Here is a 576,716-nt window from a genome sequence, read left to right on the forward strand (position 1 = left end):
GCCATGCCACCCTGACCGGACGCAAAGGAGACTTGACGGTGCTCAGGCGGTTTATTCATCCATTTAAGTAATCTAAAGTCCTGGTGTGTTTCAGGCTGCACAACCCTTATTTCGGGAAACATTAACTGCTCAATGTAGCCGCATAAAAGGAATTCAAAGAGGCACTAATCTCTTAGAGTCTGAACAGTTCTCTCTTTGTGAAGCCCTTGTTGACTCATCGTAGCCACATTCAAGGGCCAGGTCTGCAGATGACAGCGAGCTGGGACAGGCAACATTCTGTACATCAGAGCTGCCTTTTCTAGACAGAAGCCTTGTGTAATCTGACCTGCCTGATTCATTCTTCGCTTTTGCTTCAGTCTACTTCCTCCCTGCTCTTCCTCTTCTCTTGTTTCTTCCATTATTGTATAAATATATACAATAACGTCAACCTATAAGCACTCAAATTCTAAGGTTGAGAGTGTCAGGTTAAAACACGCTCTCCTTACGATGCCTCATTGAGAGCTGGTATAATTTTCATGTGTAAAACATGGTAGTCTGAAAATCAGATCTTGTGAGGATATTATATTGCATCTATTTTTATCAGGGATAGGGAAACTGTGACCCTTCAGTTGCTGGAGAGCTCCTTCAACACCCATTTCCCAATGTCATTGGCCACAATGGCTGGGGCTTATGGGATGTGGGGTCTGACAACAAATGGAGAGCCAGAGATTCTCCATCCCTGATTTATTTAGTGCTTTATTCTGAAGAACCTTTCTTGTCCACATTGGCAAGCTCTTGCAGGCTCCAGCCATACTTCTGATACAGCACAGAAGCAAAGTGGATTCCAGCTTCCCTCCACTGTGCGATGCTCTCCCTCTCAGAGCAGGAACAACCACACTAGAAGAAACCATGGACAATAACTATTGTTTAAATTGATGCCATGTTTTAAATTGTGCCTGAGTTGGAAGGCCAACAACAATGACTTACCCCAGTGTGAGTCAAGGCAGAGTCAAGGAGGTCTTCAAACCACTACTCCTTTTGTCCTCTCCTCCTGCTCCCAAAACAACCAGTAAAAGAGGTTTGGGAAGAAGCATTCTTTTCAACATCTTAATTGCTCATTCCTACATGCCTGGATTTTGGCTTACAGATGGGAGAGCTGAAATGGTGAACTCTCATAGATCTATATATGTCTGCATATGTCTCTCTTAAGAAGGCTAGCAACGATGATACCTTTATCCCACAAATTTCAGACACAGATAACCTTTCTACACCCGTTTCACCCACTTAGGCTGGGGTAGACTTAGTGCTATGCGGGGGGGGGGGGGATATTCTGTACCCTTCACTCCCACCACTGATCATTTCCCATCAATTAGGTAGGAAGAAAAAAATATGTATTAAAATTATCAAAAGGGCTAGTATTTTGGTGAAAATCTTATGGGTGTAATGCAGAGGTTTTGCCGTACCGTACTTTTGAACTTGTGTCATGGGGTTTTGTGAGTGCCCTTTAATTTTACAAATTGTTTCTCAATTTGTCTACATTCTGCAGCCTTCCCAGGTGTTTATCCTGTGTTTAATCTGTGTCTGGGCTTTCTTGTACAGACATGACATACGATTGGGCAGTTTGTATGGATGATGTCTTTGACTACCATCCAAGCCTACAGTTTTATACCTGGAATTTGGGAATGTGAAATGATTAAACCTGTCTTTTTGTTAAGTTAATGGCCCTGTTAAGCATCCTTTTTACATGTCTAAATAGTTGGCCATGTACTGAAATTTGAAGGAGCACTGAGAATGACAACAAAGGAAGAAAGTTTGTTTCACAGAGGAATAATACTTTTGAGAAATTGGGTGACTGACCTTAGCTCAACACTAGGAATTGTTGCAGTCATACCCTTGTCTATTCTGCAAACCTCACCTTAACAAAGAAATGCAACTACCTGGAGCTATGTGACACTATGCCATGACCTCTTCCTTCCTGGACAGACAAATCACTGATGAAAGTAAAAGAACGCCACCCTGGTTTCCTCTCTTTAAATATCTTTTGTTCATCTTTATAAAAGGCTATTTTCTCCGTACTAATCTGTCTCCAGGAGTGACTCAGTCAGTTTGCAGAGAAGGGGTGCAAAGTTCTGACAGGAAACGATTCTTCAATACTTTGCAAGAAAAGACTTCCATTGACTCAGAAGGGTTGGCTATGCCAGTCACTCACTGTCTTCCATTTGACTGAAAACTCATTTTAGACTAATTTGATGTAAAATGGTCTCCCTGGGAAGTGCACGTTTTCACTCAGAGAACCCGGCAGTCTCATTTAGTTGCCTACGCACACTAATCTGATTGTAATCATGTTACTTATCTTTTAATTTTGCATGTGGCAGATGCACATCAGACAAGGCGTTCAGGTGGGACTCTTGCCGATAAAATTGATTTCACCACATTTAAACACTTCAGCACTGGATGTGTGTGAACAAATTTCAGCACACAAAACAGGCGAAACTCCTAAGCATGCAATGCATCTGAAGCAAAACATTCACACTCATGTGTTGGACTGAGATGATAACTCAGCTATCGTTATGCAATATGTTCGTTTTTGAACATATGCTAGCTTTTTTGTAAGCAGCCAGTCACTTCTAACAACATGAACAATAATATATATATTCCCGTTATTAGAAAGCAATACATAAACCTCACCCAACAGCCCACACACAAATAAACCAAGTAGCAGCAAAAGTCACAGTTAAAAGTAGTCTGGGTAATATTTCTTTGTGAAGCCTTAAAACATTTTAACCTGAAAGTGGAAGAAGACACAAATGAGCTGTGTAGTAGATGATGAAAATTCATGTGGAAGTGAATTCTACACAGCAGAGCCTAGAGTGAGGGAAATGGCCTACTGCATGTTCTCAAAGTTCTAGTGAGGCAATCCAGAGATCATTGACATGATGGGCCCATATTTGTATAACAATAATCAGAAGTACGGTATGTCTTTCATTTTCACAGCACTCATCCAATCCCCAAGGACGTGCTCTATGGGGAGCTGGTTTTGGCCACCAGGACCATTGGCAGACAAACTCTGCATTACACAGATGTATGCAATGTGATATGAAGCTGGCAACATTAACACTGTTGCAGCAGCACAACCAGACACCTTCATTTGCCCTAGCTGAAACAAAACATATCTTTTCTGTATCAGTCTCTACATCCACAGCAGATGCTGTAAGTCTCCAACAGTTTGATTCATCCCCAAAAACAATTAATACAGTCATACCTCGGGTTGGGAACCTGATCCGTGCGGGAGGCACCTTTGCAACCCGCAGTGATCGCAACCTGCAGCACCGTGTCTGTGCACGCACGTGACACAATTTGGGGCTTCTGCGCATGCACATGACATCATTTTGCACTTCTGCGCATGTGTGAGTGCCGAAAACTGGAAGTAACTTGTTCCAGTACTTCCAGGTTTGGCGCAATCCGCAACCCGAAAACGCGCAACCCACAGTGCTAGCAACCTGAGGTATGACTGTATCCAGAATGCATTCTGTTAGGGGGAAAATGTTTCCAAAAAATGTGCATATTAGGATGTTTAATTTAGGAGAAATTCACATTAAAACCATGATAGATTTGGGAGAGAACTTTGTTGTCTAGAAAACCGCATACTAATGAGAAAACGTGATGAACAGCATTTAAGATTTGAAAAAGGAACGACGGAGAGAAACTGCAATTGACAGATTCATCCATTCCTAGCAGGGGATCCTCAGCAGAAAATTTACTGTACGTAGAAAGGAAAAGGTTCAGTGGGAGAAGAAACCAGCTTGGAAACTACTGTACTAGAAGATCCCGATAAAGTGGTGATGATGAGCGTTCCTTGAAGATGCCTTTGCCCTTTTTGTTGACTCTTCATTCAGCCACACATGCTTTAATAATGCCCTTATCCTGAATAATATCCTGAATAATAACCTTAATAATATCAAGGTTGTTTTTATTATATTAGTAGTTATCATGAAGAGGTTGCATATGTTTGGGTCAGTTCAACCTCTGCTGTAGCTTCCTAAGCATTATTATTATCTATAACATAAATTGGCCAAGGTCTAGGCCGGTCTGCAATGCTTTTCGTGATTCAAAGCACTCCCGTATGCAAGTGGTGCAATTTATCCAGCTTATTTATATTTTAACTAGGGGAACTAAACTGAACAGGAGTAGATAGGTTACTTAGGTCAAGTATGATGCAAACAGACATTGGAAGAATCTGCATTTGAGCCTTGTACCTCCTTATGAAACAGTCAGTGGAAGAAACTGCAATTGTGTTCCATTTCTGCTCGTTTTTGGCAAGTTCCATTGTTTAAATTAACTCTCCATTGGTTCTTTAATTGGCATGTGTATGTGTTTGCCAAATAACCAATCGAGAGGTATTTGGATTAGAATTTGCAGAGCAAGTGCCAGAGTGTTGCAACTGACTGGTAATAATATAAAGATAAAAGCAACACAGAAGGGGGGGGGGGATATTTCAGCGCAGGTGGGTCTCAACACCTTGGGCTTTGTATCATGCCAAATACATTGCCGCTGATTAAAAAAATGACTAATGATCAGTTAATAATAACATCATTGAAAGTAACATTTGATCCTGACTATTGATTTAATGATGTTTCTGTGTGGCATAATTATATCACAGCAATTAGAAGACTAAAACAGTGTGGATTGGGGAGTGTTGTTTTCTCCAAAGCTTTTTCACCACCTGAAGCCTCTTCAAGGACAGAAGACATCAGCAAGAACTGTGTGCTTTTGTGTAAAAGAGAGCACAAAATATAATTACTGCAGTGACACTGCATAATGAGGCAGAGATTTAAATGGAGCTACTAGCTAGGCACTGCAGAGGAAACAAGCATTAACAATCAGGAGCTCAAACGGCAAACCGTATCTACGTAAGGGCTCAGGGCTCTATTGCATGCAGGCGTATGTATTCCTTTCCCACCCACTATCCCTTCCATTCAACAGTGGATCTGCACTATGTGGACTGGCAGAATCTGGGACCAAGGAGAAGAGTCGGTGGAAGAAGATTGGAAAAAAATTAAAGTTTATCTTCAAAAATATTGTAAAATTAAGGATTGTTAGAAAGATGTTGGAAAAAGAAAATTATGTGGTTTTCGCAGAAAGGACATAAAGGATTAAGTAAAAATGAATTGGTGAAAGAGAGAATGTAAAATTATAGTATATTAAGACAAATTATTAAGATAAAAACAAGGTTGGAAGGATTTGCTGAAACAATAATTTGAATTAGAATACAAAAATGGGAGATGTGAGGAGGTCAAGGAAATAAGTAAAGGAAAGAAAGCTATGTAAAGGTTCGATTTGTTCGATATATTTTTTTTAACTGATTGTATTTTTTCTGTCTTTTTTCTGTCTTTTTTCTGTCTTTTTTCTGTCTTTTTTACTTTTCTTTTTTCTGTCTTTTTTCTGTCTTTTTTACTTTTCTTTTTTCTTTTTTTCTTTTTCTTTTTCTTTTTGTAACCTTTAAAATTTGAATAAATATTATCTTTAAAAAAAAAGATCTGCACTATGTGAGCAATCTTCTCTTACTCATGTTTCTTTTTAAAAAAAACAACAACCCAGGATTCCAACAGAATCGCTTGCTAATAATAAATACAATATTTCACAGAATGTCCCTTTTCAAGTATGAAGATGGAGGGGAGATGCAAGCATTGTCTAAAATGTGGCTGCGCACCTGAACATATGTCTAAGTCAGGCATCCCCAACCTGTGGCCCTCCAGATGTTTTGGCCTACAACTCCCATGATCCCTAGCTAACAGGACCAGTGATCAGGGATGATGGGAACTGTAGTCCAAAACATCTGGAGGGCCACAGGTTGGGGATGCCTGGTCTAAGTGGTGCTCCCCAACAGGTCAATGTAGTTATATAGGCAATATGTTGTTTAGATATAGATCATAGAATCATAAGATTGTAGAGTTGGAAGGGAGCTCAAGGGCCATCTAGTCCGACCCCCTGAAGTACAGGACTCTTAATTAAAGCATCCCCATGCTTAAATGGAACTCTTCTATTTTGAAGGAAAAACCACCCCAATCCAGAACATGCTCCCATATAAATGAGTCTTCCCCCTTCAGTTTCCTGCCACAAACCACCTCACACTCCACAGCCTTTTTGCACCCAGAGGTGAGACTGACTGCACAAAGGACCTTTATTAGCATATAGCCACCAGATAGGAGGAAATCTCCAGCTGAGCAGCGTTCAGTTGCTTTGTGAGAGCAACTGAGAACCAAACCAGCCGCTGTCTGCTATGCTCTTTATCTGCATAGCTAAGTCAAGGACGCCATTTATTTTATTACTTGTTATGCTTGTGAGTGATGACACCTGCAAGCTGAGCAATAGATAGATAATTGAAAAGCCGGTTCTCAGACACTCTAGAGTCCTCTTCATCACACGGGTTGATCTCAATGCTTTTGGAACAGAACAGTCTGAGTCAGACCATCAGTTCACATAGCTTAGTATTATCTACACTGACTTGCTGCAGTAAGGTGTGTCTTTTTAGGGGGTGCAAACTTCTTCAGTGAGGAGTCTTAAAACACATTTTTTGTGCTTGAGGAATTCAAATCTGTTGTTATATTTGTGACTGGACAACATTTATCTGGGTAAATCTATGCTTTTGAATGAAAAGCACTTAAAGCACTCTTGTAAAACCAAAGAATTTGAATTTCACCTTCTGAAAATGTCAGGTAATGCTAAATAATAAATAAAATTAATATATAATATAACTGCAAACACTTGGCAATTGTTTTTTAAGGATTTCTTTCCAATTTCATACACATGTTAATAATAATAATAATAATAATAATAATAATAATAATAATTTATTTATACCCCACCCATCTGGCTGGGTTTCCCCAGCACACTGTGCAGCTTCCAACAAAATATTAAAATACAATAGTATATTAAACAGTAAAAGCTTCCCTAAACAGGGCTGCCTTCAGATGTCTTCTAAAAGTCTGGTACTTGTTCTTCTCTTTGACATCTGGTGAGAGGGCGTTCCACAGGGCAGGCGCCACTGCCAAGAAGGCCCTCTGCCTGGTTCCCTATAACTTGGCTTCTCACAGTGAGGGAACCACCGGAAGGCCCTTGGTGCTGGACCTCAGTGTCCGGGCAGAACGATGCGGGTGGAGACGCTCCTTCAGGTATACTGGACAGAGGCTGTTTAGGGCTTTAAAGGTCAGCACCAACACTTTGAATTGTGCTCGGAAAGGATTCCCAGAATCCTCCATGGCTGTTACTGGTAGAATACTACTCTAAATGTATGGTGTGCTTTGAACAGTGCTTTCACTGTGGTCTTAGCCCCAGTCTCAGCACCTGTAATATGCAGGACAATTCTACTATCTCCCTTTCAAGATTTTTGTAAGGATTCCAGGAAGATAATACATGTGACACACTTTAAACACTTGAAAGCTCAACGCAAATGCTAGATAACAATCATATTAATGGTGATGAAGGGGTCTGAAGGGGCTCAGCTGCGATTGTAGAAAGGAAGAACGGTGACCTTTGTTGAGGATGTGTTTGGGTGAGAGTTGCGCTTGAATATAGTTTCCTGTAGGGACCTAGAAAGCAGGACTGCTCCTGTCAGATGCTCAGAGTGTGTCACCATCACCCACTGTACAGCTGAGTCACTCAGGCTGAGAGACTGTGTTCTACCTCAAGGTTATCTGATAAGGTGAGGAGTCTGCCCTGCAGACACCATGCAAACACAGCCAACCAAGCTGAACACGCTATTTCAAGCAAGGCCTATGCATAGGGCAACAGAGGGAAATCGTTCAGAGTCGTGCATCAGCCTGCTGTGCCAGCTGACCTTGAAGGAAATTTGAAAGCAGCCTCTGAGTACAGAAACCATAAAAGCAATGTGTTTCTGTAACCATCTTTCACAGGAGTTGGGAGAGCAGGCTTGTCACTGGATTCAGAGAGAATGCAAGCCAGTTCCTGATTTGCTAAATAATGTATGCTGCTTGTGTGTAGGAATTCACAGGCCAAGCCTGCTAGCAAATAAATTGAGGGTTAGTTGCAATGCTTTAAAGCAACAATGTCTAAGTAGTGGTCCTCCGAATGTTGTTGGACTGTGGCTCCCATCATCATTGCCCTTTCTCCATGCTGATGGGAGTTGGAGTCCCCCATGCCTGATTTAAATTGTATACATAGTCAGTGAAAATATATGAACCTTAAGCCAACAAAGTGTGCATAGAGTAGCTGGACTATGCACGCACAGACCTTTAAGAAAAATCTGGAATCCCAACAAATTAAATGATTGGCAGGGAAGAAGATGCATGAGGAAAGTCCCCCCCCCATGCTATTCAGCATATTCTAGGTCCCCCCCCCCTCCTTTTTTAAGGCTGTAAATGCACAAGCAGGCTACAGAACTCTCTCCCTCCCTCCCTCCCTCCCTCCCTCTCTCCCTCTCTCTCTCTCTCTCTGTGTGTGTGTGTGTCACAGTTTTTGCACATGCAGTGTCTTCATCCAGCTAAGGCTACACACAGCGGAAATATGATTCCATGCACATTTAGCATACCCGCCATCTGCATCACCTTTCTCTGCTTCGTGTTGGTTGCTGAACATTTTGTTTAGAGCTGCCATACTGGTCAAGTTCCAAACCCTCAAATCTAAAGGCTCACAAAGTGCTGATGCTGCTGTTCATGTGGTAATAATAAAATCAATATTCATTTATGTGCTCTAAATATATGACGGACCAAGTCAATTGGAATGATTAGCACACTACTGCTTGCTCCATGCAAAAAAAAACCAAACAAACAAAAAAATAAAACAGACACATGAAGATTCATTTTCAAAAGGGTGGATTTTTTGACAAAACTACAGATATCCCTCCATGATTCCATTAGTGGCTTCAATTTGCTTTAATAACAGATTTATGATTATTATTATCACTAGAAAATGACTGCATGTGTATAGCATCCATTTAATTTGTGTCCATTTGCAAATCCAGTGAATATATTCCTGTGCTTCAGGTTTGTAGAAACAAAACCTTCAATAATGTATAAGTGTTGTTGTCTTTAAATTCGAACATCCAAGCAAACATATATTCATCACCCTGGGAAGGTCCAATATGCCTGGTGTAAAGCTTATAGGAGTACTATTGTATCAAATAATTTCTGGGTGCATCATTGGAAAGATGCAGGACAGGTACCGAACAACTGTAAAGATATAGAAGAAACCTGTAAATAATGCAAAGGAATTTTTTTTAGTTTTTAGATTTCACTTGTTTGTAGAGGATGAAGACTGGTCCTTTCCCCACATATTACATGCATTTCACCCCCTTTTTTAACCTTCTGTCTGAAGCACATCAGTGATACCATGGTGTCCCATAAGCAGTGCTTCCCCCCCCCTAAAAAAAAATGTTTAGGGGTACTCTCATTTTGACTCAAGGAAATCACCAGGAAAGGAAAGGAAGCCGCTATTGGAGGTGGTAACAACGAAACCGACTAATCATCGTGCTAGATTCCAACTCCTACTTCACATATTAAATGCTCGCTTCCATCTGAGACTCAGGAAACACCATGACAGGAAATGAGGCTGCCATCGGGAGTAGCAACGGAACTGATGATTCACTGTGCTAGAGAAGAAACTTACAATTATAAAATTTTAAGTTTCTTCTCCTGTTAGATTCACAAAATATTTAGGGGGTATGCGTACCCCTGTGTACCTCCAGAAAAAAAAGCACTGCCCATAAGAGGCTAAATTTTAGCTCCAGTGTATTTGCTGCACCTGATAAATACTGTCTTACCGGCTACCAAAAACAGATGTGAAGGATGGGGGGATAGCCTTAGGTTAGCCCTGAAAGTGACTTTTGCCATGAACATTCAAGGTTTTCTGTATTTCTGTATTTAAGCTGGGATTTCAAGACGAAGTCTCATACTCAGCCCTCATAACCAGCGGTAGGTGTGATGAGTACAGTCAAATTTCTCATATACAATCCCTGTCCTTTTTCGCGTGTTCCATGCAAGCTGAAAATAGATGTCTTTTCACGGGCCCTTTGCTGATTTTGGAGACTTTGGCAAATGCTGAACCTTACCACCCTCTGGAGTCAGCTCTGATTTGTTCCAATTATGTGTTCTGCATTCCAAAACTGTCTCGTAGTTTATCTGAATGTCATATTCATGTGCTTGGCTAGTGTTTTTGTCATGCCTGAGAGGTAAAACTGAAGGGTAGGTTGCGAGGAGTGGAACAAATTTAAAGAGCTCTCCGCTTTTCGCTGCCATTATGGATCTGGAGAGTGCTGATTCTTCAGAGAATGGGCTGCAGCGGCATGGGCAATGGTGTCAAAACCGGCTCCTATAATAAGCTGAAAATCTCCTGCAATTCAGCAGTTTGCCAACAAGCATTCGGATTGAAGAGCTGGCTCCTGACTTGAAAAGGTTTACTGCACATCAGCAGTTCTTTCAAAGAAATCCTGCTTGCTCCAGTACTTGCAGCCTGCTGCTTTCTAGAAGAAATCACACTAGAGTCATTATCTACATACTGCTTTTCTTCTGTCCAATATTTCCACTGAATGCCACCAGAAACGTCTACTGGGAATTTAATGTGCTGGTGAGGACTTGTAGCATTCCACAACATTTGAATAATCACATTTTCACGATGGCACTTAATTCTGCCCAGCACTGCCTCAAAATGTGGGTTGGACAGTACTTAATGCCTAAATTCAGATCTGCCTTTGCCGAAGCTTGCCTGGAAGCTAGATATTAATCTTCCCTGAAATTATCTTCCAAATACCTACCATTATGAGAAGCAGCTTAGATGCTGGCAAGGACACTGTGGGAGGACATCACGACAGCTTATGTCTGTGGTCTCAGACCAGAGTAGCATTCTGGGGAAGATCACACACCCCTTTCTCCTGACATTCTTGCTTTCTTCAGCAATATTAAGTTAAAACTAAATACAGTGGTACCTTGGTTTGCATACATCATTTTCGATTACTAACGCGTCAAACCCGGAAGGCCCCCTTGGGTTACAACCTGTTTTGGTTTACAAACAGACCTCTGGAACAGATTATGGCTGTAAACCAAGGTACCACTGTAATGTCCCCACAGGAATTAATGGCAGCTATTCATTTATATCAGACTGCAGCTTAGACTCATCCTGCTAATTCTGGTTCCGCCCCTTGGTGACCTCGGGTATCAAGAAATGAGCCTGCTTCTTCCTGAATGCTCCCACCTCTTCATTCCCATAATCTTATCCTGGGCTCTGTTTCTTGTTCATGTGAAGTCCCCTTCAAGTATTGCTCATGGATATGGGGATATGGGGCATTCTGTTATTATTATTATGAAATGGAGCACTGTTCACTATGTAGGTATGCTACATAGCCTTGCCAACAGACATCCCTGTGTCATCATGGTTATCTTCAGGAGAGAAGCCAGCCGCTTCAGCATCAGCATCCATTTGAGTACGTCACAAGAGCAATTGTGGGCTTTCTGTGAGCAGGCTTCTTCCCTGCAGATGACCATCTCAAACCCTGGAGAACTGCTGCGTGCTGCATTTTTAAACTTTCAAAATCCAAAAATGAGGAGCACTAAAATATATATATAACATGACTTGGGAAATCAAAATATATTTATAAATATAATTTAGTTTTGCTTGGTAAGTAAACTGGGAGCGGCCGCCAAGACCACAATACACCGGTCTTGAAAGACCTACACTGGCTCCCAGTACGTTTCCAAGCACAATTCAAAGTGTTGGTGCTGACCTTTAAAGCCCTAAATGGCCTCGGCCCAGTATACCTGAAGGAGCGTCTCCACCCCCATTGTTCTACCTGGACACTGAGGTCCAGTGCCAAGGGCCTTCTGGCGGTTCCCTCCCTGCGAGAAGCCAAGTTACAGGGAACTAGGCAGAGGGCCTTCTCAGTAGTGGCACCCACCCTGTGGAACGCCCTCCCACCAGATGTCAAAGAGAAGAACAACTACTACCAGACTTTTAGAAGACATCTGAAGGCAGCCCTCTTAAGGAAGCTTTTAATGTTTAACAGACCACTGTATTTTAATTCTTTGTTGGAAGCCACCCAGAATGACTGGGGAAACCCAGCCAGATGGGCGGGGTATAAATAATAAATTCTATTCTAATTCTATTCTGGGAACTGTAGTTTGTAAAGGGAGCTACAATTTCCAACCCACTCAACATGCAATGCTAAGCCAAAAATCCTGGTTGGATACGAAAGGCTATGCACAAGTTGTGTCTGGATACATGCCTCAATCCTTCTTTAGCATGAGTGACATAACAAATCATGATTGAGCTCTTAACCACAGTTTCCTCTTATGTGTGGCTCCAGAAACTAAGGTTAAGAGCTTCCAAACAAGCCAGGATATCATCCCATGGTAAGAGCTGAATCCTAGCTTGTTCAGCTGCTCACATGAATTGTGACTGCAAGGGGGTTGAAGGCTGATAAATATTCTGGTTTACTGATCCATTATTTTTAGCTAAGGTTAGCATGTGAATGCAGCCATTGTGCCCCTGTTTTTTGGAGGGGAGGGGGGTCTTCTCTCAAACACTTTCAAGACTACCTGAGCAGGACTTTCAAAGAAGTGTTCCTTTTTCACCTTCTTCCCCATCCCTTTTCTCCACATCCTAAGAGGAATGAAAGGTTTCGGGTGACTATGCTCTATCTTTCCAGTTTACATTAGACCTGTTTCAAGAAGCCTCACCCGTGGCCCCGTGGCCCATAGACTGCAGCAAAATACTGGTCAAGTATCTTGTCTCTGTGATAGGCTCATGGGAAAAAGCTGCCCCATGAGCCCCTGTAACAGGAAAGCCAGCTTGGTCCTGCAATCATGTATGGCCCTGTCACCAAAATGTGTGGGTGTCTGGCCTTTTCACAGGGAATTTTGTGGGTGCTTGGGCACCCAGAGCCCCATGGAGTTGGCACCTATGCCCTTCAAATGGGAGGGGAAAGCCTATCTAAGCTCACAGCCATTTCTTCTTGAGAACTTCCACCACTCACCTTCAGGTTCAGTGAGCAAATTTGGATTGCTGGTTAACAGGGCTGGAAAGTAATTTCTCTCTCTCTACCTGATTGGCACTTGGTTGGGTTTTTTTTCTTTTTCTTTTTACTTTCCCTAAATGGAATTATGACCTTCCTTTGTTAGGCAGAAGAATGTTTTGTATGAGGGTGGAAATGGCATTGAGCAGGATCAACATAGTATGTTGTTGTTTAGTCATTTAGTCGTGTCCGACTCTTCATGCCCCCATGGACCAGAGCACGCCAGGCACTCCTTTCTTCCACTGCCTCCCGCAGTCTGGTCAAACTCATGCTGGTAGCTTCGAGAACACTATCCAACCATCTCATCCTCTGTCGTCCCCTTCTCCTTGTGCCCTCCATCTTTCCCAACATCAGGGTCTTTTCCAGGGAGTCTTCTCTTCTCATGAGGTGGCCAAAGTATTGGAGTCCTCTTCCAGGTGGATCACGTTTGGTCAAAACTCTCCACTATGACCTGTTCATCCAGTGGCGTAGCGTGGGGGGTGCAGGGGGGCCGGCCGCACCGGGTGCAACATCTGGGGGTTAGGGTTAGGGGTAGAGTTAGGGGGCGCAAATCCATGGGTTAGGGGGCGCAAATTACTTGCCTTGCCCCAGATGCTGACAACCCACGCTACGCCACTGTGTTCATCTTGGGTGCCCTGCTCGGCATAGTTCATAGCTTCTCTGAGTTATTCAAGCCCCTTCGCCACGGCAAGGCAGTGATCCATGAAGGGGTCAACATAGTATAGCCCCCCCCGATAAGAGGGGGGGCTATACTATGGCCTGAGGGGGGATGACCGTGGTGCCCCCAAGGTTGGGTTGGGGTATCTGCCTGGTTGGAATCTGCACCCTGATCACCCAGTGAGACCTTGCTTGTTTGGCATGCAAGGTTCAACACTGGCTGTCTCCCATGGAATGCATTTCGGTCAGTCCAAACCTGGTGCACAGATTCCATCAACGTGGGGCTTGTGGAATGGCGACTTGATCCTGGAGCCCAGTGCCTTGCCAATCCTTACCCTGCCTGTTGATGTCAATAAAGATTTGACCTGGATTTATCCCATTGCTCACAGATCACAAAATGCACCTGCCAGAGCAGAAATTCTCTCTGAGCCCATCCATTGCCTGCTACACTATGCATTTCCTCTTGGAAAATATTAAACATGTTTTGTTTTATAAACAAAGAGGGGCTTAATATGCGTCACTCAGTGGTCTCAGCATCTCTCTGTAAGGCTGGGGCGGAGGTTGAACCCGAAACACATGAAGAAACATAGCTCTGTGATGCCCTTCCATCAAATGTCAAGGAAATAAACAACTATGTGACTTTTAGAAGACATCTGAAGGCAACACTGTTTAGGGGAGTTTTTAATGTTTAATGTTTTATCGTGTTTTTAATATTCTGTTGGGAGCTGCCCAGAGTGGCTGGGGAAACCCAGCCAGATGGACGGGGTATAAATAAATGATGATGATGATGAAGAAGAAGAATGGATGAATCAACTGAGGAAAGTTTGTGATTTAGGGAAGGGGTTTCCAGTACAAAGGATGCTGCTTCCAGACAGATTTGACTCTAGCATTGATTTTTTCTATGCATTAAATACAGAAACTTCTTCTTTCCCCCCAAAAAAATGTCACTCAGTGGCCTGGCAGTTTTGGAGCCACCTGCAAACGAGGAGTCATGACAAAGGAGTATAGATCCAAGAATTTGGAACCAGCCAAGGGAAGCTTTTCAAGCAGCCGGTGCTATCCATAGGTAAAATGGCATACTGTGGGCTGGCAAAGGGAGATGAAGAAAAAAACCTCCCTGCCTTTTGAAAAGCCACTAAACACATTTGAATGCAATAGATGTCAGAAGCTGTTAACGTGCCTCAGAACTAGTGTTAAATTTGGCTGCACTTACTTCCTTTGAACTAAATTGATGCCACTGCTTCTGGGCAGCTGTGTATTTCTGTCTCTCTATGGGAGGAAAACAAGGAACACAAGACTTAAGAGTTATTACTGCCATGTGCCTGTCCGTTCCTCGCTGTGTTAATCTGGCACTGACCACTGTTGTTTCTTCGCCACAGGAAGTGCTTTTTAAAGTCTTTAAGTGCTGTTGAGACCAAAAGGGTAAATAGCTCTGGAGTGACTTTTAAAAGGAGGAGAGAGAATGACAAGTACCAAAGAAGGAAGCCCCTGTTTGAGTTCAAGAGAAGGAGCTGTCAACATTTGTCAAAGAGAGATTGCTTTCTTCCCTCCGCTGGGATAACACAACTCTTGATAACACGCCGGGGTGCCCAAACTGTGCACATTAATAAATAACACTATTATAAATTATACATCATGCCACTCGTAATAAGGTACTGGATTTCAGAGGTTTCTTGGAGCATCTAAACTCTCAGGCAGGGTTTGGCCTCCAGCACGGTAATGTCAGTCAACATATAACCTTATATTGAGTAAGACCATTGGTCTATGTAATCTTCTTTGACTGAGAGTGGCGTTCCAGGATTCAGGCAGAAGTCTCACAGCCATTATCACACCCAAGTGTGTCCGTATACACATACATACACACACAAACATATTGTTATAGGTTTGGGTGGACCCTCCCCCCCCCAAAAAAAAACAACCCAACAACAACCCAGAAAGTAATAAATGGTAGGGTTTTGATTATTTGGGATGTGAAGGGAGAAATACAAGCTGCAGAGGAATTCCCGAGCTAGCCTCTGCAAAGCAACCTGGCCAAGCTAGGGCCATTGAGAAACAATGCAGGGCCATTGAGAGCTATCGACAATACAAAAGAACTGCCCTTCCCCCTTGCCCTGAGGTGTAAACAGAGACTGGGGGTTTGGAGGGTTGCCAGGACAACTGGGTGTGAGGTGACAGGAAAAGAGAGTCTTGAGCAAGGGCTACTGGGAAGAAGATGGAAGCAAGATTGTGGTCTAAACCAGTGTTTCCCAACCTTGGGCCTCCAGCTGTTTTTGGACTACAACTCCCATCATCCCTAGCTAGCAAGACCAGTGGTCAGGGATTATGGGAATTGTACTTCAAAAACAGCTGGAGGCCCAAGGTTGGTGTTACGGAAGGGAGGGGGGCATGTCTTCTTCACCTTCTTCGCTACAATTTATCCATTTATTAGGGGACAAAAAATCTATAAAATCCATAGAAAATCAATGTGCCAATTTGCTCAATTTCTCTAGGACCCCCTCACACCTCCCCTGTCCTCCATAATCCCTCAAGCAAGGTGTTAAGGCCCTAATCCTGTCAAATCGCTCTGATCAGCCTTTCCTCCAGGCAATGTCAGGTGGCAGACTATGCATATTTGGGACCATTGTCTTCTCAACCCCGGTACTCAGGAAGTGTTTTTCTGTGCATATCTCCGACTCTGCATATTCCCCCTCCCTCCTCCATATGTTAATCCGGTGTAACCCAACCTCTCCTTAATGTATTCATGATGTAATCTGTGTAACCCAACCTTTCCTTAATGTATTCATGATGTAACTGGGATGTATTTTGCACTGTATTCTGGGACATGGAGGGAGTTTCAAAAGTTCATTTCACCCCTTTCTTGCTGTTCAATCTCATCTTGAACCTATTGCACAATATACTTGGATCTTCTGTAGTTTGCTCCTGTGCCCGGCTGAGCTCATTTTCTTCCGCAGGGACCCACGGACACTTAGTCCGACGAGCTGGGTGGCAGAGTAGCCCCGCACCCAGATTTTAGCCGTAACATTGGGAAACACTGGTCTAAACCACCCAGCCTCTTGGGCTTGCTGATCGGAAGGTCGGCGGTTCGAATCCGTGTGACAGGGTGAGCTCCCATTGCTCTGTCCCAGCTCCTGCCAACCTAGCAGTTCAAAAGCATGCCAGTGTAAGTAGATAAATAGGTACTGCTATGGCAGGAAGGTAAACGGCATTTCTGTGCGCTCTGGCATTTCATTGCACCAGAAGCGGTTTAGTCATGCTGGCCACATGACCCGGAAAGCTGTCTGTGGACAAACTCCCTTGGCCTGAAAGTGAGATGAGCGCCGCAAGCCCATAGTCAGAAGAAAGACTAGGATCCATCTTGGGTAGACTGGCTGCAGGCCTGCTGGGATAAATGCCTTGGACTCCAGGGCTGCACTGCTTTGGGGGAGATGACCATGCTGTAAGATCTAGACTCCCTCCATGTAGACTAAATGTGTAAATAGGTGAATGAACCATATTTCTTAAAGTTATGACAGTCTCCACTGTGCCTCAATTATCCAAAGAAACACAGGCCATGGGTGAGTGCCTGGGAACCCCCTGGGATCTTGCTATCACTTGGCAGAGAGTGGGGGTGGCACCCAACTTTTGTAACTAGTTATCTAGCTATCCACACTCTCTCATACACTTGCATGTGGCCTTCTCAAGACAACTAATAAAAGAGCTTAATGAGGCGATTCTTTGTAGGAAAAAAAAAAAACAGAATTTTTTTATGAGATGCCATAAAGCTGTGAGTGAATCAACGGGCTCTTATGCCAAGAACACAAGTAACACAGAAAACAAGAGGTGGAGAAGTGTGGTGACTTGTGAGGCCACTGTAGACTTCTTGTTGACATCCATCTCTCTCAAGAGACAATGGAGTGCCCTCTTCTAAGGCATCATGACCAGAAGCATCTCTTTGGCTAAGCTAGAGTGAAGCATGAGTCATGTGGTACATCTTACACTTCTGCACTGGGCCTCTGAATAAAATTCTAAAACCATCTGTGTGCCAAAGTGCTTGATTAAGAGCCCACCTATTTATAAATATTACCTTTAAAAAATATTTCTAGTGATACCTATTTACCAAAACCATATAAAGCAGGAAAAGGTGGAAGGGAAAAGGAGAATTAGTCTTTGATCTGTGCTTGATGTGTGACTAGCATGTAGTGTAGATTCTTCTGAAAGATGCTAATCTCTTCCAAATTGAATCCCATTAACAAGGAATCGCTTTCTTCAAAGCAACACAGAGAGGGAAACCTTGGTTCCCCTCCCCTCAAGGATGTGGGAGGGGGTGCCTTGATTGTGCTCAGAGAATACTGTTGGAAGCTCTAATTAAAATGCTTACCAAAGTCAGTCTGTTTTAAATAGGGGATTATGGGGTGGTGGGAGGGCCAACTCATTCAAGTATCTATAGACGCTCTAAGCTCAACATCCAGGAATCCCTAAGTGCATGAAAAAGTTTCTGTGCGACTGAACTCGAACCAGCTTTGCTGCTGACAACTGTAATTCTTACAACTTCCTATTTCTGTTTGTGTTCACAGAGAACTCTGAAATGACACAGAACCAAGCCAAAAAATAGCTAGTGGTTCTGCATAGCCAAACAGTGATTTCTCTGCATCTATTGTAGGCCATACATATGAGCTACCTCACACGAGGCATGATTGACTTAAGAAGATTCAGTATCCCTGCCAAGCTTGGGACTGATCCATCCTTTGGCTCTCCTACACGAATATCACATATCCACTTTGATGAGTAACTGTTATAAGGTTGGAGGTGCAAGCCTCAAAAATGAAAGGCACACATTAAACACATTTGTTTGGCTGAATATTGACTTATTATGCTGCATAAGTAAATGCGTAGCTTTTTGTTTAAAGAGCTATGGGGTGTGGGTGGTGCTGTGGTCTAAACCACTGAGCCTCTCCGGTTTGCCGATCTGGAGGTCAGCGGTTCGAATCCCTGCGACAAGGTGAGCTCCTATTGCTCAGTCCCTGATCCTGCCAACCTAGCAGTTCGAAAGCACCCCAAAAAGTGGAAGTAGATAAATAGGTACCACTCCAGTGGGAAGGTAAACAGCGTTTCCGTGTGCTGCTCTGGTTTCGGTGTTCCGTTACGCCAGAAGCGGCTTAGTCATGTGGGAGGGGGTGACCACATGACCCGGAAATCTGTCTGCGGAGTGGACAAACATCAGCTCCCTTGGCCTTTAAAACGAGATGATCGCCGGACCCCCAGAGTCGTTCGCAACTGGACTTAACTGTCAGGGGTCCTTTACCTTTACCTTTTTATGTTCTTGATTTGTGTCATCCATCGGCCATAGCAATAAAACAACAATATGATATACAAAAATACATATGGTATATATATATATGGAATTTGTCATTAGCTCATCAGCGCCGTCTAGTGTCACATTTGTATAATGCACTTAAAACACACTTAAAACTTATATTTGCAGCTGTATAGCGGAGTCCTTTCTTTCCATCCCACAGCCTTGAGCAGGACTCAAGATGTAGCTACGATTTGGTAAGTACAGCCAGTTCATGGCATAGTTCTTGGTTACAGCAGAGCTGCAGGTTATGTGCAAAAATGACAAGGTGCTCAAACACGATGGTATGTTAGCTACAACAACAAAGAGTCTTGTGGCACCTTCAAGACAAACTCTTGTTGCTGCAGCTGCAACAGCTTGGCAAGGCTAGCTACACCACTGCGAACGGATATCTGAAACTGTTCTCATTATTTGCAGACAGGCCCAGTTGGTGGTAAGAAGTTCATAAATGCATAACCTTATAATGAAGTAAGCAGCTTCAGCTAAGTTCAACTAAGCAGAACAAGACGTAATGAAATAATGAACCTTTTGGACATCAAGCACTGGCATTCTGCTTTCCACAATAAGCCTGCAAGGGAATCCTTTGAGAATTCTTCTTTCTCTTTCATGTATTCATGCAATGGCTTCCACCTGATGTAACACTTCTGATGGAAAGGCTACCAATGGGCATGTTGAGCTGCTAAATATTCGAGAAATCAGAGGAAGCCTAGGAAGAATCTAAGGTTGCCTCCAAAGCTGGAGCCAGGGCTTTTTAAAAGCTGGAACTCACCAAAACTCAGTTCCAGCACCTCTCAGGTGAGAACCATAGCCATTATAAGAGAACAAGGGAGGTGTTCATGATGAGTTCTGGCACCTCTCTTTCTAATAATAATAATTTTTTAAAAAAATTATTTATACCCCTCCCTCCCCGGCCAGAGCTGGGCTCAGGATGGCTAACACCAATAAAATCACAGTAAAAACATAATAGGGGGGGGGAAAGAAGGGGGGGAACCAATTTAAAATACAGGTTAAAATGCAATTTAAAATGCAGTCTCATTTTAAAATAGCTGATAAATCAAGACCATAAGGGCAGGGAAACATATGGGTCAGACTGAGTCCAAACCAAAGGCCAGGTGGAACAGAGGTCTTGCAGGCCCTGCGGAAAGATGTCAAGTCCCTCAGGGCCCTAGTCTCTTGTGACAGAGCGTTCCGCCAAGTCGGGGCCAGGACTGAAAAGGCCCTGGCCCTAGTTGAGACCACCCTGCTACCTGGGATCTCCAAAATGTTGTCATTTGTGGACCTTAAGGTCCTCCGTGGGGCATACCATATGTATAGTAAAATAGCGCCTGCCAACCTAGCAGTTCGAAAGCACCTCCGGGTGCAAGTAGATAAATAGGGACCGCTTACCAGCGGGAAGGTAAACGGCGTTTCCGTGTGCGGCTCTGGCTCGCCAGAGCAGCGATGTCACGCTGGCCACGTGACCCGGAAGTGTCTCCGGACAGCGCTGGCCCCTGGCCTCTTAAGTGAGATGGGCGCACAACCCCAGAGTCTGTCAAGACTGGCCCGTACGGGCAGGGGTACCTTTACCTTTACCTAGCACTGGCTAGAACTAAAGGGGCCTGAAAAGAGCACCTAAACTCAGCAACCTGACTACTTTATGCAAATTATCCAGTTGATTCATATTATCAGGAGAACCAGCAGGAAGATGCTGGATTAGGAAGAGAATGGTTTTTGGCAATCTGCATTGGAATTCAGCAGCAAAGGGATTTTGTGGTAGGAACCTCTGGCTGCTATGAGCTAAGCTGCTCTAGATCTACAAGGGCCAGGCAAAAGTTCAAAAGGAGGAGATTGTTAATAATAATAATAATAATAATAATAATAATAATAATAATAATAATAATATATTTATACCCCGCCCATCTGGCTGAGTTTCCCCAGCCACTCTGGGCGGCTCCCAATCAAGTATTAAAAACAATACAGCGCTAAATATTAAAATCTTCCCTGAACAGGGCTGTCTTCAGATGTCTTTTAAAAATAGGATAGCTACTTATTTCCTTCACATCTGAAGGGAGGGTGTTCCTCAGGCTGGGCGCCACTACCGAGAAGGCCCTCTGTCTGGTTCCCTGTAACCTTACTTCTCGCAATGAGGGAACCGCCAGAAGGCCCTCGGCACTGGATCTCAGTGTCCGGGCTGAACGATGGGGGTGGAGACGCTCCTTCAGGTATACAGGACCGAGGCCGTTTAGGGCTTTAAAGGTCAGCACCAACACTTTGAATTGTGCTCGGAAACGTACTGGGAGCCAATGCAGATCTCTCAGAACCAGTGCTATGTGGTCCCAGCGGCCACTCCCAGTCACCAGTCTAGCTGCCACATTCTGGATTAATTGCATTTTCTGGGTCACCTTCAAAGAAAGGAAAAAGCTTAAGGCCCAAGGGAAATGGGGTGGTGCAGGAAATAAATGCTAAAAGATGGTATGGCCAAGAAGAATGATGGGAAATAAGAGAGCTTTAACAGGGATGAGCATGAAGTTGATTATAAACCATGGACTAAGTAATTCGGATTCAACTGAAATCCATGGGACAAATTGGTCATGACTTAAGGCACACCGATTTCAGTGGAAATAACTAATATGACAGTGCCAGCTCAGAGGTAAGTCGCATTAAGACAGGCTTCCTCAGACTTGGCCCTCCAGATGTTTTGAAACTACAATTCCCATCATCCCTGAACAGTGGTCCTGCTAGCTAGGGATCATGGGAGTTGTAGGCCAAAAAGATCTGGAGGGCCGAGTTTGAGGAAGCCTGCATTAAGATCATACGGATGCATGTAAGCTTAGTCATACTAAGAGCAGAGCCACTGGAACAAATGGAGATGACTAACTCAGCGTTTGCATTGTGTAGATGCAACCCAAAAGCATTTCCTCCAAGATAATTATGTGTAGGATTGAAGGCTAAAGCTAAATCCAGCAGCTCTACCATTTTACCATATGCCTGCCTCTGATAGGGAGAACCAAACCAAGTTTAACCCGGACTGGGGTTTATTATCTTTGGCTTTGGAGAGGTGACAGTAAAATTCACACACTGATTTGCAATAACCAGCCTAATATCTAGCCCTAGTCTATCATAAAGGTAAAGGGACCCCTGACCATTAGGTCCAGTCGTGACCAACTCTGGGGTTGCGGCGCTCATCTCGCTTTATTGGCCGAGGGAACCGGTGTACAGCTTCCAGGTCATGTGGCCAGCATAACTAAGCTGCTTCTAGCGAACCAGAGGAGCGCACGGAAACACCGTTTACCTTCCTGCCAGAGTGGTACCTATTTATCTACTTGAACTTTGATGTACTTTCGAACTGCTAGGTTGGCAGGAGCAGGGACCGAGCAACGGGAGCTCACCCCGTCGCGGGGATTCGAACCTCCGACCTTCTGACTGGCAAGTCCTAGGCTATGTGGTTTAACCCACAGCACCACCCGGGTCCCCAGTCTCTCATAAATGCATGAAATAATCTGACATTAAATTCATCCAGTAGAGATTTCACTTCACACAAGGATAGCAATGTTCCTGTGATCATTTTTGCTGCTCCTTATGAAGCAGAATCCACCTTTTCAGTTCACCCCATGAGTAACCCAAGATTGCTTCTGAGAAGAATTTCCATCCCTACAGCTCTTGCCAACAGTTTTCCCTGTATAACATCCCTCATGCATCTTTCTGCCTTGTTGACTCTCCAACTCATTAAATTTCATTCTAAAAGACAGCTTTCCTCCCTTGCCTACACATCTTAATTTCCATGTCCCTTTGCGCCAATTTATTATTTAGCTCTGACTGTAGTACTGAATGATGTGAAACATTTTTTCTTTTTTTTTTTTTTGCTTATTTGTTATATAAAAAAAGCACTACCACGATACGAGTTTCACCCGACCCACCTCAAATTTGGGTTGTTGGGACCATATTTTATCTACTGCCACATTCAAGACAAATATGAAGAGTTCTTCTCAAGTGAAAATTACTGTGGGAATTTTGGGAGAAGTTTTTTTCTAAAAAAAATCTCAGTAATATTTCTCACAGGGTGTTCAGCACATCATTGCCAGTGATGTGGGATGGATGTCCCCCCCCCCCAAAAAAAATCCCCCCCATCTATCATTCCCCACATGATTTTTCTCATTTCTAAAAAAAGAAGTATTGTTTCCTTAAATTACCTAGGAACCTAATAATGTAATGCAATCATAGTCAAATTGTGCAGTTTCAAAGTTGTGGTTAACTTTTTTTCCCAGAAGACTATGCCTAGAAAGCATGCATGCATGCATACATACATAATGCACATAAATATATTACTTTTTAGGCATGGTAAAATTAACATATTAACAGTTTTCTGTGCCTCCACTATTTTTCTTTACATTTCAACAACGTAAAGGACTATGTACTATGCTACTGAGTTGTTATGTCTTAATATATATATAAGTATTACAATAAAAATTATTTCCGAGTGAATTCATTTGAATGACGTTATATACTCTATTCTGTTTTTAAAAACTAATCAAATGTTTCCTTTCAAATAATGTTGGCTATGGGGAGAAAACTTTGAGATATTTGTTAAAAGAATGCATTATTATTATTATTATTATTATTATTATTATTACTATTTAAAAGTTTGGTAAATGTAAGTTAAGCAATGTGGAACAGATCCCGATCAGTTTTTGGCATGGATACAATAGTCAGCCAAAGTCAACCCAGAGTATGCAAAGCCATTGAAATGTTGACTAAAATGAAATTCAGAGGTAATATTAGGGGATTCCACCACTACTTGAGGGATTTCAAAGAAGCCAACCAAAATTTCCTTTTAAGAAAAAAGATAGCGACATTTGAAATAATGTAACGGGACTGTATCTAAAGAGAAGTTCAGTGTAGAAGTTTTGTTTTATTTTCGTTGCTGATCATTTTTATTAGTTTTCAATTAAAACAATCCAATAATAGCCTCATTATTACAATGCCAAATTATAATACAATTAATAATACCAATATCAAGATGCCAAATTATACAATTTTGGTGCCACCCCATGTGCTAGAATTGGTGGTTTGATGATTTACTTTGTTTCTGCATGCCAAAATCTTACAAATTTCAATTTCACTCCCGTCCAATCCCTTATATCGCAACTGCGGTTTTAACAACTTCCGTTCGTATTGACAAACTAAGTGATTTATACACCTACAGATGAAGCATTCAAACTCTCTCCTTCCTGTGTGTGGCAATTATTCTGTCCATAGTGTTTCTTCCTGTCCTTGTAATATATTATGTCTATCTTTTGTCAAAATAAACAAACAACAATTTTCCTTCCAGTAGCACCTTATAGACCAACTAAGTTTGTTATTGGTATGAGCTTTCGTGTGCATGCACACTTCTTCAGGTACATGCACACGAAAATTCGTGCATGCACACAAAAGCTCATACCAATAACAAACTTAGTTGGTCTCTAAGGTGGGTGGCGCTGTGGGACACAGGTGGTGCTGTGGGTTAAACCACAGAGCCTAGGACTTGCCAATCAGAAGGTCGGCGGTTCAAATCCCCGTGATGGGGTGAGCTCCCGTTGCTCGGTCCCTGCTCCTGCCAACCTAGCAGTTCGAAAGCACTTCAAAGTGCAAGCAGATAAATAGGTACCACTCCTGTGGGAAGGTAAACGGTGTTTCCGTGAGCTGCTCTGGTTCGCCAGAAGTGGCTTAGTCCTGCTGGCCACATGACCCGGAAGCTGTCTGCGGACAAATGCTGGCTCCCTCGGCCTATAGAGTGAGATGAGCGTGCAACCCCAGAGTCGGTCACGACTGGACCTAATAGTCAGGGGTTCCTTTACCTTTTTAAGGTACTACTAGAAGGAATTTTGTTGGTTGGTTGGTTTCGGCTACCTACCTGTAACTATCTTTTGTCAGTTGTTGCTGTTCTCTCCTGTAAGGTCGGGGAAGGCTTCTGGTTTCATTTCATTACTTTAGCCATCACATGATTTTATAGTAGAGGAAAGGCAATAGGTCTCCCTGGTGAGTTGCATTTGGGGCATGGAGCAGGAAAAGATTCTGCAGCTGTTTTGGAGCCAGCACTTCAGAATGGGTGGGAAAGCTGGTGGGAAATCTTTCCCCCACCTGTTTAGAACAATACACACACTCTTTCTCTTTCTCTCGTTCTCTCTTCCCCCTTTACGATTTCTCCAATTGATTAACCCACCCTATGCTGAAGTTTCGCAAAGTCCACAGGGCCCTTAACCTTTCGCTTCCCTTCCCAATGTGCAAAGGGCCCAGCTTCGCTTTTACACCCTGCCTGCTGGATAATAATAATAATAATAATAATAATAATAATAATAATAATAATTTATTTATACCCCACCCATCTGACTGGGTTTCCCCAGCCACTCTGGGCGGCTTCCAACACAATATTAAAATACAATAATGCATCAAACATTAAAAGCTTCCCTAAACAGAGCTGCCTGGATTTGTCAGGTCCTAGATAGCAACTTGCAAAAAGAAGAGATGTTTGCCTTTGCTTTGTTTGCTTTTTTTACTTTGGCTTAGGCGTACTTATCTGAGAAGCCAACCCTTTTGGAGTATAACAGTTTCCTGGGTTACTAGAATCATAAATTCCAAGCCTTTATGAGAAAGCTTTCTCTCAGCACGAAGAGCACCTTCTGCCCGATACGAGGAGGCCATTTGGAACTTAGCATAATGCACTAGGATAAGATAAATGCAAAGATTCGTTGCTTGGGTTTGCGTTTTGTGGAGTTTATTATTGCAATCTGGGAAGTCGGCACGTTTATGAACCATTAACAATGTTCTCTGCACTTCCACAAGAGACTCCATTTTATAAAAACACACAAATTACTTAGGCTTAGGCCACTCATGTTAACGGCTTGTGATTTACATATTTCAGTAAGCTGCGGAGTCAAAATGAAGTCAACGTGATAGCAGGCTTCCTTTCTGCCTTATTTCCCACCACTCCCTGTGGTGTAGGAAATTCATTTCATCTCATTTTAATCATTCTCCTCGATGTAGTCAGGTAAACAAGTCTTAGAAGAGCGTGGAGATAAAAGACAGAATAAACACAAATAAGGTCAGTCGTCCCGCACCCCACTTAGTACAAAGCAAACATAAGCGCTTGATTGAAGTTACTCATTAAAGCAATACCACAGAGCAGGTAAAACCTGAAGGGTTTGTGCTAAGTTCACTGAAGCACCACACAGGAGGGTTATATTCTGTTTAAGACTTCTCAAAAACAATCTAGATCTCAGCCCTCAAGGGGGGAATGATAACACTCAAAAATAATTGTTCGGAGAAAGTACAATCTCGGAAGAGATGTGTTAATACATTATAGGCGTGTGCTGAAACCAACATCCATCTGCCAGAGCTGGGTTGGATCAGAAGAGGAGAAAGAAAGACCCATTTCAGATTCAGTGCTCACAATTGTTCCTTCTTAACCTCTTAAAGTCGTCGTCGTCCCCCCCTGCTTTTTTAAAATACTTTTTCCTCTCCCTTTTGCTACCTATTCTTTCACTAGCCCCAATCTGTACTACAGTATATATTTAAAGCAGAATTATACCTGGCGTACTCTGGTCCATGAGGTCACGAAGAGTCGGACACAACTAAATGACTAAACAACAACATACCACTTAAAAAAATCATGACTTGCCCCAAAGAATCCTGGAAACTGTAGTTTGGTAAGGGTGCTGAGAGCTGTTAGGAGGCCCTTGTTTTCCTCTCAGAGTTACAATTCCCAGAGTGGTTTAACAAATGGTCCCTCTTCCCGGGAATCTCTGGAAAGTGTAGCTCTGTGAGGGAAATAGTGGCATCTCCCAAAATTTCTCAGTACAGTGGTGCCCCGCAAGACGAATGCCTCACAAGACGAAAGAGTTTTCCGTCTTTTGAGGTGCTTCGCAAGACGAATTTCCCTATGGGCTTGCTTCGCAAGACGTTTCGTCTTGCGAGTTCTTGCGAGTTTTTCCCCTTCCCCCCCTTTTTCTAAGCCGCTAAGCCGCTAATAGCTGCTAAACCGCTAATAGCGCTAATCCGCTAATCCACTAATAGCTGTGCTGCGCAAGACGAAGAAACCGCAAGACAAAGAGACTCGCGGAACGGATTAATTTCGTCTTGCGAGGCACCACTGTAAACTATAGATTCCTAAATTATTTGCTATGACTAATAAATTGACATAATTGTGTTTTAAATGCACAATGTAGGTGGGGCCTTGGTTAGAAAGCACTTCAGGGCAAGTTTCTTTCTGGGGTTATTGATCACTAGGTTCATTGATGACGCTATGTCACTTATGCTAATACCAGAGAACAGCAGTGAGTCTTTAGAGTAAAGTGTCTGGCTCCCACACCCTGAAAGCCTTCTTTCATTATAAAGCCTGAAATATCTATTGATCATAAAGATCAAGATAATTTGTCCTTTCATTGGGAAACACAGCATGGAAACCCTACCTGGTTCCCAATTAATCTGGCAAACGTTCAGGACTCCTGATGATGAATGGCTGAGGACGAGAAGAGAGAAAACATTTTACAATGAAGGACAAACGATCCTGTTTCTGTAAACAATTTGCGTGTGTGCTCATCAAACGCAAAGGATGCATTTCTTCTTCTATTTCAGGTTATGTCAAAAAGTTCAAAGCAGTTGCCAAGTTGGTCCAATCCGTTTTGTTACACCTGATGTTAGGGGATTTCAAAATGCCTATTAACTTATGTAACTAAGGGCAAGGATGGCAACAGATGTCTGTTTGACAGATTGAAGTCTCCCCGGTGAAGCTTGCCACCCAGCAGAAAGATAGTCACTACTGGAGTCAGGAAACAAAATCAGTGGAAGACAGTAAATGGCAGGAGATCAGCTGCTGTATCTGTGGTTGAAATGGTGAGGGAAACAAACTTCCACTGTTCTGATGGTTTGTGGCATGTGTACACTTGCAGCGCAGCTGCTTGTGTTTGTACGTGAAGTCTATATGTGTGAACTATGGGCTGCTTTCCAGGATAACATAGGTATAATAACAAAGAACCACACTGCATGTCTAATGCTGTCTTTGAACCACTGGGCAAACTAGGAACATAATAGTGAGCACTCACACTTTACATTGTGGGTGCCCTTTGCGGGATCGCGCACAGTGCTACAGTTCCCAGGGAACTTAATGGCAAACAGGGACTTGCCTGCCTCTCAGTGTTATTATTTGGCAGTTCACACCCAGCCTCAGTAGTCAACTTTCATTCTGGGAGGTGGGGCCAGTCCCAATTATATATAGGGGGTGGAGCCGACAGTAGCCAGGCAGTCGGCTCAGGAGATTCACCCTCCCTACCCTCCCTTAGTTTAATGTTTTCTTGTTTGCAGATTGACTTTTTCTTCCTGTTTAGCGGGCACTGTTGTGGTCTTTGACTGGTTGCTTTTGAAGGACCAGGAAGAAATTTTCCTGCATTGGCTGGTTTTGTCTTCCCCGTAGCAATTTGTCACAACTTTGGTGGTTATGGCCTCGGATGGAATCCTTTAGTCTTTTCTTCCCTATAATCGGGGGGGGGGAGGGGTTGTGAAGTGGTGACTCACCCCCCTGTGGCATCAATTCCAGGGTCCACTCTTAAAGGGGGTTATATAATGGGTGTCACTGGCCATACACCGAAAGGCTGTCAGTGAACTACCCTGTGTGTGAGGATATGAGCTGGGCTGCCTGCTACACTTACGCATCACAGTGTACCCCTATATCCCATTCACCCTGATGTGCCCCAGTTCCCCCCGGCTGGGGGGCGGGGAGGGGTACACGCCCAAGGCCTAAGCCAAGGTCTTCCTACATTTGGAAATTTAATAAAGTTGTGGCCTAATTTAATTCCATAACACGTTGTCAGAGTCTTTATTCCTTTCTTATGATCCCTGGGGGCTGTGGCTGTAGCGGCCTGGTCACGCAATTAAAAAGCAGGAATAATGCTGCAATGATTACCGAAATGGCCTACCTTACATGGTTGAAGGCACAACGGCTGTGTTGTGTGCAGAGTGCTTCTGCACCTTAAAGCACAGCATTATATAATCATGTTACAGACATCTTCCCAGAATGGTTCATGTAATTAAGCCATTTCTGGCATGACTTCACTAGCTACTAGTCAGTTTCTGGGATGAGTTCAAAGTGCTGGTTTTGACCTATAGATCCTTAGATGACACAGAACTCCAGTACCTGAAGGATTGATTGCCTTCTCTCACGTGAACAAAACCAGACCTTGCAACCATCATCTGAGGCTCTTCTTCATGTGCTGCCTCTGCAGGAAGTTCTGGGGGTGCCAACACAGGAACGGGCCTTTTTGTGGTGGCCCCCACTCCTGGAATTTGCTCCCCAGGGAGACATGTCAGGTGTTAGGCACCAAGCAAATACTTTCTGGGGGGAACGGGAGCCACTGGGAGGCTTTGTTTTGGCCCATGAAGTGTTTGAGAGATGTTGGTAGGAAGCAGAGTAGGAACAGAAGTAGCTGTTAATCTTCTTGAACTGGGGACGCTGTCAGTAGTTCAGGACAAAGAGCCATGTAGACAAGCACATGGTGTACAGGTGTGGTTTGTGCTGTTTACTGTTGCAGGGATCCTTCCTGCAAGTTTTGGCAATAGTTTTTGAAATGCTGTTGATTTGTGCTTTTTGCATGTCTGGTGATGGGAACTGTTTAATGATTTTGAAGAAATTGTGTGTTTGGAAGCTGCTTTGTGCTGCAGTAGCACAAGAAAAAGAGTGACACTTGGATCCTGGCTTCAATATGTCAAAACTCACAATTTGAGGCTGCCAAATGTGGGAGACTGTGTAACTTGCTTTGGGATGCAGAACTGTGACTATCAACTAAACTAAAGCATGGCTTATACTATAAACTAAACTAAACTGAAGCACGGCTTAGTGAAGCAGTAGAAAAACTGGAAAGGAGCAAAGCAGACATGATCTCTTCTGTAGGAGTCTGCATGTTTGCTTGTCCCTGCAAAGCCATGGTTGGCTTGGGTCCCCAGATGTTGTTGGACTACAACTCCCATCATCCCTGAGCTCTGGCCTTGCTAGCTAGGGATTATGGGAGTTGTAGGCCAAAAACATCTTGGCACCCAAGGTTGAGAAAGCCTGGCTTAGAGCATGAGTAGGTAAACTAAGGCCCAGGGGCCAGATCCGGCCCAATCGCCTTCTAAATCTGACCCAAGGACGGTCCAGGTTGTTTTTACATGAGTAGAATGTGTGCTTTTATTTAAAATGAATCTCTGGGTTATTTGTGGGGCATAGGAATTCGTTCATCCCCCCCACCCAAGGTCTGAGGGACAGTGGACCAGCCTCCTGATGAAAAGGTTTGCTGACCCCTGGCTTAGAGAGTTATGTTTGAACCAAGTCAGTTTCTTGCATTTACTTACAACTTTTTTGTGATCATTCAGCCCCATTCTAACTTATCTGCAACTTGTAGGGAACAATGGGGCAATGGCCGCTGATCTCAGCAATGACTCTCTGTTTTCTCTGTGTGCTTTTATTCATAGACAGCTTGGTACACATTAGCAGTGACAGGGAACAAAAAAAACAAGTTTGATGTCTGGAAGATACCTATGTGGATTCAAGCATGGGGACAGATGGGTACCAAGTCTCCATCATCATGGGGCATCACACAAGTCAGCAAGAGAAATGATGTGGTGAGTCATGCATTTTATTTTTGCCTAGAAATGGATGGAACTGGCATTTGCAACAGATTAGCTCTGTTTAAAATGAACCAGTGCTAGAATTTACAGGCAAATAGGATGTTCTGATAAGCCTGAAGAGTTACTTTACTAATTTTACATTTAGTTAAACATGTGGTGGTTTGCACATTGCAGCTTAAAATAAAGTTTCCAGAGATTGTTTATCAGAAATAAAACTTTCAGATCTGCAACACCAGCAGAGCAGGTTGTTGTTAAAACATGCAGAGGATTTCACCTTTCTAGTTAAAAGAGTGGTTATTATTTGAATTAAGAGTTGAAAAAAAAAGAAAATAACATTACATATCAGCACATTACTGCCCCTGGTTTCAGTGTTTAGTCCCACCTGCAAAGGAGGTGGATTAGTTGTAAATTAATACAATATTTCAGAATGGTTGCTGTTTATATAACATGGATATAAGACATACACCATAATCTACTGTTTCCATTTTTTATTTTTTATTTTTGTCACAGAGGTGACTGGTGTATGCCTTGATTTTTCACTTTTTTTACCCAACATTCATTCTTCTGTGTCTTCTTCACAACTCTGGGAGGGCTCTGGGATGGTTCTAGAGGTCTCCGGCTTCCTTCCCCAAGCCTAGTTAGTGCTTTCCCAGCTTTGGGAAAAAGCTGGGAAGGCTCTAGGAGCCTGCCAGAGCCTCGTGCCTTCTTCCCATGCCCTGTAACTTGCTTATCTGCTTTTAGGAAGGCAGCATGAGGACTGGGCAAGGGGCATCAACAAGGCAGTGTGTGGCTTGCAGGTTTTGGGTCAAAGTACTATTATGCCCCATTTTGTATGAAGAGTTGGACCACCCGGCTCTAGAGATTACACCCTTGAACAGAGCGTCAGCAGAGGAAAGGAGTGTTTAACTTATCTCCCATTTCCTCCCCACAATTCTCCAATCTGCTTTCCTACTCAAATATGAGGATCTTTCTCTCTCTCTCTTCCTTCTCAAGGAGTGGGGAAACCAGCCATATTTTGGGTGCAAAAATGGAAGGAAGAGACAGGATTCTGCAAATCCCCTCCCAGTCTCCTGCTCAAAGTTGCAGCATACTACTGGCAGAGTATCACATGTAGCCTGATTTTTAGGGGAAATAAATGAAGGTCTCTTTTTCTGTCACTGACATGCACCCGGAACGTATTTCTTGGATGTTTGTATGTGATGCCAAAAAAAGGTTTGATGATGATGATATTTCTCAGAAACATATCTGCACATCTGGAATTATCTCTGCTTCTCTGATGTGCTAATTAATCTTATTCCCTCTAGCAAGGCTACATTTCAGTAAGTCAGCACCATGAGGGGACAGGAGGGTCTTCTCTGCTGAAGGCTATGGACTGGCTTTCCTTTTGTGTGCTTTGTCTTCCGTACCCAACAGTGGGACCCAGCTGTGCAGGCAGCTTGCTGGATCACAGCTATTTTAACACTGGCCATTTCAGACCCCTGCAGGCATCTCTGAAGTTCTGAGCTTTTGCTCTGATCTAATAAAAGGACCTCTACATATAATGTGATTTGCAGATCTAAGCAAAGGGGGCTTGCTTATTCGGAGCTGACGAGAAATTGAGCATCAGTTCAAATTTTAGCAAGATTTTGAAACGTATATTTTTGAAAATTTCTGAAAAAGTTTAAAAGTAATAATCTCAGAAAATACTTGTTAAGTTTTTAAAAAAGAGCTAAGCCTTTGGCTATGTTGGTTTATTTTTAGGACCCTGCCGGAGCCCTCCCAGAGCTGTGAAGAAGGCATATAAGAATGATTTTTTCTTATATAGAAACAGTAGGTTAGGGTGGCTGCCTTATATCCATGTTATATAAACAGCAACCATTCTAGAATCTTGTATTAATTTTTAGGGGAAGAGTATTAAATAACAGCTTGACGAGTTCAGTACCTCTGCCGCATTCTCCCTGCCTATTCTGGAACAGGATAGCTTGACCACAGCAAACGCTTGAACATTTATCCAATGTAAATAGGGAGAGCCTATTCCATATCCTCCAGCATTTCTCCAATGGAAACAGGGACATCCTAAGGAAAAGCAGAACATTCTGGGATCAAATCAGAAACTGGGACGGCTTCTGTAAATCTGGGACTGTCCCTGGAAAATAGGGACACTTTCATGATCTGCCATAGTAGTTCAGTTATTGGTAATTTCAATGTTCTATTACCGCAATGCACTGCAGGGCTTCCCTTGTATTTGGTCTGGAAACTGCAGTTAGTGCAGAATGCACAGCAAAAATACTGACAAAAGTGAGACCCTGTCAGCATATTCCACTCTTGTTCAATGATCTTCCCCCCCCCCCCCCCGGTGCCAAATTCAAGGTGTTAAAAGCCTTTGGTAGCTTGGGGCTAGTTTACTTGAAGGATCGCCTTTTGCATCTCCATTTGCATCCACCCAACTGTTTCAGTCTGCAGAACTGGCGCTTTTACAAGTGCCATGCAATGTTCATTCTGCGCTTCAAAGGAATCGGTCATTTAGTTTGGCAGCAGTTAACACCTTCATACTGTTTTCAATGCCTGTTAAAAAAAACCAATTGTTTTGGCATTGTGTGTGTGTGTGTGTGTGTGTGCGCGTGTGTGTGTGTATCTATGCATGTATGAGACAACATTCCTTTGGAAAGAAGGATGGGATATAGATTTAATAGTTAAGATCAACAGATTTAATTTTATTTATGTTCTGATAACATTACTATGTCTATATGTTTTCATGTCTGTATTTTCTTATGAACATCATTTTATGCAAACTGCTTAGAGAGGTCTGTCTTGTTTTTATCAAGCAGCACATATATCTTATTTAATTTATTAAAATACTGAAACCAACTGTGCTGTGGCAAGAAAATGCAGTCTTCCATCTCCTACCGGCGAATAGATTGCTGCAACTCACAACATGGTGGCAGAAAGGGTCTACTGGAAAGGGTTTTGACCAAGAAATGTTTTTTTTGGAAATCGGCTTGTTTATTTCCACTTCTTGTTGCTGGACTTCTAGGCAGGCAGGTACACAGTGCAAATCTCAGGGGCCCAAGCCTGAAGTACAGCTCAGTAGGTAGAGCATGAGAGTCTTAATCTTAGGATTGTGGTGACAAAGAGATAAACAATGATACAACTTTCTGAAGACATCTGAAAGCAGCCCTGTGTCAGGAAGTTTTGAATACTTGATGTTCAGTTGTGCCTTTATATTATGTTGGAAGCTTCCCAGAGTGACTGTGGCTACCCAGTCAGATGGGTGGGATATAATGAATAAACTGTTGTTGACATACCCTCCAAGTGTCCCTATTTTCTAGGGACATCCCTGATTTAGAGATGCTGTCCCGGTTTCTGATTTGATCGCGGGATGTTCCACTTTTCCTTAGGATGGCCCTATTTCCAGTGGAGAAATGTTGGAGGGTATGGAGTTATCCAATCCCCAAGCTATCTGAAGGGATAGGGAAGTTTTTAAAAAATGTTTAATGTTTTATTATGTTTTTATATATGTTGGAAGCTGCCCAGAGTGGCTGGGGCACCCCAGTAAGATGTGTGGGGTATAAAATAGTAAAATTGTCGTTTTGGAATGGAACGTACCTATTTTCACTGGAGAAATGTTGGAGGGTATGTTGTTGTTGTTGTTGTTCTAAGGTGCTATATAAAGACAAGGTTCACTGCGAAAGAGTGAAGCTCTTTCTCCCACAGAAAATACTTTTGTACACAGTTTTTCAGAGTGTGTTGGAGGGCGGGAGTGGAGTGTTGCCACATCTGCAGTTGGCATATGAAGAAAAACAGTGATGGTAAAGCATTGCATGAGTGAAGACAGGTGCAATGGGCATTGTCAGAAGCGAAGGGAGAAGGGGAAATCATCCATGTAACAAACTTTGGTGCATCCACATAATCATGTTTATGATCCCCTAAGTCAAAGTCAGGAAACTCAATAAGGTCACTTGCCAACCATGTTCAGAGAACAGTGAATCTTGATTGATGGAAGCAGGGGAAGAACTGCTTTCTTCTTAACAGATTACTCTAGGCTTGAAAGCCTAAGAAGTTCATTGATGAGCAATTTCAATATGAGCACATTATTCGGGATAGGATGGAGGGATGGAATAAGACTGAGATGCATTTCTTATTAGGTGATAAACGCACATTTTAACCTTATATGTGTGCAACTGGTTTATCATATGAATCACATATAATTAGAGTTTGTTCTCTGATGATGACATAGAAGAATATCTGTAAGCAGTTAATTCACAATAGCACCACCTTTTCCATATTCCTGTCTTTACAAGTGAATGCATTTTCTTCCATATTCCATGTAGAAAGCACACAAATGGGTGACCATTTGAACATGTTATATTTTAATTTGCAGAGACAAAAATGACAAGCAATTTATTTACATAAAACTGTACAAAAGCAAATTAAATTATGCAAAATCTTTCATAAATAGAGGTGGACTAGCGTTGAATACATTTTTGCCATGTTTCATTTTTTTTTAGCATAGTTGCGTGCATAGTGACTCATAATAAACAATGATAAGTTGTTCTCTGCTTCACTATCAACATCCAAGTTGCAGAACAATAGTCAATGATTAATATTACAAACAGATCGTAACCACACTGAATGTAAGTGCTTCGAAATTCAGGACAAGAAATGTCTGAAAGTGTACCCCAGGTAGCTGAAAAATGCTTCCTTCTTCCTTATACTATGCTCTTCAGGCAACTACTCAACATTAATGTTGGGATGAGGTTTGTCTCTACCATTGTCCATCTTCTTTCTTTCAGCGATTAAGGAAACAATGAATCTTTTATCAGTGATGGAATATAAGCAAAACTGTTATATTCTCCAACTCTTCCAATGCTGTAAAAGTCTTTTAGTGATGGCTGCATGGTAGCTTCATTTTGCCCCCTCTCTTCATTTTCCTACATCTTTGTGTTTTGTTTTGTTTTTCTATGTGACAACTCCCCAGGGTAGTCTTTCAGCCAAGCACCTTCAATCTCTCCTTTGAGTTCTTCCCCTACAGAAAAATAGCATCTACCTTGTTTTCTGAAACTCAGGCAGCAGGCCAGTCAGAAATTAGATTGACTAAATATTAGCATAACTGGAGGTTGGAATGAGCATTAGAGTTTAGACTGAAGTTAATACGACATTTTCTAATTCGTATAAAGTTATATAAGTGATGTGTCAATCTCTAAATGTGTCCAATGTAAAAGACATGCACAGTTTCTTTGAGCTTCTTGTGAAATTAAAAAGCAAACAATAGGAGTCGTCTCATGAAATGAAAACAAAAAAAAAACCTGCTAAAAGGATTTTTTTTTCAAAAAGCAATAAATCAACAGTTTTCTACCAAACAGACTCATAACATCTTGCTACTGAGACAAATATAGTACTTTCCCCCCTCTCAGTTAACAAACGTCCTATTCCAAAAGCAGATTCTTGTTTTTAATAATGAATTATATTTAAGACTGGTCCATTATCTGAGTTTGGTAGAAGGCATTTTTTAAATATATCATCTTTTATTTCTCAGAAAATAAACATGGTTAAATATACAGGTTCAAAAAATGTGGGAATAGCCCATAAATTTTTAGTGTCCAACCCCAACCACCATGTTTACCATAACAACAGGTATAAAAGGCACAGTTGCATATTTTGCATTCACTCTAAAAAATTTCACTTTCATTTTATTATTATTATTATTTTTTACAAAAGCACTCTATATATGGAGTGTCACCAGATTTAACTAATTTCAAATGGGGAAAAAACCACAAAAATATATTTGTGTCTCATGCTGGGTCATAAGAAGCAATTGACTATGGTTTGATGGCTAGGTTTTACTAGAATTACTGCAAATACATACAAGTACACTGTATTTTTTGTTATCCCTTTGTGCCCTTCTTAGCTCTATGAATAAAAAGGTAATTTTCTCAATCACAAGATTCACTTGTATTTAGCGCACAAAATGGGGAGTGATTTCTGATCCAGTTAATCCTGAAGGCCTTCTCTGATCTGTATTGGCTTTCCAGAAAAGTTAAAAAGAAAGATAGTTTGTTTAGATCTGCCTTATCTAATGGTTCTCAAGCGGATATTCAATATATAAGGGTTTTATTTTTAAAAATAGTTCTCTTGACCAGTGAGGTGGTATGATTGCATTTTCTGTTGAAACCTGCAAGAAATGTGTAAGTTTTAATGTAAATGAGAAGCCTTTTATCCTTGGCAGATACTGAAAGGTTATACAATGCAGTAACCAATTTAATCAGTCTTCTAACGAAGTCAAATTTGCATCTCTGAATTTTCTCTTTAAAAAGCAACTATGCATTAGAATGATCAATCACTCCTAACCTCTTTTTAATTTTTTCCCCTTTATAATATGTGCCCACTTGTAACTGCTACACAAAAAAAAAACTAATTTCAAAATAAAATACAAAAAAGTAAGGAAGATGTACAATAAAAAGGGCACTTTGCTATAGAAAGTTGAAAAGACAAAAGTTGTGATGAGTTTGTACCAGTTGTTCAGCTCACATTTCCGACTGTTTAATATTATACTCTATGTCATTTTTTTAAAAAAGCAATAAACTACCCAAGCTATCTTGTCACTACAATCTACTAGAACCATCTAGTCATGCTTTAATGCCAAGTTAAACAACCGGAGGGGCTGGTTTCTGTCTTTGCACCCCTTCTCAAGCTGTCCCCACTGCATCGACCGATTGTCAGTTTGATTCGAACGTCCAAGCTCAGCCATTCTTTATTACTACAACATTATCAATACAGAACTAGTTCAGATTCTACACACTCTGTAACTCCTTATTGCACAAAATATATCTGGTCCATTTTCCTATCCACTTTATATATAGTGCAAACTATGAGAACTGTCACAGCCCAGAGCTCTGCACCATCATGATCAGGTTTGGATTTATTTATTTTTTGAAGTTTGTCACAAGCAAAACTTGTTTTTGCACAGAGCATGTCGGTGGTGACATCACTCAAGACTACCAGTCGCCTTGAGTCTCAACATTGGTTTTATATTGCACAGGACTCAGCTTAAATGCACTTGTGTATTAAGAAAACCTGCATAATACCTTTGCCAAGAGCAAATGATTAACCTGGAACACTGATAATCGAAGGTTTAGCATCCACTCTCAACAAAGATGATGCCATAGTCAAGCATGTTCTTCCTTCCCACTGCCTTTGTTTTTGCTCTTTTTTTCAGATTTCCCTCTCAACGTGTTTTTGGAGCTCATCCTGAATGGATATGAAACCTTCTAAGGAACGAACCCTGGAACGGGAGCATCTTTTTACTATATGTAGCTTATGATGTGCCATGCTGTCACCAGCTAGCTCGTGTGATCAGTTCCTCTGGGGATTCAGCTAAAATCCATTTTGAAACGGCTACGTCATCTGGGTTGCGGCATAGATTGCTGTGCAAAATGTGTGTGGAAAATACGCTTACGTGTTTGTGTGCGTCTGTGTCAGATTTCCTAAGCCCAAGACCGATGAGCAATTCTCCGGATCCACAGTTTTTTCTTTGGCCTTTTAGTTACTGTGGTCATCCAAGCTAAATGCCGGTCTTGTAAAAATGACACCAGTATAGCAGTTTATCCTTAGGACGCCATGATATACCACCATCATTTTGTTTATGCTGAAGTTTAAAATGCCACAGAAAGAGAGGAAGAGAAAGAGGAGGAGGATAATGTCAGAGAGTATGAAAGTACAGGCAGAGATAGTAGTTATGGATAAAACTGAACAGTTCATGACTATAGGGAAACATGTCATATTTGGGATTATAATCTCAGACTGAATATGCTTTCTGCTCTTTCCAGCCACGCAACAGGATTAAAGCTGAGATCTTCAAAAAGTGCTTCTTTCAAAGAAAAAGAAAAACCATCCCCATTATATGTTTAATTTTGAATGGTTTCTGGAGGCATATCTCTGATGGAAACCAGCAATATTCAGATGGTATCCCAGGAAAATTATACGTATGTAATAATTCTCTCACACACCCCTCGACTTGCAAACAAGCCAGATAACCACCAAATGGTAACCAGAGTGGCTTAAGCAATGCTTCAGCAGTGGGGGGGCGGGGAAGGGATGAGGGACAACAGTTCCTGTAGTTCTTTTCAATTTCAGACTTGTTACCTTGAAAGGAATTTACAACCATAAATTTAGGAAAATAAAGATTGGTGAGCAGGGAATTAGGCATGCAGGAACAACAATGGTTTCTACATTGTACAGTATAGTCAGGCAGACAGGATACGCAAATGCCTGGCATGGAGGCAGAAGTGGCAGGCCAATCTCTTGTCTCTTTGGTAGCCCCCTCATTTTCAATGGACTTTCCTTTATTTTTCAGTTAAAATCATTTTGATTCATAGGTTTTGTGTGTTTTTTTGCCTTTTATCCCCTTCCAATACATGAGAGAACTGTATTGTTGCTTCTTTGTCGCCTAAAGGTAAACTTCTCTTCTAGTTAAAGTGTTGACAGGAGATGGCTTGTATTCCCCTGTCTGTGTGAGGGGAATATCCTCTGGGTTGGCTTCCTCACTTTTGCTGAAACTAGCTGCACTGAAGGTCTCATAGGATGAGGTCAACTTTTTATTAAGGAGGTTTCTGTTGCGGTCACCCATCAGGGAGGCTTCTCCATTGGCCAGCTTCTCTTGACTGCCCCGTTCATCAACAGGCATGAAAGTGGAGAGTTTTGGCTGGCTCTTCTGCTTCCTTTCGGGTGAAGTGCGGACAGGCATCCAGCACGAGTCTGAATGGCCATATTCATCACATTCCCGAGTGCACTTCCCAGTCAGGGCTACATCTGGTAAAGGTCTTGAATCTGTAAACAAAGAACAAGAAGGGAAGCTTTAAGTTTTGGTTATCGAGTGCCAGCCAAGAATGAAAATATTTTTTAGGAGTTGGTTTTGCATTGTCAATTTGTTTCCTTAAATAAAATACAACACAAGTATCTACAGATATCCCCTTGAGATACACTGCTAGTGTTAGGATGACTTGTTTGACTTTCATTGGAGTTCATCAGATGCTTCGCTGAGGAGGAACCGCTACATTTGTCTACCATTTCAACTTGGGCACAATCTAATAACCCAGGGATGTGTGAGACTTTCTTCAGCAATTTTGGGCGTCTCATCAAAATTCATTCCGATTCTTTCAAAGCTCTGTGGACGTTCTGACTGAGATGGCACACTCATTCTCTCTTCCATTTTTGGTGCATGTACAATTTTGGTGAATTTTTTTAAAAAAGAAATTCAGTGGTTCCAATGGACACAGAGTGTTAAGATGTGCTCACGGAACTCGGACCAACCAGGAGGCTATAGTATTCTCTTCAAATTGGGGACATTTCGGAATTCCGCTTGCACATAGGGAATCTCCAGTTCACAGAGAGTTCAGTGTATGCCTGGCACCCATATAGTTATGGACAATAGTTTTCTTAGGAATGGAAAACCTCTAGCCGCTGGGCCAGATTCTGCCTGAAGAGACTGGAATCCTGGTCAATATGAGTATGAGACATTTTTAAAGGTCTCATTCACCTTTTTTTTAAGCCTACTTTCCATGGGTCAGTGGGGATGTAATCTTGGGGAGGACAGCATATGGGAAGCAAAGAGCCAATTCTCTTTTCTCGGCATGCTGCCACCCATGTGATAAATATAGGGCTATGTAGTTTTAATTAAGAACTAAGGAGGGTTGAACTAGAATCCACGGTCAAAGTTTAGATGCCAGTGTGACTGGGCAACTGGATTTTTTTTCCGCATCTCTAGCTTTTTCTGCAGCCACCTGACATTTAGAAATGGCTTAAACCAGGGGTGCCCAAATTTTTTTTCAGAGGGCCAGATTTGATGAAGTGAGCATGCATGAGGGCCAACCTCAAGTTGTTGAGCTTTTTTAAAATACAATTTTTGTAGAAATTTTCCCCAAAGTGGTTGAGGTTTTTTAGGATTTTACCACAGGACATACTGCCAGAGGGGCCAGATTAAATTGACCGGTGGTCCAGACCAGGCCCCCAAAGAAATGGACTTTGGACATGCCTGGCTTAAACAAAATGAGAGAAAACAGCCAAATAACTTAATTAATTGGAGAAATAACACAATGCAAAACCTTCCTTTGAATTATTAAAATATATGGCTTTTATCTTGCAAAGACTGGTGGCCGTTTTGAACAATTTTTAAACATCTACTCCCAGATTGGACTTAATCCGCATCTGTGGCGCTCTCCTGAGCAATGGATTAATCCCTCAGTCTTAGTTAAAGTGAGGGATGCATTCACCACCCTGGAGATATTGATACAGAATATCAATTCAATTCAAGGTGATATTGTAGAACAGAATGGTAGACTATGTGGAACTAATTGTTCAAGAACAAGATCAATGTAGGCCAGTCCGATGTAAATGGTAACAGCCATTCAACTGTCTATACAATTAAATGCGCACAAGTCTTTACAAGATTCCAAACTGTTTGCGTATGGTGCGTTAAAAATAGAGAGAGCAATAAGAAATGGTTAGGAGCACACAAACAACAGCTCTAAGCGATGGCGATGATTTGCATTTGCAAAAAACAACAACAACAAACCCCTCTATGTGTTTATGTAGCATCTGACTGTAGGAGTGTTACATGATTGGAAAGTGTTTTGTGAGTGTTATGTCATTTTATGAGATTGACTCTTGATCTGACGATATACCTACACATCTTTCAGTTAATTCAGCTGAAGGCTCCTCAGAGGAAAGGGGGCAGCTAAATCTGTTTAACGGATTGCCCCATCCTGCAGACCAGATTTAGAGTCTGTGCAGAGGCGGAAGGGGCAAGAGATTCACTGGACACTGCCTCGTTTCCCCTGTTCTGATTGTTCTTTCCATCCATACTCTTAATATATATATGTGTGTGTGTGTGTGTGTGTGTGTGTGTGTGTGTGTACCTACACAACCACTTTCATCTCACACAGGACAGAATGTCCCTTCTAAAATTATTCCTTTCATGATATGGACAATCTAAAAGCAATAGTATCTTATTCATATGCAAATCTATCTCTATTTAAATGCACTAAATTGACCAAGATTTCTTTAATCAGGTAACAGTCCTAATTGCAACTGAATGCTAATTTAGACGTTAGATTAACACACACACACCCGGTAACATACAAAATATATGTTGTTGTACTCGGTTTCCAATCTTTCTTCTGAATTTTAATGTGTTTCATTTTAGCTGCCCTTCTGTTTCATTAAAGGAAACACTTTATTCTCTGTTAATTGCATTTCTTTGGTCACATGGGTAGGAAACTAGATATTTGTGCAGATAACAGCAAAGCCTATCTAGTGGGCCAAATAAGAATAGATGTGGGTGCAGGTTCATGGAATCATTCCTTACTTGTACAGCAAATGTACACAGCATTGTACATAAAGTCACAGAAATGTAGAGTTGAAATGAACACCCCCTGAAAAGCAGGAATCAAATTCACATGGGCCCTTAATCAGCTCCAGTTAGATGCAACATGGTTGTGTGCATAGAAGTAGTGATCCTGGGTAGCAATGTGCATACCCATCAGCAGAGTCACCAACCCTCTCTAGCGGTCTTCAATTGAACACAACTGCATTAATTGTAAAGGTAAAAGGTAAAGGACCCCTGGATGGTTAAGCCCAGTCAAAGGCAACTATGGGGTTGCGGCGCTCATCTCGTTTTCAGGCCAAGGGAGCTGGCATTTGTCCACAGAAAGCTTTCCGGGTCATGTGACCAGCATGACTAAACTGCTTCTGGCTCAGCGGAACACCGTGACAGAAGCCAGAGTGCATGGGAACACTGTTTACCTTCCAGTCGCAGCAGTACCTATTTATCTACGTGTGCTGGCGTGCTTTCGAACTGCTAGGTTGGCAGGAGCTGGGACAGAGCAACAGGAGCTCACCCCATTGTGTGGATTTGAACCGCCAAACTTCCAATTGGCAAGCCCAAGAGGCTCAGTGGTTTAGACCACAATGCCACCTGCTCCCCTGGATCAATTGTATGTGAGGTTCTCAACCTAGCAATGGATGAATAGTCTGGGGCCTCTTTCAGTATAACCAGTTTCCCAACTGGATTAGTGTAATCAAGTTTAAAAGGCAAGCTCTGATCACAGCAGTGTGATAGCAGCATGGTAACTGAGCAAAGGGAGCAGCAGCTTTGGTCAGGTAGTAGAACGTGTCTCCCCCAAACCATCCAAAGATATGGATCTGAGGCCTGACCCTAACGTGATTGAGAACTATCCATGCATATGCACAGCAATTATTGCATTACAATAAACTAAACAAAAAAGACATCAAGGTGTTGTTTTTTAACAAACTCACTACTTGGTACTCAGTCGCTTTCACACAGCAGAGTAGAAATTGGGTCCCTGCAAGAATATGAATTCTTAACTACCAGTTCAGAAGCAAGTAACAGGTACAGAACAGGTGATGGGTATCGCAATGGAACATGCCAGCACTCCATTTTATGGCATGGAAGTGGGTGTGTTTTTTTTTCCCTTTGCAAAGTAAGCTCAACAACTTTGAGCTGATCCTCAAAAAAATGGGCCTTTTCCCCTTTGCAAAAGAAGCTGCACAACTATGAGCTGATCCCGCAAAAAACAGGGCTTTCCCCCTTTCCTCCTCTAAAAACTAGGTGTGGCTTATGGTCAGGTGTGTCTTATGGAGCAAAAAATATGGTACCTCTTTTTTTTAGTGTTATTAACTATCACTCTCCTATACTGGGGGTGGGAAACTTTTTTCAGGGCGAAGGAAGTTTAGGATGAAGAGGACCCAATGCAAAAGTGTGCTGAGCGATGTCACACACAAAATGTCAGGCGCTTCTACTCATGTTCACACACATACACCAAAACAAAAATACGTACACCTCCACCCTTTATCTTTTCAAGGACAGATTCCAGCATAGATAAAACAGTCAAAGAACAGGACCAGTACTGTGTGTAGCCTGAGGAGATAAGATGGTCTAGGGCAGTGATGGCCAAACTTGGCACTCCAGCTGTTTTGGGACTATAATTCCCATCATCCCTGACCACTGGTCCTGTTAGCTAGGGATGATGGGAGTTGTAGTCTCCAAAACAGCTGGAGGGCCAGGTTTGGCCATCACTGGTCTAGGGAGAGGGACAGCCTTATAGGGAAGGGATATTTAGTCTCTGGCTCAGAGGTCCCCACTGCTAGCATATACAAAGAGCACACCCTCCAAGTGTCCCTATTTTCCAGGGACAGTCCTGGATTTACAGAAGCCATCTCAGTTTCTGATTCGATCCCGGAATATCTCGCTTTTCCTTAGGACATCCCTATTTTCATCAGAGAAATGTTGGAGAGTATTGAGTTATCTGACCCCTGAGCCATCTGAAGGCAGCCCTGCATAAGGAAGTTTTTAACATGTTTAATGTTTTATTATGTTTTTATATATGTTGGGAGCCACTCAGAGTGGCTGGGGCGACCCAGTCAGATGGGCAATATTAAAATTGTTATTGAATAGGACGTCCCTATTTTCATCAGAGAAATGTTGGAGGGTATGGGAGAGAGAGACATTAGCTCAGACTCTAGGTTCATTCATCTACACTTGTGGCTTGACAGTACTTTAAGTTCCTGCTGCTGCTTCATCTTTTTCCTTTTCTTTTGGAAGTTTGGCTTTCCAAGGGCTTTTGAATTCAGATTTTTTTGCTGAGACACTGACAGCTTTGTTCTTCTTCCTCAGTGATGGATAACAGATATATTGACATTTGTCAGCCCTTCTAGTCTTAAACCACTGTGGCTAGGGAGTGGTATACAGTATGCCGAGAACATAACAGGAAAGCACTGCTGTTCATCATAGTAAACCTGGAATTACTTTCAGACTCCCCAAAGGTAAGAAGCAGGGATAATAATTTATTACTCAGGCACACATGATGCTCTTTGATTTTTAAGCAGGCAAATCCTCTTAGTGATTTTTTGAGAACAAGGCAAAACACATCCCTGCCATTACTCCGCCTCTTAATAAGCTTGGTGATGGAGTCTATAATTCATTTTCAACTGATGGCCATTTAGAAAACCTGGTTGATTGTGGTTGCTTATTACTGGCAATAGTACCACCAGGAGAAATCTTTTTAAACTCACTCACTCCTGGGAGAACTCCCAGCAATTCCACTTCTTAAGCTAATATTGCAAGGTCAGAATTTGAAGGACCACACATGTACATGTGGGGAGCTTTTCAGCTGTCCTTTCAATCTTTAACCTCCTGTGCCTCTTGAATAGCTGTCCCTGAGGGTCAGGAGAACCTTTGGGGTAGTACAGTAGGACCTCTATTTACGACCGCCTCTACTTGGACCCAATCCAAGTTGCGACCGTGGAAAACCTGGAAGTAAATACCAGGTTTGCTGCAATTCGTGCACGCGCAGAAGTGGCTTCTTCCGTTTGCACACGCACAGAAGTGGCTGCTGCCATCTGCACATGCACAGAACGGCACTTCTACCAGCAACCCGGATTGACTTACGGACAGATCACATCTGTAAATAGAGGTTTCACTGTGTTCCATTTGGAGGGAGAAAGTGCCAGTAGAAGAAGCTAGCAGTAAATCCATGCACACACACATAGAATCATAGAGTTGTAGCATTGGTAGGGAACCTGAATGCAGGAATATGCAGTCATCCCATATGGGGATCAAAGCTGCAACCTTGGTGTCATCAGCAGCACATCTAACCACCTGAGCTATGCATGCACACTTGTATGTATGCATGCACGTGCGCGCACACACACATTGTGTGCATGCAGAAGAGTTTTGTGAACATTCTCGGGCTTCTCTGTAGCCTGGCCCAAATCTCACCCTTTCTTCCCTTCTTTTGGAATGATGGGCGGCGTTTGTAAGCTGAATTTGGCAGCTTACAAACTGCTAGTGAGAAGAGGCAAAGGTGGGGAATCTTCTTTAGCACAAAGGCCACCTTCTCTTCCCAGCAGCATTCCAGGGGCCACATGTGAGTTGTAGGTCATAGTGTCTCCAGCCAGGACACCCCTTGGAGTTGGCTTTCCAAGAGCTGGCCTGCTAGGTCATAGCTGACCCTCTCAAAGGGGCCATGTGACACGTATTGAGTTACTAGTATGCACATTACAGGGGGTAGAAGTAAAAGTGAGCTGAGCAATAAATGTGAATGTTACCTTTGCATGGTAGACTAGTTTCTACACCAACCCATACTCGTATCTCTTCCTTCCGGGCAAACAAGACTTGAAGAGTGTGTAAACAGGACTGATGAGGGATGTGGTTCAGGACTGTGTGTAGCTTTGGGAGAATCATGAGGGGCAGACGGAGAGGTCTGGAGGGCCACATGTGGCCCCCAGCCTAGAGGTCCTTCATTCCTGTTGTTATAGAGATGGGAAAGGGTACAGATCAGTTATAGTGGGAAGCGGACATTGCTAAGACAAGGATCATAGAAGACTACCAGGACTCAGAGAAGGCTATAGATTTCTAACAAGAAGCCAGCTCTGCTCTGAGGACATCTGTGGCTTAAGTCCACCTGTGGTTGGTTACTTTGACACTTCTTTCTTTTCTTTTCTTTTGACAAATGTTAGGTTGATTCCCCCACTTTTGAAGCCATAACTGCTCTCTTCTGCTCCCCTCCTTCCCCAAAGCCATTCAAGCAAAACTGTCAGATAGTAAGTTCAAAGCTATCCTTTGGGGCTGAAGTTCTCTTCGCAGCTATAATACATCATCTCAAAATATCACAGTTGTCTTTCAGGTTCCACCTCATCTATATTTAGGTCCTGAACCAGCAAAATAACCTAAATGTGTGATCTAACTAGTAGATCAAAAAGGCATGATAGAGAGACGGAATTCTGAGCAGTGCTAAGAAGCTCTGGAGGTGAAACGGCCTGAAACTAATGGTGCAAAAGCTGTTATAGAGAAAACCTAGAGGAAAGGTAAGCCAGGGAGAAACAACAAATGCCAGTTTGTGGCATGTTTGCTACATCACTACAGTGCTTGAGATCTAACCAATTTCTTGGTTCCAAGATTGAAAGATGCTCCTCTGGAAGCCTAGGTTGCCCTAGCAACCACTTGTAATTGTTCCGAGCCATATGGTACAGATAAAGATAAGTAGGAAAGACTGAATCTCCATGATTATGAAATCAAGTGATTGGTGTGAGGTGTCTGGACCTGGGTTCCAAACTAGGTGCCAATATTACTCTCAGTCTACATCATGCTCATTCGTGGCCATCTCTAAATCCTTTCCCATTTTTTTGTTGTTGTTTACATCCGTTATGTTCATTATGTAGAGAGACTGTGATTGAATTCTGGAATTCTTCAGAATGAAGGTGGTTGTGCCATTAAAAAACATAAAATAAAAAATGCTCCTTTGCTTAGAAAGCTCTAATCCATCAGAGATAGGACCATCTCTCTCTCTCTCTCTCTCTCTCTCTCTCTCTCTCTCTCTCACACACACACACACACACACACGTGCTAGCTTATTCCAAATGAGAGGATTTTATGTGGGCCAGGGTTGAAAAAGATTGCCTCCTCCCCCCTTCTGTAGTTTGAAGTGCTAAACTCCAGAAACCTATCATCATATTCTGTGCAATGTACAGATCAGATCTAAGTTTCATTAATAGGCCCACTCATGCAGGACCACTTACCAACTTGAATTTAACCATAAGCATTAGAATTTACTGCAGCCTTCACTTAGGTTCACACTGAATGCAGTACAAACTATGAAGATGTCAGAATACTTTTAAAAGGGCATCCTTGAGGAAGAGGTAAGATGATTCAAGCACAATGCAAGCAAGTTTGTATTTAAGTGTGTTTTAGCACTGAGGTCGCCTTCTGAATAACCAATACAATGACATACCATGGAGCTTGTACAGACATGTTCACCCTTAAATTAATGCAATACGCTTTCCATTGTTCACGTTCCTAATTCAATTTTGAATTCTTAATGATGCTTAGGATTAGATTTCATGCAATCTACCCATCCAAACCAGTTTCATCTTCTAGGTAATTAAATATCCCCCTTCTGATTACCAGTTCTAATTGAAGGAATGAAAATCGCCACTGTTGTACAGTGTGTCTTGCTTCTAACTACTGTACTATCCAGCCACAGTGAAAACTAACAAGAGTTTGGACTTCAGTTTCAACAAAATCAGAATATTCTATGTGAATAAGAGCAGAGGGCCTTCCCCAGGCCACTCACATTACAATACCTGGAAACTGCACATTTTATATAAGCCAAAAGTGTATATTGCATAATTCAATAGCACTAAAATAGTGTATGTTTCAAAAGTGATGATTATCTTAAATAAAAGTAGCTTTTTTTCCAGTCTCATTCTTATGCATGCCCTTTGTTTTGTTTTGGTCTAATAGAGAAATCATTTCCAAACTTAGACACTTCATCGGAGACCACACTGCTAGCTGACAAGCTTAATTGGACAAGATGTGTCACTATGCCTGTCGGCAGTCAGTAAATCGTCAAGAAAGATTAACATTCCAATATTTGTTGCTGACCTTAAAACTCAAATAAATACCTTTCAAACATGCTCGTGCAGAGGATACCTTAGCACTAAATTGGCAGAACCCAGTGGTATATGTTTGCTTGTTCCAATTTGGTATTCTTTCTTTCAAGACTGCTCTGTTTTAACCCTTAAAAACACCTCTGAGTTGGTTGGGTATGCTAATAAAAACACAGTTCAGAAACTGAGCTGGGCAACTTGTATTTCCTCATATTGCACAGAAATTCTCCCATCTATGAGGATTTGCATAGAATTTTCTCAAAGGCACATGTGAGAGGTAGGCTTCTCAAACCCATTTGATTTGCAGAAATAACTATGTACTGAACTTTATCTTTTATCACTGAAAATCTTAAGAGACCCCCCCCCACCACCACCAAAAAGAAAAAGTAGAAGAAAAAACTCTATTGGCCTTTGACTCTAGAACCACTTTTGGACAGAGGTATTGTACTATTTCATGTTTCCAGAGTGGTTGCCTCATTATAGGCCTTAGTAAGCTACTAATTAACAGTCCTCCTACAAAACCTTAGACATTTCTGGCACAGAGGCACAGGAACAAAATTTGCTGATGACATGCATAAAGTACAAAATGTCAGAAATATTCAACATAAAGCAAAAGACTAAATTAAAGGAAATTTGAACACCTTAACTCCCCATGGGGTTTGGGATCTGATTCCTGGTACATCATAAATCCCTTTCCAGGGCCAGCCTATTATCACTGTTGCTTGAGATGCAACAGTAGAAGGCTACCCTATTCATTAACACTGCTGGAAAATTTACTACATCCCACACAAGCAGAAGAGATGAAGCAAAGGGGGCACTGATGTATTATGTAAATCATGGATCAAATCTCTTAACTCATTGTGGACTAGTGTTCACCCCCTTTTCAATTCCATATTCTCTTTTGTAATCTTCTAAGTTACCATCAGATATATACCAATGCTCAAGTATAATTCAGTCTCCAGAAAAGCTTCTTCCAGACAATTCACCTCGAACGGCATTTAAGCTGTCATAGTATAAAGAAACTGTTCTTTTAATTATTATTTCTAGAATGTATACACTGCTTAATTACAGGTGTTTCTAAACAGTGTACAGGAGACTCAGTACAATAAGACTATGTTGAAACTATAAAATCAGGATTCATTTAAAAAGCCTGCCAAATAATAATAATAACAACAGAGAGTCTACAGCAGGCATAGGCAAACTCACCCCTCCAGATGTTTTGGGACTACAACTCCCATCATCCCTAGCTAACAGGGCTACTGGTCAGGGATGATGGGAGCTGTAGTCCCAAAACATCTGGAGGGTCGAGTTTGCCTATGTCTGGTCTACAGGAAGCCCTGGAGGTTCAAAGTGAGGTGGCCTGTCTGACCTCATCTAGAAGGAAGTTTCATAAAATTGGGCTTACAATATGAGCCATGCATTTGCTCCATGGCTAACGGTGATGCCCCCCAAGACCTCAGTGATCAAGCAGGGTTATAAGGGATCAAATGGACCTTGAGGTATCCTGTGCCCAAGTTGTTAAGGATCTGGGTCATACAAGCACCTTGAATCTGGGCAGCCAGTAAAAGCTTTTGAGCACTGGAGTTATGCGCTGGTGATAAGTCTGTCCCCATGAACAGTTTAGCCACAGCACTTTGCACCAGCTGCATGCTCTGGAGCAGGACCAAGGATAGCTCCGCATAGAACACATTACAATAATCAGCGTACAATAAACACTGAGGTCCAGTGCCGAGGGCCTTCTGGCGGTTCCCTCATTGCGAGAAGCAAAGCTACAGGGAACCAGGCAGAGGGCCTTCTCGGTAGTGGCGCCCACCCTGTGGAACGCCCTTCCAGCAGATGTCAAAGCGATAAACAACTACCTGATATTCAGAAGACATTTTAAGGCAGCCCTGTTCAGGGAAGTTTTTAACGTGTGATATTTTATTGTATTTTTGCTTTCTATGGAAGCCACCCAGAGTGGCTGGGGAGGCCCAGCCAGATGGGCACGGTATAAATAATAAATTATTATTATTATTATTATTATTATTATTATTATTATTATTATTATTATTATCTTCTTGAGAGTACCAATGCATGAATCACTGTGGCCTGAATAACTTTACGCGTTGACTAACTTGATAGAGAAACCCGCAGAGAACCTCTTCTTTATGCCAGAGTGCTAGTTTCACCTGTTCAGTAACCTGTTAATGATTCGAGGCTGAATAATTTCCCCTGAAGAACAAGACGGATGTGCAAAACACACCAGGAAATTTGACAATTAACTAATAATTTTTCTTGCACTGTCTTTTCTACATCCTTCCATGTAGTTTGGCCCTACTTTCAAGTCAACACAAATTGGGTTAGTTGTGTCTATGTAGGAGATAACGGCAGCTACCCTTAACAGTATAGAGAATCCCTGCTTAAGATCCACAATGTGTGTTTGGAAAAGTTGTCTGATGTGGTTAGTGGCCCCCAACACCTTTGAATGTTGAAGATCATCATTATCTTAATCTTTTAGTCACTTTACACACTATATATATATATATATATATATATATATATATTCCAGAGCCGAGGGCCTTCTGGCAGTTCCCTTGCTGTGAGAAGCCAAGTTACAGGGAACCAGGCAAAGGGCCTTCTCTGTAGTGGTACCTGCCCTGTGGAACGCCCTCCCTACCAGACTTTTAGAAGACAACTGATGACAGCCCTGTTTAGGGAACCTTTTAATGTTTAATAGACTATTGTATTTTAATATTTTGTTGGAAGCCGACCAGAGTGGCTGGGGAAACCCAGCCAGATGGGCGGGGTATAAATGATTAATATTATTGTTGTTGTTATTATTTGATTTAACAATACAAAATGCATACATTTAAAAAACTACCAAAAAAAGTAAAACAATGTCCAATACAAAATACCGAAAATGCTCATCTAATAGCATGATAAAAAGGACAAGCCCTACTCCACCCCACTAAAAGATGGAGACCACTATAGAAGTCATCTTAGCTAACCAAACCCAGATTGAACTAAAAAGTATTGCCTGGCATATAAACACTGATAATGAAGGCATTATATGTGTGTTCCATGGGATAGCATTCCACAGGGGGACACATGAGATTAGGGGAGATATATCTTCCACATTTGAGGAAGGACGCAGAGTCTACCAGTGTGACATCAGGACATGCACAGAACCCAAACTTTTCATTTCAGAAATTCTCTGAAAAACTCATAAGAAACCATGCCAAAAACAACAGCAGCAGCATTTTCCTCCTTTCAGCATTCAAGATAAAATAAAAATAAAAGAATTGTAGAGTTGGAAGGTACCCAAGGGATCATCTAGTCTAACCCCCTGAAAAGTAGGAATCAAAACCAAATAATCCCCAATTTAATCTGAATTTAAACTAGGGGAGGGACTTGTTGGAAGCAGATCCACACATATTTTCTGAAATACTCTGTAATTGCACATAGCTCAGATTAACCTGCCCTGCCACACCCCAAATCTGCTTCATCTTTCCACGAATGAATGGAGAGAAATAATTCATAGTGAATCTGTTGAAGCATATAACACAAGCTGTCTACCACTTCTCCTCCTAATTCTCCAATTCCCCAAAATAAATGTAAAATGATTAAGCAAAAATTGGAATTTATAGAAAGCAGCAACCCCCTAGGCAAGATTCTCTGGAGGCAGCCATCCAACTAAGACTGAAACTACTGCAAAGCACTGCTACCCATTCAGACAGCTACTCCAGGAGGAAACCATAGTCAATAGTATTGAAAGCCACTGAGAGATCAAGGAGAAGCAGCAGGGTCACACTCCCCCTGTCTCTCTCCAAACAGGTCATTATATATGGCAACCAAGGCACCAGGATTGGAATGCATCTAGAAAATTGGCCTTGAAGAGAGCCAAAAGATAGCGACTACCCACTCAAGAACCTTGTTCAGAGAAGAACATTGTGAAGAGAGGACCATCTATTTTTAGTAATCCAGATTACAATTTGCAGGTGGGAAGTCAAAGACATCTATAGGCGGAAGGACGTTTTTCTTTAGAGCAATGACACAAAGAATAAAATATTCGAAATTTAAGGAAATGAGTGCTCTAATTGGTTACAGAGACTTCAAGTTAAGTTGTTTAACAAACACGTTTCCTTAAGAACACCAATTATATGTATCTGAGAACCGTTGTCTTCAAACAATGGCTCAATCAAAGGGAATTATTTCTCATACAGTTTAAAAACTGACATGGGAATCAGTTCTTGAGATAATTTTATCAGATGATAAAAGGAACTCTGTAAGGGCTAAACTTCCACATAAATCTATTCTGACAACAATCTGAGAGTCTTCTTTTAAATTTGTGTATAGGTACCACAGGGACGCAGGTGGCGCTGTGGGTTAAAGCCTCAGCGCCTAGGGCTTGCCGATCGAAAGGTCGGCGGTTCGAATCCCTGCGGCGGGGTGCGCTCCCGCTGCTCGGTCCCAGCGCCTGCCAACCTAGCAGTTCGAAAGCACCTCCGGGTGCAAGTAGATAAATAGGGACCGCTTACCAGCGGGAAGGTAAACGGCGTTTCCGTGTGCGGCTCTGGCTCGCCAGAGCAGCAATGTCACGCTGGCCACGTGACCCGGAAGTGTCTCCGGACAGCGCTGGCCCCTGGCCTCTTAAGTGAGATGGGCGCACAACCCCAGAGTCTGTCAAGACTGGCCCGTACGGGCAGGGGTACCTTTACCTTTACCTTTATAGGTACCACAACACAAGGTCCGTATAGTAAAAGCTATGGTTTTCCCAGTAGTGATGTATGGAAGTGAAAGCTGGACCATAAAGAAGGCTGATCGCCGAAGAATTGATGCTTTTGAATTATGGTGCTGGAGGAGACTCTTGAGAGTCCCATGGACTGCAAGATCAAATCTCTCCATTCTTAAGGAAATCATCCCTGAGTGCTCACTGGAAGGAAAGATCGTGAAGCTGAGGCTGCAATACTTTGGCCACCTCATGAGAAGAGAAGACTCCCTGGAAAAGACCCTGATGTTGGGAAAGATTGAGGGCACAAGGAGAAGGGGACGACAGAGGACGAGATGGCTGGATAGTGTTCTCGAAGCTACCAGCATGAGTTTGACCAAACTGTGGGAGGCAGTGGAAGACAGAAGTGCCTGGCGTGCTCTGGTCCATGGGGTCACGAAGAGTCGGACACGACTAAACAACTAAACAACAACAACAACAACCACAACACACTTGAGAGATGATATCGTATCAATAATAGCTTCTCACCCTTCTATTGGAGAAGTTCAAAATAAAGGCCATTTTGTTCCAAATGTGCCTCAGTTAAAAACTTTTAGCCCCAAGTGTTTGGACTCAACCAGATTTCTCCCTTTATTTCCAGATAATCAAAATCACACTTTCTGTAAATAAATGGTCCTCTTCATGCTTGCAGCCGCAAGGATGCTGATAGCATGTAAATAAGTAAATATGGAAATCAGCATCTGGCAGCATAGTAAATGGTTAGATCAGCAGGGCTTGGCAGATTGTCTCTCTTTGTTACCCTCCTGAACAGATGAATATATGATGTTAATTTTTTAGCTTGTACAATTTCATGGATACATGATTCCCACTCATTGCGTACATGAGTGATGGGTCAACCAGACTTCAGCCCACTGACTGCACAAGCTCCCTTTTGGAGTTTCATAAAAACGTATGAAACCCATTTATGTAAGGAATATTTGTCAATGATCAGAAATAATAGTGCAGGCACTAGATCAAATGTTATAAAGGATCTACTTTGCAATACAGTGGTACCTTGGTTTGCAAACAGTCTGGTTTGCATACGTTTTGGATTACAAACACGTCAAACCTGGAAGTGTGTCTCCTGGTTTGCAAACTTTTTTTTGGATTACAACCCATTTATTTATTTATTTGGGATTAAGAACAATTTTTGGGGGGAGGCCCCATTGGTGAAAGCGTGCCTTGGGTTACAACCTGTTTTGGTTTACAAACAGACCTCTGGAACACTGTATGTTGTTATTGTCACCTTTTTAATATTATATATGTTAGGAGTGAGTAGCCTTTGATCCTCCAGATGTTGTTGGACTATAATGACCATCATCCATGACAATTTGCTCTCCTGGCTGGAGTCTACACTCTCTGAAGGGGCAAAGGTTAGCCATATACAAAAAATGTAATAAAAAGAGAGTTGTGACAGTGGAGAAAAAAAGGAAATTTTGTTTGGGGCTACCCCTTTGTTTACAATGGATGGATGGTCATTTTTGTGGTCAAAGGCCTCATTACCTCAGGGGTAATCTGACAGGGACCACATGCTAGTAGTGGACAGAACCAAACCTAAAAGTTTTACACTCTCTCTCCCCCCTCTTTTTCTCTTTCAGGCACCCCTTTTGTCACATACTCTATCTCTCCATTTTCCTCCCTGTTCAGAAAATAGGGATGTTCTGATGAAAATAGGGATGTCCTAAGGAAAAGCGGGACATTCTGGGATCAAATCAGAAACCGGGACAGCTTATCTAAATCTGGGATTGTCCCTTGAAAACTGGGACACTTGGAGGGTCTTCACATGGCTGTAAGGCCATAGGTTGTCCACTTTCAATTGAATATATCCCCCCAATCTTTTCTAATCTAATCTCTGGCACCTGCCGTTAACAATGATCTCCAGTTACAGTGTTGGGAAAAGGACCTCTGACTTTGTCTTCCAAAGTAGATAGCATTATGCTTAGCCAACTACCACAGCAAATCACATCTTCATGAATTCATATGGAAAACATTGCACCATTGTTGAATACTCCACTTGGTAATTTTTATTTTTAATTAATGAGAGAGAGAAAATAATTGTGAAATTTAGGGGAAATTATCATTTCTCAGACAATGTAAGGGAGGTAAGACCAAATCCTTAAGGCTGTATTTTCACACCAGTGAGCCAGATGGGAATACTGCCATGTCTCTCCCTCACCCGGTCCCACCACTTTGCTGAATCGCAATTATGTGAGCTTGCTGATACTATTTCTTTTCTGTTTCTCTTGATTGCTTTGCATAACAGCATGCAAATGAACATGGTTGTTTATATGCACGCACATGTTTATGCAATTTTGGGATGGCTTTAGCTTTAGGGCTAGAATGATTGCTTGTTATCACTAAAGCAAGGCTCCTAACACAGTGAGGAGATTGTAAAGTTACACATTAACCTAGAACTAAGTCGCTGAATAATATATATATATATATATATATATATATATATATATATATATGAACCAAAGAATACAACGATTTATGGACCTTAACATCACAATTTTCCCAACTTCGCTGTGTAGTCATAAACAAACAAATAAAAATTGTATGAGGATATGTTCATTGTGGTAATGTTGCTGGCCTTCCTAATCCCTCACTTTTGTATGCATTAGAAATTTAAATAAAGGAGAAAAATGAAAAGGGAATATGTACTAAATTGTCACTATACAGAATTGTGCCAGATTGCTGGGTTCTGAATTAGCTCTACTTGTTTGCAGAGTAGCACTGATGCATTTCTTTCTTTCTTTCTTTCTTTCTTTCTTTCTTTCTTTCTCTCTCTCTCTCTCTCTCTCTCTCTCTCTCTCTCTCTCTCTTGTTTTCATTTCCAGACTTTGTTCAGGCCACTGTGCTGCAGTTTTCAATGCACACACCCCCCAACCCTTTTCCAAGATGCAGAAGTGCATATGTGCACTGATTAAAACACTTCCCAAAAGGAATCTTGATGCAATCACATCAAGATTCCTTTTTGCTCAGTGTTTTAATAATTATGCATAGACACCCCTGCACAATGGTAACCTGCCTGAAACACACATACACATACAGAGAGAGTGAGAAAGAGAGAGAGAGAGAGTGCTGTGACAATTTCTGCATGCACCAGCTCAAAAAAATAATTATAAAATTATCCACGTTCTCCAAGTAGGGAAATTATTATGTGGAGAAGAGTTATTGCACATTTATTTACATAACAGAAACAAGTGGTTTTCTTCTCTAAGTACCTAGCAAATTTGTCACATCAGGCATCTTAGGGCTTCAAAATCCAATTTACAAGGGAAGTTGTTGACAACCCACATCCCACTCTGCTGAAAGCTCAAGGCTGCAATGGCAGCAAAAAAGTATAACTACATTGTCAACTTTAGTGCTATACAACAGGCACTAGTACATGTATTCTAGTACATGTTTAGCACATGCTTGGTCATCTCAGTGGTGAGATTTATGTCACTTGTATTCCAGCCATCATGTGTTTTGCTTCATGGTCTTCAATTCCACTGAAAACCATGAGGCAGCACAGGCTCCATGGCATCAAAGAAGGCACTTAGGGGTGACTGAGTTGATGGCTCCATCTTATCCCACCATTCTACACTGACCACCAATAGGTCACCCAGCCTTTCTGCCCAGAAAATCTCCCAGAGCATTCAGGAATCTACCAGATTCTATAAATCTCTGGAAGCATGCCATCTTGTTGGTCTGACATGCATATAGGAGGAAAAAGTCATTGTCAGATCAAACCTTACCAAGAAATGGTCTGACCGTGGCAATGGGCTTATTCCTACCCTTGTCCCCTGCCCCATATAAAAACACAGACCTTCCATGCTCCATGCTCCATTGCAAAGTTCAAATGATAAGCATGTCCTGCCTTTTTGGTTGGACCAGTGATTTACTGAGACAGCCCCATGATGTTAATGGAGGCAATGAAGTCCTCTCAGGGCAGCCTTGGCATGAGTGTTGAAATCCACAGTAGCTCTGTGGTTCCCCAATATTATTCCCAAGAGCAGGCTTCCTCAACCTCGGCCCTCCAGATGTTTTGAGACAACTTTATCCTTGACCACTGGTGCTGCTAGCTAGGGATCATGGGAGTTGTAGGCCAAAACCAACCGGAGGGCCGAGGCTGAGGAAGCCTGCCCAAGAGCATCTCAGCCAGCAGATAGAGGAAGTCTGCTCAATTTTACACCACACAAGCTTACCACACACTGAAATGAAAGTAGGGACATTGGCTAATTGGTAATGGGGGGGGGGATTAGTTCCCACATGGATCCCATGTCACACATTTCATTGTTGCCATACCCCCACCACACAGTGCCTGCAGAAGCCCACTTTCTTCATGGATGGCTTTGTCAACCTAGAGTGCTCCCACATGGGGTGGTATGCAAGCAAAAGAAAAAGACAAAATGACACAAACTCACAGCAAAAGCCTCTAAGAGAAGACAGATCTATAACACCCCCTTGGTTCCCAGCTCCCCTTAGGGGGCCTTTCCTCTCCCCAAAGCTATTTGTAGCTCCACGGCAGTTCCTTTTATATATTCCTTCCCTCAACATTTGAGCCTGTCAAATAATCCGTTTCCTATCCCGGGTGTGTTTACTGTTGCCATGGAACATATTTCCACTAGCTTCCCCTGAGTCACAGTGCCCATCAATACCTTCCAGCCCTTAGAATCACTTTCACCTCTATCCCCTGGCTTCCCCAGAGCAGTAATGTCTCTGCATCACACATCAGAATTACAGGTCTTCTTGGTTTAATTTCTCTTATTCTTTTACAGAAAAACCACTGTGTCTATTTTTGTCTTATCTTGGTTGAAATGAGCAGTCTTACACTATCCTGTTTCAGTTCCACCAGCATTCAGTCGCAGGTATATTTCTTCCCGTTTTATGCAGAATACTTGAAAGAACACACCAAAAGTCTGCATTTATATCATATACCTTTCCGCCTGCACTTTTAACACAGAAGACACATTTTAATACCGTTCGATGCGTTTTCTCACATATTTTGTACCGTGTTTTCCCATGTATAAGACTACCCCTATTTTTTTGAACCTAAAATTAAGAAATCAATATTTTAAACATCAGACAGAACAACTCTGAGTTTTTTGTGGGGAGGTCACCCAAAGTTGTTGAGCTTTGTTGAGTTGGCCAAAGTTAGGGTTGCCATATTTCAAGAGCCCAAGCCCAGGCATTCACCATCCGTGTATAAGACGACCCTAATTTTTGACCACATTTTTAAAGCAAAAAAAAATCATCTTATAAACAAAAAATACGGTACTTTTGTGTGCACCTTTTCCACACCAAAACTACTTAATGAAATCCAGAGATGTGCATAACCTGACTGAGAGCTGAATCTGATTGGCAAGCAAGTCTGGGAGCACCGGGTGGGTTCAGTCTGCCACAAGAAGCACATCAAACAAATTCCTCTATCTCAGTTTACTGAAAAAACCATGGCAAGTTTTTGCTTCATCTTCCATTATTAAATATACCATCATATGAGATGCTCTCCAGTGAAACCTCAGAGTGTTCTCAAAGGGCCTCCATTGATATTAGTCTGCAGGTATTCCAGACCCCAAGGTGGCAACAGTCTTAGTGTTATGGAGTAGAGATTTGACAATGCCTTTTCCTACTGCACACCAAGCATAACATGTGATAGCTATGTTTCACATGAAGGTCCTTGTGAGAGACAGCCTGATTCACACTATCTTCCTGCTCTCTCTTTTTCAAAGTAACGACAGCACACAGAGTGTAACAAGGACTGAGAGATTGTTTTTCGTTTAATCTCACTGTAAACAAGTGGTACAGTGACAATAAAGTATTTCTATTTCTATTAATAAATAGACCTCCAAGTGAAGCACTTGTTTTGCAAATTACACCATGTCAGGGGTAAGGCAAACTCTCATCCCACCATGTGTCTGACCAGGCATAGGCAAACTCGGCCCTCCAGATGTTTTGAGACCACAACTCCCATCATCCCTGACCACTGGTCCTGTTAGCTAGGTATGGTGGGAGTTGTAGTCACAAATCATCTGGAGGGCCAAGTTTGCCTATTCCTGTGTTTGACTTTCCCTGCTTGGGGAAGTATTTGACTTTGAACAGGGCTTCAGTCAGAAGCAAAGAACTTTGGGCCTGCACAGTAAATGGAAGTATGGATGTCAAGCTGTGTTGAAAAGCACAATGGCACCCTTAAAATCTCTGTAGCTCAGGCCATGCTACAAGGAAAGGACAAATTAGGGTGTTCAAGCTATCATGATGTTCCTGGAAATCCATGTTTCTTAATTGCAGCAATGTAGTGCACAGCACCCACTTAGCACTGTGGCATTATTCTGACAAGTCAAGACGCTATTAAAATGCTAAAGACATGTTTGAAAGCTAAAGACACGTTTGAAAGCATTGGCGACTTCTTTCCTATCACCTCAGGCAAAACATCGTTAAACGGCAACTGAACATATCTCAAGAAGCATTTCCTGCCCCAAGGCTTGGACCGCTGTCATTCTGAATGTGGCATTATCGAATACGGTAGAGATAGCACATGCCAGCTCTAACACAGTCTCGCTGAATAAAGTCAAACACAAATCTGCTACCGGATATGTACAAATTGCATGGCAGTCAAAAGCACTGGGCTTCTGCTTAAAAATGTAAGAAAACAGATTGGAAATAGAAAAGGACCTGGAATTGTGTCTGTGTGGAAGGGAGGTGGGAGGCAAATGTCACACAGGCTTTTTATCTGAACAGCCAAGAGAATGTCCAAAACCTTTGGTTAATCAGAAGTTCAGAAAAAAGGCTATTTACATAGGATTACACAGGGAGGCAGACATATGGGGGAAAGGAGGACAGTTTCAAGGGCATTTATAAGGTCATCCCAGCTCTCTCCTAACACTTAACATTACCTGGGATGGGCCCTACCATTGAACAGATTGTGGGTGCTATTTAAGGGTGGATGGCAAAATCTAAGGCAAACAGTTGGGGAATCTTCAGCCCACAGGGTAAAATCCCCCTCAAACCTTATCAACTTCAACAACTTCAATCCTAAAAAAGGTCAAAAACTTTGGTCCGCCCTTTGGTCAGCCCCCATGGCCCTTCACTTTATCAAATCTGGCCCTCTTTGAAAAAAGTTTGGACACCACTGTGCCCATTTGCCCAACACCTGATGTCATATGTAATGTAAGGCTATTAGTGTATGCATCCCTGAAAGCTATAGGAAGCAGAATGAAGGAAAGGTAGGATCAGGTGTAATTATTTCTTAGGAGCAGCTATGTTTCATATTGTGCATCAATCTCTCTAAGTTTGGCCAGCGACTGTGTTCCACAAAGCAAAGCCCACCATGAACTGACCACAGACATTTTGTAATTTTCTTCTTTGGAGTTTGTGAAATGGCATCAGCTTTTTAAAAATGTTGATGCCCATTTTACTTCACTTGCTGTTACTTTCCCCCCCTTTATTTCATTTTATTCCTTTTTTTTACCCCATTTTACCCACCTGAATAACGTATTCTATGTGCTTCTTAGCTTGTTTCTTTAATGCTGGTCCTTGACCATAACAATAAAGATTTGCTTTGTTTTGAACAATCTTTTAGCTTCCCTTGGAGTTCTTCAGATGTTTCTGTGAAGGAGGAACCGTTATATTTCCACCTGATGTCAAGTTTGCTGGCAACTAAAATGGCAAGCTTTTCTTCTGGGAGCTATGCTTAAGCCCTCTCTAGTCCACTGTGTGAATCAGAGGATGTCATTTAAAAGCAGCTGTTTTATTCTGCAATAAATAACCATAATGAGGCTTTGGCTCATATTGTCTACTTTGCTCAAATGGCACTTCAAAACAGCAATCAGGTTTAAATGAGCCTCCCAACGGGCACAACGTTGAAAAGTCCAGTTATAACCGGATTTGAAAACCCCATGAATCTTGCCATCCATGCATGAATCAAACAAATAACCTGGTCAAAGGAACAACTGAAACAAAAGAGTAGAAGAAATGTTAAGAACCATGGCCTCAGGGCCCAATGTGAGGATTTAATCACCAGTGTTACACTCCAGCTGAGTTTGGAGATGGTACTTGTTCATTTAGCCACCCCAGTTGCTGAATGAGCTTCTGATGCCTAATGCGTTTCCTAGCTCTCCTCACATTTCCCCAATTCCATACTTGTAAATCAAAGGAATTGGACTGGGGGTCCCCCCCTCCTTATTGACTTTGGGGAGGTCCTATGCCCTTTCTGGCCTTATTGCTCTTCTAGTGTACAAAACTACCCCAAGTCTTCATTCATCTCCTTGACATTTGATTGAGAATTATTTCCATTCTTAGCTTAATTAATGAGCTCAACTGGAGTCTTTAGCCATTAACCTGCTGTTGGGCAGTTAAAGGAAGAATTACACTTTTATCTGTCATAAAATTCTGGCTTATGAAGACTGTTGAAGGAAAGGAAAGTACATTCGCTCTTGGCTTCCAGCTAGGCTCTGTTAAACTGATCATAAAGCTGCCTGGCTAATTAGCAAATGAATACAGAATGCTTCCTCATATATGTTAGCTATGCCCTTAGTAAAATAGCAACAACCCACTGGGAGCCTTAAAACAATGTAAGAATAAGTTTTAGTATTTATGTGTTCAAAGAGTATACTTTGCTGATCAACTAAGCCTACTAGCCAAACACCTTCTGTGATCTTGAGGTCCAAACAAATTGCCTTGGTCTGCCGGGAAATACAATAAGTAACAAAATGACCATCCAGCAGTAAGAATGTATGGAAATGTGTTCATAAGCGTACATGTAGCTGAGTGATGCTACAATTGTATACCTAGTTTCTTAAGAGTAGGCCCATCAAGCTCTGACTTTTGCATAGGATTGAGGTTGTCAGCTTGCATTTCTTAGTGCAGAAAGCATTGATCTGATGGTGTGTAGAGATCTTTCCTATTCTACTTAATTCAAGAGGGTTCTGGAAGCTTCTGTGCATGAAAGAAACAAGCAGAAGGTTCATGGATGTTTGAGTTATACCTTCAGAGAAGCTGAGTACAGCTGTAAAACTGGTTCTCTTAACTCTTCTGTCAAGGTCATGCTGACTGTAAAAGTAAGGCCAGAAGAAGCCTGGGTTTCACTTTCTCTTTCCCTTCTGGTGTGCTGTTCTGTACATAGTATGCTTAGTGTTAAGGTTTAGACTTACTATAAGTTATTGTAAGTTTAAGTTAAGTCAGCTGCAACTGGATTCCTTATGGACAGTGCCAATGCTGAATGTATTGGATTTGTGACCATGATGCTTATTTGCATTCAGTAGCAGTAAAGCTCTGCTGGGTGAAATACAATTGCCTCTGGTCGATTTTTGGGGAATCTTGCAATGTGCTTAAGTTTTTACTTTGCTAACTATACATTGGAATCTGCTCTGGATCAATATTGAGTAGAATTTCCATGACAGAGGTGACCATACATTTAAAATACTATTATACCACTTTAACAGTCATGGCTTCCCACAATAAAATCTGGGAACTGTAGTTTGTTAAGGGTGCTGAGAATTGGTAGAAAGGTAAAGGGACCCCTGACCATTAAGGTCCAGTCATGGCCAACTCTGGGGTTGCGGCGCTCATCTCGCTTTATTGGCCAGCATGACTAAGCCGCTTCTGGCGAACCAGAGCAGTGCATGGAAATGCCAGAGCGGTATCTATTTATCTACTTGCACTTTGATGTGCTTTCGAACTGCTAGGTTGGCAGGAGCAGGGACCGAGCAACGGGAGCTCACCCCGTCACGGGGATTTGAACTGCCAACCTTCTGATCAGCAAGTCCTAGGCTCTGTGGTTTAACCCACAGCGCCACCCGCTGAGAATTGGTAAGAAGCCCTTATTTCTACTCCCCGCCCCAGGTGGAATAGCCAGAGTTCCCTGGGAACAGGGATTGTTATACCATCCTGGCTTTGTTGCTTGTTGTTGCTTAGTCGTTTAGTCGTGTCCGACTCTTCATGACCCCATGGAGCAGAGCACGCCAGGCACTCCTGTCTTCCACTGCCTCCCGCAGTTTGGTCAAACTCATGCTGGTAGCTTCGAGAACACTGTCCAACCATCTCATCCTCTGTCCTCCCCTTCTCCTTGTGCCCTCCATCTTTCCTAACATCAGGTTCTTTTCCAGGGAGTCTTCTCTTCTCATGAGGTGGCCAAAGTACTGGAGCCTCAGCTTCACAATCTGTCCTTCCAGTGAGCACTCAGGGCTGATCTCCTTAAGAATGGATAATTTTGACATTCTTTACAGTCCATGGGACTCTCAAGAGTCTCCTCCAGCACCATAATTCAAAAGCATCAATTCTTCGGTGATAAGCCTTCTTTATGGTCCAGCTCTCACTTCCATACATCACTACTGGGAAAACCATAGCTTTTACTATACAGACCTTTGTTGGCAAGGTGAAGTCTCTACCTTTTAAGATGCTGTCTAGGTTTGTCATTGCTTTTCTCCCAAGAAGCCTAAAACAAGGTGCTAGACAGATAGGTTTGCAGAGATGCGTGGCATTAGCAACAATATAATTTAGAAGTTATGAGCAATATATTTATCATAATATTCAAATCAAATTAAGGGACATTGAAAAACAAAACACCTAATCAGCTGTAAATAAAATTTACCCCCCCGCCCCCAAGATTTATGGTTTAAATACAACAGATTACAGGGTCACTTATATTTCAAAATTTATGTTAGCCCAACTGAACGTTTTCTCCTCAGCTTTTGTCAAGGGCAAATATTTAAACATCCCCAGAAACGATAGACATTGTGGATGTTTTCTGAATGTGCTAGATACAGTAGAACACATTCTTTTCTACTGCCCATTGTACAACCAGCTACACAAGTGTGTGCAATCATGGCACAATGAAAATAGCATATTCTATCTGTCCGATATTAAACTGGAAGTAACTGCAAAGGATGAGTGAGTTTTTATCAATATTCTCTCTCAGAGTGGTGAATGGCGGGGAAGAATTCCAGTGAAAATCCTCATTACATATTTTTTCATGGCTGTTTATTTGTATACATTCTAAAATTTTATATATGGATGTTTTATGATGGCCTATATTTGTGATGCCTAATAAAGGTTTGGCGAAGTAAAAGTAACGACAACATCATTGTCCATGAATGTTTTATTGCCCAGGTATAATCTAACTTCTAAGCATATGGTTGTTAATGACAGAGGTTTTATAGTACAGAAGACTCTCAATTTATGCTGGGATGACATTCTGGGATAGTGTGTAAAAGCAAACATACATATGATCAAAACTTATTGGGTTCAATCGCAAGGGGGAATCGAAAAAATATTATTGGATACATGCCCCCATCCTACGTACTTTTGAGGGTTTTGTTAAAAAAAAATGTTGCCGATCTCATAAAGCTGAATGCACACAAGTTAAATGTGTCTAAATTATGAGTTACCTATACTGTGTTCTATACTGTTGTACCCCCAGCCTGAAATCTGATTTGATAAATAAATGTTTTAAAGAAAGAAACATAAATAAAATTGGATTTAAAAGACAAAGTAGCAACTTTGAGGTAGGCTGGAACATAATGTTTAGCTGTTTTTAGCTATTTCATATAAATTTTAAGTGGAAAATCAAAGTGGGTTTTTTAAAAAAAGAAAAAGAAAGAAAAATTATGTAATTACCCCAAAAGCAAAGTCAAAATCTGCACTTCAAAGACCATCCTGCATCTCTAATTCTGCATTTTTATCTGTTGCCTGTAATAGACACCTCAGCCATTTCAAGACTTTGGAACAGCTATCTTTGACTTTGCTCTCAAATGGAAGAACAGAAGATCTAGCTGGGAAGGTGGGTGGCTTCCTGGAGATGAATTCCTAATCACTGTAGTCATTAGGACCACCCCAACAGGAAAGAAGTTGTGGTTTAGGTGACATCCTACCCAAGCTCTCGCAGCTGCTATAATGCTATATTAGTCAAGCTGTGGTTGAAAGTGATCTGAACCTTGGCCAGCTGCAGACCCAAATGAGGGTAAGAAGCCCAGAATGTGGCTAGGAATTGAAGACACCAGGCTAAGCTGTTCATCTCGCAGATGAGAGTTATTTGAGGTTCCTAGAAACATCTGTCAAATAAAGACTGCTTATTTGTAGTAGCTCATTTGAATTAGTCTGCAAACTTAAGGAAATGTGATATTGGCTTATAAAAGTATTGGTTAATAATATTAGTAAATACTTATATTGGCATTAACAACAACAACAACTTTATGGCCATATACCAAGAAAAAATGGTCTTATGGCAACTTACGACAATGTGTATAGAACAAATAGAAAATACACAATAACATATAAAATGAATTAAGTTAAATTAAAACTGTGTATTAAATGCAAAAAAGTCATAGAATTCTCTTTATCCCTATAGCGGCAAGAAGATCACCATAAAATATCCCAACAACAAATACCACCAGCAGTAAATAACAACAACAACAACAACAACAACAACAACAACCTTGGAAGCCCCAAAGGAGCACACAAAAATATTATCTGCAGCATCAAGTGATGTCTTGCATGTACGAATAGCCAATCACAGATTTAATTTCATAAATACTTTTGTATCAACTCACATGTAAGATTTCTCAGTTGAGTCAGTTCACACGTTCTACTGGCAAGTCATCAATAACTGAGAAACAGCTGTGCATGCTTATCTGAACAAGACCACAATATCCCAGGGTAGTTCACACATGTAAGATTATGTGTCTTCTAATTAGAGATAAGGCCTTGCATTTTCTTTCCCTTTTTTCTTCCCAGAAATGAACCACAGCTGCTTTTCTCCACAGTCACTGGACCACAACACAATCCTATACATATAACAGTTGGAAAACCTGAAAAGAATCAATCAAAAACCAGACACTGAGGCGCCAGAGGAGTTTTCAAAAATGTCTCATCAGCATTTAACATTTTCTGCTGCAAACCAGGTCAGTTTGGTTCAGTTTATAAATAAAATCTGCAAAAACATTGCCGTTCCTCTCGGCTCAACAAAGCCTTTGCTGAAAATAATTTTGTGTAAAACAAATAATACATCACCACTTCTGGAATCTGAGGAGAACTAGCCATTAACATTTTAGTTTGGGTAAAAACATAACAGGAGGAGTCTGGAAACATGTCAGCAAGGCTATCTCGACCAAGTGTTGTTCCCCCAACATGTCCATAAGGATTTCAGCTTTCTATTATAAAAAAAATGAGCCATCCCTCCAAGCAGTACGTTTTTCATCACTTCTCTCGGATGGGAGTGGACACAAAGATTTGCAACACCTTCTTGTTCCAAGGCAAATAGTAGCTTAGTCCAAATGGCCATGAGCAAAGGCAGTGAAATCCTTGCTAATGTGTCTTAAATTCCCTTCAAATTGGGGAGAAAGTTAAGAAACCTCTCCATGCCCTGCATGCTAACGATCCTCTAAATAATGCACAGCGCAAGAGGAACTGTATGCGATACTTGAAGAGGGAAGACAAATATCTTGAGACTTCTTGTCTTTTTAAGTAACTGTCAAGAAAAAGTTGCTTTGCTGAATGAAAAGTAGCAATAACCTCAGGGATTTATTTAGCCTTCATGCCATGTTAAGATGCTTCATTTAGTTATGTGAAATCCTGCCGAGTTTTTTCTTTTTTCTTTTAAAAAAAGGGGCTTAATTATCTGCCCATGATATACCTGTGCATCTGAGGAATACACAACGGGATTTAGTCTGAGCAAGAAACTTGAAGTTTATCGTCAGGTTTCAGAGGTTGCACAACTATGCAATGAAATGAAAAGTCATGTTGGAAGTAATTTATTCCTGAATTAGAAGGCATTTTAGGCTAGGCACGTACTACGCCTGGAATGAATCTGCTCCCAAATATTCACATCAAAATCCTCTTCTCAACCCCCTTTGTGCCCTCACAGTTCCCCAAATGTTTTGGCACCTCCAAATTCACCTACATTATTTTGCTTTAGTCAAAAAAATCAGTGGCAGTCTGGTGCAGAACCTTTTTGGGTCATAGAAAAACCATGCCTGTCTTTTACACCTTGAGTAGATGTTCCTCAAAAAAATTTATTTTTTAAAAATACATTGATTCAAAAAAGCCCAAAGAAGTATGAATGGGATGTATGATTCCGTATGATGGTGGAAATGGCAGGGACCTCCGTTCATAAATGCCCGAATTGGACATTCAGCATACTTAGGTATAAGCCATTAGGCAAATGAATGGAATCATACTGCTAAACTTTGCCTGGTATGCATGCGATCTTTCAGTCCATGTAAAGCCCTTCATGAGTTTAATGGCAAAAGATCAGAAGTGGGGACTCTCCTCTCCTTGTGGAGGTTCCCTGCACAGTTTAGAAACTTGCAGTTGCCACTCTGAGATGTGGCTATGTCTAACTATGGCTCCATTCATATAGCAGTTTATTTTATTTTCATATTGTTTCCCTAACTGTTAATATCCACATTATATTTGAGCATTTACACGATGTAAAAACTACTTCCGTAGCTATATTGGAATATTGCAAAACTATAGTGGAATATGAAGCATGTTAAGCACTCAATTTCCCCATTATTTGCAAACAGAACTTTGTTTTTTTCTGGAAGCACATCACATGGAAATGAGCACTATATTCTGTTAAAGTTCCAGAAATGAGGAATATAATGTGGAACATAACAGTTAGGGGGAAGTCGTGGAAAAGGAATAAACTGCCATGTGAATGAAGCCAACATTAACCCCAAGTCAATTTTCCACTTAAGCAATTGACAACCGATAGAGAGGCATACTTTATGGAGGGTTAGCATTCAACTTGTGAAGCTGAGGCTCCAGTACTTTGGCCACCTCATGAGAAGAGAAGACTCCCTGGAAAAGACCCTGATGTTGGGAAAGATGGAGGACACAAGGAGAAGGGGGCGACAGAGGACGAGATGGTTGGATAGTGTTTTCGAGGTTACCAGCATGAGTTTGACCAAGCTGCGGGGGGCAGTGGAGGACAGGAGTGCCTGGCGTTCTCTGGTCCATGGGGTCACGAAGAGTCGGACACGACTAAACGACTAAACAACAACAACAACAGCATTCAACTTAACCCCCTCCTGCAGTTGTAATTATGCAAGGCTTCTGTCCTTTCCATCTGTCAAATTTCTGCTCTCTGTTATGCACACACAGAGTTCAGAAACAGGCTATTAGATATTTAGCTTGTTTGGAGAACTGTATTTCAAAAGTATGAAACAGATCTGATAAACTGATGGGTTTTATGGCAGCAAATCTGGTTAGATCTCAAGTAGACTTAAGAAGAAAATGTGTGGAATTTTTTTTAACCCTATAAGGTTCCTTTTATTGAAAATACTAAAATAGATAAATTAATAATGATGCAACTTAAGAATTTGTCAGCAGGGGCATATCTCATGATTCCATTGATGTGCTTGGGGGAAAATGCACCAAAGGCTGAAATAAATGGCTTAAGATCAAAGAAATGTAACTTTTGAATGTGAATCACTTCCTACTTCCTGCGAACCAAATTTCCCCACACTTCATGCTGATGACATTTTAACAAAGAATCTTTTTGTTGCTTCTTGAAATCAAGGCAGTGAAGCCCATCTGGTTCTTAGCACAAGACATGTGGAAGAGAAGTAACCCTTTGCACACATGAATGCACATCTGGAAAAGTCTAGACTTCAACATCATAACATTGTAGTTCTTATTATTTAATTATTATTTTGTGCCCCCCCCCAACCATTCAAGACACCTACATGAGATCTACAAATTGCCTATATTGTAAACCAAATTAGGAAAGATTCCCTAAAGGCAGGGCAAGTGGTGTCAGAACACACAGATACTCGTGCAAAGCAAAGCTGATCTAGTAATTGGCATTTCACTTGTAAGCTTGGGTGGGAAGCATTGTGCATAAACATAAACAGTCAAGTAGAATCAAGTGATTTGTGTGGACAGGCGGAGTCCCCAGATCCCGAGTGGTCCCCCCCGTCATGTGGAATAACGACTCTAGACAACGTGCTATGGGATTAAATTGGCCACAACTTTATTAAATTTCAAATGTGGGTAGACCTTGGCTCAGGCATTGGGCGTTCTCCCTCCCTAGTCCCCAGCCGGGGACCTAGGGAGCATCAGGGTTATCCAGTGTGTGTGGGGGGGATGGGCCGGCTCTGGAGAACATATGTTCAAGCAGAGATAGCCGCCCCCGTTACGCCGCCGCAGGGGAGAGCAATGACGACCTTTCGGCGTACGGCCAAAGCCTCCCTTCAAAAACCCCTTTAACGGGGAACCCTGGTATCGCCGCCGCAAAGAGGAAGATGGACTAAAGGATTCCGCCCAAGGCCTGATACCGCCAAAGTTGTGACGTTTTGCTACGGGAAAGGCGAAACCTGCCAATGCAGGGAAATTCCTTTCCGGCCCTTTAACAGCGACCTTATCGTAGCAGCGCCCGCATACCTGTGGAGAGGTTAACCTGCAAAACCTATGAAGAAAAGTTAACCTGCAAAAGAAGACATTAACTGAGGGTGGGTAGGGTGGGAGAAGCTCTGGAGCCAAGTGAGGATTAACAAGTAAGATCCACCCTCTATTGTGTGGGCAGGTAATCCCTCCCCTTACCTGGCCTGTTTCCCTGGCAACGCTTCCCCCAGGTGGGATTGGACAACTCACTGGGGTTAGGCGGGGACCTCCAGGTATCCCACCTGAGGGAAGGCAAAGCCTATGCTGATGGGGCCACTCCAGATCCAGGGCTGCACGCGTCCACGCAAAAGGCGCCCCCCGTTTTAAGTGGGGAGCGCTCATTATCTGTTGCTGGACATGGCGACTTCAAGCTGAGAATCAGAGAGGGATCAAACTTTATGAGCGCTCCAATATATCTGAAAAATATAATAATAGTTTTTCCTAATGTAACATCCTCTAGATGTTTGGACTGCAACTCCCATAAGGCCCAGCCAGCATGGCCCATGGCCAGAGATAATGTGAGTTTTAGTGCACAACATTTGGAGAGCGCCATCTTGAGTAACTACATACAAATATACAAGGTAAAGGTAATAAGGACCCCTGGATGGTTAATAGTCAAAAGCAACTATGGGGTTGCAGAGCTCATCTTGCTTTCAGGCTGAGGGAGCCGGCGTTTGTCCACAGACAGCTTTCCAGGTCATGTGACCAGTAGGACTATACCGCTTCTGGCACAACAGAACACCGTGATGGAAACCAGAGCACACGGAAATGCCATTTACCTTCCCGCCGCAGCGGTACCTATTTATCTACTTGCACTTGAATGTGCTTTCGAACTGCTAGGTTGGCAGGAGCTGGGACCGAACAACGGGAGCTCGCTCTGTTGTGGGGATTTGAATCACCAACCTTCTGATCGTCAAGCCCAAGAGGCTCAGTGGTTTAGACCACAGTACCACCTGCGTCCATACAAATATACAACTATGCACTCAAGGAGAAAAGTCCTAGCCCTGCTTTTTCTCTTTTGTGCTAATTTTGCATCTGCAATGCATTGCTGTTTCCATACATGTAGTAACTGACAGATACGATTTTCCCCAGCTGCATTCCAAAGTGCTGCAGCCTAGCAGCTCATAGATCATGTGAGGCCAATGGGCACTTAACTTGACTTCATGTAAACAGGCTGTATGTCTTTGTGTCAGATTCTTTTTTTCTTTTTCTTTTAAAGTGTTTCATGTTTATGGGGTTTTACTTCAAAATCTCGCCTAGTCATGTATAAATTATGTGTCTCACAGACCTGCATCCCAGAAGCTAAATTATTACTGCTAGGATACATCATGGCAAGCACAGATCCAAGATACAGCCATAGCCACTCTCTGGAAAACCATCTCCTGACCCTGTTTTAGGGCCCTTGTCAAACCTCCAGTTGTCTCCTACTGTCACTTTCATTGACCATAAAGCCAGGTATTGCAACTTATGTTCCATTTGCTACCAATTAACCCTCTCCTGGACCTATGCTTAGTACTCCTTAGACAATTGCTGCAATTTGTCGACCCAGCTACAGATGTTTCAGCTACACATTTCAGCTGAACTTAAATGTTAAATAAATAAGTACAAGAGGGGGAAAAACAAACAAACTATTCTGTGCTGTTCTGTGTGGCTGATTGGGACTGAGAGTTACAAGGGGGGGAAATGAAGCAATCTTGAAAAAGGCATTTATGGTGGGGAAATTATGTATATATTATCAGTCGCGGGGGCAAGGGGGCAGTTGGCTATATGCCGAGACTCTTCTAATTCCTGGATCCAGCAAGTCTTAAAATCTAGGCAAGGATTAAAATTCCTGGAATAGCCAGGCTAGCTATAACAAAGGAAGTGACTTTGTGCCTGACAGCAAATTGGGTGGCCACCCTGCCGTGACTTGCTGGTAGTTAGAAAGACAAAAGCCAGAGTGGAGAACTGAGTTATGTGAGGTAGAAGTTGGGAGTGAAGCTGCAGGCTGGGAAGCCAGAGAGAGAGGTAGCCATTCTTGATTTCCGCTTGAATTCAAGGCTGTGGTGCCACTGTAGGCTCAGGGTGTGTACATGTGTAAATAAACCACATATCATAAAGACACCACAGTCTCTGCTATCCCTCATCCCCAAGGAAACGTGAACCCTGAGTAAGCGTCTGGGACCCCTGGAATTTCACACAACTTGGAGACAATATATTCTAGGGGTAGGGCTTCCATTGGTCTGAGCAACTCATCATTTTATTGATCTTTTTTTATTTGTCTAAAAGGTAAAGGGACACCTGACCATTAATTCCAGTCCCAGATGACTCTGGGGTTGCTGTGCTCATCTCGCTTTACTGGCCGAGGGAGCCGGCGTTTGTCTGCAGACAGCTTCCGGGTCATGTGGCCAGCATAAGCCACTTCTGGCAAATGAGAGCAGTGCACGGAAATGCTGTTTACCTGCCCGCCGGAGCGGTACCTATTTATCTACTTGCACTTGACGTGCTTTCATACTGCTAGGTTGGCAGGAGCTGGAACCGAGCAACAGGAGCTCACCCTGTTGCAGAGATTGGAACTGTTGACCTTCCGATTGGCAAGCCCTAGGGTCTGTGGTTTAGACCACAGCGCCACCCGCATCCCTTTAGCTGTATACTTTTACCTTTCTGGATACTTAAAAGTTGTGTTTGCTTTGCTTTTCCTTTCCATTCTAAAAAATAAAATGAAAAAAATGATAGAGGCTAGGAATTTACCTTTTGTAAAAGGAGACCATATGTTGCACAGAAGTATTGTCAGAAGTTCATGCATCCCACAGAATATATACATTGCTGACTGAGCTTAGATAAAATGTTGCACTAATTGTGTACTTGTTTTAATGAAGCAACTGCTTTGACATTCAGATTCCACATTACTATAGGACTGACACACGTTCTGCCACCTTATCGAAAGTACACAGGAGATGTTATTTCTTTTATTCTTGGGAATTAGAACATCAAACCATAGAATGGATTTGGAGATGCCCTCTTTTCAGAGCTACTTGCATGTGTAAAATGCTGAGACCTTGAAAACTATCAGGGTGCTTGAGGGGAGAGGAGACTTCACTTTGCACTAGTAACACCATTCCAAAGGTGCAACACATCATATCCATGTGTATATATGTAAAAAATAATTTTGTCCCTGTTTTGATGATATACATAGTGACTTGAAAGCTTTTAAACCATGTCTTTCTTTTTTTTAAAAAAATGCATTCCTTATTTGCTTTCACCCTTTGCCGCACAAACTCGAGACACCTGAGGTTGGATGTAATTTCACAAAACATTTCCCTGTGCAAAGCTATCTCCCTACTGTGGCCTACCAAATTTTCATCTATGCATCACAGCTGAATGAGCAACGACTATTACACATTGTTTTGCACAGCAACAGGAGTATGTTATGATGTTTCTTTTTTCCTTTCTGTGGCTTTTTCTAGTCATCAAGTGCAGTGGCAAACAAGGCAGGGAAGGAAAGAGGTCAACACCGACATGCAAAAATGAATCACTGCTTCTCATGCCAAATAAAGTCATGATGAGCAGTTTTTGTTAAGCCAGAATTATAAATATAAAAAAGCCAAGAGAGGGAGAGAGGGAGACAGTGAACAGCTCATTTCATTATGTTTCATTTTTAACTTGTAATGCCCTGGCATCCCATAGAAATGACAAAATATACCACAGCAATCACATTGCTTTCCAGTAATTTTTCTTAATATAAAAAACACTTTAGAAATTAACAAAAATTAAAAATACGTTTCACATACTGTTTTGCAAGATAATACAGTAATAAAGTACCTGCAGATAATTAAACCAAATCACTCCCATTCCCATCAATCAAAGCCAATTAACAATTTGAACCAAGAAAACCAGTTTTCCAAAATTAAAATGGAATGTGCAAAGTATCAGAGATCAGGCAAAAATTAAAAGAAAGCAGCTGGCTCCATGTCTCCTCCCCTGCCACAGTTTTAGTTCCCAGCATCTCCAGGTATGTACTTTGTGATATTGCCAGCTCTGTACAGCTAGCTCTGTTGAGGCAAAGCCAACAGAGTTTTGTGGCAACATGGACATTACAACAGCATGTGCCATTCAAGCGATGATCAGTAAATTTGGAAATAAATTGGACTCTTTAGGCTTAAATTAGGTTGCCTGCATGCAAAGTCATTTACTCCCTTATTTTCCATTCAGCTGTCAGAATGACCACACACAGAGTGTTTGGGCACTGCATATATACCTGACTGGATGTAAGTCCCATTGGTCACAGTGGGACTGAGTTCTGAGAAAACACGGCTACAATTCCCTGGTCATATATTTCTCAATCATCCATCAAGACTGCTGCAACAACAACTCTGATCCATTTCAGTGCATTCTCATATAATCCTTTAGTCTGAGATTTATTGTATTGAGTACACATCCATAATCTCTTTCTAGTTAATATCAGCCAAATCCAGTTGGCTGGTCAAATTATTGCTAAATTATGATAGAAGACTGGGTCAACTATCTAAGCTTCAAAAATTAAATATAAGCGCATATTTATGGCTCTGCACTTAAGGTCACTTGCTGGAAGAGCCTTTCTGCTTTAAAATATTGAACCCTGGATGCAAAGAGATTATTGAAACATAATATCTCACTTCACAGCTGACAATATGCTTCAAAGGAGACTTAAAAGTTTTAAAGACAACACTGGGGAGAAACTGTACCAATTAAGTTCCAACAGAATAAAAATGCTATGGATTTGTATTTTAGACTGCCATCTGTTCAAAAATTCAATAGATAAAAATATATTTCAACTGTTCTGGAGAAGAATGATTACTTGTTCTGTTAGGATTTTTCTTTTCTTTTTGCAGCGTTGACGCTGCTCTCAAGCACCTTAAGAACATCTTATCTCAAATCCCCTTAATATCAAAATAATATTTTTAATGCATTTAAAGTCTGTAATTTCAAAACAGATTTATACTTTTTTAAAAAAAAAGTTTATCACTGCATTAATCATTGCACTGCCAATCTAAAACTGAAGCCAAAATCCTATGTAAGCAGCTAAACAACATTCCACACATGCTCAACAGCTTTAGAAATTGTCACTTCTTCTTTCTTTCTTTCTCTTTCTTTCTTTCTTTTTCCTCATTTTATGCCTGACCTCCCATTGATTCCTTAATTCTTTTTACATATCTTTACTGCCATACCAAAATACTATTTTTGTGTTAATATTTTCACAATTTATAAATATTTATGTTTATATAAGCAATTGCTAAAAACTTCTGGGATCACTCAAAAGCTGCTACAGATCTTAACATGGTATAATTTTGTTTAAGATATGTTCTGAAGGCCTCCCATTTTGATACAAATTCAGTTCTCGGTTTATTTTTCCCCGATAGATTGTCTAATCCAGCATATTCAGTCAATTTTTGAATCCACTCTTGTCTAGAAGGAATTATGTCACCTATAAGGACTCTCGCTGCCACTGTTGCATACAAATAAAGTTCTCTGCATTTTTAAGGGATATCTGAATCAGTGATGCCCAAAAGATATGCCTCTGGTTTCCTGGTAAATGAGATTCTTAACATTTTTTTCTGGTTCAAAGTGGATTGGAAAATTGGCCTACCTATAAAACACTTTTAAAAGAAGAAGAGAACCAATTGAAACTTAAAGAGTTTTGAGAAATTAAGAAATGTCATTACAGATTGGTTCTAATATTACCAAATACTCAAAAGATTCAAAATAGATAAACAAAAAGCGTTCGCCAAGGAAACATCAAGATTTGAATCCGACGTAATAAATTCAAAAAGTAAAACTCTCTCTAAAGCTTATCACCTCCTCCTAGTTACACCAGCTATGATAAAGTGGTCTCAAGACTCTGGGTACGCTGTAACAATGGGAAAATCTGTGGAAGAAAAATTGGAAATTTAACACGTGCTATGCCATAAATGAAAACTTCTTAAAAATGCAACACCAGTGGTAAATGTATAAAGGAGCCAAAAGCAATTGTTGGAGATGTGGAGACCAAACAGGCTGACTGTACCATATATGGTGGCAATGTAGAAAAATAAAGAAATTTGCGGGGGAAATCCACTTTGAACTAGAAATTGTCACTTCTAACTGCATCTTTTTAGGCTATGTTACCCAGAGGGTTCCACAATACATTTTTCAGCATGCATAAAGGGCTAGAGGACAGGAATGCTCTGAAAAGTCTTAATAGATGCATCACAATGAGGGCCAATTTAATGTAGTGGTCCTCCACTCCTGGAGTAGGATCTGAGCTCAAATTCCTATTCAGACATGGAGCTCACCATGAGCAGGGTGGGGAAACCTATTTAAAACACACTGAAAAGTTGGTAATAAAGGTAATAAATAAATAAGGCTTTTATCTCACTGTGTAAATGCACAAGCTTTTACTGATATTATTATATTAATTGCGGGGAGTCTTTCCAACTATACATTTTTTTTTCAGGTGCTATCTAACCGGTGAGGCCTCCTCTCATCACAGATCCAACAACCAATTTATTTATTTTAGCGCAAGGCACTTTGGCCAGAATCCAACACAGACTTAAGCTTTCTGAAGCCCAGATCAATGGTCTTAAGCACACTTAACTCTGCAACAACTTGTCGCTTTTGTCATTTGCACAGGGCTGACCCAATCAGTCTTCCTGGACAAAGTGGAACACACCTAAGGCGCAGCTTTGATGGAACACATTAAATCACCAAGTCAGAGAGTTCAGAAATCTTGTCAATTTGGACTTCATTAGCATTTCTAAAATAACAAATGAGTTACTTCATCACCCAGGAGGTTCACTTTCTTCTTTAGTTGAGATTCATGCCAGGAGATGATTGGAACGAAATCAATGAAACGCCACATCAGTTCCATGGGTCTGATCTGGGAATCATGCACACATTAAACAGAGGCTAGTCCTAACCGATCAGGTAGGAATGTGCATTTACTTAGCACCAGGGCATATTTTTTTTCAGGGGGAACTTGCCAGAACTCTGTTCTGGCACCTCTCAGGTGAGTACTGTTCTGGCACCTCTCAGGTGAGTCCAGCAACAAATGTTGAGCTCAAAGTGGCACACAACAGCATTAAAAACACTGATAAGCATTGCAATTGCTATAATATCAAAAACACTAGCATATAAAGCAAGTCACATTTGTCTATGTTGTTGTAGAGGAACATTCTAGTACAGTGGAACCTCGAGTTGCAGACTTAATCCATCCTGGAGGCATGTCCGCAACTTGAAGCATTCACATCCAGAAGTGCGGCGTCTGTGCATGCGCGTGGTGCGATTTGGCGCTTCTGCACATGCGCAAGCGGCGAAACCCGGAAGTAACCCATTCCAGTACTTCTGGGTTGCCGCAGGACACAAGACGAAAACACGTAACCTGAGGTATGACTGTACTATTCAAGTCAAGTCAGTACCAGCACCAGCACCAGTGAAATCATTACTGGTCTGGGCCATGCTGAATCAGTTTCAAGTCATTGTTACAGAATAGTTTTATTTCCTTTGCTTCCTTTTTACACATTTTCAGTACGTTCAATCACAGAGCAGCACAAAACCTATGAGATGGGAGAAGAACAAAGCAAATAGATTTCATTGCTTGAAAACGGATATCCTCATGGGTAAATTTACTGCAGCTGTGCGTCATATTTTGAATTTTTTTCAACCATTTATCACTAGAATGAAACCTTCCTGGAAAACCATTGGAAGGGGGAGGGGGAAATAGCACATTTCCCCACCCCAAAAGGGAATGGATTCCTGCTTCACTTATTTAACCTCATGAGGCGGTCAACGGTTTTCCATTCATGGTAATGAAAGGGTCTCTCCTCAGTTTCCTGGAATGCCTTGGGAGTGAGACCACATCACATTGTTCTGAAGACAGTAATTTTGGGAAGCTGGGGAAGGGGAAATGTCTCCCCAACTTTAAGATTTACTGGAAGCACGAAGAAAGGTTTGATTCTGGAAAATAATGGGATTGTTCACATTCAGCCCTGACAAACCACTTGCTGTCCCATAACCTGCTGCTTTATGGAACTGTTCTGCTAAAGATCCACATACTGCCAAGTTGTGGTGGGAGAGCACTGCTAGCTGGAACAGTGTCCCAGATTTCATCACATGAAATTACCACACAAAATTCACACAGTTTTCTGGGCTGCAAATAGATCCCCCCCCCCCTCTTTTGTGGAAGCAAATAACATGGTAAACTTCCACTAGATTCTGCTAATTTTTAGAAGCGGCTTTTGCATCATGTGAAAGATCACATAAAACATGGGAAGGATCGAGTAAGGAAAAGTCATCAAAACAGAATAAAGTGGTGTCTGAATGCAGTCCTCATCGGACAATCATCTGGGATTAAAGACTTTGCTAGATTTTCATACCGTGTCCACTGTCATTTCATGCAGGAAAAGCAAAAGGAGAAGCTGGTAAAAGAATATTTCACACATGGAGAGTCACTTCAAATTATACACTGCACACATCCCTTATGACCAAAACTGTTTTGCCAATTAAACATTTTATTAAAGAACAAACGGTAGTTAATATGAACATAAAGCCAGTATTTATACTTATGAGAAGCCTACTTATTAAAATTTTAAAAAATTCTTTGAAAGGAAACATTAAAGTGAAATTTAAAGAGAAGCCAGTGTTTAAATCAAAGTAAGATCTAAGGAACTGAAATGTGATTTATGTAGTGTTTTAAATAGCTACTGCAGATAATAAACCTGACTATTATTCAAAATAGTATAATTGCTGCCCTCCTGTAAAATATTCTGCTTTATTGTCAAAGTGCCGTACACTGAGCTAATTTGGAGACAGTTATGCAAATCCCCCACATAGAAATAACAGTATCCCAATAAGTTTTGGTTCGGGTCACTTCCACAAGATTTTCCAGGTAGTCAAGGTGATCCATGTTAATCAAGGTTTTTAATTAGAAGGTTCTTCCCTACTGGAACCACACTAGAATCTAGGGCATCTTGAAATGTGTATCAGGTGATTGTGATTTGCTCAAAATGAACATACAAACTATTCTCAAGGCTAACGTTTAGCAATGTGAGGGTATGCCCTCCATGTGTCCCAGATTGCATGCAGTTGTTCCTCAAGAGCAAATCTATTTCTGTTCAAGTCGTTTGTTTTACTCGTGCAATAATTACTGCTCTAAACCAAGAATGGCCAACTTGTGGCATAGATCTGATGGAGAAAATAATAGTTTCATAAAACTGTATCATGTCGATGGTTCCATGTTCTTTTGAGCCTACGGCTAAACTTTTAAGCCTAGCTAAACTGAAAAAGCCTGTGCCTACCTTTTAGAGTATAAAACAAGTTGCCTTTACATATATTATGTAGCAGATGTTTGCCCCAGAATTCTGAAAAGAACAAACTGATAAAATCCATGGCGACTGTTGCATGCATGAAAAGAGAATAGGCTAGGCAGGGCAACTGTGCTTCATCTTGAATTGTTTTGTACCTAGATAAAATAGGACCTTGGGATAAATTTACAGTCAAAGTCTTCATAAAGAAAGACACTGAAAAATGATTATCTGTAATCACATGATATTATGATGAGGGTTGATCTGAGCAGCTGATTTTGATTGGTTTAGAATGACAGCTGTGGGTCGTACCTGCAATCATGTGAATGGTTCTTTGTAATCACATATTCTCCAACATTTATACAGTGAAAATAGGGACATCCTATTCCACAACAACAACAACACCAGCAGCAACAACATCCTGCCCATCTGACTGGGTTGCCCAAGCCACTCTGGGCAGCTTCCAACATATATAAACACAGAATAAAACACTAAACATTTAAAAACTTCCCTTTACAGGGCTGTCTTCAGATGTCTTCTAAAGGTTGCATAGTTACCTCCTTGTCTTTGGGGTCGCATAACTCCATACCCTCCAATATTTCTCTGATGAAAATAGGGGTGCCCTACCGTACCTTCCAATATTTATCCAATGAAAATAGGAACATCCTAAGGAAAAGTGGGACATTCTGGCATCAGTTCAGAAACCTTTTGTAAATCTGGGACTGTCCCTGGAAAATAGGCACACTTGGGGGGTGTCTGAAATTGGGGGTCTTTGTCTTATTCCAGGGAAGATTAATCAGGCCCCTTTACTCAAGATGATCAACCAGTATATGTCACAAACATAAGCAAGCAAGGGAAGACAAAACTGAAAATAACCTGCAACCCAGGAAACCCACCCAGCCCTTGCTCCTACATCCTCAGTACTGTTTATTATCAATGAATTAAAGGCTCTTGGCTGTTCCAACTCCAATTCCATCTGATTCTCAAAAATCAAAAAATCAAAAAAGTGTCCGGCACAAAAACTGTTGAACCTATAATCCTGTCACTTGGCTTCAAGTAGAAACTTGCCTATATGGATAGCATTAGTAGCTATTATGAGGTACAAGAAAGCAACCACACCAACTAAACTACTTTCCACATAACAATTTAATGCTGACTATTGAAGACTATAGGGACACTGGTGGCGCTGTGGGTAAAACCTCAGCACCTAGGACTTGCCGATCATCAGGTCGGCGGTTCGAATCCCTGCGGCGGGGTGCGCTCCTGTTGCTCGGTCCCAGCGCCTGTCAACCTAGCAGTTTGAAAGCACTCCTGGGTGCAAGTAGATAAATAAATAAATAAATAAATAGGGACCGCTTACTAGCGGGAAGGTAAATGGTGTTTCCATGTGCTGCGCTGGCTCGCCAGATGCAGCTAGTCACGCTGGTCACGTGACCCGGAAGTGTCTGCGCACAACCCTAGAGTCGGACACGACTGGCCTGTACGGGCAGGGGTACCTTTACCTTTTTATTGAAGACTATTGAATGTCATCAAAGTGCATAGAGTGAATATGGATAAAGAAGAACTATGGCCTTTCTGTGAATTGTCCTTTTGAAACCTCTCTCTCTCTCTTTCTCTCTCTCTCTCTCTCTCTCTCACACACACACACACACACACACACACACACACACAGCCCACCTCCCAAAATTTGGGCAGAAATATCACTTACACGTGGTTTTGCTTCCTATTAGCAACCAAACCATATTTCCATATTCCAACCTTAAATCTGTACGACATCAGTAACTGAGAATAATAAGGCAGAAAACATTCCTTTTCAACTGGGTAAATCTGGAATTTTATGTGTTGGGGAGACTGAGTCATAAAACAAATCCTTTTCAGTATTCACAAGGCTGATATACAAAGTTAAGGACACGAGGATAGAACAATGGAGCAAGTAAGAGGTGAAAGGGAATCTTATACTTTTTGACGAAAAATGAGGAAGCATTTAATAGAAGTCCACTTACCCCCGCTTTTAGGGGTGCAGCAGTTTTGCGGGATGGCCAGCGCCTCCCCCCCCCCCGAATGCCGGGGGCTTGTCTTGCCAGAGGGCGAGCTAGAGCCCGTGCTCCCAGTTAGGAATCTGCCACTGTGTCAGCCTGCCGAATTAGCCAATGACACTCTGGGGGAATGCTAGAGGGAACAATTAGTCTCCCCCCTGGTCCATGCCTGGGGGATTTAAACAGCCTGTTCCAGCCCCAGGCACCCAGCTGTTCTTCATCAGATCAACACACCCTCCCACCCACTCCTTTAATTTTTCATTTTAAATATAATAAATTGGCCTTGCTATGGCACTGTGGGTTAAACCACAGAGCCTAGGGCTTGCCGATCAGAAGATCAGTGGTTCGAATCCCCAGGACAGGGTGAGCTCTTGTTGCTTGGTCCCAGCTCCTGCCAACCTAGCAGTTCGAAAGCACATCAAAGTGCAAGTAGATAAATAGGTACTGCTCCGGCGGGAAGGTGAACGGCGTTTCCGTGCGCTGCTCTGGTTCGCCAGAAGATGCTTAGTCATGTTGGCCACATGACCTGGAAGCTGTAAGCTGGCTCCCTCGGCCAATAAAGCGAGATGAGTGCTGCAACCCCAGAGTCGGCCATGACTGGACCTAATGGTCAGGGGTCCCTTTACCTTTTTTGGTTGCGATGGTCACTGTATTAGCAGGGCTGGGTAGGAATTTGCCTATTGGGCAAATTGGCTATGGCCTGAGGCTTTTGCTTACCTTCCAGCAATTGTCACAAAGTTGGCAGTTTAGGCATTGGGTAACCTAAGTTTTGTCTGGACGGGGGTTGTATTTTTTAGCAAGCTTTTCTAACAATTATTTTGGTTTCCCTCAGTTTCTAATAAGGAAACCCCTAAATCTTGATCTCATTTTACTGTAGTGAAAATTGGAGTGACAACCCTAGATAAACAGAATTTCCATATGCATAAAATTATATGCACAACAGACACATACTCCCCCATCGACACAGGAATAGGCCAAAAGGTTTTGGGCTATTAGGGAGGATGCCACATACCAAATTTAATCAAACAGCTCTTTTCAAACCTGACTGTTTATCCCCCTTTACTGACAAGCATCACAATGTAATCATAAGTCCTGTCCAAGAAAATTAAATCCTGATTTGTTGATCATGTACCCAGAACTGTTTTTGGTTTTTTTAATATCTACTCAGGGTCATCTTATCTCAATCTTTGTCAAAAACTAAACTCATACTGTGGACCAAATTGTCTGGATTTGACCTGGGGCTGGGCAGAGTAACCACTGCTTTGAGGCACTAATAAAAAACACAGAAACGGGATGAATTACCTCCCCTTTCAAACACAGGTTTTCAGGTATGCAGCCCTAATTCATAGGAATCTAATCCATTTCATGGTCTCAGCCTCTTAACTCTCTAAGTCCCATTTAAAAGTTGTCCAACTGAATTATTGCTATAGCTTTTTGGTTAATTCAGCATGTATTAATGAACAACTCCCCTGCTTAGCAGGCGCAATTTAGCTTACTATCACCTTGTTCATTCCAGATTAATAATATGAAGTCCAGTGTCATCAGCTCCCATCAAAATATTCAAACTCCTTAAATAAAGTCTTTTAACATAAATTCAAGATGACAACTGATTATGGATCTGTCAGCTTGATCACCCAGGCTCGACACTTGTTTCGAGACGCATTTCAAGTTTGCTACTTTCCATAATTGCAAAGATGAAGCCCTTGCATATTTTTTCCCAGACACGCTAGCTGTGAGCAAACAGGACTGTCAGTCACTTATAAACACACACACACACGAGAGAGAGAGAGAGAGAGAGAGAGAGAGAGAGAGAGACTAGCCAGTTCAGTGACATGCATTTAAAAAAATGCAAACAGTGTATCTGGAAGCACACTATGATTTTCACCATAAAACTTATAATGGAAACAAGTATGGAGATGACAAGGTCTTGAAGGAGCCTTGTGAACAGTTTGGAGATTGTTGTTGTTGTTTAGTCGTTTAGTCGTGTCCGACTATTCGTGACCCCATGGACCAGAGCACGCCAGGAGATTAGGGGACTAGTTAGGGGAGCATGAACTGTGCATCTGAAAAGACAAGGACAAGGACCTCTTTTCAGCCCAAGGGCCACGTATTTTTATAGGCAATCTTATGGGGAGCTGCATCTGAGTGGACCTGTAGATACTACTGGACTCCAGCTCCCAGTCACCAGGGCCTAGTTGTCAGGGATGATGGGAGTTGTAGTCCAACAAAAATCTAGAGGACCACAGCTTCCTCACCTCTGATGCAGAAAAAGAAGACACATTTCAGCCAGCCAAAAATACCCAAGGAGGGACATGATGGGGTGGTGATGGTCTCAAGGACCAAATAAAGAGGCCTGGAGGTTTTGGCCTATGAGCTGAGATTCCCTACCTCTTCAGAAAGGGATCAGGACTTGCAATGTTCTCACAGAATGCCTGCAAAGGCACACGGGGCTCACAACACTTCTTTTGCCACATGCCATTTTCCTCTTCCAAGGCCCAACCTTGCGTTGACCAAGGTGGAAGCAGACAGGGTGGGTGCTCCCCCGTCCTTCCTACCAGTACTGGGGACTGGAAGTTCCTGAATCTCCAGTGGGAAACTCATGCTGTACATATTGTTTCAGCAGAGGAGGAGATAGGACTGAAGAATGCCGTGTCCGGTTTTCCACTGGAGAGTCTGGGAAACTTTCCTGATGGGAAAAGATGCTCTACCAGCATCTGTTTGTATCTGAGGCCCCCACCACTGTATCACCATGTCCCAAAATATATTTTGGAGACTCAAGTGAGGAAAACAGACAGGCAGTAGAGGTGGCTTATAGGATCAAAGTCAGCATAAGCTGTGAGCATGGCTGTCACCTCAGTCCTGCTCATCAGCATTTGGGCTGGGCTTTTTCAGTCTTGTTTCTTTGTTTGACTTATATACCACCCTTCGTCGTAAGATCTCAGGACAGTTCACAAGATAAAAATACAAGGTAAAAGCACAGATATATTGTTAAAACAAAGAAACAAAAAGCAATATCCTCCTTTTCATTTCCTGTTTCCTATTAACCTTTCCAGTCACTCGAGAGACAATATACAGCAGTTTTCCTTCGCTAAAGTAAGAGAGATATTTAGCTCATGGAACTCTTCAGCTACAAAACAAAACACACTTGTTGCCAGATTTCAAATGCCAGACATCTGTCTATGAACTTGACTAAAGTTGGCTTCGTAAATTTGTCAGAGTCATAACACATTTTTAATCTTAAAGGGTTCAGTCTTTGTTCCACATCTGACTTATTTATCATGATATGAAATCCCGCCTAACTTTGATTAAGTTTCAGCTACCTTGCTCACCTACCTCTCCCCTCAGTACATTTTAAACATTTCCTTGACTTAATTTATATTAGCAGTTCACTGGTATCAGTCTTCTTCTGTGTGAGAGAAAGTTGGGACAAGGCCAAATCAATGAAAATTGAATACCCAGAGGCGTTCAAAGGCTTGCAAACAGGTCAAGTGTTTAACTTAGCCATCTGCCTGCAAAACTACAGTCATAATTGTGGTGGATGTAATCATTTCTGCAGGGAGCAATCCTCAAAGCCAGCCCTTTCCAAATAAGAGCAAATTATTGGAAGGCCCTAGTTGGCTGAGGTTGCAATATTGTAACCTCAGGTTCTTAAGTGCACACAGAGACTGGGAGGAAGAAGTTGAAAGACTCTTCTTTGGGATTATAGAGACAGGGCTCTCTCTAACCTACATGTGTTGATGAGATGGTAGCCCCATTCACAGGAGCTCCACACCATTTAAAGAAAAGTGAGAATGTGGGGCTCTCCTGCCCTGCCTCCAAGATCTATGTGTTCAGTGTGGGCATCTGAGAAGCGAAACACTACACAGAGATTTCCTTGTGATTAGGATTAGTCACTGCAGGATTTCATCTCTCACAGAGGTCTACACATGTCAGGTAAAAGGTAAAGGACCCATGGATGGTTAAGTCCAGTCAAAGGTGACTAGGGGGTTGTGGCCGAGCGAGCCAGCGTTTGTTTGCAGACAGCTTTCTGGGTCATGTGGCCAGCATGACTAAACCATTTCTGGTGCAACGGGACGTGATGGAAACCAGAGTGCACGGAAATGCTGTTTACCTTCCTGCCACAACGGTACCTATTTATCTACTTGCACTGGTGTGCTTTTGAACTGCTAGCTTGGCAGGAACTGGGACAGAGCAACGAGAGCTCACCCCATTGCGGGGATTCAAACCACCAACCTTCTGATCATCAAGCCCAAGAGGCGCAGTGGTTTAGACCACAGCGCCACCTGCATCCTTATATCAGGTAAAGATGGACAATGAGAGGTTGGACCCAAAGAGCTGTGTGACACTGCTGACTCTCCCACCCAAGTACAAGGACCCTGTGATGGGGACTTACTGTGTGCAATCTTATGTGCAGACAACTTATAGTGTAAACAAATTAAATGTGCCTAACATTATTTGCAACATTCACTCCTGCTTTATACAGGGTTCTTGATAAGGATAAAAATAAAAATAAAAAGACATTCCATTCAAAAGTTGCATTCAGTAGTTCCCCATTTGTCTCAAAATGCCTCCTAATAGGTTTTCCCTTTGCCATGCTTTTAAAATCCTAAAATAAAATCACATTCCAGCATTATACCAATAAAAGCAACCCAGGGTAAGATTATGCGCATGAAAAGGGAGCAGTATGGAGAGGTTTAGCTCAGTTCTCACTTGCTCTCATTGAATTCCATAGGATTAAGTAAATGTTCTCTAATCTAGGATGCACCTTAAAGGTCTTAGGTGACAACTATCAGTAGAATTAACATAAGGATGACTGTGGTAAAGATATCCCCCCCCAAAAAAAAAATATCCCAGCATGAACTGACCACATACACCACAGGTTAAGACATATCTGGTCTACTTCCATTGTCAACATCCCACCCAAGTTTTCAGATGCATACATAATAATCTATTTAGCAAAATTGAAAGTGATATTTAGAAAAATTGAAAGTTGGTTATATCAAGGTATGTCATATATGATTCTTATTACCAACTCTAGGTTATTTTTCCATAGATGCAGGCTGACTTTCAAGGTCAATAGAAAGCTGAAACAAAACAAAAAAATCTTTAAAAAATGTATATGCCGTAAATCAGAAACATTCTGTTTCACGTTCCAAATTCTGTCTAGACTCTGATTAAAACTGTAAAGAATTATTTTATATGAGGAGTTACTAAGACATTTTTAACTTAAAGTGCACACTTGATAAATGTCAGCTCAGGTATCAACATTCTTGGGTTATCCCTGGAATACACTGGCTGTATTCTGGCCCCACTTACTTCAGAGCTGTTCCAGTAACTCTGAACTCTCTCTCTCTCTTTTTTAAGTAAAATCATATTTTAAAGTAATGAGCTGTGGACTGGAGCCATAGCCATCTCCACAATAAACATGGCTAAACAGAGCCAACTGGCACTCCTCACACTGCTTTAAGTGAAAAGTTCAAGAGCCATTGTAACCCAACACTTGCTTAACTTCAAAGTCAAATGAGAAAGTTAGGAATTATGACCTCAGTTGAACAATTTAATCATTTCTATTCCAAGAGAATATTAGACTTTCCATTACCATATTAGGAGATCAGAAGTCTCCTTTGTGCTGTTTCAGACTTTGGAAACTTCTACACAGCTGCATATGCCTGGTCAAACACAAATCAAAAATCCAAAAGTAATTCTGAATGTATAATGGAGATATCTCAGTTTATTTGGGAGTTTCATTGGGGATTTCTAGAACTGCCCATTTCAGCATATCATAAAAATATATGGGCATGAGCCTGCCAAAAATAAGCACATTTAAGTCCCATTGATTTCGACAGAAGTGTTAAGTGTCTGTTTAAATTTACAGAGGTACATTAAATTCAGACATGCTTCAATCATGTATCCAAAAAAATGTCTTATGTCATTTCTATATTCATATATTCTATGAGTATATTCTATATTCATCCCATTACTCAGCTAGCCATGAAAGGCATGAATGCGCTAAGCAAAGAATAACCAAGAATCTTGTGGCACTTTAAGCAAATTTATTATGGCATCAGCTTCCAGAACCTAGAGCTTATTTCATCAGATGTTATACTGTATCATTTCTTGCATCAGATGAAATGGATCCCAGGCCACAAAAACATATGCCATAATAAATTACTTTGTTGGTTTTAAGGTACCACAAGACGCTTTGCTGATCTTGATGCAACAGACTGACATGGCTACTGCTCTGGGAAATGGCCAAAGAATATCAGATTTAAAAACGAAAGGGATAAATTGGTTATTCTCCACATTTTGGGGGAGAAAGCAGAATAGATGCATGTCAGTCATCCAAAACTCTGGAATGGCGCACAGAAGACCTAGTGTTTTCTGCAGTCTACTTTAAGCTTGCACAAAGACCATATCTGATTCAGAGGATGAGAGCCAGGGACACCTGAATTCTGAGCCATTCTAGCAGGCTGCTTCTGGCCCAGCTAGTTGATGCAGGCTGGGGGTGCTGGAAATGTTGCCAACTGGTGGTACTGGAAATAATTGGGGAATCCCAATTTTGGCATCCTCAAACAGTCTGGGGACGAGTCAGAAAGAACAGATAGTATGTAACCAAGTATGTGCTGGGAATTTCATTCCACCCTTGCTGTAGATATGTGGGATTGTTACATGTCTCATGTCCGTTTACATTCCAGCACAGATTGCTGGAGTCCCGCTAGCGGAATAACCACTCTATATTGCTTTTGTTTTCTCTCTCTCTGAGAAGAACGACAAGGAGAGAGGCCATGTTTTTCTTTGTCCTGATTTATGTATAACAAATGAGTAGTTTAGTATAGTATCCACGCCTCAAGCCTGTTCTGTTGTGTGTGCACAAAAGCATGAGTCATGGACGCACATTGGAGGAGGATGACTGATGGATCTCTGCAGCGGCAAGGCTGAGAAGGGAGATGCTCTGGCTTGGGCCAAGCCAGCTGGCTTTTCATCCCACAGTTCCGACAGTATGCTCAGTCAGTAGAGCATGAGACTTAATCTCCTGGTTGTGGGTTCAAGCCTTACATTGGACAAAACGATTCCCACATTGCAGGGGGTTGCAGCAGATGGCCCTTGTGGTACCTTCCAGCTCTATGTTTCTATGATGCATCAATTCATTGTAAACGTTTTGACCACAAAATACATACTAAAGTTCCTGGTGAACAAGCGCATACCAAGGTGGAAAAGGAAATGCTCTACTAAGCAGAGCTTCTTGTTTTGTTCTCTGGTTATAGAACAATATGGAAGAATGTTTAATGTTCTTCACATTGCAAGCTCTCTGGACAATATTCAAATTCACAAGCCCTTACACATAGGCACCACCAAACAGAATTTTGTATTTCAAATAGGACCATTTTGTGAACATCTACTTGGAAGTATGCTCCTTTCAAGACTTTCTCCCAGTTAGGCGTGTAGACCATTGAACCCAATTTTCTTTTATTTCCTTTTCATCTCCCTGCCACCCTTTTTACCACAAGTTAATATGATGTGCTTGAACCATTGGCCTCCAATCATTTCCAGGCAGCTAAAGGTTTTGTCTTCTTAAAGGCAAAGTCATTCAGAAATGCCATTTCCTGGTGAAATAATGTGTCATGGGGACACACCATTAAATGACGTTTCCATCCTTAGTTGTCTGTTAAGCATTCTTTTCCCTTAATTAGACTGAAATCTTTTGCAAGGATGATAGTGGCTAGAGGCTCTATTCCAGTCTCAAAACTCATTCTCTCCCTATTCAGACAACCAAGCAACTTCTACCGCAGGTAATAATTATTACTAGTGTTCCTCTCAATATATTTCCAGATACAGAAATGTTGACAAGTCTAAATTCAGAATGCATTTAACCCATTTTTTAAAATATACCATCAGTTCTACTTAATCTTAGCTTGTCATGTGGATATATAAAGCAGAACATGCACATACAATCAGCATCCTGTCAAATTAACAATCTGCTACTGCTATTTGTGAACTAAATTTCTCACAACAAAGGGTAGGATATTCAAAGGCTTCACACTCCCTCAACGATGGCCTCTCCCAACCTCCAAACACACCTTTCTTTGACAGAGCTCCCCCCCCCCGTATTTCTCTATGCTGGCATACCTTTTCCCTATCAACTGGCACTAATCAATCAGTCTGCTTCACCGTAACTGCTCAAGCAGCAGCAAACAGAGCAGTCACAACAAACACACTTCTGGAAGCTCCTAATATGTGTGTTCCTGCCTGTTATTCAGACATTGTTTGCCTGGAGTTTGCATGTAGACCATGGCTGCCCTTCAGAAACTCAGAGCTCAGCATTTTGAACAAAAATTTTATTAGGCGCAGAACTGCTGCAAATTAAATCACAGAACACGACTATCTGTTTTATGTGGATGGAAGAGAATATCCACACTGAAAGATATTGGGTATGTGTGTGAATATAGTTATTTGGGTTAGGAACCACCCGCTGAATTTCACCCTTGCCCTTGTTTAAAGCAAGCCTGTCCCAGTCAGAGTCTACATAGTACAAACCCCATCCACCCACTCCCAAATAAAATGCCAGAGAAGGGGTGTGCTTTTTATGGGGTAGGAAAGTGCTCACATACACATGCATACCTTCCATTTTAGATCCAGTTCTTTTTGATCCAGTAATTGTTTACTCCCACCCCTGCAACTTTTCAAATAATAATAAATAATAATAATAGTAAATAGGTTCTGAGTGCTGCAGTTGTTTAATGCTAGCTCATTTCCCATGTGTTCTGCACAGGAAAAAGAAAATGGTCAGAACACTCTGTAACTGGGCATTGTTGACTCAAATCAGGAGGACAAAATGCACACACATACCAAAGCTCTGTGTTTCCCCAGGATGGAAAACCTCATCCAAGACCCACTGCTGCACAGAAATCATCTGTATGGGGAGGGAGAAGATTTTTTTAAAAAGGGGGGGAAAGATGCTTCAAAGTCAAGTTTCAAAAGTGAAACTTGGAAAAGTCAAAGATTCCAACAGATTTCAATTCTGAAATCCTAACAAAGTTTGAATGTAGAATACTGAATTTCATCACTAGCTTCTAGATCAAGAGTTCTCAAAGGGTGTGACAGGAGAGGATGGCAAGTGTGGCTGGAAGATTCAAGGACAATCAATATTATATTTTGGGAATGATTCAAGTTCTTATGCAGCTGCATTGTTTTATACTTTCTGAATGCCCCATGATCGTATTATATATTATAAAGTAGATGTGTTCTATCTTATGAATCATGCACTGCTAGGTGTTGTTTCTTGTTGCTTTCCAATGAGTTTCTTATCAATAAAGAATTCGGTGTGGCACAAGCGAATTTTTATTCTGAAAGTGTGACCCAGAGGGGGAAAAGTTTGGGAACCACTGCTCTACATAGTGAGGCAGAATTATTTCATGAGCCTATGTCCCAAGATCCTTTTGCTGAACAAGCCAGGAATTGACTTTCTGTGTTAAAAATGTGGACTTTGCAGCTGACATCGTCTGCATGGCTCCAAAGGGAAGGTTGCATTGTATTCAGATTGCATTTTCCCGCAGTGAATTTAGAAAACAACAACAGTTATACAATAGATACAGTTCCCAACACATTTCAGAGAAAGTATCAAAGGAAATGGTTTAATGCTTTTGAATCAAACTTGGGATAACCTTTTCATTACAGAAACATATTGCGGACCATATTGCGAAGCTGTCTTTGTTGTTTCTAGGTTTCTCTATGACTGTTACCGATTCTCTATATCAATGTATGCATTTCTTTCATCCATATCTACATTTTTGGTAACAATACCACTGAGCTCCTGATTTCTGCTTCTCATATTCTGTTTCACCAAACACAGATGAGAGAGTTCTCTCACAAATGATATGAGAATACACAGAGAGAGAGAGGGAGAGGGAGAGAGAAGGCTGTAGGCTGTTCTGAAAGCTTCCAGCTTTTGAAAAACACAGAATCTTTTACATGTATAATTCAAAACAATGTCTATGAACAGTAGTAGTTTAAGGAAACTCTTCTTCTTCTGCCTTGGAGATGGCAGTTCAAAACTCAGTACATAATTAAATACATATGATGGATTTTACTGAGTGGTTAATGCATGTAAAATTTCCTTTGACAATTCAAATTTATACTCACTTTAGTTCTTATAAATCTTGCAGGAGTATAATTGACTTAACATTTTCTCCAATACAGCTAATACATTACTTTCATTTCTATCTGGATTTTCATACAAATGAGAATTAGGCATGCAGAAAGGAATTAGTGCTACCTGATCATCAATGCTAAAACATCTGGGGAGACGACCAGAATTATGTGTCTTTCAGATGCTCATCTGTAACCATTTGCAGAAGTGTATGGTGACTTAAGAGTCTGATTTATTACCGCAAGAAGAGCTATAGTAAGTAAAATTAATTTTACCATTGCAAATGCCCCTGATAACAAGCAGTGCAGAGAAATCATTATGTGGTAACCGGCTATTTTTTCTCTGGCAATTATACACCAATTTTCCACTTGCCCCCAAATTAATGGGAAATGTATTCTGCACTGCTGCTGCATGGAGAGAAGGAGAAGAGTAGCTGCATTTCTGATGAGACAAATTCTTTCACTATTTTGACAACCCAAAATGGAACTGATGCAAATAAGCATTAAAGACCAATTAAGGGATTTATGCTTAAGAGAAAAACATCCATGGTCACGACGAGACACAGCTTTTTGATTAGCCCCTGTTCTTGCAGGGATTATCTGCGCCAACACCTTATCACACATTAATCCCAAAATAATGTGGATACAGCATGGCGCTGAAGCCTGGAAGGTGCACTCAGCAATATTTTGCATGCAAGGATCAATATGAAACTAGCAGGTATCGACTTCCGGGTTGGCGCCTCCGGCAATGGCTGAGCTCCTCAGATCGGGAGGATCTTACTCTGTGAAAAACAGGGTCTGACCACCACAGCGAAGGCGGAGACCCATTGAAATCACAAGCGGGAGAAGCTTGTGAACCTGGGATTCGGCTGGCACCTTTTGCGCCTCCCCTACTCGTGGGGAAACCCTGTTTTGGGGATCCGGACCGACGTGGGGTGAGTGACGCGGTGCTTTGAATCAACTGCTTCTTTCACGGAGTGAAGCCGCATTGCTCTTGCTGGAGAGCGCTGACTTTTTCCTGTGGACAATTGGATTTTAAACAACTACCCGTGAGTAGAACGGAAAATTGGATCTTTAAATACCTTAATTTGGCGCCGAAGCGGGAAGGTCATAAACAGGAAGTCTGCCTTCCGCTTTTGTAAATAGACTGAAGCAAAGACGTTACAAGCTAAAGTCTTTGAATGCTTTTGACAAAGGATTAAATCTCCATCGGTTAAAAATACAAAAAAAACCCTTGGAAGCAGGTGAAGAGGGGGGAAATTTTGAACTTAGTAAGCCTGCAGGAGTGAGGGGAAAATCAAATTACCACAGCTCCGAACCTGGGAACGGGCTGCCAGATGACATTTGGGGAAAGTTTATTGACAGAACGGATTTGACAGCTAGCTAAAATAAGAGTAAGATACTGTTTCCATTGTCCTCTTCTGCATTTAAAATGGAGGGAAAGTAACTGAAAATCGAAACTATGTTTATTGCTTGAATTGTGCTTGAAAGAACTGATACAAGTGGAGACTGTTTCCCTCTAGAGGGAGCTTTTGAAACTGTTATAGGAGTGTAACTGGGAGATCTCCAGCTGCAAGATAAGGATTCTGAGAACCAGAGATTCAAAATGTTGGACCATTCAAAATGTTGATAGGAGAAGTTATTGTGACTGCATTATGTAAGATAAACTATTTGCTGAAAGAGCTTCATAAAAAGACGGATGACATGACTTTTAAAATTGATAATTTGGAACAGAAAGTGACTAATTGGAGACAAAAAGCGAGCACCAACACAGAAATAATTCAGGAACTGGCACAGGAACCTACTTTGGCAGAACAAATGGTGGAGGAAAAGGAGAAAGTCATTGTTTTTGAACCTAAAATAACACAAGCGGGATCCTTAGTTTAACAGAAGCAAACTGAGGACTATAAATTGAGGCCTTTTATGATTGAATCTAGAAAAAGCCAGATTTTGAGGATTGGATCCCGGCTTGGACTGAAGAAGGAAAGTTGGAAAGATCCCTCTATCCAGGGATAAATTGACTTTTGGGACATGGACTTGGATTTGGAGGAGATTGAAGTTTTTGGGGCCTTTGGATTTGGAGGAATCTTGAAATACATCCCGAAACACTGTATAGACCCTAGCTTCAACTATGGAAATTTGGCTGAACTGTCCTGAAGGAATAAAATTATTGTTAGGATGGAGTTCTCTCGAGATTTGCTCTCTAGCATTAAAGAATATGAAGAAGATCTGCAGAAGGGACCTGGAAAAGAGTTAAGAGCCTCGGACATAAGATCTCCAGGTTGATGGACTATATGGAATTGATGGAAAGGACTGGCAGAATCCGAAACCAGGGAGAGGAGTTGATGGAAGAAGATTGGAAAATTTAAAGTTTATATATAGAAATATTGCAAAATTAATGAGTGATAGAAAAATGGTGGATTGATATTTTGTGGATTTAGCAGAAATGTTATAAGGAGTTAAGCATATATAAGTATTTTAGTTTTAATGTTAAAATAAGGTTAAAAAATGTTATTTATAATATGATAGAGAATAGAGAAAGATGGAAAGGATTTGCTGAAATAACTAGTAGTAGTGGAATACAAAAAGGGAGGTGAGAGGAGGTCGAGGAAACAAGGGAATGAAAGAAAGAGTATCGAAAAGGGGGGATGTATTTTTTTTAATACTTTTTGTTTTGTTTTATTTTATTTAGGGTTAGGGAGTGGGTTTGGTTTAGTTTAGTTTAATGTGTTTAGTTTAATGGGTTTAGGTTGTGTTTTGTATTGTTTATATATTGTAGTGTATTGTCTTTTTTCCCCTCTTCTGTCTTTTTTCCTTTTAAAAGTAATAAATATTATTTTGAAAAAAAGAAAAAAAAGAAACTAGCAGGTATAAGCAGTGCTGGGTGGAATTGCTTAGGGTTATCATGAATCAACCTTCATTCAAGAACAAATTCACCAGGAGTTCCTAATCTTACGTTTCCGCGCTTTAACAAAAGAAGGTTCAGAGACTGCAGCAGAAGGCTTCAGAGGTGGAATCTGTCACTTTGAAACCTGGGTTCATTAAAGGAGTCGCTAGCTCCCTGAAAAGAAAGAGTGTCCCTTTTGGGGTGTTGATTCACATTACAGTGGTACCTTTGGTTACGTACTTAATTCATTCCGGAGGTCCGTTCTTAACCTGAAACTGTTCTTAACCTGAAGCACCACTTTAGCTAATGGGGCCTCCTGCTGCTGCTGCCATGTGATTTCTGTTCTCATCCTGAAGCAAAGTTCTTAACCCGAGGTACTATTTCTGGGTTAGCAGAGTCTGTAACCTGAAGCATATATAACCTGAAGCGTATGTAACCTGAGGTACCACTGTATTAATTTTGCTGTGGCACGACATAATCAGTGGCCCATACCTGGGAATAAATCAAACCAGCACACACTGATTGGATCTTTTATTCTATTACTAATATGGTACAGTCGTACCTCGGTTCTGGAATGGAATCCATTCTGGAAGTCCGTTCGACTTCTGAAAATGTCAGAAAACCAAGGTACGACTTCCGACTGGCACTCAATCAGAAGCCGAGGAAGCCCTGTCAGACGCTTGGCTTCCAAAAAAGTTCACAAACCGGAACACTCAATTCTGGGTTTGTGGCGTTTGGGAGCCAAAACATTTGACTCACAAGGCATTTGAAAACCAAAGTATGACTATTTCTAAACCCTGTTCATCACATCCCCTAGCTCTTTTGACTCCCTTTGTTTATAGGTATGCATATATTTTCTCTGTACCCAGGTTATAAACAGCTACCCATTTAAGCAAATCATTCATACATTTGGTGGAGTGAACTCTGGCCCATGGAATCTTATGCTGGAATACATTTGTGATTCTCTAAGACAGGGGTCAGCAAACTACGGTCTGTGGGCCAGATAAGGACCAAGAAGGTCGTTAAATCGGCCCCCAGCCCTTGCCGGCCGCTTGGTCAGTCTCTGTGCAGAGCTAAACCGACACACCACGCCAGTTGCTCCACATGCGGACTGGCTTCCGGGACCCAGCCAAGGCTTCCTATTGGCTGGAAGGAAGCTCCTGCAGCCAATAGGAAGCTGCAGATGCCTCCCCCCTGCCATGGCTCCAAAAACCAGCATGGAAAGAGTGGTGGACATGTGCGGCAGAAAAGTTTGCCGACCCCTGCTCTAAGATACCACACAATTTGTAATTATTTTTGCTTGAACAGGCTGGCACACTTCTGGAACACTGCAGGATCAAGTTCTTTGTGGAATGACCAGCTCCAGTCTTCTGAGAGAAAAGCATTCTCATTCTCATGACAGCATTCATAATTTTATAAAGTGCTATCTCCAGGTGATATTGCTGCACAGCAAGATAGCAAAGCAAAATGGCCAGGAAAGGTGACACAGTGGTAAAAGATATTCTTACCAGCAGGGCTGGATTTTCTGATCTGCAATCTCCCCTTATTTGATGCAGCGTTCCACAGTGACTATACAGAATCCATCTTTGATAAGATGGCTGTATTAGCTCTACAATCTTGAAGCGATGATATTCCAGGGAACAAATGGATTGTGTCTTAAAATCAAGTCAAGGCTTCAAAACAAATGAATCCTATCAGGCTGTAAGGAAGTGATTTACTTTTGTTTAAAGGTTTGCTGGACCATTTTATTTAGTTTGATATTCTGAAATTAATACACTCGTGAGCTGCTTGTGCTTAAAGCGCTGGTTCTGTTGAAGAGGCACTTAGAAAATTACCGTATTCTTTCCATAAGTAATCCCCTATTTGGAAGTTGAAGATAGAGTGTGTTATTGAATCTGGCAACTAGACCCTATTCTGGTTTTGTGAACTGGCATTAACAAAAAGTCATTATTTTTCACTATGGTGATGAGACACAATACAGGAGTCCTATCATGGGCATAACTGGGGGGTGGGGCTGCCCCACTAAATCAAGTAAATAAATAAAAATGCTTAACTAGAAGTAGAAATTGTAGAAAGATTTTGACAGATTTTTCTGAGCACTTGGGGTCAAAAGAAAGTAATTTAAAACAACTATTGTTCAGACATTTCATTCTGAATCTGGTAGACAAAGCCAGACAGAGGATGGTGAAAGGTGGGTTTCCTGCCCTCCAGCCACATAAATCCTGACTGCTCCCATGGGTCCTATCCATGATTTTAGATTCATGGGGTGCCTCTTTTACATATATGACAGACGTCATTGGGTATTGAAGTTATCGAGTGAAGAGGCATGCGTGAATGAGTCCTTAAAGTGGGTAGCTTAATTGGCTAAATTGTGGAATGCTTAGAAAGTGTTCTGATACTAAGCAAGTTTAGGACATAATATACAAATTTAATGCTTCAATTTAGCTGCCGTTCTAGAAAGTGTTGTACATACTCGGGGGAGAACCACAGTGGCAGACTGAAGGTTCTTTGAAGTATCTGCTGCAGTCAGAAGAGGCTACTCTGCTGAAGAGGCTAGCCCCTTTTAAACTGAAAAACAACTTGCTACTTAACAAGTGTTTTCAGTAGAAGCCTCAACACTTCATCATTTGTCTTCACACATGGATAGAAGCTTTCTAGAATGGCTACTTACCCGGACCTGGGGTAAGCGGCAGTTGTGGCCTGTTGTGGGCTCCCAGTCTCCCTGGTGTGTGTGTGTGTGTGTAAAATACTATTTTCATGGCCAGTCATTAGATCCATCCCCAGCCGCTAAGCATGGTGGGATAGCAGCTTAAACCAGCCCAATCAGGGGCAAGTTGCTGGGGTGGCAGACTGCAGTGCAGAAGTCTTCACTCTGGTCTGCCATTTGCACCTTGCATGCGTGAAGATGGAAAGAAAGAAGATACATGCTCAGAAACCTGCTCAACTGATCGCCTTTGGCCTGTCCTATTGGCATTTTTTTACTGCAGCTCTTAACCTACGATGCATGCAGTCACTTTTGCCTAAGCACAAATGCTGCCTATAAACAAATACTTTAATGCCAACCCACAAAATCACTTTTCTTCCTGGCATGTCGTTTCCATATGTTGATGCACTAGGGAAGCAGAACAATGTACACATTCCTATGCTTGGCATTTCCTTACATTTAACAGCTGAGGAGCAGCCAATGCCTCAGAATAGCTACCTCTTCACTGGAAGAATATGCCTACTCAAATTGTTAGCAAATGATTGTTAGCATGGTCTATGCATGAGGTGTATGTCAACATGCAAACACGTACATTTTTACATTAGCCTTGATTTTTTGTGATGAACATGTAAGTATTTAACAGGGTAATGCCTTCCATTTCCCCCCTATTCCCATCCCCATGGGGGGTGGGGTGGAAGGGTTTTAAGCATAATACAGATGGCAGGTTTCTCAGGCCTGTTTCACACATGTATATACACCAGTCAATAACCTCCATCCTTTATTCTAAAGTACATACACTCCAAAATTTCTCTGGTGAAAATTGGGACAACTTATTCCAGAATAGATAGATAGATAGATAGATAGATAGATGATAGATAGATAGATGATAGATAGATGGATGATAGATAGATAGATGATAGATAGATAGATACACACACTCTCTCTCTCACACACACACATATATGCATACATACATACATACATATACATACACCCATTTGACTGTGTTGCCCCAGCTACTCTGGGCTGCTTCCAACATATATAAAAACATAATAAAGCATTTAAAAGCTTCCCTATACAGGGCTGCCTTCGGATATCTTCTAAAGGTTGGATAGTTACTTATCTCCTTGGCTCAATGGTCGCATAACTCCATACCCTCCAACATTTCTGCGATAAAAATAGGGATGACCTAAGGAAAAGCAGGACATTCCGGGATCAAATCAGAAACCGGGATGGCTTCTCTAAATCCGGAACTGTCCCCGGAAAATAGAGACTCTTGTAGGGTCAGAAAGCATATGCTACTGGAAAGCATTATTTGAGGAGCTAGGGATAAAAATGAAGTGGTGAATCTTTAATTGTTCATGGACACATGAAAATCGATACTTGATTACCCTGTCATCAGCTGATGAACACAGGAATGTCAAAGCATTCACACAAAACAGGATGTGTTTTAGTTATGTTTCCCTTCAGTAGTGTCAGAAAGGAAGCACTGGCCTCTTCAGCTTTGCCTGTACTTCAGAACCTGCTCATTGAAACTTTGTGGCAGAAGGGGATTTTCAGCCATATTTCATTTCCTTTATCATCCTTGGAAAAGGAGGGGAACACCTCTCAGGAGTGCGTCCCCGGAGATGGCGGAGTGCTCAACTACCTTAGGTTGTGTTTCTAATGAGAGAACTGTGGAAAGTTGTCTCTAGAGATTGACAGGAAGCAGCAATCGCGGAGATCATTATGCCTATGCTAAGGACACAGAGCAGCCTTAGAAGAATAAACTAAAGTGCTGGCAGCACGTTCCTTCTGTGCTTTGTTCCATTTGAGGTGGGAGGGGGTTAAAAATGCCATTTCGGATTTTCAGGGGATGGAAAATACAGCAGTTTTTGTGGCCAGAGAATTCAGCAAGATTCAAATACCTGCTCTTAGATGCATTTAATTGTACAGTTCACTCAACTCTGTAAAAATGCATTGTACGGACATTGGTTGTGGATTCGCTTGTGATAAGCAGATTTCTGGGTGGCTAAAGAATAATTTCACAGAACGGGGATGGGGGTGGTTACAACCTCACTACAGTATATTATTGGGAAAGTGTGCTATCAAATATAATATGATTGTAAATCAAGAGGAAAGGCCCAATTATCCCACTGATGATTTGTAGTGGTTTGATGAATGAATAAAGGGGCTCATGAGTATTGGTAGTGGTGCAAGAATGTTGAATTAAGCCTATTATCTCTGTAAAAGCTGGGTTACTGGATCACACCAAAGAGCTATCTATTTTCACAGCAGCCATACAGTCACACTGGACCCTGGATTGTGTGGAGGCCCATAAGGCTGAAGGCGCCCTGCTCTCTTCAGAAGTTTGCATCCTAAAAGAGGAGAAGGTACTCAGTGCAGTCCTAGTCAAACCAATTTGACGAGGATCAGTTCCAAGCTTAAATTAGGGGCATTGAGTGCCATGCAATCAGTGATTTGCAAGCTTGCCACCCCTCCCCTGCTGACCCTTTATACACACCATTTGGGATTATATCTCAAAATTAGAGGTAGTACACCACAAGCAAGGAACCAAATCTCTATCCTAGATCAGAGGTTTCTGCGGCAGAAGTGTGTTTGAAAAAATTCAATGTCAGCCTATTTTCCATAACCTATGAAGGTGACAGCGGGTTGGGTAGGCAGCTTGTAGCAGGTCATTTGACTTTACTACAAGCAATCACAGCTGGGCTATTTGACAGATATCTGTGGGGTGTTTGAAAATAAAAACACATTTCTGTTCCCAAAATTATTTCCAGAGTGGATTGGGGAAGGATTATGCCATCATTAAATAACTAACACAGTTCCCAGTTTCAGCCACAAGGTGGCCCAAGGATGAACAGAATATATTTTTGGGAACCACTTCCCTAATGTATATATTTTTAAAAAGGCAAATCCAGAATGTATTGAAATTCTGTGAGGGGTAAAATATAGTGCCCAGAATTCTTTGAGGGAAAGAATGCGCTTTGAATGTCCTTTAAAGGTATAGTTGTTTACATCAGGTCTCAAAGGATGTGCCAATTTTGGGCCTCTTTGTTTCCCATTTTTAAATTCAGCTCTCCAACGTACTGCAGCAATTTGCGATTTAAAAAACCACTCAAAAAATTCATCACAATTTTAGTGTGACTTTCTCCTAATAAGCCCATTTTTGTATGCGGTTCTGACTAATGCAATCATTTTTGCAAGCAATTCCCCTTCCCCCAATACAGTGGTACCTCGCGTTACATACGCTTCAGGTTACATACGCTTCAGGTTACAGACTCCACTAACCCAGAAATAGTACCTCGGGTTAAGAACTTTGCTTCAGGATGAGAACAGAAATCGTGCGGCGGTGGCGTGGCAGCAGCGGGAGGCCCCATTAGCTAAAGTGGTCTTCAGGTTAAGAACATTTTCAGGTTAAGAACAGACCTCCGGAACGAATTAAGTACGTAACCAGAGGTACCACTGTATATATGCTTTCCCACCAAACATGTTCATTTTTATGCACAATTAGAAATTCTGTTTGGTTGGCGAACTGCGTCACAAAATCTGGATAATAGCAAATTTCAAAGTCTGGCTGTGCTCCCATTCTCACAGGGTTTGGGAAATTGCAGCTTCGATAGATTTGCCTTTGAATGTAAACGGAACCAAATTTCTCACCCATCCCTTGTAAGTCACATATCTCACCCAAATGAAAAACTAGATATTTTATATATATATATATATATAATATTATAGGTATAGCAGGGGGAAAACATACATGCACACTCAAGTGCAGGTATGTGTGCAACCATATTTTGTATCACTTTCCTCTCTCTCTCTCTCTCTCCCCCTCATAATGATATAATCAAAACCCTGCCTCCACACTCATAACTAAAACATGGAAGACATCACAACAACAGCAAGGAATGCCATCCACTTAATTTGCTTGGCAGTATTAAATACCTCAGAATCCTGTATCAGAGCATTTCATTTCGCGGAACAGACAAACTGAATGTAGACATGAGACAGTTGGCTGACTTTTTATCTTCGCCTTCCAATTTAACAAACTGCAGATAAAGTTAACTGCTTGAGAAACAACTTTGTCTACCACCTGGCAAGATGAATGTTCAATGATATTAACAATCTGGCTGGGCCGCAGTTTCATGTCTGTGTTACACATAGGTGTGTGTGTGTGTGTGTGTGTGTGTGTGTGTGTGTAAATACACTGTCCTGCTCAAGTCTTTCAGAAGACCATTATTTATAATCAGTCTCTTTATGAACATACATTACATTATTGCATGTTGTGAATGACAGTCCTGCAGCTGAAATACAGGATCTGGAGAACTACATGGTGCAGTAGATCCTGGACTGTACCATTTCAGACTGCAGGGGAGGGGCGTCATATTTAAAAGCTCTCCCACATAAGAATTGCCTGTCCAGACAGATGTCTGAGAGATAGCTAGGGTGGAATCTGGGTTTGTTTCTCTTGCCCTGACAAGCTAATGTTGTATCACTGGGAGATTTTTTGTTTTAACATTGCCATTTCTCTAACTTCAACTGAAGTCTGGATACAGTTTCTCTTGATGTGTCACAGCTCTCAGTGCATGTTTTGATATGTTTTATGTTAAATCAAAACAAAACTACAATTTGTTAGCTGCTTTGAATGTTTCAAATTCTAGCCCGCTAATTCTTGCTTTATGTTGTGTGCATTGGTGACCTACTTGCGATTTCTTTGGAGACACATTATTTTGGCATCTAAATTCACCATTTATCATCTTCACTGGACAAACTGCTAGCAGAAGAGAGGGGAAGTAAGAAAAAACAAACCAGAATAGCCTTATTGGTGTTGTATAAAGGATGCAAATTAAACTTTGACACAATAAACTTGGCTCGTGAGAGCCAAATCTAACACGAAGCTCCTTTCACAATTCTCTGCCCCTGAAAAATGAGCATATTGGAGAAAGGTTGGAGTGCTCTTAGTGTCTCTGCAGTCTCTCTGCTTAATCCTGTTGGAACATTTACAGCATCACAGGATGTCTTCTTTGAATGTCAAGATTAAGAACATAATCCTCTAAAATTTGGCTCACTTGCAAACTAGTTATGTTTGTCTTTTACTCTTCCCTGCTTTCACTCTTTTCTCTTTTTTACCATTCTTGGACTCACCCCCCCTTCCCCCATGTCTCAAAACGAGAGTGGCTTCTCTAGAAAATCTCCTATGTATACATATTAACATGTTGAAGACTAATACTTCAAACAATTACATATAAGGCAATGTTCATTTTTTCCTCCTCTGCTGCCTTGGAAAGGATATCAGACTGAAGCAAAAATGAAATTCAACTGGATTGTGCACCATCACAGTCATATGATCCTGAAGTCCATTAATGCTGACAGGTGGAGATGTGAATTTACTCCATTGACCTCTCGCGGATTGGTCACCATCCCCGGCAGCCAGGATGCATGGGCTGAGCCAGCTGTTGAAAATCTTAGGCTGGCCACACTGCAGGGAGAGATTGTCCGCAATTTGTTGTTGTTGTTTGAATCAGCCAATCAGGGCCTGCTAGTGGTGGTTAAGGCATTGGGTGGAATCCTAGTCACGAAAGTTTGGGGTGAATTGATGCATCACCTGGACCTAGACCAGCGGCTTATTCTGGGTACCCCATTAGAAGGGCCTAAGTGGAAGTCTCTATCCAGAAGCCAAGCATGAGACACAGAGCTTCCATTGGTGGCCTGAGAATGGCCACCTCAGTAGACTGGCATCTTGGAGAAGCCATAACCTTTCGTCTGACTTTATTTAAAGTTTCAGCCTTCCCTCACCCAGTGCCTGAGCCAAAATCCACCTAAATATGGAATCAATAAAATTGTGGCCATTTCTAACCCAGATTGTTGTCTGTTTGCATTTGTTCATCACACTTTAGCTATAGTTCCTACACAGGCAGGGTGGCACTCTGACCACAAAAGGAATCCAATGGTAGACATGCATGCCTATAAGACAGTTTGCCCACCACTCCTTCTCTGTAGTGGTGCCCACCCTGTGGAATGCCCTCCCATCAGATGTCAAGGAAATAAACAATTATCTGACTTTTAGAAGACATCTGAAGGCAGCCCTGTTTAAGTAAGTTTTTAATGTTTGATGTTTTATCACTTTATTATTATTATTAATAATAATAATATGCTGTTGGGAGCCACCCAGAGTGTCTGGGGAAACCCAGCCAAATGGGCATGGTATAAATAATAAATTGTTGTTGTTGTTGTAGTTATTTTAGAATATAATCCTGGGGTGTGTTGGTACATTCTAGGGCACATCTTTGTTCAAGTGGGATGGTGGCGAGGGTGTCAGTTTTATTCAGCTCCGGCCCTCGAGCTGATACGGCTCATCTTGCCTTGAGCCCAGCAGAGTAAAATCCCAGTGTCCGCAAACGAAAGGATGAAGCAGGTATGGTGCTACACTGCTATGCTTTATTTCTAAGCTTTACCGAGAACACACAAATATACATCTTGCCTCTGTGAGAGCACAGAACAACTCCAAAGAAATGAAAGAACAAAGAAACAGGAAACCAGTGAACGTCACATCCAATCTCCCTTTCCCGTGGGAATCCAACAGTAACTGAACTGTGGAATGAAAACATAGTCCCATGACTTGCAGCTGCTGCTCAGTGAGGGAAACAGAAACCAACAGAGGGTAGAGCAGACAACTCCTAGAGAAGAGCAAATACCCCCTAGTTCTCATCCCAGAAACCTTGGCAGTATTCAGAGATTCCATGGCAGAAATGTCAGGCATAGAGAAGTTGATATGGAAAGGGTGTCTGCTTGAAGGTGAAAAGTTTGCCCTGTACTAGTAGGTGCCTGTGCTCATTGATAAAAGTAGGCAGGTAAGAAGATGGGATGGAATTATGAGAGGGGTAAAATAGCACCTCGTCCCCTCCTATTACTGAGCTTGGAATATAATGTAATGGAAGGTCCAGGGTTTAGTGTGATGCAGATTAGCCTTGAGTCCATAGACCCAACCTTTCCCAAGCCTGGCATGTTCGGATTCAGTTAGTTCTTAGGGAACACTATGATTTGCCATTATGTCCAAACATGTGAGCTTGCACTCCAAAACAGGCTTGCGAACCATGGTCTGAAGCAGAAAACAAAATGCAGGTTTTAGGTTTGGTGGAACTACGGGCTCCTGCCAGCACAATGATGGTCTGCACATCCTGTGATGACAACGTTCTGTGATGCCTCAAATGTGCCATGACAGAACTGAAAGCATAGCTGCAACTTTCAAATCGCCTCACCTCAAACTGCAGTTGACACATTCAGCCACCACCTATCAAGATGCTGGGGTGTCATGAAATCACACATTTCCCTGCCCCTTTTCACAGCAATGTTGTGCTATAGAGATGGGGAAACACAGTATGTTCCAACATCACCATATGAAGTTGGTGGAACAAGTCAACTAGATGTGTGGTGGCCATTTTTGGCAGAACCACACATTTAGTGTGCCACTGAGTTTGACCCTGAAACCATTTATATAGAGTACCTTTGGGACCCATTTTAAGGTTTTAATGTTTTAATGTTGTATTTAAATTTTGTTTTTTAAGTTGTATTTTAATCAACTTGTTTTTATTATTGGTTGTTATCTGCCCTGAGCCCAGTCTTGGCTGGGGAGGGCGGGGTATAAATAAAATTATTATTATTATTATTATTATTATTATTATTATTATTGCAGTTGACATATGCTACATAAATGCTAGGCACCTTTTTCATTAACCCTTTCCCAAACCTGTGCCTGTCTACCTTAAGAAAAGGCCAGTTGAAGAACTACTCTATAAAGGTTCCTATATTAGTAGAGCCTTTTCTACAGACGCTCTTCAGAGCATCTTCCATCCACTGGAAGAGTCCTATTGCTGCATTTGGGCTACAGGCTCTTTGAGGCCCTTACTATTTAACTGCCCTCCTTCATCCATCATACACCACTGCATATATTTGAAGCAATTTGGTAATAGCAAGTGATGAATTGTATCAACACTTGACATGATTGTATTAACACCACAGGATACCTTTTCTCCAGCGCTGCTTATGTAACCTTGATTTTCTAATTAGACACATATGCTGTTAATGCATTGTGTGATTCATATGAGACCAGTGTATATCTATACTTTCACCAAGCAGATGTTGATGCAGAATGCAAAGTGAGGGTGGTCAAGGGTAGGTGGCCCTGATCCTTGGGACTCTTCCCCCCCACTCTGCTCTGGTGGGGAAGCTGGTCCTGATTTCCAACTACTGCTCTGGGAGTCTCTGCTCCCCCCTTGCTCCTGGGACGTTCCCCTTGGGAACCCCCTACCCCTGGCCACTGGCGCCCCCTTCTGTGAATCTTCCGATTCGCTGGAGAGGCTCATGGAATCCCTTGGTTCACTGTCCTCTTCTCCTACGCTCCCCTCGGATTCCTCCCCCTCGCTCTCCATCTCCTCTCCTCCCTGTGCCTCTGCTCCTGAACCCCTGACAATATGTATATAAATTAATGGTGTTCTACAAAAGTCTTGGCAAGGCTGACCGCTCTGCATTCCCATTCCTTCCATTGTTCATTGCTGTTGCAGCTACCTCTCTCTGAACACTACAGGGAGAACAATGTCAGTAAATGGCTCTCCTGAAGGAAGAACAAACAGCCTGGAGGTTGGAAAGCAGGCTATAGAGAAACCTTTGCTTATAGCTCTGTTTGGGTTCTTTCATATTTTGCAAAATGCCTGTGCTGGATAGCACAAGATATTGTATGGATATTTCTTTTGATATTTTAATTCTGTTTTGAAGAAAGTTCTACCAGTAAAAGTCTGAATACTATTTCCATAGGCCTGGACAATGTTTCATTTCTAAAGGAGTTTTATGCTTCCCGTTGCTTCAAACTGCACAATATTTAATACTTGCAACACAAAATGCTAAAGCATTGCACACCTTGCATGGCGAGGGTAGGCCTCTTTAGGCATGAGGACACAAGTATTGGGTAAACTCCCTGGCTGAATACGACCAGTATTAACCAGAAGATTACTCAGCGTTTTGAACATGGTGATGAGAAGAAGAAGAAGAAGAAGAAGAAGAAGAAGAGGAGGAGGAGGGGGAGGAGGAGGAGGAGGAGGAGGAGGAGGAGGAGGAGGAGGAAGAAGAAGAAGAAGAAGAAGAAGAAGAAGAAGAAGAAGAAGAAGAAGAGGAGGAGGAGGAGTTTGGATTTGATATCCCGCTTTATCACTACCCAAAGGAGTCTCAAAGCGGCTAACAACCTTCTTTCCCTTCCACCCCCACAACAAACACTCTGTGAGGTGAGTGAGGCTGAGAGACTTCAGAGAAGTGTGACTGGCCCAAGGTCACCCAGCAGCTGCATGTGGAGGAGCAGAGATGTGAACCCGGTTCCCCAGATTACGAGACTACTGCTCTTAACCACTACACCACACTGGCTGGTGTTCTAGACATTATACTTTCTACCTTCCTCACTTTTCCTCCACAACAGAGGAAACTTTCACAGCAGTATGAAAGGTGGAATGGTCCCCATCATTGCAGCCTCATGATGGGAAATGTGTGTTGTTCAATGAATACTGAGCCTTCCAGCCAAAATTGCCTTCAAAAGTAAGACATGACTGGAGAACCTTATCCTTAGGTCTTTTAAAAAGAAAAACACTCACTTCTCTTTGCATGGGCAAAATGAACTTTGCACATGTTCAGAAGCATTCAATCTAAATTGAAAAACAAGCTACCAACCTTGTGGAAGACAAAAATGAATATTACAAAAATACCAAAACAAACAAAAACGTTTGTATACTGCTTAATAGCAGTCTCTTTCACCTTACAAAAAAGATAATGCAAGGATAACAAGTACAATATATATTTTATAAAAGAATGAAATTTTAAAACTGACAATACTAGATGAAACAGTAAAACCCCCTCCCCCAAAGTAAAAAACATAGTCTGGTCACCAAGTTATCAAGGGGGAAAGGATATTTAAAGAAATAGGAGCATTCTTTCTAGTTTCAGAAATTATGACAAAATCCATGCTAATCTGGGGCCTGTGCTTATGCTGGCATAGTGAAGAGCAAATTGAAGTACAAAAATAATCCCTTTTGAGGAATAATTTTCCCACAAGAGGTTAACAACTGATATCTGGGACACAAGGTTAATTAATGTAATTTAACACGCATCAAGGGAACCTGCAACACAGGGAAATCAGTAACCCAAGAGCATCACTTTAAATTGGGTTTAACAAAAGATGCCACAGATTTCCTTTTTTAAAAAATCCAGTCGCGACAGATTAAATAAATAGCATCTTCTCTCTTTAAGAAATGCCACCATATACAAGAATTCAGACCAAGGCCATGCCATGCCTATCAACATTTTAAAAGATGAGAATAAAGACACTCCTGAGTACTTTAAAACCCCTAACCTTTCTCCACCTTCCTGGATACTCTCCTTGCCTGGTGTCTATTGATTTCTATGACCTGCAGGACCCTGAAGCCCAATGTGTGTGTGCATACACACATGTGGCATCCTTTATATGTGTTGTGGGGTGTGTGTGGACGAGAGGGTGTTGGTTTGTTTTTGTTCCTGCTTTTCCTATGTATGTTGTGCATTTTTCTTAAAATTGAGAACCACCCTGAGGTCTACGGATGAAGGGCAGTATACAAATGCAACAATTAAATAATAAACAAACAAATAAGGAGTCCCATCACCTCTGTTTCTTGCTGTCCATGGCACCATTGACTCCGAGTACGCTCCCGGACACAATTCAAACTGTTGGTGCTGACCTTTAAAGCCCTAAACAGCCTTGGCCCAGTATACCTGAAGGAGCATCTCCACCCCCATTGCTCAGTCCAGAAACTGAGGTCCAGCTTTGATCGTCATCTGGAGGTTCCCTCACTGCGAGAAGTGAAGTTACAGGGAACCAGGCAGAGGGCCTTCTCGGTAGTGGCGCCTGCCCTGTGGAACGCCCTCCCATCAAATGTCAAGGAAATGAACAACTATCTGACTTTTAGAAGACAGCTGAAGGCAGCCCTGTTTAGGGAAGTTTTTAATGTTTGATTCTATTTTTAATATTCTGTTGGAAGCTGCCCAGAGTGGCTGGGGAAACCCAGCCAGATGGGCGGGGTATAAATTTTCCATTATTATTATTATTATTATTATTATTATTATTATTATATTTTGTACCAGCACTCATGATACTTTTACCTCATTTAAAAAAAAACAAAAAACAAAGAGGCACATAACAGAGGCACATAACAGAGCAGGGTGGGGGGAGGAAAGAGATTGTCTAGGTATTATGAGATATGTTCCATTTCAGATAAATATGGACAGTAGGAGAAAATACTCTTCAAACCACTTGAAGGCATGTTTAAGAAAGGCTCTCACTGCTGTTTATTTTTATTTATTTATTTATTTTTTAAATCTGTCTGCCACACTAAGTATTTGATTTTTCACCTTTGGTACTTCTTCCGTCTATGTTGGAGTTAATTAGTAAGCAGAGTTGACAATAGTACACAGGCAATTACCAGAGCTTTTTTAAACGTTTCTTTTAATTAAAAATAAAAATAAAAATAAACCCTGCCTGAGCGCAACGGTTAACTTAGCAAGAGGGGACAGTGACTCACTTTGATAAATAGAACACCGAACAACAGAGGGAAATGAAGACGGGTGACACAGAAATGTGAGGATACGGAGATCATCAAAGAAATAAACAGCATGGACTTGTGTGATTGAAGAGACAACAGAGCAATCAAACAGACGGGTTCTCTGTTCAAACAGTTGTCAGCATCGGTGTATGCCCACTGCATTATACATTGGCCAAGATTTGCAAATCTCTACCCCACCCCCACCTCCCACTTTCAGCTGGGATTGGAGGGGAACAAAGAGCCAGACAGAAATTAATAGATGTTGATAAAATAGTTTATAGGAGAGAATTACATTGGTGTCATGTATAATTGTTGGAAAAACCTGAAGGTACGAAAGAGTAAACACAGTGTCTGGGAAAACATGAATATAAATGAAGGGAGAAAGGAAGATTAGTAGCAAATTCAAAGAGTCACGATGGATTAATCTCTCGTTGGCATCGCTGGAATACAGGACAAAGAAGTTCCAAGCAGCCTCGAGACATTTTGGTACTTCCTTGAAGAAGAGGCATAATGCCCCCATCCCCTGCGAGGCACAACACATTGAAAAGCCTTGCTGCAAAATTTAGGCCCCTGTTATGACTGCCTTCATCTATTCCCCCAATGACAACCATGTGAAGCTGGCCATTTCACCTGGTCAGGTTGTACTGACGTTTATGAGCATTTCCCCAAGCCACAGAACCGCCAAACATCATTCATTTCTCTGCACCCTCAATGGCAGCCCAGGATGTGAAGTAGGATGGAATAGGACAGTGGTGGCCAAACTTGGCCCTACAGCTGTTTTGGGACTACAATTCCCATCATCGCTGACCACTGTTCCTGTTAGCTAGGGATGATGGGAGTTGTAGTCCCAAAACAGCTGGAGGGCCAAGTTTGGCCATCACTGGAAGAGGAGATAATGTAATGGCACAATTACATGGGTAAGCATGTCTAAATGTTACAGGCAAGCAAGGGTGCTAACTTGAATAAGATATTGGGGGCCCCCAGGTAAGCCCTGCTCTACATGATCAATCACATCACACAGTGCACACACACCATTTGAATATAAATGTCCATCAACTTTGGGGATGCCTGGCCCCCTCAAATATTTTATTGGGGGGCTGAAGGGACCACGGCCCCTAGGACTTGGCTCCTGTGCAGGTGAGAGAGGTTCAAATTCTACCTAAAGGGGCATAGCTGTATTTAAAAATAAATAAATAAATAAATAAATGCTGAGATGTCATAGTTCAGTGGTAGACCTTCCTCTTCTTCTTTGGCGATCACTCATAGCCAAGTAAGATTGTCTTACATTAACATGGTCTTAATAGTGTGTCCCTAGGTGTCCCTAGGTGACTGTGGAGGCCAATTCTGTGCACACATCCTTGCACAGTCAGGACATGGGTTTCCGGGCGGGAATTGGTCATGGAGAGGGTTTGCCAAACATGCCTTCCTCCTTTGTTTTGAGTTCTAGCACACTTCTCATGCAGAAGGTCCCTGGCATCTGTGTTTTAAAAACACTCAGATAGGAAGGCAGGAAAGAGTTTGGCCTAAGACCTTAGAGGGCCGCCTCTGGTCAGAATAGATAGCAATAAGGACTTGAGGAACCAAAGGTCTGACTCATTTTAAAGTAGCTGTTCCTATCTCTGTTCAGGATATGAGAAGCGTGAAACAATGTGCTTCCGAAGCAGCAGATTCTATAAAGAGTTTTGTCACGTCAATTGGACAGCCTAGTAATTGTCCCTGAGTATGGCTAGATGCATGAGTGCATTTCTGCACCATGACAGTTTTCCTCAAAAATCCATTCCATCCCATTTCTAGATTCACCTGTGATTGATTTATGTTTTTTAAGTATAGAAAAATATGTTTAAATACATATTTCAATCACAAAATACCTATATCTGAAGTTTTTAATGTGTGACATTTTAATGTATTTTTAATCTTTGTTGGAAGATGCCCAGAGTGGCTGGGGAAACCATAATTCCAGAAATAATAATAATAATAATAATAATAATAATAATAATAATAAAATGTGCATGTTATTTAGTGAGCCTCATATGTGGACTTACTGTTTTGTTTTTTGTTTTTTAATGTAAAAGTTGCTTCAGAAAAAATCTGTTACAGTCAAGATACAAGTTGGACGTAGGTGTCACTGAAACCATTCCCTACCAGTTGATTTTCTACCCCATATTGAAAAAGAAGTATGTTTTTGAAAGTCTGAGGGGAGAAGAAGCCTGAGGGGCCATTGTGGAGTAGAAAAATGGTGGGCAGAAGAAGGGTTTAGTGTTTTTCCCTTCCTCTGAACTAGACCTCCACCTTCCCCACCAGCCAACTTAGCTTTTCTTTTTTTTAAAAAAAAACCAAACATCAATCAGCACTAGGGCTCTTAAATCTGTTTGCTGTGAGAGTTAATGTGCAGTTAGCCCCATGTACTACACGTTCCTTCGCATAAACTGTTTAAGACAATAATGTCTGAGATTTACAAAAGAAAGATTATGGTTGCCAGTTTAAATGAATCATGGTGTTGGGCTGGGTTCATAAAAGCAGCTCTTTATTTATATGTGCCACCATCAGAGGAATAAGCTGCTGCCTTCAGTACATTCAGCATTCAGAGGAATGATCGTGTTCTCGGGAGAAAAAGAAAATAAATGTATTCTTTGTGGAATTGAAAAAGATTAATACAATAAGTATCCTTTGATACCTAGTATTGGAACACTCTTCAATTCAGAAACACAAACAAAGGCAATTGCCTTTTCCTCTGTCAGCATAAGATTAAAAAATGAAACGGCTTAGAACCAAGAAAGTGTAATGGAAAAAAATGAAAACAAGATTGGGCTAGTTCCAACCTTCAGTGAACTACATTGTGTGACAACCGAAATAAATAGAATACTTGGAAGCTGAGCATATTCTTTAATGCCACATAACCCAATGAATTGGCCAACATCTTCCAGGCGCGATGGGATAGATATACTTACATTCACTTGCAGTGGGCTGTGTTTCAATGGCTCTGATACAGGTTAACTGATGGGCCTGTAGATGTTGTTGGACTACAACTCTCATCATCCCTGACCAATGGCCATGAAGGCTGGGGCTGAACACCTGAAGGGCCACAGACTAATCACAATACTCAGATGTGTAAGGTCCAAAGACCTTGCTACTTTTACTTGAAGCCATGATGTCAACCATAAGGCCCTGAGGCTGTCAATTACCCTCTGACATTGCTACCCTACTCAGCATAAATTACTGACGCTTCAAACAGCAAAGGGACTTATGAGTTACTGATGTTGCACCAGCTTTAGTGATTGATGGTATCTTGCATCTGTCAGGAATGGGCATTGTAAGCCCCTGTTGTGCTGTGCTTTGAAAGCCCCCTGCCCTGCCCCCTGCCCCCATTTATAGGGATTTTAAGAATTAAAAAAACCTCGCTCATAGTATCCCAAGTCCAAGCAATGCAAAAGTCTGATTGCATAAACCCTTTTGATTGTCTTAGTCAAGCTGCTTCATAATAGATAAGTGAAATTGATGGCTTGTTGTCAAATTCAGCAAAAATCTAAAGGTGCTGTTGGATAAGGAATTTAGTATCCAAGCTGTTTGCATTTGCCACTATGGAGTGAAGCATCTCTGGCCGTAGGGATGCAAAGACCTCTGCCAGAGGCCATAACAGAAAGTCACTGCCAGGACTGGCTAAAAGGACCAAGGGTAGGACTTGGTGATCGGGCCATTTCATATGAATTAATGCAAACCATCTCCAGTATCTTCCCACCTGTGAATAGGCTCTGAATTACCTTACTCGTGTCACAATCCATTTATCAATTTGCCTTTGCAAATATTTCAGGGCAAAGAGGGAAATATTGCTGCTACTCATGATTTGATAGAAGCAACTCACTGCTTCAAAGATGAAGGCAGATTGAAAGTCAGCTGTATTATTTGAAACTTGCTCCATTTAAAATACCAGTCACATTCCGTTAAATATTACATAACCTCTGACTCATGTTACACAGTTCGCAATAATTGTGTCCGTTCTACTGGACTACTTCCTAGAAAGTCTGCTTCGGCCCAGACTTTTAGCATCCATTTGAATTCCTTTTACAAATAATTGAATGCTTCTAATTTAAGTCATATTCATTTCAAGGTCATTAACAGTGTTGTTGTAGGTGTTTCTGGTGAGTTGTTCTCCCTGAAGGGGCAGCTGACAAATGGCTATTAGTGGTGCTGTGGTCTAAACCACTGTGCCTCTTGGATTTGCCAATTGGAAGGTTGGTGGTTTGAATCCCTGCGATGGAGTGAGCTCCCATTGCTCTGTCCCAGATCCTGCCAACCTAGCAGTTCAAAAGCATGCCAGTGCAAGTAGATAAATAGGTACCGCTCTGGCGGAAAGGTAAACCGTGTGCCTGTGAGCTCTGGTTTCCATCATGGTGTTCAATTGTGCCAGAAGCAGTTTAGTCATGCTGGCCACATGACCCAGAAAGCTGTCTGCAGACAAATGCCGGCTGCCTTGGCCTGAAAGCAAGATGAGCACCACAACCCCATAGTCGCCTTTGACTGGACGTAACTGTCTAGGGTTCCTTTACCTTTACTAGTCTGGGAAATAGTGACCACTGTCCAAAGTCTGGGGATGAGAAAGAAAACTAGGACCCAGGGGAGCCCGAGCCTTTTCCTGACTTCTAGAGGGTGACAGTGAGCCTATGGCAGGGGTGGGGAGCCAATGCCTGTCCAAAAGTTGTTGCTTAAATGTGAATAATGCAAGCCACCCGAGAATCCTGATGGATAAAGGAGGATGCAGAAGTACAGAAAAGAAATAAATGTTCTTCAACTCCTATCAGCTTCAGCCAGCATGGCTAGTGGTCAGGGAAGATGGGATTTTGTGGTAAGTTGGATCCTCCTAACAGAGGGTCCATGTTGTGCTCGGCCCTGGAACTCTTCCCCAACCGGCTTGTGGGTGGGGCTTGCCCCACTCCAAGCTGCTGGTGCCACAGTTATGCCTTTAGCCAATCAGCAGCATGGCAAGATTGGGGGTTGAGGCTATTTATTTGGCAGCGCGACGTAGGGACCTCCTTTTGCTTCCCGCTGCTGAACACCCACCCACCTACCCTTTAATTAGGTTGTGTTTGGCCTTGTTTTGGACTTCAGTTGGTCACCTGTTTTGGAACAGGGGCTGGGTAGGAATTTTGTCCAATGTGGCAGATTGGCTGTGGCCACTTGGTTTTTGCCTACCTCTTAGCAATCATCACGACTTTGTAAGGTTAGGTGGTTAGGCACTGATTTAGGGGGATGTGGGGAGAGGAGGTGCTGCCATCACCTGCCCCTCCAATGAATAGGGTATTCTGTTAAAGGAATCCAGGGGTCTGGATCCAGTCTGAAGCCCGGAGAAGAAGAAGAAGAATTTGGATTTGATATCCTGCTTTATCACTATCCAAAGGAGTCTCAAAGCGGCTAACATTCTCCTTTCCCTTCCTCCCCCACAACAAACTGTGAGGTGAGTGGGGCTGAGAGACTTCAAAGAAATGTGACTAGCCCAAGGTCACCCAGCAGCTGCATGTGGAGGAGCAGAGATACGAACCCAGTTCACCAGATTACGAGACTACTGCTCTTAACCACTACACCACTAGGGCCATGCCAGGAGCCCCGGGAACCCCAGGGGTGAGCACCAGTCAATATACACTGACAGAGATCCCCCTGCTGGTTGTTTACCCTTCCAGGCTTCCTGCAGGGTGGGGCAGGAGCCAGTTATAGTTTTGATACCAATGCCTAAGTCAATACCAGTCACATTTAAGTATTTAATAAAGTTGCGTCCGAAATTTGCCCATTAACATTTAAACTAAATTCTGTCTCCACTGTGTCTTTATTTCCATGGGGATGGGTTTGGGGGCTCAGAGCACAAAATGGGGTTCTGAAGCACCCAGGTTCACCATCCCTGCTCTAAAGCGTGGATTCAAGGCTTGTATAAGCCCGTAAGTATTTAGCTACAGAGGACAAGCATGACTCCCTCTCCACAATTCCCTGCTCTGGCCTTATGCCACTTCAATCAATCTCCGCTGTGCTACACTATTTCTCTGTTACAGCATTCAATAACACAGCAGAATCACACCACTGCATGAATCACTTGATGTAGGCCCGCCTTCTTTCTTTATGTCATTTTCCAAAATATCCGTCTTTGACAGGCAAAAGCATGAGGCAGGTTTTTCCTCTCTCTCCCCTTTTCTCTAAAGGTACCAGCCAATGTAGCCGACTCATTTAGACGACAATTTAATTCCCCATCAACTATGTACACATCTTAAAACCTCAATCCCAGGTGCTACATCCGTATAACTTCGAGCCTTACAGAGCACACAGAACGCCCTTGAAAACATCGCCGGGAACCTCAAACAATTCCCTTCTGCTAATGGAGCAGAACATCTGCAGTGACTTGTAATTTAAAGAGAAAGGCTTTGTGAATATTGGATCTCGGTGAATCAATGAGCACTATGAACATTCCATAATTGTTTGAAAAAAGCATTCATCGTCAGGTGCCTGTCTAAATATTTAAGGCAACTCTATTTAAATGAAAATGTCTCAAATGTTACATTACAGAGTGATTTTGTTGTTGCAGCTAATCAATAATTCATCCTGCTAGCCAAAATGAATGCTCAACAATATTGGGAACCAGAGTCTGAATAGATCGTGGGCAGAGAATGTTTGCCCTTGTAAAGGATACATTCAGCCAAAAATGTATTGGGGCAGGGAGATTAGGGTCATGCCCCAAACAGAACACAGGGTCAGTTGTTGTTACTGTTCATATATTTATAGAGTTGTTTACAAGTGGTTGCATATATAACTGGAGCTACAAAACAAGCAAAAAAAGCCAAACAAACAAACAAACAAACAAACAAACAAGCAAACAAGGGGAAGGGGAAAATGCATAGCAGCTTAGCTGTGCAAAGCCTTGCAAAATTAACCCAACGGCAGATGTTATTCTTAACCAAACTGTAGACCAATGTTGCTGTTTCTACTTCTGAATGGGGAGTAAGATGCACAGCCACAGATACCATGCACATATGATTTACACAAAGAACAGGCAACACGGTAGCCTCTGAATGTTGTGGACTACAGTTGCCATTATTCTCCCCATTTGAAACACTGCAAAGAAAAGATACCCCCTTCTTGGGGCACACCTGCTTCCTTTTCTTGTATAAATACTGCTACCTGTGCTGTATGTCCCCTTAGTCACAATTTATACATAGCTTCATCCATGGGCTAAGCATAGCTTTCTTCACAAACATTCCAGCTTCTTCTTCTTTTTTTTTTATAAATATTTTTATTAATTTCCAATTTTTAACAGAAACAAAAAACAACAGAAAAAACAAACAAACAAAAAACTCATATTTTCATAACCTTATTTTCATAACCCTCTTTTCCCGGACTTCCCCATACCTTTCCCTTTTTGCATCCTTAGTTTAGTACCATTATTCAGCAACCTATCTTACCCAATTAAATAAAAATTTGTCCTCTTTCTCTATTCCACCCTAAATTTTAAACCCAATTATCGCTGCAATTCTACGTCTTCTTTTCCCTCAGCATTTTAACACTCCTCAGTTTTATAATAATTCTTAAGATACATCTTAAATTTCTTCCAATCTTCTTCCACAGTCTCTTTCTCTTGGTCGCGGATTCTGCCGGTCATTTCTGCCAGTCCCATAAAGTCAATCACTTTCGCCTGCCATTCCTCCAGCGTGGGTAGCTCTTGTGTCTTCCAATACTTTGCTAGAAGAATCCTTGCTGCCGTAGTAGCGTACAAAAAGAAATTCTTATCCTTCTTCGGCACCAACTGGCCGACCATACCCAAGAGAAATGCCTCTGGTTTCTTGTTAAAGGTGCACTTAAGCACTTTCTTAATTTCATTATAAATCATTTCCCAGAAGGCCTTAATCTTTGGGCAGGTCCACCAAAGGTGGAAAAAGGTACCCTCAGTCTCTTTACATTTCCAGCATTTGTTATTGGGCAAATGGTAAATCTTCGCAAGCTTGACTGGGGTCATGTACCACCTATAAATCATTTTCATAATGTTTTCTCGTAAGGCATTGCATGCCGTAAATTTAATACCTGTGGTCCATAACTGCTCCCAGTCAGCAAACATAATGTCATGACCTATGTCCTGTGCCCATTTAACCATAGCAGACTTCACTGTCTCATCTATTGTATTCCACTTCAACAGCAAGTTGTACATTCTTGATAAATTCTTAGTATTGGGTTCTAACAATTCTGTTTCCAATTTCGATTTCTCCACCTGGAAACCAATTTTCCTGTCTTGTTTGAAAGCCTCCATTATTTGAAAATAATGGAGCCAATCTCGTACCTTGGACTTTATTTTCTCATAACTTTGTAATTTAAATTCACCACCTTCTTGTTCTAAAATCTCAGAGTATTTCGGCCAATTGGTTGTCATATTAAGTTTCTTTACTTCCTTAGCCTCCATAGGTGAAAGCCACCTGGGAGTTCTGTTTTCCAGTAAATCTTTATACCGTATCCATACATTATATAGTGCTTTCCTGACAATATGATTTTTGAAACCCTTATACACTTTAACCTTGTCATACCAGATATATGCATGCCAACCAAAATTATTGTCAAATCCTTCCAAATCTAGAATGTCTGCATTTTCAAGAAGTAGCCAATCTTTTAACCAGCAGAAAGCTGCCGATTCATAGTAAAGTCTTAAGTCCGGCAGGGCAAACCCCCCTCTTTCTTTAGAGTCGGTAAGTATCTTAAACTTAATTCTGGGCTTTTTGCCCTGCCAGACAAATTTAGATATGTCTTTCTGCCACTTCTTGAAACAATCCAGTTTATCAACAATTTGTAATGTCTGAAACAAAAATAACATTCTAGGCAATACATTCATTTTGATCGCAGCAATTCGACCTAACAAGGAAAGCTTCAGGTTTGACCATATTTCTAAATCTTTCTTTATCTCAGTCCAGCACTTGTCATAGTTGTCCTTAAATAAGTTCACATTCTTAGATGTCATGTTAATCCCCAGGTATTTTACACTCTTTGCCACCACTAACCCAGTTTCCTCTTGGAATCTTTCCCTTTCAACATTTGTTAAGTTCTTTTCCAATACCTTGGTTTTTTGTTTATTCAACTTAAATCCTGCGACCTGGCCAAATACTTGAATTAATTCCAAAGCTCTTTTGGTACTAGTGTCTGGCTCTTGCAAGGTCAGTACTAAGTCATCTGCAAAAGCCTTTAATTTGTAATGTCTGGCTCCGACCTGAATCCCTTTTACCAGCTGATCTCCCCTAATCATATTTAACAGGACCTCCAGGACCGATATAAAAAGTAATGGGGATATTGGGCACCCCTGACGTGTCCCTTTTTCTATAGGTAGTTCATCCAAACATTCCAGCTTCTGAATGGGAATAGAGGGATCCTGTGGAATATTCAATTGTGCCTATCATAAAACCAGGTGGGAACTTTGATTCAAAACAGCCAATAAAAGCTGCATGGGAATATTGGGTTCACAAAGTACTGTATATGAGCCCATTCAGAAGCAGACACAGCTTTGTGTTGCACCAAATGTCTGTTATGTTTGATTTGATTTGATTTTTAACACAGGAAAAAGACCCAATTTGTGAGAAAACTGTGACGAATCAGAGCACTCATTAGGAAACCAGCATTGCATTCCAATATGTTTGGGACATAATTCATTGCAGCGCTTCCCACAATGCATTTGGTTATGCAGCCGCTGCTGACACCGCATGGAGAAAGGGCATGTTATGTCAGTGGAGAGTGAAAAGCCTTGTGCATTATGGGAACTATTGTACTGAATAAAGCACTGTCTATACTTTGACAGAAAAAGCTTTTCAAATAAATAAATAAGGGGGTACTGTTTTATACTGTGAGGTTCTCCCCCCCCCCTTGAAAAGGCATTTTTCAGTACAAAGATCAAATATGACAAATATTTTTGAAATGGCATATTTTTTCTTTACAGCGAATAAAGCAAGTTGCAGGAAACCTGACAAGGCACAGAGCTAGGTTACATCATCAAATGTTATCACATGGATCTATACAGTGGTACCTCGGGTTACAGATGCTTCAGGTTACATACGCTTCAGGTTACAGACTCCGCTAACCCAGAAATAGTACCTTGGGTTAAGAACTTTGCTTCAGGATGAGAACAGAAATTGTGCGGCGGCGGCAGTGAGAGGCCCCATTAGCTAAAGTGGTGCCTCAGGTTAAGAACAGTTTCAGGTTAAGAACGGACCTCCAGAACAAATTAAGTTCTTAACCCGAGGTACCACTGTACTGCCAAAAAGTGAAGAGGAAATAAATAGTGAGCTAAGTCAGCACAAGAATTGTGTGGGTTAAGGACACACCATGTACCTGCAGGCCACAAAGTCATTATGTAATTGTATCATGACAACAATGTTAGCTTCATGAAGATGAGCACAGATTAACTTTTTGGGTTGACTGCCAAATAAATCTCAAGCACAGAAAGGAATTTTTTAGCAATGGTGAAAAATTTAAACGTGGCTCTTTTCAGATCAAATCTAACTTGAGATGGCCTAGCTCTCCCAACCTTGCCTTGGATTAACATGAAATGATACAAATTCTTCTGGGTAGATGGCAGCGGCAATAGGAAGAATCTTTTATGTGTCTGTGTTTCTTCAACTCAAAATGCTGCAACAGCCTACACATTAAAAGAACATTAAAAGAATGGAGGAAGCAATCAGCAGGAAAACAGATTTCATTGTTGGATACTGAAAGCTGTATGATGAATAGCGGAGGATCAGGAAATGATCTTTACTACTGTGGAGGAAAGAATGTTCCTGTGTTCCAGGAGTTTATTTTCCCTGTGCTCAAAGGCTTTGTTTCACACTGGTAAATTAATTTCACCTGGTATATCCACATTCCTTCACACTGACAGCCAGTGGACAGGAAACCTATCTGCAGAAACAGCCATGTGACTTTCACAATGCATTTCTTAATAATTGCTATGCAATGTATACATACTATCTGTAATATGCTTAATCATACATAATGTTCTCCATTCAAAAGCATAGGCATCTCTCACAGTAGCATATTGCAGTTTTGCCATGCGCATAAAGCCGAATGTGCACAAGTCAAATGCATTTAAGTTGCAGGCTTGCTGTACTTTATAATGGTACATTTTGAATATCATGCCAACTATCCAATACTACCTAAAATGCTGTTGTGTGCCAGCCATTGTCAAACATTGGTTTGGAAGCTGTCTTCTGGCTAGCTTATGAGGGGTTCCTCAAATAAAAGAACACCCGGGCAATAACTTAGCCATTAATACTCATCATCTTGTTGCCTTTAAACAATCATACAATGGTGCCTTCCCACTCCCCACCTAGGCTGGTACTTGAATCTTTCTTCAAAGCTGGTAATGATACTGGCGATCTAGCCTGAGGGCACAGGCTAAATGCAAGATATGCAGAATGACCCTGGCAAATATAAAACTGTTCTGTAAAGGTAAAATGCCACCCCCCCCAACTGTGATATCTTATATTGCATGTGAGCAATCAACACTGTCAAATACTAATATAAAACACTGGGGCAGGAAATCACCAGGCAGATATCAAATATTGAAGTCCATCATTGTTTTTGCGTGTCGAGCTCCCCCAAGCCACCCCTAAATAATTCACAATTCACACATAATTTTTGTTTAAGGTTTTTGGTCTAATTTTGGCCACAACTTTATTAAAATACATAAATGTGAGTGGTTGCTTAGGCATTGGTTATGACTATCTGTATCTGTTCCCCCGTCCAGGGACAGAACTGACTTCTGGATTCCAGCAAAAGGCAGTAAGGGAAAACAATACTGGGGAGAGCATGGAGCCAGGCACAAGACCCTCACCCCCTCCCTGCATGCTCCCAGGGGCTTGCGCAGCCCTAAGCATCATTCATGGGTACGGACGAAAGAATGGCAAGCCCCTGGATTCCTTTAATGGAATTCCCTTTCCACAGCAGCATTGGAGGGGCAGGCACCACCAATCCTTACCCCTCCACCAACCAATTTTTTAACCAATGCCTAACTGCAACCTTACAAGTTGTGATGATTTGCTACGCAGTAGGCAAAAACCAAATGGCACCAGCCAATCAGCCAAATGGACAAAATTCCTACCAGGCCCCTGCCCCAAAAGCAGACAACCGCATGACAGGCATAGCAAGGTCAACGCAATAGCCCTAGATTAGGGAGGGTGGGCGGATGATCTGATGCACACAGCAAAAGAGCCAGTCAGTGCTGCATGACTTGATTTTATAACCTTTGGTCCGTCCCCCTAAATGGCAACACCAAAATTTGCCCAGTAACCCAACCGCCCAATCACTGTGGATGGTCATCCATACTAACCTGCCCAGCAACAGAGGGGTGGCCTGTCAGACCCCACCACAACAAGTGCTCTCTATGAAGGAGAACACGCTTTTTCAAATGCAGGTATTGTATAGCTGTGAATTCTAGCTATGAATACTCTCCACATATTCTCTGCAGAGAATCCAAAACAGAATTTAAAGCATTTCCCCCTGGCTTTTCATGGTTTGTATCTGTCCCCTTTGACCTTAGAGCTCAGCAAGCTATGATTTGGGTCTGGGAAGGGAAAGCCCTGCTGATGGGAAAAAAAAAGGGTGGGGATCACAGAATATCCCATTCTATCCAGCACATACTGAAACCATCCTGCTAAACTTATTTGTGTTAAAACTGAACAAAGAACACTTGATTTGCCGTGCATTTGTACGGGAAAGAAAGAAATCAACAACAAAAAACTAACATCCCGTTCAGGCTCAGTGACATTTTGATAAAATAGCTCCAGAAAATGATAAGGGGGAACCCAGTGAGGAGGAGATCATAAATGTAGATGGAAATTGCTTTTATTGATTTTCATTGGCAGTGCAGCTCATAACATGACAACTACATTTTTTTAAATAATAAAAAAGCTCTAGTAGGTTAGGGACACAGGAAGGAAGGACCTGTTTTCATTTCTGAGTCACTGAAGGCTGGTAGTAGCCACTCAGTTTTGTCAAGTGTACCACAAGTCATTCTTGCAGTACAGGCCCTCTCTGGAGGGAGGAAGAACAAACGGTTTCTCCCCAGGCATACCAAGAAACCTTGCTACTCATACCAGGACCCCAATTCAGCCTGCTTTTGCTGTAAGGAATATAACCTCAACTGTTCAGGACTTCAGCTGCCAGCAGGACAGCTGAGAGCTGGTCTGGAACTTATATTTGCTACAGGGACTGGCATGTCCATGGTGAATTTTTCATGCCTGGTCTCACTGTATGACTTGGGGCCGTCAGATGAAAAGTTCCTTCCACTTCTGATTGAATGGTCACTGGCAGGCTTGGGGAAATGGTTAACAGGGTGACCCTGAGTTCTAACAGACAATACAGTCACACCTTGGGTTAAAGGTGCTTCGGGTTAAATCTTTTCAGGTTGCGTCCTGCAGCGACCTGGAAGTACCAGAATGGGTTACTTCCGGGTTTCACCGCTCACGCATGCGCAGACACCCAAAAGAATGTCATGCACATGCGCAGAAGCGGCGAATTGCGACCTGCTCAGGTTGCAAATGGGGCTCCGGAATAGATCCTGTTCGCAACCAGAGGTACCGCTGCACATGAAGGGGATGGCAAGTAAACCAAAAGGAATGCCACTTCTAGACCATCTATGAAAAATAAAATAAAATAAATCGTTTCCAAGCAGTTCACTGCAAAACAATTATAAATGGAACCTGCAGTGATAAGCAACCATAGAGATATTACACATCTATTTTATTTTATTTTGAGGCATTGTAACACTACTGCTTTCAGCCTGCATTCCGAAATGAGTCCTGAACACCAGAATACATTAAAATGCCTGACCTAATTTGTTGACTGACCTAATTCAGCGTGGGTCAAGGGTAATGAGTGATTTGGGCTCAGCTCCAAAGTCTGTGTGTGCTACTGGGTGCCTGCGTTGGCCGGGTAGAGACTTCCTTGCATCAATGTGCTCTTTGTATGCAACAAATTTCCCCTGCATGCACAAACATATGCTCTTACATGTGGAAAAGGCTTCTGCAGCTGTGATTGTTGTTGTTATCATCACCTCACAGCAGTGCCACTAAAACGTGGCCTAAAATATAGTTATTGGCTTGGTTACTAACATTTCAGCATAGATTACATGCTGGAATCTGAAGCTGCAGCTAGAAAGAATTGATGTCCCATATGCTGTCATAACACTGTGTACCTTAAAATATCTGTCAATCTTCAACACCCATGCAGGGCCGAAGGAAGGAGTACTGCCACCCGGTGTGGGATGTTGGGGTCGGGGCAAACCGCCAGGCGCGCATGTGCGTGTGCCACTACGTACCGCATGTGGCTGTGGCGGTGTGATGACAGCGGCTCGCACCACCGTGCCCAGGGGTGGCAGGCTGAGTCCCCCATGGGGGGCCTTCTTGTTGTCCCCTCAGAGATGGCACCCGGGGTGGACCAGTCCCCCGCCACTGCACCCATGGCAAAGTCCATTATGTCCTTTATGTAGCCTGTTTTTGCTCCAACAAATTTTGCCTCAGATGAAAGGGCAGTGTTAGAAAAGTTCAGTTGTCAACCAGAACATCTGAGAGCATAACCAAAACTGATGTGCAAAGTAATAGAAATGGTTCCAAAATTTTAAACTGGAGGTGAATTTAGGGGGTTCATACTGAGATTAAATGTCTGAAGAATATCAAATGTAGACAATGATTTTATAACTATCATCTATCTATCTATCTATCTATCTATCTATCTATCTATCTATCATCTATCTATCATCTCTCAGTAACATGTCTAGGCTTCACAGGTTTTTGCCTTTTTGAATTTTGGGGAACTCATCTCATGCAAAACATACAAGGAATTCAAAGGCATTTTGATGGGACTAAGAAATTTTCCCAGATGTCATAGGATCCTAGTTTGAACCACTGTAGCTCTAAGCTTTTACAAAATTCTGCAGCTACAAAATCAGGCATGCTCATACCTATAAAGAGAGAGAGACTTATTTTGCCTTTAACTGTGAAGTCAAGTTCTGAAACATCAGGTCTTTTCTTTGCAATAATGTAAATACAAAAACCCCATTAGAGATGGCTCATTTGGTATAATGGAGTTCCTAGAGCCTAGGCTTTCAGTTGTTGTTGTTTTGGTTAAATAGCAAATGGTAGATTAGAAATTGATCTATTTATAAATTACAACATGTATACTGTATTTCAGAAAGGTTCTCCAACACCTTTTCTCCTTAATTTAATTGCTATTCTATTGGTGACACATTATTACATACAGGTATTTTCTGTCTTCTTGCTCTATAGTCAGTTACAGGGAAAACAGTGGGATAAGCAGTTGACCCAGTATAGGTTTAACCTCACGATTGGCAGGTAGCAATTTGAAACTTGACTTTATCTGTTAAAGGTTCTTTTATACTATGACTTCTGTTTAACCTTATATATCATCGACTGTGGGGTAAGCACGGAACAGAGCTGCAAAATGGCATGCTTTCTGCCAAGAGATCTTTCAATCCAATCAGGTTTGGACTGACAAGTCATGAGGAGTCAGGAATTTAATAAGGAAAATGCTGGGTCATTCCACTTCAGACTTCATACTGGCCCAGTTCAATTCAATTCAGGTGGCTGCTTGGGACAGTAGAATTTCAGAGGCTTCAGTTTAATCAGTGGGGGTATCTAGGTGAGGGACATGCAACTCCACAGACAATGCTGAACTCCAGATGCCATTGGCCTCAGTGAGCATGGAAAATGGTCAGGACACTGAGAGTTGTAGTCCAACAACTTCTAGAAGGTAACAGGCTTCCTGTCCATGCTTTATGATGAACCTACTAGAAATCTGATTTGGTTTGTATTTAAGTGCCCACCTACCTAAGTCTCCAAAACAATATGAGGACTGAAAAGTAGTTATCCATTGAAATTTGTATGTAGCTGAATTTTGCAATACAGTTATCCAGGCAAGTAATATGAAAAAAAAATAGCATATACCGGGGTAAAATGTTAATAAAAATGCATTCATTACTAACAATAACACAGCTAAATCCATTGTTTTAGGGGCAATTGCATTGCAAAAGCGTACACATTAGAGAAAACTTGCACTAAATGCTGTTACATTTTCATGAGGACTTTTTTTATGAACTGCAAAGAGATGAGGAAATTCAGCGGAATAAATTGAAAACTGGAAAAATGAGAAACCAAAATTGACAGATTTACCAGTCCCTAGCTGAGAGTGCCTGTGGAGAGATTTGAGGTTGTTTGCTGCTCCCATATAAACAGAATCCTGTGAATGCATGATCAATGTGAATTAATGTCTAGCATCTCCAAAGTGTCTGAAAATTAACATCTTGTAAAGTGCACAGCTAATAAAAAAAAAGAGTGAAACAAATGGTAAGAGGAAAATATAATTGATAAGACAACTACCAGAGTATGATAGCTGCACTTTTGTTATTTCATTTGGAGAGCTAGGGCAGCGGAGACAGAGCAAAAACAATTGGAAACTTAATTAAGCAGTCAGCTCTAATGAAAAGGGTCGTAACCCAGAGCAAGTAAATCAAAACAAGCACAGCAATAGTATAGCATAAAGGAGACGGAGGAGGCAGAATACAAAATTGAAGCCTGTAATATGAACTGCTGGAATAGAGTTTTAAAAATAGAAAGGTTATAACATTGCATTACAGGGTGGTGTGGAATGGAGACCATTTGGTGGCATATGATGAAGATTATTGGCAAAAAATGCTCTTGTGATACGTGTGCATTTGTACAAACACTATGAGTTCATTTATACCAAAAGGGATCCTTATCGTTTTGCTTTGAAGCTCAATTCAAAGTACTTCCATCAGAGGCACTGCCATGGGTTAGATGTTATGTTCCTGGATGAGGAACGAGCAATGAATTTGAGCATTTGATTCTCTCCCCTCCCTTCTCCCACATGCTTGGCTTCAGAGGATACTTCTTGGTTTGTTAAAACTACAGTTTGTGCATGACATTCAAACTGCAGTTTAAGGGCAACAGATAAATATCGCTGGCCAGCATGAATGGTCAAATGTCTGTAAATCATCAGGAACTGGCAAAACTTGAAATGACCCTTCCTGAATTTTTTATAGATAATTTATATTAAACCCTGTTGAAACCATCATGAAAAAATAATGCTTGTTCAATGTCTTCAGGAAAAAAAAGGTCAGGCTAGAAGAGGCTGAACCAAATACAAGCAAATACTGGAACAAAATTTTAGAGGAAAACTGGCTCACACAAATGACAAATTAGAATGACCTTATTGATTAGTGACTTTGTATTGCATAAGACTAAGAGCTTGTCCACATTTTTGCTTGTCCTGTGCTTCGAAAGCGTGGGTTCAAACACTTTCTTGTTTCTCTCTTGCTTTCTAGACATGGGCCCAGGCAGCTTTCTATTTGTCACACCACTTTCCCCAGGAAAACATGGCCTTTAGCGATGAATCTGAGCAAACATCAACCTGCAGAAAACTCCATTGAAGTTTGCTCTGATTCAGTAGTAAAGATTGGGTTTTCCCTGGGGCAAGCAGGAGTCTGGATGAGCCCTTAATCTTCGAGTATTGAAAGCAGAAGTATTGACTAATCCATTTCAATGGGTCTACTCTACATGTCTTCAGTGGATACAAACCCATGTCCAGAAATCCCTAACCAAATTCAAGAGATGTCATTACTGATCTGCTACTTGTGACACTTGTGACAGCTGCAGCTTGGAAGCTGAATGGAATCTGTGCTGGAAGTCCATTTGACTTCCAAAATGTCCGATAACCAAGGCGTGGCTTCCGATTAGCTGCAGGAGCTTCCTGCACACAATCAGAAGCCATGGAAACCATGTCTGACTTTCTGCTTCCAAAGAACAGTTGCAAACCGGAACACTCACTTCTGGGTTTACGGCACTCAGGAGTCAAAACGTTTGAGTCACAAGGCGTTCAGCTTCCATGGTACGACCGTAATCCCATTCACATATGTACCCAGGGGTGGGTGAGTCATGTGCAGAAGAAGAAGTGAGGGCATGTTTCTGACTTCCTGCTTGAAGTTGCAGTTCTGCCCCAGCACCAAAACCATCCCTCGCGTGTTGAGTGCAGAGGTCTGCAGAAAGCTAACCACCTTTTGTGTTCCCTTTCCAGGATTCTGCCCTGAATATTCAAAGGTCAGGCGATGTTGGGATGAAAGCAGAAGGACATATTTGCAGCTGCATGTGTGAAATATGAACAGGGCTAACAGCAGCACACTAACAACCAATTATTATTCAAAGTTTCCCAAAACAAAGTTCTGAGGAGCCTCATATATCAGGTATTATTTCAGAGAAGGTTTCTAGCAAAATAATAATAATCATTTCCAGATAATCATAGAACTGTGGGATTGAAATGGACTCTGATGGTCATTTGGTCCAAGCCCCTGCAATCTCAACTAAAGCATCCATGACAGATGGCCACCCAACCATTTTGAGAGCTCCAATGGAGGAGAGTTCACCACCATTTGAGGGAGACTGTTCCACTCTTGAACAGCTCTGAGTGTCAGAAAGCTCTTCCTGAAGTTTATTCGAAATCTTCTTTCTTGTAACATGAATTGGTTTGGGTCCTACTCTCTGGAGCAAGGAAAAACAAGCTTGCTCCATCTTCCATGGGAGAGCCCTCTAGATATCAAATCTATAAACCACACTCTTCTGCTATTTTTATTCCTGTATGTAGGGTATTCATATCCCAAACTGGAACAGATCGTACAATGGATAACAAAAGTTATGTAATCTTAGACCCCAGTCTCAATGGTACCACCCCCCCATCTCCTTTAGATGGTACACCAGCTACACTGCCTTTGTGGACCCTGCTGAACATTCTGGAATAAAATAGGGAGGCTGATAACCATGTGCACCACCTTGAATTCCTTGGAGGGAAGGTGGCATAAAATGGTTATGATAAATAATAATTATAATGGTTAGCATTGAAGGAGGAAGGAGATGGTAGTCAATAAGCTACAGAGGTATGGGAAGCTGGAGGGGAAAACCAGATAAACCAGAGCCTGGAGATAGAAGGGGCTGTGTGGATAAAAAACCGGAACTCAGATGCAAATGATTCAGGACAGGAGGGAAATGGCAAGGACCGGATTTCAGTGACAGGTTCAAAATATCAGGTGAAATTTTTGGCTGCAGGATGCCAGTTAAAAATAAAAGGCCACTGATAATATATATATATATGGCAAATGGAAGATTTCCTGAAAATAGATACACTTCTCCAATAAAATAAAGCTCATAAATAATTAAATTTAAAAATATACTGCTGTGCACCAATGTATCTCCAAAGGCCATAAAATTCTCTCTCTCTCTCTCTCTCTCTCTCTCACACACACACACACACACACACCTCTCACCCTATTATCCTGTGGCTTAAGTAAAATCTGGAAGGCTAGAATCAAGGAGCTGCATTATAACAATTCATGGGGTGCGGGGTGTTTTGAAGTTAAAAATAGGTGACTGTTATGCAAAGCTGAGGTGGCAAATAGAAACCAGGTCCCTGCGAAAAACGCAGAGCAAATGCACCTTGTTCCTGCATAATTGAAACATCTAAAAGTAAAAGACTGTGACACAATAGATGACATCTAATAAACAGGAAAAGCTTTGAAACAATTTACAAGACGTGTGCGTTTGTTTGTGTGTGTGTGTTTGTGTGTGGAAGAGAGAGAGAAAACAAGACGAGAACAAAACAAAGCAAAACAAAAACCCTTACAAGACGGATAACTCCCAAAGGAACTTGGCTACGTTTAATTTTTACACCACCTGATGCAAAGAGATGAAATCAAAGCGATGACAGATGTACAAATGGAATGTAAACTATGCAATTATTCTTGCAAATTAAAGGCACTAATGCAGATGAAGAAGAGAGAAAGCATATTTCCATTTTCTCAGCAGTCAGAATCCCATACCGTAAAATAGATAGCAATACAGTAGATAATTAAATAATCCATCCACATATACGTAGAAGCATAAAATGTAGAGGGACTCTGAGGGTCATGTAGCCCAACCCATTTCAATGAAGGAATACATCAATTTAAAGTCACCTCCTATCAGGGACTGGGCAGAGGAGGAATGGTGGAGACCGCCTCCCCAGCCTGACCCTTCCAGAGAAGAAGAAGACAGTTCAGAATTACAACAGGAGTTTGAGGGAGGTCACAGCTCAGAGGAAGATGTGGGGGAAAGTTAGGAAATAATGGGAGAGGAGGAGGAGGAGGTGGAGCCGGAGTAGCTGGCTGACACATTATCACTAGAAAGCATTCCAGACCCACCATCTCCCAGAACCCAGTAAGCCTTAAAAGCAGGAGAGCAAAGATGCTCAGAGACAGATGTCCCTAAGCAACAACCATAGAGGAGGTGATGATGACGACGAATGAGGGAGTGGGAGGAAAGTGGGGTGGAGATTTACTCGGGACGATGCCATTATCTGCATTCCCAAGCTCTCTTTGTGAATACTGAATAAAGTCAGCAATGTCTAGGCAACACGATGACCATGTGCATACGCAATAGATGATCTTTATAGAATTCCTTCAAACCATAACAAGTACAAAATGAAATCTTTAGTCCCAAAGTCTCTGAAAATCTTTAAGTGAAGCGAGGTACCAGACTTTGTATGATGAAAGATAAGCTGTGAAGCTTTGTGTATTCAGCAAATATGATGTCCAACACTGAACAGTGATTCTGGATATTGACTACTGTTTGGTAGAATTCTTCGTCAGCGTGGTGGGAGGATACAGAATTGCTTCATAAACCCATCTTATTTCAAATGAATGTAGGTAAATGAAAATATCAAATGCTGTGGAACAGTGCTCATGTAATAATGTAGTCACAATACTGAATAAAGAGCAGATGGTAAGGTCTTTTCCTTGTCTCATCCGTTCCTGGCAACCTGCCCTGGGGGTTGGTTCCTCTGACACCTCCCAATTTACATCAATATGAAGTCACCTCCCAACTTTCTGACTGTCCCAAACACACAACATTCTGTCACACTCCGTCTTGATGACAAAATACAACCTAGGATCAGGCTACAATGAAGAACAGATCGTTGCCAAAATGCCAACATATTTTTAATGGTTGGTGGGGGAGATTGCTAGAGAAACCAAAATGTGCATATATGCCCATCCCTAGAACTCTTCACCACACTCCATATTGTTCAGGAGGGCCAGCTAACCCCTCAATCCAAAAGGTCATGTCCAAGGGACACAAGGGGCTGCTGAGGTGGGGAGAAGACAGGGAAGTTTCTTTCCATAAACTTCATTTGGCTTGGATCCTAAAATCAGGGAACATCTTGCTGCACAATCTGAACCCTGTCCTAATGAATTTAATGGGGCTTACACCTAGGCAAACAAGGTTAGAATTGCACCCACAGGATCCAAGCCAAAGTCTTGACATTTCTTTTGATCACGAGGAAGGCTTTAATTTAATCATTATTTCTCTCCTAACACAAATTTATAACTGGAAAAGCACATAAGATATTTTGGGAAAGAACATGCAGTAATAATATTGTTTACGTGAATATGACTTTTTGGCTCAATTTTTGTTTTTAATGAGGAATATAATCCAGAAGAGAGAAACAGGACAATAATCACCTCATAATGATGATTGGGTTTGTTTTGAGCACTGCAATGGCAGTGAGAAGTAGTGTGTTTGTTTTTGTGTGCGTGCTTGTGTGTGTTACAGAACAAATGAAAACCAGTCTCCTGTTTGATTTACCTGAGAATCTTCATTCTCTAGTCATTTAGGAAACTTTAGCACTAATTCAATCATCTATTTGTGAGAGATGAACACTGGTTCATGAGCTGCCATCTGGCTATTGTCCATTAAGGATAGTATCTATGGGTACAAAGTTTCTACACCATGCATTTCATCCTTCTCTTAATCTCCTATCTCAAGAAACACAGTCCCATAGTGAATTATTATTATTTTTTCCAAATCTGAAGGTTCATAAAATAAAATTAAAACTTTCACCAACATACTGATTTGGGACATGTGATTCTGTGGCTTCTGCTAGAATACTCCTAAACCTTCTGATTTAGTTGATCTGCCCTTCTCAAATGCAATGATAGGAACCCCATGCAAAGAAAATAGAAAAGCATTCTGAAGTTTGGCACTATATATTGAGGTCATAAATACTAACCACTATGAGTTATAAAGGAATGAATTGTATGGATCAAGTACCCTTAAAAGTGGCCTACCCATAGCAATACATACTGGATTCAAAAAGTTCTGTTAACAGTTCTCTGTGTTACTTCTTATAATGGAAACTGGCCCAGCACTATCCAAGCCAGCCTGCCATATTGAGTATGCTTAATGCTCTTGACACATCTTAGTTTGGTGCAAAGCAAATGATTCACAGAAGCATGACTGGTCTGGCAGATACTGCAGCCAATTTGGTGCTCTGCAGATGTTTGGGACTGCGGTGCCTTCTTTTCAGTTTGAAATAACAGGGCTCGTCATCAAGGGACTATATGAAAATATCAGCTAAGAGTTGCTGCAAGGCTTAATAAGGGCAGTAAGATTGGCAGAATGGCACCAGGAAGCCGTTTGTTGGCTCTGTGTCTGCAGCCTAACACGGTAAATTCATTTCAGATGTTCTATGATGCTGTTTGGGGAAGAGAGACTTGGAAACATGGGACCAACTTATGCTGATAGGACCACAGCAGCCAGCAAAACCTCTGCCCCATCTACAGTACTCCTTAATCCTGTGTTTCCCTGATGAGCGGACCAACAGTAGAGCGTTGAGCAGCAGGAGTGGACTAGGGAATGAAAAGGTGGCATTTCAGCAGCAATTCCCTTGATTTTTTTATTCCCCAGTCAGCCCTCACAGGACCCCAGATCAGGTATGTCTCAATTTCTGAGGTGCAAGGGCTGATGACAGACCTTGAGAGGACAGCATTTGTATCTACAATACTGGGAACCTGCCCTGCATGTAAAGGACTCCTGACTATTAGGTCCAGTTGTGGCCGACTCAGGGGTTGCGGCGCTCATCTCGTTTTATTGGCCGAGGGAGCCGGCGTACAGCTTCCGGGTCATGTGGCCAGCATGACTAAGCCACTTCTGGCGAACCAGAGCAGCGCACAGAAACGCCGTTTACCTTCCCGCTGGAGCGGTACTTATTTATCTACTTGCACTTTGATGTCCTTTCGAACTGCTAGGTTGGCAGGAGCAGGAACCGAGCAACGGGAGCTCACCCCGTCGCAGGGATTCAAACCACCGACCTTCTGATCAGCAAGTCCTAGGCTCTGTGGTTTAACCCACAGCGCCACCCACCCTGCATGTAGAAATGCTTAATTGTTGGGCTCAACAATTTATCCCATCTTACTTGTGCATTTGTTGCGATGCGCTGGGTTTTGGCCAGCCCCTGATTCATATTCATTGCCTGCTGGAAGGAGTGTGAAGGTTGGTAGCAGGCACGCTGCAAAGACAGGAGTCTTTCATTGCATTCTGCTGTTTTTTTTGTAGAACAGGGCAAGAATGAATCTTGCAGCCCAAGGGGGCTGGAGACAAACAATCCTTATTCCCTTTCCAGCAAGATGAGCATGCAGAAAAGCTATTACCATGCGCAAATCATCCTTCATGGGATCGTCACCATCTTTCCCCATCTACTAATGTGCGCCCTGTCTTATTGCATTAGAAAACTCTCCGTAAGGAGGACAGGTTTCTGATGGGATTTTTCCGCTGCATCCTTTGACTGGGAAGCTCAATGTACACTTGGCTCCATCCATTTCCTTGATGGGCCTGAAGGAATGGCCTTACTTGATGGAGTAAGCAATCTGACATCTTTTAAGAGCATAGCTGTGGCATTTTATCCTGCTGACAGCACGTGCGACTAACATCTAGTGCTTCATGTGAAAGAAAGAAAGAAAGAAAGAAAGAAAGAAAGAAAGAAAGAAAGAAAGAAAGAAAGCTTGAGGCTTCCTTGGCCACTTTTGTTGCATTCACCTTTCATCCCACATAAAGTAAATGAGTTGGAACTAACAAGTCTGTCCTTGCATAAGTGAGCAAGAAAGTCTGACAAAGTAATTCCCCCTGATAATCAGAGCAAATTAGTCTTGAAGTCTACTGACTTGGAAGGATTCTTCATGGCACTATGCCCAAAGAGCAGTAATAAATTCATTATTACTATTTAGAGGTGCTAATATTAAAATAGCCACACAGCAGCCCAAATTCAGGTGTTTTTTGTTGAGTCGAAAAGAAAGGAGAAAGAAGAAAGTGTGTAATTTGATGTTAGATCTATGCAGAATAGACCCTATGAAAATAATAGACATGACTGAGTAGATCCACTGAAATGAATGGACCTAACTAAATAATGGAATACATTTTATAAAATGGGTCACCCTATGGCAAGAATCACAGGTCCATGTTTCAAAATGTCTTTGTGTGCATCTCTCTATATACTATTTTTTTTATAGAGAGATGCACACAAAGACATTTTGAAACATGGACCTGTGATTCTTGCCATAGGGTGACCCATTTTATAAAATGTATTCCATTATTTAGTTAGGTCCATTCATTATTTTTTTTTTTTTAATGAGCTGCAAGCATTAAGGAATGAATTGACCTGCTACAACTTTAGTTGAGTAATTGGTATGGGCCAATTTTAATCTATCGTGGCATCTTTTAATTTGTTCATCTTAGCATCATAGGCACACATGTATTTGAGTGGGCTACTTTGGTTTGTGTGTGTGACCATAACAGGGAATGAAAACAAATATATCAAAATGGTATTTCCTCCCAACAGTGAATCGTGGCTTTTATTTATTGAATTGTAAATTTTCTCAAGCATCCCTCACTCCTAACACATGCCCAAAATTTGTATTTTGGAAACATGCAAATACTTGCATACAAGTAACTGGTGCCACTGGGCAAAATTCAGCCCATAATGTTGTCATCATCACCTCTTCACATTTAGAGACAAGAGCAACTTGTAGATATTACTTGTGCAGACACACACACACACACACACACAGAGAGAGAGAGAGAGAGAGAGAGAGAGAGAGAGAGAGAGATGGGTAATGAAGCATATATGCAGCTTAACAATGAATCTTATACTTTTAAAAAGAAATCAGTTCCACTGTGTTCAGTGGTGCTTACTCCCAGACAAATGCACAGAGGATTTCAGCTAAAATCCAACACACACACACACACAAACACACTACACCAAATCTGATAATCTAAGGCCAAACTAGATATATGAGATTGTGATCAGGATCTTTGACATATATTTGCTTGTGTTTTAATATTAATCAGCAGTGATATATGAACACTTTGAGGACTGGAGGAAGCTTATGTTATAATAACATTGGTAGTCATTTAGAAGACACAAGCACCCTGTTGTGGTTTGGTTGCAATCAGTGCTTTATTTTTCCACAGAAAATTTTCCATTTCAAAAATTCCTTAGTAACAAATAACGGATGCCAATTGCAAGTAGATATTAGGAATGCTTTGACAGCTTCTATTTTACCTCTATATATTAAGCACAAGCAAACTAAACATACTATTACAAAGGCCGTGTGCCACTCTCAGACACTGCTGAGCAGTAGGAAGATTCCAGGGGCTTCCAGGTTCTCACTCTTTAAGAAATAGGTTTTATTGCACACATGGAGGAAGTGCATAATTTGCAACGTTCACATCTCAAGAGGTGCTTGTTCCTGCAGCACTGCTGCATCAGATTCCAAGACAGATTCTGTGTCTCTGTCCCAGTCTGCCTTCAGCCAGCCTGCCAAGATGGTTCTGACCTTAGCGCCAACATGGAGTTTGACCTATTTCATGCTTCTCCCTCCCAGAAAACCCCTTGCTAAGCAGCTCCTCCCATTCCATGCACTATTGAAAGCCTAGTTTTAATGGGTGACCATTTCCCTGTGTGACAACATGCCCACATTGCTGTGGCCACCTCACCCCTGGTAGGGCCTTTTTTTTCTTGCAGATGGCTTGATGGCGGAAAAACAAGCTCAGCCTGACAGTTCTGATTAAACCTCAGCATTCAAGAATCTAGAGGGGGAAATCTGGCACCCAAGGATATGGGGTACCACTGTTCCCTGACTAACTTCTAAAAATACTACATTAGATCCCTCTCTAGAGCATCAGAGAATTTTCCAAGGTTTTCTTCTGGAAAAACTATCACTGGCTTTAAATACCCTCTAGAATATACTTAACAAAAACATGTGAGAATCAGACTAAGGTTACCAGATTTTTTTCAATGAATCTGGGGACACTTTTCAACTTCAATGGATTTTCTATGGGGACTGATTTGTAAATCCGTGGACTGTCCCTGGGAAACAGGGACATCTTAAATCAGAAAGCATCCACAACACAACCAAACTAAAAACCTGCATCAATATAGTCCAGGATTCCCCAGTAGAACATATGCACATCCTCTCACAAGTCCCTGCCAACTGACAAATTTTAATTGACTTATTGCTTTCCTTCAAATTAATTGGATTTTTTTCCCAGAGCAGGAACCACCAAGTTCAGCCGATAATTTGTTTAAAGGCAAAATGAGCTGGCAATTCTAAACACGCTGTGGTTTGAAACCAGAAGACTCCAATGTAGTGCCCTACTATTTAACTCACATTCATTTAGGAAAACATATGTACAATATTTATAATTCGTCAGAAATAACTATTTGTTCTGTGGTCAAAGGGAACAGTGGGAAGGAACATGTGCAGCAGCACTGCCAAATGTAAGGAATTTTTGTTCTTTGAGCAATGCCCACATGAGAATCCTGTACATGCTACCTTGAGTTCCATAGCTGACAGTTTTCTGTTATTTGAAATTGATTTTCAATATTCTCATATGCTGTGTACATATTGGTTTTTGTTCGCACTCAAAAGAAACAGCCAACACAAAGTGTTGTTAGCCCCCAAAACAGCTTGATCTTGCTAACAGCCCCCAAAGCCAAAGGAAAATAGTTTGAAGTAATGGCTTAAAAACAAAACTCTACCACTAAACTATGACAAGAAAACAGCCAAATAAAGCCACTTCTTTAAAGGGACATTTTAAAGTTCCATGTGTGAGTTTTAAACCTGTCAATCTTGATCTGGAAAGGAAGAGTCCCATGTCAACACAATTAATTGAAAAAGCAGAAATTGGATTAAAAAAGAAGGAAAGACAGGCATACCAAGTGAACATACCAAGTGAATAGTATACCCACAATCCCATTCTCACCAAGGCGGTTGGAGCCCTGCTATACCTTCTGTGTGAGAGCTGAGATAAAGAGGATATATATTCATGGAAATTAACAATATACAATGAATATGAATCTTTTATTGACTGATCCATTATGTGTGTATGTGTGTGTTGTTGTTGTTTTAAAAAACCTTTACAATTAGCAGTCAAGCCTAAGAATCATTATTAAATATTTGTAGTAAATAAAAAAAAATAACTAAATCAGTGCCTTGCCCATATTAAATCTGCAGAAGAGTACAATTCATATTTTTAATTCCCCTAGCAGATATGCCAATTTCACCCAAGATATTCAGAGTTTACTGCTGATTTCCAGTAAGACTTCTATAACAGGATATATATATATCATGAAAAGTTATTACATGAACAACCACAAGGATCATTACTTTTGAGCACAATCCCCAATTCCCTTCAACAAGAACAGAGCTTATGTGAATGCTATACTCTGGGCAGTCTTATTACGGACTGCAGATATTCCACAATATGCTAATTAAAAAAAAATACACCACAGCTATTCAGTTTTTATACCTGAAGGTTTTATTCCTCTGCAATTAAACACTAAAAATAAAAAAGACAGTGATCATGAACATAGTACGTTTGAGGATAGAAGTATTGAAAAATCAAATGTGTGTTTACATTGCCATGTAAGATAGCTAGGGCTAGGTGAAACATCACCTAACGCTCCTCCAGAAATTATCCAGAGCAAATCGATTAATAGTTTGAACACACATAAAATTAAACATGGACTCCAGAATGGACCTAGACCAGGACCCTAAGCCTGTCTCAAAGTAGTAGTATTGCTAGACACTAGGACTGAAATGAGAGGTCGAGAACCTGTAGCCACCATATGGAGACAGTATGGCCAACAGTCAATGATGAATAAAGCCGCAAGATCTAGAAGGCCAGATGTTCCCCATACCCATCCCATCCCAGGATGCCCTCGGAGCAGAATAAATCTCTGTACATTGTTTTAACTACTGGAAGTGGGTCTAGTGCAGCCAGGCAGTCTCCTAATCTGGGTTGAAAGGCCCAGTTATAATGTTGTTTACAGTAAAGAGCTTCAGTTCCTCTTGCAGCCTTTGCAGCTGTAATGAAGCTCTCTCAGATGTTCCCACCACATCCCTTTGGTGGTGGAAGGAATGTTGACTTTGGAGAACAGCCATAAAGTGTACAGTGCTTGAGTGAGCCTTCCTCTCGGGAAAAGGAGGACATGACTGGGTGCTGTCAACCCCCTTGCTCTCAAGGGGAGTCCAACATAAGCCAGAAAGGTAAGGGAGTGGTGGTTCACCTTGACTGACCTGAAGATGCACAAATGTATCTTTCCTGGAATGCAGTTGTACTTCATAAGATAATCACTTTCTGATTAGCAAGGGAATACATAACTACACATTTTACCTAAACCTGGAGCAGCTACTTTTTCTTCCACAACAGAGGACAAGGACAACAACTCTGGTAGAGGCAATCCAGCTGCCAGTGCCACAGTTGTAGGCCTGTGCTCACACTGTTGAACTGGTAAACTGACGTTAGGCTGCTGAGGGAACGCAGTTTGGCTGCATACAATGAGATTTTCCATTGTATTCACCTCGGAAAACTGTATTCCCTTTCATCTGCCACAACTTTCACACACACGGCATCCACAAACAGCTGAATGTCTAGTCCCTGTCAGGATATAGCAATGTAGATCTGGCAATCAGGATAGCAACAAACAAGCACATGAGGCCAAAGTTGCAGACTGAAAGGTTTATTTCCTCACAAATATTCTATCAGCTGACACCTTCTAAAAACTTTTAAAATCTGCCTCCATCCCATTGTGGTGCTCTGTTAGGATTCTGATGAAATCTGCCTACCTTGGATTTTGAGGTTCCACTATAGCAGACATGTTTACCAAAGTAGAACTCAAAACATTAGAACTCACGGCGTTCCAGAAATACATTCTAGATTCACCCCCCCCCAAGCTCTTTCATCACAAAGTTTGGCAAAAGGATCTGTATGGTTGTGGCAAAATAATTCAACTGTAGGGGAGGAATGGGAAGGTGCTCAGAAGTGCCTTCTTGGCTGAGGTGGGAAATGTAGGGTTGGGAGACTTTTTTCTCAATCCAAGGTCCATATTCTCTTGTGGGGATCCTTCCTAGGAGGAAAGACGGGTGGAGCAATGGTTGTGACTCTTACCTTGGCATGGTTGGCTATATTCCAGCCAGTGACCGCAGCAAGAGTAAGTCTACTCAGGGAAAAGGGGCCCAGTGAGTGTGTCTTGCTAAAGAGCTGCCAAAACCCAGAGAGCCTCCTACCTACCTCTCATCACAAGCACTATGAGTAATGTGCCCAGGTTCAGATCCTAGGTAAGCCGAACTGTGCATCTCAGCTGCCTATTGATGCCAACCTCCCTTGGGCAACATAGCTGAAAGAGTAATAATATAACCTCCTCCTCCATCCCATTCTTAATAGTTTGCTGTTTATGCTATGTTGCTTTATTAAACTTGAGGCCTTTTTCATCTCAGCTGTTGGCCTCTGCCTCTTTATTGCCTCCCCCTTACAATTCTTTCTTCCTTTTTTTGCAATATCTCCCCTAAGAGATTTTGATGATCAAACACATTGGAAGATGCGTCATAATTGCTAACATCCCGCCTCCTCTCAACTTCTTAGTATCACAAACGTGTTTTAAACACGAGCAATTATAAAGTGGAAATGTCTGAACCACTTGTTTGGTTGTTGTTGTTTTTTTGGAGAGGCATTGGAAAACATCTTCTCAACTGAAAATGAGAGAAATTGATTTTTTTAAAAAAATGCAAAATAATTCCTAAAAATAAAATAAAATACTGTGACACTAATAGGCTGGCTGCCACTTGTTTACAGCCAAGCTGCAAAGCAGTGCTTACTTTAGACATGCATGCTTCCTTTGTCAAACTTTGGGTTCTCCTTTTTAAGGGCTTGTTGAACAGCCTACAGCACTCAGGAGACGGGTTTGATTTTGCACTTGTCAGGTTAGAAAATGGCAACCAGAGTAATTAGTAGTGACTGGATTTCGACATGCTAAAAACAGAGTGTGCACTTTCAATAGCTCCAAATAAGCAAAGTCTAAATGAAGAGGGAGAGGCACAGAAACACTAGCAAAAGAAAACACCTGCTGAATCTGGCCATTATACACACACACACATTGTGGCAAAGATTCCCATCACTTTGTTGGCTATGTTGGGAGTCCTTCTGAATCCGACACTGTATCTGTACACAAATTGCACAAAACAAAATGGGCTCTTGCCTGCAAAACCTGCTGCAACAAACCAGCATTTCACACATTTAGCACACAGATGATCTTGTATATGCAGCAGAGGTTTGGATGTCATCCCTAACATGCTACCTACTTTGCAGTCCTTGTCAGATCCTGCCTGATTTGCCCACACTGCTGTCTGATTCAAATGGTTGAAGTGATTTAGTAACCCGTGACAGCATCACATCAGATGGAGCAATGTGGGACCATGGATTACATTGTGAATGTATACATAATTACATACACACATTATTTTGAAGATCTTTTATGCATCTCGACATTTCAATTTTTGAATGTCCCCCCCCCTTTATTTTTTATTGCGCTAGCGAAAGGCCATGGCAACATCCAAAGAAGGGGGGGAGGGACAGTAGTTGCTACATATGCAGTAAAACCATGGCCAAATCCACCAGAATTTCTTATTGCACAGAATAAAAAGTAATTCTCAAATAAAATGTGCAAATTAGATCTCAGAGTCCCCTTTGCAACTTGCAAATTGCCCATCCAGTTCTTTCTTCCTAATCTTCCTAGCTGCCAGGGCATAAAGAGCCACCTTATAAGTCACAGAGTAATCAGTATCACTCAGCAGACATTTCAAATGTATTTTCTTTAAATGTGTCCAAATCTTTTGCATTTTTTTAATTTATTTTTTTGAGGAAAGAACTGCACTGCAAAATTTGGAGAACTGTGATTTTTGCCTGTTATACTTCTTGTGACACTGGCCACTAAAGGCAAATGCCAGAGATTTTATTAGGAAAACATTTTTGTAATGGCCACAGCATCTTACAGACCTCTGTACTAAGCTTTTACATACTTAACCAGTCTGGTTTTGGACTACAACTCCCATAAGCCTTATCCAGTACACCGTAATAAGTTTGTTCTCCCTATGTTCATTCTGCCTAAAATCCTTACTTGCTGCTGTTGGTTGGTTGGTTGACATTCATCCATCCATCTCAAACAATGGAGGAGTGCACCTTTGGGAGTGAAGTCAAACTGTTGCCAGCACACCACACATCAAAGCTGAGCCAGACAAGTGTGTTGGCGAGCCAACAATGGCAATGGCTCACCTCTCCAAAAGAGTATGGGAGAATGGGATGCCTTGGTCCAAGACCAAGTTGAAGGTCTACTGGGCTTGCATGTTGACTATGCTACTTAATGGAAGTGAGTCATGGGTAACTTACAACTGCGAGGAGCGACACCTCAATGGCTTCCACATGCGCTGTGTCAGGAATACTCTGGGCATTACATGGAAGGACAGAGTCTCAAACAAAGATGTGCTCTCCCAAGCTCACATTCCCAGCATGTTTGCACTCCTGTCTTAGTGATGTCTACATCAACGAGTTTCCCCTCAAAATCTAGCACTAGTTCTTATAGTGATAGCCTCATATTTCTTACACCCAGCAAACATACACCATCCAGGAAAGACTTGAAGAGAGCAAACTAGGAGTGTGTCTATATACACTGCCGTGAACATATTAATGGGATCCAATCTGAAGTGCTTAAATTGAGCACACCCCTTCACCCACCACAAACTACCATGCGCCACTTAAAACTTTTGAAATTTGGATGCACCAATCATCTGTGCAAAATGTCAAATTAAGCCCACTGTAGCATTTTAAGAATCAATTCAGCTAAAAATTAATCTGGCCTCTGCATGGAGCAAGCTCTGAAAAATTGATTTCCATGGTCTTGCACAGAGTGGATGTCAGACACAATTTTTGCTAACTGGGCTCCTGAGACAGTGAAGCCTGTAGAAGAATCAAGGACCAGATTTTTCCCTGTCTTTCAGCCACCCCACCCATGCAATGAACTGCATTAGCAGTTTCTATTTTAATTAATATTTACTCTGAAGAAATAGAAAACACACTACAGGAAGATGTAGGGGTAAAGCCAGGCTGACTACAGCATGGAATGGCTTGCTTTACACGCCCAGCATGGCCTGTGGAAAAATTCAGTAAGCATGTGGTGGTGACTCTGCTAGAATCATAAAACTGTAGAATTGAAAGGGACCCTGAGGCTCAACTAGTCTAACCTCCTGCAATGTGGGAATCTCAACTAAAGCATCCATGACAGTTGGCCATCCCAACTCTCCATGGAAAGTTCTACAGTCATGTGTGGGCAATCTATCCAGAAGATTTCAAGGAGATAGTGAACTGACACGGTTACCCTTCCTGCCTCTGTTTGTTTCCCCTTCTCTATCTCTTATTCAGCTCTTTGATGGCTGAGAAGAGCCTTTAATACCCTAATCTGTGGAAGGAAGTGATAGTGCTGGGTGCCTGCATCTTCTTTGATGTTAGACATTGTTTGGAGAACATGAGGCACTGAGAGAGGTGGCTAATGAATAATCTGCACATAGCCAGTCGAGCAAGTCAAACGGGCTAACAGGCTAGCTATCTATAGATCAGATGGTGTTGGGCATCGTCTGTTGGCAAGACAAGTCATCACAAGCAGAGCCCAGCCAGAAACGTCAAGAAAAAGGACAAATACATTTCTAAACCATAAACTGATGGTATATACCAGCATCAGAGAACTCTTTTCAGCCTGCAGTGGGACACTCTGGGCATGCCAGTGGTGGTTGGGGCCAGTGGAAAGTAGGCGGAGCAACAAATGTAAGCTTGATACAGTAAGCTAGTTCACACACAAACATGTGCCCCTCTCTATCCTCCAACCAAGGAAACCAATGACATTGTCAGAGTTCAAGGATACATTCCAGCCTGGTCAAAATGGTCAAGGATTGTGTTCTGCGGTCTGAGGATACAGTGTGTGGATGGGAAAGGGGTGAGTCGTGAAGAGAGACAGAAATGCCCCAATTCAAATACTCAGTGCCTCCCTAGCACAGAGACTCATGGTCCCAAGCCATTTGAGGAAGTACTTCCTAACATTATTCCATAAGGGGAAATGAATTGCCATGGGGAGGCTGCTTTCATTGGCATTTTTTTTGTGGGGAGAGGAGACAGGTTTCTATTTCAATGTTGAGTTCTCTCAGTTTCTCAGTTTTCCAGTTCAGTTCATTTCTCTACATTTCCTAACTGGTTAGTGTGTGCGTGTCTGGGTGGAAATCTTCATGAAAACCAGCATTTTAATGCAAATTTAAAGCATACCCCTTTCCCGTATGCAATTTTCCTTAATACATTTATGCAAATCAGTTCCCCTTAATATAATACATGTTGTATGCTATTTTCATTTGTACATTTACCTTAGTATATGCAATTTCAGAAATATTTCTGACCGGGAGGCCTGCATTGCAAAATTCAGAGGACTGCGGATTTTGAAGGCGGGCTGTGTTTCAGTCCTTGTATTGTTTCAAATAGCATGAATCAGGTAAGTTTGCATTTAAACATGAACCAAACCAAATTCACCCCCCCATCCCTACTATGGTAGCCAAATGGAACCTCCAAGACCAGAGGCAGTGTATCAGTGAACACCATCTGCTAAAGCAAAACAATCAGGGAAGGAAAGTCGTCAGCTTCATGGTTACCTCATGAGCATGCGGGATTAAATGTTTCCTTGGCATGATCAAGAAAGGCAATTATTGTATTCGTGCCACTGACACGGTTTGTATCACGGCACAGTCTGGAGAAACAACTAAGAAAAGAAAAAAAAAAACAGTACAGCTAAAAACTGTAAGGGGAAAACACAAGTTTATGTTTGGCAAACTGTAGCTTGACCCTTGCTAACTGGAGCCACAGAACCAGCCACTCCTGTTAAATTGCACATACCCAGCAGTGCTCGTTATTAAAAAAGTACAGTACCAAGGAACTCATTAAAGTGTGAAATTACAGCAGCAGTTGCAGCTAAAAATTTAATATAAAGATAGTCACAAAGGTGAGATCAGCATCAGCAGGTAACCTACTCTAAGAAGCTCTCCCTCTCCTTCTTCTTTTTTCCCCCAAGAGGGGCAAGTGGGGGGGGGGAGAAATAGGAACAGCATGTATTTCTGCAGTAAAGAGAATTCTCCTAGTTCATCATTTTAAATAACCTGTCAGAGTTGCCATTAAGAAGTTGAGTGGCTTTGATTGCTTTCTGTTATATCTCCAATTAGGAGCACAGGATAACCCTGCATTTTTTCCATACCTCTACAACAAACTCCGCCACCTCTTAGGACCTGCAAACAAGGCTTCTGGCCAAAGTGGCAGCCCAGTGTTGATTCCCACCCCCCACTCCACACTGTAAAGCTTAATTTGGTGTAGTTCGTGTCCTCTGAACATCACTGCAATATGCACCAAGCCTCATGGAAACAAGGCAGAAAGCTCACATTGTAGTGATGTCTGGACATGAGAAAAGGTGCTCAGAGGTAGAACTCATGCTTTGGTCTGCATGGAGAACAGGGATCTGGAAAAGACCTCTCTCTGAAACCGTGGAGAACTGCTGACAGTCCATGGTGTCAGTGAATATACTGGACTGCTGTCTTGCCTTTGTAATGGACTGGATGAGAGCCAACATACTGAAGCTCAATCTAGAAAAGGCACTGTTAGTGGGTGGTTCCCTAGACCGGACGGATAGGAGGTTGCCTGCTCTTGATGGGTTACACACCCTCTGAAGGAGCAGATACATTGCTTGGGGGTACTTCTCTGCTGCTTGAGGCCCAGATGGCTAACTGTGCTCCCGGAACTTCTAGGTTAGATTACTGCAATGTGTTATATGTGGGTTTGCCTCTGAAGACGATCAGAAACTTCAGCTGCTGCAGATTTCGGCACCCTGGTTGCTCACTAGGGCAAGACAGTTTGAGCATATAATGCCAATCCTGGCCTGATTGTACTGGCTGCAAAATAGTTTCCGGGCCCAATTCAAAGTGCTGGTTTTGACCTATAAAGCCTTAAACAGCTCAGGACTGCAATAGCCACTCAGAGTAGCTGGGGCAACCCAGCCAGATGGGTGGGGTATAAATAATAAAATTATTGTTATTTTTATCACCTGAAGGACTGCTTCTCTGCATATGGACCTATCCAGACCCTGAAATCATCATCTCAGGCCCTTTGTCATGTGCCGCCTCCATGAGAGGTCCGGAGAACAGGCCATTTCTGCAGTGGCTCCCCCATTTGTGGAATGTACTCCCCAGGGAGGCGTATAGCAATGCATGTTGGAAGTGCTGATTTGCCAAATTTCCTTTTAAAAAGAGCTCAACAGCTTCATGTCTATTGGAGATTCACTTTCTGAAATATGGCAACCCTACTGTAGGCACTGTCGAAAACATTCTGCTTCAACCAGGCCTTTGGTTGATTAACATCCTATACCCTTTTAAATGTATTTGTGGTTTGTTGGTTTGCATTTATTTTATTTATATTCTGTATTTTTATCTTGCTGTGAATAGCGTCCTGAGATCTACAGATGAAGGGCGGTAAACAAATTTTAAAAATAACCACAACAAAAACAAATATAGTCAGGCAATGCTAAACTAGATTAATCCGTGTTCTGATTTGGTATAAGGCATCTTGATGATCATAAACAAGGAAGGGAAGGATGTGAGATGTGAGCCAGAGCTGTCATATTTGGCAGAAGCACCATGTTCTTTGTAGCGTTGCATTTAATGCTGCAACCACAATGAGCACAGTTAGTTTTTAAGTGGTTTCCAATTGCACCCAATTTCTTTGTTGATGAATGTAAGCTATGACTTGATCCTGGAGCAAAGAAACACATAATCTTCCAGGATGAGGTAGAGTTCAGAACAGGGGAAGGCTCAGAAAGGCACAGGATCTGTGGATGTCAGAATCTTCTGAGCTGTAATCATTGAAACTCTTTGCTCTAGAGTAGCAGTTCCATCTATTTCAATGGAAATAATCAATGTACAGATTGACCCGCTGAAGCAGGTGATGAAAGAACTACTGCCTGCAACAAAAGCCCACGCTTGTGCCATCTTCTCTAATTAGCTGTTCCAGGAAGAGACAGCTTTGAAAGTACATTAAATCCCCAAGAGGCTACTCAGCTTTGGAGCCAACCATGGAGAGATGGCAATGCAGGTGACAGAGAAATTTTGCTCAATTTTCTGTGCATCTGTTTGAGCCTCCCACAGTTTTGCGCCATACTGGAGTAAACATCATCCAAATAATTCCTTTGCAGGAGAGCTGGCTTGTGTAATTCAAATGATAACATTCCACTTTTTTCTGCAAAGTTAGACATTCTGATCTGCATAACCTTAATTTAGAGACTTTATGTATGTGTGTGTGTGTGTGTGTACATCCATGCACACACACACACCCGCGCAAACACACATTAACCAGAACTTGTTAGCTACCTGGTGATGTTTCTCTTGCCTTTCCCACTGCATTTGTATTAAATATTTAAGCTCCTACTTCCAGAGTTCCACATTTTAATGAGCGCCTTGCTATTTTTCACCTACGCCCACTGCTCTGTACTGCATGGAGTTTGAAAGGAAGTGTTTGGGGTTAGTGTTTCATTTACTACATGTCAAAATAGTACTGGGGCCAGACACCAGTGCATATATTTGGGGAGGCTGACTTAAAATAATCGTGCTTAAGTGTAATTATATATCAAGTTAGTATCTCTCACACACAGACACATGAACATGCATGGATACAGAAAACAGAAGCCCAGAAAAGAAAATGTTGTTAACATTCCATTCAGCTACATTTCAAAGCCATTTCTAGCATAATTACCTTTAGCTAAAGTTGTTTCCGTGCGCTGCTCTGGTTCACCAGAAGCGGCTTAGTCATGACCTGGAAGCTGTGCACCAGCTCCCTCGGCCAATAAAGCGAGATGAGCGCCGCAACCCCAGAGTCATCCGCGACTGGACCTAATGGTCAGGGGTCCATTTACCTTCTTAAAATCATCCACACTAGATGATTACAAAGGGAAACAAATGGGCATCCAACACTGTAGATCCAGCAGGAAGGGTTTCATATAATTAGCCAATGTTAGGCATTCAAAATAATGTGTCAGAGCTCAAACTGGGTAGAGGGCATAGGATACCCCCAACATCCCTGTGTGTGCCAGCTCCACTTTCTGACATTCCAGCTTTCTAAAGGTAGATTTTACATGTACTCAGTTGCATGGTGTTAGAACCCTCCCCACAGTCAGGTATCTTACTGATCCTTCTGATTATACAGGAATTATATTGTTGTGTGTTAGTAGGTGCTAGACACTTCTAAATTCCTAGAACCTGTAAGTGTTAGAATTTATTCAGGCCTTGGGGTGTTAAAACTCTCGGTACAATATCTGTGTGTATTAAATTGTGTACAGTGGTACCTTGGGTGATGAAATTAATTATTTCTGGAGGTCCGTTCTTAACCCAAAGCCATTCTTAACCTGAGGCGCACTTTTGCTAACACGGCCTCCCGCTGCTGCTGCGTCGCCGGCATGCGATTTCCGTTCTCATCCTGGGGCAAAGTTTGTAACCTGAGGTACTACTTCTGGGTTAGCGGAGTTTGTAACCCGAAGCATTTGTAACCTGAGGCATTTGTAACCCAAGGTAGCACTGTGTTAGACAAATCTAATTCCCTGGGATCAGCAAGTGCCAAAAGTTAATTAATCCAGGCTGGGTTTCTGCAGGAGGTGTTAGCATGAGGGGTGAACAATTAAGAAAGCAGATGATCAAAGGAGCTTTATGTGAGATGGCAAATGAGTTGGGCCCCTCCCTCAACAGATAAAGTCAGATTTTGGAGTAGAGCATGAGAAGCAATGTGAGTTAGAAACTTAGGTTAGGAAGTGGTGATGTGATGAAGAGGGGGGGGGGGGGACAGGAAGGAGAAGAGGCAAAGCAACGTTTGAGAGCAATAGTTTGAATCCAAGACTGCAGCTTGGGTGAAGGAAGCACCTCTTGGAGTGCTGATTATGTGGACCCCTCCACCGTAGGCTCAGGTTGTATATATGTGTAAATAAACCATATATCATAAAGACAAAATAGTCTCTGCTGTGCCTCATTTCCAAAAGGAAGCATAAACCCTGGGTAAGAGCCTGGAACCACTGGAATCCCACACCACTCAGAGATTCTATGAGTGGGGTGGAATCTACAAAAAATTATGGAGGAGACCTGTATATAGCATCTCCTTGAAAAGAGGGACAAGGACAACACACACACACACACGCACACATGCGCACACACACACACACACACACACACACACACACACACAAATGTTGGTGACAGCACCAGCATGCACCCACACTCCCTAGCCAATTGAACCTTGTGCATTGTAGGTGGGGTACACAGTGTAGCAAGCATGGGAAGGAATTTAACAGAACTTTCCCCTCTGCTTTAATATTCTCTACATCCAGTGTAAAGAAAAAAATTCAGTTTTGCCTAAAATAACAAGTGTTATACCAAAGAGGAGCTAAATAAATTATCTTTTAAGTGTAGCATTGTCCTGGGTTTTTGAAATGCCTCCTCTTGTAGTGTCACTATTTTAATTGAACATTAATGTATAGGAATTGGGCCACGTGTCTTGGATATTTAGTGCTGCACCAGTTGAAGAATAAAGAAATGGCTGATATATCGACTTCAGATTGAAACTGTAAAACAACAACAACACGCCCCCCCCCCCCCCATTTCAGAAATAAAAGGATACTGCTGTCTGTTGCATTTCTCCTTCCCTTTTTAGCATTTTAAATTAATGTTTATTATTCCAGAGCATGATTATGTCAATTGTGCATGAGATGTGCAGATCTGCACCACTGCCTATGCTTTTAAACAAGGAACATGATGCACAATTGTGGGTAATGCTGCCCATAGGATTTGCATAAAAAGATCACTTGGACCTATTTTTGAGAAAGTTGCATATCCCCATTTACACACGTCCCAAATATTTGCTCCAGCATGCAGAAGAAGAAGAAAAATGTCTATGAAAATACAGGGCCAGATGTCACACAGTCAGCTAAATAAAGTCTTATATTCATTGTTTGATCACAATTATTTTGAATGTTATGTCATAATCATTGCAATTCTAGAATTTATTCTATTTGGAATGAAGAGAATAGATCCATATCGTATTGCAAAAAAGAAAGAGAGAGGGAAATTAAACACACACACACACACACACACACACTCAAATATAGCAAGAAGATCCTTCTTTCTGGAAGGAAACAAACCCAGGAATCAAATATCTGAGATACAGATTTCAGTTGCTTTCCCTTATCCTATACAAGCTTGTCCTTGAGGTTCATAAATTCACACTTTTCTCCGTGTTCCTTCTAAACAAAAACATTAATTAAGAAGGATACTGCGTAGACAAATAATAGTACAAACACCATCTGCAGCAGCACAACTGGATGCCTTCATCTGCCCCAGATGCAACAAAACTATTTCCTGTGTCTGTTTCTACAGCCACAGCAGGCACTGTAACTCTACAACGATTTGACTTCACTCCCAAAGCCGCACTCTTCCATTGTCTCCCAAGAGAGACAATTCCTCCATCAATTCTCATTAGAAAATTGCCTTAGAAGGGAGGGCCGTGCCAAAGTAGCTTCAACATCAAGACAAGCCTCTTCACCATGTGCGGATATTGAAGACAGAAGTTTCACATCTCCAATCTGATATTCAAGTTTCCCAGAATATTCAAGGACACCCGAATATATATAAAAGCTATTGTGCTAATGCAATTCTCCAGGCCGCATTAAGTAAGCCATGTTGACAATGATGTTTGTGCAAGAGCCACATCCGAGGAATCTGTAGTGCTGGCACAGTCACAAAACAGTGTAGCAAGAGCCATTCATTAACTCATTTATAAACAGGCAGCATACACACAGTCAACACACTGCCATCCTTTGCATATGCAGAGAACTAGTGGAGGGGGTGAGTGGCTGTGTTTTATTTTGGCCTTCTCTGCTGCATTCTTTCACCATTCATCATCTCCTGCTGGGTTCTGATACAGAGATGATCATTGGCTTTAGGCCACAAGGCAGCAGCTTTTGACAACCGAGGAACAATGAAAAATAGAAATCCCCAGCCAAAAGACAAATGCACCAGGATAATAAGGGGGGGGGGATACACAAGAAAAACAAATACATGGTTTTGTTTCGTTATAGTACAAAGTTCACTCCCCTACTCAGAACTAACCGACAGTTTTCTTTGTCCACTTATCAATGTGCAGAGTTTGTTAATCCAGGGCAAAAGAGTCATGCTTACAAGGATGGAAAATGCAAGAAGCTCACCTTCAGGAACTCAAAGGTGTTCCATAAGGCCATACAGTGGTACCTCGGGTAAGAACTTAATTCATTTCAGAGGTCCATTCTTAACCTGAAACTGTTCTCAACCTGAGGTACCACTTTAGCTAATGGGGCCTCCTGCTGCCGCCACCCCGCCACTGCACGATTTCTGTTCTCTTCCTGAGGTAAAGTTCTCAACCCGAGGTACTACTTCCGGGTAAGTGGAGTTTGTAACCTGAAGCATCTGCAACCCGAGGTGTCTGTAACCCGAGGTACCACTGTATTTGGGCACAATGTGGCCTGCAGGTCTAAGGCAGAGATAGATTTGGGTCTTTCAAATTTCAGCGGTGCTCTGTGTGAGGCAAACATTTGGTGCCTCCTCCACTCTTGCCTTCTGTTCTGCTCAATTCACTACATCATAGTTGTGGTGCCCTGTGGCACCCCCTAGGCTCAGCGCCCAGTGCTGAACTAAGTCCACCTCTGTCTGAGGTACCTCAGCTGAGGCCTGGGAGGAAAAGAACGCCATGCAGAAAGGCTTTCGAAAGGCAAACATTGTGGCACAATTTCTTTTATTTTGGTCCATATTAATATGAACATGTTATTTGGGGGTGGGGGTGGGGAGCAACAGAAATCAGTAAATATTTAGCGAAGTCAGACATACTGATCTCATTGATCTGGTTGGCATACGCTGGTTGTCATACAAAAAAAGGGCCTTCAGACATGGCAGATTTACCAGTTGTTCAGGTAACCATTTATGGCTTTATATGCCACGGCATTAGAAGGAGTCCAGAAATAACCAGTGCCCAGTGCAACTCATACAGTATTGCTGGCAAAAGTTCCAATCTCTTCCCCCCACCGAGGTTTCAGTAGCCATGCTCTGCACCAGTTGAAGCATCACAGCTATTCTTAAGGGCAGTTCCAAACATTGCAATGAAATATTCTAATCTGGACCTCACAAGCTAGATCTGACTTTTCTAGATTGGGCTGCAGCTGGCACACATGCTTAAGCCCCGATTGGCAGCAGGGGTGGGGGTAGAGAGAGGTTCATATGGAAACAAGCTGTGTTGAGGGAGCTGTGTGTGGAAGTGAATCACAATTTGGGGGGAGGGAGAGAGAAAGCAGAAGGGAAAAAAAATGTGTGTACAAGGAAGGGAAGGGAGTTTCCTGGAGAAAGCCATAATGGTTTAGCCTATGATTGCCCCCAAAACCTGGAACTAGCCCTGGTCCTTCATTAGATTCTCTGTTACAACTCTCCTCACCCTCAGCTCACACCATTTTGCATACCTAAATTCAATTTAGTTCACATTTAAAAGCAAACCTACGTGATTTACACTTTCTGAACACAACAATCTTTCAAAATTCACACTACTCCAAATTTTGTAGTGTGGTTCTGCCACCAAGTAACATTTACAAAAATAAATACACTAGAATAAGGTATGCATAAAAATGCATATATGTCTGATAATAAAATACAGCAGTGCTTTATAATTGGGGCAAATTGTGTGCAAAAAATTATGCATATAAGCCAAATTTGCATTAATATACTGATGAGTTTTCACGAACACTTTAACAAAATAATGTGTAATTGAGGAAAACTGGATTTAAGATTGGGGAAAAATTAGAATCTGAAGTTGAAACCCAACATACGTCACATTAGATAAATATACAAATGCTGCCATGCAAATAAGGTCTGGAAAAATCAATAATAAATGAACTAAAGAAGACCTGAACAAAAACCCTCACAGATACTCTGTATAAATCCCCCAAAATATAGTGGCATTTTACTAGTAAGAAATAATAACCTAGTCCAATCCCATGCAATGCAGGAATCTTTTGCCCAACGTGGGGCTTGAACTCACAACCGTGAGATTAGGAGTCCCATGCTCTGCCAACTGAGCTATCCCAGAATATCCTGAACCATGTTGACAAACACTTTCACAATCCTAGGTGCAGACGTTTGGATCAAATATTCTCCAAGCCAATTTTTGGATTAGCTGATAACTTGATAGAAAACAGGAAGTTTTCATTTTCAAAAGGCAAAATCCTTCATCATGTAATCATTTTACACAAAGATGGTGTCAACATATATAATATGGCCCCTTTCTTAAACGGATCAATCTGCAACAAATATGGAAAGTTGGTGCCAACTTTTTCATATACTCAAAAATATCTGCTACATAGTCATGTATTTTTAAGGAAAGGGATTTATTGCCAAATCAGTTCCACTGTTAATATAGGAATAAAAAGAGCTCCTTGATATTCCTCACCCACACTGAAAACGTTTAAAAGTTGACACCTATATTTGTTATGTTACATCATTGGTAATTATTGTCCCCAAATTGTCAGAAACATGCATGCATAAAACAATATGGAACTTGGAAGTGCAAAATGGTTGTGCACAGAATAAAAACCATGGAGGAATAGGTTTGTTTCATGTAACGAAAAGAGGGGAAATGGGCAAATCCCAGAAGGCCTTCAGTGTAAGGCTTGTTACAGAATGCAGCGCATAACTAAAGTTGAATGACTAATCAGTATTGACTACAGAATATGAAATTACATGTGTACTGCTGCTGTTCGACATGATAATACTAGCACAGAATATTCATTTGCAGTTAATATTTGCATGGTATAAAAAAATGTAACATTTACAATCTCTCTCTCAGCATTAGTCCTCTGGGATGCCTAATTATGAAAAAAGCTGCTTCACAGAGAGTTAATTAATATTATGGATCTTTAATTAAAGAGGGGATATAGACATATAACAGCATTCTCATCAGTTGTGGCTCAGGATGATCCTGTAGTCCCATTTGATTCCTTGCCTGGTGACAAAGTCATTCCTACAGTGCCAACCTTTACAAACAGGTATGCAAAAACTTCTGGTTGTTTCTAAAGTTTACTCCCACCACCATGAGGCTCCACCATGTATGCATTGATCCCCCTGTTTGAAGGAGTCATCTATCTGAGGGACTATCTTGTCCAGGCAAGTCCAAGTCTTTTTGCCGCCTGAAGTCAAGGGCAACATAGCACTGTTTCCCCTTCTACCCACAGAAGCCAGTCTAGAAGCTGAATCTTAATTCAACCCTGGAGATAAGGTTGTATCATCTACCACATCTGAGGCAAGAGGTTAGCTTGTGGGACAGATGCAAAATATGTTATGTCCAGCTCCTCCTCCATCAGAGCAGAAAGACCAAGAGGCCTTAAGAGGAACAACAACGGAGCTGCTGCCCCCAGTATCTTCCACCTGAGGCAGTTGCCTCATTTTGTCCAATGGAAGGCCAGCCAAGGATGGTTTAAATATAAAGACCCACAACAAGAGAAAGCAAGGAGAGCAGCCACACCACTCTAAGCAGGCTGCAGACTGTGGAGGCACACAAAGTCACCTGGTCACAGATTCGTCCACTACCCTCCTCCTTAACTGAAATACAAAATTCAGCACAAAAGAAAATCATCACAGAAAACAGGTGTGAATTACTGAAGCAGAAACCAGAAAAGGGACAAGAGACTTTAGTAATAGATTCCAGACTTTTGCTATAATAGAAATTTTAACAAGTGTATAATAAGCACCCACCAACAAGAGAAATCACCAGAAGGGAGGACACCCTAACTCAGTAGGAGCTCACCAGTTGAACTAAGAATTCAGGAAGATAGCTACACATGTACAATCTGACTGATTCTTTTCACCTGTTCAAAATTCATCTTGGAGTTCTCCAAAATCCCTCCCTCCTTTGGCAATCTTTACAAAACTTTAGTTTATGGTTGCCATCAATATTGATTTTAATTAATTTTTATAATGTTTTTATAATGTTGCACTGTTTTAGTGTTGTTAGCCGCCCTGAGCCCGGCTTCGGCTGGGGAGGGCAGGATATAAATAAAATTTATTATTATTATTATTATTTGTTGTTGTTGTTGTTGTTGTTTTATTTTTAAAACTTTAGAGGTAAAGCAAGGTTGAATGAATGTGCGCGCGCACACACACCCTTCCTATTTTAGGTGCAATGCTAGTATCATTGGCAGAGCATCTTGGCTGTTACTTATAAGGCTTACACCAGGGATGTCTCTGACCTGTGACAACTGCCTTTGACAATAATTCCCTTCGCAGTGAACAGAAATCAGGTCATTTCACATCTACCTGCAGTTTGTATCATAACTATCAAGAAAGCTGTTGCCTTGGGAGGCCTTAATCAGGTAACATATGGCACGCATTACAAGCATACATAATGCCCTATACACCTCCATGCCTTGGAGTTATTTTTAGATAATTACTATTTATCTTGTTTCACTGAAACACATTCTCTATCGCCTACAAAATTCAGCAATCATCCCATGAAGCATTTTCAACCATTTATAAATGTGCTAAAATAAATTCACTACAGGATCAGGATATTGAGTACATGCTGAACTCACACAGTGACTATGACAAGCAGGTATCAGACGCTTCATGCCTCTCTTGTTGCTTGTAGAAGTTGTTATTCTAATGGCAGAGTTGGGTGACCCAGCTAAACTTGAGTAGAGACATAATTCTATGAATTTCCACCTTCAATTGGGTTGGGCATATGGCTAGCATAAGCTTTTTTCAGCTCCTGTTTCAGTTATTGTGATTGAACAAATTGTGGTAACCACTAGTGCTATTTTTTTTAAAGAAAAAGTGTTGCCAGAACTCACCATGAAAGCCTCCCTTGTTCTCTTACAATGGCAATGGCGCCCACCTGTAAGGTGCCAGAACTGAGTTTCGGTGAGTTCCGGCTGAAAAAAAAGCCCTAGTAAATGTGTATAAATGAATCACATTTGGAAGCAGTGGTGCTTACTACAAAACAGTCACATCCATGTGATCCCAGCCAGGTCAAAACCAAGTCCTTTAGAATGCTGCACACTCCTGCACACAACTGCAAAGGGGATGCAAAGCTTCTTAACCATGTTACTTAAAGCAGGTAATAAATAAAAATGAGGTCATGTAAATCTATCCTTTTGAATTAACGTTATATAAGCCAATGGAGCCACAACATATTGGGAAGATATTGAAGTTGCAAAGTGTACACAAGGTGTGGTTTACCCATGCACTTATACCACTCGATTTCTTGTCACTTGGTTAATTGGCATTTGATGATTCTCACTGTTAATTATCCTCAATGAAATGTATTGTGTGAGAGATGACATTGGGCGAAATGGAAGTTCACTTTGAAGGTATTAATCTGTCACAGCTCATTCATACATAACCATAACATCAAGTGGTGACTTTCAATGAGTGATGAACAGACATGTTTAATCCATCTATTCAGGATCACAGACAAATCACTCAAATGGGGAAATGTTTAAGTATCATTGTTTCAATACTTCCTATTTTCCAATTACTCTTTCCCAGCTGCCTATATTCCAAATTAGTGTCTGTTGAAAGATTTGAAGATTGAAGTCTATGCTTCCGTGATGGCCCTATGCACTATGCCATGATGCGAACCTATTAGGAGTGTGTCTGTTCCTGGGTACATCATTGTTAGTGACCTCTTTGGCTAGAAATGTCTTTCACCAGCTTCTTCTGCTTTACCAGATACAGTTGTTCCTAGGCAGGGATAATCTGACCCCTGTAGTTCATCTGTTGGTAACAAAGATGCTGAATTGCCGTAAAAATAAAAATGTGCTTATTACAAAACGCTCAGCATGACCACAGGGATTAAAATGGTTGTGTGGAGTGAGCCACCATAAGGATTTGGGGAAATAATGGCCGTGAGATTAATTCAAAGTGAGATTAATTCAAAGTAAGGGTGTACCAAGATATGTGTCCTGTCCTGCTTGTAACCTGTGCTATAGACAATACTGAGTTGTGGTTCGAGGACCCGACCACCGCGACGTGAAAAGAAGACACAGGGACACGTGATATAAGGTTAATGGGCTAGAAAAGGCCACAACTTTATTGATTACAGCAATGAAAAGGTATTGGCTTAGGCATTGGATCGCGAAACAAGTGGGTTTATTCACCAGGGGTTCATCACCTGTTGATGCTAATCCAACTATAGGCTCACCCCTGCTGTCACCGAGGGTCGTGCCATGGCCTCCCGCCAAGCAGGCATCGGACAGAATACACGACCGCCAGATTCCTTTAACGGAATACCCCTAAACATTGAAGGCATAGGCGATGGCCACACCTAGCACTTCGACACACCACAGCACATTATTCCAATGCCTAACCTACCCACCAATACCACAAAAGTTGTGACGATTCCTACGAGGTAGGCGAAAAAACCAAAAAGCCTAATGCCAAATGGAAAAACTCCTACCAGGCCCCCCGTGCAACCGGGGCGACCAACCTAAGGTCCATAGCAAGGCCAATGACCTAAGCCCTAACTCAATGGGAGTGGAGGGTGGGTGACTCGCACAGGACGACGAAGAGAAATGAGGCCGGGGAGAGGCTGACGCTGCAGCATCAAGGCTGCAGGACACGCCCCCCCCACGGCACCTGGTTGGACGGCCACCGGGGGGGCATGAGCGCCAGCCAGGTGAGCTGGAGGCAGGGGGCTATGCCCCCTGCTAGGGGCGGTGTTCAGGCTCCCGCCCACAACCACTCCCCTCTCTTTCAGGGAGGAGAGTCTTTAATAGACCAATGGTCTGTCTCAGCAGCATAATGCAGTTCTCTGTGTTCCTAGCTATAGAGAAGGGGAATTATCTTACGGGTGTTGCAAATATTTTTTTTAAATAATGTTTTTATTTATTTTCATGGTACAGAAGATAAATGTTGAGAAAACAATTGTGTTGCATGTAGGACATTGTTGCTTCGATCCTGAGTCTTGACATATATAAGGTAGAAGAGCTAGGAAAGTTCTCTGCCTAAGTGACTCAGAGTGAAGACAGCTATGTATGTTCACATAACTTTTTGTTTTTGGATGTTTCTTCAAGGAGCCATTCTGTGTTATTGATCAAGTCATCTGCTCTACCTCAGGAACAACAGAAATGGCCGAGATACTAATGCTTTGGGATGCTTTCTGCTATCCTGGCGAGACGGTGTTTTGTAATTCTTGTGAAATACATAAAAGAGAAGGGTGGTGTTGTGCAAGGGATGCTGCTGATTAGACCGTTTTGAGGTCCTCTATCTCTCTCTTCTAAAGCAGAGCCTTGGAGCAGTCCGACTCTGGCATTGCATAAGCAGCTCTCGAGTTGCATCAAAACAACATCCTAGTGCCTCACAGCAGAGGAACGGAAATAGTGCTGACTGACTTATTTTCTCCTCTTGGCAGAATCGTTTCAAAATGAAATCTGAACAGCAGCAGCCATTCTGACACTTTTGAGTTCCCCTTGAGTACAATTTGAGCAAGTAATTTCGGGGGGGGGAGGGGGAATAGATACCCCGGAGCAAAGTAAAAAACAATGCCGCAATCTCTCATGAATAAGGAAATCTTGCACATTGATTAGATTAATAAAAACAAAAAAGGGATATTTTATTACATTCTATATATAGGAAGAGACGTAAGGCTGATTCACCCAGCCATGAGACAACAAAAATGTGATGGTATTTCTGCACTGCCCACTGCAAAACTCAGTGATTATTTAAAAAGTCTAAAAATGTGCCCTTTATCTAAACTGGGAACACAAATTCTATCCCACAATTCATTAAGGCTGTTTGGTGCCACCTGGATAGCTGAAATTTGGTATTTCTGCACTGCCCATTGCAAAACTCAGTGATTATTTTAAAAGTCTAAAAATGTGCCCTTTATCTAAACTGGGAACACAAATTCTATCTGACCATTCATTAAGGCTGTTTGGTGCCACCTGGATAGCTGAAATTTGGTACACATGTTGTCAGAGAAAGCACAATCACTACATAAATCTGGGATCTAATTGTCAAGGCTTAGGAGCTGTAGTGTTTTCTTTTTGATCATGAAATTGAAGCAGCAGCAAGCAATGCCACAAACAGGACTGAATGTTGGTTCTCAGTATTTTGTAAACAGCTTAGGCATTAAAATAGAATCCACTGTTACATAAAGCCAAACAAAGCAACTATCAACTGCTTCCTACATATGGATCCAGCATGATTTGCAATGCGCGCACACCCACCCCTAATATAATGGCAACGATAAAGCTTCAGCTATATAGAAAGTACGCCAAATATTTACACTTTATTAAACTTGTGTGCTCAGTGATCTACATCTGTTAATCTGCTTTGTGGAGTATTTCTGCCTCAGCAGATTGCCAACTGGACAATGCCAACTCTCGTGTAGAACTTGAGCAGAACAGAGGAGATACTGCCGCAGAAGCACTAGAGCTTGGTCCTATCGATTTAGAAAGCAAAATCTATTGTTGCAATTGCCTTGTTGGTGACTAGAAATAAACTCTGGCTGTTAACCAGGAAGTCGGATGGAAAGGCACTTCCCATTTGGTCATAACTTTAAATTGGAGATTGAGAATTTGCTTGGCATTCAGCTGTATGAGTGTAGGGGTGATGATTACTAGTCCGTTTAAAGGACATTACTGAGCAAGGGCTGGTGTGCAAGCAACAATGGCTCCACCCCCTACATCACTTCTGTAAAGTGGGTTTTGTTTTTCACCTGTACAGTCAGATGTTCTTTAATTCCAGTATCCCTAGAAGAGGCTTCCCCATCCACCTGTGTCCTTATGTGATTTATTCCCATTTACTCAGGCATTTTGCAGGAACACCAGAGCCAGATTCTTCCGTGGAATTCAATCATCAGCAAATTTGGTGTGTAGTTATACAGTGGTGCCTCGCAAGACGAAAATAATCCGTTCCGCGAGTCTCTTCGTCTAGCGGTTTTTTTGTCTTGCGAAGCATCCCTATTAGCGGCTTAGCGGCTTAGGGCTATTAGCGGCTATTAGCGGCTTAGCGGCTTAGCGGCTAGTGGCTATTAGCGGCTCAGTGGCTTAGAAAAAGGGGGGGAGGGGAAAAATTTGCAAGACTCGCAAGACGTTTTCATCTTGCGAAGCAAGCCCATTGGGAAATTCGTCTTGCGAAGCGCCTCGAAAAACGGAAAACCCTTTCGTCTAGTGGGTTTTTCGTCTTGCGAGGCATTCGTCTTGCGGGGCACCACTGTAGCTGATTCGGAGGTCTTGCGCCCCAAACCCACTTGCCCCCAAAGATCAGACCTTTTCTGATATGGAAAGTGATAGGAAAATGCACTGTAAAATATCCCTTGATGCAACATCATCTAACTCTCCCACAAGCAAATGAGAATTGAGTGTACATTAAATGGTCAAAAAATCACCTAATTAACCTGCAAACAAATAAAGGTGAATACTCAATAAATAGGTGTTTTAGAAGTGCCTAGTAGCTGCAAGACATTATTTTTTAAAATTAATTTTCAAGATAAGGATGCAAAATGGAAGAGAGAGAGAGAATATAATCAAACTTATCTCCTGCAACATTGGTGTAGGTGAGTACTTAATGCAATATTGTTATATATTTAGAAATGTCATTTCACCTTTTTTTAAGAGTGGCATGGTTGTGACTCAGCTTTGGAGATAACAAAGAAGGAGTAAGGCAATCACTCAAAGTCTGTGTGCTTGATCTATGACGTATAGATTTGGCTATTTTTGGCAAAGAGATTTACATAGTTTGATCCAAGGTAAATTGAATAAACTCCCACCATACTGTACTGAAACCTTGCAGTTTTCCTTTACCCTGTAGTACACAACGGGAGATCCCTGACAGAAGTTCTTTTTCTGGCCATGCTGTGTAGGGAATGAAAGCAGACCCAATAGTTCCATGCAGTTGCCTGCTTTGCCATGCTATGTTTTCATATATGGAAAGTCTGCATGCACAAGCATTGTGTCAAATAATTGTTAAAAAGACCTCTGTCTTTCCCCACAAGGAACCCTTTCATTGCATGAGAGAAAGCAGTGAGCTACATAATAAGGTAAAAGTTTAATGGATCAGTTGGATTGTGCCCTGGGGCCAACAGATTTACAGTATCTATAGAGACTGGTCCATTAGGGTGATTGGGTCCCACCAACCTGAATCTGTCCTCAGAAAGTCACCACTTGTCTGCTCTCCTAGCTGTACTCCCTGTCAGCTTCCTCCTCCTCAGCTTCATTGTTGCATTTGTAGAACTCAGCAGAGAGGAGTCCGAGGACAAAACTAGAATGAAATGAATCTGCCTGCCATAGGAGGCAATCGGTCCCATCTACTGTAAGCTTTCCTGCCTTCCAACCTGCCAACCCCAGTAGACACCAGCTTTCACTGCTAATGTCCAATCCAGTGCCAGATTTACATACAAGGTAAACAAGCTATAGCTTAGGGCCCAACTCTCTTGGGGGCCCCCAAAAAAATTTAAAGGGGAAAAAGCTGGATGTACATTTCCAAAATTTTAAGTTAGAGCTTAAGAATTATTTCGCTATTGATATACTTCTTAATTGTATTTCACTATTAATATACTTCTTCTTAATTTCATTTCAGTTCAACAATTACTTTGATAAGATATAAATTTTGTTATGTGCAAATCGGGATGCGAGTGGCGCTGTGGGTTAAACCAAAGAGCCTAGGACTTGCCGATCAGAAGGGCGGCGGTTTGAATCCCTGCAACGGGGTGAGCTCCCGTTGCTCAGTCCCTGCTCCTGCCAGCATAGCAGTTTGAAAGCACGTCAAAGTGCAAGCAGATAAATAGGTACCACTCCAGCGGGAAGGAAAATGGCTTTTCCGTGCGCTGCTCTGGTTTGCCAGAAGCGGCTTAGTCATGCTGGCCACATGACCCGGAAGCTGTACACCGGCTCCCTTGGCCAATAAAGTGAGATGAGCGCCGCAACCCTAGAGTCGGCCACAACTGGACCTAATGGTCAGGGGTCCTTTTATGTGCAAATGGCTTTAGATACCTATTAGGTCCGTAAATTGCCATATTGCATATATTCAACATAAAAAAAACAGTGACAATTTGTTGTTGACAAAGGACAGCTGGACATATAAAGGGCCCCATTACCTTCAGTAGTTTAGGGCCTCATCAAACCTAAATATGGCCCTGGTCCATCCCTAAATTTGCAAAATGCTCTCATTCAAAGACAGCAGTGAAAATAGATTACATGCTTTCCAGTGCTTCCATAATGTTCTGCCTGCACTCTGAGCTCAGCAACAAATGAGGATGAAATATTTTGCCTGAAACACTGCAGTGCACTGCTATAGCTGTTTGGTCCTGCCTACTTTCAACAGTGTTCAGTTGCTTCAGGGAGGGTCAAAGATTCATGGAATCATATAGAGAATTGGCCGGCTAGAGAGAGAATAGCTGAGAATCCTCTTTAACCCTCATAAGTACATCAAGAAATACACTCAGAAAGACTATGCTCGGGGCCATGTATTACCTGGAATTATTCTGCTGCAGCACCAAAACACAAAGAATCATCCCTCGCTCCAGAATATTACAAACCCACTGTTGTTGTAAAGGCAGGTGTGTTTTTTTGGTTGATGTTGTGTTTTAAATATTGTATTAGTTTATCTATTATTTGTTTTCTGTGTTTGATACGACCACGATGGTCAAAACAACAATATTTAAACAAACAATACAGACCCAATGGATTTCACAGAACTTTTAGAATGCATGAATTTAACTCTTGCATCTTTCACACGTGGCAATCCTCTTTGCACCACCCTGGGGAAGAGGAAGACATTGCCTCCTACCTTCTTCAGAAATCCTAGTGGTCAGGCTTAATTTTTAGATGGCTATTGGGAACCTATATATTTGGACCTCTTTCTACGGCTGAGTAGAAATTTGAAGATAGGACTCTCTGGACCGTTATCAGACGCTCTGCCTACTCTGCCACAATGAGTGGTATTCAACCCTAATCCTGCTCAGAGTACACCCACGGAAGTTAGTTGCAAACTACCCTGTGATTCTCAAATGAAGGGCAGTAGAGAAATTTAATAATCACAAAAAATTGGATAAACTAACTTAAGAGTGGGTTTACTCTGAGTAGAACCAAATTACTATAACCCATTGACTCCATTGCAAATATGTGGCCAAGGACTAGAGCAAATGGCTTTCCACTGATAATCATCCTGTCAATGAGGAGGATGAGATGGAAGAAGAAAACTAACTGCTCTGATTTTTTTTTAAATTTTTATTTTCAGATTCTTGCAAAATTTTAAGATTCATGCAGATTCATGCATGTGGAGGGACACAAATTTAATGAAACATTTGAAGTTCACATATTGCAGTTGTTTAATTATGGTAGTCCTTGTCTGATATATGCAGAAACATGTACACACAAGAAACCCTACCCAGCAGCAGAGGCGGAAACATTTCCACCCTCCACATTTTCCAGATGCTATTCATAATGCCTGAGACTGATGCCCAGTGTGGGAACCCAATGGAGGAAGCTAAGTAATGATATAAATACATTTAATGGGCAGCAGAAAAACTCCTCCATATAGTCTGTCTATTAATAACTCCTAATGGCAGGAAGTACTTGTGCCAAATAAATACTCCAACACAGGCCAATGAATTTAATGGTCAGAGTAGGAGGTTGTGGACTGCTGCCAGAAAAGCAAAACAACCCACTCTTACCCCACACAGGAGTATGCATCTTCCAAGCCAATGCATGAGACATTGGAATCAAAGCATACACAGCTCATGAGTAAGTTAATGGAAGCTTCTTGATTTAATGATCTGGTAAACAATGACTTTTACTTAGGGATAAGAGGACACAGTGGAGAGGAGTGAGCGTTGAAAGGCTGGACCCGACCTCTCCTCCCTTTGGGGACTGCGGGCGAGTTACGTAGCAACATGCAGTGCTCTTTAGTCTACTAGATACAACTCCTTTTTGTGCGCTTGACCTCTCAGAAGGCAGATAATATCATTCAGGAGGCTGGATTTGGTCATCATAATTATAAATGACCTTTCTTCAAAGATACAGTGTGATACAAAACCACTTACAAAAATGCAGTGTGTGGAGAGTGAAGCACTTTGTGAAAAATTATATTCTGTTGACTTTTCACAACCCTTCCACAAATGTTAAAAGAACAAACCACTCCAAATAAAATGCCTTTAAACTGAGATCCACTCAGTCATCTCTTATAATTCCTTTCTGGTTTAATCATTAGCAGGCAACACAGGACTTTGTTTTGTATTTATTTGTTTGTTGCAACTGTTGTACATCTGTTCTAATCCTTGAGGCTTAATTCTAGAAATGTAAAATTTCTTTCCAGCTCTCAGGATACATATCCAACTATGTGCAATTGGCTGGATTATCCATTAGGCTAAGGAAGTTAAAGTAGAGGGGGCAAAGTCCAGCTGGAACCCTCTACTGTAGCACAATAAACTCCAAGTGCCTCTGCACAAAAGGAAAAAGACAGCAATCTCTTCTGGTCCAGACATAGCCCCAAACCATGGGTTGGCACTACATGAAGAAACAGTGAAGAGGCATCTGGTGCACACATCCCCTCCCTGCTTTCCTGACTTGAGGCAAACTAGAGTTTGTTATTTCATCCAAAGCAACAAACTATGGTTTGGATTTGCACTCCAAACGAGGATCAAGCCAAGTCTGATGTGTAGGGTAAATGCTAAACCATAGTTTGTTTGTTCATGTGAAATGTCAAGCTATGGTTTCCCCAAAATTATAAAATGAAGGAGGGGAATTGTCATGTGTGAAGGGTAGAAGTAGTTTTTAAGCCTCGGGCTCCTTAACAGCCTGCTCTTATAGCATCGCAGCTCTTCCTTTTCATGGTCTTTTGGACCCACTGTTTGCACCCTTTCCCCATCAGTCCCTATGTCAGAGGATAACACTTCATGCAAATGCACATATACATCCTTTGCCTTCAAGAGTCCACAAGAATGTTGGTTACTTTAGCTGCAGCATACTAACATGTTTACCCTTCTGGAATATATGTAGAAAGGACAACCGTTTTGCTCACTGTGCTGGTCACAGTTAAAATTCCATGTATTCTGATGAACCAACAGCTCTTATTTTCTGAACAGCAGGGGAGAGCTAGCCCTGTTCCCAGCTGCAACAGATTTAAACTAACAGTAGCAGGTCCAGAATGATAATCAGAATGGCTACAATTGCTGCACAGAAGCTTGCCTTTGTACATGTTGACAGCTGTTCATGTGCATCTATGCATGAATGCAGTTGGATGATAGTATGTAGTTTGTCAATCGTGCATGAGGTTTCTTAACAGGGGAAGTCCTCTCAGTGGTTCTGCATTTCAATGTGCCAGTTTCATGCATGGTTGCTTGCCAGCTAGTGAGTGGTTGTACAGATCCAACCAGTAGCTTTCTATTTCATACCCACCAACATTTCCCTGATGAAAATAGGGACATCCTAGTCCATACTCAGCAACATTCTCTGATGAAAATAGGGAAGTCCTAAGGAAAAGCAGGATATTCTGGGATCAGATCAGAAACTGGGAAAGCTTCTGTAAATCTGGGACTGTCACTGGAAAATAGGGACACTTGAAGGCTCTGTCATTTTGTTAGATAACTAGTGACAAGGTATGAAAGGTCAATTACAAGTCACATTTGTCCAAGGTCTGCTGATGACGTCCTTGATTCTTTCCTGGATCCACTACCAGACCATCTAGGGACGGTCCCTCTAACATCAGACTTTCACAATGATGAAGGAATTTCAGTTGCCATGCAATACACTGTATTCTTGCTTTAAGACAAAATGTGCTTCTGGTCGTATGGGTAAAAGTCTTGAACTGCACTGATTTAGTAAAGACTAGATGCAGCTTAAACCACATGAGATATAAATCTACTATAGGATAGACTATATACTTCTATATATTACTACACCAACTTTCCACTTCACACATGGACTCCCAAAGGCCAGTATTTCCTAACATTACACATCAAGGCAGGACTCCCATACCCATGAGTCTAACCTGGTAAGTCTTGATAATATTTATGTCTTACTGGATAAAAAGGTAAAGGGACCCCTGACCATTAGGTCCAATCATGACTGACTCTGGGGTTGCGGCGCTCATCTCACCTTACAGGCCAAGGGAGCTGGCGTACAGCTTCCGGGTCATGTGGCCAGCATGACTAAGCCGCTTCTGGCGAACCAGAGCAGCGCACGGAAACGCCGTTTACCTTCGCGCTGGAGCGGTACCTATTTGTCTACTTGCACTTTGACGTGCTTTCGAACTGCTAGGTTGGCAGGAGCAGGGACCGAGCAATGGGAGCTCACCCCGTCACGGGGATTCGAACCGCCAACTTTCTTACTGGTTACTTAAGTACTAAAAGTTAGAGCCCAATTCCAGAAGGTCACCTAGTGAGCTCTGCTTTCAAAGCCCCCCCCCCCCCCCCCTTACATAAGGGTGAGACATGCCTGCACGATGGTCCCAAACTATAGAATGGTCAGGAGCTGTCTCTGATACAGATGTATATGCCGGGGGGCTGGGGTGGGCAGAGCTGCAATGGCTTGAAATGGTCACTCTGACCCCCTATGCACAAGTAGAGGTCTCCCTGTATTGCACCTAATCCACAAATCACTAAAAAAATACATACTTGGAAAACAAGGATCTGTCTGTGCTAAGTATACCCGTAGGTTGTATACTTTTATAACTTTTAAGTGCATAAACAGCAGATATGAAATCACTGTTAGAACTGAATAATGCACAATTATTTCCAGGTCACTTTGACCAAAGTTATATAAACATGCCTATTTAGTGTGGATTCATTTTCAGACCAAATAAAATATAACTTGAAAGGAATGCTTTCTGGGAAGTATAAGTAAAATGTTAAAGCCGCAATTATTTTACTAAGTGGTCCCTGATGCATAATTGTAACCTTTTCATTAGTGACATTAAAGCTATTTAAACTGAGAATAAGAAACTTTACAAATGCAAATTTTCTACCACAGTCTTTTTCTCCTTAAGAAAAAAAAAATCCAAACAACACAAATACACCTAGCATAAAACCAAGAGTTCCAAGTGATTTTACTGCAGGATTCCCTGTATCATGGCATGCTATGTATCCTGTTCATTTGTTTCTCTCTGTAGGCTTGCTCACATGATACACTGGACACAGCCACAAGCATGTCCTACACATGTACAAGTGTTTGCGTGCAATAATGTACAGTTGTTCATTTGTACATCTCAGCTATTGTGTACACAGGTACACATACTGAACACACACGTACAACAGCACAAGCGTACAGCACAACTATCTGTGTATACAGATTATACAGATACACAGATTGTACACTTGTTGAATGTAACATGTGAATACCCCTTTATGTGGTGATTGAATGCACAGAGGGCAGAACAGTGCTACCATTACTGGTCACATCCCAACTTCGGTGTGTTCAGTTGAAGGTATAAAGTTGAGCGCTTCCTTGTGCATACAGTTTTACACACGTACAGTAGACCTCTTCAGGCTGAACACATAAGGGCATAAACCATCCAGAGAGGGTGGACATTCACACCTTGCCCACTCTACTTCCAAATTTCCCATATTAAGCATAAAGATCTGAAGTTTAACTTCTAATGATGTTCAGCTGAACACATTTAGAAATGTCCTCACAGTAAGCAACCTGGGCAACACAGGGTTCCTCATTTCCTCATCATTGGAAAGCTTCAAAATGCCCCTTTCAACATTTTCACTCAACTTAGAAGCTTGGGAGTGGAATGGTCAAGCACACAACATTAGAAGTTGTAGTGGAAGAGAGCCAATGTTATCAACACCATGCTTTTCATGCATTATCCCAGATGACTTTTGAACATCCAGTCAGATCCAGTACTTAAAGATCTTCTAACAGGGATAATTCCAGATAACCTGCCCTGAAAATCATCGCCGTAGTTCTCTTTTTGCCACTGTCTAGTCAGTGTTCATATAGTAGTCTATCCAACCATTTTTATGATCTCGGCATTTGCAGATCCTCATAAGATGCTGAGTCCTTTTCCTTAATTCTGCTTGAAGTTGACTGGCACCTCCCTGAAGATAGAGTTTGTAGGGTCCTTGGGGTTATGACTGTGTTATATCACCATAAAACACCATATACCCCAATGAGGTGCTAATAAATAATAAAACTTTTAAAAAGATGCCAGTAAATAGTTGGATTATTGTTTGTGTTTGAAGCATGCCCTTTGATGATTTCCCCTCTCCTCAAAAGAACACAGAATTTCATTACATGCACCAGATGTTTGAATTCCATGTGTGTGAAACAACTTACATTTCTATAGTACAACTTAGGGAGCTATAGAGAACAATGCTTTAACAAGGATAGTTTGCCCATAAACAGCATATGCTGGAATTTGAGATAATATGAGCGAAACCTCTATCCCACTACCAAGGAATACAATACTCTCCCCTGCTCTTGGCTCACACTCTAAAATTCCACCAACGCCAAACACATGATCCACATCTGCAGCTTATGCAAAGTGTATTTTCAAATGAGTATTTGTGAACACAAGATTTCCCAGAGCAGCAAAAGAGGGTTATAAAACAAAAGAAAATGTGTTTGCACTCTGAAACCTCAAACAAGCTTTCACCAGTCCTGAGATTTGTTCACACTTAAAATCACAGAATCACAGAATTGTAGAGTTGGAAAAGACTCCAAGGGTTATCTAGTCCAACTCATTGCAAAGCAGGAATCTCAGCTAAAACATCCATGACACATGCCCATCATGTGTAGAAAAACTCTACCTTCCACTTGACAGGTGGAGATAGTTGTAGAATATCATCCTGGTCCATGATATATATATACATATACAGCAACATCCCCTAGAAAACATAACATTCAAGTTGGGTGGGTATCATATGGACTTGGATTTGACCCTGGATGTGTCAGTTGTGACTAGGAAACTAGTGTGCCAACTATACCCATTCCTAGAGAATACAGATCTGGCCAAGATCATGTCTGGATTAGTAGAATGGATTCTACACAGGACTGCATTTGAAGAGTCCTCAGAAATCACAAAGGGCCCAGAATATGGCAGCTAGATTGTTAACAGGGGCCATACACAGGAAATATATATTAGGGGAAAAGCTACATTCTTTTCCAATTTGTTACTGGGCACAAGTCAAAGTGTTGGTGGTGACCTTTATAGCCCTTTAAGATCACAATACCTCCCGTATGTCACCCTCAGAGACACTCCTGTTTGTCCCAGTGTCCCCAGCAGTACATTCAGGAGGGACCAGGTAGAAGGCTTTCCCCCCCAAGATAGGGTGCTGAGTTGAGAGGGCACAAAATACTACTACTATTACTAAGAATAAGAATAAGAATACCTATACAGTTAAGTCCAGTCAAAGGTGGCTATGGGGTTGTGGTGCTCATCTCGCTTTCAGGCCGAGAGGGCTGGCGTTTGTCCACAGACAGCTTTCCGGGTCATGTGGCCAGCATGACTAAACTGCTTCTAGCACAACAGAACACCGTGATGGAAACCAGAGTGCACGGAAACGCCGATTACCTTCCCTCTGTAGTGGTACCTATTTATCTACTTGCACTGGCATGCTTTCGAACTGCTAGGCTGACAGGAGCTGGGACAGAGCAACTGGGATTCACCTCATCATGGGGATTATTTATATGGGTACCAATTGAGGAGCCATAAAAAACTGTATCAAAAGGAATCATTGTGAAAATATGAGATATTTCGGGCAGAGGGTGCCAAATTTTGTGCTCATTCAGAGCGCCATATTACCAAAGTCTTCCCCTGCTCACTTCCTTTCTGGAGTGCTGGATTATTCAGGTACGTCTTGTCTGGCCTGACCAGTGCTTGACAGCTCCAGTCCCAGCCCCAAATCACAGTCCCAGGCAAGCTTTTACAACTAGGAGGTTTGTGGAGCCAAAGGCAGACTGCATTTAGTTTGGTGGATCAGAGTTATGTAGGCTTCTTGTCTATATGCAATTAGAGACTTCACAGAGAAACCTGCACCATAATGGTAGCGTCCACACATTTACCAAGAACCACTGAATACCAACTTAGCCCTCAAATGTCATTTGGAAGTCGTCAGCATCAATACAGCATTGATCAGCAGCAGTTGGTACCATTAACATTTTTCTATCACCGTCTATTGATTGTGTGTGACCTCTTGAGAGGCAGCCACAACAATTCGCTTTATTATATTTACCACAAAAAAAGGTTGTGAAAACAGGGTAATTGATATTTGAATCGATGAGAGCAAAAAATAGTTATTTGATATGAAACTGGAAGGAACTTTCCAGGTCCCCAAACATTCAAAATGCATTAAGGCTCAAGTTTTATGCACTTGGTGCCCATCCAGGAAAATATATGTTTAGACTAAAAAGAAAACCACACACACAAAGGAAAACAAAGGGGGATTGAAAAATTAAATGGAAGATTATTTGCATCTACTGGATTTGATGCTTTCCATGCTTTTCCACAAGTTTCCTTCCAGGTCATCTCAGCAAGCCTGACACTGACCAGTTCTGCGCTCACAAAGGCCATCCGAGCTAAATGACAGAATTCATCATGGGATGTGTACGTACGTAGTTGTCCTGACAGACCAGTTCCCTGGCAGCAGTGTCCTTGGAATACACCCATTAGCCAAATCCTGCTTATGACCAGTGGACATTGTCAACTAGTTTTATCACAGGGCTAGCTGCAGGTTTGTGGGGACCATGGTCAAAGTGTCCCCTTCCTCTGCCAGTAAATAATAATAATAAATGTTATTATTTGTACCCCATCCCTCTGACTGGGTTGCCCCAGCCACTCTGAGTGGCTTCCAGCGTATATAAAAACATAATAAAACATTTAACACTTCCTTATACAGGGCTACCTTCAGATGTCTTCTATAGGTTGTATAGTTACTTATTTCCTTGACATCTGATGGGAGGGCATTCCACAGGGCGGGCGCCACTACCAAGAAGGCCCTCTGCCTGGTTCCCTGCAACCTCACTTCTCTCAGTGAGGGAACTTCCAGAAGACCTCAGAGCTAGATCTCAGTGTTTGGGATGAATATAGGGGTGGACACGCTCCTTCAGGTATACAGGCCATGTCATGCACACAGGTCAGTTTATTGTACTCTCTATCCCTTTTGCTTTAATTCATACTGCAAGAGTTCAAAGGGGTACACATTAGGCCCACAGCAGGAGCAAATGATTGAAAACCAATTTTGTATTGGTTCAAAAAAGGCTTGTTGAGAGCCCCAAAAGCTGTACATGAGTGAAACACTGGTCTAATTTTGCTTGACAGGCTACAAGTTTTACAAGTCTCCTTTCTGCATAACCTCCCCCAATTCTCTCAAGAATGGAGACTGAAGACAACCTCCTTGAAGTCAGCAAAAATCCAGAGGAAGAAGAAGAGGAGGAGGAGGAAGAAGAAGAAGAAGAAGAAGAAGAAGAAGAAGAAGAAGAAGAAGAAGAAGAAGGAGGAGGAGGAGGAGGAGGAGGAGGAGGAGGAGGAGGAGGAGGAGGAGGAGAAGAAGAAGAAGAAGAAGAAGAAGAAGAAGAAGAAGAAGAAGAAGAAGAAGAAGAATTTATTATTTGTACCCCGCCCATCTGGCTGGGTCTCCCCAGCCACTCTGGGCGGCTTCCATAAAAACCAAAAATACACTAAAATATCACAGATTAAAAACTTCCCTGAACAGGGCTGCCTTAAGATGTCTTCTGAATGTCAGATAGTTATTTATTGCTTTGACATCTGATGGGAGGGCGTTCCACAGGGCAGGCGCCACGACCGAGAAGGCCCTCTGCCTGGTTCCCTGTAGCTTTGCTTCTCGCAATGAGGGAACCGCCAGAAGGCCCTCGGCACTGGACCTCAGCGTCCGGGCAGAACGATGGAGGTGGAGACGCTCCTTCAGGTATACTGGGCCGAGGCCGTTTAGGGCTTTAAAGGTCAACACCAGCACTTTGAATTGTGCTCGGAAACGTACTGGGAGCCAATGTAGGTCTTTCAAGACCGGTGTTATGTGGTCTCGGCGGCCGCCCCCAGTCACCAGTCTAGCTGCCGCATTCTGGATTAGTTGTAGTTTCCGAGTCACCTTCAAAGGTAGCCCCACGTAGAGCGCATTGCAGTAGTCCAAGCGGGAGATAACTAGAGCATGCACCACTCTGGCGAGACAGTCCGCAGGCAGGTAGGGTCTCAGCCTGCGTACCAGGTGGAGTTGGTAGACAGCTGCCCTGGATACAGAATTGACCTGCGCCTCCATGGACAGCTGTGAGTCCAAAATGACTCCCAGGCTGCGCACCTGGTCCTTCAGGGGCACAGTTACCCCATTCAGGACCAGGGAGTCCTCCACACCAGCCCGCCCCCTGTCCCCCAAAAACAGTACTTCTGTCTTGTCAGGATTCAACCTCAATCCATTAGCCGCCATCCATCCTCCAACCGCCTCCAGGCACTCACACAGGACCTTCACCGCCTTCACTGGTTCTGATTTGAAAGAGAGGTAGAGCTGGGTATCATCTGCATATTGATGAACACCCAGTCCAAACCCCCTGATGATCTCTCCCAGCGGCTTCATATAGATGTTAAAAAGCATGGGGGAGAGGACGGAACCCTGAGGCACCCCACAAGTGAGGGCCCAGGGGTCTGAACACTCATCCCCCACCACCACTTTCTGAACACGGCCCAGGAGGAAGGAGCGAAACCACTGTATAACAGTGCCCCCAGCTCCCAGCCCCTCTAGACGGTCCAGAAGGATGTTATGGTCGATTGTATCAAAGGCCGCTGAGAGATCCAGCAGAACTAGGAAACAACTCTCACCTTTGTCCCTAGCTCGCCGGAGATCATCAACCAGCGCGACCAAGGCAGTTTCAGTCCCATGATGAGGCCTGAATCCCGATTGGAAGGGATCCAAATGGTCCGCATCCTCCAGGCGTGCCTGGAGTTGTTCAGCAACCACGCGCTCAATCACCTTGCCCAAGAAAGGAAGATTTGAGACTGGGCGATAGTTGGCCATACTGGCCGGGTCTAAAGATGGTTTTTTAAGAAGCGGTTTAATGACCGCCTCTTTCAGCGGATCTGGGAATGTTCCCTCACAGAGGGAAGCATTCACCACCCCGCAGAGCCCATCGCCCAGCCCTTCCCGGCTTGCTTTTATTAGCCAGGATGGGCAAGGATCCAGGAGACAGGTGGTTGGTTTCACGCGTCCAAGCAGCCTGTCCACATCCTCGGGGGTAACGGATTGAAATTGATTCCATGCAACTTGACCAGACAGAGCTCTAGCACTCTCCCGCCCCGGCACTGCTCCCACGGTGGTGTCTAGCTCCTTCCGAATATGAGTGATTTTATCTGCAAAAAACTTTGCAAAATCGTTGCAGGAGATCTTGGGGTCTTTACAAGGCCCCGGTGGTAAAGGTGGTTCCGTTAAATTACGAACCACCTGAAAGAGTCTCCTGCTACTATTTTCTGCAGATGCAATAGAGGCGGTGAAGAAAGTCTTCTTCGCCGTCGCTATCGCCACTTGGTAGGCTCGACGTTGAGCTCTAACCTGTGTCCGGTCAGATTCAGAGTGAGTTTTTTGCCACCGACGCTCTAGCCGTCTCAGCGATTGTTTCATCGCCCTCAGCTCCGAAGAAAACCACGGAGCTGTCCGGGCTCCATGCAATCGGAGAGGGCGCTTCGGAGCCAGACAGTCGATAGCCCTGGTTAACTCCGCATTCCAGCGGGCCACCAGGGAATCAGCTGAAAGGCCATCAACATGGGATAAAGCATCCCCTACCACTCTCTGGAAACCATTTGGATCCATTAAGTGGCGGGGGCGGACCATCCGAATTGGTCCCACCTCCCTGCAGAGGGGATGGGTCGCAGAGAAGTCCAGTTGCACCAGGAAGTGATCTGACCATGGCACTTCTTTTGTTTCACTTTTACTTAGTGTCAGATCACCCACGTCACTAGAGGTGAACACCAGGTCTAAGGCATGTTCATGACTATGAGTTGGGCCCAACTTATTCAGGGACAGTCCCATGGAGGCCATGCTTTCCACGAAGTCCCGAGCAGCCCCTTGTAAGGTCGTGTCGGCATGGATGTTAAAATCTCCTAGGACAACCAAACTAGGTGTCTCCAGGAGAAAATCCGCCACGACCTGAAGCAGCTCAGACAGGGAGTCCTTGGTGCAGCGGGGAGGTCGGTACACCAAAAGGAATCCTGTACTGCCCCTATTGCCCAACTTCCAGAACATGCACTCAGAAAGCTGGATCTTCCCAGTAGGACGCCTGGTGCAAGCTAGTGACTTCCTAAAAATCACTGCAACCCCCCCTCCCCGCCCACATGACCTGGGTTGCTGTGCGTAAGAGAAACCTGGTGGGCAAGCAGCGGCAAGGACAGGCCCATCTGCTTCCTCCAACCAGGTCTCTGTCACACATGCCAGGTCAAATCCTCCATCCACAATCAGGTCGTGGATGGCAGTGGTTTTATTCATCATTGACCTGGCATTACACAGCAACACCTTCAGGTCATGTAGGTTTCCCCTGTTGATTCCAGTATCCATCTGGTCAAGGCCAGACCCGGAGGCAGGGATAGTCTTCAAACAACGACTAAACCTGCCTCCTCGGTAATGACATGGTCTGGTCTTAGCGTAACTCCGCCTCCTGCCCATGATCACCGAGATCGGATGTCCCAGTGCTTCCCCCCCTGTGAAACTTGTCCCAGCCATCGTGTTGGCTGGGGCCCCACTCCCAAGCAGCCCTGATCCCGCCCCTTAAAAACAAAACACAAACTATACAGAAGAAGAAAACTATTCTTGTATAGCTGGCCCAGAATGAGCCAAGATAAGCCACATCTCTTGGAAACATGACTGAAGAAACCTGCATGAAGATCTCTCTATAAACATTTTAATAATGCCCACCCTGTCAGGCTACAGAATTGTTGAGGTGGGAATGCATGAAAATACTCTGAAAGAACAATCAGGCTGTTCCATTCAGTTTTGTAGAAACGCTTCAGTCAGCAAAGCAACTCACACTAAGGAGCATAGCTGTGAGGGAATAGCATGTTCCTTTTTGTTTCCATAGCCTTGATCTAATTCTTGTGACTATTTCCAGCTCTTTGGGGAAATTGAGTTGTGCAAGGTAGAAAGTTAATGGAAAACAGATTTCAGGAAACAACAGATTTCCGTTTTTGTTTTGTTTGTTTTTTTGTTTGCTTCAGATTCTTGTTTTCAAACACCGGAACAATTTTCTGAGAGCTAATTTGATTTTGATTTTTTTTTTCCAGATTGTTCCCTGCGAAAGACCAGATGATTCCTAGCCTGAGTCTTTCAAGATTTAGTCATTTCTCTGCAAGACATCCTACTGAATTGAAGTTGTTATAAATGATATATCACAGATATAGCCTTTCTAATTAGGAATGTATTCTCCACTGGAAGTAGAAGTCATAGCACTGGGAGTCTGGTTTCCAGAGGCTACATGGTGAATTGTGCAGAGTGCGGAAGCAGGGTTCAAATCCATGTTTAGCTATGAAACTGAGTCCATTATCTCCAAACCTAATCCCACAGGTCAGAATTGTAACATGTCACCTCAGTCTCCACAAAGTGTGAGATTCAAGAGGTTGCAGACACTTTACTTAGAGTCTGCATTCACTTTTTAGACAATGAGGCACAGCAGAGATGGGTGTCTTTTTCTAATGTGGTTTATTTACACGTATAATGGCAACTTGGGTTAAGTACTTAATTCGTTCCAGAGGTCCGTTCTTAACCTGAAACTGTTCTTAACCTGAAGAACCACTTTAGCTAATGGGGCCTCCCACTGCCACCACACCACCGGAGCACGATTTCTGTTCTCATCCTGAAGCAAAGTTCTAAACCCGAGGTACTATTTCTGGGTTAGAGGAGTCTGTAACCTAAAGCATATGTAACCCAAGGTACCACTGTATATATACAACCTGAGCCTACAGCAGAGGTGTTCATATCCAGGGCCTTGGATATCAGCAGAAATGGCTCTGTCTCTCAGCTGCCCAGCCTACAGTCTGATTCTAGCTTCTAACTCTCACCCACAACTCTGGATGAAGGAGAATCCCAGCACTGCAACCCAAGAGCGTGTCAACATAGCAAGCTTGAGTCTCCAAATCAGCCATGCTCTCTGTGTCTTGTTACAGCTTGCCCCAGTGAGCCCCCACAGTGCTCAGACCCCCTTTCCTCTCACTTGCAAAACTGTTTGCAGAACTGAAACAGTGGTACTTCGGATTGCAAACGCTTCGGGTTACAAACACTTCAGGTTACAAACTCCGCTAACCTGGAAGTAGTACCTTGGGTTGAGAACTTTGCCCCAGGATGAGAAAGGAAATTGTGTGCCGGTGGCACAGCGGCAGCAGGAGGCCCCATTAGCGAAAGTGCACCTCAGGTTAAGAACGTTTTTGGGTTAATAACGGATCTCCAGAACGAATTAAGTTCGTAACCCGAGGTACCACTGTACTTGTTTCCTGTTCGCTTACAGCATCCTCCCTGAAATCCTAACCCCCCTTTGTCTTTGACCTCTTGATGGCTTAATGACTGGTCTCTTTTGTTCTTCCAATGAACTCTACCCAGGTAGCTCTGCTGAGCTGGCCTGGCTCGCGAGCATAGACTAAATTCAGGTCTTTTCATGATTGGCGCAGTTTAATCAAACCTTGATTCATTCTAAGTTTTACTAATTCAAGGATTTATGGGTGACTTGCACCCACAGACTCTGGCCCCTAAAACATATAGTTTAAAGATAAAAATAGGACAACCTTCACATATGCCCTATGAGCTGTTCAAAGGAAGGATGATAAACGGGGGGAAATATTGTTATTTCTTGTTGTTTTAGGAATAAAGCATACTTCATCTAATCTGCACTCCATCATCACTATCAAAGGTTTAGCATTTCCTATATGTGAATTTTGGCTTATGTACACATCTGTGTGTGTCTACAGGACATATAGCTACATTTGTATTTGTTCAGTTCCTGATACTCTGCTATCTCCTTTTCTCATCTCCCTCCATTGCCAAAAATTAAATTGCAAACTCCTTGTGGAATGAACTATTTGCTGCTGCTGTTGTTGTCCCATTGCTGTATACAGCACTATGGTATTGCTATATATAGCCTATATAACAATACTGTATTGCTTTATAGAGCAACGCAATCAAAAAAGTTAGGCCCAGTCCCATGGAGCTTATAACTTAATCTTTGACAGTAGAGGAGACAATGCCATATCCATGCACACATATTTGCACTGACTCGAATCTTTCTAAAGTCAAGACATCAACTTAAAGTAATGTTCTGTTCCACACTTACGTTTTGTAGCTGAATAAATGATTTTATGCTGGCATCTGCGGAATGTTTCTTTATAGATATTAATCCCCCCCCTTTCATTTTCCCTCCCTCTTTCCTGCAAAGCCTCGAAGGATATTAGAGAATCTTTCCAAGGTGACCTGCATTTTTTTTTTTTAAGTTGTGACTGTGTCTTTTTTATGATGCCTGGAAATGCCGGAGGTTTTGTTCTAAGCTGCTGAAATGTGAAGAATGTAATCTGCTCTCCCTCCTTGGATATGACAGGACACCTCTCTGAGAGACCCCAGGCTGTGCATTATGAATGCAGAGAGCTATAAACCCCTCACTCAGAGTACTTGGAGACATATTTGAAACAGTCAGCACCATTCCTGTTAGCTACATTGCAATAACATGTGCTCTTCCCAACAAATTCTAACCTGTGCAGTCTTGTCCTTTTGCAAATCCATTTACATTACTAATGTCAAAAAAAACAACAAGAATTTAAATATCCCCCACTCCTGCCAACACATTTGTAATATACTGGTAAGGGTGCGGCTGTTCACAATATGAGGACTGATGGGTGCATTCAAATACTGGTATTTTTATTAATAGGTTTGGAGCTCCCAAACTGGTATTCAATATATAAATCCAGCCACCTACCCTTTGAAGGCAGCTCACACACCCATTAAAACACAAACACAAAATAATTCTAAAAGTTAAAAAAAAAAAGCACAGCATGCAGATTGGGCAGCAGCTACAGACACAAGTGAGGTGTCTATTCCCCAATCCAGAATCATAGAACACAGTTCAAAGCGTTGGTGCTGACTTTTATTTTGTTTTATTTATTTTAAATTTTTATTAATTTTCTTTTCTCTCATTACAAATATACTTATAACATACAGCTTACATAAAACATCTCTCCCTCCACCCTTTTGGACTTCCCTCAACTTCCATTTCTGATTTATTAACCTCATTAATATATTCTGCTATTTTCTACAAATATCATATTTTCCCTTTCATTATATTATCTATTCCCTATCAGTAAAGTTTTGGATGTTTATTTAAATCCTACCATCAGGTCAATATTCTTTCTTTGTTTCTGCAAATATAATATAAAAGGTTCCCACACTTTTTCAAAATGGTGCTGACCTTTAAAGCCCTAAGTGGCTTTGGTCCTGCATACCTGAAGGAACGTCTCAACCCCCATTGTTCAGCCCAGACACTGAGGTCTGGCTCTGAGGGCCTTCTGGTGGTTCCCTCAATATAAGAGGTGAGGTTACAAGGAACCAGGCAGAGGGCCTTCTCATGAGTTGTGCCCATCCTGTGTAACACCCTTCCATCAGATTTCAAGGAAATAAACAACTATCTGGCAGTCCTGTATTGGGAAGTTTTAAATGTTTGAGGTTTTAATGTGTTGGGAAGCCGCCCAGAGTGGCTGAGGCAACCAGATGGGCAGCATAGTATTATGGGTTGCCATATTTCAAAAAGTGAAAATCCAGACACAAAAGTTTTTTGGGCAAAGCTGTCTACACTTCTCGACATGGGTCCAGATTTTTCAGCAATTTCTGCCTATACACTGTTTCCGACTACCGAATCCCACCTATGTGTGAGAAATTCTGGACGTATGACAACCATTATCATCATCATCATCATCATCATCTCCCTCCCCATTCAGTATGACATATCCCTAGATAAGTGTCCATAGCATTGCAGCCTTCAAAATTTAGCCAGTATAAGTCCTGTGGCTGGGATTTTACTCTACACTTTTTGTGTGTATGATCTGCCAGAACAACAAATGCTTCATTCCATTGCAAAGTGGGATTCCCATCCCTCTGCTGGGAAACAAACAGGAATACATTTCTGCCTAGCTCTCACTGTTCAATGACATATGGGATTTTAAACCTGTCAATGGTAGCTGATGGTGGTAGCTGATGGAATATCGCCTGCACAGATCCCCCAAGCAGCCAGACCTATGAGAGAGATTGATGTATTAAGCCAGACTCAGAAAGGACAAAAAGTTACTGAGGCCATGTTCTCGTAAACCGTTATTTCAGTTTTAATGAGCTTGTAGAACACTTACATTGCTCTCATTTTATAACCGAAAAAAAAGGAACTGAAGAGAGACAACAGAATTTAGCAGTAGTGAATTTCAAAATTAGTGCTTTGGAAACCGGACAGGAGATAACATTAACATGTGTGATAAGAAAATATCAGGCTTCTACATCTCACTCCTTTGAAACTGACTGACTCACTTACTCAGGTATGAAAATTGTTTTGAGACTTCCATGTGACCCAGAGGCCTAAAATTTGGTAAACACATACTCAAAGACAGTTTGATTGCTAGAAAAATGTGAAAATACTTGTAATCTTCTTCCTTAGAACTGGAAAGTCACAAACAGTATCATACCACCCACAAAGCTGAAACTTGGCACCCATAATTGAAGACATTGTGAGTTAATAAACACAGAGTATGGAAATGGGAAACTTTGTGCAGCTCTCCATCTAAATGGGGGCAAGACATTAAAAAAACAACCCAAAATCTTCAACCAGTGTAGTCAAAGGACCAAACTAGACAGAATGCTAAGGATTCCCATAATTAGAAAGGACATCAGGAGTTTTAAAACCTACCTGCAGGGTGAAAACAGGGGGAAATTTTCATTAGGACGGTGATGCAGAAAGAAAAAAAAGTGCATTCCTTTCTTTCCCCTAGCTGTGATCATAATGAAACTCCCCCTCCACATTGTTCCTTCCAGAAAAGAAGCCTAAAAGCAGCGTAGGCGCACAATTCTCATTGGAAATGTGGTGGGGAAGTGTTTCCAATGAAAATTGCCCTCCCCTGTGCCTCATATTAGTTTTCTTTTTAAACCACCCAGTGTATCTGAACAGTGTGAAGGGGTGTGCCTCTGTGTTACATTTTTCTTCCCCCAAAATTGTACTCTTCAAATAAGTAACTTTCACATCACCTACAAAGTCGAAATTTGCTACACACCCAAGATACCCTGAGTATAAGAAATGTTCTTAAAATGGAGCATTTCTTCATTTCTAGAGTATTCCATTTACCTAATAATGGATGCCAGCAGTAGCACTGCAGTAGTCCAAGTGGAAGATATGCAGAGCATGTACCACTGTGGCAAGACACTCTGGTAGGGTCTCAGCTGGTGTGCAAGAAGGAGCTGGTAGACAACCACCCTGGACACAGTATTAACCTGAACCTCCATGGACAGCTGTGAATCCAAAATGACTCCCAGGCTGTGCACCTGGTCCTTCAGGGGCATAGTTACCCCATTCAGGACTAGGGATTCCTCCACACCTGCCCACTCCCTATCCCCCGAAACAGTTCTTCTGTCTTGACAGGATTCAACCACAATCTACTGACCACCATCCATCCTCCAACCACCTCCAGACACCCACACAGGATGTTAATTGCCCTTATTGGTTCTGATTTAAATGAGAGGTAGAGCTGGGTATCATCCACATATTGGTGAACACCCAGCCCAAACCCCTGATGATCTATCCCAGCAGATTAATAAAGATGTTAAAAAACATGGAAGAGAGGACGGAGCTCTGAAGCACCCCACAAGTGAGCGACCAGGAGTCTGAACACTATCTCCCAACACCACTTCCTTGGCCCTGCCTAGGATGAAGAAAAGGAATCACTGCATAACAGCTACCCAGCTACCAATTCCCCTAGATGGTCCAGAAGAATACCATGGCTGATGGTATCAAAAGCAGCTGAGACATCCAGCAGAACCAGGAACCAGCTTTCACCCCTGTCTCTAGCCCACCAGAGATCATCAACCAGTGCAACCAAGGCAGTTTCAGTCCCATGGTGCTGCCTGAAACCTGATTGGAAGGCATTGAAATGGACATGGTGAGGAACGATGAGAGCTGGCGTAACACCTGGAAGGGACTAGATTAAGGGAGGCTGGCTTAGAGGGATTTCTGACAGCAGCAAAGGAGCATGTACGAAAAGGTTTTAAAGGGATTTCTTTTTCCTACATGGCAATCAAAACTGGAAACTCTACAATTAAATGCACACACTGCACTTCTTTTCTTTCTCAAGAAAGCAGCAAAAGGCAAGGCCTATATTCTTTTATAAATTGCCACAGAGTCATCAGAGGATTGGAGCTATGTTCGAACAGACAGTATGTCAGTTAGATTACATACTTCCCCCGTTGTTCTCACAAATTGGTTATTTTGGGTCTCATTTTAATAATGTTGAAGCCCCAGGTCTGCATACATTTGCACAAGCAATTAACCACAGTGGCACATGCTCACCAGGCAGTTATTAACACAACCAATGACAAACTAGCATAACCTTACTAAAAAAATGTTTCCTAAGTTAACATTTGCATTATGCAGGCAACATCTATATGGAAACTCAGTAACTGAGCCTGAACAGGCACATACCTTTGACATAATATGAATCTCTCTAGTGCACAATTATAATTGGGACTTGATATTGTAAATTGTGCTAATTCTTATTTGGGAATGCTGTGGAGGCAGGAATCGCCTAAACACAACCACTGTTCAAAAGACAGGATCATCTCCCCATTACCTCCACCACAGAGCATCCGGTGTATTTGCCCCAGACCACAGTGTACCGCAAGCATTACAAAAGGTGCCTGCCGAACAAACAGCTTGTTAACAACTGTTAGATTTTCTATTGAGTTAGACTTATTGCTTGCATAAGCCACAGGCCGTCAACATAAAAGCAACAGCACAAAACAGTAATGGACAATGCAAACTGCAAACCAAGCATCACTACAACGTTGCAAAATATCAAATATAAGTACACAAATCAGAATAAAATGCTTTAAAATGCAACGAGTAGGATTTGAAAAGAACAAATGAATAGTTCGTGCATATTTTGCTCAGAATGGCGCAAACAAGATGTTTGATTGGTTATAGCAGCAGAACCAGGATCGGCGAGTGTGTGGTGACTACCCCACGCCTGGGAGAGCACCCTCCGCGCCCCTCAGGAATGCACCCGCCCTGGCCAGCACAGGCATATACTCTGCCGCTAGATGTGCTACAGACACATGCTATGGGGCTAGGCCAACAATGGCGAGAAGATGGATCTAGGTAGCTATTTAAGTTGGCCTCTTTCCCATTTGTGACACCCACCTACCCTCTGTTTAAGCCACAGTGTAAGATTAATTTGTGACATCTGGGCTGAAAAGCGGTTTGTCTGGCAAACACATTGCATCACGTTTTCACCTAACCCACACTGACCCTGGCTTGATTTTTTTTTATTAGTAATTAGTGCTGGGGGACACATTTTAAATAGGCATTCAATTTGTCATAATTGATAGGGCTGTGTGGAGAAAGACAAGGGATTGACAGATCAATCTGTTTCCAGTTCTATCTATTTTGTATGCGTTCGTAAGTCTGTTCCATCCTGCTTCAACACCAGTGTGAATTTGTTAAAACAATTAAAATATGAATCATCCCTGTATGCATTTTATTTTAAACTATGCATGCTTACCCTTAAAATATGCATTTTTGTACACACTTTAACCTATATACATTTTTACTTTTTTATATACTATATATATATATATATATATATATACACACACACATTTTTACTTTTTTGTTAGCTGAGAGCTATATTGCAAAATTTGGAGAAATGTTAAAAACAAAGTATAATTGCTTTCTGACCCACGTTTTAGCATGGGAAGTGTGAATCAGGTCGAGTGACTTAAAAATGAAGACCAAACAAAATCCCCAAACATTCCAGAGAAATGCAGTATAGTGGTACCTCGGGTTAAGAACCTAATTTGTTCTGGTGGTCCGTTCTTAACCTGAAACTGTTTTTAACCTGAGGTGCCACTTTAGCTAATGGGGCCTCCCACTGCCGCTGCGCCTCCTCTGCGCAATTTCTGTTCTCATCCTGAAGGAAAGTTCTTAACCCAAGGTACTATTTCTGGGTTAGCAGAGTCTGTAACCTGAAGCGTCTGTAACCTGAGGTACCACTGTATTAGGCAGGAATTTGATGAACACTTGGCGACACCTTTCATGGTACTGGGAACCCCCACATCTACCCCCAACAAAGGGGGCATATTAGATTAAAAATCTACAATCAATGTTGGGTTTCTAGGTGGCTCCAGAGTTAAAAGCAAAAGCTCTGCATTTAGTAGCCTCATTTGTATGTCACACTAAGCCACAGTTAATGTGAACCATAGTTAAAATTAGTTTATAAGCCTTGGTTAAACTATAGCATCTCAGATTATCACAATCACTTTAACCATAGTTTGTTACATCACACCTGAGCTTATCTCAGTGTTGCATTCTCTATGGCCTTCTATCCCGAAAGTCTCAGCAATATTAGTTATGGTTTATAAACAAACCACAAACCATGCCCATTAACTACCGTTAATAAAGCATAGTTAAGCAATAGGACTGGGTATGGGTGAGCAACTTTTACTATGGTTAACTAAACCATGGTTTAGTGTTATGGGTGAACCAGGCCAGTGTTGCAGATCTTGTCATAATAAAATTGTAGCCCTTGAACATCGAATTCTCTTGTGGCTCATGCCATCATTTTGTCGTATGAATGCAAATATGTAGAACTGCAATACCATTCAAGTTTTTTTTTTGGGGGGGGGGTGAATTGATTTGTCAATGAAATTATAGGAGATAAATTAAACTTAGTATCAACCAATCAAGCATTAGGCAACCAAATACAGGTTATAGCAACAAATAAGTTTAATATCAAAAATTATTTCAAAAAAATAATATGTGAGCTTGTGTAAAAAGAAACAAAGAGAGAATTAGTTTGCAAAAATGAGTTTAGTTAAGAATGGCAAAAAATGAATGGAGCATCTATGGAGTATTGTATGCAGAAAGTATTATATGCTGATATACAGTGATGTGTTAGATTATGGTTCTTGTACATGTATGTTCAGGTTAAAAAGATTATGGGAAAATTTCATTATTTATTGACTTCAGGAACCAGAAGTAAAGAAGTGTTCACATTCATTGCCAAACTTTTCCCATGCTATGGTTGTGGTGCTTTTCTTATTGTTAAAGGTAAAGGTAAAGGTACCCCTGCACGTTCGGGCCAGTCTTGCCAGACTCTAGGGTTGTGCGCTCATCTCACTCTAGAGGCCGGGAGCCAGCGCTGTCCGCAGACACTTCCGGGTCATGTGGCCAGCGTGACAAGCTGCATCTGGCGAGCCAGCGCAGCACACGGAACGCCGTTTACCTTCCCGCTAGTAAGCGGTCCCTATTTATCTACTTGCACCCGGGGGTGCTTTCAAACTGCTAGGCTGGCAGGCGCTGGGACCGAACGACAGGAGCGCACCCCGCCACAGGGATTCGAACTGCCGACCATGCAATCGGCAAGTCCTAGGCGCTGAGGTTTTACCCACAGCGCCACCCGCATCCCTTTCTTATTGTTATGTATATGTAATTCTAGGTGGGAATGATATGGTATGATTTCATATTACGTAATAAAATATTTAAAGAGAAAGAGAGAGGGAATAGAAATAAAATGAATTTAAGGAGAGTGTTGAGAGAAAAAAAACATCATGCAAAATTCACACACTTTATAGCTTGTGAATTTGACTACAGGCAAGTGTATGAAAGAGCTCCGATCGGGGTTTTCCTCTGCAGATATATATTTATCAGTTTGTTTATGGAAAATTACTGCGGGGAGCAATATATGATCTGTTAATAAGGTCAGAGATGGTAGAACAGTGCTGCTGCCTGAGAGGAGAAGCAACTCTTATGTGAGAAGGAAGTGAAGAAAGGGAAACAGAATTCCAATAAAAAGCCCCAAGTAACGATAGAGATGTTTAAAACAGCAACAACATTTTTAAAAAAAAAAACACACACAAGCAAAACTCATATCTTAAGGAAATGCACACAGCTCCAAAATGGATCTAAATAGTATATAATTGGTTAAGAGGCACATATATTTCTAAAGATGTTTTCAGATGGCCAGGGGAGGTTTTAAGCACAAGATGTGGGCTGATTCAGCTATGCACATTTATCAGTTGAGGACCACAACATCAAGTGATGATTAGTATGTGCTAGCCGTTAATTATATACCGTGCTTTTTTTGGGGGGGGGGTATGCAGGGGTATGCATACTCCTAAACATTTTGTGAATCTAAGTTTGACTTCATTGAAGGGAAGTATTTCAATATGAGTAGGAAAATGAGAGTACTTTTAAGGAAAAAAGCACTGATTATATATCTTTTCATATCCTCCTATATTGTGAATCACCTTGAATCCCGTGGCGGATGGGGAAAAGGAATGTCAATTTAATAGATTCCCTTCCACAAGCCATATATTTTTCAGTGGAGTCAGTTCACTCGCCAGTCATTCATGCTTGATTCACACATGCATGTTGTTGATAACATGATTACTTTACCCAATATTATTTAGTTATCCCTGGCATGTTCTATGCTAGGGATTATTGGGAGAGGGCTTTAAAATAAGTGTGATGGGAGTGGACAAATTCATAGATTTACATCCAGTGCTTTTTTTCTTTAAAAGGGTACTCTCATTTTGACTCAAGAAAATCACCATTTTATCATTCAAATCGTGGGAAATTCAGTAAATGGACAAAAGTACAAAGATTCACAAAATGTTTAGGGGCATGCAGACCCCTGCACACCCCTAGCATCGATATGCTGCTTTTCCACACAATGGTAGCCAAGTCAGCTAACAACTAAGTAAGGGAAATACAATATAGAACTACCCTTCAAAATACAAAACAGTATATAAAAGAAACAGGTAGAAAACAGATCAATAAAACAACTAATGTGAGTCAGCTCTAGTCCAGGGGAAGAATATATATTCCAGTTGAGGAATATCAATTAGGAGAATAGTTAGGAGGCAAGCAGCAGCAGCATCAGGTAAAACAGATAAGCTAAACAGTCCTTTCTAAATAAGAAATTGCCTTTATTTGTCTCAGATGACCACCAGAGAAGGGCCTCCCTACTCCCAGGAATGGAATGCCAGAACCCAGTTGCAGCCACAGAAAAGGCCCTCTCTCAGGTTCCCACCAGACACATTAGTGGGTTAGAGGAAAACATCTTCTGAAGATATTAAAACCCATGCAGTTTCATAAGAGAGGTGGTGGTCCTTCTGAGAAGCTGTTTTATGGGTCATAACCAGCTCTGTGAATTGTGCCTGGAAGCTTACAGCTAGACAATGAAGCTGTTGTAACCAAGGGATCCCACACTCTTTATAAGCTGCCCCAATCAACAATCTGAAGTTTCCAAGAACTCTTCAGAGGTATCTACATGCAGAACATGTTATAGTAGTCCATGTTGTATAGTAGAACATGTTGTATAGTAGCTACAACATGCCGTTTATATTGGAAAATATTTTGCCCACCTGGCCTGCTTGTTTACTTCCTGGAAACCAATGGCTGACTATTGTTGGAAACATAACTAGAGTGCCTTATGCAGATGGGCTGTTCTTATGACATGGATATGTGACTGGGTCGCACACACATGCACACATACTTAATTATACATAGACAGATCATTCATAGCTGACAATCAAGCACTGATCCAGGGATAGTGATGCTCATATGAACTAGGCTTACTAGTGTTTCTGACCAGCACCCAGAAGCAATGCAAAGTGTGTTCCATTCTCCAAGTTGCCCGCTGCTAGCACATAGGACAGCAGAATCGGTGTAGACAGCAATGTTCAAAGCAGAAATGGTTGAGGAGATTTCACCCCTCCCATATCCAATAATCTGCTGATGTTCTCTGCTGATTCTCCAGAGAGGAGGGGCGGTTTCTGCTCTCTACTTATTCCGCTCCAGCCTCACATCAAAGTGTCAGAGAGAGGGAGACTGAGTGTTAGAGAGAGATTGTGTATATAGATAAGTTGCTGCTAAGAGCAGCTGCAGACACTCAGTGCAGTTCAGCATTTTTCGTTTAGACCTCATTTAGCTCTGTATATAGTTGTGTATTATAGTTGTAGATAGAATAAAGAAGATATTCTACAGAGCTGCTCTCCGAGTCGTTTATGCTCTGCTATACTCTGCTGTGTGACGACTGTCTTCTTGTGGAAGTGAATCCAGTGCTCACAACTCTAAGCTGTGAGTCCACAGCACTTTGACCTGTTCCTGTGCAGAAGGTGGTCTCTGGAAGTGCGTCCCAGCTCGCCTGGCCCAGTCGGGGCTGAAGTGGATGAGTCCAGTTGGTGGCACTGGCTCAAGGGCGATGCTGACAGTGGTAGGCAGAAGCAGCTGGAATTCAGATATCTCTTCTGTGAGTCACCTTCTCTCCTAAATCTGGTCTAGAGGTAAAACGACCAAAAAGGAAGTTGCTTTCTGGATGCAACATCAGCATCTTCACAAACCTAACAAAATCGCCAGTCTGAATGCACACTTGGAAATGATGGCTCAAATTGCACATTCTTCCCACCCCAGCAAAGAAAAGCTGACAGCAATGTGTTGTGTTTGAGAAATACAGTTAGAGTTCTATGAAGTAGCTCTAAAAATACACACTTTGAAAAACGGTTAAATATCAAGAGGAAGAAAAACTGTCGAAAGCCTTCAAAATCATACATGAAATTTTAATGAAAGCCTGGACCTGCACCTGAGGTTCAGTCTCAAATGGACTCCCACCCCCCTCCCCAAATGAATCCAAGAGCTATCTTAATGATTACTTCTTCGGCGGCCTCCCTATAGTCCCTTTGTCGGCTACTTTGTCTTGCATCCAGCCCCTTCCCCCTTCCCTCGTGAATTCCGTAGCTGTAGCTCAAGAATGGACCACTCTTTCTAAGAGACGATTTCATTACTCTCTCTGCTAGAAGATTTCCTGCCAACCCTCTAACCAGATTTATAAGGTTTAGCAGATTCTGTTCAATCCAAATCAGGTTTGGAAGGAGCAATGAATTTACCTGTGCTGCACATAATTAACATACCAGGACAATAGTTCCTGCAGAAGAAATAAAGAAAGAAAAATAAACTCTGTTCAGGCATTATTCCCAATGGAGGGATGGAGAGATGACGAAGGCCATTCCTGCTGCCTCCACATCCACACATCGGGTGAAAACACTGTTTGGAGGGATTTGTTCTGTGAATTTAAGCTTCCCCCTACAACTTAACACACAAAAACATTACTGAAGATGGCCAATGTATGTTCTTTATTATTTCACACGAACTCTAGTACTGAAATGGGGTAGAGCTACCGCCCAATATTAACTCCAAAGAAAATTTTGAATAAATTTGGAGTCTCTTTCTTGGGCAAAATGTTGGAGGAATTTTGAGAATATGTAACCAGACCAGCATAATTTATTGAGGGGAAGGATAGTCTGCTCATCCACCGATTGCTGCCATGTTGCTAAAGTGAAATGTTGAGACAGATTTGGAGATCCCTACACAGGCAAACTGTCTGAGGAATTTCAAAGGCAACTAAGGGAGTCTTGTTGAGACTAGCAGAATTAGGGCAATCTGAGGCCCAAAACTTCCCTAAACCCTAAGTTTTGAGATGAGCTTTGGCCTATATGAATAACTGAATGGTTGAGAAGGGTGGTCATGACAGAATATGCTCTCTAGTAACCCTAAGAAACCTTTAATGTCTGCCAGACACAAAAGTCCTCAGGTCTCCTTACCACAGTGGGAACTGACACAACTTCTATCCTGCAACAGCTTTTTGCCTGTAAGTCACAAACAGAGATCAGCAGCACCTGCAACATTCCACCCAAGGCAACGTAAAGCACTCTCTACCAGCAGCTAAATTCTTACATGCTGATGAACATTAGATGCATTTAGGCTTTTGATAGAAAACAGAGAGCAAGAGCAAGATACCTTAGTGCAATTGTTAATATTGTTGTTTGATATGCTTTGGACGCACAGCTTCAGTGCTCTAGATAGCAAGATTGACTGCTACCACGGCACCAGATGAATTCTTGCCTATGAAAGAAGCCTAGGAATGGGAATAGTCTTTTTGGTGTGAGATGCAAGTCAAGCTCACTCCCCAGGGAAAGGAAATAACCTAAAGGGATATTCTAGTGCTCTCACATTGCCGGCACAGGTGTTCAGATTGTTGCCTCCACAGGGCAAACCCCACCGGTTGCTAAGTCTGCCAAAGACTTAGACTCTGTCTATAATGTATCAAAAGAAGCAGCAGCAGCAGCTAAGATCTGTGGAACAGAGAAAGGAAAGGGAGGGGAGAATCGAAGCTAATATATATCAACCCCAGTTCTGTATCGCAGAGCATAACTTCATTTCACGCCAGCTAGAAATGCTGCTTCTGTTCTGTGCAGTTTCTTCAGAGCTTATTGTCATCCCCCATGCAAACAAAAGTGCTGTATTGTAATACTAACACATTCAAGCATTTATCCCCTCCGCAGAGGATAAATACAAAAGCCTCTGCGCCTGGGTGAGACTTTAAAATTACTGTTTCAATATACGCAAATCCACTTTGGATCTCTGAGACAGAGCATCGGAACAACCAGGAATACAGTACAGATCCAGCTAGAGCTCCAGGGGGCAACTGCTGAAATTGATGCATTTGGGTTTTTTTGCTTACACATTGAGGGAATACTGAATTTACAGGCTGGAAGGCATTTGGTGATAATTACAAATATTGCTAGACCTAATATAGGGCATTGAACATTATGGAATTACAACTACAGGCATCGCTCCACTTACACACGATCGACTTGCGCACAGCCGCGTACACAAGCAGTGCCGGGAAATAAATAATTCAATTCAAAACCGAAAATGGTGCAAGAGAGTTGGAGAGTCCTTGTGGCTTGCAAGGAGACCTTCCTTGGGCCCATAAAGAACATCAGTGAGGGCAAAGGAAGCCCCCAAAAGACCAAAGGCGCAACAGGGATTTCTTTAGGCTGCTCAGCCTCCCTGCCTAACAGCTGATGTCTGGGGTAGTGCAGCAGCCACTTTCCCACATATCCTCCTGCCAGTCCCAGAACTTGAATTATACTTGTGCATATTTTTCGATGCAGCATTTTTTGTATGGATTGAAGAGAGAGTGGCAGAGAGGGAATTTAAAGAGTGTTCAGAGAGTGCTCTCCACTTTACACAATTTCACTTATGTGACCAGGGCCTGGAACATAACCCCCTCATAAGTGGAGGTGACTTATATATGAGAAATTATCTGGGATTCTAGAGATATAGGGTGCTTCTTATTGTTGGGTCCGTGTTGCTGCAAGATTGTTGTTGTCGACAATGTTCACATGCTGCCACTGCTATCAAAATGCCAATCTGTTTTCCTATCCAACCATTTAATCTGGATTTACCTGTATGCATAAGGGAAGACCTGCAGGATCAGGCCAAAGGACCACCTATTTCAGCTTTCTGTTCTCAGAGTGGCCTACCAGATGCCCAATGGAAGCCCACAAGAAGGATCTAAGTGTGCAAAAAAAAAAGTGTCCCTTTCCGATCCCGAAGCATGGGTGGGTACCCCCCAAAAATTTAAAATTTGGCTCTGTAATTTGGAACTAATGTGATTTGATTGGTTTGTTAATAAAAATTATTTAAAAAAAGAAGAAGAAGGATCTAAGTGTGAAGACATCATCCCTCACTTATGATATCCAGAAACTGGTAGTTAGAAGCATTTTGCTTCTGACAGTGAAGCCATCATGTTCTCCCAGAGTGGGAAAAGTTTTTTCCCTCCTCCTTGCCACCAAACTAGAAAAACTCAGACTTCCTGTATAAGTCACTGGCTATATCCAAATGTCTTCTAAGTTTCTGTTGTTGTTGTTTAGTCGTTTAGTCGTGTCCGACTCTTCGTGACCCCATGGACCAGAGCATGCCAGGCCCTCCTGTCTTCCACTGCCTCCCGCAGTTTGGTCAGACTCATGTTTGTAGCTTCGAAGACACTATCCAACCATCTCGTCCTCTGTCGTCCCCTTCTCCTTGTGCCCTCCATCTTTCCCAACATCAGGGTCTTTTCCAGGGAGTCTTCTCTTCTCATGAGGGGGCCAAAGTATTGGAGCCTCAGCTTCACGATCTGTCCTTCCAGTGAGCACTCAGGGCTGATTTCCTTAAGAATGGATCGGTTTGTTCTTCTTGCAGTCCATGGGACTCTCAAGAGTCTCCTCCAGCACCATAATTCAAAGGAATCAATTCTTCGGCGATCTGCCTTCTTTATGGTCCAGCTCTCGCTTCCATACATCACTACTGGGAAAACCATAGCTTTTACTATACGGACCTTTGTTGGCAAGGTGATGTCTCTACTTTTTAAGATGCTGAAGTTTCTGTTAAGGCCCCTCATTACAGCCCATTAACTAGTTGCCACTGAGCCAGCACCAGTGCATATTTAAAGGAACATCTGACAAAGAGCATGACAAGATAGCTAGGCACTGTGTGGTCTGTTTCACATTCTAGATCAACTGCTTGTGGACATTTTTCTGAGATCCCACATAGGTGGCGATTAACAGTTGCTGGTGGGCAGGTGGTCCTTTGTCTCCTCTCAATATTTCACTGCTACGATGCATCTGAATGGTTCTCAGGATCTCCTAATTCTGTGCTATCAGAAGTCAATGGGATGAAAAAGGTGTTGGCTTCCAAATTCTCTCTAGGCTTCCTCATATGTGTTCCTAGTTTTAGCTATTACTTTCACGAGGCTGGCTCCAGCTATCACTTTCATTTCCACAGACCTCCATTTCCTTCCTCATTAGTTCCTGTCTGGCTGAAACCCCAAACTGTGACAGCACTTTTTGAGACAGGATCAGTCTGTGCACATGGAAGACTGGCCCAAAGGCCAATATTAGCCACATTTTCTTCCCAAAGCCCTTGCAACAATTTGCATCTTTAGACACCAAACAAGATGCGTCCAGAAAAGGGGTCTGAAGTGAAAACTAGTTCAAAGCCATTTTGCAACCCATTGATATTAAAATAAATCCCCAAGATATGTCTTAAACTGCTGCATATATTTCACAACATGGGCAGCATGAATTCAGCTTCTCCAGGCAAGTTTGAGTCAAAAGAATTAATCATAAAATATTCAGTTGAGTCAGGGATCTGCTTTATTCTCTTCTCTAAACTGTCTGGTCTCACTGCCTCCAGACCATGAGTTTCTTCCCCTAGGTGCGTCTGAGAGTTTTATTGCCTTGCAATCCAGGCACGTAGCTGCCATCTCTCCCTTAAGGCAACATAACGGCCTGTATTGGCGAGAGATTGAATATTTCTCCTCCTTCACCCTTGCCTTCCTTCTGTGCTAGCTCTTAAACTAGCAATTTTCACTGCAGTGTAATGATTCTAATAGCAAATCTTAAAAAGTTAGACACTTACGTGAGAAACGTACCTTAATACATTTTTATTTTATTTCTTTGATTTGCACTTGCAACTTTCTGTAATTAAATGTCATTAGGTACCTGTCTGGTTTGAGCCAATATAGGCAAGCCTTTGAGGCAGCCTAGTGAACAGGTTATTACAAAAGAAATCTACAAAGTCTGCTGAATATCTCCCTCTTCTAGGAAGCTGCCATATACTGAATCAGACCACAGGTCCATCTGGGTCAGTATTATCTGTACTGATTGGCAATGACTCCCCTGGATTTCAGACAGGGGGCTCTCCTAGTCCAACCTGGAGTTGCCGCAGATTAAGCCTTTCTGCACACAAACAGATGCTCTACCACTGACCTACGGCCATCTCCTCTTTGGATTAAAGATAATGGGTGATTTCTAAGAGCAATCTGTCCCGTCTTCCAATAGAACAGGGCAGAATGTATCACGAGATTGCTCAAAAAGCGGAATCTGTTGCCTATCTAGTGATTTATTTAATTGGACTTATATATAATTGGACTTATATATAATTGGACTTATAACCTCAGAGCTTCATAACTATCCTCCCTTATTCTTCCAGGTCCCTCTCCACCAAAAGCCAGATGAATACTAATGTGCTCATTTCCTTCTGGAAGGCATGTGAGTTTGGCATCCCAGGGCAAGGGAATGGCAAAACTGAGAAGGTGCCATTGAGAGTACCTCTCTGCATAGCCTTGGAGACTGGCTTTGACGTATACATAGATGATGGACTTTGAGAAAATTCCCTGTCTCTGTAAAGGTTATGGTGGAATATGCACATAGCTCCTAAATATTATCTGTTACATAGAGTCACCACTCGTGTGTTTTGTCACAGCTATCAAAAATGTATTGGGACATCCCTGCAAATGTATGAAATTATTCCCAAGTTCTCCATTCATCAGACATATATCTCCCTACTCCAATAAGACCCTAGGGAAGTTGACATTGATAAAGGTATTAAACAATACTATAAAACACATGCCAGATATAATAAAAGCAATTATATAAATCTAAATCTAAAGGTAGCATTAAATTTTCCCTTCCTTCCATACCAATCCAGCTCTAGATAATCAATTCTAGCAATTGTTCCCCCACCCCTCTTCCAAAACCCTGCCAAAAGAGATGCATTTCCCAAATGAATATAAAGACAATATACACATTACTGGCTTAAAATCCTGCTAGGCGGTTCTCTTTCTAAATTTATATATTGGCTGGGGAAAATACAACAAAACACAGTATTTCATAAGAAATGGCAGGGTAATTACAGGATAGCTATGGCATGTGGCTAACATTGAGTGTACAAAACTTCACAAACCAGTGCTATGAGCACACTGGATACAGAGTAAATGGGAGTGTATACACAAACAAAGCCATTCTGTGCAGTTCAGTGTATTTCCAGAATGGCAATTATTTATTCCACTCTTTCCCTACTCCTCCAATCATAAATGTATTTTTTCTTTCTTTCTTTCTTTTCTCTGTTTATGGAATACTTAAAGTTTGGACTTTCCTTCCTTCCAGGTTCCACCTTCTCTGTGAAATAGCAATTAATAATTATCTCCTAGAGTACCAAAAGAGTCATTGCTCTGAATAATGAAAGGAAAATGGAAAGTGAATAAACAGAACACAGTATCCTCTTCCCTTATGCTTTATAGTCAGGGGCAAAAAATATACTGCTTAAAATGGCATAAAGCAGAAAGAAAGAAAATTGCCTCTAGTCTTGGAACAACTGACAAGCATTGAAACTACCACATTATCTGTCTTTGCTCACTTTCTAAATAATGCTAGAGTTGAGGGGGAAATGCCTGACAGATATCACTTGGAATTGATATTGGTCTAATTTAAGAACATATGCTTGCAAGGATCTTGCAGTGATGAAAAGTCTTCCATGCATCAAATCTAGCAAACCCACACACCTAACAGATACATCTCCTACCATTTTCTGCTTAACTTTAATCTTCATGGCAGGACTACTTAAATTGTGACCCACTGATTAGCAGCTTGCTTTATTTATTTATTTATTTATTTAGATTCACTCCACACTGGTTATTTGATTATTGTTTTATTTTTAAGACAAACAACAACAACAACATTGTGCATTAAGTCAGCATGGCTTTCTCCTTCATTTGAATCTATCTGATGTGGCTGCTAACATACTTCATTCGTGTAAGCCGAAGAATGTAAAAGGCTGTGAATGGGTTTCATACTCAAGCTAGAAAGCTAAACTCCCTGCAGCCATCTCACTTACCTAATTTAATCTAAAGCAGACCCCAAAACTGCCGCTGCTAATGTTGGCGTTCTTAAGTGATTGTATCACAAAGGGACCCGTGCTAGTGCATAAAGCATTGGCATCTGTGATACAGAATACATCTCAGACATCTTATCAGGTGAACTAAGGGCAAATGGTTGGCCTTTAAACAATCTACAATGGGCAATGTGGCTTTTTATGACATGTCTGGACCAAGCCTGGTGGAACGCTCTGCCACAAGAGATCAGGGCCCTGCAGGATTTGACATGTTTCCGCAGGGCCTGTAAGACAGAGTTGCTCTGCCAGGCCTTTGGTCAGGGCTCAGCCTGATGCCCCTTTTCTTTTTGTATAAGAACTAGTATGAAAGAGGCCTCCCAGCATTCTCACAGGCCCATATAAGATCAGCGCACACAGTTGGGCCTGATGAGCATTTACTGTTCCCAACCCACATCCTGCGGAAAGCCATCTAATTCAGGTTTTAATTTTATCCTGACTTGTTTTTAAGAGGTCATTTAAATATTGTTTGATTTTGTATCAGTGTTTATATTTGATGTTAGCCGCTCTGAGCCCGGTCTTGGCCGGGGAGGGCGGGATACAAATAAAAGTTGTCTATTATTATTATTATTATTATTATTATTATTATTATTATTATTATTATTCAGCAACAACTTCTAATCATCAGGGGGGCAGTACATATGGAGTCAAAAAAATCCATGCTGCTATTTGTGATGATGCACAGGACAAATACTGACTGCAGCTGAAACATGAATGCCTTGACAAAACTAATAAAGAAAACCAATAGCCAACCAATAGCCAAGGAGTCTAATCCAGTTCCCAAAGTTTCTTACCAAATGCCCAGCATATCCCCTGATTCCATATGCAAGTTCTTCCAGTATGAGTGGCCTCATCCTTTTGCTCTTGGGTATAGACTCAGGTGAAGATGCCTTTGACCTTCATTGATTCAGTGTCAATACAAAAGCAAAAGTTCTCCCCAATTACATTATGAATCAATTTACTTTCAGATGTGTTCACCCATAAATTGTTTTTGTCCTTTTGGAGCATTAATCTGTTTCAAAAAAATTCAGCACAGAAATTTGCATTCCTAAACGTATTTTGATGGGGCTGTTTTCAGGAGAGAACTTCATCAGATCATTTGAGAAATGTGAAAGGCGTTTGACAAGTACATTCCAATCCACACTTTAGTCTACAAGATGCCGATCAGGTCCTACCATACTGGAATTCACAAAGATTATCTCCTGAATTTTGCGGAAAGCAAAGGGAGTTTCCAATAAGACAGTGACATGTTATGTAAGGGGTGTTCTGTATATCACTTTGTCAGCATTTGTGTACACAGATTAATGACTGTGTAAGGTCTTCAGGATTCTGATGCTGTCTTAATACCACATTATCAGAAACACAGCCCCAGAATTAGAGTTTCAAATTAGATGTTTCAAGAGCACCAGTGTGTCATTAACTCTTTCCCCTTGCTACGTTACAACTCTACAATAATGGTGTGAAAATAATTGCTATCTCAATGTGCTTTTAATTATCATTCCCTGCATTAATTGTTAGAGAAATATTCATTAAAATATTAATTTGATGTTTTGTCTTAAGAGGCAAATATTTGGGCTTCAATCTTCAAAGTGTTTTGCCAGCACTACATCCATTAGGAGAGCAGGAAGTTTAAAAATAAATGAAATGAAATCAATGAAAACATTAAAATTAATCCAACACTATATTTTATATAATCCTCCATATTTAATTTCCTGCAAATAGAAGAACATATATTTATTTAATTGGGTTTAAGGACAAAGGTGCATACCCAATTTTGCATCCAAAGGCTCTCAAATTTGTTTTAGGTATTTCTCTATGTCCGACCACTTTATATGTAAATGATGTGTTTACACCATGTGATATTTGCATGAAAACATGCACGCCTAATATTCTGAACCACATTAACAAGCTAGTGGGGAGAACTCAATTTCCACATAAACATATTGAAGCGGATTTGAGACTGAGAAAAAATTATATACTAGTAATGGGAGCAATTACTTAGGAGAAAAAAAACTGATTTAAATGAGTAGCAACGATGCATTCCTTGCTCTTCAAAGCACTTGATTGGAAAGGTCTTGGATAATGGTTTCCCCAAAATAAATGGCCACATTGCACAGACTGGTGATGCTTACCATATCTGGCAACTTACTGGATAATGACTCCTTGCTGTTTACAATGCTGACTTTGCAGCACGGGTCAGTTCAGCTGCCATCACTAATTTTACTTTGTTTGAGGTCCCATGGAGATTAAAAGGCCAAAGAGCTGTAGCAAAAGCATATCAGTGACAATATTTTCCAACTCTCAGCAGGTAGAAGTGTGGGATTGAGACTTTAAATGCTAAAAAATCTTAAACTTTGAGGATCTTATAAGTATGTAAACCACGAGAGATCTCAGAAGGGAGAGGGATAACAATCTAATTATAACAATATTGAAGGTAACTATTACTTTTACAAACAATCACTTGGGTCCAAAGGATAACGAAAAGAAGGAAAATAGTGGCTGGTACTCTTTTGTAAATGCTTGCACAGGGACCAGTATGGTTTTCCAGTAGGTAAACTTTTGTGAGCTCCAGGACAAGTAAAAGAAATATTTGGATTTAGTTTTGTGTTCCTTGTGCAAATGTCTATCACAGGGATAGGCAACATGGTTCCCTCCAAATGTTACTGGACTACATAATCCCTGACCTTTGGCCATTCCAGAGGGTTGGTAGGAGTTGTGAATGCAACATGAGGAGGGCATCACATTGTCCACTGTTTACGATACTGTTGAAAGCGATACAGTCAAACCTTGGTTGTTGAACATAATCCATTCCAGAAGTCTGTTTGGCTTCCAAAATGTTCCACAACTGAGGCGCAGCTTCTGATCGGTTGCAAGAGCTTCCTGCACTCAAGCGGAAGCTGCGTCAGATGTTCGGCTTCTGAAAAACGTTTGAAAACTGGAGTATTTACTTCTGGGTTTTCAGCATTTGGGAGCCAAAACATTCCAAAACAGAGCTGTTTGGGAACCAAGGTTTGACTGTCCTAGTTTGTGGAAGGGTACCTATGGATTCAAAACTATGATACTGGATGAGTTTTATTAAATATACGTTCATTCTTCTTTTCACATTTACTTTAAATATGCTATTTCCAAAGATGTATGAAGCTTCTTGGGACAATTCTAAAAACCATCATGGCTAGTTCACCAACGATTTTACCACACAAGTCCTGTGTGCTAGCATGTGCAAATTCTTTTGTATGTATAATATGGTTTTGTGAATGCCCGGCTTGGTTTTTGGTATGGAGAAGGCTGACTGAATCATGATTATTCTAGGGATTTAGGAAATACTGTTGCAATGTGCCATTTATAATCTGCAATTTTTCAGGAGAGAGGAGGGGGAAATTACACGCCTTCATTTGCAAGAGTTTCACACTCCAGTGTTCAACTACTAGACACAACACTGCTATTTCTAGCCAAATTTAGCTGTGATTTCATTGTTTCCCCATCTGTTTTTATGTTCCAATATAGGCCCATTCAGCATTTGAACAGGTGAAAAGATGTGCCATTAATAGTGTCTGCAACCTTTGAAATCTGATTAACCAAACAGCCAGTACCAATCAAAATATGAAATAATACCAGGATGTTGCTGCACCTGTCCAGGATCTGCTGTTTTCTGGCTGTTTTCATTGTCTGTAACTGTGCAAGGAAGTAACTTGCCTATTAGCAACTACAGCACTTCTGAGATGGGCTGAAAGACTCTGGGAAAGCACACAGAGATGGTGTTGGCCAACTCCTTGTCCTGCTGTTCTGTGATGAAGCTGCTCTTGAAAGCTTTCTAGACTCCACCATAAACTGTAGGTCTCACAAGATTTTAAAATGAGGGTCATAGTTCAGCCTTACAGCATCTGCTTTCCACACAGGAAGTCCCAGGTTCAGACCTTGGCATCTCCAGAGCTAGAAGGCTCAGTGGTCTCACTCAGTGCAAGGCAGTTTTCTATGCTCCGAAAATGTTCTAAGACTCTGGACCACTTCCAGACACGCTTAACTTGCACATGGGTTCTACAAATTCTCCAGCAAGCTTGGCACTTTCTGTGGGTCACACCTTTGGCTCCCCACTTAAAGGTAAAGGGACCCCTGACCATTAGGTCCAGTCATGACTGACTCTGGGGTTGCGGCGCTCATCTTGCTTTATTGGCCAAGGGAGCCGGCGTACAGCTTCTGGGTCATGTGGCCAGCATGACTAAGACACTTCTGGCGAACCAGAGCAGCGCACAGAAACGCCGTTTATCTTCCCGCCGGAGCAGTACCTATTTATCTACTTGCACTTTGACGTGCTTTCGAACTGCTAGGTTGGCAGGAACAGGGACCGAGCAATGGGAGCTCACCCCGTCACGGGGATTCAAACCGCCGACCTTCTGATCGGCAAGTCCTAGGCATCCCTTAAGGCTCCCTACTTAATGCCCTCCAAACTCTGACCCTCCTAGTCACAAGCTTTCTAATTAAGCACACACAAACTACTATTCAGAGAAAATCAAGGCTGGGACAAATTCAGAGATTACACTAGCTCAGATCCTTGTAATTAGTGAAGATTTAATCAGCTTCAAAAACTGGGGTGCCACCAGATTAACATTCTCTTCTCAAGCCCATCCCAAACATCTGTATTTTGAAAGACTCGTACTACTTCTTTCAGCCTTACAAGCTACAATGGCATTTAAATACCAATTTCCATCTTTTATTACAAGAATAGTGCAACTGAGGTTTAAGTGAGTCTGATGGAATTGTGATTCCTGCAAGGGGGCGGGGGAATGAGAAAAGAACTAAATATAACTAATCTACGATATTTCTCACTGTTATGTTATTTTTTTTTCTGCAGAGAATTTCTGTTGCACTTCCATTGTACTTTAGAAATCTCAAATATTTGTCAAAAATATACTGAAAGGCAAAAGAAAAACATTTTTTGCCTCATGATGAGCACAGGCTGTGCAGAATTTTCCCTAGAGTTTCCAACACTTGGCCCTGAAGGATGCTCCTAGGCCTTTAATAGCTATATGACAAAAAGGAGACAAGCCCGTCCAGCAGTGCAGCCTTGTCATGGATTTAAGTACTTCTCTACTTGCTGAACTTCCCCATGTCACTCTACAGACAAAGGTCCAGGATCCCTCTTAAGACCATATATTGATTGGTGTCATGAGCACCAGCTATGAAGACCAAGCATGTGGTAAACTAACGATAACCAATCATCCCACACTTATAGATATCACAAGGATTATATGTCAACAATACTACGATGGGCAGAGAGTGTGAGAGACATAATGAAATCTCTGTTTGGTAGATCAGAGATTTATCTCTCTTGGATTTATCTGCTTTACAGGAAAGCTGAGGGGTCTCAACCATGGACCTTCTCAGATCACCAGGCTCTCAGCTAACTCACTATTTCTCCCTTGAAAAGCACACACAGCTTCATCAGTGTTATTGCTTGTTCCAAACCCCTAGCGTACAGGGACCTGATTCATTTGCAGAGATATCTGACAAGGTTGGCTATTTAATGAGCATTCATTCTGATTTGTTGTAAGGGGATAGGTGATCAAGCATCAAGCAAGTGTTATCCCATACTTTCCAGGGTGTTTCTCTGTCGTTCCCCTATTGCAAAAAGTCTGATCCAATCAGCTATAATTTCACAACCTGAGATTGCTGGTATGTGATTGAATTCCACCTGAAAAGAGGGGTACCTTTAAGCAAATTTAGTTGCATGTGATTTGGAAATGGTGGTGTGTGTTGTTGTTTTTCTGGTAGCAAATAACATGGTACTGGTAACACCAAGGTTGCAGATTCGATCCCTGTATGGGACTGCTGCATTTCCCTGCATTGCAGGGTCCCTTCCAATTCTACAATTCAATGAATTCAGAGAATTAAAGGGAAAATGGGCAGGTGAAAAACAGCCACATTAAAGTTTAAGCTTAATGTAGACCACAAATATTGTCATTCGCCCAGTTCCAACATAATTCTAAGCCATGGGTACCCATAGCTGTCAACGTTTCCCTTTTTTAAAGGGAAATCCCCTTATTCCAAATAGGATTCCTCGTAAGAAAATGGAAAAGTTGACAGCTATGTGGGTACCTTTGGGATGACATTGGAACTCCAACTCCCTTCATCCCTATATAGCATTATCTTATTGTCAGGAATGCTGGCTACCATTTTGTCTACCCTTGTTCTAAACCATAGTATAATGTTATGACAAAAAGTTTCATGGAGCCTTGGGTTTGCACACTCCTCTTGTCACTGTGAGAAGACTGGACTTCCATTTTAGATGAACCACAATTTAGCGCTCTGTCCAAACCTTAAAATGAGGTTAAACTTACCCATGGTTTCTTGAAACAAGCCAGCTTCTTTCAAACAATAGCTTGAAGCTGGTTTGTTTAAACAAACCATAATGCAGATTAACTACCGTTTTTCTTGGTTCAGATGGCATGGCAAGCAGCAGTTAATCTAAAATGAAAGCGAAAGCTGTCCCTCACCCAAACCTGTTCACAACTGCACCAAAAGAGGGGGAGGAGGGTGTGTGTGACCCCCTCCCCCATTCTTGTCTAGGCTCATTCTCTTAATGCCAAACCATGGCTTACATGTATAGGGAATCTCACACTTCAGATGTTGCTGAACCACAATTCCAATCATCCATCTTCATTAGTCATGTTTACTGCAGCTTATGGGAGTTGTAGTAACATCTGAAGGGCCAACAGCTCCCCATGCCTGTTTTAGCATTACATCTGAAACAGCCCAATACAGGCAAACATATACTTACTGAGATTTAAGAGTTGGCAATAAGTTGAGACAATAAGTTACTTGCCTCTGCAAATAAATCTAGATAATAACACTTTGCTGTTTCTCTGATCTTAAATAGCATCTGTCGGGAATACAGTTAGATGCTTGTATTGTGGATGAGGTCTGAAAATATATCCTTCTACTCCTTTGGCTATTATTTGTCTGCATTGCTGCATTTTGAATTTTAAAAAATTAAAAAGTTGAGGGAAGGGGAGTCAATAACAATTGTGTGTTTCTTTTATTTGAAATGTTATTGTTTCAAGTGTAAAATACAAATGAAAATAAAAGAGGAAAAATTAAAAAGTTGAAGAAAACTGATGGGGGGGTCAATTTGTGAAATGGGAGGGGGGGACTGTTGTAATCATGCAGTCCAATCGTATGCATATTTATTTGGAAATGAGCCCCAGTTTGTTGATTGTGGTTTGTTCCTAATTAAGTGTGCACAGGACTTAGCCTTGATTCCACAATTTCCCCAGCTGACCAACAAGGATCCACATGATGAAGACAGCACTGGACCAAGAGTTTGATGCCTACGATGGATGGAGATGGACATTCAGATGTGCAGAAAATTATAGTTGTGTTGTATTGGATCTCATAGGCTCGATTTTAGTATTTATAGGATTGAGCCTTATAATTTTGTTTTCCATTGTCTATTTTTTTTAAAAAATGCCTGCATTGGGGGACGAGTTATTCATTCATTTATTTGCAGGTTTCTATACCCCCTAATGCCTGGACTGGCTTCTCAGCAGCAAAATATAAAAAACAAATAAATAGTATATCCAATCCGAGACCCATCTTTTGAGTCTAAATCCGGATGTACATTTTCATCAGTCTGGCAATATAGTACAGTCATACCTTGGATTTCGAACAGCTTAGTTCCTGAACATTTTGGCTCCCGAACACTGCAAACCCAGAAGTGACTGTTCCGGTTTGCGAACTATTTTTGGAAGCCAAATGTCTGATCTGGCTTCCGCGACTTCCGATTGGCTGCAGGAGCTTCATGCAGCCAATCAGAAGTTGAGCTTTGGTTTCCGAACATTTTGGAAGTCAAATGGACTTCCGGAACAGATTTTGTTTGACTTCCAAGGTACGACTGTATTTATGAATATGAATGCCCAATTCCTGTGGAAATGGACTGTTACGTACTATGCAAATAGTAGTGCATGTCTTTATCTGGACCGGTGCCATTTTCTGTTATTAAATAGGATGCAAAATGGCTTCAAGGCTTAACATGCCCAACTACTTCTCCAGTTTGTGTGAACTATACAGCTAACGTACAATCATTAATTTTTGCTAGCAATCACACACACACATTGAGAGACTATGAAGACACTCCAGGTGAAACTGTGAAATGAATTATGCCAGTGCTAGAGATCTATACTAATGTGTATATAAAACAGAACAGTCATGTGATTATAATTAAGACACTGAAATGGTGCCTACGGTGGGTCTGGAGGTTGGAAACTATGATTAAATTAAACCAACAACCACGATTAAAGTTTTTTTTAGTGAGAAATAGACTAGAATTATCTAGAAAGGTGGGGATGTCTGTGTGGGTTTGGAACAATCTAGAAAATGCTACTTTTGCACATACACACAGGTCCTCCTTTACAGAAGAAGAAATTTCTCTGGAGAAATTCACTTATCTGAACATGAGGAATTAGTACCCAGACCACAGATTCAGATATCCAAACAGAGAACTTTTTTTAAAATTCTTTGTTTGCCTTTTTCTGATCAGCTGAGAAACAGAGGGAGGGAGGGAGAATGAGCAGACAAACCATATAACCTTTTTCTAATGGGTTTTCCAGTAGGGTTGGCCTTTTGTAGTGAAAACTCTGGGGTCAGGGATGCATTAGAAATCTCCCCATTGGAATCAGTGGAAATCATCAACTCAGTATATGAATGCTCGTCTAACAGACAATTTCCACGGAACACACTGTGTTCAGTAAGGAGGTCCTGCATTTATGCTTATGTGGGTGTTTGGAAAGAATGTTGATAGGCTGACCCATAACAAACGTTTTCTACTCTACTTATCACTTCTAGAAGGCTGCTGCCACAAAGGACAGAATCCATCATGCAAGATCCACTGAAATGATAGGAATAGTGCAGTTTGGCATGAGAACAGACTGATGGATTTTCAACCATTTCATTGGATGTATTTGTCTTGGTGGCTACTTCCATATTATATGGAGCTTATATATCAAAGATGTTGGAACTGGCTTATAATATAATTTATTTTAGGCAGATGTCTAAATGTTTCATTCAATATATATATTTCTGAAAGAGAGACTTAATTCTAAGTTATTTTTAGTGGGACCTAGATGTCTAATTACTTAGTATAATAGGACTGATTGACTTACAGGTGAGAATAATTACAAATTAAAATTAACCATTGGCCGTTGCCTTGAATGTATGCATACATAGGGTAAAACAAGCAAATAAAATGGATATTATTAATCACCAACCTCATACCCTATGAAAAGTTATTCAATAATAGTGGTATTGTTCATAGCAAAGCATTTATATTTCTTGGCTGAGGAAGCCTGTTTTAGATTGTTTCCCCAACCGATAAATAATCTGCCTGTGTTATACAGTCAAGAAAATCTGTCTAAACAACCTCCAATTTTCACTAGTATTGAGATGCCATATTTATTTTAATTGGTCTAATAATCAGCCAACACCAGCTCCGATAATCAAAGTGTCAGCTTATTAGGTCCCATCCTGCTATGACCAAGCATAAGATGACAAACAACCTTTACTATCATTTTATGATTCAGCAACCGTGAAAAATATATATCAGATTAAGTAACAAAAGCCATATAACATAGAGAAAATAGCAAGCTCCAGTAAAGAAAGTCAAAACTGAGAACACAACAAAGGCACATTAAGTGCGCACATCAGGTTTGCTATGCAGAAATAGGACTTTACACCCATTCGCACGCTGGTAACACTGCTTTCCAAGTGATATATAAACTGGAATATGAACATACTTTCATATGTACATTCCCTTTGTCCATTGGAAACATGCAATCTTTACCCTTGGGAACTGGAAGATTCTGGCTAATGCACGTATCTTGAATTTGGAAGTCACTTTTGGTATGTAGAGCAAAAGTGCATGCAAAATCCCACTGGCCCATTGCTCACTCAGTTACAGACACTTGCAAACACGGGCACAAATTTCTCCTCTTTGATGAGACTGTAGTGTCAGCAGATTTTTGGCTGCTGACAAAGATTATTCTAAATATACATATATAGTAGGGAGGAGAAAGAAATTCCAAAACTGTTCAGGAAATCATTGCTTTGTTAAAATTACTTTACAGGGTCAGCCCACCCATCAGGCAAGGTGAGGCGACCACCTCAGGTGGCAGGATACAAAGGGGCAGCAGATCCAGCCTCCAATGAATGCATTACAATCACTACCCCAGCAGCAGCGATAACTACAGCATGATTCTTGGAAGCTGGATCTGCTGTGACATTTGTGCCTCCATGCTGCCTCTGCAGCAGCCTCATGGCCAATAGGAGGCACTGCCAGTCTCCTCCCACCCTTGTTCCCTTGTTTTATTTCCTCCTTGTTCCTGATGTAGCTCTTCACTCACCCCTTTTTCCCTGGCATTTTTTTTGTGTAATTTGCCTCAGGTGCCAAAATGTCTTGGGCCAGCCCTGTTATTTTACAAACATCCAGTTTCACTCTCTCCACAAGGCAAGGCATTTTAGCAGTGTAAAGTTGCATGCATTATAATCACCATTGCATTAGACAAGCTGTGTGTACGGTGGGTGTAAACTGAGGTCTTCCATTCCCAGTCTTTTAATCATTGGACAAAAGGATAGCATTTCCAAAGACTACAAGCTGGTTCACATACTCATCTGGGTTAACACCCGATATGTGTGCTGGGCTGGGCCACACCGCACATAAGTAATAATATGATACATTTGAGCATTCGTATGAACAGAGGCCCAGTTTTGTGATTACTGCATTTCTCTTTTTCTTCTTTTTGAAAGAAGCAGGCAAGGATTTTTGGGCATAACATCTCTTACCACAATTTCCCTACGGCATGGGTACCCACCCAGGTGAATGCATGAACCAACAATTGACTCCAAATTTAAACTTGTAGCTGAAGATGGAAATTTCCATGTCAGAAATGATATTAATGCAAAAAGCAAGATATAGGATATTAGCTTTGCGAATTAGATAGAATTTTCAAAGAGAGATGGCCCAGGTTCATTAAGCACCAGATATGATAAATATATTCAAGTAATTGGTAGGTTTTCCATCATACTTTTTCTCAGACCAGGCCTAGATTCATTCAACATTGAATGTTAATGACACATGAATATTAGAAGAGGGATGGAACATGACAGTGCATATGGAAAATGTTAGGTCTCCCTTTCCCTAAGAGAACTGCTTCAGCTCTAGCTCACAGCTGAGTGTTTAAATTTATACTTGCGTTAAGCATCACAGAAAATAAACATGGATATCTCCACTAATGTCATATATTTATATAAATATACACACAGTGTCACTTTGCGTACTGAGAATACTGTATGCTTACATACTACGAATGCTATGTGAGTTTGAACAAAACACAGTCACTAAGATGACTTTAGGTCACAATCCTTTGCAATGTTCACCTGTGTAACGCCCATCGAAATGATGGACAAGAATACTGCTGTCCTACAAGAGAATTAAAGTTCTTTTACGAAGCCCTCCTTTAATTCAACATGGCTTACACAGGGGAACTTCCCAGTGGATTTTGCTCTTACTGGTTTGTGTTTAATTGTCTGAGGGGAGAAGTCTGGAATAAAAATAAAATAAAACTTTACAATGATTTCTGGTCTTCCCCTTCTATGCATACCCAGAATATATTCATTTATGCAGGAGGTACTTATTTGTGTTAGGGAACTTGATCTTCTACAAGTAAATAATGGTGCTTAAATTTATTTATTTTTACATAACCTGTAAAACAAAGTGCTTTCTAAAAAGATTATTCCATGAAAGCTATACCAGAAGGATACATATAGTGTATCACACAAACACACGCACGCACACACACAATATACGCAAACATTTGCCTGTTCAGACAGCACAATTCTAGGGATAGATGCATTTCTCTGTTTCCAGTTCATAACACCTGCATGTCTGTCCTGCTTTTATATTAACAACCCATGAACACTTGCATTTAAATACATATATAAATATGTATTTTTGCATGTGCTGTCTCTAAAAAAATACACCCAATTTAAAACACATTTGGATACGTCTTTGAACTGAGCAGCACATCACCACATTCAGATGCAGTAGATAGCTACATTCCATTCTGCACATTACTCCAAGAAGATGTGGTTCAGGTCAGGTCATATCAGAATTCACGAAAACTGAATTCCTCAAGCACCCTGAGTCAACTCTATCAAATCTCCAATTATGTCAGCGTGACCAGAAAAGGAAAATATTTTGCTTCAAAAGTACTCTAAGAGAATTAATGTTGTGTGTGGGGGGGGAAACTTTTGCATTTTTTCACCATTCTCTATAAATTAATGAGAAAATAAATTGCATTCAAAAATTATCAAAGGGCAGAGAAAATGTTGAGGAAATCCTCATGTGTGGGTGCAGGGTTTTTATTGTACCTTACTTATTTCTGAGGTGGCCAAGGGATGTGTGTGTGTGTGAGTGTGTGTGTGTGTGTCCCTGCTTTAATTCTGCAAATCATATCTGCAGTGGATTTTACTTTACAGCTTTTCTGCATGCTCACGCTTCCTGAATACCCCATGACACAGCACCTAGCAGTTTCCTTGTCGGTGCAGGAAAAAAACAACAACAACACAAGGAAAATGGAAGAACTTCCTTAAAAACAAAACCAGAAAGTGCAGCAATCTCTTAGCCATGTCACACAGACACAGTTTTACACGCTTCAGTTAAAACCAAGAGGAAGGCATTAATTCCTCTCTCAAGAACTCCTCCTTAAGATTAGGAAGAGAGTTTTGTTTCTAGCCATTAAACATTTTTCCAAGACTGCAGCTGGGAAGTTGCAGTGCTGAGAGAATGTTTAACCGGAAGAAAAACACTCACAGGCCCCATGACCTCCTTGCAACGGTAAACTAAATTCAATCCAAAACCCACCAACATTATACAGAAATTCTAAAGGTATCTGAAAGCACCCTGAGGGAGATGCAAATGTCAGAAAAAATGGAGGGCAGATTTAAGCACAGTACTGCAGAAAATGTCTATCTGAGACACTTGACGTCACACATTTTTACATGAGCATTGAGATCAGTACCGAGTGTGAGGTGGGAATGGAACTCCTACTTTGAATGGCCACCACTGAAGATCAGCACATGAGTTGCAGAGACAGTGTCAACTACATGAGCACATTGAGGCCCCCACAAAATGGCTGACATGGATTTACTCAGTAGCCAGTAACTGCCAGTGTGGTAGCCTGGATGTGGCACCATTGTTCTCCTGGCATGCACAGAGAAGGAGAGGGAAGGGTAGAATTGCAAGGAGCTTGGGACAGTACAACATAGTACATACTCTCCAAGATTCCTCAGATGAAAATAGGGGCATTTCACACTCTTTCCAACTGACCCTTCTTGACTCCCTGTTTTTGTCCCCCATCACCACCACCACAGAACATTTCCACTATCACTCTACCACAGCACATGCACACCTTCCACCGTCCTGAGGAAACCCCTTCATCCTGTATTTATTTCTTCCACAGATTTACAAAAAGAAAACACACACCAATAAAGAAATTTTAGAAAGGGGCAAGATTGGATGCGGATGCACCACACACACACACACACACACACACACACACACACACACTTAATCAAGACTCTTTGCGCTCTACTTTCCTGCCCCTTTCTTCACATCCGGGATGGCCCTGCCCTCTGTTTGTACCTCAAGGCTGGTATATCATGCAAGGCAGCCTCTCCTGCTCTCCAGCAGCCGCTATGAGCTGCCCAAAGGAGGAAGCCGATAACAACGGCCATGGGATGCTTCCTCGCAGCCACCACTGCTGTCACTGCAGTCACTCAGCACTGGCTCATCCTCCCCACCAAGTTCAGTGGCACTGGTTGTGGCAGTGGCACTGGAAGGGCAAAGAGGGACATATGAGGATCAAATCAGAAGCCGGCATGGCTTTTGCAATTCCAGGACTGTCCCTGGAAAATAGGGACACCTGGAGGGTATGGCAGTGAATTGTGTCAGAAGCGTTGGATTGTCTCTGCCAGGCTCCTTCCCCTTTCCCTCCCCTCTTCCTCTCAATAAACACCAGTGGACCTCTATGTTGGGAAGCTGGGAGAGCCATGGTGTTCCACCTTCATCCCCTCACTAGCAGGCCCAGATGTTTTCATCTAACCACCCAGAAGTTTATAAAACAAAACCCAGGGCACTTTTCGTTTCCCCTGGGCATCACATATCTTTTTTAAACTTCAAAACAAACCAACAAAGGAAAACCTTTCATACTTTTTATCAAGCACGAAAGGGAACGCAATATATTATTGGACCAACATGTGTAAGCATGCAAACTTTCCAACAAACTTCCCAGCTCCTCCTGATAGACTGATCTCCATAGCAAAGCAAGGGCATGTGGTGCTACATCATGCTATTATGAGAGCAATTCAATGTTGCTGGTAAATTGTGTTGTTCCTTGTTAATTGTTTGAAGAAGCAGAGTTTATAAGGCAAGCAAGCTGGCGCAAACCATTAAAAAGGGCCATCCATTTGGGCACAAATCTGGATGAGCAGTTGGCATTTTGCCTGTAATAGATAAGTCTATTCACACAGTCTTGCAAATATGTTGGCAGATTGCCACTTGGCCTGCATCCCCAACTGATGTATGCTATCAGCCTCTTTACCCTTACCTACATGATCTTTATTCCCCATAAAATGTGCACCGCCACTAAAGACTAACTACACAATAGTATACTAGAAGAGTTTGAAGAAGAGTTTGGATTTGATATCCCGCTTTATCACTACCCTAAAGAGTCTCAAAGCGGCTAACATTCTCCTTTCCCTTCCTCCCCCACAACAAACACTCTGTGAGGTGAGTGAGGCTGAGAGACTTCAGAGAAGTGTGACTAGCCCAAGGTCACCCAACAGCTGTATGTGGAGGAATGAGGACACGAACCTGGTTCACCAGATTATGAGTCCACTGCTCTTAACCACTACGCCACACTAGTATACTATGATTGTGTAGGATGCCACATGGGGCTGAAAATAACCAAATGTAGCATTGAGTAGGATTCAGATGAAGAAGGCTCTCAGATCCACAAGCCTTTGATTGATCAAAAGGAATAGGAGGAGCCTTTCCATTTGTGAAGGAAATTCTAAGGAGGTATATTTAGTGTAAATTTAGATGTGCACGCATATCTTTCAAAGATAATTGACCTTGTTCACACTACCTGTCTTCTGGGGAGGGGAAAGGGTGGAGTCAACTTGTGTGGAAAGGCTCAAGAAGAATATTACACATTTGAGAAAAGAGTAGACCCAAATCTCTGGTCATTCATGTGCCCAACATCCTGTTTGAACCAACGTGCCAAACTGTGCCTTCAGATAACAACCCAACGTGTAAAATCTAATTCAGTATCCCTAATCTATGTAGTTTATTGTTCTAAGGCATCCTCCAAATCCAGAGAGCAATAAATCTACCACAGACACAGATGTGATTAAGAGCATAATGTTAGGGCTGCCATATTTCAAAAAGTAAAAACCAGGACACCATGAAAATTGTCCCAAAATGCAAAAAAGTGCCTTTCGTAAATCCCCCCCGCCCCCGGACGCCAATTCCACCTTTGAAATCCCAGTACATATGTACCAAGTGTTTGAGGACCAGGACATTTGCAGGGAAACCAATATGTATAAACAACCTTACTGTATGCTTGTGAAACATGGACCACTTATAAACACCATATTCAACTCCTTGAAAGATTCCATCAATGGTGTCTCCAAAAATTTTTACATATCACTTCGAAAGACAGGCAAACTAATGCCAGTGTACTAGAAGAAGCAAAGATCAGCAGTGTCAAAGCAATGATTCTTCAACATCAACGTCGTTGGACTGGTCATGTTGTTTGGATGCCTGATGATCGTCTTCCAAAGCAACTACTCTATTCCGAACTTAAAAATGGAAAGCACAATGCTGGTGGTCAACAAAAGAGGTTTAAAGACTCTCTCAAGGCAAGTGCAGGATAAATACCGACAACTGGGAAACACTGGTAAAGGAGAACAACCTTTACCCAAGGTGTTATGGGCTTTGAAGACGTTTGAACTCAGGATGTAAGGGAGAAAAACGCTAAGGCATGTTTGGGAAACCCTCACCATGATCAACACCTGTCCGGAAACCTATGTCCCCACTGTGGAAGGATGTGTGGATCCAGAATTGACCTCCACAGTGACACTGTTAAGACCATGTTCATGGAAGACACTCTTACTCAGCTACAAGTGATCGCCAAATAAGACAATGACGTATGGCAGCCCTTTTAATAAAGTACTCCACCATCACTATATGTCTCCACATATCATGTAACAATCTGTCCTAAGGATTTTGCATTTCTTTACAGATGAGACTCCTAAAGGAAACAGGAGTAGATATGCAAAACACTCACCCTTATTTTCTCTTTTAATCAATTTCAGAATCATTAGTGGAAAATCATTTTTTAAAAGTGGGTTTTTTTCCACATTCTTGTCTACCTATATATAGTTTGGGTGGCAACGAAAGCAGTGCAAAATAGCTCCTATTTTTGCAATGTGTGAGGAGGGAGGGGCCCCCAGTTAATGCTGCCAATTTCATTGACACACGAGCTCACTTATAAGAGAGAAAAGCTACAGGTTATAGACTGTATTTATTTTCAGAAGCATGTGGAAGAATAAATTAGACTAAAGAAATTTTAAGCTGGGATTTTTTAAAAAAATGTTTTAGCAGTTTCAGCAGTGCTGAAAATAGAGGGTGGATGGGTGCTTCCTCTTCCCCGCATAGCATTCTTCATATTCCAATGATATGGTGCAGTTCTGCAGCATTTTGTATTATGGTGTGGACAAATTAAAATACAATGCTATTAGAGGTATTTATAACAGACCTATCCTGCTTGATAAATGAAGCCGCATGAAGAAGATCCTAAAACCAATTAAAGCTCTGGCATATCCACCAGCACTTTTGAATATGCAATTAAAATATTTCAAAATGTCATTTTTGGTACAGTTCTGCATGGAAGGAAGGCAGATTATGAATACTCTATTTTATTAAATCATTTCTGTTTTTAAAATGAAATGTATTCCATTGCTATAGATGATCAACAGTTTGAAATACCTGTTTGTGTGTCATGGCCATATGAAGAATAGTTATAATTGTTGTGCTATCTGTGTGTGTGCATATACACTCACATGTGTAAACACACACACACACAGAGAGAGAGAGAGAGAGAGAGAGAGAGAGAACACAATACAGTGGTGTCTCGCAAGACAAAATTAATCCGTTCCGTGAGGCTCTTCGTATAGCGGTTTTTTCGTCTTGCGAAGCAAGCCCATTGACAACTTAGCGGATTAGCGCTATTAGCGGTTTAGCGGCTTTTAGCGATCAGCTGTTAAGCGGCTTATCAGCGGATCAGCTGATAAGCGGCTTAGCGGCTTAGGAAAAGGGGGAAAAAGGGGGGAGGAAACCCGCAGGAACTCGCAAGACATTTTTGTCTTGCAAAGCAAGCCCATAGGGAAATTCGTTTTGCGAAGCGCCTCCAAAATGAAAAACCCTTTCGTCTAGTGGGTTTTCCGTCTTGCGAGGCGTTCGTCTTGCGGGGCACCACTGTATTTATAAAGATTGTTCTTTGTACGTAGACCCACTGCATATATTTTCAAGAGCTCTGTCCATATTGTGGATAAGATTTCTTTATATTGAGTGCAGCCTATACTGCACTGAACTCAGATCCATTTGATATAGTGCAGCTAATACATTGTGAAACTTTTCATAATTCGCAGAAATTTGGGCCCAGTTTTGGGAAAAGGAGGGGAATGAGAACCTTTCAAGAGGAGGACAGCAGACTGAAAGCAGAAAGAGTTTTTCTCATGGGTCCTTCTGCCATTCACTACCTTAAAAAAAAAAAAACAAGCAAACAAGTGTTTTTATTTCTTTAAAATAATTAGACTAGAAAATCAGGACTACATATCCTCTTTTGATAGTCATTTAATTTTGCCACACTGACCTGATAAAAAATAATAATATATGGACTGTAATCTGCAAGGTTAAGAGATTAATAATAATACATTAGTTAGTTAGTTAGTTAGTTAGTTAGTTAGTTAGTTAAATTGTGGTGTAGTGATTACAATGTTGGATTATGGCCAGAGTGATCCTAATAGTAAATAGCACTCGGTTAGTGCTTGACTCGATCGTGTTACATTTTGTTTCTGAACGCAAAGAATGAGCAGGCAATAGGAGCGCAAATCATAAATGAATGTTAAAAGTTAGAGAATGCAATTTGTGCTTATGAAAACCCACATAGTTTTGAGGCTAGTTCTTTCAATGTAGTGAGCATGGTGGTGGCGGCAGGAGGGGGGGGGGAATGGAGGTTTGGAATTGCTTTTGTTATTTCGTTTCTTTCTTTTTTAGCAGTGCTTAATGGAGACTGCTTTTTTTTGCCCTGAGGAAGATCAGTGGTGCAAGTCTACCTGGATTCCTTCCATTTGATGTTCCACCCACACACAGAAAGAATTTCTCTAGGAAACCCCATTTCTGAGCAATTGTAGAGAGCACAAAAGCTATTGATATTCCAGCACAGAACCAAGAATCAAATGCTACTCTCCAGGGTGCAACCAAAAGGTCTATTAATGGTGTGTTGTGAATTCAGTGAAGGTAGTCAACTAGCACAACAACTGAGCCCACTGCTTATAAACACAACTGATTTTCTTTCACTATAACATTGTAAGTGGCGTGGCTATTCATGTTGCAGAGATTCTTGGCTGCAACACACACAGGCCTCATTCACACATGGCTTTAACCATAGGTAAGCTAAACTATAGGGGGACGCAGGTGGCGCTGTGGGTTAAAGCCTCAGCGCCTAGGGCTTGCCGATCGAAAGGTCGGCGGTTCGAATCCCTGCGGCAGGGTGCGCTCCCGCTGCTCGGTCCCAGCGCCTGCCAACCTAGCAGTTCGAAAGCACCTCCGGGTGCAAGTAGATAAATAGGGACCGCTTACCAGCGGGAAGGTAAACGGCGTTTCCGTGTGCGGCTCTGGCTCTGGCTCTGGCTCTGGCCAGAGCAGCGATGTCACGCTGGCCATGTGACCCGGAAGTGTCTCCGGACAGCGCTGGCCCCTGGCCTCTTAAGTGAGATGGGCGCACAACCCCAGAGTCTGTCAAGACTGGCCTGTACGGGCAGGGGTACCTTTACCTTTACCTTTAAGCTAAACTATGGTTTATCGGTCAACTTGCAGCATGCTGAAATAGCAATCCCTAACATAAGTAAGCCACTTTACCTCTGATCTGAAACTTCCCAAACTATCTAGCAAGCACACGTCTTTGCCAATCCACATTCTTGGCAACATCGCTTTTAACCCAGACAATTGCCACAACTTGCAGGATGCCAACACAACCTTGGCCTTGCCGCCATCTTGCCCTGTACCATCCAGTGGAAAGGTGCTACTGCTACTTCCCATTGACCACTCCCTTACTGCTGCTTATCCATTCAACAAGTATTTGTTCTTCAACGTTCCCACTTGGGAACCAAGTAACACCAAACTGAAGGGGCCTCAATTCAACTTTTCATTTGTTCCAAACAAATACACCCACACTGAAAATATGCATCTGAAAGGTATGCAGTTGATATAGAAAGCTGGTCCCATCCCACGTTGTTATTTTTCATAAGCAAATTTTAAAAGGACGCAGAGCTGAACCGCAGATTATCAAAACAAGGAGGCTTGATTCTAGACTGTACAACTTCAGGCTGTAGGAATGGAATGGAGAATATACTCATGAATGATTTCTCAGTTTAAACTGCATACAAGTAGTAAAGTAGCATATCGGAGGTAAACGTTTAGCATATCCCTTTCCTACAAGACAGGGAACTTTATACATGAGGAAGCATTAAAAACAACACCCATATATGCATGTACATCCCAGTATGTAGTGGTAAAGAAGGTAAAGGTAAAGGGACCCCTGGACGGTTAAGTCCAGTCCAAGGCGACTACGGGGTTGCGGAACTCATCTCGCTTTTAGGTCGAGGGAGCTGGTGTTTGTCCACAGACAGCTTTCCAGGTCATGTGGCCAGCATGACTAAACCACTTCTGGCACAATGGAACACCATGACTGAAGCCAGAGCACACAGAAATGCCATTTACCTTCCCGCCACACCAGTACCTATTTATCTATTTGCAATGGCATGCTTTCAAACGGCTAGGTTGGCAGGAGTTAGGACAGAACAATGAGAGCTCATCAGGTCAAAGGGATTTGAACCGCCAACCTTCCGATCGGCAAGTCCAAGAATGCTTACCTCCTTCAAATTAATATGTACAATCATTGTCATGAGAATGACAAAATCACAGCATGATTTATGAAGGCTTCCTTTTGATACTAGCAGATATTCAGCCTGATATCACACCAGCAAGAGAATATGCCTTTTGACCTCATTGGCATTTTCTGTTATTGAAATTTTAACCAATAAATATCCTCTTATGATTTTGGTGATGAAATGTCCACTCCTCTATTTTTACTTCCAAAAAGCTGGCTGTGACCAAATACTTTAAAAGATCTGTAATATCTCTAGCCCAGAAGCTAACAATAACTCAGCAAGCCATTGATTGCTAACTTTCTTAATTATATAGGTGTGAGGGCACTTGCATAGTTAAGGCATCACACAGTGTTATACTATTATAAAGTGTGAACATTCTAATAAAAGAAAATCAAGGTAATTTGTCCCAACCACCTGAAATTTGGCACTTGAGAATCTACACGGTAAGTATTGTTATCTAGCTGAATTAAGAAATAATCATCATCAGATAATAAATGGCCACAATTCAGCAGCTAAAAGATGTCTCCTTGCAAGTCAGTTCTCAACTGTTTGGGGTCAGAATATGCTATCAGTTATGTTAATTTTCCTTTTAGTTAGCAGTGATGCTCTCCAAAGTTCAACAGAATTGCACAAGTCTTGTCCTTCCTTGTTTGGTGAAGATCATTTGTGTAAGCTAAAGTCAATGCATCAGAGAAGGGGTTCAATATTCTCATGTGGGAATTTGGAATTTTGTGTTGTGGTGGAGGCTGTTTGTGCTGCTCTAGGAATCTAAAGCCATTTGGATATGTTGACATGCAACCAGTCCATGCAGAATTGTAGGCGCCCTATATATAGAAATGAGCAAACCAGTGATATTTTAGGGAGCAGGTTGGAGGTGGGGCCCATTACTTACATCATAGGAGCCTACACAACACAAAACACTGTTGCCGCATGTAGGTTTTATTTTATTTGTTTTTGTATCTTATATTTTGGAAATGTACATCCAGTCCCCCCCCTTTAATTTTGTTGGGGGCCACCAAGAGAGTGGGGCCCTAAGTTATAGCTTGTTTAGCTTATACGTAAATCTGGCACTGGGTGCATGACGCCAGTAACCCATGACCCATTCTCTGCATTAAGCCAAGTGGCTCAGTGTATCAAAGCCCACTAATTTCTGTAAGGAAGACCTGAACCTTTAGCTGGTGCCAGAAGCCAGAAACAATGTCAGTGTCATCCTTACCTCAAGGAGAAGAGAATGCCACAGTATCAAGAAGGCCCCATCCCAATTCAAAGCACATTGGACTTTGTTCAGCGATGGAACAGACCCTAAAGCCCTGGCTGGATAATTTCAGCAGAGACTTTCCATCCAATAACTGGGTCATAAGTTGTTCAGAGGTTTATACATAAGCCCTCAAACCTTGGTCTTGCTGTAGTAGCAGTGCAAGCTCTCTAGGACCAGTGTTATGTGTTCCCTAGCAGCTGAACTGATTAACACTATGACACAATATAATCATATGTACAATATTGAAACATGTATTTTACAAAATGACACACAAACAAGTGGCACAATGGGTCAGTGCATCTGGCTGTTAACCAAAAGGTTGGTGGTTTGAGGCCACCCCAAGGACAGCTGTGGGTAAGATTCCTGCATTGCAGCAGATAGCACTCGATGACCTTCCAACTCGACAATTCTATGCTAAACAAGAAACATAAAGTACTAAAATCGCAAAGCAAGAAAACAATTAATTAAAAGCCTCCTGGAAAACCGTGTTTGGGCCAGATGCTCCAAAGAACAAAGTGTTGGGGCCAGACAAGCCACCCTCAAGAGGCGTTTTTACACTGTCGAATAAGTTAGACTTGGAGAGGGATTTTTTATCCAAAGTCAGCTGGGGGCTTCACGGTTGACAATAAAGCTGGACTGGTGTCTGCCATGTCTGCTTTTGTTCTCCTTTCAGCCCCCTGACAGACCTACCCATTAAACAATAGAGCACTGTAAATCTGACATTTGTATCCATTCTCTTGCTCAAGAGGGGTCATGAATTCAGTCAATTTCTAGGACATTGATCCCAGGAGATAGATATAGATAGATGATAGATAGATAGATAGATAGATAGATAGATAGATATAGATAGACAGATAGATAGATATTAAAAAACCACATTATTTGAAATAAGACTGCTTCAATATAAGGCTGTTCTGTGTTTAAGCAGAATGCAGTTCTCTATGGGCTGTCCTTATTTTTTTTATTTTATGCTGGGACGTGTATTGTGGGGAGGGACGCAGGTGGCACTGTGGGTTAAACCACAGTGCCTAGGACTTGCCAAACAGAAGGTTGGCGGTTCGAATCCCTACAACGGGGTGAGCTCCCGTTGCTCGGTCCCTGCTCCTGCCAACCTAGCAGTTCGAAAGCACGTCAAAGTGCAAGTAGATAAATAGGTACTGCTCCGGCAGGAAGATAAACGGCATTTCCGTGTGCTGCTCTGGTTCGCAAGAAGCGGCTTAGTCATGCTGGCCACATGACCCGGAAGCTGTACGCCAGCTCCCTCAACCAATAAAGCGAGATGAGCGCCGCAACCCCAGAGTTGGTCACGACTGGACCTAATGGTCAGGGGTCCCTTTACCTTTACCTTTATGTATTGTGGGTTTTTTCCCATTTCTTTTTTCCCTTTTTTGATAAGCTGCTTTGTAAGCTCTGGGGACTAGTACTTTACAGGGCAAATTGTAGTAATAAAAACAAACAAGCAAGCCTAGGTTTGCTGCTGTGCAAAGTATGAAATGGCCTTTTTCAGATGTCAAGGGGAATAAAAGGAGAATAAAATTTGTCTAGGATAGAACTCTGGATCACATCCACAGGATATGCATGGATTTTTTTTGCAGGCTTAGGAAGGTAGGAAACTGCCTTATACCAAGTCTGACCATTAGTTTATTCTCCAAGCTCAATATGGCCTACCATATTTACTGGCAGTGGCTCTCCAATATTTCAGAGATGAAACTTTCACAGAGATATGGCCCTTTTCCTTCAGCAACTGTCCTCCAGTTAGGGATGTTGGAGAAATTTAGTTCAGGTTGTATTTAAAGGTGATTTCCCCCGCCCCCCCCCCCCCAATTCATACTTGCTGAAATAATCTGTGAACCAAAACACAGCCATCACTCAAAATTAACCCTTCTCTGAATTTTGCAATGCAGTTCTCAAGCCAGGTAACTTGTACAAAAATACACAAGCTGGGTAAGGGATGAATAAAAATGCATCCCTTATTGAAATTCTTTAGGGAAATGGCTTTGCAAAAATGTGCGCATTAGGAAAAGTCGGGTACAAAATGTGTGTGTCCATAGAATGTCACACTAAAGTGCTGGTGTATATTCACAAACTGATGTAGCAAACGGAATTTAAGATTTGAAAATGAGAACCTGAGAGAACATGAAATGTGTGATGGCCTGGGATTCGGACTCGGAGGTTGAACCTGAGGAATCCCAGCCTGCACAGGAGTCCCTGCCTCCAGAACCAGCTGAGCCGGGGCTGGGGCTTGAGCCTGAAGGGTCCTCACCTATGCTGGATCCTCAGGTGCAGGCACCAGCTGAGTCTGCTCTGGCTCCTGAGGTGATGGAGGACCCATTGCCTTCAGGTGCTCCACTCTCAGACCCGTCAGGGGGAGCTGAGGTTGCCTCTGGGTCCGGTAACCCTCCAGCCTTTCCTGAGCTGCAGAGGCTCAGGGTAAAGAGGCAGAGGGAACTAAGTTACCGCAGGAGGAGTGCTCGCCTCCAGGCCAGGAAAGGCGAGTCACCTGTGGACCGGCACCGCCCTATGCCTCGGGGCAGATAAAAGCCAAGCAGCCCAGCCCCAGGTTGCGGAAGCAACATTGTTGGTAGCCTGTTCCTGCCTGCACCCTGTCCTGCTCTTCTGCCAGAATTTCTGACCTCACCCGATGCCCTGCCTTGGACCCAGCTTCAGCCTTGATGGACAGTCTCCATACCACACCCTCGACCTTGGACTGGACTCAGACCTCGCCGCACGGTTAACCCTCAGGACCAGCACAAAATGGACAGATTCACACACCCCTGCCTCTTGGAACCACCAAACTCCTTCATAAACTATTTGATCAGCTGGTTCATACATGCACATACAGCACGAATCGTAGCCTAGCAGGTGAACTGAGTCTTGTTTAAAAGCACTGCACCTGTAGAGACATGAAAGTATATGGACTTGCAACCATTAGATTCATACATTCCCACTGTACTTCAATAACCCCTTTAGATAATTGTGTGGTTTTGCTGCCTCCGTTCTGTTGCTTTGGCACTGCTGGTATAAATTAAACTGGTTGGATATTATTATTCATAATGTGTTGCCTTGGGGTAGGGGTTGTATTTGCTTTATCCTGCTTTTATTTCTGCTCATCAACCACCTGGAGTCTCCCTGGAGAAACAGGTGGGATGAAACTTTTAAATAAGCAAATAAATAAAACACTTCTGAGCCATCATGAGTACCATAGTACTGTACACTGTAAATATTTTAGACTTCATAGGTGGTCGAAATCAAGAATGCAGTTCTCCTTATGAGACTTGCAGATGTTCTAATCCCTAATAGGATATCCCTAATAGAACGCTGACATAAAATATCATTATACGCAGCATTCCGTTAAGATCCAAGAGGAGCCTATATAATTCAGAACACCCAGTTCTTGTTTTCCTTGAACTTTATCGCAAAGGTCATCTCATTATTAGCTCAGCTCCATAGCCGGAGTTCAGCTGACTTTTGCACAACTCCAAAGATGAACATGATGATCTTGTTCTAGAGAACCGGCAGGCAAGTTCAAGTGAGTCACAAGTTTGGGTACAGTGGTACCTCAGGTTACATACGCTTCAGGTTACAGACTCTGCTAACCCAGAAATAGTGCTTCAGGTTAAGAACTTTGCTTCAGGATGAGAACAGAAATTGTGCTCCAGTGGCGCGGTGGCAGCAGGAGGCCCCATTAGCTAAAGTGGTGCTTCAGGTTAAGAACAGTTTCAGGTTAAGTACGGATCTCCGGAATGAATTAAGTACTTATCCTGAGGTACCACTGTATATGATTTGATAATGCTGCTCTAATGTACATTACCATCCATATAGGACCATGGCATTGCCTTATTATTGCCTTGTGGGTGGGTGCCCATTAGTCCATGAACTGGTAGTAGTACAATGTGGGAGATGGGCTTGGTTTTTTAAAAAACAAAATCTATTGTAATCATCTGCAACCCATCATAACTGCACAAAACTGCTAGCAACATATAAAGACATTGGAAGAAGCCTACACATTAATTGGGAATCTGAACAATGGCAAGGCCCCAGGAAATGACTTCATCCCAGCTGAGTTGATTACATCAAACCAGCATTGGTGGGCTCCTCTATTAGAGGCACTTTTTACAGTAGTTAACAACTCGGGCAAACTACCAAGTAGCTGGAAACATGCAATAGTTGTCCCAATTTTCAAGAAAGGTCAGCCAAACGTGCCTTCTAATTATAGGCCAATCAGTTTGCTTTCTGTAATAGGAAAGCTGTATGCCCGTTTTCTCTGTATCAAACTGACAACTTTTCTAAATGACAATAATATAATATCTGAAGCTCAGGCCACTTTTCATGAGAATCACTCAGCATCAGATCACTGCCTAATGCTGTCCCTCCTAGCTGAGAAGTACACCAGGCCTCTAAAGGGGAAACTATTTGTGGCCTTTAAGGATCTGAAATCTGCTTTTGACTCTATCCCCAGATCCCGTTTATGGACCAAATTACATCTGGTATTGCAGGATATATCTTACTGCATTGTGGGCAGTACGAGCAAGCAAGGGACCAAGTGATCAAACCCCTACTGGCAAATTTGCTGGGAAAATCTGAAGCCTACCATATTAAATATCTTTTGGATGACAGGTCTAATGATATTAACTGGCCGTGACAAAGTTTCTTTCAGAAGTCAAAAGAAACAAAAATCATCAAGCTCAAGACAAAACAAAATGACCGCCTTGGTTTCTCTCTCTCTTTTGTGGTTGGCTGTCTTAAATGTATTTTGTTCTGAAATTGTTCTTTAGGTCTTTGGACCGCAATAAAGATTTTATATATATACAGCACTCAGAAAAGTTGTATAAATTGGCCCTATGTCATAGCCACATCCATAGACTTCTCAACAAGCATGCCTCAACCCATTGCTTGCCTTCCACAAGCTTAAAATCCAAGGGTAACCTTGTAAGAAAACCTGGAGCAGAAAATCTAAGTGACAACCCTGTAAGATGATATTGATAAACTGTTCAAATTGTGGGAAGGCAAAAGAGATTTGCTGGCGGAATTAAAGAACAAAGAAGAAATAATCATTTCACTTCTTTGAGGATATTATTATTATTTATTTAATCAAATTTATATACCGCCCTATACTTGGAGGTCTCAGGGCGGTTCACTGAGCAAAATCAAAATATAAAACCACAAAATATGTAATCAAAATAAAAACAACAACCCAATAACCCCCCTTCCCCCCAAAAAAATAATATGTTAAGAATCAATGGATTAGAACTATGCAAAAGCAGATTTGACAATAAAAAGGGAGCTGGTGGAACTTTTTTCTGTAGTGACTTTCCAGAAATAGTTGGCAAGGCGTTTGCTGCGGAAGTTTTATACATATGCTTTTATAATCTAGGATATAATTTCAGTAGAGTAATGGCCAAGGTAGGAGAGCTGCAACCACTATAATTTTAATATACAAAAATAAAATAAAATCAAAGTTTAATGATATGAAACAGGCTCTCTTAATATCAGAACAAGGGACATTGTAGGATAATCCACAAATGCAAGCAAACAGAACAAACACCATGCTTCAGAGAGCTGAAATTGTGTCACTTCAGAGGTCAGGTTGTGAAGCTGATGCTTCCATCATGTTAAAAACTTCCAACACCTACAAAGTTAGTATGAAAGAAAGCAAGTGTCCTGTTTAATCTTTTCCCCTGAGTTTCCTATGTACATTTGTGTGAGAAAGAACCATGTATTCATACAAGTGATCTTCTAACTATAATCTGAAAACAGTATGAGATAGAACTTGTGTGGTTTCTCTAAATGCTTAGGTTGGCTTTTAAACACTACCTTTAATCCAGATATATACAGACAATTTCTGAAAAAAACTTTTTTAAAAACAGTAATAATAAATAAAGACCAGGAGACTGATGTTCGTTTGCTTTCCCCTAACTAAATATTTTGTTTCTTTCTGAGCATCACCAAGTGTTTCATAACTAGTCTATCCTTCTTATTAGTGGGATGTCTAAACACTCGTTATATTGTACAACATAATGCTGAAGTGAAAAGGGCTTCTCAGTCATAAATAGGAGAGACCACAGGAGTACCATTAATTTCAGATTTGAAATATACAAGGTTCCTGTACTGCTGGCATCATAGCTGAGCATTATTTAGAATAGCTCCATAATAATGATTTGTAACTAAGGTTGCAGTGCTATGCACACTTTACCTGGGGCTGAGCCCCCATCAGCCTCATTGAGAGAACAGCATGATTCAATACATGTTTATTCAGATCTAAGTCCCACCAAGTTAAATGGATCTTTCCCCCAGGTAAGCATGCATAGGTTTGCAATTTTATTCTTATTCCATATTATACAAGGTGTAAACAAATTATTTAGATGCCATAATTTGTTTATGTTTTATATATATAGGATGGATCCTTGTACGGTATTTAATTCTATATCATTCATTACTAGCTAAGGCAAAACTACCTGCATTTTCTACATAGAGACAAGTAGATTTACGCACACACACACTCTTAATGTGATTTTCCTTTAATTACCAGGAAAGAAATTCATTAATGTGAAGCAAGAATCTGTATTTGTGTATTTGAAACGAAACACAGCGAAGTGTTATACAACATGCCGGTTTCTTCATCTTACACCTCAACGGTAGAATAAACAGGGGGAAAGGAAAAGGCAAGGGACTTTCCATAAGTCTTGCTGTTTGTACAGTGGCAATGGGTGGTCTGCACTACAAATCTGCCTGTGTTTGCCTGTCCATCTGGCAAGCACAGACCTTGGTGCATCAAAGGACTCTCCCCCACAGCCATAGGCATGCCACTGATAATTCATTTCTACACACGCCCCATTCCTATTGTTTCATGTAGGTGGTTTAAAAAGACTAAACGCCTTTAGACCTGTAAAATATGTTTCACAGTGAATCAACAGCATGTGTTCCCCCTGCTCTCCCCACACAGAACAGTTTAATATATTTCTGTTCCATTGTAAAGTCAGCACAAGCCCCCCCTTTTTTAGCAGAAGCTGATATGCCTGTGTGGTTTTGTTTTCCTCTTTCACATGCACCGACATTTATTTAGGGCTGTCAACCAGTTCAAGACCTTACGGTTGATAGGTATCTGCCTTTAACTGATTATTCAATTAACAAATTGAATACATTTAAATACATTTGCATACTCCCAGAGCTCGGTATAGATCTGAGCAATCCAAGGCTTGCCCCTGACATGCTAGCTTTTGCTTTGTTTTTTGTTTTTTATGGGCATGAACAATTTTATTCATTTATTTACTTATTGTATGGGGAGCGTTGAGTCACACTGGTCCTGGCACAGAGCGGACAAATGTTTCAACCAAGGGTAGAAAACCTGTGGCGTCGGAATGTTATTGGACTATAATACCCATCTTCCCTGTCCATTGGCTATACCAGCTGATGGGAGTTGAAAGTCCAGCTACATCTGAAGGGCCCCATCCCTGGTTTAAATGAAACCTGGGCTGAATATCTCCCTCCACTTGTACCCTGTGAAAACTTAGGCCGGATATACAGTGAGGGCAAATTCTACTGTTTGTGGTGGTTGGTGGTCTTGGTGGTCTTACAACTGCAAGGTGGCCAAGGGTTTGCTTTTCTTTCGCTTTATCAAAATAACAACAACAACAGCTCAAACATTGACACTGCTTCAGTAAGTGGACTGGCTGCTCACAATAGCCAAGCCACCTTTCTGGCTCAAAATGACCCTAAGAATTATGCAATGTAATAGTACAGCATCATTATTGGAGGCGCGTTCTTCGGTGAAAAAGATAGCTGCCCTCTTCACCAAAGAAGGAAAGAAGACTCTACCACTTTGTAAATGTGTAGGATTTGCTTGGTTCCCAAACACGAAACTCATTTTGTGAGGTTTTGTTTTTTTCTTTTGGTTTTGGTTTCGCCCCTCTGCAACCCACACTTCAACTCACAAAACTCACCAGCAGTGCTTTCAGACTGTCACTGTCTTGGGCTGGGATTCAATCACATGGTAGCAAATTCAGGTTGCTCAGTTATTGTCTCGTGCAACAAACTCATCTCCCCCTTTAAGGAGAGCAATGAGAAAATGCACTAAAAGCATGGACTTTGACACAATGTCATCCAATTTCCCCTGAAACAAAACAGACTGAATGTTTTATACACAAATTGTCTAGAAGTACCCATGACTGATTTCCTCAGACCAGCACCAGTCTAAACACCTCAGCGAAGACTAGAGATGGATCCATCTGCCAATTTGAGTTCCCTCCATTTCTCATTATTCCAGTCTTAAATTCATTCATCCACATTTCCTTAGCAATTAATCCTCCTGGAAATTGTTAACATTTTAGTGCAAATTTATTTTAACATGCACATATGGGTAATCAGTTTTGACTAACACAGACCTTCTTGCAAGCAGTTCTCCTCTAATATAATACATTTCTGTTTTTTTGTCCCACCCCCTGAAATTTATGTTCTCACGAACATTTTCTTCAAATATACATTTCTGTACATATGGGGTGGAATTCAACTAACTTTTTACCCAGAGCAGACCCACTGAAATTAATGGGTGTAACTTAGTGAAGATCATTATTTTGGATGACTCTCCTCTAAGCTGGTTGGCTGCAGAACTACATTGCAAAATTTGGAGAAGCACAAAGTCCAAAGGACAGCTGTGTTATGATTGGTATATTGGTCCATGACAATAACATAGAGGTGCCATTGGTTTGACCGAGGATGCCTCCATGAAGTTTTAAATTTATTTTTCTGTCAAAATGCTTGTTTACAAAACTATTGTACTATCAACCTTACTATATGCTTGTGAAACATGGACCACTTATAAACACCATCTCCAACTCTTCGAAAGATTCCATCACCGGTGTCTCCAAAAAGTTTTACACATCACTTGCGAAGACAGGCGAACTAATATCAGTGTGCTGGAAGAAGCAAAGATCACCAGTGTTGAAGCAATGATTCTTCAACGTCAACTTTGTTGGACCGGTCATATTGTGCGGATGCCTGATGATCGTCTTCCAAAGCAACTACTCTATTCCGAACTTAAAAATGGAAAGTGTAATGCTGGTGGTCAACAAAAGAGGTTTAAGGACTGTCTCAAGGCAAATCTAAAAAAATATAATATAAACACTGACAACTGGAAAACACTGGCCTGCGAGTGCTCCAGTTGGGGAACAGCCTTTACCAAAGGTGTCATGGGCTTTGAAGACACTCAAACTCAGGATGCAAGGGAGAAACTTGCTAAGAGGAAGACATGCTTGGCAAAACCACACCGTGATCAACTCCTGCCCGGAAACCAATGTCCCCACTGTGGAAGGATGTGTGGATTCAGAATTGGCCTGCACAGTCTCTTACGGACTCATTGTTAAAACCGTGTTTATGGAAGACAATCTTACTCAGCTACGAGTGATCTCCAAAGAAGAAGAAGATTGGTGTATGAAGTGTGAATTAGGTAGCTTCTCACTAAAATGCAAACAAAATTGAATTTCTCCTTCATCCCTAGCGAGGGCTGGGACACAATCTTGTTGTGCAAGCCAACAGGCTTTTTCTGAGTAGCTGCTGAGATAAAGGTTTGTTTTCTCTCGCTGCCCTTTTGGGACTCAGGATTGGGTAGAGATTGTCAGCAAGCAAGTAAAATACAGTGTGTGAAATCTGTTAATAATGGCTACCAATGGGATTGCTGCCTTTCTGGCAGCTATAACAGATGGCCAAATAATGCATTATGATTAATAGGGAAGAACTCTCATGGAGACCAAGCTTTTACTGACTGTTAAGAACAGGTGGCTGTGATTAGCAGGTGATGGCAGACACTCTCTGTCATCATCCAGGCAGGCTTATCAAGGCTGGCCTTTGAGAACCTAGGCTTGGAAGAGGACTCTGCACTTAAATACTTAGAAAGATAAATGTGAGCAGAGAATCTGAAGGCAAATAGATCTATCTGAAGTTCGTGGCTGCCATTATGAGGCTATTGTTAGGTACGCACAACCTTTATTTGGGGGCTACTGTTGCCTTCCTACCTGTTTTGATGCCACATTCAGGACATTATCCACAAATGTGGATATACAATCTCCTTGAAGTGGCTCTGAGACCCTCCTATTTTCCAGGGACAGTCCCAGATTTGCAGAAGCCGCCCTGGTTTCTGAATTAATCCTGGAATGTCCCACGTTTCCTTAGGACATCCTTATTTTCATCAGAGAAATGTTGGAGGATATGGAGTTATGTGACACACACACACACCCCAAGCCAAGGAGATAAGTACGTATACAACCTTAAGAAGAAACTGAAGGCATGCCCCACATAGGGAAGTTTTTAATGTTTAATGTTTTGTTAGGTTTTATATATGTTGGAAGCCACCCAGAGTGGCTGGGGCAACCAAGTCAGATGGGTGGGGTATAAATAACAAAATTATCATTGTCATTATTATTATGAGATATGACGTCTCTATTTTCATTGGAGAATTGTTGGACGGTATTGGCCCTGGATCATCATTCTGCATTGCATGGGCCTTGTTACCAGTGATTCTTCATCACGTTCCTCTTCAAAAACATGGAAAGCAGCATAAATGTTAAACATTATGGCATGGCTCATGCGCAATTGATTGGCTTAACTATGGAGCTTACTGCTCTGTATGCAACACTTATTTACAGCCACATCAGTCAGTGGCAAGAAGAGACGCCATCGGTCTAGCTATTCCTGGTATCCTTAGTTAAGCTCAGAGAAGTAAAAATGGAAGAACTGAGTAACAACAAAAGTATGGAATATGATTAAATTAATCAATTTAGTTGGAGTTAGAGAGGGAGGTGAACCTTATAATAGCGTGCAAATGTATAAATAGCCAAAGGACAGAAATATTGGCTATACCCATGCTATTATGTATCTAGAAACACTATATCAGGTTTTTATTATTTTTAAATTTCTTTTCTGTTTATCTTGTGTGGGGTTATTTTGGTAAAATGAAAAAAAGAAATGGGGAGAGGCTGGCTTGTTTGCCAGTTATCCATTTTTTACTTTAACACACACACACACACACACACGCACGCACACACACAGATGCCTCCAAATGTTGTTGGACTACAACTCCCATCAGGCCCAACCAGCATGGCCTATAGTCAGGGAAGATGGGAGTTGTAGTCCTACATATCTGGAAGGCTACATGTGCTCTACATATTGTCCTTCATGCTTGCACAGTTGACACTGTATTTTTTCTTCCTTTTCTAGTTGTTTTTTGTTTTTTGTGTGAAATAAAGCAGAACTCCATTTTTTTCCCATATATAGTATTGTGAAGAATGAAATCCACTATTAAAACTGAAATTTAACTCGAGAGTGGGGTGCCCTGCCATGCTCTGCAATGGGCACCAGATCCTGAGCTAGGTACTTGAAAAAGAAGAGCGTAAAATAAAACACACACACAAAAGAAAAGCTCTCATGCTGATCGTGATCTTGTAGTCCATCATTACCACAAGATAATATGGAGGCTGCTCAGAACATTAACGGAAAATGGAATGTTCTTTGCTGTAAGTCAAAATGAATGTTTGGCAAAGAAACAGAAGCAGGCACTAAAGACAAGACATGCATGTCTAATGTTGAAGGAAAGCATGTTTGTGCCTAATATGCTGGAGAAATTGCTCAAGAATAGTTCAAGCATTAAAAAAAAGTATGACCGCTGCAAGTCTGCCAAGGTCAGAGAGACCTAGGGTGAACTGCTGAGTAAGTGCAGGTTGTCTAAGTTAATGCTGCCTCAAAGCCGCTTTGGTTGACAGGTCCTATTTCCCTGCTCCCCCTACACCCATAGATTTCAGGGATGGGAAATAAATACAGAAGATAACAATGTAGTTAGAGCTCCTTAATTTTTACAGCCATTACCATGCAAGCTCACGAGAAAGCATTATAAATGGCAAATCCATTCCAATGGCAGAAAATCTCTCTGTCTGACCATTTTGTGTTTGCGTGATTTATTAAAGCAGTGCCAAATACTATTTATCAAGCAAATTGTGAAAAATCTGAAATGTAAAGAGGGAGGAATAAAAAGGAAGCAATGTACCAGTATAAGGTTCAGGCAAGTAGCCCCAACAAAAGCCGTACTGGCAGTGACTGGTGAGCTTTGGTGCCGACGTTGTGGGTGAAGCGTCCCCTCTCATGGTCGTCGAGAATAGGGAGATTTTAAGGGCAGATCTGGAATAGAGCCTATATATATATATATATATATATAAAATTTGGCTAAAACCAGATGAAGTGAATTTTTGGAACTTGGAAATTTCAATGAGGGGTCCCCAAACCATCCCTGGCTAAAACTGGTCAAACCCTGATTCCTTGTGCTGCTGTAGGGTTTTTGTTTGGGGAGAAAGAGAGAAGCAGAGACAGAACCACAGGATAGGTTCTGCGCCACTGAATTTTGGTTGAGAAGAGGGAAAAGCCAGAGAGGGATCTTAGAATGTCTTCCATCATCCACTCCAAAACTCTGGCTGTTGGTCAGATGTTCGAGAGGTTCCAGCAAAGCCAGAATGGTGTTTGCAAAGAGTTGGCAGCAAGTGGAAATACAGCTGGGGCTATTTATTTATTTTATTTAAAGGGAATGTGTAAAGATCAAGCTGGAGCGCACAGTAATATTTTAAAAAGTATTGGTGAAACTGACAAACTTTGCCCCTCGCTGGCCAATTTGGAGGAAGTCGGTAACACTGACAATTGGTAAGACACACCAGGCTTCCCTAGACTCATAGCAGAGAAGTGGGAAATCCTAGGCAATTTTGCCTTTCTAGAATTATTACTGTGTGAGCTCTGCCCTGCATCTCACAGCCTAAAGATGCAGACAGGGCTCTATTTCGTTCTGAGTTTCCCACATTGGAGAATAACAGTGGGGATGCAGAGGGGAAAACAAAACAAGTACAGTACTGTATACATAAATCACCTGCCTCTCTGAATCTTGGGCTGTCAGATGTTAGGGATGGTCTAAATCAGCCCCCTAGCTATGCTAGTACACCCTCACTCCCTCTCCCTCTCAAAAAACAACAGCAGTTAAACATACTTGAAGGCAGGGAAGAATAGGAAAAATACATTCTCTCCAGCTGTCCACATCCACCTTTGTAACACTAGTCTCCAGCTAGCCTTCAGGAAAATGACCTCAGCTTGACTCTCTGACCAAAGATTCTACCATACCATTTGGTTTGATACATTATCTTATCCTTGCAGGAAGCTCACATCACCTCTTCAGTTCATGACAGCTCTACTGCCATGCTAAGATTCGTGAATTGCATCTGGTGGGTCACAACTTGTGCACTGCATTTTGTGTGTGTGTGTGTGTGTGTGTGTGTGTGTGGTGTTGTTGTTGTTTTAAAAAAACCTGTAAGAATGTAACATTCCCAGGAGCAAAGACAGACACTATCTTCAAATCAGCACCTCACCTTTGCCGTTTAAAAAGGTTTTCTTCAGAAGAAACCCAAGTCTTGGCCATTTTTCCATGAGCAAGGCTAAATCTCAGCCAGTTTCAAGCTACACACCTTAGTCAATATCTGGCTGTATATTCAAGCATCTTAGTCTGAACAGACTAGATTTAGGCACGATGCCAGAGGAAATGGTGAGTCATTTGGTGGCATATCAATCTGATTATTTTTGCATCAGCAGAAGTTTTGCTTTCTTATACTTCCTGACAGAGTTGAATTCTGAACTCCAACCAAGTTCGTGTCTCTCTGGCAAGATAATCAGGTGTCATAGGGAGGAAGGAGAAGCCTTTAGTACCCATTTATTATAAGCAGGAGCATAAAGAAGTAAAAAAGGTATTAAGGAGTTCCAACTGGAGTAATCACTGGGCAAAGAAAAAGCTTTGCAGACACATATTGTATTTTATCAGTGGAATTCCAGCACTCCCACCCTCCCTGGGAAACGTACACTGTCTTGGTGGAAATGACTCAGCTAGCAAACATGAGTGCCGGCTCATGACAACAGACACATTCACAATGTGCAGACAACTGACTGATATCACCACATTGCAACACATTTGCTATGCTTCTGAACAATTTCGCAGGAACTAAAAAAGGTGTTGGTTCCCCCTTCCCCTGCTTTAAAACAAATATATGCTTGGCTCAGCATTTGGATTTGTAGTTTCTTGAAAAGCCTGAAATCACTCAAAAACTTTGACGGCAGAGGAGAGATCTCCAAAAGTTATAAACCCCCTGAAAGCTTCTATGCAAGTTGATATCCTATTGATTAGAGCTCTGCTTCTGAAGCACTAATACTATTTGCAAATCTCTAAGGCTCTAGGGCGTAGAATAATTCCCATCTATTGGTCCCTTTCAGGGTGTCCACTTAGGCAACATAAAAAATTAGGAAACCTGACTCCAAAATAATAGAAAATATTTCCTAAAATCTGCATGTGCTAATTTCTGTGTTGAGATGCAAAATTATATACAATTCTTATAAATTGCAGAAAAATACAATACAACATGCCAAAGTACCATAGCTAGATGACCTGTGTTCTTGTTCATTCTGTTATCAATATGTTGCCCCGGTGTTGGTGGGCAATTTCAAAGCTGCCTAATTTCCCCTTCAAATAGAGGCCTCTTTCTAATAGACAACTATACTCTAAACTAGGGGACACAGCCACTCAGATCCATTTTCAGAGACTCCAGAGCATGTATTTAAGAGGTCTAGCAAAACAGCCCAATAAACTGAGAGACTGAATCCTGACAAGAAAGAGGCCCTTTCAGCAGTTGATTCTCAGGTCTGGGAGTGGGCAATACTACCCATTCTGGATGTGGTTGAATTCCCTCAGGAAGAGCAGGTCTGCAGTTGTTCCCGCTTTGCCACTCAAGTCCCTGGTGGCTTTAGTAACATGAAATGTCTTCACACTGTATCAGCTATCCCATGTTCTTAGATCTGGACAGGGAAAAGAACTCTTCCCATTGTCCCATCACCAGGATAGACAGGCTGGGTGGTGACACAACATACAGCCTTCTGTATGACACCCAGACATTGGAACCCAGCTGCTCTCAGCTTCCCGTTGCAACTCACTCCGGAGGAAGCTTACATAGTACTTGCAGTGTTGTTATATGTTGGGAGCCAAATGGCTGCTTAACTCCTAGCCCATTTCAGAATCACTTCTGTGTAAGCCCTTAATATGATTCCCCGTTTCCTGTTGCTGCTGTAATAGAACAATCAAGAAAGCTTCAAAAAACAACAACTCTAAAACTGTGTGTTCTTAACTCTCAGCCCTATCAATTAAATCGTGTCCTTACTCATGGAAATTGATCCAACTTAATCAACTTAAGCTAAAGTTGATTAAGTCAGCCAGTGAAATTGATTTACACATGTCCATCTAGTTGTAGCTCTCAGCGTGCATGCCCTTTCCATCCCTCAGCTGTCTTTCCGATTGCTCCTTGGCCTATTACGTTGCTGGGTGCTCCAAGACCTGTTCATTATCCACATAGTATCAGTGCACCACACTTGTTCATTTTCTTCCGCGCTTTTGTTTCCTATGGATGCTTCGGAAAGTTTATTTGCTCGGGCATCAGGGCGCATTTAGAGTCTGACAGGAGATGCTGCAGCCGAGTGTTGCCAATGACGGCATTTGGCACCCTTCTGCAGCCCAATCCATCTCTGCTTGGCTGCTGTTCCTTTATGGCCTTTTTAATAGTTTTTCGGCCATCTTGGCAGCCGTTTTGGTTTTCAGTCTTTGGGCTGCCTGTGACATGCTGAGGATGTGATAGCTTCAGAATGTGCTGAGGCTGTGCACGGTGCAATTTACTGACATGCAAACTGAGGGCCATTAAGCACAATTACACTCTCCAGAGATTTGTGTCGTTCAAACTAAGCCTCCTGGCTTCTAATAAGGGAAGCTGCTGTAAATTCAGGAGGACCAATTAGACCCCACCTTTAATGTAAAGGAGGAGACTTCTTATTTTTAAATGTGTATGCAAAGAAGAAGGAAACATAGATAAAAGGATTGTCATTCTAGATGGGTCCAACCAGCTTCAGAAATGAGGCTGCAATCCAATACACTATTATATAACCCTATACACAGATGCTGGGACATGGATGGCGCTGTGGGTTAAACCACAGAGCCTAGGACTTGCTGATCAGAAGGTCGGCGGTTCGAATCCCCACGACAGGGTGAGCTCCCGTTGCTCGGTCCCTGCTCCTGCCAACCTAGCAGTTCGAAAGAATGTCAAAGTGCAAGTAGATAAATAGGTACCACTCTGGTGGGAAGGTAAACGGCATTTCTGTGCGCTGCTCTGGTTTGCCAGAAGTGGCTTAGTCATGCTGGCCACATGACCCAGAAGCTGTATGGCGGCTCCCTCAGCCATTAAAGCGAGATGAGCGCCGCAACCCCAGAGTCGGCCACGACTGGACCTAATGGTCAGGGGTCCCTTTACCTTTACCTTATACACAGATGCTGCTTTATAGTTAGTCAGATTATCCATCCATCTAGCTCTGCATTATCGTAAATGGCTGGAAGTAATTCAGGGTTTCAGGCACGAGTCCTTTCCCAGCCTTACCTGAAGACACCAGGAACCTACCTTTGACTTTTTGCATGCAAAGCTACAGGGACAAAACAGGACTGAATGCATCTGGACTTACTTCAGCGTGGACATGCATAGGATTGTGCTATCAGACTGTGATTTCACTGAGGCACACTGTTAACATAACAAATGTGAAGGCAGCATAGCTCAGTGCGAGTTGGGATGCCTTATATGTAAAGTGGTTCAAGGTGCAATCCCCATGATTTGCAGCAAAAACTATCTCAGGTAGCCTTGGAGAGCTGCTTCCATTTGCACGAGATAGTATTGGGCTAGATGGAGATGTCTCAGTGGAAGTCAACTAGCAAAACAACAACAAGCAGAGGAATGCAAAAATCCAATGATTTTCGCAGAACGAGCCCTTAAGCTTTGTAATGATGGGCATGCTTTATGCATCCAACAACATCACATGGGTTGTTTATTTGTACGTCTCTGCAGAAACTTTCACCATATCTGTCATTTAAAGGCAAATTGCTGTGCTTATTTTGTGACTGTGCTTGTCACAAGAATGGATCTTTTATTTCCTAGCAACTGTACGAAAACAAAACAACGTCTTGGCAATTAAATGCTGAAATGTTTCTTTCTTTGTCTTCATTTCTCCTTTGTTTTGCAGCTAACAGAGATGTGCAGATAGTATGTCATTGCAACAGAATGTAGAAGAAAGTTTGCTGCCAAACCTGTTAAGCCTCAAAACCAAAGGGCAGAAGTAATATTCTTCTGACATTGCAAGTCATTACCAATTATTTCTACATAGTTAACTCAAAAGGTTTTTTTTCGGTGTTTTTTTTTACCTCTAGTCTTGGGGAACTTAATATGAGCTATATATATATTTTAAAAAAAAATGAACCACACACTCAAGACAAATGATTTCCCATTGCTGCATTACGCTAGATTTTGGGAAGGGCTGGTGAAGTGATCCACAGCACTTTTTAAGCTTGCTACCCAAAGGTCTAGCGGTTTGACACAGGAGGAGAAGTGCAAGGAATTGAGAATTCCGATATTTTCCTCAGCTCTACTTCCTTTCTCCACTCCAAATCCTCACTTTCATCAACATGGCCATTGCTTCAAGCAGAGTGAAGGAAACAGCAGGCCTCCTTTCCTAGCCTTGGACTTTCTCTGTTACTCAGACTGAGTATTAGCCTCCAGGGCCTCAGGAGGTTAAAAGTGCTTCCAGGCATGCCCAGCTGACATTGCATCTGAGATGGGGCAAGGAGAAAGGTTGCTGTTTCTGGTTTCTGAGTGGGAACATTGGAGGCACACTGACCTCTTCAACAATCGTCTACAAAAATCGGAAATCCTGTCAGAGGTTGCTAGGCTACACAGTGTGACTGATCTGGATAGTTTCTGCTGCACCAAAATCTTGGTGCAACATTTCACATCCCTTCTTGGGAACTGATGGAAGCCATTTCCTTAGATAGGAAAAAACATAATGACACACACACATGGTTGCCATTGGAGTGGGGCTAAATCCATTCCTTTTACCTAGAGAACTTACAGCGTCTTGTGGAATAAGCCATTCCCCCTCCCCCACGTCTTAACAGTGTCCAAGCATGAGGCCAACCAAGCCAGACCCAGATCCTCTCTTTTGGTCATTCCCAGACTGTGAAAGAATGTTGGGAGGTGGGTTCTGATATCTATCTTTTTGAGAATGTTCTGAATAGTTTGCATTAGAAAATTAGAAAGAAAAAAAAAACATTAATGCTTTATTGACTAAAAACTTTGTAAATGTTGAAAACAAAATGAAAATGAAAAACCAATAAACAATCATTCATTCTTTCACTGATACTTGTCTTGTACATAAATTTGTGATTAAATTTGACATGACCTCCGATCTTCCCACTTGTGTTTCTGGTTTAGATTCCTTAAATACGTACTCTAACTTTATTTCCTCCATGTTATTTAACTTACTATAAATTTTATTTTGTAAAATTATTCTATTTCCCCACTGAAGTTCATTCAAAACCTGCCAGCTGATTGATGTTTTGGCAATGTTCTTTTATGTAAATTCTATCTATGTCCAACTCTCTGACAATTTTTTCATCAGTAACATCTCTTATGCTTGCTGATAATCCCGTCAGTTCAGCGTATTTTCTTATTTTGTTTTGCCAGTCTGATTTAGATCTAAATTAGAAAATTTGAAATTATATATCCTTGTACATGCAGCACATCAGAAGTTAGGAGTGCAAGAGTTTGGTACTGAATGACGACCATGATGCATTATCCCAAAACATATACAGATAAAGTAGCGGTTGCAGATTTTTGCACAGCCATCATCACCATCAAATGATGTGTGGAATAGAACATTAACACATCTGAATCTTCACAAAGTAACCTGTGACCGCAGCTTTAAAAACTGGGGTGTCTAAGGAGATGAGCATACATATCTCTCACCCCAACAGGAACAATACTGCAAGATCTTGAAAATATATTGCATGGCTAAGTAAGGATTTTTGCTGAGAGGCTTGCTTTTCTTCTGGGGGAAAGAGAATACTGAGTGATATAATAATCTGCCACATTTCCAAGTGTTTAAAGTTTAGGATTTTATATCATTTATACAGCCTACAGAAAAAACAAAACAAAACATGCTTTATGGCAGTCCAGAGAATCATCTGCTTCCTTGGCAGAATTTGTTACTTCTTTGTTATTGTACCCTGGTTAGATTAAGAAGCTGTCTGATGGCCCATCATCGTGAAATAAGAGCTGCAACTATTCACCCAAGAATAGACACCTGAATATATATGGGTATGTAGATGCACAGAAAAACACACACTTCTAATTGATGCATGTATTTCATTCACCTTCTGAAGCACTTTAAAGCCAACTGCGCTGATGATGAACATTAACAGCAAAAAATTCTTGACATAAGGCTACAGAGGGAGCGCTCCGTTTTGTCAGCTACAATGACTATCTCCTTTGTTTAAGAGTGAAAAGGAGAGACTGGGTACTTTCTGGTTTGAAAGGCACAGTTCAAAATGGATTAGCTCATTTAGCTTACTTTCTCACATAATGTGTGAAGAAAAGGACACTCTTCGATCGAAGTAAAAAGGTGGGGATTTCTCTCTTTTTCTAAAAATAAAAATAAAAGCCACCACTTCATTAAATAGTTGTTTACCAGATGTCTTCAACATAAAAAGTGTACCTTCAAAAGAGACAAAGTGCTGTTCTCAAGGACTACAAACAAACATGCATTGGCTTAGATGTTTCAAAATGCTACATACCTGCATCGGCACGAGGGTAACTTCCCTGTGGTGTGAGCCCATGCAGTTGTGGTATACATGTAATACTGGAACCGTATGGGCAGAGCCAATCACAAGTGTTTCCACCAGATTCTCGTCTGTCTCCAGTGGAAGGTGTGATGTGAACAGGGAAGAATATGAATCACTTTTCAGACGCAGAGATTGCAGGTTATCTGAGAGGGGCTCAGAAATGTGAACCTCCACTCATTTAACAAAGTGCTCCATTTAGCTAACAAACTTAGGAAGCTGCTCAGCAGGAGAGACCAAAAATGTTCTGTTGCAGAAGCAGAAATCTTTCCACTGGTGAGATGGCTACACAGGGGTAGGAAACCTAAGGCCCAGGGGCCAAATGCAGCCCAATCGCCTTCTCAATCTGGCCCATGGACGGTCCAGGAATCAGTGTGTTTTTACATGAGTAGAATATGTCCTTTTATTTAAAATGCATTTCTGGGTTATTTGTGGGGCATAGGAATATGTTCATTCCCCTACCCCCAAATACAGTCCACATGGTCTGAGGAACGGTGGACCAGCTCACAGCTGAGAAAGGTTGCTGACCCCTAACTTAACACTACATTGAATGTACAACAAAATGAATAGCACATTACAATTAATGCCCTTTTCTTTTCTTTTTTGTTTAAGACTGTAGTTAATTATACTGCTGTCATAATTCTCTACCAGAGTTTCTTCCTTATTTCATATTGCTATTTTTTAAAAAACAATAACTAAAAAGGTGTACCTATAGTGATGCTGATATATACGTAGACATTTCTGGAATTCCTATCATGGGAGTTAATTAGTTAGTTAGTTAGTTAGTTAGTTAGTTTATTTCAATTACACTCACATGCCTACACCTGTATTGTAATGCAAACTTTTAGCTTTCCAGGTAAAATGAAATGCATCACTGAAGGAACATGTCACATAGATAAAGTTTTCCATCTCATAACTTGCAAAGTTAGATGCTACACATTTAGAAGTTGTAAAGTACACACTAGATTGGATCTACAAGATCTACAAAGAAGGGCTCCTTTCATTTGCAGAAAGGAATGAGATACACAGAATGAAGAGGCAGTGTGATTCTCCCTCACCTCTGCAGACCCCTAGCACCACCTCTTAAACTATTCCAGACAGTCCCCTAATAGTGTAGAACAGCTTTCTCAGAGGGCAAATAAGGCTTCACCAAGAAGGGAAGAAATTTCCAATGCCTTCTTCTTTCCTCCGTTATCCCATGAGCAGAGATCTACTCAGGGGAGCTCTGGATCCAATCCAACATATATTGCAAACACGCTTGGAAGTATGAGTCATCTCCGGCTCAATCACATTACTTCTGTTTCCTTGCACAACAAAGCATTAATTACACAGCACAAAACAATCAAGCCATCTTGTTAAACCATCTCAGCTACATCTCAGCTGCTTCTGAATACAAGCATAAGCTTATTTTCTTAAGTGCAGCTTAGCCGACTGCTTCCAGACAAGTACTGTGCCTTTTTATTTGCCATTTTCTATGTATAAAAAAAGTATTTGAAAATTAGCAAACAGGAAATAATAAAAAAGTGACATTCATATGAATAGACTCTGGCGTTTGTTTGTTTGTTTGTTTGTTGCACTTAGGGCTCATCCACATTTACATTTTGCCCCACAAATGCAGCCTCATTTTAATAGTAGCCCATAAATCAAAACCATAAGGGGAGGGGAACATAAGGGTCAGACTGAGTCCAAACCAAAGGTCAGGTGGGACAACTCTGTCTTGCAGGCCCTGCAGAAAGATGTCAGGGCCCCTAGTCTCTTGTGACAGAGCATTCCACCAAGTTGGGGCCAGTACTGAAAAGGCCCGGGCCCTAGTTGAGACCAGTCTAACCACCTTGCAGCTTGGGGCCTCCAAAGTGTTGTTATTTGTGGACCGGTGGAGTAAAGGGTCAGCTTTAAGGTGCTGGTTTTGACCTTTAAAGCCCTATGTGGCCTAGGACCCTCGTACCTATGGGACCACCTCTCTGTATAAACTAAACAGTCAGTATGAATCAGACAACTAGAGAGGAAGGTGTGCTGAATATTATCTGTGCAATGGGTCCAAGTGGAGTGCTTAATCATTGCAGACTTATGAGTGCATCTTATCTGGCTCTTATGTTAAACTTTTCTGCATTTTCCCACTAGAAAGAGCATCCACTGCTCCCAATATGGTTTTGTTCTTCCTTCTCTCTTAACTAAGGCAGGGCTCTGAATAATCAGAAACTGAAGCTGAATTCCAAAGAGAACGCCACATATTTATAGTTGTGTCAGCATTATGCCATAGTGTTCCTTAGGAAAGATTAATATTCTGCTACCTGAGATGCTGATTAATCATTGATTAATGGGTTGCTTACCATTTTAATTAAAACATCATTTTCTCCTATTGCTAAAATTAATTCTGTTTTCCCTACACAGAAAACCTTATTTTTGGCCTGGAAATCAATGCATCATTCTGCTCATTGGGAAACCAGACAGAATTAGCCTATGAAAGGAAGAAGCCCATCTGTGCTGCCCAACAGAGAAACTCCAAAAATTTAAAGTGGGAGGTGTTGCCAACCTGCTTTGGGACTGTGGGCACATTTGCAAATGCTACAAACTCTTGTGGTCACTAAACACACACACACGGTTTTAGCCATGAATAACGGATCTCCTCCCTCTACCTTTTTCTCCCCTTCTTTTCCCTTATGTGTCTTGTTGTTTTAGCTTGTAAAACTGATGGCCCCTCTTTCCCCATCTCTCTCATTTTTTTTAAAAAAAATTATTGATGTGAGACAGAAATTGTGTGAAAAAGAGGCTGAAAATACAGTGCTACCTTGGTTCCTGAACTCAATTCATTCTGGAAGTCTGTTTGACTTCTAAAACATTCTCAAACCAAGGTTGAGACTGGCTGATTGGCCACAAAAACAATGCCGACAGTCGAAACGAACGTTTCAGCTTCCAAAAAACGTTCACAAACCGGAACACTTGCTTCTGGGTTTGCGATGTTCGGGAGCTGATTTGTTTGGGAACCAAGCTGTTCAGGAACCAAGGTACCACTGTATAGTAAATAAACCAGCCAACCAACACCGATTGCAAATTCTGACATAGCATCATAATAAATATTCAGTATGTTCAGTTAAACCTGCTTGGTATTGCAGTCACTATAACATGCATACACAAACACACACATTCTATGTGGCATAAACCTCTCTCTCTGTGTGTCTGTGCGTGTGTCTTCTGCTTTTAACTTATAGGAAACCAGACCACCTGCTGTGCTCACAAACTGTGAAAACAGAGATGCTTTAAGCTTCCCCCAGCTGAAAACAAGGCAGCGGGGGGGGGGGGGGGAGAGAGCAAGCACAAGCAAGGTGAGGTTCTGTCAAAGCTGTTGCTTTGTCGCTCTAGAAGCATCCTCAAATCCTCACGTCCTTCAACCCCCTTCCCATCCCTGCCTTTAGAACCTCAGAAAACAGTGCGGCAAATATCTAGGGCAAGTATAATATAAACCACTTACAGGGTTGGTTGGTTTACAATCGAGTGGTATACAATATCTCTTTTCTTTCCCTTTTCACAAACTTGTGTGTGTCATAATATGCATGCACAAGGGTAACTGAAATCAACATGCTTGTAAAGAAAGCCAAGGACACAAAATTAAAACAGGAATTTCCAAAAGAACTGGGTACAAACAACACCAGTGGCCATGGATGACAGACAAGCAGTGGCGTAGCATGGGTTGTCAGCACCCGGGGCAAGGCAAGTAATTTGCGCCCCCTAACCCGCGGATTTGCGTCCCCTAACCCGTGGATTTGCCCTAACCCCCAATGTTGCGCCCGGTGCAGCCGGCCCCCCCTGCACCCCCCACGCTACACCACTGCAGACAAGAGGTGTGTGTGGCTGTCACATAGTACTAGGAAATTTGTGTGGTAGATGGAGTGTATCTTATCTTGGAGTACAGGCCCCTACAAGCTTACTGGGGGGGGGGGGATTATGCCTGCAGTGAAACTGAGCCATTTGTAAATCTCAGTGACACACATCCTGTAGGAATTTTTTCTTAGTGAATTGACACACACAAACATGCATGATTCCATCAGTATTGCATTGTAGACAATCCCTGGTTTTTGTTTTTTTTTTTTGCTGAAATTCAAGATTCTAGGGACAATTTAAGTAAACCCACATGCCCCATGGCTTCTATTTCTCTACCAAACTAAAAGTTATGAGGATCCAGATAATTAACAAACCAGTGAGGGTTTTTTTAATAACAAAAATAAATAAATAAAGGCAGCAATCCTAACCCCATTTATCTAAAGGTAAACCTTATTAAATTGAATAATACTTGCTTCCATGTAGACGTGATTAAGATTGCATTGTAATGCATTGTTTACAATAAATTAACGTTTAAATCCTATGCATATTTCATCAGGCAAATGCTAAGGAAAAGTGTATTTCCAATACCAAATGCACAAAATAGCAAAGTTCTGGAGATTATTAAATTAATTTATATACAGCTTTTATGCCAAAATGTCTTTTTCGCAGTTTACAACTATACAATCGATTATAAAAAAGGTAAAGGTAAAGGTACCCCTGCCCGTACGGGCCAGTCTTGACAGACTCTGGGGTTGTGCACCCATCTCACTTAAGAGGCCAGAGGCCAGCGCTGTCCGGAGACACTTCCGGGTCACGTGGCCAGCGTGACATCGCTGCTCTGGCGAGCCAGAGCCGCACACGGAAACGCCATTTACCTTCCCGCTGGTAAGCGGTCCCTATTTATCTACTTGCACCCGGAGGTGCTTTCGAACTGCTAGGTTGGCAGGCGCTGGGACCGAGCAGCGGGAGCGCACCCCGCCGCAGGGATTCGAACCACCGACCTTTCGATCGGCAAGTCCTAGGCGCTGAGGCTTTAACCCACAGCGCCACCTGCGTCCCCCTACAATCGATTATACAATCCATCTAAAATTCAAATACACAATAACAATTCCATCACAACAGACATGTATATGGTTTCACTGTTAATCTTTCAAAACTTGAGGTGCTAGAAGTGTGAAAGTCAGTGGATAACTGAGTTCTGATCCATGTAGTAATTTAAGTGGTATAGTTCTATCAGTTCATGTTGGAATTTCAAAGATCAAATTCCCCAAGGATCGCTAGTTCCAGGTTTGGAAAAGCTAAAAGTGGGAGCCTGATCTTCCTACATGCTAACAAATCCTAAAGCATTCTGAACAGCTGTGCTAAGGTTCAATGAGAGGTGGCGTGGTTTTTTTTTGAGGGGGCAATTTAGAGAGAACCAACAAAATTCCCACTTCCTATACCAATATGGAACATGAAATGCAACTATCCTTCAAAATACACACTTTCTGAATTTCTCACTGCAGTTATTCAAGCAAAAAAAAGAGAGGATGAAAATACATATTTTAGGTCATGGTGGGCTCAGAAATGTTCATAAGGTAGTCCATTATATTGTGAAAAGAACATACAGAAATGCATCACATTTGGTGGAACTGCTTGCAAAAATGTGGTTAGGCAAAATGGATTTAAAAATTGTATATATTGTGTAGACATGATTAAGATTGCAACACACACACACACAAAAAGATCACAAAGGGATGTGGAAATGGGGAGAACTGAACTTTGGAGAATTAGAAAAACAAAAACTGGAAGCAACCAAAACTGGCAGATTTATCTGTGCCTGGTTTCAGGCACGCTGTTAAAACCTTATCACTACATAATGTCTGTGCTGTATGGTAGGACTTTGTTGACAACAATCTTAATTGCCAGAGTCTTAATAAAGCCTGCTTGGGTGCTCAGATGCCACAACCAGAAGCAAAATACTTGAGGGCGAGGGTGGAGGGAAGGCTGATACTATTTGTGGATGCTTTTTGAAATATATACAGGCAGGGGCAATTTCAAAGCAGTGCATAAGTAGGCTTGTGACCTATTTACTAAACTTGAACACAATTAATGGAAATCCCTATTGTGACTAGTCACAGATGTGATTAGGAAGACAGGCCTCGACATGTCCAGAAAATGCCCACTGCACCAAAAACCAAATGCAGCTTAGGTCTCTAGGGCAAAAGCAAAAACATACCTTTTAACCAACTCAAAGAACTGAGAGTTGTACAATGGTGCCACAACTGTAGGAACAAATGCAAAAGATAGCAGAATTTCTAAATAATGCTAGGTAGTTTGCAAATAATTAAAATATGCAGGATCCTACAAGAATGACATATGTTGTCATAGAGACAACACACCTGGAATTAAGGACAGTGAAGGGATAAGGAAAGCTTGGTATGAATGAAGGTTTCATTGAGAAACATCCAGCCCATGTTCTTAACTACTCCTTTAAACTGGCTCCCAATAAATACATCTACAGTGGTACCTTGGTTGTCAAACTTAATTCATTCTGGGAGTCCATTCGACTCTCGGAATGGTTCAAAAACTAAGGGACGGCTTCTGATTGGCTGCAGGAGCTTCCTGCACTCAATCAGAAGCTGTGGAAGCTGTGTCAGACGTTCAGCTTCCAAAAATTGTTCGCAAACCAGAACACTCACTTCCGGGTTTGCGGCGTTCAGGAGCCAACTTGTTTGACAACTAAGCCGTTCGACAACTGAGGTACCACTGTAGTGTCGGACAAGGAATGCACCTAGACAAGGAATCAGTGACTGGAAGCTGTTCGGTAAATCCAGTTCTCCAAGAAGTAACAAATGATTTTCTATTACCAATCTGGAATCAAGAGAACTGCGTAATAGGACTTGTGGAAGTATAACCAGTGCTAGATTTATGTATAAGCTAAACAAGCTATAGCTTAGGGCCCCACTCTCTTGGGGACCCCCCAAAAAAATTAAAGGGAAAAAACTGGATGTACATTTCCAAAATATAAGATAAAAAACAAATAAAGTAAAACCTACATACAGCAACAGTGGCAAATGGCTTTAGATACCTATTAGATCCATAAATTAGGGACGCAGGTGGCACTGTGGGTTAAAGCCTCAGCGCCTAGGACTTGCCGATCGAAAGGTCGGCGGTTCGAATCCCTGCGGCGGGGTGCGCTCCCGCTGCTCGGTCCCAGCGCCTGCCAACCTAGCAGTTCGAAAGCACCTCCGGGTGTAAGTAGATAAATAGGGACCGCTTACCAGCGGGAAGGTAAACGGCGTTTCCGTGTGCGGCTCTGGCTCGCCAGAGCAGCGATGTCACGCTGGCCACGTGACCCGGAAGTGTCTCCGGACAGCGCTGGCCCCTGGCTTCTTAAGTGAGATGGGCGCACAACCCCAGAGTCTGTCAAGACTGGCCCATACGGGCAGGGGTACCTTTACCTTTACCTAGATCCATAAATTACCATTTAACATATATTCAACACAAAAAAACAGAGTGACAATTTGTTGTTGACAAAGGACAGCTGGACATATAAAGGGCCCCATTACCTTCAGTAGCTTAGGGCATCATCAAACCTAAATCTGGCCTGAGTATAACCCCATACTTTAGGTGGCCCTCTGGTGGAACAAAGTCGTGGTCTTGTAGAGCCATGTTTCATGGATGCCTTCATGGGCTTGTGATCAGAAAGACAGGGAGAAATAAAGATGCTACACCTATCATTTCGTCCTGTGTAGGTAAAGAAACCTTGAACAGAGTAGGAAGCATAATGTATTGGGAAGAAACAAGAAGTCTTTGGTAAAAAAGGTAAAGGACCCCTGGCAGTTAAGTCCAATCGCAAACGACTCTGAGGTTGTACTGCTCATCTCGCTTTACTGGCCAAGGGAGCTGATGTTTGTCCACAGAAAGTTTTTCCGGGTCATGTGGTCAGCATGACTAAGCCACTTCTGGCGAAACCAGAAGGTAAACATCATTTACCTTCCTGCCAGAGCGGTACCTATTTATCTACTTGCACTTTTATGTGCTTTTGAACTGTTAGGTTGGCAGGAGCTGGAGCCGAGCAATGGGAGCTCACCCCGTTACGGGGATTCAAACCACCAACCTTCCGATCAGCAAGCCCTAGACCCAGTGGTTTAGACCACAGCACCACCTGCGTCCCTTTGGGAAAGTCCTTGGGGATGCATATAAATCAATGTTGGGTTAGAGGCTGCGATTCCTAATATGGCTTAGCCTATTCCGAAGAATGCATGTATACGAATGACTGGAATTGCTCAGCAACTGTTGGTGGTGTGTGAAATATACAATATACATACATACACAACATAACACCAGTGATGGAAACACAAAGATGAAAAAGGAAACAAACAAAAAACATGCACCTTGGCAATGAGAGGAACTAACAGAGGAACCAAGAGGAAAGCAGCAGTTTTAGGCAACAGCATAAGTTCGCATAAAGCAGGAATGGAAGAACACTGAGGGATTTAAAATAATAACAACAACAACAACAACAACAACAACAACAACAACCCTACTGAAACAGTTTTTACAAGGAGAAATAGCAGAGATGGGTACAACATAGAAGCTAACATCTAAAAGCTAACATGACAGAGCTTTTCCCAACTCCCCGATTGCTGTATTCCAGCCTTATTTTACACCGCCACCTCCCCCTGTCTGGCTCTGTGTGTTCCCCTGTACACTCAAACCTCTGCCATGGGGCAGTTTTATTTGACCAGAGAGCTTGCAGTTATTGAAGACAGAATACCCAAATAAATAAATGGAAAAATAATCACGTTTAAAACAACAATGACAACAATCCCATTTTAACCATAAGTTATCATTCGTAAACATAGGCAAAAAAGAAGAAGGGAGAATCAATAGAAGCAGCTAAAACTAGACTGCAGGTCACCCTCCAGCCCAGTACATGGTAAAGGTAAAGGGACCCCTGACCATTAGGTCCAGTCGTGGCCGACTCTGGGGTTGCAGCATTCATCTCACTTTATTGGCCGAGGGAGCCGGCGTACAGCTTCCGGGTCATGTAGCTAGCATGACTAAGCCGCTTCTGGCGAACCAGAGCAGCGCACGGAAACGCCGTTTACCTTCCCACTGGAGCGGTATCTATTTATCTACTTGCACTTTGACGTGCTTTCGAACTGCTAGGTTGGCAGGAGCAGGGAATAAGCAACAGGAGCTCACCCCGTCGCGGGGATTTGAACCACCGACCTTCTGATCGGCAAGTCCTAGGCTCTGTGGTTTAACCCACAGCGCCACCTGCGTCCAGCCCAGTACATGAGAGTACTACAAATGCCAGGGTCTTTACTTGGGGCCAAAATGTCAGTGTAGCGTAATGGTTAGAGTGCTGGACTGTGACCTGGGAGACCGGGGTTTGAATCTCCACTTAGCCATGAAGCTGACTGGGTGACTGTGGGTCAGCCACCATTTCTCAGGCTAACCCTTTACAGTGTTGTTGAGAAGATAAGATGGGGAGCAGAACCATATTCAGCCTTTTTCGTGGTATGAATCTCAATTTTTGGCCTATGAAGTAAGTTCTGCATAGATATCACAGCACGGTGACAACAAAAATAGTATAATAATGAAGCAAACTCCTCTCCAAGGGAGATATACATGTTTCAGCTGGTAGGTAAATACCATCCCATTCCCCAAACTTCTGATGGAGAGATAGTCTGTATAATTGCCTTTACAGTTCTTGTTTGTTATCATATGTGGGTGGCTGGACTTGCTACTTTGAAATCTGTGATATATCAGCTGGTGCTGGGTGTGTACTGCTATTGTGCTTTCATCTGGTACGGGTTGTCTTGCCAATGTGTGGTTAGCAAGTCAGCATGGAAACATTTCAAATCAATCAATTTTAATAACAGGAATGATACAGACCAGCCTTTGCCAACAAGATGTCTTCCAGATGTTCTGGACTACAATTCCTGCCAGGCCCTGCCAGAATGACCACAGGAGTTGCAGTTCAAAAAACATCTGGCAGGAAGCAGGCTGGTGAAGGTCGATATAGTCCAGAATCATGTGGTAATGTCTCGTCTTGAAATCAATGGGACTTAAATGTGCTCATCGTTGACTAAAGGTAAAGGGATCCCTGACCATTAGGTCCAGTCGTGACCGACTCTGGGGTTGTGGTGCTCATCTCTCTTTATTGGCTGAGGGAGCTGGCGTACAGCTTCCAGGTCATGTGGCCAGCATGACTAACCCACAGATTGGGTCTAATATCAGTTTCTGATTTTCAGGTTAATTTAGGACTACATAGGACTGGAGTCGGGACACGGGTGGCGCTGTGGATTAAACCACAGAGCCTAGGGCTTGCTGATCAGAAGGTCAGCGATTCGAATCCCCGTGACGGGGTGAGCTCCCGTTGCTCGGTCCCTGCTCCTGCCAAGCTAGCAGTTCGAAAGCGCGTCAAAGTGCAAGTAGACAAATAGGTACCGCTCCAGTGCGAAGGTAAACAGCGTTTCCGTGTGCTGCTCTGGTTCGCCAGAAGCGGCTTAGTCATGCTTGCCACATGACTCGGAAGCTGTACGCCGGCTCCCTCGGCCAATAAAGTGAGATGAGCACCGCAACCCCAGAGTCAGCCACAACCGGACCTAATGGTCTGGGGTCCTTTTACCCTTTACCTTTAGGACTGGAGTCAGAAACTGAGAACTCACAGATAGCAACCAGGGACCAACTAGGGTGTTATATCTGATAAATTTCTTGTAATATTTTACTTTTATATTTTGAACACAGTTTCTCAAAGCTCAAACTTATAAAAACTTAACAGTCTTGCAAAAGAGACTAGTTGACTTGGCAACTATATCAATTGAACATGCCCAAGCATCAGCATTTGACCTGAAGGAATGGGTGGCAAAATACAGTATGCAAAGGAAAAAGCAGATTTTGATGTGCCCAAAATTGAAACTTTAAAGAGACTTACATTTTAGCAGCATGATTCACAAGATTATTTGTGTGCCAAAACATTTTTATTCTGTATTTGAGAAAGACAATCAAAGATTTTTGTATTACTTATTCTTGCAATTTAAAATAAATTAAACAGTTTCAAGTTTTGGGCTTGTTGTTTTTTCTACAAGACATATGCTTTTGAAATTGAAGTTAGCAATGTGCGTGTTTGCACATGTTTGCAAGCAGTTAGCCTTCCCTAGGGCACAAAATAGCATGGCACCAGCACTGATAGCAACAATGCCCAGTTATATAGCTTCAAACTTTGGCCCAGTGTTTACAATCATTTCCTCATCCTTCCTCTGGACATCTGCTTCTGAACTATCCTCTTTGCAGTGTTAAGAGTTTCACAAGTTGATTTCATGCTGGCTACATACAGCATTAACAGAGACTAATTACTTCCGGTCACTTCTGATCGAGTACGGATTCCATTCTCTTACTATTCATCTTCTCTGTAATAGAGAGATTAATCTTGTGAGTACAGTTTCCGTATCCACATTCATGGTAATGCAAAGAACCTCCTAAATGCCTACAGCAAACTGACAAGGAGCAATGATGAAACTGGCTACGGGTCTATTTATTTATTTTGCAACTAGCCTACACGAAATTAAAAGACGCCTGCTTCTTGGGAGAAAAGCAATGACAAACCTAGACAGCATCTTAAAAAGCAGAGACATCACCTTGCCAACAAAGGTCCGTATAGTAAAAGCTATGGTTTTCCCAGTAGTGATGTATGGAAGTGAGAGCTGGACCATAAAGAAGGCTGATCGCCAAAGAATTGATGCTTTTGAATTATGGTGCTGGAGGAGACTCTTGAGAGTCCCATGGACTGCAAGAAGATCAAACCTATCCATTCTTAAGGAAATCAGCCCTGAGTGCTCACTGGAAGGACAGATTGTGAAGCTGAGGCTCCAATACTTCGGCTGCCTCATGAGAAGAGAAGACTCTCTGGAAAAGACCCTGATGTTGGGAAAGATGGAGGGCACAAGGAGAAGGGGACGACAGAGGACGAGATGGTTGGATAGTGTTCTTAAAGCTACCAGCATGGGTTTGACCAAACTGCGGGAGGCAGTGGAAGACAGGAGTGCCTGGCGTGCTCTGGTCTATGGGGTCACGAAGAGTCGGACACGACTAAACAACAACAACAAAGCCTACAAGAGATAACATCATTTGAACTATCTCAGAAAGCCATTCACCTATGTATTTCCGGTTACTCTGATTGGTCAACTTATCCATTTTCCTCATATAAAATCTGTTCTATGAAAAAAATAAAAGCAGAAGACACTTGAAAGTATTTGCTCATTTAGAGAAACACGACCAGGTACCTATACATATATGAAGTAACAGACAAGTAACTCCCAACCATACCATACATCTAATGAGCACTCACACTTTACATTGTGGGTGCCCTTTCTGGGATCGTGCACGGTGCTACAGTTCCCAGGGAGCTTAATGGCAAACGGGCTGGCTTGCCTCTCAGTGTTATTATTTGGAGGTTCACGCCCAGCCTCAGCAGTCTAGTTTCATTGCTGGGAGGTGGGGCCAGTCCCATTTATATATAAGGGGTGGAGCCGACAGTAGCCTGGCACTTGGCTCAGGAGATTCACCCTCCCTACCCTCCCTTAGTTTAATGTTTTCTTGTTTTCAGGTTAGCTTTTTCTTCCTGTTTAGCGGGCGCTGCTGTGGTCTTTGACTGGTTGCAGTTAAAGGACTGGGAATAGATTTTTCTGCATTGACAGGTTTTGTCTTCCCCGTAGCAATTCATCACAACTTTGGCAGTTTATGGCCTTGGGTGGAATCCTTTAGTCTTTTCTTCCCTATAATGCGGTGTGTGTGTGTGTGTGTGTGTGTGTGTGTGTGAGAGAGAGAGAGAGAGAGAGAGAGAGAGAGAGAGAGAGAGAGAAGTAATGACTCACATCCCTGTGGCGTCAATTCCAGGGTCCCCTCTTAAAAGGGGTTATATAATGGGTGTCACTGGCCATACACCAAAAGGTTGTCAGTAAACTACCCTATGTGTGGGGATATGGGCTGGGCTGCCTGGGTACAATTACATCTCGCAGTGTACCCCTATATCCCATTTACCCTGATGAGCCCCAGTTCCCCTGGCTGGGGGGCTGGGAGGGATACTCGCCCAAGGCCTAAGCCAAGGTCTTCCTACATTCGGAAGTTTAATAAAGTTGTGGCCTAATTTTAATTCCATAACACGTGGACAGGGTCTTTATTCCTTTCTTATGATCCCTGGGGGCTGGGGCTGTCGCTGCCTGGTCACACAATGCGCGTTTAAAGCACTTTAACCATCATGGCTCCCCCTCAATGAATTCTAGGAACGGTCATTTCCGTTCACAGAGCTATAATTCCCAGATACTCTTAAGAAATGACAGTTCCTAAGATTCTTTGGAGAAAGCTATAAAAGTATGTTGTGGAAGTGATCTATATTAGTAATACACATCATGTACATTGGAAAAAGAAGGAGCATGGGTTTGTGAAAATGTCCTAGCTGTATAGACTATTTAGTCTCTATAGGCCCTGTCTCTCTATGGGTGTATTCACACAAACAGCTAAAGCAAGTCATAGTTTAGTACAAGCACACAAGCTTGCTTCTGGGGAGGAGACGGCAGTTTTATTTCTTCTCAACCCGTTCAGATCAGTGTGAAATGTCAGATATAGATCATGGTCCAGGAGGAGAGCACTTAAACAAGATCCCAAGTGTGGGAGACACACTTTGGCTTAGCTGCCACACCACAAAGAGCTACAAAGAGTTAGGGAGAAGCAGAACTCTTCTCGAAGAATCAGCACATTTAGAAAGTCTCAGTAAGTCATAGGTCTTCCATGGGTTGTGGGTGAATGCAGGCTGCTTGCCTATACTGAGTCTCAGATGGGTTCACTCATACCTCATTTAATCCAAGCACTGGTGGTCAAGGTCACATACGTATCTGGAATGTAGATAGATCTAGAGATTTCAATTATGGTGTCTAGCTTGGGAGGGTAGCCTATTTCCCCCCAAATATCCCTCTTTTTTCCTCTCCAAAGGCAGCTGAGTGGCTTTTGCATGCAATAAAGTTTAGGTGCTTGTTAGATCCCGCAACCCACCCATCCTGACAGAGGAACAAGGCAAAAGGAATTATCTAAAAGCCACCACATTTGCTAAGCACTTAACAACATTCCTGGAATTGCTGCTTTTAATGGAATGTCACACTATAACATGAACCCTGGTCTCAAACTGAGAAGCTGCAGCTGTGCTGGGAAGACCACCAGCACAGAGGACAAACCACCACTGATAGAAATAATCTCTCAAGTGATCTGCCATTCAAACTACTTTCTAGGTAGCAAAATGAGAATGTGACTTAATCAGGGGAAATGTAGCCAGGTATGCACTTCTATAGTAACAATGTTGTAATAATGGGGGGGGGGGAATTGCCACCCACGCTGTGAAAAACTAGCTTGGGTTTAATTATATTTTTAAAGACGCAAACATTGTGTTAGTAATTCATGAGCATATAAATGTAATTTCCCTTGGACTACAAAAGGGCCACAGCATCCTTCGCACAGTGCTTATATGTGCTGACGGGGGGGGGGGGAGCCACCCTCAAGAGTAAAACCAATTAACCTTCTCTAATGCAATCTACTATGATATGGCCAGAGCTTTTGGAGAGATAATTCCAGGAGAAAGAGCAATACAAGTTTTGTGTGCTTTACAGGTTTTCAGCAAATCTGCTTACAAAGATGCTGCTTAATATTTTTCCTCTGTGGATGGCAGTGGTCTTTTATAGCACTGCTTGCAGTTTGCAAATAAACAAAAACCAAATCAAAATACAGTAAAAACGAAGGAATCATTTGATTAAGAAAGCAAATCATTTGATTAAGAAGGCAAAAAGGGGGAGAATCTTTAGATACAAGCTTGTCTTATGCCTTGTTTACATGTAATTTTAGATATGATTCACTTTGATTTCACTTCCTGTGCTGATGCAATAATACAGATTGCTCAGTAAAAGGACAAGTGCCCCTGCAGGGCTCTTTGGGGTTGATTTGTTCCATAGATACAGCAGAAAGAAAGAAAGGAAAAGCAGGTTAAGACAAGCCAGTGGGGGGGGGGGACCGCAAACATGGGCACATTTTTAAAGAACCAGGCAACTATCAAAATAAGAAATTAACAATGAGGCTTGGTCCCACCCATGTTGAAGTGTTCAGTAATCTGCTTCTGTAATTATCCTTCTCAAATGAGCAAATAAATAGATAAATGGTGTAGAGCAGGGTTTATGTGTAGTTTCAGCACTTAACAAGAATACGTCCTTGCACTTCTTAGGCCAGGGGAGCCAAAGTAATGAAAGGAGGAAATCCCTTACCAGAATTTCTCTTCCATTGAAGTCTCCTGGCTTCACAACACTATGCTTCACCACCACTTACTGAAGGGAACAGGGAAGGGGAAATGTTGTGGATACTAGGATATATTGATAATATTGATATATTATCCTTCCTCACTCACGCTAGTGAGTCAGCAGCAGAGTACATTCCCCAGTATATAGCAGGAAGCTAGCTGGTAGATTCGTTTGAATCTCTTTACTTAAACTATCCAATCTGGCTTTGTCCAGATTGGGTTTTGCTCCTGATAAATCCCCTTTTATCCCTCCTAAAAAGAATAAAGACACAACAATCTTCTTTTAAAAGTAATATGAAGTATACTCACATCCAGTTCACAGCTGGATCCCCAAAGGCAGGCTTAAGCTTGTAGTTACAGAAGACAGTTTGAGTTCATCCCATATGGGAATGAGCCCCTTGTGCTGCTGGCTGAGAGCCAGCAGACAGCAAAATACACCATCAGTATCAGAAGAAGAAGAAGAGGAGGAGGAGGAGGAGGAGGAGGAGGAGGAGGAGGAGGAGGAGGAGGAGGAGGAGGAAGGCTGTGTGACCTTTTATGGGGTCTCCCAGGGTCATGCCCATCTACCTGACCAGGTGTGACAGACCAGGTGTGACAGGAAGCCCCCCAGGCTGGAGCAACACTCCCTTACATGTCTACTCCGGGCAAACAGGAAGTGTTGTACTAGATTGCTTATGTTACATCCCACAAATTCATGGCACCAGAGTTAATCCAACACTTCTGCCACTGCAAGCCACACCAAGCGCCTTGCCCCTTCTGGTAAATGAGAGTAAAGAACCGTATTGGGAAGCCAGAAGAACAATAACACAGCCCCCACCTGCATTGCCCTGCTTGCCACTGTGGATAGATACTGGTTCTCCTTCCCTGCTTTTAGACCTCTGGGTGCACACACTCCATTTCAAAACAGGCGTATCATTCCTTGTACCTTAATCATATTTAAAGCCTGCCTTTTGTCTTTTGCGGGTGTCATGCATCCTTTATTTTAATTTCCTTTTAAGCAAAATGTCCAACTGTTTGGTCAAGCACACCTCTAATTACCCGTTCGCCTGGAATGCCAGAATTAACTTTCAGAGTTAATTCAAGCTCATAGCTTCAATTTCCTTTGGCTTTTCCTCCTCCAAATTACTCATTCTTCTCTCTGAAACCAAGGGTTACCTAATCTCTTTTCAAAAGGGATTTATAGCCATAACTCCCTCTAAATTAGAACAGAGTCCTAACGGCTAAGCTTGTGAATCTTGGGGAAAAAATCTATGCTAAAACTTATTTAATTATCGAGCAGGATACTTTACTGCCCTCACAATAGTTCCCTCCCTTTTACTTCTTCCTTTCTATCAAGTTAACCCCAAAGATGCAGACAAAAAAAAAGCCTTTAGTTTTCCTGGAATTTCCAACATGCATGTAAAGACTTGAAACAGAACTCACACAGAACAGATGAACTTTTGCACCACCTCTGGCATGTTCCATTTAACAATTTATTGAGGACAAAAGCCACAAGCCTTGGACAGCTGCCCAGCTCATAAAGGTGAGGTCTGCCTAACATATACTCAATCAAGGGAACTGTGATAAAGAATGGATTGCAATTGCACAAATATTTAGGTATGGAGTGCCAACTCCCTGAAAGAATGTTTGAACTTTAAAATACTCTGTCGATATGTATTTCCCTCTGCAGCACATCCAAATATGTTTGATTTACACAAATAGCAATCAAAAGGTATTATGATTTAGGAGTTACAGCAACCTAAACAGTGTGCAGACCCACCCAGCAGTTTTGCTCCATTGTGCAGATCCAAGAAACACTCACATCAACAGAAGGGAGATCTCCCTGAAGGTTTGCAACTATTCCATTCCAGGGAAGGCAAGGAGCAGCCTAGTATGCATAAGTGTCCTAATATGCTTCTTGAAGCATACAAGAGGCTCTGAAATTAAGGCACAAGTGGAAATAAAAATTGTAACAATACAATACAAATTGTAACAAGCTGCAGAGGAGTAGCTTGCTGACTCTAGTCACTGCGGCACTAGTCACAAATTGGACACCTTTGAGATAATTTAAGTATATTTGAGTCTCACTTCTCGGTGACTGTGAAAGCAATTGGCTTCAGCAGTACTCTTATGGGGAGGCAACAAAGTTGTCTTGTCCAGACTTTGGGAGAGAAATGTCATTTGCTATCTGCATAGCGATACAATCTCCCTTTTGTTATCCAGTTCTTCTGTTTGTATTTCATTTTTTCTTCCTTCAACATAACCTCAATGGGCAATTAGGAAAGCCAGATTTTAAGGAGGACAAATCTATCCAATAGCTAAATTGAACATCCAGCTTCAAAGGCAGTATATTTCTGATTATCAACTACCTCCAATTATCAGCTCCCTTCGATTTTTGTCTTCATGCCTTGTTGTGAACTTCTGAAGTCATCTGTCTGGACGCTGAATGCTGGTTTTTTCATTTGATTCAGCCCAGCAATCCTTATGCTATTCTTTTGCAGATAAAATCTCAGCTAGTGGTGTCCCTAGATGGTTCAGAAATTAAATCCTACCAAACCAAGCATAGTCACAAAAACTAGCCCCCTCAGAATAACAAGACTATTTTTAAGAGATCATTTCTAAGACGGAAAGAAAACGGGCTAAAATTATACAGCACGTGTCACCATCAAGCATTTTCCAAAAATAAAACAAAATAACTTAGATGTGCAAATCTGGTGTTTGGTTAAGTTTGCATAACACCTAACAAAGTGGGGCCTCAGTCTTGACTAGTCGTAATTAGTACAACAATTATAAGAAGGCACATTTCCCATCTGTACTCTGAACTGCTGTGCTGGAATTTACACTCCAATGTAACTATAACATGATTCACAACAAGATCTACAAGTCCTGCTACAGGCAGCATTAGCAAGCTTGTAAAAGTAGTTGTTTGGCATGCCACAGCTAGTAGGATGCAGAGGCTTAAAAATGCAGATTTAAGATCTTCGGAATCTTAAAGGGGCAGAAACACCTCCAAAACAGTAGAAAAACTGTATCACTTCACACTGTATGCTCTCATGCTCATTCTGCACATAACCTCCTTGTCCCAGATACCCAAATTCCTATACCTCAAGGTGGAAGCTTAACACTAATAAAAAAGATATGTACATAAACACACAAGAGGACTTAAAACATATTAATAGCATTGGCTTTTTATTAAAGGCTGTGGTCTTCATACAGACCCTATTTTCCAGGGACAGTCCCAGATTTACAGAAGCTGTCCAAGTTTCTGATTTGACCCCAGAATGTGCCACTTTTCCATAGGACATCCCGATTGTCATTGGAGAAATGTTGGAGGGTATGGAGTTAAGCTACCCCGGAGCAAAGGAGAGAAGTAACTATAAAACCTTTAGAAGGCAGTTGAAGGGAAGTTTTTATGTTTAATGTTTTATTATGTTTTTTATATATGTTGGACCAGGCCAGAGTGGCTGGGGCAACCCAGTCAGATGGGCGAGGTGTCAATAATAAAATTGTTGTTGTTGTGTTACTGAACAGGACATCACAAGATTCATCAGAGAAATGTTAGAGGGTATGTTCGTGACTAATTTTAGACGGAGGTGCCACCCTACGACTCCTATTGTGTGATATAACTAATATTTACCCAATGGTGTTGGACAATTTAAAGGAACAGTAATCATAGTATCATGGGACAGATATCACTACACATCATTTAAACATCTTCTTCCTCATGCATATGGTAATGTTTAAAAGTGCCTATGTTTATGTTAAAAGTAATGGCTAATCTTAGGTACACTAATTGAACAAGACCAAACAAGCAAGGGATCTGTGCATTCAGAAGATGCACATTGTACAGGTGTCCTGGGACTTTACCACTGTCGAATAAAGGTCGAACTTCATTACTTGAAGACCCATGGAAAGCTAGCATGTCAAGGAGAAATATACTAAGCAAGCCTTCTTCCTAAAGTGTTTTTTTTTTTTTTGTGCAGGAAGGTTTTTCTGCACATGTGTGTGAAAGTAAGGAGTATTATCCCACATGTATTCTGTGCAGTCCCAACATGGCTGAGCCCCTTGATTCTGCTGAATATATAGCATGAGATTCCTATATACAAGGGCAGGGACACATCAGAGGATAGGAGAGATATGAAGAAGTTACTATTAAATCTTCAAAATTTGGGAATAACCAGGTCTGGTCAGACTGCTGCACATTCATGATGAGATGATACATTTTCCCCTGCTCCCTAGCTGTGATGTTTCTGAAGTTATACAGAAGCAATGGATACAATCTAGCATGCTGTTCTCATGCACAAGCACCTTTGAAAGAATGGGAGTTGAGCCTGAGCACAGTAGAGTTCTTGTGAAGTTCCCATGCACTTCAAATAGTGCCATAAACCTACAATTGGTTTCTTTGTTGGCTCGAGTCTCTAATGTAGCATGCATGCAAAAATTTGAGGGGGGGGGATTGCTTTTAAAAATCTGAATTTTTCTAGATGTTGTGCTTTTTGGTGTTCATGGCAACTTCCACTTCAATGGCCCAGGTTAACATCCAATTGTGTTTTCTTGCAAGTGTTTAGTGGGTCTGGGCATTGGAGTCCTCATCAAATGCATCTGGTGAGGACACTGTGAACCAGCTTTGTGATAATGACATCCCTATTTTAAGGAGCTCAAGGACCTCCCCTTACTGACATGGAAAAAGGACCTTGTTTTCAATCTTATGCACAGCTTGCACTGAAAATGCAGTGGGGGGGAATGGGACAGCTTTAGCTTATTGCATGGGAAATGATCTAAAATCTAGTTTAAATGCATCCATATCAATCATTAAGAAAAAGCCATGGAACAGCGGTTGAAGGAAAGCTGTGAATATCTGGAGTCATAACTATTAGGAGTGCAGACAGGGTTTCTTAAGAAAAGAAAAATAAAAAGAAAAGAAAGATAGATCCCATGGGGCAGAAGGTAAGGAAGCTGAATGAAACATTCAGTGCAGTCCCTGATTAAAAGCGAGTCATGCAAGATGCTACCCCAGAGCAGCTACAGATCACCTAGGTTCCAATTAAATGGGACAAATGAATGGCTGACAAGTTTCAGATCCCATGCTTTTGATGTCAGAATAATCCATTAAATACAAGAGATGAAACTATGCAGTACAGATCTACTCCAGAAGCTGGTGGGGCAGGGTTAAAAGCTGGAATTGAAGCGTGGGGGGAAATTGAGGAGGGGGGCCTTCCTCAAATGTCAAATGTAACATTTACAGACTAGCAAAAGTGCATTGCCTCTTGTTCTGTCATTACCTACAGGCGAGTGCCAACAAGAATTACTGGAGGCAGATGACATGCTGCTACTGAAAAGTCAAGTCTAGACAGTGACAGCAGAAGAACCGTTTGGTATGGCATAGTTTTCATCACAATGTCACCCACTTTCTGGAGGGCTCAAGTTAATCTTTCATACCTACAGGGAAGCTCCTCTTGCCCTCACTTCAGCTGTGCATCACTAGTGATCCCAATGAGGAGATGTGTCTCCATCTCCATTAAGGAAAGCATCCATCAAGATGAATGGGGCTTGGGTGTGCATTGTTATGTGGATACATATTGATTGCATGGGTGGAAAAGACTTGTTGAATTGTGAGATTTATTTTATTTTTATTTTTTTTAAACCCTCCTAATCCAAACACTTTATGCCATTTCACACATGGCATTTTCCTACATGAATATTGCTTCTGTTAAAAAAAATGAAACAAAACGGCCTCTGCAATGACGCAAATGAAATACATAAACATGTACCTCGAGCTGTTTACCAAAATGGAAAGCTGCTACATATTAATTTATTCATTGCCTAGCAATTTGAAACAAAGAGTCAAACCATAAGAAAGAGAAGATGTATTTGAGTACTGATGGCATATATATATATATATATATATATATATATATATATATATATATATAATGCTTTCATCCAGAAAGTGCTGAAGTGGAGGCTAAATTAGACATCAAGCTAATTTTGTTTGGAATATCTTCATGCTACCTTTCTATGGCCTGGACCACCGGTGTATAACAGAAGTTTCTTTAGCAGCTGAGGTTGATCACACAACTGATCAGCTCCTAGACTGCCTCTAACTACTAATGCACAGAGGTTGGCTCTCTTTCTCTCCAGTACATTTTCAATAGCTGGGATCGGTTCTCTGGGATTTTTGCATTCTAGCCGATTGCCAGGTTTGCAACTATGCTCAGACCAGCCCCATTTCCCCACTCCCGTTTACCATGTGTATTATAATCATCATTATCTTCAGTGAACTTAATTGCAATTATACTCTGCATATTATGTTCCTCGCTCAAAAACGGATCTAACCAATATAACCCAGATCTAAATCATTGTTGCTCTTTTCTTCATCTACAATCATTTTAATAGCAAAACAGCTTGCACATCCTGTTGCTGCCTTTCTGTGGACCAACAACAGCATTTATAACCCTACTGTCAGTTTGGGACAAATGTGCCATTTTCATGCTGGGAGAGCATAAAATTGTGGATACTGGTATACTCCCAGCCTTTAAAATACCCCTTCCTTCAGGTATAAAAGCCAGAGCATGATGTAGCATTTCTGCTGCACTACTATTATTTTCAATAATTATCATTATTTCTCTAACCACTGCTCTTTGTGTAAATAATAATAATAATAATAATAATAATAATAATAATAATAATGTCTTGAAGCAATAGTTCTCGCACTACCTCTTTGCTTGGTTTGGGTTTAACATTAAACTTTGCAACAATGACTTTGCAAACCAATTAATCTCATAGTCCAAAGCCTTACAAACTAGCCAGGTGCCGTCACAAGCTCTACTGCTTGTAACATCTAAGGAGAGCAGGAATCAACGCAGCTTCCGTGCATTTCGGAGCATTGAGATCATGTATATCTGTGTCTAGTTCACTAGTTCTACACACTGAGTGACCACTGTTGCAACCATTAAGGCTGCAATTCTGTGTGCACTTACCAGAAGTAACTCTCAAGGAGTTCAGCAGGACATATTTCCATCTGAGCATGCAATAAGTATAAGACACAGAAAGGAAGTGTCAAGCCAAGGCCTCCAGTGACCAGTCTTTGGTGCCTTAACTCCTGGGCCACCAGCATTCTAAGCATCAGCCAGATTCTATAGACAACGACACCTAATCTAGGCACTGGCAGAGGAAGAGGTGTGCGGGGGGAGCGCACTGCCCCCGGCAGCACAATCCCGGCGGGGTGCCATCGCAGCTGCCCCCCGCCTGCACTGGGCGCCATGCCCCTACGGAGCATGAATCTCCGCCACTGCTTCTAGGCTGAGTGCTGATAACCACAGCTTGAAGATGCTGATCTCCCAAACCAATGGAGAGGCACCAGGCCTTATGCAGACCTTTGTTTTATGCCAGTCAATAAAACTGAGCAACTGATCACATCACATGACACTAGACCCATATCTGGCTTCCAGCTGCTCTGTGACTACATCTTCTGCTCTGGCCATCAGTTCCTGCCTGCCTGATCCAGTATCTGAATTCCATCTCATTCAGAATCACATCACTGGTCTCTGGCCCTTGTGACCACTGCATTACTTGTCTCATGTCAGACCAAAGAAATTTTGTCCATGGTATGATTGTTTTCCACCTAGTCATTTTGACACTCTGGCACCCAATTTGCAAAATTTAACAATTCCAAAATGCAGACGCGCTTTCCCTTTCACAAGATTGAATATGCTGCCTTTGGCTGTACTTGAGGGTCAATTTCAAAAAAAACTCCACTGGAAAAAGTGGCTTGTGTGCTTCTGGTTTGCACTCTTTATAAAGATTTGAGGAGTGAGGTCATTACCCTTCTATTATTGTCCATGCCAGGTCACTCAACCATTGCTACTATGTCATTTCTTTTAGCAGAACAAGATGATCAAGCAACAGCAAAAACTGCAAGGGTTTTAGCGGGGGCAATTAGAATAAAATCTATTATTTGATTATTGATGTAAACCCCCAAAATGTATTTTCTGTAGTTAAGCTTTTACCTCTATCTTCAGTACATTTTATTTTATTTTATTGCCATGGCTAGTGGCTAGTGGCTGATGCAAATAAAGATTCTTCTGATTCTGATTATATGGTGACCTGTCAGAAGCAAGGTCAAGACCAGACTACAGCCAGATGCACTAAACTCTTACTTAAAAAAAGAAGAGAAAAGCTATGAGAGATAAAAAGAAAGAAGAAGAGGATCTTGGGGAAGCGGCACAGCTCAGTGGAAACATATTTCTTTAAATGCAGACAATCCCAGGTTCAGTTCCTGGCATCTTCAGATATGGCTGGAAATGTTCCCTCACTAAAATTCTGGCAAGCCACTGTGAGTCAACGTTGACCTCAATGGGCTGTATGTTCCAATTGTGTTACTTGGTATAAACCAATTTTTTCGCTCCTGATTTCCTCCATATTTGTGCCGTGAAAAGGTAACTGCAACAAATGTTCTTGAAATACAACATGTATCAATTTAATTTTCAGTTTAATGGGAGGCCTTCAAACATGGCTGTTTCTCTTTAGCACCACAACAAAATCATCTTTGTTCCGTCCTTGAAAAAATGGTACCTCGGTGCTCGACTCTTTGTAAAACAAATGGCGCAATCAGAATCTGCAAAGTTATGTGGTGTCCCTAATGCTTATACTTATATATATTATTATTATACTTTTTTCAGAAGTATAATGAAAAAAACCTCCCCCCGAATCACAGAAAATGTTCTGCTTTTGTTGTCTTGATATTTCTTTTTTAAGGGAAACAAAATCATGAGAACAATTAATTATTTGCTGATATAAAATCTCCAAAGGAAAGTAAAACAAATACTTTGACGGAATCAGTGACTCTATATATGGTTCCAAACAAGTCCGATACACCATTCCACTCATGCTCTTACATCTATACAAATGTCATCTAGACATGCATTGTTTCACATGGTACCATTAGCTTGTACTCTGGTATTCAATAACCTACTCTGTGGGTAGAACTATGAAATCAATATAATTGACTTCAAAAGATTTCAGATCTAGGCAAATAAAAGCATGGGGCAATGGATTGTTAAGACCTATTCAAGACACACTGAAAAAAAATAACTGGGAACTGTTGCTATTATATTGCTATTTTCTTCATACTACACACCAATAATGAAACATTCTGGGGGGAAATACTGAAGTCATTTAGTAGTGTGGAAACTAAATACATTGCTGCAAACACATTGAATTTTTTTTTTTACCCTTGGTAACAATAAACCCACACAACGTTTTCTTCTTTTAATAATCTGTCCCTCTGTTGGAATTTGGGATTACAAAATACCATTATGGGAAAAAATGGAAATCAAAAATTCTGATACAAAAGGGAGCCTAAGCAAGTTGCTCTCATTGCTATCTCCAGCCACCAGCTATTAACCAGTGAGTAACCACAGAAATGGAGCCGAAGATTCAATATTGTCTGCCATGGAAGAGTTGATGTTTTTGGTACTTTGCCTTCCATAGCAGACAACAATATATGGCCACACACACAAACACACACACTCCTTTGTATCACAGACTTTCTTACAATTCCCACCTCCCGATGCTGCAACCTCTGCCCCTTGCTATGAGCAGAATATAGGAAGTAAGCAACATACACTCTATTTTGAAAACCCTGTGCATGCAAGCAGGGAAGAGACAACAATCTAAAAGGAAAGTTGAATTTCTATTTTCTACTAGCTAATGCTGAACATATACAGTTCCTGGATGATAATAATAAAAGGCGCACAACTAAAAAGAAATTATGTCTACATATTATTTTTAAAAAATAAGAATTTAAATAGGTTTCATCGGCTATGTGCTGATATTTTTAGATGTATTTATTTAACTGTGTCATTAATACTGTTTAAATATGCTTTATATTTGCATGTTTCTCTCCCCTCCCCCATCTTAATCAACCTGGTCAGGTCAATATTAGGAGCATGATCCAATCAAAACTTAAGCACATTCACGTCCCAGTTATTTCCATTAAAGGTTCAGTGCCGATGTTTACATATCATCCCATTGAAATGGGCCTTAAAAGTGCCTAAAATTTGGCTGGATCCAGCCCTAAATTTAAGCTTCATCACCTTTGCATTATGAGGATGATGATTCTGGCCTCTTGACAAATCTACTTCATGTTGGACTCGCTAGTGTAAATCGAGTATGTGTGTGGGGTGTTGTGTATGCCCCTACCATTTTCCATATGCTCTGCCTCACCAACACTGCCATCCGGCGTAGTCCTTTCGTAGTTGTCCTCTGGGAGTGGAAGGGCACCCAGCCGCGGCCCTGAAGAACTCTTACTGCTTGGTGTTTCTGACTCCTCCAGACCGCTGTCATAGCAACTCTGCAATGACCCTTGATGTGGGTCCTGAGGCTGACTCACAACTGAAAACGTCACTCTACGAAATGGCTGCAAAAGAAAAGATTCTGAATGTCACTTGAAAGGTAGGGTCTCCGAGAAAGCCATTCTTAACCAAGCAAAACAAAAAACATCAGGCAAAACACAGTAGACTCCCCCATACCTAAATGCTGGTTCAACAACTACACTTCATAACTGGTGCCATGATAACTATGAAGCTTCAATGGACTTCTGGTAGTCTGAGTGCTTTGAATGTCCCTGGGGCATGTACCCTACCTGCAGACATTTTAGAGCAGGCATAGGCAACCTTCGGCCCTGCAGATGTTTTGGCCTACAGATGTTTTTTCTTGGTTAAGAATGGCTTTCTCGGGGATCCTACCTTTAGGCATAGGCAACCTTCAGCCCTCCAGATGTTTTGGCTTACAACTCCCATGTTTCCTAGCTAACAGGACCAGTGGTCAGGGATGATGGGAATTGTAGTCCAAAACATCTGGAGGGCCGAAGGATGCCTATGCCTAAAGGTAGGGTCTCTGAGAAAGCCATTCTTAACCAAGCAAAAAAAATAAAAATAAAAAAATCAGGCAAAACACAGTAGACTCCCCCATACCTAAATGCTGGTTCAAAAACTACACTTCGTAACTGGTGTCATGATAACTATGAAGCTTCAGTGCACTTCTGGTAGGCTGAGTGCTTTGAATGCCCCTGGGGCATGTAAAGGTGGCTGTACCCTACCTTGCAGACATTTTAGAAGTTACTGAATACACCAGCTGTTCTCAGAGTGTGCATTGGATGTGCCAAGGGTAATTGGTGGGAACTTGGGTTTCTTGTACACTTGAGTGTTAAGCGGCCGAAAGTTAGTGGCTGAGTGTGCAAACTTTGTGTAAAAAGCGCTACGTTAAAAGTGATGAGAGGGAGGGAATGAAAGTTCAGTGTGTGGGGTTAGATCTGTGAGGACCCGTCCCCCCCCCCAGGCATGTCATCACTTGATACTGGAGTCAAGTAATGAACATGCATGCAATGAAACCAGCCACAGGGACAACTGCCAGTAGATGTGCAACTCCTCAGACAATACCCATCATTACTCATGGTCAACATATTACAACTTTCCCTAACCCTGCTCCTCTTTGTTGGCTGACAGTAACTGAGATGGAGGAACTCACAAAGTCATTGAGGATTTCTAAACATTATGAGGAAGAAACAAAATAAAAAAAAAAAAATCCTTCCAGTAGCACCTTAGAGACCAACTAAGTTTGTTATTGGTATGAGCTTTAGTGTGCATGCACACTTCTTCAGATACCTGGTGATGTTGATAACCATGGGGATATCATTTTTAGCTGCATCCCCATGAGGGCTGCAATGGCTGCCAGGAAAGGAGAGTGGGTGAATTCCTAGACATGTATTTTCACCTGTGGGGCTCACACCCAAACCTTTGCTGCATTAGGACTCCTCTGTTAGGGACCAAAACGAATGTTGTGAGCCAAAAGTGAGTTTCTTACGACCTTAGGTGAAGTACACAGCTGAGTGCTGCCTGGTAATCAGCATTTTTGGCACCTGGGTTATACTTGGGGAGAATCATGAACTTATGGTGGGTCACGGTGCATGCCGTGACAGGAGCCATTTTGGAATCCCTCCTCTGTTCTGAAAACAAATGCCTTGGAATGCAAGATGTGTGTGTTCAATCCTACCACAATTTAAAATTGCACATCTGTCTCTACCTGAAAGGGCAAGCTACAGAGGAAGGTCTCTGTAAAGCTGCAGGTTGTCCTATATTAAATCAACTCAGGTGCAGAGTTCTTCTGAATGACTTTGGCCACAGACGAGTGTAGCATGAAACTTTCATGCTGTCTGGCATAAAGCTCTTCTGAGGAAAGACCAAAACGATGTAAGATTTTATAGAGTCCATAAATGTTACAGTATAGTGTGGCTACCAGTAACACTAACACACACACACACACGCACACACGTTTTAAAGATCAGTGGCTGTGGTTTTGAGAACTAGACCATGTAAGCGATATATAACAGAAGGGGGGAGAGAAAAGAAAACAGTTCAGTCACTCCGCTCCTTTGCCATAAAATTTAATGCTGAGAGATTGGATGTTTTGCCAGCTGACTTAATAAAGGCTTCAAACTACGGCCGCCACAATCGACACCACACGCTTCCACTCGGATTGAGCATCCATTGGTTCTTATAATTACAGACTTGTGTTATTTCAAAATTCAAATAGCTGACGCTGTTAAAAGTGTATTCAGTGAACTCTGACACCCAAGGGCATTCCTGGAAATGGGAAGGGTAGGGATGGTGCGAGAATCCTGGCAATGAATCCTGTCAGCATTTCGTGGATGCTGAAGATAAACTGAGGGAAAGAACCCAGTGATCGTTTTCTTCCTCTTCCACAGTGATATTATTTTGCACAAGGTTTATTCATATTTTTCAGGAGCAGTGCGTGTTGCCGTGCCTGAAACCCTTGACTTCCTCACACACATTTCACTGCTCATATGAGAAGTTAACTGCCATGAATGAAATTGGTGGCTGAAATTTATGTTATGAAGTGGTTCAGGCCAAGGGTCCATGTGGCCTTGCATTCTGTTATCAGCAAGAGCCAACTAGATGCTTCTAAAGCAGAGGTGAGAAATCCCTGGAGCTCCAGATGTCATTGGACACCAACTCCCAACACAGCCAGCCAGCAAAAATACACAACATCCTAACAGACAGAAACAACAAACCCTCCATGAAGCCATCACCTACAATTCTGTGATTCTATGTCCTACTTCTCTCTTGTTGTTTGTCCCTAGCATCATCAATTTCTGTAAGTTGCTCAGAGACTTTTTCAGTTTGTGTTAACCAGCTAACAAGTTAAATAAATAAATAATCACAGTATGCTGCTTATGAATATGCAGATTCCATTGAGTTGACCCCCCCCCCGCCCCCATGAATGTGCCTCATTCTATTCAGAGACTTTCCGGATGGCATTTTATCCATGACTAAAATTGGGGACACACCACACTGTACCCTGAAAAAGTATCAATTTTTTTTGTTATGGGTGTGTTTTTTTATCATCTTCCAGAATAATGAAGAGGTCTTCAGAAAGCAAAATCAATAGTGCCTTCTGAAGTCTCATACTTCCTTCAGTCCTGTCAGCCTGACCAATAATAATGCTTCAGGGATTTCCCTCCACACTCATTGGCTCTAGCACAGGCTGCATCAGAAAATCCCAGCAGGCCATTCTTTCTTTCCTTCTCTATTTTGAATGTTTGTTGTAAGCCATTTGGGGCACAGCTCATTGTGGGAAAGCAGCATATAAGTAAAACCAAGCAGTAAAGGTAAAGGGACCCCTGACCATTAGGTCCAGTCATGGCCAACTCTGGGGTTGCGGCACTCATCTCGCTTTATTGGCCGAGGGAGCCAGCGTACAGCTTCCAGGTCAAGTGGCCAGCATGACTAAGCCGCTTCTGGTGAACCAGAGCAGCGCACGGAAACGCTGTTTACCTTCCCGCCGGAGTGGTACCTATTTATCTACTTGCACTTTGACGTGCTTTCGAACTGCTAGGTTGGAAGGAGCTGGGACCGAGCAACGGGAGCTCACCCTGTCGCGGGGATTTGAACTGCCAACCATCTTATCGGCAAGTCCTAGGCTCTGTGGTTTAACCCACAACACAAGCAAGCAACAAACCCTTCCTCTGAATGTCAAGACAGTACATCAGCAAAAAGATGGTCAGTGTTAGGGTTTCAGGGGCATGTTGCTTTGAGATGAAGGCAGCAACATAATAACTAACATTTTTTCAGTACAGTGGTACCTCTGGTTACGAACTTAATTCGTTCCAGAGGTCTGTTCTTAACCTGAAACCGTTCTTAACCTGAGGTACCACTTTAGCTAATGGAGCCTCCCGCTGCTGCCAGCGCATGATTTCTGTTCTCATCCTGAGATAAAGTTCTTAACCCAAGGTACTACTTCCGGGTTAGCGGAGTCTGTAACCCGAGGTGTTTGTAACCCGAGATGTTTGTAACCCAAGGTACCACTGTACATGTGCCAGCCTCCTCTCATAGCACAATAGTAAACTCCAGTTCCTAATGTGGAAAAATCAGTGTTTTACATATAACACAATCCTATTCCATGTCTACTCAGGTGTAAGCCCCACTGAGTTTAGTGGGACTTGCACCTATTATTCTTCCATACTTATTTTATGTCTCTGTTTCTCTGGCATTGTTTCCTTATTCTGGCTTATTTTTAAACAATTGTTCACACACACACACACACACACACAGAGCATAGTGGTATTTTGGATGTATATTTCAGTTTGATGAGCAGATATATTGTAAGGTAAGGTAAAGGTAAAGGTACCCCTGCCCGTACGGGCCAGTCTTGACAGACTCTGGGATTGTGCGCCCATCTCACTTAAGAGGCCAGGGGCCAGCGCTGTCCGGAGACACTTCCAGGTCACGTGGCCAGCGTGACATCGCTGCTCTGGCCAGAGCCAGAGCCAGAGCCAGAGCCGCACATGGGAACGCCGTTTACCTTCCCGCTGGTAAGCGGTCCCTATTTATCTACTTGCACCCGGAGGTGCTTTCGAACTGCTAGGTTGGCAGGCGCTGGGACCGAGCAGCGGGAGCGCACCCCGCCGCAGGGATTCGAACCACCGACCTTTCGATCGGCAAGCCCTAGGCGCTGAGGCTTTAACCCACAGCGCCACCTGTGTCCTAGATATATTGTATATTCACATAAATCTCACTGGGGTGAAAAAAACACAGCATTATTAAGGATGCGCAGCAGTTGCCATCCAGGCCCGTGAAAGGAAGCACACAAAGAAAGGTCTTTGCACATCCATATTGAGCATGGTCTCATTCATAAAACATGTCTACCCACATTAGAGGTAGAACTTACTGCCAGCAGCCTTTCAACATGAGGTTTGACTGTACCACTTTGCAAAGGAATTTTATGACATGTATGAATCTTTTTTTCAGGGATTCTCTGACTTGCCTAGTATAGTCCCAAGTCATCTAGGGCTTTATACACACGTAGATTGCATAGCACTCTATGCAGCCAAAGAACAGCCAAGTTTTTTAATATGCCGGGTGGCACTGTGGGTTAAACCACAGAGCCTAGGCCTTGCCGATAAGATGGTTGGCAGTTCAAATCCCCGCAACGGGGTGAGCTCCTGTTGCTCATTCCCTGCTCCTGCCAACCTAGCAGTTTGGAAGCACGTCAAAGTGCAAGTAGATAAATAGGTACCGCTCCGACGGGAAGGTAAATGGCGTTTCCGTGCACTGCTCTGGTTCGCCAGAAGTGGCTTAGTCATGCTGGCCACATGACCCGGAAGCTGTACGCCGGCTCCCTCGGCCAATAAAGCAAGATGAGCGCCGCAACCCCAGAGTCGGTCACGACTGGACCTAATGGTCCGGGGTCCCTTTACCTTTACCTTTCCCACTGGAAATGCACTTGTATGTCTAAGATTGTTTGGACCATGCTCCTTCCAATGTGTGATGCAAAAAGGCAACGGGAATCTTGCCCCCTGCTTTTCAGAGGGCGAAATGTTGATTTGCTTCTGAGCTTTGAATGAATCAATATCAACATGCCTCCCATTTCTAATTAAATCAGTTTGAATATGGTGGAAGGTCTCAGTGCTGCTCCAGCCCCATGGAGAAATAAATGAGGTGTTGCTCCTGCTGCTCAGACAGAAAATTCTCACATCCCACTGGAGGTATAACACTTCCAAAGAAGGAGAAAGACCATGAATTGCTTTTTATGCTTGGCTAATTCATGGAAAAGAAAACTCCTAGCATAGTTACGCAATTCACATTTTTTTTTTTTAAAAAAGTTCGGAACAAGTAAATTCCATGAAGCTTTGTTAGTCTCTTTACATTGTCAGGACTCACAGGCTATTTCTACTGCTCCAACACGGCTGCTGCTACATTTATCTCTTCATTTTATTTCCATGTAAGCCGACCTGCTGACTGACTTGATTACAGTGGAGAGAAGATATTTTTGTTTTGGAAAATATATATATATGCAGGCATATTATTCCCCCAGGTCATCTCAAGTTGCTAATAACAATCCTAAACATGGCCCAGAGATAATATGAACCAGAGAGCAACTCAGTTTCAAGGGGAAAGGGAGAAGGGACGGGGGAAGTCAACTGGATTACTGTTCTTTTCGTGGACATGACACTTTGCAGAAGAAGATGGGGGGAGGCAAGAGAGTCACTAGTCCTGATTACTTTCTATCTACGGTTTGGTGGGAGGGTTGAAGTAAGACAACAACCAAGGGAAGCAAGGGATGCATGCAACCAGGGTAAAATCCAGAGCATACATTTAAAGCACACTTTCACACCACTTCAAGAGTCAACAAACTGTTGACTCCTGGCCTTACAGATGTACAATTCCAAGCCCTCTTAGCTAACTACAGTTCCTAAGATGCTCTGTGGCTATTAAAGTGATATAAGAGCACTTTAAACGTATGACATGACATTTTCTTCAACTGGGAAAGGAGTAGCACAGGTTAAGTCAAAGCCTTCACATAAGAGATGGAACTTGAGGTAAGGTTTGAAGAGAGAGGTTCATACATGGGGTATTCTGGTAAAGTGGGCAGCAAAAGATAAAGGGTAGACCCAGTAGGACCCACACAGAAGAAAGACAATGGGACCCCCCCCAAAAAAAAAAAAATGCAGCAGGGCTGGCTGCTGTCCACATTTTGATAATACACATTGCCAGAGGTTCCCCTGTAAAACGAAGAAGATCAGAATCAAATATTTCCTAACTGCATCTCTTCATAGGCCCACTAAAGATATTGGGAGACATTTGTGGAACTGAGGGTAGCAGAGCCAGAAGACCAAACAAAATGTGGCCAGGGATGCAGGAGCTAAGAGAAGATAGGTGGGCTGAAAAAGAAGCAATTATTTCAGGAAGAATGAAGCGATAACAAAGTGACAGAATGTCAAAAGGGATAATGCAATGTTACAAGTTTGTGGGTGCCAGGCCTATCCCCAGGCCTATCAATCATTAAATAAGCCAAGCTAACCAAAGTGTGGAAGTCAATTAAGTGTTGCTCAGAGTATTAATGAATAACAGAATTTCTGAGTACTCAGAAATTAATGAACATGACACCAGTTTTTAACTGTTTTTATCAATAATGTTAATGTTTTAGTTGATTTTTTGTAAACTTTGTAGAGGTTTTCTAACAATCAAGTGATATTTATTTTATTTTATTTAACACAATTTATATAATTAATTGTATAATTATCTATTAATTGCAAAGCATCTGCACGGAGTAAAGCAAATCAAAGTAACCTCCAAAATGTTATTACATTTATATATCTGAAGAATGCTCATTATTTTGCATTACGAGTCACACAAGAGAGGGGAAAAAATATTTCCCACAGATCCATTGCAGAAGACTACACAGGGCACGTTGAATGAATGTGCTGTAATGTATTCTCTAACAAACAAATAGAAATGCTAATAATTTGAACAGTTGGAAGGTGAGATTTCCTCTTATTGTAAAAGCTGTAGCTGCCCTGATCGAAATAAGATAGTTGGAGGAAAACAAAGGCTTGCCCCAACGTTGTTGCTGAGTTTTTAAGTCACAGCTGGGCACATCAGAGTGTGTGACACCATTAAGTGGAACTTTCAACAACACAAATAAAACATAACCTGATATTAAGCACATGCTCTGGGGAGATACAAAGATATTAGATAGGCGTCTTGGCTTGACAGAAGAGTGATCAAGAACGGTAGTATATGACACAATGTGACCCACGGCACTGAACAGCCACCATCAATCCAGAATGTGAGAATGACTTGAAAAATCTGCAGTCTCAGTCACTGATTGCTGCAGTTCCCTTCCACCAGTACAAACAAGAGAGTATACCAGATAAGGAAGTAGCAAGGGGAAATTAATTTTCCAAGTCTCTAAAATGAAGACAAAGAATGAAAGCTAAGTGTATAGCGCAGAAGCTGATGACTTGGCCAATGAAATGGAAATTATTTCCAAAAAAAAAAATTCTACCAGGAGATGGGTGTGTGTGCCAGATACCTATAGGGTAATTTAAATAGTTCTGATTTGGGGGGACTTATTCATTCATTTGGTCGGTTGGTTGGTTAGTTAGTTAGCATACCGGCCTTCATCCACAGATCTCAGGGTGGTTAACAGCACAGAAACACATCTGATTCCAGGGATGCTGATCCCATTCATGTAAAGTTCAGGCTAAGCTGTACGGAGGGTAGGACTCAAACCAATGGCTTCAAGTTACAACACAGGAGATTCCAACTAAACATACAGGAAAAACTTCCTGACAATAAGAGCTGTTCAATAGTGGAACAGTCCCTCAGGGGGTTGTGGACTCTCCTTCCTTGGAGGTTTTTAAGCAGATGTTGGATGGCCACCTGTAGTGGATGCTTCAGCTGAGATTTCTGCATTACAGGGGGTTGGTGTACCTTCCAAGTCTACAATTCTATGATTCTATCACCAACACAGCTGGGGAACATGATTGTGGGGTACGTTTTCTGAGCAGGTTTCGTGATTTGGAAGCGGAGTTACCCCTGGAGAAGAGGCACTTGACCTTTCTAAAGACATTTCCGTTTTACTCATATATAATGTTAGCAGGAATTGAGCTAGTTGCTTATGCAGAAGATTCCACACAACTACTGTGCACATATGGATACCAGACACTCATTAGACAGACCAGTAATGTGGCCCTTCTTTCAACATCCTCTTCTCCCCTTTCCCTCCCCAGTGGGTGGTAAGTGAGTAGGAAAAGTGTCACCCAATTGCTCCACTCCATGCAGTTTCAATACTCATACTCATACTGCAGTGGTATGCAAGCCTGGTACAGAAAAACACCTTCATAGCAGTATAAATGGGGCTTTTGGGACCTGGAGTGTAGTGTTTTACATCTTGCAACATTTGTGAGTTGGAGTAAGGGAAGTGTTATGAATACCCAACAGCAGTATTTTTTTTTCTCTAAAAAAAAAAAAAAAGTTTAGGGGTATTCTCATTTTCCTACTCATATTGAAATACTGCCCCTCAATGAGGCCTAACTTAGATTCACAAAATGTTTAGGGGTGTGAGTACCCCTGTGCTCGCCCCCCCTCCCAGAAAAAAGCACTGCCCGACACTGCTAAGAAAAGCTGGGAGTAGATAGATACATCTTCTCAAGCATCTGGTCTTGGAGGCAGGGAGCATGCACACAGACAAATGTGGATGACAGAAGGCTTAGTCACTTGTTCTATTTTAAAATAATAATAATAATACCAAATGGTATCATAATTGGTTGTAACAACAGGATTACTGCAGACTAAAACTACTTACAGTGGTACCTCAGGTTACATACGCTTCAGCTTACAGACTCCGCTAACTCAGAAATAGTACCTCAGGTTAAGAACTTTGCTTCAGGATAAGAACAGAAATCGTGTTCCGGCGGCACAGTGGCAGCAGGAGGCCCCATTAGCTAAAGTGGTGCTTCAAGTTAAGAACAGTTTCAGGTTAAGAACGGACCTCCAGAACGAATCAAGTACTTAACTCGAGGTACCACTGTACTGTAAACTTGATGTACATTGACAAAGCAAGATACATTACTGACATTGCTAGATATATTCTCCAGCACTTCCATGGTTTCCCTCTTGCTGCTAGAACAGCTGAGCAAGGCAGGGTGGACACAGTGAGTGACCTACCAAGCTGAATAAAGCCTAAATCACCTGGCGTTGCTTCCTTCCTGGAAGCAACACCACAGAGGCCATGGCGCATGGATGGTGTGCTCTCTTCAGCTGGGTAGGTCATAAATTGGGCAGGGCTGATGTAATTACTCCTGGTCAGCAGTGGCACACAGATGCACAGTAGTTAGTATTAAGCTCAAGGAGTGCGCCAGGAGGATTAAGAAGGAATGAGCTGGGACTTGAGAATGAGGAAAGAAGATGGAAAGAAAGAGCTCCTTCTCACATCTCCTCCTCCCCCCTTTGCCCTTTTGAACGAGGTTTGTTGAATTTAAATTTTGCTTTGCTTGTAGACTCCTTAAAAATGTCTGTATTATATTGGAGAGGGGCATTTTTGTAGCAGTGTTTCAAAAATGTGCAGTTGGATCCTCTGGAAGCCTGTAGAAATTGCCCTGTTTCCAGTGGGCTTTGTGGGGTCATAACAGAACTTTGTTTGTCCCCCCCCCCCCATGCTGGCCATTTTGTTCACATTGGTAAACTTTACTGTATTTTAAATATTTAATTTTACCACAATGGATTTTATTCTTATAAGCCACCCAGCGGACCTAGTGAGCAGAAAACGTGGGATGTAATTAATCATCCCTTTGCCTATATAAATTTACACAGCATTAACATTAGCTAATAATTGCCATCTTAAGATGCCAATTGATCCCAGTGTCAGCTCTCCAGATGGTCTGCAGGTAATAGGGGATGGGGAGCATTTATGCATCCAATATAAATCACCACTTTCATTTGGAGAGCGAGGGAGGTGGAGTGTTGAGATGCCAATACATTTCTTCCATTTGTTCATTTACGGGACTGTTAAAAAAAAATGGAGTTCTGCTAGCAGAAAACACCAGAGGGCTATGATGAACCAAAACCAGGATCTCTTCCCAGCCAGGCTGACCTACTTTGAAGAACAGCCAAGTGCCCTAGCAAACCTCAATCCAGCTCTCCTTCACAGCATAGTTGGCAAGAGAGAGCTATCAGAGAGAACAAAGGAGCCCAGATGTTATTTAAAGCCAGGTCTTTAATTCTTCTGAATATTTGGGTCAAGTCATGCATTTTACTGTCCAAACAGGTGAAACTTATCTATTCTCTCTTCTAATAAAAGGCATACCAAGCCAGGTAGGAACGTTTGGCGACAACATGGGGAGAGCAGTAACACTGACCTGCAATGATTGATATCGTTTCTTCTCTGAATTTAGCAGCTCCCAAAGTATATCTGCCCACCCCCTCCACTAAAAGCATATTGGGGTTCCCTCTTCTCCCTTGCTGGTCTAAGGATATTATTTGACCCAAAATTAACACACATAATGTTCAACTCACTAAAGCTGTTCCTCAGAATTTAAATGAGTAGGACGTTAATACCAGCAAAAGCCTTTCCCAGTGAATGATGTGCATGTTAATTGCTATTTTGCAGCTTTTATTACAGCCCTAGAGTGATTGCAGATTGGGAAAATTTGAACTCTGCATTGCACATCTTTTCGAAGGAGCAGAGCTCCTCAGTCTAATGTGTTATAAATTTCTCATGCCTCATGGAGTAAGGTCACGATTAAAGAAACAGACCTCAATGTTAATATATTTGCTATCTGAACTACCGCAGATAACAACTTCTGCAGTTCTGGTTATGGTCAAATGTAATTGCTAGTAAATCCTGTTGTTGGAACTGAAATATGTATGTCAATGTAAAAGTTTAAATCATAAGATAATAGAAGCATTCATTATTGGAAACAAAAAAACATGGACGACTCAGTGAGGTGCTTATAATCATTGTCTGGAGACAGGCATTTTAAATTTATTTTTAGTTTATTTTTTTGGAGAGAAAATTAAAGGTATGGTGATAAACTATGTTTACCCATAGTTTGCATTTCTTTGATCCAACTAAAGTTTCTCTAATAAGGCACTTCACCACTACAAAAAACTGTTTGACCAAATAATGAGAGAATGAAAAATATGTGTAGACACTGTAGATGATAGTGACTTCACCTTTCTAGAAGAACTAATCTGTGTCTTCATCCGCAATGTTCTGAGAGTGGGCTGAAGGCACCTGATGTAGCTAAACCCATGAAACTAAGCAATTCTGACCCTCTTTGCTGCTGAAATGGAAAATCAGCAGAGAATGTGATGAGAGCAGCTCTGAATTATTTTGCAGCAACAAACCTGCTGAAGCAATAAGGCAAGTGAATGCCAACATTTAATACACAATGCACCAAACTCTCCAATACCACCCCTTGTTCTGGCTGGAGAACAAGAGAATGTGAAGTAAGGGGATGGATTGCTACTCAGACCAGGGGAATTCTAGCCAGTAGCAATCACCCTGTTGTCCCTGATCCATTCCAACCTTCCTCACATTCTCTCCAGATGAATTAGGGCTTTTATGCAATCATGTCTGGCACCTAACAGTGCTATGCACCCAAAATTTCCTAGTGATAATTCTGGGTGACTAACATTTATCGCAACAGTAAACGTAAATCCAGGAAGTGTGTTAAAATAGCTCAGAGAAGTGATCCACAGTAGGAAAACTAAAAGCAGGTGCCCTGAAATGCCAATTAAAATACCTGCCATATTCAACTTTCTGAGACACCTACACCATTTTGAACATCAGTATAAAGTGCATCTCAAAACTCTGGGCCATAACAATGAAAAGCCTGTTAAATAAATTGATTGTTATATTGCTTTTATATCTCCAATGTAATTCACATATATTAGCATTTTCCAGTTCTTATAATCAGTGCTATCGTGCTAGAAAAAGTAGTGCTGGAACTCACCATGAACATTTCCCTTGTTTTCGTTGAATGCCAATGGCACCCACCTGAGAGGTACCAAAACTGATTTCCTCCTGAAAGAAGGCCCTGCTTACAAGAACCACGTAGGGCAAGCCAGGGAATCTGCTGAGAGAGAGAATGTAGGCTTGCCCAATGCCACTTTTGTGGGCTTATGTCAGAGGTGAATTTTCAACATGGGATTTCCTGATTCATAGTTCAGATTTCTACCCAGCAATCAAGACCAGCTCTCCACAACTTCTATTGCAAAAAATAAGACTGAGCAGGCTGTTGAAAGAGCCTTAAAATACACAGATGCTTATATAGAAAGAGGTGGTCTATGATGAATGAGATTCTGAACAAGGTGCTACACACCAACTAATACAATCTTGTTTGTTATTTCAGTTAGGCCCTGTGTCCCTGGATTAGCTCCTTTATCATATGAATTCAATTCCCCATCACTGCAACAAAGCCTATCACTTGACAGCCTCCCGCTTCACTAGTTTGAGCTTAAACTCCTGGAGGGTGAGAGGAATGGCAATTGGTGGGGCCATCTCCCCACTCCCCCCCCAATGTGTTTATTTAATCCACTGCAGAACTCCGGAAAAAGGCTAAGAAGGTTATAGCGCTGTTGAACATTTTTCTGGAAAGTCTGGTTTCAACAGAATAATCACCCTAGTATAACCCCTGTATCTAAAGCAAAAACCAGAAGAGGAAGTAGACTAATTGGAGCCACCTCGTTATGAATGGTTTAGAAAATCGCTGCACCTCCTGGTGCCTTTATATTATTTATGGTTCAGTCCTTTGAGCCACTTCCTCAATCTTCACACAATCATTATTACTAACTTGTTCAAAAATCCAATACAGTTCACAACCATGTTCATCTTGGCCTTTGCTGCAAAAAGGCTGGATGGGTAAGTGTGTTTGAGATCTAAGTAATTCACAGAAGAATCATTGCCAGCATTTTCTTGGTCAGCTACTGAAAGAAATCTAGCCTTGGAGGGCTCACACAGTAGCTCTAAATTGCCTGCTGTTTGAACGATAATAGAAAAGCTTCATTAGCCCTCTTTGCAGTAACCCAACTCAGATCTTGGAATTGCTTTTCATGATTCTGGTTTTTCAAAATGGGCTTCTTTTGTCTCTTTCCTAGTGAAATATAATGTATTCTGACTCTCAGATTATCTGGGAACCCTCCTGCCTAAGGATGCATAATGAATACCGGTACTTAGGGAATTTCACTAGGGCTATCATACCTCTGTTTCCAGAAATTTCCTTTGATGTGTCCAACATCTGAAATTCACTTCAGATTTTTGCATTAGACAAAGTTTGGGTGGAACATGAAGACAGTCACAGATTACTATACAAATGAGTATTGCCGCCCCCAGTGCCAACTACTCCAATGCTGTATGCTTCCCATCATAATAAATAAAGGGTTTTCTCACTACTAAATCTCCAAATCTCCAGTGCTTGAACTTCAGCTGTTGTTTCCTATGTATGCACATCAATTACCAAGAGCCAGTATGGTGCGGAAATTAGAGACTGTTTGACCAGGATCACATCCACCCCACAGATTTTAAAGCACTCCTCTCATTGAAACAAAAATAACAGTGGTTTAATTTGTCAATTATACACAGAACACCATAAATGGGATCTGAGAATAGTCAATATGTGAAACCTGTAGGTACAGACAGGAGTTGTGTGGGCTGCTTTTCTGCTTGAGTGGGTAGTGATTGTTCATTAATATTTTGTTTGTTAGTCATTCAACAAGCTGCCAGCAATTAAGAATAGTTACAAAGGAAAGGATAATGACATGTTTTTTGTCTCACGCATACACACACACGGAACAGAATTCCCCATGCTTTCAAGAAATACCTTGAAATTGTGTGATTGGTTGCTGCTGCTCTTATCACCCCCTCCAGAGATCTACCCTAAACAGAAGTCTAAGCCCCTGTGTTTACATCACAGTCGGAAGCCTTTTTTGACATTGATCAGTGCTGGGAGACACATTGTGATTGTGTCAAAACATCTTCGTTTACTTCTTGAGCATCTGTGATTGGGTAAGCAGCAACAGCAGCAGAAGACTATCCAGGGAAGATAATTTAGCATTTTTTAAAAATCATATTGTGTTGGCAGTGGCTGTGTATGTATGACCCATAGGCGCCGGCTCATAGGAGCAGAAGCACTTTGGGCCACCCCATACTGTATATTTTTGAGGGGGCCAGGCCCCCTCAGTGTTCAGAGGGCATTCGGATCCACCCTGTGGCTCCTCATGATGTTGCACCAGGCCCCCTCAATCATGCTGAGAAGCTGGCATGTCTGGTATGACCATATTCAAAGAGCAACGGGAGCGAGTTCTCTTTTAACACTGGTGGGGCAGGTGTCCCAACTACAGCACTCGTGGATAGAGAACAGTGCAAACAACGGGAGAGGAGTGAGGACCTTTGCTGCATTATAATTGCATTCATTTTAACCTTCAGCAGGATAGGACAGTGAAATTGAGTAGCTTTATGTTCTAATCAATGTTACTCTGGTGAATAACTTTAAAACAGTTGTGGGACACTAAATGACAAATTACAGTGGTACCTCTGGTTGCGAACGGGATCCGTTCTGGAGGCCTGTTCGCAACATGAAAAGAGTGCAACCCGCAGTGGTGCGTCTGCGCATGTGCGGGTTGTGATTTGCCACTTCTGCGCATACACGAGCGGTGAAACCCGGAAGTAACCCTTTATGGTACTTCCGGGTCGCTGTGGGACATAACTTGACAGAACGTAACATGAAGTGGATGTAACATGAGGTATGACTGTACTACCACAAGAGTCCATGATAGATAGCAAAAAAAAAGGGGGGGTCTATAAGAGTACTGTATTTTTCGCTCTATAAGACGCACCAGACCACAAGACGCACCTAGTTTTTGGAGGAGGAAAACAGGAAAAAATAGATTCTGAATCTCAGAAGCCAGAACAACAAGAGGGATCGCTGTGCAGCGAAAGCAGCAATCCCTCTTGCTGTTCTGGCTTCTGGGATAGCTGCGCAGCCTGCACATTTCCCCTTACTTTTTAGGAGGGGAAAAGTGAGTCTTATAGAGCAAAAAATACGGTATTTATTTAAGGGCTCTATGTCTGGATTTTTTTAAAAAAACAAAAAGCCATCATAATAATTTAATGCTTTACATTATAGTAATTTTTATGCAGTTTTAAAATTATCTGGGCATGGTGGATTCAAAGTTTATATATTGCAGGAGTGCCCACTGTACATCTGAAGGTCCCTTTCAGTTTTCTCTAAAGGGTTCTAGAAATCTGTAACCAGTTAGAGATCATGATGGGAGAGAAAATATAAATGTATGTAACATTGGAATAAGAGCTATACTGGAGACAGCTCTGTCGGTAGAACATGAGACTCAATCTCAGAGTCATGGTTCGAGCACCACACTGGGCATCACAGGAGGTTGAACTAGATTATCCATGTGGTCCCTTCCAACTCTATGATTCTGTGACTTTCGGGGGGGGGAATAGTGGGGAACCGGTGGCCCTCCAGATCTTGCTCAGTTTCAAAACTCATCAACTCCAGCCAGTATGGTCAAAGGTCAGGGTCTATATGATATACAGTGGTGCCCCGCAAGACGAACGCCTCGGAAAACAAAAAACTCGCTAGACGAAGGAGTTTTTCGTTTTCTTAGCCGCTTCGCAAGACACATCTCCCTATGGGCTTGCTTCGCAAAACGAAGCTTGCCCCGCAAGCTCCGGGAATAGCTGTCCCCGGACCTCTTTTGAAGCAAGGGGCGGCGGGGAGAAGATCGCTTCTCCCCGTTGCCAGCCCCGCAATCTCCGGGGACAGAGGGGAAGGTGCGTGCGCCTTCCCCTCTGTTCCCGGACCCCTTTTGAACCAAGGGGCGGCAACGGGGAGAAGCGATCTTCTCCCCTCCGCCCCTTGCTTCAAAAGAGGGGACAGAGGGAAAGGTGTGTGTGATTCTCCCCGCTGCCCCTTCCCTTGCTTTAAAACAGATCCGGGGACAGAGGGGAAGGCGCACGGCGCTTCCCCTCTGTCCCCGGACGGTCTCCATAGGAACGCATTGATTGATTTTCAATGCATTCCTATGGGAAACCGTGCTTCACAAGACAAAAAACTCGCAAGAAGAAAAAATTTGCAGAACGAATTAATTTCGTCTTGCGAGGCACCACTGTAGTTTTATCTACTTGTGGATTCAAAATCCATTCCTAGGTTCAAAATTGTAGTATTCAAATGTATAGGGTACCACCAGCAGTCTTTTGTAGGCAGAAGGGTCTTTCTGGAATGGATGTGGACAAAATAATAGCCATATTCTAGAACAGCATATCAAACAAGCAACATCTAACCATAGAATGTCTCACTTTATTTTAGCACCCTGTAATTATACTTCTATTCATTTCACATTATATTCACATTTCTATAGATACGGTTCCTCTCGTTTATTTATACAAACTATATGTATTTGTGAAATGTATGTTGGAGCAGTATTTATTTTAATTAAACTAATTCAAGAAATACAGACTGAGTCAGTATTTTTGCCCCACATTGTCGCAACAATATGAAGACCATACCATGCAAGGGACCAGGGATAAACTACTCTCTGCTTTTGCAAATATGGTTTTCATAAATATACTGAACATGTGCAATCGCATACAGAAAACCAACAAAAATGAATGAGATGTAAGGAAATATAAGCTCTGATTGTTTTTGTCTCTTGACAGCTAGTCCCACAATTTAACCAGGATGTTTCTCAGAGATGTAAGACAGAAATACAACAAGAACTGGTCAAATCCAGCAATGAAAAATAAAATAAAACCCGCAAGTCTTGTGATCCAAGAGAGTAATAACTTTAGATCTTAAAAAGTCTTATAATTTCATCAGATTTCAAGAAGTCAAATTACTATATTCATGTACAGATTTATGTGCCGATATTAACAGCCAATCTAAGCCACTGAACTCTTTAACTGTTCAGTGAATTAGTTTTTAGTAAGTAATTTATTTCTGCTTCCTGTTTTATTGCACAGATTGAAAACCAAAGTATGAAAACACCATGAAAAATATCTTTGCTGATGTGACCATAGAGACAAAACATTAAAATGCTGGACATGCACATCTCTATAGGACCAGCCCAAGACATTTTGGCACCTAAGGTAAACCACAAAATGGCACCCACCCCTCCCATTGGAGAAGAAGGGGTGAGTGAAGATCTACATCAGAAACGGTGTGGGGTGAAGATCTACCTCAGGAACAAGCAGGGAATTAAATCAATCTTGCCCAAAGGTTGAAGTGGGAATCAAAGGCTGTCATGGTGCAGAGGAAGGGGCCTGCTCCAAATCGCAGCGGGCAGGTGCAGAAGAACCCAGAAGACCCCAAAGGGCAGCCCTCATCAATTCCACCCTAGAGGTGGGAGGAGACCAGAAGCCCCTCCTACTCACTGAGAGGCCACTGTAGAGGCAGCATTGGGACAGGGGGAGCTGTAGAGGTGATGGCAGATCTGACCTCCATGGAGTGTATTGCAGACATTGAAGTCACTGCATCAGCAGCAACAGGTGAAGCATTCCCTATGGACCCTGCTTCCCCTATGGATTCTGCTGCCTGAGGTGGTCACCTCCCCTTGCTTCATGGGTGGACCAGTCCTGTTTCTCTGTAACGCTTCTCTGATGTTTATTGCCCAAAACACAGGTCTGAAGGCAGACTGGTAATTAGATAAGCAGTATTAAAGCTGCCCCCCCCACACACACCCTGTTGCCACCTGAGAAATTTTATGCTGCTTTCTGGGGAGGGAAGAAATTTTACCAGTCTTTTCAGCAGGGGAGTTCTGGTTAAGTTATGGGTTTTTGTCAGGCAGGAAGCTTTTGGGAGAACTTCATGCCACTTCCCACCAGAAAAACCATGGAACGCAAGTTCCTGCCAGCCACACTTTCCAGAATACCTTGGGAGCAACAGGATATGATGCAATGTCCAAAGAAATTCCAGGAACCATAAGTGGCAGAAAGTGGCAGAAGGAGCTACACTCAGCTTTCCAAGAAAAACAACCAAAACATGGAAAACCGTTGACCACTTCATAAAGTTAAATAAGGAAAGCAGACCTTCTGAGAGTGGAGAGTGGAGAAATGTATTCCACCATCAGCCCTCAATGATTTTTTAAGAGGATTTCAGTTTGTCCCCATTCAATGAATGCTTAAAGGTAAAGGTAAAGGTACCCCTGCCCGTACGGGCCAGTCTTGACAGACTCTGGGGTTGTGCGCCCATCTCACTTAAGAGGCCAGGGGCCAGCGCTGTCCGGAGACACTTCCGGGTCACGTGGCCAGCGTGACATCGCTGCTCTGGCGAGCCAAAGCCGCACACGGAAACGCCGTTTACCTTCCCGCTGGTAAGCGGTCCCTATTTATCTACTTGCACCCGGAGGTGCTTTCGAACTGCTAGGTTGGCAGGCGCTGGGACCGAGCAGCGGGAGCGCACCCCGCCGCAGGGATTCGAACCGCCGACCTTTCGATCGGCAAGCCCTAGGCGCTGAGGCTTTAACCCACAGCGCCACCTGCGTCCCTGTTCAATGAATGCTTAAAAAACAACAAAAACCACAACTTTAACCACCATTAAGCAAAAGAAACTGGAACTTCCATCATGTTGCTCAATATTATATTGAAGACAGGACACCCATAGGAACCACTCCCCAGTTTTTAATGCATAGTGGTACCTCAGGTTACAGACGCTTCAGGTTACAGACTCCGCTAACCCAGAAATAGTACCTCGGGTTAAGAAATCTGCTTCAGGATGAGAACAGAAATTGCGTGGTGGTGGTGGTGGCGGCAGCAGGAGGCCCCAATAGCTAAAGTGGTACCTCAGGTTAAGAACAGTTTCAGGTTAGGAATGGACCTCCAGAACAAATTAAGTTCTTAACCCGAGGTACCACTGTAATAGGCTCACAACTGTGCCTTTCAAGGGTGAAGGAATTCTGAAGGTAGGTGTTAATCACCTTCTAAGATAAACCTACATGGATTCAGCAAGGATAGGTGAGAGTCAGGGACACAAGCTGTAGGCTAGATCTTTTCACATCATTGGGCAGTGCCAAATGATACACATCTGAAGCACAACTAAGACGTTCTGCTACTTTCTTACAAAAAGGTTTGACGAATGTGTGTATGTTTAGCAGGTTGGAATGCGTGCTCCTTTAGGCTTAAACTCCTTAAAAATAAGGCAAGAAAGGGGAGGCAAGAATACAATATTCTGCTTCATATAACTATCCAACACTTGATTTATGAAGCACTTTGTTTTATGCATCTGTTGAAGGATGAAATTCACATTATAGTTCAAAGATTAATCGCTTCATGATCATAAAGTCTTCCAACAACCATCACTGTCAATCAAATGTTTATAGACATATTTAGCTATAAACACATTATCAACTTTGCTCATGAACAGATCCGAAAAACTTTTAACACAAGTTCGTAAACTTTAATGTGCATCCCTTGATGCTATTGTGACAGTCCTGGCTGGTAAATTTCAAGGTTGCAGGGAGAAAAAAAAGCCAGCAATTTATTGGCTTTACTAGAGCAAGAGGCAAACCAACTCATGTCTCTTGTGATTGACTTGCATTCTATCTACACAGCAGATCAGGTTATATCTAATTTGTACAACTCACAAAAAAAAATTTCCAGGAGGATCAATGTTTTCACAGTGAGATTCAGTGACCTCATACTCATTGTCATGAACAAAGACTTCATTTATCCCCATGAGAAGTCATCTAAAATTTGTCATGTTTGGTAGTTTTTAATTAAATTAGCACAAAAGATTAAAAGGTTATATAGAGTTCACATAAGATGTTTGTAAATCATTTGAAAATTCAACAAAAGAGAGAGATTTTGCTAGAGTAGGTTTTTGTACAAAATAGGGATTTGCTGAACTGCCCCAAGAAATTCCATTAGTTCTTTTCATTTTGTTCTATTTTGATTTTTCATTCCCTTAAAGAATTACTGTTTTGGGTGGGTGGGCAGGGAGGCAAGCAGAATCTCCAGATTTTGCTTTAGTCACTATGTTCTCATTTGCATGTAATTCTAAGTCAAACAATGTCTTAGTGTGAACAAGCAGATTCCTGGAGAAGAGATTGCAGCTGATTTGCAGCTCGCCAGCTGTTCTGTGCTGCATTGCTTGATTTAGCAGGTCATTTGAACCTCGGCTCATGGTTTAGGTCTCCCCCCCAAAAAATGAGCCATAAACAACAGGACAAATCTTGCTTATAGCTCATGGCTTTTTGGGGATAGAACTAACTATTATCGGCCGAAATATTGGGAAATTTTGGAACAAGAAGGAGATAGATTAAAACTGCAGAGCTTTGACAAACTAAAAAATAAAGTGTGAGACTGGCTTCATTATTATCAAATAAGGGAGGTTTATAACGGACAAGAAAATTGGTTTTCAGGTGGAAAAATCAAAATTGGAAACAGAATTGTTAGATTCTAAAACTAAGAATTTGTCAAGAATGTATAACTTGCTGTTGAAATGGAATACACAGGATGAAATGGTTAAATCTGGGGGGGGCCACTAGGTGGCGCATCGGAAGATGGCTGACAATAACATCTCTCCGACCCACACGAGGTAATTTGGAGGCTATGATGGGGGTAATTAGCCTCCTTAACCCCCCCAGGATTATGGGGGGGACGGCCCTTGCCTGCTGTGCCCTATACCACCCCCGAATTTGTGGGGGTGGGGGCACTAGGCACAAAGCCCTCCTGTGGGATTTTCGGCACTCCTCGACGCCGTCCCCGATTCGCGCCGCTGGTTGCAATGATCTTTAAAAGAAATAATTTGGACATGATTAATTGCACATACATCAAGGAAAAAGGGGAGTAAATACTGCTGACAGAAGAGATCTCTGATAACAAGACAACAATAAAATACGAGAAGAACGTCAAGATACGGTAATGACTGAGGGGGGAGGGGGGGAAAACCTGCCTCTACCTTTTTATGTGACTTAACAAGAATCCCCCTCCCCTAATGAGTCAGAAATTAAGGACTTAAGCTGTGGATTTAAGGCTGTGTGGAGATAAACTTTCGATCCAAAGCAATGTTTCAAGATGAAGCTGGAAAGCTAAGAGTTTTGGAGTGACGCAGTCAGGAAAAAATGCCGTTCGCCATTTTGTGAGGCATTGTGGGAGCTCTTGGGTCTGGGAGGAGAAAGAGAGAAATAGAGTTGTTTACATATCATGAATCAACTCCTCGGTGGGACTTAAGAGCGACAAATGCCAAAATTTACGATGGAAAAAGTGATGTTATCTACGAAGGAGATATATGGAAACCATCTGGACTTAGTGGAGGAACGGGAAATCTACACAGGATTATTACACTTGCTATCGGCTTAAGGAGACTAACAGAAGAGATCGTAAAGGAAAAAGAGAAATTATACGAACAAGATATGATGTGGTAACACCAAGATAAGACTGGATAGAATTATGAACTTTGTTTGGACTGATCTGGACATTAACGCAGTAATAAGAAGATGATCTGAATTCCCCTTTGGATCTTGAAGTATGGGTTCCCCCAACAAAATTTAAAAATTTGGCTTTGTAATTCGGAATTTATATGATGTGATTTAATTTGATGTGATTGGCCAGTTAATAAAAATTATTTTTTTAAAAAAAAGAAAAAGAAATGGTTAAATCTGTTATGATTAAATGGGCACAAGATGTTGGACATAACATTATGATGGCTGACTGGGAAAAGTTATGGACCACAGGTATGAAGTTTACGGCATGTAATGCCTTAAGAGAGAATATAATGAAAATGATTTACAGGTGGTACTTGACACCAGTCAAGCTTGCAAAAATTTATCATTTGCCCAATAATAAATGTTGGAAATGTAAAGAGATTGAAGGTACATTCTTTGACCTTTGGTGGACATGCCCAAAGATTAAGACCTTCTGGGAGATGATCTATTATGAAATGAAAAAGGTATTTAAATATACCTTCCAGAAGAAACCAGAGGCCTTTCTCTTGGGCATGGTCGGCCAATTGGTGCGAAAGGAGGATAGAACTTTTTTTATGTACACCACAACAGCAGCAAGAATACTCATTGCAAAGTATTGGAAAACACAAGATCTACCCACCCGGGAAGAATGGCAGATGAAGGTGATGGAATACATGGAACTGGCTGAGATGACTGGCAGAATCCAGGACCAAGGAGAAGAGTCGGTGGAAGAAGATTGGAAAAAATTCAAAGTTTATCTTCAAAAACATTGTAAAATTAAGGATTGCTAGAAAGATGTTGGGAAAAGAAAATTACGTGGTTTTAGCAGAAATGACATAAAGGATTAAGTAAAAATGAATTGGTGAAAGAGAGAATGTAAAATTATAGTATATTAAGACAAATTATTAAGATAAAAACAAGATTGGAAGGATTTGCTGAAATAACAAATTGAATTAGAATACAAAAATGGGAGGTGTGAGGAGGTCAAGGAAATAAGCAAAGGAAAGAAAGCTATGTAAAGGTTCGATTTGTTTTTTTTTAATTGTTTGTATTTTTTCTGTCTTTTTTATTTTTCTTTTTTCTCTTTTTTCTTTTTGTAATCTTTAAAATTTGAATAAATATTATTTTTTTAAAAAAAGAACTAACTATTATCCCGTGTTTGCATGATGCAGTAATTCAAACCATGGCTTAAGCTCAGCCGAGCAATCAAGGAAGAACATAGCAACCAAAATTCCCTCTCCAAGAGCACCTATGTTTGATTGGTTACACCAGGCATGTCCAACTTCCAAGAGACTGGGATCTACTCTCACTATATAAAAAAAAACAAACTGGCAGTGATCTACCCATTGGATTGACCAGAGTTAGTTCTTGAGCTTTTTTTTTTTTTTTTTGGAGAGCCAAAGTTATTGAGCTTTTTGGGGGGAGCCAGAATTGGACATGCCTGGGTTACACTAAGTCATGGTTTGGCTGATTGTTACATGCAAACTGGGCCACACTGAAGGAAGATCACAGTCAACATCATAGTGTTTATGCTTCACAGGATGCGTTTCAGTATAACCTTCATTCCAAGCAGCCCATCCATTAAATATTAGAATGAGGAAACAGTGATTCGGAATCTTCTTTACAGGAAACCCACGAATGTGAGAGCCATCACCATGTCCACCATTTCAAATGCATTTCCAATGCTAAAGAATTGCAGGGATATTCCATCCAATGAAAAACCAAAAGATATTACGGACATTTTGAGACGACACGCAATTCCTATGACTAATAGGCCAAACCATTATTACAATAGTAATCAGGAGCTTTTTTTGTTGTTTAGTCGTTTAGTTGTGTCCGACTCTTCATGACCCCATGGACCAGAGCATGCCAGGCACTTCTGTCTTCCACTGCCTCCTGCAGTTTGGTCAAACTCATGTTAGTCACTTCAAGAACACTGTCCTACCATCTCATCCTCTGTCGTCCCCTTCTTCTTGTGCCCTCAATCTTTCCCAGCATCAGGGTCTTTTCCAGGGAGTCTTCTCTTCTCATGAGGTGGCCAAAGTATTGGAGCCTCAGCTTCAGGATCTGTCCTTCCAGTGAGCACTCAGGGCTCATTTCCTTCAGAATGGATAGGTTTGATCTTCTTGCAGTCCATGGGACTCTCAAGAGTCTCCTCCAGCACCATAATTCAAAAGCATCAATTCTTTGGCGATCAGCCTTCTTTATGGTCCAGCTTAGGCAGACACAAAAATGATGAGGAGGTTTGGGTGACTGAACACGCAATGTCCTTTACTTATACTGTTGAGAAGGTGGAAAGCTGGATCCCATTTAGTGAGCTTACACTGTAGTGCCCTCTAGATCCTGGGCTTTGGTTTTCAGGTCCCTCCTTTCACTTGTAGGTTTGCCTTGAATTTCAAAAGTTCAGAATTACAGTAGCATCTGAACTGTAGACCTCCCATGCACTGAGAGGACAGATCATTCAGACCTGGAGTGACTAACATCTGCTATCTCTACACAGGTATTTCAACAATATGACAAAGAGTCAACCTTAATAAACTGATGTTGCACAACGAGCACGAAGTCTCTTTAGTGGATAACGACTATAGACCCATGATTCTCTTTCCCTTCAATAAATCAAATTTCAACATAAAATCTTTGTAGAGCATCTTAACATTCAGAGACACACAATGTGTGACTTGATCAAAGTTAAGACACTGACTGCACTTTGATCACTACCACAAGGTGTGATATTGACAGCCAAGACTCCCTGGAAAAGACCCTGATGTTGGGAAAGGAGAAAGGGACAACAGAGGACGAGATGGTTGGACAGTGTTCTCAAAGCTACAAACATGAGTCTGACCAAACTGCAGGAGGCAGTGGAAGACAGGAGTGCCTGGCATGCTCTGGTCCATGGGGTCACGAAGAGTCGGACACGACTAAATGACTAAACAACAACAACAAATGTGTATACAAACACACACACAAGATTCATGGATGATGTGTCTATGAATGGCTAAAAGGCAGCTCCATTTAGTTGCATTCTTTTGTATATAAGATACCACAAACAAAAACAGTAAGAAAGATAAGAAGCTTCATTGCCAGCTTAATGGTTAACCATTGTCAGCAGACAAAATACTGGACCTTGGTCTGATCTAGCAAGGGATTCTTGCAATATCCTATTGTTGCAAATAGTGTTGAGTTTTTACCTCTAAGATAATAAAACAATGTATGGTTTTAGGAGGCCAGCTGGCTTCAGTTAAAGTTTCTGGTCAATGCCCTCTAAAATAATTTAAAAACATTACAATATCAACTTGCCATCAGGAATTCCATAATGCAAGATTCAGAAGTCAATGAAATCTCCCACATGGCTGCTTCTGTTGCCTCCACTAATCCATCTGGCATGTAGAATCAGTTGGTCCAGTTATCAGTTTTAAGTTTTCTACAAAAATGTGCATGTGAGCTTTCTCTGCTATCAAAATAGAATGTGTGGAATGGGGTATTTTTTCTTTTCTTTGACAATGATTGAAAGAAGGAGTGGGAGAGAAAGAAACATAACAAGCAGACTTTGTACAGCTGCTTAAATAATAAAATTATTATTATTATTATTATTATTATTATTATTATTATACCCTGCCCATCTGGCTGGGTTTCCCCAGCCACTCTGGACGGCTTACAGCATATCTAAAAAACATAATAAAAACACCAAACATTAAAATCTTCCCAATACAGGGCTGCCTTCAGATGTCTTCTAAAACTTATGTAATTCTTTATCTCCTTGACATCTGAAGAGAGGGCATTTCACAGGGCAGGCGCTACTACCAAGAAGGCCCTCTACCTGGTTCCCTGTAACTTCACTTATCGCAGTGAGGGAACCAGCAGAAGACTCTCAGAGGAGGATATCAGTGTCCGAGCTGAATGATGGGGATGGAGGCGATCCTTCAGGTATACTGCTACAAAATAAGACTGAGCTTGAACCTAACCTCCTTAATTACTATCACTACTAATTTGCTTGGGTCAAGAAATAACACTGATTTTACAGATATTTTGACCGCCGCCCCCCCAAAAAGGTAACATTTGGATGGTTATTCATGAAAATAAATGTCGTTTTCATATTGTAGGATTTTTCAGATGTTTCATTCATACCCTAGTATCATTCTTATCCTAGCATAACCTGTGCGTCCTTCACTTTCAAAGTATTACAGTACTGACTACCTTCAAACTGCAGCTGCAATTTAGATATACGGCTCACTCACATCGCTCCATAGTCCTTGTACTTGATTCATCAATGTAGTGAATGCCTTTGAGATGTTCAAAGAAAGAAGGTCAATATACACATGCTTACAATTATTCAGGGAACAGCAGCAATCCTTTACGACTCTCAATACTCCAAAGAAATGGGATAATGTGCAGATTTCCATCTGTTATTTATCTTCTTGAAAATTGGAGCAAGAGCATATGTAAACATCTGGGTGGTGACAGCATTATAAATGTGCAGAATTAACACTGACCTGATCCCTCTAGCATTGCAGGCAATCACAAAAATGGCCTTTTTCCTGCTTGCCAGACAGGGGTCTGTGCCAAAAGCATACATTACACATATAATTTGATTCCACTTTGATACCTCATATTTGTGGGGGTAGTACTTATCTAAAGTAGGGACGCAGGTGGCGCTGTGGGTTAAAGCCTCAGCGCCTAGGGCTTGCTGATCGAAAGGTCGGAGGTTCGAATCCCTGCGGCGGGGTGCGCTCCCGCTGCTCGGTCCCAGCACCTGCCAACCTAGCAGTTTGAAAGCACCCCCGGGTGCAAGTAGATAAATAGGGACCGCTTACCAGCGGGAAGGTAAACGGCGTTTCCGTGTGCGGCTCTGGCTCTGGCTCTGGCCAGAGCAGCGATGTCACGCTGGCCACGTGACCCGGAAGTGTCTCCGGACAGCGCTGGCCCCTGGCCTCTTAAGTGAGATGGGCGCACAACCCCAGAGTCTGTCAAGACTGGCCCGTACGGGCAGGGGTACCTTTACCTTTACCTTTACTTATCTAAAGTACATTTTTGACAATTTTGTTTCATGCACATACTTAACTCTATCACTGAAATCAGTTGGATGTTTTAAAAATGCTTAGTTTCAGCTGGATAATATCCAGTGTATATTCTCCTTAACTTTCATTTAATAATTTTTATTTAGGGCCTTCAAACAACCCTGGGTAGTATCTTATATTCTGGCTGTCTTCCTGAATGTCTTCTAGCAGGAATGTTTTACTGAATTTTATCAGAAACAGGACCATCACCACCCTCCTTCTCCTCCTGCTTTTCTGGGAAGATATTCAAGGAGATTTACACAAAGGGGATGGGAATGTTTAGCACAGAAAGCACTGGGAAAGACTCCGCCTGTCAATGTTGATGGGTGGTTGACAATGGGTTCATTGCCCCATGGTCTAATCTATATTTTTTAAAACAGCAGCACTAAAAATATAGCACTTTAAAAGCAGCTGACCATAAAACAAGCAGATTGTTAAATATTAACAGCTTGCCAATCCTCACCATCCACAAAAAAGTTTAAACTAGTACCTAAAAAACCTAGTCTTTAGATGGATGGCATCTTGCAGGTTGGGTACTAACACCCAAAAGGCCCTGCTACCCGTATACCTATAAGGAAGACTTTTGAGGCATAATATTTGATAGAAATTGTTGTATTTGTTATCTATATAAATAGAAAATCTGCAATCAAATTACAAAAGTACAGTCAAGTAGATTATGGATGGGTCTGGTAAGATTGCATCCTTCCAGTCCCTTGGGCATGTTCATAGGGGTACTCTCTAGTTCAAAATAGGAGCGGAACCAAAATATTCCCCTCCAAAGCAGACTTGGGGATGTGTACCTAACATGGACATCTTGGCCCTGCTGTCCAACATTTCCCAAAGTGCACATATCTGGCCAAAAGTGCACTCACCAAAAACCTGCCAAGCCAAAGGCAAGAGCAGTTTGCCATCATCTAACCTGGTCTCTCCCTCCTTTCATGCTATGGTATGCAACAAGATGGAAGTCAACAAGCTGTATCAGTTGAGTACAACAAGGATGAATGTTGGCTCAGAAGAGATGTTTCATCCAGGCACAGGAGCCAAATCCTAAGGGTTGAGGTTCCATCACACACACCCATTAAAATATTTGAGTGCCCCCTCCAAAGTTGATAGGCATTGCCATTCAAACGTTGTGCATGTGCTGCATCTCATAATCAATTATGTGAGGTGAGGCCTACCTGCCCACCCAACATTTTATACATGTTGGCACCCTTGCAACCAGGTACTCTTCACATCATTTTGGCCTGCTAGCTCCATTAATCTTCTCAGCATCCTTCACTTTAACTATTAGTGTCTCACACAGTATTAATAGATAGCCAACAGTAAAATAGGAAGGGAAAGATCTTTATCTGTTTAAATTTTTCATAGCCTACATAGCCTTGCTCTGGAAATATAGTACATTTCAAAAGCCTTACAAGTCTAATTTTGTTCTTGGCATCCAACTGTCCTGAGAGACAATGGAAGAGTTCTTCATCAGGAGTAAAGTGGATGTAGAGACAGTAGAGACATGCTTTACTGCAGGGTTTTCCCAGTAGTGATGTATAGAAGTGAAAGCTAGACCATAAAGAAGGCTGATAGCCGAAGAATTGATGCTTTTGAATTATGGTGCTGGAGAAGACTCTTGAGAGTCCCATGGATTGCAAGAAGATCAAACCTATCCATTCTTAAGGAAAGCAGCCCTGAGTGCTCACTGGAAGGACAGATCCTGAAGCTGAGGCTCCAATACTTTGGCCACCTCATGAGAAGAGAAGACTCCCTGGAAAAGACCCTGATGCTGGGAAAGATTGAGGGCACAAGGAGAAGGGGACGACAGAGGATGAGATGGCTGGACAGTGTTCTCGAAGCTACCAGCATGAGTTTGACCAAACTGCAGGAGGCAGTGGAAGACAGGAGTGCCTGGTGTGCTCTGGTCCATGGGGTCACGAAGAGTCGGAGACGACTAAACGACTAAACAAGATGAACTGCATCTATGGGGCAGATGTACCATGGGTTTCTCTCTCTGTACTCCCAGCAGTCATTTCTCTACCTCACCCTTCAATACAGCTGGCAAAAAATGTTATATTATAGAAAAGGACTCCCATTTCAGTCCATCTCCTGAGGCAATTTTGTTCTGTGGGTATGGATGTCCAGTGCTATCAACAGTTGATGGAAAAGATGGTTTTGGTAGGAGGAACAAAAGGGAAGGGGATTAACATCAGTTTGTTATTCTGCAGCTGTATGCCTGCCAATTATAGATAAAGTCAGAAATCTATAGTGGCAGCATCATTATTGTATACCATATAAAGTCTGTGACTTTTTAAATGTAGAGGAGGGGTAGAAAGCTCCCATCATTCTTCATCTGTCCCATGAGGACCCTACTCTCCAACTCTTCTCTTTTCATTGAGCATTCCAACTTTCCCACTTCTCTATCCTCTCCCCAATTTAACTTTGATTCCCACCCCACTCAGTAGCAGTTCTTATTCTGCCTGGCATTCATATTGACCAAATCTGTAGAAGTCGCCACCCCCCCCCCCCCCCACCACCACCACTTCACTACTACTTTGAAGGTCTGCTTTAAAAATTGGACAAATAATTCCCCCCCCCCCAGCAGTAGGTATGATGACCGATAGCATGGGGAACTTCCCTGTTTTCAAAGGTGATTAGAGAATGTATTTTCATGATGTGACTATTCCAGTGCAAGGAAATTCCAGAACAATTTCGGTCCCTATCCTTGAAGCATACTCCACGACCAACCACCTCTTTCAAAAGAAATTGGGGGTAGTAATAATGGTGGAGTAATGGTTACCTGTGAAACTCTTGGTCATTCTGGTTCAGATTCTGGTCATCCAGATTTCTAAAGCACTCCAAAAATCTGAAAGACCTTTCTGACACTAGTGGGCCATGAAATGCATATCCTAGAATGTAATGGCTCTCTCGTTTCACCTTCAGTTCTTTGGTGGAAAACAAAACAAAGCGATCATTATCTCCAGTCTATATAACAGTGTACTCTTTTATGCTTTCTTTGTAGCATCTGCTAGAAAGGCAACTGTCAGAGAGGATGTAAGCTGTAAAACAACTGTTGGTTCTCAAGCTAAAGGGATTAGTGGGTTGAAGAAACTATTGGCCTAATGCCGCTCATGCAAAGCTAAGATAAAGGTTATGATAGGCCTAACAGCAAAAGAGAGAGAGAGGGAAGGAGAGAGCAAGAGAGAGGAAAAATAGAATACAGAACAAAATGAGAGTATATTTAATTTAAAGTGCTTTTTTTCCCCCATCAGGAAAAAGCAAGAATTTAAAAATAAACGACCATAGGCAGTAGTACGAGCCCATCTGTTTCTGGGCTTCTCTTTATGTACAATTTTATTGTTTGTCTTATTCATGGATTCTTTATAAATACCCCCAAATCTACCATCTTTAGACAACATTGCCAAAAATGTGATAAAGTGGATTATATTCGTAAAAACACCCTCAATTCTACCGACAGCTGCTATGTTCAAAACCTCAGAATGAAAATCATCAATAAACATACTACATACCACTTTATTTACACATTCGCATTTCAGATTGTGACAATAAAAAATGCAACACACATGCAATCCAGATCTGCAAAAAGCTGCTGTTGTAGCAATATTCAGTCAGTTCATACACTTGCTCTGCATGTTTCTTTCAATGGATTTCACCAGCAGCTTATATACAAAAATCCAAGTAAAAATATGTATTTTAAAGCACATTTTGGAATGCTGCATGTCAAAAAGAACAGTGAAAAGTTCATTACTAGACAGTAAGTGGAGGGTGACTGCTATTTGCAGGCTTGATTGGGGGCAAAAGCTGTCCTCTGTTTTCTTGAGGCAGCTGTTAGGCTTTTAAGTATCAGAAATACTTAAAAGCCTAAATGGTTCCATGAATCCAGGCCTTCACCCAGGAATCTCCAAAGCACAGCTGGTTTGATGAATTGAAAGGAGATGAGCATGGCCACACAGAACTCTTAATTCAGTAGGGACTGAATTTCCAACGAAATCCTGAACCTGTGATGAGTTCATGCACAATGATCTTTGGAGTTGCACACTAAGAAGGGCAAAAGCAAAGATGTAGGTGCTATGCTGAGAGCCATGAAGAGAGATTTGCATATGGCCAATCCAGAATTTTGTCTAAAATGAAATTTGGTGTGACTTGTTTGTGCAAACTTCTATAGGATCATTAGCTACATTTTCTCCAGGTGTTTTGAGCCATTCCAGAAGTGCAAACCCACACTGGCCCCCACCCCCTGCTTGTACTTCATCTGATTTCTGTCCAGGTTTCGGGCCAATTTGGTTTTTATACGAGGGCCATGTTGTATTGTTTGTGTGATGAAGGCATGCTCTTCTATATACACACACAAAGGCCTCAGATATTGACACGCTAGTTCGAATTTTGCAACGTGAGTGACTGTCTAGTTTTTCATATTGGGAACATTCCCAATCCTACCCAGAGATGCTATGGGTTGAACAGATGTTCTGCTACTGAGCTACAGCTCTTTTCCTATGGTCCAGGAAGAGTCATCTCAGCAAAGTAGTCAAAAAGAAAAGATTCAATGGACAGGAATTCTTCCTGGGATACCTGCTGACAGGCAAACACAGATAATTGCTGCAGCACTGCTAGGCATTGAAGCATGTGAAGAAATCACATTAAATGCTGTTCAATAGAAATAAAAAAAAAATCATTCTATTTCATACTGTGTACATTATTATTATGCTGTATTTTACTACCATCTATTATGCTATTTTGAAACACATTCTTATTTATGGTTGCATTAAAGTGCATTTGGGGACTTACGACATTTAACCTACTCATTACCTCTTCCAGCTAATGAGAAATTTTGTTGCCAGCCAAGAATATTATGAGAGACAAGAATTTCAGAGGTGTGTATATTGGCAGGGTGGAGCTATAAGACTCAAATTTACCTAACTTTTCAGGGCCACACATATTTTCATGAGCTTCACATCAGTTGTGAACAACCTGCAACCCGCTGACACCAGACTTAGAGCATGAGCAGACATACTTGGGTTTTTACAGTACAAAACTAACAGAAAACACAGGAGATATTTTAAGCCCCTGTTGGGCTGCCATGTGGGGCTCATGGGTTTATTTCACCTGGGTAAACCACAAGTAGGTTTAGAAGCTTATTTTGGCAGTAAGCAGTACAAGTAAGCAGTACAAGGGACACGGGTGGTGCTGTGGTCTAAACCACAGAGCCTAGGGCTTGCTGATCAGAAGGTCGGTGGTTTGAATCCCTGCGATGGGGTGAGCTCCCGTTGCTTGGTCGCAGCTCCTGCCAACCTAGCAGTTTGAAAGCACATCAAAGTGCAAGTAGATAAATAGGTACCACTCTGGCGGGAAGGTAAGCGGCGTTTCCATGCACTGCTCTGGTTTTGCCAGAAGCGGCTTAATCATGCTGGCCACATGACCCAGAAAAACTGTCTGCAGACAAACGCTGGCTCCCTCGGCCTGTAAAGCGAGATGAACTCCACAACCCCAGAGTCGTCTGTGACCAGACTTAACTGTCAGGGTCCTTTACCTTTACCTTTAAGGGAAGATAGTCGCATATACCAGTTCTTGGAACAGCATACTTCATATTGATCTAATACACAGGTAGTAGGGTTGCTATATTTCAGCAAGTGAAAATCTGGACACAAAAGTTGAGCTTTCTGGACATTTTGCCAATTTCTGCCAGACATTGCTACTGACTGCAGTATTCCAGGTACGTCCAGGAAATTCTGGGCATATGGCAACCCTGCAAGTAGTGGCATCTAAACAAAAATCCACAACATTTCCTGCACATGGTTTGCAAAGCTCTTCCTATGCCAAGAGTAGGAATCATGTTTTTACAAATCAGTTTAAAATCAGTTTTACCTCAATATTTGCATTCCATTGTGGCTTAGCTCTATGGGGGTGTGTTATGGCTCTCTGTTCTTATTGTATTGCCCAGGTAAGTGAATTCCAAGACCCATAAAACCAGCAAATGACCAGCCAGGAAATGGGTGTTGGGATGAAACCAGTCAAATCTTTATTGACTGAAGTAGGCAAGTTTCAGGTTGGCATGGCATGGCAGGGCCAGGATCAGTTCGTCATTCCACTCACCCCATGCTAGTTGAATGGGATCCACTTGCATACCCATCAAATGCCCTGATTGGATCCTGGCATGCTCTGTTCCCCCTCTCCAGCGCTACCACCTCTGAGCTTAGGGAAGAGGTTGAGCCGGTGCTTGCAGCCAGACTTCTTGTAGTGCTGTGCACTTACACAAGTCTGACTTTTGAGAGCGTGTGGCACAGAAAGACACATCTCCCAATTTTCATCAGCAGAACGTTGGAGGGTATACCACTGGCACTGGATTGCACCAAACCCATTCCAAGGGAGTCACCCAGTGCTGAACCCTGTTGTTGTGCAAGCTGAACTGGCAAGGTCTCACAGTGTGACAAAGGTGAGGATTCCAGAAGGGCAGAGAGACCTGACCTGATCTTGGAGCCAAGAAAGGCCATAACTGCCCTCAGGCCCCTTATGGAAGGCCACCTTCACTATATTGATCCACCACTATACAAACCAGGTTATTCCGCTTAATAGGAAGCCATATGTTTTGCTGAGGGAAAGGCAAAAAGTCCCCAAATAAGAGCCAATCTGGTTGAGAGAGAAAAACAATATTTTCTGGCACCATCAACCAAGATGCTCACTGAAGGCTATAATGGTTGGCTGGAAGCTCACAGAGAAAAATTGGCCATGAACCCTGGTCGAGGAAACCTTATAAAGGCATTTCTCTCCTCCTTCTCCCTAAACGCCCATAGGAGAATTCTGCCCCATGGGCCCAAAGAAACCAGAAGTGGGAGGAACTTGCTCCATTTTCAGCTTTACTAGACCTCTTGCTGCTGGTAAAGTTGCTCCATGTGGATTAGGCCCAAAAGGGAACTTACCTGACTGTTAGAAGAGAACTTACTTTCTCATATGTTCCCCTTGCCTTGATAGGGGTTTTCTGCTGTTTGGTATTTCATTGGTTTATATTTTATATTGTTTAAATTGCTCACCACCCAGAGAACTAATAAATGCAAGAAAAATATAATCTCTTTGTCGGTAGGATATTGCGTATGAAGGTACCTTTTCTATATTAAAATTAAATTAAATTGAGACACTCAGTAAACCCATATTGGGACTGGGGGAAATGTATTTATCTGATACAAATAATTCAAAGAAAGTTGAGTCAGAGAGAAAGAGGGGGGGAGGGAGGAAGGTGTCAAGTGCTCCAAATTCTACTTAAAAATCTGAGACTTAGTTTACACTAGCAAAACATTATGTATATTTTGCCAGGTCCTAAAACAAAATCTTCTGTTTCTAAATGATTTCCCGAAAGGGTGAGTTGACTCACAGATAGCATCAGATTTCTTTGAGAAATCTGATTTTATCCATCTAATTTATTGTATTTTTTATTGTTGAACACATCTATGATATTTGCTAATGTTCAGTGGTCTGTGCATTTTCTAGATAAACAAACAGTGAAAACCAAGGAAAAAAGCCCTGGAATATTGCAAAGCTGCATGGTAACATGCTACTACTTAGTGCATAAACCACAGTTGTATTTTGCTTATGATATGGTTATCTCCTAAATGGAGAGCACTCTCTCGTTATCTGAATAGCCAGCTTGAACTTTCTTTTCTTGACGTTTATGTCCTGTGGTGTGTTTACTGCCCACGGCTTTCGGAAGCAGCCAATTTCGAAGCCTAGCTGTTTTTGCAGTAAATAAACCAGATGTACTCCCAGGATATCAAAGTATTTGGCATTAGCTGGGGTTTTTTGAAGGGCATTTGACAGTCTGAGGTTTCTACTGTCATGAACTTGTACTTTATGAATAAAATCCAAATCTAAACTAGTTAAGAATCAGTGTATGCGTGTAATAGGGTGGGGGGTCCCCTCCCTTATTCCTGTTTCTTCTGCCTACTCAATTTTGCACAAAATTCATCCAGTGAGTTAAAAAAACAAACTCAGTTAACTGTTATCTCAAAGCATTTTGTGGTTATTTAAAAACATGGAAAGCTAATCCTCATTTTAATTCACACACAGACGCTCTCACTGTGAACATTAGTTTATAAATATCCTAGATGCATCTCCGATTGCTGACTTCCTCAGACACAAATAAGAGCTTTTGTGCTTGTTAGCCAGCAGCTCCATTGATTAAAATAAAGCCCCAAATCTCTCTCTCTCTCTCTCTCTCTCTCTCTCTCTCTCTGTGTGTGTGTGTGTGTGTGTGAATGTTCAATACACAAGCAAAAATAGGAAACAGTGAAGTCTACAAATGGTTCAAATCTGATCTCTGTCCAAATCAACTATGAATGAATTCTGTATACACCCATCCATCATGAAGAAAAATCCCAGTTCCATTCCGGAAGAAAAAGCCTTATTTGTTAGAAAAATTTGGTGCAGGAGCAAATTACCTCAGATGCCGTGAGAAGGCCCTTCTATAGTTAATGGAAAGACCCAACCCGGTATATCAGCAGTTGTTTGCATGTGAAAACCCTCAAAACCACCCCCAAATGAAGACTCAATAGACACAGATTTTAGTTTAAGGTTTTTGGCATTAAATTTTGGCCACAACTTCATTGATTACAGCTTGTGAGTGGTTGCTTAGGCATTGGTTCCAGACTAACTGAACCTGCACGGTGGCAGGAACAGGGCTGACACTGGGCACCACCATATGTCAGTAAGGCAAAGCATCCTGGGGGAGCGAGAACTCCTTCGATCTCACAGCTCACCCCAGATGCTCCCAGGGGCTCCGGCATGGCCCGAGCCCCTTGACAGGGTTCATACAAAAGCAAGGCAAGCCCTTGGATTCATTTAACGGAATTCCCTAGCAGCAGCAATGGAGGGGCAGGCACAGCCAACCATGTCCCCTCCCCAAAACGTTGAACCAAATGCCTAACCGCCAACCTTACAAAGTTGTGACGATTTGCTACACGGTGGCCAAAAACCAAGTGGCACCAGCCAATCGGCCAAATGGCAAAATTCCTACCGGGCCCCTGCTCCAAAACAGACGACCCCTAGACAGGCATGGCAAGGCCATAAGAACAACCCTAAATATAGGGAGAGGAGGGTGGGTGATTCACTGCACGTCGCAAGAAAGTGACACTCTCCAGGGACTTGCAGCATCTTAAATAGCCCCCCAGCAGCCAATAGCCAACCCAACTGACCAAATTTCTGCCCCAGCAACAGAGGGGCAAGCAATGGGGTGTTGCAACCATCCAAACGGTCCCACCCTACAACAGTGAGGCAGTTTCTGGTGATCTCACCACAACTAGTGCCCTTCATGATGGAGGACCTGACATACGGGGGGGGGGGATGTTGAAATCACAAATGGGAACAATAGACTAATTTGTAAAGATTTTACTTTAAAGGCATGGCCGTGTCTAATATATTTTCTTAAAGCTCCAAACTCTTAAGAGGCCTTACGAAGAAGAAGAAGAAACCCTTCTGCCTACACCTGTTTTAGCTTGTCTGGAAGAGGGTTATCTGAAAACAGTTGTCTTCACTCTTTGGGCTCACCCCACACCCTTTTCTATGAACATAAAGAGACAATCCCACACCCTATTTAAGTCGTGCCAGTCTCTCAAAAGGAAGCTGTGCTACTGCTCAGGCTTTGTTTCCCTTGTCTTAGATCTTGAATCTGGAGGTGGCACCAAACAAGAGATCCAAGGTGTAATTATATACTGGGGCCCAGCCTGTATTTTCTCCTTTATTGCAGTTACATCTTCAGAAGTTTTTTGTTTGCTTTTAACCCGAGGGCGGGTGATGGAAGAATTCTGGCAAGTGCTTTAGCAACGCTGCCTCTAGGACACACCCACATGGATGTTCTCTGCCAAATATTTCACTTCCCATGGAAAGATAAGTCTGTCTCTCTCTTCTAATTAAAGTATTCATCTGTTTAAGGACTTCAAAACAAATCCAAACACACAAACACACACTACTTGGAAGCAAGCCTCATTGATCTCAGTGGGAATTACTTAACAATGTCTGTCTGTCTGTCTGTCTGTCTGTCTGTCTCTCTCTGTGTGTGTGTGTGTAACAACATTTTACACATAAAAGGAAGTACAAACAAGAGTAAAGAACCATTGTTAGAACAAATAAGGGAGGCATGCTACAGTCAGCTTAATGCCATGCAGAGCTAACAATGAACTGAAATCCTGCATTGGAGTGCCACCGAAACTCATTGAGCTTGGGCCCCAACTATGAACTTTTGGAGAATCATAATATTTACATCAAATAAGAAGTCAGCGTTAGAAGCCCTGGGGGTCTTTGAGACCCGTTGGCTGAATAAAGAGACGGGCTCAGCTGAATTCCAACCAATTTGATTTAAAATTAAAACCCATATGAGATCTTGCAGAAACATTGGTGCAGGAGCAAACTTGAACCAAAAACCTTTTAACTGGGCTTTGCTACACTGTGTTCACCTTGGGGGAGATGTGATAGCATAATGGCCAGTCACTCTCATAACAGTTTCCATTTTCCTGTGAAGTCCATCTATACAAAATCAGTCCAAATAACCAATTTCTACTCCCAGCTTTTGTCTCCAAAGCAATTGCATAAGGATAGGTTAAATTTTGGGCAGTTCCTTAAGTAAAATTAGGTGTCACACTATTCAGACAGAATGGTGTTCTAACTGTATCCCTAACGTTGCTGACACTGACAGATGGCAGTGGCTGTCTAGCCAATTACAGCCCAGTGTAGATTTAATCTGTCTCAATGTCTTCATAGTTGTGAAGAAAAAGATTCTGGACTTTCTTGATTCTGACCTATTCAAGTGAAAATCAGCGGGTAATAAATTACCTGCTTTCAAGCTTAAGTAGAAAGGCAACAGGATTAAGACTTTGAAGGTGCCTATCACCAAGGCTCACCGTGATACATAACCACATTTATCATCATAATCTCAACATTACAGACTGAGAGTTCAGCTTCTTTGGGGAACTAAAAGCAATTAAAACTATACTAGAGTCATTTGCTTTACCCACTGTTGCTGTGGAAAACCTACAGGTCATTTTCCAGCATTCTTACAGCCAGAGAGATTGCCATGATCTCAACTTGCAGCTGAGGCCTGAGCAAAGTACAATCCAGTAGCACTTCTCCTTGTTGTGGTCCATGGGGTGTGCACAACTGATGCGAGGCAATGGTTGAAGGGATAGAGATTGATAGTGAGGCTGGGCAGGGCAAGGCAAAGAAAATATCAGCAGCTTGGAAGGAGATCAAGGTACATGGTCAGAACCACAGATAGTGCTTCTGAAGCTGTGAGCAGATAGCCAGGGTTTCTCAGCAAGGTCCTGGAGCAGTTGGCTGAGTTTTATAGCAGGGTTAGGCCATCACTGACTGGAGGTTTCACCCACCCACTCCCCAGGTGCTGCCTTCTGCCTGCTTAAAGGGCAGTGTTTTCTTCTTGCAGACATTGGCTTCTTCAAGGTAATGGAATTTAAAGCTGTGGAGATTTCTCTTCAGGCCTTTCTTTCTGAGGTGTCTGTGGATCAGCCATCAGAACTGATGGCACAGGTGTCACTCCAGGCTCTGTGGAGAGAAGGTCTAGTGTCCTTGGACCAACATGGAACAGACAAATAAATATCCTTCTCAAAGTTCCAGCTGATGGAGGACTCAAGACACCAAGGAGTCCTGGTTTGAGGCCTTGTCACACTCACGTTTTTTGTTAAAATGCTACACATTTATTTACTGATTCAGTATTGATCACTTTGTACATTGCCATCATGTGATTTCACATTCTGATGCAGCTAATTTTTCATAAGACTCTGTCTATCCACATGAATCTCTGTATATGCAGTTCTAGGAAATTCTAGGAGCAAGGTAGCTGAAGGACATACAAAAAGTGGCACAGACCAGAAACAGACTGGTTCTGATTTGAGATAAAGCAAATTGAACTAAAAATCTATTGCAGATCAACCTCTCTCTGCGACTAAGTTTACATGCTTCTCTTTGTAGTCCTCTGTCCCTCCCTCTGTGTCCATTATTTGCTCCCATTCACACCTTTCTTTAGAACAGGGATGGGGTATTTGTTGGACTACAACTCCCATCATCCCTTATCATTCACTAGTCTGATTGGGACTGATGGGAGCTGAAGTCCAACAACATCTGAAAAGGTTCCTTCAGACTTCTATCTTTACCCTTCTCCATCTGAACCACTCCTCTCCTTTCCCCCTCTTCCTCAGTCTCCAGGTCCTTTCACGTATCTTCTCTCAGCCATTTTCTCCAACTATTGCTTCTCTCAGGCCTTTCATGGGATCTGCAGGGTAGTTGGCCGGTTTCCCATCATGAAAGTGAGGTTGCCCCAGGAGGAAGCACCTCAAAAGAGCCCAGGCACTACCATTTACATGCTATGGAAAACCGCCATCTGGACATAGGTCAGAAGCACTGTGCTACAACGCTACAAGCACATTAACCAGAAAGACTCTCCTCCCTGGAAGAGAGGGGAGTGGTTGTGGGCGGGAGCCTGAGCACCGCCCCTAGCAGGGGGCATTAGCCCCCTGCCTCCACCTCACCTGGCTGGCGCCCCCGGCCCCCAGCAGGCATCCAACCAGGTGCCGCAGAGAGGGCGTGTTCAGCAGCCTTTTGCTGCAGCGCCAGCCTCTCCCCGGCCTCATTCTTCGCAGTCGTCTCATCGCGAGTCACCCACCCTCCACTCCCTTTGAGTTAGGGCTTAGGTCATTGGCCTTGCTATGGACCTTAGGTTGGTCGCCCTGGTTGCCCAGGGGGCCTGGTAGGAGTTTTTCCATTTGGCATTAGGCTTTTTGGTTTTTTCGCCTACCTCGTAGCAATCGTCACAACTTTTGTGGTATTGGTGGGTAGGTTAGGCATTGGAATTATGTGTTGTGGTGTGTCAAAGTGCTAGGTGTGGCCATCGCATATGCCTTCAATTTTTGGGTATTCCGTTAAAGGAATCTGGCGGTCGTGTATTCTGTCCGATGCCTGCTTGGCGGGAGGCCATGGCACGACCCTCGGTGACATCAGGGGTGAGCCTATAGTTGGATTAGCATCAACAGGCTCCACCTACTGATGAATAAACCCACTTGTTTTAGAGATCCAATGCCTAAGCCAATACCTTTTCACTGCTGTAACCAATAAAGTTGTGGCCTTTTCTTACCCATTAACCTTATATCACGTGTCCTTGTGTCTTCATTTCACATTGCGGGGGTCGGGTCCTCGAACCACAAGCCATAGACTCTGGAGAATTTTGCATGTGAGACAGCTTCCTAAATCAGTTTAACCAGAAACCGAGTTTTGCCTGCATAAAAACAACCCTAGGCTGAATTCACAGTATCTGGGTCCCATTTAGTGCCAGCATCACTACAAGATTACAGATGGAGTTGGAGATGAAACGTACTCCAGAAAACCCCGTTCCACAACTGATTATTAAAGGGACTGTAGAACATAATGGGTTTTCCTCCTGAGGGAGGAAGGTGTTGGCTTCTGTTTTTAACTGCTTTGTTGGCTAGGAAACATGTTTGTAATACCACCCTTTGAATTCCATGTTTGAAGAAAAAGAGTTAAAGGGCAACTCATCCAAAAAATAGGAGAGAGAAGGATGCTTCCTACTTGGCAGTTTTCACCTGATCGTGGCAAATCCAATACCAGTGGAAAGCCTTATCACTGCAATACACTTTGATTTATGCTGCACTTCGACCAAGACAGGCTGATCAAATTAGGGAGCTGAAATTGTTCTGCCGCATTGCTGCCATGTGCCCAGGCAGCCTAACCAAACTAATGGCTCCTTCCTACATATTCACAGAAGGTCAAAATGGTTGGGATGATTCGCAAACATTTACCATTATTCAGCTTTTCGCGGCGTATGTCAAATTATGTGAATTACAAACCCCAGACTTAAAAGGAAACCTGCTGTTGTCAGCACATCGGAACAGCTTCTCTCCCTCATTTTAAATGGGCTTGCCACAACAATGCAGAACATCTGAAATGAATTGTTATAATCACATGGCCTTTCATCTTGAAATGTTAATTAAAGCCAAGACTCACAAGTGAGAGAGATGGATTTGTTTCATGTTAAGTGGCTACCCCACTTCAGGGCTGCCTACAATATAGCTCCCCACCCCCCACATATATCTGCCCCCACATGTCAAAAAGGGCTTTTCTTCATTTCCTTATTTTTTACAGCTTATAACTTGCCTTTTGGTCCCATAGAGCCTTCATCTCATTACGCTAAATAGCACAGCATGTGCAGTATGGTCACTGTCCTTTTAAGAAGACGGCTCTGTGAGGTTACATTTTCACCCCCTAATGAAGCCCTTGCCAATTAACCTATTACTCTCCTTTTCCAGTTAACACACAACTCACTAAACTTAGAGGACTTTGTGTGCAGTCTTCATTGTGGACCTCACTTTTTCTCTAGAGTCTGACTGTATATGCTAGGTTGGCAGCTATTATACCGATTTATAGATGAAAGTTGCTTCACTATATATCAACGGAAAATGCACATTCCTTGAAGGTAGATCAGCCCATATTTAGCTAAAGGGAAACATCTGAACTCTGCCCTAATTCTTGGAACTTCTTTATGGTGATAACCAGCCACAGATGGTTTTTGAAATCCAACAAACACCTACATACTTTCTTGCAAATACTTGAAACATTCATTTTTCCCCCTCCCCTAATTTAGGAGCAAGAGTAGATTTAGTATTATAGGAATGATTCCAATTTTTCTTGAATTGTTGTTAGGGAGAAGCTTTGAAACTGTCCCGTTTCAAAGAAATGAGAACAATTCTCGTTTACTTCATGACACATATCTGGCTCTCTCAACATCATCAACTAAGAGTCGGGAACTAGAGGCCTTTGAGTCAAATTGTGGCCATCAAGGGATGCCAAGGGATTCTCAAAGCAAATGTGGTGTGAAGAAGCATTTGTGTACTTGAACTACATGGCCGACTATTTTATAAAGTGAGGCATTGGCTATGCTTTGCTTCTCGAAGTGGTCCTCTGGAATGCATCACATTCTTTCAGTCACTGATTCGTGTTACAACAAAAGCCAAGAATATATACCTTTTGATTTCTTTCTTGCTCCTTAGATCTTTCACTATGTAAATCTCTGTTTAAAATCGCAGCATTAGAACCCGCCCCCTGCCCCCGCATCTGAGTCCACTACAGCAACATCCCTGGTGGCTAGCCAGCCAGCTGTCAAGGTCAATCCATTGTCTGAGACAGTTCGGTGCATCCTCAAGCAGTTTGTTTCAATGGTATGTTCTACCTACTTTCTGTTTAGTCTAAATCCTTTACCAGATCAATACATGAAGGGTGAGGGGTGCACAGTGGGCAGGACCGTACTTTACCCATCTACCAAATTTGTATCTTGCCTTTCTACATTTGATGCTCAAGGCAACTAGGGTCACAAAAGTACAGAATAAAATGATTGTATAAGGGCAAATCATAGCATATACATTTTAAGAGCCGCTCAGGGGAATCAATAAAACAGTATACAGTGGTACCTCTGGTTAAGAACTTAATTCATTCTGGAGGTCCATTCTTAACCTGAAACTGTTCTAACCTGAGGTACCACTTTAGCTAATGGGGCCTCCCGCTGCTGCTGCTGCTGCCGCCGCCCAATTTCTGTTCTCATCTGAAGTAAAGTTCTTAACCTGAGGTATTACTTCCACTTTAGCTAATGGGGCCTCCTGCTGCTGCTGCTGCTGCCGCCGCCCAATTTCTGTTCTCATCTGAAGTAAAGTTCTTAACCTGAGGTACTACTTCCAGGTTAGCGGAGTCTATAACCTGAAGCGTTTGTAACCCGAGGTACCACTGTACATTGTAAAACCCAGTGGTGGAGGAAGTGGGGGTGGAGGAAGTGGGTGTGGGGGTGCAGTCCACCCCAGGTGTCATCACTGAGGGTGTGTGTGACAAAATGAGTTTTAAAAATAAACATAAAATTGGGCTCGCAAAACTTTTTGGGAGTGACGTGGTGGCTTAGGTGCCTGCAGGTTCCACGCTGCCTGAAAAGGCAGTGTGGGACTTGTGTCTGCCTACTGCCACTCCCTCAGCTGCCCTACAGAGAGGCTCCAAGCGTCGGAGAGGCTCCAAGCGTCGGAGAGGCTCACCCCGTCCCCATGGACAGCTTGCCCTGCCACCACTGGCACAGATCGCCCCGCCCCCATGGGTGTGGATCGCCCCGCCCCCATGGGTGTGGATCGCCCCGCCCCCATGGGTGTGGATCGCCCCACCCCCGGCTGAAGGACACGCCCCCGCCCCAGGCACTCGAGCAGCTAGCTATGCCGCTGGTAAAACTATGTCTTTTTTTCCAGGTAGAACTCACTTCTGGCACCTCTCAGGTTGGTGACACTGCCACCCTAAGAGAATGAGGGAGGTTTTTCATGGTGAGTTCTGCCACCTCTTTTTCTAGAAAAACAACACTGGGTAAAACAAAAGCCAGCTGAAAAGCCAATTGAAAACAAACAGGAAAACTAAACAGATGAGGCCTGCCCTAATAAAAAGTTAGCAGAAGGGTAGAATGAGAATGTCAAAGTCTTGGTGCAGCCACTGAGGAGACCCCTCTTTCTTGAATCTACCCCAAACACATTTTAGATGTATGTGGGATGGAGAGAAGGGCATCTCTGGAGGAATTCAACCCTTCATATTAGGATGAGCCACACACCAACGTCAAATGTTGAAAAGGAGCTCAAATGATGTGAATTCATGTACAGTGGTACCTCGGGTTAAGTACTTAATAAGTTCCCGAGGTCCGTTCTTAACCTGAAACTGTTCTTAACCTGAAGCACCACTTTAGCTAATGGAGCCTCCCACTGCCGCTGTGCCACTGGAGCACGATTTCTGTTCTCATCCTGAAGCAAAGTTCTTAACCCAAGGTACTATTTCTGGGTTAGCAGAGTCTGTAACCTGAAGCATATGCAACCCGAGGTACCACTGTATGATCATGTATGATCACATTCAGATGCATGCTGAAAAACTTAAAACAATTCAGAATTATACTGAATAGCCTCAGAAAGGGATGTATTCTATCAATATGAGAGAGAGAGAGACTGCTTGTGCACACATGAGGTTCCTCCAGAGACTGAAATACAAATACAGTTGTTGACTCAGAAGCATGATGTGAACAAAAAGCCATTGTTATAAAGCTGCCTTAACTCCCCACTCCATCCTTTTGCTTCTTTTGACCTCTCTGGAGCTTTCTTAATGTACAGCTGTTTACAGAGGTTTATTAATATCTTAAAGGATAGTGCCTTTCCATTCTGTGGAATTCAAAGTGCTGCTCACTTATCACCCCAGTATATTAAGTATTATTATTTTTTTTTAAGTTGCATGCAGCAATTGGTATGCAGCAGCTACCATTAAAGCACCTAAAAAAAAAAATCAATTCAAGAGTGGCTTTTAACAGGGTGTGAAGGACAGAGGGGGTTATAAATGGAACTGCTGACAGGCCTATCGCTTGTGTCCCGAGTGCTGTTGTTGCTGGAAGATGCACTCAAGCTTTCAGACACATCCTGAAATGGTTCAGACAAGAAAGCCCTGAACTAATGTGGTTATTCCTCCTTGTATCATGAGGTCATATCGGTAGTCTGAGCACCTGTCCCAAGACTATGTTATGTAACATCCTTTTAATATCCTGACCCCTGTCATAGGAACAAAAGCAACGGTAAAATATTTTGAAAGACTCAGTAGGAATTCTTACTCGGAAAATGAGGGGAATTCAGGAACTTATACACATGTCAATTGTAGCTCAGGAAGAATTGGTGGTAAAATGTTGGCTTCAAGTCACAGAAATCCCACTTATCACCATTCTGAGTAGGATATAGCTTGCAGAGTGGCAAAACTGACCATCCAAGAAAGACTCTCCTCCATCTCACAAGATGATGATCTCTATTCAAAGAGTCCTTGTCTAAAATTGTGGCCAGGCAATACAGCACTAAACATTAAAAAAATCCCTAAACAGGGCTGCCTTCAGATGTCTTTTTAAAAGTAAGATAGTTGCTTATTGCCTTGACATCTGATGGGAGGGCATTCCATAGGGCAGGTGCCACAACCAAGAAGACCCCCTGCCTGGTTCCCTGTAATCTCACTTCTTGCAGTGAGGGAACCGCCAGAAGGCCCTCAGAGCTGCACCTCAGTGTCTGGGCTGAACGATGGGGGGTGGAGACGCTCCTTCAGGTATACTGGGCCAAGGCCATTTAAGGCTTTAAAGGTTAGCACCAACACTTTGAATTGTGTTCGGAAATGTACTGGGAGCCAATGCAGGTCTCTCAGGACTGGTGTTATATGGTCTCAGCGGCCACTCCCAGTCACCAGTCTAGCTGCCGCATTCTGAATTAGTTGTAGTTTCCGGGTCATCTTCAAAGGTAGCCCCACATAGAGCACATTGCAGTAGTCCAAGCGGGAGATAACTAGAGCATGCACCACTCTGGCAAGACAGTCTGTGGGCAGGTAGAGTGTTAGCCTGCGTACCAGATGGAGCTGGTAGATAGCTGCCCTGGACACAGAATTACAAGATATGGACACTGACTGAGAGCCTTTCTTGACTGACCTCATAGTTAAATTTACAATCTTTGTTTCTCCCACAATTCCTACTTTTTAAGCCACTCTTCATCAATTTATGAAAGAAGAAATTTTATTTGGAAATTATCAAAGGGAGGTATTTTCTGGTGAATTTCCCATAGGTTGGGTGCTGAGTTTCCCCACACATACCAACCTTCCTTTTGAGGTAGCTGAAGTGTGTTTATGAATGGCCTTCCTTTACTACCAACAATCTCACCAGTGGTTTGCATCCTGCAGCCTTCCTGGGTACCTGGGCTTTTTTGAAGCACAGGCATCCAGGAAGGCTGCAGGATGCAGACCACTAGTGATATTATTGCTAGTATTAAAGCAAGGCCAGGAGAAGACATCATACGATAACTCCTCACATGCACTTTTTCTGTTCTTGGAGTACGAGCATCCAGGGAGGCTGAAAAGTACTGCATAAATGTTTACTGGAAAGAAAACCAGATACCATCCTCAGCCAGCTTTCAATAATAAGGTAAGCTTAACATCCCTGAGAATGAAACAGAAATGGAAGTTTCTTTTTGAGGTTTTGGCACAGCACCACATATTTCTCATGTTGAATAACCCTTGTAATAATTTCTACATTTGTGAACATGCTCAAGTCCTCTAAACGTGTGAGCCATGGTTTCTTTATTACCATTTAGAATGCATTTGTAAGGATCATGCAAATTCTTCAGATAAATTTTCACAGCACATCAGCATAAATTTCATGGAATAGCTGATAGCCACAGATGTACTAAGGTGTTTTCAATGAAACACAAAATGTAGTATTCTGAGTTGTGAATCTTTCTTTTTCTTTCTAAAAAATGCATCAAATTAAAACTTGCTATGGATCTATATAATATCAGCATGTGTGCAATATATATTTAAGCTCTTCACACATATTTTATCAACAATCCTTAAAATAGTGCTATAAATTAGACTATTTTTATTACCACCATATTGAAGACAGGGTAGGAGTTGAAAGGAGTAATGGTTGCCTAAAGTCCCTGAGATTTAAACCAGGAATTCCCTGCTTTGCTGAGCACTTACATTCTTAGTCACTGTGCTTTAAGAGATCATCATCATAATCATCATCATCTATGTATAATGCATAACATATAGGTATAGAAATGAGGATGATCCAATGAAAACTGCTACCACAGAATTCTGATCAGCATGAAGGTCTCTTACCACTCTATGTTTCCATAGTCCTATCAAGAATCCTGTGTAGCACACAGCCATCAGAGACTGCATTATAATTACAGCAGTCTGGAAGACTTTCCTATAACACAGGCTGACAAAGATGAACAAAGAATCTGAGATGTCAGCAAAAACCATTGCCTACTGCTTTTTCTAAGTATTTGAGACAAGAACTTCTAGAGTCTTTAAGAGGCAGGAACCAGCCTACTCAAACTGGAATGAGCTGAACTTCTTTCCTCATGGGAAACAGCTTGACTGATTTCTAAACAAATCCAACATCCTAAATAACCCCACGAGCCCGCTTCAATTCTGTGCAAACTCCATGTTGCCTCAGATCTTCCCTTCTCTACGGCAAGCAGTCATAGGAAGGGAAAAGGAACAGGACAAGAGGCCAAACCCTTAAAAACTGCTGGTGATGGAAAATCCCTGCATCCCTTAGGGAATTCCTTAGGGCAAGACAGTTCCCTGTGGCATGGTAGGTTTCCCCCCATCAATCAGCAGCAATGCAAACATTTGCAAGCAACTGAGTTCATTGATTCTCTCAAGTCTCAAATGATCCTTGGCTGCAGAAACTTCCTTTGGCCATCAGAAACCCAGGTGGGATCACTCCTGGCCACAAAAACTCATTTGGTGGGCATAGAAGCTGGAATGGGTTTAAGCTGTATATTCTTCTCCAGATGACATTTCAAAGTGAACCAGAGATGAATGCTGGGGTCTCATAATGCTCACCTGTTTCTTAAAGAGAACATTATGAGTCTTCTAAGCTCATAACAGGTCAGAACCTGGCAAACCTTTTCATAACTTGCGAGCAGCAACGATTTGTTATTCATTTATTTATTAGGTTTATATACCAATTTTCCTCCAAGGAAGCATACTTGGTTGTTCCCTTCTTATTCTATTCTCATAAAACAGGTTAGGCTAAGAGACAGTGAGCTGAGCAGTGGTCTCCCAGGTTGTAGTCCTACAATCTAACAAATACGCTATGCTGGCTCTTGATGATGTTAAAGGCCATGATAAAACTCCACGATCAGTATCAAAGTTGCTTCTGATCTCTTTGCAAACATATCAGATCCCATTTCTCCTGTTTTCCATCATGGGGAAATAGATGCACTCATGCTAAAATAATTTTCAGGTCCACTTCATTCTGAGAGGTTGGATGGTTTCAATTTACATTTACATATGGCAACAAGGGTTCTCAGGTTCAAGTTAACCATGTAAGACCCTTCCTGTTCCACAGCAAATCTACATGATAGACTTGCCACAACTGTTTCCATGTGGCAAATTATAATTATCAGTGCCAAACGCTATGATATCTAGAGTGCTTTATGTGGTTCTCCACCAATGTGTGAAACCTTTTGGCATTCTGGGAGGCATCTGTTGATAGGGAGGAGCCCTGCCCCAGAAGGGTGCAAAAGTAAGTGGCAAGCCATCCTTGATGTTAGAACCATAGGCACAGATCACTCACATGGAAGCTGTTTGCAGCAGCCTCCCCACGGAAAATAAAAGACATACAAGCTGAACCACTGTAGCTACAAGCCAAAAGATGTTTCAAGGGAGAAGCAGCATCCGTCTGCATAATGTCCTTCAGGCATTTCTGCTGTCCCAGAAAGCTGTACGTGACTCTAACCTACCTTCAAACAGAAACCCCGCAGAGATTTTAGAGTTTTAAAAAGGTGACACTTGGAAGTACCTTTTGAACTCGTGTGTTCAATTGTAGTGACCCTACTGGGTGTCACTACCCATGGATTTATGACTGAAGGCTATAGACATTGGGTTTGTGCACCATGAGCATGCCAATACAATTTTCCTTTCCCTTGGCTGGAGTGGTAACTTATGTGCTCTACTGATTCAATTTGTATATAAAAAAATGTGTTCTTCCAAAATTCCCAGAGGCCACCCAGAGCAGAGAGATTTTTTTTTCTAAAAGAAAAAAAGAATAGAGTATCCTTCAAACCATGTCTTGAGTAAAAGGGGACAGGAAACACTCTTGGGGGGAAATCAGATTATTCTGTTTCTTGTACTTCACCTGTTTCAAAGTCATAAGAATACTTGGGAGTCAAAAATCATACCTGGAATTATTACATTTCTAGGACCTGGGAAGCCAAGTTCTTCTAAAAAAAAAAATAGAAACTGTATTTCCAGGCGTTGTGCTGGTTTTTCTTAATTTCCTTAGTTCGTAATTAGATTTCAGAAAAGAGTATCACCAAAATATCAGAGACTTCTCAAAAAGAGATGGGGCAATATCCAGAGTGTTGAGGAATTCAGCAAACTCATCACACCAGAGTATTTCTAATTTTGTCCCTCTCCAATAGAAGTAGTCTTTTTAGGACAGGCAATTGGTTCCAAGCTCTGTTTTATTGATTGGTCTATATGTGCATCTCATTAAAGGAGACAAAACAACAGCAAAAAGCTCTTTCACTGTAATTTCAGGGGGGGGGGGAACAATCTAATAGTGGAATGGAAAAAAAAAAATAAAGGCTGATGCATCCACTATTGATACACCCTGTAAATAACCATCATAATAAGACCTAAATTCATAACCATGTGGCACGGTATCATAAAATTTATTCCTCCCTGTTTAAATGTTCATTGTATTCAGTCTCATCATGAAAGATACTTCAGAGGCTGTAGAGCAAAGGCCATTTTCAACATTCAAAACTTTTGCTACATGATTAACTTTGACCCTCCTCTGGGTTACATTAATGTAGAAAATGTAACATGTTATTCGGACCTTCCATAAAAATAGCTGCACTTGTGCAGCAGAAGAAAATCTCTTGACCAGAGCGCTACCAATGTCCCAGAAGTTTGACCACAAATCTGTGGCTGCCCTGTGTCACACAATATTTTCTCTACACAAATTTGCCATCGGGGACTGTCAGGGGGAGAGTAATTTGAATTTCTGAGCAAACCTTCCTTGCACTACCATTCTTTCCTGACCATTGTGTGGAAACAGCAGGTTTGAGAACTACCCTGTTTCTTTCCTGCTTTTCTGCTTTTTGACAAGGTGTATATTGGAGCTATCACTCATTCACTCATTTTGCTTGTATGCCACTTTTCCCAATCCTGCTCAAAGTTGCTTACAACAAAGAAAACAATGTGTTTCCAAACCAAACAGTGCAAAAAAATTTCCCTAACAACACAACAAAGGAACACAATAGCAAATATATCCCCCAAAAATTCAGAACTATAAATATAACAAGATTACATAGGACTCAGCTATCCCGCTGAAAATAAAACATTTCAAGAGTGTTGTAAAGTACAATAAACAAATGTGAGACTAGGTGGCAATGGTGAGTTATAGCAAATTCAATATATTTTTCAACACTTTTTTTAACACTTTTTCAACACTTTTCCACCATAAACAACACGCAGCAGCCAATAGCAAAAGTCAGAAGGTAGCTTCACGGTTTCACCTTGGTCCAAGAAACACCCCTCCCATGATATTCACAGTCCCACTCCTGTGGCAGCTTCTTATAAGGCAGGCATGGCCAAACTTGGCCCTCCAGCTGTTTTGGGACTACAACTCCCACCATCCCTAGCTAACAGGACCAGTGGTCAGGGATGATGGGAATTGTAGTTCCAAAACAGCTGGGGGGCCAAGTTTGGCCATGCTTGTTATAAGGCGTCCATCATAGATGGCTCACAACACTTTCTTCAGAAGAACACTTTCCCTCTCCCTGCCTAAGAGAGGTTAAGCTCTTGATTGAGAGAGTGTCACCACCTACTATTAAGGGGGGGGGGTCACACTTTTTCTACTGCAACAGGGTTTGGAGACATCACACGACAAATAACTTGCAAATTTAAACTGTTGGGTTTGGTTTTTTAAGGGATATTAAGGGCCAAAGTTATGACCTCAGACATAACAAGTAAGTTTAACATTTTAATGTGCCCTGTATATAAACTGAGAGGTAATATGACTACATAGAATAACTGCCTTAACATTTGGACACACTTTAAATTTTCCTTATGGGTGAAACTGAGCATTTTAGAATACCTTGCCTAAAATTTGCTGGGCCACATAAGATTTCAGGGGCTAGATTTGGCTCACAGGTCATCTATTTTCAAAGCACATCATCATAGTACTGAGTTAACTTTTTATTAAAAAAAAAAAGTCCTGAACCATGACTTAATGATATTTGACCAGGTTTCTTAATTTTATAGCTTTTACTTTGATGGAATTTACAATTATTGTCTCTCAACTGGCAGCCAATTACTATTCCATCAGTGATTTTTTTTTTTAATTTTAATTCTGCCTTTTCAGTTCTGTTTCACAGCTAAGCACAAAGCACCATTTTTGAGCTTCAGGCTTTATAAGTGTGCAGTTGCTGAAATTATTGGCATTTTACTCCTTTGAACTGAAAATCTATTTAATAATTCTTTAGTTCACTATGTACACGGCAGAAATACAATAAATATATCATCTTAAGGAAGAACTGAAAGAGTGAATCTCTCTTGTTCTCTCTCTGTACTGTAAGTTTACCAGCTTCACCCTTTGAAGGCATTATACACGATGCTGAGATCATGGGTTTGTTGGTCTAGATTGAAGAGTTTTAAAACAATAACCTTCAGGCCTTTTAATTGCTTTTGAAAGTGTGTAGCTTGCAATAAAAATCATGTGGGCAAATTGCTACACTTATAGGTATTGTTTCTCCTAGTTCCTTGAACACCAGATTCTGCATTTTTCTGTCCTTTAGGACCACCTGTTGCATATCTGCTCCCCCACACTCAAGGAAAATAGAAAAAAGCAGTATTGATCTATGCAAGATCCTGGAACGCAGGGGACCGGATAAATTTATAATCTCAAACCCTCCATGGCAACAGGCTTCTACACACACACACACACACACACACATGTCCTGTATCTCCATAGCTCTCTAAACACCTCTGACACAAAATCTCACTTCTGTGCTTCCTGGTAACCTATGCCAACTTGGCTGCAGTGGCGTTGCAAGGTCAGGTGGTTGTGTGGCAAGGCCCCCAAGCCAGCCCCTCATTAGTATAAAATTCACACTGACATAGAATTTTGGTTTAAGGTTATTGGGCAAAATTTTAGGCCACAGCTTTATTGATTACAAAAATGTGAGTGGTATTGGCTTAGGCATTGGCAAAGGGCTATATTGGACTCCTGCCCCCTTTGCAGGAAGTCAGTAAGGGTAAACCACCCAAAGAGGAAGCTACATCGGGGGAACCTGCCTGTAGCTCTCCTCGGTGTACCCAGAGGCCTGGCATGGCCCTAGCCCCTCAACCGGACTTCGGACAGGATCCATGCCCTGGATTCCTTTAACAGAATACTCTTGGACAATGGAGGGGCAGGTGATGGCTGACCTCCCCTCCCCCACAAATCAATGAGCCAATGGCTAACTGTCAAACCATACAAAATTGTGACGATTGCTAAGAGTTAGACGAAAAGCAAGTGGCCAGTGCCAATCTACCAAATAGAAAAATTCCTACCTGGCCCCCGTCCCCCGTCCCAAGAGAGGTGACCAACCAAAGTCCAAAGCAAGGCCAAAAGACATCTGAAATAAAGGGAGGGTGTGCGGGTGTTTGGCAGCATGAAGCAGGTGCCTGACATGCGTCATGCTGCCACTTTTATATCCTCCCCATGATCACCCCACACAAAAGTGATTGGCCAAGAAGCCAGGGTGGTCGTGGTGCCACCCTGGCATGACTGCATTACTCTGTCCATACCGGGGGGGGGGAGGGACCAGTGTGGGGGCCTGCCCACAACCAGGACCACCCTTAAATATGATCCCACTACTCGGTGCATAAAATTTCTTGTCATTGAAATTATTAAAAGAAGGAAAAATAAGGTACTCACAGTTGCAAGTGTTATTTTCTGGTTTATTTACTTAACATTGTGAGCACAAACCTTTTTACGCGATGGGAATTTCTTACTTTAAACACACATATCTTTGCCATTTTGTCACCCCCTTCAGGGATGACACCCGGGGCAACCCGCACCCACCGCACCCCCCTTCCTACACCACTGCTTGGCTGCAGTGGGTTACGACTATTCACCGACATGTCATACCAACCTGTGGCAGTGCCATGCACTGTCCTGGCAAGTGGCAGAAACACTACCACTGCCCCACCATGCCAGCCACTGTTTCCATTTGGAAAGCAAACGAAGGCCTATTTCCCACAGCTCCGTGTTTCAAGGCAACACAATGCTCTTTGGGAGCACCTGCATTGCTGACCAGTTCTCTGGTTCTACACACAAGGTGGGTCCCATGAACTGCAAAACAGATCTAGATGCTGGGTGTTCATGCAAGGGCACAAATCCCTTTTATTTTTTAAAAAGGGACAACTGCCAGCTATTCTGATGCACAAAAAGCAAGCCCTACAATGATGCTTAGATGCTCTATGTTAACTGTATCCAAGAGTGAGGCCTTAAACCTAGCAGATATCTTGTTCCAGGTAACTGAATTCTGAAACAAAGCCTTAGCTGCCCTGAAAACATTGCATCCCTTGCTTCCTTATCTTCCAGGCAGGGCTATAGCCATGGAGTGAGAGTCTGCAGAACTTTTCTACAGAAATTTTACACATCACTTGCGAAGACAGGTGAACTAATGCCAGTGTACTGGAAGAAGCAAAGATCAACACTGTCAAATGAATGATTCTTCAGCATAAACTTCATTGGACTGATCATGTTGTGTGGGTGCCTGATTATTGTCTTCCAAAGCAACTACTTTATTCCAAACTTAAAAATGGAAAGCATAATGCTGGTGGTCAACAAAAGAGGTTTAAAAACTCTCTCAAGGCAAATAAACACTGACAATTGGGAAACATTGGCCCGCAAGTGCTCCAATTGGATAACAGCCTTTACCAAAGGTGTCATGGACTTTGAAGACGCTCGAACTCAGGACAAAAGGGAGAAATGTGCTAAGAGGAAGGCACGTTTGGCAAACCCTCACCATGATCAACCCCTGCTCGGAAACCCATGTCCGCACTGTGGAAGGACGTGTGGATCCAGAATTGGCCTACACAGTCACTTACGGACTCACTGTTAAACCCATGTTTATGGAAGACTATCTTACTCGGCTATGAGTGATCGCTGAAGATGATAACCATGGAGTGAGACTCTGCAGAAGCTTGCTTTTTTCAGGAATTTTTCAGGCACATTAAAGGTCAGTAGTACCATCCTAAATATGTCTGTTCAGAAGTCATATTGAACTGAATTGCACATGTAAATGGAGTTAGGATTGTCGTCTTTCAAATAGTGCGTCCTTGAATTTTGGTACCCTTTTTCTGAATTAAAAGGTCACTATCCACTGACCAAGAGTAAACATAGTTGAAGTAAGAGCACAGATAGGCCCCTGGTGTTCAAATAAATATTTTCTTCTACAGAACACTAGTAGTTTTCACACACAGCACATGGTTTGGGAATTATGATACAAACCTTTTATTTACCAAGTTAGGTGTATAATATGTGGATGATATTATTCTACTCAAATAGTTTGCACACACACTCAAACACTGGTTTTTATATGCTCTTACCAGAAGTTTCTAGCCCAAGATGGGAAAAGCTGCAATGCTTGAAAGTTAAAGATAATGTAGATGTAAGTAAGCATGTCAAAGGCTTGCAACAGAAAGAAAAAACCAACAGCATACATATAGAAATACTAAAGAAGAGTGCATTGGGGTGATTCTGCTGTATTTGTCAGAAAGAAGAACATCCAATAAACTAGAAAACCTAAGAGGAACAATCTCTTACACAGATTCAATATGGATTGACTACCAAGCAGCCAATGTAATTATATTGCTAGTCCATATTTCCCTTCCCCATTGTAAGATTCAGAGCAGTAGACATTAGTAATCCCCAAAGCTGTCGAAGTCAATTTTGTCCAGTTTGTCCCACTTCTGCATCCGTTTGCCACTTCTAATAAAGTTGGTTCATATGCACTTTCGCATGCCCAATACCATATACATTCTCACAAGCAACTCCCCCAAAATATAATGCATTTTACTAGATAGGAATGCATTGCAAAATTCAGAGAGGGATGGCTCTTGAAAGACAGCTGTATTTGGTTTGAATATTGGTCTTGGAAATGAAAACTAGATAGATTCACATTAAAATGCAAACCAAATAAAATTCCCTCCTATACCTAGCAGAGTTATAGTTCAGAGATCTAGGCATGAACCAGGCCCAAGCCTGCTCTGCTACAGTACGATTTCCTGCATCTGGTGCCCATTAAAGGTAAAGGTAAAGGTACCCCTGCCCGTACGGGCCAGTCTTGACAGACTCTGGGGTTGTGCGCCCATCTCACTTAGGAAGCCAGGGGCCAGCGCTGTTCGGAGACACTTCCGGGTTACGTGGCCAGCGTGACATCGCTGCTCTGGCGAGCCAGAGTCACACACGGAAATGCCGTTTACCTTCCCGCTGGTAAGCGGTCCCTATTTATCTACTTGCACCCGGAGGTGCTTTCGAACTGCTAGGTTGGCAGGCGCTGGGACCGAGCAGCGGGAGCGCACCCCGCCACAGGGATTCGAACCGCCGACCTTTCGATCGGCAAGCCCTAGGCGCTGAGGCTTTAACCCACAGCGCCACCTGGTGCCCATTAGCTCCTGACAAAAACTCTGATGGTGATAGGTGATAGATGATAGATGGATAAATAGACAGACAGATAGACAGATAGACAGACAGACACATAGACAGATTAGATATTCAATCTTTGTTGTATTAAAAACAAACCATGCACACAGTATTACAAATATCTTATATTAAGGTTGAAGTTATTTATTATAAGAGTAGACATTGCATCCATATATCTTGTGTGCTGAAGTACCTTTTATTTGTACGTTAAAAAGATCTGCAGAACTTTCTGTAATGTCATTTCAGTGGGCAGATTTATGAAAATTTTCAGCTCTCTTGATCTGTGGTTCTGATCAGAGAAAGAAATCAGCCCAACAGCCATACGAGGAAAGTGTTGTCATTATGGGCAACTTCAATTACAGTCATATTCACTGGGGAAGTCATATACATTCAGGTTATGACAAAGACACATTTTCTAGAGATGATAAATGACAGTGCCTTTGAAGAGTGGGTTGTGGAGCCAACGAGAGGGAGGCAAGCCTTGACTTAATTCTGAGTGGTTTCCAGGATCTCACACATTATGCAGCTGCTCCTGAATCGCTCAGCTACAGCTAATAGAGTGCCAAAACAGTGCTATCAAATTCATCTTTAAGTAACTGGAAAGCTGCCCAGAAAAATCCAGCATGGTCAACACTTAATTTCAGAAGAGAATTTAATTAAAAGCTAGTTGAAAGGGACAGTCAAGAGGGTCAAATCTCTTCTGAATACTTTGAGGTTACTTAAAACCACAATAACAGGAGCTCACTTAGAACACATTGCATAGATTAGGAAAGTTAGGGACAGGTTCAGAAGGATGCCAGCGTGGTTAATGAGCAGAGTCAAGGGAACTGGAAAAGAGGAGATGGCTTCTTTTTTAAAAAACGTGAAAGTCTTACTCAGAGATAACCTGATCTAACTAATCTTAGAGCCAATGAAATGGATTGCTCAGTAGATGAAGCAAGAAAAGGGAAGTGTACAACTACACAACATATGGTTACTTTGGGGTTTCAGCACTCCAAGATATGGTGATAGCTTAGCCACTTCCTTAGATATCTTCAAAAGGAGATTAAACCAAATCAGTTGAGGTAGACTTATCAACAGGTATTAACAATTACGGCTAAATCATTCTCAGAGGCAGTATAGCTTTGAATACCTGCGACTGATGCCTACTAACAAGGAGGACCATTTCCTTCTCTCTTTTTTGCCTTTTTTTGATTTGTTTCCAGAGCTAACAGTTTTGCCCCTGCAGAAAAGAGAATTCTAGATTAGATGTATGGTCCAATCTAGCAAGGCTTTTCTTATGCTCAGTAAGGAGAAAATGGCTACAGTATTTAACAGCTCCATCTTCTGTGCATCAGAATTAAGCCTCACCTGAGTTCAGTTAAGCTTACTGCCAAGCCGAAGTAAGCGTGCAAAGGGTTGAAGTCTAAGCCTTGTTTTCTAAGATCTCTTAATTATCAAAATACATTGTGTCCTCCAAGTCCCATCCTATCCCAAGGGTTGGAGGCGGGAAAGAAAACTACTAATTAAATTAAAATTGTCACATTTCCGGGGAAAATGCCACTAACTGAAATACACCGTTTCCAAGGCCAACAAATAGCACTGGCCTCCTTAAATCATATTGAGGAGGCTTAATAACTCTGTATCCCTCTGAGTTTTTTTGAGGAATGTGTGTATATTGAACCTCCATTTCTTAACCCACTCAAATAATCAAATCACTTGTTCAACAACGGGAAAATAAAATATTCAATGCAATGGGTTGTAGCCAATGAAGCATTCCTATTCATGGCTGCACTTCTGTTGCACTAGCAGAATTTCCCCTCCCAATCTTCTCCCTGCACACACCCCAAGCACGCCTCAAATATTTGCTGGAGGGCTGTGGAAATCCCAGAACCCTCTGGGAGAGGGAGCTGGAGTTCCATTCTGCAAATCGATGTCCTTTGCTGGATATATCCCAGTGTTCTATATTGCACACATTATGTTATTGCACACACACTTCCTTTAAAATCAAAGAGTTAGTGTGACTTTTTAAAAGTAACGTGCTGTACAGTCCTAGCTTTTCAAAAATATAATGGGAGTACTTCATCTTGTTTCTTTAAAAAAAGAGCCTCTCTTTTAGATGGGGCTCTTGCTCCCAGCATGCATATCTGCTTTTAGACAAAAGGTACCTCTGTTGTCCTTAGTGAGAAGCTTTAAGGGCATTAGTCCACACTGCAGGAAGTCCTTGGTAGCAGCAGTATTTCAATTATTTCTAAGGCCTATGTAATCAAGATGAATGCATGATATCCTTTGATGCCGTCATATTCTCCAGATTTTCTGTTCATCTTTATCATGCCATTGCTCATTTCCCCAATTTGGAAATGAAACAGAAGATTTTATGATCAAAGATTCATTTTAACAAATAAGATGGAGTCTTTTTCTTCTCCATCCTATGCCTTTCATGTGCTATGAAATAGGAAGATTTTTAAAAATCTTATATTTGTGTCCAAAAGCCAAGCATTTCCTATTGATCAGAGGCAGGCAGACCTGCTATATCCACAGAATATCAGCCACAGTCAACTAGAAAAGAACCTTATTTTCCCTATTATTGAAGCAAATAGAAAAGCAAGGCACTTGCCATTCTTATTCAAAGACAATGAAAACTGGACAGATTAATTAGCTTGACTTTATCACTCTGCAGCTCAAGCAAACACATCTTAAAGTCTAGACTTGATGCAAGCCAGCAACAACGTGGCTGATCACACTTATCCCCGTAAGCTATATAGAAAGGATGTTGAAATCCCAACAGATTTGCCATATTTCTGAACATTTGCCAGATACTTGATAAATTGCAACTCAAATTATGAATTTAAATAGTTTCCGAGGGGGTGGGAGCTTATGTGTCTGCTTTGGCTGATTTCAGGAACATGCACAAACCGTAAAATTTGGTGAAGATCCCAGTACAATACTTTAGAAAAATGACTACCCCAAGTGCTTCAGAGGCTTCTTGATCTGACTTGGTCTCCAAATCCACTTCAGAAGAACCAAGGTTTCATTTCCTCACTACCATTCACTCTAGGTACACGGGTGGAGCTGTGGTCTAAACCAGTGTTTCCCAACCTTGTGCTTCCAGCTGTTTTTGGACTATAATTCCCATCATCCCTTGCCACTGGTCTTGCTAGTCAGGGATGATGGGAGTTGTAGTTCAAAAACAGCTGGAGGCACAAGGTTGGGAAACACTGGTCTAAACCACTGAGCCTAGGGCTTGCCGATCGGAAGGTCGGCGGTTTGAGTCCCCTCAATGGGGTGAGTTCCCATTGCTTGGTCCCAGCTCCTGCCAACCTAGCAGTTCGAAAGCATGCCAAACTGCAAGTAGATAAATAGGTACCACTCCAGGGGGGAGGTAAACGGCACTTCCGTGCACTGCTCTGGTTCGCCAGAAGCGGCTTAGTCATGCTGGCCACATGACCCAGAAAAACTGTCTGCGGACAAACATCAGCTCCCTTGGCCAGTAAAACAAGGTGAGCGCCGCAACCCCAGAATCGTCTGCGACTGGACCTAACGGTCAGGGGTCCTTTACCTTTTTTACCATTCACTCTTGGGATTTTTTAAATAAAAAGCTGTAACTTTTGTTTGGTTCTGAGAGAAGTGGATGTAATGTCTTCTTTGGAGATCACTTGTAGCTGAGTAAGATTGTCTTCCATAAACACGGTTTTAACAATGAGTCCGTAAGTGACTGTGGAGGCCAATTCTGGATCCATACGTCCTTCCACAGTGGGGACATTGGTTTCTGGGCAGGAGTTGACCACAGTGTGGATTTGCCAAGCGTGCCTTCCTCTTAGCACGTTCTCCCTTGCCTTTACAAGTGCTAGGTGGTGACCCCAATTTGTGTGGTAGTCCAGTCAGCGAAAAAGGGAGGCAGACTATGTTTAGGGCACCTTTTCTAGCCCCTCCACCTTTTCGGGGTGAGCAGCGTGGATCCTAAAAATGGCAGCTCAGTCATGGATACAGCTGCCGAGCTGCTCAACTGCCTTGTTCCTTGAGTCAGAATGACTGAATCTGTATTCACCATCCATGTGCCGGTTCATGACTAGGGGCTTCCAGATTTCACGATCCTGCCCCCGTTACCATTTGCCGATCGCCATGGGACTTTTGGGGTTTGGGTTGGGTTTTTGGAAGATGCTTGTGTGTGAATTTGTTTTATGTGTGTAGATCAGTGCACGCTGACCAACACACAGTCTTCACAGTAGGGCTCTGTTCTGATGGCATGAAGTAGTCATGACAAACTGGTAGATAGGATGGACTGTGCAGCCACAGTAGCCCCTCTAGAGTTTGGACAAACAGTAGCCCCTCTAGGTGCTGGACAAACTGAGTTTGTTTGTTTGTTTGTTTGTTTGAGGAACCATTTAACTTTGGGGGGGGAATTATTCCTGATTTTGTTGAATTATACAAGCATATTTTCTCTCTCTGAACAGATTAAGCCTGCCAAACCTCAGGAGGATACCTGAAGAGTTGTTTTCTTTCCTGGAACGTCAACTTTTACAATTTGTGGGTGCTTTGTGGGCAGTTGAAAACTGCATACTTATGATGAACTTTTTTATAGAATACTGGGGGGCCTTGTTGAAGTATTTAAATAAGTATTATGGACAAATAAAACCATGAACAGAGTTTGAGATTGGAGCAGCAGAAAACTAATAAAATACTAGTGGGTTGTACTAGAGGGTTGTTTTTTGTAATTGTTAAGAGTCTGATATATAATGTAGTAGAAAATGGTTTGATTATAAACACTGTGGCTGGGAGGATGGGAAGTCAATATATGAAATATAGTAATTATTTGATGTGAAATCAGTTTGTGAAACTTTGGAAAAATCTAAAAAAAAAAAAGCTGCAAAAAAAGAAAACCGCAGACTTGAGAGAGCTGCCCCTAGGTCAAAAAACTGAGTACTGCACACTCAGCAGCAAGCAAAGTGTCCCGATTTGAAGATGCAGGCAGTGCAAACCTGTTTCTCCAAGACTCATACTTCACCCACCCTCAAATCCTCCACATTAACTTGCCTCAGCTTCTTCTGCATATTTTGGGGTGTGTAGGGGGAAAGTGAGAGAGGGATTTCTCTGCTCTGCAAACCCCTCTGGTGACTTACTTGCCTGAGCAAAATGGACTGCTGCTGTCTGCACAGGAACAAATAAGGCTGATGGTGGTGTAATGTCATGGACTGGAAAAGGCTGGGTAAAGGAGGAATGCCCTCAAAGTCTTTCTATCATTTGCTATTCCATTAAATAGCATTTGTGAAAGAGCAAGAAGCAACAAAGAGAAAACCTATGGTACCATCCCATTAACACCTCCCCACCACTGAGCATAGAAAATACTGCTAATATAATTTCCTCCAACCACAAACAAGACTTGTCAGTTGCAAAGGAGCTCTCTGACCACTGCATCATGTTGACTTCCTTAAAATTCAAAACACAATAATAATTATTTATTCCCCACCCATTTATTCCCATAAAAACAGGTAATAATAATAAACCATCATTCAAATTTCTGGGTCACCTTTAAAGGCAGCCCCATTTACACTTGTTCTTCCCACAAATATACTCATTCTAACAATATAAATCAACTTATTTCTTTAGTGATCTCGTTGAATCACAACATTTTAAACTTTTAATACACAATAAGCTAAAATTCCAGGGGAACGGGGATTTTCAAGGTTTAGAAGCTAACAGCAACAAGGGAAGCAAATCATCATCTACTATATAAAGGTAAATATCTACTGCTAATGCAGAGATGCAGTTTATAGCAAAGAAACTATCAGCTGGAATTCTCAAGTTAACACATAATCAGCCAGCAATGACTTTTTATAATTGCCACATATAAAAAGTCACACCGTGTTATTACCCAAAGTGCTGGAATCGGTCCTCAGCTAGCTAATAGGCAAACCTCAACTTCAGTCTCAACAGGATTGTATTAGTTGCATTCCAACATATCTTCTTCTGATTACGTTAACTGGTAAGCAATTACAGGAGCAGGCTCAATTCACAGTAACTCCTATTTAAATCTACGGGCACAAATTAAACTAGCTACAATAGGCACCAGGAGCATTAGCAGGTTTAGCCAATATACTAATAGTGTGCTTTACTTTCTCCCAGAAAATGCCTCTTATTCACATCTATATCACTGAATGTAAGCACATTACCACCCTGAGGAAAAGCCTATCTTTATCCCGTGACACTGGGATCTTTCGCCTCCACTGACATTTATGGGAAGCCGACTGAGTGCTTGCAGAAATACACATATATCGGGCTCCCTTCTGTAAAGGTCCTTCAAGCTTACAAGCCCTCTTCCTGCCCCATCAGAATCTAAAGGAATTTGGCTCATATGTATATAGTGTTAGAATTATACCAACATTAGCATTCAAAGCCCAACACCCAACAGAGTGGTTTCTTGAGATGCTGGAGACTGAAATTAGAGCCTTATGCATGAAAAGTAGATTTTCTGCCACTGAGTCATGTCCTTTCCCCAAAGGTGGTGATTTAGAACAATGGCAAGGGACATCTATTTTGGTCTAAGAAAGAAGCCCTATTTGGGTGTCCAATCTCACCATCCACCCCCCCCCCAACATTTACAATTGTGAGAGGTATTCACTGGTTAAATCCACTCCTTTCATCACCTCCTTGTGTCCTGACCTGCCACACATTAGAGGATAAACATATGGGGAGCCTGTGGTACTCATGAATGCTCATCACATGTTGTTGTTTAGTCATTTAGTCGTGTCCGACTCTTCGTGACCTCATGGACCAGAGCACACAAGGCACTTCTGTCTTCCACTGCCTCCCGCAGTTTAGTCAAACTCATGCTGGTAGCTTCAACCTAGACAAACCTAGACAGCATCTTAAAAAGCAGAGACATCACCTTGCCAACAAAGGTCCGTATAGTTAAAGCTATGGTTTTCCCAGTAGTGATGTATGGAAGTGAGAGCTGGACTATAAAGAAGGCTGATCGCCGAAGAATGGATGCTTTTGAATTATGGTGCTGGAGGAGACTCTTGAGAGTCCCATGGACTGCAAGAAGATCAAACCTTTCCATTCTGAAGGAAATCAGCCCTGAGTGTTCATTGGAAGGATAGATTGTGAAGCTTAGGCTCCAGTACTTTGGCCACCTCATGAGAAGAGAAGACTCCCTGGAAAAGACCCTGATGTTGGGAAAGATGGAGGGCACAAGGAGAAGGGGACGACAGAGGACGAGATGGTTGGACAGTGTTCTCGAAGCTACCAGCTCATCACATACAACCTTCATAAATCCAGCAAGTACCCTGCTGTGGACATTTTTACTCCAGCACATGCAGGCCAAAAAACCAATGATAGAGATGCAATGGAAAAGGCAGAAATAGCTACAACATTCCCTATTGTACCCATCATCACACAAGGAGAAGAATCACCCAAATGTAAAGAGCAGTTTAGAGACCACATTTTGGGAGCTCCTTAAAATAGACACATGAGTGTGACCAAGAATGTGCAGTCTTGTGAAATGATTCTAGAGTTACTGAAACTCCTTTTGAAACCCTTAGCTTTCAAGGGGCAGCCTCCAAATTTGCTTCAGAAGTCACTTGGGTAACATTTGATTGGCAGTTTTAAGTCAGAGGGATCTACAGTGATGAGCAATCAAATGAGGGTGCTAGCAGAATTTGATCATTGTGAATTCCATTACAAACTGACCTTATCCTTCCACCCTGGACTTGTGGATGATGACACACTGTGCCACACATAAGTTTTTACACTTTTCAGTTGTCATAGCTCAGCACTTGGCTCAAAAACCAGAGCAAAATGTGTTTACAAGTGTGGCTTTTTAGACTGAATATATTTACAAACACATATTTGAGAAAACATGCATTTAAAACACATATTTAAATGCGGGTTTTTGTGCATATTTTAATTTTCTTTTTTTAAAGAAATCTACAGATTATAATAGAAATGGGATGCATGCAAAAGTGGCACAGATCAGAAACTGACCAATTTGTCTATCCCTAGGTTTCTAGAGATGTCCTGAACCCCTGGCCTACCTGGCAGCAAGTCAGTATGGTCAAGTCCCCAGACCAGGATCAATCCACATGTCCAAGCCAAAACACAGGTCCACAGAGATTCAGGAGAATCCAAGCTGAGGTCCATAAACATGGGCAGTTGAGCAGACACAGCACCTCAACTCTGCTGCCCTTTTATACCTTGCAGGCTGATTGCAGCATCTGGGCTTGATGAGGGAGGTGACCCTCACCTGTTCTAAGCCTACTCTACCTAAGAAATCACACTCCTCCTCCCAGAGCTAGCGAGCGCCACCTGGCCAGCTAGGGAGCTGGACTTGGGGCCCCTGCCTGCTGGAGTGCCCTGCCTGATTGTCCCTACACATCAGAGCTTGCCGTGTTTGGAGAGACAGGGGCTCTTCTGGCTCTGGTGATGGGTCCTGCAGCTCTGGTTCCTGTGTACTGACTCTCCCCCCCATCCCCTCATCATCTTCCGTCACCCTGTGAGTTTTTCCTACACCAACATCTCCTTCTCCTTCTCCTTCTCCATCCCCAGCTTGCCCTTGTGCATCCTATCCTCCCTGGAATCCTCCTTCCCACTGTCTTGCCAGTTCGTGACAAGATACAATAATACAAGCATGGTTTGGGCCAGGTATGGGGCATTTGTGGACTTTGGATGTTACTGCAATACACCTTCTCTGATCCCTGATCACGGGATATGCTGGCTGGAGCTGATGGAGCCAGGGGTGGACTTTGGTACTATGGCACCCTGTGCAAGGCCAAAATTTGACATCCCCTTCAGCACTTGTGCCCCAAAGCTGGGTAAATGGGGTGCTGGGCTTTGGGAATGAGGTGCAAGGGCTCTATAATAATAATAATTTACAATAATTTATTAGTTATATCCCACCCATCTGGCTAGGCTTCTCCAGCCACTCTGGGTGGCTTCCAGCAAAATATTAAAATACAGTAATGCATCAAACATTAAAAGTTTCCCTAAACAGGGCTGCCTTCAGATGTCTTCTAAAAGTCTGGTAGTTGTTGTTCTCTTTGACATCTGGTGTGAGGGCATTCCACAGGGAGGGTGCCACTACCGAGAAGGCCCTCTGCCTGGTCCCCTGTAACTTGACTTCTCGCATTGAGGGAACTGCCAAAAGGCCCTCAGCGCTGGACCTCAGTGTCCAGGTAGAATGATGGGGGTGGAGACGCTCCTTCAGATATACTGGACCTGCTCTAGCAGGGTATTCACTGTATTTTCTCACCCAGACGAGTTCCCAAATTCCCTTTGAATCTCAGTTTAGGCAGAATGTCAGTGGCAACTCTCACATTAAGCTCTAACATTCTTCACCCCCATCAAGCCAGATAGTTTTTGCATCAGGAGCTGATGCCTACACCAGCAGCTTCTTGGTGGGTAAAATTATGTATAGTTGCAAAACTGTTCGAGTGGAACATGGGCTTCTGCTCAGAATACAAAAATGTTAAATAAAACAAAATGAATTATAAAGCATAATGTTTCTCCAGGGTAAGAATAATTTAATAGAATTCTGACTATGCACAAGTGGATGGGCTGAAATTAAACTTTTTAAGAGGCAGTAGATGCAAAAGGGAATCACACATTCCATTTTGGCTGGTTTTAATTTTGCATCATTTTCAAAGATATATTTACAGAACACAGTATTGTTTTATTCGGAGGGGTGAATGTTTGCCATTCACACACACACAAACACACACACAAAATATCTGCCTAAAAGTGGGATGGATTCTGAGAGGCAGGACATTATTTATTAGCCCAATAACTTGACTGTTCAAACAACTGTAACATAATAAATAAGGCACACTCTGAAGTACTGCACATACCCAAGCATCATTAATTATTTCACTGGCTTTCCTTTGCTAAGTGTTTAAGGAAAAAAGTCTGTGACCAAAAAAAGTTGGGAAATTGGATTATCCTATCTGTGTCTGGGACACTCAACATTGCATTAAAATAAATGCAATTTAATCATGCTTTTATACTGTTCTCTCATTTATAGCTAGAGACTTGGGGCACTTTTAATGGCCATCATGTCACACTTCATCACCATGCAAAAATTTCCTCTAGGACACCAGATTCAGTTCCCTGCCAAAGCTCCTTCTAGGCCGATGTGTCAGGTGGTTATCATGGTTCCATGCAAAAAATGAGGGCCAGTAAAACTGTTTGTGGACTAGTAACTTGTCAGGACTGATTTGCCAGACTGCTCTGCTTTCATCTGAGCCTTGCTGACACCCCTCTCTGTCAGGAGTCCTGGATAAAAGGCAGGAGAAGGCATTGCACCCACCCAAATGCTCCTTGCAATATGCAAGACCATCCTCCACTATATCTCAAAATGACAGATATTTTACAAGTTATGTATTTCCCCAAACCCTCCAGATGCTGCAGGAATACAGCTTCCATCAAGCTGACCATTGGCCATACTGGCTGACAGCAGGACTTTTTTTTCAGCTGGAACTCGCTTCTCAGGTGGACACCATTGCCATTCTAAGAGAACAAGGGAGGTATTCTGGCACCCAATTGTCTGTTTCCCCCATCCAGTTTGAAACCATACCGGCCCCTGCTTTCCTTTTGCAAATTGGCTAGCGGTTTCATTGCTGCACTTCTATGGGGGAGTTGCATTTATATAGGCTGAAGGATTGACAAAAATGGTTAATCTTAATGCAAGAGCTCCCTAAAAATTGTGTTTTCTGAAAACCTTTCCCTCCAATTCCAGAGTGTGGGTGCTGATCACAACATACTTCTCCCATGTTCAGAGATTCATCTTCCCAACACAAGGTTATTTTCCATATCCCTGGGATCATCAAAATATGTCCCTAGACATTTAAAATAGGTTCCAAAACATGCAGTCTAACCCAAGGCATGTTTACCAAGAAGAAAACCTCACTAGGTTCAATGGGAATTACTCCCGAGTGTGCATGAAATTACAGCCTAGGCCCTGGCTCAAATATAGCCCTGAACACAGAGCCTAGGGATGTCATGGGCCTATAGTTCTGCAGAAATGGACAACTATCCCAGATCATTCCTATCCCTGATTCTATCTTATTTATTTTTCACCTTGGAGGTATCATCACACAAGCTCTTGTGCATCCTGGTGAGAGAGGGAGACGCATTCAAGCCCGGAGAATTATGTAGAAAGGCCAGAAGGAACAGGTTCAAGAGTTTCCTTTCATCCCTGCAGTGAGATGGGAGAAGCCCCTTCACAATGTGGTGATATTGTTCAGGTCGCTCCCCCAGAACACAAAATCCTGCCATCTGAGAAGCATTTAAGAGCGTGGGGGAGAAATCGTAATTTAACTGTGTTAAATTGTTTCAGTGAGACTTTCTTAAAAAGTAAAGGTAAAGGGACCCCTGACTATTAGGTCCAGTCATGACCGATTCGGGTTGCGGCGCTCATCTCGCTTTATCAGGTGGGTCATGTGGCCAGCTTCCGGGTCATGGGGCCAGCATGACTAAGCCGCTTCTGGCGAACTAGAGCAGTGCACGGAAACATCGTTTACCTTCCCGCCGGAGCGGTACCTATTTATCTACTTGCACTTTGACGTGCTTTCGAACTGCTAGGTTGGCAGGAGCAGGGACCGAGCAACGGGAGCTCACCCCATCGCGGGATTCGAACCGCTGACCTTCTGATCAGCAAGTCCTAGGTTCTGTGGTTAAACCCACAGCGCCACCCGCATCCCGAGACTTTCTTACTAATAGGCATTAGGGTTACCATAGTGCTGATGTCCCTAAAACTCCCTGGGAAATCTCAAGTCTCAGAACTGTTAAGCTTGCATCCAGGTTTATTCCCCTCAATTGTCGCTATAATTTTGCTCTGAACAAAATTCGCTGCCTGTTCTGCTAGCCACTAGAAACAGAATTGAATATTCTCTTTCTTCAAGCATATGTTGCTTTCTTTCTTCAAAGGGTATACAATTGTAACAATTGACTTTGATCCCCACTCTATTTGTTTCAGAGTAGATGCAGGGAGGTAAAAATGTATTGGACTAGCAACAAAAAGGAAATAATCATACAGGGACCTTGTACGACCTTCCCAGAGCCAGGTAAGCAAGGTGAAGGTAAAGGGACCCCTGACCATTAGGTCCAGGCATGACCGACTCTAGGGTTGCGGCGCTCATCTCGCTTTACTGGCCGAGGGAGCTGGCATACAGCTTCCGGGTCATGTGGCCAGCATGACTAAGCCGCTTCTGGCGAACTAGAGCAGCACACGGAAATGACATTTACCTTCCCGCCGGAGCAGTACCTATTTATCTACTTGCACTTTGATGTGCTTTCGAACTGCTAGGTTGGCAGGCGCAGGGACTGAGCAACGGGAGCTCACCCCATCATGGGGATTCGAACTGTCGACCTTCTGACCGGCAAGTCCTAGGCTCTGTGGTTTAACCCACAGCGCCACCCGCATCCCGGTAAGCAAGGTGGAGGGCTTTAAAAACTCTACGGTGGGTTTCCCCTACTCTTCATTCATTCATAGGATGTCCTCCTTAAGGTCATAACTACATGAGTAAATTACACGTAAGAGGTGGGCCCACTGTAATTTAAACAATGTCAGCTTAAATATTGTCAATCAGGCAAGTAGTGAAAACATTAACTTATTAGAATTGTGATGAGAGGTAATGTTAGATGAAACCATGCTGCAAGTTCTGTTTGAGATTCCTTCCAAGTTCTATCGCCTCCCAGAAGCTTCAGAATGCATCATGCCAAGCCATAGGAAAGCTTATTGATCCTCCCCACTGCCATGGAAATTGACCCTAAGGGTTATGGTTGCCTTTTCAACTTGCATGCAGATGCCCCACATGAACACTGGGGGAATCTGAAACATGTGGTTTAATTGAGAAAGGAACTATTTCTCCAGAGAGACTAAAATGGTAGGGTCATGTTCACGAGTGAACATAAAAGATCCTACTGCATCCGGCCAATGACCCATCTAGTTCAGCATCCTATTGTCACAGTGACCAACCAGATGCTTGTGGGAAACTATCCATTTTTTATTCTCAACAACAAGCATTCAGAAGCATATTGCCTCTGACAGAGGTAGAACATAGAAATCATGGTTAGTAGCAATGCTAGTGGCGCTGTGGTCTAAACCACTAAGCCTTTTGGGCTTGCCGATCAGAAGGTCAGCGGTTCGAATCCACACAATGGGGTGAGCTCCTGTTGCTCTGTCCTAGCTTCTGCCAACCTAGCAGTTCAAAAGCACACCAGTGCAAGTAGATAAATAGGTACCACTGCAGCGGGAAGGTAAACGACGTTTCCATGCACTCTGGTTTCCGTCGCGGTGTTCAGTTGCACCAGAAGTGGTTTAGTCATGCGGGCCACATGACCCAGAAAGCTGTCTGCGGACAGACGCCAGCTCCCTTGGCCTGAAAGCGAGATGAGCGCTGCAACCAGACTTAACCGTCTAGGGGTTCTTTACCTTTTTACTTTAGTAGCCACTGGTATCCATGAATTAGTATAAGCATCTTTTAAAGCCATCTAAATTGGTGGCCATCTCTGCCTCTTGTGAGAGTGAAACTAACACTTGCAAGATGTTGAGTGAGAGGAGTACGAGTTCCTCCCACCCCATTATTTGGCCCTACTGAGATACTGTAGCTAAGTATGCAGTCAGCCGATAGCATAAGTCAAGTCATTTAATTGACCAGCATGACATTGCAATGCTACACTGAAATCTACAGGATTACGGAGGATTACACCCTCCTGAAACTCTTCTTACACATATATTTTTGCTGTCTTTGTGTGTATGGCAAATTCCACTCATTATATGCTGTGAAAGAAAATAGCCTCATGGTAATAACATAAAATGAAATAAAATAAAAGCACACATGCCTTATTCTGGACTTACTAGGCCCAAGGCACTTGGAGAGAACATCTGACAGTAGTTTTCTTTTCTAAGTTCAGTTACAATGTCAACTACAAAAATTTACAGAAGAAAGAAGAAGGGAGGGAAATCGAAAGGTTTGTTAGCCAGCAGAAAACTAAAAAGGAGCACAGAGAAAAAGTTTTTGTAGTTCACATTAAATCAGGTTGGATTCTCTGGATATATCCTGAAGGGGTTGGCGCTGATGCCACAAACTACTCATTCCTTCCATGATCCAGGAGATACTTCTTGAATTTAAGACGCGTTTGACAAAATAGATATGATGTCAAGAGATCTCACAGTCTTTTCAGCTGTAATGGCTCAACAGTCCGTCAATATTCTCTGAGGCTTCAGAATTCAGGTCTCATTTTCCTTTGCCTCCTTCATTCTCAGCCAGTTTTCTCCTCTGCGTATTGGTAAAGAAGAATTTAAGAAATGCCCAGTGGAACTTATGAGCAAAGGCCGCCATCTCAAAAATATTAACCCGAAGTGGTGAAAGGGATTTTGAATGGGGCAAAGTAAAGTCAAAGACAAAATATGATGCATGTTGGATGTATACAGATAAAATATATATTTAAAAAAAAACAATAACAGAAAAGTGTGGGTTTTTGATACTTCGCTATAACACAGTGTTTTATATTATCTGGTTCTTACATCAGCTTGTTGCATGCTCCTTTCACCGCTCCCTCAAGAGAGATGTTACACATTACAACTAGTTTCCTCAGTCATCAGAATCCTGCACTCTTGAATTCTTCCCCATGAGAAAAAGGCTCCCTGCACACAGAAAGCTAGCTATACTGACACAGTCATTTTTCACATGCAGAATGTGGCTGGAAAAAAAAAACAGTGGGAAGGTCTACGACAGACAAATGTGTGATACACTCAGCAGAGTAGCGTGGGTTGTCAGCACCCGGGGCAAGGCAAGTAATTTGCGCCCCCTAACCCAGGGCAAGGCAAGTAATTTGCGCCCCCTAACCTGGGGCAAGGCAAGTAATTTGCGCCCCTAACCCCTAACCTGCCACCGCTGCCAGCTTCTTCTTGCTGCTGCCTGGGCTGGGGCATTTACGGTAAGGTAGCCACGGCGGCGGCAGCGGGTCTGTGTCAGGTGATCTGAGGCGAGTTGCCGCTGGCGCTGCCGCCCAAACGACGCCGCTTGCCCGGAGGAGGAGGAGGGCAGAGAGGCGAGGAAAATGCAACATGGCCCAGCAGCTGCAGCAGCAGCAGCGGCGGCGGGGCTGTGAGGAGGGGCTGCCTGGTGTGCCCTCCACGGCCCTGACGCGCGGGGACCGCGGCGAGCGCTGAGAGCCGCTGCCTGCAGGACGCCTTCAGCCCGGACGTGCGCACAGCTCGTCGGTTCCGCAAGACATGGGGCTCTGCTACAGCCTGTGCCCGAGGCTCTTCGGCCACCCCGGAGGCGGCGAGCGCGCCCCCCCCCAGATGTTGCGCCCGGTGCGGCCGGCCCCTCCTGCACCCCCCACGCTACGCCACTGGATACACTACATAAATAGTATGAGGTGTCTTGTAGACTCTGCCCCAAAAGAGATTTCCTCAAACAATATGCAATAAAGGTACATGTTTCAGTTCTGTGGCAGAAATTTAGCATCCCATTCAGAAAAAAACAACTTGGTTACATGGTCTCCACTTCCTCTAAGCAGTGAGAAATTCTCGGGGAAGTGCTACCATGCTGAATTTCCTTCAGACGGCAGCGCTTTGAAATATTTGCCTTACTTGCAAATGCACCCCCAAAGCTTGCTGACAGAAAGCAGACTCCTAAAAACATAAGCAGCAGGGGCAACTTGTGCAGCCACACCCCAAAGCAGTGCACCAGTTCCTTGCTAACCCCAGCTAAGGCCTCTAAGCTAAATTTCTCTTCTCACAGTCAACTCCCCCTCGGCACACACACACATTTCAAACTGCAACAAAAAAGCACCTGCCAAATGCTTGTCACAGGGCCAATCACTTGTAATTAAGAATGCTATAAGCAGGTGCAGTGTCTGTGTGTGCAGCAGTGGGGGCAATGTAGATCAGGACCACAGAATGCTGGAGGGGGGATTTCTTAACCCTGCCCCTCCTTGCTGTGGAGCTGTCCTCATGAGTCCCCCCACTCCTTCCTGTATCTGCTATTTGTACCAAAAAGGAAGTTTCCATTGACATGGCACCACCACAGAGAGGCAAATTCCCACTCCCAGCAGATTATGGCCCCTAGCCTTATCACCATCCCTGCACCTGCTACTTTCCTTTTAAAAAAGCTTTTATGGAACTAAATATGATGCATTTAATATCATGCGTAGTTTGGATTTCAGACCCCACAATGGAAGGTAACTTGTCCATTCGCAGGACTCTCAAGTCATTAAGAATGGACCTTCTTTTGTCAGGTTCTTGGACGGTCAGGGCCTGAGCTATTCATTTACAGGGATCCAGGGCCGGATTTAGGCTTGATGAGGCCCTAAGCTACTGAAGGTAATGGGGCCCATTATATGTCCAGCTGTCCTTTGTCAACAACAAATTGTCACTTTTCTTGTGTGTTGAATATATGCTATATGGTAATTTATGGACCTAATAGGTACCTAAGCCATTTGCACATAACAAAATATGTATTGTATCAAAGTAATTGTTGAACTGAAATGCAATTAAGAAGAAGTATCCAGGGTTTTATTCCCTTTAATATATTTTTTTTTGGGGGGGAGAGGCCTAAGCTATAGCTTGTTTAGCTTATATGTAAATCCGTCACTGCAGGGATCAAATCAGCGCAAGTAGCTGCATGATATAAGCCACTCTGCGGGGCCAGCACAATACATTTTGCTGCCTAAGCTTAAGGAGAAGATGGCATCCCATGCCCATTCCTTGTGCAGATGCTATACTAGCAGCTGCATCTTCAGCATCATAAACTGGGACAGCATGTCTCCTCTGTACCTGAGAAAAGTGGGCTAATTTGGGAGCTGAATGACAGGCCTTATGTTTCTGATCTGCAGAGGACAATGGTCAGAGAGTTCAGGAGAAATGACTGGAGGGGATATTCCACTGTTCAATCTGCATCAACCACCTGAGGCAATTACCTCACTCTGCCTAACAGCAGGGCTGGGCCTGCCACACTAAGCTTTTTGAAGAAAGTTCAAGGTGGAGGTAAAGGTAAAGGAGCCCTGGATGGTTGCATCCAGTCAAAGGCGACTATGGGATTGCGGTGCTCATCTCACTTCCAGGCTGAGGGAGCCGGTGTTTGTCCACAGACAGCTTTCCGGGTCATGTGGCCAGCAGGACTAAACCGCTTTTGGTGCAATGGAACACCATGACAGAAACCACAGCACACGGAAACACTGTTTACCTTCCCGCCACAGTGATACCCATTTATCTACTTACACTGACATGCCTTTGAACTGCTAGGTTGGTAGGAGCTGGGACAGAGCAACAGGAGCTCACCCCGTTGCGGGGATTCGAACCGCTGACCTTCTGATCGGGAAGCCCAAGAAACTCAGTGGTTTAGACCACAGTGCCACCTGTGTCCCGGAAGGAAATAAGAAGCCTTACTTGCACCCAGCAGATATTGCCCTGGTTATCTTAGTTGTAATCTGCTATTAGCAAAAGGGTAGCATAATGGATTTTAATAAATTTGCACAAGTAAGGATGGACCTTGCAGAAATGGTTAATTTTAGATGACAGCTCCTGCTGAGGCACCAAAAGACATTCTAACTGAAAAGCTGCAGAAAATTACTGGTGATGATGTGCTCACTAAGGGGGGGGGGGACATAAAACAGCTAGCTCAGCAGATAGACTGCAGCTAATATAACCATTACTTCCATATGTCAAGCTATGAAAAATACCAATGGACAGAAACACCAGAGTGAAGGAAATGAGAACATGAATACTGTGGGTGGAAAACTTCAAGAGTAGAGCATTCCACATCTAGCAAGGTTAACAAGTGCCTGAAGGGATGTGGGTGAGTTCACCAAAGATCCTTTTAAAGCAACCATTTCTCCTTGTTTTGAAGCTTGATGAATATAGATGTATTTGCTGTATTGGGAAATCACTTTGAGATGCTTCATAGGAAGCAATTCATGAATGAAATACATAACAGAGGCGCAGGCTGCAGTTTCCCTCCCATAAATTGTGTTCATTTCCTCAATGCAAATAATTTTCAGGAAGGCAATACCTTGTTCATTCTTTATTACTTGTGCCTCTCCCATCCCACACTTGTTTCCATTCTCTCCCTATTGTCATCAAACATCAGGCTGGAAGCTCCATGGAGAAGGCAGATGGCTTTGCTTTTCACTTCTGCTGTGAAACAGGTATGGCCATTTTTTAAATTATTTTTTGTATTCCTGAAAAGCACACTATATATTAGGGGCCTGCCATCTGGAAGGGCATTTTGCCATAAAAACTGACCCCAGTAATCAGTCTCAATGACAATTAAAAGGTCTCCTCATTTATGGAACATACGCATTTGGCAATGGCATTGCATTTGTGTTATATATCCAAGGGCTCATCTACATTTGATCATTATTTATCTCTTTCTCCACATTTTTCACGTTTGAGTTAGATCAGAGTGGTCCACACCCACATACATTCAGAGCTGGTCTTTCCCATTCAGAGCAAAGGCATTCCCTTCTGTGCTTGTCTCTGCCTTCATGTTTGTAGACTATGCCAATCACATGCCAATAGGTCATGTGAGCAAACAGCTGCTTGAGCACCTTGCTTTTTTTTAAAAAAAAAAAAATCCACTCCAGAAGTGTGCAAAAGCACATAGCCAGGCAATTGTAAATCTGCTTGTGTGGCTTTCTGATTTTGTGCAAACCTAAGGAATCACAACGCTATATTTATATAGGATAAGTTACTGACATGCCCTTATTAGCATGCTATAAAAGAAATGAATATCTTGCATACACTTTTCCGATTGCTGCCAAATATACCTGGTGTTGAATTTTGTAATGTGGTTTCCTTGTGCAGTTTTCTGCTTCTGTGCAAAACTGAGGAGCAAAAGATTTTCAGTGATCCACCAGTGCCTTCAAGAGATTAGGCATTATACCAATTCCCACTCTCATAAGAACGTAAGAAATGCTGGATCAGGCCAGTGGCTGATCTAGTCTAGCATCCTATTCCCACAATGGCCAACCAGATGCCTACGGGAAGCTCAAAAGCAGAACCTGAGTGAAATACAAATTCTAAACACTTGTGATCCAAATCAATTGGTATCAACAGGCCTCTCCTCACTCCCATTTGGCCCTTGGTTGCTAGCCATGCAAAGATCACCATATTTAACAAGCCAGTAATGAAAAGGTAACAAATCAGCCTGGCCATACAGGTGAGAGCAACAGCAAGTATAATTGCTGTCTCGAAACATAACTGAATGGCAGTGCAGGAGCTGCAAAAACAGAAATGAGGGTCCCAAGGGAGTGGGAGAGGCAGAGAGGAAGCAGGTATCAAAGGGAAAGACAACATGACAAATGCAGCTGGTAGGGAATTTGAGGCTTGCACTTGTCTCTCCATTCACCTTGTGTCCACATTTGCATCAGATTCTCTATCATTTGATGGCCATTTTGCTAGTAACTAATGGACCCTGGAGGCCGCCCCCTGTTGCATTTATTTATCTGTGTTCAAATAAGGGCCAGAGCACACATCACAAGCACCACAGGGATGGTGCTGGAAATAGCTTCCCTATGGCAAACTTATTCCTGCTTCCCTCGGAGGGTTTAGAAGCATTTGCCATGTGAGCTCCAGCCATCATATTAAAAGGCTGTTCTGCCCATCTGGCAGCTGCCAGGCAGGTGGCACAAGGGTGTTTTGATGCGCAACACAATTGATGAGCACCAAGCAACATGCGCTTCTCTGAATGGAGGAGGATCCGTCATCACAGGATACTGTTTGCAACTCTGCTATTTACCCCAGCAAAGCCCAGAGAAAGCCAGTGGATGGACTGTCAGCCTTAGATAAGGGAGTTTCAAGTTGCCGTCCCAACTAAACCATAAAGCTCACTGGGCCAATGACAAATATTCAGCTTAACCTGCCTCATAAGGTCGCTGAGAGGAGAAAGAGAGTTGGCCCCATGTGTGTTGCCCAGAGATCTTTGAATGAAGGCAAAGACACCCTTGCATACTTTGCACTGGCCGGTGATCTCCGGTGGGCTAGGGACAAAGGTGAGAGCTGTTTCCTAGTTCTGCTGGATCTCTCAGTGGCTTTTGAGACCATCGACCATAACATCCTTCTGGACCGTCTAGAGGGGCTGGGAGCTGGGGGCACTGTTATATAGTGGTTCCGCTCCTTTCTCCTGGGCCGTGTTCAGAAAGTGGGGGGGGGATGAGTGCTCAGACCCCGGGGCTCTCCCCCCTGCTTTTCAACATCTACATGCAGCCACTGGGAGAGATCATCAGGGGGTTTGGGCTGGGTGTTCATCAGTATGCGGATGATACCCAGCTCTACCTCTCTTTCAAATCAGAACCAGTGAAGGTGGTGAAGGTCCTGTGTGAGTGTCTGGAGGTGGTTGGAGGTGCCTATGTTTCTCAGTCAATCAGTTTCAAGAGACCTTGGGAAGGGACAGGGCTAGAGGAAGCCAACCAACAACTCACATCAACAATGTTTCTAAAAGGCTTATTTTTTAGGGGGGGGGGAGAGAAACCTCCAAGGGAAAACATAGACAAAATAGAAACAGTGATTTATCAGGGACCAGAAAAATACGGGATAGCCTGTCCCTTGTAAATATGGACAATTTACAATGCATGTAAAAGAATTAGGTTACTACTGACAAAGCAACAGTCAACACATCTCTTTCAGAGACTGGGAGATGGTCCAGAGTGGGAAAAGGGTGGGGGGCTTCAGAGAAAGCCTATGCCACACGGCTGCAGCTGGCTCCGTTTAAGTGGCACAGGTGTGCACCTTTTTGATATGCAGGGAAGCCGCAACTGTTATAGTTTAGAACATTTGCTCCGAGCAACATGAAAAGGTGGCAGGCTTTGAGGCAAGACGCGTCTCTGAAAGCCCGCGTGTGTGAGCGTGTGTAAAGAGAGAAATAGCTTTTGCAGCATGGCAAAAAGCACCCCCGAGGAATGCAATGCCTCTGCTCAAGACAGGCAGTGCAATTCCCATTATCTCGGAGAACACAAAACAAGATTTAAAAGCAAGCTCGCTCAAATGACACGTCACACCGAAAAACAAAATTACCACTGCTTAATACTGCATGGCAATGCAAATTGCTTCATAACATAGTCCGTGTCTCTCTCTTTTCATTTAGCATGCACATTAAGCATGCCACAGACTCTTGCCTCTGCAGCAGCAACAGCTAAAACAGGTGCTTAGCGAAGGTAAAGGTTAAAAACGTAAAGGACCCCTGGATGGTTAAGTCCAGTCAAAAGTGACTATGGGGTTGCGGTGCTCATCTCGCTTTCAGGCCAAGGGAGCTGGCGTTTGTCTGCAGACAGCTTTCTGGGTCATGTGGCCAGCATGACTAAACTGCTTCTGGTGCAACGGCACACCATGATGGAAACCAGAGTGCACAGAAATGCTATTTACCTTCCCGCCGCATTGGTACTTATTTATCTACTTGCACTGGCATGCTTTCGTACTGCTAGGTTGGCAGGAGCTGGGACGGAGCAACGGGAACTCACCCCATCATGGGGATTCGAACCGCCAACCTTCTGATCAGCAAGCCCAAGAGGCTCAGTGGTTTAGACTTGACAACTGATCTTGGGCATTAGAGAAAAGTGAAAATTTCTGCTCTGACTATAGACTTGCTCTTTGAGTTGGGTAGTTTTAAAGGGTCCCCGGGGTGTTCTGCCACCCCACTATATGGATCAGGAGGTTGATTAAATTAATAAAATAATTATGCATAGAATTCCTTACCCACCCTTCACCATAAAGCCCCAGGATGGGTTGCAACAAAAGAAGGATGCATTTTGAAATCAAATTAAATCAATACTTAACACAACATCCAAAAATACTAATTTAAAAAGAGACTAAATATAGGTTCCATGCATGTATCTCAGCCGTTGCTTAGTCTTCTTGCTGTTTCAAGCACCAGGAGACAGGATGTGAGCATAGCTACTGTAAATGACATGCTCAAATCTTAAGAGCTGTTCAGTCTATCTCCAACTCAGTGGTAAGTATAGCATGACATAGCAGTGTCTGTATAGGATGCCAGCCCTGCCTGCAAAAAGCTGTTGCCTTTTAGATAGGGTTGCCCTATTTCAATGCTTTTGAGCTCTTTTTATGGAAATTCAGTGAAAACGACATTGCCGACATGGGTTGCCATACGTCCAGATTTCCCCGGACAGTTTTTGTCGATTTCCGCCCAGACACTGCTACTAACTACAGTATTCCGGATATGTCTGGGAAATTCCAGACATATGGCAATCCTGTTTTGGAATGCTAGCAGGAAGTGGGGACCCCATAAAAAAGGAACGCACCCAGACTCCACTTGAGGAATGTATAAGGAATGCTAATCTGTTACAAATAAACTTGAAAGCCTTGCTGTCACCCCATTCCCTTGGCAGAGCAAGGCATACCCATCAGTTACCCTGGCAGATGACTCCTGCCTCTGAGAAAAGTCGCAGAGCTGTGCTCCTCTGCATTTCGCTTCCATTGCCATCGATCAATTCTTTTAAAAATGGCCTTATGTTCTCTTAGCCCAGGTCTGTGGAACATTTGACTCACCGCATGTTATTGGACTCTCTTCAGCCACAGACAACATGCCAATGACTGGGGGAGACAGGAGTTTGGGGTCCAATACCATCTGCAGAGCCACGGGGGTTCTCTGGCCTTGCCTCACCCCTTGAACTGAAATGCTTTGAATCAGGGCGACATGTGAAGCCAGGGCACAGTCCAGACCCGTCGCTAGAGACTATGCTTCCATTCCAGGTTCAGACAGCATGCTGAATTCATGAAGCAGATCCGCCAAGCTGATTACGCATTCTCTCTCCAGAACCCCAACGTTTTTGAAATATCAGCCCCTCTTATCAACATCTGATGGAGTCCTTTGATGTTATTTTTGTTTAAATCATCAGTTTATCTGTTTCTTAATTTACCAATTAATGAAGCCTGAACATTGAGGAACAGTTTGCAGGCTTCCAAAATGATGCCTCGGGGACACACTTTTCATCTTGCTGGTGGTTTCTCTTCCTGTTATATCAGTATGCAGCAATTATCACAGTGGGATGTCCTTGGCACTGCAGGGTCTTTTAAAAAAATAAAATAAAATAAAATCATCCTCCCCTTCCTATAAGAACAAGACCATTACAACATACAAGGCAACTCCAGATTGCTGTATGACCATTAATGGAAATCATTGGCTATAAAAGATTCATTATATAAGCACTGTGTGGGGAGGGGGGATGCATGGTACAGGAACTGCATTAAGAATGAGCAGGAAGAATTCTCCCCCCCCCTCCCCAATCTCACCCCGCAAAGCCCTCTGTCATGCACATCCACCTAATAACAGCTTCCTTATGGTTCTTTTTACCCACATTAAGTCCAATTTTAAGTAATTAGCTATAAGCTAGTCCTGGTTATTGAGCCGTTTCAAAACTAAAGCTTTTATGCTGAAAATGCACTTTATTAGAAGAGCATTTGCAGAATGATAAACAGGGAGACAGGGAGTCTATAAGCGTTTCATCTATGAATCAGTCTATTTCTCGGTTTTCATGGGTTCATTCATAAACCCATTCTGCCATCACTGTGCAGGAGGCCAGAAAGATTCCTATTCTGGGTATGCATTTTACTCTTTTTTGCACACATACAAAACCCAAAAGATAACAGTGTTCTAATTCACGTAGGAAGAGCCAAGCAGGTTGTTTCACTTAATAATGCTAACCAAACAAAATCCATGAGCATCTCTACTGTCACCATGCTGTGATATGTAATATTAGTCCCTCAGACACTGATGTTGCTTTATTCTGTATTTGCCTTAGTGATCTAGCTGGCAGAAGAGTAGGCGTGGGAGGCACTTGTATGAAATTTATGGAGAACATCATTTTAACTATTAATACAGAAAACTCAACAGACCCCTTTTACTAACTGCATCACCCCACCCTGGTTTGCCTTCATTTTCTACCCAAGTGCAGCCAAAAAGGCAGAATGTTGGGTAGGGATAAGGAAGAGACGACAAGGATATGCAAATAATCCATATTCTCAGTCTTCAGGTGGTAGAAGCACGATTAAAATACATTTGTCGCCCAAGTCATTAAAATTCTGAGCAGCACAGTTCTGCTCAACAAAGCCCAACTCTAAAATGGTGACCTTAAAATGTGTCTTAATGAAAGATACGTGCAGCAAGAGGAACAGCCCAGATCTCCAAATCTACATGGCACATCATAGCTGAGGGTTTTTGACGCTATTAGCAATTTTGATGTAAAATATATTAGCTGAAGAATTAATTCGGCAATTTATTTTGGGAACTGTCTCAAACAATTATGATAGTGTTGGGGTGGAGTAGATGATTAATTAAGCACAGATGGTTCTAAGGTTATACACATTGCATTGCATTGTTAAAGGGAAATTGAAATAGACAAAAGTAAAAATAGAATTCTTTGTCATTTTTTTAAAAAAACTAGGCATAAATTAAATGATTCATCTGCAGATCATGTGCTCCTGTCATTAAGGGCCTGAGGGTGTTGTGTTATGATAATTTAGGGTATAATTAGATTAATACTGTATAGATTTGTGTGTGTGTGTGTGTGTGTGTGTGTGTGTGTTTAACTGCTGGTTGTTTATTTTTAATCCTATAAAATGTGTGTCTAGTTGCTGAATGAAAGTTAGAATTGTGCAATAGACATGAACAATTCTTTTTCAAAAAGGTAAAACGAAGTTAAAATAATCTGAAACCTTCCAGTGCTCTCAGGTTTAGTCTCATTATCTCACTTTGCTGATGAAACCAAAGTATTCAAGGGCACTAAGTGCAGAACTATAGTTTTTCAAATCCATGCTTGCATTATAATGAAAATGAAGGGGAAATTGCAGGGAAGAACTGCAGACCCAAGGCACAGTGAATCTGTGGGTGAGGAGAATGAAGATCAGGGAGTCAAGTTTTGGATTAAATTAGGCTGCAACTTCTTTGATGATAGACAATAGTTTTGACGTAGGCATTGGGCATGGATCCACTGATCAACCAGCCCATCTGCTAGTTCATAAACTTTCAAATGACAGGTGGGGTTGGCCAAATATTAGGCAGGATGGACTGCTTCTGGTGGACCTTATCTGGTCACAGCTAGGGGGCGCTATGACCTTTCAGCCCTCAACTGAGGGAGAAGGCAAGGAAAGGATTCAGTACTTCACTTCTATCCACCAAGTCTCCCATGCAAAGACCCATTTGCACTACTGGAAAACACACACACACTAAAGCAACATGTAGTGCTAACCCAAGAAGGTTATTCCTTTCCTCCCTGCCAGCATGTTAGTGGCTAGAAACCTATTTTGATCACCTTTTCCTGATGATATTATGCAATTGGGCTACCTCATTAAATAGGTTAGATCCATGATCACCTAATGAGCTTCAAGGTTGAATGTGAAGCATTCCTTCCAGTAACACCACACTTGCTATCAAACATATTTCGAGTCACTTCTACAAGAGCTTTATCCCCCTAGTTTTGTGAGAATAATAGAATTGAAAGGTGACATTCTCTCTCTCTCTCTCTCTCTCTCTCACACACACACACACACACACACGCACACGCACACAACACCCTTCCTTGAAAATAGGCCAACAACACAATTTGCTTCCAACTATGCAAAGGATTGGATCAATAGTAATACCCAAATATCACAATATTAATAGCTTTTTAATATTATTAGCTTTCCACACATGGAGAGGTAAAGAAGCAATCAAGCAGTATCCGCAAGCTGCTTTACAGAATTTGTACGTTGGAATGAAGAAGCTGTCACATTGATCCCAGAGGACACAGAATGCAGAGATTCTTCAAAAGAAGAAAAAGCTTCATTTGAACCAAGTGTAGGGTTTTGAATGCTTTGTGTCTATGCACAATTCTTCCCCTACCCTTCGCACTTAGATCTTAGTGGTGTGCAAAAAACGACACTCTAAAGCTAGTGTTTTCCTATCTATGCCTGGATTTTTTCAGAACAAAGAAGCAGGAAGCCATTAAGAGAGATACAGTGTACAACCCTAAGCTTACTTAGCTGCAATCCTGGCTGCTACTACCTAGCAGAAAACCCCACTGAACAAAATGGGCTTTACATGGGTGCAAACATGCATAGGAATGATGGGATTGTGCTGTCACAGTTGCAAATGAAATCAATGAAACTTACCTCAAATTCAAGACAGCTTAGATTCACCTGACAATATTAACAAACGTTACGCGTAGACCTTGCTAATAGGGTTAGAGTTACAGAAGATTCTTCCAGTTGCAATTCAGTATCTGTCATCTTGGGAAGCAACATGGACATGAAACTCCATTTTTTCTTTGTATCTCAAGAAAGCCCTCTGAAAGAACAGGGCAGGTCCCTGACCCTATTCCTTCTTTGTTTCCTGTGGGGTGAGGGCTGTCCTCCACCACAATGCTCTGGGTACAAGTGGCATACAATTGGAGATTCAAAAGGAGTCACAATAGAAGGCCAAGAAAGAAGCTAAGAGTGGATTTATTCAGGTAAGTGTTTGCTTTGTTTCCAATTCATGTGCTTCTGTGATTTGTCTTCTTAGTTCCTGCACAATGCAGCAGAAGCAAAGCCATGACTGAAATGTTCCATCTCCCTCTTAAACATGACCCAATGGCATTTAGCCATGAACTAAGGGAAAGAAAAACCACAGTTTACTATTCTGTTCCTACAACAGGAGTGTTTTTGTTCTTCCATACAGGGGTGAATAAACTCGTGTCTGAGGCTATTCAGTATCTGTAAAGAAAATACACAAATTTACAAGGAAACAGGTTAAACACAAAGCTCTCTCTAATTCTCTCTCCGTGGTCCCATTCACATCATGCATTTAGAGCACATTTAAAGTACGTAACTTCCCTCAAACAAACCTGGGAACTGTAGAGTAGTTTGTTAAGAGTGATGAGAATTGTAGCTCTGTGGGACTTCCGGGTTGGCGCCATCGCCGAATGGCGGACTCCCTCCGAGCTCCGGAGGAAGCCTGCTCGGCAGGGGCTGGGTCCTACCGCGCCGGCGATGCGGGGACCCTCAAAAACCATGGGCGCTGAAACGCATGGACATGGTGACTCGGCGGGCACGGTTTGCGGCCCCCCGACCCGCGAAGGAGCCTTTTTAAAGGCTACGGAGCGGGGGACGGGGGATGGTGTGGTGCTATGAGTCCTCCGCTTCCCCTGCCGAGCGAAGCCGCATGCCATTTGACGGAGAGCGCTGACTTCTTCTATTGAAAATTTGGACTAAAAAGAATAACCCGTGAGTAATTGGGAAATCGGATTTAAAAGGAAAAAAAAAATTTTAAATTCGGAACGAGCGGGGGAGGTGCAAAAAGGAAGTCTGTCTCCCCCCTGTTGTAGAGGATTTAAAGCAAGGATTTGGCAACTAAGATCGAGAGAAGGGTCTACTTTTTATTGATAAAGTTATTAATTTCACGATGGAAAATTACAAGACTGTGCTGGAGGAGAAAAGTGGAATGTGTGAGCAAAAGCATAACCCCCCCCCCCCCCGGGAACCGGGAGTGATCCGAGAGAGTGCCTGGTGAGGAGACACAGAGATTTTGACAGCTGTCAAAGTAGCTGTCAAAGTAGAAGAATAAAAAGAGAACTTTGTTACAATGACTTTGCTGGTTATATTTGTTACAATTTCAATAGAAATTGTTGAAAATAAGGGATAACAAGTTACTTTGACATTTGGGAGTGATCTGGAAGGGAACTGAGTTACCATAATCCCTCTAGAGGGGGCTTTGGGACACTACAAGAACTGCTACAAGTGGAAAATTATGCATGGAATCCGATGGGACTTTTTATCTCCTGGGAAAACTGCAGAAATGAAACATTATTTTGTCTACAGAGGTCTCTACACTAAAGGAGACAATAGATTCATCTATTGAAGAATGGAAGGGACTGGACGTAAGTTTTTGTTCCTGAACAAATAAAGCCTCTGTAGAGGAATTACAAGCTTTTGGAATTAGAACGTTTTTGCAGTGGAACAGGGAAAGAAACCAGAGGAAAGTGAGGAAAGAGAACAACAAGAATTGAACAAAGCTGGAAGTGGGAACATTTGGGACATTCAGATTTAAAAGGACTAAGAAATAAAATTTGAGCTTTACTTTGAAATATAGAGATCTGGATGGAGAAAATGGACCTTCTTGAGATAGAACCCTTCCAAGATTGGGTGTATGAAACTAAAGATTACCAAAAAGATGGTAAAGACTATTAAAAAGACGGCAAAGTGGAACAGAGAGAGATTTGGACATAGATGTGGGGTCTCCAGTTTGACAGCAGACATTGATGGACATTGGGGATCATAACCGGGAAAGGGGGGAGGGAAATTTGGAATCCGAAGGGTGTAAAATTATATTTTGTTCTTTATTTTGTTATTTCATTCTGCTCTGCGTATTAAAGAGGGGAACTCGTGGAAGAGAACAGGGGTCGATTTTAGGAGAAAAAATATTTTCAACAATGGGTCAGTGATAATGAGCATAAAATTTGGGGTAAGAACTTGCTGAACTAATGTAATGGAATTGGAATATAAGAGGGTGTGAGGTGGGGAAGTCCTGGAAAGACGTTAATGAAAATAAGGCCTAAAAGTAAATGTTATTTTGTTCTTTTTTTCTTTTTCTTTTTTCTGTCATATTTGGAAATTTCAATAAATATTATTTTTTTAAAAAAAGAGAGAAGTGTAGCTCTGTGACCAGAAAACCACAGTTCTCGAGATTCTTTGAGGGAAGCCATGTGCTGGCATAAAACCTATAGAGGTCTGCATGCCTCCCATGTATGAGAGAGGAAAGCTGTTTAAGGCAGGTAATTCACAGAGAGAGAAAACGTCATTCTCACTTGGAGCCGCCAGCATCTGTTTTTCATCCCCACACATGAACAAAGGGAGGAAATTATATGGAACTCTTCAGAATGTGTAGTTTGCCCCTTTGTTGCACACTGTAACAAGAAAATGCCTCATCTGTACTTGCTGGAGATTATGAATCCACCTTCACATGGTTTCATGAACTCAAAAGTGAGGGACAAATCAACTCTACTGTTATGAAGATCAGAAAGGTTTCTGTACTCAGGTGACAATCTTGTAAGTGTTACTTGATCAGCCGAAGGATACAATAAATCAGAAAACAGCATCTTTTCTATTTCCTTTTAGGAGAAATGTAGAGCAGATAAAAGACCCTTGTGTTTCATTGTGTCCCAGCCTCACACGTGTGCATGATCCCACATGCAGTGCAGGGTAAAATGAGCCACAGAAGATGGTAACTGAATGAAGAGCAAAGAGGAATTTGTGCAGTAGGAAGATTGCCCCCCTCTCATATTCATAGGCAAGCAAAACCACTGGAAAATTAATGTAGGCTTGACAAAGTACTGGGTATTTTTTCCTCTCCCTGCACATGTTAAAATTAAGTATTCCATTTTCTCCTTGCTGAATCCCTCTTGGTAATTCGAGTGGATCATGATTTCCTCAAAACCAAGAACTACCCCATTAGCATTGTAGCTTATGGCTCTTTTGTTCTCAATCTGCATATCCATTATTGCAGTTCACAAATCCTCAAAATCATATTCGAAGTTCCTCTCCTTCCTTAAACATGAAGCATTTTATATTCCTCATCTGGGTCAAAGATTCCTTCTTTATCTTTCGTTATCAAATTCCGTTTAATAGACCAAGGACTTTGCTATGGGGTGCCTTTCCCTGTTCACACTTCAGCGCTCTGCACCCCGAGGGCAAACCAGAAAGTAATCCCACCCCAGCCATTTTAAATGTTTACTTTTCGTTACTTGAAATGCAGGGGAGATTTATGAATGCCAAGTGGTTTTTCACAACACTTACAGCTTGCCTGCACCATTTGCGCTGTATTAACCTTTATGTTTCATTAATGCATTTTCTGTGGGGGCTTGTTTTTTTTTTTTTCTTTTCTTCCAAAGGTTTAATTAAACTTAGGACAATTAGAGAATTATTATGTGCATTTTCTCTGCTTAAGACATTAGAAAATGTTCTTGCTATTAAGCTGGTGCTAGAGTTTATCAAAGTGCAGCACTAAAGTCCCCAAAAAGTTCCTGCATGATGGGATAGGCTCTCCCTCTATATAAATCAGCTTCTAACCATGCTTTAATCACTGCCATTCTTTCTTTGTACATCACACGTCACTCTAGATCTAGCTTTATCATGAAATGTTATCCAGGATCACAATGGAGGATGTAACACACCGGCTAAGTGCAGGTATAGATTTTGCTGGTGTCCCTAAATGTACCCCTTTCCTTTCACCCATATACATAGTTTTCATCCATTCCTATTACAACGTCTTGAGTGTGGTGGGTTAGCCTTCATGATGTTCAAGTCCCTTGTAATTCTTGCGGTCCTGGATCCAGCAATGGTTAAAATCCAGTGGATGATTCAGTTGCTTGAAGGAGCCAGGCCAGCTTCTTGCTAAGTTACATGGACCTAAGCATAGTCCTTAGTATAATGGGAGATTAAAATCGCCGACCTTCTGATTGGCAAGCCCAAGAGGCTTAGTGGTTTAGACCACATCTCCTGCCAACCTAGCAGTATGAAAGCACAGCAATGCAAGTAGATAAATAGGTACCGCTGCCTTGGGAAGGTAAACGGTGTTTCCATCTGCTCTGGTTTCCATCACGATGTCCCGTCGCACCAGAAGCAGTTTAGTCATGCTGGCCACATGACCTGGAAACTGTCTGTGGACAAACGCCAGCTCCCTCGGCCTGAAAGCGAGATGAGTGCTGCAACCCCGTAGTCGACTTTAACTAGACTTAACCGTCTAGGGGTCCTTTACCTTTTACCTCTACCTTAGTATAACAAAGGAATTGGGTTGTGCCAGAGGGGAAATGGGTGGGCAAGACAAAGGCCTAGTGGACTGTGTGAGAGCTGGGATGGAAGCAGGCAGAAGCAGAGAGTGAGAGTCGTGCTTGACACCAGCCAATAAATATGAGCATGCACAGAGTGGTAGCCTTTCTTGGGTTTCTTTCATTCTTTTTTTCTTTTCTTTTTGGTATTTAATGCCTAGTATTTTGGAATTCTAATCTCGTTTGAGTGTAGGAGATTAGAACTACTGATCTGCCTGAGCTATGGCAAACCTGGCTATTGCAATGAATTTTTGTCTGCAGCTAATGATCGCTGCCATGGGCAGTGCTTTGACTCAGTGCCATTTACTCTATTCTGCCATATTTCTCCTCTGAACGGAGCTCACACATTGACAGCTTGCACAAATCAGACAGAAGTGATATGAAAGAATCATCTCCCAAACCAAGCCCCTTAACCCCAACCACCTTCACACAGAAACCAGGATAATGTTTGTACACATGATGCACAAATAAAAATATTGAGGATCCATTCCAGTTGTTGTTGTTGTTTTTTTCTCATAAAGTTGGATTTTTTTCTGGCAGTAGAATAAAAATCAGTTTGGGGTTTTTTTGTACAATATTTCAGATTGTTAGCTGAATAACGACACCATGTGTCAGCTTGACACACAAAAACTGAAAAACAATACAGAAACTATACTACTATGGCATAGTGGTAAGTGCAGAAATGTCTTGAGTGTCAAAACTGAGCACTTATCCTTTCAACCATTCATCTCCTCCCTTCTGTTGCATACAAACTTTGGCATGAAGAATCTAGATTGTATCAAACCTCTGATCTCCCTGACATCTGAACCAGGGGACTCTGGCTTACTGTCAGTTAACAACCTAGGAAAATAAATTGTAGTGAAACAGGTAATATTTTGGGCATATTCCATAATCTAACACTGCCTCGGGATGTTCTGGTCCAGCATAATCAACTGGTTTATACAACCCGAGAATCATGTAATTGTAGAGTTGGAAGGGATCTCTAGGGCATTCTGGTCCAACCACCTAGAATACAGGTATCTCTACTAACGTATCCATGACTCATGGCATCTAACCTCTGCTTAAAAACCTCCAAGGAAGAAGAGTCTACAACGTTCCAAGGGAAGAAGAAGAAGAAGAGTTTGGATTTGATATCCCGCTTTATCACTATCCAAAGGAGTCTCAAATCGGCTAACATTCTCCTTTCCCTTCCTCCCCCACAACAAACACTCTGTGAGGTGAGTGGGGCTGAGAGACTTCAAAGAAGTGTAACTAGCCCAAGGTCACCCAGCAGCTGCATGTGGAGGAAAGGAGACGCGAACCCAGTTCCCCAGATTACGAGTCTATCGCTCCTAACCACTACACCACACTGGTGTCCACTCTACTGTTTAACAGCTCTTACTATAAGATAGTTATTCCTGATGTTGGAATCTCCTTTATCAAGGCCCTCCTCTGCACACCTTCCAGCTCATCATAACCTTATTAAATTGTGAAGCCCAGAACTGGACACAGTTCTAGAATATTTCCTGGTATTGATGTCAAGCTGACCAGCTGGTAGGTACCTGGGTCTTCACCCCCCACCACACAGACACTTTTTTTATTTTTTTAAAAATATATTTTATTAAGGGTTTTCTTGTTTTACAGTGTAAGTGTAATGCCTCGTATTTTTTTCCCCCGTGTGACATTTTTACAAATCCATTTCATTTGTTGAGGCATTGGGGGGAGAAGAAAAAAGAAAAGAGAAAAAAAAAAGGAGGGTGGAGAGAGGGGAGATGGATGGGGGTGGGGTCGGGTAGCGGTGTTTCTATTATGCTTAATGTATGTAGTTTGGTGTCAGCGTGCTTGTGTTGTTCACTTGTGTTCCTTTGGTGGTGAGAGAGGTTAGGGTTGGCCTAGGATGTGTTTGTTTGTTTGTGATTGGCTGTGGTGATCTTTGTTTTCGTGTGTGAGTGAGGTGGGTGGGTGTTTTGGATCAAGTTAGCCATATTGATTTGTATGCTGTTGGTGGATTATTGTCATTGTCCTGTTGGGCTGTGTATCTGATAAAGGGGAGCCATATTGGGGTGAAGGTGTCTTCTTCTGTTTGTCCCCGTGTCAGTTTCAGTTTATTAGTTAATTTTTCTAGTAGGGCTGTTTCCCATACTATTTGGTACCATTGGTCCATGCTTACTCCTGACAGGTCTCTCCAGTGTCTGGTTATGGTGTTTCTGGCTGCTGAAAGTAGGTGGGTTATGAGTTTTTTGTGGTGTAAATGGCATTATTGTCTTGGAAGATGTTTAGTAGGGCCAATTCTGGGGTGACACACACACACTTTTGAAGATAGGGACAACATTTGCCCACCTCCAGTCTGCAGGGGCATCACCTATTCTCCAAGATTTCTTAAAGATTATAGACAGGGCTCTGAGATTACATCCACATGCTCCTTTAGCACTCTTGGGTGCATGTTTGTTCATTTAAAGTAGCTAAGTGTTTCCTTCCCACCTCTTTTCCTATCTTGGGTGGCAGCTCCTTCCTTATATTGTTTATTCTGTTATCACCAGGTTAAGTACTGCTTTACTTTTGGGTGAAGACAGAGGCCAAGCAGGTGCTGAGCAGTTTTGCCGTCTCTCTGTCACCCAATAGCATTCTTCCGTCTTTTCTATGCAAAGGACCTACTACTTGCTTCTTTTTTCTTTTGCTTCAAACATAGCCAAAGAAACCTTTCCCATTATTTTTAACCTGTCTTGCAAGCTGCATTCTGAGCTTTGGCCCACCACCTAACCTTCTCCCTGCAACTGTTGTCTTCTCGTGTATACTCTTCCCTTCTGATTTCCCATTTCTTATATATACCTTTCTTAAATCTCAGCTCATCTGTAAGCTCCTTATGCAGCCAGCAGACCCTTTCTCTTAGGGGGTATTCGATGTGAGGAAATGATAGTCAAGGAAAGAGTTAAACACCCTTTTGCTCTTTGACTCCATATGCCTCCTAACTCCTAATAATAAAACCTACAATATCCACACACTGGGGCTGCTATCCTCTTTGTCGTTTATTCAGTGCAGGGGAGAAGTTATGGACTGGAATAAAATAAGCACAAGGAAGGCAGAGTCTAAGATAGGATCTAGTGCCACTAAGTCATTTAAGACTTTGCTATCTTTGGTTGCAAAAAGAATGAGGCATTCTCTGTTAAGACCTGCCAAGAAGCTCTCACCAAAACCAGTCTCATTCTTTTATGGCAGCGAAACACATGTAGTCAGACTTCTAATAATATTAGCCCAACCGGTGCTATTTTAACAGGCTTCTGCCTTGCATGTTCTTGCCATAAAAGGACTTTAGTCTAAAGAGTCAGACAATAGAAACAAACCTGACCATTAATCAGCTCCGCAGGCAGGCATCTGGTGCAAATATAGATCCATTAAAGAGTCCCTGCCAATGTGAGCTGTGCAACAGATAAGAATCAGTGCAATGCTTCTCCCTTTATTCTTATCTCAGAGTCTGTGCACTGGCAGCGCTGCGATTGAAGCTTTTCTGAGCTTGTCTCTTCTCTCCCCCAAAATTTCATTCCTTGATGCCATCAGCCTGTACTATTATGCTATATGCCTCTTTAACGTTAGTAGGTTCTGTATCTCTAAGGATGGTGCCTACTTCCTCACGGACAGCATATGCAGCACTTGTGTCCTTCAGATAAGGACGGACTACAGCTCCCATCATCCCTGATCATTATGTATGCTAGCTGGGCCTGACGCAAGCTGAAGTCCATTAACATCTGGAGAGCACTGTATTGGCAGCCTTTTATACACAGCCTGTTGGCATAAAATACAAATTCAATACAAGTGCACAAAGAAAATTACCTGCCCCTAGAAGTATGTGGCTTGCTTCCCCACCCCCACCCCCACCCCCGCACATATGTATACAATCACACCCCTGGCAAATTATGCCTCATGCAGAAATTCCTAGGGATGGATGAATCTGTCAATCTCAGCTTCTCATTTTTCTAGTCTTAAATGCAGTTCCACACATTTCTGCGGTATCTTGTGATAAGCCTAGCTTCTGTTGTCTAAGCTCTGGTAACCACTAATCTGAATCACTGTACAGTCAGAGCTCGGTTGTCAAACATAATCCTTTCCGGAAGACTGTTTGACTTCCAAAACATTCGACAACTGAGGCACGACTTCCGATTAGTTGCAAGAGCTTCTAGCACTCAAGCGGAAGCTGCACCAGACATTCGATTTCCGAAAAATGTTGGAAAACTGGAGCATTTACTTCTGGGTTTTTGGCATCCGGGAGCCAAAATGTTTGAAAATGGAGCCATTTGAGAGCCATCTCACTGTAACACATTGTACATGGGGCAACAACTGAAACTGGTGCAGAATTCAGCAGCCAGATTGCTGACTGGGCCAAGATGGTCCAAGCATACAAAACCAATTTTGGCATGGCTGTGCTTGCTACCACTTAGTTTCCAGGCTCAGTCCAAAGTGCTGCTTTTCACCTATGAAGCCCAAACCTGCATTGGACATCCAAGATCCTTCTCCATTCCCCCACCTTCAAGAGAGGTGCGGAGCTGACAACACAAGAAAGGGTCTTTTCTGTGGTGGCTCCCTACTTTTGGAATGTTCTTCCCAGGGAGGTACACTTACCACCATCTCGTTTAGGTACCAGGAAAAAGATTTCTCCTTATCCAGGTCTTTGACTCTTAATTTGGAGGGTTTTAGATATTTGTGACCTCTTTCAATGGTTGTGATTGTTATACCTGACTTTTATATGAATGTATTTTTTGGTTAATATACTAGTTTTATACTGGTTCTAATGTTTGTTCTATTTTTAAGTCACTTTTGCTTATAACTTGTAATCAATCAATGCAATAATAGTAATGGTATTATTATTATTATTATTATTATTATTATTATTATTATTATTATTTTTAAAGGGCCTCATGAAAATCCAAAAGCTTTTAGCCTGAGTTTTTCCTAATATGCACAATTTTTGTATGTAATTGAAACTAATATACACAAATTGTGTAAGCAATTTTGTATGTTATTTTCACAAATCCATGCACCTTTATGTACTTTTGCATTATTTTAAAATGCATTTATATACTGCCCCTGCATAAAATATAACATGGCAATGTACAACAATGTCTACAATAAAATATAAAACACCATAGAAACAAACAGTAAAACATTCAAGTGACTGGCTAATAAGATAAAATAAAATAGTTACATAGGCTCTCCAACATAAAAGATCTTCAAGAGATGCCTGGAAATCAAAAGTGAGGGTACTTTCTGATCATTGCTGGACAAATGTTCCACAACATGGGAGTAGCAACACTAAATGCCTGACTCTTAGGGGAGCCCAGTCAGTCCTCTGTACCACTCAGAACAACTAGCAGTGCTCCTCTGGGTGATCTCAGTAATCAAGCTAAAGGCTCAGATGGTCCCTAAGGTATCTTGGACCCAAGTTGTTCAAGGCTTTGTATATTCATACAAGGACATGGAAAATGGATACACATTATGTGTTGTGGACTACCTGACCCATCAACCATCTAGGCACTGCATTCTGTGCCACCTAGAGCTTCCAGATCTGTAGCCATTGGAGACCTGCATTGCAAAATTCAGAGAAGCACGAAAGTTCAGCCCAGATTTCAATGGGAGGCCTGCAACAAAAGATGATGGGGAAAGTGTCCCCCTCCCATTTTCATTCTTCTGAGAGGGTGTTGAAACATGTTTCAAGGATGGGGTGCAAAATTCACTGTCGTTCCCCCCAGCAACTCTCCCCTGCCACTTCAACCCCAGGGTTTCCCTTGGAACAACATGGAACCATGATGCGGCATTATTTCAGGAGCATTGTGGGAAATTGTGGGTGGCAGTCGGCAAAATAAAAGAGAAAGATCTGGGGGAGTGAAATTTATGCCCTTCTCCATATGAAATTCATACTGCCAAATATCCCAAATTCCCCTCTTTTGTGATCCCAAATGGAGTGGTATTTTATTTCTGCCCAAGTAGCTATTTCAAGGCAAACTGCAGATCAGCAGTGCAAGGCCATGGTGTGCAGGGACAAAGTGGAACTAAGAAACAAGGCAAATTTCAGACGGTTTTAGATATTATATGATATGGTATGAAATGGAGGAAACCATTGGGACAAGTTAAGTTTCCGGATACCAGAGTGCAGAGAAATAAGAATGTCAATTGGAAATCCATAAGGAAAGAGTACTATTTGTTTCCAGTTTCTAAAAGGGCTGTTTTGATTAAGAGATTGGGAAAGGCAGCTGATTCACAGAAAAAACTGAATTGTTACACATTAAGTGGAAGATCTATGGGAAAACACAGAAAGGGCAGAGTGGCAAGCAAATGAGCAAAAAACTATCTTATGCAAGTCCTTGGTACAGATTGAAGAGGTCATGCAACAATTGACTTGCATAGAGCGTCGCAAGTGCTTAGCATACATTATCTTCAGTCAGGCTTACATGAGCTGTATATGCAATGGTTATCTCCCTCCAAGTTTATCCACCCTGCTCCTCTTTACCTGCTACAAGGATGGAAGCACAATGAGCATGATCCTGCCACACCACACACTTTGTACTACTAGAAACCACCAGGGATGGGTGCGAGGGGAGGGAGAAAAATAAGACGTAGGATTGGCATCTACAGCAACCAATGCACACCCTCTATATCCAGCCTAAATGCATTTTCCCACTAAAATGCTAGCATAGTTGGGAGGGGCCCTGAGGATCATCTAGTCCAACCCCCTGAAATGCAAGAATATGCAGCTGTCCCATTCAGGGATCAAACCTGCAACCTCGGTGTTATCAGCACCACGCTCCAACCAACGGAGTTATCCAGACTCTCATGTATTTTTGTTATTCATCAAAGTTAATAGTTCCTGTGCCCCGTGATTGCTGATGCCCCAACAAAGTTAAGCTCTTTTTTTGTCGATTTATTTCATTCTGATGCTAAGCATAACTCAGAAGAAATATTTTTTCGTATGCATATCCTATCCTTTCTTCAAACAGCTCAGAAGAGCATAAATGACCCTGTTCTATCCTTAAAATGGCCCAAGTTGGGCTAAAAAAAGTGGCACTAGCCCTATTTTTAACAAATGCTTTGCTTTATTGTTAATTTTAATTTCCTTTGCATGCTTTCAATTGTTTCAGCTTTTTCCCATTAATAATTTTAACATTTCTGGAAAACTACTTGGAAGTTTTACGGCAATCAAATAGTATATAAAATTTGGTAAATAGATAAAATAGTAACTATAATATACTTAACTCTGCCAGGGCCAAGTTAATCAAATTCCCTTGGAAACAAATCCATTGTTTTCAGTAGGACGTGTTTTTGTGTTTTGGGGTACAGAATATTAGCATTGTATATCAAAGCAGAAAAGCTGTAAGGCATCATTAAAAACCAGAAGAGAATATGAAAGCAAAATGATGAAATTGGTTTATCACAGTGAACTGCACCCATGATGAACGAGTTGATTTTCTGACTTAAAAATGTAGCAGCCTTTCATTTGCAATTGAGTGGCTGCATTTATCTCTGAAGCAAACACCGCAAAATATTTTGCTGCATAAGTTTTATGAATATAACTATTTTGTAGTGCTATAAGAGGGGGGCAAGAGAAAATACTTTGCTCATGTCCTTTGCTCATTAATTTAGACCAGGGGTAGTCAACTTTTTTTATACCTACCGCCCACTAATGCATCTTTCTTGATGGTAAAATTTCCTTACTGCCCACCAGTGCTCGATGGGCGGTAGGGACCAGGTTGACAACCCCTGATTGAGACACTGAATTCCCAGAAAGAACATTAAATAATACTTTGGTTTGTTTGTTTCAGTCAGATAACTCTCTCACACAAACACTATCTGATTAGCATTCAGTTCTTTTGAGAATATATAATTATGATTGCATCACACTTGTCAATTTCCCTACATCCATTTCCCTGATGTCCCCATCACATGAACAAGCAACAAAAGACTGTATGTATTTATGACAGTTGATGATGATGATGATTAGCTGCTGGTTCACATGTTTCTTCTTTCCATGTATTACAGTAATCATTGATCAACTGGTTCTTGGGCTACTTTCAGAACAACCCTATATACATGTCTACTGTCAGGCTTCAGGGACTCGGCTTCCTCCATCCCCCCTTTGCAATAGATAAGCAGAACAAAGTGAAAGGAGTCTCTTACCAGTTAGAGATTTCAATGATCACAGAGAGAGAACAAAGAATCCATTTCTAGGAATGAAGGTGCTCCCAATTAAGGTTTATACCCACTCTCCCCCGCAGTCACCCATGTCACTTCTGTGTCTTGCAACCTGATCTCGCAACCACTGTGCTTTCTGTGCTGCCACCTTATCTGCTGTCCTTGACCTTGGGCTGAGCGGATGTACGCTTTCCAGCAAAAGTGAGTCTGTTAACTCTCCCTCTCCCAGTTCTCCTCCTCCTAGCTGTTCACCACCCAGCTCTTCCCAACTTTTGTCTTCTGAACTATGTCCCTCTGCGAACCACTGTTCCAAATCTATACTGTCCCACTGTTCCTGGGAAGATTCAGGCTCCTGCTCAGAAGCACGGGGAGGGGGAGGCTCCCACCATTTCTCCTTAGTGCAGCCCTCCTCAGCACAATCCCTGACATCTACTCAGAAAGAAGTCAAATTAAGTACTGTCAGTCTTACTCCCAGGAAAGTGTACATCAAATTGTAGCTCAGTCACCTGTACATACCACAGCAAAAAGTTGAGTTATGTAGTGAAAACTTTGTTATTATAACTGGTACAAAGCGGTTGTAACGATTACTGAGGTGACACAGAATCACAGAATTGAAGAGTTGGAAGGGATCGCTGCGATGCAGCCCCCTGCAATGCAAAATCTTTTGCCCAATGTGGGGCTCAAGCCACTTAGATTAAGAGTCTCATGCTCCACCAACTGAGCTATCCCAGCCTGTATATCTAAAATTCTTGGAAGAACGTTTGAAAATGAATTCTTAGCCATCCAGACACCCTCTAAGTCAGGCACAGAGAAACTCAGGCATGGGGTCCAAATGTGCCCATCCAGTCTTCTCTGCCTGCCCCTCACAACTGCCCCAAGGCCACACCCCTCACTGCCCCCAATTTACGCCACATTCATTTTCCATTGGCTTGAATGTGCCCTTGAACTCTGATAAGGCTTGCCTGCATGACGGATGCATAGTGCGCTCTCTCTCTCTCTCTCTCTCTCATGTGTGTGTATGTGTGTTGTTAGAAACCAGCCCCCTGTTCAAAGGCAAAATTTACATTTGTTTTTTCATCCACTTTTGCCTCGGGCGCGTAACCCTTAGATAATTGCCCAGAAGGGATTGTAGCCCTCAGGCGGAAAGCAACTTCCCCAGCCCTGCTGTAAACTATCCTGTTTTTAAAAATGTATCATTAGTGAAGCAGATGGAAGCCTCCATGTATTTTTATTTTTAACATTCAGGCAATGCAGGTTTGTTTGTTTGTTTGTTTAAAAAAACACCCTTGGGATCGGAATCTGTAGCTTGGGAGACTCTCTTAACCAAGCAAAAGCCTCTTGATTCATTTGGGAGCAATTGGACTCCAAGGCCTGCCCCGGGAGAGGAGCCATAAGAATCCCAAGTCCTGCCTTTCAACATTTTCTTCCCCGCAGAGTAGCAGGAGAGTGCAGCAGCGACAAGAGAAATATTCAGATCTTTTTGGATCCCCTCCTCTGCTTCTTTGTATCCGTACAGTGCTCCCAAACCTGCAAGCCAGAACCTTACCACTGACCCTGCCTTTCCCCCCAAAACCCGCAAACCTCCACCCCACCACTGACCCTGCCTTTTCTATTGCTCAATTGAGGCAATCCCCTTCAAGCCTGGTAATTATTCCCTGTACTCAGCCATTGTCTGAAAAGGGAGGAAGGGGGACGAACTCTAAACAAGCTTAATTTATGCAGCAAGTACCGCTGAAGACTGGGTTCTGCACTTTCCATTCATTGAAAATAACAGAGGAGATGAGCCAAGTGGAGGCCAGCCAGATTCCTTTAAAGATCTGTCCCTTGGTGAAGCCAGGGGAGAGAGCTCTCTGAAAAGAGGTTCTGACTGGGCACACTGTCAAAGCTCCGCTGGCTCCACAAAGAAAGAGATAACGCTTCTCGGACAGATGCCGGCACCTTTCCCACTTACAAACTTAATTTCAAGTACAGAAACATCGCGTTGGGGATTCTTCCGCTAACAGAAGCCTCTCTCTGCTTGGGATTATCCAAGATGGTCACAAAGTAGAAAAGAATGGGATAAACTCTTCCTATGATTCTGTTGTACTGCCTTGGGGTTTTTGAATGAGTTGTTTTGGTTGAGTTTGGTTGAGAGCCAGTGTGGTGTAGTGGTTAAGAGTGGTAGTCTTGCAATCTGGGGAACTGGGTTCGATTCCCCGCTCCTCCACATGCAGCTGCTGGGTGACCTTGGGCTAGTCACACTTCTTTGAAGTCTCTCAGCCCCACTCACCTCACAGAGTGTTTGTTGTGGGGGAGGAAGGGAAAGGAGACTGTTAGCCGCTTTGAGACTCCTTAAAGGGAGTGAAAGGCGGGATATCAAATCCAAACTCTTCTTCTTCAAACTCTGAGTTATGGCTCACCAACCCACACACGTGTATTAGGTATATCATAAGCTACATTCCTGGATAGATCAGTTGGTTAGAGTGGGTGCTGAAAACACCAAGGTCACAGGTTCAATTTGGGACAGCTGCATCTTCCTGCATTGTAGGAGGTTGGACTAAATCAGGCTTCCTCAAACTCGGCCCTCCAGATGTTTTTGGCCTAAAAATCCCATGATCCCTAGCTAGGAGGACCAGTGGTCAGGGATGATGGGAATTGTAGTCTCAAAACATCTGGGGGGCCGAAGGTTGCCTATGCTTAAAGGTAGGGTCTCCGAGAAAGCCATTCTTAAGGAAGCAAAAAACAAACAAACAAAAAAAAAACTTCCCTAAACAAGGCTGCCTTCAGATGTCTTCTAAAAGTCAGATAGTTGTTCATTTCCTTGACATCTGATGGGAAGCCATTCCACAGGGCGGGTGCCACTACTGAGAAGGCCCTCTGCCTGCTTCCCTGTAATTTCACTTCTCGCAGTAAGTGAACAGCCAGAAGACCCTCAGACTACAGTTCCCATCATCCCTGAGCACTGGTCCTGCTAGCTAGGGATTCTGGAAGTTGTAGTCCAATAAAAACCTTGAGACCCAAATTTGAGAAAGCCTGTTCCAGCTTAACGTGTCCTTTTTGGGAAAAAGATGCAATTGCTTCTATGTTTCCACAGAAACAGGGACGACCACCCTTTCTCGTTAAAAATGGCAAACCTTTCTGATAAGCAAACTGTGTTGAGTCCAACGCTGGACATTTCACCACCTGAGGTGGGTGGCTCTGTTGCCACTGCTGTTGCTTCTCCTTCCCCCTGTTTCCCACTACTCTTCCTCTTCTCCCATCCTCCAAACTTACTTTTAAAGTGTATTCATGCTAACCAGGTGCCAGTTTTGCCGGCCGTTCTGTGGGACAGGCCATAACTCAGTGGTAATGTGTCTGCCTGAAAATCAGAAGGCCCAGTTTCAAAACTCAGCATCTCCAAATAGGGTTGGAAGAGACACCTACCTGAAATCCTGGAGAGCAGCTGCCAGTCAGTGTTAGCAGTGCGGATCTAGATTTCCCTTCTCTCTCTCCCTCACTTTCTTATCAAAGTTAAAAATCAGCTGCAGTACAGAGATATGGTTGGATTATGACTGCGCTGAGGGAATGTATCCTTTTCTTGCATGTAACTTCTCCCCCAATCACAATTTGATGAATCGAGGAATGATAAGGAAGATATTCAGTAGCTAAATTACACATGCAGTTGGCAAAAGATACAAAATCCCTTCCTGGGACGGGGGGGGGGGGCAGTTGGCAAAACATCCATGAATCATCCCAACAGATTCCATCTTGTACACTCCAAAGAAGTTCCCACTGCCTTAAAGCACCCATCAAAGTTGGAATTACAAAGGACTACATTTGGCAAATCCTCACTGTGATCAACTCCCACCCAGAATTCCATGTCTCCACTGTGGAAGGACGGGAGGATCCAGAATTGGCCTCCACAGTCACCTATGGACACACTGTTAAGGCTATATTCATGGAAGACAATCTTACTTGGCTACAAGTGATCACAGAAGAAAAGAAGAAGAAGAAGAAGAAGAAGAAGAAGAAGAAGGAGGAGGAGGAGGAGGAGGAGGAGGAGGAGGAGGAGGAGGAGGAGTTGAATTTACTTGTTTAGATTCCACCTTAGATTTCTGCTTCTGCTTCTAGAAAGCCAATAGGCCACAATTTGGCTAAAATTGGAGAAGGGGAATCATAATTCAACCCCTGCTACCCACCTCTTTTCCCCAAAAAAAGCCTCCTATGACCAGCAACAGCTTCAAGTTTTCTTTGTAGTCTCAGTTTAGCCAAGTTGTCCGGGCAGATCCAGTGCTCCAACTTCACACATAACCGGTTGCTATTCTGACACTCATTATTCCCACAGAAACTCCATTAAACACATCTTATGCACCTGCTATAGTCCTTGTCTAATGTGAAGTGGGTTTATCAGTTTCTATAGCAACTTCCTAGCAGTGTGTCATATAGGCCCACTGAATATTGCAGGGCCAGTACTCTGCAATCACTTAGATAATACAGAGAAATAGTCTCATCTTTTTTCAGTTGCTGAAGAGTCTGGTTTAAAGTCACAGCTGATAGGAAAACCAGGCATATAAGTAGTTCCCAAAAGGCCAGGAAAACAGAAGAAGAGGCCAGCCAGTCTCAAGCATGTATTAGACATCTGATCTGCAGAAACGAGTCAACAACAAATTTCATGCTATAGAGCTAAATCAGCCTTCCCCAATCTGGTGCCCTTCAGATATTGTTGGACAAAACATAGCCAGTGGTCAGGGATGATAGGAGTTGAAGACCAACAACATATAGAGGGCATCATATGGAGGAAGCCTGCATTAAACATTATCACCTGCTAGTTACTACAGAGCAATTGCCGCTGCCCAAGGAGAAGCTACAGAGGATGGCTCAAAGGTTGGCAAGCCAATTTTTGGAACACCTCAGACAACAGGACAAGGCTGTGTCCCTTTTGCACCCTCAAGCTGGCTCACTCTCACATTTTTTAAAAAAATAATAATCTATTTATAGCCTGTTGCTAAGAATTCTCTTCAGCAGCTATGGCACTGAACAGCGATGGAATGGGATAGGAATTGCAGCTTTACAATATTTGTTTCTCCCTGTCCCCTAAAAAAAAAGGGGGGGAAGAGTGAAGGAATAATATAGTTGAGACACCTATAATGTAACAAGGAACGCCTTCGTTGATTCACAAAAAAGAAAACAAACAACTGGAAAAAACTCACACAGCATGTAATCTATTGCCGGTTATTAAAATGTGGTATTTGGTAAAGTACAGCCTACAGGAATCTTCACTTTACTGCAGCAATAGGGTGTTTATTTTATGGTTGCATTTGCTGAATCATTTTGTGTTTCATATTTTGGCATTATTAATTATTATTATTAATGACCCACCCTTCACCAACAGGTCCCAGAGTATTCTGCAAGAATTTAAAGTTCAGAAAAACTGTGAAACAGAAGTCATAGCGGGTGGTGCAAGCAAGGCCAGTCCTGCTGTTAGGGTGACAGATGTGGGCACCATGAAAAGGCAACAAATTGAGAGCAATTAGCAGTATATACACACACACACACACACACACACACACACACACAAACACACACACACACACACACAGCAGGGAGCACGAGGATTTTCTGCCTTGGGTAGTGAAATATGTTGGGCTATCCCTGAGGGTGAGGCCACTGGATTTCACATGAGAATTTGAACCTAACCAACCATATCTGCGCCTGCAGACCTCTACATCAGAAAAAAGAAGAAGAAAAGAATCTTGCCGGAAGAGTCTCAGTCCCCATCTTCCTCCTGCTGCCACGGAGCCAGCTGCAAGCTGCAAGTCTATTGTCAAATAACTCAACACAATCCACTCTCTCCAGAAAGGAGTTAGTGCTACATAAGAACAGTATTAGCTCCCACACAGATGTCTGCTGGAAATCTATCAGGTTGCCAGGGTAGCGCACTGTACAGAGAGTTGCTCTCTCGCGCTGAACACTCTCCTCCCGGGCACATGGAGTTTGATTCTAAGGTGTTCAAACAGAGGGGCCACTGTAAACCTCGGAGACACATGTCACAAAAAAACCTGCCACTTTGCCTCATCCAAGGGAAGCGAGCCTTCACAGCCAGTTTCTCTTCTTTCCCTGCCATGCCAAGAGATGACAATCTGCCATGGGTTTGCTTGCTTGCAGACCGTGCATGAATGCCCATTTAATTATTTTTTAAATATCTTTTAAAGGCCTGGGGTCTTTCTTTACCTTTCAAGATAAACAAAGGGATGAATAGCAATGTTATGCTCCCACCCACCCCATTACGAAACAACAACAACAAAGGTGGGGGAGAATGAAATGTGAAAAGAAGAAAGCGGGTTCCTTCCATTCACCATCAATTTAGATGTTAATGAGACTTTTTTCTTTCTTTCATGGTGCAAAGGCAGGGAATGACAGTGTAAAGAGTGAGAAACAAACTCCTCATCTTCTCAGTCTTCTATTCCCATTCATGAACACTTCTCTCTTTTTTTCTGGCTGTAGTAGAAGGAAATCTCCTTTCGTCTCTGCATTTTTGTTTCCTTCTTCCAACCATTGCTACTGAAAAATTACACAAGCTTCATTTTCTCTTCCTCTGCCCTCAAACACCAGGGGCAGAACTAGACTAAACACTTATTTCCAAACTTGTATTTCCTGTGATAACATAGATGTGTGGTGGGGGAGGCATTTGCTGGGGGAAAATGCCAGGTGGGGAGAGATAGAACTTAAAACTTTGCTAGACCATTAATTTTCTTCAACAATTTTTTCTCCCATCCCAGAGGACATTTCCCACCTCTGCCAAGTATACTTCCTCTCTGGCTGTAGGGAAATGAATTAAATGCAGCCTTGTGTGTTGGGATTTTTAGACAGGGTTGGGCAGCCATGAAGGAGGAGTTTGGATTTGATATTCTGCTTTATCACTACCCTAAGGAGTCTCAAAGAGGCTAAAATTCTCATTTCCCTTCCTCCCCCACAACAAACACTCTGTGAGGTGAGTGAGGCTGAGAGACTTCAAAGTGTAAGTAGCCCAAGGTCACCCAGCAGCTGCATGTGGAGGAGTGGAGAAGCGAAGCCGGTTCACCAGATTACGAGTCCACTGCTCTTATCCACTACACCACACTGGCATATATTAGACACTTGTCTTCCTACCCAGCTTCATGGTGGAGGAACAGCACTCACCTGACCCCCCCCCAACATTTGCTGCTGATTTGCTGCTGCTTACTGTGAAGGAGAGGGGTGAAGCAGCAGGGAGGTTGGCACAGTGGAAACACACTGACAGGAGTATCACATTGGCTCTGCTGGTGCCTTTGCACCATGCTGTCCTGCCCTCCTTCCCCAGTAAGCAGCAGCAGGTCAGCTGTTGGGAGATCAGGTGAGCACCCCCACCATACCAAGCCAACCACTACTGTTCATACCTACAGAAAGTTGGAAAAATAGCCCTCAGCATCTGTGATAGACCCCATCTGCGCTGTGGCATCACACAAATTGAAACACCCATGGTTTCTTCCCCAAAACCTTTAAAAGTACATTTTGCTATGTGTGCCGTGAATTGTTAGGGGAGCCCTAGTGATGTATGGAAGTGAGAGCTGGACCATAAAGAATGCTGATCGCCAAAGAATGCTTTTGAATTATGGTGCTGGAGGAGCCTCTTGAGAGTCCCATGGACTGCAAGAAGAACAAACCTATCCATTCTTAAGGAAATCAGCCCTGAGTGCTCACTGGAAGGACAGATCCTGAAGCTGAGGCTCCAATACGTTGGCCCCCTCAGGGGATGAGAAGACTCCCTGGAAAAGACCCTGATGTTGGGAAAGATTGAGGGCACAAGGGGAAGGGGACGACAGAGGATGAGATGATTGGACAGTGTTCTCGAAGCTACCAGGATGAGTTTGACCAAACTGCGGGAGGCAGTGGAAGACAGGAGTGCCTGGAGTGCTCTGGTCCATGGGGTCACGAAGAGTCGGACACGACTAAACAACTAAACAACAACAATTTCCCTCAGAGAGCTACAATTCTCAGAGTGGTTTACCAGGGAACTAGGACTTGTAGTTCTCTGATGGGAATAGCAGTCAGGGCTTTTTCTCAGCCGGAACTTGCCGGAACTCAGTTCTGGCACTTCTCAGGTGGGCCCCGTTGCCATTATAACAGAACAAAGGAGGCGTTCATGGTGAGTTCAGGCACCTCTTCTTCTATAAAAAAAGCACTGGGTCTGTTAATAACTCACAGCACCCTTAGCAAACTACAGCTCCCAGGACTTTTGGGTGTGGGGACTGGACCATGACTATTTAAAGAGTTGTGATACTGCTTTAAATGTATAGAGCAGAAGGGGCCTGCAAGCTAAACACACACCAATGACAATGGGATTTCTGCTTTGAGTGTAGGAAATTGTGGGCACTCATCTCATTCCTATTCAAGATCAGCACTGTGCACCTTTCCAAACAACCTTCTTTGTTAGAAATGGGTGAATATTTCTGGCCTTCTGAAGAAAGAAAGAAAGAGCAAGATGACCTCTTGGAAAAGCAGAGTGGCATAGAGGGCCAGCCCTTTGATACAGAACATAAATCCTTTCCACATCCACGTATTTTAAAATACAAAGTGTCAGACTTGTTTTATTGCTTGGTATTTTTGTTTATACTTTACACTTAAGATGCCCTGAACAAATAAATATCCTCACAAGTATAGCTAAATGGGGAGGAGAAGGTTAGAAAGATTTATTATGTTGCCAGAGCTGTCATGTTGGTTGCAAGCGAGAAATGTTTCTTCATCATAAGGAGTGTAAGGATGTTCTGTTTATTCTTCTTTTAAAGGACACCGTGGAAAAACAACAACTCTAAAAGTATCACATTCCTTGGTTTTGAGTTAGTCATAATTCAAATGCTCTATCATTGTAGACTAATTTGAGGAGGGGGCATGATGAAAGTTTATAAAATTACAAAAGGTGTGGAGAGAGGAAAATTTCCCTTCCTCTCTTGAAAGGAATCAGGAGCCTCATTCACTTCTACACCCTCCCCCTGTGAACTGGAAATGATGTGAGGACTAGGGAGGAGGTCCATGAAATGCTGCCTGGCCTTGACTGTAGATGTCCACCTGTTAGAAAGAACTGCCAATGTGTGGATGTTTCGAGGGGCACAATAAGCATGGTCTTGCTCCCTGGTACTTTTTTGATTCCTGCCAACCTAGCAGTTTGAAAGCAGGTCAAAGTACAAGTAGATAAATAGGTACCGCTCCGGCGGGAAGGTAAATGGTGTTTCCGTGCGCTGCTCTGGTTCGCCAGAAGTGGCTTAGTCATGCTGGCCACATGACCCAGAAGCTGTACACCAGCTCCCTCGGCCAATAAAACGAGATGAGCGCCGCAACCCTAGGCCACGACTGGACCTAATGGTCAGGGGTCCCTTACCTTTACTTGTTTGATAGTTCCCCAAAGAAGCGGATTGGCAGGAAAGGAAGTGTTTTTTTGCATGCAGTAGGATGCAGCAAGTTGACGGTCACTAAGATGGCTTTAGAAAAAGGCTTTGGAGACGCAATCAACCCCATGCTATCCTTGGTGGCAGATAAACCTCTATGAAGGAGAAAGGTACATTTCCTCCATATTTAAAAAGCAGAGGGCAAGCATGGAAGGCCACCACTGTTGTTTCTTGCCTGCAGTTTGCCAATGGAAACAGAATGCTAGATTCGTGAGAGCTTTGTTCTGATCTACCTATGCAAACTGTAACATCACAATTGGGATAAGGTTAATATTAGGGGAAAGGAGGTGGAGGCTATGTTTATGGCAATATACTGTATATGCATTTTTTTCCTATTTTCCCCAAACCAATTTACACTTGTTTACATGAACATACTTCAGTCCCAGCAAAGACATATTTAGATATTTCTTTGCTCTATATCCTAATTTTATTCAGTCTTGCACTGTTCAGTTGGCTGCATTGTCTATATTCCTGGTTCCAACTGTGTAGTTCAGGTGAACACATTATGTTCTTATCTCATATTTAACTCTGAGGTGTATGTGCTTTAAATCAAGACAGATAATTCAAAACATATTACAGATGGTGGTATAAACAAATGAAACAGAGTCACGCTTCTAGCTGAGGTGCGAAAACACAAAATTCAGGAGTGCTTTTGTATTGCTTAAACGACAACTTCAAACACTACCTCCTCATGGCCCTGCATTAGCAGGCTCACACATCCAAAAGTGCTGTTTGACAAGCAGTCCTAGACTTTAATAAATATTGATATACATAATCATTCTTCCTGACAATATCATGCATGCTTGTCTGGTGAGATGTCTGAAGAGGCTCTACACACAAATCAATCTGTGAGGGTAAGGATTCTTGCATGCTGGAAGAATCTTACACACAAATGATGGCACATAATTTTACCCTTCAACATGGTCACCAAAATTATGGCAGGCAGCACACAGAGAGGCAACACCAGCTCTGTGACCCCCCATCACATACACTTTCAGTATATGAGGAGGGTCATGGGAAGCCCCTAAATAAAATAAAATTTCATTTTTAACTTAGCGGTTACTCGGTGGATTTATAATAGACATAAAATTCACACATGGAAATTTAAATGAACATTCTATCTGCTAGGCTATATTCTGGGGTGGAGGAGCCCTTAACAAGCTCTGGAAAAATCAAAATTTGTTGTAGTTCATTGACTACTGAGAAGCAGCATAATGTATCCAATTATACTCTAATGATATGTTTGTTGAAATTGGTTTTTCTCTTCCCCTTCCCTTCGCCTGTCAAAAAATGAAATATTCAGCAAACATATTCCATGTTCATCACTTGGGTTTACTGAAATTCCTACACAGATTCTGTGCCTTTTACATCCCCTCCCCCATGCACAATGCCAAGAAGAATAAAATATCTGTGAATGACATAATGACACTTAAGTAAGTTTTAAAATGTATGCATGCTTTAACCTCCATAAACAGACTGGTACTTATTGAATACAAGTAGAAGATGATAATGATACTGTTGTGATTAATAATGCTTGTTCTGAGAGGTCTCTGGAAGTTCATTATGCTTTCTAACAATGGCTATGAACAAATTCCATTCAATGGTTGCTTCAATATGGCATTATAAAAAAATGAACAGAAATTAACCCATTAAGTGAAGAGATTGTAAGCAATCAGCATATCCACTGTGATAGGTGGGATCACTTACATTGTTAACAAGGCCCACATCTGAATCCTATTTAAAGACATCTCTAAGTGGGCAGTAGGAGCAACTGTTGCTATTTTCAGATGGGATTCAATCACACACCAGCAAATTCAGATCACACAACTAAAGTTGTGATCTCCTTTGCAACTACCCTGCCTCCTCCCATGGTAATTTTTGGGGAAAGGGAAAGTGGCAGGAAAATGCACTGGAAAGGATGGGATAGCAATTGCTGGAAGCAACAACTTCCTCACCAATGAATCCAAATGAATGCTCAGCAAGACAGTCAATTGGAGTCACCACGTGAATAGCAGCAGCCAAGACAGCAATGCAAAATGAGCATGGGTAGAAGGAGGTGTTAAAAATATGAGCTGAAGAGAAACTCAGGCGCCATGATGCTCACCCTCAATTTGTATGGAGTGAGCATCATAAATGTTACTGGTGCTCATAACGCAAGTGCCCATTTTAATCAAAAAGAACAGAAACATGATGAGCACATTCCACAAGAAGCAGACGGCTTCCTTGATTTTGTTCGTTCAAGCCCTTCACTCTTCTGTTTTTGCCAGCTAGCCCATGGGTCAGCAAACTTTTTCAGCAGGGGGCCAGTCCACTGTCCCTCAGACCTGGTGGGGGGCCGGACTATATTTTGAAGAAGAAAGAAGGAGGAGGAGGAGGAGGAATTCCTATGTCCCACAAATAACCCAGAGATACATTTTAAATAAAAGCACACATTCTACTCATGTAAAAACACCAGGCAGGCCCCACAAATAACCCAGAGATGTGTTTTAAATAAAAGCACACATTCTACTCATGTAAAGACACGCTGATTCCCGGACCATCCACGGGCCAGATTTAGAAGGCGATTGGGCTGGATCCGGCCCCCGGGCCTTGGTTTGCCTACCCATGAGCTAGCCCATCCCTCTCCTGCAAACAGCAAACTGGCCTTGGAGACTAGGCAGGTCAGCAGTTCATGGAGGAGTCCCCTGGGTTTCTCTTCCTTCCACTGGCTGACAGATTGCAAAGCAAAGTTGTATTGGTAGATTCTTTTTCCCCCATCAGGAACCACAGAAATTGAACTACAGCCCCTGTGATTTTCAGTGAAAAATGCCAGCAGCTACTGCAGATCATGGATACAGGATCTTCTACAGAAAGAGATGTATCTTCACTTCTCACACAGTTGGGGAGGGGGAACATGGAGCCTTCTTTCTTTGAGGGGGATGTTCTGTTCTCCTGACCTAGCCCTGAAGTGTGTTTACCCTGGGAGAAGCAGGTTCCTGGAGTGGTTTCCTTCTACCTAAATGGTCAACCCCTCTCCCCCTTGAGGAGATTTGAGCATTCAAAGGGAAGCTTCAAAGGGTCCGATTTATTTCCAGGGCAAGCAGAGATCTCTTCACCTATCTCTGAATGATATGAGCTGCCAGAATGCATATTCCGAGTCTGAAATTAATGACATAGCTTGTATTTCTTCTTGTTTCCTGTGAGGGACCTAAATCTGCTTTAGGGGAAGCAGGGAAAATTCACCTTCATTGGGAGTAAAAAACAAAACATTTTTTTCCTCCTTCATTTTTATTTGGGGGGAAAAAAATGTAGCAGCAGATGTAATATTAATCCTGTCCCATATTTCCATGGCCATGTCACTATTTCTTGACAGTAAGTTAAGAGTAGAGTCAACTTACTGGCAGGCAACAGTTTCTAACAAGCAATGCCATCTACTCTTGATAATAAGAAGAGTTGAATGCTGCCTCATTTGGATTCTGTGCTACAGAAGACCCCATCAGTTGGCCTTGGCAATAAATGATTAGAAAATCTGCAATGCTGTCATTAGTCCTGCCAGTAATTCTTTCTCCTTTTGTTGCAGCTTAAGAGACAGTCCTTTGCAAGCAGCTACTGCAGTCCCTCGACAGTGTAATATAGTGACAGATCAATAGCCATAAAGTGAATTCAGAATTATGATTACCCTAATTCACATTACCCTTATAAGTAGTTTGGTGATAGTAGAAGATTTGTGTGTGTGTGTCACCCTGAAGTCCCCAACCTTTTAAATCATCTTCTGTGTTTCATTTTGCTCTCCAAAACCAGCTCCATTTTTAATTAGCAGAAAACCCCAGTAATTCAATCAAGGTCGTCAAGCAGCTTTAATTAATTAATTAATATACTTATAAAATGTTAATTCATAAAGAAAATGCCAAAGTGCTTCACAGGCACACACACTATTTTACACCTGGTGTCAGCATCTAAAGACTAATGGTGTGGTCCCAAGGCTGGAAGATAAAACTTGAAATAAAAGGCTTGATATTAGTGCATGTCAAGATTGGTTAACTCTTTGGCGGGTAGGCAAATTTTAAGAATTTTCTTTTCTTGTACTACCTGTTGGTATCATTGTGGCTGGCTTCAGTGTTAACAACATGCTTCCTAACGATAATGGATCAGGCCTATATTTGAAATTTTCCACAGTGGATGTGAACAGTCACTGGTATTTCATGGTTTTTGTGAACTTTTCCATTCTTCTAAACGGACTACCTTCTGCCACCCAACCCAACATCATAAATGGGGTCTATGTATCAGATTAACCTAGGCAGTTCCATATAGCCAGCTGCAGAATATGATAATCTGTATGTTGGGTATATACCCAACGTGGGCTTTAGAATATAAATAGAACATGATATTTCGACACCCTCCTAAACCCACATACAAAGACCACAATTAAACAAAAGTAGGAACTCATTATGGGCTCATTGATAGGAAGCATTTAGCCAAACAACATCTTGGCTGATGCTGGGGAAGAAATACACCGTCACCTTCAGGATCTTCTCTTTTCCTGGATATCCCTCCCTCCCTCCCTCCCTCCCTCTCTCTCTCTCTCTCTCTCTCTCTCTCACACACACACACACGCACACACACACTTTTAAATCTTACCCATGTCCCAATAGGGGATGCCCCACAGCTTGAGAACAAACTATTGACTAGTACTCTCATGCTAATATTCAGATCAAAAATAATGTAATTACAAGTTTTTGGGGTTTTTTGTTGTTGCTGTTTAAACACGTCAGCTAATTTAGAACATGAATGATCAGCTTCTTCCTTCTCAGGGGTCACTCCATCCTCCAGACAGTGGAGAACAATCTTACTTTATCACAGAAAAGGACTGCCTTAAAACAAGTGAGGCTTCAAATTAAAGTTGGTGTCATCTAGCAAAGGTATTTCACAGTACCTTTGTGGCAGTAGCATTCTGGCTTGAGGGCTGTGTTGTCCTCTTCTGATACCAAGAGTTACAGCTTCAAAGCCCTACTGTCACTGCACTCTCCACCATTCTAACTAAAACAAGCTGCTCTCCTTTAAATAAGGAGAGTCCTCTCACTGACAGTGGAGATAACTACTCAGTGAGAGCTGTGGCTTGTTTTTTAAAGCTCAGTCTGAGGTTCACTGGTGCTGAAGCAATAGTCAGGTTCAGCTCTTATGAATTCTCCTGCTGAGCTTTGGCTGAGGGTGACTCAGACAACAGCATATAAAGTCAGGGTGGAGTTACAGGACCTTGGGTAGCTCCAAGCAGACAGCTGCTCTGATAAGATCTAGAAACCTTTCAATATTCTTGTTGGGCCAAACTGCTCTTCTCAGGGTCATCATTCCTTCCTCAAAAAGAGAGCCTTGAAAAGGCAGTTCTCTGGTCTGGAATCTCTCAGGCCCTGTCTTGTAGTTTATTTGGTGAGCAGGCAGTAGGGAATGGGACAGCTAGACAGTCCATTGGGAAAATCTGGCTCAGAGGGTGTTGACTCTGAGGATCCAGTTTAATGAATTTATGGTCAGCCTGAGGGACTGAGTCTAGATTCAGCATCTCTGTAGCTTCCATTGCCGGGTCTTGATTCAGATGGCTTCTTTCAGTGTTGGAGACCTATCTGGTGCTTCATTTGGAGGCATTACACAAGATTAGATTCCAGCTCAGCCCCTTGTGTTCCTGGGACAAGTCCTAATGTCTATGATTCAGGATAGACATGGGTATTTCTAACCCACATTGCCTCTTCAATCTCCCCAGTATTGTGTAGCTGAATAGCATGATGTGGCATCATCATTTTAGTGTTTTATTGTCCATGCCCCCATGGGCATAAAGATGCAAGGTGTGGAGAAACACTAATTTGATATCTTGCCATGTGATATACATTATATATAAAAAGGGTAAAGGGGACCCCTGACCATTAGGTCCAGTCGTGACTGACTCTGGGGTTGCGGTGCTCATCTCGCTTTATTGGCTGAGGGAGCCGGCGTACAGCTTCTGGGTCATGTGGCCAGCATGACTAAGCCACTTCTGGTGAACCAGCGCAGTGCACGGAAATGCCGTTTACCTTCCCGCCGGAGCGGTACCTATTTATCTACCTGCATTTTGACGTGCTTTCGAACTGCTAGGTTGGCAGGAGCAGGGACCGAGCAATGGGAGCTCACCCCGTCATGGGGATTCGAACCGCCAGGTCCTAGGCTCTGTGGTTAAACCCACAGCACCACCCGCGTCCATTACATTATATATACATTACCCTAAATATACATAACCCAGAACAAGGACATAGCTAGCTCACACATGCCCTACAATGATGTATAAATTGGATCTGATACTTCACAGTGAAATATGATGAACCTTTGCTCCAGCATTCCATGTCCTGTGTTTCACTAGCACTCTGATCTGTTTTATATCATAATCTATGACAATTCTCTCAAAAGTTGTGCATACTTTCATCCCTTCGCTCTAATCCGCACAGAGATCAGATTGCCTAATCCCTTTTTTCAAGGGCACAAAATGGAATAAAACAGCCTTCATTCAGGTGCCCACTGTTGAACTGGCTTAGCACAGTCACAGGTTGTACGGGATTTGCAATGCCAACAGATGGCTGCAAACAATCAGGTATTATTAAGCCAAGATCAAAACAGATCATGAACGAGGCAGTGGCTAAACCTCAGGTATGTGTTTCATCTTGGTCTCGTAATAACATCCCAAGACCGATGGTGAAGGTTACCATAGGGACGGCATTTCTTTCTCCTATTAAGAATAGATTATGATAGGCTAAAGTTACTTAGGATATTGCAAGCTTGACACAACTCATTTGAATAAAATCATAGCTGAGTGAAGGAACTGGCAATAAGCCCAGTTGCATCAGTTCCAAATCTGCTTGAAAGAATTCCAAATGCTATGACTGAGTCTCAAAGTGATTGCCTATAGAAAAAAAAAAAAACCATTATAAACTGATCTGTTGTTCAAAGCATGAGGCCCATAATATCAATATTCAGTTTCTTTATCCCATTGTGTTAAGGTACATATTTTAGACATGTGATGTATAGTTGTTCTAATAATGACACTCTAAAAAGCATTCTTTTCTTTCCTTTTTGATAAAAAGAAAGAGTCAACGAAAGAAGAATTTGCTTTTAAAGAACAGCCAAGCGGGTCAGCAACTGAAGTGAAGTGGATTTTCCTGTCCTTTACTATTTCCATTAATCATCATAAAAATCCTTCGACAGCATTCCATAAGAAATACATGAATCAAATAATTGAAGGTCCTATGAGCCCAGCCCACAGAAAAGGCTGTCCATTCACCTGTGCATGATTCACTGCCCTAGGGTTTGTGCCTCCCCCCCCCCCGGTCATTCTGATGCATCACACAAAATTGATTCAGTCATTCAGTCCCAATGCCTTCAAACAGCAGGATGGGGACCTGTTGTGTCTTTAAATGATAATGATAGTGATTTTGGCTTCCTTCTTTCCATCAGGAGACATAAGGTAAAAAACATATTGCCCCCTCCATTCCCCACAGAAAGTGATTGGACTTCCAGTTCAAATCTGCTTCAATTCTGGTGTAAGGATTTGTCAGTTTTGGTTCTCTCAGCTTCTCATTTTCTCCATCTTAAATTCAGTTTTCCCCATTTCTGCATTCATTTGCAACTTTTCAAAATGGAGGGGAGGGGGGAACCTCTTGAAAACTCACCAGCATTTTAGCGCAAAATTCTCTGAAAAAACACATTTTTGTGTGCTGTTGTGACTGATGTGCACATTTAGGAAGGAATCCTCTATTGTAATGCATTTTGTAGGTCATTTTCCACCAATATATTCAGTTTTATGCATGCTCTACCATAAAATATGCATTTTTTGTAAATGATGGTCAATTAGAGACCTGGGTCACAAAATCTGGAAAAGCGCAAATTTCAAAGTATGGCTGTGTTTCACTTCCGCTTTGTTTCAGAAAGTGTGACTACAGCACACTTGCCTTTAAATGTGAACTGAATCAAACCCCAAATCTCGACCCTGGTGACAGGACAGTGTCCTCAACCTCATCTGAGAAGAGCAAGCTACCTTAGGAAGTGCAGGGAACTCAGCTTTGACCTCTAGCAGAGGGGGAATGACCATTCAGTTGCCACCACTGTCCCCTCTATACTATTCCATGTCTGCTGAATAAGGGAACCTGCCCAATGGTAGGGCCGGCTCTTGCAGATTGCTGATTTCCTGCAGAAATACAGGAGATGGTCATCCTCAGTGGCCCCACAATCTCAGGGTAGGACCACATTCTTACTGCTGTGATTGCTGAATTCATGGTTTGCATAGCTTGTGACATCCCAGCCAAATGCAGTCCACCAGCCTGTGACCTGCTTCCACATTTGCTACCTTTAGCAGGAGGCAAAACAGAACATATTCCTGTATTTTGGTGGATCTCATTCAGCTTAGTGGCAGAATTGAGCCAAGCCTGTTGTAACACTTGAAGATGTTTCCAGGCTACAATTTTGCAGTAGCTGAAGAAGCTGTTGGCAATTATAAGACTCTCTGTCAATTTTAAAAAGTTATCAATTTTATTTTCAACCTTACTAATGCACCACTTAAGGTAATGCATTCCATAAAACTGGACATTAATGCTTAACCTCTCAGACTTGGAAGTCCTATTTTTGGAGAGCAATGTCTTCTTACCAAAGATGTCAATGTTGTAATTGCAGAGAAACATTCAATGTCACGAACACTCAGGAGCCATTTCATGTGATAATTGCAACAGTCAGCCATATAGAAAGCAGGCAAACTTATCTGAAGTATCGCAGCCTAGGCTCAGCTTTGCAAATCAGTAGACCGGATATTTCTATACATCAATAGCTGTACAAGAATGAAGTAAACAAAGGGACGCATTGCAGATTTCAATGCATGATGCATAACTCCATAAATAAAATATTCAGCTACATCCTAAACCGATTCATTCAGTCCTCAGTAATACAAGTTCATTTGGCATACAGAAACATAGCAGCAATCGATATTCAAATCTGATGACTAATTAATAATTTCAGATTTCCTGGAAGCTACCAGTGTGTGCCTTGCTGTGTCATCAAATAAATTAAACTTCAGAAGTGTTTCTCATTTTGATTTGTAACTGTTGTCCCGGTTTGCTATAAGAGAGAGCCAGAGCTCAGCGGTACAGCATCTGCCTTGCATGCAGAAAGGCTCAGTGCACAGCAGCTCTGGTTTAAAAAAGAGATTTCAGGTAGCAAAGTTGGAAAACCTGCTGCCACCAGAACAGACAATAGAGCATTCAGTGAACTGACTCAGCAGAGAGCAGCCTCGTGTGTTCAAAATTAACCTATCTTTGTTCTATTTCAGTAGCTCAGTTCAAACATCACCTCTGCTAGGAAAGTGCAAAGGCTCAGGAGCTTCCTCCTCCTCCCTTTCTTCTTGGTTTGGAAAGTTAGATGTCTGCAGAAAGCTTCCGTGCTCCCTCCTCACTCCTTCCTTCTCTCCCTTTGTGTATAGGTTCCTCTCCTCCGTTTGCTGCTGCGCACAACCAGTGCTTGCTGTGACATCCAAAATCAGGCAATCTGCGGTGAGCATTTACCATGGCTGCATTCAAACCCCGGTGAAAACCCGAATCACCGCTGCATACCAGAAAGGAGAGTGGGAGGCCGCGGGGAGATCAGTACATTGCCAATGCACTGGAAGGAGTGGCAGAGTTGTTATGCCAGTGCATTTACACTGCACAGAGGTCCCAAATGCCAAATCCTTCCTCTTTCCTTCCCAGCAACTCAGCTGCTTTGGGGGGGAGGGGTCACATGAGCACTGACACCCCGCCATCTACTGCTACTCTATACACACATACATCAATAAATAAAGGGTTTTTTTTTTTTTTTGAAGAAGTAATTGTTCTTTCATCTGAAGGGTTTGGATTGCAGCTCTTGTGAAATGATTTTGCAAAAGCACATGGAAGCATGAACTGATGGCAACAGGACATGAAAGCATTTGTTAAACGTTGGCCTCAGAATGAGACTGAATTCAAGCACATTATTACATGCACATGCAAAGTAGACCAGCTTGTTAAATATGGCAGATGTACCAGGTTCCCTAAGGTGTTACTTTTTTTTCTGACTGTGATTAGTCTGTGTCCAGACTTCCTATCCATGTGGTCTTTGCTCGTTGCAATAGTTTTTGAGGTGCATTCTAAGGATTGTTTCTCCATTAATAATACAGGCAGGGGAAAACAAGACACCAGTTGATGTTCATAAGTGCTTTGTAAACCAACTTACAAACTAAACCCTTTTATCAGTTTACACACAGAAAGAGGCGCCTCTTGGGCTATACCAGCAAAAGCTTCAACACGGTCCACTAGCTATGTCTTGTGATACAGAAGGCCAAAGATAGTCTATGTGTTTGTAGTCCCAGGTGGGAAAACCAAGAAGATGTTTATTATCTATCTGCATTATACTTTTAAAGCAGTATCATCTCACTTTAAACAGTCATGGCTTCCCATCCAAAGAATCCTGGGAACTCTAGTTTCTTAAGTATGCTGACAGTTGTTAGGAGACCTCTGTTCCCAGAGAGGTTTAACAATCAATCTCTCTTCTCAGGAAACTCTGGGAATTGTAGCTCTGGGAAGGGAATAAGGGGTCTCCTAACAACTCTCTCCACCCTTAACGGACTAGAGTTCCCAGGATCCTTTGGGGGAAGCCAAGAGTGTTTTAAAGAGGCACAATGCTAATTTAAATGCATAGTGCATAGGTCCTATATATGCCATAATATATGGCTGGTGAAGTGTGCTTAGTTTGGTGATTTATGAGTTACGGTTTATATTCATTGGCTTCCCCTAGTAAAGAGAAACCCATTGGGGAAGATGGCAAATGACACATGTTTGCATGAGTAACCCACAGGGCTCCTTCACGCCAATATAATCTTATATCTCCTTTATAGTCAGAGTTTACCATTGATCCATAGAGGGGAAATTTACCCTGAAGTAAACAAAACATGTCTTCAGAAGGCACCTTAGGGCAGTGGGAAAGTGTGTTGTCTTGTACAAATAAACGGCACACATTTCTCGCTCAGATAAGTGACTAATGCAAAAATCTAGTCTAAGTTGTCCACAGAGTATTCCAGTGGGGAAGTTTGCTCTGTGTCAAACTCTCAACAGCTCTTGTGCAGCTTCATGCCAAATAAAGCTTCATTTCCCCCACAGCGCCATCATACCCTACCTGAAGAAGAAAAAGAAGCCTAAAATGTGTTATACTAAATTAGAATATGCTTTATGCTAAGTATGCCAAACAGAAGTGTTCTGAAAAGCTGGAACTGTTAGGGTTCAACTTATGCTATATTTCTTCTGTTTCATAATGTCTGAGGTGTAACTTAACACAGGCTGTTGAACAGTTTGAATGTATTACATTGGAATATCTTGCATTATGTTATCATGTGGAAATGAACTGACAACCAAATCATTGGATCATATACACTGTGGTTTTTTTAATGTTAGGCTTTTCAAAGACAATCCATGAGCATGCTAGCTCTCGCAGAACATAGATTGGCGTTATACACAGTGCAAACCATGATATACACTGGTGTGAAGCTTGTGCATGGCTGAAATGGAGAATAGGGCAGGACACATGAGTGGGGGGAGGCAGAAGGCAGTGAGAGACCACCACTGCTATTGAATGGCTACCAAGGGACTGGGAAGACCCATGCCTTTGTGTGGCAGCAGAAAAAGTAGGGCAGCTGTAGCAGCATTTTTTGGCTCCAGCCCAACTCATAAGCTTCATGGAACATATTTACAGCTGTAAGAGAAGGATCATTTTCATTTGTTTGATTCAGCATTCCTCAACCTCAGGTCCCCATATGTTCTTGAATGACAGCCCCTATCATTTCATATCATTAGTCATGGGGTTTGTAGTCAAAACAACATCTGAGGGCCCAGGAAGAGAGAAGACAGAATTGTTTCTCAATGTTAGTTCCTTCTAGGACACGGACACATACGTACAAACACACACCACCCTATTGCAGCAGAAAAGCTACATGCACATGATAAATCATCTATATGCACACAACCAAATCAATGTTCATTCAAGTCTTACTGACCACTTCGTCACATCTTCTGATGGCCATCCATTGGTATGTGTCACTGGTTGCTCACTACTATGACCAACATTACGTTTTGATCTCAGTGTTTCTCCTAGTGTTCAGGCTAGAATGTATGGTACCATCCCACACTGTAGCATCACACAGGGGTGAGCATTCATAACTGGGCCAAGGTCACCTGCAGCTTTAAAAGCTCATTTTAAAAAGGCAATCATTCTAGTTCAATATGTCCAAAAAGAGATTAATTGCAGCTCAAGTTTGTTCCATTACAAAATGAACTAGTTTGGTTTGTATTCAGTTAACAGTTCAGTTCAACTTAATCCAAATGATCCTTGGGCAATTATTTTTTGTAAGCATTCAGAATGTTGCAAGTTGCTGTACAGAAGTAATATATAAATTTAAGAGGTCTAATACATACAAACACACAGGAATGTGAATTGTTTATTTCCCCCTGAAAATTATGCTATTTAAGATTAAAGAACAAAAGAATCTAAAGAGGGGTTTTTTAAAAAGTAAGATTAAATGTGAAGATGAACTAGAAATTGTTCAAAGTTCTAAATCCAAATGAACTTAATTCACACTTCACCTGGCAATTATAGGAACTACTTTCAAATGTCATTTAGATATTTTTGAACTAATGCGGTGAACTGTGTTAAACTGAATTAGATCATTCCAAGTGCTGAGCTCAGCCAGTGAGTTCCATAGCCAAGTTAGGATTTTAAAACCAGTTTTCCAGGCTCTAATTCCTACATGCACCCACAAAGGTCTTGCCTAGTACCCAGGGTCACCTCTGTAATTAAGCTTGAAAGAAGCATTCCATTGTAGTCAATGGGATAGGTTGCAGAGTGTGCTTGGTTGTGCGTAGTGCTCACAACAGTGTCCCGCATTTGCAAATGTGCCCATGGACTCCAAAGTTTTGGCAACCTCTGGTCTGTTTTGCATGCTCCCAGGTGTACCTGGCGGGTACAAGTAGAACTGGGAAAGCCAGCTTTCTGAAATCCTGGAAAGTGTGCTAGTCAGTCTGGACAATAGGGAGCTAGATGGATAAAATATTTGACTTGATATAAAGCTGTTCCTAACCCTATACACCACACTGGCTCTGGCAGGCCACATGGACATATGAAGTTGCCTTTCACTGAGGCTAACTTGTATTGTCAACCCTGTCTGGTGATGATGCGCTGAGGTTTTAGGCTGAGCCCTGCTACCCAAAAGACCAAGGACCAAACCTGCTTTCTTTTGCATGCAAAGCATGTCCTCAGCCAGTGAGCTATGGCTCTCTCTCTATGGCAAGTCAAGGAGTAATATGATTAAGGTTTTCAGATGTTTTCTGATATGTTCTAACAAAAATAAATGACTTAATTTTAAGCCCTGGAATAGCACAGGCAAGCTGCAAATGTCATACGCTTATTTGATTCATTCATCATATCCTGTAGTATGAGTGTAGTCATGTTTACGGGCTTTTTAATATTTTCCAGGCTATCTTTGGCATTCAGCTTTTCATAGACCTTGGAAATAATTATCCCCTAAGAAATAGAAGGGAGACGTTTGAATGTTATATCATAAAATTATGTCCGCGTCTGCAGCAAGCTAGTTTACATTTATTTCCTGCAAAGGAGGAAGTTTCACAATTGTGCATCTAAAGATTCACAAAGGAAGTTGAGACATTAAAAATCCTTTTAGTTATCTCAGAAAATAAATCAGCAGGTGGCCTCAATCTCAAGTTGATGTAAACTATTGTGAGTTAGTGATTTTAAAATTAATAAATAAAGTCAGAAGAATCTTGATCCTGTATCTGTTCTGCTGGCATGGGTTAGGGTTTGGCAGAAGTCCTCCTCCAATTGACTCTGCTGCATTCCACCACCCAGGAACTCTGCCAACATGGAGACTTCCACTGTGCCCATCCAACAGAAACAATCATTTCTATTGGCAGTGGGAATCATAAAACCTGAAACAGGGTCTTATTGGGTAGGATGGGGTTGGAGAAGGACCAGCCTACAGCTATGGTCCTGCCTCTTTATTTATTTAAATCACACACATACTTATGAGGGACTTACTTCCAAGTCAACATGCATAAGAAGAATTGTGTGTGCATGTGGAGACTACTATTTAACCCTATGGGGCCCTGGTGCACTTCCATCTTATTTCACCTGCTTCTACATGAAACTAGTGCAAAAGTTCACGCTGATGACACCCAGCTCTGTGTCCTGCTTCCATCATTGAAGTGCCTGGGATTGATGATGAGCTGAAGAAGGGCAAAGAAACTCAAGCTGAATCCTGTGCAGACAGAATGTAGCATTGGTAGATGTTCCAGCTGATCATGGATGTGGCGTTCACCTTTCTCAGGAGGAACTGCAATCTCTCTAAAGGATCAAGCCACAGCCTGGGGTGGGAGGTCCTACTTCATCCACCTCCATCTCTGGAGAGGTGTCATCCATGGTACATAGATGTCTCCATCTGTTTAGGCCTGGTACACCAACTTCAGCCATTGCTGGGCAGTGATAGCCTGGTAACAGTGACTCAATTTCTTCTGACTTTGAGCTCTTAAGTACTGCAGTGCCTTTCACATGAGGCTGTGTTTGAAAGCTCAACTAAACTTCATTTAGTTCAGAACAGAGCTGCTGGCTAGGTTGCTAAGTGGGACCAGCGCTAAAGAACATTTGGTATGAGTTCATTACTGCTCTGTTTCCAGAGGCGTAGGAAGTCAGGTGGTACCTGGTCTTGTCACCCCCCCCCCACATTGAATTTTTATTTTTATTTTTTGCCTGCAAAAATGGTTATAAGTTATTTGATATTTTCTTACAAAGGAGTGTGGATTCTGGGCCTCTGATAACAAGTAGGCGACTATGGACAGATACTTAAATTTACAGGGTGGATTGTGTTTTGGCTTGTGTTATTTTATTTATATTTATTGCTTATTTATTTAATAAAATTTATTTTTAAAAAACTTGAAAAGTGGTTTACCAAAAAAAAAAAAACACAAAAAAACCCCACAGCAGTAAAATCAAGAAAAATTGGCTGTGCAGGGGGTGGGGCGAAGGCAAGGCAAGGCCTAATATAATTGGCCTAGTCTCATTTTCTTCACATAGGCAGTAGAGTGGTTCATAAAAAACTTTTTTTAAAAAATGCCTGCCCGAGAGGTCATATCTTACAAAACTAGTCCACTGAACTGAAATTTCAGCCTTTACTGCATAGGAATATGGCCAACTAAACAGCTATTTTCGTGGAGGAGGGTCAAGATATTAACTGATATGCATGAAATTTCATATATAGCTATATAATCCCCAGTGTAGCAATATAAGACCTTCGGAGCAGGCTTTTTTAAAAAAAAAAAAAAAAGTTTTTTATGAACCGCCCTAGTAGGGCATTAATTGTTCCTTTATAAGTTGTCACCCCCCACTCCATGATGGCACCTGGGGTGACCTGCCCTCCGCCCCCCATTTTCTACACCCCTGTCTGTTTCTAGTTCAAAGTGCTAGCGTAGGGGGTGGCTATCCTATGGCCTTCTAGATATTGCAGATTACAACTCCCATCATCCCTATTGATAACTTTGGCAGGGGCTGATGGGAGTTGAGTCCAGCCACACCCAAGTGCCAGACGTAAGCCATCTCTATGCTAGTGCCTTTCTTTCAGGTCCTTAACAGCTTAGGGCCTGGGTGCCTTTGCCCACATGTATTTGCGTGTTTAAGTACCGCCGCATTCTGAAGTTTAAAAAGTTGGCAAAGGGATTTGGGGCTGCAGACCTCCCTTGTTTATGGCACCCTCTCTCCAGTGGTGCCATTTTAGTTATTTCAATCTTTTTTTAACATATTATCATTTAGTGTCTTTCTTTAGAGATACACATCTTTCCAAGTTGGCTTACAAAGAATGCCATAAAAATAAAAATAAAATTCAAACAGTATTAAACATCAATACATGAAAAGCTTCTCACTTTATACTATTTCCCCCCATTTTCCTTGCCACTTGCAAATAGGATACAGATCACAGTCCATCCTGGAGCAAGAGGGTTGCTTGGGTTACCTGCATGGTTCTGGGAACATTTGGTTCAAGTGATATTATCCAAACAAATGGATTTCTGGAGACAGTCAGAAGTGCTTGTGTGTTGAATCAAGTGTCTTCCACCAACTGGCAGAATCTGAGATAAGTAAGGAACAGAATGCTCAACCTATGATATTTTTCTGGCCAACAAAATCAAAGCAAAATAGAATTTTCTTAGCTACAAACAAGCTTTTCCTTGTTCACATCAGACAGGGGGGGAAACAGACATTATCTAACAATCAACCATCAGCAGGAGACATAAAGGAAAGGAGCTCAGTTTAAAGGGAAAGGGAACTCTCTGTTGTAAATTGTAAAAATCACAGTGGCCTGAAAGTTGATGTCTTACAGTGTGGAAAATATATCTTCCCTCATTTGGTTCCCCACTGTTTCTCTGACCTTTCCATATTAGAGTGGTAGCAGGAGGCAAAAAGGAAGTTGTTTTATTCCTCGTAAGACACTTAGCTGCTAAACACTGAGAATGTGCAGAGTCACACTCACTCAGTGGGTTCCTCGAGATTCCATTGCTGGAAATTGTTTCCGTACAGATAATTGATAACAGAAAAGAAAGAAGCATTAACCAAAGGATGATTAGAAGCATGAATGTTCACCTTGGATTAATACTGCAGTTCTGGATTTTTTTATGAGGTTAAGGGCCGGTTCGCCTATGAATGTCAAAGCATTGGTCCATGCAGTATTGGCAGTCTTATATGCCACACACACACACACACACCCCAGCTTGGGTACCTGACATCTTTTTAACTGGAGATCCAAGATATTGAACCTGACACCTTCAACATGCAAACCATGTGCTCTACTACTGAGCAATGTGTGAATGTGTCATCATAGTTCTAATGCCTTCCAATCAGCCAATGGGTGTTCAAATAGAACATTCAAGTCACCCAATGGCACATCAAGTGCAATATATGGCATTGGAGGGAGAAACCCTGAAACTCAACTCCTGCTGCTAACAGGGGCAGAGGAAGGGGGCGGAGGGGGCAGTTTGCCCCGGGTGTCATCACTGAGGGGAAGACATTCAGCGCACTGCCCGCCCATGACTCCCAAGCCTACCCCGAGCTATTGGGGGAAGGGGAGGAGCTGCACCAACTTGCCGGCAGCCTTCCCCCCTTCCCCCTTCGTTTTGACAGCTCCACCCCCCATGGGCATTTCGCCCCCTGGGACGCTCGCCCACCCCCATGGCCCCGCCCCCATGGCCCTGCCCCCAGGTGCACAGCATGTACACTGCTCCACTTCTGGCTGCTACACCAACTTCATGTGGTAATTAAATGTGTAACTAATTGGTATGAATGGGAGTCACAAGTAGGAGTCTCATTCACAACCCATTGTTACTATTTGTTAATTTAGAGCAAAATAAAATTAAACTGAATATACATTTTTAGGTTCGATTTTTCACTTTGTTCCAAAATAAATATACATCCCTAATGGGAGCTCCATTCTGAAATGATCTCAAAATGTGACACTGAAGTAGAAAGCTGACTTCTTCTTTCACTTCTCTTTCCTTTTGTATTGTATAAACATTCTGTGGTATATTTTATTCAGCGCTACTGAAGCTCTTGATGTGTTTCCATATCAGTGCATCCTCAAATTAGACTTCAAGGTTAAGCAACCCAAATATGTACATAGGACTGTGAAGCAAATCAAAAAATAATAAGGAAGAAATAGATTTTCAAAAATTTTAATTTTACTTATTGATTTTGCTGACAGAAAAATCAATACAGTAGAAGTGTACAGACTTTGAAGCTGGATAATATATTCTCAATACAATAAAGGGGTCAAAACTTCTACCGTATCATAGATTCCACCACCTGAGAATGATTACCATAAGTGGACAGACCACCAGCTTTTTTAAAAAAATAGCAAAGAACATGTGTGACTTAATACAAAAGGAAGAAAAATGCATATCAATCAATCAGGTACAATCAAGTCAAAGTTAAGTACATTTAAGTTTCACAGCTTTCAGTGGGAAAGTTAAGTGCATGTTTTTAATTATTGTCACTGAAATCAAAAGGACTTAAGAGTCTTTAACTTTGACAAGATGGTTTCTCCAAAAGAGTGATCTTTAACACTGGCTTTTGAATATGAGAAAAGGCATATTGTGAAGTCAAGTAATTGTATACATATACAATTTTTAAAAAATGAATGCAATGTCATAACCTCATATAAATATATCAGATATAAACCAGCAATCTGAATAAGGTAAATTTACGACTTATGGGTAACCAACGAGTAAAGACCAGAAAATAAAAACCCCCAAAACGGTAGTTAATACTTTAAAATACATCTGCTTCTCCCATGGATGATGGAAATGTTTGATTTGAATGAGACAATTAGAATACAGGACAATCAGCCTCCCCCAACCCATCATCTCACAAACCAATGTTTCTAACTTTCATATATGTTCAAATATAATCTTTAATCTTTTGGCTACAAAATATATATATATATAGTCTTTGAATTTTTATGACATATTAAGCTTAACAAGGACCAGGAATGCAAAGAGGGTGCCCACATCATGCATATCCCCTTTTAATTAAACCGAAACCCTCTCCTTTTGCAATTGGGGAAAGGCCTTTTTTATTATTATTCAATAGCTATAACCTTCCTAACTTCATAAATAAGTCATGACTTCTCAATCACACATTTTTAAATACATATGTTTTGGCAGACAAATACTTGATTTTCCATTTTACTGACAGGGAAATAAACAGGGTTATTGTTTTGTCTTTTCTCCCCCCATACATTGCCTTTGAATATCTTCCTCAGCAAACCCAGAGGGTCCAATCATACTTTCTCAACCAACATTTCTAAATGACGGGCTTTATTCTGATTTCTCAGAATCTGTTCTGAGGTATAGATACCATTTTCTTTGTTGATCTAGCACATGCTTGAAGAATTTTTTTGTTTACCTATGTAGCACAGCTGTTTCTTACTTTCACACATTTTAAACTCACCTCCATCCTCCCCAGTTACTAACTAAAGCACTAATTGTATGAGATTCTTTTGACAGCATTCCAGTCTTCTTGGAGGCAGAATGAAGGGGGAGAGATGCTTTGCTCTCCAATTCATAGTTCTACATAAGATGGTATGGGATGCAGTTTGTCCACGGCTGGTCACTCCATCTTACAAAAACCTTTCTCACATCCCTTTGGAGCTCTTGAATCAGTTGAATGTTCTTCCCAAAACACCACAATCCCAAGAGGTAATTTATTTTATCATTTGCACATATATATTTTATTATTATTATTTTAAAAAATAAGAATGAATCAGAAGTCAGTTTAAAAAATAATGAGTTTTTTTTGCTTTAAATGTCTTTTGAGCTCTGCAGCGACCCCGCCTCTTGGGAATCGAATTTAGGGTGATATTGTCGAACAGGGGTCATGTGTCTTTTTTATGATCCAACATACACTAAGAGTTGGAGCTCCATTCATAAATATTTCACTTACGAGCACATACATTCATTTTACACGATTCCTCAATGTGGCCAGGGGATTGCGTAGTCTGCACTGTATCCACCTATAAAAAATACAAAAATATATGTCTGCTTACCGGGATGTGAGCAGGGTTTAGCTAACCTATTCCTATCACAATGGATTTCACTTCTTAGGAGAGATTCACATCTCCACCCCCTTAAATCCAGTCATTAGATTCCATTAGATTTAGATTGTACATAGCCATAACATTGCATGGAATTCTTCTTGAGGATGCCACTTTAAAACAGAAAACAGATTTCTGGTCCAGGTTTATTTAATTAAAAACGTACTAAGTTTTGTCTCTCTTTTTTTCTTGGGCTGTTTTAACATTACTTGGGTTTCGTCTGAATTTTTTTCCCCAGCTAGTCCTTAAAAATGTAGCATTTTTGTCCTGAAAGGGAAAAAAAATCATGTTGCAGTAGATTACTAAATTATTAGTTGTCTAAGTAAGTGAGATCTAGCATGGGAATAAAGAGGCCACATGAAATTCATCGTAAGTATCAATGCATTTTATGGTAGAACTAGACACTACGGATGATGTAAGGCAAAGCCAGGAACCCATATGTTGTCCCTGCCAAATCAAAATGTGAAATATGAAAGACTTGTGTTGCAGTGCTCTCCCACCTGCCCTGCAAGTGTTCAACAACTGATGTGCTTGGGCGCCTAAAAAACTCTCACTGCAATCATATCAAATTTGCTTTACTCACTGTTCCAGAGGCTAAAGTCTTATACATGCTAAGCTGTAAATCCCATTGAATTCAATGGGTTTTGCTTCTGAGTAGACATGTATAGACTTGGCACTGTGGGAGGGGTGTGGAAGATGAGACATGAGGCAGCTGCTTTCAGTCTCTGCATGTGTCCTCTGTAGCACCGGCTTCCAATCTCAACATCTGGCCTGTGGCTGGCTCCAGTCCACAATGTGAGTGCTCACTCTGAGTCTCTACTTACATCCCAGGAGTGGCAGTTGGGGGTTGCTTCTGAAGGAGCATCTACTTCCATCATTCTGCCCTGGACTGAGGGCCAGGACTGAGGGCCTTCTGGCAGTTCCCTCGCTGCGAGAAGCCAAGTTACAGGGAACCAGGCAGAGGGCCTTCTTGGTAGTGGCACCTGCCCTGTGGAATGCCCTCCCACCAGATGTCAAAGAGAAAAATAACTACCAAACTTTTAGAAGACATCTGAAGGCAGCCCTGTTTAGGGAAGCTTTTAATGTTTAATAGGTTATTGTATTTTAGTGTTCTGTTGGAAGCCGCCCAGAGTGGCTGGGGAAACCCAGCCAGATGGGAAGGGTATAAATAATAAATTATTATTATTATTATTATTATTATTAGTGCCAGTGATCCCGGAAGTGAATTCATGGAGCTGCTAGAGCAGCGTTTCCCAAACTTGGGTCTCCAGCTGCTTTTGGACTACGACTCCCATCATCCCTAGCAAGACCAGTGGTCAGGGATGATGGGGATTGTAGTCCAAAAGGAGCTGGAGACCCAAGTTTGGGAAACACTGTGCCAGAGCAAATGTGATCCGTGTGTACACAAACCTTATAATGGAATTACTGATCCCTCATAGAAAAGACACGATGAGCCAAAGCTCAGCAAAACAGAATAGAATGCTTCTAGTATACTGGCCTCTATCTGGAGATGTGCATGGTTAGCGCCATGGATGCAGAAGGGCTTTGATTTTTTCTCTTCCTGACAGCAACTCCTCTCTTCCTGCCCACACATCCTGCATCATAATAAAATGGGTTTTATACACCAGGGAGATTCAAAAGCATTTTGCTATGTGGCATGGGGTGGGGTGCCCTTAGGGAAGCAAATACAGTCCCTACTTAAAGCATCACAGAGCTGAACAGTGAAATGCTAGATATAACTTCTCAAGAGCCCAATTGAGCAAAGACATGCTGTAGGGTTCCACCTTGGCACAACATACGAAGCAGCCTTTTTCATGCAGCAAGAGGAAGCTGGAGCAAGAAGAATATTCCCTTTAAACATCTCTAATGGTTCATTTTAAAATGTTACAAAAATACAAATGGAAAGCAAATAGAAAGTTTTGCATCGTAGTGAAAGATAATGTGTTCTTAAATACTGTCCTCAATATCAAGGTCAAGTTGAAAGGAAAGATCCATGAATTGAATAGATTTTCATGTAAATTGTATGTTATATTATCTTAATGCAAATCAATGTTAAAAAGTAAACTTATTTTCAGAAGAAGAGGAGGAGGAGGAGGATGGTATTGCTGGGAGCAAATTATCGAAGGGTCCCCATTTCAATAGTGCCACTGTTCTTGCTTTGCAAAGAATACCAACAAGGTCAGAGCTCCAAAGGAATGAGAATTTTCAGTTTTCATGCCTCCCCCCCCCCCCCCCCCGTTCTAAGCTAAGGGGACCCAATGGATGTACCACAGCTAAATTCCACAGCTAAATTCTGCCCCACAACGCATATCAAGCCAAGGACCACAGCTGTCCTTGAGAAGCTGGGTCCTTGAGAGGCACCTCTCCATTATCTATTGACCTTGACCAGAACAGCAGATTGTTGCTATTTTGCCTGATCGCATGGCTTAAAATACAAAACAACAGTTCAACCCCTTGGAAACATGAACATTACAGGTTGCCTCCTGCAAGCAAAACACACGGCTGGGTTTTGTTACAGAGTTTCCGAATGTGTATTTTACTAATTGCTAGTACTTGTTCTGTGCAAATGGCTGCAACTCCCAGGTTGTCCACAATCATGCCGTAGAGTTCTCTAATCCTTAAAATATCCACACAATTTACTCACATCCCGAGGGGAACTGTAAAGCATCTCACTTATCTACACTAAGATGGGCTTTATGCCCACTTAAGTGCCATGCGCTCCCCAAAGAATCCTGTGAATTGTAGCTAGGTGAAGTGTGGGGACTCCTCAGTTGGATACACTCCCAGTCTCTTCACAGAGCAGCAGTTCTCAGGAAATAACTATGGGCTTCTCCAGACAACCTTGTTTATTGAACATCCATCATGATTTGCTTCCACAAAGCTTGTGCGGTGGTTAGATGATGCCCAGTCATACTGATTATTCATTCTGATTTGCTTGCTTAGAAGCTAAACAACAATGAAAATTCATTCTGATTTGCTTGTGTGATGTTTATATGTCTTCCCATTAATCATTCATACATCCCACATCCTTTGATGCATTTCCCTGTCACTTTCCTAACTGCAGCAACAACAACTGGATTCTTCCCCCCCCCCCATTGGTGCAATGTTAATTCATTGTAACTGTGCATGCCTAAATTTCCAGTATGTGCTTGAATCCCTCCTGAAAAATACTGACAGTCTGGGAAGTGACCTATGAATTAATTTAAAAAGGGTATTTAAGGTGTAAATAATCCCTAAGAAGAAGCAACCTGTGTGATAGTATATATGAGTGAGAGGGAGATGGGGGAGAGAGAGAGAGATCGTCATCAATAAAAGTTTTCCAAATGTCTTCAATAAAATGTCCAAATGTCCTCAAATAAGTCGTGTCTGTTCCCTAATCGAAATGCAATGTTCTCAGAGGAAAGCCATCTGGAAGCCTACACACTGTGCTACTTTAGTTGTGGAACACAGCCACTCTGCCAGATGCTACTAAGGGTTCTGAGGGAGGGTCTTGGCTGCACCAAGTGGCACGTTATCTCTGAAACTGGGGACTCAATTTTACTGCATTTGTCTCCATGAATTTGCAAACAACAACAAAAACGGTTTGCACAGATGTACAGTTTGCACACACATACAAGGTTTGTTGCATGCAGAGTAGTCAGGGGGCGGGGCATTCTGTTGCCATCTCACTTCCTTGTGCATTGATTACACCCTGCATCAAGTCATCTGAGATTTGCTCTACCCACACAACCCATCCGGTAATATAATCATAGCCTATTTCACATGTTTTATCAAACCTGGAGGAGGGGAGTGAGATGGCAAGCATGAAGCTATTCCTGATACTTTCTTCCTTTCCCTGCATTCAACTGACCACACAGAAGAACCTTTGCTCTTTATGTGTAGGGGGTCTTTCTTCTTCGCTTTCCCATAATTTCCAACCTTGAGGAGAGAGAGACATGCCTACCAGGTCCTGTTCTGGCAAGCAATTGAATGCATGGGGAGCAGGATGACAGATCTGATTCCAACCCATCCAGTACACATTCACGCTAATGCACAAACAAGATTGTGCGTCTCCTCTAGAAAATAAAGTATTAAGAGTGCCTACAAAAATAGGAATTTCCGCCCCAAACAAACCACAAACATATATGTGTTTGAGATCACAGCACCATAGCTGATGAGAAAAGATACATGCAACTTGATCCTATGGCTTCTTGCTTAAACATAAGCATCACATTGCTTGTATGAAATGATGTTCAGGTGCACAGAGTATCTGCCTGTTACTGTGTGAGTAAGGCATAACGAGAGGAGAAGCACAGCAGCTGAGACCATGATTTGCATGTAGGCCCTTGGTTCAGTTCCTAAAGTTTCTAGTTAAAACAGTCGGACCAAATGAAACTTTCCTTAAAGTGGAATAGGAGTAGAATCCAAGAGTGGTTTCTAGCACAGATGGGTACCTCAGGCATCAACAGCCCCTGAAGCACAGTCAGAAAATGTTTTCCAGGATGAGATCCTTCTTGAGTGGAGCAAGGCTCCACTCCTAGGGTCCTCAATGCCTTGTCAGAATGCCATTAGAGCTCTGGACCATACCACATCACCCCAGGTCCTCAGGAGCAACAGTGACCAGGGGCACTGGTTAGTGACCCAGGGTTGGGTTGAAGCTCACATCTAGCAACACAGGGTTCTTTAAGCAGTTCAAGGCCTCCCATGCATTATGGCCTACCCAGAATAAGAAGGTAACCCCCAGAGGTGCTCCAGAGCTGGGTCATGTAAGAGGAAAGGGCCATCAAGGGACTCAATAAAGTCCACCTGTCTCTACCTACGCAGTGCAGGTACAACAGCTCCATAAGGTTGTCCCTTATGGATACAGATCAAACTCTCTTGAAAGTCCTGACTCTAGGTCTAAGACAATGTGTTGGTACTTTTTGCAAATACCTCCACATCTCACGGTAGTGGAAATGGACAGCAGTAGGGCTTTGCCTTGATTTGAAGCTGTGGAGAGTTTCAGGAATAGACCTCAGTAGGCTAGATTTCTGTAATGCATCTGAAGGTGCTTCATAAGTTCATCTGTTCGGCAACAAGAATAGATCAATCTGTTTGCCCACTTGTGGTGTTAAGCATCATTTGTTTATATCAAAGGCAATAAACCTGAGCAACGTGCATATTTTTTAACATTCTCAAGAGAACTGGAAAGCCATAAAATAAATGAGCTAGACTCCTCCACAAAGAGGTTTTCTTGTTAACGGGCAACAGATGGATTTTATTACAACCATGATTTTCAGTTGGAAAATCATCCAATTATAATTTAGCATGAGATTAAAAAGGGGAACTTTGAAGGGCTTATTAGAAATCTACTAGCCAAATGCTAAATTGAGAGCAGACAGTGTCCAAGGAAGAAACAAACCCATGAATAAGGCAAAGATGGACCCAAACTGAAACGAGGAACCAACAGCCATCGATAAATGTGAATCAACTTTGATTAAAATAAATGACTTTTGAAAATAAGCAAGTTCAGCTAGCTTATAGGAACTTTTCTCAGCAAAATCATCAACAAATTTTGATTCTCTAGGGGCAAGAAAAAAACCAGATACAAAATATTGCCATACAATTTTGGCATAAATAATATCTCTAACGCTCAGGAAGATACAAAACAGTACACAACTCCCTCCTCACACTGGCAAAAAAGAAGTTAATGTTTGTGGACTTTCAAAGGCATGATCAAATTCAAAAATTATATTGTTCATATAGACTGCTTCTGCACGGCTGTTGTGCCAAAAATCTTCTCTACCACATCAGTAATCAATGACTAAATGCACTTTTCTGCGTTAGGCTTCAGGCACAGAACTCATGGAAAGCTGCACTGGTGCCTGACCTGTTGCCCTTACTAAGTCTCTGAACAAGCTGACAGCTGGGCTTTCATCTACCATCTTGAAAGCATGCTTCATGCACCAAAATGCATATGTTTAATCAACTAAACATTATTTAATCTGTTGACAGTCCATCCTGTGACCCAGTGTTTTTCAACAGTCAATTCATATACTCATCAAGTTTCGAGTAACCAGGTGCTATGTATGTGTGTATGAACCAGCGATAAAGGTTTCAAAGCAAATACTTTAATTAATACAACAATCAGCTGCAAGGTAATGGTGGTATAATGATTGAATGCTAATTAATCTAGGCTGAAGCTATGCTAGAAAGCAAAGGATTACTTCGCCATATAGTCATGATAGATGCCCTTGTATGTAGTCAATGAGCAATTGATGACTATGCCATTGACTTTTTTGTTCATTCAGGTTATTAAAAATGCTCAAAATTTTGACTGCAGAATGATGACACAATGCATATAAAAGTGTGTGTGCGTGTGCATAAGAGAAAGCATTACACCATGCTAAAATTCGTGCAGTCAGCAAAAAGTAAGGAAAGGGAGGGAAAGAATCAATATTTGCAGGAACAGCAGATCTCTTAGGCCCAGACATTCAACATGGGAACAGGATTAAAGAACACATTCCTAAGGGGAAACAGTTCAGTAGGGTGTCTTCTCCATCCTACTAAAGTCAATGGAAATGGCTATAGCCAATCCAGGCTTGCAAGTCTGACCTTGTGAAGAGAGAAGACCACAATCTATACAACAACTGAATATTTATACCAGGGATGGAGACCCAGTAGCATTCCAGATGTTGTTGGAAGATCCCAGCATTCTTGGCCACTGACCATGCTGGCAGGTATAGTGCAACAGCATCTGGCGGGCTACAGGCTCCTCCTGCCTCCAGCAGATTTTATATCACATGATATTTGGCAATACATTTCCATAAATACTTTTGCAGTTAGATCATAAACCTTGCAAACAAGAGATTTTGTTTAATGATGAATCAGTGAGTTGGTTAGGCACTCTTGAGCTATAAGCATATGGGCTCTGACGCACAGGTGCGTAAGGGTGGAGGGAGAGAATCTGCCCTTCTCTGTCACTATGGTGGCCATAGCAGAACTCCATATATATATAAATCTGATGCCCTGGCATTCAGCACAGTTATTTCACAGGTGCAGTGAGCTCTTGTTTCCAGCTAAATGATGCCTTTGTGTCTATTTAAGAATGCTTCACAGCTTGGCCTATGTGGAAGGTGGAACATGTTCTGAGCCACATTTCCTCCCTCAAGTCTAAATCTATGTGCTTGCTTTTAATTCTGGAATGCATCTGTCTCGAATGTTACCTTCCTGTGTGGGTAGAAATGCTATGATCTCATCCATGCTCTCCGGACCTTCCACATTACTTAATGCAGATAATATGACAAATGTTTTAAGGGCATTTTCTGTATGCTGTGAAACAGGATTGCTGCTTGTGTTTTGATGCGCTTTTCCACTGCTTCGGATTATGCCAGGAACAGCTCGAATTTTAGTCTGCCAGTTTTGCACTCAAAGAGAAGAGTGGCTAGAGGTCAGGAATTGTCCATGGGGAGGGGAGATTTCCATGCACCATACCCATCTTCTCTGGACATACTTAGGAGTCATACCTTGACACCATATAATGCCAAGTCAGTTTTCCCAAGGGCCTCCTAAAATGGCTGTGGCAGAGGTTGCTTGTGTTGCTTCAGCTGAAATGACATTTGGCTTGCCAGTAATGCCCCCTCTGTGTGTCGTCGTCCCCAACCTCTCTAAAATCCTTCATATAGAGTGTCCATAAAGTCGTGCATAAGCAAGAAAAGTAATACAGGAGTACAGTGGTACCTCAGGTTACATACGCTTCAGGTTACATATGCTTCAGGTTACAGACTCCGCTAACCCAGAAATAGTGCTTCAGGTTAAGAACTTTGCTTCAGCATGAGAATAGAAATCATGCTCTGGTGGCACGGTTGCAGCAGGAGGCCCCATTAGCTAAAGTGGTACTTCAGGTTAAGAACAGTTTCAGGTTAAGAACAGACCTCTGGAATGAATTAAGTACTTAACCCGAGGTACTTAGGGAATGTAGTCCCTACATTCTAAAATCCTCCTCTCCAGCCCATTCTCAGAAAAAAACAAAAACACAAACAGATTCAGCTGCATTGAGGAAGCAGTGTATCAGCTGCTTTGTCTCATCCTTGAAAGGTGAGATTTCACACAAGCAAGCCAGGCCTGATCAAAGTTGCTGTGCTACTTTATGCACCGCTTCTTCCATGGAGCAGCTTCACATGGAGAATTATTAGGATGCACGAACCAGCCCACTCTAGCACTATTATTTACAGTTCAAGGTCACAAACTTAGACTGCTACGCTGCAGGTTATTAATGGTATTGCTAGACACAATGCTGAGCATTTATATGGTACGTTTCAAGTGCTCAGTGTTCAACTGTTCAGCTTATAAAGTACATGTTTACAATAACCACTCTGTATGGCAGCCTAAAATTATTGTTTCCTTATTATCTTTCATATTACTGGGTGGGAGGAGAAAGTTGATGAAGGAAGCAGCTTGCTTAAGGCAATTCAAAGAGTTTACAATGAAACTGGATTTGAACTGGCAACTTTCACCAATATTACACTAGCTCTTAATGCTGCTCTGAATTTTGTGGGACTTCTTACATGTTCAATATGCTTAGGATCACATACTACAATAGGAAAGCGCACACATTTCATGTTTCCAACTAGTTCTGTTTCATTTATTGCTAGCTCTGTAGCTAGTTAGCTATTTATTTAATGACATTTCTGCATCAGTTGCTTCCTTTACAACCTGCAGTGCTCAAAGTTACATTTGTATAAAATGAGTGCATGCAAAAACATATCAAAGACAGAAGGAAGGAATTAAAAACATTTTTTTTAAAAAAAAGTATATCAATAATGCAGCATAAAACCGATCATGATAATTAGTGATCACTTTTGAGAACATATTTTTTTTAAGGCTGCAATGCTATATGCACCTATATGAGAGAAAGTGTCATTGTCCTAAACAGGGCCTAAAAGGTAAAGGTACCCCTGCCCGTAAGGGCCAGTCTTGTCAGACTCTAGGGTTGTGCACTCATCTCACTCTAGAGGCCGGGAGCCAGTGCTGTCCGCAGACACTTCCGGGTCACGTGGCCAGCGTGACAAGCTGCATCTGGCGAGCCAGCGCAGCACACAGAACGCCGTTTACCTTCCCGCTGGTAAGGTAAAGGTAAAGGTACCCCTGCCCGTACGGGCCAGTCTTGACAGACTCTGGGGTTGTGCGCCCATCTCACTTAAGAGGCCAGGGGCCAGCGCTGTCCGGAGACACTTCCGGGTCACGTGGCCAGCGTGACATCGCTGCTCTGGCGAGCCAGAGCCGCACACGGAAACGCCGTTTACCTTCCCGCTGGTAAGCGGTCCCTATTTATCTACTTGCACCCGGAGGTGCTTTCGAACTGCTAGGTTGGCAGGCGCTGGGACCGAGCAGCAGGAGCGCACCCCGCCGCAGGGATTCGAACTGCCGACCTTTCGATCGGCAAGCCCTAGGCGCTGAGGCTTTAACCCACAGCGCCACCTGCGTCCCTTCTGGATGGCAGTGTTTTGAACCAAGGTTGCAGGTCTGATCCCTTTATGGGACCCTTCCCACTCTACAAGGGTCCCTTCCCACTCTACAAGTCAATGATTCAACAATTCAATGTCACAGCGAAAGAACAAACACACAGCAAGGTGTCTCCAGAAGATCTCAGCACATAGTGAGGTATATTTTGAAGAAAACATCCCATATGGTATAGAGAATCAATTATCTTTCTATTTGAGGAAATTTATATCTCATACTTTCACTAGTGGTTAGATGACCTACGCTGGGGAACCTCAGGCCCAGGGGCCAAGCCTCTCTGTTTTGTCTTCAGAGCTCTCATCAGTCTAGAAGTTCCTCCTCAGCCATCCACCCTCTCTATAGGGTATGCCCCTCACTGGCTTTGTTTCTCACACACCTTGAATGTCTTTGCCTGCCTAGAATATATATATATATAATTGAACTCAGATAATGACTACTGGTTGCTGAGATTGAGGATAGCGGGTGGTGAGTGTGCATAAAAACCAGCCTATTTTACATATCTCCACCCACTTTGCCCCTGGCCCACCCACAATTGGTTGGTTTTGACCTGTAAGTGCTGGTTTCAACCTATAAAGCCTTAAATGGCTCAGGACTGCAAAACATGAAGGACCGCCTCTCCCCATATAAACTGTCCTGGACTCTGTGTTTATCATGTGGGGACCTTTTTCATGTGCCTCATGACGTCTGGAATGGGCCTTTTCTGCAGTGGCCCCCCATTTGTGGAATGCTCTCCCCAGGGAAGTTCACCTTGTGCCTTCATTTTATATACATATATATTAGGCACCAGGTGGAAATATTCTTTTTCAACCACACCTTTGGCTGATTAATATTCCACAGCCTTTTAAATGTGTCTGTGGGAAGGGAAAATATTGTTTTGCTGTTTGGTTTTACTTAATTACTTGTTTTTATCCTGCATTTTATTCTGTGAACCACCCTAAGAGATCTTATGATGTAGGGCAATATATCAATCAATCAATCAATCAATCAATCAATCAATCTACACGGCTCCTAGAATGTTGCCCAGAAGGTATTGTGGGTCTCAGTCTGGAAAGCGTTCTCCATGCTTGACAGAGGCCTCTGAGGTGAGCACCAGCACTACAAAATTGGCCTAGCACTCAGCTGATAGCCAGTGCAGCTGGCCCAAACTTTGAAACCGTATGCTACCTCCTCCCAGTTTCTCTTTAGGGGATGATACATTCTGTCAAAGCTGCAGCTTCCAAACTGTCTTCAAGGCACAGCCCAATAGAGGACTGCGCTGCAAGCATTCTCTGGATTGCTTGGAAACGAAACTTTGCCACCATATCCCAAAGGAAAATGAGGTGCTGGAGGCAAGCACAACTACATTTGCTCCATACTAATGAGAAGCTGGGAGTCCACAGTAAGCTGCAATGTCCTTAAATGCCATTGCAGCCAGCTTCACCCACAATGCTCCCTTTAAAAGCATGCTAGCTAGCTATTTTCTGTGCTCGGAAAACATTCCCGGCTGCTTTTCTGCTATGATCTGGAACTCTAAATGTTTCCTTAAAATGACAGTGATTTATACAAAGCCGTCACCTAGCCCCCACTGAAGTGAAAACAAGAAAGCTGATGTTACAGGCCAAGATTGCCAAATGGAAAGTGACACAAATGTATATATTTTTTGAAATGCAATTGCATAAAGAAGTGCTGTGTCAATTTTCTTACCTATTTTATCAAGGAGCCTAAGTGGCTAACTTATAACCAGCCCGGAATTGTATCTGCCACTGTAATTTGTTGCTATGTAAGGTCTTCATTGCACACACTCAAGGTCACAGGAGATTGCCAGGGAAGTGATTTTTCAGAGAAGTGCATTATTCATTGAACTAAATGATTTGTAAATGTATTTAAAAACACGCTAGGAAGCAGCAGTAGCAGCAGCAGCAGCAAGAAGATGGGGATGATGCATTTATCGCTTCCAGACACTTTAAAGTATTACCTACCACCTCATGGGCATAGGATTTTGAAATTGTTAATGTCCAAACATCCTCTGATTCCTAATCTAAAAGCAACACTGTATCATCTGTTGATTGGGTATGGAGAGCTCTGAGAGATTCTGAGAGTCTCTTTTATAAGATGTACTTTTGAATGCCACCTAAAGCTAGACACACCCCATCCACAGTTGTTGTTTTTTTTTAAGAAGGAACCTAGAAATCATCATCTAAGCATGCCCTAATCTTTTGTAAACCTTTGTAATCAGAGAGTGAAGCTGGTATAGGAACCTCTGAGCTCAACCAGTATCCTCCACAATTCTCTGTTCCTGAGCTTCCTCTGTACTGGCAGAGACTTGGCCTAATTATGTGTTTGGCACTCCTGACTATGTGCCCATTCTTGTACCGCAGAGAAACTGGAACTTCAGGAGATTCCAGACAAGGGTATTGCTGTGATAAAAGAGGCCTGACTTAGCCTGGTTCGTCAGTTTTGGGTGCTTATTTTCTACACTCCCACTTTCAGAGAGATCCACCTGGTAAAAAAAAAATCTTGCCTCTGTGCTTGGACAGGTCCTAAGGAAGAAAAGGTGTCTCCCTCTTGATCTGAAATCCCACTAGAGTTGAATTCCCACTGCAATATTTCCCTTTCCCCTTCTCTCCACATGCCATCTATAGAACAAGCTACTTCAAGGGTAAGGCCTCTTTCCCAGCTGAGAACCCATTTTGACAACTCTCCCACCAATTGCAAGCCATATTGAAAGAAAGGCAGGGCCACTCACCTGTCAACCAATAAGTGAATTTGATTGCTGTGTAATTAAACTATTCCCTCCCCCCTTTGTGGAAATAGCTCAAGCCTTCCAGAAGTGGTTGGGTGACAATTCCCATAATTCCTCACTACTGGTCATGCTGGTGGGGACTTATGGGAGTTGGAGTCAAGCAATATATTGAGAGGACCAAGTTGGCTATTCGTGCAGTACACCATACAGTCCACTCGGTGACTATTATGTGTAGAACATGGAAAACAGTGGTTTGGGTGAATGAAGGATTTCCTATTTTTTTTTCTATTTTTATAGAATCCAGTGGAGCAGTTGTACTCCATTAAGGCAGACAAGGGAAATGACTTGTGGGAGACCGTAGAATAAGAGTAACACAGAATATATTATTTAAAGAATATAGATGTACAATTTTAGTGGTGGCTTTTTCCCCCCTTGGAGGGAAAAGTATGCTGAAGTTTCTTCCACACATTTTCAGGTTTTTAATCAAAGAGAAATGCAACGGTCCCTAACAAGGAAAAAAAAAACTTATTTGATATTCCTTTGTCTTATAAATATAGCGTGATGTACTGGTTTAATTAAACTCTGCTGAATTATCATATGAATTTTATGTGCAGGCAAATAATTGCCTTTTTATTCTCTACAAACATTTTGTTTATGGAAATGGATTTTATGATCCTTAATGTGAGATTTAAAAAAGAAAGGAAAAGAGAAGTCTTAATTATTTTAACTTTGGATACCTAGAATTACTTTTAAATTAATTCTAAGAATGATTACAGAAATGCCATGTTTTCAACAGACATTGTTCACTCTGAAATGATGGCACTGGGCCAAACTGTGCATAGTGCTTTAATTGCATGCCTATAAATGTCAATTTATTTTAAATGTTGAAATAAACTGAGGCAGGGAAAATATATGGATGTAGTTACGGGATCCTTGCTTATTTTAGAGTCAAAATCACAAGGGAGCTTGATACAGTACAGAACACCATCCATCCCCTACTGCAGTCAAAGGCATAAGTCCTAGAGCATTTTAATAAAAGGGTTTCTCAGTCCAATTGATTTCATTTAAGTGTCATTTCATTTAAGTGTCATTGTGTGTAGGACCACAGCTTTCAAATCATCACCACATCTCACACTGTTATCAATTCTCAATTAAGAATGTTCAACTGGGTCAAAAACCATTGGTGAGGACCACTACAAATGTTGAGTGAGTGCACCTATGGAGAAGTCCTAACATTTGTCAAGAGCATGCCACTTTTTTAGGGATGATAATGCACCACTAACTGGCAGTCCTTCCCATTGTTGTTTAGTCGTTTAGTCGTGTCCGACTCTTCCTGACCCCATGGACCAGAGCACACCAGGCACTCCTGTCTTCCACTGCCTCCCGCAGTTTGGTCAAACTCATGTTAGTAGCTTCGAGAACACTGTCCAACCATCTCATCCTCTGTCGTCTCCTTCTCCTTGAGCTTCCCATACTTTCTCCCAAACAACCTGAATATATGTCAGTACCCCAAGGGAAAGCAAAAGACAATCCCGAGGTCATGTAAATAGCTACTATAGGCACAAACCTGGGAGGACCTGCTATTCTATAATTTGTGTTGTGTGTTTGCTTTTAGCATTTTAAAATTGTAAACTACCAGAGAGGCAGCATGCCATCCAGGGATGGGTAATTTCTGGCTCAGAGTCCAAATGCAGTATTCCAGGCTACTGTATCTGGCCCTCAGGACTTTCTCTCCCCCCAAGCCACATCCATCACACGTCCTCTTTTAACCCTCTTTAGTGTGTTTTTGCTTGCCTGGAATGTGGTTTTGAACTCTGGTGAAGCTTCTTGCTTCCATTGATGGAAGCTATAGGAGGGATATGTGAACATGTGTAGAAACTTGTGTACTGCACAAAAGTAAAATTTGCATCCATTGCTCTTCCCACTTCTGCTTCTGGCCCCACTCACCCACCACTGCCCCTGGTCCTCAAGCTGGAAAAGATTACCCATCCCTAACGTGAACGAACAAATGTTGGCCTAGAAGACATCTGAAGGCAGCCCTGTTTAGGGAAGTTGCTTATGTTTGAAGTTTTATTCTGTTTAATATTCCGTTGGGAGCCGCCCAGAGTGGCTGGGGAAACCCAGCCAGATGGGTGGGCTATTATTATTATTATTATTATTATTATTATTATTAATTATAGGAGCCTGGCCTCTGCTAATGAGCAATATTGTGTGATCATGCCCACTGTTTTCAAGTGGTGGCAGAAACAAACCTGTGGGCAAAATGTCCTGAGTGTTCAATCTACGCTGCAGACTTATCTAGGTTAGTTAAACAAGGCGTAGAGAATCTGTGTCTCTCCATATGTTGCTGAGCCATTGAGCATCCCTGAATTAAATTAGGAGCAGCTCACTAGGCGGGATGGAGCTGCCGGCTTCCTTGCAGGTCACTGTTGCTTACTGGGAAGGCATGGCAGCAGCAAGTGCACCAGCAGAGCCAATATGGCACTCTTGCTGGCTCATTTGTACCGCACCAACCTCCCTGCTACCTTGAGCATCACCACCTTCCAGGTAAGCAACTGCAACCCACCTGCCAGGAAGGTTGTGCTGGTCCCGGGGGGTTACCGTGTGGTGTGGTCCAAGGCTGAAGCGGGGTCCAAGGCAGGGAGTCGGGCATGGTCAGGAACTCTGGCAGAAATCAGGACAGGGTGCCAGCAGGAACAGGTAACCAACGATGTTGCTCCCTCCGTCTCTCTGCCCTGAGCCTCTGCAGCTCAGGAGAGGCTGAAGGGTTACTGGACCCAGAGGCAACCTCACCTTCCCCTGACAGGGCTGGGAGAGGAGCACCTGCAGGCAATGGGTCCTCGATCACCTCCGGAGCCAGAGCGGATTCAGCTGGTGTCTGCTCCTGAGGATCCGGCCCAGGTGAGGGCCCTTCAGATTCAAGCCCCTGCCCCGGCTCAGCCGGCCCTGGAGGCGGGGACTCCTGTGCAGGCTGGGATTCCTCCAGTTCAGCCTCTGAATCAGATTCCCAGGCCATCACAAAGGTAGTGCAGAAGCTCCTTCCCACATGGCGAGCCACTTTTGAGTTAGACTGTCATGGTTTACTCCACCTTCAGATCCTGGGAACTGTGCTTTGGGTGCTGAGATCTCTCCATTAGAAATCCACAAAGTTATACTGTCTTTCAGGTTCCCTGTGGGAGATGGGATGATTGTAAAACTAGTTTCGCTTCTTCTAATTGCAAGCACAGGCGGTGAGTACTGACAGCAATAAGGCACTGAGAAACAAGAGGGAAATATGAACAGAGGGCAACTCTTGAGGTTTGCAGGAGTGTTTGGTGTTTTTTTAACCAAGTACCCCTTCTCCAAAATTGCTTAGTAGCTGAATGTGGGTTGCCTGAGACATGGGCACTCAGAGAACTGGAGTGTCTTCCTGTTTGAATACCTTACAGCTCATCACAATCTAGAAAGCAGCATGGCTGGCTATAAGGATGCACTGCAACATTTTATTTTTCCAGGTTCCATTTATAAGTCTGGAGTGCAGACGCAGTCTAAACTTAGTATATTCTACACAGGTAAGGTAAAGGTAAAGGTACCCCTGCCCGTACGGGCCAGTCTTGACAGACTCTGGGGTTGTGCGCCCATCTCACTTAAGAGGCCAGGGGCCAGCGCTGTCCGGAGACACTTCCGGGTCACGTGGCCAGCGTGACATCGCTGCTCTGGTGAGCCAGAGCCGCACACGGAAACGCCGTTTACCTTCCCGCTGGTAAGCGGTCCCTATTTATCTACTTGCACCCGGAGGTGCTTTCGAACTGCTAGGTTGGCAGGCGCTGGGACCGAGCAGCGGGAGCGCACCCCGCCGCAGGGATTCGAACCGCCGACCTTTCGATCGGCAAGCCCTAGGCGCTGAGGCTTTAACCCACAGCGCCACCTGCGTCCCCTCTACACAGGTAGGCAGGGCATAACTATGTCCCTCGGAAGCTTGTTGTGATTTGAGGCTGTGTTGAACTAGCAGTTACAAGAAAAGAGAAAAGTATATTCTTTGGTCTTCTGTCTTACAATTATTAAGTCAGCTTCATCACTGGGGCGCTGAGCATAAAGGCTTATGGAAGGTGGTGCTTTCTTCGATGAGTGCACACATGGTTTAAATAGATGTACTTGATTCACTCAATTTGTTTTAAGCCAAAGAGTGAAAAAGAATCTTTGACAAAACTGTCATCTTTAAAACACAGTGATATTTCATCCCCTCTACACTATTGCCTGGAACTGAAATGCTTCCAGCAACCACTGTGTCCAATTTTTCAAAACTGTCATTTTCTAGCAAATCTGCTTAAGCAAAATACTTATGCTGTTAGAAAACAGGGAGGAAAACCCTATATTATAGAAAGCATTTCTTTTTTTCTTCTTCTTTTTTCATTTGTAGGTCAGGGTAGCATCCAAGCATGCAAAATGTCAGGAACATACTACAATAAATTGAAAGCTGACAAAGACAGATTGGTTCACGTCCATAAATCCTCTACACCTATGATTAGTTTGCATAGGTATAGTTTGGCTGAAATCCAACGAGTCCCCCCACTGCTCACATAATAATCATATAATCAAGATTTTATTTTGTGTGGGAAACCATGAAACTCAGTAAGACTTGTTCAGCTGAAAAAGCAGATGGAACAAATGGTGACCAATCGTCTCCCAATTTTTTCATGCACACACACAAACATAAGAACAGCCTATTGGACTAAGCCAATGGCCTATCTAATTCATTACCCTGTTCTTACGGTGGCCAATCAGATTCCTATGGGAAGTCCGCAAGCAGGAACTGAATGCAGCCCCTTTTCCCTCATTCCATACAAGATAACATATTTCAAGTGGGAAAGTAGAGGGTGAAATTAATGAAGGCTTTGAGGACTATTCACAATTGGTCCTATACATCTCTGTTAGCTTGTGAGAAAATGCAGTAGGACAGTAAAGTTAATTCTCCCTTAGGGCTACAAAAGGGTTTGGTGTGGACCTGTATCAAGAAGTGTAATACAGAATTTCATCTAGTCCTTTCAAGCTTATGCAGAAGAAACAAGAGAATACAGTTACCACTGTTGCTTTGAAATGCCCGTCAAGCCAGTTGCTAGTCCTGGTGCACAATTCAGATCCCAATTCTCTGTTGTCCCATTACCCCTAACTCCGTCACACCTCGGCTGTGCAAAAATCAATACACTAGAATGTCACGGCACTCTGATGGCTCACAAAAGCCTTGCTACACATTTATTAGACAAAGATTTTATATTACTTCAGAGTCGGAGCGTATCAAGATAAAAAAAAAAAGAAAAATCAATTCCAAGTCATTTCCTAGGCAGGAAATCGCCCTGGAAAAATAGCAAGGCTCCATTCAGGTTGGCAACCAATATAAGGACCAATACAAAGGGGGTTAAAAGTTGCTCGAATTCTTTATATGTGGGGGGGGGGGGAGGAAAAGAGTAAGACACCCCAGATTTGCCAGTGCCTTAAATTGTACTTTCTCTGAGCAATCAGGTTCCTAATTCTACCTTCTCACCCACCCTGAGCAGCAGCACAGTAGGACAACTTAAGATTGTTGTGGACATTCACAGTGGCGTAGCGTGGGTTGTCAGCACCCGGGGAAAGGCAAGTAATTTGCGCCCCCTAACCCGTGGATTTGCACCCCCTAACCCGTGGATTTGCGCCCCCTAACCCTAACCCACAGATGTTGCGCCCGGTGCGGCTGGCCCCCCCTGCACCCCCCACGTTATGCCACTGGACATTCATGAGGACTGCTGTCATTCAATGTCACTGCAATGAACACCAAAGCCCCTAATCTCTCACCCTTCAGGTTTTTTCCTCCATTCGGTAGAAAGGAGTGACGCATACATGTACTTAGGCTTAGTACGCAAGAGGAAGCAGAGGTGCTAAAGTTGTCTAGCTCTGGAAAAGAGACTTCACACCTGGATTCTAGCCCTCTCTTCCCTTTCCCATGAAATTCTAAGCATCCTTGCAGAAACTGCACATACGCTTTTACTGCCTTTTGATTGTGCATGTCTCCACACTTGAATACAAGATAAAAATTGGGGGGCTTTGTATTTTTATCATGTCGACTTGCTCTGAGTATGTGTTGGAGTCCCACGCCAGGTGCACACCAGCTAATGGGATTCTGCCTCTATGCTGCTCAGTCTTCCTTAGAGACTTTATTCAGGTGTTCTGATTTCATGTAAATATGGCATTGGTGGGATAAGCACACTGAGCTCCACCTCTCTGCATTGCTATGTGTGCCATTCTTCATGAGTTGGAAGCTGAAGTCTGAAGTAGGAAGCCTTCTCTACTCAAATGAGATAAATAACAGGCTGCATTTAAAAATAAGCAGTATCTTCTAACTGATTCTAAGCTGATTAAATATCTTTTCAGGCATGCTCTTATGCAAACATTACACACAAGTGGAGAGAAGTGTGTTGAGCTCCATTACCATTTCAGTATGCCTATCGCTCTCCCAGACTTGGAGGGTGATGTTTGAAATGTGAAACTTCCTCTACCTGTGAAGACTTCCCTTGTGGTTTAGAAACCCAGTTTTGCAGGGTTCTGCACTGATTATTAGAAACAACAAGAAATTCGGCATGGCAAAATTAACTGGGAAGCTCAAAAATCAGGAAGACAAGAACTCTTTAAAAGAATGGGAAAAGTTTATTATTTATTTATGAGACCATTGCAAGCAGGTTAAAACATTGGCGGGATTTTAACCACACTTGTAAAGTTAGAGAAAGTATGGATAATTTAAAAGGATAAAAATTTGGATAAGTATTGATATGCAGTTGTAAATATTATCATTAAGACCCATGGAAGGGATGGGGGAAAGTCAGGAGATTCAGAGTAATCTCAATATTTGGATTTTGAATTGTTGTTTGTTATATGTTTATACTTTTTAAAAGCAAATAAAAAATTGGGGCGGGGGAGAGAAACACCAAGAAATTAAGTCCATCTACGTAAGGCTCATTCTTTTGGGAATGACAATTGGTAGACTCCCCATAGTATAATTAGTTGGGAAATACCAGAAATGTGAGGAAAAACAACTCTCATAAAGAAATTGTGCAACACGTTTCCAGCAATTCAAGGCTTTTGAAAGCAGGAGTATTTGACTGTAGCATAATCTTCTGCCTTTCAACCGGATCAACATACAAAAACATATAAACTGATCATCAGCATTCTCTACAGGATTTTCGTGGCCCAATCTCACCAAAAAATGCACAAAATTTTATATGTTTGGGTCATGTGCAAATTTCTATCTTCTTTTGCAAGTGGGGTAGAATTAAAACATAAATCAGGGGCCACACACATGCAATAAGATGTCTGACACACATAAAGGTAAAGCTCTCCAATACTGTAGTTGTATTTCCATACCAAAAAAGGCTTCACCTTTTGTGTTTCTGCTAGTCACATAAGCTGTTAAAATCGCAAAAGCCGATGCCAAGACTAAACTGGGGAGTGGGGCGCTCAGGTTTCATGAGTTGTAAACCAATTACGTTATTGTAGGACTTTCATCGACCAATCTTAGGCTGACAATACTATATTCAGTGCGAAATCAGACATGGTATTTCAGATAGTGCCGCTGGAATCAAGAGATTTAGATTTACAGGAACCAAGGTTCAGACAGCCGGATGAATTTCAAGATTAAATTGTTTAAAAGCAAGCAGTGTATTCTAAGAGCATTTGTTGTGGTTATTTCTTATTTATAACTCATTATAACTACAGCAATGTTATCAGCACAGGCCAAATGACCATCCCCCCCCCTCTCTCTCTCTCTCTCTCTCGAGCAAAAAGGATTTGTGATTTTGACATGACTATATGCATTCAAGTGTTTATACAAGCATCGACTCACTCCTATTTCCGCCACACACACCCATGGCTAGGAAAGCAGTTAATCACCCCCATGTCACTGCAGCAATTAATTTAACAATTCCCAAATGCATTGCTCCCATCAAAAAAATCCCTCAGCACACCAAAGGCCTGGACAACTGCTGGACTACGCTGCAAAACTACTTTATCTCAGTCCACCCCCCCCCCCCACCAGCAATGTTAGTACTGGACCACTTTGCAAAACTGATGAAATCCATGCTTTCTCAAACAAAATACTCATTTCCTTGGGCTGCAATATTGATATACTAATGATGGGTTTTATTTGCATTTGCATCAGCAGGATATTAGGGTAACTGATTTTTAATTTTTGCATAGAAACAACAACAACAATTATTCATAAGAAAGTAATCTAGAAAGAGCATTAACTCTTGTCTTTGCTGCTATCTTATGCTTTTGCAGTGGACGATGACAAACCTAGAAAGCATCTTAAAAAGCAGAGACATCACCTTGCCAACAAAGGTCCATATAGTTAAAGCTATGGTTTTCCCAGTAGTGATATATGGAAGTGAGAGCTCTATTCTTAAGGAAATCAGCCCTGAGTGCTCACTGGAAGGACAGATCCTGAAGCTGAGGCTCCAATACTTTGGCCACCTCATGAGAAGAGAAGACTCCCTGGAAAAGACCCTGATGTTGGGAAAGATGGAGGGCACAAGGAGAAGAGGACAACAGAGGAAGAGATGGTTGGACAGTGTTCTCGAAGCTACCCACGAGTTTGACCAAACTGCGGGAGGTGGTGGAAGACAGGAGTGCCTGGCGTGCTCTGGTCCATGGGGTCACGAAGAGTCAGACATGACTAAACAACTAAAAAACAACAACAAGCTTCTGCCCAGTCACAGCTACACTAAAAACTAGAATTTTTCCATTTTCTTTGGGATACTATCACTTCTCCACCAACACACACCACCAAGTCCATTATCCTATGACTCTGAATATCTCTCTAATACTCATCAATCACAGTTATGAGGGCCCCTCAAGATATGCTTCTATCCATTGCTAATGCACTATTATTGCATCAGTGACCTGTTGCTAGGGTTGCCACCTGTCCCTGGAGGGAAATGATTTATTTATTTTTGTGAAAAGTGTCGCCTGCCGTGTTTGAACTTCAAACAGCATGCCTTTCTTCATGTATTTGAGCTCATCCTCCTCTTCCTAAAAACTGTGCAGGCAGAGGGTGGGTCCATGAGGAGGCAACCCAAAAGTTCACCAGGTAAAGTGATTTTTAACCCTGCAATTCCCCGCCCCCCGACCTGTCCTATATTTTGCCCAGCCTGTCCTTTATTTTGCCTGACCAAAAGTAGCAACTTTACCTGTTGCAGAATACACCTGCGGAACAATCGTTTGGAGTGGTCCTGGAAGGTGGGAACAGGCTTATAACGCACAAAGCAATGTGCATTTTTGTTAAGAAACTTACTTTAAAAAAATAAATATCACAGTCTGCCCCCCCGTCCCGCACACACCTTTGTTGCTTCCGGGCTTAGTACAGTAGCACCGCATTTATCATCCGTTTGGCAGCCTTGGGACTCTACCCTATAGGCTTCTGAATTAAGAAACAAACACATGCCATTTGTAAGCCATTTAATTATTCAAGTGCTGTGGACACTTGAACACATGGGACTTTGGACCAGGTCTCCATCACATTTCCTTTAAATTTCGTTTTATTTCTTCATGTCACAGTACTAATCTCTCTCTCTCTCTCTCTCTCTCTCTCTCTCTGTGTGTGTGTGTGTGTGTATTAAACAGTTCCTCAATATAATTTAAGAACAGCTAACTCTGTGCTGGATTTTGCCTCATTTTTAAATATATATATATATTTATAAGGCTGACATGAAAGCTGATTTAAAATCTCCCCTTAGATGAGGTGACATTTAGAGACTTCAGCTTTTGCTACTTGTTCTCCCCCCCCCCCCCCCACGCTTTGTTACAGCATACCTCGAGGGCACACAAACATTATAAGATTTGATGTTGAAATGTTAGGCAGAAGTCCAAAATATTTCCATCAAGTCTAACTAATGAACAATGTTAATGAACAATGATACTTAGCATTTGTATAGCATTTTGCATGCATTAGCTCAGTATTCCCCACACACGTTATTACAGAACTGTCTCCATGTTGCATATGGCAGGCTGAGGCTAAGGCAAAGATAAAAAGAGATGGATGAGACCAAAAGGTTCATGTATTCTAGTATCCCATTTCCAACAGGGCCAGTCACCACTGGCGGAGGAAGAGGAGTGTGGGGGGAGCGCACTGCCCCCAGCAGCACAATCCTGGTGGGGTGCCATTGCGGCTGCCTCCCTGCCCGCGCTGGGTGCCACGCCCCCGCAGGCAGTGTGCCACGCCCCCAGGATGCCTGCCACACCCCCGGGACACATGCCAGCCCCACCTCCGCCTGCTCTCCACCCCCCAGTGCCAGAGCATGAAGCTCCACCGCTGCCAGCCACATGCTTGAATAAAGCCCACTAGCTGAAAGAAGCTTAGTTTGGAAACCCCTGTTCTATCAAAAATGAACTTGGCAATTATGGGAACTACTTTCAGGTGCAGTTCAGGGATTTTTGAACTAATTCAAACCAAACTGTTTCATTCTGAGCACTGATTATAGGTGAAGCTGAGATTATCATTATTATTTGTTCAAAGCCATTTGGTTTAGGGATTTCCTGGTTCACAGCCCTCTCTTAGGCTATACTTGCAAGGGCCATGGGCAAGGTATGGACAGTGTGAACTTTTCAATAGCTGGTTAATGGTTTCCAAATTAATTCAGTTAAAATGGAATCATAACCAACCAAACATCCTGAAACTGAGCAATTGAGAATATCCATTACTCTTATTAATAAAAAAGCTCATGCCAAAAGAGTAATTTCCCCAGTATAATTTTGTATTTTCTGTAAGCAATTTCTTCAACGAGCTTTCTAATATTCCATTTAAAAATCAATTCAAGAATGCTGAGATGCATTTTTGCACTCTGAGGGTGATAGCCACCATTAGTCATACTCAGAGTAGACCCATTAAAATCAATGAACTTATATTACTTAAATTTATTGATTTCATTTGGTCTTCTCTTGGTATGAGTAACACTGGCTTTCACCCAAGGACTTCCTGCTCCCCAAACAAGCAGTGTGAATGAACAAAATTTATCAGACTGAAACACATAACACCATATAATAGGTGCTGCTATACAATTTGCTTCTGAACCAACATAAATCTTTATAAATCATTATTTAAATACGCATGCAAAAGACTTTGCCATGCTTTCAATTCTTCTGTGCCAACTCTATACCTGAATTTAATGGAATCCATTAATATATTATATTACCATATTCTGATACAAGCAGTAGCAGCAATGAAACATTAGCTTTGTTTCTGTCATCACTTCCTAAATTGAGTGGATTTCCATTAAAACATTCAGGAATAGCAATAGCAAAACAGATAAGTGGCACAGTGGTTTGATTGCTGAGCAAAATTAATGTATTCTCCTCAAAAAGGAGTTTGTGTAGAGCAGTGAGCAGGTAGCCTGTCAAAACCCTCTGTCCTGTTTGTGAGCCAAGATATGGGGTGCAGTGGGAGGCGACCATTTTACTGAATTTCTCCAGAGGCATGAGAACTTCAACAACAATTTATCAGAAGTGCGGCTAACCATTAATAGTGGCAATAGTGCAGTTTATTTCTGAGTTTCTAATTTTTGTTGGTTTTGCTGAAAGTAGCAGCAGCAGCAACTATGGGAGCAGCCAGGTCACCATTTTGCATACTGCACAACACCCAGGACCTAGCATTATTCCAGAGTCACCACATGCCCACAGAAATAGTGGAGAATACTGTACTTGGGGGATGCGGGTGGCGCTGTGGGTTAAACCACAGAGCTTAGGACTTTGCAATCAGAAGGTCGGTGGTTTGAATCCCGGCGATGGGGTGAGTTCCTGTTGCTCGGTCCCTGCTCCTGCCAACCTAGCAGTTCGAAAGCACGTCAAAGTGCAAGTAGATAAATAGGTCCCGCTTCCGGGAAGGTAAACGGCGTTTCCGTGCGCTGCTCTGGTTCGCAGAAGCAGCTTAGTCATGCTGGCCACATGACCCGGAAGCTGTACGCTGGCTCCCTCGGCCAATAAAGCGAGATGAGCGCCGCAACCCCAGAGTTGGCCACGACTTGACCTAATGGTCAGGGGTCCCCTTTCCTTTACCTTTACTGTACTTGGAGATAATTCTCCAAAGCGGAATTCATTTTCTAGAGGGGTGACAAAAACGGAAATCTCAGTAATTTAAATGTATTCCCAGCTCTGCTCTAGATATATCTATGGTGCCCCAACCTTCCTCCAAGGAACTCAGCGGAATTGTGAAATAAACATAGGCTTAGGCTATCTATTCTGTGAAGTAATTTAGGTTTGAGAGAGACAGTGATTACCTCAAAGTCATCTAGAGGAACAAAAATGCTATAGAGCTCTCCATGTACTTTTCATATGTCAATTCTCTTTTCCATCGCATCAAGGCTACCCATAAAAACATTTAAAAGAAGAAATGCTGTCATTTAAAAAAACAAAGCTATAGATGAGCCAAATGTTTAGTAACAAAAATAAGGAAATGAAATCATTACTACGTACATAATATATAAGGGCTCCTGAGAATGCAGGGACCCACGTATTTTACCCCCCTCAACAACATTCAGCTCATGTGGTATTGGTTATTGTTCTTTCCCCCAAGACCTTCCAACATTTCCTATGACGTATCTTCTTAAACCACCAGTGTCTCCTAGCAGACGTAGTTTGTCTCTGATCTAAGACTCGTGAGACTTATGACTTTTATTGCCAATTAGAATTATACAATGTTTTTAATTAACATTCTGTTCCCAGCTAATGCTTTAACCTGAAGTCAACGAGAATTTTTTCTGCCAAAGAAGGGGTAAGCCAACCAGTGGTCTGTGCAGCACATTCAGCCTGCAAAATATTCCATTATAGGCCCTATCAGATTTGAATCGAGGAGCGGGTGGTGAAAAGTTTTCTTGAACGTGCATTTCGGAATTGTCCTTCACCCTTTCTCTCTTTTGATTCATTCACACCTCTGTTTTAATTTTGCATGAAATGGCACAGCTAAACCTGAGAGAGCATGCTCTGTCACGGAGAAGTCTATCTATTTAGAGTGCACTGGTTTAATTTATGATTACTTATTAAGAAGCCAGCAGGGAGGGGCAACAGCACATATCTGGTGCACTGACATCGGCTTACCAGAAGGGAGATGGGAGGTGATTGTCACTGTGTAGATGCATTAGCGGAAGCAATAGATTGGGCTCCATTGGTGCATCTTCAAAGCACACAGCTGCCTGCTGCCTCACCCATCCCTCACCCAGTTACTTCCAGTGGAATCTCTGCGTGAATACTGCAGAAGTTCCCCACCAGCCACTCCTGAGTGTGGCAAAATATTTTTTCTAATATGGAGATCAAGGTGCTCCCCACAAGAATACATCAGCTGACTTCCCCTGTGTCAAACCATTTACAAAACCAAGTCCAAGATAGCCCTAGGTGTGGCATAACTGTGTGGATTTCTTGGAACAATTGTGAGATTTTACAGTCCTGTAGGTGAGAGCCATTCCACCCATTACAACGTAAGCCATTCATATTACAATGTTTGGGTGGATGAATCGCCGCCACCTGCAACAGGGCTGAATTTCCTTAAATCCAACCAATTCATGTTAGAGCACAATCCTATACATGGCCACCAATAGCTCAGTTGGTTAGAGCATGGTGCTGATAATGACAAGGTTGCAGGTTCTATCCCCGTATGGGGCAGCTGCAGATTCCTGCACTGCAGAGGGTTGGATTTGATGATCTTCAGGGTCCCTTCCAGCTCTAACAATTCTATGATTCTAGGGCCATGCTAAAGTAAGTCCTATTGGATTCAACCAACTGGCTCTCAAGTAAGTGTGCACAGGGTTACAGCCTTAACTGGGTTGTGGCAATGTTGTTTTACCAGTTGCTTCACTCCCATTGCTCATTTTTGCACTCCCAGCCAAGCAGTAAAACCAGAGAGTTCAATGAATCCCTGGCAAGGTGCCATTCATAGCTAATGGACTTCTTTCAGATTTGTTCATTATATTCTGCAGAGGCCTAAACTATAACAAGGAACCCAATTTGTCATCAATACCTAGTTTGTCATTTGAAATCATCGATGCCAATGAACTCCCACATTTTTGTGGATTAATATTATATTTACCAGGAGTTCAAACATGCAAAAATAGAGTTTTGCAAATGAGAAAACCCAGGCTTTCTGTGATGTTTAATGTCATCATGTGGCTTTTATTTCCAGAAGCAAGTGGCACTATTCAGGCTGTCTCTCCAACAGAAGACTGAAGATTGCAAGCGTTAGCAATACAGCAAAGACTAATATTTTCCTTTGAATGCAATATTTTCTTTGGTCTCTAAATGTCCTCTAGGGGTACAGCATTTTAATTTAACAGCTTCCCATTGATTTGCAGATATTCTCTTATAATAAAAGAAAGTGAGACAGTGAAAAAGGCTGTGCAATCAATTTGAATAAAAGTAAATGTGGTCGATATAAATAGTCCTATCATGAGCTCACACAGCAAGGCAAAAAGTATAAATAACGTTTGATAATGAGAATGATTCAGGAAAATAAGTTGCTGCTGCAAGCAATTTTTCCCTGAAGAAACAACAAAGATTTTGTTTTCTTGCACACAAAAATACTCCCCATTATTTCTGCAGATAATCTACTAAAATCTCTGTTATTGTTAGAAATCAACAGGCATGCTCTATCTAGCTTCAGGTTTTTCCAGAGGCTGATGGTACTGAATCTAATATTAACTATACAGGAAGTGAACCGCGCAGAATTGCAAGCAGATGTGTCAATCAATTGCTGAATGGGGCTTGGTTTTATTCTCAGTGCTAAAATGCCTGATAATTTTATTAATAGTCCAGTTTTCACATATCTACCAAGAGACTTTACTTGCTGCTATAGAAGGACTGTGTTGGTTGACTCTATCTATATTTACATAAATTCTAAAAGGTAAAAAGCAGTAAATAGTTAACTGCTAGCAAGATGTCCACAAGGTGTCTTTGGAAATGTGGCTATAAAGATGTTATGCATGTGGGTAGATGGGTTTGTTCTTTCCCTCTCATCTGTCTTCCTTGCCCCCAGTGTTCTGCGTTCTCACTTTTCTTTCTTGTGAGCGCCCAAGGTCTTTTCCAGCTGTCCGTCAGCCTTCAAGGGAGCAGCTGTAGCTGTTTGGAGATCTGCAACACGGGCCACTTTGGCAGTCAGTGCTCAGCATCTTCAAACATGGCACTGGGAAGAGCGAGAGAATTAGTCTGCTGACGCTCATTGTCACAGCTGCCTTTCATTCTCCATTAAGGGCCAAACTAGATGTGACATCAGAGAAGCACAAAAGCATCTCCATTTTCTTCTTCTTCTGCAATGGAAGGAGGTTAGCTTCAGCTCCGAAGCACTGGGGAGTTAAACTGCTGCTCCTCCCCATCCCATATCTCCAGTACAAACGCCTTCCTGATCAACTACTATCATCTAAGTGAGGAAAACATACAGGTACCGAAAGTGCCTGCATGCTTTCCCCTGTATAGTTAATAGCACCTTGCAGGAGTGATCTGAATCAGAAGGGTGAGGATCCATAGGTTCATTTACACATCTCAAGCATCTCTGTCCCTAAAAGAGCATTTTCATTACTGCTGCTGTTAGGTGGGTGAAGCGTTCAGAAGGCTCTGCCCTAGGTGAAAAGGTCATAGGTTCCCCAAAACCTTCATGCACCTCTCAGTTTTTTGATGCTCTCTCCAGGGAAGTGATTCAAGCTAACAGACTCGCTTACACACAGCGATCTGGAATGTTATTATTTAAGATGAACACACACTGGTGGAGTCTTTGGGTTGCAATTATTCTACAGACCCACCTTCGTTATGGTTTTGATCCTGTCAGCAAAGCGGTATGGACTGGTATTCATGGGCGTTCCCTGGAATTTCTCTGGGGTGGAAGGGCAAAGTAAATACTCCAAATAAACAAACATAAGTGGCATCAGATAACAAGTCTACTATTTCTGGTAGATCTGGTGACTGAACAGTGATGAGGCCTGGGTAGAGTCTTGAGAAACTTGCATTTCAAGTCTATAGGTCTCAGTGGGTAGACCTGCTGTTTATCTGAACGAGGAAAGCTTAGGAGTCTTGAGGGAATGGAGAGAGTGTGTGTGAACTTAACAGCACTTAGTTTATCTTTCGTTTGCTATTTTGTTAATATCATTCATACTGTTTTATAGATTATAAATGCTGTATTGACTTGTTTATCATACAATACCATTTTTGCTTTTATTGTGATGTACAGCTTATTTTCTAGCTGCTGATTTGTTAACAGTGTTTTATAGATTGCAATTGTTTTACTGGTGATTTCTTACTTATTCTATTTGTTTTATGCTGTATTTGTGATGTTCTGTTGTGTTCCACCATGCTATTGCTATTTATGGTTGTAAGTCACTTCATTTGAATGAAAAGTAGCATAGACATTTAATGAATGAAATGAAAATCTACAGGTGGAACTAGTATCTTTGTACTCCGTGATGAAAGCCTCACTTCTTTCCCTTCAGCTTCCCAAGCCCTTAATTAATTGCAGTATGTCTGCAATCAACTTCACCTGAACTAGACTTCAGGGTTGTTGTATAATAGTGTAGCCCATACTGTCCCACCCACAGACTTGCTTTCTGCAATGTGGGGATAATAATAATAATAATAATAATAATAATAATAATGATGATGATGATGATGATGATGATGGACTTTATCTGCATTGGCTTTAGCAGAAGAATTCTTATAATGATACAAACTTGTAAAAAATCACATTTCTTTCCATAAAATAATCCCTGAGTTGGAAAGGTCATGAGCCTGGATTTTCTTCTAGAGCATACTCTCAGTAAAGAGGACCTAATAGTGAGTCCCAACAGAGGCCCAATGGACACTGCAATGTACCACTAAAACATCCAAAACATAGAGGTTTTCTGCAGCAGGTGAGTAATGGTTCCTCACCAGACAAATCAGTATCTACAGAGTTTCATAAGGCAAAAAGTTTAATTATTGTGTTCTACTAACAGCCAGCAGTAGCTTTGCCAGGCAAAACCACTGGCATCAGCTGAATGACAATAAAGGTGGAAAGGGAATGTCTGCCCTCACTTTTGGATGCCACGAGGCTCCAGTCAGCAACTATTAGTAGGCTGACTAAAGAAATAGTTTAGGTGGATAATTGGTTGAGATGAGATTGTGAATCTGGCAAATTCATATTTGTGCTGCCAGACATACAGGCTGCTGATGTCAGCAGGACCAATTGTCCACTAAACCAAAGGTATGGTCGCCAATATGGGACCCTCCAAATATTACTGGACTACAACTAGGGCCAGCCCACTCATGACACAAGGTGAGGTGACCACCACAGGAGACAGGATCCACAGGGGCAGCAGATCCTACTGTAGATCTTCACTCACCCTTTCTTCGCTGGCAGGGAAAGGGCATCATTTTGTGGTTCGGCCTCTGCTGGCAAAATGTTTTGGGCTGATCCTGACTACAGTTCCCATCATCCTTGACCATTGACAATGCTGGCTGGAGTTGATGGGATTTGGAGCCTATAACATCTGCCACCTCTTTGGCTGCCCCAGTACTAAACGGCCATGCACTGGCATTGTGCTGGCTGCAGCAACACCCAGCTCTGCAGCTGCCTAACCTAAAGGTTAGGAAAGGAATCCCTCTTGCGCTGCAAGGGGTTGGACTGGATAACCCGCATAGTCCTTCATCTCTATGATTCTATGACCAGCTACCAATGGGTTTGCCTAGCAAGCACTTCATTGAATACACAGTTAATGCCATGCCCAGAATAGATTCAAAATAATAAATGAGTGTGCCCTTCTAGTTCATTTCAACCAGTTAATCTGATAAAACTTTATTTCCTTAATCAATTAAATTGAGTAATAGGTTCTACTGGTTGACCAACTTAATCAAAGTTTTGTTGCCTACAAAAGCAGTTTTTTTAAAAAAAAATTATACTCTCAATTTTTCTGTGATGTTTTGTTTAATTGCACTAGATATGTGATCAGCATGTCCCAAGAATGTATTAACTAACACAGGGAAATCCAAATTCAGTCCACAAATCAGCTGAAATCAAAACATTGCAATGTAAGTGTTTTATGGAGCACCTCCACGTTTAGAAAGCATTTTTCATACAGACACCTACTCACGCACACATGTGCGCACACACAAACTATATGGAGAATTTATCTAATTGGAAACAGCCTTAGAAAGGAAGAGATTAATGTAATTATCAAATGGCACCAAAGTAATTTAGTGTCATTAAAGACAAAATGGAGTTAGGGCTGGAAGTTCCATAAGTACATAAGATTCTCAAAATGATATTGATGTAAAATTCACACCCTAATCAATCTTTGTGAATGTCTTACATCTTTCCCTGAACAGTGCTATCATGTGACCTTCATTTTTTACAGCCATGGAAATACCTTGGGCTTGACAAGATTTATTGTTCCCGACTAATAGTCCCTACATTGTCTGAGAATTTCTTTCATATTAAGCTCTTATATTTTAGGGACCTTAATTCATAACTTTTACAGGCTCCAAACACCTTGGACCCAAAACAATTTAGAATGAATCAATACATCATGTTTTCTATGCAGGTAACAAAATGAAGTAATACATTTCCACACACATCACTGCCATTGCCAGGCCGCTAGAGCTGTCTTCAGAGTCTTGATGGACAGCTTGGGAATGCACAAAAGCTTTCATGGAGCTGAACTCTTTGGGGTATGTTCTCTTATGGAACATGTCATAATGCACACTTGAAAAAGGTCCCCACCCCAACAAAAAAACCCCAATCCTAGCTTCTTGAATCAGTTCTAAGCATTCAGATAGGTCTGGCTAATAGTATTAGAGTTAGATATTCAACAGCACTGCTGACAATGTTATGTCAAGGTCAGGTGGAGATAATAGGAAGCGTCCTGAATGCACATTCTCTCCCAGGTGCTTGAGGGAATTATGGCATTATGGCCACTACGGTTATCATCGTTTCTGTGCTATATATTTTTAGGGTTATTGTTATTTTGTTGTTAAACTTGATGGTTGTTTTCAGTTGTGTATGTACAGTAAGTTGCCCAGAGACATTTTCTTTTAGGCAACAAATAAAGTGAATTAATATTATTAATGTTAATACTGGAAATAGCCATAGTTGCTTGCTTTATTACAAATAGTTTATACTGTTCCTCATCACATGAGGTTTCAGGCCAAGCTGCTAGATTTTACACCATTCCTGGTCAATCCAGTGACCTTCAACTGCCTGTCAATCACAACAGCTGACATTACCTGTCTCTTTCCCCCATCTGCATGTGAAGAAGGATCTGAGCGAGGACAGTTCTGGGTAGCCATTGAGGATAAAGCCCACCCACAAAAAATAAAATGAAGCTTCCACTTTCAAACCTTGGTTTCCTTCACACCATAATCTTGTTCTTCACTGGACCAAATATACTGGCCATTAAAAAAGAAGAAGCATTAAGCCTGTTGCCTTCAGCTGTACCTGAGGTATTCAAGCATTGCACAAACTAGCCTTCAGATGATTTTTATATCTTATAAAGATATAAGAATGTACAGTACCTCCACTTTCTCTGTGATTTGAACAAGCACCAAGCTGTGTTATTCACAGCTGTGGTATTTTATCCCTTGACACGGGCCTCCTCCGAGCTTTCATATCTACATTAGCACATTTTAATGAGGATTCCTAACATCAAGAGGTTAAGAAAAACCTTTCCAAAGTTCCCACTGCTAAACTTAATGCATTTTTATTAGATTACTGCAAGGGGGAATTTCAACCCTAGCCTCAAGATGTGAACAAGAACCTTTCAGGGTTTTTTTGTTTAATAATGCCAGCTTTTTTTCCTGAACTTCACCCAACACAGACGGTGCCTGCTGATAGCTAGTGAGCGATACTTTATTTAGTAACAACTTTAGGCAATTGGCGGGACCCAATGGCATCTTGAGCCAAGCTGAACCTTCCAACAACTGAAGTGAAGAGACTTAGTTTCAAAGTTTAAATAGAACCCTTGAGTTCTCAGTCTTCTCAGTGATGTATAGAAGCAGCTTAATAGCATGAACCCTACTTTCAGTGTAGTCATGGGCTATCTCTTCCTATCACAACGGGTGCATGTGTGTAACTGAGGGTGCTTCCATTTAGAACAGCTGCAGCCAGATCAAAATTGGTTGCCATAAAAGTGGGTGTCCAGGGTTTTATTTTCCAGACAGAACTCACCAGAACTCAGTTCCGGCACCTCTCAGGTAGGCGTCATTGCCATTATAAGAGAACAAGGAAGGCATTATATCAGTGTACTGGAAGAAGCAAAGATCACCAGTGTTGAAGCAAAGATTCTTCTACATCAACTTCATTGGACTGGTCATGTTGTGTGGATGCCTGATGATTGTCTTCCAAAGCAACTACTCTATTCCAAACTTAAAAACGGAAATCGTAACACCGGTGGTCAACAAAAGAGGTTTAAAGACTCTCTCAAGGCAAATCTAAAAAAAATGTAGTATAAACACTGACAACTGGGAAACACTGGCCTGCGAGCGCTCCAGTTGGAGAACAGCCTTTACCAAAGATGTCATGGGCTTTGAAGACACTCAAACTCAGGACGCAAGGGAGAAACATGCTAAGAGGAAGGCACGCATGGTAAATCCACACTGTGATCAACTCCCACCCGGAAACCAATGTCCCCACTGTGGAAGCATGTGTGGATCCAGAATTGGCCTCCACAGTCACGTACGGACTCATTGTTAAAACCGTGTTTATGGAAGACAATCTTATTCGGCTACGAGTGATCGCCGAAGAAGAAGATCCCGCACTCACTCTCTTGCACAAATACTATAGAAATTCATCTAGCTCAAGGCCTGCAAGTTGATTCCTACCCCGAGTTATGCCAATGTGTCCAAATGGATGTTTGGGGACATCAGTGGAGTCAGCTTCAGCTGGCAGAATGAAATAATGCCACCCAACATCTTACATGGTAATATCTCTTTTGTTTGTTTTTTATGGGCACCACTTTCCTATATGCCCAGCTTAGCACTAAATCATAGATCTTAGGGTCACTTAATATAAAATGTGGAACATATTAATATTCCTTGCCTATGCAGATCCTGCCACAGGGTTCAGCATCTCATCTCAAGGAGTCTTGATCCATGCACTTGCCCTTTCATGTACAGTATTTGCACAACTCCTTGCCTTCCCATTCTAAGCCATAGATCATTGGTGGGCTAATGGTGCACATAAATGGAGCCAGCACATGACAACATTTTGCGTGGGATACTAGGCCTACTGGAATCTGGCTAAGTGTCCCGACAGTAATGTTGCTGCATAACCTCCCTCAGAACCTGCTTGCATGAGCATATCTAAATACCAATTAAGATAACAGGTTGTGGAAATTAGTCTCCATCTCCCCATGGGTATTTGCTCAATAACTGTATATTAGGGGAATGGTGCTAACTGTGTTGTAATCAAAGCTGCGGGGGAGTAAATGTAACCTGAGAAATAGGGCATGGAATATGCACACTGTCCAGAACTTTTCATTGGGACTCTCCTCAGATAGTAACTGTGTGTACCAAGCAGTCCTCAGGACTATGGGGCAGGTTTGAGTCCCAGAGTCCGTCAGCAATAGCCAGTCAAAAATTAGTTGTTCAGTAGGCAGAGACTAACAGAATGTGGGCAATGTGTCCATGGGGAATGCTTTGTTGATTGCTGTACAGGTCCAGTGTGTGCTGACACACATCCCATCATCAAGCAATGCCACCCATGCATGATATGTCAGGCCTAAAACAATTAGATCATCCTAAAATAATCCAGGTCATGGGGCTGTTCTGACAAGCCCCTGCTCATGTTTTCTCTACCCCTACAAGCTCCACCTCAGATACAACACTAGTCTGAAAGAATCCTATGCATCAGAATCAGGGCAGGGCTGACAAGCACCATCTAATTCTCTTTTCCACACCTGCCTGCAAGTTCACTGAATGTGTGTGTTGTTTTCATCATAAAACCCATACAATAAAACCCATATAACTGGACTGCAAGCACGTAGTAATGTCTGAAAGCACTTGCAGAGCAGGTAGTGGTAGAGAATGGGCCCAGTTGTAAACACACACATATACAGTGCATGATTTTAAAAAAACAAGCATTTAGATTAAGAGTCTCATGCCCTCCTGGATGACATGTACCCATTTTACAGATGGGAAATAGAAAGACTGAGAGCTGTCTCCATGAATTCATGGTCGGTAATGTAAAATGCATGCAGAATGAATAGATAAAGAATGTGAGGCAAGCCACAAATTATAGTTTTAGTGTTAATGGAATAAGAAAATATAAAGAAAACAGTTGCCTTTTTTTCAGATGGAGAATGCAGTGATTCCATGGCCAGCACAACCAAACCCCAAAGCCAAGACAGCACAGAACATACATTGTTGCAAAGGCTGATTCAGTAGGGAGTGCACCAGCAGAGCAGGGCCAAGAAAAAAACCCAACATACATACAACCCATACAGAGAAGTCTCATGGAGCATAGCAAACATGGCAGATGACACATCACAGAGAAGACTGGAGCGGGTTCACAGTGCTTCTGAGGCCACTATCACCCACACCACTGACATCTCTGTAAAAACAGATTGCAACCAACCACTGCTGCACTACCAATGAAGGGTGCAAAGAGCTCAGGAGCAGTGGTGAGATAAACTGCAAAACTCTGGCATTGATATAATGGAGCGTGGAAGGAGTAGAAGTTGGGGAGAGTAAACGAACCAGTTAGGACTTTGTGCACTCCCTTGTCTGCCTTCAGTGTCTGGGAAGGGAAGCCACGTCCACACCCAACTGCTTCCCTAATGAGGCATCAGCTAGAGGCAAGGTGGATTTGGGTGTGTTGTGACCTTCTCCTCCTTAGCCTCCAAGGTAGTTTGCTTTGGAGCTACTCCTCTGTTTTCTTCTCCCTGTTCCTTCATGGGTAACTTTTCAGCCCTGTCTGCAGCCTACTTTCATCCTGCACTAGAGGCATATTGATGAAGCCACCCCACTCAAGTCTATACATCACAGAAATAAAACTGGCAATGCTCAACCCAAACCAAGTCTGCATGCAGGAGTTTTTGTACAACACTGGATGTGTACACATTGCTGCTTAGTTTGTCTCCATCATGTTCCCGCTACTGATGTTTCAAGCTGGGTATGTATGATGTTAGCCGCAAACCATAAGACTTCTGTAACTTCTTGAGAAACACTCCTGCCTGGTGTAATGTAAAGGTAAAGGAACCCCTGACCATTAGGTCGAGTTGTGGCCGACTCTGGGGTTGCGGCGCTCATCTCACTTTATTGGCCGAGGGAGCCGGCGTACAGCTTCTGGGTCATGTGGCCAGCATGACTAAGCTGCTTCTGGTGAACCAGAGCAGCACACGGAAACGCCGTTTACCTTCCCGCCGGAATGGTACCTATTTATCTACTTGCACTTTGATGCACTTTCGAACTGCTAGGTTGCCAGGAGCCTGCCTGGTGTACTTTCCCTCAAAAATCAGCTTCCATATGATATGAAAACCGAAGCCACAGTTGAGCTGAGATGTGTGCATTTCAGACAGTCAATTGGCATGCGGCGGTCCAGTTTCAGTGGACTGGGTGGGAAAACAAAACAGGTAATGGCCATCGGATGAAGATATCCCCACCCACTCTCTGATCTGCATAGCAATGTAAAAATGGGACTTAAAATGCAGCAGAGGAAAACGATCTTGCTGCATTTCAAGAAGCTAATATATACATAGCCTGCGTCGCTGAAATCAAATTGAAAGGTTCATCCAGAAATGAAGCATCTAAAGAATTTAAATGCAAGCTAAAAGGGTTTCAGTCTTGGGTGAGGGTGTGCAGAGCTACATTTTCCTAGGTTGCCACCAGATTTCAGTTAGAGCTACATTCCAAGTACATATGGAAGTTCCTCCTCAAGCAAAACATCTGAGGAATTTCAAAGCAAGCAAGAAGAACAGAGTTTTAGATAAGAATAACAAAATTGTACAGGGGCTAGAAGTGTGCTTACTCCCCCCCCCCTCAGCATATGTTTTCTGTGATCTCTGTGCCTGGAAACCTATGCTGTTGTTATCCTTGGTGCTGCAAAATGAGAGTGCTCCCAATTCTTTTTGTCTGCAGCCTAAAGTCTTTAGCGCAAGCAGAAGTCTAAAGCAAAAAAAATGGCCATATAAGGTGAATGGAAAAGGCAGCTTTTTAAAAGGTGCTGGCATTTGGCTACAAAGAAAGATTCAAGAGTGCATTTTGACTGGCTCAAACATTCCTCACATCTGATAGAATCTATCACAACAGGACCAGGGATGGTGAGTGTGGTTAGCCAAAATTAACCGGGTAGGTGAATACCTGACCTAATGAGAACCACAAACCAGAGGTTCCCAAGCACTGTTCCTAATCAACACATGAAACAAAAAAAGAATGAGACTAAGGGCTTGTCCATACTTCTGCTTACCCCTTGCCTAGAAATCATGGGTCTGAATGGTTCTTCCACTCGCCCCATGTTTTCTAGACCTATGTCCAGGGCTTCTTTTTTTTCAGGGGGTACTCACCAGAACTCAGTTCCAGGACCTCTCTGATGAGTTTCAGATTGGTGCCATTACCATTTTAAGAGAGGTGTTCTTCGTGAATTCTGGCACTTTTTTTCTTAGAAAAATAACACTGCCCAAGTCCAAGCAGTTTTGCCTTTGCCCTAACACATTACCCCAAGAAACCTGCTATTTAGTACCATAGGTAGCAACTCAATGAAACTGAGGACATCTCAGTCGTCCCCCTGTATGTGGGGATGGGGCTGAGCCCCCTGACTCTTGAGGGGCTGAACATCACTGGACCTCCCTGTGGTGGTGGCGGGCACTGCTGGGCCTCACAGTCTCCTCACGATGCACGTGACGGTGCATGTGTGTGGTGCATGTGTGATGTCACACACATACGACGAGCCCCTGCAATGTAGGGCAGAACTCAGCACCTCTGTTTAGCACTAAAGGTAAAGTAAAGGGACCCCTGACTATTAGGTCCAGTCGTGACCGACTCTGGGGTTGCGGCGCTCATCTTGCTTTACTGGCCGAGGGAGCTGGCATACGGCTTCCGGGTCATGTGTCCAGCATGACTAAGCCACTTCTGGCAAACCAGAACAGCACACGGAAACACTGTTTACCTTCCCGCCGGAGCGGTTCCTATTTATCTACTTGCACTTTAATGTGCTTTCGAACTGCTAGGTTGCCAGGAGCAGGGACCGAGCAACGGGAGCTCACCCCATCACGGGGATTCAAACCGCCAACCTTCTGATCGGCAAGTCCTAGGCTCTGTGGTTTAACCCACAGTGCCACCCGTGTCCCATCTGTTTAGCACTAAATGAGAGCAAATGGCCATTTGCGGAAAACCTAATTGGTGTTTTTTTTCTGATTCAGCACTAAGGATCGGGTTTCCCCAGGGAAAAGCAGTATAGCAAACAGAGTTGTGGACAAAGCCCTAAAAGGGAAAGGGTAACATTTGTATGAGGCTGATTGGTTGAGTGTAAGGTAAGGTAAAGGTAAAGGACCCCTGGACAGTTAAATCCAGTCAAAGGTGACTATGGGTTTCCACCTCATCTCGCTTTCAGGCCAAGAGAGACAGCATTTGTCCACAGGCAGCTTTCCGGGTCATGTGGCCAGCAAGACTAAACCGCTTCTGGTGCAACGGAACACCATGATGGAAACCAGAGCGCACGGTAACACCATTCACCTTCCTGCTACAGCAGTACCTATTTATCTACTTGCACTGGTGTGCTTTCAAACTGCTAGGTTGGCAGGAACTGGGACAGAGCAACAGGAGCTCTCTCTGTTGTGGGAATTTGAACCACCGACCTTCTGATCAGCAAGCCCAAGAGGCTCAGTGGTTTAGACCACAGCGCCACCCTCACACACATGAACATGTGTGTGCACACATACACAGCTATAAAACTATAATTGTATCACAACAATTACAAGGAGACTCTGTGGAGTAATGGACATGGACTGGGGAGAGCTTGGTTCAAGTCCCCATGCTGCTATAAAGTTCACTGAACAAGCCTGATCCAATTGGTGTATCTCCGTCTGTTCTCACTCACAAGATTGGAGAGTGTAATTTAAAAAAACCATACAGTTACAGCACACTTATATGAGCCTTTTTGTCTTTTAAAAAAATAAATCTATCTGGTTTCAGCATACAGTCCATGCATTCTCTAGTGCCAGACCACAACATGGAAAAACTCAGTATTGTTAAGGTGCATATGGTTAGAGTTAAGCCAATGATTGACTGGCTGCAGAGTGACACAACTGAGAATGTAAATTGCCTTGCAAAAATATTTTCCAAGGCTAATAAACCCTTTCCTGTAAAAAGGTAGCTGCAGAAATGAAATTAAGCCTCTATTAGCATGTTGCTTGGCACATGCACATTAAACCACATCAATCAAGGCAAAATACATACTGAAATCATTACATCTCCTCATCGAGGCCTTAAACGACATATCGTGTGTGTGTGTGTGTCCTAGACTCTTTGTATACACTCAAAAAACAAACAACTGGGGAGAAATGTGGCATGGGAAGCAGGAGTTTCATCACAATGCTTCTTTTGTGCTTCATAAAAAGTGAGAATTGCACAGGTGTTCAGACAGTGGGTCGATACAAACACCTTTGCTTACTATTTTTGGAATTGCGCCATTTGCTTCTGAAACTACAAACCTATATTTGGGGAGAAGAAAATATGAGACAGCTACATTTAGATAGAAGTAACCGAACTTTACTATATTTATTAGAACTAGAGATGCTTGAAGAATTCCAGGACTTTCTGACCATTAAATTGATACAGACTGCTCATTACTATGGATGCTATACTGCTACGATTTATATTCTTATTTTATGTTTTGATTGTATAGGATGAGTTTTGCATCATTTTGGTATTTACACCCCTCCCACACAAACACACCACAACTGCTTTTAATAAATACATACTAAATTCAGTCTATGAAAATCCCAGCAGGAACTGACCTGATAATAACCCCCACAGCTGTGCAGCTTGGTAGTCAGGTATCTGGATTCCCTAAATGCTCCGACACAGCTCTATGCTCAAAAACTATACTGAGGTCCAGTTTTGTAAAATGAAGTTTGTGGTTCTGGGGGAGGTATGCAGAAAGTAGGGTGGCCATGAACTTGTGGAAGAAAAAGAGGGTGGGCGTTCACCTCTAAGTCTCCCTCAAAACAAAGAAACAGGTCCAATGGACCCTAGGCAGGCTTGGAAGCCCCAGTACCCCAAGACCAACCTAGACATGATGATAAATACAATCTCCTGACATTTTTGCTTGAAAGAAAATTAAGACTTGACGTTTTCATCACCAATTTTTTTTTTTATTTGAGTTTCTACTGAAATGAGGCTGCATTTTAATGTTGTATTTTAATCTTGTTTTTAAGTTGTATTTTAATCAATTGTTTTTATACCTGGTGTTAGCCGCCCTGAGCCTGTTCTTGGCTGGGGAGGGCAGGGTATAAATAAATTATTATTATTATTATTATTATTATTATTATTATTATTATTATTACTGAACTCAGAGGACTTATTCCTGGATTAAAATGCATCAGGTTGGACTGTAAGCCTTTATAAAGTTTTCTTAGACTGTGATCCCTGCGACTACACACACACACCCCATAATATTTTCTGAACACAAGTGTCTTCCTAATGTCTCAACAAATGAAACCGATTTGTAAAAAAAAAAAAAAAAAAGTTACATGGGGGGGATACGAGGGAGACATTGCACATACCTTTGTAAATCAAGAAAATCTTTAATAAACATACATTTTAATAAATAAATAATTAAAGGCATCATACAGGTAAAGATTTCCTATCTATATTCTCTTTTTTTCTTTAGTGTACAGGGCTTTAGGTACAAAGGGAAAGAAGTTAAAGGAAAACATTTTTCTTCCTTCACAAATTCTCCACAAGTATTATTTGGTTATTTAAGAATGATAGTAAAAAAAACAAAAAAAAAAAAACTAGAACCTAGCATACTGGGATGATTAAAAATCCTTTTCTGCTTCTAGCAATTTGGCGGGGAGGGGATGAAACAGTTTAATATCTGTAATTTGCTGAACTGTGTTTTTTTTCTTCTCTTTTATAGATACAAACATTAGAACTCAAACAGTAAAGTTTTCCAGAGGGAGGGGGAAAAGTAGTTCATTTTTCTACAGTAGAGAGAAGTCTTAGGATCAGAGTGGCAACTTATTTATATGTATTTTGTGTTCTCATGTTGTGAACCTCCCTGTAATCTTCAGGTAAAGGGTGGTATACAAATTTAATAAATAATATTAAACAATGATATTTATTTAAAGCATTCTTGGCCCACTTTCTGGAGCCAAGTGAGGATTCCCAGGTAAGATCCTCCCTCTATTGTGTGGGCAGGTAATCCCTCCCCTACCTGGCCTGATCTCCTTGGCAACGATTCCCCCAGGTGCGATTGGACAACTGACTGGGGTAGGCGGAGACCTCCAGGTATCCCACCTGAGGGAAGGCAAAGCCAAGCCTATGTTGATGGAGCCGCTCCAGATCCAGGGGCTGCGTGCGTCCACGCAAAGGGCGCCCCCCGTTTTATGTGGGGAGCAGTCATTAAAGCATTCTTGGCCCACTTTCCATCTAAACAAAGGCTTCTGAAGCACTTGGTGATGAGACCATTCTTGTCCTCTGCCTTACAGTATAAGAAGCCTGACACAAAAGGAAAAGGGATTGGGAGAGAGGAGATGGGGAATAAACACAGGCACTAGCTCTTGTTCATAGGATTCTTATAATGATGATCTGGAAGGACAGGAGAAGCCAGAAGTTACAAGTGCTTCAGTACAGGAGATGAAGAGGTGATGCAGTTCCATTTCTCCTGTTGTTTGATGGGATGGATTCTTAAACATTCCTCCATCAAGGAATTTTTAAATGTATGTGCACAATCCTTCCCTGTGTACAGAGCTCATTTTAGGAGCCCTCTTTTTGATCTCCTGCTCAGTGTGCAGTGACCATGATGGGGAATGAGAGATATGTGTGTTTCTCTCATATTCCCCAATCTATCTCTTCCTCCATTCTTGGCCAAGCTACTCATTTAGCTGCTAAATGAAAGGTGGGGACAAACCACCTGTTGAGCCCTAGGGAGACAACACTACATCCAAGTGTTGTTCCATCATGCAGGGAAAGATGGTTCTGTATATATGTTGAGTAAAGCAAATAGCACTTTACTTCATTGTGTGTTACTGTATTAAAGTATGATTGAGTATTAGCTGCTAATACACATAGAATTCAGCCAGCTGCATGATTATCATAAACATATGGAAGTCAGGAATTCAGAATTCAGGACTTATTCAACAGCGGCTTCAAGCTTTCAAATGTGTTTCCTCCTCTTCCTTGCTGAGTGGCATAAGCAACACCCATGTTATATAACACAATGGCTTTGCCACCCAGGTTGTGCACCACCCAGATTCCACTATGGGTGGAAAACCCAGCCCACGACCCAAGGTGATGTATTGCTCAAACGACGCAGGCAATTGTGCAGCTGTGGCAACATCTGTTGCTACCCTAGATGTGTGGCCTATTCTCTCCATACCCCTTTTCAGTTCCCAAATGTTAAATGGTTACTCAAAACACTAAAGCAATCTGTGCTGTGCTATGCTGTCCCTAATTTATGTATGAAAGCAAAGCAGTATGATTCCATATATATATCCATACAGCACAGTCTACAAATCATTACGTTGCACATGAAGAGATTTGACTTTATCTCATTCTCATGCTTAAACTGTAGGGAAATGTGGCAAGTTCCATGTCTGAAGCCTCATACAGAGGTAAAGGTAAAGGTAAAGGACCCCTGACAGTTAAGTCCAGTCACAAAGGACTCTGGGGTTGCGGCGCTCATCTCGCTTTACTGGCTGAGGGAGCCGACGTTTGTCCACAGACAGTTTTTCCGGCTCATGTGGCCAGCATGACTAAGCCGCTTCTAGCGAAAGCAGAGCAGCACACGAAAACACTGTTTACCTTCCCGCCAGAGTGGTACCTATTTATCTACTTGCACTTTGATGTGTTTTCGAACTGCTCGGTTGACAGGAGCAGGGACTGAGCATCGGGAGCTCACCTCGTCTTGGGGATTCGAACAGCTGACCTTCCGATCGGCAAGCCCTAGGCTCAGTGATTTAGACCACAGCGACACCCACATCCCACAGTGGTACCTTTTAATTAATTAAATTATTATTATTATTATTATTATTATTATTATTATTATTATTATTATTATTTGTACCCTGCCCTCCCCAGCCGGAGCTGCGCTCAGGGCAGCTAACATCATAAAACTAACACAGTATACAAAGAACATTAGAACATAAAACAGGCAATCAATTAATTAAAATACATCTTAAAATTAGTTCAGAGCAAATTAAAATCTGGACAGATGGCAGTCCATGGGTAAAATTGAGAGTGGTTAATATCCTCCAGGTAGGGACGCAGGTGGCGCTGTGGGTTAAAGCCTCAGCGCCTAGGACTTGCCGATCGAAAGGTCGGCGGTTCGAATCCCTGCGGCAGGGTGCGCTCCCGCTGCTCGGTCCCAGCGCCTGCCAACCTAGCAGTTCGAAAGCACCTCCGGGTGCAAGTAGATAAATAGGGACCGCTTACCAGCGGGAAGGTAAACGGCGTTTCCGTGTGCGGCTCTGGCTCGCCAGAGCAGCGATGTCACGCTGGCCACGTGACCCGGAAGTGTCTCCAGACAGCGCTGGCCCCTGGCCTCTTAAGTGAGATGGGCGCACAACCCCAGAGTCTGTCAAGACTGGCCCGTACGGGCAGGGGTACCTTTACCTTTACCTTTAATATCCTCCAGGGCCAACTGCTACCACTGGTCTTTTAAAGGACCTGTGAGCAGGCTAGGAGGCCTCTTTAATGCTTGTTCTTATACAGAAAGAAAAGAATCAGACTGAACCCCGACCAAAGACCTGATTGAACAGCTCCGTCTTGCAGGCCCTGCGGAGAGATGTCAAATCCCTCAGGGCCCTGGTTTCTTGTGAGAGAGCATTCCACCAGGCCGGGGCCACGGCCAAAAAGGCCCTGGCTCTGGTCGAGGCCAGTCTAATCTCCCTGGGGCCTGGGATCTTCAGGGTGTTATTCTCTAACAACTGTGCAGAAAGCCCTGACAATTCAACCTGCCTCCCCCTCTTCAAAGACACTTTACAGTGTCTGTATGTGTGTTTCACTCTCATATAATGAAAACAAAATTATGTAATGCTACAGCCCAAAATATACTGTCGATTTGCATGTCTCCAAAGTACATATGTACCGCTCTCGAGAGCATAAAATGGAATTTCTCATATTAATAACGCATGCAAGAATCCTTCAGGAAGCAGTCTGTGTGCAGTATATGAGCCACTGTCTGACAACATTTTAATAATTCTTCGGATTGTTTAAGGGTTTTACAAACGAAGCGAAGGGGAAACACATTTGGGCACCTCTTAGGCCAAGCGCAGCCAGCTGCACAATGATAAATGCATGTTGTCATAATCTCTCGCTTCTTACAGAGCCCTGGTGCCCTCACAGCACCAACTCTTGTAGAACACGACTGCAATCAAAAAGTTCAAAATTAATAGCTGTGAAATCTCAAACACTCATAAGCATGTGTTTTTATCACTTCCTCACAGTGTAGATTGGGTGCTCTTGCTATTCATTATTTGTGACAGTGAATACTTCCCACTCACTTTAGTGGAAAAGTGAGGTGTTGCTTACATGGAGCTGGGAAGATGCAGATCCTGTTCTAACCTGGTATTATGAAGTGATTGGCTGGCTAGGTTACCCTAAAGTCACAGATGGAGGGCAAGAGATGAGCCTCTAGATCGTTTCTGGCTGTCATTAGTTGTGCTGGTCAAATGCTAGGGTTTTAGGGAACAGACAGAGGAGTGTGCAAAACAGAGGGTTACTGGGTTTAGGAAACCAGAAGGCAGGAAGATGAAAAGGCCGTAGACCAAATAAAGGCAGGTTAGGAAAGAAGGGTTAGAAAAGGGAGTAGAGAAGAGGCATGAGGCCAAATGGAAGATCCAGAGGGGAAGACAAGTTGGGGAAAAGGTCTAGAGAGGTAGATACTAGAGAGATAAGAAAACGTATTTTCACATTATGGTTGTTTATTTATTTTGTGAGTGGAACCTGTCAAGTTTTGCCTGCAGGCCTGTAGTACATTTGAAATCCAACTGAAGGATAATGGATTGCAAACCCAATATTACATGGAGCACATAAGAATTTGAAGATTTGTTGCCTCCGTTCTACCCTAGTTCTTCTACTGCCGTTTATTTCTGCCTCCTGTGATCTCATATAAAACCACCTATGCCAAACACTTGGCAATACATACTTGTGTAAGCATCTCATTTGGGGAATTATTCTAATTATCACAATAGCAGTTGCAGTCCCCAGGCAGCAACAGGGGCTGATTTTACTAGGAACTATACAGGCCTTCCTTGCTAAAAAGATCTTTAAGATCTTGCTTTAAAAATCTTGGAATGGAAAACATTATTTATGGCCCCTGCCTCAAAGGCCTTGCTATCTAATTTAAAACAAAACACAGTAAAAGAACGTTAAAAAGGCCAAGAGCAAAAGAGAAAGAGGAATAGAAATAGAAATAACTCAAGCTCAGCATAATTTATCATTTTAATTTGCTAATTAAATTAAATTAAGAGACCACGATGAACAGAAATCTCTGAAAAATTGGAGTAAATACTGGAACTATATTGGAATAAATGCTTAATGTGATTGGCGGGGTCAGAACAATACTACCAGCGTGTGAATTTAGGCCTATAGATTAAAAATCAAATACGTAATGGAAGCAGATATTCGATACTTACCAAAAGGATGGAAGGAAGTCCAGGAGGTGGTTTTTGCGTGTGTGTGGTTTTTTTTTCTTTTCTTTTTTTAATCGTTTACTGTTTTGTGAAAAAGCCAGATTAATCTATCTTTGTATAGTTAGAGAGAGGAAAAAGTTGGCTTGTATATCTTGACGCTTTTTTTATAAATTTTTCTTTTGTATTTGTTTGTATGTTTGTTATGTGCATAACCTCAATAAAAATGTATTTGGAAAAAAAAAGAAATAGAAATAACTCTGTGTGTGTGTGTGTGTGTGAATTTTGCTTTCTACAGCTGTGACTTCTGTTGCTAGGCTGAACAAGAAGTCACAAGAGTTCACTGTGGACTGAAGATGGAAAGATCAGTCAATTTAAATACTCTCAGTTTCTCATTTTTCCATTCTTAAGCTGAGTTCTCCACATTTCTGCAGCAATTTGCAATTACTATTTTTCAAAATCTTCATGAATATTCTTCAGTATTTTAGTGCAAATGTTTCCTAATAGGCCTATATTTGTATGCTGTTTTAATTAACGCACATGTTTTTGCAAGCAATTTCCAGTATAATGCATTACTGTATGTTATTTTCAGTAGCATGTTCATTTGAATGCATGCCCCCCCCCATATGTGCACTGCAAAATTCAGAGAAGTGTGAATTTTGAAAGATGGCTGTGTTTCACTGTGGACATCTTAAGGGCCTTTTCATATAATCATAATATTGAGTTGGTGGAGTGGAATTATCTGTTAACTTAGAACTGTGTTGGTCCATGCCAAGCTTGTCCTGTGCCAACACCACATGCTGAATTTGGCCCAGATTGGGGTTTTGGCCAATGACTTTTAGCATTCCAGCTCAAGCATTGGCAATCGAAAAGCCAAACTAGGTGGATCAATCAACAACAAGCCTGGCGTAGGTTGATATCAGCAAAATATTCCCCACCCAACCTCATTACTAACTCAGTCTATGTTGGCTTTTGTGCTAGAGGCAATGGCTGCTAGACACCATAAAAGAAGAGACTGAAGATGTCCTGCAAACACTTTGGGGAGTATAAATGGAAGGCAAATGCTAATCAATGAGAAGATTCCACTGATAGTTTTTTTAGGTGTATGAGACTGATCAGATCTGCATGTAAGCTCCACTTTAACTTTGACCTATGTCTAAACTCACATCCATGTGGTGGTTTCATGTTCTATGAAATGGGAGTATATCTCACAGATTTATGCTGAAGTTGAACAAAACTGTGCTTCAATGTGTATTCTAAACGTGCCATAAAAATGTTCAGCAGCTGTTTATCGGTGCAAAAGATTATGGGTTGAGTTCAGTCCTGGTCTTTGAGGAATGGAAGAGATCTTTCCACTTGTAGAAACGATGGTAATCCAAAAGAGAAGGGAGAAGGCAGAAGGAGTCAATTTGGACCAATCTGCTTTTCCCATGTGGCCCCTTGAGGTCCCACGGTGTTCCAAAAAGTCCCCCAAGCTTTCACAGCATATTTTCAGGGGTCATAGGGTGCTGCAGGGGCAGGAGGAATCAGTAAAAAATAATGACACCCCCACCCCATGGGAATGTCTTGTAGAAGGATTGCTATATGTTTTGTTGTGTCCTTTTATATTCTGTTGAAAGCTGCCCAAAGTGGCAGGGGCAACCCATTCAGATGGGCAGGGTTCAAGAATTATATTATTATTATTATTATTATTATTATTATTATTATTATTATTATACTTATGGGAACTCTGGATCCAAGCAAAAATGCCAAGTGTGGTGTGTCCTATGGTTACTAAAGAAAGAAGTTAAAGCTGCACAGGGGGGAAATTTCACACACACTTGGAAAAAAGAAAGGTCCATTGTAGTAACCGCACAATAGTATAGCCCCATCTGATTTATCATTAACAGAAAGGGGGTGGCAGGGGGGTGTAGAAATTCTATCAAGATACTGAGAACAAATTGCCTGCAGGCAACCCATTATCAGGGTCCAATTAATTTCAGATTGAAGGCACCAGACTTAGATCTGTTCTTGTGCCAGTAATCTGATACCCTGTAGATTGGATCCATATGTCTTTCAATGAAATGCTGTTTATTTAGCTGCAGACAATTTTATTAACATGTAAGTGTAATAATAGCAAAACTAATAAAGTCAGTTATGTTGCAGGTCAAATTAGGAATCAAGTAATTTCTAAAGGAAAATAAAAAAAAAATGTAACTGAAATAATATATATTACATGAGAGGCTATTGCAGTGTCGTCATTTTCCATTTAGGTTGAATAAAAATAACTTTGTGAATGACAAAAAGAAGTCTTTTATCCTGTCAATTACTATAAACCCATCACAACGTACAAATTCCTAGTTCCTAATGCTAAGTCTTTCAAATCCTAGGACTTATTTCATTTATTTTTTTTCTTTGATAACAGATGGATTTTCTTTTATCCTTGGTAATTTGCATCAATAGTAGATCATAAAGTCTTACAAATACATAAAGCCATTTAGAAACATTTGATGGAGTGAATCTTTAGCCCATCCTTTTATATTTCTGAAGCATTAATTCACGAGGAAGGTTACTGGCAAATTTTAGGAGGTCGGTTGTTTTATATGGTTGATGTGAGGCGAGTAAAGATTATGCTCTAAATTTAGCACACAGCGTTCCTATAAAACTATGCTGGATTTCTGTGTTAAATGTTCAACTTGAGTCATTATTCATGCAGCAAAATATGCTCTGAAAAGTGAAGGCAACAATTTTGAGTCAGTGGCTCAGATGACCAGGTTATTTCCCAAGACCAGATGGAAGTACCAGAGCCCCCACTTTGTGGTCCAGTTCTCATTTTGGTGTTTGCGCACTACCATTTTGTGTGGGCAGTCCCACAAATGAATCTGCAGCCATATGAAGAATGTCATGCACAGAGCAAGCACAGCATCAAGAGTTCTAACCTCGCTTTCTCCTTGACACACCAGTAGGTAAGAGCTGCAACAGTAGCCTCATGGCAGCAAGAAGAAGAAGAGTTTGGATTTGATATCCCGCTTTATCACTACCCGAAGGAATCTCAAAGCAGCTAACATTTTCCTTTCCCTTCCTCCCCCACAACAAACACTCTGTGAGGTGAGTGGGGCTGAGAGATTTCAGAGAAGTGTGACTAGCCCAAGGTCACCCAGCAGCTGCATGTGGAAGAGCGGAGACGCGAACCCGGTTCCCCAGATTACGAGACTACCGCTCTTAACCACTACACCACACTGGCAAGGTCCACTTCTGCTGCTTTCAGCCCTGTAATCCTGCCTGTATACTAAGAATCATGAGTCCCTACCAGTTAGATGATGAGAACAAGGCATCGAGTCTTCCTGCTAGTCTGCTGGTTCCAGAACTGCGGAGCTTTTTTTTTTTTCACTTTCACCTTTCCCCATCCATACAGCTGTTTAGGTGAGCATTGAAGCCCTTATTCTTCAATGCTGCCTGTGGCGTTTGCCCTCCTATGTGTGTGACATCATACTGGGTTCACAAGGAAAGGGTTAACTAATTGTAAAATGACTAACCAATAGGAACCCAAGGGGAGGAGTTAGGAGTTAGAGTGGTTGAGAAGACAGTCTGGAGTTAGAAGAGACAGAGAGGATAAGTCTGTGGGTTGGGCTAGTCTGATGTGAGAGAGTGAGAGAATTTGTTAAGAGGAGTCAGTCAAACAGTTGAGATAATCCATCAGAAGATATTAGGAAGGTATAGGACGGTAAAGGAACTAAAGTTAAGATACTGACAGGAATATTATCTGAGAAACCATAAACTTGTTAATGTTTATAAAATAAACTTGTTTATTTGGTTCACTTTAAACAACTGTCTGGACTCAGTGTTTTACCCAAGAGTAATGGGTTGGTGGCAGCGGGGAAGCTATCATAGTGGTGGCACAGGGATCAATAGACCGTTAAACGTCCTGTGTGATCGCCACACTGCCTTTAACAGAGATCCTAATTGCAATGGATGTTACAGAACTGCTTCTTAAGGTGTTCTGCATGCTTACTAATGCAGGATTTATACCTTTGCATTTTGCCCTGCTCTTGGTTTTATGTTGCTTTGTGATGCTGTAGCTCTGCACAATAATATTTTAATAATGAAAATAACAAGGTCATTGTCGCTATAGGCAGCAGGAGTAAATGTAGGTTTCAGTAGTACAGTGGTACCTCGGTTTACAAACTTAATCTGTTCCTGAAGTCTGTTCTTAAACCAAATCGGTTCTTAAACCGAGGTGTGCTTTCCCTGAGGCCTCCAGCCGCCACTGCCCGTCCACTGTCTGGCTTCTGTTCATAGACCAAGGTAAAGTTCACAAACCGGGACACTACTTCTGGTTTTGTGGAGTTCGTAAATACTGTAGCTCATAAACAGGACTGTTCATAAACTGAGATACCACTGTATCATGTTCCTTGTGGAACTCTTTGCTAAGAAAGACTTGCGTGGCTAACTTACTCCAGGCCTGTAGAAAGACGGTCAACACCTTCCAAGTGACAAAGGCATATGCCTTTTTAGGAGATGATTGAGGGCTGACTTTTGGTTGGAGTACACTTCTGGTTCTTTATTAATTGTAATTAATTGATTCATTGGGTTGGGTTGGGTTTTTTATTATTGTATTGTGTGTATTTGTTATTCATTTATTCATTGGGTTGGGTTTTTATTATTGTAGTGTGTGTGTGTGTGTGTGTGTGTTTAGAATAAAATCTAACTTACTAGGAGACCTCTGGAAGAGGGGAATGTGGAAAGGAAAGGAAATTAGTATGCAGCAGGCTATTGGTAAACATAAACGACAATGCAAACTTTAGCCTTTCTTCAAGTGGCTGTCAAGAGGAGCAAAGTTGTGTGAACTGCCCTCAGAGAAGCCTTATGAATGAGCTGGCTAAATCTATCAGACAGTTATCACCTAAGATCAGGGCTGAGGTTCACTGGCTGAGCATCTAGTGGCCTGTGGTTAAAGAGAGGTCTTTCAGTTTCCAATGCAATTATTCCCTGCGAACGTGCTTCCACAAATGATTTCAGAATGAAATAAATACTTTCAAAGAAATCCATTCTAGTTCTCTCTCTTCCTCTCCCTGGTAAGGCAGTTCTAACGTAATTAGAGAGTAATTGAGTGTTCAAGTCCTCCCCCCCCCCCCGCCCCAGATTAAGAAAGGAGAGGGTTGGGGATCATTTCTCGCTGTTAAGACACACAAAGCCCATGTCATTTTAACCAATTAGGTGCATTAGAAGCATTTTTGCACAAATCTAGATCTGTGTCACTTACCACTGATGAAGGTAGAGAGCTGGCAAGAAACAAAAATTATTCTCTGTTTGTGTTTAAGAAGCAACAAATAAAGGGGGGGGGGGACATAAATATAGCAGATGATTTACACTGTTCCCATGTCAGTAATTAACTTCAACATCCATGGTAGCATAACAGGGTCAGTCTGTGTGCTCATGATGGTTTACATCAAGCAATGAGATTCTGAGCAACAATATTTCTGCTGATTGTGTCCATGAAGTCAGTAATAAAGTCCACATACTCTAACTTAATAGGATTGTCATTTAGGTGGGAATATTTCAGGAGTGGGGGCGGTTCTGAAGGATATATGCTCACTTTCAACTATGGGAAGTCATCTTTGACATTGCCAGATGCAGTAACAGCAAGCCAGGAGACTTGAACCTAGTCATAAAATTCTGCTTAGTCACATGTTTCCCAAACAGACAACGTAATACATCTTGAATCTGGATATTTGTCTCCACAGGTGTGCTGGAGAGGAAAACATTGGATTGATTGGTTGGAATGTATTTTGCAACTTCAGGTGGAATTTGATACTTTCCATATTAACAACCTCAGATCTGAAGTTTTCTTTAAAAAAAACTGAAATACATTAATGGATGAAGATTAATGGAGGATGTTACTAGATCAGAGATTAACAGCTGTTAACTATATAGAAGCACCTAGTTGGCTACTGTTGAAAACATGATGGTGGGCTTTGGTTTATAGCTGCAAGGCAGTTCTTATGTCCCTTATCTGGAGTTGGGGTGGGGAAGTGGCTTCAAAGGCTTCTAGCTATGCACTGGATTCTAGCTGGCATCATCTGAGATTTGCCAGATGTCAATGGTAATAGGAAATATTGTGCCCTAATAATACAATGCAGAATAACAATACAATTCTGTTGAGGAAAACAGCAAGGATTTGCAGTGCACATCTGAGTACAATCTGGCAGAAGAAGATAGGAACAAACAGTGACTTGATGGATGAAGGTAATAAAGACTCTAGACAGTAATGCTGATTGCCCTTTATATGCTAGTTATTGGGGGGGCACTCGGTGCATATTAGTGAACTAACCTGAACTGTGTAATTTTGAGTTTGCAAGTCACCTTTAAGGAAATTATATGGTCAATAGAAATTAAGCTGCCACTCAGACTCTTGTATTAAAGTCAGAGTCATTCTTGTAACCCTGCAGTTGAACAGAGACACCGTGCTATTTCATACAATAGTAAGCCTTTATTATTCTTTCTAGGTATTACTTTACTAGAACAGATTATAATTAAGACTAGTTTTAGTGATACCACTTCAGATCTTTACAAAATGCAAGTTCTAATGCAATGCTTCCATTCTCTGAAATGTGGTATAATAAGGGGACAATATTCACTTTCCAAAAGGCTTTGTCCTCTCTCTCTTTTTTTTTCATTTTCCCATTTCCAAAAGAGAAAGAGAGAGAAATATAACAAAAAAGATGGGGGGGGGGAATTAAGCTAACTTTACAGAGAAAAGAAGGGCCCATTGTTATAAATTGATGCACAACTCAGTTAAGCCAAAGCATTTCACTCCCACTCAAATCAGCTGGAAGTATTAGAACATTCCAGTTCAAACTTCATGTTATTTGGAAGAAAGGCTAATTGATTTTTTCAGGAACTTACTTCCAAGTAAGGGACAATTCTTACATTAATTATGCAGTGCATTAGCTAATATATTGCTGCAAGATCAAGTCCCATGCCAAACCACAATCTTCGGAATTATGGAACTACATGGAAAAGACATGTGTCCCCGGAGGCCAGCAGTAGACCTTGGAAGTCACCACACCAGATAGCTACTGGGATCAGGCAGTATGGATACAACAACCATAATAAATAGGTGCTGTAAGAGGCAAAATTCAAATGAGGGATTGTAGCCTCGTGCTTAAAAGCATCTTAAAAAGCAGAGAGATCACCTTGCCAAGAAAGGTCCGTATAGTTAAAGCTATGGTTTTCCCAGTAGTGATGTATGGAAGTGAGAGCTGGACCATAAAGAAGGCTGATCGCCGAAGAATGGATGTTTTGGAATTATGGTGCTGGAGGAGACTCTTGAGAGTCCCATGGACTGCATGAAGATCAAACCTATCCATTCTGAAGGAAATCAGCCCTGAGTGCTCACTGGAAGGACAGATCCTGAAGCTGAGACTCCAATATTTTGGCCACCTCATGAAAAGAGAAGACTCCCTGGAAAAGACCCTGTTGCTGGGAAAGATGGAGGGCACAAGGAGAAGGGGACGACAGAGGAAGAGATGGTTGGACAGTGTTCTTGAAGCTACCAGCATGAGTTTGACCAAACTGCGGGAGGCAGTGGATAACAGGAGTGCCTGGCGTGCTCTGGTCCATGGGGTCACGAAGAGTTGGACACGACTAAATGACTAAGCAACAACAACAGCCTTGTGCTTCTTAAATCTAAATAATTTGGCTTAGTACGGTTACACACCCAGCTGTTAAAGAATGTGAATTATTATTATTATTATATCACTTGTATAAAAAAGAAACATAAAATACATCTCCAGAAGAAAAGAGAATATCACACCTAAGGAGCATCAAATATGTAAAATGCTCCATAATAAGAATGCAATTTTTATTAAATGAACCAGCAGACTACCATCAAACCTACTGATAGAAATTAAAGTGCAAGACTATTCCAGGAGTCTCCACACTTCTGGGGCTCAGGACACATTTGAAACTCTAAGAAACTATTGAAGGTATCACAAACATCAATTTCATGGGGGGGAAACTGATGAATATCAAAATCCAGCTACTCATAGAAAAATAACACAGACAAAAAAGCAGGATGCCTTGAAGAAATTGCAAATAAATTCAAGAATTCAGGGAAACTTCAGTCCAGTACAAAACACTAGTATTATAGTTTTAAAAAGAAGAAAGGGGGGAGTGTAAAAACAATAGACATAAGTCATTAATGTGTTTGTACACATGCACCCAATGTCCTGAAATCAATAGCCTGGAATATAGCATTTCAAGTACACCATTTAAAACAGTGAAGTTTTATTTTTATGTAAAAAATTGAGTGGTTGCTACTCAATGCTGCCCCTGCAATCCTCTCCACTTGCCCTCCCCAGGCTTTTGCTGTTGATTAAAAAGATCAGGACATGGATCAGGGCAGGCCATGTATAGCTGGAAGGACTGGGCAATTACATCAGTGCATACTAAATTCAAATGTTCAATCTAAATTAGATTCTCTATACCTATATATTGAGATATAAGTCCCATTTGCTTAAATAGAACTGACGCCCAATCAAGCATGTATAGTGGATTGCAAAGGAAATCCTATGCACTCAGTTACCTGGAAGTAAGTTCCACTGAACTCAATAGAACTCACGTCTATGTAGACATGCATAAGCATACATTCCATACCGGCATAAACCCCTGCCCTTTGGTTTTACTAGTTTACACTTATCACATGCAAAAGAGCCACATGTTGTTGTTGTTTTGAAGGCAAAAAAACTGTATGGTGAGATAACACCGCACTACATTTTATGAGATAAACTTTAAAGCAGCCAAGATTTTATTTCAGGTCACAGAACCGCCTGCCATAAAATTAACTAGCCAAACTATCAACAGATAGCAGGAGTACTGAAAGAGGAGTAAGGAGGCACACCAAGGCTTACAAAAAAGCATTCAGGTTGAGCATAATTTTAAGTAATGGATAATTTGCATAAACTTCATTATAGTTGTATAGTAAAACAGTTCCCAGACTTTGAGCACAAATCAGGCAATGTTCAGCTAGCCTATTTTAAGCCCCACTGACTTCAGTGGGATGGAGTTAGGTCTTATTGGATGACATCAAACGTTCATCACAAGCTGACTCCCAGTGAGCATAAGGTTACCAGACGTCCCTGTTTCCCGGGGACAGTCCCTGGATTTACACATCAGTCCCCTGACAAAATCCATCTATTTAGTAGGAAGTTGAAAAGTGTCCCCGGATTCACTGAAAACAATCTGGTAACCTTAGGTGAGCATCTATATTTCTTAACAACTCACTTGGTCTACACGCCACATTATTTGAGGCATTGTCTTGCCCCATTTGACAACTTCAGTCGGTGGAACTTGCATTGTTAGTACATATGCCAGATAACACGCACTCCATGTGTGCTAGGAATTGAGATATGTTTTAGTGTGGCAGCACTAATCCTAGAATCCTAGAATTGTACAGTTGGAAGGGACCATGAAGGTCATTTAGTTCAACTCCCTGCATTGCAGGAATATTTTGCCCAACCTGGGGCACTAACTCAAGACTCTGAGATTAGGAGCCTTATGATTTTTTAAAAAATTTCAGTAAGCCTACCAGACAAAGTGCAAATAGATAAATAGGTACCGCTCTGGCGGGAAGGTAAACGGTGTTTCCGTGCACTGCTCTGGTTCACCAGAAGTGGCTTAGTTATGCTGGCCACATGACCCGGAAGCTGTACGCCGACTCCCTCGGCTATTAAAGCGAGATGAGCACCGCAACCCCAGAGTCGTCCACGACTGGACCTAATGGTCAGGGGTCCCTTTACCTTTACCCAGACGTATTATATATATAATCTCTTTCACTGATAATTATTTTGTGTATTTTTAAAGTTTTGCTTAATTTTTATAATTATATTATTATGTACACTGGTTAGATATCTTTCTGACTAATCCATTTAAACATGCTTTCCCCAAACTATTAAAAACAAACACCTTCCCTCTCCATCCCTCGCATGCTGCTGCTGTACGCACAACTCCTTCCAACCTCCTCTCTTCGTATAGCCCCCCCACACACACACACACACATGGAAGGGCTGCATGGAGCATGGACTGGGTTGTGGCTTGAGCAGCAAGGCAAAGGCATAGTTAGCAAGCAAAGCTATAGTTGCAGTTGAGTTATAAACATGCCACTCCTCAAAAATGCTAATTAAATACTCGGCTTGTTTTGCAATTTAATATTTATTGAGTGCACCTTTAAACCTGCAAATTCACATGCAAACTTCATTGTTCTTCCTACCGAAATGTGAAATGGCATCCCAAGCCAGGGTGGTTTAGGCTTCAGTTTTGGAGGCTCTGCAAACAATGTCACCCATAAAATCTCTTAAAGTTTGCGTCCTTGAAGCAAGCCTTCTTTAGTCCCGTTGTAAATTAAATCTAGTACTCTAAATGCATTTGAGAAGATTATTCAAGGCAGATGCCATGACCAATTTTTTAAAACGTGTTGCAATTATTGCTTTTGTTCTTATTCTCAGTACACAGCTATACATATATATGTTGCATGAAGGAATACTATGCCTGGAAAGTTTAGCTCTGTTTTTGAACACTGATTCTCCTTCTAATGCTGAGATTAGCTCCTATTCACGCCAGTGGAGATTCCAAATGCATATTGATGGAGGAATAGACCTATTTTCCTTTTTTAATAAACAATAACATGTTTGAATGTAAGATAGCCGTATCCTCGCCATGCAAGAGTTTGCTTGGTATATGATAAACTGAATAAACTAACCAAACAACATACCAAGCAGATTCTAAAAAGAATTTTCTATTTATTTCTTCTTCTTCTTTTTGGCAAATTGCATTCTTACAGAAGTGAAGCTTTGCAGCCCTACAGACACGATAACATTCTCCTTCCATACGAAGGATGTTTTCCAAATAGCAAAAGTGTCTGAGTCAGTCATAAAAGATAATAAATAGCTAGGCAACAATGCACTCCAAGCAGAGATGATACAGTTCATAAAGGCTTACAGTGCCTTTTTTAAGGAAATGGAAGGTGGCATCTGTTTTGGGGGAGAAAGTGGGGGAAAGAACCATTAAGACCATAGCCTCCCATTCACGGTTGCATGTATAGTGGCAAGAAAATTGGGTGAGGATGATAAGCAAATAAAAAACTCAATGAGACAGTTCTCCAGACAAAAGTAGTGGAGGTTACCACCTGCAAATCCTTGTGATAAATGCAGTGAAAGAACTATACTAAAAATGCCACCTTGTATATTTCATTACCCTATTGAATTATGAAAGCAAAGGGGAATACAAAGAACACTGAATAAATTTGCAACCACTGCTACATATCAGACATTTTAATAATTCCTGTTTATATTGATCCTTGGGAGTCCAAATAGTCTACATGGCTGAGCATTTTACAAAGACCAAAATGAAAAAAGCAACAATGCCAATCACCTCCAACCAAGTTCTCACTGGGATTCTTTTTCTCTGAGAAGGGGGCAACACTCTCAGCGGTACAGCTAGGTAATTTCAGAGCCTGAACTTAATGGTCTTCCAGGGACCTACTTTTGATAGCCAGGTGTATGATTTCACTCATGAAGCACACCATAAACATTTGTCTACTTCCTCCACTGCAATTCCATGCATTACAATGGCTTCTGCGTTACTGAGAAGTTACAGCAAAAAGGCAGAAGTTTGCCAATCCTGACTTAAAAGCAAGCAAGCAAACAAGCAAACAAACCTCAGCATGTGCAATTTTGCATTCTAAACTTATTTAAATCATAGCACCCTCGAGAATAAGATGAAGTTTGCGCCTGGTATCCCGGTATCAAACACATTTGCATAGGGATTGCACCATTTTGTTGTAGAAAAGTCTACTAAAAGCAAAATCATTCTAAAGCATCATTTATAACTGTGTACAGGCTTGGGGTGTGTGTGTGTGTGTGTGTGTGTGTGTGTGTGTGTGTGTAAATGCAGGTGACCAATGGAGAGGAGCATTGTTGCAAACCTGACCTCTCAGGAGCACCAGCACTCCTGAACATCAGGACACTGAGGGAGTAGTAGAGAGGTGAGGTCTGTGAGGTTGGGACAAACTAGTGGGAAGGCTGAATTGACTTTGCCAATGCATTTAAACAGCCCCCGCCACACCACCTTCCTGCCCTATCCCATCAGCATCCAAGTATATAGTATATAGAATGGTATGTGGCAGCCACCCTCTCTTCTGGCTGCTCCTAGAAGGATGAAATGTTTGTGCAGTTGTTGGCACCAGTCTGTCTCAAGAGACAATGGAGTGCACCTCTGGGAGTGAAGTTAAACTGCCTAGTGACCTCCAGGGTGCAAACCTGGGCATTGTATATAGAGGTCCTGGGCTGCCCAGATGACAACTCCCCTCTCGGCTTGGCTGATGTGGTCCATTCAGCATTTAGCACCAGCTTGGCTGCATGAGTTGCTCAAAGGAGGCATAGAAAAGACAGCATGCAACTGTTTTAGGGACTCCATACCAATTTGCGTAGGGTTTAATCCTTAGCCCTTTCTTCTCCTGAAGATGTTCCACAAAGCAAGTGGGTATGGATATTTCCTCTGGGTTTCATGCCCAAGTCCCATGGATTTCAAAACAAAACTTGAGTACAAATCACTTTCTCTGGATTGAGGACAATGTATTTAGGATTATGAAGGATGTGTTTGTTGGGCTACTCAAATTATAGGCTGGTTTGTTGAAGAAGGAGGAGGAAGAGGAGGAGGGGAGATGTCAATGAAAGATCTCACATATGCAGTCATCTGTCTTCACCAAGTAATACAGTCCTGTAACCTGAGACTGGACTTCCTGACAACAATGTTGCAGTCACTGAATAGTATCAATTACTGATTCTAATTACAATAATGTATCTCGTTCATGGTACTTCAACATAAGCACTGCTTGGATTGCCCTTTGATCTACAGTCAAAGAAGTGTTATAATCACCTATATGAAACAAATGTTGCTTTGTGGGCCGAGTAAAGCATACAAGTGTCAGCTAAAAAAACCAGGAGTCTCTTTCTTTTCCATACTTCAAGTCCATACTTAGGATATGATTAATACACCTAGATGATGTATTAGAAACACATACACACACACATTCTTTTTCAACAAGGTGATGAACATTAATGCCATCTGGTTAAGTATTTGTGAAGATGTAAAAGCTGTGACTGATAAATCAACCAGTGCTCAAATTGCATTCTTTGAGGACTGCAAAGTTCACATACTATTTATATAACTCCCCACCTGTTAGGCTCATTATGCAAAATGGGGGGAGGGATAAGAAAATGTCATTGAGAATCAAGTCAGCTTTCAATGGCTGTTTTATTCTGCATTGCACTTCACAACTCAGTGTGTGTGTGTGTGTGTGTGTGTGTGTTCTCCTTCACCCCCATACCTCAATATTGCAGAATTGCAATGTTATTTAATGTGTGAGGTGTTACTGTGGTTTTATAATTTGCTGGGTGGTTTATTATTATTATTATTATTATTATTATTATTATTATTATTATTATTTTGTTTTGTTTGGTGCTCCTCTCCTTTCCTATTGGGCTCCAAAAATCTCTTGGAGGTGTTCAGCACTTAACTGTAAACAAGAAAATCTATAAATTACTCTAAGGTCAAGATTGTGATTTTTAGCAGCCTCAGCCCTAGGTATAGATGGTGCTTGGATCAGAAGACTATAGAACAAACTTGTTCATTTAGATACCTGAGTGTACTCTTTAATCAAACCTTTTATTGAAAGTGTCATATGGAGGCAGTGAAAGTCAAAGCACAGAAAACTATAGGGGCACTGATGAACTTTTACCACAATAAGGGAGGGCAGCTGATCGAACCTGCCCTAAAGATATTTGGTAGTAAACTGCTTACTCAAATGCTCTATGGCATTGAAATCTGGGGCTCTGATTCAAACTCCATTAATTTCGGAAACTGCAAAACAATGGGTTTCTTTTTCAGAAGCTGTACTCTGTATCAGGAATATCAGCAGTTTTTCTTCATATGGAATTTGGGTGGCCAACAATTAAGGCAAGATTGGACTGCGCTCAGTAAAGTATATTTCAAAAATTGCTACTATGCAAATCGGGCATTTTCCTTCTCTGTGATATATAGAATTGGGTGATAACTAATTCTGGAAAGCACAAATTGTCAAGACGTTTTAGACTAGTATGATTTTCCAGAACTGACTTTGAATAAGTGTCAATTAAGGGATAGGCTCTTCTGGATAGAATTCAGAAGGAACTGCAAGTAACTATAACCACCATACTTTCCCCTTGGTATCCACTCTTGAGAACAGAGCATTTTAGAGCTAGTTATCTGTATGCTGAAGAGTTGCACATACCTTTATGAATCTGCCCAATGAAAACTACAACTACAATGTGAATAATGTTATTGGAACAAGAATATTGCGTACAATAGTACCAACATCCTGTGGTCTTTTAAAGCAATCTTTGAAATAGGAAATACACACACACACACACACACACACACACACATGCATATCTTCGTACAGAGCTACAAAGTCCACAAATAACTATCCACCTGGTACTGTCTGGATAAAGAGCTCCCTTTTGGGTTCTCTTAAAGTCAACACAAGAAAGCAAAAGTAGAACTCAAAGGGGAGTTCCATCCCATTTCTGGCTTTCAGATGTGAAATGTGTACTTTCCTCTAATGGCCTTCTCTAGTATCCTGCATCTTAACATATATTCTAGCAAAATGTTTTGTGTAAACAAAATCCCATTCAAAATTGTTTCGGCACAATAATGCAAGTCAATGTACTCTTCTACACACTGAATTATTGGCACAATCTGATCTGATTAACAGCTAGCAATACTGTTACTCATAATTTTAAGATGACCATTTAGCAATAACTATCTGATTAATTTAGTGACCACTCCATATCTTACTATCATTGCTACTAAAAGAGTGGGAGGCTATTGCCTTTCACATCATAATTCAACATTGGTAGAAGTAAGTCTCTCTCTCTCTCTCTCTCTCTCTCTCTCTCTCTGTGTGTGTGTGTGTGTGTGTGTGTGTGTGTGTTTGTAAGGAAAAACATAAGTTCAGGCAATGATTTCCAAATTGCAGTTAAATGTTCTTTCTAAGAGAAACTAGCATTGAAGTGTGGCAAAACAAAATAAAGGTCAAATGCTCTGTGTAGGAAGCAAAATTGCATACATTTTTGAATTACATCTTTCTATACACTCCTCAATATTTGGTGGGGAGGAAAACACAAAATTCTTCACATAAACTGCTTTTGTTCGGCACAAATTACAAATAGCTCATGCAAGATGCTTCCACCAAAATACATCATATTGTCTCCAACATAATGCAAAAAACCAAGTTGCGTATTAAAAAGGTCCAAGCTAAGCAAGCTAACAAATCCCACAATATCAAATTGGTTTTTGAACCAAGTTTGCACATTTAAGAATGAGATAGCAAACACACACTCTCTTTTTGTCACACTAACCAGGGTGTCTGCATTTGTGACTGAACACTGTATTTGCATTCATCAGCATGCATTTCTCTATAATGGAATTCCACACAAGATGCTATGCAGCTTGAGATAACACAATATTTACCCTAGCTTGGCTCTAACAGCACTAACTGTTAAACGGTTTGCTTTGCATACAACCTCCCAACAAGCTAAAAGCAGAGAGAAACCACCTTAATTCAAAACAAAATAGATAGTTCTATAACAGTAGGTCACAACCAAAGGCACGGAAATTTGTTTTTCAAATACCTATGAATGGTTCACAGTGTGAGAAATTCAACAGTGCTTCTCTTCGGGGGGGGGTGCAGATTCAGAATCACTCCCTTGCATCACATCTAAGTTTTAAGCTTAAAGTGCAGGTGCCACACATTTGTAGTAACCTATTTCAAAACTCCACTTGCTGGAAGGTATCATAAAACAGGTAGGGCTGTATGTAGAGTAGCGTCTTATGGATTTGTAAGGAAGAGCTAGAAGTGATAGATCTTAATCCTGATCGTTTTTAGGATCACTCCCAAACAAATGAAAAAAGTGTTTCAGCAAGAGTTAATTCTCTCTTTCCTTGCATCTTTTTCATGCATGTATTGCATTAGTCCCATTAGAATTGGTGTGCTTAACGTTTGTGTTTAGTGCCAGTTGCTTCCCAACCTCACAACTACAAAGCTGAATGGCCCATTAGATTAAAACACCCTGGTTATGTAGAAAATCATACCTACTGTAAAGGTAAACTCTTCTCTTTCTCGCTGCCTAGCCCTTGACAATGTTAAAAGTGTCAGAGTACAGCCGATTTCAAGGGGCCTGCTTTTGGCTGGGTGTCTACCTCTAGTGGCTTGCAACAGTTTCCTCTCCAAGAGTAACCACAGTGCGAACGAAACCTTGTAACAAAAAAAGCTGTTTGGGGTTAACCAAGCCCATGTGAGGGAGGATAGAGTGACAATATAGCTGGGAAATGGGGTTCGCTTTCCCTTCTACAGGATACTTGCTACTATCTACTTGTATGCAGGGCTGCATACGATGAGAGCTCATTTGCTTCTGGGCAGTAGCTTCCTCTGTGGTGATATGTGAAAGAGGGCACACACCCAGGCTTCCTAAGTGCCAAGCTCTTGGCATGCTTCCTGTACCTGTTAGGAGTCACAAAGAAGGGGGTGGTATCAACAGGTGCTGCTTTCCTCATGGAAAGTGGTGAGAAGTTGCACCTGGAAGAATGTTTCATCCACAAAAGGTATGGAAGCGTTCTCAGGATCTGGACTTGGAAACTTTAGTGAGCCTAATGCCTTCACCTGACTGCAACTCCTGGGTTGTGAAGGCAGAGAGGCATCCATATCATTATTTTCTCACCGTTGGTAGGCCAAGTGGCTGTACCTGATCTATCTAACTGATGCTTCGGATGGAGATGGGGAGCCACAGAGTGGAGGCTTCTTGTGTTTGTTGATGGGTTTTTAGCTACTTGCAGCATCAGCCCAATAGATTCCCACTCCCACTCTAAATTTCACAGATTGAGAAGCACACTCCACCATCCATTGCATTCTTGTAGAGGATGCTACAGTGGAATTCTAAGATCCACATACTCATTCAGGGATTCCTCTCAAAAGCATCTAATGGACCCAGCAAGTAGATGGGCTGCTTTGCACTCCAGCTGGCCCTGTCTGCTTTGCAGCCTTTGAATGTGTTTCTGTGTGCTTGTGTGATGTCGCCCCATCCCCCTTGCGTGCGCTCACATGTGCACATGCAATTGTAGGTAGGCACAATTGTGTGTCTGTTTCTATTTATGGCTCTGTGCCAGTTGGATGTGTGACTAAATGGGAGAAGGGGGAAAGGGGGTGGAGTGGAACCGAAGGCTGGAGACATCTCTGACTTCCTACATTGCTAATTCTTTCCTTCCATTGTATGTGTGTGCGTGTGCTGCCAAACAGTGTGAAGGCACAGTCCGATGATCATTTAACTGAAATTAATAGTTTCCTCTTCATACTTCAATTATCTTGGCCTACTAATAAGCAGGGTATTTCAGGAATAGCAAAAGGAGGTGGGTTTTTTTGCTCAGCAGTGCATGTTAATTGCTCTGTTCTGTATGAAGTGATCCTTACTATATTTTCCAAAATGACTCTCCAAATCACTGAACCAGAATATTTTGGGTTATATATATATATATATATATATATATATATATATATATATAATACTTTGCATATATTCCTATTCCTTAATGAGAGTATGTTGGATTAGATGCAAGAGATGGGATTGTGCGTGCAGAAATTTAGGTTTCTGGCTGTGTGTGTGAGAGTGTGAAAGAAAGAAAGAAAGAAAGAAAGAAAGAAAGAAAGAAAGAAAGAAAGAAAGCCACTATAGTGGCTGTGGTGTGTAATGCAGTGGGAAAACTTGCTTAGGACAGATAGTTGTGTGATGGGTGGTGAGCCTTCAACAGCTGTGAAATATGGGAGGGCTATGGCAGGTCTGACTATGCCTTTGAAAATCATTTAACTGAAATTATAATTTACTATTAACACACTTGGCTTTAACTATCCCATCCACTCAAGACTAGTGTATGTAAAAGTTGAGAAAGGAAGTTGATTTTTGACCATAAATGCATGCCCATTCTTCCAATCAGCATTAGTGTTAGTGACTTTGGTTCTTTAGAGTTATAATTATTCCAGACTAATGGTATGAGAGAGGCACTGGGAAACTTGTTGTGTGTAGGTGTGAGCGTGACTGTAAAAGGGAGGAGAAGAACAGGTGTAAATTAGAGAAGTGGCTGCATGTGTGTGTAAGTGTAGGAGGAGTAATAGCAGGTGTGTCTGAGTGCAAGTATCCCTTTCATCTAGATTAACAGTTTAGTTTTAAGGCTTTTCAAACAGCTGTCTGTCATCCTCACAACCAGGGTGGATCTTCATACTAAAAGGCACCTTAACACTGGGAACAGAAATTCTGTTTGCATTGGTGCTCCTGTGATTCTTAGTTAAGGAAATGTTAATTCATAAAATATACACCTGATCCTAAAGGTAGATTCTGGCGGTGAGTGGTTGTAAAACAGGTGTGGGCTGGGGCTTGGCTGCCCGTGGGAGAGGAGCAGCAGGCGAGCCTGTGCCTGTGAACGGCTAGGAAGGGTGTAAAGGGGGTGAGCTCCCCCCCCCCACACCTTTCTCCCCACCCACCCACCCCCTCCCACCCTTGCATGCCTCCATCCGCCTTACCTGCTTGCTGTACTTGCTGCTGGCTTGACAGCTGTACTCGGAGCAGTGGTCCGAGCCGATGGAGATGTTGTCCCCAGCGCCTACGAAGGTGTTGGCCGGGGGCAGTTCCTGGACGGCCTGGTGTTTTTTCCCGGCGGTGGGGGACTGCGGGTGCAGCTGCACCGTGGGCAAAGGCGAGCTGGATTTGTAATGCCTGGCGAGATCCGGGCTGCCGGGCCCGCCGTTGACGGAGCGGTAGCGGCTCATGCTGGGGCTGTCCCCGGACAGCTTCTCGTTGACGCCGTCGTAGCGCTGCCCATTGGGCTTGGAAGCCTCGACCGTGACGATGCTGCTGTAGAGGGGCTGCTTGCCTTGCTTCTTGCCCTTCTTGTCCTTCTTGGGCTTCTTGGCCTTGTCGTGCTGCTGCGGCGTGAAGAAGTCCTCGTGGTCTTTCTTGCCGGCCTCGTAGCCGCCGTGCTTGCCCTTGGAGCGGCAGTAGCGCGCCATGACCACCACCAGGATGAGCAGGACCACGGTCATGATGCCGGCCACCACGCCCACGACGATGCTGAGGCGCTGCTTGCTTAACTCGTAGCTGGGGTCGCCGGCGATGTCGTGCGCCAGCGGCGTGTGCAGGCTGCGCGCCACTTGGCTCTCCACGACGGTGGCGTTGGCCAGGCTCTCGTTGACGAAGACGTGCAGCAGCGCCGTGGTGGACTGCGGAGGCTGCCCGCTGTCGTTGACCTGCACCACCAGGCGGTGCAGGCCGTAGTGCTTGGGCGCCAGCTTGCCCACCAGAGACACGACGCCGCTCGACGGGTCGATCTCGAACAGCTTGAACGGGTTGCCGCCCACGATGCTATAGCTCAGCTCCGCGTTCTGGCCAGCGTCCGCGTCTTTGGCCTGCACCGTGGTCACCACGGAGCGCACGTTGCTGGACGGCGGCAGCACCGTGTAGGAGCTGTTGGCTGGAGACGTGACCACGGGCGCGTTGTCGTTCTCATCCATGACGAAGAGCGACACGGTGGCCGTGGCCGAGCGAGCCGGCTCTCCTCCGTCCACGGCCTTTACCTTGAAGGTGTAGCTGGTCTGCAGCTCTCGGTCGAACGACACCGTCGAGTAGATGGTGCCCGTGTCGTTCTCGATGGAGAAGATGCCCGGCGCGCCTTGCGCTTGGTCCCCGGGCTGTATGGAAAGGCTGAGCTGCGCGTTGCGCCCCTTGTCGGCGTCCATCACTGTCACCATGCCCACTGGGCTGTTAGGCTGCAGGTTCTCCTTGACGTAAAAGGTGAACACGTCCTGCATGAAGCGCGGCTCGTTGTCGTTGCGGTCGGCCACGCGCACCACCACCGTGGTGGAGCCCTGCAGCGACGGGACCCCTTTGTCCCGGGCCGTCACCTGGAACTCGTAGGTGTCCCTCTGCTCGCGATCCAAAACGGCCTGGACGCGCACGTCCCCGGAATCGGGGTCGATGGTGAAGAGGCCTCCGGGAGACTCGGCAGAGAGCGGGGAAGGCTCCAGGGAATAGGCAATCTCGGCGTTCTTGCCACTGTCGGCATCCGTGGCTATCACCGTGGCCACGCGCTCTCCGGGAGCGTTGTTCTCCGGGAAGGATACCTCCAGCACGGCCTGGCTGAAAACGGGCGGGTTGTCGTTGGTGTCCCCGACGCGCACCAGCAGGGAGTTGTTGCTGGACAGGCTGGGGCTGCCCGAGTCCACGGCCACGATGACCACGTTGTAGTCTCGCACGGCCTCATAGTCCAGAGGCGCCGAGGTGTGCAGGAAATACTTGCGCTTGTTCTGGGGCTCCCCTTCACCCTCGCTGGCCGGCTTGAGCTGGAAAGGCACGTCGCCCACCACGGTGCAGGTCACCACGCCGTTCTCGCCCTGATCCCGGTCGGACACTTGCACCAGGGCGATGGGGGTGTCCACCAGGACGTCTTCGGCCACGCTGGCCACGCCGTCGCGCAGCGGGATGCGCCCGATCTTACGGATGTCGATGGTGGGCACGTTGTCGTTCTCGTCGCGGATGTTGAGCACCACCGTGGCCTTGTCCGTCTTGGGGGGCTGCCCGCGGTCCCTGGCCATGACGGTGAAGCGGAGCTGGTTCACTTCCTCGCGGTCGATGCGGTGCAGCACGCTGAGCCAGCCCGACGACTCGTCGAGGCGCAGCAGGCGGCGCACGGACTCGGTGGCTGCCCCGAAGACGTACTCGATCTGGCCGTTCACCCCGACGTCGGAGTCCGCCGCCCTCAGCTGCAGGATCGGGGTGCCGGGGCTGCTGTTCTCAGCCAGGTCGGCCTCGTAGACGCTCTTCTCGAAGCGGGGGCTGTTGTCGTTCACGTCGGTGATAAGCACTCTCAAGATGGCCTGCGAGGAGCGCGCCGGATCTCCGCCGTCGCGCACCCGCAGAGTCAGCTCGTAGGAGTCCCGCTGCTCCCGATCCAGCGCCCCTTTGACGATCAACTGGGGCTGCTTCTCGCCATCGGGGGTGTCCGCCACCTGCAGCTCAAACACGCTGCTCCGGGCCCCGCCGTCGGCCTCTTGCCTCCTCTTGCCGCCCCCGGGGTAGAGGGCGCTGTCGGAGGTGGCGGAAGCCGAACTCCCCCCGCCCCGTCGGCCCCCGTCGGGCTCTTGGATCAGCTCGTAGCGCTCGATGCCGTTGCGCCCGAAGTCCCTGTCGGTGGCAGTGGGCAGCAGGTAGAGGGTGCCCACGGGGCGGTTCTCCTCGACGGTGAGGGTGAGCACAGGGGAGGGGAAGGTAGGGGTGTTGTCGTTGATGTCCAGGATGATGACCCGGCCTTCGAAGAGGTCCACCCAGCTCTGCGACGGGCCGATCACGGACACCTCGAAATCCAAGAAGCACTCGTTCTCGTCGAAAATCATCTGGCACTGCGGCAGCTTCTCGCGGTCGATGCGCCTCTCGGTGGTGCTCAACTCGCCCGTCATGTTGTCGATCTTCAGGTAGTCGGAGCCGGACTCCAGGCTGAACGTCACCTCGCCCGAGCCCGTCACGATGCCCAGGTCCGAAGCCACGTTGCCGATGCGGATGTCGGCAGGTCCTTCCTCGGCCAGCCGGTATCTTAGCACTTGCTTAGCCGCCGCCAGGCTGACCCAAAGCGGAGGCGGCAGCAAGAGCAAGAAGCAGCAGCAGCAGTAGCAGCACTGCACAAAGCCCAGGAGCGTCCGCATCTTCCACATCTTCTTGAGCACCCAATGAAAGACCCCACCACCACCACCTTCCTCTGCCCACCCGTGCCAATAAACGCCCCCCTTGGCAAGCCAACAAGAAGATGCCTCGGCGTTTGGCGGGGGGTGGGGGGGGTGGAGGGAAGGATGGAGGTGATGAGGGTGGTGATCAATTATAAAATCCTCCTGCTTCTGCAGAAAACTTCGGGTCTCATCCCATCTGGCGCAAAAAAAAAGGGTGAAGGGGAGGAGGAGGGAGGGGATCTGGGGTTGGCTGGCGGCTCTTCCCCACCTCTCGTTCCCCCCTTCCTTTTGCAGTTGCTCTATACTCACAGTTCACCGGGCAAGTGTATTTTGCTTTTTTAAAGATTCATCTCGGCAGATAGGATGAAGGAGGGGGGGGGGAGTTCCGCCTCTTCCTCCTCCTCCTTCTCCTCCACCCCCTCCGATGGCACTGTAATCACTTTGCAAGGTTTGCAAGAAAAGCAAGAGCAGCAGCAGCAGCAGCAGCGAGGGATTTGATGCAACCAACCCCTCCCCCGCCGCCTTCTTTTTTACTCCAGTCCAGTTCAATTCGCACTCTTTCCTCTCTGCCTGCTTGCCTGCCTGCCTCTTCCTAGCCGTTTGCCACCGCTGTGGATTTAGCTCTTCTGTTTCTCTCTCCCCCCTCCACTCCGCATACACACGCCGACGAAGGGGTGGGAGGGCGGGTGGAATGTAAATTGCTTCATTCAGAGAGCGCTGGTGTCCGGCGGAAAGGAAAAAGACAAGGCAGCCTCCAAATCCTCTTAGCTAAAGATGGAATGGGGGAAGAGTAAAAATAGCCCCAAAATAAAGAGGGGGGAAAATATGCCCAGTCTCCAGTGATGCGACAGCTGTATAGATATTTGGGAGGATTGCTTCGTCTGCCTTGTATTACAGATCAGTTCTCAAGAAATCCCCTTTGGTTGTCAGGATAGCGCCTAAATCCATCTTTAAGATATCGCCTCCAATGTTCAGGTCCTTCTAGAGAGAGGAGAGTTCTTCTTTAATATACTGTATATTTTAAAAAACAAAACTCTGCGCAAGGTCATTGGTCACAAAGCAACATGGTACAAAAATCTGCAGGAGATGTTCGTCCGGAATGCAACAAGGATGGAGGGGGAATGCACATAGATAGATCTCTTTCTCTTTTCTCCCCCCGTCTCGTGAGCGCGCGCGCGCGCGCGCACACACGCACACACACACGATACAACAGTCCCAAGTTTGTTTTTTTGCATCCGCAGTTGGTGTGCGTGTGCGTCTTACCTGCATTTACACTGCATGTGTTAGAGCAATCGGAGGCTGCAGCACTAGGGAGAGCGATTCACAAATGAGATTGCAGTCTCTCGCTCGCTCCCTTGCTTCTTTCTTGCCGTCCCAATGCAGCGAAAGCAGCGCTGAACTTCATCCCCCTTTTCCTCCCCAGTTCAAAGGTGAGCACAAAGGTTGGCTGCTGGCTCTGTGTGTGTGTGTGTGTGTGTGTGTGTGTGTCCCCGAAGGCGATTATTCTAAGGCTCCCCCCTCGTGGATATATACCCGAGGCAGAAGGGGGTGGAAAAGGGAAGAGATGTAACTGGATCTTCTTCCCACGTGAATTACCACCGCCGATTCGGAATTACATCCATAGCTGCGGAATGGGGGGGAGAGAGAGAAAGAAGGGAGATCTCTTAAAAATAAAAAAGCACCAATCCCAAAATAAATGTCCAAATGCTGCGCTGGAGAAGGATTGCTTTTAATCGAAGCAGAGTCCGGGTTGCAAACGAGAGACGATCCGAGTCAGTAGTTTCCCTGGACCGGGCGAGATCTGCAATTGTGCTTGTTTGTAAAGCCCCCTTTTCCTGGCTCGTCTCGCTCAAGTGCGGCTGCTTGGTGCAGGGAAGCTCGCTCGGCTCCTTCCTTCCTCTGACAGACACACACACACAGCGAGCGTGACGCTTCCCGGGAAAGGGAGGAAGGAGGGAAAGAAAAAGAAAAAGAAAAAAAGCAGCGGAGCATCAAGTTTTGCCCGAAGTGGCTGGGAAGCTGCTGGGAAGCCTCTCACGGTGACTCTGCCCTACTGCTGCTGCTGCTGCAGAGCCGCCTGTGCACTGTAGGCTGAGAGCGAGAGGCAGGCAGAGAAAGAGAAAGAGAGAGAGAGGGAGAGAGAATGGGGAGGAGTTGGGAGCCGCCGCCGAGCGCTGCACTCTAGAAAAGCCCAGCATTTACCCTCTGCTGCTGCTGCTGCTGCTGGCAAGTGGGCAAGCGGCCTCCCGCAGCCAGATCCCCCGATCCCTAGATCCCCCGAGGTGACCCGACCGGACCTTGCCGTGCCACCTCCCGACACATATTCGGGGGAACAGTCCTTTCCTGGGTGCTTAAAGGAGCTTGAAAAGCATCCTCCCCGCTTTCTGGGTTGTCAGCGTCGCTCTTCACTCTCCCACGTTCCTAACTTGGGGGGTGGAAAGGGAAAGCTCTTGGGGTCGGGCAAGGAGCGGCGTGGTGAGATCACGTGGATCCGAGAGTAGTCGGCTTCGGGTGCTTTTTAAAAAAACTTTTCGCTGTGTGGATTTGTGGGTTTTTTTTTTGGGGGGGGTATTACAGAGGCAAGCAGATGACGAGGCTGCGGCGACTAGGGCGAGTTCCGGGAGAGGGATCTCCAGCCTCTCTCCTCACAGAGATCCTCCCGAGATTATGACCCCCACATTTATAAGATTGAATCTCTCCCCCCCCCCCCTTCTCTCTTTCTCTGTGAGGCGCCGAGACTGCGGTGGAAGTGGCGGTGTGGGGGGACGTGTGTGTGTGAGAGAGAGAGCTCGGAGTTGGCAACGTGAGGAGAGCGCTCGTTTCTGACACACCGCAAAATGTAGCCGCGTCGTGAGGGGAAGCCAACTTTCGCGCCAACTCCGTCCACTCGGCTTCTCGCGGCGACCCGCCGCCTCGCCTCCTTTCTCCTTCTCTCGACTTTGGCGTGCTTAATCGCCCGCGGCATTTGCTGGCCTCCGCTCTTTTCTGAGGGGCGACCGGCGCCGCCCGCTCGCGCGCCTCCTCCTCCTCCTCCCGCCTTTTCTTCCTCAGTTACTCGGCATCCTCCTCCTCTCCACTCCGGCGGAGGGAGGGAGGGAGAGAAGGCGGGAGGAGACCCCGAGGCATCTGGGCTGGGCCCAGGGCACGCGTGGGGGGGGGGCACACGGGGTGCGGAATGGCAACGGCAGCAGCCGGAGGAGAGAAACCTGTTCCTCGCTCGCTTCTGAGGGGAGCCGCGCACGTCTTTTTGACGCCGCGCGGCGAGGGCGGGCAAGAGGCTTCCTTTCTGCGGGTGACTCAGCTCCCTCACAAAATGAAGGAGCGCGAGGAGGTTTTCTGGGAAGGAACGTGTGGCGCGCGAGAGCGGGGAACGGGAGAGCCGCTTTGGAAAGAGAGACAGCGGCGGGCTGGAGGCTCCCGCCGCCGCCGCCGCCGCTATGTCTGACTCAGACATGATTCCGCGCTTCCTCTGAGGCGAGAGGGGGCTCCCCTCCTTTTGGCGCGCGACTGGCGCGGCGGCAACAGCTGCGGGCGCTCGAGCTCGCTCGCGCCCTCGCTGGTTGGCCGGCCAGCCTCCCAAGCCCCGCCTCCGTGGACCCCGCCGGAGACCCTGGGTTTGTCAGATCTGCAGCATCAGCGAGAAAAGAGGCGACTTGGCGCAGACTCAGTGCGCATCGCCGCAGTCCCGGTGTGTGGGGGGGGGGGGAGGAGGGAGGGGGAGGAAAGAGGGAGGCGGGCAGCTCCGGCAGCTTCTCAGCGGGTTAAGTGGGATTAATACCAAATCTCCGCTTTATTTGCCAAGCAACTTGACTTTGTCAAAAACCTCTCTCTCTGCCTCCGCCTTCCCCTCCGCCCCTCCTCGGTGCCGGGGCGCGCCCGCGCCGTCTTGGGAGGCGGCGACGACTCTTGCCCCTGCGGGAGCTCCAGGCGTGCCAGCAGCGATCCCCAAGAACTCGGCAGCCCTGCCAGAGAGTGCGCTACGATTACATTGCGTTGCATTGTATTGCACTACAATCCATTGCATTGCATTGCAAACCATTGCATTGCGTTTCCCCCCGGGGCTTCCTTTAGAAACAGACAGGTAAATCGGTCGACCCGTGGAAATCAAGCCATTCTGCGTTGCATATTAATTATGTTTATTTTTTCCTTTTTTAAAAAAGAAACCCCTCCGAAACTTGCAATGCGCTTAACGCGGGAGACCACGCGCAATCGGAACATGCCCTGGGACTGGGCTTGCAAGAAGGCTGGCTCGCTAGCTGGCGACGCGAGGTCCCTCGAAATCGATGGCGAACCGGGGTCGGTTCTTGCTTCGGCCAGGCGCGCTGCTTGGTGCACACTGCGGTCTCCTGGGCGGGGAACGCGCTCGGTCCCTGTCCAAAGGAACAGCGTTTCCCTTTCCAGTTGAAGCCTCGCTCGCATTGCAACGATTCTCTCTCTCTCTCTCTCTCTCTCTCTCTCTCTCTCTCTCTCTCTCTCTCTCTCTCTCTCTCTCTCTCTCTCTCTCTCTCTCTCTCTCTCTCTCTCTCTCTCTCTCTCTCTCTGCTCCCCACCCGCCGCCGGCTCTCTCGTCTGCTCTTTCCTACAGCCTTGTCAGCTTCCGCATCCTTTCTTCGGCCGACTGTACGCGATCTCCCCAGCGTTTGCAGGCTCCCCCCATCCTTCCAAGTATTCCCACTACCCCCCCTCCTATTTCAGCGTATCCCCGTTTTTGCAGACTATTTCCAGGAAACCTCTCCACTCTCCCTCCCTGCCTCCAGTCTTCCCCAGAACGCATCCCACAATTCCTCTCTTGCAGTGCATCCACCTCGCTCTCCTCCTCCCCTTGGCAAATATCTGTTTCGCACACATTCAGTCTCTCTCTCCCCACACCTTGTCCCCAATTCTCTTCTCTGGGACAGCTCTTCGCCTCCTGTCCCTCTCCGTCCGCTCTGCAATGCCTTCCTTGCGCAGGAGCGCAGCAAGCTCCTTCGCGCGGGGTTGTTGACGCATCTGTCGGAGAGCGCCAGGGACGGCGGGTCACCCGCTCCTCTCCTTCCTCTGCCAGGCAAGATTGCGGGAAGGCGGCGTGGGAATCGGGCACCGCGGACGCGCAGCGGCGCGCTGCTTTTGCGCCACGTGCCTGGGCTTACGCATCGCGGGAGGAGGGGGGAAAGGAGAGGCAGGAGACCCGGGTACGCGCGATCTCTCTCCGGATCGTGCGGTGATCGCCTCCCTGTTGAGCTTGGGAAAGGCTCTCCGCGCTCATTGCAGTGCTCCGTGTGAGCCCCGGTTCCCTGGGCGCTTTAGGAATCCAAACGGGGGAGCTCGTAGCGCAGAGAATAGCGACTATCTGGCATGCTCAAGAATATCAATGGGGCTAGCTGAGGCCCCCAGATTTTACGCTAAGTGCGGGATTCCCACGGCGAAGTGATGGGTCTCATGTTCATGTGTCCTCGTCTTTTCCTTTCCTTTAACTTCCTGGCAACCCTCGGTAATGTTTCCTCATCGGGTAGTTCCCGAGTTTTGCAGCCGACATACCTTTCCATCGGAGATGGTGGAAATGGTAGGCTGATTTATTTACAGTGCCAGGCCTCTGCATGTCTACTCAGAGGTAAGCCCCGATGCAGTCAATGGTATATACTCCCAAGTAAGCGTGCAAGGTAAGCAGCCTAACTGATGCAATTTCCCATCTTCTCCTCCTACACTAGATGGAGCGAGACGTCTCCATAAGTGTCCCCAAGGTTTTTTTTTTAATATATATATACTATATTCATATTAGGCTCTAAAATTTGAGAAGGGAAAACAGATCCGGGGGAATACGCGCGCGCACACACATCCTTACACCTGCAAAGATGTCGAGGTTTGGGGCTTTTTTTCCGGCGAGGGGAGGGAGGGTGAGGGGGACATTTTTAAAGCCACCATTCCCGCGGCGACATGCACAGGTAGATCAGATTCTCCAAGCAGGATTTCGGAAGGGGTCACGTGGATTACGATAATACTGTAAGGAAAAGGTTAAATGCAGTGTGAACACGATAGTCGATCATTTGCTTTTGCTTGTGTGTGTGTGTGTGTGTGTATGTGTTGCGGGGTGGTGGAAAGAAGTAGCGAATAGTTTAAGCGGTTTGACGGCATGGAGAAATCTAACTCGACAACTCCACCAAGGGACAAACGCGGGAAATGACACCAGAAGCAGCACCAGATCTGATGACCTTCTCATCCCTTAAAAGCATCCTGCTGTGTTTTTGCGCTTGTGTGGCTTGATCGCCCTGGCTGCTCTCTCTCTGAGACTGTTCACCCCCCCAACCCCCCCTCCACTTTAAGTTTTAGACGAAATAGATTAATCACTGTGTATTTACAGCAAAGGGCTTAGGAGAACTCTGCCCTCCATGCAGACACACACAATTCATTAGAACAAGGCTTGATATACAGTCACAATTATTAAGGCAAGGTGGGGAGAAGTATTCATCCCATAGCAATACAGTGGTACCTCTAGTTACGAACTTAATTCATTCCAGAGCTCCGTTCTTAACCTGAAACGGTTCTTAACTAGGGGCGTGCTTTCGCTAATGGGGCCACGGATACATTACTTCATCTGAAGAGTCTAAATAAGGAAACGACAGATTTCCTTTTAATCACTAAGAGCCTCTCACTTTGGTGGTGATTCGGCAGAGTTTGAGCAGAGCTTAAAATTTTAAGGATATTCTTAGAGCCTCTTTTCAGTGCCCAGAATTTGTGAAGTAGGAAAGTGCATGTTTTCCCCTTCCTATTGTGTAAGATGGCCCCCCACAATTGGTAAAAGGGCTTTCTTCACATAATAGGGTGTGATTTGTAGGTCGGGTTCAGCGCAGAAATGAATTTATACCTTCCTTCCAAAAATGTTGCCCCCCCCCCATTCTGTAAAACTAATGTTGTTGTACTTTAAGCAATATACAGAAAAAAATGCCCCTGTACTGAATTCCATGTCAAAAAGTGTCTTCACATTCTCTATTTTTGTGTAGCAGGCTCCTGCTTTAAGGAATAATACAGCAGATCAAAGAAAAAAAGTGAAGCAGCCCAATTTAGAAAGCAGAGGCCTTCTTTAAAATTAGATAAGTTTTCCTCCTCAAGCTTTTTTTTTTTAAGATGAATAAATTGATTGATAAATAAAAGTTGCTGCTTGATTGTCAGAACTGAGTATCACAGTTAGACTATGTACATGGTTAATTAAGGTTTTACATCTGTAGGGCAACATTTGAACTTGTCTCATTAAAAGGAATAAAGTGGATGTTGCATCCACAGATGATCTGATTGCCCTTTCCAATTCTTCAGTTTATGGAGAGTTCTCAGGCACCCAGAGCAAAATGAAAGACATGGGCATATAGATCTGAGGCTGGCATCCTGCAGTGCACACACTTGGGAGTAAGCTCAACTGAACACAAACAGCGTTTATAAGACTAAGCTGTGCATTATTCTCAGCAGCCTTGTGAGAGTTTCTGTTGCAATATTTTGCAAACAAAAAATTTTTTGGTCTGTGCAAATTTGAAGATTTTTTCCCTTCAGGATAAATGTACCCAATTGTTATATTAATGACATATTTAAAATGTGGGGCAAGCAGCTTTTAATCAGCAAGTTACATTTATGAAAAGGGATAGTTCTGATAGCAGCTATGTACACCCAGGATCTGGGTAATCACCAAATGATAACCTAATACAGACAGCGTGTCTATCTGTTAAACGGTTCAGAGAAACTCTTAAGATGCCAAATCTCCATTTCTGTTGAAACGTTGTCATACCATAGTGTTAAATAAGCTTATAATTTCCTAAGGAAAGCCATAAACCCACCTAATGGTTTGCTTTGTAGACCCCTCTTTTAGTATTATTTTTAAAAGATGCATCCTCCAATCCTGTTTTGTGTACAGGAATTACTTTCCAGAAACGTGGTCCAGGATCAAAGAGTTCTATTTCTGTCCAGTGCATGGTGGCTTAGTCACTTCAGTAATAACAGTATGTTGAGAACTTGTGCCCCACCTCATCCCCAAATACCTGCTTGCTGTCACATCTTTCCCTTCAGCACTATTTCCGTCTCATTTATTTCTATATACCTTATTGAGTGAACCCCTTACTTTGTATTTCCAACAGACTCAAAGCCTAAACCCCATAGGACATATATTCTTTTCTGTACCTCCCCATCCCTCTCCTCTTCCTTCCTCCCCTGCCTCTCAGTTGCCTGTACTGTTATAATTAAACCAGATTTCCTCATCCTACCTTCCCTTCTCCTTCATCTTTCTCCAATGTTTTTCTCAGTATATATTTTAGATTGAGTGTTCCTTTGGGCAGGGACCTACCTGTGCTGTTTTGTTCTGCCTTTGGAACTCTGTAAGCTACATGGACTAGATTACAACTTCATCTTTTCCTGAGAGCATCTGCTTGTTGTTTTTGCTTCTCCCTTCTCTCCTGTGGGAGGCTCCAGAAAAGTACAGGAACAGAGGTTTTCTGCATGCTGTTCACACATGTTTAGTGCAGGTATTTGTGTAAAATGAATGCGCACCATAATTTGTAATTTTCTTTTTTGGTGTGCACATTTGTCCAGGCGTAGATAGCACTAGCTTGCATTTTCCTCCATCTCAGAATGAAATCTGAGCTAGCTGTCATCCCTGGCTCCTTTCCTCCCTGCTATCCCAGGTTGTCGTAATGGCACTTCCTTGGGTATTAGGGAGCCTGGAAAACAAAGTTTTTCAAGGTGATGGAGTTCACATAACCTCCCAGGAATCACAATGCTCAGGGTGTTGGAGTGGCGATATTTGAAACACCAATGAGTGATAGAGGAAGATTTGCACCATTTCTTAATTTGAAACTTGCAGAGCTTCAAAGCCTAGGTTCATATAAATTATGGCGGAGACTCTTCTTTCCTATTAGCCCACTGTGATCCCCCCCCTTCATGTTGTCCAAAGCTTTAGAATAAATTTCCAGTTTCTCTTGTTGCATTCCAATGCTTTTAGTTTGTTTTTGTTCATATACATGCATAACCCAGCAACAAACAAAGCACACAAGAGTCACCAGACACTGTGTTAAGCAAACTATGTTTGACTTCTGTTCCTATTTCATTTTGCAGGCGAAGGAGGTTGGAGGCTCTCTGTTTAATGTCACCTGACCCTGACTTGATTCTGCTTTTGCTGACGGTTCCTCTATCGTTTGAAAGATAGAATGAAATCATTTTTGCCTTGTAAATGCAGATGACACTAGTAGTTCTTACTGAAATTATTATCATTATTATTATTTATTGAATTTCTATACCGCCCTATACCTGGGGGTCTCAGGGCTGTTCACAGAATAAAATCAAGATATAAAACCACAAAATACATAATAAAAATAAAAGCAACAAACCAGTAGCCCCCCCCCCTTTGCTTTCATTCAGAATTCCTGCAGAGATTCCCGATTCAGTCATTGGGATAATATGAGGCCTGTTGGCATGAAACCGACACATCATCCCCAGCTACCACACAAAGATACCCTGTTTTTATTCAGCCATAATTGTATATGGAAATTGATTCTGCACATGAGGCTTGTGCAAGTAGGCTGCATTTGGAGAGAATAGCTTCCCATAAGGACGACTTGCTGGTTCCACAGCATGAGCTGGATTTGCACATCTGAACCTACCTCCCGAGGAGTTTTTGGCTTCACTTGCAATTTTGAAATGGCAACTTTATTCATAACAACCTTTTGAGGTTGGTTAGTCCAAGAGAGAAAGCCCATATCCTTCCTTTGCTTGACCATATCCTTCCTTTGAATTTCCTGACTAAGGAAATATGTGAACCTGGATTTCTTAAATCCATTTCAAGTCAGTACATACCATATTTAATATATTTCTGGCTAAGGGATGAGCAGTTCACAATGCAGTCGACTAAATGAAGTCTACGTATAAATATGTCTCCAGTTAAATAATTTATTTCTTCTCTTAATTAAAAACAAATGATCTTGCATCCGCATTAACTGTGTGCCCGATGGACTTCACAGAGCTAAAATTGGACGCCTTCTATTGCTTCTCTGTGATTTGCTGCAAAACCTTGAGCAGTGATATGGATCCTCAATATATGGTACTCCTAAAGTTACATAGGGGGTCATTTGGAAGAGTAACAGTGAGTAGGGAAGGAGTTCAGTACTCCTTCCCTCCCATACTGTTTCTCTGCTCAAAATCCCCCCCTCTGCCAAAATGCCTTTGATTTTTGGGAAGAAAGCACTGGGGCAAAGTTATTAATGCTACCTCTTAACTAACAGGTTGCTTCCACTGGAGGTCATTGCACCGTCTATTACATGTGGATGCACCTGATAGCAATATTGTTGTGCTCCAAGCTACAATGGATTCAGCATAGAGAGAGCATGCATACAAAATTATTTATTAGAAAGTTTTCAAATGTCTTCTCTTGCTTTCGCTCTTTACAAATATTATTTGATTTCCCATTTCAGGAATAGTTATTGCTCTTTTGTAAAATGAAAACAAAAGAGCAATATAGCAAAATGTAAGCCTACATACCTTATTGAAAATTAAGAAAGTAAACATGGCAACATAGGAAAGCAAATTAGAATAAAGTATATATATAAGGGTCTGGTGACTTCTACTTCAGTGTATCTGAAGAAGTGTGCATGTACACAAAAGCTTATACCAGAACCAACTGAATTGGTCTATAAGGTGTTACTGGACGATTTTTTATTTTTCATTTCGACTGTGTCAGACAAACATGGCTACCTACCTGAATCTAAAATAAAGCAGATTTGTTAATTGCTTATCCGACAGTGTCATTTGTTCTGTTCTGCACTGATCAAAACTACTGTGTATAATACGATTCTGTATTTGGTTTCCCTAACCACATGGGAGCAGACATATTAGATCATTAATTGCTAGATTGTTTCATCATTTGCCACACAAGAAATAAGAAGATTTAATGCTATTTTGAAGGCAGCGGTGAAAGCAATGACATGCTACCTAATGCTGTTTGGACAAGCAAATGTGTAAGGAAATACAGTAAGTAGGCATATGTAGCAGCATCTAGATTGGGACTCATTTATTTGCAGGTCACTTCCCCACATAAAGAATCATGCTCAAAGTGGCTTGCAACAAAGAAACAGGGATGCATTTAAAACAAACACTACAAAAACAATTTAATGATTGCAAAGAAAGATAACAACATCATAACAATTTCATAATAATATAGCAAAACAACAATATAATAACATACAAGAAACCACATTTCAAGATTATAAATATAGCAAGAATACATAAACAACTTGCAGCATCCAATCACAAAAATAGCAAGGAAATTTCACACCTTAGTCCTAGAAGCACCCCTGTCTTGATATTGCTTGTATTCCCTCTCCTGCAGCAGCTTCTTATAAGGCTTTCCAAGGGCAGTTTTAATACCTTAAAGACAATGAGGGTATTGCTACTAAGGTAAGATGGGGCATATGCAGGAGAAATGATTCTGAGGAGATAAGGAAGGTATTTGTAAAATTTGTACTGTTAAAATGGAAAGGGGTCAAACCACCGCAAGAGGTGTTGAAATTTTGGAAGATTGGATAGTTCTTCTTCTTCTTTGATCACTCCTAGCTGAGTAAGATTGTCTTCCATGAACATGGTCTTAACAGTGTGTCCGTAAGTGACTGTGGAGGCCAATTCTGGATCCACACATCCTTCCACAGTGGGGACATAGGTTTCCGAGCAGGAGTTGATCACGGTGAGGGTTTGCCAAGTGTGAATAAACAATTAATCGTCTGCTATCTGCAATATGATGTACAGGTTTTCCCAACTGGGTTGAGGGAAATGTGAATGTCCAGAGAGGATCACAGAACTGTAGAGATGGAAGGGACCATGGCAGTCCTCTAGTCCAATCCCGTGCAATGCAGAAATCCTTTGCTCCATGTGGCCTTGAACCCAAGACCCGGAGATTAAGAACTCATGCTCTACCGACTGAGCAGTCCTGACCATGCCTTTTTCTCAGTCACATCAGACTCTACCCTGAAACCCATAGCTTAGAACATTTTTTTCCCACTGCACAGCACCAGCCCCCTAGCTGTTTACTTCCCTGGGTTCCTAAGCAACACTTGTGTCTGCACAATAACAATAAATGAGAGAAGATGCAGGCAGCAACAAAATGCTGTTCTAAGCAGGCACCTCGTTTTGGTGGTGAATCTACCTGTGTTACTGCACTTCAGAAGGCATTAAAGTGGGTCAAAACATCAGCTGATGTTTTGAAACAGGTCTGGTAAGAGTTCTGTCTGCAAAATGCAAGCACAAAACACCAATTAGATATACTCTAAGAGAGAAAGTGAATTGAATAGAATGATGTCAATGAGCCTGTCGAGTCGTTTATGAAACTCATACTCTTTAGGGTGGATTGAATCACTGCAAGAATAAGTTACTCTGGCAATGCATAGTTGCACTCCGCAAGACACTGTAGTCTGTTCAGTCAGACAGGTTCTAAATCAACTGGGTATGGGAGAGAGAAGCCTACAGGAAAAAGGGGCTGGCAGAAGGGAAGCAAATAACTCATTTTAGGGAGGATCGGTTGGTGGATTTCTTTGGGCTACCAGCAGATTTCATTTGGGAGCACGTAGTGGGTAATAAAGGAAAATGGAAGAAAAACAAAATGTGATACAGTTCCTGAATTGCTTTTACATCTATTTATTTTGTATACACTCTGCCAAGACCTTCTTAAGCAAGCAGGTTTAAATACAGTGAGACATAGAAGTTACAATGTGGTAAAGTTGTGTATATTCAAGACTGTTTCCTGAGCACTCAAAAAATGCAATTTCACTGACATGCAAGAGCACAGAGACACCATGGGCTTCAAAATCCTGCTTGCATGCACAAGCCCTAATGAAATAAATGGGTGTTTTGGCTTAGTATAGAAGTTTGTGAATCAGAGCTGTAGTCAGATTGCTAGTTCAAACATACATTCACATCTCTTGGTTTCACTACATTCAATTATCTAACACAGATAACTGTTGGATGAATGTGATGGCCCATTCACACAGAGATTTCAATGGATGTTTCAGCTATCAAATGGTGACACCAGTCCTTGATGAATGGCAATTAAGGCTGCAGTTGTATGCAATTGCATTTGGGAACAAGGCTCACTTAAGTCACAGGACTTACTTCTGTATAAACCTGCAGAGGACTGGGCTCCATGTGTATGAATTAACTACATGGGGGGGGGATTGTGAGTAAGGTTTGTTTGCTTGCTTGCTTGCTTATTCATATTATAGTAGCAGCCTAACAGGGAGCATGCCAAACAGATCACATCTTACCTGTGCTAAAACAGCTCTCCTGGCTCACAGTAAGTTTATAAACTCTATTCAAGGTGCTGATATCAACCTTTAAACCTCTACAAAGTGTAGGACCCATAATATTTGTTGGACCTCCTTCTGCTGTATTAATCTACTCAATCCACTGAGATCATCACCAGATATCTTCTTCTAGATGCAATCATCACTCATTCCACTGTGATGTCCCTTACATCTAAAGGTTGTAGCTGGGATGAAAACCTTAGTGGTGGTTTGTTGCCCTTGGAATGCCCCCCTTGGTATGTCTGCCCTTTTTACTGTCTTTTAGGCACCAGATGATAACTGCAGATCATGAAATTAAAAGACGCCTGCTTCTTGGGAGAAAAGCAATAACAAACTTAGACAACATCTTAAAAAGCAGAGACGTCACCTTGCCAAGAAAGGTCCGTATAGTTAAAGCTATGGTTTTCCCAGTAGTGATGTATGGAAGTGAGAGCTGGATCATAATGAAGGCGATCGCTGAAGAATTGATGCTTTTGAATTATGGTGCTGGAGGAGACTCTTGAGAGTCCCAGGGACTGCAAGAAGATCAAACCTCTCCATTCTGAAGGAAATCAGCCCTGAGTGCTCAATGGAAGGACAGATCCTGAAGCTGAGACTCCAATACTTTGGCCACCTCGTGAGAAGAGAAGACTCCCTGGAAAAGACCCTAATGTTGGGAAAGATGGAGGGCACAAGGAGAAGGGGACGGCAGAGGACGAGATGGTTGGACAGTGTTCTCGAAGCTACCAGCATGAGTTTGACCAAACTGCGGGGGACAGTGGAAGACAGGAGTGCCTGGCGTGCTCTGGTCCATGGGGTCACAAAGAGTCAGACACAACTAAATGACTAAACAACAACTACAAGGCACCAGATCCTGTTTTCCCAGGTTGTTTGTTTGTTTGTAAAAACCTGCTAATGGTTGGATTTTCAACTTAGAGCAGTTTGATTGTACTGTCTATTTTACAAACTTGTTCTTTTTTATAATTTCTTGTATTAAGTTTGCTTTTACAGAATAATAACTATTTTACTCATATATGTTAGCAGTGCTTTTCTTCTAGAAAAAAAAATGTGCCGGTACTGCGAACCCCTGAGAACCCCCTGAAAAACTGCACTGCGTGTTAGCCATCATGGGTACATAAATTTATTTTGAAGGTTTATTCTATAGTATTAAGTTTACACGGAATGTAAATATAACAAATGCGTAAAGATAAAAGGAAACATAGAGCAACCAGAAGGAGGAGGGAGGGAAGTGCAAGCGCGATAGAGTAAAAGCATAAAGGTTAAAAGAAATAAGATATGTATTATCATTGTGAAACTTATAAAAGTTGTAAAACCAACAAAGATTATTCCAAAAAAATTATTTTGAAGGTTCAGAATATAAAATATGCAACCAAAAAACAAAAACAAATAAGCTTTCAACCTTTGCTGGACAGGAGTCTTCAATGCTTCAGTCTGTCAAAATGAAAGATTTAGTTCGTGCTTGATGCAAACCTGCACATGCCCCAAGAATTTAAAATGTGGAAAGAAATCACAAATGCAATGGATATTTGTATACTTTCTTTCAGTCCTTTTTTTCTGTGGGCACTCAAGGGTTACCCAGTACCGGCACCCTTTTTTTTTCTAGAAGAAAAGCACCACAAGGGAGGGATACTTTGCTTTACATTTGCTCCAAAACTCAGCCTCCATGGTTCAACAAAGAGTCAGAGAGACCTTTGTCATAGGATAGAGTTTCTGGTCTGCACAGCTGTAGACATGGCATTCCAGAAAGGCAGCTATTGCAAGCAACAAACCTTTTCCATACAGGCTAGATTACAGTCACATCTGGAATATGCATTTTGCTTCTTTTTTCTTTGGCAATCACTCGTAGCCAAGTAAGATTGTCTTCTATAAACACGGTTTTGACAATGAGTCTGTAAGTGACTGTGGAGGCCAATTCTTGATCCACATGTCCTTCCACAGTGGGGACATTGGTTTCCAGGCAGGAGTTGAACACAGTGTGGATTTGCCAAGCATGCCTTCCTCTTAGCACATTTCCCCCTTGTACCCTGAGTTCAAGCATCTTCAAAGCCCATGACACCTTTGGTAAAGGCTGTTCTCCAACTGGAGCACTCGCAGGCAAATGTTTCCCAATTGTTGGTGTTTATACTACATTTTTTTACATTTGCCTTGAGAGAGTCTTTGAGCCTCTTTTGTTGACCACCAGCATTACGCTTTCCATTTTTAAGTTTGGAATAGAGTAGTTGCTTTGGAAGACGATAATCAGGCATCCGAGCAATATGACCAGTCCAACGAAGTTGATGTTGAAGAATCATCGCTTTGACAGTGGTGATCTTTGCTTCTTCCAGTACACTGGCATTAGTTCGACTGTCTTCCCATTTGAATTTTGCTTAGGGAGAGTCCAGGCCACTATTACCCCAAGAAGTTGTTTATTCCACATGCTGGCCTGCATGTCTTTATCTTTTTCAAGTCCAAAATCTAGCTTTACGGAAGGATAAAGAAGGATGTTTTCCCCGGCCCAGTCTCTTCAAGGAGCTATACAAAATCAGGGGGAGATGCCACTTTATTCTATTGGACCAAAGCCTCATAAAACATTTCAGGGTGTGTGTTTTTTTAAAGAAAACTTTTCATCTACTGGAATGATGTAATAAAAGATATCACCTTTCCTGTTTAGCATAACTTACCCCGATATAAAATATTATGTTGAATAAAGTGGGTGATTAAATTTACTGCTTCAGATTCCTCAGTTGCAGCTCATGTTTTCTCTGTTGTGAGAAATAAAATCCAAATGTGCAATGCAATCTCATTTCTCTGCATTGCCTGGGGTATATCAAGATATACATTTGGATGAAAAGAAATACTATTTACATAAGGTTCTGTTGACATGACAAGACTAATGTGAAATGATAAATGAGAGCTGTGGGTAACTGAGGCTCAGATAACAGGGATGCACTGCAGTTTCTGTTCTGCGGGAAACCAGTCTCTCATAGAGGTGAATAGAGCTGTCTGCAAAGCTTGCATATCATATGCTGTGAGCTGCCACATATTTGAGATGATAATACAGAGTTTTCCTGTTAATACCGACAGTTACTGCAGTCCAGCAAAAATGATCTACAAGTCTTGCCGGTTAAGATACACTCCTGGTTGCAAATGCCCATTTGCACACTCCAGTGCTCATCTGGGTCCAGTTTAACTGGTTGGGTGCAACTTTTGGTCTGAATTGGGTCCCATTTGTCTAGCTGTAGATGAACCGATGGAGAAAGAGTGAGTTAGATAACCACTTTGCTACCTTTTCTTTGTTACACTCACAAGTAATCAATTAAAGTTAAGGCTTAAGGGCACAGTAGATTACAGTTCAGAAGATCCTTTGGCATTTTTGTTCTTGTTTTTAGAAGCAGTGTTTAATAGTAGTCAAATAAGTAGGAAATCAAGGAAAATACAAGTCTGTACTTGTGATATTATAGCACGGCAGAATGGGTATAATACTGATAAGACTGCCCATTTAAATAATTTTCTGGCAGTGAACAATGGATGAAATGAACTTTTCCAGCAAATAAATTTATCTGAGTGGGGATTGTTTTGCTTAGCAGATGACAATTGATTTGTGTAACTAGTAATAATTGCACAAATTTTATAGTTACAGCAGTTGCTAGCAGTTGGAAAATGGTTTATGGTAGCAGCCTACAAGCTTTCCCAGACTGAACAGCATTAGAATCTCAGCTAGCAACAGCACACCAACATGTATATTGTAGATTATTTTTAACTTTAGAATATTGAATGGTTGAGCTAAAGTTACCATAAGAACATAAGAGCTCTGGTGGATCTAACAGTATCTATATACTGTTCTCACAGTGACCTATCTGATGCCCAGGGGTTGCCCTCTAGCAGGGCATGACACAATTGCCCTCTTTGCTCATGTTCTTCAGGAACTAGCATTCAGAAGCACAATACAGTGGTACCTCGGGTTAAGTACTTAATTCGTTCCGGAGGTCCATTCTTAACCTGAAACTGCTCTTAAACTGAAGCACCACTTTAGCTAATGGGGCCTCCTGCTGCTGTCGCGCCGCCAGAGCACAATTTCTGTTCTCATCCTGAAGCAAAGTTCTTAACCCGAGGTACCTGAAGCGTATGCAACCTGAAGCGTATGTAACCCGAGGTACCACTGTATTTCTGAAATCAGATATAATTTAGCCATTAAGACTTGTAGCCAATTCTGTAGATTTGCCCTTCTTCTTATTGGCCATCTTTCTCTTGTAGTGCTTCAAAACACTACCAAAAATGAAAAAAATGACAGCAGGACAAGAGATTGGAAGAGGGGTTAATTAAATTTTGGGCTTATGTTTTTGGGGCAAGCTATGATGCCACTATTATACCCATCTTGGGCAATTTTAAAAGCTGACGCCTGTCTCTGTCCCAAACCACACTGGAACTTTTGTGTGACCCACACACACACACACCCCGCACACCAAAAAATAAATAAATTGTCATATACTACACGCTGTGGGTTAAACCACAGAGCCTAGGACTCGCCGATCAAAAGGTTGGTGGTTCGAATACCCGCGACGGGGTGAGCTCCCGTTGCTCAGTTCCTGCTCCTGCCAACCTAGCAGTTTGAAAGCACGTCAAAGTGCAAGTAGATAAATAGGTACCGCTCCAGCGGGAAGGTAAACGGCATTTCTGTGTGCTGCTCTGGTTCGCTAGAAGTGGCTTAGTCATGCTGGCCACATGACCCAGAAGCTGTATGACAGCTCCCTTGGCCAGTAAAGCGAGTGGAGCGCTGCAACCCCAGAGTCGTCTGTGACTGGACCTAATGATCAGGGGTCTCTTTACCTTTACCTTTACAAAGTCATATTCCAGTAACACCCACAGCTTCGCATTCTCCTTTGTCAGATTGGATCAGCATTATCCTCCCCTCTTAATAAGAGCACTCTTTTCAGAGTTCCAGCCAGCCATTACCTCCATTAGCCATTGGCTAATGTGAATAAAGTTTTATCTTATCTTACCTCCAAGTGGGGCATTGTATACACACACACATACACACACACACAGTTTTCTGGTTTACTTTTCCACCTGACGTTCACCATTCCATGGCTGCTGAGCATTGCTCGGTCTTCATTGAGCTCAATTTGTGTGTGTGCATGCATAAGTTATTTTTTGTAAGTATTTTTGCAAATCTCAGGCACTTCTGTCAACTTCTGTCAACTTCTGTCAATAGCACTTCTGTCGACAGTCACCACCTGAGTGTGGTATTAGAGGGAGTGATAATGAAGGTGATTTATTTGTGTGGACAGGCGGAGTCCCCAGATCCCGAGTGGTCCCCGTCATGTGGAATAACGACTCTAGACAACGTGCTATGGGATTAAATTGGCCACAACTTTATTAAATTTCAAATGTGGGTAGACCTTGGCTCAGGCATTGGGCGTTCTCCCTCCCCAGTCCCCAGCCAGGGACCTAGGGAGCATCAGGGTTATCCAGTGTGTGTGTGGGGGGGATGGGCCGGCTCTGGAGAACATATGTTCAAGCAGAGATAGCCGCCCCCGTTACGCCGCTGCAGGGGAGAGCAATGACGACCTTTCGGCGTACGGCCAAAGCCTCCCTTCAAAAACCCCTTTAATGGGGAACCCTGGTATCACCGCCGCAAAGAGGAAGATGGACTAAAGGATTCCGCCCAAGGCCTGATACCGCCAAAGTTGTGGCGTTTTGCTACGGGAAAGGCGAAACCTGCCAATGCAGGGAAATTCCTTTCCGGCCCTTTAACAGCGACCTTTTCGTAGCAGCGCCCGCATACCTGTGGAGAAAGGTTAACCTGCAAAACCTATGAAGAAAAGTTAACCTGCAAAAGAAGACATTAACTGAGGGTGGGTAGGGTGGGAGAAGCTCTGGAGCCAAGTGAGGATTATCAGGTAAGATCCACCCTATATTGTGTGGGCAGGTAATCCCTCCCCCTACCTGGCCTGGTTTCCCTGGCAACGCATCCCCCAGGTGGGATTGGACAACTCACTGGGGTAGGCGGGGACCTCCAGGTATCCCACCTGAGGGAAGGCAAAGCCTATGCTGATTGGGCCACTCCAGATCCAGGGCTGCACGCGTCCATGCAAAGGGCGCCCCCCGTTTTAAGTGGGGAGCGGTCATTATCACAGAACAACCGAGACCCAGAGAACTAGCTGTCCATACATCACTTTCTACCCTAATGGATGACATGGTCTAAATCAGTGACCAATGTCGTCCTTACTGCATGCCAGTCCTCACAGTCTTCCTTGCATAAACTGACTTCTGTCAGAGCAGATTGCACAGATTTCTGTGTCTCAGCCACATCCTTGCAACAAGGTTCCATTTCTCCAGAATATCATCTCCAACTAAATGCTTGTCAGTGGTGGCTGCTCACTGTGGCAGAGAAGCTCGCTAAGTGATGCTAAACCTGTCATGAGGAGGAGGCTGAGGCATGGAAACCTATAAGGTTGACTAGCTCAAACAGTATAGCCTCCAGGTGCAAGAGAAAAAAATATCCTCCCCTATCCACAATCTATCTTTCCATTACAGAAGCAAAAGTAATGCATTAGTGCAACACTGAAACTGAGTATCCATTCATATGCAGGGAAGAACTGACCCTGCAAACCACAATTTAAAAGGAAGCACATAGAGAAGATCATTTTATGCAATTCTCTACTTCTGAATTTTTCTTTTCGCCTTTAAGTGCAGCAATAACCAAACCATGATGACAGGCTTAGTTCTTTTGTGCAGGTTAGCTACTTTCTGGTAACAACACTCTGTTCCTCTCCCCAGTGATTACCACCATCCTACGTACTGTCAATCTCAGGTTCAAAAAACGATCAATCAGAACCTCGGTGAGAGATATATGTAGCACAAGAAAAAATAAAATCTCCACGCTCCCAGAGGTGGACATTTCTCTGATTTCTCTTTTGTTCTCTTGATTGCAAAGTACAGTATGCACTTCTTCCATGCATGAAAGCAAACAGAAGAGAACATCAAAAACAGTATTCTTAAGAGGGGAAAACAGAATTTTGGTGCGTAGCTCTTACTAATTGCTAATCAAAAACCCATTGTTAGCCATACATTATCTTGATTAAAGACCGATGTAGGGCATACAAAAAGATTCAATGTAGTCATTAGAAATATGGACAACAATTCAGAAAGAGAAGAGCAAAATATATGTTTTATTTTATTTAGAAAGGGAGAAATTTAAAAATTGGTAAATCATAACAATTATTTAGTGGAGTTTTAACGGCATCACATGTTAGTCTTGTACAAGGAACTCCAAGATAAAAGCTTATATTCTCTTAATTCTGAAATATACAGGTGCTAAACGTCTGCCACTAGAAGGCCACAGCCTTTTTGCTATAGGGAATGAGATGCTACATAATGATCTCCTTATGGTGACTGACCCCATTCATATAATTTGGAAACAACCCTTATGGTCTTGCTTTATGTTTCTGTTAACTGTGCAAGTTAGTAGTGCAAATATCTGCAATGCTGTTTTTAATAAATATACGTTTTAATTATAGATTTTCTTGTGTGGCAAAAGAAAGAAACAAACAAACAAACAAGGAAAAGTAAATATGGCAGCTTTACTTTCGATACATAGGGTCTTTTTCACAGTTTACGTTCGGTATGACTCTGTTGTCATAGACATCATGCGGTTGGGGGGGAAAGAGAGGGGGAGGGGTAATGTTTTGAACACTGCAACAACAACTAGTATTAAGAATAGTCACACTGACACGTGGTCAACACATAGTGTGGAATTCAACACAGTACTCCTCCCCATGCATCCCCTAAACATGTTTTAGGGGTTCCCCCAGACTTCCAGAGCATATTTAGTGGGTGCAAGAGTGTGGGATGTGAAACACAAGAGCAGTCAAGTACAACATCCCTAGAGTGGACATAAAAGGGGATGTCTGGACCAGCCAGTCAGAACTTCCTGTTTCTCCTAGGCTGGGACAGACTTCCTCTGCGTGTGACTAGAGGTGGGCGTGACCTCGCCTGCCCAGGTAACAAAAGAGCAGGACTGGTCAGTCATCTCTCTCTGACTACATTCGTCGAAGAAGCAACATCTGCTTAGCCTAAGATGCTCTCAAAGGGGCTATCTCCTTATGGGATAGTTTCCAGGTGTATATTACTTTTGTAACTTAAGTCTGCCTTCTGGGATCCATCTGTGAACAGAATGTGAGTGAGTAAACTCTTTTATACTTTTATAGAAGACTGTGTCGTGTCAATTTCTTTTATGAGGGACTAAAGGGGAAATTACCAGGTAACTTATTTTAGAGGCTTTAGCTAGGCTGAGCAAACGCATCCGCTATGCAAGTTTAAAAAGGGGAATGTTACTCAGCTAAATTGTAGAACTTGTTAACACAAGTTGGAAAGGATATAATCAAACAACATATCCTCTCCTGCATCCCTGAATATTCCCACAAAGAGGCATGCAAGGGGAGGAGAGTGGGCTTGGGGGGGGGAATACTGTTGCATGTGTGAGCCTTGTTCCGGGCACACAGCTACTTAGTTGTCAGCAGAGCATGAGACTATTAAGCTTAGGTTTATAGGTTTGAGCCCCACATTGGGCAAAAAGATTCCTGCATTTTGTCGTCCCTTCAACTCTACAGTTCTTTGGAATTGGAAATAAACAACTACCTGACTTTTAGAAGACATCTGAAGGCAGCCCTGTTTAGGGAAGTGTTTTATGTTTGAAGTTTAATTCTGTTTAATATTCTGTTGGGAGCTGCCTAGAGTGGCTGGGAAACCCAGCCAGATGGGTGGGCTATAAATAATAAATAATAATAATAATAATAATAATAATAATAATTATTATTATTATTATTATTATTATTATTATTATTATATACAGCCCATAGAACTTGTAAACAACTGGGCAGAAATTTCTTCATTGTTACAACCCAATTCTACATCCAACCATCTTTACTTGGTCTCCATGGGACTTGCTTCCAGATGAGTATACAGAGGATGATAGCTTACGCAATTCAGTAACACAGCCTCAATCCCACACTATAACAGCTAGCTTTTACTTCCAGTGCTGTGGGCTAGCATTCCAAAGGCCAGAGAAGTGTGTGAGAGGCATAGTTGTAAGATAATTGACTAACAGTCTTTTTGCTTGTTTGTTTTGATAGAGAGGGTAGCACCCACCTGCCTTAACCCTTTCCCCCCAGTGCCATTTCTGCAGAACTGACTGCTTACCAATAATATACCAGCGACTATTACACACATGCGCATGCACGTGCACACACACATTTTAAAAAATGAGATCCCCATTTGCCAGAACATATAAAGCTTATATATACTGGCAGCAGCTCTCTCAAGAGCTCAGAGGTGCAGTCCCTGCCAACTAACACCCTTTTTCTGGGTTGCTGGGAAATGATCCTGGGACCTTCTTCATGTGCCCTTACAATGTGGCTGCCATATTTCAATTTGCCAACGTACAAACGGCTCTATGTGAACAGTGCATTTGTCCCTCTATCTTCTGCAGCCTTCAATTTGGCAATCCTAGACAACACACCCGCTCCCTTCCCCCGCCCCCAGGAGTCCTTTCAACACTAAATGAATCTTGAATTTATGGCCTCTGCTTTGGCACTTGAATCATATGCTTGCACTCTAATGGCGCTGGAAAGATACTATTTCCTTTTGTGTGCGACTTTGAAAGGGGAGGGGGGAAGGAAGCGAGACAAAAACGGGATTTGTTTTGTGGGGCAGAGGGTTGCTGCAGCCGCAGAAGATAAATATCTTGTCTGCTTCTGTACCTGAGAAGCTTGCCAAAAGAAGTGGAGCACAACTACCTGAACAGTTTTCTTCATAATCCTAAATCAGGTAATAATAGCACATTTCATTACAACTGGCAGAGCAGACAAACGAATAGCGCTGTCTGCTTTTGCTGCAACGTTATCTGTTTCTTCTGGGTCATTATCTTGGGCAAGAGCTGTGCTATTTTATCACTGCAGGACTTTTCTTCTTCTTTTTTCAAGTGTGCTGCTAAGGCTTGCTTAGAGACATCAGTGATACCATCAAGGAAAAATGAATTTTTGGCCATGCCACTGATTCTTGCCAATCAAGCCATTGTTCTTTTTAATGGTGTGCGGATTGGGGGAGGCGGGGATAAGCCTTTCAAATTATGTCTGCAATGGGTTTTTAATATGAGTTTCAGTGAGATACCTTGGGGGTTTTTTTAAGGATGGGTGTCGGTCCACCTGAGCTACTTCACAAGCCCTAATGAAGGTCTTTAGGCTGCATTTGAAATATTGGTCAGGTCTTTCATATGAGGCACAATCTCCAAATTTGCTGCAAGTTTCATGTTAGGAGGAAAAAACACACTCTGGCAATATAACCCTAGAGCAGGGATCACTAACATGGCTCCCTTAGGCACCCTAGTGCCCATGGGCACCAGGTTGGTGAAATTTGATATCTTTTGATTTTATTTTTAAAATGGCAGAGCAGTTTCTGCATTCTGGATGGTTTTGAAGGCTGTTTGGTGAGGGAGAAGTGTCAAGGATGGTTTCCCCCTTTGCTTAGTGGTCCAGCCTCTTGGTTTGCTTCTTGCCCAACAGCCATGTGGAGCTGGTGGCAAGCACTTGGTTCACTCTATGACGGGTGTGTGTGTGTGTGTGATTTGGGCAGAGATGGAGGGAGAAATGTATGTGTGGCTGTGCGCATGTGAAGTGTGTATGAACAGGAGCAAGAAAGAGTGTGGTGTGCCCACCTGATATATTATTTCCAGTACTGGGGAATAATATATTGTTATTAGATAGCAACATGATCATTGCTTGTGTATGTGCTTGTATCAATATTGTGCGATCTCCGCAATTAGAACTAGCAGGACATAGCTGACTTCCCACAGTAAGTATCAATTTGTCCAGAAGGGGTGGAGTGGAGAAGCAGCAAGGACTGAACTGCCTCTAATTTAGCATTTTGCCACACACACCAGAAGCCATGTTGTGTTATGCCATGCCAACAATGGCAGTTGTTTTGTGATTGGCAGCTACAGTGCTTCCTCCAAATTTGGTCCAGGAAAGGTTGGTGACTCCTGACCAAGGGAATCTGCATACAACATCTCCTAAGAAATGCTGTTAGTCTGATGAAAACCTTTTCCTGAAAATCACACAGGTGTAGCAGGTTAAAAAAAAAAGGTAAAGGACCCCTGGACGGTTCAGTCTAGTCAAAGGTGACTATGGGGTTGCGGCACTCATCTCGCTTTCAGGCCAAGGGAGCCGGCGTTTGTCCACGGACAGCTTTCCGGGTAATGTGGCCAGCATGACTAAACCACTTCTGGTGCAATGGAACACTGTGATGGAAACTAGAGTGCATGGAAACACCGTTTACTTTCCCGCCGCAGTGGTACCTATTTATCTACTTGCACTGGCCTGCTTTCGAACTGCTAGGTTGGCAGGAACTGGGACAGAGCAGCAGGAACTCACCCCATTGCAGGGATTCGAACTGCCAACCTTCTGATCAGCAGGCCCAAGAGGCTCAGTAGTTTAGACCACAGCACCACACACATAGCACCCAAGAAGGGACCTTATATTCGCTTTTGATGAAGAGAGGCATGAGCCACATGATTCTCCCCCCTGCATTGTCCATACAAGTGTTCAGGGTAGCATGTGGTAGCAATCCCTTATTTACACAATAGAGAGGAGAGAGTGTGCTTCTTCTAGCCGGGAACAACCCACAGGTTGATATGTGTATGAATGAATAGGCTTCCAATCTTTTAGCCTCATTAATCTACCCTGAGTCTACCTTCATGCACTCATCCCATAGTCATAGGCAGCTGCATTATTCAGATGAGCTCCCATTCCTGACAATCTATCCTTTGTGTCTTGGAGCCAGTCTGCTCAATTACTCACTTGCACCACACTCACTCATTTGTGAAGTTCCTAAAAAATGACTAGCCTCTGTACCATGGTTCATTAATTGGAAGCCTACAATCCAAATGTTTTCTTCTTTTATGTTACTTGATTCTTCCTTGTTTCCATATAGCATCAGGCTGAAATCTCCAGCTTTTAAACAACAACTATAATGTGGCTACATTGATTTTAATTGGTAGGTGTCTTTGCAAAGGGCACAGTTGTTTTTTGTACGTGAGAGAGAAAAGGAGACAAAGAGGCTACCTTGGTTTGTTTTGGCAGCCTTTCCACTTCGTATGTGCACCGATGAGGCATTCTTGAGAGAAGAGCTTCTCTTCCATTTGCTGCTGTTGCAGATGTGATGTTCTGCTTTTTTCCAAGTGTGCTGCCCTAGGGAGCCACCTAGGGGTGCCTAGCTGTAAGATTATATAAGAAAAGTGTTCCAGCTTCTTGCCTATCTCTTCATTCACTGCCTTGTCCAAGGTCTGTATCATATCAGAAATGAACGTTTATCTCTTGATCACTGCAACATTGAGTGATTACTTTTATGGGCCAGTCCACCTTCCTAGACCTAATACCACAGACATAACTCTCATACCACTTTGTATCACCCCAAACACATTGGCACACAAGCAGAGCAAATGCCTACATAATCAGCTGATCGTTCACACTTCTTAGCTTACACAATAGAGGAACATAGATAGCTGTCTTATGCTGAGTCAGACCTTTGTTACATCTCAATATTGTCCACACTGACAGTAGCTCTCCAGGGTTTCAGATGGCGGGCCTTTCCCCACCTAACCTGGAGATGCCAGGGATTGAATCTAAGACCTTCTGCATGCTCAGCACTTGCCCTACCTGTTGCCTTCCCAATCACCTTCCATGAATTGGAAGATGAGTGTCTTCAAGGAGCTTGCTCTGCTTATATAGGCTCCCTGTGTGATTTGGAACCCTAAAAAAATGAGCGTTCCATGTGGCATGATGAGCCTACGCCAGGCATAGGCAAACTCGGCCCTCCAGATGTTTTGGGACTACAACTCCCATCATCCCTAGGTAACAGGACCAGTGGTCAGGGATGATGGGAGTTGTAGTCCCAAAACATCTGGAGGGCCGAGTTTGCCTATGCCTGGCCTATACAAAAGGAACAGGCTCCCCACTGCAGGCAGTCATTGTCTATGTTGCAAAGGGGACATTGTCAAGCAGAGGGGCCCTTCCAGTGTGCACATCTCTGCTCTCCCTATTTTCACGTCAGTTTTGTTCAAAAGATAAGTACTCAAATAATGCTGCTATCTAAGAACCACCCACTATTTTCCTGTGTTATCCACATGTGGTTATTATCAGGCTTCTGCTTCTTCCCATTTGCAAGATTAAATTGACTGCCATGGAAGCAGATCATACATAGCTGTACATAAACACCATGATCTTCATGGTTTAAAAAAGGTGATTGCCCAAATTCTGTACGACGGTGTTCCCATCCATGGTGTATATTCTTGAACTTCCATTTCACATGTTACCTCTTTTGGAAATATGCAAGTTTGAGGTTGCCCACATGGATTCAACTTTGGTTGCAGAAAGCTGCATGTGTGAAGTATAACCAACTTTGGTTAGGGATCATGTGTCAGTGCTCCCCTATGCCCCATGATATTATTGTAGATAATGTGGTGTCGCTGAATGCTGGATTTCTGCACTATATCATAAATCAAAAGTTTGGGGAAACAGCAATTTATGTGTGGAATGTTTAGCAAATACTGAAGGAGCTACCACATGTTAGAAGCCCTCACCAAGCACAGATTTTCATTAAATCAAGGATAATAGTGAAGTCCCATGCTTGACATTTTTCATCTTGCATCTTTAATTTGCATATTTTTCTGTACCATCTCTTCCTGCTGGTTTAGACATTTGATCACCCTACATTAAAATAAAAAGCAGGCATTTTCTGTATTCATAACCAATGAGGACGGCATCATGCACTTCTTGGAAGCAACGGTTATGTACAAACATTGTGACATGCTGTGCCGTACACATATACTACTGAAAGCGAGGGGTTTTCTAAAGAGCTGAGGATTCTTTTATATGTACCAGCAATAAAGTTAACCTTTGTTGTGTGTGCAAACTACCCATAGCAAGTTGGAGGGGCAAACCAGCTGCGATGATAATCATGCAAGTAGCAGCTGTGTGGTCTTATTTCTTTTTTTTCTTTTAAATGTAAATATAGATGTTGCAGTCATTGTGACATCATATGGTTAACAGGGGGTGTCCCTTACCCTGCCAGATTTGGTCCATGAGATAAAATTCTGGCTTGTGGAGCCAAAAAAATGATCCATTCTTGGAATACACACTTGTTTTCTGTTGCTCCAGAGAACAGACCTAGAAAACTTGCAGCTTTGGGGAACCTCTGACTCTTTCCTCCTCTTGCGGGTTTAATGCCTAATGCTTCTAAGTGTATCACACCAGAAAATTACAGTATAGCCTATTCCCTGTAATTCATTTTCAAAGTCTGATTGTCTATGGCAGGGGTTTCCATCATGGCTCCTTCTAGATGTTATGGACCTCAGCTCCCAGAATTCTTGTCCATTGACCTTGCTGGCTGGGGATGATGGGACTTGTAGTCCAAAACATATGGAGGGTACCATGCTGGGCACTGATGGAGGCATTTTCATAATAAAAAATGACTACCATAACTATGTGGGATAATGGATGTTTCCTATTGACCATTACTGGATCCTGAGAAAATGCATTTCACGAATGTTGTTTGTTTGCAGATAGAAGCAATGTTATGGGAACCTTAAAACAGTTGTTCAAATAACTAAAATTATGTTTATGCACACAGGTGATCTCAAAAGGCAGAAGCAGCACAGGAATAACAAGCACACAGATGAGACTGAATGTTTTGCTCTTATGCTCCATGTCATGGTGTCAAATGCTGGTCCCCATCGGACCATGCTGGAATCAGGTAAAAAGATACTGTGAAAACATAGGTACTAAGTTAGGCAAACTATGGCTAATCATCCACCTGAAGATGGATGATTCAAGAATAAAACAGTGAAATCAGTCAGATATAGGATTTAAAGCTTCTTAGCTGTGTTTTCGCTACTCTTACTTCAACAGGTAGTGTACCAACAGCTCTGATTTTTCTCCATTGCTGTACAAGTACTCTACAAGGTCACTCCTCTAATAAACAATACTAATGTTATCCAGGGACATGGGTGGCACTGTGGGTTAAACCACAGAGCCTAGGGCTTGCCGATCAGAAGGTCGGCGGTTCGAATCCCCACAACGGGGTGAGCTCCCGTTGCTCGGTCCCAGCTCCTGCCAACCTAGCAGTTCGAAAGCATGTCAAAGTGCAAGTAGATAAATAGGTACTGCTCCGGCGGGAAGGTAAACGGCATTTCCGTGCACTGCTCTGGTTCTCCAGAAGCAGCTTAGTCATGCTGGCCACATGACCTGGAAACTGTACGCCGGCTCCCTCGGCCAATAAAGCAAGATGAGCTCCGCAACCCCAGAGTCGGTTACAACTGGACCTAATGGTCAGGGGTCCCTTTACCTTTACCTTTAATGTTATCCACACTTATCTTCTGTGTGTTTGGTTTGTGTGCTAGTATTGGGTCAGTCCTACTGGATAGACACTGCATCAGAGTTGCAGAGCACAACGTTTGAGCTAAACTCCACTACCATTTGTACACTGGTAGAGCTTATTCTCTGAACATGGGAAACGAGTTTGCTGGTGTATTTAGAGGCAAGTGTGGTAACCAAAAGCCGAATCATTTTAGCCTCCCTCAACTTTGGAGCGCTGCACAACAATTCTCTTTGCAGTCTAAGCTTTGCACAGCTAATAATGTTTTTGGATCTATTTAAGGCTATATTTTGTTCAGTAAAGTGTTGGATTAGATCAACACGAAGCTTGACAGTGAGTTATAAAGTTAATAATCAGAGCAAATATCAAGCAGATATGATGCAACATATATTGTCGAAAAGTAAGGCAGACACTAAGCAGAGTGGTGGTTAGACTTCAATAGAAACCAGTTCTCTGGAGAAGCAATTTTGCAGAGCTTTTAAATGATTCATGCAGTCAGGATTTCACTGGTGGTTGTTTTCAGAATTGGGTCAAGAACACATATATTTACAACATGCGCAAACATTATGTTAAATTTGAAGGCTGTGATAAACCCACCAAAAGCCAAACAAGTTTAGTATTAATATTTTGCTCTGTCCACAGACCATTCCCCCTGTGCCTCTGTAATTGCAAGGATAGAGATCAATGCTTTTATGTTAGGAGTTAAACATTAATTGAAAGCCTTGTTTTTGAATTTCCTAACTTTCTTAAGTTAAAAGTTAAACCATTAAAATGACATTAGTGTGCTTCCCCCCCCCCCATTAATATTTTTATTAATGGCAGTTAAAGGGTGAGGGTGAGAGCTCAAAGGGGAAGTCTTTAAAGCTATCTTCTGGAGGTCTTGGCTGGGAATTAGGGATGGCTGGAAGGTTTCCAAGAGAACCATTTACTGATAGGAAACGGGTGCTTTCTTTGAAATCAGCATGTTTATGAGAATGAGGACTGGTTTAAAATGTAGACTTTGGAGGGGGGCATGGAATAGCTTGGATGCTAAAGGCATTATGTGCCACCCATGACGGTGGTCTTTGCAGTGTTGGTTTCCCCCCCAGAAAGATGGCTGGCTTATGTTTGTGAAGAAACCTTTTCCCCAGGGCCAGAGTTGGGGAACTACAACTTGCATGCCAAGGCCCCATGACCCAGTCGCTCCCTACATGATGAAATAACCAGTCCAGACAGCAGCATATAGAGTTTTTGGTTCAAATTGGCCACAACTTTATTGGTTGCAGATGTGAGGTTTTGTCATAGGCATTGGGTGAAGCCATTTATTTAACTTCAGCCTGTCTGCTGCGAGTGTAAACCACACCAGGGAAGCCCATCAAATAGGGGTACCCCCACAAAGCTCCCTGCTGGAGGAATTCTATGGCCATACCCCCCTCTGGGCATCAGACAGAAGCAACTCCTTGTAGTCCTTTTAACAGGATACGCTTAACCAAAGAGAGGCAGGCAGAGGCTACAACCTCCCGTTCAGCTGAGACTAAGGCTTACCTAATGCCTAACCTTACAAAGTTGTGACGATTGCTATGTTGTAGGCAGAAACCAAGTGGCCAGTGCCAATTTGCCATGTGGAAAAATTCCTGCCCAGCCCCGGATATGGCGGTCGACAACATCCCCTAGGGGCATGGTTGGGGAACTGCAACTTCCACCAACCCCAGCCAACATGCTGCAATCCATCATTATCTGCAGGACCACAGGTTTCCATCCTTGCTCTATACCAGGCATAGGCAAACTCTGACCCTCCAGATGTTTTGGAACTACAATTCCCATCATCCATAGTTAACAGGACCAGTGGTCAGGGATGATGGGAATTGTAGTCTCAAAACATCTGGAGGGCTGGAGTTTGCCTATGCCTGCTCTATACTCACACTGGCTAGATTATGAGAGGACAAAACAGTGGCTGTGATAGCTGGGGATAGCAGGAGTCAACAACATCTGGAGGAAAAGCAGGTTTTTCACCCCTGTAACTAGAGTGCCCCTGCATTAGTGTATTGAATGCTGTGAAACTAGCTATATTATTAATATTAATATTAATATTAATATTAATATTAATATTAATATTAATATGAAGGAGTGATTCTGTAAGCAAGTTTCGCTGGGTGGGGCCCCTCAGGCAGGTGTTAACAATTAGTCCCCAAAGTGGGAGCAGGTGAATCTTTGAGTTAACCTGCCAAGGGAGGGGAGAGAATATGCCGTAGATTAGACTGCCATTTGATGTCTGTAGCTGGTGCCAGAGAAGACACTAATAAAGCCTGATAACCCATTCAGTGCCTACGTATGAGTTATTAGCAGCTTGGATGGAGGACTCAGGAAAGCGACCCCCTCCATGACAATAGTGTTGTTGTTGTTGTTGTTGTTGTTGTTGTTGTTGTTGTTGTTGTTGTTGTTGTTGTTATTATTATTATTTCTTACCTGCCCTTCATGCTAGCATCCAATGGTGGACCAGAACAATTAAAAAATATAATGTTAAAAACAGTTCAAGCTAAATTGAAATCAGAAGAATAGGGTGCGTCCCATAAATGTACTGAAAGCGAGGGCAAAGAGGTGGGTCTTCAGCCAAGAACAAAAGCTATATAGTAAGGGGATGAAGTTCCACAATGCATTCTCCTAGGCCACCCACCACCCAGCTTCTGAAGGTGGCAGAACTACCGAGAAGGCTCCTTCTGCTGATCTAGAGGGTCTGTAGGGAATGAGATAATGAAATGGTCTTTCATATATATATGAATATGAAATGGAACACAAGCCAGTAAAAAGGTCACCTAAAGATATTCTGTTATTACTCGACTCCTAAACTGAATAACAATGCAGCAGTATTAGTAACGGTAGTAGTAGTTATAGTACTATTTTCTACGTATATTTGTTGGATACAGTCGTTTGCTTCAATAACACCACATCAGTTATCTTCACAACCAAGGCAGTGTTTGCCCAGGTTATTTTTAGGTGTTCCCCATGTGGAGGCAATGCCATTTCCTGCCTGTTACAGACAGAATCACATCTCCCTGTGGTATTCTGTTTTGATTCCTGAGTAGAAGTAATGTTAATGGGTTTTCTAGGCTCATGCCACAAGAAGCAGTTTGTTGTTCACATGCTAGAACCCTTACGAAATTGCCTTCCCACTGTTGTTGTGTGGCTGGTGTTAGTTTGGCTGTTTCTATACTGCTTAATGCCCAGATGACTTCTAAGTGTTTTACAAACATGAAAAACAACTGTATAACATTGTTAGATAGAGAATATTTTAAAATATGCAATAAAAATATCTAACCAAAACGTTAAAAAATAAATTGAGAAATCGTTTAGGAATGGATCATAGAATTGTAGAGTTTATTAACCAATAAAATGAAACTGACATGGGGACAAACAGAAGAAGATGCCTTTACCCCAGTATGGCTCCCCTTTATCACGTACACAGCCCAACAAGACAATGACAATAAGCCCCCAACAGCATATAAATCAATATGGCTAACCTGATCCAAAACACCCACCCACCCCACTCACACACAAAAACAAAGATCACCACAGCCAATCAAAAACAAACAACCACACCCTAGGCCAACCCCAACCTCTCTCACGACCAAAGGAACACAAGTGAACAGCAGAGAACCGGCACGAGTAACGCTGACACCAAACCCTACATACATTAAGCAAAATAGAAACAGCGCCACCCGGCCTGACCCCACCCCAACCATCTTTCCCCCCTCCACCCCTTTTCTTCCTAATGTCTCAACAAATGAAACTGATTTGTAAAAATGTTACATGGAAAAAAAAACGAAAGACATTACACATACTTCTGTAAAACAAGAAAATATTTAATATTTTTTTTAAAAAAAGAAAGAATTGTAGAGTTGGAAGGAACCACGAGAGTTATTGCCAGTTCTTTGGGCAAATTTCTTTGGGCATTATTTCTCACTCACCTTCCCCAATCATCAATTTAAATACATGTGAATAAAAAAAAGCATCCACTCAGTAGGCATGTTGGAGAATTCTGTCAGAATTGAAATGCTACTAGAAATTGCATCAGTTGATGTGTATCTCTGCAAGCAGGAATGGAAATCAGGCAAGAGAATAAGATGGGTATTTACTGTCAACAATTCACTGTCATAATTTTTTTTCCAGGACACAAACAATATGTTATTGGTGATATCCCCACCACCACCACATTGGTGTGGAATCATGTAACAAACACATCATTAATTACACTATGAACAATGAGCTGAATAACTTTTGTGCAGAACCTGAACTGCAGCAGAATGGAAACAGCACTGCATGTGATGGACACAGTGCAGAATGGAGAGTGATACATTTGTACATCCCTACCACTTAGAAGCCTGTTTTGGCATTAAGGGGTGTGTGGGTGTGTGGGTAGGTGTGTAACTACAACAAAACTGACACAAGGGGAGTGGGGAACAAGGCAATTCACATGGAAAATTACAAGGGCATAAAAAAAGATAGGGCACTTGGACAGACAAGCAGGGTAGCCAAGCATTGCTAATAGCATCTTCCATTCTGCTTTAATTTCATGTTAAAAGAAAATGATGTTTTGATGAAAACATGCATTCAGCTGCATCAGCAAGGTCTCCCCCTCCCTTTCATTCTGTACAGTGTGCTAATTCCCATGGGGGCAGGTGGGGAGAAGAAACTATATCCAGGCAACAACATCTTCCTAGTACAGGGATGCAGTTGTGAGCATTTTTATACAGGATTTGTGGAGGTAGCGTGAACAGAAATAATTACCACTCACTGAGGGAGGGACTCCATTTTCCTATCCATTGGGTTCACAATTGATCATCAGTTTTGAAAAACAAGACTCAAGGTTCAAATGTTCCCTTCCACTCCGTTATTTGAAAGGCAGCCCCAGAAAATCTGAACAGGGGCATTCTTGAAATCCAAAGCGTTCCTATTTCCTCAACATATCCCTGGGTCAGAGGCAAAGTAAGCCAGCCCTGAAGCTGACATTCTTTTTTCCTCTCCATCTCCCCCACCTCATATGCCACCCTCAGCCCTGGCTTGCTGGGCTTGGGGTTTGCCAGTTCCACAGAGCTATAAATGACATGAGAAATGTCCATGAATAGAGGTTTCTCATTTCAGACTTGGCCCTCCAATTCATAAATGGCAGTGCAGTTAGTAATGGTGGGGTAGGGGAGAACAGGCCTTAGCCTGCTTGCTTGGATTTATGTGGAGGATCCACAAGTGAGCAAAAAGCCTGAACATACCTAAGGTAAAGGTAAAGGGACCCCTGACCATTAGGTCCAGTCATGGCCGACTCTGGGGTTGCGGCGCTCATCTCGCTTTATTGGCTGAGGGAGCCGGCATACACCTTCATGTGGCCAGCATGACTAAGCTGCTTCTGGCGAACCAGAGCAGCGCACGGAAACACCGTTTACCTTCCCGCCAGAATTGTACCTATTTATCTACTTGCACCTTGACATGCTTTCAAACTGCTAGGTTGGCAGGAGCAGGGACCAAGCAACAGGAGCTATTTATCTACTTGCGCTTTGACGTGCTTTCGAGCTCACCCCGTCGCGGGGATTCGAACTGCCGACCTTCTGATCGGCAAGTCCTAGGCTCTGTGGTTTAACCCACAGCGTCACCCATGTCCCTCTGAACATGCCTACTGTACTCTAAACAAAATGCCTTATCACAAAATATTTACACCAGACTGGCACCCACCCTTATGTTTTCAGTTTCTTCGCAGGCAATCTATCACTCTCTGTGTTATTTCATATTTAAATGCATTATGCAATTCCCACTGAGCGCAATTTCCCAGTTCATTGCTGAGATTAAATCTTGAGTCGCTGATCATAGATGCCAGTGAAGTGATATTAGGACCTTGTCCGGTGAAAGGATGAGTTGTTTTCAAATGAACCTTTGTCCTAACAACCTTTCCTGTGTACTTTCTTTCCACCCCAGTGGAAAAGTTTCTGAAAGGAACTGCAATTAATGCTTGAACTCAGCAAAAACTTACATCATCATTGACCTGGCAAACCTACAGTCAAAACCAATTAATTTGATGGATGCCAACCAAGCCAAGCCAAAGGGCGATCATTTTCACTAGCATGTAAAGAAGCTTTCCCCCCTGAATTATACGTGGAAAGCTTAGTATTACCTGGGCAGAAGAACAGATTTCAGCCCAAAACATAGCAGGTCAGCAGGAATATAGCACTGTGTGATCTATAGCAAGCTATATCTTGATATGTGGCAGTATATCAAAAATACAAATGTCGTGAAAGCATCCCAGCAAGACGTTGGCTCCTCAAATTCCCTTATTGATAACAAAAGTTTAGTGAGCAAATTTTGATGTAAGCAATTTAATTAAAACGCTAGGAGCTTCAATACCTGATGCAAGGAGAGATCGATGAGGAAGAAATACCCAAAGGCTAAAGATAGAGAGGGGCCACTAGGGGCGCATCAGAAGATGGCTGACAATAACATCTCTCCGACCCACAGGAGGTAATTAGGAGGCTGTGATGGGAGTAAATAGCCTCCCTACCCCCCCAGGATTGTAGGGGGGGGCTGCCTTTGCCTGCTGTGCCCTATACCACCCCCGAATTTGTGGGGATGGGGGCACTAGGCAGAATGCCCTCCTGTGGATTTCGGTGCTCCTGGACGCTATCTCTGATCCACGCTGCTAGCTGCAAGAACTTCAAAAGGAATAATTAGGAAGAAGCGAATGCACATATTTCAAGGAAGGAGGGGGAGTAAAGACTGCTAACTGAAGAGTTCTCTGATAAACAAGACGAGTCGGAGGAACAAGAATCAATCATGAGAAGATATGCCAAGACTCGGTATGGCAAAGGGACTGGATGGGGGAGGGGGAAAAACTTTCCTTTCTTTCCTCTATGTGATTAAATAAGAATCCCCCACCCTCACAAGTCAGAAATGCCGTTTTAATGACTTAAGCTGTGGATTTACGACTGTGTGGAGATGAACTTTCTAACCAAAGCATGTTTTAAGAAGAGCGTGGAAAGTTTAAGAGCTTTGGAATGACGCAGTTAAAAATACCGTCGCCATGATGCCCAGCTCTGTCGGAGGACTTGAGTCTGGGAGGAGGAAAAGAGATGTTTTTATATTGTGAGTGACTCCTCAGTGGGACTTAAAAATGACAGATCCTGAGATTAATGATGGAAAGAGAGATGTTATTTATGAAAGTGATGATATATGGAAACCATCTCGATACAAGGATTGGACGAACGGAAAAATTCACACAGGATATAATTGGTGTTTATCTGCTTAAGGAGATTATCAGAAGAGATCATAAAGAAAAAAATAAAAAAATATATATGAACAAGATGAGATGTGGAAACAGCAAGATAAGACTGGATAGAATTATGAACTTTATTTGGACTGATTTGGACATTAACGCAGTAGCAAGGAGATGATCAGAATCCCCCTTCGGATCTTGAAATATGGGTCCCCTCAACAAAAATTTAAAATTCGGCTTTGTAATTCGAAATTTATGTGATGTGATTTGATTTGATTGGTCGGTTAATAAAAATTATTATTTTTTTAAAAAAGGCTAAAGATAGAAACAGGAAGAGTTACTTCAAGATAGGACATCCAGTAATCCAAAGTATAGCATTCTCCTGGCATTTTTACACAACTAAAAATGCATTGAAGAGGTTAACGGTAATGGTAGTGATATGCTACATGTGGAACTTTTTCATGCAAAATGTAACAGTGGTCACAAATAAAGTACTTCGTGTTTCATATACCGCACTCCCCTTTAAATACCAAGGCAATTAATTAACCCCCCAAAAAAACACCCAAAGTTTCTTCATTGGACCAGCTGGCCTGGAACTCTTCAACCACCCCTTCAGTCTGGGTCCAGTTTGCTTCTGGGTAAATCTCCACTCCTTGTAGCATTTCACCAGGCAGGGCTTCTCCTTTCATGGACTCTCCCTTCTCTCTTTAAAGATGCTTGTGAGCTGCTCATTTGCTCCTGGTGTTCCTGGTACACGGTATCCATCTTGCCACCAATCTTCCTTTGCAACTGCTCCATTTTTAACCTGCTGGCTTGGCTGCAGGAACATCAACTTCATTTGTTCCAGACGTGTTGCTGTTTCTCATTTTAAACAAGGCACATCTTGCTCACGGTTCTCCCTCTGGAAAACGCAATCCCACTTCTGACACAAGTGTTGCACCCCAGTGTCAAGATGCTGTCAACGCTCCCAGCTGGTTGCCCAGGAAAGTATAAAGACAAAGAAAAGTTTCTTACAGTCCTTTTTTATTTCAATCTTTACAGAGAGAGGCTATAGAACCCAGCCTCTTGGGTTGTCCTGAGTGATTCTCAACCCCCGGTCTCTCCCACTTCCTCATTCAACATGCTCATCGTCTCCTCTACGGGTGCTGTTATGTGCCTTCTGTCTTTGAGCTCTTTGCTCTCCTACTTTTAAGGCTCGCTGGGTTCTGGGAGATGGTGGGTCTGGAATGCTTTCTAATGACAATGTGTCAGCTGAGTGTTGTCCCAGCTCACCCATGATTTCCCAGCTTCTCCCCTCATCTGCCTCTAAGCTGCTACTTCCCTCAAACCGCTGTTGTAAATATATACTGTCTTCCTCTTCCTCCTCCCTGGAAGGGTCACAATGGGGAGGTGGTCTCCACCATTCCTCCTCTGCCCAGTCCGACACCCTGGCAGACTCCAGACATCCCAGGGCTTTCTCAGGTTTCAATTCACCAGCCAGTGGTGCCCTTAGGTTAGATGGTTTTGTTATATACAACCTTAGCATAGAATGGAAGGACTCACAGCAACAAATCTTGCCTCCCATAAGGTTCCTGACCACCCCTGCCCCCAGTTACAGCTTTCGACTCAACGCAGTTGACAGAGTGAAACCTCTCTCCAGCTTCTCCAGCCTAGCCAACTTCACCCACCCACAGCTCTCCCCTACCCAGGCCTATTGTTTTCCTTCTTGGATGATGTGATATACAGCCAAGAGAGGGGAGTGGGGAAATGCCTGTCCCCTCGTGGAAGTATCTTCAGTTGTCAGTATGCTAACACATCTCTTTCAAGATGCTGATGAGGCCATTCTTCTTCCTGCTCGCAGTCACAGCCTACGGGGCTTTTAGCTTGAACTTTTAATTGTAGCTGGGTAGCTTAACAAGCAGTGTTTATATACTGTGTCAGAATCCTGCCCATCACGGAGTAAGTTTCCACCCTCTGCCTACTCAGTCTCCCAGTTAGGTAGTCCTTTTCTAATTACTCCACAAAGTATTCTTTAAAATGATACAGATTCTGTATCCTATTGTAGCTCTTTCAAAGATTTTCTTAGAGAGCTAGTTTACAAAGGAATATAAATCATATAACACAGAATTCCAACTGTACCATTTTGCACAATTTGGGGAGAGGGGGTTGAACGTTATATAACTTTTAGGAAAGATCCTTGCATATTGAAAACCAGCATGCCAGGGACAGAAAGACTAAGTCTGTCTAGTCTCTCCTCGGTATGCTCTGATTTTGCGTTTTACATTTTCCTATTCAGATCATACAAACAAATGCAAAAAAGCAAAGCTAAATTGATTCAATATGGGTACTGCAGCAACATCAACAGCTGTGAGAGCAACAGCAAAGCAAACAACACTCTCTAAAGCAACAGGAGCTCCAATTGTGCTCCCACTTTGCTCAGAATCTATACCAGCCTCCCAGGTTCCTGAAGTGAGATATGAACTGATATTGCTTCCGCCTGCAGGTATGGAGGCAGGTGTTTTTTGTCGAGCCTCTATGTGTCTCAAAGCTTCTCCTCTAGGAATAGGTTTTTAGCACAAGTGCGGCGTGTGAGTATCATTTGATGCCTATTATGAAAGGGGATTAAGAAAAAAGGCTAGAAAGGCCGTGCCAAGAGCAAAGTGGAGCTGAAACAAGAGCAAAGCACCTGCTGTACAAATGGAAAGATCTGTGAGATGAGATGACTCTTGGTAGCACAGCCCAAGTATATCAAGCTTCATAAACTGCTGAAGCTTGTTCATTATCAGCGACTTGCCTGCCTCTTACCCAAATGGCTGTAAGGCTGGATATGATTATGAATATACTGTTGCACTGGCAGCAGGGGAGAAAGAAGAAATCCAAGATGCTAATCCATAAAAGAAAGGTCTGGACTACTGGAAGTCTGCCTATAGGAATAAGGGATCCTAAGTTCAGCTGTATGGCAGCTGTACAAGCAGCAGTAATTATTCATTATAAACTGATAACCAGTATCGTTTCCTGTCTTCTGTCCATTTAACATAGCCTATAGTGCAACCAGCAGAATGTATTTTATTTTATTAAATAATATTTATTAAGAGTTTAAAGATTACAAAAAGAAAGAAAAAGAATTAAACAAATCAATATAATACAATACAAAAAGAAAAAGAAAAACACTACGTAGAACATTGAATTAACAAAACAAAACAAAAACAATTAAAAACACTTCCAGTATTTTCAATCTTAGCTGTCATTCACTTGTTTCATTGACTTCCTCACGCCTCCCTTTTTGTATTCCACTTCAATTAACTGTTTCAGCAATTCCTTTCTATCTTCCTCTGTTTTCTGTCCTGTAATTAATCTTAACATATTCTAACCTTGTTTTTCTCCCTTTAATACATTAACAATCTATTTGTACCTAGTTCCTTATAACATTTCTGTCAAAGCCATATAACTTCATTCCACCATTTTTCTAAAGCTCATTAATTTTACAATATTTCTGTAAATAATCTTTAAATTTTTTCCAATCTTCTTCCACTGACTCTTCTCCCTGGTCTCGGATTCTGCCAGTCATTTCCGCCAATTCCATATAGTCCATCAGCTTCATCTGCCATTCTTCCCGGGTGGGTAAATCTTGTGTCTTCCAACAGAATGTATTTTATTTTTTTTCCCCTATTTTTTTTAAAAAAATATTTATTTATTTTTACAGAAAAAAAGAAGAAATGTCAAAGAAATACAAAACAGCAAAACCAATCACAGACATACATCAAAGAAAAAGAAAACAAATTAAAAATAAAAACTCCAATTTTTAAATTCATGTTTACAAAACATTCTTTCTTGACTTCCTCACGCCTCCCTTTTTGTGTTCCTCTTTGTCCAATCAGATACAGCAAATCCTTACCCTCTTTAGAAACTCATTTCTAATTATTAAAATCACTTCTATTATGTCTCCGATCTTTCCTCCTTATATTTAAACACCTTTAACATATTGTTTACTTTTGACATAATATAACTTTAATCTTTCACCCTTTTTCTATTACGTTTTTGCATACTTTTTAACACTGTATCACTAATGCCATATTATTTTTATATCCAACATCATTTTAGCATTCATAAACTTTGCAGTATTTCTGCAGGTAAATCTTAAACTTCTTCCAGTCCTCTTCCACTGCTTCTTCTCCCAGGTCTCGGATTCTGCCAGTCATTTCTGCCAATTCCATGTAGTCTATTACTTGCATCTGCCATTCTTCCAAGGTGGGCAAATCTTGTGTCTTCCAGTACTTTGCAATAATTATTATTGCTGCTGTTGTCGCATACATCCAACAGAATGTATTTTAAGGCAAAACACTGCCATCCAGAGGATATCCATATTCCCTGGAGGATCTAGGCTAGCAGCTCCAAATTGCCACTGTAGTGACTGCTCTATAAAAAGCTATTGTACTACCAGCCTTACTGTATACTTGTGAAACATGGACCACTTATAAACACCATCTCCAACTCCTCGAAAGATGCCATCAAAGGTGTCTCCAAAAATTTTTACACATCACTCGGGAAAACAGGCAAACTAATGCCAGTGTACTGGAAGAAGCAAAGATCACCAGTGTCGAAGTGATGATTCTTCAACATCAACTTTGTTGGACTGATCATATTGTGTGGATACCTGATTATCGTCTTCCAAAGCAACTACTCTATTCCAAACTTAAAAATGGAACGTGTAATGCTGGTGGTCAACAAAAGAGGTTTAAAGACTCTCTCAAGGCAAATCTCTCTCTCTCTCTCTCTCTCTCTCTCTCTCTCTCTCGTTGTATAAACACTGACAACTGGGAAACACTGGCCGGCGAGCGCTCCAATTGGAGAACAGCCTTGACAAAGGTGTCATGGGCTTTGAAGACGCTCGAACTCAGAACCAAAGGGAGAAACATGCTAAGAGGAAGGCACACTTGGCAAACCCTCACCATGATCAGCTCCCACCCAGAAACCTATGTCCCCACTGTGGAAGGATGTGTGGATCCAGAATTGGCCTCCATAGTAACTTATGGACTCACTGTTATAACTGTGTTTATGGAAGAGAATCTTACTTGGCTAGGAGTGATCACCAGAGGAGAAGAAGATAAAATGGGAAACAATGTGCATAAAGGTAAAGGTAAAGGTACCCCTGCCCGTACGGGCCAGTCTTGACAGACTCTGGGGTTGTGCACCCATCTCACTTAAGAGGCCAGGGGCCAGCGCTGTCCGGAGACACTTCCGGGTCACGTGGCCAGCGTGACATCGCTGCTCTGGTGAGCCAGAGCCGCACACGGAAACGCCGTTTACCTTCCCGCTGGTAAGCGGTCCCTATTTATCTACTTGCACCCGGAGGTGCTTTCGAACTGCTAGGTTGGCAGGCGCTGGGACCGAGCAGCGGGAGCGCACCCCGCCGCAGGGATTCGAACCGCCGACCTTTCGATCGGCAAGCCCTAGGCGCTGAGGCTTTAACCCACAGCGCCACCTGCGTCTCTATGTGCATATCTGTCTGCAAAGAATATTCAAAAGAAGGAAATGGGTTTGGGACAACATTGATACGGCCGGCTCAGTTCGCAGACTGTGTTGGGAAAGCACAAGATGTCCTTTGTGGCAGCTGTTACAAGAGGTCATGTGTGCCACCTTAACTGCACAGAGAGCTGGCATGACAGGCATGTGATAGCACATAGGCTGTGATAAGGTGTTGATCATGGTGCCTGCATGTGAATGTGCATTTAACTGTGATTACAGTGTCCTTTCCCAAGCCCTTTAAATTCCCTCCCGCACTTTGGCAGCAGTGGGAATAGCCTACCCACAACACTCCAACAATGTACCATAGGGTACATTGATGTGTGTTTGCTGAGAACTGGGAGCCTATCAAGCCAAGGCATGTGGTGAAAAACTTCACCGTCACACTCTTTTGTTGGTGTTGTCAAACACACTGCAGCTGGGAAGAGGTGATTGTCTACAAGACTGTCTGGCTCATATGCTATTTCTTCTGTACGACTGGATCCATTGAGCCATAGCACATAGAGGATTTTAGAGTGCAGAAACTGGAAAATACATTACGGTTGCCACAGATAATATTTCCAGAGGTTTTTATGCAGCGGCCATAGTGTGAAACCTGTTTTCAACATGAGTCATTTTGAGGTATTTTCTACCCACTTTCTAAAGCTCATTTTCTTTCAGTAATTTTTTCAGCTTTTTAGATACCTCCTCCCAAAAAATGGTACTTCTTTTTCATTTGAAACTTCAATAATTTGTGCTTCAATTTGCTTGCTTTTTTCTTCTTTTATGATAGTGAAAGCGCTTGCATCCTGCTTTTAAACTTCCCATGGGTATCTGATTGGCCATTGGGAGAACAGAATGTTGGATCAGACAGACCATTGGCATGGTATAGCAGGCTCATCTTAGATTCTTAGGTTCAGAGAGCATCCTATTCTCCTCCTTGCTCTTCAGTCAACTGTGTAAAACGCACAGCTGGCTTTTAAGACTTGGGCTATCCCACCATCCAATGTGGCCAGCCATGGAGGATCCAATGACTGGCCATGCCAAAAGGAATTTTGCCTCCTGGGATGAGAGGGTGGGGAGCCCATGATGGGCTGCAACTGCCACCCACCTCCAAGCAGGATACGTGGCCATTAGGAGTCTCTGGACAGGGGTGGTAATCTTTAATAGAAAAACATAATAGATTTATAAATAAATAATGCAACTATATCTCACATACAACTTTTGTGAAACACAGTATTAGCAATAGCTGTTACTTCTGTATGCCTACGCCACTACTTGCTTTTATAGATCAAATATATTTCTTCTTTTTATTAAGCCCATTTGATCTATATTGACATATTTTGCTATGCTAATTTCATTTCTCACATTTATCTCAAGGCATTCTGATCTATCAGTTTATTTTTGGCCTGATACATCCCTATAGTGTGATAACCTCTTTATAACTTCCCTGTTAGATTTTTCAGAACAGGACATTGCCAGTACTATGCTGTCTGTATACAGCAATATTTCTTGTAACTGTACCACTTTCACATTTATATTCTCCTTCATAGCTATGGCCAATGGTTTGATAGCTAGAGCAAATAGTAGAGGAGGTAAATGATATCCTTGCCTGGTTTCCCAAGACAAGCAATATATTTCTGACATTGATCAATTTGCTATGCGGCCAGTTTTATCTAACTGCTAAATTCTATGCCCATATAGAAATATTTCAAACTCTACTCTATCAAATGCATTTTCTGTTTACTTTTTACTTTTCAATGTGTGATAATTATTAATCTTCTAAGATTTGTTGCTAACTTTCTTCTTTTTATTAAGCCATTTGATCTATATTGACATATTTTGCTATGCTACTGTTTAATCTATTGGCCATTTTTGAGGACCATATCTTAACATATATGTTGAAAGGAGATATTGGTCTATATGAGCTTGACAGTGATAAATATTTATTTGGCTTAGGAATCAATATGACCTTAACTTCATTCCATGATTTAGGCAATATTTTTATACAAAAAGCTTCCTTTATAATTTAAAGCAAAGGGTTTTCTGTATCACTGAGAAACACTCTTTAAACTCCTTTTGTCTCATTTTGAATTTTCAACTCCATTAAACTGTCCTCATATTACAGTGGTACATCAGGTTACATACGCTTCAGGTTACAGACTCCGCTAACCCAGAAACAGTGCTTCAGGTTAAGACCTTTGTTTCAGGATGAGAACAGAAATTGTGCTCCGGTGGCGCGGCAGCAGCAGGAGGCCCCATTAGCTAAAGTGGTGCTTCAGGTTAAGAATAGTTTCAGGTTAAGTACAGACCTCCAGAACGAATTATTACCACTGTATTAAATATCCTTCCAAAAAAGGTCTATTTTTTCTGCCAATACCTTATAATAGTTGTAGAATCATTGAACTGCACAGTTGGAAAGGACCTTTAGGGTCATCTAGTACAACCTTCTGCAATGCATGAATCTTGCTCACAGTCATCCCTGGGTGGGTTCAAACCACCAACCTTCTGGTTAAAAGCCAAACACACTGACCCATTGCACCACTCATCTCTGTGAACCATATATACAGGCTAACATTAACATTTCCCAGTGAGTACAATGTAGCTGAATATTATTTGTAATGCCACCAAATTACCTCCTTCTATTTCTTTTGGTAATCCTCTTAAATTCATATTTTCCTTTCTTAATCCACTGGTTGCTTCCTCAAGCCTTTCTTTATTCAGTTCCAACCTGATAAAACATTCTGTCATTTTTGCTTTTTTCTCTGAGAATTTTTCTTATCCCATTTGATTTTTCCTCCACATTTATTATTTAGCTTTCATGTGTTTCTACTTCTATTTCTATTCCTTTCTCCATTTCAATTATTTGTCACTGAATTTTAATATCTTGGTTTTTTTTTCTTTTTGTGCAACTCCACCATGAATTCTTTCAGAAATTTATCTTTTCCTGTAATGCACAACTCTTTTTAAAAAAATCTTTTATATTGAGTCCTTACCGAAACATTTCCTTCACTGATTTTATCTTTCTGGTAAACATCTCTTTATTTTTTTCTATTGTAATCATACAAGTTTCCATTATTTTCTTTCTCTTGCCATCTAGCTGTTCTAGAACCCATGTTTCCTAAGTGTCCCATTATATTGACCTGGCTTCCATGATACCCCATTCACGTTAACACTCACAATATATAAGATTTTTCCTATTTCCTCTAAACTGACGATGAAGGATTAATTTCAATTTGTTAATTTCTTGATTAGATTATAATTCATTGCATGTCTCATAGATAGTTAATTAGTTCAAGTATATCATGCACTTAATCTTCAGTGAGTCAGTTCATATATTTGATTGCTACAATTTCTCATTTCAGTTCATGTTCTGATTAATCAATTTGTATTCCAATTCATTATATTGTCAAATCACTTGAAAATTCATTAATTAGTCTCGATTGAATAGTTCACTTTGTTATTAGGTCTGTCACTTTTATTTAGGATTACTTGTATTTTCAACAATAATTTTGTATGTTTCCCAATAAGGTTGTAATTATTTGGATTTATATCCACCATATATAAACACTCAATATGATTTCTTTCCTTGACTTGCCACATTCTCCTTGCTTTCACTACAAAGTCCCAGATTACTTTTCATCTTGCTTCTTTCTTTACTCAGGCAACTCAATGTTTAGTCTCTCCCCCCTTCTAATGGCTTCCAAAGTCTTTATTTCCTGTGCAGCATCCCACCTTGCTACCTCATTTTTTGCCACAGTGGCTTGTAGCACTGCCTTGCAGTGTCTGTGCAGGCATTTGCAGCAGTCAGCAGGGACCTGGTGCACCCAGACTGCACATAGTCATTCCCCAACATGCTGTGGTGGCTGTGAGGTGAGCTGTCAGCTCAGAATGGGTGAAGATTAATGGGGTGCATCTGCATCATCTCCTCCCTGCTGGTGGATCACTTCCTACAAACAGAGGGTTTTGTCAATTGATGGCCATCCTTCCAAGTTTGCTCCCAGCATCTCATACACAGAACTGTACCGCAACATGGCAGTTTCAGCTCACCTAATGGATCTTCCAAGAATTTGTGTGTTCCTTTTGAATTCCATCTCTAAATAACTTTGTATTCCACAGCTGTATGCACTGTGTGAAAATGAATGCTTTCTCCTTGGGTCTCTTCACAGAACCTATTTGTAGCCAATTTCATTGGGCATACCTAAAACTTTTCTCTTTCCACTTTGTTCAATCAACTGATGCCCCCAATTAATCATCTTGGCTTAGGCAGATCACTTGTGAACAATAAACTAAGAAAGTTTGCATGGCCAGTTACTCATAGTATTGCACATGTTTCAAAGGAGCATGACTCAACTTCATCAGAGGGACAATTTAATATCTCACCTGCTTTACAACAAGAGTAATTTAACTTACAAAATGAGCACGGAAAACATTTCCAATGAGAAATGTAAAGAGCAGCAAAGCAACAATTTAGAACAGTATGCTAAATAAATATATATTACTGGATGGATTGAATGGACACTTTATGGATTACTAATTGCAGAAATATCTGTAAAACATGAAAGGTTATAATTAATTTCATTTTAGTGTCTCCTCTTAAGGAAATTTGCCTTCACACAAAGCCAATCAGCAGTCAATTTTATAGTTCAATTCCCTCACAGCTATAGACAAACCAATTAAACAGAGCAGGTAAATGAGCACATGCAGACCAGCACCAGCAGTAAGTATTTTATAAAATGGAGGTGAATACCATATTGACAGGACACATCAAATAACAATAGAGTTTGGTTACCAACTATGTCAACAGCAGTGTTTGATTATTCAACAAGAACAAAATGACTTTATTATAAGTTATGGGGATTAAATTTGTTCTTTTTAGAACTGCTCCATTCTAGAGATGTCTGCCTAGTGCGGAAAACAGCAGCAGTGTAGCTCCTCTTTTGACGTCCATGATAAAATGGATCGTTTTTGCCCTAATGGGCATTACTACATTTCCTTACATTGACTCATATTCTCGGATAAAGACTCAAAACAAAAGCAATACACAGAGTGGAAGTTCCAGTCACGGGATCCAGCAATCTGTGCTTGAAAGTAAACAGACATGTGACACACAACAATCCCATATCTGCAACAAAAGGTGGAATGGAATCTCCCAACAGACAGATCATGACCTGGATTGGATCATGAGTCCATTTCACAATCCACGGCGTTATGGATCCCTTTGTGTGGCATCAGCCTCAGTCCAGATAACAGGCTTTTGTTTTCTTTTAATAAGAATGCTTTTCAAAAAGCTCCAAAACAGAGGACAAAATACACTAAGATCAAGGGGACATCATCAAGTGCTGTTGCTCCCAAGCGAACTTGCTCTTGCTCCATTGTACTCAAAGCATGTGGCAGCAAGGAGCACTGTGTGCTTAGCTGCTCAAGGCTGTGGGCATCAAGATGACATGTTTTGGACCTTTTTAAAAGGCAAAGAAAAAGCTTGCTTTGTGGAGAGAGGCAGCACTATGGCTCCCAGACCACCATGCCAGCAATTTAATATTTCCAAGCAGATTAAACATCCATGCAGAATTGGAATGAGACAGATATGTAGAACTGGGATGGGCCATCCTTACTTACAAGACTTCTTAGGATGAGAAACCACCATAAGGATATACCAGATGCACTTCTCATGGTTTGGGCCATGCACTGATGCTCACCTGAAAAAGTATGAAGAAGTCATATTTTTAAGTCATGCACATAATTTTCAGAGGCAGAATTTCTTAGAAAACACGTAATGGGAAAATCTTGGGGACCCTATAAGGGATTAGGGTGTTGAGAAAATGCTTATTCAATTTCTCCTTGTTTTTTCCCCGACGTCCCTCATTCTTTTCATGTATACTGACATGGCTCAGTTGGTAAAGCATGATATTGTTAATCTTAGGGTCATGGGTTTATGGGTTTGAGCCCCACACTGGGGGGGGGCGGGGATCCTAAATTTCAGGGGGTTGGTTCCTTCCAACGCTACATTTCTATGTGTGGTTTTTTTTTTTTTGGTTTTTTGTTTGTTTGTCTCCTTCAGTTAAAATACAATAAATTTATAAAAATGAAGGAGAAGAAGAAGAAGAAGAAGAAGAAGAAGAAGAAGAAGAAGAAGAAGAAGAAGAAGAAGAAGACAGGGTGTGGTGATTGCTGCCCATTGAGAATGGTGGGGCAGAAGGCAAGGATGTGAGCAGTAGATGGAGCCAATGATAGATGAAGAAAACTCACTGGTCTTGTTTCCATCCTCTTGCCTGCAGATTTCTGCAAAAGCAGCACAGAGAATAAGAAGAAGGAAGCTGACAGTCAGGGCCACCCCCTGGACTACGTAAGAAGATAGGAATATGGGGCTGCCTGAGGACAGAATGAGCTTGGTGTGGCTTTGCCCCACTTGCCCTAACAGACTAGCAGACCCTCCAAGTGTCCCTATTTCCCAGGAACTATCCAAGATTTACAGGTGCAGTTCCAGTTTCTGATTTGATCCCAGAATGTCCTGCTTTTCCTTAGGACACCCCTATTTTCATCTGAGATATGTTGAGCGGTATGGAGTTATGCAACCCTTGAGCCAAGGAAATAAGTAGCTATACAACCTTCAGAATGCAGCCCTTTATAGGGAAGGCTTTGTTTTTATTTTTATTTTTTTATAATGTTTTATTAAGAGTTTTTTAATTACAATATAAATAAGCAAACAAAAATATTACATGTCATAACATATTTTCTTATCTCCTTTGGACTTCCTCGCATCTCCCGCTCCTGCGTTCCAAGTTGTAAAAATTAAACCAGCAATTTATCACCTTATCTCCATCCTTACTATCTAATTTTCAATGTTATATCTCAAATTTTAGATACATTTATTTGACTTCTTAAAAAATTAAACTTAGCCTAATTATTATCTAAAAATTTGTTTTTCTTTAAATTTGCCTTATCTTCATAATTCACTTCGTCTGTTTTGATGGTGCCAAATTGTTTATAATCAAGCATCCTGCTTAACATTCATACAGTTTACAATATTTTTGCAAATAAATCTTGAATTTTTTCCAGCCTTCTTCTACCGTCTCCTCTCCCAGGTCTCGGATTCTGCCAGTCATCTCAGCCAGTTCCATGTAGTCTATCAGTTGCATCTGCCATTCTTCCAGTGTGGGTAAATCTTGGGTTTTCCAATGCTTAGCGACGAGTATCCTTGCTGCTGTTGTTGCATACATAAAAAATGTTCGATCCTTCTTTAACACCCCTTGGCCGACAATACCCAAAAGGAAGGCCTCTGGTTTCTTAGGGAAGGTATACTTAAATACCTTTTTCAGCTCATTATATATCATTTCCCAGAAGGCCTTCGCTCTAGGACAAGTCCACCAGAGGTGAAAGAACGTTCCTTCATTTTCCTTACATTTCCAACATTTGTTATCAGACAAGTGATATATTTTTGCAAGTTTGACTGGGGTCATGTACCATCTATATATCATTTTCATTACATTTTCTTTCAAAGCATTGCATGCAGTGAAATTCAACCCAGTAGTCCACAACCTTTCCCAGTCCTCAAACATAATATTATGCCCAATGTCCTGTGCCCATTTTATCATAGCCGATTTGACCATTTCATCTTGAGTGTTCCATTTTAACAGCAAGTTATACCAGCGTTTCCCAACCTTGGACCTCCAGCTGTTTTTGAACTACAATTCCCATCATCCCTGACCACTGGTCTTGCTAGCTAGGGATGATGGGAGTTGTAGTCCAAAAACAGCTGGAGGCCCAAGGTTGGGAAACACTGAGTTATACATTCTTGAAAGTACCTTAGTCTTAGGCTCTAACAATTCCGTTTCCAACTTCGATTTTTCCACCTGGAATCCTAACTGGGAAGGCTTTGTTTTTAAAAGTTTAATGTTTTATTATGTTTTGATATATGTTGGAAGCTTCCCAGAGTGGCTGGGCCAACCCAGTCAGATGGACAGGGTATAAATAATAAGATTACCATTACCATTATTATTATTAGACATCCCTATTTTTATCAGATAAATGTTGCAGGGTATGGACTAGCCACCACCAAGCAGTGTTTCCAGTCATGGGGAGACTTGTAAGTGACTTCAGTTGGCTGTGCTTAAAAGCCCCCTTCATACCTTGTCACAAAACATGGGAAGTTTGGGGTGGAGGGAAGCAGGAGCATCCACTCAGTTTCCCCTCCCCAATTCAAGCTCTCATACAACCCTTTGAATGCTTGAATAGGGCTTAGACTGCTCATGGTTCCTTGTGAAATTTCACTTTCCACAGAAAAATTGCTCCTAACCACTACACTCTGTGAAATGTCCCTTAGTCTGTGAACACAAGCAGAACGCTTTCTGGGGAAACAGACATGAGAGGCATTTTCATCATTTTCAAAGCACCTATTTGGCCTGGAAGAAAGATGTTATTTAAACTCAGGACCTTGGGATTTGTTATCTGATGTGATATACTATTCTCAAAAGCCTGGCAGAACGCTGTACTGCTTAGCAGCCTGTGAAGCCAAGCAGAAATTCTGTTTTGTAATCTGAAGTGTTGCCAGAAAAAAAAAGTGTCTACTAAAAAATTAACCAGGCGATTGGCGACTTTGCTAGACTGCTGGAAACATTTAGATGTACTGTAGCTTTTTTGCCAGTTTTGTTTCCAGCATACAGCGGTACCTTGGATTAAGTACTTAATTCGTTCCGGAGGTCCGTACTTAACCTGAAATTGTTCTTAACCTGAAGCACCACTTTAGCTAATGGGGCCTCCTGCTGTTGCCGCTTCGCCGGAGCACAATTTCTGTTCTCATCTTGAAGCAAAGTTCTTAACCTGAAGCACTATTTCTGGGTTAGCAGAGTCTATAACCTGAAGTGTATGTAACCTGAAGCGTATGTAACCAGAGGTACCACTGTATATACTTATACAAGCTATTTATGTGCTTCTCCCTCCCTAGCCTCCCATATCCAACTCCCCTTTCCCTGTTTTCCCTTTGACTCCTGCCTCTTTAGGTTCCTGGTTTTTGCTTTCTAGAATTTCTGTTTCTTCAATCTCCTCCTCCTTAAGGTTCTTCTACCTTTTTAGGAACTGTGCAGATCAACCAATAGCAGCCAGAGAACCTTGAACCCTGCACTTCCTCTCTGTGACAGCAGGGCAGTTCATCCAATCACTGTTTGAGTCTTCACATCCACCACTTCACAAAACGGGCTGTGTGGTCAAATTTGGTGTTGCTGTTGTTAAACAAGTTTAGAGACCTCTTCATAGCATAAAGCCATTGAAGTGGCATTTACAGTAAAAGCAGAACACATAAGCACAAGTTCTAAGAACAATAAAATCAGTTCCTCCCCTGGCTGTTACAGCACGTCTTATGTGGTTGGAATTGTGAGTCTGGGAGGGATTTAATTGAGAGGAGCCTGTAGCTGGGACTGTCAAGGGGAGTGGGTGGTGCTGTGGTCTAAACTGCTGAGCCACTTGGGCTTGCCGATCAGAAGGTCAGCAGTTCGAATCTGCACGATGGAATGAGCTCCCATTGCTCTGTCCCAGCTTCTGCCAACCTAGCAGTTCGAAAGCATGCCAGTGAAAGTAGATAAATGGGTATCGCTGCGGCGGAAAGGTAAACAGCATTTCCGTGCACTCTGGTTTCTGTCTCGGTGTTCTGTTGTGCCAGAAGTGGTTTAGTCATGCTGGCCACATGACCTGGAAAGCTGTCAGTGGACAAACGGTGGCTTCCTCGGCCTGAAAGCGAGATGAGCACTGCAACCCCATAGTGGCCTTTGACTGGACTTAACCATCCAGGGCTCCTTTACCTATACAGTGGTACCTCAGGTTAAGTACTTAATTCGTTCCGGAGGTCCGTTCATAACCTGAAACTGTTCTTAACCTGAAGCACCACATTAGCTAATGGGGCCTCCCGCTGCTGCCACCCCGCTGGAGCACAATTTCTGTTCTCATCCTGAAGCAAAGTTCTTAACCTGAGGTACTATTTCTGGGTTAGCGGAGTCTGTAACCTGAAGCATATGTAACCTGAAGAATATGTTTTGCTTTGTTTAACAGTTACAGTTCAGCTGGTGACTGCACCTACACAGACAGTAAACTCGGCTGAGTTGTGTGCATTTAATAAAGAGGGGAAATTTGCTTCCAACTTAAATGGCCAGCTTCTTTTTCCCTTTACAAGTTTCAGTGCTGTCAGGACTGCCTCTAGGTCCCAGCTCACAGAGGACCAACGCTAGGCTGTCGTTATGTACAAAAGTCTTTATTGAAGATTAGTTTCCATTTCCAAGCCGTAGCGCGCAGCTCTACATCTTAAAGCCTAGACCGGCGAAGTCCCGTCTGAGTCTCCGCCCCTTCCACACCAGTTTAAGACTCTCACCTTGCTCCACCTCTTCCTAAGTTCCTTTCTCCTCTGGGCCCTCCTGCCCGCTAGGGTTTCATCCTTCCTGGACTCTTCTGACGCTGACCCCCCTGATTCTTCCCCCTCCTTCCGGCGGGCTTTAGGACCTGGTTCCCTATCCGGGCTACCTGCTGTGCCGCTCGCCTGTACATTTGAACTTGGCGCGCGCGCCCAGCCGGCAACCTTCCTCTTGACCATTCCCTCGCTCTCCGATGGGGGCGTGGCCAACCCTGCCTCATCTTCTCTCGCTGGTGGTGAATACGTTGGCCCTGATACCTGGGACTCCTCCCCCCCACTACGCTCTGGTGGGGAAGCTGGTCCTGATTTCCAACTGCTGCTCTGGGAGTCCCCGCTGGCCCCTTGCTTCTTGGGTGTCCCCCTTGGGTCCCCCCTTGCCCTGGCCATAGGCGCCCCCTTCTGTGAATCTTCCGATTCGCTGGAGAGGCTCATGGAATCTCTCGGGCTGCTGTCATCTTCTCCTACGCTGCCCTCGGATTGCTCCCCCTCGCTCTCCATCTCCTCCCCTCCCTGCGCTCCCGCTGAGTCCCTGACAAGTGCACATGTAGGTGATTGTGGAAATACATATATGGAGAGGGGGTTAGGGTTAGGGTTAGGGTATATTACCTCATAATATGAAGCTGAGGTGCCCAATATTTCTGATTATTAAAATTTACCATGTGTCTGCTCCCCAGAAAGTGTAAGAACTATCTTCCTACATCCCGTCCAAGCTATGTCTTGCATTTTGCATCCATTGTCACCAGCCAGATTTCTCTAAGAAACTTCTAAGTCAGACTTAATGGAGACAGTGTTAATAGCAGCTGTGGGAGACTTTGATTCAGACAGAGGATAACAGTAAATTTGGAAATGCAGGAGCTAATTACAGCAGCTTCCAGAGTCATGCCTCCAAGGAGACTCCAAAATGCAGTCATCTGACTTGATGCATTATAAAATGTGGAAGACACATTTCTTTGCCCTGGCTTTTAGCATTTGAGATGTATGTTTTTAGGACTCACTTTATCTCAAAATTATAGAGTTGTTTTTAATTGTTTTAAAATAATGATAATGATAATGATAATGATAATATTATTTATGCTCCACCCTCCCCAGCCAAGGCCGGGCTCAGGGCAGCTAACAAGCAATAATAATAATAATAATAATAATAATAATAATAATAATAATAATAATAAACAACTTTTACAAGCATTATAATACAATTATAATAATATTGTTTGTAACCTGCCCTGGAACTTGGTGAGGAGGGCAGGTAATAAATTATAAATTTATAATTATAATATAATATAATATAATATATAATATAAGGACACAGGTAGCACTGTGGTCTAAACCACTGAGCCTCTTGGGCTTGCTAATCAGAAGGTTGGCGGTTCAAATCCCCGTGATGGGGTGAGCTCCTGTTGCTCGGTCCCAGCTCCTGCCAACCTAGCAGTTCGAAAGCACGTCAAAGTGCAAGTAGATAAATAGGTACCGCTCCGGCGGGAAGGTAAACGGTGTTTCCATGTGCTGCTCAGGTTTTGCCAGAAGCGGTTTAGTCATGCTGCCCACATGACCCGGAAAAACTGTCTGTGGACAAACGCCGGCTCCCTCAGCCAGTAAAGTGAGATGAGTGCCGCAACCCCAGAGTCATTCACAACTGGACTTAACTGTCAGGAGTCCTTACCATTTTAATATAAAAATATTTTCTCATGGTATGGTCTGGAAGCATGAGACCAACACCTTGATGAAAATAAAAAGATCTGTATCTTGTAAATACCTGCATGACTGGTTTCCTGAAAGTCCCATGTATGTCAGCTTCGATTCTGTGGCAGACGAAAGACAGGAAATAGCTAAAATCAGCACCGGATTGAGGGAGGTGTGGGTGGTTCCACTACACAGTGTGCCGAGCCTAGGGGACACAAAATTGAGAAGACTCATATTTGAGAAGATCCATTTGGAGCCATCAAACTTTGGCTTTCCATCTTTGCACTGCTATTGATCGAAACTATTAGTTATGCCTTTTCCTCTTTGATTTTGAGCTTGGGGCTATGACCTATGATTAAACCATTGATATAGATTTCTTTAGTAATCAATAATGAAGAGATGTTCATTATTTATTTATATTTATTCAAAGCTATTTATATATGACCTACCATTCAATAAATAAATAAATATTAAGGTAGTTCCCAGCTAGCTAAAACATGATTCCATTAAAATCAATACTGTAAAGAATAACAAATTAATACAGCAGCATCCATAAACCGACTGAAATGTGCAAGTCAAACTAATAGGCCCCAAGGCCTGTGTAAAAGGAGCAAGTTTTCAAAAAGTGCTAAAACACTTCATCATCTGTGTTTGTTGAATTTCCGAGGGGAGGTGGTTGCACAGAGTTAGAACAGAAAATATGTTTCCCCTGATCACTGCAGAATGGACATCTAAATGCCCTGGTATAACAAGGAGTGTCTCACTTGGAAATCTCAGTGAGCATCATTAAAAATGACAACTGCACTTGAAATGGACTAGTTCAGTTTAGTGAAGTTCACTGAATTAGTTCAAAAATCTCTGAATATGGCATAGCTTCCATAATTGTCAGGTTATTGGAACATGAGTTAAGCTCATTTTGAGGAAGAATTTTAAATTATTTCTAGTTCATTTTTTATTCTTTAGGTTATTGGGGAATATAAATTTAAATATAATAATTGCTGGGGGAAACAAACAGTTCCCACCCCACTGTGCATGTTTCAATGTTTTCTTGTTAAGTGTATTTTACACTTCCACACAGCAGCTTGTGACATTCTGAATGCTGGGGAATTGTCATGGATCATTGGGATGAACACGAACGAACTGTAAATGGGAGTGGAATGGGCCTAGATCAGGCATAGGCAAACTCGGCCCTCCAGATCTTTTGGGATTACAGTTCCCATCATCCCTGTCCTGTTAGCTAGTGATGATGGGAGTTGTAGTCCCAAAACATCTGGAGGGCTGAGTTTGCCTATGCCAGATCTAGATAATCGGTTTCTTCCCAAAGTGCTTGGAGTGGTGCTCCCCATTCTCTTGAGCACCTCCTCCGAAAGGAAGGTATTTATGACCAAAAAGTACCGTACTTTTCCGTGTATAAGATGAGCTCTTTTTTTTTTACTCTAAAATAAGATTTAAAAACTGGGGGCGTCTTATCCACAGGTAGTGGGTAGGGGTGACGTGTGATTGGTTGCAGCCATGAGCTGCAGGTTGTCATTGTCATTGGCGATTTTGTGTGTGATTGGTTGCTGCGTCAAGGCATGCCGTGGATTGGCTGCTGCTGTGGCAATTGTGCTTGCTATTTCCTGCCATTGTTTGCGATCGGGCAGACACTTGTTGTAGACGCGAGCGGTGTGAGCGATTGTAACTGTTGGGTTAGTGATTTACTGCACCCCCAAAAAAATCTCAACAACTCTGGGTCATTTTCTTAAATTGGGGGCGTCTTATACACGGAAAAGTACGGTAGTTCTCATAAACCTGTGATCCAGTCAGTAAAGACCCACTGTTATCCTTAGCAACATTAGGCTTGTGAAATATGATATAAATTGGGACACAAAAAGTTGTTGGGCTTTTCTAGGGCAAACGCCCAATAGCTCCGCCACCACCACTGAGCTTGAACCATCCATGCCAGAGACAGAGAAAGAGCCTGAGCCAACTGCACACATTTTAATATTTTTTTTAACCCAAAATCCAGGACATTTGCTTTGAAATGTAAATTTCCCTTAAATGGGCATGTAGGACCCACAAAAGTAGATATGTCCGGGAGTTCCCAGATGTATGGCAACCCGAAGCATCATGTTTACTCATAGAAGAATTCAATATGCATGCTATTGTATTACACAGAAAAAGTGAACTCATATGATAAGTATTAAAGTCCCCTATTCACATTTGTTCAAGACAACTTTGTGAAAAACGAAGAAGTTATTCAAACTCCTGCGGATTGGTTGAAAGGATATTTAAGGTTCCCCCCTTAGTTAATCCATGAAAAAGCAATTATTTTCTCAGTTTTGCAAACATAAGATTGCTTGAAGCCTGTTATATCCCCTAATGTCTCTAATTAGACATCATAATTTGCTGGTTCATTTGATCATTACAGGGAGACTTCCTGTTTTTCCACATGTAAAATGTAGAGCTGTATGGGCTTAAGACTACAAGCTTTGATTCACTAATCAGTGTATGTAATTGATAGAGCTTTAATCTCATATTTAAAATTTGTTCCCTGATTAATCAGAAGGACAGATGGTAAGCAATGACTTCATCCATCAGTATCAAGGAAGTTCTGCCACCCTGCAGGCCCAAAATGCACAGTCCTTCCCTGTCCTCAGCCAAGTTTGATGAAAAAGAAACTTTCCACAAGGTTCCACACAAGGGAAATAACAAAAATGACAATTGAATCGGCTGTAAACAGAGCAGTTCTTCAGACCAGGCAAGTCCACACACAAGTCCAGCAGCTGAAGACCTGGTGGAATAGGAGGAGCTCACCTGACCTCCCAACAGTGGTGAAGGAAGCCTCTCCGGCCCATAGGGACGTGGTGCGGTGCCTATAGGGACACTGCCCATTCCTATGGGTGCCACATGCCCCGTCCTGTCTGCTGCCTCCCCCCCAGCTGTAGGGCAGCTGAGGCCCTCTGGCCCACCCATCCCTATGGGCACCGCACATCCTTTCCCTATGGGCATCCCTATCGGAGCTGCGGTGATCCGCCCACAGGGGCGATTGGCGTGGCGGCGATCTGCCTAGGGGGGATTTTGTCATTCCCAAGGATGACACCTGGGGCGAACCGCCCCCACCGCCTCCATCTTTCTCTGCCACTGTCTCCCAATAGCTGAGTCTAAGTTGTTTACCAGAAGAGAGTGAGGTGGGAAAGAGGCAAGGAGGTTGGTGTGGTGAAAATGCCCCAGCAGGAGTTCCATATTGGCTCAGCCAGTGTATTTGGACCACATCAACTGCCCTGCCCTTCCCCTCTACCTCTCAGCAAGCAACAGTCATTCAGCTCTTTTTTTTTATAATAATTTTTATTAGTTTTCCAATTTTAAAACAAAACAACAACAACAACATAAAAACGTCAACAAATACAAACAAACACACAAATATAAGTTCTTAACCTCATTTTCATAAACCTCCTTTCTCGGACTTCCCCCATACCTCACCCTTTTTGCATCCTTATTTTACAGTTTTTCAGCAACTCTTTTAGCCAATTAAATTTAAATTTGTTATCTTTCTCAATTTCACCTTAAGTCATCAAACATTTTCAGCTGTAATTCTGCATCTTCCTTCCCCTTGACATTTTAGCGCTCATCAATATTGTAACAGTTCTTAAGATAAGCTTTGAACTTCTTCCAGTCTTCCTCCACCGTCTCTTTCTCTTGGTCACGGATTCTGCCAGTCATTTCTGCCAATCCCATAAAGTCAATCACTTTCGTCTGCCATTCTTCCAGTGTGGGGAGTTCTTGTGTCTTCCAATACTTTGCTAGAAGGATCCTTGCTGCTGTAGTGGCGTACATAAAAAAGTCCTATCCTTCCTTGACACCAATTGGCCGACCATGCCCAAGAGAAATGCCTCTGGTTTCTTGTGAAAAGTACATTTAAGTACCTTCTTAATTTCATTATAAATCATTTCCCAAAAGGCTTTAATCTTTGGGCAGGTCCACCAAAGGTGAAAGAAGGTACCTTCAGTCTCATTACATTTCCAACATTTATTATTGGGCAGATGATAAATCTTCGCAAGCTTAACTGGGGTCATGTACCACCTGTAAATCATTTTCATAATATTTTCTCTTAGGGCATTACATGCCGTGAATTTAATACCGGTGGTCCATAACTGTTCCCAGTCAGCAAACATAATGTCATGTCCAATGTCCTGTGCCCATTTAATCATGGCTGATTTAACTGTCTCATCTATTGTATTCCACTTCAGCAACAAATTGTACATTCTTGATACATTCTTAGTATTGGGTTCTAACAGTTCTGTTTCCAATTTCGATTTCTCCACCTGGAAGCCAATTTTCCTGTCTTGTTTAAAGGTTTCCATTATTTGGTAATAATGAAGCCAATCTCGCACCTTGGGCTTTAATTTCTCAAAACTCTGTAGTTTAAATTCACCACTTTCTTGTTCTAAAATTTCAGAATATTTTGGCCATTTGGATTCCATGTTAAGTTTCTTCACCTCCTTAGCCTCCATAGGTGATTACCACCTAGGAGTTTTATTTTCCAACAAATCCTTGTACCGAATCCAGACATTATATAGTGCTTTCCTAACAATATGGTTTTTAAAACCCTTATGAACTTTAACCTTGTCGTACCATAAATATGCATGCCAACCAAACCTATTATCAAATCCTTCCAAATCCAGAATATCTGCATTCTCAAGAAGTAGCCAATCTTTCAACCAGCAGAAAGCTGCCGATTCATAGTACAGTCTCAAATCCGGCAGGGCAAACCCCCCTCTTTCTTTTGCATCAGTAAGTATCTTAAATTTTATTCTGGGCTTTTTGCCCTGCCAGATAAATTTAGATATATCTTTCTGCCACTTCTTGAAACAATCCAGTTTATCCACAATTTGTAATGTCTGAAACAAAAATAACATTCTAGGCAATACATTCATTTTGATCACTGCAATTCGGCCTAACAAGGAAAGCTTCAAATTCGACCATATTTCTAGATCTTTCTTTACCTCTGTCCAACATTTATCATAATTGTCTTTAAATAAGTTCACATTTTTAGATGTCATGTTAATCCCCAAATATTTTACTTTCTTTGCCACCGTTAACCCAGTTTCATTTTGGAATCTCTCTCTTTCAACATTTGTTAAGTTTTTTTCCAGAACTTTAGTTTTTTGTTTATTCAACTTAAATCCTGCCACCTGACCAAAGAATTGAATTAACTCTAAAACTCTTTTTGTACTAGTGTCTGGCTCTTGTAAAGTCAATACTAGGTCATCTGCAAATGCCTTCAATTTATAGTGTTTAGCTCCGACCTGAACTCCTTTTACCAGCTGGTCCCCCCTGATCATGTTCAACAAAACCTCCAGGACTGATATAAAAAGTAATGGGGATATCGGGCACCCCTGCCGTGTCCCTTTTTCTATGGAAAGTTCATCAGTAACCACATTATTTACAATTAACTTAGCCTTTTGTTCAGAATATATTGCACTTATACCATTTTCAAACCTTTGACCTACCCCCATCCCATGGAGATTCTTCTTCATGAACTTCCAAGAGATATTATCAAAGGCTTTCTCCGCGTCCACAAAAATCAGGACTGCCTTCGTGTTAATATTTACAGTTAGCAGTTCCATAATATCAATTATGTTCCTTACATTATCTGATAAGTGTCTTCCTGGGAGAAAGCCTGCCTGGTCCTTATGAATCTCCTCCATTAACACCCTCTTCAGTCTTTTTGCTAAAATGTCAGCAAATATTTTGTAATCCACATTAAGTAGTGATATAGGGCGGTAGTTCTTAATCTGGTTTTTTTCAGTTTCAGTCTTTGGTATAAGTGTGATGAAAGCTTCTTTCCACGATTCAGGTGCCTTTCCCCCCTCTAATATTTCATTACAAACCTCCTTAAGCGGCTGTACTAACCATTCTTTCAATGCTTTATAATATCTGGAGGTTACTCCATCTGGTCCTGGAGATTTCCCTAGTTGCATATTTTGAATGGCACCCTCCACTTCTTGGTCTGTTATTTTCTCATTTAAAATCAACATACTTTGTTGCGAAATTTTTTGTAATCCATATTTCTTAAGAAAATCTTCCATGTCTCCTTCATTTTCCGGCCCTTGTGCATATAATCTCCTGAAATAACTCTGAAAGCAATTACTAATCTCATTTGGTTTAAAAATGTTCTTTCCATCCACCTCCAAGCTTGTGACTGTATTTAGTTTCTGTCTCTTCTTCAACTGCCATGCTAGAAGTTTCCCACATTTATCCGCTGATTCAAATGTCCTCTGTCTCATTTGCTTAATTTTCCATTCTATCTCCTGGTTCATCAATTCCATATATTGCATTTGGTAGAACTTAATTTCTCTCAGGATTTCATGAGACTTTGGTTTAGACCTCAGTTTCTTTTCTCCTTCTTTTATTTTTTCCAGAATCTTATCCTTCCTTTCATTTTGTTTCTTTCTCTTTAAAGAGTTCTGTTGTATCAGAAAACCTCGCATCACGGCCTTACTTGCGTCCCAAATCACTCTTTTCTCGACCTCTGTCCTCAGATTTATCTCAAAGTAGTCCTTCAAGGTTTTTTGGGCCTTTTCGTAAATCTCCACCTCTCTGAATAGAGTGTCATTCATTCTCCATCTGAAGGATCCAGCTGTTGTTAGTTTCATTTCCATCTTCACTGCGTTATGGTCAGAGCATGTCTTTGGGCAGATTTCCACCTTTTTTATCCTTGGAGCCATTCCACTAGTAATCCATATTTGATCTATTCTTGTCCATGTCATTTGTGCCTCTGAAAAGAATGTTCCCTCTCTCTCAAGAGGGTTTCTTGTTCTCCAGATATCAATCAAATCTATATTTTCAGTCATTTCAAAGAAGGTCTTAGGTAGTCTCCCGTCCTTAGAGACCACCTGTCTTTGTGCTTTATCCATGTTTGTAGAGACCACGCTATTCATATCTCCTAATAAAATCACCCTATGATCCAAATAGTCCGTTAATGTCTCATGCAATTTCTTATAAAATTCTGCCTTCCCTTCATTAGGTGCATAGATGCCAACTATCAAAAGTTTTCATCCTTGGATTTGTATCTCAATTGCCAAAGTTCTTCCATGTTCATCTTTAAAGATCAATTTTGGGGCCAATTTTTCCTTTGCATAGATCACCACTCCTCTTTTCTTAACTTTATCTGATGAGATAAATTCCTGTCCTAATCTTTTATTTATAAGTAGTCTTCTGTGTGCCCTTGTTATGTGGGTTTCTTGTAGACATATCAAATCCAATTGTTCTCTTTTCAAAATATGAAAGACCTCGCGCCTTTTTCTGGGAAGGTTGAGCCCATTACAGTTCCAGGTTAAAAATTACAGAGACATTATGAGTTAGTTGCCTCCAGCTGCTCCCTGCAGCTGTTCTTCTTCCGTAGGTGATTTCAGTCCAAATGTCAAGTTTCCAAGGTCTGTATCAGAGGTCGAGTCAAGCACTCCTTTCACAAGGTCCTCCTCGTTTTTGTCTAGGAATTGTTCTTTATCTTGCACTGTTCTTATTTTGACTTTTTTTCCTTTGAAGTTAAAAGACAAGCCTTGTGGAAATTCCCACCTGAAAGGTATGTTATTCTTCTTCAGCAGGTCAACCAGATTCTTAAAATAAGTTCTTACCTCCAGAATGTATTTTGGGATGTCCTTGTAAATTTGAACAGAAGCATTTCCAATCTGAAGGGTTCTCTGGTAATGTAAATTTAGAATTTTATCTCTTTCCTCTTTGGATCTCAGAGTTATCAGACAATCCCTTGGGATCTTCCTGCCTTGCCTTCTGCCCAGTCTGAAGGCGGTTGTTATCTTAAAGTCGTCTTCCTCTGAATTTACCTGCCAAAATTCTGATAATTCTTTTGTGAGAAAGTCCACTAGGTTGTCCCCTTCACTTTCAGGGACCAGCCTAAGTCTCAAATTCCTCTCTTTCCTCTGCATCTCCCACAAAGACAAGGCCGCCTCATGTTGGTCCAACTTCTTGCAGACTGGTATTAAACTTTCCTGTGTGTTTTCAGCAGTGGCTTTAGCCTCTTCTGCAATTTTTCGAATTGTAGCGTTTTCTTGAACCAATCTATTTATGGTTTCTGTGTTAGATGTAATACTTTTCGTATTCAAGTCCAATTTTGTCGTAAGTTCTGTTAGTTGTTTGGTATTCTCCGTGCTCTGCTTGGTCAAATTTTCTAAAGATTCATTTATTTTGAGTAATGCTTGAGTCACTGATTCCATGAATGCGTTTATTCCTTTCTCCTGTCCAGCTAAGCCTGATATTGAGCCTCTTTTCTTTTGTGCAGCTTTAGCCTTAGATCTTGTTGTTATGTCTTCTGCGGAACCACTCATGTCCCAAGGTCATTCCCACAGGAACAGCTCTTAAGTGGAAAAATCCAGTGACTTGTTTTTATTTGACAGTCTATGTTACAAACTGTAGCCTTTCAGCCCTCTAGAGGGAGCAGTACATTATATCCAATAAGCAGAAGAAACAAAGAAACCAAAAGCCCTCTTGGAGAAAGAAGCTTTCAGTCTTCCAATTGCAACAGTATTTATTTCTGTAAAGTCCCAAAAAATGTATCTGTAAAGTCCCCAAAATTGTATCTATTTAAGCTCTCCGCTTTGCAGCAGGTTCTATCAGACAGTTCCTGTCAAAGCGCTTCACCCAGGCAGTCCGTTCCCAGAGTCAGAGACAGCAGAAATTAATCACTTAAATTTCCTCTCACGCAGGTTAAGCCAAATTTCCTTTTCTTCCCCCCCCCTGCTCCTGCTTGCTGGAGGGGTAGTTAAAGTTCAATGCCAAAGTTAGGTAATTCAAAAGTTCAAAATTACTTTTCCTTCAATTGCAGCTTTCCAGTTCCGTTGCTTTAAAAGCCATGCAAACCGGGGGAGGCAGACTTCCTTTATTTACCAACCCCGTTTTCAGCCAAATTTCAAAAGTTTTTTTTTTTGTAATCCCAGTAGGTTTCCCAATCCTACTTACGGGTATTTCAATTTCAGTCCAGATTTCAGGAAGGAATCGGCGCTCTCCGCTTATGGCGACGCGGCTTCACTTCACGGGCTGGGTAGCGACTCTCAGCACCGCACGATCCCCCGATGCTCCTCCGGAGCCTTTAAAAAGGCTCTTTTGCAGTAAAGGGGGGCGCAAAAGGTGCCCACCGAGTCTCCTTGTTCACAGGCTTCCGCGCCTGTGATTTTAGGGGTCCCCGCTTCGCCGTAGCGGTCAGACCCGAACTCGTGAAGCAGCCCTCTCTCCGGAGATCGGGGAGAGAGCCGCCATTAAGCGCTGGCGCCGACCGGAAGTCCAGCAGTCATTCAGCTCTTGGGAGGTCAGGTAAGCACCACAGCTCCATAACATCTGCCACTGCACATGCCTGTATATGTAAGAAGGTCATCATGCTGAAGTTCGCTTAGCGAGAGACAGGTGCCCAGATGAGCCATGAAAGACAGTCAGAACATGCTGATACATTCTGATAAAGAGTGAAATGCATTATAATATCATTTTGTTAATACATCATTAAAGTACACATGTTTCCTTAACATTGCTAGGAATGCTTTTTGTACGGAGGTGGGTTATATCCTAGTATGATATGCAATGCATTTTTTAAAAAATAATTCTATTTGTGAACTTGTTTTGTTTTGTTACAAGATTAAAAATATCACCTGAAATTAACTCACAGGTGGCATCTAAACTGAGGTTGCACTAAAGAAATAAGAGCGTCTTGCCTCTATGCTAGAGGGGATGTCATAGAATCAGAGAATCTTAGAGCTGGAAAGGGTCAAAGAGTCCTGCAACCCCTTGAAATGTGAATCTTTTGCCCAGCATAGCATTAAACCTGAGATTAAGGGTCCCATATGCTACTGAATGAGCTATCCCAGTAACAGGGATTGATAGTTCTTCTCTGGTGGGGCTGCGGTGCTTTCTGCAATATGGTATTTCTTACCATTGATGACACTGCAGAACAGTCACTGCACTGGGATCCAACCTTGGCTTTGCTCACTAGCTATAGAGAGCAGAAGGGCAATCCACAAAGACAGTGGTGGCAACAGAAAAAAATGGGGGGGGGCACAGAAGGGGCTAAGTATATTCCTTGGTGCACAAGTTTTTCTTTGAATGAAAATTGACAGTATATTCCAATGACAGAAGTTCAGCACTGGGTGGGGGGCAGCTCCTTGTTTTGGAGGGTCCCCCTCTGGCAACACCCATGCACAAAGATTTGGTGGTCCAACAGTTGAGGAAATAACACACTTTTGGAAAAGTGAAGAGGGTTTCTTAGTTTGGTGACGGTATAACAGAATATGGCAGGCGGCCCTCACATAAAAAATAACTCAAAAATGTAGAATAGCTTGAGGAAACATTCATCAAGATAAGTTTTTGGAAGTGTGGCTGCCTTTTTTGATAATTATGCTAACTGCTACAGAGGAGAGACACGTCCTCCATTTTCCCAATGGTCATTTTGGAGTGATGCAATAATGTTCTCTAATAAGAACAGTCTTCACTTTGAAATGGGTTTATTCTAAAGTGTTAATTGTAATTAACTGCAGAAACTGGAGACCTGAAGTTCATTGATGCTATTGTTTGTTTTATTGTCTTGTAAACAATCTCTAATGCAGATTAACTCTAATCCCCACATTTTCTCTCTGTGGTTTCACATTGTTTCATCAATTACCTATTTTTTGTAAAATATTTGCCACCTATACCTGCTTTAAAAAATCAACAACCATAGAATAATACAGGTATAATTCTGACTTCTGGGCTTGTAATGTTCCATTAGGATGATTAAGAATGTAATTTTCTGCAAAAATTCTCATGAGGCCTACAATAATTGCTATGAATCAAATCAAATCTGATTCTAAACTTGAACCATGAATATGATTAAGACACAACGCAGGTTCAACTCATTCATTCCCTTTGTCACCTGATGATTGCAGCATCAGGTGATGACTTGCATTTATGAATGAAGACCTATGTCTGACATGAGGAGGGAGAGCCTATCACACAATAGGATACCATACACAGTACTCTTCAATGGAGGCTACTCACACATTCAGTTGCAAATTGTTCCAGGGATAGTAGCGAAACTCTTTGACAGTGGGCATGGTTAGTGATACCTGGGACAAAGGAATTTTCCCTTAAGGTGAAGTTATGAAGCAAACCTGATGCAAATTTCCTGATTAAGAGAATGACCTTGAATAAAGCATATCTATCTATCTAATCATCTATCTGTCTATCTATCTATATCTATCTATCTATCTATCTATCTATCTATCTATCTATTTATCATCTAAGACTAGAAAAAAACTATATTGTATCTGCATTTCTCCTGCACATCCCTGCATGTCAACAAACCACAGTTTAGGGTGGCCATGTGTCCCATTTTGCTGAGAACACGCCTATGTTTGTGGGACTGTCCTGTCCAAGTCAAGTTTAAAAATACAGAGCTGTAAGAAGGGAGAGCAGATGGTGAACTTATCAGTAGTTAGCACTGGACAGTAGACTAAACACACCCGTAAGTCACAGTCTTATGATGATGTTTTGTATTTATACTTAAAGGTAAAGGGACCCCTGACTGTTAGGTCGAGTTGCGGACGACTCTGGGGTTGCGGCACTCATCTCGCTTTACTGGCCGAGGGAGCCGGCATACAGCTTCCGGGTCATGTGGCCAGCATGACTAAGTCGCTTCTGGCGAACCAGAGCAGTGCACGGAAACGGCGTTTACCTTCCTGTTGGAGCGGTACCTATTTATCTACTTGCACTTTGACGGGCTTTCGAACTGCTAGGTTGGCATTAGCTGGAACCGAGCAACAGCAGCTCTCCCTGTCACAGGGATATGAATCGCCAACCTTCTGATCGACAAGCCCTAGGCTCTGTGGTTTAGACCACAGTGCCAACCGCATCCCTGTATTTATACTTAAACCACAGTAAATAATTCTTCAGTTGTACTTAAATATATATCAAAATGTTATGTGCCCCTTCCTTTGCCCTAGGTATTCATATACCCTACCATGAATATGTAAGCTGAATCCCTGAATTCATACTAGGAGCAGTTCAATGCCCGATCTGTTTGAGGTATTTCCCTTAGCTTTCTAAATTGTTTGGACAGTTAAAGGTTTTTTTTAAAAAAAAAATATATAAAAAGTTGCTTCGCTTTCTCCATTACTGAGAATTGCCCAGTCATAGCAATAAAATGAAAATGTTAGAACAAGAAAGAGACAATTAGAAATTAAAAGGCTCTGCCTGCGGGGACATTGCTTCATTTGTATAACAATGAAAATGGAGAACATGGTTTGGAGAAATGGGGGATAAAAGACAAATTATGCTATATAGATCACATTTTTAATTGCAAAATCTGATTTACAGACTGGCAATGGCAAAAATCTTCCACACTCTACTTACTGGGAAGCCATTTCCTGAAGGCAGATGCTGCATTTTTTTATCCATTCAAAATCCTCCAGTTTATTGTTTCTCCTTACATTGTTTGTTCCTCTTTCAATTTAGCCATGCGAAACATCAGATTAACAATGAGCTTCGGTTTATGAACAACATTGCCAACTTCTTTTACTGGCAGGGCTCCGATGCTGATAATGTTTGTAAGAGGGAGAAATGTGGCAAGTGAAGCTATTCCAGGTCAGAGATTGGGTGCATTTATGCAGAAGGAAATCAATACATATTCTCCATGTCAAGAAGTTGGGAGGAAAGTTTCAGATGTTACCTTTCTGTTAGTCCTGCAAATATATTACAGTCCTGGTAAAGACGTAGCCAGTCATGTTACCTTTGTTAACAAATTTTACCCATAATTGTTAGGCAAATACAGGGATTGTTGTTGTTGTTTAGTCTTTTAGTCGTGTTCAACTCTTTGTGACCCCATGGACCAGAGCACACCAGGCACTCCTGTCTTCCCCTGCCTCCCCAATTTGGTCAAACTCATTTTAGTAGCTTCGAGAACACTGTCCAACCATCTCGTCCTCTGTCGTCCCCTTCTCTTTGGTGTTCTCAATCTTACCCAACATCAGGGTCTTTTCCAGGGAGTCTTCTCGTCTCATGAGGTGGCCAACATATTGGAGCCTCAGCTTCAGGATCTGTCATTCCATTCAGAATGGATAGGTTTGATCTTCTTGTAGTCCCTGGGACTCTCAAGAGTCTCCTCCAGCACCATAATTCAAAAGCATCAATTCTTCAATGATCAGCCTTCTGTATGGTCCAGCTCTCACTTCCATACATCACAACTGGGAAAACCATAGCTTTAACTATACGGACATTTGTTGGCAAGGTGATGTCTCTGCTTTTTAAAATGTTGTCTAGGTTTGTCATCACTTTTCTCCCAAGAAACAGGCATCTTTTAATTTTGTGACTGCTGTCACCATCTGCAGTGATCATGGAGCCCAAGAAAGTAAAATCTCTCACTCCCTCCATTTCATCTCATTCTATTTGCCAGGAGGTGATGGGGCCAGTGGCCATGATCTTAGTATTTTTGATGTTGAGCTTCAGACCATATTTTGCGCTATCCTCTTTCACCCTCATTAAGAGGTTCTTTAATTCTTCTTCACTTTCTGCTGTCAAGGTTGTGTCATCTGCACATCTGAGATTGTTGATATTTCTTCCGGCAATCTTAATTCTGGCTTGGGATTCATCCAGTCCAGCCTTTCGCATGATGAATTCTGCATACAGTGGTGCCTCGCAAGACGAAATTAATCCGTTCCGTGAGGCTCTTCGTATAGCGGTTTTTTCGTCTTGCGAAGCAAGCCCATTGACACCTTAGCGGATTAGCACTATTAGCAGTTTAGCGGCTTTTAGCGGATCAGCTGATAAGCGGCTTATCAGCGGATCAGCTGATAAGCGGCTTAGCGGCTTAGGAAAAGGGGAAAAAAAGGGGGGGAAACCCGCAGGAACTCGCAAGACATTTCGTCTTGCGAAGCAAGCCCATAGGGAAATTCGTTTTGTGAAGCACCTCCAAAATGGAAAACCCTTTCGTCTAGCGGGTTTTCCATCTTGTGAGGCGTTTGTCTTGCGGGGCACCACTGTATAGGTTAAGTAAGCAGGGAGACAATATACAGCCTTGCCGTACTCCTTTCCCAATTCTGAACCAGTCAGTTGTTCCGCATCCAGTTCTAACTGTAGCTTCTTGTCCCACACAGAAATTTCTCAGGAGACAGATAGCCTAAATAAATATAAGAAAAACATCAGTGAATCCACTAATTCAGGGGTAGGGCAGTTCTGCTCTGTAGAATTAAGTAGCCCCACCCCTGGCCCCTCTATTTGGCGCATGAGGCCAAGCCAAGACCACCTGTCCCAGATGAAATGTAATATGATTTTGTCTGTGGGGCAGGTAAAGGTGGGGTTTGGAGGGAGTGGGAATTGTATGCACTGCAAATCAGCTGACCAGTGATGTCTGCAGAATCCATGGGCTGTGTTCCCCAAGTGCCACCAGTCAACTGATTGTAGGTGCTTGAAAAGTGAGACACACTCCTTTTTTGCCTGCAAAATTTGAATTCAAGCCATGCAGTGAAATATGGGTCTTGTGGTGGCATTGCAATGCCAGGTGATTACCAGTTGGATGGCTCTTGCTCATATGTCCGACTTGGCCCATGGGGATGTGTGTGAAAATAAAGATCTGACTTTCCAGCTCAATCTACGCTATTGTTTGCAGAGAACAAATGTTGTTTCAAGTTGGAAGACTTATAGATAGATACTGTTGGCTATTCACTACCCTATCTTGTGCCTCCACCTGGGTTCACAAAAGCAACTGTTGGTATTAAACAAAGACTTCTAGATCTTAACTTGCCAAATTCATCTGTTCTTGAAAATGGTTTTTGTTTTCCACTGTTAAATATCCCTAGATACAGGACAACATTTTCAGTGGCTAGGTTCAATGCTTTGCTATCAGTAGTTATTGGAAGGTTAATTTACCAGGCTGTCTTGGGACTTAAGAGTTGCCCTTACGAAAGCAGCTCATTTGAGACATTAGCCCGTTTTCTCCCATACTATAATTTTTGCAGAGATCCCATATCATCTCCCTAGTACTTTCTGTAGTTTTGAGGAACTCAGATGAATTCTGTCTGAATTTTAATGGTGGATTGCGATCCTTACGTCAGATAAAACATAGCCAAATTCCTTGGCTGTTGTCAGCAAAACTAGGAGCGCATTATTACTAAAAGGAAGATGAGTTCTGAGACAAAATTGTATGTATTTTAAAATATTATGCTTGTTGGTGGGTTTTGTTATACTCTTATTTTAAAATACATAATTTGTGTGCCTCACTTGGGAAGATAGGTGAACTAATACCAGTGTACTGGAAGAAGCACAGATCACCAGTGTCGCAGCAATGATTCTTCAACATCAATTTCGTTGGACTGGTCATGTTGTGTGGATGCCTGATTATCGTCTTGCAAAGCAGCTACTCTATTCCGAACTTAAAAATGGAAAGCGTAATGCTGGTGGTCAACAAAAGAGGTTTAAATACTCTCTCAAGGCAAATCTAAAAAAATGTAGTATAAACACCAACAATTGGGAAACAATTGCCTGCGAGTGCGCCAATTGGAGAACAGCCTTTACCAAAGGTGTCATGGGCTTTGAAGACACTTGAACTCAGGACGCAAGGGAGAAATGTGCTAAGAGGAAGGCACACTTTGCAAATCCACACCATGATCATCTCCCACCCGGAAACCAATGTCCCCACTGTGGAAGGGCATGTGGATCCAGAATTGGCCTCCACAGTCACTTACAGATTCATTGTTAAAACCATGTTTATGGAAGACAATCTTACTAGGCTACGAGTGATCGCTGAAGAAGAAGAATTTCCTTGATAACTTTGCATTTGGTATTTATGGCCTGTAGACCAAAAAAACTGGAACTGAGCAGGGTAAGGCCATAGAGGCCTTGTCAGGAATGAACGAACAAACAAACAAATAAGTAAATAAATATGGATAGCATGCGTTTGTGTTGGGTTATATATAACATTCACACATAAAAAGGAACACTGTACTGTATTTGTGAATATTTTAAAGCCAAATGCTATGAGTTACATAGCTTTAATTGGTTTGATTTCTTTCACTTTTTGAACTAATATTTTAACCCCAGTCACATAGCTGTAAATCTTTCCTTTCAGCTGCAGAAGTAATTCACTTTAACTAATACATTCCACTTTCGCTGACATAAAAATCTGATTGTTTATAGTTTATTTATAGTGGTTGTTTTTCCACTTTTCATTTAAATTGGAAAGAAATAAGGAGTCCAGGAATATCTGGAGGCCCACAGATCCCACACCTCTAGTAGAGTTTACTCAATATAATAAGCACATGTTCCAATAACTTGCTCACACTTTTTTTTTTTAAGGGTGCTTGCAGTCAAAACCATGAATCCCCAGTCTGGAATGTGCTCTTGATCTGTGTTAAAGGGCTTGCAGCAGAACTACTCCCTTCATCTGTTGCTAATTGCGTGGACAGGCGGAGTCCCCAGATCCCGAGTGGTCCCCCCCGTCATGTGGAATAACGACTCTAGACAACATGCTATGGGATTAAATTGGCCACAACTTTATTAAATTTCAAATGTGGGTAGACCTTGGCTCAGGCATTGGGCGTTCTCCCTCCCTAGTCCCCAGCCGGGGACCTAGGGAGCATCAGGGTTATCCAGTGTGTGTGGGGGGGGATGGGCCGGCTCTGGAGAACATATGTTCAAGCAGAGATAGCTGCCCCCGTTACACCGCCGCAGGGGAGAGCAATGACGACCTTTCGGCGTACGGCCAAAGCCTCCCTTCAAAAACCCCTTTAACGGGGAACCCTGGTATCGCCGCCGCAAAGAGGAAGATGGACTAAAGGATTCCGCCCAAGGCCTGATACCGCCAAAGTTGTGACATTTTGCTACGGGAAAGGCGAAACCTGCCAATGCAGGGAAATTCCTTTCCGGCCCTTTAACAGCGACCTTATCATAGCAGCGCCCGCATACCTGTGGAGACAGGTTAACCTGCAAAACCTATGAAGAAAAGTTAACCTGCAAAAGAAGACATTAACTGAGGGTGGGTAGGGTGGGAGAAGCTCTGGAGCCAAGTGAGGATTACCAATTAAGATCCACCCTCTATTGTGTGGGCAGGTAATCCCTCCCCCTACCTGGCCTGGTTTCCCTGGCAACGCTTCCCCCAGGTGGGATTGGACAACTCACTGGGGTAGGCGGGGACCTCCAGGTATCCCACCTGAGGAAAGGCAAAGCCTATGCTGATGGGGCCACTCCAGATCCAGGGCTGCACGCGTCCACGCAAAGGGCGCCCCCCGTTTTAAGTGGGGAGCGGTCATTCCCAGAGAAACCAACATTCTTAGAGGCAAATTGCAGTTGGATGACTTTCAACTGTTAGGATATTTCCGTTCCACCTTAAAAGGGAGCAGGATGTTTGTGTCACAGCCTGCGTATTTCCTGTTCACAGGATGTTTTTGTTGTGTCTATGCTTTCGGTTCTCTCTCTGTGCCTGAACACGCAAGCAGGCAGTCATGCTTTTTCCTTTGTTCTGACCAATGCTGAATAAACTTCTAAATAATGCTCTCCTGCGTGCATCTTTCGCTGTGCGAATTCTGCTGATAGAGCGTGCATCAGCTCTGGAATGTGGCAAGCTATTTTCTGGAGCTCGTGTCGCTAATTGCTGATACTGTATCTACGGGAGATCGATGGATCATCCGGAGGCGACGTGGGGGCCATGATGGGCTTTATCTCCCTGGCAGTATCCCAACATCAACAAGGTACCTTAATTTGGATTGGCAGTACATTCTGGACTATGGGTCTACATCTTCATTTTCATCAAAAATTGTGTGCTTAAAAAAAAAAGATGAACACCATTCCAAGGTTTCGGTCTTTCCAGCTCCCCAGCACAAAATCTAGAACCTTCTGCATGTGGAACATCTCCTCTACCATTGTATTATGGGTTATCCATCAACTGTTATGAGGCAAAATTATCTCAATTCTCCCTAGACACTGGGATGAACCCAGATTCAATCATTGCTGGAGTAGATCCATTGATTTCAATGGGTCAGCTCTAAGCATGATGAAATCTGGATCCAGCCAACTGGAGTTATGACTATCTGGTAAAGTTTTCAGCTTTTTGTCAGTCATAATAGATTAGTGCAGAATAAGTGGAATTTCACAGAGGCTGCTTGGACACTTCTCAGCAACATGCCATATTTTCCAATCTATGCCCTGTTATCTTCCCTGGAAAATGTTGCTCTTGTTTGCTTCCATTTTGCCTCGTTGAGAGATAGAGAAGACATCTGGCGACCACTTTGCAGCACACTCCATTGGCCACTTTCCAATGCAAAATGCTTTAAATGTTGAATCCTGACAAGACAGAAGTACTGTTTTGGGGGGACAGGGGGCGGGCTGGTGTGGAGGACTCCCTGGTCCTGAATGGGGTAACTGTGCCCCTGAAGGACCGGGTGCGCAGTCTGGGAGTCATTCTGGACTCACAGCTGTCCATGGAGGCACAGGTCAATTCTGTAACCAGGGCAGCTGTCTACCAGCTCCACCTGGTACGCAGGCTGAGACCCTACCTGCCCACGGATTGTCTCGCCAGAGTGGTGCATGCTCTGGTTATCTCCCGCTTGGACTACTGCAATGTGCTCTACGTGGGGCTACCTTTGAAGGTGACCCAGAAACTGCAACTAATCCAGAATGCGGCAGCTAGACTGATGACTGGGGGTGGCTGCCGAAACCACATAACACCGGTCTTGAAAGACCTACATTGGCTCCCAGTAAGTTTCTGAGCACAATTCAAAGTGTTGGTGTTGACCTTTAAAGCCCTAAATGGCCTCAGCCCAGTATACCTGAAGGAGCGCCTCCACCCCTATCATTCTGCTGAGGCACTGACGTCCAGCACCGAGGGCCTTCTGGCGGGTCCCTCATTGCGAGAAGTGAGGTTACAGGGAACCAGACAGAGGGCCTTCTTGGTAGTGGCGCCCGCCTTGTGGAACGCCCTCCCATCAGATGTCAAAGAGATAAACAACTACCTGACATTCAGAAGACATCTTAAGGCAACCCTGTTCAGGGGAGTTTTTAATGTGTGACATCTTAGTGTATTTTTGGTCTTTGTGGAAGCTGCCCAGAGTGGCTGGGGAAACCCAGCCAGATGGGCGGGGTACAAATAAATTATTATTATTATTATTATTATTATTATTATTATTATTATTATTAGAAAAGAAAAAATGCCACTGTTAGTGGTGTCAGCCCCAATGATTTTGGTGATGCCCATGTTGGGCTGGTTCTGGAAATCCTATCTGTTTGCTGATGCCACCCATTAGCTGATGCTGCCCCAAGGTATGGCCATATCCATGCCAAGCGAAGCCTTTTGAAATCATTGTGTGCAATGCACACATGCCAAAGAGTTATGCTTGTTCATGCTCCCTCTCCCAGTATCCAGTTGTTAAGCATCTAAAGTAGGGGGTTGGGTTTACTGGAAGCAAATAAATAAAATTGCTCAGTGGAGAGGGAAGGATCCAGGTGTGAGAACAGATATGTTACAAATATGCAAAACTAGCATTGTGAAATGCTGGGGAAGGGGGCAATGTAACAGGGACTCATATTGCAGTTTCTAATACCCAGGTTTAGTGCTCTGTATGTCCAGCAGGAGGGACACAGGTGGCGCTGTGGGTTAAATCACAGAGCCTAGGACTTGCCGCTCAGAAGGTTGGCGGTTCGAATCCCCGCGACGGGGTGAGCTCCCGTTGCTCGGTCCCTGCTCCTGCCAACCTAGCAGTTCGAAAGCACGTCAAAGTGCAAGTAGATAAATAGGTACCTCTCCAGCAGGAAGGTAAACAGCATTTCCCTGTGCTGCTCTGGTTCTCCAGAAGCAGCTTAATCATGCTGGCTACATGACCCGGAAGCTGTACGCCGGCTCCCTCGGCCAATAAAGATGAGCTCCACAACCCCAGAGTCGGTCACGACTGGACCTAATGGTCAGGGGTCCCTTTACCTTTACCTTATGTCCAGCAGGAATGTACATATTGCATAGCACATTATCAGGGAGCAGCCCTAAAAGCCAGAAACCATTTACCGTATCTAAGTGTAGCTATGAACACACACTCACACAGTAAAAAAAAACAACCAACCTGAAATCCAGCAGAAATGTTAGGTAGATAATAAATATAAAATTTTACCAGAATTAAGGAATTTGACCTTCGAGGCTTCAAGTACAACCATAATTTATTTTAAATGTGAAGAGTTGGGATATTGCTGATCAGAATTGTAGATATTTTGAAGCAGGCTGTATGAAAGCAAAGCTATGGCACTTGTGAAAGAGGAAGTTTGCATTATAGCAGATGAACTGTTGAGCAACCTTTCTTGCAGTCAAATCAGTTACTTGAGAACGCTTATTATAAAATCATGCCCTTTTCAAATTGGTTCTTTAGGGATCTCTACCTTTAACTCCTCCAGAAGAATAAGAATTGGTGCCTGTAACTTTATTGCCTTGACTGGATTCCATCACAGTTGCAAGCTGACCAAGCCAAGGCAGTGGATTGGGTTCAACCATTAGCAACCTAAGCCAACTTTAATTTGTATAACTTTTCACTTTTGTTGCTCTAAAACCTGCTTATGCTGCTTTCCCTTCCTACAAAAAGTGAACAGTTAATATTGCTTAGGTAAAGGTAAAGGTAAAGTTACAGGTAAAGGTAAAGGGACCCCTGACTGTTAAGTCCAGTCGCGGACAACTCTGGGGTTGCAGCGCTCATCTTGCTTTAGTAGCCAAGGGAGCTGGCATTTGTTCGCAGACAGCTTCCAGGTCATGTGGCCAGCATGACTAAGCTGCTTCTGTCGAATCAGAGCAGTGCACAGAAACGCCGTGTACCTTCCCACCAGAGTGGTACCTATTTATCTACTTGCACTTTGACGTGCTTTCGAACTGCTAGGTTGGCAGGAGCTGGGGCCCAACAATGGGAGCTTACCCCATCACGGGGATTCAAACTGCTGACCTTCTGATCAGCAAGCCCTAGGCTCTGTGGTTTAGACCACAGCGCCACCCGCGTCCCTTAATATTGCTTAAGCCCATTACTATCAATTGGATAAGTATGCCTGACTCTGCGTTTGAATTAGAGATATGTATATATGTAGACTCAGACTCTTTATTGTATGATTTCATACAGATGATGAAAGATTAACATGTTTCTTTCTGCTTAGTTATAGTTGCTGGATGCCTCAGAAAACAGGTTATCTTGTCATCGTACAAAATTAATTAACAACAGAACAACAATACACTAACAATCCACAACGAATCTTTAAAATCCGAAACAACACCATCCAAATTTTATGGCAGCTAAAGGGGCTTTTACTAAAAGGTAAAGGTAATAGACCCCTGAATGGTTAAGTCCAGTTAAAGGTGATTATGGGGTTGCGGCACTCATTTTGCTTTCAGGCCAAGGGAGCTGGCGTTTGTCCACAGACAGCTTTCCAGGTCATGTGGCCAGCATGACTAAACAGCTTCTGGCACAACGGAACACCATGACGGAAGCCAGAGCGCACAGAAATGCCATTTACCTTTCCGCCGCAATGGTACCTATTTATCTACTTACACTTGCATGCTTTCGAACTGCTAGGTTGGCAGGAGCTGGGACAGAGTAATGGAAGCTCACGCTGTTGCACGGATTCAAACCGCTAACCTTCTAATTGACAAGCCCAAGAGGCTCAGTGGTTTAGACCACAGCACCACCCACGTCCCACCACCTACAGAACATTGTTGACAGGTCAGTGATGGTAGTAGAGCACCTGGGATCTCCATTCTATAATGTCTCAGTCTCTCTCCCACAGAGCATAGAACTGTTTCCTACACCTCTCTCTCTCTCTCTCTCTCTCTCTCTCTCTCTCTCTCTCTCCCCCCCCCCCCCCAACACAGCCCTCAGGGAATGAATGCAGTAAAACACAATAAAAATTGCAAAAGAGCGTTGTAATGATGAAAGCTGGTTTCCACTCTTATCTATACTGTCCTTGACATCGTTTGTGGCTCTGGTGATGGGTTTTCCATTTCTGCCAAGGCCATGAGCTCATGAGTGCACCGCAGGAGATGAAGATAACATGCCTACATTATTTTCAATGATCAGTACATTAACAAATGCTCCCACACTTGACAAAATCATTTCAAAGAAGGAGACTGGAGCTCAAGTACTTAGGAATTATGCAGTTTAATACTGCATATGGCTAAAGAAGAAAAAGCAAAGAAAGAGGTGCAACATTTCACTGATTGCATTCTGATCACCATCAGTGTCCTTGAGAAAGCAGATGAAGTTCATGGGTTTGAGTCCTGCATTGGGCAAAGGATTCTTGCATTGCAGGGGGTTAGACTAGATGATGCTCGTGGTCCCTCCCATTTCTGTTATTCTATACTGCCATAGTGCAGCCTCTGTTTGAGTGAGGAGGCACTAGGTAGAACAATAAGAAATCAGCATTGTTTGTTTATTTAAGGTATTTATACGATCTGATCAATAAAGCACAGGTAAAATAGCCAAACTCTTAAAAAACTAATGTGCTTAACTAACTGATCTGTCTGGGTAGGGTTGCTGAAAGCTCAACAGGCTTGTGTTCATGGAATGGGGTGGTAGTGGTGTGTGTGTGTGTGGTTTCTTGTGCAGAGATCTACCTAGGCTCTCTTGTGCCCTTAGCAACAAGATGTATTGTCGCCCCCATTTCTAGTCACTTTAGCAAGGAGACGATGATGATGATGATGATGATGATGATGATGATATCACATACAACTGGCTGGGTTGCCCCAGCCACTCTGGGCAGTTCCCAACACATATAAAAACATAATAAAACATCAAACATTAACAACTTCCCAACACAGGGCTGCCTTCAGATGTCTTCTAAAAGTTGTGTACAGTCGTACCCTGAAAGTCAAACAGAATCCGATCCGGAAGTCCGTTCGACTTCCAAAACGTTCAAAAACCAAATTGTGGCTTCTGATTGGCTGCAGGAAGCTCTTGCAGCCAATCAGAAGCCACGGAAGCCTCATCCAAAAGAACGTTCGCAAACAGGAACAGACATTTCCGGGTTTGCGGCGTTCAGGAGCCAAAACGTCCGAGTTTCAGAGCATTCGACAACCATGGTACAACTGTAGTTCTTTATCTCCTTGACATCTGATGGATGTTCCGCAGGAAGGGAGCCACTACCAAGAAGGCCCTCTGCCTGGTTCCTTGTAACTTCGCTTCTCACAGCGAGGGAACTGCCAGAAGGCCCTCAGAGCTGGACCTCAGCACCTCCAAAGCCCAAAGAAAACATGGACCAGAAACTCAAAAAGGTTGTTTTTTGTCTCCTTTCATACTCTGCCAGTGACTTCCTCTGCGGCTTATCAGAATTAGGTCTGCTCTGCCTCTCCTCCTACTCCACTGTTGGTCCTTCTGTCTGCCTCCCTCCCTCTCTCTCCTCCCTGCTTTCCCTCCTAATCCCTCTGAGCCAAAGTGGAGAGGCACAATTTTTGTTTCCTGCTGGGCCTGCACCCTAGGCGGGGGCCAACCTAACCAGCCCCTAGGTTAATAATAATAAAATTATTTATACCCCGCCCTTCCCAGTTCAAAAACCGGGCTCAGGGCGGCTAACAACAAATTAAAAACACTTTAAAACACTTAATGCTAAAAGCAGCATAAAATACAGTATAAAAAAATGAATAACAATAAAAATCAAAAATCAATTAGATAATCCCCAGGGCTAGCTGTCTGAATTGGTCCTACTTGGGCCAGTGAGGAGGCCAGGGGAGAATTAGCTGTGGGGTCTCAGAGCGGGTGATCTTCATAAAAGGGGAGGGGGAGGGAAGAGAAAAGAAGGGAAATAAAAGATCAAGCTGAATTCAAATTAAAGGCCAGGTGGAATAGTTCTGTCTTACAGGCCCGACAGAAGGAGGTTAAATCCTGAAGGGCCCCAGTCTCATGGGACAGAGCATTCCACCAGGTTGGAGCCATCACTGGTCTTGGGCTCCTACTAAGGTGGATTCAAATCTTCCCAAATCTCCATCTATGTGGGATAATTCATAGTACACTATTAGAAAGGAGGACTATTTTGCTTTTAGCCTGCATATAAAAGGAATATCAGTCCGAGGTGAGTACTTTGAAAAAAATGTGCTGGTTTCTAAACAGTATACTTTGGGAAGAATACTGACAAATTGGGAGTTGCTCAGAAGAGAACTAAAAATGATTAAGTAGCTGGGGAAAAAATCTGAATTAACAATAAAAGGCAACATGTGTTAAATAAGCATAGCATGACTAAACAGCAGCTAGGGGGATATATAACATTCTGCAAATATTTGAAGGTGTAAACACCAAGGAAGAGGAGGAATTATATAGCGTAATAAAAGAAGATATAATTAAGAGTTATGGACTAGTGTTAAGAGAAGGACAACACTGACAGAGAGATGTAGTAGCCTGTGAAATGCGTATCTCAGGCAGAATTAAGTACTACAAAATTTACAAAGAGAAGAGAGCCCATATTTCAGAAAAATATGCCATTATAGCTCCTGGATGTTTTACCTTTTGAAAAAGCCAAAATAAAGGGACTAGAATATGACTTGAATTCAACAGAGATAGGTGTTACCTCTACTACTCTTATTCAGGTATGTATATAAATCACCTGATTTATCTATGCTTAATTACATTTTTACCCTATGCATCTCTGATCCTCTATGCAGTGAGCAATCAGGTCACCACAAGCCCACACCTTATGCACATGAAGGGAGGATCACTGTGGCCTCTGTCCCAGGCACCAGATGTTTCACTGGCCTCACACTGGAGATTCGGAGTATAGAAGAGACTTCCCTCTTTCCGCCCATTGTTCCAGCAGCAGCTTGCCTGGTGGCGGTGTAGCTGCAGGAATAGCCTCCTGGCATCAGCATTGCTGCCACATCCTGGAAGGTTTAAGGGAATGGTGCGGAAATGGTGGATGCACTGCCAGAGTCAATCTGGCACTCCAATCTGGTACACAACCTCAACAGGACCAATGATGCTGCTGGGAGGCTGTAGCGCTGTGTATAAACCACTGAGCCTCTTGGGCTTGCCAATCAGAAGGTTGGCGGCTAGAATCCCCATGACAGAGTGAGCTCCCGTTGCTCTGTCCCAGCTTCTGTCAACCTAGCAGTTCAAAAGCACGCTATTGCAAGTAGATAAATAGATACCACTGTGGCTGGAAGGTAAACAGCATTTCCATGCGCTCTGGTTTCCGTCGTGGTGTTCTGTTGTGCCAGGAGTGGTTTAGTCATGCTGGCCACATGACCCAGAAAGCTGTCTGTGGACAAATGCTGGCTCCCTTGGCCTGAAGCAAGATGAGTGCCGCAACCCCATAGTCGCCTTTGACTGGACTTAACCATCCAGCGGCCCTGTACCTTTTTACTGCTACAGCTAAGTCCCACCAGCTGAGTTGCTCCTGTGTTGGAAAAGGGGGTGATAAATTGGGGATTGGAACTAGGGGGTGTAAGGCATGTTTCTTTCCCTCTGGGTTGTATTTAAATCCAAGCTGCATAATAATTTCAGAGACTCATAACACGCTGTTCTTCTTTGAGGGGACCATTAAAAACCAGTGTTTGTCCTGGAAAAGGTGAACTCCAGCTGCATGATGTAATGTTGTTGTTTTTTTTTGGTTTTTTTTTTTAATAGAGGGAACAATGAACATAAATATATAGATACTTTGCAATGCAACCCAGTTTGCTACAATTTGAGGAAGAGTAATTATCTTATTGTCATGTTTGGGCTACTCTTGTGGGATAAGCAGAGCATTTAAAAAGGTAAAGGTACCCCTGCCCGTACGGGCCAGTCTTGACAGACTCTGGGGTTGTGCGCCCATCTCACTTAAGAGGCCAGGGGCCAGCGCTGTCCGGAGACACTTCCGGGTCACGTGGCCAGCGTGACATCGCTGCTCTGGCCAGAGCCAGAGCCAGAGCCGCACACGGAAACGCCGTTTACCTTCCCGCTGGTAAGCGGTCCCTATTTATCTACTTGCACCCGGAGGTGCTTTCGAACTGCTAGGTTGGCAGGCGCTGGGACCGAGCAGCGGGAGCGCACCCCGCCGCAGGGATTCGAACCGCCGACCTTTCGATCGGCAAGCCCTAGGCGATGAGGCTTTAACCCACAGCGCCACCTGCGTCCCAAGCAGAGCATTTACATTGTACAAAATTACATTAAAATGATATTTCCCCATCATCAGTTTTCTTCTGAGAAGAAATAAACCTATTTCCACATCTCAAAGAAAACCCACTGCTTTAAACACTGACCGCCTCCCTCTCTCTAAAAAAAAGGGCAGCAGCAATATCGCACAATCTCAATATTTTCATTCATTCTCTTGTGTGTGGAAGACAGCATCTGAATACTAATCACATACACAATCTAATTCAGGTGACTCTTGCTTCGCTTGCAACATAATTGACAGGCAGCTGTGAGGAGGAAAATTTCTGTATGAAGATTGTTATAACCTAATGAAGCTTGTGAGTTTGGTGTGGTGAAGCTGAAAAAAGGATGCTTTCAATACACAGAGATGGAAATAAAGTGTTCGGATGCGAAGTTTTCAAAGCTACCTCAGCAAAATACAAAGTTGTGTAATCAAATATGTGTTTCAACACACTACAGCAAGTAACCAAGGGTCATTTCTAAATCCAAGTGGAAAAATAATTTATAATGTGAATTTCCTGCATATTTCCCCCTTCAGTTGTACTCAGAATACAGATTCAGTCACCCACATGAGAGAGCTGAGAGCCAGGGAAAAACATAAGAGCCCCGTGGGTTCAGATTAAGGGTGCATTGATTCCATCCAACATCCTATAGTAATCCACAATCAATGAAGACCAGATTTCTTACAGCCAATGGTGACAGAAATCTATCAGCAAACTGTTATTTGTAGTGACCAGAAGTATGTTTGCAAAACCACCGCTTTTCTTCAGTAAGTGACCTACAAGATTATCCAAAGCCGGCTTCAAATTCTTAGTCAACACAGATAAATTATTCAAAATACATGTGAATACATAAGTACAATTTTCAGCCTGGATATTTGGTCAGTCTTAGTTTGATCTGACGTCTCACAATATTGAGCTATGGGCAGAAAAGGCCCGGTATCTGATTATCAGAACACAAATTTATTTGCAAACCTGACTTGATGTAACAGCTTCAAGGGGTGGAATGTAAACAGTTGATTTGATGGGATTCATCAACTTCACTCACATAAGTTACGCTAATTGTATGCACAGATATGCAAATTCATTGTAGCCATCTGCCACATGCTATGTTTCTGCTATGGCCATCAATCCTAAGAAAGCTGTCATCCTCCCCAACCCCAACCTATTAGTAGTGCACCGACAACATATTAGTAGTGTACTGAATATTTCAAGATTCGACATGTTTATTCAAATCAGCATGTGATTCAATATGCTGCCGTTTCAAGTACCAGCCTACCTGTGAATTGAGATCTGGAGTTGAGATGCCACCATTCAGTAAGAAAACACATCTGGAGCAGTCAAGGGCAGGGGTGTGTGTGCGGGGGCCTTCTCTGTGGTTGCTCCCCAACTTCGAAACAGGCTCCCCTCTAAGCTGTGTCAAGAACTGACATTCTGGCCACTGAAGATTTATCTCTTTGCCCAGGCTTTTGGGAGAAGTTGAGGTTTGGATCCACTCAGATTTTTCTTCTTGAATCATCTGCTAAATGTTTTATTTATGCAGTATTATTAATACAGTGGTACCTCGGCTAAAGTACTTAACTCGTTCCAGAGGTCCGTACTTAACCTGAAACTGTTCTTAACCTGAAGCACCACTTTAGTTAATGGGGCCTCCCGCTGCTGCCACACCGCCAGAGCACAATTTCTGTTCTCATTCTGAAGCAAAGTTCTTAACCTGAAGCACTATTTCTGGGTTAGTGGAGCCTTTAACCTGAAGCGTATGTAACCTGAAGCATATGTAACCTGAGGTACCACTGTACTGTATTTTATAATATGGTGCTTGCTTGCCCTACTCCCGTTTTCCTTACACAGCCTAGACTACAGTTTGTGCTTTGCTTCCCTCAACCCCCATAAACATTTCCAGGTCACTTGTCTGAGTTTGCTGTGTTGCCCATGATATACTGCATCAGGCATGATGAGTCACAGATGCAAGAAGATCAAACCTCTCCATTCTGAAGGAAATCAGCCCTGAGTGCTCACTGGAAGGACAGATCCTGAAGCTGAGGCTCCAATACTTTGGCCACCTCATAAGAAGAGAAGACTCCCTGGAAAAGACCCTGATGTTGGGAAAGGTGGAGGGCACAAGGAGAAGGGGACGACAGAGGACGAGATGGTTGAACAGTGTTCTTGAAGCTACTAACATGAGTTTGACCAAACTGCGGGAGGCAGTGGAAGACAGGAGGGCCTGGCGTGCTCTGGTCCATGGGGTAAAGAAGAGTTGGACATGACTAAAGGACTAAACAACAAAATATAAATATTAATTTATTTGGTTGTTCAGATTAAAATTTTACAGCCACATATCCAATTTACAAGATAAAAACAAGATTCCAAGGAATCTCTTGGACTTCCCTCCTCCCCTTTGTGGGTCCTATTGTTAATCATTTCCTCTTGCATCTTTTACAATAATCCAAATCTTTTACCTCTCCTTTGTGACCAAAATTCACCATTAAAATACAAGTGTTATTCCAATCCTAGTAACAATTTTAACTGTTTGCAATGGTTTTTAAGATAAGTTATAAATTTTTCCCATTCCTTATTAAAATTTTGGTCTTCCTGATTTCTGATTCTTCCAGTCATTTTAGCCATTGTGGCAGAATCCATCAACTTGATCTGCCATTCTTCTCTGGTAGGGACTTTATCTTCTTTTCAGCTCTGGGCCAATAACATCTGTGCAGTGATGGTTGCATACGTTGGGATTTGCTGCATTGGGATTTCAGCAGCTAGAATTCCTAAAAGAAAAGCCTTGGGGTGGTTAAGAAAAGGTTGTTTTAAACATTTTTCCCAACTCATTTTATATAATTTCCCAAATTTCTTTTACTACCTTGCATTTCCACCACATATGATGAAAGGTGCCTTCCAGATGCTAGACGATCTCAATCTGTGGGTCCCTGTAACCTGCCTTGCTCAGTTTCCTTAGATGCCCACCACTTTTCTTTCTTGTTGGAACTGTAAATATTATAGTTAGGAGATGGGGCCAAACCATGGCTTCTTTGTAAAGCAAATGATTTGCATGCAGGATGTTCCAAGGGAAAAGGATATTGGGGTAAGAGGACAGGGATGAGATCTTTGCCGGTTTATCGGGGGGCACTCATAGAGTCTAAACCACAGAGCCTAGGGCTTGCCGATCAGAAGGTCAGTGGTTCGAATCCCCATGACAGGGTGAGCTCCTGTTGTTCTGTCCCAGCTCCTGTCAACCTAGCAGTTCAAAAGCACGTCAAAGTGCAAGTAGATAAGTAGGTACTGCTCTGGCGAGAAGGTAAACAGTGTTTCTGTGTGCTGCTCTGGTTCTCCAGAAGTGACTTAGTCATGCTGGCCACATGACCCAGAAGCTGTCTGTGGACAAACGCCGGCTCCCTCGGCCTATAGAGCGAGATGAGTGCCGCAACCCCCGAGTTGTCCACGACTGGACCTAACAGTCAGGGGTACCTTTATACCTTTACCTTTAAGACGGTTTGGCTAATATTTTGCTTTCACTTCTTCCTCATCTCTGCCTTGCCATGCCGTGTCCTCATCTTATTCTCCTCTGCTCCAACTTGATGTGAGCTAAAACATGAAAACCATCAGAAAGAGTTACATGGTTTTATCAATAGTTGAAATATTAGTTAATGCATAAATGAATAATTAGCTCTTTGGGGGTATTTCTTGCTCCAAACATCAGGAAGAACGCTTTTAGATTTCAGCAATCTGTAATTGTTCTGAGACTTTGCCAGAGGCTCTCAATATCAACTGTTCCTTTAATCTGGCTCAAGCTACAAATTCTCTCTATCTCCGGAGAAGCTTCTGAATTATTGTTCCATTAAGGTTGTAAAGTTAATCCCTTGAACGCACTTTTACAGCCAATAAATATGTGGTACTGGTGCATCATTTTAGAGCATTACCGGAAGCGCTTGCTTATTGATACAGCATGAGAGGAGATCTTTCGTCAATATAAAGAAATATCCCTCTCTCACTCATAATCTGAAAATCTTTAAAATAAACATGGTTGGCATTGCCAAAAATGTGTGGTACACGGCTGTGTTTGCTTTTTATGTACCTTGAAGCTGTTGCCTTCATTTGTCTGTGTGCTGCTGGCAATATTGAGAGGTTTGCTTGAAAGAAACCATAAAGAGATCTATGAATGCTTGGGGATGCACAAAATTCGGATATTAATTTCCCATTATGTTATCGTGCTACATCATGATCTAATTGTCCCTACAACAAAAGACCTACATCTCATACGTATGAGTCATTCTCAAACTGCTTCACTCATTTATAGGCTATTCACTTAAATTGTGCTTTCCCATTAAGCATGCTGAGGTGTTTTCCCCAGGAAAACAAAGTTTACTTTTATTTTTCCACTTGCTGCGAAGGGCAGCGAGGCCTTTGAATACTTAGAAGATTAGATGAAGCAGAGTAGGACTTACCATATTTTTTGCTCTATAAGACTCACTTTTTCCCTCCTAAAAAGTAAGGGGAAATGTGTGTGCGTCTTATGGAGCGAATGCAGGCTGCACAGCTATCCCAGAAGCCAGAACAGCAAGAGGGATTGCTGCTTTCACTGTGCAGAGATCCCTCTTGCTGTTTTGGCTTCTGAGATTCAGAATATTTTTTTTCTTGTTTTCCTCCTCCAAAAACTAGGTGCGTCTTGTGGTCTGGTGCGTCTTATAGAGTGAAAAATACGGTACATGGAAATGACGTTAAAGATGGCTTTGTGGTAGAGCCATTTGCTTGGAATGCAGAAGATTCCAGATTCAATCCTTGGCAACTCCAGGGAGGACAGGGAATGTCGCTCACCAGAAACCATAGAGAGCCACTGCCAATCAGTATAGACAATGCTGAGCTGGATGGACCAATGAACTGACTTGATATAAGGTAACTTCCTATTTCCCCATAAGAACATAACAAAAGATCTACTGGATGATTAATGGTAGCAAATCACGAGGGATGTTAAAAATAATAATTTTATTATTTTTACCCCACCCATCTGACTGGGTTGCCCCAGCCACTCTGGGCAGCTTCCAACATATATAAAAACATAATAAAACATTACACATTAAAAAGCTTTCCTATACAATACAGAAGGGACGCGGGTGGCACTGTGGTCTGAACCACTGAGCCTCTTGGGCTTGCAGATCAGAAGGTCATGGTTTGAATCCCCACAACAGGGTGAGCTTCCGTTGTTCAATCCCAGCTCCTGCCCACCTAGCAGTTCGAAAGCACGTCAAAGTGCAAGTAGATAAATCGTGTCCTCCCTAAAAGAGGGCACATGTTGTGGTGACACCTGAAGACCGAACTCCTGTGCTGTTGGTGGGTAAGATTGGATAGCCACAACACCCGATTGGTAGGTCCCTCAATGTTGGGTTCAATCTGGCCAATGGGGCGCAGCCCAAACAGATTGAGGGACCTATATATACCCATGCACATGCCTAGAGCTTCCTCTTTCAGCTCGTGCACTCGGAACACCCACCCACCTCTCCCTATATTTAGGGCATTTTGTGATTGACCTTGCTATGCCGTCGTGTGTCATCTGTCGTTGGGACGGGGCATGGCAGGAATTTTCCCCACTTGGCTGATAGGCTGTTGCCATTTGGGTTTTCACCTGCTGCATAGCAAATCGTCACAACTTGTAAGATTGCAGATAGGCATTGGTTCAGGTGATAGGGATGGGAGAATGGTCTCACCATCCCTATGTGAAGGGTATTCCATTAAAGGAATCCAGGGACTCAACTAGTTTGGTCAACCCCCAAGAGGGGGTTGTGCCCATGCCAGAGTCCAGGGGGGCATCTGGGTGGTGAACATAGTCTGTTCCCGGCTGTTCACCTACCCGGGTGTTCACCCTTGGCTGACCTATGCTGGTGCCCTGGGTCAGCGCTGCCTGCAAGGGTGCAGGGAGCTAGTCGAACCAGAACCACTCACCTTCTGTAATCAATAAAGTTGTGGCCTAAATTCTGCCAAAAACCAAAACTAAAATTTGAGTCAATTGTGACTTTACTTAGGGGGGAGGGCTCTAGGTCTGAACACATAAATAGGTACCACTCTGGCAGCAAGGTAATCAGCATTTCTGTGTGCTGCTCTGGTTTGCCAGAAGTGGCTTAGTCATGCTGGCCACATGACCCGGAAGCTGTCTGCGGGCAAACAGTGGCTCCCTTGGCCTATAGAGCGAGATGAGCGTGCAACCCCAGAGTGCTCCTCGACTGGACCTAACGGTTAGGGGTACCTTGACCTTTACCTTTATAAAATACACGGCTGCCTTCAGATGTCTTCTAAAGGTTATATAGTTACTCATCTCATTGGCATCTGATGGGAGGGCATTCCACAGCGTCAGTGCCACTACTGAGAAGGCCCTCTGCCTGGTTCCCGGTAGCTTCACTTCTCACAGTGAACTGAGGGAACTGTCAGATCAGTGCTGGATCTCAGTGTCTGGGCTTAATGATGGGGGTGGATATGCTCCTTCAGGTATATAGGGCATATAGCCACCTTGCAAACAAATCATCTATTTTTTTTCTTGCTGGAATTGTTCATGAGTGTGTCTTCAATATTTCACACTTTTAAAAATCCTATTCATTGTGGACTCTATTTTTGAATATTTCTGACCTTGAAGCTAGTAGTTCAAGGTTCAAGAGCACATTCCATCCAGGCAAAAACACATCCCCTGGGCCTAAGATTTCTCAACCCTGCCATAAGACTATCTAGTGGAGCTCCTTTTTATATGGGGAAACCCAGGTCTCTTCATACTGTAGATGCCTTGCTGTGGAATTGCCAATGCCTCACCCACATCTGTATCTTCTCAAATGAAGGTCTTATTAGCTGGGTTGCCCTGTTACAGTACTTTTATGGTAAGTAGGACACAACAAATGATTTGCACCTTGCTCCTTGGTGCTATAAGCACACTGAAGTTGCCATAATCTGAAATGACAAGAAAGGTTATAATTTTAACGCAGACTGCCAAGATTCAATCTTTATCTCAGCATTTATTAAAATATAAAAAACCTAAATCAGCTTTCTTTTCCAGGATGAACTACAAATCTGTCTACTTTGCAGTTGATGGCTGCCATCTTAGTCATTTTTCAGTTTCAGTAGAGATATCTGTTTATTTTATACTTCTTGTATAACTGAATAATGGGTGAGCAAATCTTCTTAAAGGTGTCCCTTCTGCTCATAAATCCCTTTGGAGTAAAAGTGGGTGTAAAAATGGAAGCTGAAAGAGGTTTCAAAAAGAGGAGGGAGAAATTAAATTGTTATTAGTGCTCTTCAGCACTATTCATATCTGGCCATGATGAAAAGTACCTTCTCCACTTTGTTGATATTTTGGATTGTATAAATAGGGATTGAAAGCATTTATCCCTTTGGAGTGATCAATGAAGCGTTGTACTTTGTTTGAATTAGCTTCATACACCTTTGAGGGACCTGGTTGTTAGATCTGTCTGGTCTGGTCTTTTGTATGTGAATACAGGATTCTATGTTGTTGTTTTATGCATAAATAAACTATCTACTTAATACAGCGCCAATGGATTCGTTCTGAGTAAAACTTAGGTGAATACCACCCAAAGAGTAAACAGTTTCCTGCCCACCCCAATTTAAAGTAGAACAACTGGGGAGAGGGGGAGAGAGAAAAGAGAGAGGAAAGGGGAAGACAAGGGTAGCAAGGGGAAAATGTGAGCAAGTGCAGTTACATGTACTTAAGATTCCTTACATCATTGAAAATATTAATTTTGATGGGGATTTGAAGGAACAGAGAGACATGGACATCTATAGAGAGAAAACATTACAGACTTTGGGCAGCAAGAAACACTGGGTGGAATTTTGTTGGAGAGCTAAAGATGCTTTGAAACAAAGGCCACAATATATAGACTTCCATATATAGATGGTGACAAGTAAGGCTAATTGTCCTTGAGCTCCACAGTCTGCTTAAGTTTTAATTAGTTTTTAATTTTGAATAGTTTTAGAGACAGTTAATGTTGATTGCAACATGCAGGCAAGTAACATATGTTGTGTCTACCCTAAAAGAGGGCACGTGTTGTGGTGAGACGTGGAGACTGACCTCTTGGTTGTGGGTGGGTATATTGGACAGCCACAACACCGGACTGGTAGGTCCCTTGTTGCTGGGTTTCACCTGCCACGTAGCAAATTGTCACAATTTGTAAGGTTGCAGATAGGCACTGCTTCATGTGATAGGGATGGGAGAATGGTCTCGCCATCCCTATGTGAAGGGTATTCCGTTAAAGGAATCCAGGGACTCAACTTGGTCTGGTCAACCCCCGAGAGGGGGTTGTTCCCGTGCCTGAGTCCAGGGGAGCATCTGGGGAGTGGACATAGTCTGTTCCCGGGCTTTCTACCTACCTCAGGTGTTCACCCTTGGTTGACCTATGATAGAGCTCTGGGTCAGCGCTACCTGCAAGGTTTCAGTGACTAGTCGAACCAGAGCCTATGCAACCACTCACTTTTCTGTAATCAATAAAGTTGTGGCCTAAATTCTGCCAAAAACCAAAACTAAAATTTGAGTCAAATGTGTGTTTATTTAGGAGGGAGATCTCTGGGTCTGAACACGCAACTGTTTTATTTGTTTTACTTTTACGTGCACTTAAAAGCCAAATATTATGATTGGAGAGTGCTGGGAGAGCAGCTGTTTTGGCTCAGTGCCTTTAACTGATAAGGAACGCATAGATGCCCATCTAAACTGAAGGATACTCTGAACTTTTAACAGTTTTAACATGATTGCCACATGAGCACAGACTCCCAGTGCTTCAGATAAATCATCCAGAAGGTCCGTTGCCAGATTTAGTCTAGAAATCAATGCTGGACTGTTGTGACTCAGCAACTGGAATAAGGCAGGCAGGGGTACTGCAAAACAATGATGTCAAGATGTAATTAATATATTATATGGGCAGCCCTGACCCTTTACAGGTTAGTGAAGAGATGAATTATGGCTGTAGACCCACTTACTCAATTGCTCTATGGCAGGCTTCCTCAACCTCAGCCCTCCAGATGTTTTTTGCCTACAACTCCCATGATCCCTAGCTAGCAGGACCAGTGGTCAGGGATGCTGGGAATTGTACTCTCAAAACATCTGGAGGGCCGAGGTTGAGAAAGCCTGCTTTATGGCATTGAAATCTAGGCCTCTGATTAAAACTCCATTAAAGTTTTGGAAACCATGCGCAATAATATTTTGGGGAAACTAAACTCTCTGCCTTCGGGAAAATCAGCAGCTCTTATTCATACAGAGTCTGGATAGGCAACAATTAAGGCAGAAGTGGACTGTGCTCAGTTAAAGTATATTAAAATAATTGCTGCTATGCCAATCGACCATTTTCCTAGGCTGTGCTATTTGGAATTGGGTGATAACCAACTCTGGAAAGCAGATTGTCAAAATGTTTCAGACTATTATTATTTTCTGAAACTATTTCAAGCTGACCTTGAATAAGTGTCAGCTAAGGGATCATCTCTTCTGGATACAATCCAGAAGGGACCTGCAACCAACTAGAAAATTTCCCCTTCTTATCCACTCTTGAGAACAGAACATTTAGAGCTGGTCATCTGACCAGACTCGCCAGTTTCCTTAAGAAATGTCTTTATTGAGCTGCGTTTCCAAGTGATGCCCGCCGCAGTCTTGTATGTTCACTACAACAAGGTCCCAATTGTATTTTGTATTTGTATTTTGTATTTGACTTTGTGGTCAGCCTCAGGTAGCTTGCACTGTCTAAAACAAAACAAAACAAAACAAAACAAAACAAAACAAAACAAAATGACCAGGAAAAGGGGTTAGATAAAATTGCTATAAATTGTTGTGGTAATTTGGAGGTTTAATCTGAAATCAAGCTATATTTAAGATGTGTTAGTGTCTCTGGCATCTTCTCTTTCTTACATCATAGATGTTGGTTTAATTAGGGATGTATGCTCTGTATTATTTTATTAATGTTATTGCTACAAGTTTGTCATGGTCTTTGGCTTGAACAATAAATTTATAAACTGAGCTGAACAAGCAGGGATATAATAGTGACCAATAAGATGGGATGCTGGAGAACTATGGAGAGCTTTAAAAGAAAGGACAAGGAGTTTCTGCTGCATATGGGACTTCCTACATTTGGTTTTGTCAAAAAGGTCAATTTGCTTTGTTCTACTGAACTTATTGCAACTGAGCTCCACAGATCTCCACCCCCCAAGATGAATAATTCAGATACCGCATGAATGACGCTTAGAGGTTTATATGTGATGGTTACTGAACAGAAACCATCAAAGTAAATTGAATGAATTACTTCATTGCCTAAGTAAATAGAAACATAGGGGGCAATGTGATAGTCAAAGGCAATGAATGAGAGCATAATCATTAATAATTGAAACTTTAACTGGCTCCTTTTAAGTTAATGTGCCTGTAATTAATGTAAAACTATGCAGTCAAAGCATGACAAAAGAGTTCCCAGACCAATCATGTTAATAAGCTCTATTATTACAGAAATGAATTTCTGACACCAAGACAGAAGTTTTCAGTCATCTGACTGATGAGTGGCATGAACTAATTGCCTTGTGATTAGCTATTGTCCATGTTTTTCTGCTGTAAATACATAATCTATTTTTGTCTCTATCTTAATCTGTATAAAATGATCACTTTTTACTTGTTCATTTTGGCAGATTCTTTCATACTTTTAAGCAAGACACAAAGTTTCACCCCACCAAGAAAACAACAAAAACAGAATCTCTCGTCCTGTTCACGTAGAATTGGTGGGACCAAGCGGTAAGGCTTTTCCTGGACTCTACCACTTCTGGCTGCATAAAAGAGGTGGCTGTACTATCTTTTGTGTGTGCAATAGTGGCAGGGGGTTCATAAGACACACCTGATCATAAGACACATCTAGTTTTTAGAGGGGAAAAACAAGAAAAAAATACATTCTGAATGAAACAGTGGATGTATGATTTTTGTGGTTCATGCTGCAGCCACAGACATGATATGTGATTTGATGGTGAGTTTGGGGTAGCCCAATGCAAAAATCCTGAGAATCCATGTGGATCCGTGCTTTGTAACCACGTTTTTGTGCCATTGCACATATGACCCTCACCTGAATCTCATTTAACTCTTTGGGAGGGAATTAGCATCAGACGTCATGTGCTTGGAAGTTGCCAAATCAATTAAAAAAGTGTGTCTTATGGAGCAAAAAATACGGTAGAATATCAGGGAGAAGTATCCAGCCTAGATTCATCCCTGAGGTCTTAGTTTTCTTTCTGCATGAAGGGTGTGTGTAAATGTGCACAAACATATTCAAATATCCAGCCATCCCACTGCAACCAAGTGGAAAACAAATGAGTACAATTAAGTAAAAACTTGCACTTATCACTGTTTTTATTAAGATGCAGGGAATATTTGATTCCTTAAAAAGAGAAATTCCAATACAGAATTCTTGGGAGAAAATATCCAGCACAATAATATTTCAAAGGTTAACCTCACCTTATTTTCTTTCCCTCACCTGACTCCCTGCTACTTGATTTCAACATCAGCATCAGTTCATTGCATCCATGGGCAGCTACTAGGGGCCCAGAGCCTCTAGTGGTGCCTGCCCTGGGTCCACCTTCATTTTTCCTCCAGTCCAAGCACTTTGAGCCCTCCATCACATTTCCTATAATGCCCGTAACCTAGCATCATTCTGGGGCATTATGGGAAATTAAGAGATCAGCTAGACCTAAGTACCAAACATTGCTTGGTACACTGTCACTGCAAGCTAATTTATCCAGCCAGGGCCCACTGACAGAGGGCTTAATTGTGTGTTCAGACCCAGAAACCTCCCCCCTAAATAAATTCACACTTGACTCAAATTTTGGTTTGGTATTTGGCAGAATTTAGGCTACAACTTTATTGATTACAGAAAGTGACTGGTTGCATAGGCTCTGGTTCGACAAGCTCCCTGCCATGCAGTAGCGCTGACCCTGGGTTCCAGCATAGGTCAGCCAAGGGTGAACACCTGGATAAGTGGAAAGCCGGGAACAGGCTATCTCCGCCACCCAAATGTCCCCCTGGACTCAGGCACGGGCACAATCCCCTCTCAGGGGTTGACCAAACCATCGAGTCCCTGGATTCCTTTAACAGAATACCCTTCACATAGGGATGACGAGACCGTTCTCCCATCCCTATCACCTGAGCCAGAGCCAATCCGCAACCCTACAAGTTGTGACGATTTGCTACGCAGCAGGCAAAACCCAAATGGCAACGGCTAATCAGCCAAGTGGGGAAAATTCCTGCCGTGCCCTTGTCCCAACGACACATGACGGCATAGCAAGGTCAAGTGCAAAGCCCTAAAAGTAGGGAGAGGTGGGCGGGTGTTCCGAATGCATGCACCGAAAGAGGAAGCTCTGGGTCATGTGCATGGGCATAAATAGGTCCCTCGAACTGTTTGGACTGCATCCCATTAGCCAGATTGCACTCAGCTTTGAGGGACCTACCAATTGGGTGTTGTGACTGACCAATCGTACCCACCCACAACACAGGGTGCCGGTTTTCCAGGTCTCACTGCAATACGTGCCCTCTTTAAGGGAGGACCTGATTTGCGACAAACAATTGTCATTAACTTTGAAGAAAATATGCTGAGGTTTTCTGTGTCCAGTGTCCAGGATGCAGAGTTTTCAGCTTTCAGAAACTGTTTAAACATTTCCCCCTACAGGGCCCTTATGCCTCTGGGGTGAGATTATATCTGTCAGCAAGAGGTACCTACGTTGCCCCGATAGGGGAGTGGGACTTGTTTAGCAGGGCAAGTTGCCAGCTGAATGGATATAGTGGGAAACCCCCGCTGAGCGAGTTGAGTATATTACAATATCCTTCCAGCTGGCTGTGTGCCCAGGACAACGGTTTAGAGCATTTTTCCAAACACTTAAAGAAATTTATTAAAGCTGCAGATGGCAACCATGGCAACTGGTAGAAGCTGTGATATTCCATGACTATTGAATTGTGTTGGGCCAAAGCTGTGTAATGCACAGATGAGAGTTGCCACCAAATTTCACCAAAAGTGCAATTTCAAGGCAGATTTGGGGATTCTTGCATAGGTGTAAATATCTAGGGAACGTAGAGGATTTCAATCAGACGTTTGGAGCTTCTCAGGGATCCTCTAGTCTAGACATTTCTTGTGAAACCCACCTTTTATGTTCTGCTCCTTTTAGACTGCATAAGCTAATGGCAATCTTTATTTTATTTTATTTTTCAGTGCAAAACAAAACAGTTTGCTTTAACCAGCTTGGCCTTCTCTTATGCTTTCGCTGCTGACTAGAAATGCCTGGAACCATTTTGATGAGGCAACAAATGGTCCTCCATAAATGTTCCGCCTTTCCCAACAGCACAGTTACCTTCCATGCAGGTTGTTGGGCAAGGTCTGTTATATCCTTTGCATCTCACAAGTGCAGGATATCTTCTAGGGATAGGGAATCACAAGAGTTAGCTAGAAGAAAAATCACTTGGGTGTGTGATTTGGAGCCAGGAAAGGGCTGGTATGGAAAGATTTAATGCACATCCCCATGACTTCTCCGAAGCTTCTTTTACAGGTAAGAAGGGATTGTTCTTCTCTTATACATCATAATAGCCACTAGTGTGGCAAGGTGATTTTAGACCCTGAACTTAATAGTTTTTAGGAGATGCTTTAGACAGACTTGAGCATTACTTAAGTTAAGCACACAACTGACACTTCTTTTCTCGCCTCTGTTCCTGCATTCCACTGTTTCTGCATTCCAGATACATTAGAGCAACACCAAACAAAAAACAGTTTGCCAGCCCTGAAGGAAGTAAATAGATAAATACTTTGAGCACATGTTGTTAAATCATAGCACCGTTGTGACTAGAGGAATAAAAGGGGGCTTGCTTCTGTTGTTCCAGTGTTAAACACATTGACTTGGGAACGACTTCCATTTTGTTGTGGGAAAAGATAATATATATTTAAAGTAAAATATAATGAAATGAGCATCTGCAACCATGTGCATTCCTAGCCACACAGGCCCTGACCATAACTGAAGAAGAAGATGGATTGTTGGATGCATGGATGTTTGGGCAACCAACATCAGCTTGTATGGGCTCTGGTTTGGTCAAGCTGGTTTAGATGCTGCCACCAGGCCTGTTTTCATCAGTTGCACTCTGAGTGATCATTGTAGAGCTGGATTACATGCTGGTACCAAGGTTATCCCCAGCTGAAACACTGGTAGAAACCAGTGATTTTTTTGTTTTGTGAAGAATGTGGGGCTTCTTGTTCTTTGTATGAATCTTTTTGGGACACAGGTGGCGCTGTGGTTTAAACCACCGAGCCTAGGGCTTGCCAATTGGAAGGTCAGCAGTTCGGATCCCTACGATGGGGTGAGCTCCTGTTGTTCGGTCCCAGCTCCTGACCACCTAGCAGTTCGAAAGCACGTCAAAGTCAAGTAGATAAACAGGCACTGCTCCGACGGGAAGGTAAACGGCGTTTCCATGTGCTGCTCTGGTTTGCCAGAAGCAGCTTAGTCATGCTGGCCACATGACCCAGAAGTTGTCTGCGGACAAACGCTGGCTCCCTCGGCCTATAGAGCAAAATGAGGGCACAACCCCAGAGTCGTCCGTGACTGGACCTAATGGTCAGGGGTACCTTTACCTTTACCTTTATGAATCTTTTACATGACTCTACCCTGCAGTTCACATCTTCTTTCTCTTGAGGTTTAGGAGGGGACCAAAGACTAGAGCGTTAGACTAGGGCCTGGGAGACCAGGGTTCAAAACCCCACTCAGTGATGAAGCCCACTAGGTGACCTTTGCCTGGTCATTGCCTCTCAGCCAAACCAACCTCACAAGGTGGTTGTGGGAATTAGTTGAGGAGGGGGAGAACCATGCATGCCCTCTTGAGGTTCTTGGAGAAAAAGGTAGAATATAAATGCAGCAAAAAACCAAGGGTCTTTTCCAACTCTACAGTCAATGATTTTATTTAGTTGAGATTCCTGCATTTCTGGGGGTGAGACTAGCTGATCCTTGGAATTCTTTCCAACTCTACAATCCTATGATTCTAGGAAATAAAGTTTGGCAGCCATCAACCATGGCTAATAGGAACTTTCTTGCTATTCACTCTCTGAATGTGTGAAGTGGTTAATTTTAACATATTTAAAGAGTCATAGCTAAACTTCTTTACTTTTGAGTAAACATTCCAAAGTCTCTGGAAAAGGCTGAGAATGAAAAAGGGTCTCCACTTATTCCTTTCCAAAGAACTTGTGTGTTAGCATTTCCATTCTTATTATAAATATATACCCTTTTATATCCAATTCATCCTTTTTTAAAAAAGAAAGGCTGTGCAAAGGGGGCAGGGGAGATGGTAGAGGTCAGCCACCAGTTGATGATGAACATTCTGTAGGATTTTAAAGGTTTATTTTTGCTTTCTCTGAGACCTTGAACCTTTGAAGAAAGTTTTATGACACCTGCAACTTTCTCATAAGTCATACAGTGCTGGAGAGAGCAGTAAATGATGTTTGGCACTGAAAACGCTGGATGTATTGGTGTGGTAAAACCAACAGCCAGGAAAGAAAATGGCTTTGTTTTTGCAGCTCAAAAACCAGATGTCTCATTTCTTTAGAGTCCCCTGAAAGGTTAAAAACTGACCTGCAGCATTTGAAAATAAATGGTTACCAAGTGATTGCTAGTGTTAGAAGAACAGACGATAATGGACAATGTTTATAAAGTTATGAATGGTGTGAAGAAAATGGGGGAAAAAGATTTTCCCCCCCCATCCCTCATAATAATAGAACTTGGGTTGCATAATGGGGTCAAATCACAACAGACAAAGAATAGAACTTCACACACTGCATGATTCAGTTATGGAGCTTTGGATTTCAAAGTGCAATGATAGGCATAAGTTACACATTACCATTTACTCTAAATCTAGTGCGCTCCAACCATTGGTGTTTGAAGACAAGTACACAATGGTGTTAGGCACAATCCATATGTATCCTGCAGTTTCTTGAGAAATACTCCTCTTTGATGTGCTTTCCCTGAAACCAGATTCAATCCAATTTTAAAATGTAAACCACGGTGTCAGGGGTTCAGGAGCAGAGGCACGGGAAGAGAGGAGATGGAGAGCGAAGGGGAAGAATCCGAGGGGAGCGTAGGAGAAGAGGACAGTGGACCGAGGGATTCCATGAGCCTCTCCAGCGAATCGGAAGATTCACAGAAGGGGGCGCCAGTGGCCAGGGGTAGGGGGTTCCCAAGGGGAACGCCCCAGGAGCAAGGGGGCAGCAGGGACTCCCAGAGCAGTAGTTGGAAATCAGGACCAGCTTCCCCACCAGAGCAGAGTGGGGGGGAAGAGTCCCAAGGATCGGGGCCAGTGCATTCCCCACCAGGGAGAGAAGATAAGGCAGGGCTGACCACACCTCCATCAGAGAGTCAGACAACAGAGGGGAGGTCAGATCCGGCTAGTATCCCGGAAGAGGGAAGCAGTGACAGAAGTAGTGTAACGGTCAGGAGGAAGGTCACTGGGTTGGCGCGAGAGGCAAGTTCAAATGTACAGGAGCGCGGGACAGCAGAGAATGAGGATTGGGAACCGGGTCCTAAAGCCCGCCGGAGGGAGGGGGAGGAGCTAAGTGACTCAGCGTCGGAAGAGTCCAGAAAGGGCAATGCCCCAGCGGGCAGGAGGACCCAGAGGAGGAGAGAGCAGCGTAAAAGGTGGAGCAGGGCTAGGATCTTAAACTGGTGTCATAGGGGAGGAGACTCAGGCGGTACTTCGCCGGTCTAGGGTTTAAGACGTAGAGCTGCGCGCTGCGGCTTTGAAATGGAGCCAGACCAGAGGGGATTGGGCTGGGAAAGAGAGGAGGCAGCCTTGTGTCTCATTTCGATGGGAGTCTGCAGCACTATCCTAACTTCAGAGCAGACGTGGTTTTTGCGCTAAAGTTACTGGAGAAGGACTTTAGAGATGAGCAGGAGAAAGTAGGCTTCATACTAACGCATCTCCATGGAGAAGCTAAAGCGTGGTTGCGCAATCTGTGGAGAGATAATGATCCAGCCCTCCAAAACGTGAATGCCTTCATTAAGGCAATGGATGCTTGTTTTTTATCAGCGATAGATGTAGATGTCGCCAGAAAAGAGATACATGGATTGAAACAAGGCAGAGCCACTGTGAGGCAATATCACTCCCGCTTTTTTGCATTGGTTAACGCGCTGGGATGGGAAAAAGATTCAGCGGCCGTCAGGGACCTGTTCTGGGAGGGGCAGAACGGGGCTGTGAAAGACGAAATCGCAAGGGGGGAGAGACCCCAGAGCACTCAAGAACCTCAATAAAGACTTTTGTACATAACGACAGCCTCGCGTTGGTCCTCTGTGAGCTGGGACCTAGGGGCAGCTCTGACACACGGTTAAGCTGAGATGTGTGAATGTGAGATGCATTTATTGTTGTTTAGTGGTTTAGTCGTGTCCGACTCTTCGTGACCCCATGGACCAGAGCACACTAGGCACTCCTGTCTTCCACTGCCTTCTGCAGTTTGGTCAAACTCATGCTGGTAGCTTCGAGAACACTATCCAACCATCTCGTCCTCTGTCATCCCCTTCTTCCTGTGCCCTCCATCTTTCCCAACACCAGGGTCTTTTCCAGGGAGTCTTCTCTTCTCATGAGGTGGCCAAATATTGGAGCTTCAGCTTCATGATCTGTCCTTCCAGTGAGCACTCAGGGCTGATTTCCTTAAGAATAGAGCTCTCACTTCCATATATCACTACTGGGAGTCTCCTCAAGAGTCTCCTCCAGCACCATAATTCAAAAGCATCAATTCTTCGGCGATCAGTCTTCTTTATGGTCCAGCTCTCACTTCCATACATCACTAATGGGAAAACCATAGCTTTAACTATATGGACCTTTGTTGGCAAGGTGATGTCTCTGCCTTTTAAGATGCTGTCTAGGTTTGTCATTGCTTTTCTCCCAAGAAACAGGCGTCTTTTAATTTCGTGGCTGCTGTCACTATCTGCAGTGATTATGGAGCCCAAAAAAGTAAAATCTCTCACTGCCTCCATTTCTTCCTCTTCTATTTGCCAGGAGGTGATGGGACCAGTGGGCATGATATTAGTTTTTTTTGATGTTGAGCTTCAAACCATATTTTGCACAGCTGACAGATTTTTGGTGTGTGCAATGGCATCGCAAGTGGGGGCGGGAGGTGGTGCGCCCCAGGTGCCATGTCTGGAGGGGTGACAAGAAGACACTCTGGGGGTTGCTCACCCTCCCACCCCTGGGCATGGTGGCACGAGCAGCCATCGCGCCTCTGCAGCCGCATATGGATGATCCCACCCCCGTCTGTACGGCGCTCGGGCAGCGCCGGCAGCAAACCACTATGTACAATGCATGTGTAGTGTCGAATGCATGCACTGTACATAGTGATGCTGCACATTCGCTGTACATAGGAGTTTGCCACCTTTGCCACCCGAGCGCCGTAGGGACAGCAGTGGGATCCCTCTGTTACCACTACAGCTGCAAGCGGAGGATTCCACCACCGTCCATACAGCGCTTGGGTTGTACACTGCGCATGTGCCCTACATAGCGATGCCATGCATGTGTCATACGTAGCGGCGCCACACGTGTGCAGCCGGCGGTTTGCCCTGCCCCAGGTGTTGGTTAACCTTCGTTTGCCCCTGGGTGTGTGAAAACAAATCAGGTGATGCACATCCAGTGAAGACATCCTCACCCCTCTATGGTGCATACGGCAATGTAAGGAATATGCTGGAAACACATTTTAAGCTGTGTACATAACCTTAGACATTAGTGGGTCCTTCAGGAATTTGACCTTTGTAAATTCTCATACAAACTGACCCGATTCATACCTCCTGGACTAGCCACCAGTTATCATCTAAGAAAAAAAAACTGTTTCATAATCATTTAAAATGCATATTTTAAGAGGAAAATATGTATCTAAATGTAAATTATTGCTATTTTTTAAATGCATATTTGTACAGAATGGGGATGGAATATGGGTGAGCATAAGCAAAAGTAATGTTCATCAGAAATAAGCCCATATCTAATTTAGATGCCTTCAAAGTGGCATCAGACAACCATTGGAGATGCTGTTAGGAATCCTAGGAGTAATAGCTAAATCATGAATTTAGTTCAAATCTCCACTAAGCAGTAAATCTCACTAGCTGACTAAGACTCAGTCTCTTCACAGAACTGTTGTGAGGCTAAAACGGCTGATTGACTATGTAGACACGAGTGGCGCCACCTTCTCAAGATGATTGAGGGGGCCTGACACAATGTCCTGGTGTCACACGTGTGACATTGTGAGGGACCAAGGAGCAGAGCCAAACACTCCCTGGGCCAGGCCCCCTCAAAAAAGCATGGTGTGTGTGTGTGTGTGTGTGTGTGTGTGTGTGTGTGTGTGTGTGTGTAAGTGCCTCGGCCCCTAGGGACTGGAGCCAATGGTTCACACTACCCCAGATTTCTTAGATGAAGGCTAAAAATGCAATGAAATAAAGGAAGCTACATGTTCAGAGGCAGTGTACCCCTGACCCTCAATTTCTAGCAACTGATACCAGTTTGTGAGGTTTCCTGAAGTGCCTGATGGATTGTTATATACAGTCATAGCTCATGTTACATTTGCTTCATGATACATTTTTTCAGGTTGCGTCCCCCGGTGACCCAGAAGTACTGGAAAGGGTTACTTCTGGGTTTCGCCACTTGTGCATGCACACAAGCGCTAAATCACGCTTTGCGCATGCACACAAATGGCAAATCGTGCCGTGCACCTGCACAGATACGGTGCTTCAGGTTGCGGGCTTTTCATGTTGTGAATGGGCTTCTGGAACAGATCCCGTTTGCAACCAGAGGTACCACTGTACAAAGTGATGCCCTCCATATGTTATTGGTGAACAACTTCCATCAGCCTCACCTACTATGATCAATGGTCATAAACATTGGGAGTTGTAGTCTGAAACATTTGAAGGGCACCAGGTTGAGGAAGGCTGCTAAAATAGATGGTTTGTTGCTCTAATTCAGCCATGCCGTTCTTATGACTGGGATTTCCCTTCTGAGCAAATACTAATTTTGGAGTGATATTCCTTTGCCTTGTAATTAAATGGAAAACAGTTTTATTGAGCAAACAGGCACAGGAGCGGTGATGTAAATGGGCAAAAGGACAAAAATGAAATTTCGTTTCCCAGCATTCTCTGTTGCCTTGAAGGCAATAAACATGGCTTACTAGACAGTTTGACATGAATGATCATTCTAAGTTTCTTGCCTTTGGTGATTTTGTCACCAGGATATGATAAGTGCCAGAAATCTGATTCTTACAAAGAAGGCAATAGGATGTGCAATTATTTTTAAACCTGAGACAAACATTCATCTGTGAGCGTGGTTTGTGTTTGACGGTGCCAACCTCTACTACAGTCTGTAAAATATGCCACTGGTTTTTAATTTGAAGTTATAAGATTTATTTTTTCCTGCTTCATGAATCATAGAGCAGGCATGGATCTCACAAACTACTCAGTACCTCTCTGTGACTTGTTATATATCCAGTCATTAACCTATGATTTCAAGGTGAAACACTGTTGATTCCCAAAAAGTTTCCTCAAAATGGCTGTTACAGGTTGTTCACAGTTGAGGCTTGTCAGAGCTGAACATTGTCTCCTCACAGCTAGTCTAATCAAATGTAAACATAGGTGGGCCAGACATTATGTGAAGCAATGACAGCCGATTATGTGGGATGCTCTTGGTCTTGTTGACATGAGGTGTGGGAGACACAGCAGGAATAAACAGCTACGACTTCCTTGGTATTAATGCAGTCGAGAGCCAATACAGTAAACTCCTTAGAGAAACACATATTGAGGGAGGAGGGAAGGAAGAAGGAAATAATTCAGGAAGAGGTCAACAATGAGATGAGTTCCAACCAGAGCTTTTTTTTCCCCCAGCCAGAAGTCACTGGAACGTAGTTCTGGCACCTCTCAGGTAGGTTCTATTGCCATTGTAAGATAAAAAAAGTGTCGTTCGTGGTGAGTTTCAGCAACTCTTTTTCCAGAAAAATAGCACCATCCTATATTAGGAGCTAGGACTTCCCTGCAGGAAACACGAGATTTGGGGGTTCTGAGGGCGCTTATAAATTGGATACTAATGGGGGAGCATGAATCCAGAACAAGAAGGAAATTACAATGGCCCTCTGCAAATGTAGTGGGAGGATGTTCTTCAGGTAGCCTTATTCAGGATATCCATGAAAAGGCTTCCTTGTAACTGTGAAGGCCTGGCTTACTCTTACTTCTAGATAAGCGTGCATAAGATTGCAACTGTGGACTTCAATTCAACACACTCTTTTCTGGGAGCAAGTCCTATTGAAATCAGAGAAATAGTCTTCTTTGTAGGCACACTGGCAGAGGAAGAGGGGGCGGGAGGAGCACACCACCCCCAGCAGCACGATCCCAGTGGGGTTCCATAATGGCTGCTCCCCCACCCACGCTGGGTGCCCCGCCCCTGCAGGTGGCACACCTCACCCCAGAACACGTGCCCCACCCCTGCTGCTTTCCACCCCCAGTGCTGGAACATGAAGCTCCGCCACTGTTTAGGCATGAATAGGATTATGCTCAGGGCCAGCCCACTCATCAGGCAAGGTGAGGAAACTGCCTCAGGTGGCAGGATTCACAGGGGCAGCAGATCCAACCTCCAATGAATGCATCAGCCACTGCTTCTGCTGGTGTTACAGTGGCAGCGGCAGCTGTGGCACACTGCTTAGACTGCAGGCATGGTCAAACTTGGCCCTCCAGCTGTTTTGGGACTACAACTCCCATCATCCCTAGCTAACAGGACCAGTGGTCAGGGATGATGGGAACTGTAGTCCTAGAACAGCTGGAGGGCCGTTTGGCCATGCCTGGCTTAGAGGCTGGATCTGCCAGCTCTTCAGCAGCCCTTCACAACACTGCTTCTACAGCAGCTTCTTGGCAGATAGGAGGCTCTGCTCATCTCCCAACCTTGTTCCCAATGTAGACCTTTGTTCCCGCCTTGTTCCAGACGGAGATCTTCACTCGCCCTTCCTCCCTGTCCAGAAGGGGGCACAGAATTTTGTGGTTTGCCTCAGGTGCCAAAATGTCTTGGGTCAGCCCCGACTCTGCTGTTAGTGTTCAACGAGTCGGTAAAGTCCTTGCATGTACAAAAGCATTGCCGGTCGGCGCCAGCGCTTAATGGCGGTCCGAGCCTCGAGCTCCGAGGCAGGACTGCTCCGTTAGTTCGGGTCCCACCCGCTACGGCAAGCGGGGGACCCCTAAAATCACAGGCGCGGAGCCTGTGAACAAAGGAGATTCGGTGGGCACCCTTTGCGCCCCCCGGTACTGTGAGGGAGCCTTTTTAAAGGCTTCTGAGCGGCATCGGGGTAAGCGCGGTGCTGAGAGTCGTCACCCAGCTAGCGGAGTGAAGCCGCGTCGCCATGAGCGGAGAGCGCCGATTCCTTCCTGCAATTGGAATTTGACTACAACACCCGTGAGTAAGATTGAAAAAGTAACGGGACATTAAAAAAAAAAAAAATTTGGCTGAAAACGGGAAAGGCAAAAATTAAGGAAGTCTGCCTCCCCGGAACTGCAGAAGAGATAAAGCAACGAAAATCAAGCTGCACTTAAAGGGAATCTTTCTAATTTTTTTAAGCTGTCAAACTGACATCGGACTTAAAACCTCCCCCCAGACTGGCAGGAGAAGGGGGGAAGGGATTGGAACGTTGTTAACCTGCTGGAAAATTAATGGAAAATTAAGACCTTCCATTGCCAAATCCCCCGGGGTCGGGCTGCCCAAACAAGACACCGGGACGTGGACTGTCAAACTTTGAGAAGTGGGGACTTGTTTGTAACAAAGTTACCGGACCTTAGACGTACTTTGTTGCATTTTGGCCACATAGAAAATAGAGACATTACAATTTGGATATTGGAAACTTCTGGCTACTGTTATACTTCCTTGCCTCTTTGTTTTCTTCTATCTTTGCCATTTGGATACAATTGAATGCTCCCTCTAGAGGGTTCTATGTGAAACTGTTGCACTTGGAAAAGTAACAGTGGGATTTTCCACTTGGGAATCAACTCTGTGAAAACGACCTTGAGGATATGAGTACCCCTACAGAAGAGATAGTAACAAGGCAGAAAGCAAAACAATCTCACAAGAAAAGGGCCTCTATATCAGGAACTGCAGCTGTGCAGGAAAAAACACCAGCTTCTATGGATCCTATGACTCAGGCACTACTTAAAATAAATCAATCCCTGGAAGCATTGACAAAGCTATCGACAGAGAATTCTAAAAAATTAACAGAGTTGACAACAAGGTTGGATGTGAATACAGCTAGTGTTACATCGAACACAGATTCTATAAATAGATTAATTCAGGAAAGTTCAGAAACACGAAAGATTGCAGAAAGTGCAAAAACAACGGCTGAAGAGACAAGGGAAAAATTTGGGCCTATTATTAAAAAAGTGAATGAGCATGATGCAGCCCTCTCCTTACTGGAACTTCAACGTAAAGAGAAGAATTTAAAATTTAGATTGGTGCCTGAAGGGGAAGGGGACAACCTTGTGAAATTTCTTACAGAGAACATCATAACTTTTTGGCAGGAGGAATGGGAGGAAGATGAGGAACTTGAGATAATATCAGCCTTTCGACTGGGTAGAAGGCAGGATAAAAAACCAAGGGACTGTCTAATTACATTGAGATCAAAAGAAGAAAGAGATAGAATATTGAATTTGCATTATCAAAAGGCATTGGTGATCCAAAATTGTCAGATACAGATTTTCAAGGACATTCCTAAATACATTTTAGAGGTGAGAACATATTACAAAAGCTTAGTAGACCTGCTGAAGAAAAACACTATACCATTCAGATGGGAGTTTCCACAAGGACTGTCCTTTAACTTCAAAGGAAGGAAGATTAAAATAAAAACAATTCAGGACAAAGAACAATTTCTGGAGAAGTACCTGGAGGATCTGCAGAAAGGAACCGTGGAGGAGAGGGAACCACCTGATATAGCAAATTTGTCATTTGGACTTTCACTACCACCATCGGAGGAAGAGCAGAAGCTTGGAGCAGTTGGAGGAACAGCTACCTAAATACAAAATGACTCTGCAACTCCTTAGTTGGAACTGTAACGGTCTGAACCTTCCTCGGAAAAGACGACAGGTTTTTCACATTTTGAAGAAAGAACAATTAGACATAATATGTTTGCAAGAAACCCATATTGCCAGGATACATAGGAAATTACTGATAAATAAGAGACTTGGTCAAGAATTTATCTCATCAGACAAAGTAAAGAAAAGAGGTGTGGTGATCTATGCAAAGGAAAAGTTGGCTCCAAAATTGATATTTAAAGATGAACAAGGAAGATACCTGGCAATTGAAATACAAATTCAAGGAGAAAAGATATTAATTGTGGGAGTTTATGCCCCAAATGAAGGGAAGGCCGAATTCTTTAGGAAGTTGCATGAGACATTAGTTGACTTTTTAGACTATAAAATCTTAATGATGGGAGATATGAATGGAGTTGTCTCAACAAACATGGATAAAGCACAGAGACAAGTGATTTCAAAAGAAGGGAGACTACCAAAGATCTTTTTCGAAATGACTGAAACAATGGACTTGATTGATATTTGGAGAATAAAGAATCCTCTAGAGAGAGAGGGAACCTTCTTCTCTGAAGCAAAAATGACATGGACAAGAATAGACCAAATCTGGATTTCTAGTAGTCTGGCGTCAAGAACAAAAAAAGTAGAAATATGTCCAAAAACGTGCTCCGACCATAATGCGGTGAAGATGGAGATGAAACTAACAACAACTGGATCCTTTAGATGGAGAATGAATGACACCCTATTTAAGGATGAAGAGATCCACAAGAAGGCCCTTAAAACATTAAAAGATTATTTTGAGATCAACAGGAAAACAGATGTGGAAAAAAGAATAATTTGGGACGCAAGTAAAGCCGTGATGCGAGGTTTCCTAATTCAACAAAATTCTATTAAGAGGAAGCAACAAAATGAGAAGAAGGAAAAAATTTCAGAAAAAATAAAAGAAGGAGAGAAGAAGTTGAGGTCTAAACCAAAATCCCATGAGATTTTGAGAGAAATAAAGTTCTATCAGATGCAGTACATGGAGCTTATGAACCAACAAATAGAGTGGAAGATAAGGCAAATGAGACAAAGAACTTTTGAATCAGCGGATAAATGTGGGAAACTTCTGTCATGGCAATTGAAAAAAAGGCAGAAAATGAACACTGTAACAAGTTTAGAAATGGATGGAAAAATTATCCATAAACCCAATGAGATCAACAATTGTTTTCAAAGCTTTTTTAAGAAATTGTATGCACAAGGGCCAATCAACGAGCAAGAAATAGAAGAATTCATCAGAAAATACGGTTTACCAAAAATCTCAGAACAAAGTAAAAGGATCTTAAATGAGGAAATAACAGAACAAGAAATAGAGGGTGCCATTCAAAATATGAAATTGGGAAAATCACCAGGACCAGATGGCCTGACGGCCAAATACTACAAAATGTTGAAAGAATGGCTGACACAACCATTGAAGGAAGTTTGCAATGAAATTTTGAAGGGGAAAAAGGCACCTGAATCGTGGAAAGAGGCTTTCATCTCACTTATACCGAAAACAGAGACTGAGAAGAACCAGGTTAAAAACTACCGCCCTATATCTTTACTCAATGTGGATTACAAAATTTTTGCAGACATTTTGGCAAAAAGATTGAAAAGAGTTTTAGTAGAAGAGATTCATAAGGACCAAACAGGCTTTCTCCCAGGTAGACATATGTCAGACAATGTGAGAAACATTATAGATATTTTGGAGCTGCTGGATGTTGACATTAACAGGAAAGCAGTTTTGATTTTTGTGGATGCGGAGAAAGCCTTTGACAACATTTGTTGGACTTTTATGAAAAAGAATCTCCAAGGGATGGGGGTAGGCCAAGGTTTTGAAAACGGTATAGGTGCAATATATTCTCAACAAAAGGCCAAATTAATTGTAAATAATGTGGTAACAGAAGAAATACCTATAGAAAAAGGTACACGACAGGGTTGCCCAATATCCCCTTTGCTTTTTATATCAGTCCTGGAGGTATTGTTAAACATGATTAGAAAGGACCAGTTGGTTAAAGGAGTTCAGGTCGGAGTTAGACATTATAAATTAAGAGCATTTGCAGATGATCTAGTATTGACTTTGCAACAGCCAGATACTAGTACTAAAAGAGTATTAGAATTAATTGATATATTTGGTCGAGTAGCAGGTTTTAAATTGAATAGACAAAAAACGAAAGTGTTGGAAAAAAAATTAACAATGGAAGAAAGAGAGAGTTTTCAGAATGAAACAGGCTTGGAGATAACAAAAAGGGTAAAATACCTGGGGGTAAACTTAACATCCAAGAATGTGAACTTATTTAAGGACAATTATGAAAAATGTTGGTCAGAAGTTAAAAAAGATCTGGAAATATGGTCAAGGCTGAAACTTTCCTTGCTAGGCCGAATCGCTACTATTAAGATGAATGTACTGCCTAGAATGTTGTTTTTATTCCAGACATTGCAGATTGTGGACAAGATGGAATGCTTCAAGAAGTGGCAGAAAGATATATCAAAATTTGTCTGGCAGGGCAAAAAGCCCAGAATTAAATTTAAGATTTTAACTGACGCAAAGGATAGAGGGGGGTTTGCCCTGCCGGACTTAAGACTTTATTATGAATCAGCAGCTTTCTGCTGGTTGAAACACTGGCTACTTCTTGAGAACACTGACATTTTGGATCTGGAAGGGTACGATAATAGTTTTGGTTGGCATGCATACTTATGGTACGACAAGGTAAAGGTGTATAAAAGCTTTAAAAACCATATTGTAAGGAAAGCATTGTATAACGTTTGGATTAGATACAAAGATTTGTTGGAAAGTAAAACCCCTAGGTGGGTGTCACCAATGGAAGCTAGGGAAGTAAAAAAGCTTAATATGGATTCTAAATGGCCAAAATATCACGAGATTTTAGAATACGATGGTGAAAGGGTGAAACTTCAGAGTTATGAGAAACTAAAGCCTAAGGTCCGAGATTGGTTGCATTACCATCAAATAAATGAGACGTTTAAACAGGACAGGAAAATAGGATTTCAGAAAGAGAAGTCAAAATTAGAAACAGAATTGTTGGAACCCAATACTAAGAACTTATCAAAAATGTATAACTTGCTGCTAAAATGGAATACACAGGATGAAACGGTGAAATCAGCTATGATTAAATGGGCACAAGATATCGGTCATGATATTATGTTTGCTGACTGGGAACAGTTATGGACCACCGGTATTAAATTTACTGCATGTAATGCATTAAGAGAAAATATTATGAAAATGATCTACCGGTGGTACATGACCCCAGTCAAGCTTGCAAAAATTTATCATTTGCCTAATAATAAGTGTTGGAAATGTAATGAGACTGAAGGCACTTTCTACCACCTTTGGTGGACCTGCCCAAAGGTTAAAGCTTTCTGGGAAATGATCTATAATGAAATTAAGAAGGTCCTTAAGTGGACTTTTCCTAAGAAACCAGAGGCTTTCCTCTTGGGCATGGTGGGCCAAGCGGTGTCAAGGAAGGATAGGACTTTCTTTATGTATGCCACTACAGCAGCAAGAATTCTACTGGCAAAGTATTGGAAGACGCAAGAACTACCTACTCTGGAAGAATGGCAAACAAAGGTGATTGACTTTATGGGACTGGCCGAGATGACGGGCAGAATCCGGGACCAGGGGAAAGAGACAATGGAAGAGGACTGGAAGAACTTCAAAATATATCTTAAAAATAATTGCAAAATTGAGGAATGTTAGGATGTCAGGGGGTAAGAAGTAAAGAATTGCAGCAGTAAACAAAAAAACTTAAGAAACTTTTACGAAAGGGAACTAGGACAATGGACTTAAGGGTTGCTAAAGAATTATTAAACAAGGATGCAGGGATGGGGAGGTATGGGGAAGTCAAAGAAAGAAGGGTAAGAACCGATGAGTATGATGTGATACTGTTTTATATTGTTCTTTATTATATTTGTGGAAATTAATAAAAATTATTATAAAAAAAAAGCATTGTGTATTTCTGTCTTATCATTTCAGTAAGTGAAAGGAAAATTCTGAAGCAATCTTCATGTTGTGCTTTGTCATTATTCTCAGAAGCATTTAATTCTCTGCATACTGCACTGCAAGTCTTAATCCCATGATTCATAGCATGATTATAGACAGTTACGCCCACCTCTGCAATTACAAAGGCAATTTCCTTGGACAACTGACCTTGGGATTACAAATCCTCCATTTTATGTCCTTCTCAGATGAACTTTATGACCCTAGGACGATGGAGACAATGTTTGCAAAGCATGTTAAAAAGTGTGTTTGTAAGTAGTGCTCAGGCAAAAAAAACCCCATCCACTCAGAGGTGGCCATTTTGGCAAGAGGATTTATTTTTAGAAGATATCTGAAGGCAGCTCTTTATTGGGAAGTTTTCAATGTTTCATGTTTTAGTATGTTTTTATATGTATTGGAAGCTGCCCAGAGTGGCTGGGGCTACCCAGTCAGATGAGCAGGGTATAAATAATAAAATTGTTGTTGCTGTTGCTCCTGTGTTCCTATTTTCCCTGTAAATAACTTGCCACCATCTGATTGTATAGGTGGGATACATAGGTAAATAAATAAATACCTTATAACACAGAAATTTACTCCCTGTGGTCGTTGCCAGTTCATGAAGTGGCTTAACTGACAGCCGACAGTCAGCACATTTGTCAGAAGAATTATTTCTTGATTGTATTATGGAAGCAGCTCACCATTCCCTCTGCAAAAATGAGCCAACTATTCTTTGCAAGTCTCTCAGGAGCATATTTTCATGGTTAGATTGGCAATTTCTCCAGAAGATAAATGCAGTGCTCTCAGCAAGGCATCCAGTGCATCCAAAAACACATACTGAGGTCAATAAATCCATACTTAAAACTCATCCTGAGCTCATCGGAGGAAGGGTCATAGCCCAGTGGGATAGCACATGCTTTGCATTCAGAAGGTCCCAGGTTCATTCCTCAGCCTTACCAAGTAGAACTGGGGAAAGATTCCTGTCCCAGCCTCACCCCTTCTGGTACACCACAGCGATGGCAGCGATGAGCGGTCACCTAAGCAGTGCTACCCTACCGACTGCTACTGCTAGGCTAGTGGTCAGTGATGGTGGAAGTTTGTTGTCCAACCACAGATGGAGGGCCCCATGTTCTGCACCCAGGTGCAGTGTACTGGAAGAAGCAAAGATCACCAGTCTTCAAGAATGGTTCTTCAACATCAACTTCATTGGACTGGTCATGTTGTTCGGATGCCTCATTATTGTCTTCCAAAGCAACTACTCTCCTCCGAACTTAAAATTGTTAAGCGTAATGCTGGTGGTCAACAGAAGAGGTTTAAAGACTCCCTCAAGGCAAATCTAAAAAAATGTAGTATAAACACTGGCAACTGGGAAACACTGGCCTGCGAGTGCTCCAATTGGAGAACAGCCTTTACTAAAGGTGTCATGGGCTTTGAAGACACTCAAACTCAGGATGAAAAGGAGAAATGCACTAAGAGGAAGGCACGTTTGGCATACCCTCACCATGATCAACTCCCATTTGGAAACCTATGTCCCCACTGTGGAAAGAAGTGTGGATCCAGAATTGGCCTCCACAGTCACTTATGGATTCATTTTTAAAACTGTGTTTATGGAAGACAATCTTACTCGGCTACGAGTGATTGCCAAAGAAGAAAGAAGATCCAAGTATATTGGGTGACAGTTTTGGGGTCATAATGGTGGTTGCCATTTGTTTATGTAATCTGTACTAAAGACCAGCATTTGTAAGGAAAAGCCAGCTAGTTCTAAGCACACAGGAAATGGTGAAAGAAGGCAGGCAGCACTTTTGCTCTAAGTACAGAACAAAAATGTTATATAATTCTGCAAAAGGTTGATTAAGTTACCTGTGCATATAGCTAATGTTATGACTCACACTCTTTTTTTAAAAAAAATTAATATTTATTCAAATTTTAAAACTTACAAAGAGAAAAAAAATAAAAAGATAAAAAAGACAGAAAAAGTACAGAAAAAATTCAAACAATTGAAAAAAAAGAACAGATCAAGCCTTTACATCACTTGCTTTCATTCACTTACTTCCTTGACCTCCTCACACCTCCCATTTTTGTATTCTAATTCAGTTAGATATTTCAGCAAATCTTTTCCAGCTTTGTTTTTATCTTAATAATTTATCTTAATATATTGTGATTTTGCATTCTCTTCTTTCACCAATTCATTTTTACTTAATCCTTTATATCTTTTCTGCTAAAACCACATAATTCTATTCCAACATCTTTCTAACATTCCTTAATTTTACAATATTTCTGAAGATAAACTTTAATTTTTTTCCAATCTTCTTCCACCGACTCTTCTCCTTGGTCTCGGATTCTGCCAGTCATCTCAGCCAGTTCCATGTAGTCTATCACCTTCATCTGCCATTCTTCCAGGGTGGGTAGATCTTGTGTTTTCCAATACTTTGCGATAAGTATTCTTGCTGCTGTTGTAGCATACATAAAGAAAGTTCTATCCTCCTTTAGCACCAATTGGCCGACCATGCCCTAGAGAAAGGCCTCTGGTTTCTTCTGGAAGGTATATTTAAATACCTTTTGCATTTCATTATAGATCATCTCCCAAAAGGTCTTAATCTTTGGGCACGTCCACCAAAGGTGAAAGAATGTTACCTGTGCATATAGCTAATGTTATGACTCACACTCTTATTATTCAGAACGTCCCATTTACCTTTGTCATGGCTTAGATTGCAATTGTATACTGAAGACACACTGGCAGGCCATAATGGATTTGGTGAAATAGCAGATATGCCATCACCGTGGCAGAGGCCATAGGCATGATGGTGGGAAATTCCTCCAGCAGAGCCATGCTGGTGGAGTAGCTGAAACAGGGTGGAAATGTGTGCAAGGTGTGGGTTGTGCAGTGGAAGAGCAAACTAACACCCTATCCTTCCCTCCATGGTCAGGGCCTTCTTAGTAGTGGCACCCAACTTGTGAAACGCCCTCCCATCAGATGTCAAGGAAATAAGTAATTATACAACCTTTAGAAGGCATCTGAAGGCAGCCCTGAACAGTCATACCTCGGGTTGAATGTGCTTCGAGATGAGTGCATTTGAGTTGCGCTCCGCGGCAACCCGGAAGTAACGGAGCGCGTTACTTCCAGGTTTCACTGCTTGCGCATGCGCAGACGCTCAAAATGATGTCACACGCATGCGCAGAAGCGCCAAAATGTGACCCACGCACGTGCAGACGCGCGGACACGGGTTATGTTTGCTTCTAGATGCGAACTGGGCTCCGGAACGGATCCTGTTCGCATCTAGAGGTACCACTGTATAAGGAAGTTTTTAATGTTTGATGTTTTATTATGTTTCTGTATATGCTGGAAGCCACCCAGAGTGGTTGGGGCAACCCAGGGTACAAATAATAAAATTGTTGTTGTTGTTATGCACCTATAAATGGTGCACTTTTACACCAACTCCGAATCTGATAACAGAAATTTCCCTTCAATGTGTACTGTTGAATCCAAGGTACTGGAGCCTTCCTGGGCTGACCAGTTGGAAATCCCCCATCTCTCTCTCTCTTTCTCTCCTTTTTTTCAAGATCTCTCCCTTCCCATATGCTGATGTTAAAGGCTATGTCATGTGATGTTTCTTTGTGGATAAAATGTGGTAGATTGGAATATCTTTTCCCCCACCTAATATGATCTGGCTTCATTATTGTCTAGGGGTGGGGGGTGGGAGGGAGAGATGGAATGGGGGGGGGTTTGGACCAGGATGGTAAGAAACAGCTATAGGAAATTACAAGGGTGTGAATGTTCTTGCCTTGGAGGTGAGGAATGGTGTTCCCACAGGATTAGTTCTCTCAAGCAGTGTAACTGAAAGTAAATGCCCATTACAAAAACAAGTCATTGAAAGCTTCTCCACACAAGGAAACTGACCCTGTCAATCTTCCCGGGGACTTATGACCCCTTAGAGAACTTGAAGACACTTGAAACACCAGTAATGTTTTGACAGAGGCTCTATTGACTACCCTGTTGTAGCATAACTTCATTCTCTTTTATTTTCAAATTTCTAAACACACAAGAAAGGAAGAAAAATGAACACTTAGAAAAGAAGGCATAAACATCTCTCCATGACATTTCAGGAGAAACAATTCACCATGGATGTTGGCTGTAGGCAAATGAGCACATTGGGTTTAAGCTTTAAAGAAATCCTTTAAGAGTCTCAAAAATAATCAGCACTACAGCTTTTCAGAGCCTTGCCTGTGTTTCCAAATTTATTTATTTTTTTTTTTACCACCCTCTTAAACAATTTCACAAAAGAAAATTGAAATAAACATAAGCACCTACAGGCTCCTGCCTTTTTCTTTCTCAGGATGCATAATTATGCTTGCAGCTACTTGGGGAAAATGTCCATTTTGCAGGAGTCCAGCCATTTAGCTACATGACCTTGCTCTGGTTTGTCGTGGGGTGGGGGAAAGCATTAGGAAAAAACGTTTAAACATTTATCACTCACACTGTCGGGAAGAGATTTTGTTCCTTGTGGTACTTTTGACATAAACAATGGAACTGCACTTTGGTGGTGAAGAGAGAGAGCGAGAAATCTCTCATAAACAAGACATACAATAGATTCTGGCAGACCAGACAAAATGGTCAGAGTTACTATTGTTTCTCCACCACAAGACCAATTTTACACAGCTTTACAACGCTGGCATCTCGTTATCTTGTACTTTATTCTACTTTGAATGGGATCAGAGTTTACTGATAGGCACCTGCAGGCACCTAGTGGAGATTCACACAAGTGAATGAGCTATTACAAATCTGAAATTTTATATCATCATACTTCAGCTGAAACACAACGCTTTTCAAGGGAGTCACTTTGGCTTCTCAGCTGTGACCGATGCAAAGTCAACTGATTCATGTGCAGGTGTACAGTGCTCTGCAGATATGACACAGTTTATTCATGTTCTTGGATAAATAGGATCCAGGGAAGTGAACGGGGGAAATTAACTGAGTTGTTAATCTGTCAACAAGGGGTAGTTTCTAGGTTTGTAAAACTCTGTCCTGGCTTCAATTCTGTGTCAGCTGTCCCATGTATATCCACATCTTAGCATCTGGGTGCCTTTTCCCTTGGCTGGGCCAGATGCAATGCCTCTCCCCTCCAACCATAGCTGTCAACCATCCCTTATTTGGCGGAAAAGTCCCTTATCCCAGCACCATATCCCACTGCTGTCCCTTATTGATGATGTCCCTTAAATTTCCCGGGTTTCAAAGGAAGCAGCTCCTCTCCCTCCCTCCCTGCTGGCCAGGGAGGAGGAAGGCTCCAACTGTGTTGCTTAGCTGCGTTGCTCACCCAATAAGGAGTCTAAGAATGACCGGGGGTGGAGCTTGCATGCTTTGTGCCAATCAAATTGGCCGCATTGCCTGGGGACTCGCCTTTGCTCAGCACTTCCCAGCGGAGAGGTGACGTAGTTTTCCTTGCTGCATCCCGTTTGCCGGGTTGCTGCGCTGTGGGAACCACCGCTTGAGGCTTTGTTTGGCTGCTGGCTGACTAAAATCCCTTATTTTGGCTGCTGATCCCTTATTTTCAAGGCTGCTGGCCCCTTATTTTCTAATCTGTAAGTTGACAGCTATGCCTCCAACACTCCCCCCTCTGGGGTTCAGGTATGAGGACCAGAAAATCCTATCAACAAACTCCTCGTGCAGCAAAATGAAGTGGGTTTTGTGGACTGAATCAGGCCAATAGCCCATTTAGTATGACATTCTGCACTCACAGTGGAAAACCAGATGACAGGGTGAAGACTGAAAGCAGGATGAAAATAGGGGTGTCCTAAAGCTGAAATCCCAAGGGACCAGAAAATACTATTTACGTATGCAACCACGGCAGCATGGATGTTATTGGCCCAGAGACAGAAGGAAGATGAAGTCTTGACCAGAGAAGAATGGCAGACTAAATTGATGGATTATGCTGAAATGGCCAAAATGACTGGAAGAATCAGAAATCAGGAAGACCAAAAGTTTAATAAGGAATGGGGGGAATTTACAATTTATCTTAAAAACCATTGTAAACAGTTTAAATTGTTAGTAGGATGAGAATGACACTTGTAGTTTAATGGTGAATTTTGGATATAATGGAGATGTAAAAGATTTGGATTATTATAAAAGATGCAGGAGGAAATGATTAACAACAGGACCCACAAAGGGGAGAAGGAAAGTCCAGGAGATTCTTTGGAATCTTGTTTTTATGTCATATGTTACAGTTAAACTGTAATTTGGAAAACCAAATAAATAGATAAATTTTAAATAAAATAAAATAGAGGTGTCCTATTCTGTCATTTGTTTGTTTGTTTGTTTGTTGTTGTTATACCCCACTCTAGGTGGTTTCCAACATATATAAAAACATAATAGAACATTTAACATCTAAACACCTCCCTGCACATGACTGCCTGCAGATGTCTTCTAAAGGTTGTATAATTACATTTGAGGCATTCCGGCCTCAAATCAGAAACTAGGATGGCTTCTGTAAATCTGGGTCTGTACCCTTTCATTTGATGCACCAGGGTTCTAGGATACCCTTTCCATATACAAATGTGATGAATGTAAGACACCCCTGTCCAGTCCTTGATCTAGCCAGCTTGGTGTAGTGGCCCATTCTTCTTCTTCTTTGGCGATCACTCGTAGCTGAGTAAGATTGTCTTCCATAAACACAGTTTTAACAGTGAGTCAGTAAGTGATTGTGGAGGCCAATTCTGGATCCACACATCCTTCCACAGTGGGGACATAGGTTTCTGGGTGGGAGTTGATCATGGTGAGGGTTTGCCAAGCGTGCCTTCCTCTTAGCACGTTTCTCCCTTTCGCCCTGATTTTGAATGTCTTCAAAGCCCATTGGAGCACTCGCAGGCCAGTGTTTCCCAGTTGTTGGTGTTTATACTACATTTTTTAAAATTTGCCTTGTAAGAGTCTTTAAACCTCTTTTGTTGACCACCAGCATTATGCTTTCCATTTTTAAGTTGGACATGGGGTAGTTGGTTTGGAAGACGATAATCAGGCATCTGAACAACATGACCACTTCAACAAAGTTGATGTTGAAGATTCATAGCTTCTTCATGTGGCCCACTACTGGGGTTGCAAAACTAGGGAATGGTTTGTCAGGAACATCCAAGCCACAGTACCAAACTGGCGAACTCGTACTGCATTTGTTGGGACAAAAATGGGATTTACAGTAGCTTGCAAGGTTTTCTGACATCAGGACAGTCTCCAAAAGTTAATTATCTCACAGAAGATATGGGTATATATCTAAACACCTTTTTGGTGTGTATAATTCTAATGCATTTTGAAAATTAAATTCCTCAGGGTACTTCATGGTGCTAGTGCCTGATCAATTAATCTCTCAAGGATCTCAATCTGTGTTCAGAAACTTTTTTTGCCGTCTGCAGTACCATGATGACCTTTACCTCAACTAAAAATGTATTGCTTCATTATGTGTAATTATGCACTCTGCCGGATCAGGTGATCCAATAGTTTGGCACATTAGAACCTGAGGTCCTTCAGAGTTACTTGAGGCTAATAATCAGGTGCCCTTTTATAATTTTTAAGGTGAGAAAGTTAGCAAGCACTCTGTAGAAAGCATGCAGTTTTGTTAGAAAAACAAGTTCTATGGGAAATGATCAAGAGTATGGGGGGGGGGAGCTGTAACTATCCCCACACTGCTTCTGAGGGGGGTGGGACTGCATCATGTTTTAAAACTCAGTTTTATTCTTCTACTTTGATCCCTCTTTTCTGCCCAAAGAACCCTCAAATACTCTTACACAATAAATATCAGTACAGTTGTACCTTGGATCCTGAATGCCCTGGAACTCAGACGTTCTGGCTCCCAAACACAACAAACCTAGATGTGATTGTTCCAGTTTGCAAACCCGAACATCCGATGGGACTTCCGTGGCTTCTGATTGGCTTCAGGAGCTTCCTGCAGCCAATCAGAAGCTGTGATTTGGTTTTCTAATATTTTGGAAGTCAAACAGACTTCCAGAATGGATTCCGTTTGACTTCCAAGTTGCAACTGTAAAACACTTCAAAGATTTAAACAAATGAAACAGTAAACACTGAAAGCATATGTCCCTTCCCTTCTTCTGAGATGTGCTTGGGAAGATATGTGACATGGACTTTTTCTCTGCTACAGAACCTACACTCTCAAATGAAGCCTGTGTAGCTCCCTTTCTAATTGGTTTCCTTCAGCATGTAAATTTTAATTATTATTATTTCAAAACTCTTCTCCCACCCCTGGCAGATTGTTAAATGTTGCTGACAACTTAAGGATTATACAGTTTGTGGAGATTTTGATCACTACATGCCCTGGGTTGGGGTATTTCAGCTTTTTAGGAAGCTACTGCTGTGTTCTAGTCTGAGGGTTGATCGTCCATGACATGTCAGTGTTGGCTATTTGCAGTATGGTAGCGCTGCAGAGAGCTTGCTGGGGAGATCATGCATTAAAAAGAAAGGGACTCAAAAATAACTTAAGGTTTTAATTACGAAAAAACAAAAACTCCTTATACACTAAATACATTAACAACAAACCAGACCCAACCACCAACCCAACCCCCAGGGTAATGGGAGAGCTAGGTGCTGCTCCTTATATACTACATGCAAATGCTGACACACCTTAATCAATGCAACTCAGCAGCACCTGCTGTGTTTCACAGCTGTAAAGCTGGGTCTCATTATCTTGCTCTGGCCCTTGCTCTGGCCCCTTAAAGACATACACATTAGGTGAAACAATGATGAACCTTTACATTTAAAGAAACCATTCAACAGTCAGGAGTCGCAGTCATGGATAGGCCTGAGTAGACAACTTGCTCCAGCAGAGGAGCAGACAGAGACTTTTAAAACTTCTGCCACCAATTTACTTCTTCTAGGCTCCACCCCATTGTGAAGAACTTCAGGTTCTTAAACAGTCAGTCCTCTGGCCTATGGATGAGCAGTCCTCCTCCCTTCCATAGTCTGACATACTCATTGAGCCAGTTTTGTGGGAGGCATTTGATTCTTCAGTCCCTGTCACAATGGGAAAGGCAGGCTCCCTGTATTCTTCTTGAGCCTCTTGCCCATCCACCTCTGCTTCAGCCTCTGAGCTGGAACTGCTCTCTGTCAGACTCTCCCTGTTCACCAAATCCTGTTGCTCCTTCAGCACCCAACAACTCATCCCACCCACTCTTCTCCCTCTGACCTTTCCTTGATGTCCCACCACCAATCCCCAGGCTCTGAACCTTCCTCATCTGGAGTGTCCCTTGGGGGTTCCCCAGCTGGTGCCTCTCACTGCTCCTTGTCATCCAGCCAGTCCCTGACATGTAAGCATTCATTCAAAATGTTGTTGTTATTGTTTAGTCATTTAGTCGTGTTGTATTGGAGCCTCAGCTGATTTCCTTCAGAATGGATAGGTTTGATCTTCTTGCAGTCCATGGGACTCTCAAGAGTCTCCTCCAGCAATTCAAAATGTAGGAGAAAGCAATACTGTGATATTGATTCCTACCTGATAGCTCCAACAAAGGTCTGAAAAGGGGCACCTCATTTTATTATTTTTATTATTCTGATGAATATTTATTCACCAGAAGATCACAGGGCAATTTACAACATAAGCTCCATACCTGCAATGACCCCATTTCAGACCTTCAGCTGTACCCTGGTCAGGGACAGGCACAGCAGCTTCAGGAAAAGGGTCCGTTTACTCCCTTGTTTACATGGGAACACATGGTATAGGATAGGAATAGGGAACCTGTGGCCCTTCAGGTTCCTCATCACTCGTGTAGAAGGTATCAAAGGGACTTAAAAGACCCAGGCTTTACACCACAAAACATTCCCTCAAATATTCTCCAAATATTTGACATCTATGTTTGATATCTTATAGTTGATACTTGGCAATATTTCATCATTAATATGAAGTTGTATTAATTGAAATAGTTATTAACCGTTGTCTATCTAAAAGATTCTGAGTTGGTACAGAAAGAATTGATAAAACTATTCATACAACTTATAAGTACAATGTAAAACAACAGCAACAACCAAGAAAGACAGGTTGCAAAGAAAGGCTGAATTCCAACTAAAACGACATTTTAAACGCCAGGGCAAATAGGAAGGTCTTAACCTGTCAGTACCAGGTGAACATCTTTAGGGAGGGCATTCTGGAGTTAAGGTGCCACCACAGAAAAGGCCCGTCCCTTTGTGAATACATAATATACACATGCTGAAGACTGTACGTGGAGAAGGGCCTCGACAGAAGATCTTAAGGCACGGGCAGACTGGTATGGAAAGACATGCTCATCAGGTATTTGGGTGTGATGGCCTGGGATTCGGACTCGGAGGCTGAACCTGAGGAATCCCAGCCTGCACAGGAGTCCCTGCCTCCAGAACCAGCTGAGCCAGGGCTGGGGCTTGAGCCTGAAGGGTCCTCACTTGTGCTGGATCCTCAGGTGCAGGCACCAGCAGAGTCTGCTCTGGCTCCTGAGGTGATGGAGGACTCACTGCCTGCAGGTACTCCACTCTCAGCCCCGTCAGGGGAAGCTGAGGTTGCCTCTGGGTCTGGTAACCCTCCAGCCTCTCCTGAGCTGCAGAGGCTCAGGTCAGAGAGGCGGAGAGAACCAAGTTCCCGCAGGAGGAGTGCTCGCCTCCAGGCCAGGAGAGGCGAGTCACCTGTGGACCGGGGCCACCCTATGCCTCGGGGCAGATAAAAGCCAGCCAGCCCCAGGCCCAGGTTGTGGGAGCAACATTGTTGGTAGCCTGTTCCTGCCTGCACCCTGTCCTGCTCTTCTGCCAGAGTTCCTGACCTCACCCGACTCCCTGCCTTGGACCCCGCTTCAGCTTTGATGGACAGCCTCCATACCGCACCCTCAACCTCAGACTGGACTCGGACTTTGCCGCACGGTTAACCCTCGGGACCAGCACATTGGGTCTCATGCTCAGGGTTCATATTCAGCAGAATTAATTGCTGATGCACAGTGGTGTATAAATGTATCCACAATCCTTGAACCATTCTGCATCCCAATGGATGTCAGCAATGCCAGCCTGGAACTGGTGTAGGAGAGAGAGAGAGATAGAGACTGCTCACTCCATCCCTTTTGCTTTGGCTGGCAGGAGGCAACAAGACTTCAGATGCAGTGGAGAATCTGCCATATCACCTCTCCTTTACCGCTCATTAGAATTGCTCTGTAAGGATTATCGCTACACTTCTGACATTGTGAAAGAAGGAATGTCTCTTACATGTGTGGAGTCTTGGCCTGATAATTGACAATAGCACTAGTAATCTGCTCCAAAGGCGTTAAGTGGGAGGAGTCTGAATCCAGTCTCCCTTATCTCTCAAATCAGAGAAAGGGGAAAAGAGACCAACGCTAAATAGGATGGAATTGCATGTTATCTCAGGAAACAGGTGTTTAACAGGAATGCCAGGGTGGAAGATGTAGGGAAGAAGAATTAGTGGTGTTTCACTCTCCAATCACAGATTTTCTCCTGGACGTTTCCCTGAATCTGTCTCTTCAGTCCTTCCTGCCAGGCTTATAGCTGATATTAAAGCATTTGCAAGAGATGATTGGTATGGAAACAATTAAGTATCCTCTCCTGCCTGCTCTAAGTGGTCCTCTGCCCAACATTTTCCCTCGTAAAGAAAACACAGACTGAGAACTTGGTCCTTTCCTCTTAACACATAATTTCTCCCTTAGACGTCTTCTTGAGAGTCCTGAAAGTCCCACTTTTAATTTTTAGAGCACTTTTTGAAGAACATTAGCAAAGACAGAGCTTTGCGCAGCAGGAGAGTAATCTTATATTGGAGTTTTAATTTAATTTCTTGTTTTCGTACCTTCATTTTGTTGCTTCTTAAATACACTATTGACACTGACAGCCACCCACAGCTAAATATTTACTCTTTCTTCTGATTTATTGCGTTCATGTCTGCATGTCTTGTGGGAGAGGGAAGGTTGAACACTTTTACAGAATGTTGGAATGCCATAATATTCAGTGAAAGGAGATGGATTCCATTAGCGCATTATGATAAAACACCATTTACAGCTAAAGGTGCGTGTAGATCTTAATCTATTAGGTGTTTTCCCTTGTTAGAATTGCTTGCAGAAGGCACTTAGAAAATAATGAGTGATTAAACTGTCACAGTTGTTAAATGTTTGACAATGGGATGTAAACAGGTAAAATTTTAATTAACTGCACATGTTCTAAAAGAAGACCCGCATTACATTTTTGTTCAAGCCCTATCCTTTTGCAGTGGCAAGGAAGGTTGGTTGTCACATCTAATTTGATGAATACTGTAATCAAGCTGGTTATAGGTGATGCATAAATTTCTCACCCCTGCTGACAGCCACGTTAGCTTCCATGTAATCCTTCAGATTGATTTTATCAAATGCATGCTGTTTGTGTTTCAATTGATCAAATTAAAAACAGCCTTCAAAATGCTTAATCAACCCAGCACAAGTTTTCCAATGATTAAGCTGGAGCTAGCTGAAAACAATATAATGGTCGGCCACACACCTGATTAAAAAAAAAAAAAATCTGTTATTTTTTTCTTTCTCTCCCCCCCCCCCTCACATGTTATTCACTGCCAGGTCAGTGACAAAGTCTCTTATGAGGAAATCCCAGGGATGTGCAGAATCTTTATTTATTTCATGCCCCTTAAAATTCCAATTATTTTAACATGAGGAGCAATCTCCAAATTAGCTTCAAGTTGGCATCCTAGGCAAATCTTGGTAGCAATTTATGGATATCCAGATTCTGTCCCCTACACTCTGTCACACACACTGAGCCATATTTCAAGTCTTGTGGAAGCATGGTCCCCCATCACATTTCATCATATTTTTTCAAATTGCCAAGTTTATATCAAAATTTAATTGGAGGCAAAATTTGTTGGCAGAAACTGCAAAGGATACTGCTCAGTGAGGTGGATTCTTTTGGCGAACAGAACTGCTCTTATATTCTTAACTCAGGAAGACCCTGCTGGTATTGTGATCACTCACAATTCTCTCTCTCTCTCTCTCTCTCTCTCTCTCTCTCTCTCTCTCTCTCTCTCTCTCTCTCTGTCTCTCTCTGCCCTGCAGATCCTGGCCCAATGTCCCCAATGGCCACAATTTTCTGGATTTCTGCCCGCTCAGTGAGAGTGACCTGGTGGGCAACTACTCTGTCTGATCTGCTCCTGGGAATCCTGGCTTTGCTGCTGATCACACTGATCCTGCCAAGGCCATGTTTAACGCTGGGTTGGAAATGCTGCTCTCACCAGCATTTGGATTTCCTTGGTGGCTCCAAACCCTCTTCCTCCTCCTTTTGATGAGGTTCCGTTTAAGGTAAAGGGACCCCTGACCATTAGGTCCAGTCGTGACCGACTCTGGGGTTGTGGCGCTCATTTCGCTTTATTGGCCGAGGGAGCTGGGTCATGAGGCCAGCATGACTAAGCCGCTTCTGGCGAACCAGAGCAGCAAACGGAAACACCGTTTATCTTCCCGCCGGAGCGGTACCTATTTATCTACTTGCACTGACGTGCTTTCGAACTGCCAGGTTGGCAGGAGCAGGGACTGAGCAACGGGAGCTCATTTTATCCCACTGTCCTATGCTAATTAAAGAAAAAACAAATCCAGCAATCTGAAATACTGTATTCCTTCGTACTTACCTCCCTGGGTTCTGAGATCTTCAGGAGAAGGCATTCTCTGTCCCGTCACCCTCACAGACATACTTGGTGGGTTCGTGGGAACAGGGTCTTCTCAGTGTTTACTCTAAAACTCTCCAGCTCCCTCTCTAGGGAAACTAGACTGGCTCCCTCCTTGTCGTCTTTCTGCCAAGAGGTGAAGACTTTCTTGTTCCAACAAGTTCTTGGGAACTGGCTGCTTTCAATGAAAGGGCTGGAGCTGTGCTGTTTTTCTGGAAACACTGATATGGTTTTAATAGTTTTTATATATGCATATAATTTTAAATTCCATTGCTTTTTGATTGTTTTGTAATGATTGCTTTTTCTGGGTTTTCAGCCGCTCTTCTTTATATATAATTTTTATTAAATTTTATGTTTTACAACTTTGAATACTCATTTAAACAACCTTAAAATATCAATGACTTCCCTTCTTCTCTTTCCGTTTTGCATAACATAAATCCCTGCATATTTTATATAAACTAAACCATTCAGCATTCACTTATTACTTCCGACAAAACTTATTTACGCTGTTGAATTTATCTTAATGCTGCAAACCTTTTCAAGTATACACAATTCCCCCCCATATATTCAATAAACATTTTCCAATCTTCTTTAAACGGATGTTCTTCTTGTTCTTATTTTCACCTGTAACTTGCCTTGAGTCCCATCATATGAAAATTGAATTCAAAAATTAACAAAGTGCAGAGAAAATTTCAGTGAGATTCTCATGGATTGGGTGCAGGGTTTTGGTTGAGTTTTACAAAATATGGTGGGGTGTTGTTTGTGAGTGCCCTTCCTTTCATTCTACAAATCATCCCACTTTTGGTTTTCTCTCTGTAACCTCCTGGGGGGCCCAGGCATTCTGAAAACCCCATAACTTTCTCCTCTGGACTTTCTTTAAGTGCAGGAAATTCAGAAGGTTGCTTACCATATGCCTAACAGCTATTTACTGTTGTTTTTTAACTGAACTAAATGCTTTTTTTAAGGTAAAAAGGAAAGGCTTTCCTTTAAAACAAAATCAGCAGCTGCCCTGATATTAGGCGCTTGGGAGCCAACCTATTTGGCTTCCCATGCTTCATTTAAAGCTCTGGGGAAGATATCATGAGGTAACCTGGGGCTTTTAAAAAAAACAACTAGAAAATACAGGTTGCTTGAGAGGCTGGAGTGCTGAAGAAATGTTTAGTGGAAAGGAAAAGCCCCCACACCACCCACCGTCACCTTGCAGTGATAAGGTAAGCTCTGGCCCCCACCTGCTGACATTCTAAAGAATTTCTGAAGTGCCTTTCACAGGGAGAAAATTGGAGGACAGGTTTTGGCACAGCATTGCTTCTGACATGCTGTGAAAGAATGACAGGTATAATATATATTCCCTTTCTTTCTTTATCCCTTCATTTCTCTGTCTCTTCAAGGGATGGGGGAAAATTTGATTCAGTTTACATCTTAATATAACCCGACCTAATTTGCATTTCCCCAAATCAAAACGCATCTATCCTTTGAAATTTGCGCTCCTCTGAATTTTCTCTTTGACTTCTGCTGCCAAGGAATTGGTGCCAAAAGATGTTTCTATTGAGGGGAAGTGTCCATAAAAGTTCACGTATTGGTGAAAATTGCATCTGGAAATGTTTGTACTAAGAGAAAGGCACATTCAAATGGACACAAATGTTCAAGAGGACTTTAAAAATGCAAATCCTGTCTATGTTTGGAGAAAATGATATTAAAATACTGATGAATTTTCATGAGGATTTTAAGAAATAAATATCTGACGTAGAAAGATTCTAAAAGGAGATACTGAAAGAAACAGAAATATATAGATTTCACCCCTCTTTGCTCTCTTCCTCCATCCAGCTTGCCAGCTTCCACAAGTTCCCTCTCCTTTCTACCCTTCTGACACTGTTTTTTACCCAGAACCTTGAAGAGACAGAGAAAAAAGGGGAAAGCTGGACCTTGGGAGGATAGATTGTCATGACCTTGGGCATGACAGCCAATAAGGCTTTCCTTGCGTCCCTGGTGGTGGTGGAACATTGAGCTAGGCCTCCTCATGTGGTCTATAGTCATTCACTAGGGCTCTGTCTGACATGACTTTTAAAAACATTGGTGCCATTGCAATGTTTTAATAATGGCTGGAGTCATGCAAAAGGAATCTGTGCTATGACTCCTTCCAACAATGACACTGCTTTTTGAGAGAGGCAATGCTTTGATGGGGACGTATGAGGTGGACACCAAGATATAAAAATCAAATCAAGAAGAGGACATTCTCAGCAACGGCACCCGCCCTGTGGAACGCCCTCCCATCGGATGTCAAGGAAATAAACAACTACCTGACTTTTAGAAGACACCTGAAGGCAACCCTGTTAGGGTAGTTGTTAATGTTTGATGTTTTATCATGTTTTTGATATTCTGTTGGGAAACCCAGCCAGATGGGCGAGGTATAAATAAATTTATTATTATCATTATTATTATTATTAATTCTGCCTATAAAGACGCCCCACCACTTCTGCCACCACCGGAATGTACCCCCCTCAGTGAAATTCAGTGAGAGGGGGGTATTCTTGTGGCAACAGAAACTGTGGGGCAGGCCTCTTCTGCTACTGCTGCCTGAGGCAGCTTCCCTACCCTGCCTAATAGGCAGGCTAGCTCAGTATGTGCCTGAGGAAAAGCTGTAGTATAAACCCAGTGGACCTGAGAGGTCTTGAGGACCATATTTGTCCTCCAGGCCTAAATTCCTTGCCCTGTTTTATGTACTACATCAGGCTTCCTCAACCTCGGCCCTCCAGATGTTCTTGGCCTACAACTCCCATGATCCCTAGCTAGCAGGACCAGTGGTCAGGGATGATGGGAATTGTAGTCTCAAAACATCTGGAGGGCTGAGGCTTAGGAAGCCTGTACTACATCTTCATCATCTTCAGCCCTGAAGTATGAACCACTAAGTAAAACACAACAGGTGAGGAAAAGACAGCATTTTATTAAAGCCTCTCGAAAGACTCTAGAAATGTTATGGCCTAAGCTTGAGAAGCAAAGCTGTGAGCATTGAAATGCAGAGGAGAGGGTGAAATACAAAGGTTTCCCTCCATATGCCCACAGGATGCTTATGATTCCTTCTGATAAAAACCACGAAAATGGCAAAGGCCACTGCCAGGGAGCAAGCTGCCAAACGCAAGCAGGGGGCAAAGAATATTGTACAAACATGATACTGAACAAAGCCAAAAGGGATAACAGAAGTCACAACAGTGCAAAGCAACGATAAGAAAAGTCACAGCAGAAAATAAAAAGGAGGACCCCATAAGAGGTTTTCATAGATAATAGGGCTTTTTGGAAGCACATCTTCTTTGGGCACAGAGGTAGGCAGCAAGACCTTAAGGGGAACAAAGGATCATTTATTATGAACAAAAAGTAGGCAGTGCTGAAGGATTTCATAGGCTTGTTGTCAAGCGAGAACAGGACAAAAACATTAGATGAAAGTCAATGATGTTCAAGTGAGGTCAGTAGCATTCCTCGTTCACCTCACTCTTAATGATGAGATCCCATCAAACCCCAAGGTGGGATTTGTTTACAGATGGATTAGAGACTTACTAAACTGGCTCATACAATGGATGAAGCCTGGTGAAATATTAATATGAAGCTGAATTGTCATGATCTTCCAATTTTGTGCCAAACTTTACTTGTTTGATGAAGGGTAAGCTTTTGGCGAACAGTTAAATTATACATAAGCCCAGTGAGTCGTTGTTGTTTTTCCTTTCTCCTGCTTTTCATCCAAGTCCTGGACAATAATCACAGCTCAGTGGAGAGTTTTGTGAAAAGCCCCCAAGGTTTGAATGTCAAATCTGGGCTTTGGAAAGATGAGCATTCTAAATATTGGCTATTATTGTGCTAGCCTTTATTTGTCATCCAAAGATAGTTCCTTATCTATGAAATAAGAATAATATTGATTTGCCACATGTGCTGGTTGAGAAGATATTATCCTAATATAAGAAAGCACCAGCTCACTTAGATTTTGACCCTCAACTTTGTCTCTCAAGTTTTCATTTTGTCTAGAAATACTAGACCATGGGATGCATTTCCAGGTCTTGTTTGACATGCTCTCTATACCCTGGCTTGGAAGCTATTGGGTACTCAAGACAGCATTCCAGCACTTACCAATTGACTAGAGGTTTGACCTTCCAATGAGCAGCAAAACAGAGTCAAACATTCCTCAGTTCAGACATTCGCCCTCCTTTTTTACCCATCTATAAATCTTCCTTACAGTTTATGCTCTAGCTTTTCTTAGTTTCCATCTTTCTAAGACCAGTGCTTCCCCCCCTAAAAAAAATGTTTCGAGGTACTCACATTTTCCTACTCATCTTGAAACTTAGATTCACAAAATGTTTAGGGGTATGCATACCCCTGCGTACCCCCAGAAAAAAGCACTGCCTAAGACTATAACTGGTTTTGGAGCTTTGAACAAACTGTGATTTCAGAAGAGCTGACTTGCTGGCATGCACTCAACCTTCCTTAATTTTGGAGTTCTTGGCTTTACATGCCTGCCTTTGCATGTCTTATCTCATGATCCTTGCCCAGTAAAGTCTTGCGGCAGCTAATGAATACCTACTTTCTCTGTTTTCTGCCTTCCTAGTGCTCAGGGCTCTCACACCCCCTTCTGTTTTCATGTTTTCCAATAGACGATAAAGCAGTGGGTAAGGGGATGTTTCCTACCTGTAGTCACAATGCAGAGGTCACTGCCAATGACCAAGGAGAGGTATGTGGTGGTGGGGTAGACGTGGTATGGGTGCAGTGATGGAGCCAGTCTGGCCTCCATGTCTCCTTGCCCCTCAGCCTCATCAGTGAGACCCTGGTTGAGAAGCCTGGTAAGCAATGCTTTTTTTTTTTTTTATAATAATTTTTATTAATTTTCCACACATAAAATAAAGAACAGTGTAACACAATATAACTTCATACTCATCGGTTCATAGCCTTTTTTCTTTGACTTCCCCATACCTCCCCATCCCTGCATCCTTGTTTAAAAATTCTTTAGCAACCCTTAAGTCCATTGTCTTAGTTCCTTTTCGTAAATATTTCTTAAGTTTTTTTGTTTACTGCTGCAATTCTTTACTTCTTACCCCCTGACATCTTAACATTCCTCAATTTTACAGTTATTTTTAAGATATATTTTGAAATTCTTCCAGTCCTCTTCCACTGTCTCTTTCCCCTGGTCCCGGATTCTGCCCGTCATCTCAGCCAGTCCCATAAAGTCAATCACCTTTGTTTGCCATTCTTCCAGAGTCGGTAGTTCTTGCGTCTTCCAATACTTTGCCAGTAGAATTCTTGCTGCTGTAGTGGCATACATAAAGAAAGTCCTATCCTTCCTTAACACCACTTGGCCCACCATACCCAAGAGGAAAGCCTCTGGTTTCTTAGGAAAAGTCCACTTAAGGACCTTCTTAATTTCGTTATAGATCATTTCCCAGAAAGCTTTAACCTTTGGGCAGGTCCACCAAAGGTGGTAGAAAGTGCCTTCAGTCTCATTACATTTCCAACACTTATTATTAGGCAAATGATAAATTTTTGCTAGCTTGACTGGGGTCATGTACCACCGGTAGATCATTTTCATAATATTTTCTTTTAAAGCATTACATGCAGTAAATTTGATACCGGTGGTCCATAACTGTTCCCAGTCAGCAAACATAATATCATGACCTATATCTTGTGCCCATTTAATCATAGCTGATTTCACCGTTTCATCCTGTGTATTCCATTTTAACAGCAAGTTATACATTCTTGATAAATTCTTAGTATTGGGTTCCAGCAATTCTGTTTCTAATTTTGACTTCTCTTTCTGAAATCCTATTTTCCTGTCCTGTTTAAACGTCTCATTTATCTGATGGTAATGCAACCAATCTCGAACCTTAGGTTTTAGTTTCTCATAACTCTGAAGTTTCACCCTTTCACCATCGTATTCTATAATCTCATGATATTTTGGCCATTTAGAATCCATGTTAAGCTTTTTTACTTCCCTAGCTTCCATTGGTGACACCCACCTAGGGGTTTTACTTTCCAACAAATCTTTGTATCTAGTCCAAACGTTATACAATGCTTTCCTTACAATATGGTTTTTAAAACTTTTATACACCTTTACCTTGTCGTACCATAAATATGCATGCCAACCAAAACTATTGTCATACCCTTCCAGATCCAAAATGTCAGTATTCTCAAGAAGTAGCCAGTGTTTCAACCAGCAAAAAGCTGCTGATTCATAGTAGAGTCTTAAGTCCGGCAGGGCAAACCCCCCTCTATCCTTTGCATCAGTTAAAATCTTAAATTTAATTCTGGGCTTTTTGCCCTGCCAGACAAATTTTGATATGTCTTTCTGCCACTTCTTGAAACAGTCCATCTTGTCCACAATCTGCAGCGTCTGGAATAAAAACAGCATTCTAGGCAATACATTCATCTTAATAGTAGCGATTCGGCCTAACAAGGAAAGTTTCAGCCTTGACCATATTTCCAGATCCTTTTTAACTTCTGACCAACATTTTTCATAATTATCCTTAAATAAATTCACATTCTTAGATGTTAAGTTTACCCCCAGGTATTTTAC

The 576,716-nt window shown here is 42.4% G+C and overlaps 1 protein-coding gene and 2 long non-coding RNA genes across 8 annotated transcripts; 1 reads left to right on the forward strand and 2 right to left on the reverse strand.

Moving 5' to 3' along the window:
• Positions 1–37,155: 37,155 nt before the first annotated feature.
• Positions 37,156–451,285, reverse strand: PCDH7 (protocadherin 7). Of its 6 annotated transcripts, none has more exons than XM_079989645.1 (3): positions 445,716–451,284; positions 258,699–258,807; positions 37,156–39,410 (listed from the first exon to the last, which is right to left on the reverse strand). In XM_079989645.1, the coding sequence occupies exons 1-3, from the start codon at positions 448,893–448,895 to the stop codon at positions 39,031–39,033; spliced, it is 3,669 nt and encodes a 1,222-aa protein (XP_079845771.1). In that variant the 5' UTR covers positions 448,896–451,284; the 3' UTR covers positions 37,156–39,030. The 6 variants fall into 6 exon arrangements, with proteins under 6 accessions (XP_079845771.1, XP_079845770.1, XP_079845769.1 ...); XM_079989644.1 differs by having other exon boundaries at positions 258,615–258,807; XM_079989643.1 differs by having other exon boundaries at positions 258,591–258,807; positions 445,716–451,283.
• LOC307223690 lies at positions 395,092–399,844 on the forward strand. The gene is made up of 3 exons (XR_013842200.1): positions 395,092–396,854; positions 397,301–397,828; positions 398,204–399,844. It is a non-coding gene; the product is annotated as an uncharacterized lncRNA (long non-coding RNA).
• Positions 451,286–452,691: 1,406 nt separating the features above from the next.
• LOC307223666 lies at positions 452,692–460,240 on the reverse strand. Its single transcript, XR_013842176.1, has 3 exons — positions 458,118–460,240; positions 453,458–458,084; positions 452,692–453,364 (listed from the first exon to the last, which is right to left on the reverse strand). It is a non-coding gene; the product is annotated as an uncharacterized lncRNA (long non-coding RNA).
• Positions 460,241–576,716: the final 116,476 nt, after the last annotated feature.

The sequence above is a fragment of the Podarcis cretensis genome (assembly GCF_951804945.1).
Source record: "Podarcis cretensis genome assembly, chromosome: 9".
Lineage (NCBI taxonomy): Eukaryota > Metazoa > Chordata > Lepidosauria > Squamata > Lacertidae > Podarcis > Podarcis cretensis.

Bases quoted from the DNA above. Each gene is read 5' to 3' on its own strand.
- PCDH7 (XM_079989643.1), bottom strand. From the start codon at position 448,895: ATGTGGAAGATGCGGACGCTCCTGGGCTTTGTGCAGTGCTGCTACTGC. The intron at 258,808-445,715 runs GTAAGGCGGATG...TTTCTTTTGCAG, and splicing joins GCAGCAAGTACAGCAAGCAG to CCATTTCGTAGAGTGACGTT. The intron at 39,411-258,590 runs GTAGGGGCATAC...CTTTGTTTACAG, and splicing joins GGCAGAGCATATGGAAAATG to ATTCAAGACCTTTACCAGAT.